Source organism: Sciurus vulgaris, assembly GCF_902686455.1.
Source record: "Sciurus vulgaris genome assembly, chromosome: 14".
Lineage (NCBI taxonomy): Eukaryota > Metazoa > Chordata > Mammalia > Rodentia > Sciuridae > Sciurus > Sciurus vulgaris.
The window spans coordinates 98,109,489-98,678,423 of NC_136475.1; the positions used below are offsets into that span (position 1 = coordinate 98,109,489).

The window sequence follows — 568,935 nt, forward strand, 5'->3', positions numbered from 1 at the left end:
CCTCTCAGGGTCCCCAGTTTTGTGTGTTCTGACTGTCATGAAGGTGGGATCGCAGTGTGTGCCTTTCACTTGGCAGCTCGCACTGAGTGACCCTCTGTGTCCTGGGGTCCGCGGCTCATTCTGGTTTAGTGCCGAGTGCACACCCGTCGGGAAGGTGCGCTCATCCCTTCGCCTACTGAGGAACGCGTGGAGGCCGCAGGTCTTAGCGGTCACGGAGGGAGCTGCGGCGGCTCCTGTGCCTGCTTCCGTGTGGCCTGCTTTCTGCCTGGGTAAACACCGGGCACAATTGCTGGATCTCACTGGTGAGGGTGTTTCTGAGTTTTGCGCCATGCCAGCCTCCTCCGAGGTGGCTCCACGGGTCTGCCTTCCCGCGTTGGAGTGAAGGCGCCCTCCTCCACACGCCTCCAGCATGGGTGCTGCGCTTCTCCACTGCACCCACTCTAGAGGGCCTGTCGTGAGAGCGCACACTCTGCTTATCTGCGGTTCTCTGTTGGAATAAGCTGTTTAGCATCCATTTTTATGATTATTTGCCACTCGTTGAAGCTAGGTGGCTATTCAGTCTTCTTGGCCTCTTCTTAACTGGTTGTTATGTTTCTTATTGCTGACTTTTAAGTATTCTTTGTATATTTTGGATACCAATAGTATGAGATACATGCCTTGCAGAGATTTTTCTCAGTGTTAGCTTGTCTTTTTCTGTTCTTAGAGTACTTTTACAGAGAGAAGCTACTTTAATGAATCTCAATTTCTCTTATTTTTTTTCTTTCATGGATCATGTTTTTGGTGTCATTATTACATTTTTAAATATATCTCAAGTAATCTGGTTTGAAAAGAGTTCTCCGTCAGTGTTATAATCTTAATTTATGTTTATTTTGACAAGATTAGAAATAGATAAATATGTATGTGATTTTTTTAAAACAGCAAACCCACTTCTAGTTATGTATGTATCTTGTTGTTTTGGTGAATTCGTATTGGGTTTCTTTTTGCTGCTGCTGCTGCTGCTGATGACACTGATGATGATAGTGAGGATGATGGTGGTGATGATGGTGATGGTGGTATTGACGGTAATAATGGTCGTGGTGATGATGGTGGTGATGGTAATGGTGTTGATGATGGTGGTGTTGATACTGTTGATGATGGTGTTGATGGTGATGGTATTGATGGTGTTGATGGTATTGATGGTGATGATGGTGGTGATGGTAGTGGTGTTGATGGTGTTGATGGTGATGATGGTGGTGATGGTAGTGGTGTTGATGGTGATGGTATTGATGGTGATGATGGTAGTGGTGTTGGTGGTGTTGATGGTGTTGATGGTGGTGATGGTGATGGTGATGGTGGTGATGATGGTTGGTGATGATGGTGATGGTGGTGTTGATGATGGTGGTGGTGATGGTGTTGGTGTTCATGGTGATGGTGATGATGGTAGCGATGGTCGTGGTGTTGATGGTTGGTGATGATGGTGATAGTGGTGTTGATGGTGGTGATGATGGTGTTGATGGTGATGATGATGGTAGTGTTGATGATAGTGTTGATGATGCTGTTGATGATGATGGTATTGATGGTGATGATGGTAGTGGTGTTGATGGTGTTGGTGATGATGGTGGTGACGGTGATGGTGTTGATGATGGTGATGGTAGTGGTGTTAGTGTTGGTGATGATGGTGATGGTGGTGTTGATGATGGTGGTGATGATAGTGTTGGTGTTGATGGTGATGGTGATGATGGTGGAGATGGTAGTGGTGATGGTGATGGTGATAATGTGATAGTGGGTGTTGTTATTGATGATGATGATGTTGATGACATTGTTGATATAGTGATGATGATGAGGTCATTTGATAATGTGATGATGATATTTCTTGAGGGTGATGATGCTGATGCTGATGATATTGCTGTTGCTGGGGTTGTGCTGTTAGTATCAAATGTGTCTTGGCAGAAATACGTCACACTATTCTTGCCTTTGCCAACTAATGCTTCAAATCTAGTGAGCTAAAGGGAAATGATTTGAATACAAAATTATTGGTTTGCATCAATTTCCACATTAGTCCAGTCAGTTGGTCAGAGACTTGGCTAGTACAGCATGCCATCAATAATCCCAACATGAGAAGTCATGAGTGTTTTCATTTTAAACCTGGGTCCTATTGCTTTTCAGGGTTGTGTCCTAGAATTGCTACTTACTGGGTTTTACTTATGTTTTTCTTATTTACAGCACTGCCTGTTTCCAGGTCATGATATTCCCCAGCCTCTGCATGTGGAGGACTGTGCAGCTCTTTACACAGACAGCTGTGGAGCTCACCACTGTACTCTGAGGTTTGCTAACATGAAACTGTCTCCTCAAAGACTGCTTCCTGAGCAGTCCTGTGAACACCACTTCTGCCTCCGATCCTTTTCTCTGGGTTTTCTTCAGTCCACTCTTTCTGTTCAGAGTCATGTGACTTTCTGCCTATGTGCTTGGGGTCTGCATCTCCCTGTGTGTCATTCCCTGGAGGGTGGGGCTTTCCTGGCCTGGTGCAGCTGCCCTGCTTGGTCTGCTGAGGATTTTTCAAGTGAACCCAAGCACCTGTGAGCAAATACTTTGACAAATGCCTTCAGTGGCTTATAAATATGCTGCTGACCCCGACTGTATCTGAATTTTGTTTTGGAGAAGATTATAACACTAGTAATACTTAAGGTTTCTAGTTGGTTCTGTTGTTGTCCTTGTGCATAGGCTGGGCACATGCTCTTTGTATGCTTTATAGTTAAAGAAAGTGTAGCTTGGAAGGTCTTCTTTGGGGTATGGAGTAATTTCTCTCTTGGGGAGCACTGGGGATTTAACTCAGAGGCACTTGGTCACTCACTAAGCCACATTCCACAGCCATATTTTGTATTTTATTTAGAGATAGGGTCTTACCAAGTTCCTTACCACCTCCCTTTTGCTGAGGCTGGCTTTGAACTCACAATCCTCCTGTCACAGCCTCCCAAGCCCCTGGGATTTCAAGCATGCACCTCCATGACCAGTTGAGTAATTTCTTAGTACAATGCTACTTCTTTCTTAGTTAATGTGAAATTCAAAAACAGAAGAGAATAAGAAATAAGAATAGAAATAAGTCATGGAAAATCTACACCAGTTTTTCAACATATGCGATGTGCCTAGGGCAGAGACCAATGCTTCCATTACCAAGAAAACTTGAAAATCCACTGATATGTATTAACCGTGTGGTAACTGTAGGCAGGTAGGGTATGCTAGAGGATGTACGTCACTGGGTGTTTGCTTTGGGGTTTAAATTTTATCCCTGGTGAGTAGAGCTTTTTCTCTGCCTCCTGGTTGCCACATTCTGAGCTGCTTTTCTCTGCTATGCCCTTCTGCCATGATGTTTTTGCCTCACCTTGGTCACAACAAAAACAATAGCAGAAACTGACCAAAACTCAGGTGGTGGCATGGATATTGAATTTAGCCAAGTTTATTCTGCTAATCAGGATCAAACATTTGAAAAGGTTGCAATTTGGCCAGAAATGTGCTTGTAGAATGGAGACTAAGGAAGGTGTGGTTGTTCAAGAGATCGTAGCCACTAAAGAGATGTTAAGCACTTTAGCCAGAAAGACAATAAAAGATGGCCTGAGGTCATTTAAGGAATTAGCAAGACCATACTCACTACAGGTTCTAGGGAGGAAAAGTAAAAATTTCTTTGAGAAGAGACCACTGGGGCACTCTGTTTGCACAGGGATGTCCTAGGAAGTTGTTTCACCATGCTCTGCCACCCAATCACTCAGAGGCTGCTAAGCCATCGTCCCTGGATGCTTGGGTACTGCCTGAGATGGCGATAGATCTTGGTTTCAACCACATGGTGCTCCTTCTGCAGGATGGCAGATGCTGAAGGTAGGTGATCATGAAGACTTCCACTGAGATTTCAGAGGAAGGCCTGGGGGAGGCAGGAGAAGTATAGCCCTAATGGCAGCTCCTGAGAGAGCAGTGTGAGGAGGTGAGAGGAGGAAGCTGAAACTGCAGTGGAGACCCCCCGCAGATGAAGAGATGCCAGCATCATGGAATGTCTGCCAAGGAAAGCTACAGAAATTTAGCAGAACAAGCCAACAGAGAAGCCATGAGGGCTGCAACCAGCAAAGCCATAGGGGAAAAGCTACATAAACCCTTTGGAGAGATCATGACGCCACATGCCCCAGATACTAGATGTGAGCTGCAGGACCTGTTTGTTCAGCTGCACTTGGGTCTTGGTTTGGTCCCACTCCTTCTTTCTATGTCCTTATTTCTCCCTTTTGGAATGGAAATGTTTACTCTGTTCTATTATACATTGGATACATGGAACCTGCTTTTGATCTTTACAGGAGAAAAGGGCTAAGAATTTATCTCAAGTCTCAGTGATCTTGAACTTAGATTTTGTGCAATGCTGGAATTGTTAAGAGCATGGGGACTCTCAGAAATGAATTGAGATGGGCCCGAGCCCTTTGGAAGCCAGGGACAGAATGTCATGGTTTAGATAGCAGGTGTCCCCCAGAGCTCCTATGTGAGACGATGCAAGAAGGTTTAGAGGTGAAAGGATTGGGTTATGGGAGCCTTTGCCTAATGGGTGCATTCCTGTTGACAGGAATCCACTGCATGGTGACTACAGTCAGGTAGGTGTGGTGAGAGGAAGTAGGTCACAGGGGGCATGCTTTGGGGTTTGTATCTTGTCCTTGGTCAACAGAGCTCGCTGTGTCCTAGTTCCCACGTCCTGAGCTGCTTTCCTCCCCACACCCTCTGCCTTGTGTTCTGCCTCACCTCTGAGACTGAGAGTCAGAATAGATGTTCCCTCCTCTGCACTGTTCTTCTCAGGTCATTTGGTCACAGTGAGGAAGGGTAGACTGTAACAGTATCATGTCTCTCACAGGCTGATTCCAGAGCAACAGGTAGATAACAGTTATTGAAAGGCCCAACAGAGGAAAACAAAACACAATAAAACAAAGGACAACAGCTCCCCTTTGTTTAAGCAAGTCTTTCACAAATTTATTTGATCTGTTCTGCTTAAAAGCACGTGAGTGTACCTTGGATTCTGTGTTGGAAAGACTACCCTTTGGTAAATGTTGCTTCGCCCTTGTTAACTTGTAGAGAAAACAAGCCAATGTTAGTTCAGATAGTCTCTAGGCTGACGATAATTGTTGTTGGCAACACTCCATTATAACTTGATTGGTTATAGCTCATGATAAAGTCTCTTTATTTGTACATTAAACAAAAGCAAATATATATATAAATATATAGGACATAGTATGAATCCCTGGTTCTTGTTCTGATTCCCTATTTGAAGTGTGAATTGGAGGAAGTCTGAAATCAGGTGCAGCTTTCTTCGGGAGTCCGCTCTGTAGAACATGGAGGATGTCTGGATGGAAGCCCTTCCCACAGCGCCTCTGAAGAGGTCACATTTCACCCCTGAGCACACGACTTCTGCAGAGAGGCCGTCTCTACCTCAGTCGTCAACAGCCCTGCCCCCAGCAGCCTCTAAACACATTTCTCTTCTGCTCATGGTGAATGGCAGCACCCGTCCACTGTGGTGTGTTCTGGACACGTTCTGACCTGCCCGGAGCCTGTCTTCCCTGGAATGCTTCCTGAGAGTAGACAGCGCTCCATACGGTACTCAGCACCCGCAGGGGGCCCGGCTGTGGGAGGGGCTCAGTGAGCACTCACAGCAGGGCCCAGACCCGAGCAGCTGGGCGTCGGCTCACGGGGAAGGGGCACCTTGACTCTCCCACAGTGAATGAGGACAGTCTAAAGTCATCGCCCTGGCAAAGCAGTCGGCCTTGTGCAGGGCCTGTGGCTGTCCGGGTGGCTCACCCGGGTGGTGACTTTGTCCTGGGTCACTGGGTTCAGCCCACTGCAAACGGTGCTCTGGGGGCCACGAGAGGCTTACTGCCTCGTCCAGCAACTGTAGCAGTTCAGCTTCTGACCCTGCCCTGAGGGGTCCGGGCTTTCAAAGTCATTGTCCCTCACCTGCCGGCCACCACTTGGTTAGCCCTATGCTGGGGTAATGGGCTCTGAACAGGCTCATCTGGGGGAATTTAAATCTGTTTACTAAACTCTACAGATGGTCAATGAATAGTCCCAAATCGTGACTATCTTTAAGGGAAAGGATATTAAACAACAAACTTGCCCAAAATGGCTTTGATTCAATGACACCAGAACACATTTATCAGACTGTTCCCCAAATTGTGTCTATTTTTAATCAGCCAGGGGTATCAATAACCAAGGAGAACCGTCTCTGTTCCAAATGGAAAACCTGATGTGCTGTGGGGAGGCCCGTGAGGCAGGCGCATCTGTGAGGTGGGACCTGACGTGTGAGGTGCGTCCACGCGTGCGCAGGGTTTCACAAGGGCAGCATAATGAGACGCAACTTGCAGCTCGCCCGGGAGAGGTGCAACCAGGGTCCTAGAGTTTCCTAGCGATGTGCAACTCTCACTGCTGCCAGTTTTAAAAATACGACTTCCTCACAAAGAAGGCCCTTCCACTCTGCCATCGCTCCCTGCTGGGCAAGGTCTGGGTGCCCCGCTCCAAGCAGTGATGGTGGTGTGCACCTGTGTCTGTGATGCACTGCCCGGGTGTCCTCGGGGACCGCACCATGCTGTGCCACACACCTGTGCAGCTGGCTTCTCGGCTTGGCTCATCCACAGGAGGCAGATGTAAGCTCTTCATTCCTTTTCATGGCTGAGTGATATTCCACTGCATGGCCATGGCACATTCTTCATTCGCTTGTCAAATAGCGAACTTCCTTTGTTTCTGCCTTTTGGAATAATGCTTCTGTGAATGTCGGTGTGGCAGTTGGTGTACATGTGTGCTTTTGCCTTTCATGGTACTTACCTGGGAGAATTGCTGGGTCATGTGGTAGCTACCTCTGTGTTTATCACGTGAGGAAATGCATGGGCGTTTCCCAAAGCTGATGCACCGTTGTGCATCCGCTCCAGCCGCGTGCCAGGGCGCGGGCTCTAACCGTCCACAAGCTTACTGATAGTTCTTCCTCTAGCTTTTCAGGTCTAGCCATCCTGTTGGATGGAAGTGCTATCTCACTGTGGAGTGCTTGGCTCTAACTCATGATCAACAACGTCCCAAACCCTCATCTGTGTGCACTGCTCATTTGCATGTCTAACACCAGCATCCTTACCTGCAAGATGGGGGGTGGAGAATCGCAAGACAGGTGGAGTAGGGGAATCCTAGGCAGTCCGTGGCTTGTGAGTCTGTGTCCAGCTGTCTGTCAGAATTCTCTGTCTCCACCTGTCTTGTGATTCTCCATCTGCACCTGTGCTGCGGCTCAGTGTCCACTGTGGTCAGGATTCTCCATCTCCACCTGGGCTGCGGCTCAGTGTCCACTGTGGTCAGGATTCTCCATCTCCACCTGGGCTGCGGCTCAGTGTCCACTGTGGTCAGGATTCTCCATCTCCACCTGGGCTGTGGCTCAGTGTCCACTCTGGTCAGGATTCTCCGTCTCCACCTGGGCTGCGGCTCAGTGTCCACTGTGGGTCAGGATTCTCCGTCTCCGCCTGGGCTGCGGCTCTGTGTCCACTCTGGTCAGGATTCTCCATCTGCACCTGGGCTGCGGCTCTGTGTCCACTCTGGTCAGGATTCTCCATCTGCACCTGGGCTGCGGCTCTGTGTCCACTGTGGGTCAGAATCTCCGTCTCCACCTGGGCTGCGGCTCAGTGTCCACTCTGGTCAGAATCTCCGTCTCCACTGTCCAGCTTTCCACTTTGGAGTGGCAGTTCCCTGTTGCATCAGCTTGTTTTGACCAGTGACTAAATCTAGAAACAGTCCCATCTTCTCAGGGCCTTTGCATATCTGTCCCTGAGGAGCAGGAAGCACGTTACCACGCTGGCCCAGGAGTCCAGCAGGCACAGAGCCTGTTCTCCCTGGTATGTTGGGATAGGTGGAGAGGGGCTGCAGAGAGTGGACGAGAGGTGCGAGAGGCGCCAGTCACACGTGTAGACAAAGAGTGTTGTGGCCGTCGAGCTGGACGCTGGTCTGGGCCCTTCCTTGTCCTCTGCCCCAACTTCCTTCAAAACAGACAAGTCCGTGTCAAACAGTGGTGCTTCTGGAGCCCGGGGCAGCCTGTCCTGGGGTGCCCTCCTCCTGTACCCTCTCCGTGGGGCGTGCATGGATTGAGAAGGCTTAATCATTCCTATTGAATCAGCCCACCTCACAAGTGCACCTCTGAGAAAGTGGCTGATGATCAGCGTCCCCTGATGCTCTGCCAGAGACTGGGCTGTGTCCTGAGGTGGCGTCTCCTGGTGGCTACTCTGGACCAGTTTTCCAATTGAGACTTATGGTCTCAGGAAGAAACAGGAATAGGTTACAGTAAGAGGAAATCTAAGAACAAAGAAAGGTTAAGTGCTATTTCAGTAATCTAGAAAATTTTAAGTGGTCTGCGCCAAAACTATTCACCAATAAAAGGCTTAAGTAAAATGTGAGAGATACACACAGAATCAATAAATATATGAAAAAATGTTCAACATCACTAGCAATTAGAGAAATGAAAATCAAAACTACCCTAAGATTTCACCTCACTATAGTCAGAATGGCAATGATCAAGAATACAAGCAACAATAAGTGTTGGAGAGGATGTGGGCAATAAGGTCCACTCACACATTGCTGGTACGATTGCAAATTGGTGCAACCACTCTGGAAAGCAGTGTGGAGATTCCTCAGAAAACTTGGAATGGAACCACCACTTGACCCAGCTATCCCACTCCTCACTTTGTACTCAAAGGACTTAAAATCTGCAGTGCACACTACAGTGACACAGCCACATCAATGTTCATAGCAGCTCAATTCACAATAACTAAGCTACGGAACCAAACTAGGTGCCCTTCAACAGATGAAGGATAAAGAAAATGTGAGATATATATTATATATATACATATATCATGTGAATATTACTCAGTTTTAGAGAAAATAAAATCATGGCATTTGCCTGTAAATGGATGGAACTGGAGAATATCATGCTAAGCAAAATAAGCCAAACCCTACAATCAGAAAAACGAGAAGTTATATTCCATTTATATACGATTTATCAAAATGCATAAATGCGTTCTACTGGGAACGAATAAAAAAGTCTTTAAAAAGAATGAAAACCTAGGTCGTGTGCACAGGCACTTACTGACCCCAGCTTGAAAGGCCAGTGCCGGAGGCCTGTTCCCTGAGGGTCAAGCCCGCTTCACCGATAGGCCTCGAGCCCTCAGGACGCAGCCCTGGGGAGACCAGGGCGCAGCACACCCCTGAGGAACAAAGGCCCACTGGTCTTGCTTCTCTCGTTTTCTGGTTAAATTAGAATTATCAGGAACTTTTGCCTCCGCTATTCTAAACACTTTATAAATTACAAAACATCTCAAGTTAAGAAGTAAGATTTTTTAGACATCACACTGATTTGGGAAAAATTTGGAGCAACCAAACACGAAGGCAGCGCTGGGAGCACACCAGCCTCACGGCCCTCTGGACCGCGCACTCCTGTTGCTGCCCGCGGGGGGACAGCCCAGATTTTCCCCGGGTGTGTGTCCAACAGAAACGCCTAAAGGTACTCACGGGAGCAGACACGGCCCCACGGCTGTTAGACCGAACCGGGCAGCCAGAGTCCACCAGCCCGGCCACGGCCAGGGTGCTGGGTGGTGTGCACAGGTGTGACGTGCCCTGGCGGATGTGTGTGACGCGGCATCAGAGTGGTGGACTGCTGCTCTGCCCAACCAAAGAATCCGAACCACGGTGTGCGTCACAGGAACCCGGCCCGGGGAAAGGGCTCTGTTCTCCTCACGCGAAATCGCAAGGCAGGCCACACGGAGCCGCGGGAGCACAGGTCAGCACCCCGGCTTCCCCGGGCACTGACTGCATGGCTTGGTCTCTAAGGACAGCAGGTCGTGAGGGGCACGTGCAGATGGAAGGTCACATGGGGTACAGGGCCCTATGGTTCGGTGCCCGTCTCCACCATCAAGTATTTCTTTTTGGAAGACAGCAGTTCTCCCAGAAGGTAAGTCGGCCCTGTCCCAAGGCCAGAGGGTGACGTTGTGACTGTGTTCTGGGCTGTGAAACCCACGTGAACCAACCCTGTTCCCGCGGCTACCTCCTGAGTGCCCAGTGCTCTGCAGGGTCCTGTCTCAGCTGCGTTGCACCCTGGACCTGCCACAGCACCATGTCCAGCACCAAGTCCCCAGCATTGCCTGGCAGCTGGGCAAGGTGCTTTCGAGTGCAGGGTCAGCTTTCCAAAATGCACAGGGGTCTCTGTCGGGGGCACCTCTCTGTGGTAGGGCGAGGCGCCCTAACCCGCCCTTTATCTTGGAGATGCTGCCGTCAACACTGGGTCCCGAGGAGTCTCGCTCCTGACGCTGTGGAGGCTGCGTCTGCACACTCGAGTGTGTGTGCGAGGCCTCCTCGTCCTACGGCGGACTCCTGGCGGGCCCAGGGAGCCTGGCTCCATGGGGCTTGACGTGACTGAGGCTGGGGCTGGAACACTGCTCCTCCGAAGCTCGTGCAGAGGCTCGAGTGCCATCAGCACAGCACCGAGAGCTGGGCCCTTGGAGAGGTGACGAGGCCTCACAGGCAGGGTCGGCGGCCGCATCCAAGAGTGAGCTCAGCCCTCCTGCTCCCTCAACCTCGGGCCCTTTCACTGGATATGCTGGATATGCAGCAGTGAGGACTTCCCAGATGTTGACCCTCAATCTGGAACTTCCCAGAGTGTCCAGCTGATGGACTTCTACCAATTATAAATTACTCATTCTCAGGTGGTTTGTTATAGCAGCGCAGAACGAACTAAGACACTCCTGTGCTTTCTGGTAGAGGTGGGACGCCACTGCTGCGTGCCGCCTTGTGATGTGCCCAGTCATGTTGACTGGCTCTGGCACTGCACTATAGAGGGACTCAGCCTCCCCACGCTGGTGCCCTTGTCTTCCAGCACTGACCTGGCTTCTCCAGGTCCAGACTGGTGGATTAAATGAGATATGGGATCACTACCTGACACTGAAGCCCCTTAGTGAGGCAGTGACCCTGCCGTCCTGGGGAGAGAGTGCGTTCATTTACTGGGTCACCTCGGATGTGGGCAGGGCATTTTCAGCATCCTAAGGTTTGGTTTTCTTCCATGAGTCTCTGATCCCACATGCCAAAGCCCAGCGTCAGGTCTCACCAGCAACCCAGTGTCTCCCAAGTAGCTACTGGGCAACCTGGAAAGCAGTAACGCAGTGAGTCTTCAGATCCAAGGGCCCACTGCAAGCTGGACTCGGGCCAGGCTGTTACCCAACCCGGGCCTCTGACTCTGATTTACGCTTGCAGCTCTGAGCCCAGACTTACAGGAACCTTTGGGCAGCCCCTTTCCCAGGTGTGCAGGGCCCCAGGGAGACAGCGAACAGCCCCCTGGGAAGGGCCAGTGCACACACTCGCCATTGTGCCTCCAGGTCCTTCTGAGAACACGTCGCTTCTTCAGTCAGTGGCTCTCGGGCCCAAAGCTGGCTCCCGTGCAGACTGCCCAGGGAGGCTAAGCTCAGCCTCTGCCCGTGGCCTCCAAGAGGGAGCAGCCAGCTGAGCATGGACTGTCTGCATGGACCGGGCTGCTCTGTCCCCGGGCTGCTGTGTTCTACTCCTTCCTCAGAGATCTGAAGGAGACCTGCTGGGCGCCATGCTGGCCTTGCCAGTCACCATGACACTTCCCATGGGCGTACAACCAGGAGCTGCTGCTCCTCCTGGGTGACTCTGGTCTTACTTTTTGAGGAACATCGCCCTGCCGTCTGTGGTGCCTGAGCCAGCTGCTGTCCCCTCAGCAGTGTGCACAGCCCTCTTCTCCACACCTCAACGGCACCCGGTAGCTTTCGCCTGTCGCTCACAGGCGTCCTGACGCAGGAGAGGTTTCCATGGTGGTCTCGACTTGCGTTTCTCTGGCAACTGCAACTTTGAGTACCTTGCTGTGTGATCGCTGCCACTCATGTGTGTCCTGAAGAGCGTCTGCTGGGCCCGTGGCCTCTCCTCAGCCCAGCACCGTGGCAGCTGGTGCCCTTGTCAGGCAAGCTCCTGACATGTCGGGCGGCGACCCTCAGCAGACCTGTGGTTTGGGAAGTCTCCTCCTGCCCAGGTCTGCTGCTCCTGGGGTCTAATGTGCCCGCTGCTTGTTTCTGTTTTGTGGCCTGGGCAAGTGGCCTTTCAGATCTCCCACTTAAATCTTCCATCCATTCTGAGTTGGTGCTTTTGGGTGTGGTGTAAGAAAAGGGTCTGCTTTCACTGTCACTAAATAATACATTATTCAAAGCAGAAGACACGCGAAGGTCCAAGGTGCCCAGGGAAGAGCGATGACAGGGCCGTGCGGGCGGCAGAGAGCCTCGGCTCCTTGAGAAGGGAGCCTGTCAGGCTGTGGCGCTGTTGGGTGTGTAGCTGTTGTTCACGCAAACAACAGGACAGTTTAGAAGTGGGCAGTTTCATGACCAGGGAAACTGAACAGGAATGAACATAGGTACTCCTGTAAGAGAGACCAAGGGGAAAGAGGGAAACGTGGAGAACAGAAACCAAAATCCTGCAGATAAGCCCCCATGTGCCAGTCACCATGTAAAGATCAAGGTCCTGACGTCTGCCGGCGAGCCCCAGGTGAGTCTTAAAACACTTCACGTGGGCATCACGAGACTCACGTGCAACCTGACGGGGACAGAGAGAGAGGTGGCGTCAGAGCGTGAGCCGGCAGGCCTCTGTGGAGACAGGCCACCCCGGGAAGCACAGCCAGGGGCCCCGGGGCACGCGCCCGTCGCCAAAGCCACAGGAGCTCAAACTTAGACACTCCTAAAACTGAGCCATGAGAAAACGTACAGACAAACAGAAGAAGCTGGACCCCAGCAGGCATTTTATCACTCTAAGAATCAGGCTGATCTTGTGAGGCAGGAAAAAGATCTCTGTACAAAGTCAGCCAGATCCATCTGAGGCTGACCGGTGGGTGTGCCCTGGACAATGGAAACACAGCTTCTTATGCATGTGCAGGACATTGAGCTACAAAGACCCTGAACCAGGAAAGAGGTCTCAACAACTACCCAGGGAATTAATATTGTTTACGCCACACACCTGGACAAAATTAAATAGAATTAACGTTCTGTCATCAGAAAGCACAGAGAAAACACCTTCCTGACGTGCATAAGTTTCCACTGTCTCGGTGTGCGGAGATCAGGGTGCACCACAGTGAAAGGGGGTAGGAGGCCATCCTGGGGCCTGCAGCCGGAGGGTCTGCCCTGCTGCCCACAGCCCGAATCACCTCCCAGAGCGGTCCTCCCGCCAAGAGCCTGATCGCGGCACTGGTTGGCTCGGGTTCAACTGCCTTTGGGGACTTTTCCACCCGAACCCCTAGCCCCTTTAGTACCACCCCCCACCTGGGACCTCCAGAAGGTGGCGTACCCCATCCTCCCCACCAGCAGGGCCCTGCTCCAGAGTCAGCCTGTAGCCTTCTCCTAGAGCTCACTTCAGGCCCTTCTCCTACCCTCCAAGAGCTCAGGCCCCTCCTGAGTAAGCCCCTGGACCCTGGTGTCCATAGCACACCCTCCTGCTCTGTTGTCCTCTTTCTCAAGAGCCTGCTCCTCCCCACTGTTCTGGCCCCAGCCCCACACCTGGCACAGAGCTGGACACACGTGGGCATTTGAAGGAAGCGCTGGTCGAGCGTGTGAGTCTGAAGGAGTGCTGGAACCGACTCTGACCGGGTCAGTCCAAAGGTGACTGGTGGAGGTGCCTGCGGCCAGCAGCGAGGCAGCACAGGGATGGGCAGGAACCTCCAAAGGCTGGCTCCGGGCGTCTGGACCTTCCTGAGCCTGATGAAGCCTGGGGGACATGTCCTGGCTAGGACAGTCACCATGTGACCTCCCATCCTCCTGGCTAGGACAGTCACCGAGTGACCTCCCATCCTCCTGGCTAGGACAGTCACCGAGTGACCTCCCATCCTCCTGGCTAGGACAGTCACCGAGTGACCTCCCATCCTCCTGGCTAGGACAGTCACCGAGTGACCTCCCATCCTCCTGGCTAGGACAGTCACCGTGTGACCTCCCATCCTCCTGGCTAGGACAGTCACCGTGTGACCTCCCATCCTCCTGGCTAGGACAGTCACCGTGTGACCTCCAAGCTCAGGCTCTGGATGAGAGGAGAGCAGAGGCTTCAGGGTGCCCACTGCAGAACCCCCCAGGTGTCAGGTGGGGGGCCGCCGCCTGCCAGAGCACAGTCTGTCACACATGCTGCAAGCCACTGTCACCAAAACCAGCTCTAGCCAAGGCAGGCTGAGCTTGGTCCAAAGTCCTTGGGAAACCAGTGGCGCACTTCAGAATGACCACTTTCCCACCACTGGACAGCTTTTTCTGGTGAGAAGGGAGCCCCCAAGCAGAGGGAAGATAAACCGAGTGGTAAGGAAGCCCTGTAAACGTCTGCAGTGCTGAGGACACTGTGGCATGCGGCACAGCTGGCCTGCCACCGTCCAGTCACCCATTCCTTTGAGGGCAGAAATGGAGACAGATCAAGGTCATAGAAGCCCCTGGCTGGGCAGGACCGGCCTTCACCAGAGAAGAAACCGGCTCGTGCCGACGGAGGCACTGGGACCACCCGGCCCCAGCCCCGCGCGGCGCCTTGCCAGAAGGATGGGGCGCTGCAGGTGAGGAGGGCCTAGCTGCTGTCCACAGCTGCGCTGCCCCTGCGCAGGGCAGGCGACCTCAGCGGCAAGGCACTGCCCGGGGTGCCTGGGCGTCCTCTCCGTACAGTCGCGCTTCCTGATGGCCATTTGCTTCCCGTTCTCTGTGCAGCGACGGCCCACAGCGATGGAGTTCCTTACACCGAGAAGCTGACGCTCACTCTCCTCCGAGGTCTCCTGCAGGAGCTCAGAGTCCAGGTGCCTCCCCGAGTCGCCTGGGTCTGACCCCTCCCTACGGGCTGGGCTGCGGTCTCCGTGGACTCGGGTCTCGTATTTCCCAACCGTCAGGGGTTCCCTTTCCCTTTCCCAGCTCATCTTTCACTAAATCAAAGAAATTCTCCCTTGGTTCAAACAGCAACAGGCAAGTGTTTACTGAAAGCCAGTAAACGCCGAGAGTCTGGGGCTGCGTTTGACTTTTTATTGGTCAGGTTCCTTCTGAAGCCTGTCCTTTCTCGCTCCTCTCGGACAACGAATGCTGATCGTTTTTCTGTCTGCTCTGTGCCTTTTTGAAGTCAGGTTAGGAGCACGGATATCCTGCTGCACCGACCTCTCATCTGGTTCTGCAGGGATACAAGCTACAGGCTCTCCAGAAATGTCTGTCGGATTTAATTCTGGCATGAAAAAAGTCCATGATAGAAAACTGACATTTCAGATCTGCAGGTGACCTTGAGAGTCATTTAAAACAGCTGCGTCATTTTTAAAGGGGAATCATCACTTTGGAGAGAGTGAGGTACCAGATGCGGGGTAGTTCCTGTCCTTGGAAGGATGGCCAGGGAATGGGCCTGGGCTTGAGCGGGGCCCCTCCCCACCCCAGTCCCTGCAGCTCAGGATGTGACCCTGTTGGAAAAGGGGTGGGTGCAGCTGGAGCTATTTTGAGATGAGACCATCCGGGAATGGGGGAGCCTCTAATCCATACGTGGCGGCACGTTCTCCAAGCCCGAGGGCCAGCCCCTACCTCTGAAAGTCGAGACCTGCCTCTCACCCTGTCCCTGCCCCTCCAGGGCTGCTAGCAGCGCTTCCTCCCTTCCCTCACTAGGATAATGTCTTCGACCTCTGCTTCCTGAAACAGGAGGACTTACTCCTCTGCCCAGCACTGCAGCATCGTGTCCAGCCCTTCCCCTGCCCACCACTCGAGCTCACGTGCGCCTCCCTGAAGGCCGCTGCTTTCTTTCAAGGTACTGCACAGTCACTGTGGAAAAGACGCGGCATTTGATAGGTGAGGATAACTGGCACGTGTTTTCATTTAACCAGATCATATTGATGAATTGAGTCACAGAACACAGGTCAAGAGTGCATGCTGGTTGTGCCCACTCACACTCTGGGCTGGCCGAGGTCAGAGGGGATACCAGCAGGTGTAAAACCCGAAATGCGGAGATTCCTGTTCGGTTGCCTAACGCCAGCCTTGGGCAGTGCTGGCAAGTCACCTGGACGCAGCCCCATTTAGCCACCTGCTTGAATCGGAGCCTGGGGTGACTGTCATGGCCTGAAGACACTGTCCCAGGTTGGGGTTGGCCAGTCTGGGCCAGTTGTGGTCTCCAGGTGGTCAGCAGGTCTTAGACACGGAGTGACCTGACTTCTGACTCAGGACTGAGTCACAGTCACAGGCAAGGAGGCCAGGAGACCATGAGGACCTCTTTCACGAACGAGTCTGAGGGACAGAGGTATCCCAGGTGCAGCCTGCAGATCCCAGAACCTGATCACTGGTGTCCACGGCCATAGAATGTGCCTGCATTTTAGCATACGCAGCAGGTTATGGAAATCCTTACCCGGGATGCAGCAGAGGGTGCAAAGACCAAGCTCCCCAGGTGTTCTCCCAGCTGCCCTCCTGAGGGCCTGCTGCCCCAGCACTGCGGACACCTGGCCATGAGGAGACCATACCTTATAGTCGTTTTAAGAAACAGAGAGGGGGCCTGGCACAGTGGCACACACCTTTAATCCTAGTGGTTTAGGAGGCTGAGGCAGGAGGATCAGAAGTTTAAAGCCAGCCTTAACAACTTAGTGAGGCCCTAAGCAACTTAGCAAGACCCTGCCTCTAAATAAAATAATAAAAGGGCTAAGGATGTGGCTCAGTGGTTAGGCATCCTGGGTTTAATCCCCTGTACCAAAAAGAAAAAAAAATACAGAAAGGGACTCAAGTCAGTTAAAAGCAATTTGATTTTCATTAATGTATTCTCAGAATTTGTTGTTCTGTCTGAAGAAATGTAAACTTGAAAGTTTAAACTCTGGGGGGTCAAGTCTGTTTACACAGGAGGTAGGATGGAGTCTGTCTCATCTCCATGTTCCTTTTTGCTATGAAACATTAAAATACTGATTTAAAATTGTGTGTGTTAAGGGCCCAACTTTTATGTTGTAGTCTGTGAATTAAGGACATTTTTAGACCTAGGAGGTGGATCTCCTTGGCACACCCTCTTTGTTATTCAAGGAGTTTAAGGTTTTTTTCTCTGGTAAATGCAAGGATGAGACCTTGTCCGAGTTCCTCAGAGTCCTTAGGATTGTGTTCCTGGCGGTGGAAAGGGGCAGGAGAGGGTGAGGTGAGGGTCCTACCGCAGGGCCCACCCTGGAGTGCCCAGACAGCAACCTCTCGCCTCCGCAGGCCTGTGCTTGATCTGCACCTTCAGTCATGAAGCCCCAGTGACAGCCAAACAGACAGATGCCAGGGACAGGCAGGGTCATTAGCACACAGACGGGAATCCCCGGTCCCGAAAAGTCGGCACAGGCAGGAATTCACACCTGAGGGCACAGCGTGAAAAGTGTCTCAAAGAACAGGGAAGATACTGTAGCTATAATACAAGAATCAGGTGTTTTAATAACAGTTGAAAAACAGAAACAGAGCTCTTGAAAAGTCAGAAGCACGAAGGTCAAGAGAGGACAGTCTGTAGATGAATCTAGATCCATGCAGTCAAGAAAAAGGTCATCAGCAACAGGAGAAGGTGCAGAAAGATCTAAGAGCAAGTCATCAAGGTATGAACACACATTAGACGACAGGGCAGGAAATAACGCTCAATAAGTTATTAAGGCACAAAATACGTAAGCTGATTGTAACAGCAAAGAAAAATTATGCTGATACTATGCTGTTTAACTATTGTGCTTTGTAATATACTTTGAACTCAGGAAGTGATTTCAGTTTTGTTCTTTTTTCTCAAGATCATTTTGGCTATTTGGACTCTTGTGATTCCACAGGATTTTCAATTTCTTGAAAAACTTTTAAATATCTTACTATATCTATAAAAGATACAATTTTGATTTTGATAGGGTTTGCATTGTTTTGTGTAGTATGGGCATTTTACCAATATTAAGTCTTCCGATCCATAAACATGGGATGTCTTTATATCTATTTGTGCATTCTATGATTGGCTTAATCCATATTTTGTAGTTTTTAGTGTACAGTTTCCCAGACTTTTATCACTTTAGTTGAGTTTATTCTTAAATATATTCTATTCTTCCTAAGGCTCCTGAAAGTGGAATTGTTTTCTTGATTTTATTTTCAGCTTACTCATTGATAGTATCTAGAAACATGCTTCTTCTCATGTGTTGATTTTATGTCCTGAAACTTTACAGAATACACGTATTGGTTCTTACAGTTCACTTGACTGTTGGTTAGTTTCTGAGTCTTTAGGTTTTCTCCCTGCAAGATCATGTCATCTGCAAACAGATCATTTTGCTTCCTCCTTTCTCATTTGGATAGCACTGATTTCTGAGTGGCCTGGCTGCTCTGACTAGCATTCCCTATACTGTGTCATTTAGAAGAAGTAGAAGTGGGAAGAATCCCAGGTCTTTAGAGAACTTTGTTGTTCGACGTGGAGCATGATGTTAATGGTGAACTCTTCGTATGCATCTTCGTCATATGAGGGTTATTTGGGAAAGTTTTTACCATGAAAGTGTGCCATCATTGTGTCAAGTGCCTTTCCTCCTTTTATTGAGATGACTGTGCAGTTTTGTCCTTCACTATGATCATGATGTATTATATTAATTGTTTTTCATATGTTGAACCATTTTGCATCTCAGGAATAAATCCTATTTAGTCATGACATGAGATTCTTTTAATGTGCTATTAAACTTACCTTCATACTTTTGTCATTTTATTTTTGCTTAATATGTGTTAATTATACATATTATGGGGTTCAGCATGCTATTCCCATGTATGTATATACCACGAGTGATCGACTCCAGCCTCCCTGTTTCACACACTTCCTCACCTCTAGTATTCACTGTTCTCCATGCAGGTCAACTTCCACATAAAGAATATGAAGCATCTGTATTTTTGTATGTGGTTTACTTCACTCAACAAATATCCTCCATCTCTATCCATTGTGCTGCAAATGACAAGATTTCATTCTTTTTTGTGACCATATAATATTCCATTGTGTACATATACTACATTTTTTCTCTCTGTACCATAGCCAAGGTAATGGTCATGTAAGCTGATTCCTTATCTTAGCCATTGTGAACAGTGCCATAAAAACATGGGTGTGTAGTATCTCTTTGGTATGTTGATTTCATTTCCTTTGAGTATATACCCAGATGTGGGATAGCTGGATCATGTGATATATCCATTTTTAGTTCATTTAGGAACCTCTAAATAGTATTCCATAATGGCTTTACTAATTAACATTTCACCAACAGTGTGTAAGAGATCCTTTTTTCCACATTCCTGGCAGCATTTGTTAATTTTTGCTCTTTCAATATTAGTTATTCTAACTGAGGTGAGATGACATCTCACTGTAGTTCTTATTTGCATTTTCCTGGTGGCTAATGATATTAAGCATTTTTAAATGTATTTGTTGGCCATTAGTATTTATTTTGAGAAGTGTCTATTCAGATCATTTGCCCAATTTTACTTGGGTTACTTGGGTCTTTTGTTTTTAAGTTGTTGGTTTATTTAGCTCTTATATATTCTGGATATTAATCCTTTGACAGATGAATAGTTGACAAATATTTTCTCCCATTTCGTAGCCTGACTCTTCATTCTGTTGCTTCCTTTGCTCTCCAGAACATCTTTAGTTTGATATAAACCCACTTGATAGTGTTTTACTGAAGATTTTTGCATCTGTATGTATCAGGGACATTGATCTGTGATTTTTTTTCATGTAGTGTCTTTTCTGGTTTTGGTATAAGGGAATCAATCCAGATCTCATAAAGTTTGTTTGAAAGTATTTAATCCTCTTCAACTTCTTGGGGGAAATTGAAAAGGATTGATATTAAATCTTCTTGAAGTTCTTGATAGTATTTGCCAGGAAATCAACCTGGTCATGAGCTTTTTTTGTTAAGAGGTTGCTGATTACTAATTTAGAATAAAGTCCAGCGTAACTACTGAGATCTCAACTAAGAGAATTAAATGAACGTCGAAGATGCTGACATCTTCAGCAAGCAAACAAGGGTAAACAAATTGCAAAGATGTGCTCACAACTTGGATGACAGATTCATGAACCCACTGAAGTAATTTTAATTAATACAACCTCAGAATTTGTAGCGAGTGGGAGAGTAGTATCATGTTTGATAGAGCATTTCGAGTGTGCACAGACAGATCCATATTCAATTTTTTTTATAAACAGGGGACACATTTTAGCCAAGTGGACAGGTGGCTAACCAAGGCTTTAGGCGTCTTACCCCACCATTGGCTAGACGTGAGCTCTACAGAGAATCTACAGACTTAGGTGGAAGAGTTTTGGGAAGCTTTATTTCTTCAGGATAAAACATGCTCTAGGATCATACCTATTCATCTTTTAAGTCATCACAAGCCTTATTTACACCTCTGTTCCAGACCTAGGATGGCTCGGGGTCAGTATCTCACAGACAGCAATAGCACGCTCTCTGTCACTGAGCCGTTCGCCTGTCCGTGGAAGAACTGCCGCCAGAAGTGTCCAGAGGTACGTCTGCTTCCTCCTCCTCCCCAGAGGCTCTTCGCTCCTCCTTCCTGGACTCTTGACCCACCAGCCACTGACGATTTCTTGGTGCGGTCTCCCCGTCCAGGGGCATGTCTGTGGTCACGTCTTCCTCAGCCTCCTGGATTGTTTGGACAGAGCTGAGACGTGGCTCACACACTCCTCCCTCCAGAACCGTGTGCTCTTGGATGCCTCTCTGCCTCTCTGATGATTTCCTGACTTCTCTGCTTCTTCCTCTTCCCAGATCTTCATCTTAAGCTATTCATGGTTCAAAACTGGATTCCTCTGCATCTCTCCATGCATTCTCCACCAATTGCAAGAATGTTGGGCCGTCACTTTTGTGCTGATTTCGTAGATTTTATTAACTGAGAACATACATAGGAAATGGGTGCTAAGTCATAAGTGTAACTCTCAGGTCCTCAGCACACTGGTCAGTGGGGCTTCCTGGCACAGCTCTGGGACTGGAGCAGGTCAGACCCAGAAGCAGCATCAACAGCAGGAGAAATTCCTGTGCTCCCCAGAGATGACCGTGACCTGGCCTTGAACTCCACAGGGCACTTCCCTGTGCCTCGGTTATGTCATTCATGCTTATGGGCCCACCCGCGGTGTCCGCTGGGGCTGCAGCCACGACTTTCGTTTCTGTGCAGGATTCCACTCTGGGTGTGTGCCTCCAGCCACTTGGCCCTTCCATCCTGACCATCGTTTGAAAAGACTATTGGGAATGGTGTTTCCATGAGCAAGTGGTTCCCTGTCTCTCGGTGAGCTCACATACGCATTTCTCTTGGGTATGCGCCTCAGAGAGGAATTCCGAGGCATGAATTTCTGGAAAATGCATGTTTTCTGTTAGTGAATGCTACTGATGTGCATGAATCCGCATTCCCACAGTAGGGTGGAAGAGAAATTCCTCACACTTCATTGTCTATCTCCAGGTCTCTCTTCCTTTTTCTCTCTCTTTCTCTTTTCAGGGCATCCTGGGAAGGAATGTAAATGGTATCAGGTGTTTCTCTGATTTAAAATATTACATCGAAAAACTTTAAGAGTGTTTATTGTCTATTTTTCCAAAACACCTAAGTCAAGCCTTTCTTAGTTTTTCTAACTGAATTATTTATCTTTTTCTTATTGGCTTTTTGGAATACTTTATGTGTTCAGAATAAGAATTTCCTGTCAAAACAAAAATCATAGGTGTGCATGTGTATGTATATATAATTTGATAATCAAAACTCATACATTTCAATGAATCCTTTTTTCCTTTTATGATTAACACCTAAAATTTGTATTTTTCTTTCTATGTTACTTTCCTTTTTATTAGTTTCTTTATTTTCAAGCTGCCCAGATATTGGGTCTCAATTAATTGTAGCATATAGCATATTTGGGAATGATAAACATGAGTCCTTTGTTTTAGTTTTTATTTATTTGTTCATTTGGTACATGGGATTGAACCCAGGGGTGCTTAACTACTGAGCCACATCCCTAACCCTTTTTATTTTTTGAGACAGGGTCTCACTAAGTTGCTTAGGGTCTTGTTGACCTCAAACCAGCAATCCTCCTGCCTCAGGACTATAGACATGCACCAATGCACCTGGCTTCTTTTTGTTTTTAAAGATTGCTTTGGATATTTTGTATTCCTTGAATTTTCATGTGAATTTTAGAAGTATTTTGTCAATTTCTGCAAAAAATGGGACCTGGGATCAACTATGTATTGTGTTGAATATGCAGGTTAATTTTGGACGTATTCTCATCTTTATGCTGAATCTTCTGATCTACGATCAAATGACGTATATTCATTTATAAAGGTTTTCTTGAATTAATTCAACGAAGTTATAATTTTCAGAGTTTAAGTTTTATACTTATTTTGTTAAATTTATTTAAATGATTTTATTTTTTCAATGGTATTTGAGAATAAAATTGCTTTCTTTATTTCTTGATTTTTTGTTGATGGCATAAAGAAATGTAATTGATTTTGTATCAAACATTTTTATTCTGATGAATTTCTAGTGTTTTCTTGAGATTTCACATACGTATAATTGTGCAAAGCACAAGTCGATCTAGGCTACTGCCTCCTTTCTCATCCGGGTTTTTCAGTATTGTCCAATTGCCCGGCCAGACCTCCAGGTGAAGGAACTGGTGAGTCCAGAGAGGCTGAGGCTCTGACGCGGGTATCTGAGCAGGATGCTGGTCACACCTTCACAGATGGCCATCACAAAGTTGACTTGCTCCTGAGGCTAAAGGAGCGTGCTGGGTCTTTCGCGAGGAAGGACCACGCCAGTTGAGGAGGAGGGACCACGCCAGTTGAGACCGTACACGGGACAGTCAGCAAGGGCCTCACACGCTCCTGTGGCAGTGCTCCCGAGGGGTGTGCAGCTGGCACCAGCTGTTCCAGGTGCCGTCTACCCAGCTGAGTTGTGCAGATTGCCACAGAGAGAACTCAGCATTTCATGTTAGTGGTGAGCTTCACACATGCCCTTTACCACACTGAGTGGTTCCCGATGTTAGCAGAAGGAACTGGAGGCTTCATACTTACGTAGGAAGCTAGTTGGGAGCTTCACATATGCCCTTTACGAAACTGGGCCGCCTCGGAGGTTTCTAGAAAGAACTCAGTCCTTCACGATTTCATGAGGCTCCTTGATTGCTTCACAGATGCATTTTGCCATGCTGAGTTTATCTGACGTTAGCAGAAAGTGGTTATCATAGTCAGTGTGCTGGGCGTTGTCCCCTCTCACAGATGTCCATGCAGGCTGAGGGCCCCTGTGGTCCCCAGCCAGTGCTGCCTCTCACAACTGCACACGGAGCTGGTTCCATGTGTTGTGGGCACCGTGCCGACGCTGAGCAGCTGCTGGTCCTACAAGGGTGCTCCGTCCTGCGTCGTTAGGAGTGTGGCTGCCAGCAGGCTCCTCCCGTCCCCTGTCCCTATTTTAAGGGCTCCTGGCGTCAGTGGAAGGACCTCGGGCTTCCACCATTACGCGTGAGGCTGTTGGTGAGTTGGTAGAGCACTTTGTCTTCCTAACTAAGGACCCGGTCACTGGGGCCTCTCAGACGCCCTTTCTTTCCCTTGCCAACTGGAGATCCTCCTGAGGTCAGGAGAAAGCAGTCAGTCTTCACAATGACACACTGTGGCCGTTGACAGCCTCCACGTGCCACCTCGAGTGGTCCTGATTCAGTAGAAGGCAGCCCCTCCTTTATCACTGAATACGAGGCTGGTTGTGAGTCTTCCCACCTGCCGTCACCAAGAGGGGCCCGTCCCTGCCCACCCGTGGCGTGGGTCTTCTCCTCATGGAAGGTGCCTTTTCTCCTACTTTCCCATCTGCTTTACAGTCAGGTCTCCTGTGTCCTTTGTCCAATTAGCAGGATGCATCAGAGCGTTCGCCTTTCACATGCTGAACCAATCTTGCTTTCTTGGGACTCTTTCACACTTGGTCATTGAGTGTAAGCCCTTTTTGTGTTTTGAGACTTAGTTGGCTGCTGAGGATTTTACCCCTAGTGCAGGCAGTATTTGCTTTCATCTCGCCGATGAGATTAAGACTGGTAGAAGTCACCCCGTTCTTCCCTCAGGTGGGAAACGGCAGCCTGCGCCGGAGCCTGGGATCCTGCCGCATGGCCGAGCTTGCATCTTGGATTACCACTCTTAGGAGCACTGAGTTTCGGTGGCATGTGTGGCTAATAAAACCGCCAATGCTAAGTCAGAATAAGCAGGTTGCTGTTTGCCATGATCTCATGAGGATTCCGTTTTCTTCTAAGAGACATTTTTTCCTCAACTGATTTCTTCTGGAAAAAGAATATGTCAAATTGTTTACAAAAAAACCTAATGTGCTAAAAATATCAGCCAAGCTTTCTGCCTCGCCTGCCACCGCTAATCATCTCACACCGTTTGCACTGTTTGTAGAAGAATCTCACTTGGACGTCTTAAGTCCACAGGACTTTAGCTTGTCAGTGGCACCTCCACCACCTGGGGACAGAGATAGGGCCACCACCGAGCTACGCATGGAATCACGTGCTCTTTGTCCCACGAGCACCAGGTGGCCTGTGGAGAGTGGTTGGAATATGGTCCAGCACTGCTGGTCTTGGCTTTGAATAAAACTTTTCAACAAAACTTTTGTTTGGCTTTATTTCAAATAGTCAAGCCAGTGTCGTTTTTTCTTAAATTCCCTTAGCATCTGGCAGTGCTGCGTATAAATTAATCTGATTAAAATTTTTAAATTGATATGAAATTAATGCATAATTTCTGAAACAGCATACAAGTGTGAGATGTCAATAATGATAAAAATACTACTAGACATCTAGTACGTATGCATCAGATTGAGGGACAGAATGCGATTCTCCTGTTTTTCTGCTCTTCCCGTCTAAGAGTCACACTTAGGTGGATGTCAGAACACACATTCGGGTTGGGCACAGCCATTTACTGAAGAGCACGAGGAAGTGTGAAGCAGAGACTGGACACTTGCTGACCTAGAAATGCAGTTGCATGCGAAGCAGCGTGCAGGGTTTATACCGAAGTCCCAACTCAAGACCGCTTAGGGGACGCTCTCAAATGAGCACCCCGCAGCAAGGTGACCACTTCCGCCTGGTCACCCCGTGTTTCCACCACTTCAAGGAGGACTCGGTTTTCTATGCTTCTGTGGGGCCCTCCCCAGACTGCTGTGTGTCCACTCACCTGTCCTCATGGCTCGTGATGACCGTCACTGCAGACACTGTAAGTGGACAGGAGGGAGGCCACATCTCACTGACCCCTCACAAGAGCAAGGCCAGACCCTGTGCAGACACATCCTTCAGCCATCTCTCAGGTCTGCCCGTCCAGGACCGCATCAGATGCCCATCCTGTGCCCTTCAGGCGAGGGGCCTGAGAAGACCAGGGGTGGCTTAAGTCAAGGTGGACAGACACAGTCAGCAAAATCAGGAAGAAGCGGGCAGGATGCTGGGTAGAGAGGCCAGAGCAGCGCCCCAGAAGGACAAGGTTAGCGTTGGGGATCAGCCTGCGAGTGGACTCCCTGCATCCAGGGCAAAGCCCATACCAGTGCGGCTGCCGCCTAGACTGCCCGTTGCCTATTCCGGTCCCCTTTCTGATCACCGCAGCTGTTCATATCATGCCTGCGTGGAACGTGGAACGTGAATTTTCCACTGCCAGAGTCGATCCTGCCTTCTCCTGACAAGATGGCAACAGCTCGGCTGTAGCCGTTCGGACGAACATCAGCTCTGTCCTGTGCCCAGGGCAAACCTCAGCTCTGGAGGCCAGAAAGGGGCTGGCAAGTGCTGTCATCAGACAGGAAAGAGCCAGAGCAACGTCTAGGTGTCCTCACGCAGGTCACGTCCACGGGCGGGACGGGTGTCCCCACCACTCCAGGGAGGAACAGGCCAGGCAAAGTGCCCAGGAGTGGACGTGGTGCAGGCCTGACTGCTCAGGCTCTCCTGGGACAGCATCCCATCCAGAAGAAACTCAAGCCTGATTCCCAAAACCTTGAGGAGTAGCACAGCTAGACTCGCGTGGCAGGGAAATGGCGTTGTACTGGGGCAGAACTCCCGTGGGCTCCGCTGTTTTCCTCTCCCACCTGTGGCCCCCAGCTGCACTCTCCTGGAGGGATGCTGAACCCACAAGGCCTGCCCAGTGGCCGGCTCTTCCTGAAAGCTGGTGGCCACACCTCCTCTCCCACACGGCTCTCTGGATGGGATTTCTCAGCCTTCGCCCCCAGGCCTTCATCCCCGAATCCTCAGACTTCTCTGTGCACCTGCTCTGTGGAGGCTCCTGCGGGGACTGTGGCACTCGATGCCTCGATGCCCACAGAAGCCCCGTGAGATGGCACACCCACCCCGCTTAACAGACGAGGAGACCGAGGACCGAGGAGGTGACCCTTGTGCTGAGGCAGATGTGGAATGGAGTCAGGTCCAGTCTTTGCCTCCGTCCACCGCAGCCGGCCTGCCTTCAGCCCTGTATCAGTCAGAGTTCTCCAGGGGAACAAAATCAACAGAAGCATGATTATAAAGGGGACTTATTAGATTGGCTCACACGACACAAGCTGGATAGTTCACAATGGCCGTTAGCAGCTAGAGAGCTGGAAGAACCAGCAGCTGCGCAGTCCAAGAAGCAGAAGCCCAGAACAAGAAGGATCAACAGTGCTACCCTAGTCTGAGACCAAGGCTTCTGGAAACTACCTGGAGAATCACTGGCAGAGTCCACTTTGGAAGAGGGAAGTGAGTCCTATATCAGATGATCGAAGAGCCGAGCTCGCATCTGCATCTGCTTCCTTGTTCTTCCTGCTTTTATTCCATCCTGTTGGGTGGTGGTACCTAGGCTGAGGGAGGGGCTCCACTTCAGTTCACCATCCCACATGCCAGTCACTCCTAGACACGCCCTCATGGACACGCCCAGAAGCCTCCTAATCATCCAATCAAGTTAACAATTCAAATTAACCATGACAATCACACTGTCCATTTCAAGAGCCTTTACAAATGTGCCTGTGTTTCTCCTCTTTTGTGGCAGGAACGATACACCTGGATACCTGTTTTCAAGGTGCAGTTCAACGGACATGTATAAAAAGCACACCAATCATTTGCACAAAGTTCAAGGAATAACACCCAAGGGATTCCACACACTAAGCCAGCTCCAGGATTGAGGGAGAACATAAACCAAACGCCCAACCCACCAACCCACCCACACTGCCTCCCTGGCCTCCTGCTCCTAGGCAGTCTCCACCATGCCCATTGTACAGTAATAGAGAGCCTTCAACAGGTGCATGCCCACCCAAGGCCCTGGGGTGGCGGTGGCGACTCTCCTTCTGGCTTCACTGTGAGCACCTAGTTGAGAGATCCTCGTGTCCCCGTGTGTCCCCAGCCATGGCAGCCTATTGGGGAGTGTCCCCCAGGCGGACCTACAGCTCCTATTTTGGCAGGACGTTTGTAGACTTCAGCTGGGTCTGAGAAGTCCCGCTCTCTCATGCGCACTCTCCTCCTTTCTGTGGCTGCTGGCCCCTCTGTTGCACTTGCCAAGTGCGTACGCATTTCCACGTGCACCCTGCGGCTTTCCAGAGTGTTTCCCCTTGTACCAGTGCGATTGTGGTTCGCTTGCTCTACTTGTGTCTGGTTTTGCCTGCTATGAAATGCCGCCGCTTCCTTCTCCCTGCCCTCCCCAAGTTCTTGGTGCCATGCGTGACCACTTCTTATGAGTGTCTGAGGTCACTGGTGGGGCCAGTAGTTCCCTGGAGCAGCCCCAGGACCATCGATGTGTCAGAGCTCCAAGCTAACCCGGAGCCTCATGACCTTCTGAGGAGGGGATGCACGTCCGTGTGCAACCGCCCTCCCCCGGTTCCTGGGAGGCACCTGCGGTGGTGGTCACCAGCATGGACTCCGCCCTGAGTGTGCAAGCTGTCACTTAGATTTTAACACTGCTCTCTCAGCTTCTCCACGTGAAACATGGAAAGGATGATAAATACTTCATAAGTCAATGAATCAATGCATGAATTAGCATCTGCAAAACATTCAGGACACTACCTAGCGTAGTACATTATGCACTAAGTGTAAAATTTGCCATTATTATTCTGATATTTGTCTCCATGTAAATAGAGTCAATATTACTTTGTAGATGCTCAGTAGGTACTTTTTAAATCTGATTAGACTGCTAATTTTTAACTTGTTAAATGAGATCTTTGTAGAATTTATGTTGTTATTGATAAAGAAGCAGAGGTTTTATGATGTTGTCTCCAGGTCTCCCTACCAACATGGCTAAAACAATGATTATTTAAAGTAATAAATACTGAGTACCTTCTGTGCTGGTATCCCAGGGCTGCTGTAACAAAGTGCCACAAACTGTGTGGCTTAAATCAATAGGCATCTCTTAACTCAGTCTGCATGCTAGTGGCCCAAAGTCAGGAGGTCGGCCGGTGGTGTTCTCTCTAGACTCCCCCATATTTTAAAATCCTTTGCCTCCCCCAAGGTTCTGGTGGTTTGCTGGCAATATTCAGCATATCCAGCTTGCAGGTTCCTACCATCAGTCTCTGCCTGTGTCATTACAGGTGTTTTCTTTCTGTATCTCTGTTTTCTCCAATTTTTTAAAGATATCACTCATACTGGATTAGGGTTCACACCCACAATCTCATTTTAACATTACCCTGTTTCCAAAGAAGGCCACATTCAGATGCACCTGCAGGGCATGTAGTTTGACGTCTCTGGGGACAGCACAGCTCAACATAGGCATTATCATGTCTATGGCTGTTCCACAAATCTCAGTACAAATCTATGCCTATGCCCAGGGATCATTCTTAGTCTTTCTCCTAATGACTCATGAGTTACACTGCCCTTGTGACCCTTTCCCCGGCTAGTCTGTTACAGTCAATGCTCAGTTGCTCTATCTTCCTAAGCCCTGTTGAACTAGAGACTGCTCTTCCAGTCCACTTTGTGCTCATGTTGCCTAGACCTCATTTTGCCTGTGTGACCTCATGATCGTCACACAGAAACTTGGTTTTGACAAATTTTCTGTTAGTGTTTCCTGAATTCTTTTCCTTACTTTTTCTAGATTTATTTGCAGTATTCATCAAAATAAACTCTTCATTATCTTACTACAGAAGAAAACATGATATCAAATTTTCTGAATCCTTGAATTTTTGAAAATTCTTTTATTCTATTTCCATAGTCATTTGACAGCTTAGCTAGGTATAAAATTCTATATAGAAACATTTTTATTCCTTCAAAATTTGAGGGCAAGTCTTTATTACTATTATCTAGCATAAAATATCTTCCTTAAAAGGACTATGTGTTTCAAATTTGTTTATCTCTTGCATAAGATTGATTTTTTCCTCTGTATCTAGGGAAAGTCTTTAGTCATTCCTTTGTAGACAGATATGGAATACACTTTTAATTTTACTTTTCATCTTCCTAATTTACATGGCCTTTTTTGTCATCTGAGTGTTCCTTGATCACAGCATCCCATTTTATAGGTGTGATGTCTTTTCCTAGCACATTAAGCTTTAGAATTATAATTTTCTTTTCCTTATTGCAGTATCTCCCTTTTCTCCATACTCAGTCCTTTTACTTGTCTCAATTACATTTTCCTTTCAAATGTTAAGTGACACCTATTTATATTGATAAACAACATGGTAGCACACTGACTGGAATTTCACACTGTGTGGGTGAGTTGAATAGACTGTCTGACATTATCGCAGATTGATCAGCCTGAGGCAGCCATTTCATTTCAGGACGTTGAATGTCCGTGGGTGAAACTGGAATGATGTATTTTCACCAGAGATTAACACTCCAGGCTTCTGTGTGACAACATGCATCCTAGGAACTGAATAGCTAATTGTCTTATGAGCTGTCTTAATACAGTATTAAAAGACCACCTTGTTCTCAGCTCTCATTTCATTTCCTTGTACTATTACAACATAAACCTACATCTATTCTCTAAGGTGTGGATGGGCCTCTGGGGAGTGTGATTATGGAAGTTATATGACTTCTCCATGTACACATTCAGACAATGCACCTGTTTTTCTCATTATCCAGCATTTCATTACCAATGATTTCTTCAATTTTTACCTGAGCTACTTGGCAGATCATCTTGCTTCTCTTTCATTTCACCCTATGCAGATGTTTTCTTTATATTTTCTTCTCTGTTAATAAATTATGCCTTCTTTATTCGCATTTCCCATTTAGTATTTTGGTTGCTATGGATTTATAGACTTTTAAAATCCTTGGCAAGACATAATGATTGTAAATATTTATGCCCCAAACAATGGCACATCCATATACATCAAACAAACCCTTCTCAATTTTAAGAATTAAATAACCTACAACACATTATATCTGGGTGACTTTATTGCACCAATGTCATTACTGCATATATCCTCCAAACATAGATGTAGGTTCATGTTGTAATAGTACAAGGGAATGAAATGAGAGCCGAGAAGAAGGCGGTCTTTTAATATTGTATTAAGAATGAAGAAACGACAGAATCAAATGATACAATCAATGATTTAGGCTTAATGGACATATATAGAATATTCCATCCATCTTCGAGGGAAGGCACTTTCTTCTCAGCAGCTCATGGATCCTTCTCTAAAATAGACCATATGCTATACCACAAACCAGCCCTTAGTAAATATAGAAAATAGAGATACTACCTTATGATCTATCAGACCATAATGGAATGAAATTAGAAATCAATGATAAAATAAAAAACAGAAACTACTCCAACACCTGGAAACTAAATAGGAGGGAACCCTTCCAATTCATTCTATGAAGCCAGTATCACCCTGATACCAAAACCAGACAAAGACACATCAAGGAAAGAAAATTTCAGACCAATATCCCTGATGAACATAGATGCAAAAATCCTTAACAAAATTCTGGCAAATCACATACAAAAACATATTACAAAGATAGTGCACCATGATCAAGGGGGTTTTATCCTAGGGATGCAACATTGTTTCAACATCTGGAAATCAATAAACATGATTCATCACATTAATAGACTTTAAGTTAAGAATCGTGATTATTTCAATAGACGCTGAGAAAGCATTTGGTAAAATACAGCATCCTTTTATGCTCAAAACACTAGAAAACCTAGGGATAATAGGAACACACCTCAACATTGTAAAGGCTGTCTATGCTAAACCCACGACCAACATCATTCTAAATGGAGAAAAGCTGAAAGTATTCCCTCTAAAAACTGGAACAAGGCAGGGATGCCCTCTTTCTAGTCAAATTCATCCTTGAAACACTAGCCAGAGCAATTAAACAGGCCAAAGAAATTAAAAGAATATGAATAGGAAAAGAACTCAAATTATTACTATTTGCTAAAAACATGATTCTGTATTTAGAAGATCCAAAAAAAAAAAAAATCACCAGAAAACTTCTAGAATTAATAAATAAATTCAGCAAAGTAGCAAGATATAAAATCAACATGCATAAATATAATTCATTTCTATTCATAAATGATGAATCCTCTAAAAGAGAAATTAGGAAAACCACTCCACTCACAATAGCCTCAAAAAAAACAAAAAACAAAAAACTTGGGAATCAATCTAACAAAAGAGGAAAAAGACCTCTATAATGAAAACTACAGAACACTAAAGAAAGAAATTAATGAAACGCTTTGAAGATGGAAAGATCTCCCATGTTCTTGGATAAGCAGAATTAATATTGTCAAATAGGCCATACTACCAAACGTGCTATATAGATTCAATACAGTTCAAATTGAAATCTAGTGATGTTCCTCATAGAAATAGAGAAAGCAATCATGAAATTCATCTGGAAGAGTAAGAGACCTTGAGTAGCCAGAGCAATCTTGAGCAGGAAGAGTGAAGCAGGAGGTATCGCAACACCAGACCTTAACTATACTACAGAGAAATAGTAACAAAAACAGCATGTTATTGGCACCAAAATAGACAGGTAGATCAATGGTTCATAATATAAGACACAGAGACAAACCCACCTAAATACAGTTACCTCATACTAGACAAAGGAGTCAAAAACATACAATGGAGAAAAGATAGCCTGTTCAACAAATGGTGATGGGAAAACTGGAAATCCATATGCAGTAAAATGAAATTAAACCTCTATCTCTCACCTGCACAAAACTTGACTCAAATGGATCAAGGACCTAGGAATTAGACCAGAGACCCTGCATCAAACAGAAGAAAAAGTAGGTCTAAATTTTCATCATGTTGGCTTAGGATCAGACTTCCTTAACAAGACTCCCAGAGCGTAAGAAATAAAAGCAAGAATCAATAAATGGGATTGATTCAAACTAAAACGAATTGCTCAGCAAAGGAAATAATCAATAATGTGAAAAGAGAACCTACAGAGTGGGAGAAAATCTTTTCCACACACACTTCAGATAGAGCACTAATCTCCAAAATTTATAAAGAACTTTAAAAAATTTATACCAAAAATACAAAGAACCCAATCAATAGATGGGCTAAGGAACTGGGCAGACACTTCACAGAAGATATACAGGTAGGTGGTCAACAAATATATGAAAACGTGCTCATCATCTATAGTAATTAGAGAAATGCAAATCAAAACCACCTTAAAATTTCATCATACTACAATTAGAATGACTATTATCAAGAACAGAAGCAATAATAGGTGTTGACGTGGATGTGGGGGAAAAGTCACATTTGTACATTGATGATGGAGTTGCAAATTGGAGCAGCCACTCTGGAAAGCAGTATGGAGATTCCTCAAAGAACTTGGAATGGACCCACCTTTTGACCCAGTTATCTCACTCCTCAGTTTATAACCGAAGGACTTAAAATCAGCATACTACAATAACGCCATTACATCAATGTTTATAGCAGCTCAATTCACAATAGCTAAACTATGGAACCAAACTAGATGCCATTCCGTAAATGAATGGATAAAAAACACTGTGGTATATACACACAATGGGATATTACTAAGCCATGAAGAAAATAAAATTATGGCATTTGCAGGTAAATGGAGGGAGTTGGAGAATATCATGCTATGTGAAATAAGCCAATCCACAAAAATCAAAGGCTGAATGTTTTCCCTGATAAGTGGACGATCATACATAATGAGGGTGGGAGGGTGAGGGGTAAGAGAAGAATGTAGGACCTTTGGATTAGGTAGAGGGAAATGAGACGGGAGGGGTTGGGTTATGAAAGAGGCTGGACGAAGTCAGACATCATTGCCCTAAGTACACGTATGATTGCATGAAGGGTGTGAATCTACATCATGTACAGCCATAAACACGAAAAGTTGTACCCCATTTGTGTACAATGAATCAAAATGAAGTCTGTAAAAATTTTTTAAAAATTAGAAATAGTGTTTACATTTTGATATTAAGTTATATAAACTTGGAAATTATAGAAAAGTACTACAGAAACTTAGAAAAGTACTACCAGGCCCTAGAAACTAGCCTCCTCCCCTGTGCTGCTTGTCTGTAAAGTTGTGTGTGCTCAACTTGAACCTAAAACTAGAATCGCTGCATTAGTGCTGCAGAACCCTCTCTGGTCACTTCAGATTGCATGGTGAGCTTTGATGTTGAGTTAGTAACTGCTATACAATGTGATCCTCACTGCATATGAGCATTTAATCTTACAGACAAGACAGAAGATATTTCTTTAAATGGTTTGACACCCTGGGTGTGAACCAGGTTTAGCTTGTCTATTTCTAGTTCAAGCACTCTCCCTGAGCTCAGGCTGTGGTTGTCCGTATCAGGTTAGGTTGTTTGTTTCCACCGGAAGCCCTCTCCCTGAGCTCAGGATGTGGATGTCCATGTCAGTTTTGGTTGTCTGTTTCCAGTTCAAGCACTGTCCCTGAGCTCAGCCTGTGGTTCTCCATGTGGGGTTGAGTTGTCTGTTCTAGTTCAAGCGGTCTCCCTGAGCTCAGGCTGTGGTTGTCCATTTCTGGTTGGGTTGTCTGTTTCCAGTTCCAGCATACTCCCTGAGCTCAGGCTGTGGTTGTCCATGTCTGGTTGGGTTGTCTGTTTCCTGTTCAAGCTCAATCCCTAAGCTCAGGCTGTGGTTCTCCATGTCTGGTTGGGTTGTCTGTTTCTACTTCAATCACTCTCCCTGATCTCATGCTGTGGTCCGAGTCTGGTTAGGTTGTCTGTTTCCAGTTCAAGCACTCTCCCTGAGATAAGCATGTGTTTCTCCACATCGGGTTAGATTGTCTGTTTCTAGTTCAAGCGCTTTCCCTGAGCTCAGGCTATGGTTGCCCATGTCTGGTTAGGTTGTCTGTTTCTAGTTCAAGCACTCGCCCTGAGCTCAGGCTGTGGTTGTCCGAGTCTCGATAGGTTGTCGGTTTCAAGCTGAAGCACTCTCCCTGAGCTCAGGTTATGGTTCTCCTCTTCTGGATAGATCATCTGTTTCAAGGTCAAGGTCTCTCCCTGAGGTCAGGCTATGGTTATCCTTGTCTGTTTGGGTTGTCTGTTTCCAGTTCAAGCACTCTTCCTTAACTCAGGGTGTCACTGTCCTTGTCTGGTTAGGTTGTCTGTTCTAGTTCAATCACTCTTCCTGACCTGTGGCTGTGGTTCTCCATGTCTGGTTAGGTTGTCTATTTCCAGTCAGGCACTCTTCCTGGGTTCAGGCTGTGGTTCTCTATATCTGGTTAGGTTGTTTGTTTCCTGTTCAAGCAGGCTACTTGAGCTCAGGCTTTTTTACATAGTGTCTGGTTGGGTTGTCCTTTTCTACTTCAGGCACTCTCCCTGAGCTCAGGCTGTGGTTGTCCATGTATGGATAGATAGTCTGTTTCCAGCTGAAGCACTCTCCCTGAGCTCAGGGTTTGGTTGTCTGTGTTTTCTTAGGTTGTTTCTTTCTAGTTCAAGCACTCTCCCTGAGCTCAGGCTGTGGTTGTCCATGTCTGGTTTGGCTGTCTGTTTCTAGTTATAGCACTCCCCTGAAGGTCAGGCTGTGGTTCTCCATGTCTGGTTAGGTTGTCTCTTTCCAGTATAAGCACTCTCCCTGTGTTCAGCCTGTGGTTGTCCGAGTCTCGATAGGTTGTCTGTTTCAAGCTGAAGCACTCTCCCTCAGCTCAGGTTATGGTTCTCCATTTCTGGATAGGTCATCTGTTTCCAGGTAAAGGACTTTCCCTGAGGTCAGGCTGTGGTTATCCTTGTCTAGTTGGGTTTTCTGATTCTAGTTGAGGCACTCTCCCTGAGCTCAGGGTGTCATTGTCCGTGTCTCGTTAGGTTGTCTGTTTCAATTTCAAGCACTCTCCCTGATCTCAGGCTGTGGTTGTCCATGTCCGGTTAGTTTGTCTGTTTCTAGCTGAAGTACTCTTGCTGAGCTAAGGCTATGGTTCTGCATATCTGGTTATGTTGTCTGTTTCTTCCTCAAGCTCTCTGCCTGAGCTCAGGCCTTGTTACTTCTTGTCTGGTTGGGTTGTCTGTTTCTAGTTCAAGCACTCTCCCTGAGCTCAGGCTGTGGTTCTCCATGTGTGGGTAGGTTGTCTGTTTCCAGTTCAATCTCTCTCCCTGAGGTTATGCTATGGTTCTCCATGTCTTGTTGTCTTGTCTGTTTCTATTTCTAGCACTCTTCCTGAGCTCAGACTTTGGTTCTCAATGTCTGATTAGGTTGTCTTTTTACAGGTGAAGCCCTCTCCCTGAGCTCAGGCTGTGGTTTTCCACCTCTGGTTAGGTTGTTTGTTTCCAGTTCAAGGTCTCTCCCTGAGGTCAGACTATGTTTCTCCGTGTCTGGTTGTGTTGTCTGTTTTTAGTTCAAGCTCTCTCCCTGATCTAAGGCTGTCCTTTCCATGTCTAGTGTGGTTGTGTGTTTCTAGTTCAAGCACTCTCCCTGAATTCAGGCTGTGGTTTTCCATGTCTGGAAAGGTTGTCTGTTTCCAGTTCAAGAACATTCCCTGAGCTTAGGCTGTGGTTGTCGAAATCAAGTTAGGTTGTCTGTTTCCAGTTCAAGCACTCTTCCTGAGCTCTGGCTGTGGTTGTCCATGTCTGGTTAGGTTGTCTGTTTCTAGTCCAAGCACTCCCCCTGAAGTCAGGCTGTGGTTCTCCATGTCTGGTTAGGTTGTCTCCTTCCAGCTGAAGCACTCTCCCTGAGATTAGCGGGTGGTACTCCATGTCTGGTTGGGTTGTCTGATTCTAGTTCAAGCACTGTACCTGACCTCAGGCTGTGGTTCTCCATGTCTGCGTAGGTTGTCTCTTTCCAGCTGAAGCATTGTCCTTGAGCTCAGCCTTTTGCTCTCCATGTTTGGATAGGTTGTCGGTTTCCAGTCAAGCACTCACCCTGAGCTCAGTCTGTTTTTCTCCATGTCTACTTGGGTTGTCTGTTTCTAGTTCAAGCACTCTCCCTCACCTCAGGGTGTATTACTCCATGTCTGTTTGGGTTGTCTGTTGCTAGTTTAAGCACTCTCCCTGAGGTCAGGCTGTGGTTCTCCATGTCTGGTTATGTTGCGTTTCCAGTGCAAGCTATCTCCCTGAGGTCAGGCTGTGGTTCTCCATGTCTGGTTGTGTTGTCTGTTTCTAGTTCCGGCACTCTCCCTGAGCTCAGGCTGTGGTTGTCTATGTCAGGTTTGGTTGTCTGTTTCTAGTTCAAGCACTTCCCTGAGCTCAGGATGTGGTTCTCCATGTCTGGAAATGTTGTCTGTTTCCAGTTCAATCCCTCTTGCGGAGCTCAGGCTTTGGGTCTCGATATCCAGTTAGGTTTATGTTTCCAGTTCAAGCATTCTCCCTTACCTCAGGCTGTGGTCCTTGTCTGGATAGGTTGTCTGTTTCCAGTTAAAGCACTCTCCTTGAGTTAAGGCTGTGTTTCTCCATGTCTGGTTTGGTTGTCTGTTTCTAGTTCAAGCACTCTGTCTGAGCTCAGCCTGTGGTTCTCCATGTCTGGATAGGTTGTCTGTTTCCAGCTGAAGCCCTCTCCCTGAGCTCTGGTTGTGGTTCTCCATGTCTGGTTGGCTTGTCTGTTTCTAGTTCTAGCACTATCCCTCAGGTCAGGCTGTGATTCTCAATGTCTGGTTAGGTTGTCTGTTTCTAGTACAAGAACTCTCCCTGAGGTAAGGCTGTGTTTGTCCATGTCTGGTTAGTTTGGCTGTTTCTAGTTCAACCACAGTCCCTGGGTTCAGGCTGTGGTTGTCCGTGTCTGGGTAGGTTGTCTGTATCTATTTCAAGGACTGTCCCTGAGCCCAGGCTGTGGTTGTCCTTGTCTGGTTGGATTGTCTGTGTCTAATTCAAGCACTCTCTCTGAGCTCAGCCTGTGGTTGTCCATGTCTAGTTAAGTTGTCTGTTTCCAGCCGAAGCCCTCTCCTTGAGCTCAGCCTTTGGTTTTCCATGTCTGGTTTGGTTGTCTCTTTCTAGTTCAGGCACTCTTACTGGGTTCAGGCTGTGGTTCTTCATGTCTGGTAATGTTGTCTCTTTGCAGTTCAAGCAGTCTCCCTGAGCTCAGGCTGTGGATAAGTTGTCCATGTCTGGATAGGTTGTCTCTTTCCAGCTGAAGCAAAATCCCTGAGATCAGGCTGTGATTCTCCATGTCTGGTTTCATTGTCGGTTTCCAGTTCAAGCACACTCCCTGAGCTCAGCCTGTTGTTTTCCATGTCTGGTTAGGTTGTCTGTTTCCAGTTCCAGCACTCTCCTGGAGCTCAGGCTGTGGTTTTCCGTTGAAGCTAGTTTGTCTGTTTCTAGTTCCAGCACACTCCCTGAGCTAAGCCTGGTTAAATATGCTCAGGTTCTCCATATTTGGTAAGGTTGTGTTTCCAGTTGAAGCAAAATCCCTGAGCTCAGGCTGTGGTTATCCGTGTCTGGTTAGGTTGTCTGTTTCCAGTTCAATCACAGTCCCTGAGCTCAGGCTGTGGTTGTCCTTGTCTGGGTTCATTGATTGTATCTATTTCAAGCACTCTCCCTGAATTCAGGCTGTGGTTCTCCATGTCTCCATGTTTCCAGTTCAGGAACATTCCCTGAGCTTTGGCTGTGGTTGTTGATATCAGGTTAGGTTGTCTGTTTCCAGTTGAAGCACTCCCCCTGTAGTCAGGGTAGTTCTCCATTTCTGGTTAGGTTGTCTCTTTCTAGCTGAAGCAATCTCCCTGATCTCAGCCTGTGGTTCTCCATGTCTGGTTAGGTTGTCTTTTTCCAGCTGCAGCCCTCTCCCTGAGATTAGCCGGTGGTACTCCATGTCTGGTTGGGTTGTTTATTTCTAGTTCAAGCACTCTCCCTCATCTCAGGCTATATTACTCCATGTCTCATTGAGTTGTCTGTTTCTAGTTCATCACTCTCCCTGAGCTCGGGCTGTGGTTCTCCATGTCTGCTAAGGTTGTCTGTTTCCAGCTGAAGCCCTCTCCTTGAGCTCAGCCTTTGGTTTTCCATGTCTGATTTGGTTGTCTCTAGTTAAGACACTCTTACTGGGTTCAGGCTGTGGTTCTCCATGTCTGGTAATGTTGTCTCTTTGCAGTTCAAGCTCTCTCCCTGAGCTCAGGCTGTGGTTCTCCATGTCTGGATAGGTTGTCTCTTTCCAGCTGAAGCAAAATCCCTGAGATCAAGCTGTGGTTCTCCATGTCTGATTTCGTTGTCTGTTTCCAGTTCAAGCACACTCCCTGAGCTCAGCCTGTCGTTATCCATGGCTGGTTAGGTTGTCTGTTTCCAGTTCCAGCACTCTCCTGGAGCTCAGGCTGTGGTTTTCCATTGAAGCTAGTTTGTCTGTTTCTAGTTCCAGCACACTCCCTGAGCTAAGCCTGTGGTTGTCCAAGTTTGGTTGGGTTGTCTGTTTCTAGTTCAATCACAGTCCCTAAGCTCATGCAGTGGTTCTCCATGTCTGCTTAGGTTGTCTGTTTCCAGCTGCAGCACTCTCCCAGAGCTTAGGTTGTGGTTCTCCATGTCTGGTTGTGTTGTCCGTTTCTAGTTCAAGCTCTCTCCCTGAGCTAAGGATGTCATTATCCATGTATGGTGTGGTTGTCTGTTTCTGTTCAAGTACTCTCCCTGAGCTCAGGCTGTGGTTCTCCATATTTGGCAAGGTTGTCTGTTTCCAGTTGAAGCAAAATCCCTGAGCTCAGGCTATGGTTCTCCATGTCTGGTTGTGTTGTCTGTTTCTAGTTCAAGCACTCTCGCAGAGCTCAGGCTGTGCTTCTCCATGTCTGGAACGGTTGTCTGTTTCCAGCTGAAGCACTCTCTCTGAGGTCAGGCTGTGGTTCTCCATGCCTGGCTTGGATGTCTGTTTCTAGTTCAAGCAGTATCCGCGAGCTCAGGCTGTGGTTCTCCATGTCTGGTTATGTTGTCTGTTTGTAGTTTAAGCACACTCCCTGAGATCAGACTGTGGTTGTCTGTGTCTAGGTTGGTTGTCTGTTTCTAGTTCAAGGACTTTCCCTGAGCTCAATCTGTCATTGACCGTGTCTGGTTAGGTTGTCTGTTTCTAGTACAACCACTCTACCTGAGCTCAGGCTGTGGTTCTCCATATCTGGTTAGGTTGTGTGTTTCTAGTTCAGGCACTCTCCTGAACTCAGGCTGTGTTTCTCCATGTCTTGTTAGGTTGTCTGTGTCCAGTTCACACACTCTACCTGAGCCTAGGCTTTGGTTGTTCATGTGTGGTTAGGTTGTCTGTTTCCAGTTCAAGTACTCTCCCTGAACTCAGCTTGTGGTTTTCCATGTCTGGTTTTGTTGTCTGTTTCCAATTCCAGCACTCCCTCTGAGCTTAGGCACTGGTTGTCCACGTCTGGTTTGGTTGTCTTTTTCTAGTTGAAGCACACTCTCTAAGCTCAGGCTGTGGTTGTCCATGTCTGGTTAGGTTGTCTCTTTCCACTTCAATCATTCTCCCTGAGCTCAGGCTGTGGTTGTCCATGTCTGGTATGTTTGTCTGTTTCCAGTTGAAGCACTCACCCTGAGCTCAGCCTGTGGTTGTCCATGTCCGGATAGTTTGTCTGTCTCTAGTTCAAGCGCTCTTCCTGAGCTCAGGCTGTGGATCTCCATTTCTGCTTAGTTTATCTGTTTCCAGGTCACGGACTATACCAGAGGTCAGGCTTGGTTGTCCATGTCTGGTTTGGTTGTCTCGTTATAGTACAAGCATTCTCCCTGAGCTCAGGCTGTGGTGTTCCATGTCTGGTTTTGGTGTCTGTTTCCAGTTCCAGCACTCTCCCTCAGCTCAGACTATGGTTCTTCATGTGTGGATTGATTGTCTCTTTCCAGATGAAGCTCTCTCCCTCAGCTCAGGGTTTGATTGTCCATGTCTGCTTAGGTTGTCTCTTTCTAGTTCACTCACTCTTTCTGAGCTCGGGCTGTGGTGCTCCATGTGTGGATAGGTTTTCTGTTTTCAGCTGAAATATTCTCCCTGAACGCAGGCTGTGGTTTTCCATGTCTGGTTACATTGTCTGTTTCCAGTTAAGCACACTCCCTGAGCTCAACCTGTCGTTGTCCATGTCTGGTTAGGTTGTCTTTTTCTAGTTCAAGCACTCTTTGGAGCTCAGGCTGTGGTTGTCCGTGTATGGTTTATTTGTCTGTTTGTAGTTGCAGCACAGTCCCTGAGCTCATCCTGTGGTTGTCCGTGTGTGGTTTGTTTGTTTCTAGTTTAAGCACTCTCCCTGAGCTCAAGCTGTGGTTGTCCATGTCTCGTGAGGTTGACTCTTTCTAGTTCAAGCACTCTCCCTGAGCTCAGTCTCTGGTTCTCCATGTGTGGTTAGGTTGTCTGTTTCCAGCTGAAGCAAAATCCCTCAGATCAGGCTATGCTTCTCCATATCTGGTTATGTTTTCTGTTTCTAGTTCAAGCACACTCCCTCAGCTCAGCCTGTTGTTGTCCATGTCTCGTTAGGTTGTCTGTTTCCAGTTCAAGCACTCTCTCTGAGCTCAGCCTGCAGTTGTCCGTGTGTGGTAGTTTGTCTGTTTCTAGTTCCAGCACAATCCCTGAGATCAGCCTGTGTTTGTCTATGTGAGGTTCGGTTGTCTGTTTCTAGTTCAAGAACTCTCCCTGAGCTCATGCTGTGGTTCTCCATGTCTTTTATGTTCTCTTTTTCCAGCTGAAGCACTCTCCCTGAGATCAGTCGGTGCTACTCCATGTCTTGTTGGGTTGACTGTTTCCAGTGCAAGCACTCTCCCTGAGGTCAGGCTGTCGTTCTACATGTCTGGTTACATTGTGTATTTCCAGTTCTAGCATGTTCCCTGAGCTTAGGCTGTGGTTGTCAATATCTGGTTAGGTTGTCCGTTTCCAGTTCAAACCCTCTCCCCGAGATCAGGCTGTGGTTGTCCATGTCTGGTTAGGTAGTCTGTTTCTATTTCAAGTACTCTCCCTGACCTCAACTTGTGGTTCTCCTTGTCAGCTAATGTTGTCAGCTAATGTTTCAGCTGAAGCACTGTTCTTGAGCTCAGCCTTTGTCTCTCCATGTTTGGTTAGGTTGTCAGGTTCCAGTCAAGCACTCACCTTTAGCTCAGTCTGTGGTTCTCCATGTCTGGATAGGTTGTCTTTTTGCAGCTGAAGCAGTCTCCCTGAGCTCAGGTTGTGGTTCTCCATTTCTGCTTAGGTTATCTGTTTCTAGGTCAAGGACTCCCTGAGCTCAGGCTGTGGTTTTCCATGTCTGATTTTCTTGTCTGTTTCCAGTTCCAGCACTCTCCCTGAGCTCAGGCTGTGGTTCTCCATTTCTGGTTAGGTTGTCTTTTTCCAGTTCAAGCACTCTCCCTGAGGTTAGGTTGTATCTTACCAGCTATGGCACTCTCCCTAAGCTCAGCCTGTGGTTCCCCATGTCTGGTTGGTTGTCTTTTTCCAGTTCAAGCACTCTCCCTGAGGTCAGGCTGTGGTTTTCCATGTCTGCTTGTGTTGTCTGTTTCTAGTTCTAGCACTCTCTCTGTGCTCAGGCTGGGTTTGTCATTGTCTAGTTTGGTTGTCTGTTTCTAGTTCAAGCACTCCCCCTGAAGTCAGGCTGTGGTTCTCCGTGTTTGGATAGGTTGTCATTTTCCAGTTCTAGCACTCTCCCTGAGCTCAGGCTGTGGTTGTCGATATCTGGTTAGGTTGTCTCTTTCCAGTTCAAGCTCCCTGAGCTCAGGCTGTGTTTGTCCATGTCTGGTTAGGTTGTCTGTTTCCAGTTGAAGCAATCTCCTTGATTTCAGCCTTTGGTTGTCCATGTGCGGTTTGGTTGTCTCTTTCTAGTTCAGGCGCTCTCCCTGGGTTCAGGCTGTGGTTCTCCATGTCTGGTTATGTTGTCTGTTTCCACTTCAATCATTCTTTTTCCAGTTCAAGCACTCTCCCTGTGGTCAGGCTGTGGTTTTCCATGTCTGGTTGTGTTTTCTATTTCTAGTTCAAGCCCTCCCCTTGAAGTCAGGCTGTGGTTCTCCATGTCTGGTTACATTGTCTCTTTCTAGTTCTAGCACTCTCTCTCTGCTCAGGCTGTGGTTGTCCATGTCTGGTTTGGTTGTCTCTTTCTAGTTCAAGCACTCTCCCTGAGTTCAGGCTGTGGTTCTCCATTCTGGTTGTGTTGTCCTTTTCTAGTTCAAGCACTCCCCCTGAAGTCAGGCTGTGGTTTTCCATGTCTGGTTAGGTTGTCTCTTTCCAGCTGAAGCACTCTCCCTGAGCTCAAGCTGTGGTTGTTCATGTCTCTTTTGGTTGCCTGTTTCCAGTTCAAGCACTGTCCCTGAGCTCTGGCTGTGGTTGTCCATGTCTGTGTAGGTTGTCTGTTTGCAGTTCAAGTACTCTCCCTGAGCTCAGGCTCTGGTTCTCCATGTGTGATTTGGTTGTCTGTTACTAGTTCAAGCTCTCTTCCTGAGCTCAGGCTGTGGTTGTCCTTGTCTGGTTGGCTTGTCTGTTTCTAATTCACGCAATGTCCCTGAGCTCAGTCTGTGATTCCCCATGTTTCGTTCGGTTGTCTGTTTCTAGTCAAGCAGTCTCCCTGAGTTCAGTAGGTGGTTCTCCATGTCTGATTTGGTTGTCCTTTTCTAATTCATGTACTCTCCCTCAGCTCAGTCTGTGGTTGCGCACGTCTGGGTGGGTTTTCTTTTTACAGCTGAAGCAGTCTCCCTGAGCTCAGTGTATGTTTTTCCTTGACTGGTCAGCCAGCACGTTCCCTCTTTTCATTTAGTGGACTGTGCCTTTGCTTTTTTCAGCCATTCTTTGGGGTCTGGTCCGCTTTGTGTCCAGCCATGCTCTTCACCATGCCCCGTAGCACCATGGTGGGCCTGGCTCTCCAGGGCAACGGACTTAGTGTCTCTGCCCTCGGCCTTTCCGTTGGTCCTTGCCTCTGTCTCAGATGCCTCCTCCACATGGTGCCCAGTCCCGCAGGTCTTTAGATGCCCCTTTCCACACGAGGTTTGCCCTTACCTCCTAGACTCGTGAGTTCTTTCTTTGCATTTCTAATCTGCTTTTGCCCCACTTTCTGTTTTCTTGTTTCTGGTCGCAGCTTCGGGTTCACACACGCTGTATGACTCACTTCTGTTCACACCTCCAGGAGGACAGGATCACCCTGGCGCAAGTGCCCACCTTTGTGGTGCCTGACACACAACAGGTCTCAGGTACCCTTTTTGAACTAGGGAGGCACACTTTATTCTTTTTCTGAAACACCCTATGCTTGTATCATGCATTTGTTCCTCACTTATTGACTACTTCACCTAGGGTCCCATGCAGGGAGGAGTTGATGTCTGCTGCCAGCCTCACAGCCATGGAGCTCCCAGCTTCGTCAGGAGGTGAAGGCAGAATCTGCAGCTACAGTGGAGAGTGCTCCGTGCCACCCGCAGTCTCCAAGGTGCCGCGGGAGCATGAGGTAGGAGCAGGCATGCAAGTCCAGGGTGTGAGCTTCACTGCAGTGGGGCTGAGCATGAGATGGCGGGAGAGCAGGGCATGAGAGGGCAGGGCTCATGCCAAGGACCATGCTGCAGCCTCCATGGGGTCCTCGGTATACTGGTGCTCGCTCCAAGAGTGACGATGTGTGAAGCCTTTCAAATTCAAGATGACAAGAATCCTGCATGCTTAGAGGCCCCTGTGTTTTCACTCACAACTGGAATGTAACAATTCCAGCTTCTCCTCTGAATATTAATTAAAATTTAAGACTCATTAAGCTGGTTTCAGTGATTTATTTCATCCTGTAATTAGATATTCTAATTAGATTATATCTATCAGATTTTCAACTTTCGTTTAATAAGAAATTGTTCAATACATACAGATAAAAATGTATCAAATTATAAAATATCACTTGAGCTAGATTATAATTACAGTTCTCCAATAGTTGGATAATAGCGTGATGACAGTGTGGGATTTTTGTTTCATTATGACCATGTATTTTCTAGGTGTGAGGTGTGCCGGGACACTATGGAACATTTCTAAGTGATGGCTGTCGCAAATTCAGCATGACCTTCAGGACTACAAGAACTGACAGAATGATGCTGTATCAGGAGCACCACTGAACTTCCTTCCTGACATCCCGAGGGAGGTCAGAACAGGGAGATGTGTGGGAAGTGGATGAGGACCACAGACCACCACAGGTCCTCTGTCACTGCAGAGTGGTGTCCACATAAGGTCACAGGATAAATAGAGATGAGCTGATCCATGACAGCTGGACCCTGCTGGTCGGCATCCACGTCCTGTGTCACTGCACAGTGACGTCCACAAGGTCACAGGATGAGTAGAGTTGAGCTGATCCATGAGAGCTAGAGCCTGCTGAATGGTCTCCATGTCCTGTGACACTGGACATTGAAGTCCACACAGGTCACATGATGAGCACAGATGAGCTGATTCATGACCGCTGGAGCCTGCTGAATGGCCTCCACGTCCTGTGTTACTGCATAGTGACATCCACACAGGGTCAAAGAATGAGCACAGATGAGCTGATTCATGACCGCTGGAGCCTGCTGGACGGCCTCCATGTCCTGTGTTACTGCATAGTGACATCCACACAGGGTCAAAGAATGAGCACAGATGAGCTGATTCATGACCGCTGGAGCCTGCTGGACGGCCTCCACGTCCTGTGTTACTGCATAGTGACATCCACACAGGGTCAAAGAATGAGCACAGAGGAGCTGGTCCATAAGAGCTAGAGCCTGCCGGACTGCCTCCATGTACTGTGTCACTGCACAGTGATGTCCACACAGGATCTCAGGATGGACACAGAGGAGCTGGCCCATGAGAGCTGGAGCTTGCTGGACGGCCTCCATGTCCTGTGTCACTGCACAGTGATATTCACAAGGTGACAGAATGAGTAGAGTTGAGCTGATCCATGAGAGCTAGAGCCTGCTGGACAGTCTCCATGTCCTGAGACACTGGACATGGACGTCCACACAGGTCACATGATGAGAACAGATGAGCTAATACATGACAGCAGGAGCCTGGTGGACAGCCTCCATGCTGTGTCACTGCATAGTGACGTCCACACAGGTCACAGGATGAGCACAGATGAGCTGATCCATGAGAGTTGGAGCCTGTTGAACGGCTTCTAGGTCCTGTGTCACATGCACAGTGACATCCAACAGGGTCAGAGGATGAGCACAGATGAGCTGATCCATGACAGCTGGAGACTGGTGGATGGCCTCCATGCCCTGTGTCACTGCACAGTGATGTCCATACAGGGTCAAATGATGAGCACAGAGAGCTTATTCATGACAGCTGGAGCCTGCTGGACAGCCTCCACATCCTGCATCACTGCACAGTGACGTCCACACAGGGTCAAAAAATGAGCACAGAGGAGCTAATCCATATAAGCTGGAGCTCGCTGGACGGCCTCCATGTCCTGTGTCACTGCACAGTGACATCCACACAGGGTCAGAGGATGAGCACAGAAAAACTGATCCATGAGAGCTGGAGCCTGCAGGATGGCCTCCACGTCCTGTGTCACTACACAGGTCACAGTATCTGCACAGATGAGCGGCTCCGTGACAGCTGGAGTCTGCTGGATGGCCTGCATATCCTGTGTCACTGCACAATGACGTCCACAAAGGGTCACAGGATGAGCACAAATGAACTGATCCGTGACAGCTGGAGCCTGCTGGACAGCCTCCATGTCTCATGTGCCTGCACAATGACATCCACACCGGTCAAAGGATGAACACAGATGAGCTGATTCATGAGAGCTGGAGCCTGATGGACAGACTCCATATCTTGTGTACCTGCACAATAAGGTCCACACAGGGTCACAGGATGAACACAGATGAGCTGATCCATGAGAGTTGGAGTCTGCTGGATGGCCTCCATATCCTCTGTCACTGCACATTGACGTCCACACAGGGTCACAGCATGAGCACAGATGAGAAGATACATGAGAGCTGGACCCTGCTGGATGGCCTCCACGTTCTGTGTTCCTGCACAAGGACATCCACACAGGGTCACACAATGAGCATAGATGAGCTGATCCATGAGAGTTGGACCCTGCTGGATGGCCTACATGTCCAGTATCAGTGCACAGTGACGTCCACACAGGTCACAGGATGAGCACAGATGAGCTGATCCATGAAAGCTGGAGCCTGGTGGACGGCCTCCCTATCCTGTGTCACTACACAGTGACGTCCACATAGGTCACAGTATCTGCACAGATGAGCTGCTCTGTGACAGCTGGAGTCTGCTGGACGGCCTGCATATCCTGTGTCACTGCACAATGACGTCCACACAGGGTCACAGGATGAGCAAAAATGAGCTGATCCATGACAGCTGGAGCCTGCTGGATAGCCTCCATGTCTTGTCTACCTCCACAATGATGTCCGCAGGGTCACAGGATGAACACAGATGAGCTGACCCATGAGAGCTGGAGTCTGCTGGATGGTCTCCACGTCTTGTGTCGCTGCACAGTGACAACCACACAGGGTCACAGGAAGAGCATAGATGAGCTCATCCATGACACTGGAGCCTGCAGAACAGCCTCCACGTCCTCTGTCACTGCACAGTGATGTCTACGCAGGGTCACAGGATGAGCACAGATGAGCTGACCCATGAGAGCTGGAGCCTGCTGGACGGCCTCCATGTCCTGTGTCACTGCACAGTGACCAGCACAAAGGGTCACAGGATGAGCACAGATGAGCTGACCGATGAGACCTGGAGCCTGCTGGATGGCCTCCATGTCCTGTCACTGCACAGTGACGTCCACCCAGGGTCAAATGAAGAGCACAGATGAGGTGATCCATGAGAGCTGGAGCCTGGTGGACGGCCTCCCTGTCCTGTGTCACTGCACAGTGACGTCCACACAGGTCACAGTATCTGCACAGATGAGCTGCTCTGTGACAGCTGGAGTCTGCTGGATGGCCTACATATCCTGTGTCACTGCACAATGACATCCACACAGGGTCACAGGATGAGCAAAAGTAAGCTGATCCATGAAATTGTAGCCTGCTGGACAGCCTCCATGTCCTGTTTCACTGCACAGTGACGAGCACACAGGGCCACAGGATGAGCACAGATGAGCTGATCCATGAGAGCTGGACCCTGCTGGGTGGCCTCCATGTCCAGTGTCACTGCACAGTGACGTCCACACAGGTCACAGTATCAGCAGAGATGAGCTGCTCCATGACTGCTGGAGTCTGCTGGATGGCCTACATATCCTGTGTCACTGCACGATGATGTCCACACAGGGTCACAGGATGAGAACAAATGAGCTGATCCGTGACAACTGGAGCCTGCTGGACAGCCTCCATGTCTTGTGTACCTGCACAGTGACATCCACACCGGTCACAGAATGAACACCTATGAGCTGATCTGTGAGAGCTGGAGTCTGCTGGATGGCCACCTCGTCCTGTGTCACTGCTCAGTGACGTCCACACAGGGTCAAATAATGAGCACGTCCAAGTTTCTGCACAAGGACGTCCACACAGGGTCACAGGATGATAAAAAATGAGCTGATTCACAACAGCTGGAGCCTGGTGGACGTCACTGTGCCACCATGTCCTTGGTCACTGTACAGTGATGTCCACACAGGTCACTGGATGAGCACAGATGAGCTGATCCATGACAGCTGGAGCCTGGTGGACAGCTTCCAGTTCTGTGTCACTGCACAGTGACGTCCACACAGGGTCAAATGATGAGCACAGAGGAGCTGATTCATGACTGCTGGAGCCTGTTGGATGGCTTCCAGTTTCTGCGTCACTGCACAGTGACGTCCACACAGGGTCAAAGAATGAGCACAGAAGAGCTGGTTCATGAGAGCTGGAGCCAGCTGGACGGCCTCCATGTCCTGGATCACTGCACAGTGATGAGCAAAAAGGGTCACATGATGAGCACAGATGAATTGATCCATGAGAGCTGGAGCCTGCTGCACAGCCTCTATGTCTTGTGTACCTGCACAATGACGTCTACACAGGTCACAGGATGAACACAGATGAGCTGATCCATGACAGCTGGAGTCTCCTGGACGACCTCCCTGTCCTGTGTCACTGCACAGTGACGTCCACACAGGGGAAAAAAATGAGCACAGATGAGCTGATCAATGAAAGCTGGACTCTGCTTGACGGCCTCCATGTCCTGTGTCACTGCACAGTGTTGTCCACACAGGGTCACAGGATGAGTGCAGATGAGCTGATCCATGACAGCTGGAGCCTGCTGGATGACCTCCACATCCTGTGTCCCTGCACAGTGACATCCACACAGGGTGACAGGATGATCAAAGATGAGCTGATCCATGAGAGCTGGACACTACTGGACAGCCTCCATGTCCTGTGTCCCTGCACAGTGACATCCACACAGGGTGACAGGATGATCAAAGATGAGCTGATCCATGAGAGCTGGACACTACTGGACAGCCTCCATGTCCTGTGTCACTGTACAGTGACGTCCACCTAGGTCACAGGATGAGCACAGATGAGCTGATCCATGACAGCTGGATCCTGCTGGACGGCCTCCATGTCCTGTCTCCCTGTACAGTGACGTCCACACAGGGTCACAGGATGAGCACAGATGAGCTGATGTATGACTCGGAGCCTCCTGGTCTCCAGCATGCTTAACTCCTTCACAACCCATCCCATGAACTGTAGACTTTCCTGGAAGCAGAGGCTGTTCCATATCTCTCTGGCTTGTCCTGCCCTGGTGGTGGCTGGCTCTTGCTGTCCCTCCTGGAGCAGCTCTGATTCTGGTGCCTCTCCTCACCACCCCAGGTTTGCTGAGCAGGAAAGTCAGCACCCTGGGGCCCCAGAATGCTCCCCTGCGCCTCAGGCCTAGGTTCCTGTTGCAGAAATCATGCCGCATGTCATGTCACATCACATGGTCTGGAACACGCTTTGAGAACAGGACTCACATTTGATAGTGGTCTTTTCCTCTGATTCTGGGACACACAGGAGCTGTACGCAGGATCGTGGCTGAATTTCCTGTTGCCCTCCAGATCTTATTACCCATCCTGGATCCTGAAGTTCCGTGTGCACACCGTCCCCTTGTTTGGAGTTGTCCAAGGCCCTGGGGTCGCTGTCTGAAACAGTGAATAGAACCTGCCCTGTTCTCGCCCAGACCCATTTTCAGTATGATAATATATTGAATTTGATTGAAATTATTCTTTATCCATGTTTTAGAGGCACTTCAATGGGATTGTTGTGTAATTAAAATTTTCTGCCTTGCAGATCTGGCAAGAAGTTCCCAGTGATGGGCAGCTGACCTCATTCAGCACTGAGGGACGCCTGAGGAGGGGCCGCCCGCCAAGGTGTCAGGAAGTGAAATAGAGCACGGGACAGAAGGTCAAGGCCTGAAGGACTGGGACCATGAGGCAAGGTGGCAGGTGTCCTGGGTGGCGGGAGAGCCTCAGTTGTCGGGAGCAGGGAAACAGGAAGCTCTCAGGATGGCAGCTCACCCAGGGCACCCGCGCAGGACGGAGAGGTCAGGAGAGGCTGAGAGGAGTCTCCCACCTGGGGGTAGGGCCGCGTCACCAGACAGGCGTGTTGTGTTCCTTGACCTGAGAGGGTGTGATTTCAACGGCCAGTTCAAGTCCCAGTCTTTCTTTCACTCACTGCAAAGCAACTGTGCAAGAATTCATTCTGAGCCCTCTCCTGGGTCACCTGCCCTCAACCTGCCTGTGACCCTAATGGACTCTCCGCCATGCAGTCCCCTCTGAACGCCACCCAGAGCCCTTGTATGTGACCTCTGCCCTTTCCACGCGTGTCTCACGCTGCTTTACCCCTGGTCAGCCTGTCCACAAGGTGCTCCTTGAGCTGCTCCAAGTGCAGCACAGCACCGAGCCTGCGTTGGGAGGGCAGGGAAGGCCACAGGGTCCTCGAGCTGCTCCAAGTGCAGCACAGCACGGAGCCTGCGTGGGGAGGGCAGGGAAGGCCACAGGGTCCTCGAGCTGCTCCAAGTGCAGCACAGCACGGAGCCTGCATGGGGAGGGCAGGGAAGGCCACAGGGTCCTTGAGCTGCTCCAAGTGCAGCACAGCACTGAGCCTGCGTGGGGAGGGCAGGGAAGGCCACAGGGTCCTTGAGCTGCTCCAAGTGCAGCACAGCACGGAGCCTGCGTGGGGAGGGCAGGGAAGGTGAGAAGCCCCACATGCCGCTCTGAGTGGAAGGCCCTGGGCTGCAGGGTGAGGGGGCAGAGAAGAGCCCTCACAGCACAGGACGCTTCTCAAGGCCAAGCTGGGTGGAGGGGCCTCTAGGGAGGGAAAGGAGCCGCCGTCAGGAACCCCTGCAGGAGAAGAGGGGCGGCCAGCAGAGGCCTCAGTGAGCTACCTGGGCTCCCTGGTGACGACGCATACCCAGATCCTGCCCTGTGACGGGTGACCAAGGGTCTGGGGGACGTCAGCATTCTCCTGTCCTGAACTGTCCCACAGAGATCCACCAGCAGGGGTGATTACTGAGTTTTAAATGTTGCTGGCACTGGAGGAACTGAATGTTCTATTGTATTTAATTTCAATTAATTTAAATATAAAAGCCGAAGATTGACTTGGTTATTGGAGAACTTTTCAGTGTGTTTGGGGCCATTGGTCACGTGGTTCAGCATTTCAGTCACGAAGCCACAATGCAGACGCTTGCTCTGGCCAGAGTCTGGCATCCCTGTGATGTGCCACGGGTTCGGAGTGCACAGGGTCCAGAGGCCCCTGTGGACGCAGAGTGAGCACCTTTGACACTCTCATGTGGGGTGTGTGTTGGAACGGTGCCTTAGACGTGCACGAACAGGCATCCCTGAAGTCGGTTCTGCGCTTTTGTTTACTTCCATTAACGTGGGTTCTGGAAGATTCTCACCTGAGCAGGGCCAGGTTCGGTGCTCCTGGGCAGTGGCAGCAGACGCTGTCTCCTGCTCCTTAAGACAGGGCTGTGCTAGTGCCTGTGCTGTGCTGGGACCGCATCGCAGGTGGAGTGGGCACAGAGAGCTCTGGTGGCCCTGGGTCCTGACGGCTCTGTTGAGACCCGTGTGGGGCCAACACGGACCACGTCCCCACAGGCAGGCATGCCCGCCTCTGGACTTACCCGCGTTTCCTCACAGACGTTACCCTCTCACCCTCTGCAGCCCCTCTGTAGGCACAGTTACCGCCTCTCTCGTTCAGATGACTCAGCCTCGCTAAGTGGGTTTCCTTGAGCCCGGCCACATGATCCTCAGGACAAGGTTCAACCTGTGTGTGTCCTGGTTGACCTCTGGACACCCTCTTCTTGAGGGGCCCTAGAGAAGTCCTGCCCATATCTGTCTGCAATAGACTCCATCCTGCTGACTCAAAGGCTGGCCCTGTGACTTCTATCAGGGGCACTGCGGGGCTGTCTTCTGTCAGGGGCACTGCGGGGCTGGGAGGTAGGCAAGAATGGAGGAAGGACTGTATAGAGGGAAAAGAGGGGTGGGGGGAAGGAAAAAATAACAGAATGAATCAAACATCATTACCCTATGTATGATTACACAAATGGTACGCCTTTACTCCATGTACAAACAGAGAAACAACATGTGTCCCATTTGTTTACAATAAAAAAAAAAAAAGAATGATGTTGGCCATGGCCTTAGCATAAATAGCCTTTACAATGTTCAGGTATGTTCCTAATCCCTATTTTTTCTAGTGTTTTGAGCATGAAGCGGTGTTGTATTTTGTCAAACGCTTTTTCTGCATCAATTGAAATAACCATATGATTCTTAGCCTTAAGTCTATTGACATGATGGATTACGTTTATTGATTTACGGATGTTAAACCATCCTTGCTTTCCAGGAATGAACACCACTTGATCGTGGTGCACAATTTTCTTAATATGTTTTTGGATATGGTTTGCCAGTATTTTGTTAAGGATTTTGCATCTATATTCATCAAGGGTATTGGTCTAAAATTTTCTTTCCTTGATGTGTCTTTTCCTGGTTTGGGTATGAGGGTGATATTAGCTTCATAGAATGAGTTCGGTAGAGTACCCTCCTTTTCTATTTCCTGGAATACTTAGAGAAGTATTGGAATGAGTTCTTCTTTGAAGATCTCGTAGAACTCGGCTGAGAATCCGTCTGGTCTTGGGCTTTTCTTGGATGGTAGGGTTTTAATGCCTTCTTCTATTTCATTGCTTGATATTGATCTGTTTAAATCCTCCTGGTTCAGCTTGGGAGGAGCATATGTCTCTAGAAATTTGTCAATGTCTTCGGTAATTTCTATTTTGTTGGAATACAGATTTTCAAAGTAGCTTCTCATTATGTTCTGTATCTCAGTGGTGTCTGTTGTGATATTTCCTTTTTCATCACGAATTTTAGTAATTTGAGTGTTCTCTCTCCTTCTCTTTGTTAGTGTGGCTAAGGGTTTGTCTATTTTGTTTACTTTCTCAAATAATCAACTTTTTGTTTTGTCAATTTTTTGAATTATTTCTTTTGTTTCAATTTCATTGATTTCAGCTCTGATTTTAATTATTTCCTGTCTTCTACTACTTTTGCTGTTATTCTGTTCTTCTTTTTCTAGGGCTTTGAGCTGTAATGTTAGGTCATTTAGTTGTTGACTTTTCATTCTTTTCTGGAATGCGCTCCATGCAATGAATTTTCCTCTTAGTACCACTTTCATAGTGTCCCAGAGATTTTGATATGTTGTATTGTTGTTCTCATTGACCTCTAAGAATTTTTTTATCTCCTCTCTGATGTTTTCTGTTATCCATGTTTTATTCAATAGCATATTATTTAGTCTCCAGGTGTTGGAGTAATTTCTGCTTTTTATTGTGTCATTGATTTCTACTCTCAGTCTATTATGATCTGGTAGAACACAAGGCAGTATCTCTATTTTTTTGCATTTCCTAAGGGCTGCTTTGTGGCATAACATATGGTCCATTTTCAAGAAGGTTCCATGTGCTGCTGAGAAGAAAGTGAATTCGCTCATTGATGGATGGAATATTCTATATATGTCTATTAAGTCTAGGTTATCGATTGTGTTATTGAGTTCTATGGTTTCCTTTTTTTGGTTTTTGTTTGGAAGATCTATCTAGTGGTGACAGTGGTGTGTTAAAGTCACCCAGAATTATTGTGTTGTGGTCCCTGTGATTCCTGAAATTGAGAAGGATTTGTTTGATGTACAGGGATGCACCGTTGTTTGGGGCATAAATTTATGATTGATATGTCTTCCTGATTTATGGTTCCCTTAAGCAGTATGAAATGTCCTTCTTTATCCCTTCTGACTAACTTTGGCTTGGAGTCCACTTTATCTGATATAAGGATGGAAACCCCCGCTTTTTTATTGAGTTCATGTGCGTGGTAGGTTTTTTCCCATCCTTTCACCTTTAGTTTGTGGATGTCTTTTTCTATGAGATGAGTCTCTTGCAGGCAGCATATTGTTGGGTCTTTCTTTTTAATCCATTCTGCCAGTCTATGTCTTTTGATTGACGAGTTTAGGCCATTAACATTCAGGGTTATTATTGAGATATGATTTGTATTCCCAGTCATTTGGCTTATTTTTGGTTTTTAAATTGGCTTGGTTTCTCCTTTGAGTGGTTTTTCTCTAAAGTGGTTCCTCCCTTTGCCGACCTCCATTGTTGTTTTTCATTTCCTCCTCATGGAATATTTTGTTGAGAACATTCTGTAGTGCAGGCTTTCTATTTGTAAATTCTTTTAATTTTTGTTTATCACAGAAGGATTTTATTTCACCTTCAAACTGAAGGTTAGTTTTGCTGGGTGTAAGATTCTTGATTGGCAGCCATGTTCTCTCAGAGCTTGAAATATGTTGGTCCAGGCCCTTCTAGCTTTTAGAGTCTGGGTTGAGAAGTTGGCTGCTATCCGTATTGGTCTCCCCCTACATGTAATCTGATGCTTTTCTCTCAGGCCTTCTCTTTGTTAGTGTGGCTAAGGCTTTGTCTATTTTGTTTACTTTGTCAAAGAACCAACTTTGTGTTTTGTCAATTTTTTTAATAAAAAAAATCTTTATTTTGAATGTTAGGCATTTTCATTAAAATGTGCCTTGCTGTGGATCTGTTGTGACTCTGTGCATTTGGTGTTCTGTAAGCCTCTTGTATTTGACTTTCCATTTCATTCTTCAGGTTTGAGAAATTTTCTGATATTATTTCATTGAACAGGTTGTTCATTCCTTTGGTTTGTATCTCTGTGCCTTCCTCAATCCCAATAATTCTTAAATTTGGTCTTTTCATGATGTCCCATAGTTCTTGGAAATTCATGATTTCTTACCATCTTCTCTGTTTGGGCAACTTTATTTTCAAGATTAAATATTTTGTCTTCATTGTCTGAGGTTCTGTCTTCCAAGTGGTCTAGTCTGTTGGTGATGCTTTCCATTGAGTTTTTAATTTTGTTTACTGTTTCCTTCATTTCAAGGATTTCCGTTTGTTTCTTTTTCTTTCTTTTTTTTTTTTTTTTGAGACTCTCTATTTCTTTGTTGAAATGATCTTTTGCTTCCTGCAGGTCCCTTTCAGCTTATTGGTATTACCATTCATTGCCTGCATTTGCTCTCTTATCTCATCCTTTGCTTCATGAATCATCTTAATCATGTATAATCTGAAGTCCTTTTCTGACATTTCTTCTAACATACTGTCACTGGATTCTATTAATATAGAATCTAGATTTGTTTGGATCATTTTCTTCCCTTGTTTTTTTATGTTGTTCATGTATCTTCCCCTCTAGCAGTGCAGATCTGGGGTATTGCAGATTTCCCATAGGCTTATAGTGGCCCTATAGGTTTCCAAAACCCTTTCTTTAAAGGGAGATCAATATTGGCAGTGCCCAATTCAGACACTATGCAATCCTAGACTAAATAGCCCCTATGGGGACAATAACAAAATTGTCATAATAAACAGAAAGAGTTCAAATATTATCTTCAGTAAAACAAACAGATTTCCAATAAGTTCTGCAGTTTCTAATGGAGGACAAAGAGGATGCAGAGGGATGTAGAATGTGGCTGTTAATGGGATAAGAAAAGAATATGCAGAAGTTCTAGATAATAGAAAGGGTGAGAGTGTAATCAAAAGAAATTGGATGTTAGCATGCAAAAAAGGGAGAAAGAGACTCTGAGGGAACAGGTAAACAAAAGGAAAAGAGAGCAAGAAAAGTAAATAAATAAAAACTTAAATTTTTTCAATAAGGAGAAAAAAGAAAATCTACAGTATAACAATCATATAGTAATGAAACCTCCCAGAGTTCAGTAGCCTGATGCATGAGACGTACCTGACAATGAGCTTCAAGCCCCCAGCAGGTGCCTCAGCATGGGTTTTGCCCCACTTAAGCTACCGCTTCCAGGATTATCCAAGATGTCCGCTCTGGCTTCGAAATGTGTTGGTAAATGGGGAGCTGCAGCTCAGGGTGTGGCCATGGTCAACAGGAGGCCCTGGAGGCGGGATGTGGTTGGTCAGGCAGGGATCCTGGAGGTTGGGTGTGTTTGGTGTGGTTGTGGGATCCTAGAAGCCGGGTGAATTCAGTCGGTCTGGGGTCCCGGTGATAGGGCGCAGGCAGTTGTTCTGGAGGTCCTGGTGGCAGGGAGCAGTCAGTGGATGTGAGGGCCCCAGAGGCAGGGAGTGATGGGTCGGGCTGAGGGATCCTAGAGACAGGGCTCAGTCAGTCCAGCCAGGGGTCCTATGGGGCCTGGCTGTTGTCTCAAAATGGCGGCAGCCACGTGTAATCAAACCTGCAGGTACTGTGACAGAGAACTTCCAGGCAACAGCAGGTATCTATCTGATGCTCCACTGGCGGTCAGCGATCAGTTTGCTCACTGTTGCCGGACAATAGGGAGGTGAATCTTGTGCGTTGGATGATGGATAGGTGTAAGGCCTATGCTGCTGTTTTAGAAGATGTATTTTTTCAATTTAATTAATTTTTCTGACATAAATTTAATTGATTTTATATATGGAATATTATTTCAGCAACTTACCAGTCTAATGTGTTAAGTTTTATAAAATTTGAAAATAATCTTTGTGATTTTTCTATGTTCACAGTCCTATCAATGGTAAATAATAGTGTTTTGAATTTCTTTCCAATGCGGACAGCTTCTGCAGGTTTTTCCCAACTTACTATCCTGGTTGGAATTTCTAGGGGACAGCATAGAAGTAGGACAGGCAGAAAACGCTTCTAGTTTTGGATCTCAGACAGACGACTGCAGGGACTCTTCACCTGGTGACGGGGACATCCCGAGGCCTCTGGGAGTGGAAGAGACTCGGTCCTGGGAGGCAGGAGGACAGGCCGTTTCCTGGTGAAATGCCTGCCTTAGACGTGGGTGTGCTACACGAGATGCTGGGCTTTCAACCCAAAGCAGGAAACACGGAAAACGTCAGGGAAAACCTCTGAAGTCGGCAGACGAGTCAGCATGGGGACGGGGTGGCGTCTGAGGGAGGAGTGTTGCCTCGTGTGAGTCCTCTGGTCTACAGGGGCCACCGTGAGGCCAGGAGGTGGGTCTGGTAGATGGCAGGGGTGGTGGGAAACCCTGGGATTGGAGAGACGGCCACGGCCACTATCTGGCTGCACGCGGGTCTGACCGGCTGGGGAGGGACCTGGTGGTGACGGTGGCCTGACTGCCTGCAGAGGACAGGGAGGGGCACGATGAAGCCTGACGGCAAGGCAGCTGGGCGCCCTGTGGAGGGCCGTGCGCTCCAGAGGCCGAGGAAGCCTCCGGAAGAGCGACGGCCACAGTCTGCTGACGTCGGTGAGGATGGGGAGCCCGGGTCTAGGGGTCAGAGGACGCCATCAAGGCGATCACCAAAAGCAAAACCCAGCCTGAGGGCACCAGCAGACCCTCCGCAGCCCTGGTGGGAAGCGGGGGCACACCTCGCTGAGCTGCGAGGGAGGCGCAGAGCCAGCAGGAGGCAGCGTCACGGACCTGCGACTGTGTGTCCCCCGAGGGGACAGAGGGACACCCCCACGAGGGGACAGAGGGACACCAGAGCTGCCTGTCTCCCTGTGGAGGTAGCCAGGAGGCATGGGCCCTCCCGACACCGGCTCCGGTAGCCTTGGTGGCAGGCTTTCTGCCTCCCGGCGGGTGTGAAAAACACGTCTGTGTCTGAGTCCCCAGTTGTGCCAACGCTCGCAGACATACAGGAAGTCACCTCTCCCAATGGCAGGACTCCTGCTTCTCTCAAGTGTGTTTGGGAGCTTACCAGAACATCTTCCAGACGCTGAGCTGTTACGCAGGACTCCCGTGTTCTGTAAGACCTGAGTCCTGCGGATCACCCCTAGTGACCATGGCAGAAGTGACTTAGGACACACTTTATCAATAGCCCGGCCTGTTTATTCTGTGCTCCGCAATGCTCTCAGGCACGGGATAGTTGCACAGTTCTCTGTTACTTATGGCTGACACTCGCTCTTTGCACTTGCCTCTGGGGAAGAATGTGGTGTTCCAGGAACGTGTACGTGCTGCGCATCAGCTCAGGTACTTAGATATTCATCACCTTAAACGTCTGTCAGTTTCCCGGTGCTGAGAATAGTGTCCTGAAATCCCCATTATCAGCTCGGAACGCCCTACGTGCAAAGGCGACCAGAGCTGCCCGCTCCTGGCTGCAGCCCTCCGTGCTGCCCTTCTCTCCGCTTCCCTTCTGCCCTGTTCCCTCCCCAGGGACTGGCCTCACGACGCCTGTGGCCTGCACTGCTCCTGCAAGTGCACAGTGGCGCATGCTCCCGTCGCCCTGCTGACCAAGGCTCCGTGAAGGTGGGGCTTCGGACGGCCACTTGCCCTCAGCCTCTGAGGGAGCCGTCTTTCCCGAACAGACCTCGACTCTGGATGAAGCCACGCCGCAAGGGAGCCGGCCCCACGGGTCACGGCCCACACTTCCTCACCACGCCACGCGGCCCGCGCACGCTGCTCGTCCTCCAAGACGGTCGCCGCGGGGCCTGGGCCTGGCCCCCTGGAGCCACTTCTGCCATCTTCTCACTTCTCGGCAGGAGGAAGTGTCCACGCGGGCAGCCGGCCTCGTCCACCACTGACGAGTGGCGCAGAGCCTCCCGCAGCTGGCAGGGTTCTGGTGAGGCCGTCCCTCACCACTGCCCGCCAGCTGCTCTGATCTTGGCTGGAACACTCGTCCGAAGTGTTATCCCCAAGTCACCGCGCTAAGTGACCGCTCTTCCTCCCGAGCTTCCTGGGAGTGGACGCGTGGCCAGGAGAGGAAGCTCCCGCACTGACTCCCAGGCCTTTCCGTCCAGGTCCCAGGTTGCACTGGAGCAGGCAGCTGGCACGGCCTGGGCAGGTGCCACTTCCACGCCGACTGGACCCCTCGGCCCTGGTGCCCAGGGACATTTGCAGCACACAGGCTTGCCAGCCTTCAGAGGACAGAGTGGGGGAAGTGCTGCCCTCTAGCCTCCCCAAGGGAGACCAGTGGGCAGGCAGTGGGCCTCCTCTCCCACTGCAGGGGCACCTTCTGGCCCGTTGTGCCCAGGCCTGCCTCGTCGTCTCTCAAGCCACCTCTTCCCCGTCCTCTTGGATATGCACCTGGAGTCCAGACGGGAACAAGGAGACCGCAGCCTGCTGAAGTCCTGGGAGAGGAGAACCCAGTCCTGGGAGGTGCTGGGCCCTGTCCCCGGACGTCTGCCTCCGCCTCTGGGTCGTGGGTCCTATGCAGGGCCCTGGGCAGACTCACCTCTGGCTCCTCAGAACCTTCCCAGTGAGGCCCAAGGAGCAAGTCGAAAGCAGCGTTCGTAAAAACTGACTCGAGAGGCCCGGGATTCTGCACGCCTGGACGACGGTCAGGTCACTGCTAGACTCGGGCAGCAGAACCCCTGCAGGGGGCCCTCTGTGAGGGTCCCAGAGCGCGCTCCTCTCCAGCCATGGCTCTGTGTTGGTCTGGGGGTCCTCCTGTTGGGCACTGGCTGGGCCCAGCTGCAGGGCGCTGGTTCTGTGCCTCCTTGGCAGTGCCTGCTGTGTCTGTCTGACCACCGCAGTGTCAACTGGGGTGAGTGCTGTCAGACGCGGATCTGACTCACCTTCCCGGGCCGTGGGGCTGAGCAGTCCTCACGTGCTTTCTGGCTACTTGTAGGTTCCCTTCTGAGAGATGCCCTCAGCCCGCAGCCCTTTTCTAACGAAGGCGCTGCTGGTCTGAGTTCCTAGGCATTCTGGGTATTTGCCGAGGTGGATGACCTGATTGCAGGTGTTCTCCTTGTCTGTAGGTTTCCCTAAGGTGACTCACTGCCTCCTTGGCTGTTTTTACTTTTGTACATTTCCGCTTGTGTCATCTACATGGTCACATATCCCAGCAAGTCACTGCTGGGTATGCACAGAAATGAATCTTGTCAAGGAGACACCTGCATTCCCCGTTATTGCTGCTCCACTGAACAGTCAAGAGATGGGGTCACCTGAAGCATCCACCAGAGGACAGAAGGGAACATCTGGGACACCAGCACAGTGGAATAGTACTCAGCCATGAAAAGAGTGAGCACTTGTCATTTGCTGCAGTGCGGATGCTACTGGAGGGCGCCGTTAAGTGAGATAGGCTAGAAGCAGAAACAAATGCCCTGTGATCACACCTCTGTGTGAAAACTATGAAGTAGATCCAGAGAACGGAGTGGAGCTGCCTCGTGGTGTAGGGTCGGCACTTGGGACTCAGAATCCAGAGTGGGATAGTAGTTACCAGAGGCAGGGAAGGGCAGGGGAGGGACAGAAAGAAGTCAGGTCCAGCTGAGGTCGAGCACCCACACAGTTAGGAGGGTCGCTCGGGCCTGCAGCAGGAGGGACATGTGAGTTCGACATCTGTGATGTGTTTCCGGGGAGCTGTAAGGTGTGCAGCTTCGGGGGAGACGCGCGTGTCGCCCTGATGGATCGTCACCCTCTGTGCACGGGACGCATGGCGCGGCACCCGCCCCACAGACGTACGAGTGTTGTCTCAGTAAAAGTGAAAAAAAAAAAAAAAAAAAAAAAAAAAACCACCCGATTTTGTTTTCCTTAAGACATTTTCTGAGGAAGACACATCATGAGCATCAGATTACGGTCCTTGGATACCTAGCATGCAAGTGCTAGGCTGGAAAAGTAAGGAAAACTTCCTAGATTTCTAGAATTTCAGCCAGTTTGATTTTCTCCCGTGAAGGGCATCAGTAGAAAACCTCAGCAAGGTCTTCATCACTGGAAGCCAGGCGTAGGTTGCTGTGTGTGCGGTGGAGGGCTTGGCGCTTGGCAGTAAGGATGCCCCTGCTCCCCGGGCCCCACTGACCCCACCAGCGGTCTAGCAATGCTGCTGTGTTCAGAGGTGGCGGCTCAGCCAGGAACACAGAAGGACCCGGATCGCCAAGCAGGAGCGAGTCACGATGGGCCCTGGGGTCCGTCTCTGAAGTCAGCTGACCACACGGCTCCTGAGCAGCAGCCTTGACTCAGGAAGAGCCCCTGGCGAAGCCCCTCTAGGCCTTCAGGAGAGCCTAGTGAGTGGGTGGGTCCAGCTTGTCATGGTGCGTCTCCCTGAGGCCCCTGGGGACTCTGGCTTTTTCAAACAGTCGAGGAAGTTGCATGAAAGCCAAGGGAGGCTGAGGTGATTTCTGGTTCTGTCAGTGGTTTATTGCCCTTTGAAAAACGCAACCTTCACATTGCACAGAATTTTAGAGATCACATAATCCAAACCGTGTTTTCTTGGTAGACTAAAGGATTTGATGTGCTTGTCCAGTGGACCGGCTTCGTGGAGGAGGGTGGATAAGACCCCTGCCATGGCTCATTCCTGTGCCCTTCACACGTGCAGCCTTGGGGCCACGGGGTGGAACCCCAGAACACGGCACTGTGTCCCCGAAGTCTGGTGGGAAGCAGATCACCTCCTGAGCACACATTCCAATGCAAATGCTTTCCAAAGCCCATCAACAAGAACCAGTTTGACTGCAGCGTGGTGAGGGAGGGTAGGGAAGTTGTGGAAAAGTCCTGACTAGCAAGGGTCTTATGGAAAGGAGTATTCTTGATAACTGGGTTTTCCGAGAGCTGAAGATTTACTACGGTGAGCCCAAAGGATATTTCAAAGTCCGTGCATTCATTCATTCAGCAGCAAAGCCCAGAGAGCCCAAAAGAGCCTCTCACCTCTGCAGCGTTGCAGCGGAGCACAGAGAGCAGAGTCCCTTCTGCATACCTGTGACATCCGGCCTGGGGCAGAAAATGACCAAACTGCAGAGCAGGTGAGGACACAGAAAGGGTATGGAAACAGGAAGTCAGGGAGGGCCAGAGTGCTCCCGAGGAGGAAGCAAAGTTCCAGATCAGATGGTTGACAGGGGCAGGCCTCCTGTGAGTGTCCAAGCAGTGATAGGAAGACAGAGAGAGGGGGTGGTGTGTGTGTGTCACCGTGTGCCCATGTGAGTAGGCATGTGCATGTGTGTGACATGTGACTATGCACAGGTGCGTGCACATGCGTGCAGATGTGTGCACATGTGTGTGACTGAAAATGTGTGCAGGTATGTGGACATGTGTGCAGGCATATGCACATGTGCAAATGTGTGTGACTGCACATGTGTGCAGGTATGTGAACATGTGTGTGGTGTGTGTGGATGTGTGTGACTATACACATGTCTGCACTGTGTGCATGTGTGAATTCTGCATGCACATGTCTATATGTGTGCATCTGAGTGCACATGCATGTGACAGTGTGTTTCTGCATGTGGCACATGTGTGATTTGTATTGCGTGTCTTCGTGTGTGTGTGACTGCGTGTGTGTGCATGTTAGGTGTGACTTGTGTGTACATGTGTGTGACTGTGCATTGTGTGGCTGTGTCTGCATGTGTGTGCACATGTACCTTTTATGTGTGCAACTGCATGTGTGTGTGGACACAAATCCCCAGCCTGGGACAGCCTGTGGGTGGCCATCCAACAGGGTGGTGAGGAGTGAAGGGAATGATCATGAGAACATTTGGATGTGAAGCCAGAGAAGACAGAAGCCAGCTCTCCAGGGCTCTGCAGAGGAATCGGGCATCTGTCCCTCATTTCCGCGGAAGCAGGACGCACTTGATGACACTCGGTGCAGAGGAACGGGGTCTGAGAGCTTCTCCAGAGGGTGGCTCCTCTGCGGCTGCGGGAGCCCACTGGTGGGGGAGGGGCCGGGCACGGCTCCGAAGCCTCTGACACCTGGTGGCTTTCCCGGCGGGACTGAGAGTGGGGGTCTGGTTCTGGATGCATCTTGAAACTGCTTGTGGGCACACGGGACCTGGCCCCTGGAGCAGCCGTGGGAGTCTGGCGCTGCTCTGGGGAGGACAGAGAGCGCTTGGCGTTCTGTTTTCCCTGTCGGCTAGGATCTGATGGGGGTGTCAGGCTGGCTGTTGGAAAACCCGGAGCTAAGGGAAACCCGTCTTCCCAGCGCCCATGGTGGCGTCCCCTGCATCGGCATGACTGGGCCTTCACGGTCTCCACTGCAAAGACGGTGCACGGCAGTGGTCACCCATCTCCGACCTTCCTCGTCACCAACTGCCACGACGCAGCGCCACCTGCAGATCTCTCCCTGGGCCCTGGAGAAAGATCGTGGGGTGAGACAAAAACACAAAATGAGGACAAAGCCTCTCAAGAACAGCAACATATCAGGTTTAGAGAGAGAGCACATTCGGGGAGGAACTCAAAAGAGGGACCAGAGGGGTCACAGGAGAGCAGGTGGGTCGTGGCAGGACCAGGTGTGGGAAGAGGGTCAGCAGGTGTGGGGACCCTCCCTCACCGTGCCTGGTCCTGGGATAAACAGAGCACAAGGAGCACAGGTTTGTTTGGGTTCCGAGTTCATCCCATGCTGGCCCTGCTGCTTTGGGCCTATGGCAGTTCTTCATGGTGGTGTGTGGCCAGCTGCCCAGTCCTTGGGCAGGGAGTGAAAGAAAGAGGGAGGGGCCTGGGCCCCTCACCTCTCAAGGACTCACTTAAGACCTGGGGTCCTCTCTCTAGGACCCTCCTCTCACCCTGTGTGCCCCCTCCCAGGAGCAGAGGCTGGGCATCCAGGCTTTGGCATGGAAGCCTTCGGGGAGGTTCAGGCCCAGAACACAGGAGAAGGTGGACCTCTATGAAGAGTTCAAGTTGACCAAGTGCAGAAGGCCTCTGCTGGGCTTGACAATGTGACATTTTCCAGAGGACCTCTCACTGGCGACCTGAATGACGCTTGCCACTGAGAGCCAGGCGTAGAGAGTTTCCAGAAGGCGACCCTGAGAATTTCCCAGGGAGATAGAGCCCTCCCTGTCGGCCAGGATCCTGCACGTCAATCTCTGAATGCACCTGTCCCTGGTGTGTTGGTTCTGGCAGGGGTTTAAGCAGGGGTGAGCGTGGGACTTGCTGAGAGGTGACCTCTGAGTGGCCCTCGCAGGGTAAGGGCAGAGTCTGGGGTGTGCACAGGGCCCAGAGCAGAAAAGGTCTGGACTGGGGAGTCGGGGCAGAGGGAGCAGGGGAGCCCAGGTGACCAGGAGCAGGAGCGAGGTCTGCAGGGGCGGGCCTGGGTGTGCTCTCGTGTGGTGTGCACGCTCACGCGCACAGGCGTGAAAGAACACAGGGCGGGAGGGCCCAGGGGCCGCTGTAAGGAGGTGCGCTCCCGCTCCTGTGGAATGAAGCCTGAGCAGAGGAGGGTCCTGGCGCCATGGACATGTCTCGGAGACCACAGCTGCTTCTCCACGCAGGATGGGCTTGGGCTGAGGGCAAGCAGCGCAGGCCGCGGCTGCCGTGGCCCTTGCTTGGAACGAGAGCAGGAGGCTGGCCTCTGGACTCCCAGGAGCCCCACTGCTGCCACACTAGCCGGACCCTGGACCTCAGCAGGGTGAGGAGGCCCCTCCTGCCCTTGCTGCCCGGAAGGCTGTCCTCAGAGCTCCACACAGCTCCTCTGCTGGGCTCTGCCTGGGGAGGACCCTGCGCTTTACCACCCAGACCCAGGCCCAGGAATGGAAGTGATGGGCAACTGAGGCAGGACCACAGGCCTCCCAGGAGTCCCAGCCTCAGGCCCATGACACTCACTTCTGCCTGCACACCGCCCCGCCAGCAGGTCTTAACGCTGCTGCCTTTATAGTTATTCTAATGGCATTTCATGTTGCAAGAACATGCAGAATTGCATATATTTGGTTTATTTATTGACTATGCCAAAATTTTGTTGATTTTGATTTTTTTAAAGGATAGATACTAGGTTTCAGGAAATCAATTTTATATTTTAACATGGTCACATGATTTTCCTAATGTAAATAATTCATATTAATTATTTTGACAATTTAATACTAATGTACTTTTAGGAATTGTTATTTAATTGTATAAGTTCACGGGGCATAGCATAATAACTCAATACAAGAATCTAATGTGTAGTGATCAAATCCAAGTAAATAATATTTTCATCTCTAAACATTTTGAAAACTTTGATTAACATGTAATATTTGTACATATTTTTTGAGGTGCAGTGTGGTATCTAAATGTTTATATAAGATTGTACTCCTAGGAAAAATCCAACTTGACTTTGGTTTTTTATATATGTTGCTGAGTTTTTGCCAATATTTCCAATTTCTCACCTATTTATTCTGAGCAAGATGGTACCTTTTTGTCTGTTTTTGCTGGCATTTTTGTGTGTGTGTGTGTATGTATGTGTGTGCGTGTGTGTCAGGAATTGAACTCAGGGGCACTCGACCACTGAGCCGCATCCCTAGCCCAATTATGTATTTTAGAGACAGGATCTCACTGAGTTGCTAAGCACCTTTTTTTGCTTTGAACTTGCAATCCTCCTGCCTCAGCCTCCTTGGTGCTGGGACTACAGGCATGGAAATAAAAGGTATGGTAGCTTCAAAAAGTCACTTGAAATACTCTGCAATATTTGGGATAACTGTGGACTTTCCAACTAGGAAGCCACATATCTCTCAAGCATCTGAATCTGGACCTTGCTGGGGATGTCCAGCAATTCAATTTTGTGCTGCTTATAGGACTATTCATGTTTTCTGTTTCTACTGTGTCAATTTTTGTAAACTATATTTCTCTAGGAATTTGGCCATTTCATTGAAGTTTTCAAACTTATCGACCTAGTTGTTCAGATTGATTTCTTGTCTTCCGTTCTCTTTTGCACCTTGTTGTTCCTAGTGTTATTTATCTGTGCTTTCCCTCATCTTCTCATCTTTCTTATAAGCATCTTTATTTTTCACCTTTTACCTTTTGGAACTTATTTCTGTCACAGAATTTTTATTCTGGTTGTATTTGCTATGTGTCTGTGTGTGGTGCTGGGGATCCTGCTCAGGATCTGTGTGCACCCCCCACTCAGCCACGTGTCCAGCCCTGTTCTTATCTTGGATTCTCACTTTTCTTCCCTTGTGGCTTTTCTCTTGTTTTCTAATTAACTCAGAAGCTTCACTCAGGATCCTGAGCCCATCTACCCAGCCAGTGTGAACACTGAGAAGGCAGCGTTTCCCCGACTTCTGCCTGGCCTTCTGCCCTGGTCCACACTGGCTTTGCTTCTCGTTTCCTGTGAAGCCACAGCATGCCACACCAGGCCTCCAGGCTCAGCCAGCCGGGCTGGTTCAGAGGCGCAGGGTCTGCTCTCCTCGCTGAGGGTTTATTTCCTGAGTACCTCCTTCCAGCTCAGTGATAAGCTCAGGGGAATTTTCAGGTGTAGTTTCGAGGTCGTGGCCACGTTGGCTGGTGCTCATGTCGGCCATGGCAGTGACGTCTGCTGGCACCAGAGACTGGAACCCACCAGCCTGCTGCTTGCACCTGAAAAGGGAGGCAACTCGTAGCTCTCTCCTCCATTTTTATTTTTATTTTGATTTCTTTGACCCCGCATTTTACTTCATTCCAGACACGAAGCCTAAGCATGAGGGCCAAGCTGTTTTCAGGGCCACCTCACTATCCAGTCTCTGCTTCAAAGAATGAGCCCCAACACTGGCACTCACTGTCAGCTGGATCATGAGCACAGCTCTTTAAGGCTGCTGCTGTGGGCCAGGCCTGGCTGAGGAGCTCAGCTGGATAGAATGCATGTACTAGTATGCAGAGTAATAACAACCACCCAGCAAGATGGAACATAGGTGGTCACTCTGTACAGGGGCAGGTGCAGACGACAGAAGCAAGGCGGGACGAAGGCAGAAGCTGGTGCTGCTCACTGTGTATCTCCGTCTGACGTTCGTGAGCTATGCTGTCCACCTGGAAGAGCAGCTGGCCACATCTGCTCGAAACACAGCAAAAGCAACAAGAAACAGGTGAGATTTCACGGAGCACCAAGCTCGCAGGCCAGGGTGAGCCCACCCAGCACTCATAGTCATTTTCAGTGTAAGAAGACACTTTGGTTTTTGCAGGGGAACTCAGAGAGTTTGGGGGTATTCTATAGTATTAGTGGGCTTTCTTAGGTCTCATCCGTTTAGGACAGCCGAGTGAGGCACTCAGAGTCTGATCGCCTTGGTAACGTGAGGAGGAAACCAAGGCTCAGAGACATCAACGACTCGCCCAGGATGGCACAGCTCCTAGCTGACTGTGCCAGCCTTCACAGGCATCTGCCACTCACCAAGTCCCCTGGCTGTCTCCCTCATGGTGTGGGGCAGGCAGCTTCCATGTACTGTGCTGCAGCAGGAGACGTCCAGCCTCGGGGCTGCCCATGTGGAAAGGGGCTCCCTGGTCACACTTCAGCCCGTGTCCCACAGTGGGAGGATGAGTGCCTGGCAGGAAGAGCCAGGCCTGGAAGGCAGCCGGACGCCAGCCTGCGGGCCCTGAGGATCCAGTCTTCTCCTGGCGCGAGAAGCCAGGACGACTTTTGGGTTGCCCCTTTGTGTTCATTCGACCCCACTGTAGTTTCTGGGTGGAGAGAGGCTTGATAGGTGGGAGGACGTCTGCCCTGGGCCCCTGCAATCCTGCAGGAAGGCCTGACCACCGTGTGGGGCGGGCGGCGCAGAGGCTGTGCTCACCAAGGGCAGGGCCACGACGTCACTCCCGGCCTTCTCAATCTGGCCATGAATCACAACTGCTCTAAAAAATAAAGCCTTAAAAAAGAAAGACAGAGGAGGATGTCTTGGGAAGGTCACTTCTAATAGTTGATTGGCAGTTGTGCCTCTGAGATAATCACCAAGAGGTCCAGTGACACGAGCTGTCAGTTAATCCAATGGCGCGATTCTGTGTTCACACGAGTGACAGGACCTGAAAACCACAGGAAAAAGTATCCAAGTGGTCCCAGACCACTCTGGGTCGGGAACATCTGGAGTGGAGATTCTGTCCTGGTGGCAGCGAAGCTTTCCCTGCCAGTGAGCACTCCACTGTCCTCGGAAAGCCGAGCGCACAGCCAGGCGTCGCCCGGGGTGCCTGTGCGCCCGAGTGTGCGAGAGCCTCTTTTGTCTGACTCTGCTTTGCCGGGGCGGTGTTGGTGCGCCTCCCCGGGAGCGCTTGGGTGCTGCCTGTCAGACCACGCACCCTGGCTGCCGTTCTCTCTTGGTAACCTGCGGTCTAGCCTGCATCCCGTTCCCTGGGAGCCTCCCTCCTATTCTGCCCTTTGAGTGTTCCAGATGGTGTGTCTCGCACTCCTTTAGTATTTTAAGCGGACCCTTGCTAGCAACGTTGCTTCTCAGTGCTCTGTATTTTATAACAGAGCTAAAAATAGCTTAGATCCAAGTGGAAGTCACGGCGTTGGGCCACGGCCAAGCTTCATCCAAGCCTCCACGCTCACGGGAGCTCTGTTGTTGCTTTACATTTTGCTATTTGTGTTTGCACATGACTTGGGCCTCTGTGAAATGACGAGTCTGACACTGTGCTCCCCCGACAGCGAACACAAGCAAATCTTGGTGCGTGAACCTGGTGAGCTTCGCCTGCTCTTGAGCCTGGAATTTGATAGGTCTCTCAGACAAGCGTCTGTGCAAAGACCATGGCTTGCAATTATTTAAAAGTGCTTTCTCTTGTTTTCCTCTGCTCTGGGGCTTGCCTCTGTGCCCTGTATCGGCTGATGCCTAGGTATTCTGATGTAGATTCCAGTTTCATTCACAAAAAGTGAGCTAGGCTTCGCTCCCTCCTCCTTCCCAAGGAGCAGCCTGATTCACTTTCCCCCAGAATATTTTTTGTTCACGTTGTTTTGCTTTGGTTTTGGATAAAGGGAAAATGATCTGATCCCAAAGCGCTGTCTGTTCTCCCTTTGCTCTGGCGTCTCTGGCTCACTGTGGAAGCACGGGTGCCGCACAGAGAGGGGCCCCAGGTCTGGCTGCTCATGCCCAGCACTGTTGGAGCTCCCGTCAGCCCTCGGACCATCAGACCACTTCCCTCGGGTCTAGTTCCATTACTTTCGGTAGGTAATCAGGAGCAGTCATCTAGATGTACTTTATTGCTTTGTGGAGATGCTCACAGAGTGATCTAGGTTTACTTCCTGTATGAATGGCACAACTAGAGTAGGATCTATTTAGTTGGATTTTCGCTTTGTGGTTTTTCTAGGTCAATGAGCTCTATTGCTTTTCTTAGGATTGCTTTTTCGTCCTTTAAGTAACAGTTGTTCAAGACCAACATTGTGCGTGTGTGCGTACTACGCCTGTGCACCATGTCTGTGCGTACCGCGGGTGGTATGTGTGTGCACGATAACCCCTTGTTCCATAGTTTCTGTTATCTGTGATCAAAAGCAGTCTGAAAATATTAAATGGGAGTATCCAGAATGAGTGCCTCGTAAGTTCTACCTGCTGCCGTTCCGACTGTCGACGCGCTCTGTGCCCACCTGCTCTCCCGCGGGACGTGGACCCTGCCTGGCCCAGCGTGTCCAGGCTGCGCATGCTCTGTGTTCGCTGATCAGGTCTCCAGCTGTCACGGGCTCACAGTGCCCTTCCAGTGCTGTGTCCACCTGGCCCTCATTTTGCTTAACAATGACCTCCAAGTGCTAGAGGTAGGGATGCTGATCATTTTATTGAATTGTTCTATTTTATTACTAGCTACTGTTTTGAATTTCTTTGCCTAACTTATACATTGTTTTATCATAAGTCTGTATATGTAGAAAAAACTGTGGTCTAGGTTCCGTTTTGTATTAACTGTTTCGAGTACTCAGTGCCTTGGCCTTGGGAGGTATCCCTTCCTGGTCAAGGCCAATGTGTAGGTGGAAGCATATGCAGGACAGTAGACTTTGTGGGCAGCCGGTGCATCTGCCTGCATACATATGTCTATAAGTCTGTGCACGTGGATGTGTGCATGAGTGCATGTTACTGTGGATGTTTATTTCTGTGTACATGTGCAGACCTATCTGGGTATATGCAGAGGCATATTGTGTGTGCATGTGTGTGTGAGCAGGTCTGAGAACATGCATACACATTCTTGTCCGTGTGTATTTGTGTGTATGTGCACTGTCTGGGGATTTGTTTGGCTATGTGTATGTGTGTATGACTGCACGTGTGCACACATGTACATGTGTCAGTGTGCACGTGTCTGTTCATCCGAGTGTGTGTGTGGGTGTTGACGAAGCAGTCGACCTCCGTTCACGTAGAAGCCTGGCTCCAGAGTGGCCTGGACTCCCCCGGGTACCCTGCTGGAGCCGCATTCCAGAACTGAGGAACCTTTCAGACTGTAGCATGAATGAGGAACCAAATTACCAAATTACCAAGTGCTTAATGTTCAGTTTGGTTGTTTCACACACACAGCACCTCACTGCCTTTGTTCCCTCTGTGCAACGGCCTTGGCATGTCCTCTCATTTGCATGCTGCTTTTTCCAGTGCCCTCACACACACAGTGGCCGTGAAAACAGCTCTGCCCTCTGCTCTCTGCAGTGCAGAAGCCCAGTCTTGTACTTGCTGTGCTTGCTTGGCTGTCTGCTTAGAGGCAATCCTGCCCTGACTCAGAGCCACCGGACAGACACGTGCCCCCCACAGAGGGAGTCTTGTCTCCACCCAGCCTTCCTGGGACTTTCCATGTGTCCTCGCAGGAGGGCTGGCAGCACCCAGAGTTGGAGCATGCTGTCAGTGTGCAGCAGGTGCACCCCAGGCCCCTGCTGCATTCAAGGTGACTGGACTGACATGCATGTGCTTGACGTGCCTGAGCAAGGGCTGTAGGCCTGCACTGGAAGTAAAGTTGACCTAGGGGCTTCCCAGGCCGTGATGGCATTGGGCTCCCTCGTCTGAGCGTGTCCGGTTTAGGTCTAGAGCACTCTCAAAATATTACGTCAGGCAACAAAGCAGTGTGCAGAGGGGAAAAGGCTGGATCATGGGGCAGCCCCCTCATCAGTGGATTGATTCACCTATGGTTTGATCATCTGATGGACAGCTGGAGGGTAAGCCTGGGCAAGTGGGACGCGGCTGGGGGCGGTAGCAAAGGGGGTGCCTTGGCCCTGTGTCTGTCCCTGGTCCCCACCCCTTTCTCTCTGCTTCCTGGCTCCTGTGAGCCGAGCTCCTCCCTCCCCACACTCCATGATGTTCTGCCTCATTCTGGCCCAGAGTGGGGCTGGCCCACCATGGACGAACTTCTGGAACCACGAGCCAAGATAAACTGTTCCTCCTCCAGTTGTCCCCATCAGGCATTGTGGCTACATTGACAAAAAGCTGACTAACATGGAGCATATAGGATGACATGGAAAGACTTGTGTCACAAAGTCAGTTCTAGAGCCGTGGTAAGTCGCAGACTTTGCCGTGTCATCTTTACATAGAGAATTTCTAATTTCAGGAATTCAGGATTGTGAAATGAGCAGGTATTTACTAGGCAATATTTCCCCAAAGAGCAGTTGACCTCCGTTCACGTAGAAGCCCGGCTCCAGAGTGGCCTGGACCCCCACCCCCGGTACCCTGCTGAAGTCTGCATTCCAGAACTGAGGAAGCATTCAGAGTGTAGCATGAATGAGGAACCAAATTACCAAATTACCAAGTGCTTAATGTTCAGTTTCGTGGTTGTTTCAGAAGGGCAGATGCAGGGCCAGCACTGTGCAAAATCACCGAGAGGAATATTTTATTCCAACCCTCTCCAGTGTTGCTCCCGGTGAACCCAATGCCTGACTTGGTTGTGGTGCTGGGTAGCAGTTCCTAGCTAGTGGCCAACACCTCCTGTGTTTCCTCCATCAGGGACACTGGTGCAGGGCACGCCTGCAGCTAGGATTCACCTGGATTAGGTGACTCTCAGACTTTGAAAAGGAAGTGTGCATGGAATGAACCCATCATGGTGGGTTGTGGGAACTGGGGTGGAGCTCAGGTCTGCAAATCTCTACACGGCCCTCTCACACACTCACTGTCCACAGCCTCATGGACTGCCTCTCTGTGTTCTGGAAACAGATCTCTCTATTTTTTCTTCCCCCCATGCCTTTAAAATATGCATATATGGAAGTCTATTTAACTTTACTATAATGGACTACTTAAGAAGGATTAAATGGGTAAGAAAGCAGAGTTTAACTGGCCTTGAAACCCAGGAGAGAGGACACAGGCAGCAGCTCCCTCCCAAGGTCAAGACTTGGTTCTGAAAACCCGTGTTTCAGGAGGACTCGCTCTGGGCTTCTCCTAAGTGGTGTGACTGAAGGAGGCGTGGGCACCCACACTGCCCAGGTGAGCTGCGACTGTCACTTCCAGTACCTGTTTTCATTTGCCTCGCACACGCCAAAGGTCCACCGTCTGTATCGTGGGGGCTGTTGCCCAGCCTAGAGCCAGATCACTGGCCAGCTGTGACACCAGGGCAAGTCCCGGGCAGACAAAGACTGGGTGCAGGTGACAGCAAGGTTGGCAGGCAGCCGTGGCCAGCAGCTGGGACGGCTGTCCTTGGCTAGCCTGGGTGTGTTAAAGGACCCTTACATTTGCAGGATTATTTGTCATTAGAGTAACAACGTTTGGGAACTGGGGAAGACATCCACCTGCTTTGCCTCAGTGATGACCCACAGCATCATGGGGGTCCAGGCCTCTAAGTGGTCCCCCGTGCAGTGAGCTGGCCATGTAGGTGTCCACCCTGCAGGATGTGGTGGACGTCCTTCATCTAACGAAGGAGAGAGGTGGGGAGCGGTGTGAGGGGCCTGCCTGTTCTCTCTCCCTGCCTTCCCGACCCTCAAGAGCACTAGGAAGGGCTCACAGGAAGCTGGAAGGCACAGAGCTGGTCCAGGCCTGAAGACTGACCCCTGGGTGGCAGTCAGCAAGGATCAGGGGCCTCAGGCCCAGAGGTCAAGGAGCATGGGGCCTAGGAGGAGTGGGAGCCAGCTTCCTCGCAGAGCCCAGACCAAGCAGAGCCCTAATGCCTCCAGCCCATTGTGTGTGACGGGCAAGATTAAAAAGAAACATTTTTAAAAGGGGAATATAGAAATAATACAGAGGTCCCATCATAGTGTTTCACATTAAGAACGACGGGCACCTACAGTCCCCAAGCCTCTCCATGGGAGAAGTTCCTGCAAATAGACAAACCATCCTGCAGCCATTGTCCACTAAGTTGTTAATCATGTCTATTTATTAGGCTTCAAGTTTGCAAATGTTTCAGCTCAGAAAAGTCATGCTATCTGGTGCAGTCTTTTGTGTCCATTTATCTCATTGTTCATATTTGTCACTGGACTAGAAAAATTATGCAAAGTGAAAGGGACAGAAAATTAGAGATTGATCCAGACGATGAAGAGAGAAACAAAACCTTTCATATTAAGAAAAGCAATTCCAGGCATGAATGTAAACCTAACTTCAGTGCCCACAAGACGTGTTCTTTTGTTTTATCAGAACTGCAAACAGATTTTAAGTGGAGCCGTCCCCCTGGGCTTGAGGACATGGCGGTTGCCGCATCCGCCGCTCCTCAGAAGAGGCTGCTCTCAGCTGTTCCTCTGACGCCTGCCTCCAGTTCTGAATGGTGCCCTGGCGCTGCTCTCTGTTCCCAGCTGAGGCATGTCCATCCACTTCCCAGTCTGGAAGGTGAGGCCCAGCCTCCTCACCACTGCAAGAGCCGGCCTGCCTCACACCCACCCCGCAAACCCAGCTAGGGCCCGAGGGAGGGCATCCAGCGTCTGCGGGAGCCAGCACTCACACCAGGTTTTGGTAAGCAGCCACGCTCCTTCCCATGTTCCTCTTTGTGTACTTTCCCTGCAGGCAATGGTGTCTGTCGCATGGTTTGTTGCAACTTCTCATCAAACTGGCACAAAATGCCAGCTTCCCCTGGGGAAGCCCTCAGAGCTCTTGGTCCTCCAACACAGCCTGGGTCACTCCTGGCCTCTCCTGGCCTATGGTGCGGTGCTGTCCCAGGAGTCAGCTCACTGGGCGTTGGGACATCAGACCCCTCCTCCAGACCTCAGCCGTTTGGCCACCCATATGCACTTGAGAGGGGCCACTCTTTGCAGCCATGAGAGGTGGGTGATTGGCACGTGCTTCAGTGGCCCTTGGCCATCTGCAACTACATGGACCTTGATGGCACAGCCAGAGGGTCTCACTGTCACCGTGTAGCAGAAGCACAAGCACACAGTGGGAAAGCCAGGTCTGCGCGGCCAGCCGCATCCTCAGGGTCTGCGTTCTTCCTTCGCCCATCCCTGGGGTTTGTGTCTGTACTCCAAGAAGGAAGAAGACAGCAGAGGCTTCTCCTTGCATGCCGTTTTCTTTTTGATTGGGAAAAATAAAAACTTTCCAGTGGTGTTGCTTTTCTTGTGCTGGACTAGCTCGGCGTGGGGTAAGTGGCGCGGAGTCAAGACTTAGACTCCGGGAGCTGGGTGGAAGCAGGCATGAGGCGAGCAGCCTGCAAACTCGCTTATTGAGGAAGTACACAAGACTTTTATGTCCCTTAATCAATCATCCTTTGCCATGGTTACACCTTTGTCCTATCTGAATTGACATCCTTTCCTTAGGCCTCTCAAGCCCTGCCCTTTGGTTCCCTTGGTAACACTGACATCGACTTGGGGAAGTTGTGAGTTTTCCTAGATGGCCAGTGCAGAACGCTCCTCCCCGCAGGTTCTCCTGTCAGGCCTGTATGTGCGAAGGTTTTCCATACTCACTAGAGACATTCACTGCTGCCAGCCAAGAACCAGGATCTCTCCCAACACAGTGGAATTCCACCAACACATCATTGACCAAATTTATGTCATGTAAACACTCCTAAGTTTTGTGCTTGTTTTCTGCACTCTTTCCATCATAAGCACAATTGTGGTTCCGTTAATAAGGAAGATCAGGGGTGAGATCACGAAATGCATCAGCACATCATCCATGTAGACATTTGGCACATGCATGCACATACGTGTTGTTACGGCTGGGTTATTTGCGATTACTCTAACTGCATGGGGAAGTCTCCGCTGGAAGTTTCCTTCCTTCGGAAGATTGAAGCGCGTGCTGCCGAGTTCTTGCAGAGTGCTGCTGCCTGGAGCTCCCTGGACTCTGGCTCCTCAGCGGCCTCTGTGGTGCCGGCCACCAACCTGTGAGTGCTGGCCCCTGGGTTCTGTGCCTTGTGTCCCCAGTGAGGCTTGTGGGCTGGGGGCCCGCTGCTTCCTTCTGGGTGTGCTGGGACTGGACCCTCCCTCCAGCCACCGTGGTCCTGTCTGTGTCCCTCTGTCTGTTCTCTGCTTTCTGGAACATGCTCACAGGATCACATCCGGATCCTCCCACTGCACAGATGTTAGTGTGTCAGGGCCCGCGGCTCCTCCACTCTGCTTCCTTTTCATATCGCGCTTCCAGATTTCAGGCGGGCCTCCTCTTCTCGTCCGGGAAGTACGTTTTAAAAGGTTTCCTAGCTTTCGGTTCCTCTGCACGTCTTAGTTTACTTTCCTCAGGCGTCACCTGTTTTCTGTCGGGGGCTGTTATCCGCAGTTGAGAAGTCCTGGGCTCAAGGCTGACTCAGTCTTCCTGCTTCTCAGATGCCATTGCTCTCATCTTGTCTCCTGTATTATGTTCTTCTTTCCTCAGGTTTGTGTCTTCATTAGACGCCTTTCTATTACCTCTGTGAGCGTCCAGAGTAACCAGTACCTTGCCGAGGTTGACGTAAGGGCCACCTCAAGGATGGACACTCCATCTCCTCCCATCCAAGGCCAAACTGGCATTGAGGGTGACACACCATCTCCTCCCATCAAGGGCCACGCTGGCACTGAGGGTGCCCACTCCAACTCCTCCCATCGAGGGCCACACTGGCATTGAGGGTGACACACCATCTCCTCCCATCAAGGGCCACGCTGGCACTGAGGGTGCCCACTCCAACTCCTCCCATCGAGGGCCACACTGGCATTGAGGTTGACACTCCATCTCCTCCCATCCAAGGCCACACCTGCATTGAGTGTGCCCACTCCAACGCCTCCAATTGAAAGACACACTGGCACTGAGGGTGCTCATTCCATCTCCTTCCATCGAGGGCCACACTGGCATTGAGTGTGCCCACTCTACCTCCTCCCGTCTAGGGCCACAATGGCACTGAGGGTGCCCAATCCATCTCCTCCCATCCAACTCCACACTGGCATTGAGGGTGCCCCCTACCTCTCCTCAAATAGAAGGCCACGCTGGCAATGATGGGCACACTCCATCTCCTCCCATCCAAGGCCACACTGGCATTGAGCGTGCACACTACACCTCCTCACATCGAAGGCCACACTGGCATTGAGTGTGCACACTCCATCTCCTCCCATCCAATGCCACACTGGCATTGAGGGTGCCCACTCCATCTCCTCCCATCAAAGGCCACACTGGTATTGAGGGTGCCCACTCCATCTCCTCCCTTCCAACTCCACACTGGCACTGAGGTTTCCCACTCCATCTCCTCCCATCCAAGGCCATACTGGCATTGAGGGTGCACACTCCAGCTCCTCTCATCCAAGTCCACACTGGCATTGAGTGTGCCCACTCCACCTCCTCCACTTGAAAGCCACACTGGCATTGAGTGTTCCCACTCCTCCTCCTCCCATCGAGGAACACACTGGCATTGAGCATGCCCAAACCTTCTCTTCCCATCCAAGTCTACACTGGCATTGAATGTGCCTACCCCATCTCCTCCCATCCAAGGCCACACTGGCATTGAGGGTGCCCACTTCTCCTCATCCCATCGAGGAACACACTGGCATTGAGCGTGCCCAAACCTTCTCGTCCCATCCAAGTCCACACTGGCATTATTGGTGCCTACTCCATCTCCTCCCATCCAAGGCCACACTGGCATTGAGGTGCCCACTTCATCTCCTCCCATTCAAGGACACACAGGCATTGAGGGTGCCCACTCCATCTCCTCCCATCCATGGCCACACTGGCATTTAGGGTGCACACTCCATTTCTTCCCATCTAAGGCCACACTGGCACTGATGTTGCACACACCATCTCTTCCCATCGAAGGGCACAGTGGCATTGAGTGTGCCCACACCATCTCCTCCCTTCGAATGCCACATTGAAATTCAGTGTGCTGACTCCATCTCCTCCCGTCCAAGGCCACACAGGCATTGAGGTTGCAAACTCCATTTCCTCCCTTCCAAGTCCACACTTCTATTGAGGGTGCACACTCCACCTCCTCCCATCCGAGGCCACACTGGCATTGAGGGTGCACACTCCACCTCCTCCCATCAAATGCCACACTTGTATTGAGGGCGCCCACACCATCTCCTCCCATCCAAGTCCACACTGGCATTGAGGTTCCACACTCCATTTCCTCACATCGTGGGCCACACTGGCATTGAGGGTGCCCACTCCATTTCCTCCGATCCAAGGCCACACAGGCATTCACAGTCCACACTCCATCTCACCCATATAAGTCCACATTGGCATTGAGGGTGCACACTCCATCTCCTCCCATCCAAGTCCACTGTGGCATTGAGGGTGCACACTCCATTTCCTCCCATTGAGGTCCACACTGGCATTGAGGGTGCACAGTCCACCTCCTCCCACCAAAGTCCACACTGGCATTGGGGGTACCCATCCATTTCTTCCCATCGAGGGCCACACTAGCATTGAGGGTGCACACTCCATCTCCTCCCATCCAAGTCCACACTGGCATTGAGGTTCCACACTCCATCTCCTCACATGAGGGCCACACTGGCATTGAGTGGGGACAATCCATCTCCTCCCATTTAAGGCCACACTGACATTGAATGTGCCCACTCCATCTCCTCCCATCGAGGGCCACACTGGCATTGAGTGTGCCCACTAATCTCCTCCCATCGAAGGCCACACTAACATTGAGGGTGCACATTCCATCTCCTCCCATCCAAGGCAACATTGGCTTCGAGGGTGCACAATGCATCTCCTCACATCGATGGCGACACTTGCATTTAGAGTGCACACTCCTTCTCCCTCCAAAGGCCACATTGGCATTGACGGTGTCCCCTCCATCTTTCCCATCAAAGGCCACAACGGCGTTGAGTGTGCCCACACCATCTCCTCCCATCGAAGGGCACACTGGCATTGAGGGTTACAACTCCAGCTCCTCCCATCAAAGGCCACAGTGGCATTAAGGGTGCCCACTCCATCTCCTCCCATCAAAGGTCTCACTGGCATTGAGGGTGCACACTCCATCTCCTCCCATCCAGTCCACACTGGCATTGAGGGTGCCCATTCAATCTCCTCCCATCCAAGTGCACACTGGCATTGAGGGTGCGCACTCCACCTCCTCCCTTCAAAGGTCACACTGGCACTGATGGTGCCCACTCCATCTCTTCCCATCGAAGGCCACACTGACATTGAGTGTGCCCACTCCATCTCATCCCATCGAGGGCCACACTGGCATTGAGGGCGCCCACTCCATCTCACCGATCGAAGGCCACACTGTCATTGAGGGTGCACAGTACATCTCCTCCCATCCAAGGCCACACTGGCACTGAGGCTGCCCACTCCATCTCACCCATCGAAGGCCACACTGTCATTGAGTGTGCCCACCCAATCTCCTCCCAACCAAGTCCACGCTGGCATTGAGGGTACAAATTCCATCTCCTCCCATCCAGTCCACACTGGCATTGAGGGTGCGCACTCCACATCCTCCCATATAAGTCCACACTGGCATTGAGGGGGCCCACTCTGTCTCCTCCCATCCAAGGCCACACTGGCATTGATTTTGCCCACTCCATCTCCTACCATCAAATGCCACAGTGGATGGAGGGTGCCCACTCCATCTCCTTCCATCCAAGTCCACACTGGCATTGAGTGTCCACACTCTATCTCACCCATCCAAGTCCACACTGGCAATGAGTGTGCCCACTCCATCTCCTCCCATCGAAGACCACACTGGCATTGAGGGTGCCCACTCCATCTCCTCCCATCAAAGGCCAAAGTGGCATTGAGGATACACACTCCATCTCCTTCCATCTAAGGCCACACTGGCATTGAGTGTCCACACTCTATCTCACCCATCCAAGTCCACACTGGCAATGAGTGTGCCCACTCCATCTCCTCCCATCGAAGACCACACTGGCATTGAGGGTGCCCACTCCATCTCCTCCCATCAAAGGCCAAAGTGGCATTGAGGATACACACTCCATCTCCTTCCATCCAAGGCCACACTCGCAATGGGGGTACCTAGTCCATCTCCTCCCATACAACTCCACACTGGCATTGAGGGTTCACACTCCATGTCACCCATTGAAGTCCCCACTGGCATTGAGTGTGCACACTCTACCTCCTCCCATCGAAGGCCACACTGGCATTGAGTGGGCCCACTCCCTCTCCTCCCATCCAACCCCACACTGGTATTGAGGGTGCCCACCCCATCACATCCAATCCAAGGGCACACTGGTATTGAGGGTGCCCACTCCATTTCCTCCCATCCAAGGCCAAACTGTCATGGAGGGTGCCCATTCCATCTCCTCCCATCCAAGTCCACACTGGCATTGAGGGTGCGCAATCCACTTCCTCCCATCGAAGGCCACACTGGCATTGAGAAGACACACTCTATCTCCTCCCATCCAAGGCCTCACTGGCATAGAGGCTGCACACTCCATCTCCTCCCATCCAAGTCCACCCTGGGATTAATGGTGCCACTCCATCTCCTCCCATCCAAGTCCACACAGGCATTGAGGTGGACACTCCACTTCCTCCCATCCAAGGCCACACTGCAATTGAGGGTGCACACTCCACCCCCTCCCATCGAAGACCACACTGGTATTGAGGGTGCACACTCCATTTCCTCCCATCCAAGGCCAAACTGTCATGGAGGGTGCCCACTACATCTCCTCCCGTCCAAGTCCACACTGGCATTGTGAGTCCACACTCCATCTTACTCATCCAGTCCACACTGGCATTGAGGGTGCACACTCCATCTCACCAATCCAAGTCCACACTGGCAATGAGGGTGCACATTCCATCTCACCCATCCATGTCCACACTGGCATTGAGGGTGCACACTTCATCTCCTCCCATCCAAGGCAACACTGGCATTGCGGGTGCACCTTCGATCTCTTCCCATCCAAGCCACACTGTCATTGATGTGCCCACTCCATCTCCTCCCATACAAGGCCACTCGGGCATTGAGGGTGCCCACTCCACCTCCTCCCATCCACGTCCCCACTTGCATTAAGGGTCCACACTCCATCTCACCCATCTAAGTTCACACTGGCATTGAGAGTGCCCAATCCCTCTCCTCCCATCCAATGCCACACTGGCATTGATGGTGCCCACTCCATCTCCTCCCATCCAATGCCACACTGGCTTTGAGGGGGCCCACTCCATCTCCTCCATCCACGTCCACACTGGCAATGAGGGTGGACACTCCACCTCCTCAAATCCAAGTCCACACTGCAATTGAGGGTGCACACTCCACCCCCTCCCATCGAAGGCCACACTGGCATTGAGGGTGCCCACTCCATCTCACCCATCGAGGGCCACACTGTCATTGAGGGACCACAGTACATCTCCTCCCATCCAAGGCCACACTGGCATTGAGGGTTCACACTCCATCTCACCCATCGAAGGCCACACTATCATTGAGTGTGCCCACTCCATCTCTTCCCATCGAGGACCGCACTGGCATTGAGGGTGCCCACTGCACCTCGTTCCATCCAAGAACATTCTGGCATAGAGGATCCACACTGTTCTCACCCATCCAAGTCCACACTGGGACTGAGGGTTCACACTCCATCTCCTCCTTTCGAAGGCCACACTGGCATTGAGGGTCCACACTCCATCTCACCCATCCAAGTCCACACTGACATTGAGGATGCACACTCAATCTCACCCATCCAAGAACACTCTGGCATTGAGGGTTCACACTCCACCTCCTCCCATCCAAGGCCACACTGGCATTGAGGGACCACAGTACATCTCCTCCCATCCAAGGCCACACTGGCATTGTGGGAGCACACTCCACCTCCTCCCATCGAAGTCCACACTGGCATTGAGGGTCCACACTCCATCTCACCCATCCAAGTCCACACTGACATTGAGGATGCACACTCAATCTCACCCATCCAAGAACACTCTGGCATTGAGGGTTCACACTCCACCTCCTCCCATCCAAGGCCACACTGGCATTGAGGGTCCACACTCCATCTCACCCATCCATGTCCACACTGGCATTCAGGGTGCCCTCTCCATCTCCGCCCATCCAAGGCCACACTGGCATTGAGTGTGCCCACTCCATCTGCTCCGTTCAAAGGCCAAAGTGTCATTGATGGTGCCCACTGCACCTCCTCTCATCCAAGACCACATGGGCATTGAGGGTCCACACCCCTTCTCACCCTTCCAAGTCACCCTGGCATTGAGGGTGCACACTCCATCTCCTCCCATCCAACTCCACACTGGCATTGAGTGTCCACACTCAATCTGACCCATCCACATCCACACTGGCCTTGAGGGTGCCCACTCCATCTCCTCCCATCCAAGTCCACACTGGCATTGAGGGTGACCACTCCATCTCACCCATTGAAGGCCACACTGTCATTGAGGGTGCACAGTCCATCTCCTCCCAACCAAGGCCACACTGGCATTGAGGCTGCCTACTCCATCTCCTCCGATCTAAGGCCACACTGGCATTGAGGGTGCACACTCCATCTCACCCATCAAACGACACACTGTCATTGAGGGTGCATACTCCTTCTCCTCCCATCCAAGGCCACGCTGGCATTGAGGGTGCACACTCCATCTCACCCACTGAAGTCCCCACTGGCAGTGAGTGTACACATTCTACCTCCTCCCATCGAAGGCCACACTGGCATTGAGGGTGCCCACACCATCTCATCCAATCCAAGGGCACACTGGTATTGAGGGTGCCCACTAAATTTCCTCCCATCCAAGGCCAAACTGTCATTGAGGGTGCCCACTCCATCTTCTCCCATCCAAGTCCACACTGGCATTGAGGGTGCACACTCCATCTCTTCCAATCCAAGTCCACACTGGCATTGAGGGTGCACAATCCATTTCCTCCCATCGAAGGCCACACTGGCATTGAGAGTGCACACTCTATCTACTCCCATCCAAGGCCACACTGGCATAGAGGCTGCACACTCCATCTGCACCCATCCAAGTCCACCCTGGAATTAATGATGCCCACTCCATCTCCTCCCATCCAAGTCCACACAGGCATTGAGGGTGGACACTCCACCTCCTCCCATCCAAGGCCACACTGCAATTGAAGGTGCACAGTCCACCCCCTCCCATCGAAGGCCACACTGGCATTGAGGGCGCCCACACCCCCTACTCCCATCCATATCCACACTGGCATTGAGGGTCCACACTCCATCTCACCCATCTAAGTCCACACTGGCATTGAGGGTGCCCATTCAATCTCCTCCCATCCAAGGCCACACTGGCATTGAGGATGCCCACTCCTTCTCCTCCCATTGAAGGCCACAGTGGAATTGAGGGTCCACACTCCATCTCCTCCCATCCAAGCCCAACTGGCATTGAGGGTGCCCATTCCATCGAAGGCCACACTGGCATTGAGGGAGCCCACTCCATCTCACCCATTGAAGGCCACACTGTCATTGCCGGTGCACAGTCCATCTCCTCCCATCCAAGGCCACACTGGCATTGAGCGTGCGCACTCCACCTACTCCCTTCGAAGGCCACACTGGCTTTGATGGTGCCCATTCCATCTCCTCCCATCGAGAGTCACACTGACATTGAGGATGCACACTCCATCCCCTGCCATCCATGGCCACACTGGCATTAAGGGTGCCTATTCCCTCGCCTCCCATCGAAGGCCACAGTGGAATTGAGGGTGCCCACTCCATCTCCTCACATCCAAGTCTACACTGGCATTGAGGGTCCACATTCCATCTCACCCATCCAAGTCCACACTGACATTGAGGATGCCCACTCCTTCTCCACCCATCCAAGGCCACACTGCCATTGAGGATGCACACTCCATTTACTGCCATCCAAGTCCACACTGGCATTGAGGACGTCCACTCCATCTCCTCCCATCGAAGGCCACACTGGCATTGAGGGTGCCCACTCCATCTCCTCCCATCGAGGGCCACACTGGCATTGAGTGTGCACACGCCATCTCCTCCCATCGAGGGCCACACTGGCACTGAAGGTGCCCACTCCATCTCCTCCCATCCAAGGCCACACTGGAATTAAGCCTGCCCAATCTCACATCCCATCCAAGGCCACACTGGCATTTACAGTGCCGTGCCCACTCCACCTTCTGCCATCCAAGTCCACATGGCATTGATGGTGCCCACTCCATCTTCGATCCAAAGCTACACTGGCATTGAGGGTGCCTACTCCACGTCCTCCCATCTAAGTCCAACTGGCATTGAGGGTGCCCATTCCATCCCCTCACATCGAAGGCCACACTGGCATTGATGGTGCCCTCTCCATCTCCTCCCATCCAAGTCCACACTGGCATTTTGGGTGCACACTCCATCTCCTCCCTTCGAATGCCACACTGGCATTGAGGGTCCACACTCCATCTCACCCATCCAAGGCCGCACTGGCATTGAGGGTGCGCTACCCACCTCCTCCCATCCAAGTCCACACTGGCATTGATGGTCCATACTCCATCTCACCCATCCAAGGTTGCACTGGCATTGAGGGTCCACACTCCATCTCACCCATTCAAGTCCACCCTGGCATTGTGTATGCACACTCCAATTCACCCATCCAAGTGCACCCTGGCATTGATCGTGCACACTCCACTTCCTCCCATCACAGTCCACACTGGCATTGAGGGTCCTCACACCATCTCCTCTCATCCAAGGCCACACTGGCATTGAGGGTGCACCCTCCATCTCCTCCCATCCAAGGCCACTGTGGCATTGAGCGTGCTCACTCCATCTCCTCCCATCGAAGGCCACACTGGCATCGAGGATGCCCACTGCATCTCCTTCCATTGAAGGCCACACTGGCAGTGGGTGTGCACACTCCCTCTTCTCCCATTCAGGTCAACACTAGCATTGAGGGTTTCCACTCCATCTCCTCCCTTTGAAGGCCACACTGGCATTTAGCCTGCTCACTCCATCTCCTCCCATCCAAGTCCACATTGGCATTGAGGATCCACACTCCATTCCACCCATCCATGTCCACACTGCCATTGAGGGTGCCCACTCCATCTCCTCCAATTGAAGGCCACACTGGCATTGAGGGTGCCCACTCCATCTCCTCCCATCCAAGTCCACACTGGCATTGAGGGTCCACAATCCATCTCCTCTCATCCTAAGCCACAATGGCATTGAGGATCCACACTCCATCCCACCCATCCATGTCCACACTGCCATTGAGGGTGCCCACTCCATCTCCTCCAATTGAAGGACACACTGGCATTGAGGGTGCCCACTCCATCTCCTCCCATCCAAGTACACACTGGCATTGAGGGTCCACAATCCATCTCCTCCCATCCTAAGCCACAATGGCATTCAGTTGCCTACTCCATGTCCTTCCATCAAGGTCCACACTGGCATTGAGGGTGCCCACTCCACCTCCTCCCATTGACGGCACAGTGGCATTGATGTGCCCACTACCTCTCCTCGATCCAAGTCCACACTGGCATTGAGGGGCCACACTCCATCTCCTCCCATTCAAGGACACACCGGCATTAAGGGAGCCCACTCCATCTCCTCCGATCCACGTCCACACTGGCATTGAGGTTCCACAGTCCTTCTCGTACCATCGAAGGCCACACTGGCATTGAGCGTGTACACTCCATCTATTCCTATCCAAGTCCACACTGGCATTGAGGGAGCCGACTCCATCTCCTCCCATTGAAGGCCACACTGGCATTTAGCCTGCACACTCCATCTCCTCCCATCCAAGTCCACACTGGCATTGAGGGTGCACATTTCCATCTCCTTCTATCGAAGGCCACACTGGCATTGAGGGTTCCCAATCCAACTCTTCCCATCGGAGGCCACACTGGAAATGAGGTTCCACACTCCAACTCCTCCTGTCCAAGCCCAAACTGGCATTGAGGGTGCCCACTCCATGTACTCCCATCCAAGGCCACACTGGCATTGAGGGTGACACTCGACCTCCTCCTATCCAAGGCCACTCTGGCATTGAGGGTGCACACTTCCATCTCCTCCTATCAAAGGACACACTGGCATTTAGGGTGCACACTCTACCTGCTCCTATGCAGGACATACTGGCATTGAGGATATAGACTCCACCTCCTCCTTTCGAAGGACACACTGGCATTGAGGATGACACTCCACCTCCTCACATCCAAGGCCACACTGTCATTGAGGGTGACACTCCACCTCCTCCCATCCAAGGCCACACTGGCATTAAGGGTGCACACTTCCATCTCCTCCTATCGGAAGACGCACTGGCATTGAAGGTGCACACTCCATCTCCTCCTATCGAAGGACACGCTGGAATTGAGGGTACACATTGCACCTACTCCTATTGAAGGCCACCCTCACATTGATGGTGCACACTCCACTTCCTCCTATCGAAGGACACACTCACATTGATGGTGCACACTCCATCTCCTCCCATCGAATGCCACACTGGCATTGAGTGTGCACAATCCACCTCCTCCCATCAGAGACCACACTGACATTGAGTGTGCCCACTCCATCTCCTCCCATCGAGGGTCACACTGGCTTTGAGGGTGCACATTCCATCTCCTCACATCGAGGGCCACACTGCCATTGAGGGTGCACACTCCATCTCCTCCCATCGAGGGCCAAAGAAGAATTCAGTGTGCCCACTCCTTCTCCTCCCATCCAACACCACACTGGCATTGTGGTTCCACACTGCATCTCACTCATCCAAGTCCACACTGGCGTTGAGATAGCCCACTCCATCTCCTCCCATCGAAGGCCACACTGGCATTGAGGGTCCACAATCCATCTCCTCCCGTTAGGCCACAATGGCATTGAGTGTGCTTACTCCATGTCCTCCCATCTAGGTCCACACTGGTATTGAGTGTTCCCACTCCACCTCCTCCCATCCAAGGTCATACTGGCATTGAGGGTATCCACTCCATCTCCTCCCATCCAAGGTCCCTCGGGCATTGAGGGTGCCCAATCCCCCTCCTCCCATCCATGTCCACACTGGCATTGAGGGTCCACACTCCATCTCACCCATCTAAGTCCACACTGGCATTGAGGGTGCCCATTCAATCTCCTCCCATCCAAGGCCATTCTGGCATTGCGGGTGCACACTCAATCTCCTCCCATCCAAGTGCACACTGGCATTGAGGGTGCGCACTCCACCTCCTCCCATCGAAGGCCACACTGGCATTGATGGTGCCCACTCCATCTCCTACCATCGAGGTCCACACTGGCATTGAGGGTCCACACTCCATCTCACCCATCCAAGTCCACACTGGCATTGAGTGTGCACACTCCATCTCCTCCCATCGAGGGCCACACTGTCACTGAAGGTGCCCACTCCATCTCCTCCCATCCAAGGCCACACTGGCATTAAGGCTGCCCACCCTCTCTCCTCCCATCCAAGGCCACACTGGCATTGAGGGTCCTCACTCCATCTCCTCCCATCCAAGGCCACACTGGATTGAGGGTGCCTACTCCATGTCCTCCCATCCAAGTCCAACTGGCATTGAGGGTGCCCATTCCATCCCCTCACATCGAAGGCCACACTGGCATTGATGGTGCCCTCTCCATCTCCTCCCATCCGATTCCACACTGGCATTTAGGGTGCACACTCCATCTCCTCCCTTCGAATGCCACACTGGCATTGAGGGTCCACACTCCATCTCACCCATCCACGTCCACACTGGCATTGAGGATGCACACTCCATCTCACACATCCAAGTACACCATGGCATTGAGCATGCACACTCCACCTCCTCCCATCAGAGTCCACACTGGCATTGAGGGTCCTCACTCCATCTCCTCCCATCGAAGGCCACACTGGCATCGAGGGTGCCCACTCCATCTCCTCCCATCGAAGGCCACACTAGCATCGAGGGTGCACACTCTGTCTTCTCCCACTCAAGTCCACACTGGCATTGAGGGTGTCCACTCCATCTCCTCCCATCAAAGGCCACACTGGCATTTAGCCTGCACACTCCAACTCCTCCCATCCAACTCCATACTGTCATTGAGGGTCCACACTCCATCCCACCCATCAAAGTCCACACTGCCATTGAGGTTGCCCACTCCATCTCCTCCCATTGAAGGCCTCACTGGCATTGAGGGTGCCCACTCCATCTCCTCACATCCAAGTCCACACTGGCATTGAGGGTCCACAATCCATCTCCTCCCATCCTAGGCCACAATGGCATTGATTTTGCCTACTCTCTGTCCTCCAATCTAGGTCCACCTGGCATTGAGGGTTCCCACTCCCCCTCCTCCCATCCAAGGTCACACTGGCATTGAGGGTGCCTACTCCACCTCCTCGATCCAAGTCCACACTGGCATTGAGGGGCCACACTCTATCTCCTCCGATTCAAGGCCCCAACAGCATTAAGGGTGCCCACTCCATCTCCTCCGATCCACGTCCACACTGGCATTGAGGTTCCACAGTCCACCCACCTCCTCCCTTCGAAGGCCACACTGCATTGAGGGTACACACTCCATCTTCTCCCTTCAAGTCCACACTGTCATTGAAGGTGCCCACTCCATCTCTTCCCATTGAAGGCCACACTGGCATTGAGGCTGCACACTCCATCTCCTACCATCGAAGGCCACACTGCATTGAGGGTACACACTCCATCTTCTCCCCTCAAGTCCACACTGTCATTGAGGATGCCCACTCCATCTCTTCCCATGGGAGGCCACACTGGCACTGAGGTTCCACACACCAACTCCTCCCATCCTAGCCCAAACTGGCATTGAGGGTGTCCATATCATGTCCTCCCATTGAAGGTCACACTGGCTTTGAGGGTGCCCACTCCATCTTCTCCCATCCAAGGCCACACTGGCATTGAGGGTGCACACTCCATGTCCTCCTATCGAATGACACACTGGCATTGAGGATGACAATCCACTTCCTCCTATGCAAGTCCACACTGGCATTGAGGGTGACACTCCACCTCTTCCCATCCAAGGCCACACTGGCATTAAGGGCACACACTTCCATCCCCTCCTATAGAATGACACACTGCCATTGAGGGTGCACACTCCATCTCCTCCTATCAAAGGACACACTGGCATTGAGGGTACACACTCCATGTCCTCCTATCGAAGGACACACTGGCATTGAGGGTGCACACTCCATGTCCTCCTATCGAAGGACACACTGGCACTGAGGGTACACACTCCATCTTCTCCCATCGAAGGCCACACTGGCATTGAGGGTGACCTCTCCATCTCCTCCCATCCAAGGCGGCCCTGGCATTGAGGGTGCACACTCCACCTCCTCCCATCGAAGGCCACACTGACATTGAGTGTGCCCACTCCATCTCCTCCCATCGAGGGCCACACTGGCATTGAGGGTGCACATTCCATTTCCTCACATCGAGGGCCACACTGGCATTGAGGGTCCACACTACATCTCACCCATCCAAGTCCCTACTGGCATTGAGTTTGCCCACTCAATCTCCTCCCATCGAAGGCCACACTGCCATTGAGGATGCCCACTCAACCTCCTCCCATCGAAGGCCACACTGGCAATGAGGCTGCACACCCCATCTCCTGCCATCCAAGTCCACACTGGCATTAATGTTGTCCAATCCATCTCCTCCCATCCAAGTCCACACTGGCATCGATGGGGCACACTCCACCTCCTCCCATCCACGGCCACACTGGCACTGAGGATGAACAATCCACCTTCTCCCATCAAAGGCCACACTGGCATTGAGGGTGCCCACTCCATCTCTTCCCATCCATGTCCACACTGGCATTGAGGTTGCACACTCCATCTCCTCGCATCGAGGGCCACACTGGCATTGAGGGTGCCCACTCCATCTCTCCCATCGAAGGCCACACTGTCATTGAGGTTGCACACTCCATTTCCTCCCTTCCAAGGCCACACGGTCATTGAGGTTGCACATTCCATCAAACCCATCAAAGGCCACACTGTCATTGAGGGTGCACACTTCATCTCCTCCCATCCAAGGCCACAATGGCATTGAGGGGGCCCACTCCATCTCCTCACGTCCAAGGCCACACTGGCATTGACGGTGCACCCTCGATCACCTCCCATCCAAGCCCACACTGTCATTGAGTGTGCCCACTCCATCTCCTCCCATCCAAGACCAATCAGGCATTGAGGGTGCCCACTCCCCCTCCTCCGATCCATGTCCACACTAGCATTGAGGTTCCACACTCCATCTCATCCATCTAAGTCCACACTGGCATGAGAGTGCCCATTCAAACTCCTCCCATCCAAGGCCACACTGGCATTGAATTTGCCCACTCCATCTCCTCCCATCGAAGGCCACACTGGCATTGAGGATGCCCACTCCATCTCACCCATCGAAGTCCACACTGTCATTGAGGGTGCACACTCCATCTCCTCCCATCCAATGACACACGGTCATTGAGGGTGCACACTCCATCAAACCCATCGAAGGCCACACTGTCATTGAGGGTGCACACTCCATCTCCTGCCATCCAAGTCCCAATGGCATTGAGGGTGCACATCCATTTCCGTCCATCGAAGACTACACTGTCATTGAGGGTGCACACTCCACCTCTGCCCATCGAAATCCACACTGGCATCGAGGGTCCACAATCCATCTCACCCACCCAAGTCCACACTGGCATTGAGTATGCCCACTCCATCTCCTCCCATCCAAGAGCACACTGGCATTAAGGGTGCCCACTCCACCTCCTCCCATCAAAGACCCCACTGGCATTGATGGTCCACACTCCTTCTCTCCCATCCAATTCCACACTGGCATTGAGAGTGCACACTCCACCTCCTCCCATTGAAGGCCACACTGGCATTGACGGTGCCCACTCCATCTCATCCCATCGAAGGGCCACTGGCATTGAGGGTGCCCACACCAACTTCTCCCATCGAAGGCAACACTGGAAATGAGGGTACCCACTCCATCGCCTCACATGAAGGCCACACTGGGATTGAGTGTGCCCACTCCATCTCCACCGATCCAAATCCACACTGGCATTGCGTGTGCCCACTCCATCTCCTCCCATCCAAATCCACACTAGCATTGAGTGTGCCCACTCCATCTCCTCCCATCCAAATCCACACTGGCATTGAGTGTGCACACTCCATCACCTCCCATCCAAGTCCACACTGGCATTGAGTGTGCCCACTCCATCTCCTCCCATCCAAATCCACACTAGCATTGAGTGTGCCCACTCCATCTCCTCCCATCCAAATCCACACTGGCATTGAGTGTGCACACTCCATCACCTCCCATCCAAGGCCACACTGGCATTGATGGTGCCCTCTCCATCTCCTCCCATCCAAGTCCACACTGGCATTTAGGGTGCACACTCCATCTCGTCCCTTTGAATGCCACACTGGCATTGAGGGTCCACACTCCATCTCACTCATCCAAGGCTGCACTGGCATTGAGGGTCCACACTCCATCTCACCCATCCAAGTCAACACTGGCATTGAGGGTGCCCATTCAATCTCCTCCCATCCAAGGCCATTCTGGCATTGAGGGTGCACACCCAATCTCCTCCCATCCAAGTGCACACTGGCATTGAGGGTGTGCACTCCACCTCCTCCCATCGAAGGCCAAACTGGCATTGATGGTGCCCACTCCCTCTCCTACCATCCAGGGCCACACTAGCATTGAGGATGTACACTCCATCTCCTGCCTTCCAAGGCCACACTGGCTTAAAGGTGCCCACTCCTTCTCCTCCCATCCAAGTCCACACTGGCATTGAGGGTCCACACTCCATCTCACCCAAGTCCACATTGGCATTGAGGATGCCCACTCCATCTCCTACCATCCAAGGCCACACTGGCATTGAGGGTGCCCACTCCATCTCTGCCCATTGAAGGCAAAAGTGGCATTGAGGTTGATCACTCCATCTCCTCCGATCGAAACCCACACTGGCATTTAGGGAGCCCACTCCATATCATCCCATCCAAGGCCACACTGGCACTTAGGGTGCACACTCCATCTCCTCTCGTCAAGGGCCACACTGGCACTGAAGTTGCCTACTCCATCTCCTCCCATCCAAAGCCACACTGGCATTAAGTCTGCCCACACTCTCTCCTCCCATCCAAGGCCACACTTGCATTGACGGTGCCCACTCCACCTCCTCCCATCCAAGTCCACACTGCTATTGAAGGTCCTCACTCCATCTCCTCCCATCCAAGGCCACACAGCATTGAGGGTGCCTAATCCATGTCCTCCCATTCAAGTCCAACTAGCATTGAGGGTGCCCATTCCATACCCTCACATCGAAGGCCACACTGGCATTGATGGTGCCCTCTCCATCTCCTCCCATCCAAGTCCACACTGGCATTCAGGATGCACACTCCATCTCCTCCATTCGAATGCCAAACTGGCATTGAGGGTCCACACTCCATCTCACCCATCCAAGTGCACGATGGCATTGAGCGTGCACACTCCACCTCATCCCATCAGAGTCCACACTGGCATTGAGGGTCCTCACTCCATCTCCTCACATCCAAGGCAACACTGGCATTGAGAGTGCACCGTCCATCTCCACCCATCAAAGGCCACAGTGGCATTGAGGGTGCTCACTCCATCTTCTCCCATCGAAGGCCACACTGGAATCGAGGGTGCCCACTCCGTCTTCTCCCATCCAAGTCCAAACTGGTATTGAGGGTGTCCACTCCATCTCCTCCCATCGAAGGCCACACTGGCATTTACCCTGCACATTCCACCTCCTCCAATCCAAGTCCATACTGGCATTGAAGGTCCACACTCCATCCCACCCATCCAAGTCCACACTGGCACTGAGGGTCCACAATCCATCTCCTCCCATTGTAGGCCACAATGGCATTGAGTGTGCCTACTCCATGTCCTCCCATCTAGGTGCACACTGGTATTGAGGGTTCCCACTCCACCTCCTCCCATCCAAGGCCACACTGGCATTGAAGGTGCCCACTCCACCTCCTCCCTTTGATGGCATACTGTCATTGATGGTGCCCACTCCATCTCCTCGATCCAAGTCCACACTGGCATTGAGGGGCCACACTCCATCTCCTCTGATTCAAGGCCACACCGGCATTAAGGGTGCCCACTCCGTCTCCTCCGATCCATGTCCACACTGGCATTGAGATTCCACAGTCCACCTCCTCTCTTCGAAGGCCACACTGGCATTGAGTGTGCTCATTCCATCTCCTTTCATCCAAGGCCACACTGGCATTGAGGGTACACACTCCACCTCCTCCTATCTAAGGACACCCTGGCATTGAGGGTACACACTCCACCTCCTCCTATTGAAGGACACACTGGCATTGAGGGTACACATTTCCATCTCCTCCTATTGAAGGACACACTGGTATTGAGGTTGCACACTCCATCTCCTCCCATCGACGGCCACAGTGACATATAGCGTGCCCACTCCACCCCCTCCCATCGAAGGCTACACTGGCATTGAGTGTGCCCACTCCATCTCCTCCCATCGAGGGCCACACTGGCATTGAGGGTGCACACTCCATCTCCTCCCATTAGGGCCAATGTGGAATTGAGTGTACCCACTCCTTCTCCTCCCATCCAACTCCACACTGGCATTGAGGGTCCACACTCCATCTCAGCCATCCAAGTCCACACTGGCATTGAGGTTGCCCACTCCATCCCCTCCCATCGAAGCCCACACTGGCATTGAGGGTGCCAACTCCATCTCCTCCCATCGAAGACCACACTGGCATTGAGGGGGCCTACTCCAACTCCTCCCATTGAAGGCCACACTGGCATTGAGGGTGCACACTCCATCTCCTCCCATCCAAGGCCACACTGGCATTGATGGTGCACACTCCAGCTCCTCCCTTTGAATGCCACACTGGCATTGATTGTGCCCAATCCATCTCCTCCCATCGAGGGCCACACTGGCATGGTGTGTGCCCACACCATCTCCTCCCATCCATGGCCACACTGGCATTGAGGTGCACACTCCATTTCCTCCCATCCAAGGTCACACTGGCATTGATGGTGCACACTCCACCTCCTCCCATCGAAGGCCACACTGACATTGAGTGTGCCCACTCCATCTCATCCCATCGAGGTCGACACTGCCATTGATGGTGTACACTCCATCTCCTTCCATTGAGGGCCAAAGTGGAATTCAGTGTGCCCACTCCTTCTCCTCCCATCCAACTCCACACTGGCATTGAGGGTCCACACTACATCTCACCCAACCAAGTCCACACGGGCGTTGATATTGCGCAATCAATCTCCTCCCATCGAAGGCCACACTGGCATTGAGGATGCCCACTCCACTTCCTCCCATCCAAGGTGACACTGGCATTGAGGGTGCCCATTCAATCTCCTCCTATCCAAGGCCACACTGGCATTGAGGGTGTGCACTCCACCTACTCCCTTCGAAGGCCACACTGGCCTTGATGGTGCCCACTCCATCTCCTCCCATCGAGGGCCACACTGCCATTGAGGATGCACACTCCATCTCCTGCCATCCAAGGGCACACTGGCATTAAGGGTGCCCATAAGGGTGCCCACTCCTTCTCCTCCCATCGAGGGCCACACTGGCAGTGAACATGCCCACTCCATCTACTCCCATCCAAGGCCACACTGGCATTAAGGCTGCCCACTCTCTCTCCTCCCATTCAAGGCCACGATGGCATTGAGGGTGCCCACTCCATCTCCTCCCATCGAGGGCCACACTGGCATTGAGTGTGCACACTCTATCTTCTCCCATCGAGGGCCACACTGGCAGTGAACGTGCCCACTCTCTCTCCTCCCATCCAAGGCCACACCGGCATTGACGGTGCCCACTCCACCTCCTGCCATCCAAGGTCACACTGGCATTGATGGTGCCTACTCCATGTTCTCCCATCCAAGTCCAATTGGCATTGAGGGTGCCCATTCCATCCCCTCACATCAAAGGCCATACTGGCAATGAGGTTGCACACTCCAACTCCTCCCATCCAAGCCCAAACTGGCATTGAGGGTGCCCATTCCATGTCCTCCCATCGAAGGTCACACTGCCATTGAGGGTCCACACTCCGTCTCACCCATCCAAGTCCACACCGGCATTGAGTATGCACACTCCAATTCACCCATCCAAGTGCACCCTGGCATTGAGCGTGCACACTCCATCTCCTCCCATCAGAGTCCACACTGTCATTGAGGGTCCTCACTCCATCTCCTCTCATCCAAGGCCACACTGGCATTGAGGGTGCCCACTCCATCTCCTCCCATACAAGGCCACACTGGCATTGAGGGTGCACCCTCCATTTCCTCCCATCCAAGGCCACACTGGCATCGAGGGTGCCCACTCCATCTCCTCCCATTGAAGGCCACACTGGAATGAGGGTTTCCACTCCATCTCCTCCCATTGAAGGCCACACTGGCATTTAGCCTGCACACTCCACCTCCTCCCATCCAAGTCCACACTGGCATTGAGGGTCCACACTCCATCCCACCCATCTAAGTACACACTGCCAGTGAGGGTGCCCACTCCCTCTCTCTCCCATTGAAGGCCACACTGGCATTGACGGTGCCCACTCCATCTCCTCCCATCCAAGTCCACACTGGCATTGAGGGTCCACAATCCATCTCCTCCCATCCTAAGCCACAATGTCATTGAGTTGCCTACTACATGTCCTCCCATCTAGGTCCACACTGGCATTGAGGGTGCCCACTCCACCTCCTCGCATTGATGGCATACTGACATTGATGTGCCCACTACATCTCCTCGATCCAAGTCCACACTGGCATTGAGGGGCCACACTCCATCTCCTCCCATTCAAGGCCACACCGGCATTGAGGGTGCACACTCCATCTCCTCCGATCCACGTCCACACTGGCATTGGGGTTCCACAGTCCACCTCCTCCCTTCGAAGGCCACACTGGTATTAAGGTTGCCCACTACATCTCCTCCCATCGAAGGCCACCCTGGCATTGAGGGTGTACACTCTATCTTCTCCCATCCAAGTCCACACTGGCATTGAGAGAGCCGACTCCATCTCCTCCCATTAAAGGCCACACTGGCATTTAGCCTGCACACTCCATCTCCTCCCATCCATGTCCACACTGGCATTGAGGGTGCACAATTCCACCTCCTTCTATCGAAGGCCACACTGGCATTGAGGGTGCCCAATCCATCTCTTCACATCGCAGGCCACACTGGCAATGAGGTTGCACACTCCAACTCCTCCTGTCCAAGCCCAAACTGGCATTGAGGGTGCCCACTCCATGTCCTCCCATCGAAGGTCACACTTGCATTGAGGTTGCCCACTCCATCTCCTCCCATTCAAGGCCACACTGGCATTGATGGTAACACTCCACCTCCTCCTATCCAAGGCCACTCTGGCATTGAGTGTGCACACTTCCATCTCCTCCTATAGAAGGACACACTGGCATTGATGGTGCCCACTCCATCTCCTCCAATCGAGGGCCACACTGGCATTGAGGATGCACACTCCATCTCCTGCGTTTCAAGGCCACACTGGCATTACGGGTGCCCAGTCCTTCTCCTCTCATCGAAGGCCACATGGAATTGAGGGTGCCCACTCCATCTCTTCCCATCCAAGGCCACACTGGCATTGAGGGTCCACAGTCCATCTCACCCATCCAATGCCACACTGTCATTGAGGGTGCACACTCCATCAAACCCATCGAAGGCCACACTGTCATTGAGGGTGCACACTCCATCTCCTGCCATCCAAGTCCAAACTGGCATTGAGAGTGCACATCCATCTCCACCCATCGAAGACTACACTGACATTGAGGGTGCACACTCCACCTCCTCACATCGAAGTCCACACTGGCATCGAGGGTCCACAATCCATCTCACCCACCCAAGTCCACACTGGCATTGAGGGTGCACACTCCATCTCAACCATCCAAGTACACACTGTCATTTTGTGTGCCCACTCCAGCTCCTCCCATCCAAGGCCACACTGGCATTGAGGGTGCACACTCCACCTCCTCCCATCCAAGACCGCACTGGCATTGAGGGTGCCCACTCCATCACTTCCCATCGTAGGCCATACTGGCAATGAGGTTGCACACTCCAACTCCTCCCGTCCAAGCCCAAACTGGCATTGAGGGTGCCCATTCCATGTCCTCCCGTCGAAGGTCACACTGGCATTGAGGGTGCCCACTCCATCTCCTCCCATCCAAGGCCACACTGGCATTGAGGATGACACTCCACCTCCTCCCATCCAAGGCCACACTGGCATTGATTGTGACACTCCAACTCCTCCCATCCAAGGCCACACTGGCTTTGAGGGTGACACTCTACCTCCTCTCATTCAAGGCCACACTGGCATTGAGGGTACACACTCCACCTACTCCATCGAAGGACACAGTGGCATTGAAGGTGCACACTCCATCTCCTCCTATTGAAGGACACACTGGCATTGAGGGAACACACTCCACCTCCTCCTATCGAAGGACACAGTGGCATTTTGGGTGCACACTTCCATCTCCTCTTATAGAAGGACACTGGAATTGAGGTTGCACACTCCATCTCCTCCCATTGAAGGCCACACTGTCATTCACCACCCTGACCGTGGAAAGCAGGCATTCAGCCTTACTGAAGGGAGAGGCAGGATCCACGTTTTCTGACTGCAGTGTACCACGGTAGCTTGATGTAGCTTCATCAGCCCTCCTGTGTTCGATCGCACTTCCTGAGAAGGCCACAGCAGTGGGGCTCAGAGGCTCAGCCCTGTGGTGCCAATTGTCTGACCAGGGCATCTAGCCTGCCTGTCGGATTCAGGAGGTCGAGCCTCTTTTAGCCTGTCCTACTCCTTCGGCCTCTGAGGCCAGCCCTGTTGGCCTCATCGAGGTTACCCTCCTGTGCACACTCTGGACACCGTGGCTCTGGGTTTTCTGGCTTCCCCCTTGGTTTCTCCTGTGTCTCATGAGCTATGTTCCACCTAACAGTGACCTGGAGACCATTCAGACCCTTGCGATAGGGTTTACCAGATCACATGGATAATGAAGAGAAGGCAAAGAAGGCGCAGTCCCGGGCACCTTCTCAGATGTGAGAGCTGGCACATGTCCTTGAACATGAACAGTATTCATTCAGGTCCGCAAGTTTTGAAGAAGGATCTGAGGAGTGTCGAGGAGTGGCAGTTCCACATTCAATCAGAAAACGTGGGAAACACAAAGGAGCCTCAAATGGTAATGAGCTCTCTGCTGCTGAAAGCGCAACTCGCGCCCCTGCGGCAGCGAGGAGCTCACTGCAGCCCGAAGGCTGCCATCTTCACCCTCGGAACTCAGCAGAAGACGTGAGGGCAAGTTCTCAATGGCTCCTCCCAGGGCACACTGCACCTCGACGCTATCCATCGTGAGGGCCAGCTGAGCTTTTGACCAGGGACACCTGACTTTCATCTTGAAAAATGTCCCAGCAAAAATGATCAGACTCCAAAGCTGTCTGCGTGGGAAGAGGAAAAGTGAGTGGCTGCAGGTAAGTATTCTAGAGGAGAAAACCGCATGGCCAACAAGACGGAAGATAGAAAATACAGCCTAAGATGAAACAGAAGCGGGAGGAGCCACTTGGTGCTCAGGTAGACAGCAGGCACAGCCTGAGCCCCTCAAGCTCAGCAGGGCAGCCGGGCAGCTGGGCAGCATGCCGGGCTGCCTTGTCAGGGGCTGCGTTAGCATAGCTTTCCCAGTGCTGCTCGCAGAGGCCTGGAAAGTTCACCTGTGGCCCTGCGCTCACCCAGACCTGGCTCTGCAAGGCTGTTTTCTTATAACAGCGTCCAGGCTGGGCAGCAGACACCCAGGACAAGGAGCCTTCCAGAAAGGAAGGAGCTGCCCACGCCACAGTGATGGGGACCTGTTGAGGGGAGAAGTGCTGACCTGATGCAGCTCCCTGTGACCAAAGCTGGACAGACGTGAGCAGCGAGATGAAGGAGAATATTAGGCTAGAGCCCAAAGTGTAATCGAGCTACCCACCCTCACACCAGAACCCATGCATGCAGGGAGGGGAAGGAGGGGAGGAGCTGATCCGTGCAGAGGCATTTCAGCTGCATAGCAGGCTCCTCCACGGTGCAGGAGTGGAATGCAGCTCCCACACCTGAGCCAGGGCGAAGGGCACAGGGAAGGGGCCAGGGCAGCCAGGGAGCTGGGTCAGCACCAACAGGTTGCAGTAGAGGCACGCACCCTCCACGTGACGTGTTGAGAACTGCAGGCACCTCTGTGGTCCTCTGTCCCCAGTGCCTGAGGGAAACAGAACATCCCAAGTAGACATTCTAAAAAAAATCTGACAGCATTCCTGACAACCCTCAAGGTCACCAGGACTAGGGCAGTCTGAGAAACTGGCAGCTGAGAGGAGCACACACCCAGGAGAGTCCCCACCAGGACCAAGTGCAACGTGGTGGCCCTGACAGGAGGCGGGTGGGCACAGAATGGCTGTGAGTGGGAACTAATGGAACAGGAGTGCTGTGCGGCCTGGGCTCTGGTCAGGGAAAACAGCAGTGTGGATCCAGCATTGGCCTCTGGTGCCCTGGCATGCCCAGAGCTAGCCACAGGAAGAAGAGGGAAGAGCCAGACTGGACTCTACAGACACGGGTTTACGCAGGGGACAGCACGGTGAGGCCAATGTGCTGGCCAGCCTGGAGCAGGCGGGTGTGAGTGTGAGGTTCACGGGAGCCGAGGAGACTGAGTGCCCGAAGCCCAGGGCCCAGAGCCAGGCCCAGAGCCAGGCCCAGCTCCAGGAGCCGGCCGGCTGCTGCCTGCAAGGCACTGGCCACTTCAGTAGAGAAGAGCAGGAGGACCTACTGCAGGACTCTGAACGGCAGGCGACCGAGTGCTGGGAAATGTGAAGCGCGACCTAGGTGGATGCTATGCCCTCACACACCGAGCCATGCGTGGTAGAAAGTCCTGTGCAAGCGGGAAGACCCAGCCTTACCCGTGGAAGCAGTGGAGAGACCAGTGGCAGAAGACGGTGCCAAGTGGAGGCAGAGCCCGATGGTCCTGGGCGGAAGCTCTGGGGCAGTGCTGGACCCAGCGGTGGAGGGAGAGATGCCCGAGGCTGCAGGACTGGAGGGCCCAGGGCCCCGGGGAGGCCTTGGCACATCGACCTCTGAACTTCAGGGCAACCGTGACCCCATCTCCCCCGGGAAATACCTAGAATGCTTCGACGTCCCTAACCAGCGCCCGTCTGGCAGGCACAAGCAGACTTTGAGGCGTAAGGCCTTGGAGATGGAGCTCAGGTGGAGGAGATGGTGGAGCCTAAGGGTCTCTGTGTCTTCAAAATGCCTCAGCGCCCTGGTCTGCCTTCCAAGGGTGGTCTGCAGGGAAGGCTGCGTGTGTCCACCTGGCCTTGCCATTTGCCCACCAATGGCAGATGCCATGGAAGGAAGTCACCACAGGCCTTCGCTGAGCCCTGGCCCCATGTCTGTGTGGGAAAGCCCTGTTGGTTGTCTGTCACCACCTCCCCCTTTCCATTCCTCCTGGGGAGCTTCATTCTCCAACTGACCTGAGTGAGCAGGTGGCAGGTGGAGTGTGCGGCCAGGGTCTGCGGCACATGCACAGTTGCATGTCCTGAGCTCGGGCTGAGCTCAGGCTGCACCCCTTCTTCCTGCTCAGAGCTCTCCAAGCAGGAGACAAGGGCAACATTTTTTAAGGTCCACGCACCCATGGATCACATAGCCCTTCAGAGTCAGGGGGCAGAGGGAGTCAAAGGTATGCTCAGCGTGTGGCCCCTGGCAGCAGGAGACCTGTGTCAGGGATACCAGCTGCGTGGGCGTGGGGGTGGGGCAGCAGGGTGAGTGTGCAGAGCCCAGGGCCCACGGCGCTCTGGGAGGACGGGTCAGGGTGTCTGGTCCCTCACTGCCTGGTCCAGGCAAGCTCTCGGCTGCTCCTCTGGTCTTAGTAATGACTTTGACCTTGTGCAGCAAACACTTCAGTCACCATTTAGGAGCAGGAAAGAAAGAGAGGGAAGAGAGAGAGGGAGGAACATACCATGAAGGGCGTATATCACAGAAGAAAATAATATATTGCCTTTTTGTCAAGAAAGTGACTGACTATTGCTGACCTTTGTTTCAAAGGTCCCTAAGGAATCGTTTGTATCTATTTGGAATGTTAGTAGATTTTAGTGACTTTTTATTTGTGATAATTCGCATTCACACACACACACACACACACAGTGACTCAGAGAGCCCCTTCTGCCTTCACTGCCTTCCCCATGAGAACAGCTTGCCGCCGGCCCTCAGTGGACACCTGGGTGAGCTCAGCTGGCAGGGCCCCTCTCACACGGCTCCCTAACCGCTCTCTCCTCCACCTCGGGTCTTGCGTGACTCAAGGAGAAGGAAGTCAGTGCCCCAGGCAGGAACGCGCCCCGTGGGACTGCAGACCTTGCTGCAGGTCACTGGGGAAGCAGAGCGCCCCCTTTAGGTGAAGACCCTGCATAGCCAACTTCTCTCCCCCGTGCCAGGCGTCCCATGTGGCACAGGAGGCCACCACCCCTGCCGTCCTGCCAGCCGTGCTGGGGGAAGAGGGCCGAGCAGCATGAGAGCCCGGCGGGTCCACAGCCTCAAGGAGAGAGACTTGGGGCTGTGCAGTTTCGCACTAACAAGGGACACCCTGCGGGGCTCCAGGGGGGCCAGTATTGGTGGAGCGGGCACCGCACCATGGCAGTGCCCGTGCTGGATGGGAAGCCCCATACTGAGAATGTGTGCAGTTCATACTTGTCAATTATGCCTTGAAAAAGAGAAAAAGTGAACTTGGAGGACAGAAAGGCACACGGAACTTACATGTGATGTATGTTTCTGTCCAACACCCGTGAGACAGTGGACACTTCAGAGAAGAAACCCTAGTTTACAAGCACTCAGGCACATAGATTGGTGCACTACGGTTTCTTTTGACAACTGTAGTGCTGAATAGAAGAAGAAATATTCAACACGACAAATACACATGTTCTCTCTTTACTGCCAATTAGTTTTTAAAAATATTTAATTCTAAGTGCAGATTTAAAAAAAAAATATTTAGTTCTAATACAGGCCACTTGTGGGATGAATAATTTGATAGCACCCTGATATTTTATTGGGTAAATGTGTAATCAGTGAAACATTCAAGACGGCACCAGACATTTATCCATCACTCTTTGTGACATTTAGCAAAGCAACAAAATGCATCTACATGGAGATAGCCTGAACAGAGTTCCAGCCAGGGCAGTGGCCGTCTCTACCTCCACTGTGCCGAGGCGGACGCCACTGCGGACCTGCGACCCGGGTGAGGAGGACAGGGGCGATGGTGCCTGGGGGCAGCCCACGGAGACGCCCAGAGCCAGGACCACCGGTGAATGGCTGCCTCTCAGATCTACACATCGGGCATGTTGGAAATTCATAGTCAAGCCTCGACACGGTCCTGTAAGTTAGGCGGACGTGCTGGCTGGGGAAGGACGATTCTACCGAGTTGTTTCCACATCACCTGTGAATTCACACAAGTCAGGATGCACTGTATTCCCCTCAGTCTGGCCTATTTCCACCTCTGGAGCCCCAGAATGATCACCACTGCAAGGTAGAACCCTCGCTCACGATTCCGGAAGCTTCCCTTGTGGGACTCCAGCTGGCACCTGGGGCTTCCTGCAGACCTGGGCGACCAGGGAAAGGAAAGGCTGTCCTAGGCATGTGGTATAGATCATTACTACTGAGCACACAGCACGCCTTGGCCGTGCTGCAGCCTGGGAAAGAAAGGTGAGAGACTGTGAAAGCCCAGAGCACCAGAATCTGCTTTCTAAGTTGCTTAGATGCAGTGAGATGGACATTTTCCTAGTGTCTCTGACCAAACCTTTATGAGTATGATCCCCAATGAAGAAAAAAGCTCAGGGGACAAAGTACCTGTCCCCAAAGTACCAATAGGGCAACGACCACTCCGCTTGGCCTCACTGACAGGCGGAGAAGAGGCTCCTGCGCCCCAGCGGAAGACAGCCTCACGGCAGGGAGCTCGCTGACTACCGAGAAACAGAACTGAAGGACTCGCGGAGGAAGTGAGCCACGGCGTTCCTCTTCCTGTTTCCCTCTGAAGGAAGGGCTGTCTGCTGCAGCTGAGGCCTTCTGCAGCAGGTCAAACAGCAGGCACGACACTGCGCAGCAGAAACGGGGATACCAACAGGGAAGGCCATGGGCCCTGCGTAAGGTGCCTGGTGGAGAAAGAGCAGCCACGCTAAAGACAGGAGAAGGGAGGTGCCAGGAGAGGCGGGAAAGGGCCCGGCTGGGAGGGGAGTTCAGAGCCGTGGCAGGGCAAATGGATGGGACCGTCCTTAAGGGACAGCACTGTGGCCCCGGATGCTCACGGGTTCTGGTTCAAGAGACAGGCAGAGCCGCAGGGAGGTTGGAGAGGTAAGGACGCATGCCGGCTGGACCAGTGCTGCCAAACTCTGAGCGCGGAGGCGGTGGTTAGCGCCTGACGGTAAGCCATCCTGCGCGGGGGTCTCAGGGACCCTCCTCCCGTCGGACGGCAACATCAACGCGGACCAAAGCCTCGGTGATGCTGAAGGTTTATGGTGTAGCTGTGAATGTAGCACCCAAACAAACAGAAAACAAGTGGTTTCGATGTTCACACTGAGTAATTCCAAAACCCATAGGAAAAAAAGTTAAGATAAATAGTGAACTAAATATACATCAGTATGGTTCTGAAAATGTATTGAATGTAAGTGGAAGTTACTGAGGAAATGAAAACAAACGGAAAACCAAATTCATCCTCATTGCCATACATCATAAAGATTAAGAACCAGGGAAAAATAAGTACTAAGTATATTTGGAAAAGATTCAAACAATAATTTAACTGCAAACTAAAAGCCTAGATCTCCACAGAAATCGCTAAATGCAGAACGAACCTCCTTGGAAACACATCCCTGGGCACAGGAGAGTTCCACCTGCTCCTGCTCTGCTCAAGGACAGGGTGAAGTGTATTAGAGAGAACAGTGGGAGACACAAGATGGCACACGCACTTGCCGCCCGGAAGAAGGCACCCTGGCCGCAGAGCACACTTGCTCTAAAGGTTGCTGCTGAGACAAGAGGTGCTCCAAAGCTCTACCTGGACATGGGCCCTCCACACTTGATCCTGTGTCCTTTGCGATTAGCTTCTGACACATCACATGTGTGTGTTTCTTCATGACAGAGGGCACTCTGCTGTAGGTGAGCATGAGGCAGACCGGCATGTGCTGGAGATGGAGAATGTGCTCATTGAGACGAGGAGTTCCAGCTTGACCTGGATATTGCTCCTTTGTGCTCAGAAAAACCATGGCTTAGTGTGTGTGGAAGGTGGGCATCTCCCTCCCAGAGAAGCAACCTCTCCAGAGATGGTTAGCTAACTATGTCCCAGTGGAGAACCAAGGGTAGAGTACCCTCTCTGGGTTCAAGAAACTAATGCGTTTTTCTCAAGTCCCCATTTAAACGTCTTAAACGTCTTTCTTGAGAGAAAAAAATATGTTGTTTTTGAACTGAATTTCCAAAGGGTATTTTTGTATGCTCAAACAGCGTTTAAACACACACTCACACCTGCCTGAAGCTGGCTGGCGGTTGTCCTGGTCTGTGCTGGCTGTGCTTCCTCACACATACTCAGCCTTTCTAATGGCCACGAGGGTAATCATCAGGGTGAAATGTTCTTTGGTACACTCCTATGCACTTATGCTGTGGAATGCGCTATTCCTGGGTTTATCAAGCAAGCAAAGGTGAGGGAGGAGAGGGTCTTGGGAAACCTGCATGAGGTTTGCCTAGGACCCTGAAGCACAAGCCTGCCTGGAGAGAACTCACTTTCTGCTGTCATCTTGGAGACCCACCCCAGAGATGACAAGAGGTGACTTACTTAAAGAGAATTAGAGCTAAGTTCGTAGATCCTTAGATCTGATTTTTTCTAGCACGGTCACGGTCTGCTGCACAGGCTGGTCTCAAGCCTGAGGTCCCCACCTGGACGGGGACTGCAGGTGAGCCCCACAGAGCTGGGCTTTCTTTCTCAAGTCTTCCAGGTCGCTGTCCTTGTGAGTGTCTCGCGTCCCCGTATCAGGCAGCAGGGAGCGAGCTCTCGTGTGGTCAGTCCCAGTCTCGATGCTGAGGGTCACTCTTGCTCTGGATGTTTTTTCTTTCCTTTTCTAACTGCTTCATTTGTGCCATGTGCTTCCTTTGTCCTTTCCAGAGGTGGTACGTTTTCATCTGCTTGTCATTCGATCAGCACGTGCAGTAGGCACCTGACTACCCCTGCTTGCCACTGGCATTTGTGTTGTTACCAATAACCACAGTAGGTGGCTCTTGGCTGCACTCATCTGGGAGCCGTGGCATGTCCATTTGAGAGGGCAGCGGGAAGTGGGGCTCCATAGGGCAGGCTAGGTGCCGTCGAGGCCAGGGTTGGTAGGAGGTCCAGGGAAGACACAGGAGTGGGGGATGGGGTGTCCAGGAGGGTCTGGAGGGGAGCAGGGTATGGGTCCATTGTGGAGGTTCAGGGACCAGCCCTGGGGACTGGACACACCCAGCAGCTGGACCCAGCTGGCAGGTTGCACATGAACTGAGAGTGACCACTGTAGGATCCTCTAAGATGTGTGAAGCAAGGGTTTTATACCCAGCAAGAAGACCTTCATGAGCTCAGGGATGTGTCCCCATCAGCCTCCACTGAGAAGTGTGCCATAAACCAACAAACTTGAGCAGAAAGCCTGGAGCCCTCTCTAAATGCGGGACTCCTTGCGAGCAAGACACTAAGCCAGGGTGCAGAGGAGAGAGGACAGTGACTAATGGCTTTGTCACCTGGCAGTGTGACTATAGCTCAACCATAAAACATGAAGGGGATGACACAGCCACTTGGAAAAAACATTTTTAAATTGTAGTCACATCGGCGTGGGAATATTCACTGTTTTATGTTGAGACTGATAGTTTGGGCTGAAGCCTCCACTGCATCGACCACAAAGATCTGCAAAACATCTGCAGTTTTCTAAGATTCTTTCCATTTGAAAGTGTCTTACATGTACCAAAACTTCACTTGGTACCCATAATATATACAATTTTTATGATTTTTGTGTATCAGTTAAAGTTTAATTTACATTCCAAAAAATTCTGTGATTCTACTATTTCCAATTCTACAGCTATTGTTTTGTTTTTGTTTTTCTTTTTGGCATAGGGATTGAACCAGGGGCATTTTACCACCAAGTCACATCCCCAGCCCTTTGTTGTATTTTATTTAAAGACAGGGTCTTGCTGATTTGCTTGGGGCCTTGCTAATTTGCTGAGGCTGACTTTGAACTGATGATCCTCCTGCCTCAGCCTCCTGAGCCACTGGATTGCAGCATGCACCTCCAGGCATCTGGCTTTTGCAGCAATGGTTGACTGAATAAGTGAGAGTTCAGTCCTCATTGTCTTTGGAACCTAAGGTCTGCATGCTGGAGTCTGGGTATACAACATAATGCTAATTGCACTGAAGCTGACTATGGAATCACACAAGATGGGATGGGGGACAAGAACTGGGGATTGAGCCCAGGGGCGCTCCCCCACTGAGCTACACCCCAGTCCTTTTAATTTTATTTTGAGACAGGGTCTCACTAAATCACCCAGGCTGGCCTCTAAGTTGCAATCCTCCTGCCTCGGCCTCCTGAGTTCCTGGGATTTTAGGGGTGTGCTGGCAATTCTTTTGGTTCTCGTTTCTTATCTGCCCTTCTCTAATTGATGTCAGTCAACAGGGAGCTTAAGTCATGAAATAGGGGCAAGATGCTTTGAGTGCACACACCACATTTTCAACAGCTCTCTTTCTCCCACTGAATCACCTCCCTGTGGAATCTGGTGGCTCCAGTTGACTCCGCCCTTCTCCCCACAGCCCCTTCCATTTCTGAGGCCTTGCCCTGCCATGCTGGCTCTGCCCTCCTTCGGGGGCTGCAGCAGCTCCACCCAAGGCAGCACTGCCTCATAGGAATGGGGGGGAGAGGTGGGCCTGGGGCCTGCAGAGCACCTTCCTGAGCACCAGCATGGTCCAGGCCCCCTGCCTCTTCCTTCCATGGCATCTGCTGGGCCTCCCTGGGGTCAGACACCCAGCCCATAGCTGAGGCCTTGGCACTTGCTACGATTTTTGTTTTCTTTCTGTCTGCACTTTGGACTTGGCCCATACTTTGCACATCTCTCATCTTCTACATTATCCCATTTTCTCTATCATCCTTGCTTTTCTTCCACAACCCGAGCAACCCAACGGAGCCCAAGAGGTTTCCATAAGCTGAGGGACCGCAGGGTGGGCAGAGCCAGGCTGTAGGGTGTGTGGGCTCACCGGCCTCCTTTGCCTGCTGTCATTCTGTAAGGCCCTCCTCCTTTCAGAGCCTGCTTGCCAAGGGCACCTCGGAAAATCAGCCCTTTAACACATCTGTTTTTATTGGTCTCAATACAGCATCAGCAAAGGTAGTGTTTCCTTACTATGTCAATTTTCAAGTGAGTTTGCTTCTTTCTATGACATCCATTCTCCATGAATGAAGAATTTTTTGTACCAAAGAAATCATATGGGCTGTGACAGAGAACCTGAGGGCACCCCAAGGTAGCCTGAGCAAGGAGAACCTTGCCTGAACAAACGTGAGCTGACCAAAGGCCACAGAGTTCTGTGCTGGGTTGGGTGAGTATTGGTCAAATCACTCACGTTCCTAGCCAAGTCTGTCTTCTGACCTTCGACTTAATGAGCCAGTGGGAAGGGTCTGGTGCAGCCCCTCCCTGCAGGCCCTGCACTGCAGGCTCCCTGAGACCGCTTGCATGCACCTGTGTCCTCCACAGGAGAAGGCATTCGAGCATTGCTCTGGTCCCACCTTGAACTCCAGAAGCTGAGAAAGGAGTGCTCCGTTTCACTCTGACCAAGCAGTGCATGTCCTCAGGATGGGATTCCAGTGGGGGACCAGCTGGCTCACTTGCACAGGTTGTGCTGTGCTTTCTGAGAGGTCTCCCGCCTGCCACCCGCTGGCTCACGTCCCCCTTTCTGTCCCCTTCCTCTCCCTGTCTCTGTCTGCCTTGCTCACCACCCCGCCCCATCCCTCTCTCTCTCATGGCTGATTTTGGACTGGTCACTACTTTTTCAGGCTTTTGTTTCAGAAACTCTAAAGGTCTCATTCCAATCTCCTCTGAGTCTAACATCTGTTTATGCTCTTATATCTATTTGGGAAGTAAGTGCATTTGGGAAATGAGCTTCCAATCCTATAAACCGAAGTCGATTGTCTAAATTGCACCGCTGTCTGGAGTCAGTGTGAACGGTGGGGAGCCCATCCCTGCTTCACACGGCCTGCACAGAGACGCACCATGTGCTCCCAGCTTTCCCAGCAAAGCTGAAAGTCGCTTCAAGGAACAGCAGCCTGGCCCATGAGCGCCTGCATTCAGAAACGGTGCTGCAGAGACACACCGGAACCACCCGGTGCAGAGCTCGCATCGAACACAGACGCTGCAAGAAGAGGTCTCTGAAATCAAGCGGAAGCCGTGGAACACCCATCTTTGTGCACAGACAGGAAGGCCAGGGAATGGGCGGCAGGGTGAGTCCAAGGGAGGCCCGAAACCAGAGATGCTCTGTAGCTGGAAAGCCAGGAGGCAGCACTGCACACCTGGCCAGCCTGGGGTCCAGGAGAGGCCAGGAGGAAAGAGCAGGCAGGACACTGTGTGGACCAGGTTCTGAAGCTCACAGGGCGGAAGCCCTCCACTCTCTTCCTGTGGCACACACCATGGGGCCTCCGAAGAGAACCCAGGCCACAAGCCCACATGATGACAAGCACACGCCAGCCCAAACCTGTCCACGAGGAAGATGGACCAAGGCCACGCTGGAGTCCAGCACGGACTCGCCCCAGTGGCCAGAGTGTCCATCCACTTGGGCAGCCAAGTATTTACTGATGTCTGTGTCTGTGTGTAAAGACATGCCGAGCCTCGAGTTATTGCTGCTACTTTATGCTCCTCTATCTGGGCATTACAACGGACCAGAGAAATCCAGCAGGCTTGCTCCAGGGTGAAGATGGAGCAGGAAGCCTGTGGATCCTGGCTGAGAACCAGGCATGGCCATCCCCAGTCAGAAGTGTCCACAGAGCTGCTGGAACACAGCTGGCTTGAGCTGTAGGGGCCCTGAGGGCAGCAACACAATGCTTTACCGGTAAGTGTTATATTGGTCATGTTTTGAGAGAATGGTACTCAAGATGTATGGGATTACATGAGACACATTGTTAAGTTGGTGTTTGCTGTCTGCGTTTTCTTCTCATGTCTAGATACTAGGAAAGTCCTAGCTACACAGGAGCCGAGGCTGGCTTTCCGTTTGCTTTTGAAAGTGACATAGATCCTGACTCAGGGCCACTGTTGGGGTGCTCAGAGGCCGCTCTTCTGAGAGGCTCCTGGCAGATGCCTGGAATCTGGTCCTGATACTGCTTGGAGGGCCACTATGTTCATCTCAGAAGTGAGAAGATAGAAGACAAAGGCCTTTCACTCCATAATTGGGGGCAGAACACCTGCCGGGAGGCGTATTAGAAGATAAGGCGGGAGCTGTCCGTTATCACACACTGACAAGACCCCTCATTGAGACACGTGGTTTCCATGTTTCTCCTCGCCCAGTTTCTCCCAGCTTGAGGTCACACAGGGCTGGTGCCCAGCGAGAAGTTCCAACCTGCTTGCTCCATCTGCTCCTGGTGGATTTGGATTAGGGGCAATGAATTCCCCGCCTGGTGCCTGCGAGTCAGTGTGTGCACTTGGGAGACAAGAGTGCGTGGAGCTAAACTGCCACAGGATCCTGCGCGTGAAGGCGCTGCCCCACAGAGGGCCCAGGCCCCTGACGAGAGCAGGAGGAGGCAGGGCAGAGACCTGGACCTCGGCGGAGGAGGTCCGCTGGTGCCAGGCCCTCACTGAGAGGAGCCCTGGGGACCCTGGGCTCGGGCGGGTCCTTGAGTTTGCGTTTCACGCTTGCTAGTCGAAGGCCTTAAGTGTGAGCTGACGAAGCTGGTGGGAAGACGCTGTGCCCGCAGAACGCTGGAATGGAGACCCAGAGGTGGTGTGGCCGCCTGGCGCCCACAGACCCAGCTGGCCAGGTGCAGTCGCTCTGCTCAGGGGTGCAGAGGTGGCATTGAGGGCACCCCTCTGCCCTTCCAAGACCTGCTCCCTTTGCCTCCAGCCAGCATTCCGGTCAGTCGTAGAGTGACCCCAAATGTCACCAGGAGGTGCGGTCCTGGGTGTCCTGCTGGGCACTTTCCTGTCACCAGTGTGGCTGGGCCTGGCATGTGCGATGATGCCCCAGGAAGCCTGCTCTTCACGCCCTTTCTGGGTTTGGCATGACCCTCCCTCCTTTAGTGACCAGGCTCAACCCCTCAGCCAACACCGGAAGCCCTGTGAGCTCTTCTCGCACAGTAGCTTTGGGATTAGGGTGACAGCAGAGAGCACAGGAAAAGCAGCCAACCATCTGCACACACACACAGCCTGGTGTCCCACCATGAGCCCCGTGAGCCCACCAGGCGGCAGGCTCCTGTGTCCCAAGCGACCTGACCTCCTGGCCACTGGAAAGCTGTGTCTGGCCAGGAATCTAGAGCCAGGCAAGCACTACCTGGGGTCCTTTCTGCCCTGTCATTGCCAGGGAGGGCAGCCTCACCTGGGTGAGGGGGCTGTGCCTCCTGTTTGGGTGGTGGAATGACTGGACCAGGGAAGATGGTGAAGCTGTGTTGGGCTGCAGCTCTGTCCCAGAGGCACGGAAACCTCTCTGGGCCTGGCTCGCTCTCAGGGTGAGGTCTGTTTCCTGTGATGGAGCTCTGTCGACTTTCTTTTGTAAGAATACCCCTACTTCAGCTCTGGCGCCTCTCCGCTGTCCCACAGGAGCTGCGTCTTCTGTACTAGCAGAGCCAACGACTGAGACGGGTACCATGGAGACCCCACCCCAAGGCCCCTGGGAGGCTGCTTCTGTGAACTCCTGAAGAGACTTGCTTCTGGCACCCCACCTTGCTGGTCCACTCACCAGGGCCTCACGGCCAGCAGCCCACCTTGAACGCATCTTCTACATCTCTACTATGGGAATCTGAAGCAACACGGGGGTCACTGAGGGCCACTGAGCACACATCACCATCCTCTGACCAAGCAGTTCAGATGATACTATGGTTCCCAGGAATTAAGGGAACCAGGGTCCAGCAGTACCCGCAGGATTGAGGCCTCCCTTCCCCTCTGCGCATCGCCCCAATGAGCAGCTGCAGGCCCACCTGGGAGAGTCATTCATTTCCATGATGCTGCCACCAGGTCTTCCCCAAAGGCAGCTTGTACCTGAGAGGCTCTGGGTCTGCAATGAATTCATTTCTGCAATTGGGTGAAGAATCTGGAATCTCTGTGGCAGAAGCCATTTCCTCGGTCCCTCAAGTGGAGCAGATCCTCTGCAGACCAGCCATCCAGTTCAGCCACGTGGATGTGGCCAGCAAGTTAGCCTGCCATGACTGATGACGTCCTGTCTTGCTGGATGTTCTCTGCCAAATGAAACCATGGCCCTCGATTTCCTCCACCCCCAGGCGTTGAAGTGTCTGCATGCAGAACACTAGTGTGGAGCACTCCGTGTCCTGGGCTGCACGTAAACAGACAGCTGGATGAGCAGGAAGGCAGAGCTCCAGGCGGTGGCTCATTAGCAATAACGCCCCACACACGCAGTGGAACTGGCTCCCCACAATGCTGCCAGCCCCACAGAAGCGCTGGCACTGCCTCTCCTCCTACAAGAACCTGAGCACTGCCCTGAGCCTGGGTCCACTGGAGAATCCGCGAGGTGCGCGCCTCGTGGTGTAACCAACTTGGAAGTTGGAATTTAGAATGGGCAGGCCCTAGCGGTGGGCTGCAAGCCACGTCTGACGTAGGAGAAGAAAAGGGCAAGTCCAATTTACCACCTACGGCAGGAGGTCTTCCCTGTCTGCTGAGGAGGCTCTGCTGGGGAGAGGGGCCCAGGAAGGAGGTCCGGTCCGTGAGAGCACTCCTGGCAGCCAGGCGGAGCTGGGTTCTGCACCCCCATCTCTGCCTTGGTATCTGTTCCTAGTAACTTTTCCTAGTGACTTCCATTAGGAAGCTCTTCTAACGCGCTTGATGATTATCAGTTTTCAGTACAACTCCAAATATGACAGACGGCCTAAAATGTTTCTTTCCTTCCTTTTTTCCGCTTTAGCGGAAACCCTCCCGTTACGCACTTGGCCTACACCTCTCATCCCTGAGCCAGAGCATCAGTCCCTTCCTGGAAGTCGCTTGGCTTGTGTGGGGATGTTAGACTGAAGATGTAGAGAGAACAGAGATATGAAGACCCCGGATGGTGGGGGCTACAGTGGAAGTTCGCAGGGATTAGTGAATTTATTGGACTACACACAGTGAATTGAATAGTATTTTTTAAAAATAAGATTGTAAATAATGTTCTCAAAATTATAGATTTAGGGGTGAGATAAATACTTTTTATAATTATCTTAGTTTGCTAATCATTGGAACCTTAAATTCTCCATGTTCTTTTAGATCTCAGAATTATCTTCCATGCAATTTATACCTATAAAATCTGACAAAAAATGACTAGTTCTATAAACTCAGGCCAAGGAATTTAAATATGGATGCTGAAGATTGGGCTCCCAGACACCGGTCTTGGTGACCCCACAGCCTTGTCTGCTCCAGGTGGTGAGGAAGTAGCTCAGGAGGTGGAGGAGGGCCAGGCACCCTTCTGGGCTTGCCATTCAATCCCGCCTCCTGCTTTGGCCCCAGGTTCTTCCCCCTTGCCTGGTTGGCACCTTGGTCTTTCCTGTGCCTACTCACTACTGGAAAGAGGTTTTGATCAGTGAGGTCAATGCCTCGTGGTGAAAATGGGCTTCCCCCTTGATGATTGCTGGGCATGTAATAAGGCAGCACTTACCTGATGCATCTGTGCGTCTGACCTTGCCTGTGTGTGAGGGATGGGGGGTGCTGAGCTGGGGTTTGCTCAGTGCACACCTGATGTGGCTCCATCTGGATTCCGTGTCTCAGCCATTGGCCGCCCAGCTGTCGTGAGGCCCATGGTTTACTACCGCCTACCCGTCTAAGGGTCCCCACAGGTGTGTAGCCCCCATTCACTCATGCAGACATAATTGTGAGCAACGTCACACAGATTGTGAGCTTCCTGTGGCAAAATACAGATAGGTCCTCATCACCCGGGATGTGGAGGTCTGCTTGTGTCCCCACAGTCTGGGCGGCGGTGGTGTCTGAGAAAGAATGGAGCTCCTGTCCATTCACCTCATGCTGAGACCAGAGTCTGCATGTACATCTGAAGAAGAGAAAGGAGCATGTACTCCCTGCCTTTGGGAGACCCACCTGTCACTAGTGGAGCAACAGGACACCCATGCCACAGAGAGGGGACAGCCTGGGGCCTAGCCTGCGCCTTTCACTGTTTTACACACAAACAGGTCTGGGATTTGTTATTACTCCCTGTCTTCTTTAGAAGTCCTATCCATTGGAAGGGACTGCACATTTGAATTTCTTTTCTCTTACAAGTAAACAAATAAATATATAAGTGAAATTAAAGGAGACAAGCTATGCTTTTTCTATCATGGAAAGGACTGAATCTGTGCAGTGAACTTCTAAGTGAGTGCAGCATGAAGTATATCTGTAACAATTTAAGGACGTTTGGTTGACATTTGATGAAGATCGTTCCATCACCTGGCTTAACTGCCAATCATAGGTCCTCATTCGTCCTGCAGGCCTTACAGTACCTTTGCAGCAGAGCTGTTGGTTTCATCTTTCGGAGATCACTATTCTTTAGGTGCAGGCACAATGTAGCTGCAAAACAGACTGGAATGTGGTTCTGTTGGTGCCCCGAGCCTCCGTGATTCCTCCTCCTGTCCCTTCTCTTCCCCGTCTGAGCTCCGGCACTTCCAGTGCTGACAGTCAAGCGGAGGAAGGTGGGAGGAATACCAATGCTTCTCCAGAGCCGAGCCCGAGGAGGCAGGCGCTGTCGGGAGGCAGGTTGAAGGCAAGGCGGTGGCGTGGGACCAGGGGAACGGCGTCCTTTGTTGCCCTGGACTCCAGGGACACCTCACCCTGAGGTACAACATCAGAGGCTGTGGCCTGCGGAGCCTTTGAGGTCCCCCACCGCTCTGGGAGGCCAGAGCTGTGGGAGCACATTGCACACCCACGCATGTGTGCCCACACAAGTGTGCAGGGCCCTTATCTGACACTGTATTTTCACAGACATGCACACGTGTGTGAGAAAGATACTTACATGTATGCATCTGTGATTTTGAACACCGTGGCTTACTTAGTATCAGAGATTTCCTTCTTAGTGGGAGATAAGCTCCAGGGAAACTAACGAGGAAGCCAAATCTATTGCTAACAGACCCAAGCAGACTCCTGGGGCCTGAAAGAGGGTGATTACAGGCATGTGGGCTTCGAGAGTGTCCTTATGACTTGTAGATTTTATTTTTAAAGTGCACTTGGAGATTCTAAAGTGCCATCCATGCTTAAGCCTGAGGCAGCGTGTGGGGCGTCTGTCTCACCTGGCCCCACACACCTTCATGGGGATCTATCGGCTTACGTGTCTTAGAGGAATGCTTTGTCCTTCGCAAGATGGAAGCACACCCCATTGTTCTGCAGTCGCCACCCTACGGTCATTTCTGGAGTCCTCCTTCCTCCACGGTGACCACGCGACCTGGAGAACTGTCCGTCACCGGTGTGGCTGGGAGCGCGGGAGCCGAGCAGCAGGGTCGTAGACACGGGAGAATACATGCTCCCATTTTTTTCCCACCGACTGTAAATGATTCCTATTCTTTGCTTCACAGAACATCCGATGCGGTGCCCAATCAGCTGAAAAAGCTGCGGGGACGTCATCGGTTCTGCGAGAGGGCGAGGAGGCGGCAGCTGCGTCGCTGTGAGCCGAGTGGAGTCTCCATTAGGGCAGCTGTATTGATTTCTGATTCACACGCGGCGGAGGGCTGGAGGGCTGGAGGGCAGGAGGAGGAACCCGACTCAGGCAGGAGTCACAGGAGACAAACCAGCAGCTAGATAGGCAGTAGCTCCATGCAAAAATCATGCTTCTGTCACCGAAAGGAGAGCGTTCAGACAGAATCTGAAGATGATTTACAACAGAATGAAAGGTATAAGAAAAGTACAGAGATTTCTGACAGATTCTTGCTTTCATACTCAAGCCACTTTTCATGAGAGTTGTAATGGTCTAATTTTCAGAATGCCTTAAAAATAAAAATCTGACATAGACATTAGCAGTATAGTTGTTGAGGGAATCTTAAAGCTGTGCTGAGAATTCTAAGGAAGCCTGAAGATCTACTCTCGACACCTTTTCAGTGAATGTTGCTGGACCATTGTATCACCCCAGTTCTTTGTGCTGCGTGATACCGTGACAGAGATGCAGTCTGGCTGCAAATGCCTGGAGTAGAAACAGGCTTCTCCCCAGCTGCCTTCCAGCACTTCCAGCTGTGATCCCAGGAAGCACAGCAGCAGAGTCCTCTCAAGGTCTTTGCCTGGAATTTGGCTAGGAAGAATTGTACCTGGGGTGTGAACATGGAATCCTGGTCTGTAGGCGACCCTCACCCAGGCTCACCACCCTGCCGCTCTTCCTCAAAGGACAGAAGTAAGCTCAGTGCTGAAACAATGGAGTCAGGCAGTCTGCGTGTGAGCACTGGGAAAGTGGGAGAACGGAGCAGTCCGGCCCTTCCCATGGCACACCACATGCACAGGCACACATGTGCAGCACATGCCAGTCAGCTAGAGGAAAAGGGCGATACCTTTTTAAAAACAGGCAAGGCAGCAAGCCATTATCAGCAAGAGCTATATTGAGCACGCTTGCCAGACAGGCAGCAAAGCCGAGCCCCAGTTCCGCCCAGAAGTGTGTCTTGCCATTTTCATTTTAATCAGCCTGCTCAGGACGGCTGCTGATTCATTTTGCAGGATGTCCCCCTGGGAGCCAAGGTGGAAGCCTCGGGCGAGCTGCTCTCACATCCATGCAGCGCAGCACATCAGAGAGCAGAGCGGGGAGGAGGCGGAGGAGAGAAGCCTTCCCCACACCCGTTCCAAATTTCAATATGGCTAGTTAGAAGATCCCTCATGAAACCCACTCCAGTACAGAAACCATCACGAAGGAGAAAGAGAAGGAAAAAAGTCACATTGTCATTTCATTTTCCAGCCACCCTCCCTCCACCACATACGCACTTCCACCAAGTGGCTGGGATTCTGGTTTTCTTCACGGTCACTGTGAAGTACACACACACACACACACACACACACACACACACACGTGCACACAGACATACGTGTGTGTGTGTGTGTGTGTGTGTGTGTGTGTAATTTACCTGGTGACTGGCTGGGGTGGTGTACCTGATTTAGCTGGAGACTTTGATTTGTAGGACTGACAACCTTATTATGCAGTGAGCTTATTATTGATATTATTCTGCTCTCGGTTGCCATGGCCACCTTGTGAGAGACATTCAATTTTCTCTCTTCCATCATCATTATCTATGAGGCCATCTGTTGTGGAAAATGAATTCAGCCTCATTTGCATGACTGATAAGCAATTTTTTTTTTTATCTATTTAACAGAAGGTCATATGCCGGGGATTTGGAGCTAGTGAAAAAAAAAAAGTGTGGAGCAAGCATGGGAGAGGGTGAGTGGGGCTCCAAGCCGGGGACAGGGACGGGGAGCGGGTCCCTCAGGCCTCCGCCGTCCTGCCGCAGCCGTCCTCCCTGCCTGGGCGACATTTTTTTTCCCTGAGCCACTGCACGCTGAGCAGAGGAAGAAGCCTCCCCTGCGGTCCGCCAGGAGCCGCTGGCTTCCACCCGCGGTGGGTGGGTGTCTTTCGTGTTTTTATTCCCTGGACTGTGGGTTATGATATCAGAATTCGCTGAAGACAAAGCAGCCCTTCTGTCTCTGGGGGCACGCGGTTCCTCCTCGTCCTCCAGCGTGGGGACAGGCTTCCTCCTCCCCGTGTGCTCTGAGCTGGCTGTCATTTGCAGGCGAGCGGTGTGGTCGTGTTGTGAGGTATGTGACGCTCGTTAGGTTGATCTCGGGTCTTGGTGGACAGACTCCGTGGGGCTGTCTTGCGGGGGCTTGTGTGGCAACCCTATTGTTCGCTCCTTTTAAAGTTATTTTGTGGCAAGGCTGGTAGCTCAAAGGTTCCTGAGCCGGAGGTCTGTGGTCCACAGGAGTCTGTCTTTAACGCAAGACGGTGCTAGGTTGCATGTCTAAAGCATGATGCTGTTTATAAAACAAAAACAAAAACAAAAACAAAACCTCTCTGCGTGCATAGCGCTGGATGGTGTGAGGATCCCACAGCAAAACTTCCCAGACTTCATGGGATCACTTTACATACAAATGAGGCAGACAGTTTTACTTGAGTGCTGTTAAAGTATTAGACATTCTCCATGCTCTCTCTGTCTGATTATAAAGAGGAAGTTGACTTATATTCTTGAAATTGAGAAACTCAAATAAAGATTTTTAACAATAATCTCCATGTTTGAAGTTCATAATAATGAAACAGCATTTCACCTTAACAAAAAATGTCTTTTAATGCCACTTACATAAATGAACTAAAAGTTTAAGCTGCTTCAAGATAGATTGGAATAAAGCAATGAAAATAAATATTTAATGTTCATATGAGAGTTAGCTATAGAGAATATAGAACACAGATTTTAAAATCAGCAGCAATTTAGTCATGGCACATTCTTAAACTACTAAAATTATGTAAACTGTAAACAAGCATGTTATTTATTAAATTGGGTGAAATAGTTTATGTAAGAGCTTTCTGGTTCCAGTGTTTATATTTTTCACTGAACAAAATTAACATCACAGACAAAAGCAGCCCAACACCACCCTCTCAGGCATAGCAGGGTCTAATTGTTCAACTTCATAAAAGTCATGTAGCTTTTCAAACAATAGATAAAGGCGTGTCTTACATGTAGAAAAAATGTGATTATTTAACAATTAAAGTGTTTTGCACAATATTTCTTTCTGTAAACAATACCATTGCATTTCTATAAGTTTTCACCTCTCAGAAACTTTGAATTCAAAGTGTTGCTTATGCATTATAAACGCTGCTAGTGACATCTACCAGAAAGAAGAAGTTTGCTTTATTCTCTTGCCCTAAAGGCGCTCGTGTGATCCAGTCACTTCCAGTGGAGCACGCAGGTGGCTAGGTCTCCCTAAAGTCGCACCTCAGCCTTCCATCTTCTGCACTGAGACAATAGGCCCCTGCTGATATGCTCAATGCTAGCACATTTCCTGACTGCACTTTCTGAAACTCTTACCACACCACCACAGAGCCACTGGAAGCAGTAGCCCTTGTTATATAACCCTTCCTTTCCTTAATCAGCCATATTTTTTATGCTTTAGCTTGATTTCAACAAGAATAAATTCATTTTCCATGTTAGTTACACGTCTAGAAAGTTTAAAACCACAGAATTTAGATAGTTTATGGAGGTTACTTAAAGTGACATGAGTTTCTCAGAGGACTGTATCTAAGCAACAGCAATGTGGTGCCTGGATCTATATTGCGATAAGAAGGATAGTGTCCTTGCCTTTAGATCTGTACTCATAGTTCTAAGATCATAAACAAAACTGTCAACTTCTGAAAAGCCTAGGAGGTTCCACAGTTGATTCCCACCCCCCAACAAAAAAAAAGTTAATTACCAATCTTGGTTGGATTCTTCCTCGCCTTCCTGACATTTGACTGCTGCTAATTCACTGATTAATCTCATTAATGTGATTATAGTGGGATTTGGAGCTGGCTGCCATTGTTCTGAGACGCTGCTATTCAGCCTCAGCACCGCCACCTCATTCCGTTTTGCTGTGACTTCTCAGCGGCTGGCAGAGCCAGCCATTGTGAGCAGGCCCTTGCCTCCCTTTCAGCACCGGGAGCTGTCCGCACTGATAGTAGTCCTTCAGCAGGGAGGGCTGGGGGCTGCCAGGCAGTGTGGAAATGGCTCACTTTCATCACCTTAATGATCCTGCCGTGGAGGCAGAAGCAGGAGCAGCCCTATGGCCACAGCTGGTTGTTTTGAAGGTGGTGGCAGCAAAGATCCCTGTACTTGAAGATGGTTATTTTGTAAAGACCTCCCAGCTGCCATTACTACACATTTTACTCTGCTTTCGAAATTATCAAGATATGAACCTGGACAATCACTTGTGTGTTTATAATTGTGGGTTAGAATATTGCAAACTACCTTCCAAATAAAAATATGTATTCCAACATTTGCAGATATTAATAAAATCTCATTTTTGAAAGCTGAGCAGGGTTCTCTGGTGTGACAGTGAGACAGGAAGTATGCATGATACTCACCTCCCAACTTCTCCGGAGTGAAGCTCACACCCAGCAGCACAGTTATGCCAGTTTCATAAATTTGTGTCAGAAAGTGGGACCATGGTCGAGGGCCAGTAACCCGTGGCCACGTGTGAGTGACATGCAGAAATCCTTAATATCTGTGTAAACATGATTTCTGGAATGTGTGGGCACTTTCAGAGAACGAAAGTCTTTTAATAGAGCGCTTTCATTGTTCTCGTTATGCTTTTAATACTAATTTATTTATTTATTTTTTACTCCTTGTTTTTTTTTACTCTTTTAAAAAATTTTTCTCTTTTGTTTATTCATGTAAACTAATCATTTCACTGATCATTTCCCTCTGTTTTCTGTAAACTTTCAGGGATTAGGGTAAAAACATAAGCTATTTTGCAACTTCAAAGCTTTGTAAAGATTTCCTATTTGTTCAAATTGTACTTAAAATTCAAAATATTGAATTAATAGTCTAATTATTTGTTCACCTGCCTTTACACATGCAATTTTTAAAAATTCAATTACTTCTACAAAATAATTTTGTTCAGTAAGTGATATTTTTAAGGTGATATGTATAAACTAGACATTCCAAGTCTACCTATAAGCCTGTCTAATTGGAGAAGGATTGTTTTAAAAATACTTATTATAACCTCTGAAGTACTTTGTTTACTTGTTACGCATTTTATTGGCACCATCTTTGACTTATAGCAACTTGAAGCTCTGCCTGTGTTGAAGTATTTGACATAAAGCCTCCACCTTGGGGTGAGGGAAGCCACGATGCTCCTGCAGTTGGAGGAGCTCAGCTGGGACCCCCTTGGTCCAGAGTCACAGTTCCTAATCAGTCACCAGGTTTTCCAATGCACCTCCCTGTGCCAGGGAGTCTACCTTGGTGGAAACTCTCACCAGAACTCTGCCCAGAACACCTTGAATGGCAGATGAGAGAATGCTATGTGTGCTGTGCTCTTGTAATCTAACCATTGCCCGGCATGCTGTGGTTGCAAGGGCAACCAGCATGTCCTGATGTTCAAGTTTAAAGAGCCTTTTTCTTGACTATTTATTTTACTTTTAAAAATTGTGTAGCCTTCTTTGAAAGGAAGTAACAGAGGATAAACTTGAACAAAAACTGAAAATGACTAATACGTGTTTTGCCAAACTCAGCCCTCCCTACCAGTTCCATGATACTGCAATACTGCGCCTGCGTTTGACACATGTTTATTCCAGACGGAAGACAAAAGGGCCACAAAGTTGCAGAATAGAATACTGTGTGTGTTTTCGGGCACTGGCAGGAGTCAGATCCACATAGCATGAGTGGCTGGTATTAAAAGCAAGGCATTTTAAACTGACATATTCTGCATATTAAAAATACTGCCTATTAATGGCCATAACTTGTGTGAAAAGTGGTGCTGAGTACTTCACTGGTCAGTGGTCTGTTGTACGGTCCTCCTGACATCCGGCACTGTGAGGCAGCAGCCCAGTGTGTCCGGTCAGCCTGGGTTACAGCCTGCGGTGGCTCAGTTTGCAGCACTGTGTGTACCCTCTGCACCGCCTCCAGCTCCTGTCCTCTCTTCACTCTGTCCCTGTTCTCTGCACCTGCCTCCTGTCTCCTGTCCTCTCTTCACTCTGTCCCTGTTTGTCTCTGCCTCTCTCCCCTTCACACCTGCATTGTTCAAGCGTACACTGATTTTTCTATGCGTGTTTCCACAATGAGACTGTTTTTAGCATTGACATCGTAATGAGTCCCCAGGGTATGTGCAGAAGTAGTCAGAGATGGCAGAGAAAATGTAAGCCAGGTGTTATAAAACTAGAAAGAATGCATAAAGGCTTATTTATTATGTGAAAAAATACTGATCAACACAGCCATATTGGGCTGTGCCATCAGGAAATTTTTCCTACAATATATCTCCCTCAAAAAAAAAAAAAAAAAAAAAAAAGGAGAGAGAGAGTGAGAGAGAAAGAAAAAAAAAGAAAAAGAAATCCCTGCTCCCCATGTGGGGATTATCAGAAAGTTGGGAGGGGGAGGGGACGTTCCAGTGGAGAGCCAGGGCCGTGGTGCCGGGAAGGTGGAGGACGTGCAGGGTGTTCCCTGAAAGCCTTCCCTGCTTCCAGACTGCGGAGGTTTCTGGCAGGGCTCGCTGGGAAGGGAACTGTCCCCTGTAGCAACCGGTGAGCCTGGTTCCCCTGTCAGGCGGACGCGGTCTTCAGAGGAATCACCCTTGAGACCCAGGAGGGTGTTCTTGGCAACTCAGGACTTCCATGTCAGTCTCCCCGCGGGAGCCTCCGTCGCACCGCGCCGGGGAAGCCTGCCGCGGTCAGTCCCTCCTGTGGCTCTGGCTGTGGACGAGCTGACGGAGGGGAGTCCTGGCGGGCGGGGTGAATGGATGGAAATAGAGGCAACTGCGCCCGGCACGTGCGGTGGGCTGTCCATGGCAGGCAGGGAGCTGCGCCCTGAGAGCAGACCGCGGAGCGGGCGTGTGGCTGGGCGCCCCGACTCTTCCGCGAAAAGGTACCGCTTTCCTTCTCTCAGGGGTGGCGTGCGAGGCTCGCCCGCCTGGCTGTGCTGGTCCCCAGCTCTCCTGGCTGGCTTCAGACATTCTCTGAAGTGCTGGGCACCGCGGCTTCCACACTGCCCGCGCCGCAGCACCGTGGGCTCGCAGTGTGTCCCGGAACCGCATGGTTTGGGAGAGATCGCCAACAATGGCCCTCTCTCGGGCAGCCCTGGCCGGCGGCTGCGTGCTGCCTGAGTTGTCGCTAACCGAGTCTGTGTGCCTGGGTGCGCCAGGCGGCTGGGGAGGGGGAGCTGCTGAGGTCGCCTTCAGCCCTCGGGTGGCCCTCTGGCCAGGGTGCCTGGGCCGGCTTGCGGAGCGCAGAGGCAGCGCCGCCACACCAAAACATTCTTTCTCAGCTCGAGAAGCCATTTATAAAATCAGCGCTTTCCTTAAAGAGAGGAAAAATGCTAATGGAAGTCATGTATCTACATCCTCTTTGTATTTTCAAAATCTTCCTGGGTTCTATCTTTTCGGAGTAAACTTTTTCTTGTATTTTTTCTTTAAGCAATACTAAAAGGTTGACAACATTGTAACTTTCTTAGAGAAAGAGTTCTGTCTCCTGTTTCAAAGGAAAACGATTTTTTAAAAAAAGAGTTCATACTGAAACAGAATAATATTGTGAGGCTGGCAACCAGAAGAGATTTTGAGAATCACTTAGAGTTAACCCTTGAGTCCCCTCCTCCCAGCCCAAGAAGTGGTGGGGGACCTCAGACCCACTTTGTTTTGTTTTGATGCAGCGTGGCTCAGAACAACCCAGGTTCAGCTGACTTCTGTGAGGTTTCTTTGGCCACAGCACAGATCTACCATAGCATCAGTGATAGGGGAGGTATTTTTAGATGTATTACCTAGCTGGTGGCTGGTAGCAGCCTGGCTTTGGTGTTTACCGTTCTCGTCTATTACATTAAATACAGCACAGCACATGATACACATTCTGCTCTAGAGATTTAGGGGCCTGTGGGTACAATGTAGGAAGCATACAGCATACATCCCAATCTTGTCTGACTGTTGCAAGCTTCATAAACAGGAAGGTTAGAAATGACTGGTTTAATCCATAGCCATATCTTGAAAAATACCTAGATGAGCGATGAGTTTCCTCCCGGGTAGGATGTAGGAGTGGATGTGTTTGTGTGGCTGAAAGGATGCAGCCTGAGACAGGGTAAGTCAGCTCTGTGCTCCTCTTGTTCTGCAGCAGAGAGGTGGTCTCCCAGGGAACGGGCGCTGGATGCACAGAGCCCGGGCAGGACTGGCAGCCGGGGCCGCCTGGCTGCCGCCTCCTAATGGAGGCTGCCCCGGTCCCCAGGCAGAGCGCTGCACGCATGCCCGTCCCCCGTCGTTTAGTGGTGTCAACTTATTAATTTCCATCTCCGACTTCAGGCCTGTTAGTTTCCTGTCTGAAAGCATTATTACTTTTGTCCATGTGGCAAAATAATTAGCATACAGATGAGCAGCGGCCCTGTGTCTGCGCCGGTGGAGAGAAGCTGTGCACTGGGAAGTTGATTGGATGAATGGGAACAAACGGTGGGCGTTCAGAAGCATCGGGAGAGTTTGTAGTCCTGGAGCAGGTTGGAGCTCTTCCCGGTGAGTCCCTGCGACGGAAGGCAGGGTGGCGGCCGTGGGGGCCACGGCGCGTCAGAAGATGGCTCGGCCGAAGGTGCCCAGTGGGACTGCAGGCGAGGATGAGCGGTTGGGACCACTTTGTGGTGCAGTTCTTCAGGTTTCTCTTTGATATCCCCTGCAGGTAAATATGTCTCTCCTCCTGTTGTCTCCACAGCGAAGGCTCTGCTTCCCAAAGTGGAGCAAAGTTCAACTCCTTATGGTCAGTAACAAAAGGGCAGGCATCTGCTGGTGGCATGGGGTGGCCGCTCCGTCCATCTTCCTGTGCATAAGTCTGAAGTGAAAATTAACTGTTTAGAGATTATTGTTTTCAGAAATTTGCAGCAGCCATTATTCAACGTGATTAATTAATATCTTCTGGAACAGTGTATCGAGATCAGCAAAATTAGCAAACATTTCAATGAAAGCACAGACTAATTAGTTTTGACTAGTGTATATTTTTCCTAGCTGGAAGGTTTTAGCTCATCTAAATAGTAACTTACTGGAGATTGTGAAAATTGAGCTGAAGTTTCTATTGATGGGAGAATCTATGGATAGCAAATACAGAAATGATCTCAGCCTTTGGTGTTCTCAGTGCTTTTCAGAAAAACAGAGATCATTTTTGCAAATCAGTGTCCTGAGTTGGGAAGAGGGAGTGGAGCTGCTGGACCCAGCACCCTATTGTCAGCAGTGACTCGGGTTTTCTTACATAATCCCGGGGCTGTGGGGCTGCGGTGTGGGTGCTTGCTATTCAGTTAAACCCACTTTCATCAGGGGATCCACTGGTAAATAGTTCTCCCCGTCTTAGCAATCCCCATTCTCCTTAAAAGGCAAGGTTTCCATTTAACTGACCTAATTATATCGTCTGTGTTTAAGGTGGAACTCAAGTAGAAATTATCATCTTTTACTGTGTTTTTTTCAATGTTTTAGATCATTTAGTGCTTTCACTTGGCTTTTATTTCTAAGTTCTTTTTAAAAACGTTGCTCTGCGTTGGTTTGCTTTAGACAATGACAGTGAATATTGACAGAAAAAGACAACTTTTTTTTTTTTTTTTTGGAGGGGGTGCAATTTCTTCTGTTTAAAAACCTATGCCTTTTCAAATAGGAAAAAATGCCTTCGATGAACCCAAAACCTCAAGCCCAGACATTGGGAAACATATTAACCCCTCAAGGGAAGCTGTGAACTTGGCTTTGATCGTTTTCCTGGTTGTATTGCAAGTTTCTGAATATTTACATTGAGCAGTATTTTTTGCATAATAGGTGGATTCTCTATTTTTATATCAATGCATATGTATGCACACAAATGTTTGGCTTTCTATTTCATTTTAAATAATCTGTAAACTAGAATAAGGAAAAAGCACTGAGTTTCAAAGGTCACAAATACCAAATTGTTCTCAGATTCACAAAGTCTTACCTGAGAAAAGTACTGCTTATTTTTCTGTTGCTACCTTTCATTTTAGAGTTGAGCCAAGCCTGATGTGAGTCAGGCACTGCTTTCTGTGTCATGATGGCCATAACTTTCTCGGGGCAGCAGACTCGCCTCTTGTCTTCAACCCCACATGCCCACCCAAAAGCAGGGGCACCCAGTGTCCCCCTCCCTGGGGTTCCTGAGCCGGGCTGCCTCTCCCAGAAGTGCCTCTTTCTTGCTGTTGTTTTTAGGGCCAACATTACGCCCTGAGTTTCCGGTTGGCAGAGTTACTCCATGCCACGCGCTCTCGCTAGTCGGTGGAGCTCGGAGGGCTTGTGCTGAAAGACAATGAAAGGTCCTGGGCTGGGAGTGTGCTGAAGTGTGCCAGCCTGGAGATCTGGCTTCTAAGGGAATGTTTCTCTGTTTAGTTTCACTTTTAGGCTGAATATCAACTTTGGAAGGAACACAGGCTTCCACAGCAAAATTGTCTCATTCATCCATGAGATTCCAAATAATCATCCAAATATCAGGGGTTCTGACCTGGCTGCTGCGCGTGGGTCTGTGTGGGAATGTGCGGTCCCCGTGGGGGCTGCTCTGGGCCATGCGTGCTGGGTGCTCTTGTCTTGGTGGGGTTCCCACCGACTGTAAATGGAAAACATGCGAACATTTCTCTTTCAAAATGTTACTCAGCCTTGGTTCCTTTAACATTTGCTTGGATGTATTTTGCACCCTTGGAAGCACACGGTCCATCCCTCAGTGGTTTTGTGAGTGTGTGCCCGTGTTTCCAGAGGCCCGTGTGGGATGTTGTGTGCAGGCTTGGACTTCGGGCCATCGGGTTGGTGCGTGTGCTGTGGACATGCGTGTGCTCTTTCATGGAGTTGGAGAACTTCATGACCCAGTATTACTCCCTGCTGCTGTCTCCTGCAGTCGCACTGCTTGCAGAGCACACTCGATTGGCTTTAAAGAAAATCACCTCAGGGACATTGGACACTTGCCTGAGAGGTTTTCGGGTGAGGGATGTCCGGCTCTAAACCAGACTCCCTGGGGTTAGGAATTTATTGGGGCTTTCTTGACACATTGACAAGGGTGCCCACTCCAGGAGTCCCAGCTCCAATACTGCTTTGAGTGGCACTTTCAGGCCATGATCTCACCTGGTCCCATGCCGGCCTTGCCCCTCAGTGCCAGAGGCTGGAAGCAGTGGCGTCTCCCAGAGGCCGGGCTACGTTGGGCCCCACCGCCCTTCCTTGGTGCAGGCATTCCACTGGCCTTTGCCTTCGGCTTCTGTGCAGAAGACACAGAGCACTGTCGCCACAAAACAATGCTAGCCAGACTGGTGGTGGAGATAATCGAGTCTGCAGGGCACCCCATAGAGAGCCATCAAATCGAGTCTGCTCTGGAGCTGTCTGCTAGATTGTGAACCTTCAGAAATCAATGCTGCATCTGCCAGTGGGCCCTTTGGTTCACTGAAACTCCCACCTGCCTAATGCATCTGGGCAAGAGCTTTTCAGAAGCCAGTTTCCTTCAGGATAAATTTAATACGTCTTGAGGGCCAGGCGCAAGCAAATTGATTCTATCTCTGCACCAGGAAAACTCATAAACATCTGTAGGAACACAGATTTCCAGCAACCCAGGATTAGAGGGTGCTATTCTGTGAGATATTCCCGGCCTACTCCCTTCATCCCCGTGCCAGCATGGCGTTTTTTAATTAGGAGGTTGATTAAAAAGGGCACGGTCGACCACGAATGCACGGTCCTCTGGCATCCCTCCAGCTGTTTGTCTGTGTGGTAGAAAGCGCTGCGCATCACCAGTTGCCGGGAAGAGGGGCAATGGCTGGGGACTAAGCAGGGAGGATGGTCCTGCCGTGAGTGCTCACGGCAGCTGGAGGTGGCCTCCTCCCCGCAAGCCTTTTCTGCAGACAGTCCTGCTGGCTCCCTCCATGACCCCATCACGTGCCCTTTGCAGATAACCTGGATGTGGAGCAGCTAGGTGTATCACTGCAGGGATTCTGGGCTCTGGTTTTCGGGGTCGACAGGCTGTTTGCGTTTTCAGACTTTGCACCTGGTTTTGACCTCAGGTCTGTAGGCTGGAGGCAGTGATGGTGGTGACTGTAACAGTGCAGGCTGCCTATCCTCCAGAGGAATAGGTTTTGTTTTGCCTTCTTCTCTCTCCTCCTAGGGGAAATCCCTTTCTGGTTGGATTTTTTTAGGGCGTCAAGTATATTATCACAGGAATAAAATTTTATGCCTAATTGTAGTGTTCCTAAGGCTAATGTGGTGTGAATAGTACCATGTTATGGATTCATCCCGTCCCTGCCTCTTGGTGTTTGAGCCCTTCCCCAAGAGCAAATGTTTCGGAGAAAGTAGAGACTGATGGCCACCAGTGACTGACCAGAGACACCAAGGCCCTGAGGCTGGGGGTGGAGAGGCTCTGGGGCTTTCATAGGACCTCGAGGGAGCCTGCTCAGGGCTCAAGGCAGGAAAAACATCCTCACCCGACTGGCTGCTGGGCAGCAGGTTCCTCTTTTGTTCTGCTTCCCTCTGAACCTCCCTGCAAATTTGCTAATTAGATTCTGCATTTTAGAAGAGTTCAGTGCTAGGCCTGCTGGAGTCAGCAGCAATGGTGGACAGCCCAGGGGTTCTCAGCATCTTCTCTTAGGAAAATCTGTCAAGGTTAATGCTGAAGACAAAGGATGCGGGTCTGGAAGTGGGTCCTTCTCACCACTGTCCACCGAGTAGATGATCCACACCACATGCTAGATGGAGCCCCTGCTATGTGCAGAGCCAAGATAAGCAGAGCTGAGCAGGGCAGACTCTTGCCCCACGCACACCATACCTGTGAACCTCAACACACCCACGGCGCTGAGGAAGGTAGTTACAAACACCTCCAGAGTAACTTGTCCTTGAATATACTTCGCAATAAATCAGGTCACTTTCCTGACTTCAGAAGGGTATGCCAAGCCTTGATTTTTCATTCTGGGATGATTCATATTTCAGGAATACAGGTGATCATTCTGAAAATTAGCACTGAGTTGCATAGCACCGTGTAACTCTATTTCTCTATTAATTAAATTCAGGGTTGGGTTTTTGCATTATTTATGACCCAGAGCTAAGTGTTCGGCTTTGTGAGGGTTCTGGAGGGCTAGTTTTCCTTCACCCTGGTTTCCACATGTACGTTAGCTGTTCCTCTGTTGAGTACAGTTAGGCCTGAAACATCTTCTCTCACCTGAGAATGCAGGAGACAGTGAACAGAAGACTATTTTGAGGGAGGAATGTTGGTAAATGTCAGGTGTCTGCTTTGTAATTTCAAAGCTGTTAACAGAGATCAACAAGAGAGCATTTTGGGTACAGCATGGGTAAGCCCTGGGTTGCTGACTGAGGGCCAGCCTTCTGGAAGCCCCCGGGTGGTGTGTGCTCACCCTGCCTACACCTGAGGCATGGCCGTCTCCCCACCTCCACCCAGGCAGAGGGACGAAGGGCAGCAGACCATGGTCTGCTCACCATTGGCTGCAGAGGCTCCTGAAAGGAGGAAGAAGAGAATTCCAATTAGCAGCTAGTCATGCACCTTAGGTCCTGCCAAAGAGAACCTGCCACATGTCCATTGAGTCAGACCTGGCTGAACATACCTGCCTATTTAGAATTAAGAATTTTGTCATTAAATCATGTAAAAGACAAGTTAAGTTGGAATTAGCATTTTATATTCTCTTACAGTCTGGAAGTTTAAGTAGCTCAGGCATCAAAAAGCCACATGTCTTTGCTTAAAAATGGAATTCTGAGATTACATAAAGTCAGAGAAATATTGGTTGATACTAGCTACTTGAATAAAACAGGAAAAATCTTAATAATTTGCTCAGATAAATTTCAGTCTGATTTATCACTTATCCTTTGTCTAACATTGCACATTTGGTTCTGAATTAAATGCATGAAAATTTCCACTGAATTTGCATTCTGAATCTTCCAATATCTTTTGCAATTCTTTTCATAGTACTGAGAAGAAAGGAGGTCGTTTTCCTGCCCAAATGTTTTTTAGCTAATATGCTGGTACTGGGATTTTGTTAGCTCAAAAACAATCCTTCTCCCCCAGAGACGCACACCGTAGTGCAAGCCAAGAGGAGTCGTGTCTGTCCTCCAGGGACTTGGTGACACACCTGTTTACAGATGGGCTGGCCACCTGTTCCTCTAGCTCCAGTTAATGATCAGAACAGGATCTGAACAAGGGTCAGAGTGAGAAGGAGACGGTCAACCTGAGACCACAGGCCCCTCTTTGACGTGTGGCACTGATTCCCATACGGTGGGTTCTGAGTGTTAGAGAGCACACTCGGCCTGTGGTGCGCGTTTCAGATCCTGAGTGGGGGGACACATGTGGGGAGGGGCACAGCCATCCGCCTCATGTTTCCTGCTTTGCATTTTCAAAATCCAGCGGATAGAGATTAAGTCTTGTCTTCAAAGGTGTCGTCGACGTGTGAGGGCTGTTGATTGGGTAGCAGGCACTGGAGGGACAGCCTCTATTAACAGCCACGGAACACAGTCCATGAAGCCCGCGCGCTCCTGGCACCTGAGGGGCCTTCTCCCCTCCTCCCTGGAGCCGGACGCAGCTGGGTCAGGCACCACCTTGGCCTCTGCCCTTTGGGTCCTCGTGAGTGGCCCCATTTGCTCCTGCCCCTGGACTCTGCTCACCTGAGGGCGGAGTTGGGGGGATGATTAAGATCTAACTAGTGAAGACGCCAGGGCTGATGGTGCTGGCCCTAGGCCCCCGGGCAGCCTGGCCCAGGTCCACCTGCCTTCAGGCCTGTGCACTGCACGTTCTGAGGAATGTTTCAGGGTACTGATGCCACATGGCCCAGAGACCTGCTGCCCACAGGCTTCAGAGGACACTCTCACCATGTGTTACACTTAGTCATCTTTTCAGTTTTATTTTTTCTGTGCTTCTTATTTTCCAAGTGAGACTTCCCATCCGTAGTCGACCTAGCAGTGACGCAGGGCCCCTGTGAAGGTCTGGCTGGGAAGCAGCTTCCTCCCGGTCGGGCTCCTTGCGGAGGAGCGGGGCAGCACAGCACCCTATCCCAGGGCCTTCCGGGCCATGGCCTGCAGGCCGTGACCACACAGGGGCGGCTCTGCAGCGCTGTTGTGCAGCCTCGGGCTTGACACCCTGAGCAGAGGCATGTGGGAGACACTCCCAGGCCAGTGAGCTGGGGCTCAGAGCAGCGCTGCGGCTGGACAGCGGGGTCTACTCAGAGTCTGAGATCGAGGGACCACCCGCGCTTCCTCCGGGAACTCAGATCTGTGCCTGAGAATTTGCTTTCTCTGAAGTTCTTTCCTCTCTTAACTTCTGTTTGTGGCCATGGTGTTACTTTTCCCCAAGCAAGTGTCCCTACGGCAACTCAGGATGGTGGTGCCAAACGTGCACTTGCCCTGTGGCTCCGTGATCCCTGCTCCACGGTCTCCTGGCTGTGGACCTTCTCACCTGGCCTGTGGGCAAACAGGCCGTGCGACTAGCAGGTCTTGCCCTGGAACCTGAAGCACGGCCCCTGTCTTTATGACGACCCTTGCTCTTCGAGATGCAGCTTTTAGGGTGTACCCAGGTTAAGGAGGACCCCTTTCCAGCAGCTAAAATCTGCTTCACAATCCATGTCCCAATTCTCATAGCCCGAGGAAGCACCCACAGTGCCAGACAAAACCTGTGGGTACAAATAAACAGTCAGCCTCACCAGGGTAGGCTGTGCACCATCTTCAGCTGGAGTGGGCCTGGACATTGTCCACACAACATCCCAGCAGGAAAGGAGGACCCGAGACCCACAGTGGAGCCGGGTGGGGATGAGAGAGAGAAGAACGCCGTGGCGGAGCTGGACAGGCCTCTCTTCGCTCCCGAAGCCCAGGCTTCTTGACTAGGCCACAGCTTCTTCCCAGGTCCCGTTAGCAAGGAGGTTCCCGGAAGCATACGCAGAGCATGGGGGAGGGGCCGCGCACAGAGGAAGGAGAACCGCACACCGCTCGGCAGGGCGCCTGGAGCCTGGAGGGCAGCACCCAGCATTGAGAATCCTGCAGGGAAGCATCAGGTGCCCCCAAGAAGGAAGCATGCGTGATTTCAGAGTCAGATACGCACACCCACCAGGTATCTAGATGTGGCACCCACAAAATGTGCACAATTGTTAGTGTCAAGTTTCAAAAGTGAAGCTTTTTAAAAATTCATGTTTAGTGTAATGAAACAATCCACTTTTCAGAAGCTCAAGGCGCTGCATGCAGGACCTCTCTGTGGGGTGGAAGTGCTTCTCCTGCTGCAGGAGATGGGACGGTAGAGCAAGGAGACCTGACCCCGTACCTGTGCGGGAGGAGAAGGGGGGAGGAAAGGTGAGACCACAGGACTTCTCCCTCCTTCTGGTATTCAGAAGAAAAAGCGTTCACTGGTTTAGAAATAGCTAACACACCCAGTTAAATATCAAGACACACAGTGTGGCTACTTTTCAATGCTGATTTAGAGCAGGGTGTTGTGAGTCCCTCTTTAGGAAGGTCAGAAGCTCGGTGCAGTTGAGTGACACACACTCATACTATCTGTCACACGATTCTAAGCTGTGTATGTGCCACATCAGGAAATGAATGAGACTAGGCTGTGCCAGAGCCCCTTCCCAGTAGGAACAGCAGCCTCATGCGGCTGGAGAGCGGAGGAGCTGCAGCTTTCCTGGGTGTCGGCGGAGGCCCTGGAGAACTTCCTGGGACTCCCTGTGGTTGCGATCATCAATCGTGAACATGCCCATCACCTGTGCACAAGAGTTTCCAAAACTTCATGTCACTTCTTAGTCAACACACAGCAGCCTAGAGGTATACTGTCTCTCTGGACAGTTAACAGAAAAGATTAAAGACTTCTTCAATCTGGTGGTGCTCATAAAATGATTCTTTAGATCATTAAAGTCTCCCTAAACCAGTTAAGGTATTTAAGGAAATAGTGGAGATTTATACTTTTCCTTTGCTCCAGGAATCTCTATGTCACAGGAGGGACTCTTCTTCTTCAGAGGCATGACGTCAAGACAGGCCATTTGTGACAGGTTGTGTAACAGAGTAATGGGCTCCAGCATTGCTGACAGACTTTGTAGGAAGTTAAGCAAGTCACTCTCTTCAGGTTTCAAAATGGCTTTCAAATTAGCAGTAGCTCCCTGCTCCATAATAAGACCAAACTTAAATGTGACTTTCAGAACAGTGTCTCCAAGAGTAAAACTGTCAATCACATGTCTTACTTAGGTCTCAGGGTAGGACTGAGGCAGTAGTATGGCAGCACCCCATGCCCCTGCACTGTGCTGTGCCCACGTCCTCTGCCTTCCACTGCCCCTGTGTGGTACAGGTAGGGCCCTTTTCTGTGTGGACCCTACAAGATGGGGCCCTGCTTCCTCGGTCTAGCACAATTCGACTTTCACAAACCTGTTGTTTTGAGCTAACTTGGAACTCTAAATTGTGCCCGCTGAAGCCTTACTCTGAAGGCCCTGGTGTCATCTGCCTGCAGACCTTGCTCAGCCTTGCCAGGTGTCACCTCCTCTGAGCCTCAACCCTGTCCCGACAGCACCCCAGGACCATTGCTACCCACCTGCTCCCAGTGCAGTGGAGGGCTGTCCCTGGGGAGGGCACGGCTTAGGGGTCTGGGAGCCCTGCTGCCTGTTGGCTCCTTTGGTTTTGTTTTTATGTCAAGCGAGGCCACAGAAAGCCGCGTGCTCCGTTTTACCAGCTGCTCTTTAGAAAAGGGCCCTTACTGTGCCAGGGACACAGAACGCCTCCCTCCACCTTTCCACGCCATTGTGGGGATGACGGTGCTCACAGCTCGCAGAGCCTGTTCCGAAAGGGGCGCGATTGCTTTCCTCGCCTGCTTTTCTCCGGCTCTGGCTTCGTTGCGAGTTCCCATCTTTCCTTTCTCTCCTGGGCTGGGCCAGCCACAATCTGCGCATCCTCTGCTTCATTCAGTCTCTGCACATGGCGGCCACTCCTCTGTTGGGTGACTCACCCGTAGCCAGGGCAACGCGGATGGTGACTGCCGCCTGCTGTTCTTCCTGCTTCCCCTCCATCCTCTCTGCCTGTTTGGGACCAGAGCCTCCTTGCCTCCATTTCTTAGCATTCTGTCTCCTTCCAGTTCCCAGCCCCTGCACCTGGGGGGCAATGTCCTTGACAGGGTGGGTCCCCCTGTCCTTAGTAAGCCTAGCGCAGACTTGTCTCCTTCTCCCCAGGATGTGAAGTAAGACGGCAGGGAGCTGGGACGCAGGGTCATCAGGGGGTGCGACAGAGGGAGCTAGGACTGAGAACACCAGTGGGCCTCCAAGCGCTGGGCCTTGAAGCTGGGGAGGCCGTGGGACAGGAGCAGCAGAGAATTCGATTCCGTTTCTTGGGGTCAAGGAAAGGGTCAGAAGCGGCCGTAGAGCTGGAGCTGGACGGCGCATGGACATGAGACCCTCCAGGTGATTCTGCACCCGGGTTTCCCACCAATTCCTCTTTCCTCGGCTTCCCTTCCACACCCAGCTCACTGGCCCTCCTGCGCCACGCAGAAGTCCACGGTGCTTCCGCGGCCACGTCGCTGCACACAGTGAGGCCTGCAGCACCCACAAGGGAGCATCGTGGCCTCGCACACCCACGTGCTCACTGGAGAGCCCAGCAGCTGCAGGAAGTGCACTTGGAGCCCCAGCTGCCTGTGCACACCCAGGTGTGCCCTGCGAGCAGGGCACACTACTTTAGATGCTCCGGAATGCCTTTGCTGAGCTGGTTGGGTTCAGTGAACACAGACCAACATCGAGCTCTTTTGGTAAAACACGTCTGCCTCCTGACCTTCACACAGCACCATCCTCCGAACCTGCACGCAGGTGGCCAGGTGCAGGCTTCGCAGGCTGGCCTGGCTTCCTGCTTCCCCACTTGCTCCTGGGCCCATCTCTGAAAGCCAGTCCTAGTCAGAGAGGGGGCTGGACACTGGCCCTGTCTCCAAGCTGGTACCACACCGAAGGTCCACACACATGGTGCCACCGAGGGCACCCAGAAGTGGCACAGCATGGAGAACTGTCCCTGTTCTTCTGCCGCTTCCCTTACAAAGGAAGGTAGCTCTAGTGTCCAGCTTAGGTACTGCTGAGATGGACTCTGCTGCCCATCGCAGGTCCTCCCTTCCCTTCCCCACTTTACTGAGAGGGTTGGAGAGCGTTTGCCAGGGGAGGCAGAGGGGAGGCCTGGCCCAGGCTGCTTGGCCTTCCTTGTCTAGATGCACCAGCTCCGTGCACACGGGTTGGGCGGGGGCCCGCATGACTGTCCTGCAGAACCTCCTGCTCCGATTTCCTGCGTCATCTTGGTCACTCAGACCTTAGGTTCTTCGTTTGCCATCTGCAGGGGTGAGGTCAGACCTGCGTCCGTGAGTGGATCAGGGACCCAGAGGGACCAGAGCCCACAGCTGAGGCCAAGCATTAGGAGGGGCAAGGAGGTCAAGCATCGGGGTTCAGGGTGGGGCCCGAGGGCCGCACTGTGCCCCCAGGCGGGCAGCAGGTCTTCTTCTGCCCCTCCGCTGGTTTTTGTTGGGTGGTGGTTTGGTGGAGGAATTCTGCTTTGAGCCCCCTCCCTGAAAGCTGCTCCCAGCGCCCTGTGGTCCACCAGCCAACGCTGGCATGCAGACGGGGCGGTTAGTCGCCAGCAGAGCTACCCCTGGGCTAAGAGAGCTCAGGTATCTATGGGGAGTGGAGATGCACGTATGACCGACAGTGACAACTTGGGGACTTATGGCTTCCTCACAGGAGTGGGAGACCCCTGTGCAGGAGGCTGGGTGCTGACACTGAGGGTGGTGCTCCTGATGCCTGGCAGGACGGGAGGACCTGCAGACAGTCAGGGAGGGGCGACAGGCCAGGACCTGCTGCACTGCCTTTTCTAGGGGCAATGGGGAGAACTTTCTAGAAGGGGGAGCAGGGCCTTACAGGACGAGGGCAGAACCAGCCTGAAATACGGAAGGGTGGGTCGCAGGGCAGCAGCCCCACGCCCACCACAGTCCCTGGTGATGAGATTGTGACTTTGTTCTCTGGATAATGGGAAATTGCTGAGGGTTTTTGTGTGGTTGAATGACAAGGCCGGAGCTATTCTTCGGGATAATTAATCTGGCAGCCAATCAGTGGCTACTTCCTGCCAATTCTGTCTCTAAAATAGCTCTCCCAACTGCTCCGTCCCTTCTACTGCCACTTGAGAGCAGACTGCCCTGTCTCTCTGGGACTGCCACCAGAGCTGTGGGTGCCCCCGCGCACACACGCAGAGGTCCTTGTGCCACCTTGGCACCTCTGCCCGAGCACCAGGGCCCTCCTGCTTCCCACAGAAATGGGCCCCGTGCCCCGCGCTGTCTGCAGAGACCCGACTGCCTGCATCTGCTTCCTCAGCGGGTCGGGAGAGACACAGACCCCCACCCTCCTCCTGGAGCACCGGCTCCAGAGCCTCTTCTCCAGGGCCCTCGCCGCCCCTTCAGACGGGCCCAGACCTGTCCCCAGTGTCCGCAGGCACCCCTCCCGGTCCCTGTGACGGTCTGCCCCCATTGCAGCTGCTTCCCCAGGAGTCGCGGGAGCCCGCGCTTGGGCTGTGCCCTGTCCTGAGTGAGGAGGGTGCAGGAGGCAGGTGGGGTCACAGCGCTGTGTCCCTGCCGTGAGGGGACCAGGCGTGGCCTCGGCCACACCTCCAGCCCCTGCTTCCCCGCTGTCCTGGCTCAGCGAAGAGCTGCTTCCCCAAGGGTGGTGGCCGCCTTGTCCTGGTCTGTGCTCCCCGTGTGCCGTGACGTAGAAGTGGGTGTTCGTGACAGCGGGGAGCCGTCACCTCGCCTGTAACCCCTGCTTTGGATCACTTGTCACTTGAGATGTGCTGGGGAATCGACTCTGCCTCTGGGACTCCTGGGTCGGTGGCCCCAGCTCCGGCAGCAGCCTCTGCACCTGCTCTCCTGGTGAGAGGCCTGCATTGCCTCCCAGCACCTTCCACCACACCGGCCCCACCTGGCCGGCCCCTGAGAAGCAGGAGAGCCCTGCAGGGCTGGGCTGCCCCTGGGCTTAGGCGGCTGAAGGGAGGCAGGAGCGGAGGCACCATGGGAACACTGGAGGGGGGGCCCCACGCGTCTGGAGAGCAGGCTGGGACCTGGGACCCAGGAGGCGCAGCAGGGTCAGGCAGGGGCAAGCTGACCCTCTCCTGCTCCGGGCTCATGGTGCCTTCCCGATTCAGAAAGGAAGAAGGCCTTGGAGGTTAAGCGTGGGACTTGCACTGGCTCCCAGAGAAGCCACCATCCAGAAACAGGCAGCCACGGGCAGCTGCCAAGGTGACCCTAAGAGCAGAAGGTCTCCCTGAAGCACCCGCTTCTGAGCAATGAGGAAGACTCCTCTTCTGTGATGACTTTTAAAGTCAGACATCAGTTTCTTTAGTACTTTAGATAGTACACTAAGCTGGATTAAACTTACTTAAGGATGATACTTAGATATTAAATTTCATTTTGTGTGCTTGAAACCAAAAGTTGGTTCAAGAGATACGTTTTAGCTATCAAGTGTAGGAGGAAATAAAACCAACGTAGTTGTATAGTGTGGAGCCTGTGGAACATTGACACATCCACCTGAGACATCCCTGGAGCTGCTGGTCCCCTGCACTTGCTGGCCAGCTATCAGCAATTGCAGAGCATCCTGCAGGCCATGCAGAGGTTGGTGACAGACACTCCACAGCCAACTGCACCTCATCCCAAGGCAGACCCAAGTGCCATATGCCATGGAATAGACTTCCAAAGAGATTTTAATAATAACTTTATTTATTCCAACATAGCAAATATACTACGTCAATGTATCACCAGCATAGGACAATTAACAATGTATCACCAGCATAGGACAATTAACAATGTATCACCAGCATAGGACAATTAACAATGTATCACCAGCATAGGACAATTAACAATGAGATATTTCCCTACAAAATCTCCAACTCCAAGCCCAGGTTTTCCTCTGAATTTTCATCTCCATTCAGATGAGCTACATCTGGCCTCAGCATCCAGAGGTGCCCAGTGACTGTGCAGTAGAGGTGTGCATTCTCAGAGGGTGGCATGTCTTCCAGACCTCATGCCTGCAAGCTCGGTAGCTGTTCGTCCCAGTTTCCCAGTTAAGATAGTTTAGGTGCAGTGGGTTGGTGGCCAGGGGGTGGCATGAGATGACCTGTACTCTACGCCCTGTCCACTCATCGTTCTTACAGAGAGCTCTATCAGGACACAGCCGCGGTCATTCCTCTGTGCACTGACGGGCTGTCTCCAGGCCTCTGGGATTCCCTGTGACAGACACAGAGGACTACCTATTCCCAAAATTTTATCATTGGGGGTGAACTGAGAAAAACTGAAGGATGGGAAAAGAAAAGTATCCTAGATCTTATCATTACATAAAGGGAAGAAGATGAGGGACCCACAGTGCAGAAGGCTTGGCCAGGTCGTCGCTCGGGGAGAAGCACACACCCACCTCTTCCCAAGGCTGGGCTCTCCTGTTCTGCCCCAGAACGTGGCTCCCATCCCTTGGGCAGCCATACTCTGGAGTTCTGTGCTGGTCTTGGCTGCCCCTCACTCACGGACTTCCTGGAGGCCTGACTTTTGGGCTACCCGCTCCTGCAGGTGTTCACTGGCTACCCTGGAACACGCAGATGACTCCAAGTAGCAGCTTCCACTGCAGGCCTCCTCCAGCCCTGCACACCAGGTGCCCCGGCTTGCTTGTCTCATTACTAGGCTCTCTGGGATTCTAGCTCAGAAGGTCCATGTTTTGGGAAGTCCAGTATGGGGTAGCACCTCAGCTCATCTTTTGGTGCCATTGTTCGTTGTCAAATTTTACTTCTCCAAAATCCCAATTCAAATATTTGTCCTGAAACAAGATGTTCTAATGAGAAAACCTGGGGTTGCTGATTCCTGCTCCCAGCTGGGCGCTGAGCTCTGGGAGGTAGGGCAGCAAGGATCAGTGTCGTGGGCAGTGGTTTCTGCTACTCACACAGCCACTTGCTGTGGCCTCCTCAGATGGGCTGGGTCTGGTTTGCTGCTGCATTTGGTTGATTAGGGTAAAAGCCCCATCTTGGCCTCACCTGGGCAAATGGCTTGTGGGAGCCTGTGGTCCCAAGAATGCAAATGCCCTTCAGCAGTGCCATCAGGGGCTGTCCTCACGTGGAATCCCTTCTGCTGACTGCATATTCCTTCAGGTGGCATGCAGCAGGGCACTGGTCCTCACCTGGCCCAAGCTGGCTCAGAGAAGAAAGACATTCCTGTCTCAAGCAGCAGAGTTGGGTTTCTGGGATTTGAGGATATCACTCTTTGTAAACAGGCACCAGCAGGTAGGAACGTGCTGACCCGCCTCACTAGCCACAGTGCAAGTGCTCTGAGCGGAAGGAAGAGGGGGACATGGTTCAGTGAGGAAGAAGCACAGGTGGCCCGTGGAGAAGAGGGGCTTGTCCAGCAGTACTGGACAACAAGCTGCCCATGACTGTCCTCTTCCACCTCATCAGCTTTGCAACAAGTCCCCCAGAATCTGACAAGGTGCCTCTACCTACAAAACTGAGTATAGTGTGAGGAATCCTGCTGATCAAGGTCGTGGCCAGGATAGAACAAGATAATGCTTGTGAAGCATGAAGAAGTTTCCTCAGACCCCACCCTGTGGAGGTCAGGTGGAGGATGGAGGCTTCTCAAACTCTACCCTGTGGAGGTCAGGTGGAGAATGAAGGAGATCTCTCAAACCCCACCCTGTGGAGGTCAGGTGGAGGATGGAGGCTTCTCAAACTCTACCTTGTGGAGGTCAGGTGGAGGATGAAGGAGATCTCTCAAACCCCACCCTGTGGAGGTCAGGTGGAGGATGAAGGAGGCTTCTCAAACCCCACCCTGTGGAGGTCAGGTGGAGGATGAAGGAGGCTTCTCAAACCCCACCCTGTGGAGGTCAGGTGGAGGATGAAGGAGGCTTCTCAAACTCCATCCTGTAGAGGTCAGGTGGAGGATGAAGGAGGCTTCTCAAACCCCACCCTGTGGAGGTCAGGAGGAGGATGAAGACTTCTCAAACCCCACCCTGTGGAGGTCAGGTGGAGGATGAAGGAGGCTTCTCAAACTCCACCCTGTGGAGGTCAGGTGGAGGATGAAGGAGGCTTCTCAAACCCCACCCTGTGGAGGTCAGGTGGAGGATGAAGGAGGCTTCTCAAACCCCACCCTGTGGAGGTCAGGTGGAGGATGAAGGAGGCTTCTCAAACTCCACCCTGTGGAGGTCAGGTGGAGGCTGAAGGAGGCTCTGCATGGTGATAATGGTTTCTGTTAGTCTTTTGTCCCATTGTACTTGGAGTTTGGGGTGGATGCGGATTGCCTGATCCTTGGCGAATCGTGGATGGTGAGTAAGTGCAAGCAGACACTCCCTGGCTGAGTGAAGACCAAACCTGGTCTTGCCAGCGGGGTGCAGTGCTGGTTGTGGTGGCAGGTCCTTCACGAGCAGCCTGCTGGCCCCTCTCAAGGACCTGCTCACGCATCAGTCGTGGGCTTCTTCCTTGTCTATGATCTAGTAATTTTGGTTTTAGCAAAGTTTTAGAAGAGACAAAGGGCCCATTTACATTCCTTAAGAGTTCCAAGTGTTTGATCAGGCCTCCACTTTTTGTTCAATCCCAGCCTTCTGAGCACACAGAGCTGTCTATCTTTCTAGGGACGGAAAGAGCTCATTGTTCATTGTAAGCATACATCAGCCACCGGGAGGTGCATATATCAGCATATTTAGTGGCAGGCACAGTCATTGCGATTTGACATCTCAGTCAAGTTTGTCTTGAAGTCTGGCAAAAATAGAAGTCTGGCAGCCCCTCCTCCCGCCATTTCTCAGGAAAGTGGTCCCCGCTTCTGAAGCTCTCCGCGTACGGATGCAGACTTACAGGAAGGAGCACGCTGACAGGGCCGCTGCGGTTTTCATCAACTGATCCAGAATATTCTGCATGTTTAGGTGACACGTGACGACGGATAGGTCAGCTCACTCCTCGTTTCTTCACCTAACATTTTAGCCTGGAGTCTGAGAACCTAGTTCAGAAGGAGTTTCGACTTCAGTATTCACCAGGTCTTAGATCTGTGACGGGAGCGACAGATTGGGCAGCTTCCCTCTGTGCACCTTCTTCCATGTTGGTGAGGTGTGCTGTGTCCATGTGGAGATGATTGAGGCTGGTAGTGTTTGCCTGTGAAGGACATAAATTTGGGGGCAGGAAGAGATGCCCCTCTGAGCCCTGTCTCCTCCACAGTGGCCCGAGGCGTGTTTCTCCAGGGCCGTATCAATGGGTCTGACCCGTGCACTCCTCACGCGTACTCACATGCTCGGGCACATTCGGGCACACACAGACTTGATGCTGCACCTGGCAGCAGGTCTCTGCATTTCCACAGCACACCTCTGGTTAAGGAAACCTTCACAATGGCTACTCTTACCAGCCCTTCCAATCTCATCTCTTTCCTCTCTGTCAAATCCACGTGCTAAAAGCAGGACCCACACAGAGTAGGACTCAAAATACACATTGAAGACTTGCTTATAAAGTGATGGGAATTGACTTGTCCACCTGCACATGCAACCTGGGCAACCAAGAGATCAAGAGGAGTCTTCGCAGTGAAGGCGCATGGTGAAAAGAAGACAGGCAGAGTCCAGGAAGAGCAGGAGACCAAAGAGAGAGGGACCCACAGGTGAGAAGAAGGGCCTGGAACACAGGAGGTACCTGCAGGCCACCTGACAGGAGTGCAGGGGCCGGGGCGCAGCTAGGTCTCCCGCAGGCAGCTGCCCGTCTGGGAGAGCAAAAGAAGAGCAGTCGGGTCTGGAAGCCCAGAGAGAGCCAGGGTACAAGACCCAAAGGTGCTGGCTGCTGGAGAAGGGGAAGTGGGGGCAGCCTGCAGGGCTTGGCTGTGCCTCCTTGGAATCAAGGCCAGACCGGAGGCCCCACACCACCCACAGGACATAGCTCAGAGTGTGCAGAGCTCCTGGCTGGGAAAGCCGGCACTTGGTTATCCTTTGAGAAGATGTGCTTTGTGTGGGGTGTGGGGTGGACACTGGGAGAACATGCTGTGCAAATGCCTGGAGGACATTTCCCGCGGGCCATGGAGGCTGAGAAAGAAGACTTGCAATGCTCATGTCTTGCTGGACTTGGGCAGCCTCAGTTCACGGACCCTTCTGAACTGCCCACACCTCCAGGCAGCTGGCTACTGAAACAGCAAACCGCACTGGCCAGGAGCTCCTCCTGAAGCAAGGCGATCAGGACTGCCCGGGTTACTCGGGAAGGAACTCAAGGCGGGGAAGTGAGCTCCTGCTCGCAGGGCCGTGGCCAGGCCTCGCAGGCGAATCTTCATTTGAACAAATGAAGCTCAAATCTTCATTTGAACAGCTTTGGGTGGGAACTCTCCACTTTTCCTTTCTATGACTTGTAGGTACTTGTTTCACACAAAGAAGCATCTCCATAAGACCCTTTTGGATGTCTGAGGATGTTTGATCTTACCTAGTGCTGACCCCTGGCCTGAAGCCGTGCTGCCCGCCCCAGGGTTTCCTCTCCTATCGATAGCCGACTGCAGCCAGGTTAAACAGCCCGAATCCCTCCAGTGTCACCACATTCCAAACAGCATCGATTTCCCCTTCGCTCAAGTTGATTAAAAGGAGTCCGCACATCAGCAAGCTGGTGGAAAACCACCTAGTGCCAAAACTTAGCTTAGCTATCCGACAGGCAAAGACGGTGGCGGCGTGGAAGGACTGAGGGAATAGCCCCGGAGGGACCACAGCACAGCTGTGTGGCAGCCGCCACTAGTGCTCGGAAGGGAAGATCAGCAACTGGGCGTCTGAGGTTCCAGTTCCACTGAGAGTCATGTCTCACTTGAAAGGAAGAAGCAGTGCTGTGCCGTTTGCCTACTAAGCGCTGAGAAGCAGAGGCGCAGGCTTTCCCTGCACAGAGTCCACCCAACACAGCCTCCCTTTCCAAAGAGGACCCAGGGCACGGCCTACCCCACCCAGGCGCAGACTCCCTGTCCTGAGGCTGGTGGCCGCTCAGGCTCCAAGTCGCACGCACAGGTCTCATCCGCACCAGCTCTATCCAGGCCCAGAGGCGTCCACGGAGCCCTCCTGCTGCCCGCGTAGGGCCTGCTGTCTGCCATGGTCCCAGTGCGCTTTGCAGGGAGGGTGACAAGTCTGAGGCCAGGCAGTCGATGACTGTCACCGGGCAGTGGCTGCCCTGCTCCAGGAAGACTGGGAGCCTCGTCCTCAGGGGGAAACCAGTGACTCTGGCCTCCTGAACCAGCCTTGTCCCTGTTCATTGACCAGATGCTGAGGACGTGCGAGGTAGCTGCCGATGGCACGGGGCACAGGGTGCCCTGGTGGCCAGCCCTGGCAGCTGGTGACAAGAAGCCCTGCTGACTCTGTGAGTCCCCGGGAGGTGGTTTCAGAGCGCCCGTCACGTGGCGCTTCAGAGATGTCCCGCTTCCCCGGGATCGCCCGGCCCGTGCAGGGAGGGCCGGGTGTTCAGGGCCGATGGCGGAATCCAGCGACCCCTGTCACTCTAGGGGCTTTGGCTCCTCTTTTGTAGAAGAGGCTCTTCCTGGAATGAAGGTCCATAAGGGTTCACGTGTCATGGAGTCCTCTGGAAGGCAGCTGGAGCCTCACTGTGAGGACGGTCTTCACATCGAAACCCACCTCTTCATGACGAGGTGCCTGGCCAACCACGCAGGACACGTCCACACCAGCTCCTCTGGTGCCCCCGCTGGTGTCACCCTGGTCCCCTGTTCTGTGCTCCTCTTTCACCATGTGGAGGGGCAAGACCTTGGGCGTGGGCTCTGAAGTCTCCAGAAGACCCAAGGCTCTTGCCCCTCGGGTCCCGAGATAGTGTATGTGCAGCGCGCTGGAAATCAAGTGATCCTGTTTTTATTTCAGCCACAAACCAAAAGCTGAACCTCGCCAGAGACCACACGCGTGGTGTTGGTGGAGGGGGACCAGCGTGCTAGGAGATCTGCTGGCTTCCAGCCTCCTGCCAGCTGGCCCAGGCACCCAGAGGGGTCTCTCCCAGGGCCTCTGTGTAACTTCCGGCGGTGGGGACCTTGGGATTGCGGTGAACGGGAGAAAGAGCCAAGTATGCCAGGCGACGAGGGAGAGAGCAGAGAGGCTTCCTGTTGCCAAACTTCAAGGCTCCCTGTCCTCCCTCACACAGCTCCACAAGACACGCCACCCCCCCCCCCCCCGTGCGTTCCCAGCCCTCCGTCCTCCTGGGCAGCAGGAGCAGGAGGCCGGAGCCATGCTGTCTACGAAACACCTTGGCTCTTCCTTGAGCAGTCTGGAACCTTCTGGAGCTGAGGCCATGGAGCATCTGAGTGGAGCCCACAGCGTGCAGGTGGAGGAAGAGGAGGGAGGCCTGAGTGACGGAGGCTGGGCATTGTGAACCTCCTGGGAGAGGGGTGGGAGGGTGAGTATGGGGGTGGCTGGAAGGTGGCAGAAGGCCCCCTGGGCGGAGAACGCTGCCCTTGGCTGGTGCCCCACCTCGGCCTGCCTGGGAGGGTCCCGCTGGCACCTTTGTCACCCTCCAGGGTCCCGACCCAGGCCAGGCCCAGCTGCTGCACACAGCCAGGCGTGTGTAAGCACAACCTCCAGATGCTCCTGGTGGCCGAGGCGTCGAGAGTGGCACGGAGCCGAGCCATCCGGGCCACAGGCGTTGGTGGCTGCTGCACAGGCTGACACGGAGGGCCAGGGGCCAGCGAGCAGGGCTCAGGCGCTGTGCATCTCACACCTGGCTGGTGCAAGTTGGGGCCACTGGGCAGGGTACTAGACCTGACCTTCCCTTGAGGTTGGACGCTGCAGGGGGCTCCAGTTGTCCCTAAGTGACTGAATTCAAGGGGAACAAGCCTGAAGGGAGCTCCTGAGCTCCTGCTGCTGACACTGCCCCAGACTGTTTGCTTGGCCTCAGGCGGATCCTGCAGCTGGAGATGCTGGCCGTCCAAAGCCCAGCATGCACTGCAGGCCTGAAGTCGCCCTGGCCCTGCCGGCCTGCCCGTGACGAGGCAGAGCTGGTCCCTGACAACTCTGAGGGTACAGCGTCCTCGGAGAGGCCAGCAACGCACTGCCCTCCAGGAGGGCCTGCACTCCGGGCCCCAGAGAGAGGCAGCACCTGCAGCCTGTCTCCTCCGTCCTGGCCCTGTCTCCACTCCACAGCCGCAGGCTACTTTCTCTCCTTCTCCCCTCCATTTTCTCCTGGAGTTGACAACATGAGCTAGACAGGGTTTCTAGAAAAAATAAAATGTCTATTTTGCTGAAAAAAATAATGTGTCATCCATGCACAGAAGAGCATCACGATAATAATTAGTGATAATTGCTAATCTTTTAAAAGTTTTAAAAATTTCTTGATCAAGAGAAAAAAATATTCTAGCTGGGTGGGGGTGGCACTTGCCTGTAATCCCAGTGGTTCAGGAGGCTGAGACAGGAGGATCACAACTTTAAGGCTAGCCTGAGCAACTTAGCAAGACCCTGTCTCAAAAAGTAAGAAGGGCTGGGAATGTGGCTCAGTGGTTCATCCCTGCCCTGGATTCTACCTGGGTCCCAAAAAAAAAAGGAGCGAAAAATTCTGAAAATGGATACAGATGTTGCCTTGAGTCATATTTCTTTCCTTAAAATTAAAAAAAAACACATCTGCATGACCAAGGTGATCCTATAATATGTAGTCAGAAAGATGAGAAATCGTACCCATTTATGTGTGATCTATCAAAATGCATGGACGCCTCCTACGGTCACGTACAGCTGACTAGAACAAATAAAAAAGTCTAAGGAAACGTGAACGGGCCACGAGCAGGACGGCCTCCTTCGTCAGGACTGGTCTTCTCCTGGATACTGCCTCGCCCATCTGTCCCTCAGGGCGCTGCTTGTCAGCTAGCGGTGCCTGGGGGAGGGCAGCTGTCACCTGTGCTCCAGGTGGCTGCCCGGCTAAGCCCCCGACCACCCAGGGCTCCTTTCGACTGATTCTGGCTTGCTCATGGCTCCTTCTGGAAAGATAGAATAAAATTTTCTATATTTATCCTGGCACATGTTAAAAATGTAACTCTGCTCCTGAATCTCTTCCTTCTATGCCACTGGGCTGCCACCCTTTAGAAATAAAGCAACTCTGAGAACAATGTCTTTCTCTTTGCCTTTCTACCCTCCTCTCTCTTCTCTCCTTTCTCTCTTTTTCTCTCTGCCCTCTCCTCTCTCAACCTGCTTTCTGTCTCTCTCCTCTTCTCTGCCCTCTCCTCTCTCAATCTCTGCTGTCTGTCTCTCTCTGAGTCTCTCTTCTTCTCTCTGTCCTCTCCTCTGTCTCTCAATCTCTGCATCCCCTTGTGGTTGATCTCCCTCCCCATAATGCACTGTGCTCAGGATAATCCTCTTGCGAGAGCTGATGGCGGAAGATGCCATCTGGCGTTTGTGGTCTTGCTGCACATCACTTACCGAGCGGTGGCAGGCAGCAGAGCTGCCTCCTGCTCAGGGTGTGCCGCTCGCTGGCTCCAAGGAGTCACGCCTCCTGCCCCGATGCCCTCCCGCTCCCTCCCAGCGCTCTGCTCCTGCCCTGCCCGACTTCCTTCCTCCCGAGCTCATGTGCCCGCTCCAAAGACCTCGGCCCCCACGTCACGAAGCTCTGATGGAGAGAGCTGTGGCAGGGACGGCACGTCGTCCAGCAGCTCCCGAGTGCAGGGGACCTCCCTGAAACTTCCCAGCAATCTTCACCTGCCAAGGCAGCCTGTGGGTGCACGCCCTTGGTCACCAGCAGATGGCTCCTGGCAGGACACTGGCAGCTGCACCTGGTGACCTGGTGCTCCTGCACCAAGGGCTCCCCCACCTGGGAGCTTAGCTCAGGAGGACCAGGACCAGAGCCCGGCATAACAAGTACAGTGAGGGGTCCTTCGGTACCCACAGAGCCGTGCACACCAAGAGCTTCACCACATCCCTGAAGTGCGTCTCCTGAAGCAGGTAGTTGGAGAAGTGAGCATGGGGGCTGCATGAGTGGAAACAGATTCAGGTTTATTCCGAGGAGCCTGTGATGTCCTGCCCTGGCCCAGCAGCAAAAGCAGACACAAAGGAAGCAAGTTCAAATCAATGCTCGTCTTATTTGTAAAATGGAGATGGTGCCTGTTTCAAAGGCATCTGTCTCCCTCCCTCTCCTTCCACCTTCGTATTGAATGGATATTCAGTCCCTTCGCTGGCTCCGGTCTCAGCTGGGCGTGGCCAGCCCGCTACCCTCAGATGGGCCCTGCGAGGGAGGGGCATTCACGTAGACTTTTGGACCATAGTTTGCTGAGCTCAAGTCAAAATTCCTTCCGTTCGGCGCTTTCCAATTCTCTTTCCCCATTCTTTCTAAATCCATATGTGTCTAAAATGTGCAGAGAGGACAACGGGGCTGTCACTGTGTTCCCTGCTTTCTAAGCATAGTGGGTGACCAAACCACCACCACCTGCAACTAGCTGTGCTTGTCTCTGGGCATGTTCCAGTCTCCCCACTGGCTGAGGTCTCACACTAACTCATGGGTTTTACACCCAAAGTGAATGGTGCCTACTGGGTGCAGCTCACCCGGCGCTCTGCCTCTCTGTGCATCTGTGTGTTGGCCTCACTGCCTGCTCGAGGAGGCTGTCCCCTGGGAGGTGGGGCCTCTCCAGGGCCCCAGGGCTGCTGGGGCTGCCACACAGGCTGGAGCTCAGGTCTGCCAAGGCAAGAGCATTTGGGATTCTCAGAGCCAGACCTGGGAAGCTGGAGCCGCTTCTGGGGCCCTCGCCTAGAGTCTTTGTTGTGCTTCTTCCCTTTTGAACCCTGAGTCCCAGGAGCCAGAGCTGCCGCGGCTGGTCTCAACTCTGCCAGCGTCTGCTCCTGTCCCTGGCAGTGCTTTCTCTCCGTCACACCTGAGGGACCCGTGTCTAAAGCTCAGTCCTCGAGTGTTGGGTGCTTGGCTCTCCTGACCCTCGCCTGCTGGCCTGGTCTCTGCGAGCAGCCCTCGGCATATCCAGCAACGGAGATGGGACTGTGACCTGTGAGGCAGCGTGCCCTGCAGCTTCCCTCCGCCCTCTGTAGGCCCGCACCTCTGAATGGCCGCCATGTCCTCGCAGCGAACACCTGGGCTCTGGGGGAGCTCTCCAAGTCCTCCTCCCCCTCCTGAGAGGACGGGCATGAGGCCCCTCGGTGCACACAGCTGTTTCTCTTCCCCTGTCTTAGTCAGCTTTTCGCTGCTGTGACTCAATGACCCAACCAGCAACTGTAGAGGAGGAAAGGTGGATTTGAGGGCTCGTGGTATCAGAGGCCTTAGTCCACAGGAGGCTGGCTCCATTCCTCAGGGCTCAAGGTGAGGCTGACCATCATGGCGGGAGAGGGTGGTGGAGGGAGGCAGCTCACATCATCAGGAAGCAGAGAGAGACTCCACTCAACAGATACAAATATATACCCAGAGCCACGCCATGATTCCCACCTCCTCCAGCCACACCCCACCTGCCTCCATCACCACTCATTAATCCCATCTGGGGTTAATTCACTGGTTAGGTTAAGACTCTCACAACCTGACCATTTCTCCTCTGATCCTTCTTGCATCATCTCACTCGTGAGCTTTGGGGGGCACCTCATGTCCACGCCATAGCACCCTCCTGTGGTCCCATCTCGTTCTCCCTCAGCCCTTGACTCTCAGAGTCCAGCTTTGCTGGTCAAGGGCATCAGCCCTCACCCAGGATGCAGGGGCTGTGGAGCCTGACCCTCTGCTGCCTGGTGTGCCTGAGTCATGAACTGGCACCTCTGCTTTCTGGCTCCTGCCTCAGGATTCCCTGTGAGTGGGGTGCTCTTGTGAAGACTAGCCTGGGTTCCTCCCCTCACCTGACACTAGCACCTGTGTTCCTCGTCCTCTGACCCCTCCTGCAGAAGTCCTTGCTCTGCGTACGGTCAGGGCCACAGTGGGAAGCATCCCGGGGGACAGCCTGTCAGTGTACCTGGCACAGTGAGAGCGGGTGTTTTCGCGATATTGAAATGCAGGACTACTGTGTGATGTTTTAAATCGCAAATCTGTGCTAGCTCTTGGTGCAACTTGAGCACGTGTTGGGGGTGGGGCCAGGAGGGGCCCAGGACCCGGGCCTGCTGTGCACCTGAGGCAGCGTCCTGGCTCCAGGGGCGGGTGTGCTCCATCTGCGCCTCACCCTGCTCACTCACGTCTCTTGGATCTGCAGCACCTCTCCCTGGTGTCAGGTCGTCGATACGAAGGTGACATGTGGTTCTCACAGGAACAAGAGAATGGGAACGGCAAAGAGATCCAGCTGGGGAGATTTCCCGATAAGGCTGCTGTGCGTTTCCTAAGGACTTTTCTCTGATTTCAGATTTGTATTCACATAAGATCTGGAGGTCTCAGGCTCCGCCTGCAGCACCCACGGATTAAACTTCAGGAGAGGTTGTGCCTCCAGCCACAGCCCTATCTGCCCCGATTCCCGTCTAGGGACAGCAGAGCCTCCCTGCCTGGCCACACTCTCCCCTTGCCCACTTGACTCAGGCCCTGCCTTCCCACTCCACACCAAGAGGGGGCAGCAGAGAGCAAGGCAGCGGGCCCAGGCTTAGCCACAAAGTGAGACGGGCGCCAGGTGTTGAGCGCCTCCTCTGCACTCTTAGAACCCCAGATTTATGCTTTGGGGGAAATTATGACTGCACGTGAGTTCAGGTGGTCTGCAAACCTGGGCGTGCCGGCTCTCAGCCTGGAGCTGAGCCCAGGGCGACAGGTCGCCGGTCAGGGCGCCCACTCAGCGGTGGCCGTCCACCTGGATTCTGCTGCTAGCATGTAGCCACAGTGCGCACAGCGCAGCCCAAAGTCCCCCAGACAACAGACCGGGACTCCAGGCCCAAGACAAGGGCCTGCCCTGCCTCGCCTGGCTGGCTCTGGTTCCCCTGGAGAGCAGGTGCCTCTCCTCTCCATTTCCTGTGTGTGAGGCACTTCTTCAGGGCCAAGGCTGCTGCGGTCACTGGGCCAACTCCTGCTCTCAGCCCGAGGGTCCCCAGCCCCAGCTCTCTGCAGGAAGAGGACGCCCGCTGGGTTCAGTCCTCCAGAATCAGGGCACAGACTTCTGGTGTCGGCCCCTCAGGTAAAATGATGTGCTTAGACGCCTCACTGTCCTGGGCCCCGGGCCAGCACCCATGTCACAAAGGGATTCAGGTTCAAATCACAGATCACAGGTGTCACTGTCAGGAGGTAGAAGGGCTGAGCCAGGCTTTGAAGATAAAACCCAGCACGTAACTCTGCTTCCGCTCTTCCCATGGCTCTGGCTGAGACTGCTCGGCTGCGTCCCCAGCTCTGCCTCCTTCCTTCAGCAGAACTCCCAGCTTTGGGGCCAGACTGCCCCCAGGCTCCCCGACATCCAGGTAGCGAGTGAGGGTCCCGCCGTGGGGTCTCCTCTTGCCAGTGTGGGGTGGTGACAGTGTGGTTCTTGCAGCAGGACTGGTAGAGCACTGGCTCCAGTCTCCACTGCTTTGGGGTCTTAAGCACTTCTCTGGGCCAGGTTCTCAGCCCTGGCTGTGCATGAGGGTTGTCTGGGCGTCACCCTGACCAGTTAAACCAGCCCTGCAGGTGGGGCCAGTGAGTTTGAAGCTCCCAGGTGTCTTCCTGTGCAGGGTGCATCCAGGTCTGAGAAAGCCTCTGTGCATCAGAAGAGTGTGTGGGCAGGGTGCTTGATGGCCGGAACTTTGTCCTTGGGCCTCACAGCTCCCACTTGGTATTTACAGTTGTGAGACCCCGAGATCAAACAGCTCCCTCTCTTCAGTGGTGCCTTTGCCGCACATCCCCCTTGCGCTTCCCTAAATTTAAGTCCTCGTATTGTGCGTACTGAATCTCTGCAACTGGTTCTCACCCTTTCCTGTGTGTCCTGAGGCACCCAGTACCCCCTCTTTGGGCAGGAAATGTGTCAGGCAGTCCAGTGGCTCTCAGACTTTCATGAAAACCTTTAAAAAGTTGCAAGTAGACCAAGGTCAGGCATTCAGCCTGCAGCACATGCTGCGGCTCCGGGCCTGCCCAGCTCCATTCCACCCTGACTGGATCACGTGGCTATTTGCACCACCTGGTTGAGGGAGCCACACCAGGCTCAGGTGGAGCTGGCTCAGCAGTCTAAGCACAAGGCCACACTAGAAACCCAGACTCCTCTGCCTGCCCCTTGGCCGGTGCTCACTTCTGCTTGGGTGGCCACCTTCTGGAACTCATGCACAACTCGGTTCATGCTGCTAGGTTCCCAGGGTCCGTTTGTCAGCACACAAACGCCTGGACTCCCACTAGGACCCGGGTCTGAAATCTGACCCAGGGAGCAGATCGCCTTCTGTGCTCCCTCGTCTCCTTCCTGAGCCTGCTGGGGTCTCGAGGCCGTGAGCCTGGGGCGCAGCCTGTTTACGGCCCCACATGAGCTACAGAGAGCCCTGCCCACACGCTGTGGGCGGTGAACTGGGGCTGCAGCGGAGACCCTCTGCCACCGCCGTGGTCAGCGCCCGGAAGGCTGCACAGGGCCTGGCTGTCAGAAGCTGGCAGTGTCCGTCACATGGCCACCGTGGTGAGGGCCACATCACCCAGAGCACCAGCAAGGGTCAGGCTTGAGCAGGACCCCAGGCAATGGCACAGAGCTCTGGATTCCAGCCGTGCCCAGGCCGGCGGGAGCCTCCCGACGCGGCTGCCAGCAGTGCCGTGTTTGGGTACCGGACTTCGCAAAGCCCGACTTCTCACGGACACTCGTGAGAATCATCCCCTGTGAAACTCACCTTCACAAACGCCCTAAGTGGCAAAAAGAGCAGTTGTTAAAAGTGAAGGGTATAGACCATTAAAACACCACCACATTTGAAACAGGGGGAATCATACAAGAAGGAAGAAACGAGGAGGATAAGTGGACCGGTGAGCCCCAGGCCTGCAGGAGGGAAGTGGGCTGTGAGTGGGTATGGCAGCCTGGCAGGCCGCTCTGCCTTCCTGGGTGGGACCGTCTGTCCAGGTCTCAGCCTCAGCTTGCTGTCGGCCAGGTGTCCCTGTGGGCTCCCTGGGACCAGGGGATCTTGTCCTACCTCTGTTGTCATGAGCCACAGAAGCCTGCAGGAAGCAAATTAGCAAGAAGGCCTGTGACCTCTAACAAGAGCAGAGAGAGTCAGCAACGGCATGGTCATCTTAGCAATGGCGTGGTCATCTTAGAGGAAATGGCTTGTCTTACTGACGGACATCCAGTCAAACAGACACCAACTTTAAGATCACCAGCGGATGTTCCTGAGGCTGACCCAGATGGGCTTACGGTTGTCCGGCAAGAGTGGCTTCAACCTGCTCATTTGTGTGAGTCAGAATGCAGCTCGCTGAGAACACAGGAGAGCTGCAGAGTCACGGGGTGGTGGCACGTGTTCCGGCACATATTAAGAGTGATGACAGAAAGAGGGGGACTTGACTTTAATAATGTATCTCACCCAGACATTGCAGTGTCCCCTCGGGGTCAGCATGGAGTGTCCATGAGGTGCATGGTTGTCCTTCTTATCTGCCACCCTTTGTCTCTGGGTACGTGTGTGGGCACTGCCCTTCCAAGCCAGCCGTGGTCAGGGTGGCAGCGCTGGATGACGCTGCTGCAGACGATCCAGAGAGCAAGAATGTGGGCTGATTCTTCCCAAGAGTCTTGCTCAGACTAGGCAGACCATGGCCTTGTTTTTTAAGTAATTCTAGTTGCATCGAGGGTTGAGCTTGGTGGTTTGTCGCACATGATCAGAAGTTCGGTTGTTGGACTTTGAATCCCGTTCACTGTCAGAGAGTGACCTCGTGCGGGCAGCTCAGCTTCTCTGTGCTCACTCCCGTCACCTGCTGCTGAGGACCAGGTGCCACATGCATGTCCAGAGTTTGTTTGTAGCTGGTCTCTGTCCTGGTCATTTTCAGTAGGTCTTCCTTTGCTGCAGAGATGGACTCTGGCCTGTCAGCCAACCGTGTGTCTACTGGTAAAGTGGGGCCTTTGTTGGACAGGTTCTGCAGGAGCAAGTGAATAGCCCAGAACCCTATGCTTGCCCCATGGAGAGCTGCTCGGTCCAGCCTAGAGCACGGGCACTGCTCTGCTGAAGTCTCCAGGAGTCTCAGCTGGAGCTCCTGGCTTGCTCACCCTGCAGGCACATTGCCCTTATCATTTCCAGGAAGGGTAGAGTTCCTGTCTGTTTAACAGTGATGAGACCTCTGTAGAAATATCTAGTCTCATTTGTTCAAAAGACAATAGGAGGTGGTTCATTCACTAGAAATGTATAAATGTTAGCAACCGAGTCCCCTGACTTCCTGAGAGCCAGATTGCTTCCAGAGGCCAGAGGAGCCCTGAAGGCTACCAACTCCACTGTCCCCACTTTACAAATGAGAGTGTCACCCTGTGCTTGAGAAGTTCTCTCATTTCCCAGCCTCAGCAATAGAGCACTGTGCTTTCAGACAGATTGGGAGGCTGGCCCATGCTGGCTAGTGGTTCTTGAATCACCTGCCTTTGGACACCCTGTGGGTCTTGGTCCAGGGCCTTGTGTTCTGATGCTGGTGAAGGTCAAGGGAAGGGTACACAGCAGGATCCTGACATGGGCACCGGTGTCCCCAGTGTTTCAACACTTAAAATCCAACACTGTCCTCTGATAAATGAGAAGTCCTGATTTCTCTGGGATTATCTGAATAATTTTTGAGAACTCAAACAATGTGACTGAAACCCAATCACAGTGACAGCCATCTGGGTGAGATGTGGGTGTGCATGTCCTGTTTCACACCTGGACCTGACTCTGCATCCACCTCTCTTTCCTGGAGCAGGTATGAGAGCACCGCACTTCTCACACACCAAGTTGTCCTCTGTGGACCTCTGCGCCCACGCCCTGCAGGCCCTGCCGTGAGGGCCCATCCTGCACAGGAGCAGGGTGACCTGTTAGCAGCACCTCGGCCGAGCATGACCTCTCCTGCTCTGCCAGCACAGGGAACAGTTTTCCCTTGAGTCCATCATTCCCCCAGGTGAGCAACTCTGGCCCAGGTGCAGACCAGATTTCCAGTCTTTTCAAGTCTAGAGACCCCAAGACCAGCAATTCTCACAAATACTTCCTGAGGGCTTCTTTGTCTTATTTCCCATTCATTATAAATCCTCAGAAACTTGGTGTCTGCATTACTTCTTCTAAGCATGCACACTTGTTTCGGTTACTGTTGAATGATCTGAAATGGCCTCTACAGCTTTGTAATGACATTGCCCTGGAAGAGCCCTTCGCCCCACCTGTGAGGGAAAACACTTCTGTGTGTTCACGAAGGCTGAAGTTTCTGCTTGCAAGCTTGACAAGCCCAGGGTTGAAGCTTTGGAGGGCCTGAGAAGACAGATCAAACCAACCTGCAGAGGAAGGAAACACCAAGGATTGAACCCTGAGTCTGCCGCAGAGTGTGACTCAGCCCCGACCAAGGACACAGATCAAGGACACCTGCGGTGGCCAGGAGTGCAGAAGGACCACAGCTCCTTCTGTGAGGGGCCTGTTTTTGTTTCTGTTGATCTTAGTATGAAGATTCTTGGGGGTTAAAATTCCATTTTTGTCGTATCGATCCCACATGACCTGAACCGCAAGTTTTTACCCTTCGGGGAAATTTCCGTCATCACATTCAAACACATATCGTCGTGAAGAAGAGAAATTAGTTCCTTCTCAGACAGGAAGAAGAGAACTCTTCTGGGGAGGGGAAATGAAGCGGGGGACGTGCCAGCGTGCTAAGCTCCGAGGAGCCTGGAAGTACCAGGAAGGGTGCGCACGCGGTGACACCCAGCTCGGCGGCCAGGACAGACAAGCGTGGGAGGGAGCTTAGAAGCCACCTGCTCGGTGCCCTGCTGGAGACCACCTCGGCAGCTCTGCAGCGAGGAGAGAATGGCCAAGGGTCCATCACCCTGGTGCCATCGCACCCTCAGAGTGGCAAGTGGGACCTCTGGCAGGACCAGGGACCTCTGGAAGGGCAGCCCTCCAGAAGGCCAAGGAGCCTGCGCAAAGCTGGAAGCCTGGAGGAATTCGGATTCCGCTTTGCCTCCTACAGAGCCGCTAAATTTGGAAGAACAGGGTTAGTGGCTGGAAAACGTGAATTAACATTCCTGAGGAAGCGTCGTCTCCTTCGGCAGCCCAGTCTACCACGCGAACCACAAAACTCCTCACTCTGGGCCTCTTTGCTCCCAGATTCTGGGTCCTCTGTAGCTCCGGCTAAGGATTTAGTCCTGACGGGCCTGAGATGGCAAGCTGACCTTGAGGTGCTTGTTTGAACCTGCGGGTGCTGAGCAGCTGGGATGCAGGGGCAGCTGGGGTACCCCAACCAGCTGCTGCATCCTGGGCGCCAGGCTCCTCTCCACCACCCTGGGGGTGGGCCTTGCAGAGAGACCCACGTCCATGCACCTGCTTTCATTTCTACTTTTTACAATTAAGGAACAGGCCTGTACTTAAATGTACTTCTCTGACAAGCAGGTTCTGGGTGGTAGGTGAGCCAGGGGAGTCTCCTCTGAACCAATGCCGTGGGATGTGGGGGGCCATTTGCTCCCACCCCGTCCGTAGGAAGAGGCCCACTAACCGTTTCTTCTCTCTCTGCAGGGAAGGTCGCTGGAGGCTGTAGGGGAGGACCAGGTGTGCCCTGCCCACGCCCAGACATCGGCCCAGCGCACCCCGGCGTTCCAGGAACCACAGAGTGCGGTAGGTTCATCCCGGAGCAAAGGCGTGACTTTACAGGGGTGTAAGGAGCGTTTTCTGATGGCAAGCAGGGCTTGGACACAGCGATGGCGGTTTAAAATTAGGCGAATGAGTGGAAGTTATTCTCTGCCTTTTATTTCGTAATCTTCCTGGTGCTTAGATGCTTCAGTTTTATGTCATTGTTTGGTAATAAGATATGCAAGTTAAATTCATACATCAGCTGTGACTTCCTCGTGTCTTCACACCAAAGGGACCGTTGCGTGCAGTCCAGATATTTCTGAAACAACCAGGTCAAGCAGGCCATTCTCACGGGTTTCGCGCCACGCCCCACACCCTGTGTCCTCCCGGGCCTCTGGGGGCTGCCCTCCCACTCTGTCCTTCGGCTGTGGTGTAGACTGTGCCCCTCGTCCTGCCGTCCCTCTTCTCTGTCTTCATGAAGATGTCGCAGTCCCTTTAGACCCAAGGAACCTCATCTCCAAGAATTTGCCGGGAGTCCAAGCTAGCTCTGGCCCTGGGGTTTTCTTTCTCCAGGGAGGCCTGCACTGGGCAGCTGTCTGTCTCCTGAACGCCCATCCTGAGGCCTGACCATGCTGAGTCCATCTCCTGGAGGCAGGGTGGGCCTGAGGGCCTCAGACCCCGTCTGCCCTGGTTCCTGGGGCTGACCCTCAGCTGCCCCCGCCTCTGCTGGCTGCTCCGATTATGGGCGGGTAGAACTGAGAAGTGCCACCCATACCAGAGATGAATGAATTCCCAGCGAGACTGAGGAAAGAACTGACGTTCCCTCTTTCCTGCACAATCGGCTTTCAAATGTCAGCTGATCACGCCGCTCAAGGCACTGGGTCTTCAGGCTCCCTTACTTTGGGGTCAATGTCGACAACTTATCTTGAGAACAGTATCATCTGCGTTAATACCAGGTTGCCGGGTAGACATTCAGTAACTCTGTCGGCGTGCCTGTTGAGCACAGTGGGTTATTAGAATACATAGGTATAATAGGAGGTAGAGCGGTGAGGGCCCCAGCACTGGCGCTGTGATGCCCCTGTGGATCCCTGCCGCCCGTGCTTCTCGGGGGTCTACACCCAGAGGCGCCTCTTGCCCCCGGGTGCCCTTCTTGCTGCCACGTGCGTTCGCAGGGTGAGGTGCTCCGTTTTGTGGATGCACAGGAAAGCATGCATCCAAGCCTGCTTCGTGGGGCTGCCAATCTGCCTTCCAAACTTAGGTTCAAAAGTGACTTTAAAACCTGTTTCCTCTGGCCCGATGCTCCCCTGCTGTCGGTGGCTCCTGAGGACCGACTGGCTGCAGAGCTGGTCCTGGCTGGGCTCTGGGAAAGCCTCCCTCTTATGTCTGCTCCCATTCTGCCTGTTGCCCACCTGCTGGCAGAGCGTCCGTGGACTTGACTTGAGGATGAGTTATCCCGTAGTGTGGACTCAGGGTTTAATGGTGAACTGCACTTTTAACATACAATCTGAGTTCTTAAGGGCTGATTTGAAATCTCCAGCTTTCTTTCTCTCCTTTGCATGTCCAGTCAATGCGCTCTAGGCTGCCGTGGGCAAAGCTGAGTGTGAGGCAGGTGGATGTGTGCGCGGCAGGAGGTGACCCACGCTCTAGTGCTCGGTAGTGACAGTCCATGCTGTCTCTGATGCACACTATGCACAGCACTACACAAATTCACCTAATGATTCCTCTCAGAGCCAGCAGGTTAATGTGGTGACTGTCATCACTCACCACACCTGACCCCACAAATTCCACTGTCCACTGCTGAGACCAGCTCAGCACAGCCCACCACAGAGCACAGCACAGGACACTTGTGGGCTACGCAGAAGGCTGTCCATGGCAGCTGGCTCTGCATCCTCGCTGGACATTTCCAGGAATGGGCCTCCATGGAAGGTGTCAACCCTCACCCGCTGCAGTGAGCGCCTCTGTTCTGTTAGCCTCTGGCGAGGCATGGGACTCAGAGTCGAGTCAGTGCACACGCTTTACTGACCAAAGTTCCAGCCTATTCTGGGTGCTGTGGCTAATGTCCTTTCAAAGGAGAGTATTTCTATGCTTGGTGGGTGTCATCTCGTTTTCCTAAATACACAGTTAATGGTTCACTCCAGCCAAGGGGACTGCATCCTAACAGTGCCTGATTCCTACAAAGCAACATGCTGGTGTCAGCTGACCACACGCGTGTGCTGGTGGGGGCACGCGCCACCAAAAGGAGGATGGGTGGCCACGATTTCTTTTTAAAGCAAAAGCCAGTGTGCACATGATTGGCGGTTTATCAGGAGAGGCCACACACATGGGCTTGCTGTGTTGTGTGACTGGCAAAAGGACCCAGGCCTGAGGCCGGGACCTTGGTGAGTCTCCCATGTGCTGACCCAGTCAGTGCTGGCTGCAACGCCCCCGCGGCTCCATCCATGGAACCCGGGGGGCTCTCGGGCGGGGCCTGTGGGGCTGGCCGTGGGCCCAGAGCTCTGCGTGCCTCTCACATGGTGGGCAGTGGCGAGGTTCCTGCCACCTCCTGGTGTCCTGTGCTGCACCCGTGTGCGGGGACTGTGTGCCACCAGGTAAAGGTGAGCTGGGAGACACTGCCGCCCCACTTCAGGGGCAGCAAGGCAGAGGTCGCCTGTGAAGGGCCAGAGCTGGTGAGGGACCCGAGTCTGAGCGGCCGGCTCCTCCGCTGCCCTGGGCGGTGGTAAGTGATGCCCCTACTCCTGGTCTCACCCCCACTAGTGTCTCAGGTGCAAGGCGGTGCTAGAGGCAAACGTCCACACCCGGTGAAGGCCGCTGTCACGTGCAGAAGTCCAGCAAGGTCCGCCAGATCCCAGCCGTGTGCCTGGGATCACAGGGATCGCCTGTCGATTCCCTGAAAGTTGTAAATCTGGTGTCCGGGGCACAGACGCCCTGTGCTGGGCGCTCCTCAGAAGAGAGTGAGGGCACCTGCTCCTTGCCCTGGGGCAGCTGCAGCCTCTCTCCATCCCCTTGCTGATCCTGCTTACTCCCTCCTCCTGCTCCCCAGAGCAGTGGCCCAACACAGCCCCAAGCTGGCACCTCAGGCCTGGCTTCTCCATACTGAGCTGCGGTCCCAGCAGGATGGCCCTGAAAGGTGGCCAGCAAAAGCCTGTCCCATCTAGGAAGTCCCAAGCCACGAAACCAAGTCAGCTTCGTCGTGCGGACCGCTGCACACGGCGTCCTCCCTGCACACAGCATCCTCCCAGAGACTCCCTCCACTGCCAGAGCCCAGTCGGGGCCACGCGAGCCAAGACCCTAAGGAGTCTCGCTGCTGCCTTGTTCCAGTGAGACAGGCTCTGGGAGGATGGGAAGCCTGGAGAATGAGCTTGCAGCCCTCCTGGACGGAGCGGGTGAGGGACCAGGGGTGGGGGTCACGGCAGGCAGAGGGCCCTCTGGCCCTGGAAGCTGCTGCTGCGTCTGCCTGGCTCCGCCCCAGGGGACAATTTACCCCTTGAGCTCCAGGGTCATCCTCATTGTCTCTTCACATGAAACACAGGTGTCAAACGCACCCAAAAATGTGAATGCACACCTTGTACTTCTCCCTAGAATGTAAAGCGTCAACTCTGAAATGTCCAGGACTTTAGAGAATGGTCAGTTTTAGGAATGTGAACAGGCTCACCTGTCTCCGCTTAGAAAGGGTGCTGTAGTTGAAAGACGCACCTTACAGGACTTGTAGAATTTCCTTGCAGAAGTGGACACTGAAGTGGATGGATGATGGCCCTGGCCAGGTGGCGCTGTTGGAGGGAGATGGGTTTGGGGATGTTACACCCCCCATCTGCCTTTGTTCCAAGTTCTCCATACTAACTCAGGAGTCCTGGGACAGCAACCCCAGAGCACCCCCAGTCCTGAGCCGGCTGGAGGAGACCAGGCTTCTGCAGGGAACACAGCGTGAGGTCCTCAGGGCTCAGGCGCCTCTGTGCAGTGGGGATGAGGGTCCTCTGCACCCCACGGGGTGCGGTGCTATGGGCCCAGAGCTGCAGCTCCTGCCACACCAAGTGTGATACTGCGTGTGCACATTAGGAGCTGTGCCTGGCACAGCTGGGTCCCGTGGTCAGTGCACAGAGGGGTCCTTTCCTCCTGGGAATGTCTTCAGTGGGCAAATTTTATATTGAAAAGAATCCTTAATTTTATATATGAAGAGCCATTGGGAAATGAGCTTTTTTGTTTGTTTCTTTCTTTCAAGATCAAGGGCCAAATTGGAATTAATTTGCTAAAGATTTTGGTGCCACTTGTTACATGGGGTGGATTTCTAAAGGTATTTTAAAAATTGTTGTAAAAATCAGTTTTTGAACTTTACTGCGGTTATGTTGTTTTTCAGCTTCAAAGCAGGACAGGTTACTTGGCAGTGGGCTCTGTCCTAGAACCATGTTTTCTGCTTGTGTTTTTCGGGGGCGGGGGGCCTGCAGCCATGCTCTCCACTCCCTTGTGTGGATCCTCGATTGTCCCCTCACAGCAGAGCCCTGTGGAGACATCGCAGCTGGCTCAGCGTGCTCTCCACCATGGGTTCAGGCCTCGCTCGCGCCTGTCCTAGGAGGAACCAGTGGGGCCTGAGCGCCTGTATTCCCAGGGCGTGCTTCCCTGCCCGCCAGGGGGAGGTCAGACTCGGGCTGCTAGAGCTGGGGCTCTGGTCCCACCCTCCCTCCAGCAATGGAGGTCTGCACAGCCCTGGGGCCAGACACTCTGCAGTGGAGCTGGTCTCTGCAAGGCCTGTCTCTGGTGACCGCCTGGCAGGAACCAGTGCAGCAGGTGGGCTGAGGAGCTGGGCACTAGGCAGAGCCCAGCAGACCAGGTAGAGGAGGTAGAGGCCGATGCTGCCACCCAGTGATGGATGCACACCTGAAGCCTGGGCTCGGGTGGCAGGCTCATGGGGGCAGACACCCGCAGGACTACCCAGAGGGTCAGACGGGCTTGAGGTCTGGTAGAGAGGAAGGGATAGGAAGAGTGGGTAGAAAGGGGCAAAATTAGAAAAGGAAATTGCGTTTTCTCGCGCGGAGAGGGACCCAGTGGCGTGCCAGTCTGCAGCGAGCGATGCTGGTGTTCCCTTGGCCTCCCATGCTCCTTCCCTGTGCCTCCATTAGCAGGCCCTGGCCCTGCAGTGCAAGACCCCAGCACGAGGGCAAAAAAGCAGGAAGATTCAAGAGAAGCGTGTCACACAGATGATGGTGTCTCCCAGCTCTCCTCTGCGGCCTCATCTTGGTATGTGAAAGTATCTCTGCGGTCATAAAAAGACTCAGCTAATTAACTGCCTTATCTGAAAACTCAAAAGCCTGCCTGATCCACACCCTGAGAAGCCGGGGAGTCTGATAGGAGAAGCAGGAGAGGCTTCCCCTGGGCACCTGCTGCCTGGATGTCCTCCCAGCTCCAGGGTCAGTGGGAATGCTCCGGCCCTCTGCTCACGGCAGACCTGCCCGCACGTGCCCAGCCGTGCTCCCTATAAGCTGGGCGTTGGCGGCAGGCACCTGCCCTGCGTTCTCCATGGCTTGCTGGCATTGGATACCGATGGACCTTTGTGTAAAGAAGCCTGTTGAGAAGGAAACCTGACTGCCAGTGGGTGTGGGGTGTGTGGACCCCCGGGTCTCCCAAAGACCCTCAGCAGAAGGCACAGGCAACACGATTCTGGGGGTGAAGGGAGAGGCAGGGGAGCAGGTGCCAAGGGACAATGGCCCTGGGGAACAACCAGTGTCCCAGGCAGGGAACGGACCCTGGCTCAAGTGTGGCCAGATGGCCAAGTGACTGCGGAGGACGATCCCAGGCAAGGGCGTGATGGCATCTCAGAGCAGCAGGGCGATCAGGGATGCTGGGGTCCTGGAGGCCCCCTCGGCGGGCCAGGCTCCCGGGCAGCACTGAGTTCACTTTCTGTTTGTTTCTGTTGGGTTTGGTGTGGTGCTGGTGTTTGGGTGTGAGGACACGGACGAGGTGGGCCCTGGGTAGCTCGGGGGGTGCATGGTGGCACCCTGAGGGTGTTCTGTGCGTAGCAGGAGGCTGGGGAGCACCCACCCTTCCTTAAACAGGATGCGGGGACAGCAGAGCTTCCTCAGACTCCAGCCTCAGAAATGGCTCCAGAGGAGTCGAGACCAAGTCTCCAGAGCAAGACGTTCACCCTATGAAAATATACGCCAAGTTTCCACATATTGACCGTGGTTAAGTCTATTTCATGGCAAACACTCCCAGTGACATTTGAGCACTCTCAGCATTGGCCTACTGGTCCTCCGCCCTCCGCCCTCCTTCCTTCATCCCTCCTCCTCTCCCCATCTTCATCCTCCCTCCTCTTCCCCTTCATCCCTCCTCCCCTCCCACCCTCCCCCTCCCTTTCTTCCCTCTCTCCTTCCCCTCCTCTCTCCCTGTCTCTCTCCTCCCTTCCCCTCCTCCCCCTCCCCCTTCTCCCCTCCCCTCCCCCTCCCCTCTCTTCTTCCCCTCCTCTCTCCCTGTCTCTCTCCTCCCTCCCCCTCCCTCTCCCTCCCCCTCCCTCTCCCTCCCCCTTCCCCCTCCCCTCCCCTCTCTCCTTCCCCTCCTCTCTCCCTCCCCCTCCTCCCTCTGCCTCCCCCTCCCTCCCCCCTCCCCTCCCCTCTCCCTCCCCCCCTCTCCTTCCCCTCCTCTCTCCCTGTCTCTCTCCTCCCTTCCCCTCCTCCCCCTCCCTCCCCTCTCCCTCCCCCCCTTCCCTCCTCTCTCCCTGTCTCTCTCCTCCCTTCCCCTCCTCCCCTCCCTCTCCTCTTCCCCCTCCTTATTCCCACCTAACCTCTTTTCATTTCCCTTCATACAATGATAAGTATATATTTGTGTTTCATTTCTTTATACTCATTTCATAATTATTTGGTTAGTGTTGTAGGAAGTCTTTATATCATATTTTTTGATTTTAATGAGTATTAAAATACCGAGAAGAACATGGCTGATTCTGGCCCAGGGTGGGGAGCCAGGGCAGGCAGGGCAGTGGCGGCCTTGGTCTGGGAGGAGGCAGCCCAGGTGGATTCACAGGGTACTGGCAGGTGTCCGCTGAGAGCAGAGAGAAGCCAAGAGGAGCTCAGGCTGGAGGCCAAGCGGGAAGGTGAGGGCACCAGCTGAGGAAGGGCTCCTGCCCTGGAGGCCACTGCCAGGACTTGATCACAGTGTCACCCCGGTGCGGCTGAGGAAGGTCAGGAGAAGCCTGGAACGGGAGGAAAGGTGACCTGAGTCCACAGGAACCTGGCCGGGAGGGCGAGGGGAGGCTCAAGGCTCAGGCCTGGAGCCATCTGGGTCTCCTTCTGTGGAGGGAAAGCAGGCAGCCTCCTCAGCCAGGGCTCCGGGACGGGAGGAGACTGCAGCTGGAGGGGTAGTTTGGGGACCAAGACGAGGGACCACTGACTTGAAATCGAGAAGGGGCTGGGAAGAGCCTGGGCAGTGAGAGTCTTGGCTCCAGGGAGCCACGTCCACTGTGAGGCCAGGGGCTGCTAGTCCGAATTCAGGGTCCACACAGAATCCAGGGTCCGCACAGAATTCAGGGTCCACACAGAATTCAGGGTCCACACAGAATCCAGGGTCTGCACAGAATTCAGGGTCCGCACAGTGCATCCTGTGAGTGTGTAAGTGTGCTAGGAGAGAGCTTTCCACCCTCCCAGTTCCGCTGAGTGCTGGTGTCTCCCTTGAAGTCCTATCTGTATCACCTAGTGAGTGAAACTCTAGAGTTATGGACTGAGATGTGTCCCCCTCATCCACGTGCAGGACCCTCGCCCCATAGTGACCATGGGGGATGGGCTTTAAGGGGGCAACTCATGTTGAAAGTAGTCCCAGGCACAGGGCCCTGGTCCTGTGCTTGTCAGACGAGGAAACACCAGGCCTCTGTCCCACGAGGACACAGTGCAGGTGCAACTGGAGGCAGGTGGTGGCCCACCCACGCGTGTGAACCTTGCTTTGTAAGTGCAAGAAGATGCCGTTCATCGGTGGTGCACACTGCAGGGGAGCTCCAGAGCCTCCGCAGCGGGTGCTCTGTCCGTGTGGCCACGGAGCTCTGTGCGTGAGGCCTCCTGTGTTCTCACTGAAACTCCCACAAGCCCACTCTGGGTTCACTTGTGACCCGGTCAGAACCACTGGGGTAGAATGAAGTAGAAAGGTCACCTGCTGCATGACAGAGCCCTGCGTGTGACACTTAGTGCCTTGGGGAGACCTGCACACGCAGGCACGGAGCCTGAAGGCCGGGAACCAATTCCCACACACGTGCAGAACAGGATCTGCCTTCCCATGCACTGGCCGTGCGTGGCCACCACCTCCTCCCAAGTGGCAGGGAAGGGCGGGACAGCCATCAGACCCTCGTTGCTCTTCTGGACTTGCTGAGTCCTGACGTGATGAGCTCTGTGAAATGACCTGTAGGGAAGAGATTCTGAAGATGGTCTGCAGGTCCTCCGTGGCCTTGCCCCCGTGGACTTCCTGTGGTTGTGCCTTCTGCCTGGCTGCAGGCGGTCTGCAGGTCCTCCGTGGCCTCTCCGCCCGTGGACTTCCTGTGGTTGTGCCTTCTGCCTGGCTGCAGGTGGTCTGCAGGTCCTCTGTGGCCTCTCCGCCCGTGGACTTCCTGTGGTTGTGCCTTCTGCCTGGCTGCAGGCGGTCTGCAGGTCCTCTGTGGCCTCTCCGCCCGTGGACTTACTGTGGTTCTGCCTTCTGCCTGGCTGCAGGCGGTCTGCAGGCCCTCTTTGGCCCATCCGCCCGTGGAGCTCTGTAGACCTGGAGAAGCCCTCGGGAAGGGGCTGGTCGTCTTCTGGCCTGGGCACCACCTCTTTGGGCAAACCTCAGGTCTGACAGAGGGTGTGACGTAAGTGACCCATCCTGCACGTGGTAAGGACTCAAAAGCACATTTGCACGGGAGTGAACAACGTGGTCTGTACATGTCAAGCACCGTGCTGGTGACAGATGCATGGGTCGGGCCAACATGGAGCTCTGTCTCCCGAGATCCAGGCACTGCCTTCCAGTGCTCAGCCTGCTGGTGTCAGCCGGCTTCATCACGATGACTGAGAGCCCCAGGAGAGCAGTGTCGGAGAGCAGATGATCGTGGTCTCCGAGGTCTCAGTCCACAGGCAGCCACCTCCACTGCTCTGGGCTGAGGGAGGCAGAACTTCCAGGCAGAAGGGTATGTGGAGGAAACTGTCCAGAGCACGAGAGAGACGAATGGAGTGTTCTGAGCACCAGGGACAAAACAAACCCCAAAGGCCCCCAGTGACCCACCTCCCCCAGCCCCGCCCCTACCGGCCTACAGTTGGCACCCAGCTAACCCATATCAGGGGTCAATCCACTGACTAAGTCATGACTCACTTAGCCTTTGAACTTCTTGCATTGCCTCACGTGTGAGCTTTGGGGGACTGCCAACATCTGAACCAAGCGTGGTGTAACAGGCACCGTTCACCAGGCAATGCAGGAAGGCCTGCTTGCTGCTCATGGTCTGGGTGTGGGGAGTCCAAGTCCAGGTGCCGCAGATCTGGTGTCTGCTGAGGGCTCCCTTGCTGGCTGGCGGGTGGCCCTTCATGTGGTATGGGATGGCTCTCTCTTCTTGGTAAGAGGGCACTGATTCCATTATGCATGCTCCACTCCTACCACTGTGTCCCAGAGGCCCTGCCTCCCTGTGGCATCGCATTAGTGCCATGAGATACAGTTCTGGAAGAACACAGCCTCAGTTCACAGCACACCTGTGCACACACCGATGTCTAACACACGTATGCATATGTGTATAGAGATGATTCCTGATATTAGATTGAAAAATTCCTTTGTAGATGGAGATGAAGGACTTTATGATTTAGCATAGTGAAGGAGAGAAGAGCAGAGAGACTCAAAGGGGTATGTTTAGGTAAGAGGACGCACTGAGATTCTGCCTTCTTGTTGGAGGACGGTCATTCAGGCAGAGGACGTGGGGATCAGAGCATCTCAGAGCCCACAGAGGTGTTTGGTTTGCTGGAATTCAGGACAGAAGGAAATGCTGATGGCTTCTGCAGGACGTCACAGTGTCACAGAGCCATCAGGGCCAGGACAGGCCTCAGACTTACTGCAGTGGGCACAGCCAGGAGTGACCACAGAGGACTCAGCTCAGGGAGGGCGACAGGGTGGCACTGGACTTCAAAAGGTGAACCTGCAAGGGCTCTCCATTCCCACTCAGAGAGAAGCAGTGGAGGGGACCCTGTCAGGAGGTGGGAGAGGAGAAGGCAGGGACATCTGGTGGGAGCAGTGACCTGTGACTGTCACATCCACGATCTCCATCAATCCTCACACATGTCAGGAGCCGGGGATTCGATTCCCGTCTGTAGAGGGAGGAGACGGAAGAAGCCCGAGTGCTGCCCAGAGTGGGATCTGCAGCTGGAGCAGAGCCAGGTGCCTTCCTTCCCTCTTTTCAGATACGCGCAGCATGGGAAGGTGTGAGTAGAAGCTTCCAGAGCAATTTGGCATTGAGGCAACGTTCAAGGGCACGATCATTTTTAAATAACTATTTCCGTGGTATTTCTAAAACAGTCGGGCTAAAGCAATTTAACTGGATCTTTAAAACCTCATTCTGCACCAGCAGTCATTTTGGAAGCAGAGTGAGACCCTGGCAGAGGCTGGTCCTGGCCTCTAGTGGCATGGAGGCTCTGAGCCGATGTGTGTGCATGGTGGGGATGAGGAGCTCCCCCTTGTCCTCCTAACAGCAAGGTGCTCCGTGCAACGCCCCTCAGCAGAGAGGTGCTCTGGCGGAGTTATCAGAGTGCCACCTCCTTTCCACCTGTGAATGCCTGTGTGCTCTGTTCCCCGCCCTACAGACTTATTTACATAATTACGTTTTACTCAGGCTAATAATTAAGTGAGTCTGAATTCCCTGGACACACAGTGCTTGATCGTGGGCAGGCATGGCAACTCACAGGGAGGGAGGCCAGCTCTGACCAGCAAGCTCCAGTGACCTGAGGCTGGATATGCACACTGGGAAAAGGAGACCATTCTATGCTGGGGCGGATGCCGCACAGAGCTTCCCCCGGGGCTCCTCGGTGGGCTCCCGAGAGGCCTTGACCCTGTTCCTGTGTCAGTTACACACTGCCAGTCATCCCGACACGTTTCCTTGATTGTCTGACATTGATGTTGAATAGTGATCTTCAGTCCAGCCCTATCTATTTTTTATGATAAAAAAAATTCATGAATAAATTTCACAAGGTGTAGCTTGGTGGAAATGTGGAAAATTTGACCTTAAAATAATACTTTTTGTATCTCGATCAAAGGTGTTTCTTCCCCCAACACCCTCTGTCCTTTCTTCTTTATCTTCTACAACCCCACATGGGTAGCTTTCTCACTTAATGTGCAAATAATTAGTCTACTCATCTCTCTGATTCTTTATGATAAAACATATGGAAAGGAGATTTCTGTATTGTGGGAGAGATCGTTTCATTATTTCCATGCTTTTTACATTTCTCTTCCTTCCTTGTTAACAATGACAGAGAACATCATTTATGATCTGGAGTTCAGGAAATAAAATACTTCCATCCAAAGAAGGCAGGAACATGAGTCCAGTGTATATGTGCTAACTCAAAATCGAAGATTGACCTTATATCAAACTCTATATTGTATTTTATAAGTATACGTCTACCATTTTGGAATTCTCATCTGCTGTTCCCCAAAATCTCATCCTTTATAAATATCCATTAGATCAAACCATAGATGATTTTTCAAGCTAGACATTGTGTATTCGGTTCACAAACGTGACGAGACTGAATGGCATGGGAGTTTGGGGTACTTTATAGAGTCTGTGTTCTTGGTCCTTGTTTTAGGCAGCTTTTCCTCTGCTGTGACCAAAGGACCTGGCAAGAATAATTTTAGAGGAGGAAAAGAAGGGACTCATGGTTTCAGCGGTCTCAGTCCATAGATGGCCCACTCCACTGATTTTGGCTCAAGGTGAAGCAGACCACCATGGCAGAAGGGTGCAGTGGAGAAAGCAGCAGGGAATATGGCATCAGGAAACAGAGAGAGAGCACCCTGCACAAGAAAATGCACACCCCCAGGCACACCCCCAGTGACCACGCCTTTGGCCATTCCCACCTGCCCATAGTCACAATGAGCCTCCATGGTCTCCAATTTTCTTTCTCAAACAGTCTAAACATCTCGGGTTGCAACCCAAATCTGTGCTCCACCTGTCTGGAGGCCTTGGAACTCCATTCCCTCTCCAGGGGTCAGGGTCCCTGTCTGAAGTGAGGGAAAGGCCCATGACAGGCAGGCCTCCTGTGTGGACGACCACAGCCCCCAGGCAGCGCACCTGGCCGAGTCACCGACGTAGCAGTCCATGTGGCTGTGGCTGTGGGTGTTGACCCTCCACAGACCTCCTCTCCAACTTCCCGCTTTACAAGGCAACCCTCCCAGCCCCAGCTGTCCGCATCGCCCTCTGTACCCATTTCTCTCAGGCCTTCCGGGGTTCCCAGTCTCCCACCTGGGTTCCTGGTCACTGTAGAGAGCACAGGGTCCTCTCTGTGCAGAGGCATGCTTTGTCTTCCACCAGCCTGCCCTGCTGTGGCCCCACCTGCCTATCCCCAGGCACCCTGCAGCTGCCTGCAGTGTCCTCACAGGCCCCTACGGGCACACAGGCACGGAGCAACAGGGCCACAGTGACACACTCTGGCTGCACCTGCTCACTAACCCGGAAGCTCCCCTCACTCTCACTGCACCTGGGTGCTCCCTGCGCTCTCACTGCACCTGGGTGCTCCCCTCGCTCTCAATGCTCCTGGGTGCTCCCCTTGCTCTCACTGCGCCTGGGTGCTCACCTCGCTATCACTGTGCCTGGGTGCTCCCCTCGCTCTCACTGCACCTGGGTGCTCCCCTCGCTCTCACTGCGCCTGGGTGCTCACCTCGCTCTCACTGCGCCTGGGTGCTCCCCTCGCTCTTACTGTGCCTGGGTGCTCCCCATACTCTCACTGCTCCTGGGTGCTCACCTTGCTCTCACTGCTCCTGGGTGCTCCCCTCGCTCTCACTGCGCCTGGATGCTCCCCTTGCTCTCACTGCACCTGGGTGCTCCCCTCGCTCTCACTGCGCCTGGGTGCTCCCCATGCTCTCACTGTGCCTGGGTGCTCACCTCGCTCTCACTGAGCCTGGGTGCTCCCCACACTCTCACTGCGCCTGGGTGCTCACCTCGCTCTCACTGCGCCTGGGTGCTCCCCTCGCTCTCACTGCGCCTGGGTGCTCACCTCGTTCTCACTGCTCCTGGGTGCTCCCCTCGCTCTCACTGCGCCTGGGTGCTCCCCATACTCTCACTGCTCCTGGGTGCTCACCTCGCTCTCACTGCACCTGGGTGCTCACCTCGCTCTCACTGCGCCTGGGTGCTCCCCTCACTCTCACTGCGCTTGGGTGCTCCCCTCGCTCTCACTGCACTTCAATGCCTCAGCAAGCCCCAGAATGAGCCCTTGGGGATGCCAGCCTGGTCCGTTGCTATGGATGTCGAGTCCCACTGTGGGAAGACCCATGCTCCTGAGGGAGGTGCTGTGGGCTTCCTGTGGCACATGGGGAGAGCTTCCATGCAGAGGAGGCTCTTTGGGAAAGATGACGCTTGTGAGGTCAGACTTTAAAGCCGTGTTCCACCTGTAGTGTCTCTGGGCTGTGCTGAGTTGTGCGGCTCCCTGGAGATTCCATTGTTCACCCCACAGGTGCCCTCCTGATGGAGCTGCAGGGAACACTGCCTACCTGGGTTGACTAGGGAAAGCTTGGCAGGACCCTGGAATGCAGCAAGGCTGCCGAAGGCTGGGCTGCCTTTGCAGCTGCTGATCCCAGCACCCTGTGCTGGACTGTGCTCTGTGGAGGCCACATGGAGCCTGCAGTTCCAGCCCACTGGGCCCTGCAGGGCTCACCAGGCCCAAGGCAGCTGCTTGACCTCTCATATCCTGGGGTCTTTCCTCCTTCGGTGCCTCGTTAAGGAGGCAGATCCCAGCACCACTGTCTAGAGGAAGCCCAGCGCTAGCTTGGTACCTACTTCAACCTGCTCTCTGTGCTTTCCTTAATCCATGCAATGCTTGCCACACCCTGTGACGCACACACCCTTCCCACCAGCATCTCAGAGGAGCTGACCTAGAAGTTCAAGGGTCTGCAAGTGGACCTACAGTGGCGGAGAGCCTGAGTTCTTACAGGTCAGAACTCCGCAGGGCTGTTCTCTGTCACCTGCGTCCAGGAACCCCAGGGCTGTGCCTCCTGGTGGGCCTGCACTCTGGCCTGAGGCAGTGCTGCCGGCATGCTCTGCACTCTCCTGGAAGGGCTCTTTGGGCCCAAGGACTCTATGTCACTGAACTCATACCGGCAGCCAGGTATTGGACAACATATTTCCAAGTACTTAATCTCATTTAATTCTGATGACAACTTTAAAGGCTGAATACCAACATCCTCATTAAAAAATTAAAAAAAAAAAAACCCTGAATTTAACTACCAACATTTCATAGAGTGATAGGCAGGAATTTGAACCCAAGTCCAAGGCTTCCAAATTTCACACTTCTGTGTTGAAGCTCTGCTCCCCTCTCTGTTCTGGGATCTGGATGTGAGCAGTGCTTTGGAAGTCAAGTTACGGTTGGTCCGTTCCTCTGTGCCCTGGAAGCATTGTGAGTGGCCCCAGGGGGTGCTAGGCATCACTGTCCTGACTTGTACCTCAGCACTGACCTCTCATGGCCTTCTGGCCCTGGTGGTCTGCAGCTGGCTGGGAGCCTGTGGCCACACAGGCATAGGGCACACCAGGACGCTCTGTCACGCTAGGCTCCATGCTGGTGCCGTGAGAAACCAGAGCTCAGTCTGTCCAAGCCAGCTGGACCTGAATCATGGCCTTCGCCACCTCGGCAGGTCAGTGTGGCTCAGTGTGAGAGTGCTTGGCTGTGCCCTGGTACTGTCAGTGCTGACCTCTACATAAAGCCGTTCGCAGAGCACGGTCTTGTGAGCGTGAGTGTCACTGTGGACCGGCTGAGGGTGGGAGCTCAGGGCGTGGGCCTCCTCATGCTCCTGGGCACTCACGATGCCAGTGAATGGGAGGATGCCAGGCCTGGGCACTGCAGGACGTGGCCAGGACTGGGACTGCTGGAGGCGGCCATCCAGCCCCAGTTGGGCTGGCATGTGGTCGGGACCCAGAAACAGAGTGAGGGCATAGGCTATGACTCCAGGGTGACCCAGACATGGCTCTGAGGCAGATGTGGGCTTTGGCATGTGAGTCAGGTGTGAGTGCCCACCCTGCTGCCCTGTGTGCCCATGCAGCAGGCTCACCTCCTGAGCCCCACGTTTTCCAAGTGAGGAGCATGGACACTAAGGCTCCCCTTGTAGAATCGCTGCAGGGGTGGACTGCACAGGATCCCCCAGTGCATAGCACAGGCCAGGTTGGCACGTGTGCCCGTCTTCCCACCACGCCGGCCCCAGCATGGCCGCCTTCCAGAGCCCTCAGAGCTCCAGAGCAGGATGGCCGCATCTGTCCACATCCCCAGCGGGTCACAGGGGCACACACCTCTTCTGAGCGGCCTGCCAGGCCCTGGGCTGGGGGCCGGGTCTGCTAACGAGCTGGAAGGGTGGCCCAGGGAGCAGGAGCAGCAGAGGAGGCTGCACATTGCAGGGCTGCTGCCTGGCGTCTCCCTGCCAGCAAGACGGCCCACGCTGCTCCAGCGGGTCGCCTGCCCGCACAGGTCACGTGTGTCTGCTCCTGTGCCGAGGTGGCCTCATCTGGCCATCCAGCCTGGGCTTTGCTCATCCTGTCCCTTGTCCTGGGTGTTGAGTGAAGGTAGCCTGAGGCCCAGAGCTGACAGGCGGGGGCCTGTGGACCACCCTGCCTCCTGCCCCCTGCACAGCCCTGTACGTGCTGGGCGAGGACTGCTCAGGGGGCAGCGGTCCCTGGAGGTGTCACAGAGGGAGTCCCTCTGGTCCTCCCAGAAGGACACAGGTTAACACCTTCTCCAAGAGCAGGGTCCTTCTCCAAGTAACCAGCTCCCGGGTGTTTTATATTTGCAAATTTTGCCTCTTTTTCATCCTGCCTTATGGAGAAAAGTCATTTTTTTTGTTTCCTTTGGCTACTTTCCTCCTCCTTGAAGAGCTGCGTTGTTTCGCACGTGCAGTGTGCATGCTGGTGTCTGTCTGATGCTCTCAGAACACAAACACTGCCCTTAAATGACCCATGACGGAAAAATGATCCATGTTCAAAAAAGTGTCTTTGGTTGGACTTGGGCACACTGATGGGCTACAAAACTCAAATCAGCAACGATGTTGCTCAGCTCGATTAGCCAGCTTTGTTGCTGCTGTGACTTAAAGATCTGACCAGAACAATTGTAGAGGAGGAAACGTTTATTTGAGGGTTCGCGGTTTCAGAGGGCTCAGTCCATGGAAGTTCGACTCTGTTCCTCCAGGTTCACAGTGGGAAAGTGTGGCGGAGGGAAGCAGCTCACACCATGATGATGGAGGCTGAGAGAGATGCCACTCTCTAGATAAAACACTACCACAGCCACGCCCCGATTCCCACCTCCAGCCACACTCACCAGTTCGATTAATCCCACCTGGGATTAATTCACTGATTGGGTTACGACTCACAACCCAGTCACTTCTCTGAACCTTCCTGCTTTGTCTCACACATGAACTTCAGGGGACACCTCACCTCCAAGCCATCACGTGGTCTCAGCATCCACAACTGTGTGTGCATGTGTGCAAGGGCCCTGCTGCAGGGCACCACAGGCAGCCGGGAAGTCTGAGGCTTCAGGGAGTCAGCGCCAGGGACACAGCCAGCACAGCACCATTCCTTCATTATTTTGCCCCAAAACTGGTGCTTCACTTATCTAGTTCACAATTTTCAGTCAGTGCCTACTATGTGCCAGACGCCTCCTAGTGTTGCAGTTCACTGGTGGAAAGGAACCTGCCTTGCAGAGCTCCAACTGAGGGTGGCTCGGTGGCCCCTGGAATTCCTGCCACCGGGTCCGGGTTCCGGTTCTGCCTTGTCATATCCTGCCTCACAATCTCCCCTCATGGAAGCACTAAACATCAAGCTCCCTCTCCACCATCAACTCAGGTCCCTGAGGACATTTACAGCCTTTTCTTGTACGGGATGGAGGAGAGCTTCTTTCCGGGTGGTCCTATAGCCGGCGATGATGCTCAACACGGCGTCCTGAGGCAGGCTCAGCCTTGTGCCCCTGTCGCAGGCCCAGGCTGCTCCTCTGTCCGAGGGCCACGTGTCAACTTGCAAGCAGTTCTGGTGTCTGCGCCCCTGCCTGTTGATTTGTGGGTGACCCCTGGCCTGAGGAGGCTGTGTCTCCAGCTCCGTGGCCACACAGGTGTCTCGAGGACAGTTCCCTTTCATACCCAACTTGGAGGGAGGACTAGTGCACAGTCCTCCCAGGGGCTTGCTGATGGCCGTCCTAGTTCCAATGGTTCCGCTTCTACTTAACATGAGCAGATGACGCCGCTGTACTTCTAATTCAGAACACTCCTCCTTCATTTCTGATTAGGGATTATAATCAGATTTATAGTGCAAATGAGCACAAGTATCAAAAGACACGTGTGTGTAAGTTCTTTAGAAATGAAGCTTTCTGTTGTGCTTTGATGGTTCCAAGTCCAATAAAATGAGAAGAAATGGTCAGAAACAAATTGCAGGGGCTGGGACGCAGCTTGGTGATGGTGTTTGCCTAGCATGTGCGAGGCCCAGACTCTCTCCAGCAGCACAGGAAGGGAGGAAGCAGGCTCGTAGCTGCAGATTCTACTGGAGACATGTTTGCTGGGCTGAGTTGCTGAGACAGGGCACAACGGTGCTTTTTGGTGAGTGATCTGAATCTGTAGAGCTAAAAAACAATAAAGTTTGTCTTCGAATAGTAGACTGAAATTTCAGGAAAGAGCATTCTTTTCTCTTGAGAGTAGAGAATTTGAGGATGGGTTCTTGAGAGTGGAGAATTTGAGAATTTAGCGGTACTTCTCCAGAGAAACGCTAGGAACGCTATCCCAAAACATATTAATATGACAAAACAGAACAAATAACCTTTCCTCACTGGGTGGAATAGCCAATCTGGTGCAGCTCAGTCACAGGTCTGAAGATCCTCTACAGTGGGTACGCTGTACAGGCTGGGAAAGAGCCTCATCAAACACATGGACTGACAGCAGACAGAAAACCTAGGGACGTGTCTTACAGGAAATCTAAATAAGTCAGAGTCTGGGCCTAATGTAGTAAAAATAATTCTCCAGGAAATTAGCTTCTGTAAATAGAAATGCACATGTAGGATAGAAAGTAAAGAGAAATAAATCCCTAACTGCCTGTGCCCAGTGCAGAGTGCTTAGCCTGGAGCCCAGAATGTGATCTTGAGAAATTGGAAGCTCGGGAACTGTGAGACGGTAAAGCACCACAGCCTGGCATCCAAGTCCTGTTAGACATTGTGACTGCTCAGTATACCCATGGTTTTTACTTGAGATGCAGTAAAACTTCTTAGTGATTACATAGTAGCAAATGCTGAACACATACTTTAAAATTTCAGTTTGTGGTGGTGCACACCGATCATCCCAGTGGCTCAGGAGGCTCAGGCAGAAGGATCTCCAGTGCAAAGCCAGCCTCAGCAAAAGCAAGGTACTAAGCAACCAGTGAGACCCTATCTCTAAATACATATTTAAAAACAATAGGGCTAGAGATGTGTCTCAGTGGTCGAGTGCCCCTTAGTTCAATCTCCAGTAGCCGCCCCCCCTCAAAAAATTCAAAGTTTCATTCATGAACGTTATTTCATTTGATTCTCAGGAAAGTTTCATGAGGATTTATTTCTTTAGTGCCCAGTCTATGGATGAGGTCAGTGGGCACACAGTGAGACAGTAATTTCCACGGATCATGTGTCAATCAAAGAGGAGCCAGGTGTGAAAACTGGGCTTATCAGAATTCCTGCCCTCTGGGCAGTGTGCTGTCTGTGCTAGTTGGCGGATGTGAGGATGTTGGGGAAGGAGGGAGACCGTCATCCCGGGGCAAGGCAGGCTGGAGGCCGAACAGGTGTGAGGACAGCCTGGAGCTGGGCGGGGCCTTCCCTGCTGTGCAGCCAGGGGCTGCTCAGGCCGGGACCAAGGAGAGGCAGGCGAAGCCCCATTGCCCCAGCCGCAGGCAGGCCAGGGTCTGCCGTTGCGTGGAACCCCTGGTCAGTGCCCCTGGATCGTTTTCAGTTTTTCTGCACTGCCCCTCGCGAGCTGTCCCCTGACGCTCCTGGACTGCAGAATGCAGGAGACAGGCCTCAGTCTCCATGGGGAGGTAGCAAGGACAGGCACAGGGCAGGTGGCACATTCGTGGGGGCAGAGGGGAGTCGGGTAGATCACTGACGCGGGTGCAGGCGGCGGACCTTTGCGGGGCCCGGAGCCTGGACGGGAGTTGTAAGGAACTTCAAGGTTAGAGGCAGGGTGGGCAGAGGGCAGCAAGAGGAGAGGGAAGGACAGAGGAAAGCCAAGCCGGGAAGGCTGGCCGCAGGGTCTGCCCAGCCCTGGACACCCCCAGGGGACAGAGCATGTGGCAACGAGGCAGCTGGACTTGGGCTTTCGCTTCTCCCCGTGAAAGGTGGGGTGACTTGGGAGGAGCTCCGCCGCATTTTCGTGCCCACCAAGTGCCTACTGTGTGCAGCGTCCTGCTGCCCCTTCTGAATGGCCCCAGTTAGACGCTCTGAAGAGAAGGGGCTGGGGAATATCCACAAGATCAAGGCACTTGTGGATGGGGCATGGCTGACTCCCAACCCCCAACGGGCTCCAGCGTGGGTCCCTTGTGCTGGGAAGCTGGGGAAGTCACCTGCTCCTCATCAGGAAGAGTGGGGGCAACTCTGCGCCACACTGTGCTGGGGCTCCTCCCGCCACACCATTCCAGACGGCAGCTCCTCCAGGGCTGAGGTGCAGCCTGACCCCCATGCTGGGATCCTCTGGTGTGTGGTGGGCCTGGAGTGTGGGGTGCAGCCTGACCACCATGCTGGGATCCTCTGGGGTGGTCCCAGGACTGGGGTGCAGCCTGACCACCATGCTGGGATCCCCTGGGGTGGTCCCAGGACTGGGGTGAAGCCTGATTACCATGCTGGGTTCCTCTGGGGTGGGACCTGGAGTGTGGGGTACAGCCTGACCACCATGCTGGGTTCCTCTGGGGCAGGACCTGGAGTGTGGGGTGCAGCCTAATTACCATGCTGGGTTCCTCTGGGGTGGGACCTGGAATGGACAGGTGGCATCCACGGACAGGCCACCAAGTGTCCTCTAGAAGACGCCAAGTGCAAGGTCAGGAGCAGTAGAAGTTCACGGAATCAAGTGAAAGAACAAAGGGACCGCATGGGAAGAGTAAGTGTGGGATTTCACGGGGAAAGCAGTTGACTTTTAGCCAGTGTGACTTTTTGTGAGTCGTTATCCTTCACTTTATATTAGGAACACTTCTCTTGCCATTAAAGCCTTGAGTAAACATTATTTTAAGAACATACAAAATATTTTATTTATTAAACTCATTTATTTAAATACTTCCTAATTTTAAACAGTAGGGTTTTTAGTTATTTTAATTATAAAAAAATGCCACAACTAGCCGGGCACATGGTACATGCCTCTAGTTCCAAAACTTGGGAGGCTGAGGCAGGAGGATCCCAAGTTTAAGGCCAGCCTCAGCAACTTAGCAAGACCCTTCTCAAAATAAAAAGATAAAAAGGGCTGGGGATGTAGCCCAATGGTAAAGTGTCCCTGGGTTCAATTTGCTCAAAGTTTTATTATGGCTTTTAAGAGTCTTACCAGGAGGCTAAATGGGATCGATGATGAAGTTTCCAGACTGGCTTTGGAAAGGGTCGGCCTAACTTACATGGCCGTGAAGCAGTCGTGGCAATGCCCACAGGACGCACGCACCTGGCCTGGACCCTTGGCCGCACACAGCGGCACAGGCTAGACCCCACCCTGCTCTCAGAAAACAGCAGCACTCACGTCGGGTGCTGACCCTCCAAGGCCTAGGAGCTCGGGCTCCTGCTAAGTAGTGACATGCTACTTGGCATCCCGGGGGACCTGGCCACAGTCTCGACCTCCTGAAGCCTGGGTCCAGCGCAGGACGTGCACAACCTGTGCAGTGAGTGCCCAGGAGGAAGCCCTGAGGACTTGTTTCCTCCAGAGCCCGGCCAGGAGGTGCCCAGGGGCCTCCCGCACGGAGGCAGTAGCTCTGACACAGGCACCTGCACTCAAGACGGGTCACGCGTCCCGACGCTGTGGACTTTCCCCTAGCCGCCTGGGCATCGTCACGTAGGAGAGCGCATGAAGACCCCTCAGCACCTCACCGCATCCTGTTCCACATCCGCAACCCACTCGGCCCTGCTGCCAACCCCACACCCGCTGCCCCTCACCAGCTCCCAGGAAAGGTAACAAGTGCCTGCAGTGTGCCCAGTCAGGGGCTCCATCCTCAGGCAGAAAGCCCTGGGGGCCAGAAGCGACGGGCTGCTTGCCGATTCCAGTTTGCTGCTGTGGGAAGTCAAGTGTCCACAGACCTCTGTGCAGATAGGCATTGCCACCTCCCCTCCTGGCCTCTCAAACATACAGCTCACACTGAGTGATGGCTGAGGAGGTCCTGCTTGGCCCCTCCGGCAGTCCCAGGCTCACAGGCCTGGTGCTCAAGATGATTCATGTATCAGCTGACAGGTGTCCAGGTCAGAGGTCCAGAGTAAGTGTCACCAGGCTAAGGTCAAGGTCACCTTCCCTGGCTCCTGGTTCTACAGGAACTCCCTTGCTGCCAGTCCTTCCTGCAGAGACCACCTGCACTCATGGGCTCCTGGCCCCTTCTCCATCTTCCAAGCCAGCAATGTGGCGTCTCTTAAGCTCTCTCTGCCTCCCCTGCTTCCTTCTTGAGTTATAGTGACCTTTGGCTATAAGAGGCTCAGCTAGGTGATCAGGGACTCTCTCCATTCAAAGACCTTAAGTTAATCATGGGGCCTGTAAGGGTTCTACTCTGCAGACCCGGGTGTAGACAGTCTTGGGGGTATGATTCAGGCTTTGTCCTCTTTGCAGAATTCTGTGGCCCATCTAAATATGGATGTTAAAAAGAGATTTTTTGCCAAATTAAATGATGACCTCGATTTAACTCACGGACTCATGGACTCAAAGTTTAATTCTTTGGATTCCTTTATGGAAGCCTCCAAGTTCATCATAGTTGGTCTGTATCTTCACAGTTTTCAGGATTTTTTAAATGTCCAAAATCCGTCTATAAAAGAGATGCCATTGAGCAGTCATTCCATATAAATAAACTGATGTTGACCTCACTGGTTTCCCTCGCTGGGCTCTGCTCTGGTGCTTGCAGATCTGTGGGTACCCAGTCCTACAGGAACCAGCACCCAGCATCCTCATACCCACTGCTGTGATTACAACTGGTTTGAAAACATCCACAGGAGGGATCTACCAGTGACAGTTGGGACTGTGGAAATTGACCCATGCGCTTATATACCCTCAGAGCTGCTGCTTCTTGACACTAAAGGCAATTGCATAAGAGCGAAAACTCTTCAGCACTACCTTCCCGGCACTGAACCAATGGCTTCCATCCCTTACCTTATAGAAGGACCGCAAAACCCCAAGACAGAGAAACAGGAAAGCCAAAGTGCTGTGCAAGATCCTAGCAGGAGGCCGCCCGCCTGCAGATGGACGCCTCAGAGCAGGCCGAGAGCCGGTTCCGGGCGTCGCCGTCCCAGTCGGCTGCGGAAGTGGCCCTGAGACACAATAGCACTGATGGTGTGGCTCCTGATTAAGTGCTGCCTGAGGAAGGGACCTAGCGCTTTCCTTCTCCTGAAGAAAGAAACAGGCTGGGGTGTCGGAGCAGGGGGTGCCGTGCTCGGTCCTGCTCCTGCTGGGTGGCGGGGCTCTGGAGGCAGGGACCTGTGCCGGCTGGCCCTCTCTCCTCCAGCAGGGCACCTCTGAGGGCACCACCGCCCACCACGGCTGCCCTTCATCCCCTCTGGCTCCACAGGTCCTTTGCCACTGTCTGTGCTGAGGCATTTGTTTTTGCCTTGGGATGTCATTCGGGTTCTGGGGATTGAGCCCAGGGGCACTTAACAACTGAGCCACTCCCCAGTCCTTTCTGTTTTGAATTTTGAGACAGGGTCTCCCTGTTGCTGAGGCTGGCCTCAAACCTGAGATCATTCCGCCTCAACTTCTGCAGTGCCTGGGATCCCAGGCGTGCCCTGCGCCCGGCTGAGCCGTCGTCTTCCTCAATCTGGGTGAAGACAGCCCTGCTGGCAGCACTGGTCCTGGGACCCTTCCCATAGTGTGGTCAGGACCCGCATGATCTCAGCAGAAACACTGGAAATGCTAACCTCCGAGATTCTGCGGCTGTTTTTTTCCGGAGTCTATTTAACTGCCTTCTGGGTGTGCTGGAAGTTCAGGTGTTCAAAACCCGGATCTGTCCGTCCTGGCTGTGGGCCCCGGCCTGCCGGGTCTGCCTGCCTAGCAGATGCCTGCGGGGTCATCAGGTGTAGAGGACGCTTTCTGCTAGGTGCTGGCCTCGCCAGGCGTGGAACCCTCACCAGCACTGACTTCACTGTGCCGTGTGCAGCTCCAGAGAGGGTCACAAAACAAACCCAGAAGAGATGTGTGCTCAATTCCCATGTAGGCTGCTGTGCATCTGTGTCCCTGGATTCAAACCGTTCTGTGGGGAGGGAGCCTGTGCAAGCAGGTGCTTGCTACCAGACCTGTGCTTCAGAGGCAGCCTGTGGAGCGAAAGTCAATGTGCACTCCACTCCACATAAATGTGACACTTGTCCTCAGCCAGCTCTGAGAGGGTTGCAGAGTCTATGCTAGATTTTACCCTTTTGGGGGGGTTGCTTAAATCCATATGAGGTTATGGTGTGATTCAAGCAAGGCTGAAGAAGAGAAGTTTATACAGATTATTCATCTTACGGGAGAGTCGTTCTATTTGCAAAGGATTTCTCCAAGAATGTCTTTGACTAGCACTCTCTGAGGCCTTTAGGGTGGGATCAGCAGGCCCAAAGCGAGAGGTCAGCCGCTGGTTTAGGGAACTGACTCTATGCCCATGCTCGACAAGTGCCCACTCCTTGCCTCAGTTTCTGACTGCCTTTCCGATTGGGGCAGCTCCTCTTCTTGCCTGGCTCCCCATACTCTGCCCTGTTAATGTTCCTCCTACCCTTGCGGACAGTCTTCTTGGCCAGCGCTCAGGCCCATTCCCCTCCTGCAAGCCCCCATCTCCCCATCTCCCCATCTCCCTCGCACCCTTTCCTCGGGCTGCTCCTCCCTGCCCTTCAGGGCAAGGACCAGGCACCACCCTGGCCTGCCTGTGGCCTGCCTGTCTCTGAGTTGTGCTGCCACGCCCCCCTGCACCATGCTCTGCTTCATTTTGTGATTTAAGAGCCTGCCTACCCTTGCACACAAGCTGTCCAAGAGCCTGACACCTTTCTGCAGGGCCTTCCTCCCCGTGCCACACCGTGGTCTCCCTTGTCCTCAGGGGACCTGTTCCAAAGTCCCCTGTGGAAGCCCAGTGGGTGCCATGCTCTGTAGGGACTTAGCCACGATGAAGTGAGGTCAGGATCAGGCACAGGCAGAGGTCGGCCAAGGTGACTAACAACCAGCAACTACCGCAGCCTATGGAAGCGGTTACAAAAAACTTAAGAATTGTTTATTTCTGGATTTTTCCATTTAGTATCTTCAGCCCACAAATGACCACCAGTAACTGAAACCACAGGTGTGCGGGAGGGTAAGGGGCTCCCATGAGGCAGGGCCCGCCTGCTGTTCCCTGGGATGCCTGTGGTGTGGGAGTGAAGCTGGGCACAGGGGCTCTGCGGGAGGAGCGAGACCCGCCCGTCCCTCCTGCGGTGTGCTGGACAGTGTCCTCACGGACCGAATTCTAAGTGAGTAGCACATGGAGGAGAAAAAGAAGCAGCGCATTCACGCTGTAGGACAGACGGTGAGAAAACCCAGCTCACCTTCAGCACCGAGCCCTGGCTGCTCCTGAAGCCGTGTCAGTACCATCTGGATGCATCCCTGTGTCAGCGCTGCACCGGGAGCATGGCCTGGGCTGCTCCTCCTCTAGCCCTGTTGTAGGCAGGGGCTTATGGCCTGGATGACAGACCTGGTCTCCATGCTCACGGACTCAGCCCCAGGAAAGCTGTCCCCACAGCAAACTTCTGACAATGACCTCAACCTTGTGCTTACTGAAGCAGGAAGCCTCAGCCAGGGGCACGTCTTACTTTCCCTCCTTCCCTCCCTCCCCTCCTCCCTCCCCTTCCCCCTCCTCTCCTCCCTCCCTCCTCTCCTCCCCTGCCCCCTTCCCTCTCTCTTTCCTCCCTCCTCCCCTCCTCCCTCCCCTCCTCCCCCCTCCCTCCTCCCTCCCCTCCTCCTCCCCCCTCCCCTCCTCCTCCCCCCTCCTCCTCCCTCCCCTTCCCCCTCCTCTCCTCCCCTGCCCCCTTCCCTCTTTCTTCCCTCCCTCCTCCCCTCCTCCCCCCTCCCTCCTCCCCTCCTCCCCTCCCTCCTCCCTTTTCCTGACCCCTGGCTTGCCCATCTCTCTTCTGTCCCTCTCTTCTGCCTTTTGCCTGCTCTTGCTCCCTCCCTCACTTCTTCTCTTCTCTCCTTCCTTCCCTCCCTCTTTCCTTTTTCCCGTTCCACCCCCCCCCACCACCACTGCATACTGAGCACTCCAGGAAGCACAGAAGGGAGGTGATACAAAGTCCATGTGTTCATGTTTGTCCTGCCCTGGCCAGCAGCAGCCATCAGGCAGCCAGGGCATGCTGGGCAGAGGAGAGGAGTCGGGCGGGTGAGAGACAAGTGTGTGTCTTCCAGCTCCAGCTTCGGCCCTGTGCTTCCTTTTGATGTTACTGACAAGGAAAGCCTCTTCTTACAGGAAGCCAACCTGTGTTTGACAGCAGGGCTCAGCAGGATAGCAGGAGGGGAGAGCTGACCAGGGAGTGTGCTCCAGAGTGTGGGAGCGTTCTGCTTCCCGAGCCCACTGGCCAGTGTGCCAACCTCGGCAATTCCAAAGTGACCAGTGGACAAGGTCATCAGCTATCAGAGCAGGAGATGAGGCAGGACAGAGGAGAGGAGGGAGGGCGGGAGAGAGGCTGAGGGAGGAGTAAACCCAGGAGCGCTCCAGACGCAGCAGGGGCAGGCCCACCTGGCTCTGCAGGCCCCTCATGGCTCTGGGCACAGGGCAGCCGGCCCCTGGCCCCTGGCTGCCCCCCAGGTCCTTGTTGAGGCAGCTCACACTTTTTCGTGGCCTGGCTGTGGTCTGGGCAGACTTGCCAGCCCACAGGGAGAGGGGAGTGTTCTGCTGGCCGCGTGGTGGGAATGAGGAGACTCTGGAGGGCTGCTGCCCCGTCCCAGCACCGCCCTGCTGTGCACCCACCAGGTAGTCCCAGGAGGGCTGCCTATGCTCCTGGGGTAAAGCTGCTCCTCCTCAGCAGCTTGCTCCTCCTTTGTGAGTGACCAGGAAACTGCACCTATTTCTCCCTCACGCTAAGGGTCTTGGATGGTGTGGCTTTGTCTTCCTCTTCCATGTGAACTGGAGACCATGTCCCTGCTGATCCCAGGCGTCCTCCAAGAGTTCCTCTGGCCCTCCCTGCACCCGCGTCCATGAATGTGCCTCAGTGTTTGCTCTGGTGGCTTCCAGATGACATGGTGAGGAGCTGGGGTGTGGGCACTGCCATTTGCCTTGTCTTGAACTAGCATTGCGCAGGGGACACTGTCAGGGAAGCACTGAGTGGGGTCCCTGTGCCCACCTGTAGGGGTCATCAGCAAGGACTGGGGACTTTAACTCGGTGGAGAGCCATCTCCTAGCACATTTAAGCAGAGGGAGTCTCTTCCAGTTCAGGTTCATGGCAGCTTTGTACGGATAGACCTGAAGGCCCTGGTAAACCACCCTCCAACTCAGCCGTGGGACTGAATTGCTCCCCTAGAACCCACTGGACCCTGCCCACCACTCTGTGTTCTGGGTTAAGGCGTAAGGCCCAGAGAGCAGGCACCTCTCCCAGAAACCCTGGCTCTGGGTTCCGGAAGGACCATCTCCATGGGCAGAAACGAGCTTGGCTCAGCAGGCTCACTGAGTTCAGCAGTTCACGAGCTCTGGGCACAACCTGGACACAGCGCTCTAAAGAACAGTCTAACAGAGCGCCCGAGTCCCTCCCACCCACTGGTCATGTGGCACTGTGGGGACGGGGTGCCTGCCTGCCGTTTCTTCAAAGCGATCCTCGCCATGAAGGACCGGCCTCAGTGTTGCAGCCCTGCCCTGCTCTCTGTGGAGTCCACCTGGTCCTTCACACAGATGGTGCTGGGCAGCACGGAGGGTTGAGGGTGATCTGCTGTGCCCAGGACCTTGGGTTCCTAGGGCACCAGTCAGAGCGAGGCAGAACCTTGCTTTCAGGGCCCTCCCCACCCTCAGAGGCTCACGGAATCTGACTTCTCTTGAAACTCTGGGCCCTGCTTTGGAGGAAGGATGCTCCCGATGCAGGGCCCTGGAGGCTGTGGTAATTGCCAGGGGGGCCAGGCACCCAGGGAGCACTCACAATGGAGCACCAGCCTCTCTGAGCATCTGCAGGGAGGCGCCCCCTGGCCGAGCTCTGTGGGCACCTAGGATGGGGGAGGGGAGGGTCCCTGCAGGAGGCACTCGGCAGCCATGGAGCCACCTGCGAGTGATGCTAGACTCAGGGCTGTAGAACCAGATTCCTCACCAAGCTGTGCTCTGTGGAATCCCCTGAAGCTGATGTGGGAGATTCTAGGTACTTCCTGGGTGAGGGCGGGTCTTACAGGGTGCTGGGTCTCACACTGGCTCCGCGTGACAAGGTCATTGGCCAGGTGGCACTGGTCATGGGCTAGGTTCCATGCGGGCTCCCATGGTTGCTGAGTGGCTATGGACCTTCCAGGCCTCCAAACCTTGAGGTAGAGTGAGGTGGGTCAGGGTCAGGCAGGGGCTGCGGGAGGCCAGGGAGAAGGAGCCAGAGGGGAGGCAGGGTTAGACCCTTGAGTTTCTCCTTCACAAGCCTCTTCCTGTTAAAGACAGGAAGCCAATGAGTCCTCACAGTTCTAGGCAGGTTTGGGGGTGTGGCAACCTGTGGATCCCTGGGCTCCATGAGGAGTGAGAGGTGTCAGATGCGCTATGTCTGCCTGTCATCTACAAATTCAAATGCAATGCAAATAGAACCACTGGCCTTTCAGTGGAGAATAGATGTCCTGTGCCTCTGCCTGCTAGCAGTAAGATCGATTCACAGCCAGCTTTCCTGGACTTCAGCAACATCTCCTTCTAATGAGGAGTGAGGTTGGGGGGGCGTTGTAAAGCTGTGGAGATAAAACTATGTGGATGTACGACTTCACCAAGGAAATAAACCGGTCTCTGACAAAGTGCAGTGGGCTTGGGGTGGCGTGGTGGGCCTTGGAGGGAGGCGGTATGCAGACCCCAGCCAATCAAAAGGCAGCAGAAGGTGCATAATAAGACAACTGCACCCCAAAGGCCAGAGGAACTAAGAAACAGGCTTCTCTGGAAGACCTGGTCAAAAGTCAGTACCCGATGAAGACGTGACCACAAGCCGGGAGACCCGGGGACAAGAGTGGGGACAGTGAACAAGAGGGCACCTGGCAGGGAGTCCACAGCACCAGCAGAAGTCCAGGCTGGAGTTGCAGAGAGTTGGTGGGCTTGGACAGATGCTCTGTGGGCTGATCATGGACTGAGAGGGGCAGAGGAATGAAGGAATGCAGGGGTGGGCCTGCGATGGTCTGGATGTGAGGTGTCCCCGAAGCTGACGTGGGCGACAAGTGACTGGGCTGTGAGAGTCTCAACCCGATCAGCGCATTAACCCTGGCAGAGATGGACTGAGTGGTAACTAACGAGCTGGGTGTGGCTGGGGTGTGGCGTTGGGGTATCTATTTGTATCTGGAGAGTGGAGACCTCTCTCTCTGTCTCTCTCTGCTTCCTGATCACCATGATATAAGCTGCTTCCCTCCACCACCCTCTCCTGCCATGATGCTCAATCTCACCTTGAGCCCCAAGGAGTAGAGCATCCTTCTGTGGACTCAGACCTCTGAAACCGTGAGCCCTCAAATGAACTCTTCCTCCTCTACAGTTGTGCTGGTCAGGTCTTTTAGTCCCAGCAGCGAAAGCTGACTAAGACAGGATCCATGAAGAGCCAGCAGGAAGTCCGAGGCCCAGGCCCAGAGCCCATCTGGGATCCAAAAGATGCACGGACACAGGAGCTCAGGGCCCACGAGGCCAGCACATCCACTCTACCTCCGGATACAGACAGAAACGCAAACAGCCTGCTTCAGAGAATGGTCTGTGTCCTTTCACTTGTGCCCTCTGAGTGCCCGGCTCACTGTGAGGCTGCAGCCTCACACTCCCCGAGGTTTGAACCAGAGGGAACGGCGTGGACCCAACCAGGGCATCTGCAGCTCCGATGAATTCTCTGCTTCCTAAGCACCAGTGTGGAAGTGCCGGGTCTAGTCCAGCGACTGGAAGGAGGGAGTCTGCAGGCCATGGAGAGGGCGCCCCCAGCCGCACGGTCAGCGCCTGGCCTGCTGGCTTTCCCTTGTCTGAATTCCCTTCCTCTCAAGCCTTAGCAGCAGCAGAAGCATATACAGTGTATCAGTTGCTCAAACTTCGCAAGCTCCGCCCTCTTGGACGCCCTGCTTGAGACACCTCCAGCGACAGGCGCAGACCTCTGAGCCCAGGGCCGAGAGCCCTCTGTCTTCAGCGTCATTGACCTAGGAGGCTCACCAGGGCCTCTTTCTTCTGTGATCTTCAGAGCCGGAAAGACAAGTGCTGACTTCTAAGCCATGAGACACTGTCGTTTGTAATTGGAATGATCAGAAAGCAGCAGGAGGCGGGTCCTTTGGTTCTAGCTTGCGAGCGGGTGAAGGACGCGTCTGCATCAGAGGCGGGTGTGCCCGGGCAGCTCTCTGCCCTGCTGAGTGTCGGAGAGCTGCCAGGTGCCACCAGAGAGGAGGCTTCCACAGCAGGCGGGTGTCACGGTCTTCTCACAGGCCGGCTCAGAGGCCCGTGAGAGCCATAGTCTGCGTCCCTCCATCGTGCCCTGGTCCCAGGCGAAATAAACCAACAATGACAGGAAGCAGCAGCAGCAGCCCCTCTCCATGACAGCATTTCTGAGCAGTGGCTGTCACTCCTGTCTTGTCACTAGGTTCAGGAGCAGGCCACAGCTTCAGTGCACAGACACCCTGGGAGGGCCTGGGCCCTGGCTGTGTCCTGGTTGCTGAGCTGAGCTGCTCGCCTCACGGACACCTCTGCTCTCAGGCCAGTGCCCCACCTGCCACCTGGTGCAGGCGGCTCTGCCTTGTTCCCAGGACCCCTCCGGGAGGCGGGCTGAGCTGAGCAGGTCACTGCAGCGCTCTCCCGTCAAGCGACCCTCAGGTGACTTCTCTTCTATTCCTGTGCCGTGCACACCTGGATGGCCTCCGGCCCCGTGGTCATCCCACCCAACCCCAGAGTGCTGGGACACTGGACGCCTTCAGGGGTCGGAGCAGCAGCCCAGAGAAGGACCGGCCAGCAGGTGCCCAGCTCACAGCCTTGCGCGGTGCCACGCACCCCTGAATGCCCAGCCCCACCTCCTGCTCTTGTGCTCCCCACACCCGCTCAGGCTCCCTCTTGCTTCTGCCTTGTTAGGACTGGGTGGTGAGGGAGGGGGGCTGCCCTGCGCTCAGCATGACCCCAACCTAGGCGATTTCTATTCTTGTTTCCTAATTATTTTAAAAAATGTTTTCATTACTTTTCATTATATATTGACAAATTAGAGTTTTACATATTTGTGAGGTACCAAGTGGTGTCATGATTTTTAATAAAATGTTGAATTATTAGATCAAGCTAATTAACATAATCTTCACCTCAAAGATTTAAAGTTTTGTGATGAGAACATTAGAAATTTATTCTTAACAATGTTGAAATATGAGGTAATCTGGTTTTTGAATCATTATCAATATTCTCCACCCTGTGCAAGTGATCTGAAAACGGTCAAACTCACTTCTCCTGCCTCTGCCCATCCTCTCCCCTTCCCCGCTCCAGGCTCTGAGAGCCACCGTCTGCTCTCTACTTCTGAGTTTGACTATTTTCAATTTCACATTGTCTTAGTCCATGTTTTTGCTGTAAGAAAATACTTGAAGCCAGATACTTTATACAGAAAAGAGGTTTATTGAGCTTGCAGTCTGGAGGCTAGATGCCCAGGACGAGGCAGTTCCTCGGCTTGTCCTCTGCTAAGGACCTCAGGGCAGATGGCAGCTTGGTGGGATCCTGAGTGAGGTGGAGAGACCCAGGGACCAGGCTGACTCCTTCTGTGACAACCCATTTTCACATCCCGCGGAAACCACTCTGATCCCTCGCCAGGGCAATTCCCCAAGGCTGTGGCTCCTCCGCTAGGGCCACTTAAAGTCCCACTGCCTACCTGAGCCCTGGGCTTGCAGCACAGGAGCCCTTGGGGACACGCCCATGGTGACCTGTGCCCGTCCCTGTGTTTGGCTCCTTCCTTCAATGTAATTCTCTTCAGTTCCGTCTGTCTTCACCAGTGGCAGGATCTCTGACTTCATGAAGGATGGACAGTGCTCTGTGCATGAGCCACACTTCCCTGACCCACTGTCCTCTCTGGACACCCAGATGGGGTCCCTGCCTTGGCCAAGTGACTGGACAGATGCCATCATGGGCCTGTGTCAGCAAGACTGGCCCAGAGACTCCTTTTCCCCTCAGTTTCATTCAGTTCAACAAGTGGGAAATGAGAGTCCAAGGAGCACTCAGTGGGCAGCCAAGATTCGGGCAGGTGATGACCCACTCTTACTCCAGGGCCTCCAGGAGCCCAGCTCGAAGTAAAGGGGCCTCTCTAAGGTTTCCAAGACTGAACTGTGAGACTTTCAGACGACGACCACCAATCCACACGCTCTCTGTCGAAGGTGCCTAAAGGCTCCAGATGCCGAGTCCAGCCCACTGCCAGTGCTGCCCCTGGCCAGTGACTCCTCAGGCCACTGGCCCCTGCTCCACAGAGGCTCCCTGAGGGCCAGCAGTGATCTGCACATGCCCAGTGGAAGTGATGGTCAGAGATGTGCAGACCAAGACAAGACGAGGGGAGACGGAGCACAGACAGGCAGCAGCCTCGGTCCCAGTGCCAGGAGGCCGGGGAGCTGAGGGCCACACCTCCCTGCCTGCCCTCCTCTGTGCCACACCCTTCCTGTCGAGCGGGCTGAGTGGTCCCCAAGCCTTGGCCTCTCCCAGGAAGCCAGGTGCAGGGTGCAGTAGGCCTTCCTCTGCGGCCAGGCAGCCTAGCTCTGGACACCACTGCTGTGCTCTGCACTCCTGAGTGCCCCTGGTCCAGAAAGCCCTGGTGACCGCCCTCTGTGGTCCTCACTGACCCTGTATAGACACATACACATGGACTAAGAGACACGACCTCCTTGGAGTCTGACTGCAAGTCCAGTGCGTTTCCACAGTGCAGAGCAGGCGGGAGACGGGGCCACCCGTGGGCCGTGGAAGCTGCACCCCAAGCCCCTCTCAGGTGGGCTCTGGCTGGCCTGGCAGAGGCGGAGTTGCTGGTCCTGGAGCCACTCGGCCACACCTGCGTGTCCTCTGCCGGTGCTGTCCACCCTCCGTCGTGAGGAGTATCTGGCCTGCCCTCCACGGAGGTGGCCAGTACTTGGTAGTCAGACTTGCTGGCTGTTTGTCACCAGTCTCTCAATCAGGGAGCATTTCCCTGGTGTCTGCAGATCACTTTTCAGTACTTCCTGTTCAGACAGAGCTTGAGTGTGGCTCTGGGGAGGGCCCCAGTGACCAGCTGCTGGTTCTGGCCATTTGCAGCATCCAACCAAGCCAGAATCTAAGTAGCAAGACCAGCAAGCAAACCCCACTAAACGTGGGGCCCGGAAGTGGCCAGGGCAACAGAGGTAGGGGTGGGATCCTCGGCAGGTGCCTCCTGTCTGCATCGCATTCTCCCAAACATGCCTTGGACCTTTAGGCCATGAGTCTCTCAGCCTGTACACGGGGTTAGTTAGTGAACAGTGGACAGACGGGGAGAAACGGAGGGCAGAGGTGGAGGAGAGGGCTCCTCACTCACACGCCACCAGGACTCTCCTGCGTGAACGCTCAGCCAGCAGTCTTTCCCTGAGTCTGACTCCCTGGCCTGGTCACCACTGAGAAAGTGGGAGACGGAGCAGCTGTGCTCCAGGTGGAGGTTAGAAGGGAGGACACCCTCAGCCAGTCCATCCCACATGAGGCATCTGAGAAGCACCTCTGCCATGTCTTGGGCCTCAGGGACCTGGGTGCTTAGGCTGCCTCCCTGTGTGGAGGTTTCTCCTGATAACACCCCACAATGCCTGCCTCCCCTCTGACCGGGCGGCAGGGTGCCACCTAAGAAGGCTCCAGGGAAAGCCCAGGAGGCACCTCCCTTCTGTCTGGGCACAGCCATGGCAGGGGATCTGAGGCCAGTGGGCCATGGCCTCCACCTCAGCACAGCCAGCAGCCTGCCCCACCACAGCCATGGGCAGCATTGACTATCAGCCTGTCCATGGAGCCCCATAGCCCTGCTGCCGCTGCTGGAGGACCTTCCACTGTGTGGCAGCTGGGACGGGAACCAGCTGCCACCATCACATGTCACCTCGTGGGCACTGAGCTTGCTGGTGGCCGTGGACACCATGTCAGCCCAGAAAGACCCATAAAGAATCCCTTAACAAGGTTCCTTGGAGAGTCACAGCTCCGGATCTGGCTAGAAGGGGAGGCACCTGGTATTTAACACACATCCTGAAGAATTGCTCTCAAGAACCAGAGCTTGGAGCCGAGCTCCTGCCAGGAGATAAAAACTGTGTCTCCCAAGGAGGCTGGTGCCAGGGACGAGTCCCCCATCACAGGCAGCTCAGACGGCCACCAGCTATCCTTACAACCTCCATAACTGTGTTCTTTGATTATAAACGGTCAGCCAGCTGATTTTCCACCTTAAGAAACCACTATTTGCCATATGAAAGGAGTGTCATGTGGACGGACCACAGGCCCCATCTGCTGACGGTCTCTGTAGATCTGGTGCGATTTCAACAAAGGAAAGAAAACTGACGTGTGGGCCCAGCCGTGTGAGGCAAGTGAGGCGTTACAAGTGGGCACAGGTGCACGGGAGGAGGTCGTTGGGCGCTGCTTCTGCTGGTCCCACCAGGACCTTGGAACCAGGTGCTTTTCTCCAGAGGGTCCTGGATGGCAGGTCTGTGAACATGGCTCCATCTCGAGTTGGACAGGTGTCCTACTATGAGGAGCAATGGGGCCTCTGGCAGACCTGCCTGGGTCCAGATTCTGATCCTGGACACTGCAGCTCAGCACCCCGTAGGAGGGTCAGCTGCGACTGCCCGGGGGGGCATGGGATGGAGAGATGACACAGGCATGCCAAGACAGCAGTCTGACTGGCCAGTGTCACATAGCGCGTGATGATCAGGAAAATCCCAGGACCACATTAGGTGTGTTGGGCTCATGCTGAGCTTGGGTCTGCACACAGATTAGGCAGAGGGTCACCACCTGGTGGGATCATCACCAAGATCATCCCTCTCTGTGGGAGGGCAGCAGGAGGGGGATCCATCCAAAAGGCACGTTGCGTCAGGCTCGGTGGCTCAGGCTTGTAACTGCTGAAGACAGGTCTACACAAGAGTCTGTCGTGGGCCTTCCAGACTGTCAAGGGGGTGTGCTTGAGATCTGTGCCACAGGCTTGCAGTAATGATTTAACTAGGGATGCAGTTAATTCCTCCATGGTTAGATTTTAAACACTGTCAAAAGAGCAAAGAAACTCAGATGCAAGAGCAGCTTCTCTAACTGAAATTGAATGTTTGAAAACCCAATTACTGAACTAGATTAAAATTTCGTATCCAAACCAGATATACAGCATTTCTCATGTATAAGATGTGGAGTTAACAGAATATTAGCCTCCAGAATACTTGAAAAATAAAATAAGCTAGTGCATACATGAAAGAGCTCTGTCCGGAAACAGTGAGGGATCTCGGCAAACTCCAGTTCCCTCTGCTGACTGTGTTTTTCCTGTCATTAATTAGTAACAAATATGTGTCAAGATTATTTTTTGTAACTCAGTAAAAGATACATGTAAAAAATACAGGATGCATGAGTTTGAGTCTCCTGGGTAGCTCAGGCGCTCTGCTTCCGCTAGTTCTTGGGCAGTGGTGTGGAGGGTTTTAAATCCCAACCCAACACATTCTCTTCCAAGCCCAACCAACACAAGGGACAGGGGACCAGCATTGCTTAGGGGCCAGCCAGCTTCCCACAGGGGCCACACCCTGAGGGGCCAGGGCAGCGGGCGCAAGGAGTGGGCAGGAAGTGTCGGTCCTGCGTGGCCCCTGGACAGCACTTGCACGCTGCTCTCCTGCTGGGGCCAGCAGTGTCAGCTCGTGGCTTGTCACTGTGGGCAGCAGGAGGCATGGTTAGTGGACAGCTCAGAAGACCCTCCAGGCAGGAAGCTGAGTCTGTGAGTGTGACACCCACAGGCAGCTTCAGGCTAGAAACCTACTTTGGGAACCATCACTGTGGAGATGGCATGTGGTACAAAGAGAGCAAAGGTGATCAGAACAGATGGGCAGAGGCAGAGGCAGGGAGGCCGAGGGAGGCCCCTGCAGCACCTGCAGCCGCCTGAGCAGCCGAAAGCCCGGCAGAGACCCTGCAAAGGGCCACACCTGCAGGCAGAGGGAAGCCAGGGAGGGAGAGAGGTGACCCAGAAGCCACGAGATGGTGCCTCAGATGGACCGAGTAGGTGTCTCCTGGGTCCAGCACGACTGGTTGGTGGAGCTGGATGGGCAGAGGACGTGGCATAGTCCAAACGAGAGCGAGCATGCAGTTGGACTGCTGGACACTGTGAGGAGGAATGCAGGCCTCCCACATACACTCGGCTAAGGCACTCCCTGCTCAGTGGCCGAGGGCCACTGTGGGCCTCCAGCAGCAGTGGAGCAAGGCCAGGACATGTGCAGACAGCCTCTCCATTTCCTTCCTCCACACTCAGACCTCCCCGTGGTGCTGGCAGGGCACTGTTTTCCTCCTGGGCTTTCCTGTGGCACGGTTTTGCTTCTTAAAATTCAATGTCTAGTTAGCACAGACTGATCAGATGCCATTTCAGGTTTTGCTTCACATGGGTGACATAAAACTGGGACATAAACCCCTGTCCACAGAGCACAGGAGCTGAGCGAGAGTAGACTCCACGCTGGAGAGAGGTGCGGTGCGTGGAAGGGACCATAATTTAAATAGTATCTGTGCAGAACTAACCATGGAGGAAAGGCGAGCTGGATTCACGAGGCCAGCCTCACTTCTCTAAACACCCTTGACCGGCTTCAGGGAGGGTACCAGGAGGTTGGTGCTGGGCTCTGCAGCTGGGCATAGGCCTTGCCTTTGCAGACCCCCGTCCCTCAGCCCGACACTCATGGCGACAGTGGCCCCTGCTACCCTGGCTGCCCACTTCTGATTTTGTACTTTAATGGAAACTAGAAGAGACGTGGAGATGGATTGCCCAGGGAGGGAGGGAAGTAGGTCCTCCACCCTGGGCTGGTCAACTCCAGTCAGAGGCCAGGTCTGGCTTCAGTCGGAGGCCGAGGAACCTCTCTATCTCAGATGTGCCCGTCTCAGACTGGATTGGTGAGCGATTTGTGGGACCCTGTGCAGAGTGGAGTGTGGGCCTCTGTTCAGACACCACTGAGGTTTCCAACCACAGACCGGGGTGGTGAAGGAGGTGGTGGGAGCCGGCAGGGACGTGCCCTGTGTCCTGAGCCCTTCTCCATCTCTGGGGCAGGCGTGGCAGGACCACCCGAGTTCTGTCCCCACTCGCAACCGATTTTTGCAGAGCTTTTTTACTTAAAACCTTCTTTTTTTTATTTTTTACAGACTGCATTTTGATTCATTATGCACAAATGGGGTACATCATTTTGTTTCTATGGTTGTGCAACTTTTAGAAGAAAAAATTCTAAATACTCTGAGATAAAGAGGAAGTTTTGAAATATGCCAGGTAGATGTCTTTCCCACCTGAAAGTGGACTTTCCACTTCTAGTTACCATTTAGAGTCCAACCTTGTAAAAGCAAAACCAGACCACAGTGTCCTGTAAGAACCTAAGGCGGATGGTCAGGTGCGTGGGCTGAGGAGCCAGCAGAGCCATCCCTTGATGTGAGGCAGCTCCTCTGGAGATGCTCTGATGCCCGGCAGTGAGAACTGGACTATTTTTAAACCAGCAAGCGTCAGATGCTCTTCGTGAAAGGACTGCAACCCAGAATGGAACCAGGCAACACTGGACTCACAAACACGTCCTTGTCCCCATCACGTTCAAGATCATTTACAACTGAGGAAACTGCGAGATGCTGAGACATTTCTAAAAAGATACTGAATTGGAAGTCACTGAGTTTAAAAAAGGTACTTTAAAAAAGAATTTTACATGTTATTATTTATACAACATTCCATATGATATATAATCATATAAGTATCATATAAACTTAATATGCTGTGAATACACGAGTATATATACAAATATATTACATAGCATAAAGTCTTCCTTAGCCCCCAAATCCAATAGACCTGGAAGTACGACAGGAAAAGAAGTCTGGTTCTGTGAAAACACGACAGGAGTGATTTGGTAGCTAACATACAATGAGAGAACTCGGCTCTGCATAGCTGCAGACTTGGGGCACATTTGGGACCTAGTCGGTGGCCTCCAGAACCCGTCTCAGCCTCTGGGCAGGACCAGGCTCCCGCGGGAGCTTGTGCAGCCGGCACAGGCACCAGCGGTCTGTGACCCTGCGCTTCTGAACTTACAGGCTCTCTTTAAAGTCCAGTGCCCCGCGTGAGCATGTGTGCAGGCTGTGGAGGAGGTGCAGAGGCTTCTAGGGTGCAGCGCTGGCCCGGCTCCTGCCGGCCCAGGTGCTGAAGGTGAAGGAGCAGCTCCTCACCAGTGAGGAAGGGGTCCTGGCCCATCCAGCAATCCTTTCCCCTTTGTCCATCACGGTGCCCTCACTGTCTTCTCTTGAAGTGGCACTGGGAGTGACTGTGCAGGTGGCCCTGTCAGAGCAGTCCCCAGACAGGGCCTTCGGATGCATTCTGTACGCATCACGAGCTCTGAGCGGCTCTACCTCCACCCAAATCTGGGGACAGTCGTCAGGCTAACTTCCTGTGGCTTGAAAGAGTCAGCAGGCTCAGACTAATGCCTCCCCACTGATGAAGTCAAAGGACCACAGACCGATCCCTGGCCTCGGCACCTGAGTGAGCCAGCAGGCCTCCTCCACCTGCTGGCCTCTCCCGATCCTACTGCACTGCTGTGGGCTTGCTGTTGGCCATAGGAACAGCCTCTGCTCGGGGCGTCTACCAGCTGCTGTCCTCCTCACGTCCAGTGTCGTTCAGGTCTTTGAAAGTCAAGGGGCAGGGAGATCTGGGGAGTGCTGAGCCCCTGGGCACCCCTGCCAGCCACTGCTGCCCTTATCTTTCTGTGAGCCAGGCTGAGCTACCACACGCGCGCCGTGTTCAGAGGCCGCAGCTGTGGCCTCTGAGCACACCCCGCCCCAGAGCAGACGCAGCATCGGGTCAGGGCTGGGGCACCCTAACCCCGCCACCCCAAGCCTCCTCGCAGGTCTTTGCAGTCCTCCCTCGGTTCCCCGTCCCAGCCCCCCAGCCACTGGCAGTCCTTGTCACTGAGCGTGAGCTCGTGATTCTGTGTGAGTCGTACCGGTCAGCGTGTGTCCTGTCATTCAACCTGAGTACGTCGAGATGCCTCCTGTGTGTGTATCGTAGAGCTCTGATTTCTGTTGTCAGACAGAATCCCACCGCGTGGCTATCACACGCGCCACCAGCTCCACTGGCCTTGGGTGTCCAGGGCACCTCCAGCTTTGGACTATCTCTAGGCACTCTGCTGGGAGGCGTTCCTGTGCGTGTCTTCCCGGAGACTTACACTCACATTTGTTTAGGGTGACGGGTCCGAGGGCAGGTGTGGGTTCAGCTGTTTTCCAGAGTGTGCACTTCACCTTCCGGCCGGTCATGTGGCCGCAGCCTGGTGCACCCAGGTCTCACTGAGACCCTGGGTGGGCAGTCTTTATCGGCATTCCAACCACGCGCGGGTCATTGTGATGAGGGTTGGATTTGCTGTTTCTTTAGAGTCCACTGGTGGTAACGTCCCCTGATGGCTAACTTGACATTCACATTTCTCTTTTTTTAAAGGATCTATTTAAACCACTTGGCTGTTTTCAAAGTTCTGACTCTTGTCTTCTTCTTATTGTGTTTTGGGAATTCTTTATGTATTCTGGATGCAAGTACTTCAAGTGATTTGCAAATGCCAGCCCAAATTGTGGCTTATCTTTTCACCCTCTCTACTGTGCCTTTTGAAGAACGGACATTTCTCTAATGTTAATTAAGTTCAAATTAACAATATGTTCTTAAGTGGGATGTGCATTTGGTATTGCATTTGAAAACATTTGCCTGCCTTTCAACATTACACTGGATGTTTCAGAAAGATCTTCTGCTTTCTTGTAGAAGTTTTATTGCTTTATGTTTTCCATTAGATTCGTGAACCATGCGAGTTAAGTTATATGTGGTGCCAAGTCTTGATCAATGTTTATTGTTAGTGTTTGGTTTTGTCTTATGATCATCCTAATGCTCCAGCACTCTTTGCTGAAAAGAGCATTCTCTTCCTGTTGACTTCTGTTTTCACTTTTGTGAAACATCAGCTGGGTTCTGATTCTGCACCCTCGGATCTGTGCCAGTGGTCTGCGTAGCCTCCTTTATGCCAATGCCATGCTAATTACTGTAGCTCTGTAAAAATCTTGAAATCAGATAATGTTAATTTTCCAACTTTGTTCTTTTCTAAAGAAGCTTTGGCTAACCTAGGGTCTTTTTATTTCCATGTGAATTCTGAGTCAGCTAGTTGATTTCATTAGAAAATGTTTGATAGATTTTGATTGAGACTGTATTGAAACTAACTCTAGAAAATTAGGGATAAATTACCATCTTGAAAATCCCGCCCCTTCTGACCCATGGCAGGATACACTTCTGCATTTATATGCATCTGCTAACTCCTCTAGCAGAGTTTTTGTTGTTGCTGTTTGATTTCACAGTACAGAACCTCACATTATTGTCTGGTTTCTACCCACATTATTTGACATTTTCAATGCTATGGTTACTGGTATTTTAACTTTTCTATCTGGTTGCTCATTTCTGGTATATGGAATTTTTTTTTTAACATTTATATTGTGACTTGCAAACTTGCCCCATGTACTTACTAGCTCCTGGGGCTTTGCTGCAGACTCCAGGAGATTTTCTATACTGTCACATCATGTCCTTCTGTATGCCTTATTTTTTTTCTTGACTTATTGCATTGGCTGAAGTGCCCAGTGTACTGTTGAATGGCAATGATGATGCAGAACATCCTCTCTTGTCCTTGATCTCAGAGCAGACTATCCCTTAGGCTTGTGCAGATGTTCTGCCAGGTCAAAAAGTCCCCATTACTCCAAGTTTGGTGAAGGTTTTAATCAGAACTGGATATTAGACATCATCACACAACTAGGCAGCAACCCTGGAGATTGGTGTGCAGTTTTCATTTTGATTGGCTTGCCATGGACTACACCGTCAGACTTTGAGATGCTGAGCTAGCCTTCATTTTGTCCACTTGTCACTGAGTGTTACGCTCCTCATGGACCTCTAGACTGCCCTTGTCTGCATCTTGTTTAGACAGTTACATCTGCAGTCATCATGGGGACGCATTTACTGTATCTTGTGTCCCCGACTGGTTTTGCTCTCAGACGTTATGAACGTGTGTTTAAAGTCATCTCTTCTGTTAACTCATCATGACTGTGTTAGCTCATCATGACTAACTCTCCTTCCTTATCCCTGGCAACACTGCTTGCTCTAAAAGCTGCCTGGCCTGCTGTGGACACAGCCACTCTGGCTTCCTCACACCAGTGTCAGCTGAATGCTTTTACATCTCCTTGCGTTTAGCCTTGGTTTTTGTTTGTTTTTGTGGTGCTGGGGATTGAGCCCAGGCCTTGTGCTTGGGAGGCAAGCACTCTACCAGCTGAGCTTATGCCCAGCCCACATTTAGCTGGTGTTTGTCTTTACGTATAAGAAGAGTTTCTGCAGGCAGTTTCACCTGGCTGACATCCTCTGCCTCCACCCGGTGTGGATAGTTTCCAGGTACAGCGGGCTGGGCGCGGGAGGTCCAGGCCTGCTTCTCTTTATCTCTGCTGCCGCCTGCTTCTTTTCCTGGGGTTCCTCCCTGGGACCGAGTGGCTCTGGTGTTGCTGTTTCTTTCCTTGCCTTGTTGTCTGTAACTCTTCTGCAGTTGCTGCTGTTATTTTAGTTGTTACTTAGGGTTTATAAAACTTATCTTGTGTTTTTCAAAGTTCGCCTTTGAAAGTCACTCCTGCCTGTGAGAATTTGCCCCCGGACCCTCTGATTTCCTCCCTCTTAGTCTGTGCACCGCACCATACGTCTCGGTTCTTGTTATAAATGTCTCATTGTCATTTTTGACTCCCTTGTTTTAAGGCACTTAGCTGTGAACGCACCACACAGTGACCTAGGCCCTGCGCTGTGCACCACAGGCCGCCCCATACGGCGGCCCCCCGGGGCACCCTTTCCTGTGCCTTGCCCCGGGGACGCAGCTGACCGCATGACTGCTTGAAGACTTCCTCTGGCACTTCTTGCAGGACACTCGGCTGGTGCTGTCAGTCACGTCTGAAAAGCCACGTTCACTTGTTCTGGTGACACTTCAGGGTGAAGACCTTCAGGTCAGCAGGAAGGCGTCCCCCAGAGCTCAGGGGCGGTGTCCCCCGTCCCCTGGCGTTTCTCTGTTGCTCAGCTTGGTGGTACCCACACCACCCCCCTTGGGGGTCTCGTTGGTGCTGTCAGGCTGGAGCTTCCTGTTGAGCGGCCTCAGCTCCGAAGGCCCAGAGTGCCTCACGGCTCCCCCCTGGCTCTGAGTTGGAAGTCTGCTGTCAGGACAGAGTTCAGCCAGCGGCTCCAGGTGTCTGTTGTCTCCGCTTCGGTTTTTCCGATCGCATGTGTTCGAGGCCTGAGGAGTGTCCCGGGCGCTGTCCATGTTCCAGGGTCCTTCACCTGTCCTCCTGGGTGCGCTACGACCTTGCCTTCAGCTCACTGCCCCCTGCAGCAGGGTCAGCCTCCTGGATCCCATCCAGCATGTTCTCTTCCCAGACGCCGCTGCTTTCATCTGTGAAAATGTGATTTGGATTCTTTTAACATCTTCTGTCTCTACTTAAATGTCTGAATATATAATTATAATAATTATTTCCACCATCCTCTCTTGTAATTCTCAAACCCGTCTCAGTGCCGCAACCATTTGAATCGATGTTCCTCGTTTCTCCTCACTGGATTTTATTTTCCAGCTTCTCTCTATGGCTGATACGCTTTGATGGAATCCCAGACACCGTGGATTTCCCCTCTTTGGGTGTATTTGCTTTCCTAGGAGCATCTTAATGCTTTTCCCCAGGAAGCAGCTTGGTTACTGGAAGCAGTTTGATCCAGCACTGGAACAACATTCCGTCTGTAGCTAATTATTTTCTGCCACTGAGCCAGACCTTTCTGAGTCCTCTGCCCCGTGCCCAGACCCACGGGAGGGAGCGGGCCTGCCCTGCTGAGCCCTGCTGGCAGCTCTGGTTGCTTTTCCAGGGTCTCCCACCTGCACTGCTGCCTGACAGCCTGTGCCGGCCAGTGCTCTGCTCACCCCCCGGGGGCCTCCCTGCCCCTCCAGGTCCCGTGTGGTGCCGCCCTCTGAAGCGCTCAGTCCTGCAGCCTGGTCTCACTGGCCTCTCCGTTCTAACTCCTCAGCAAGGGCTCTTGGCAGTGCCCCCCTGCCAACCCTGGTGGCAGTTCTGGAATAGCAGGGAGCCAGGGCAAGCCTGGGCTGGGTCCTCTGCTTCCACCCTCGGGTGGTGCTCCTCCATTGTGGTTTCAGGGCCTGGAAAGCCGTCCCTGCCTGTGGCTGGTCTGTCGGATGCTGGCTCCGCCGCTGCTTCTGTGAGAGCAGGTGTGACTCCTCCCCCTCAGGGAGTGGGAGCCACTTTTGTTCCTGTCTCAGCTCCTCTGTCCCAGAGTCTCTGGTGATGACGCAGAGCCTGCCCAACCCCTTCCTCCCCTTCTTGCCACATGTCACCCTTTCTCCCCTTCACAAAAGAGGGACGGTCAGGCCACCCGCCTTCACAGCAGTCAAGGACACCCAGGGTCGCCTGCCAGTGACCCCTGCTTCCTGGTGCTGTGGAGCTCCTGGAGGGGGCAGAGGGACCCGCACAGCCTTACCAAGCCCTGGAATGGAGGTTGGCAAAACGGAGAGGGTTTGGGAGGAAAGGAGTCCCCACTCTTCAGGGCCAAGCTCAGGATCTTTGTGGTCAAAACCTGCGGATCTGTGAGTGACAGAGACCCCCACTGTGAAAAGCCAGTGTGATGCCCCAGAGCCCCAAGCAGGACTGTGACCAGGGCCGTGGGCATGAGGCAGGGCGGGAGGGGGGAGACTGGCGTCCCCTGCAGACCTGAACCAGGGTTCCTCAGTCAGCTGCACTGCCAGCTACACTCACCACGCAGCAGGGCAGTCACGAGAACTAAGCTAACAGTGCATCCATGCACTCAGCTATGAAACATGCTTGTATATCATCAACAAATTACATACATACATTGTTACACGTGACATTTATTGTTATGAAATGACATATATGTTTAGAATTTAGTTTTTCTTCATGCTTTTTACTCACAACTTAAACACTGGACGTCACAAATCATGTTTGATCTCAGCTAGGCATCTGCAAATGCCCCTGTGATTAGCTCAACCCATGTTTGAGTGACTCATCTTGGGGAAAAGGGACCCTCCATGCAGGAGTCCAGGACTTTGGTGTCCAAAGTGGACAGTCCGTATTTCAGGGGATACACAAGTTTTCAGGTCTAAGTATTCTAACTAATTTCTGTTAAAACAAGTGCATTTTTTCCTGAAATGAAAGGTGCATCTGGAATAGAACTCTCCCCTTCCCAGAGTCACCGAGGTGCGTGAGCGTCAGAACGCCCAGGTCGGGCCGGGGCCTCACCCTCCATCTGCTCCCAGCATCTTGCCCTGCAGGGCTCTTCGAGGGCCCCAGGGTGGATCTGCGAGGACATTGCCATCCTTCGTAGTGGGGACGTGGGCGCAGCTGTGCCGACCCCGCCTGCCACCCGCGTCCGCTTCTCGCCGTGCCTCAGGGCCCTGGCAGCACTGTCAGGCTCAGAGCAGGTCACACGCCCTCCCCCACCTGACACGTGCCCGGGCTGCTGCGGATGGATCGGTGGCTGTCCATGTGGTCGTAGGTCCAGCAGACGCTTCTGGAAAGCACACTCCATCTTGCTCCAAAGTAAAATTCAGTTACAGCCATTACTGAGGAAGAGCCATTTTAAAGAGAACTCTGTAGTGCAGAAAGAGTGTTTCCAAAAGGGATGTTTAGGAATGTTGTCTTTGTCCTGTGATCTTTTAAAAAATCCTGCTACAAGTGATGTGTAAGCTGTTAAAAACTTACAAACTTATGCACTTTAAAACGTTGAAAACAAAAGTGCATAGGAAATGTTAGAAGTGTCAAAACTGCAATTGAGTTATTTCAGTGGTTTTAACTCCGCTCGTGTGTGTTTAAATATCTTAGATATCTGTCTCTCCATCTATCTATCTGCATGGAATTGGTTTGCAAGAGCAACATCGAGAAGGGTGGAAGCTGGCTAGCTGTGCTTTGATCCGGCAGGGGTGGTGGGTGGATGAAATGGGAGGTGCCTGGCAGCCACGGTGTCCAGTGCAGAGGCTCCTCTCCTCCCGTTGAGGCAGAGGTGTCTTTGCGAGGATCTATCCAGTTATGACAGATCCTAAATGCAATTACCAATATAAATTTAACTTAGAAATTGAGATTGAAACTGCTCTTTCATAAAATGTCAGGGAAAATTTTAAGAAATAATGTCATATCGGGAGATATTTCTCTCACTCAAAAACATTCTCCAAACATTTCAGGAAACTGTGCTGCTCATAAGTTAAACGCATGTTGTATATGATCGTGGTTACATACGTGTGTGTCACACATGTTCATGCTTAGGAACGATGTGGGGTGGAAAGGTACTCCTGTGTACGTGTGTGTAAAGTGGAGGATCAGGCACTGCTCGTGGCTGTGGAGACGCAACCATACCCGCCGTGTGGACGTGGGAGGCCGCGGTGCCTGGACTGTGGTGACTGCCTGCACTTCTTGGCGGCCCCACTGCAGCTCTGCAAACCAGCGCCATTACCTCTACTTTCACTGGGATGGTGATTTCTCAAGGGGCCTCCTGGGCCAGGCTGCAGAGAGAGCCGGACAAGTCAAACTCAAGGTCCACTTCTGCTGCTCGTGCCGGGGACCCAGTCCTCCCTCCGCCATCTGTGTGGGTTTCCTCTGAGTAGCAAGGAGACTCTTAGATCCGCGGCATTTCTGGTGTACCCCGGACCTGTAGTGTCTAGAGAGGCTTCAGCGAGCGCGGACGACAGGGCTTGTGGGATCCTACCGACGCTGTTCCAGCGGCGGGGCGCGGGGCCCTCCTAGCCTTCCAGTCCCGGCCAGTGGGAAGCACCTCCTGGAGGAGACCATGAGAAGGCCCGGGGAGGCAGGCAGGGCCGGGACACTGTGCAGACCACAGGTGGGCTCTGGCACCTGCACCTCACCCTCTCCGCGGGCTTCCTGCTCCAGGACGAGAGCATGCCCCGCCAAGATTGGATGTAAACCAGAGAGTTCACGGTCCTTCAGAAAACTCCTATGAAAACTGTAGGTTTCTGCATTTGTGTGATTTTTAGAAGATTCCATGGCCTTCATTGGAACTGAGAATTCATGACCCAAGACTGGTCTGTGGTGGGGCTTCCACACCAATGCCCAACCCTGGTTCAGAGCCAGACTTCCCCAGGCTCCTCTCAGTGGGGGGCAAGAGGACAGGCCCCTTGGCCCCTCTGCTCACACAAGATGCGGAATCAGCATCAGCACTGGGTGATTGGTGGTGTGCAGAGTGCACATCAAGACATTCCCTGAACACCGGGGAGAAGACTGGCCTCGGGCAGGGGTCGCTCAGGGCGAGCACTTGCCTGGCAGGCACAGGCTCTGGTCTGATCTGCAGCACTGCAAAGGGAAAGAAAACAAAGAAGGGGAAGAAGAATCCGAAGAATGAAGAGGGAAGACGGGCCCAGACGCAGGCTGCCCAGCGAACATGACGTTCCACAGTGGCTTCTTCCTCACCAAGGGAAAACATGGTCTCAAAGAAACTTACAATTCTTTTTATTTATTTATTGTTTTTGTTAACTTTTTAAAGAATTAAAAAAATCATTTGTTCTTTTTAGTTACACACGACAGTAGAATGCGTTTGACGTATCATACGTACTTGGAGTACGACTTCCTGTTCCGATTGACACGATGTGGAGTTAACACCAGCTGGGTATTCACATTTGAACGTAGGAAGGTGAAGTCGAATTCATCCTACTGTCTTTCCTACTCCCTCTCCCCCTCCCTTCCCTTCATTCCCCTTTGTCTATTCCAAAGTACTTCCATTCTTCCCTACCTACCTCCTATTGTGAATTAGCATCCACATATCAGAGAGAACATTTGGCTTTGGTTTTTTGGGATTTGCTTATTTCACTTAGCATATTCTCCAGTTCCATCCATTCACCAACAAGTGCCATAATTTCACTGCGTAATATACCATTGTGTGTGTATACCACATTTTCTTTATCCATTCATCTGTTGAAGACTCCAAGGTTGGTTTCATAGCTTAGCTATTGTAAATTTAGCTGCTATAAACATTGATGTGACTGTGTCACTGTAGTATGCTGATTTTAAGTTCTCTGGGAACCAAGGAGTGGAATAGCTGGGTCAAATGGCGGTTCCATTCCAAGTTTTCTGAGGAATCTCCATTGTGCTTTCCAGAGTGGTTGCACCAATTTGTAGTCCCACCAGCAATGAATGAATGTACCTTCTTCCCCACACCCTTGCTAACCCTGATTGTTCCTTGAATTCTTGATAATTTCCATTCTGATGGGAGCGAGAGGGAATCTCAGTGAATTTTAATTTGCCTTTCTGTAACTGCTAGAGATGTTGGACATTTTTTCATATATTTGTTGACTGATCGATCGTATTTCTTCTTCTATGAAGTGTCTGTTCAGTTCCTTTGCCCATTTATTTGTTGGGTTATCTGTGTTTTGTGGTGTTAAGTTTTTTGAGTTCTTTATATATCCTGGAGATTGATGCTTTATTTTAGGTACAGGTAGCAAAGATTTTCTCCCATTCTGTAGGCTCTTTCTTCATGCTATTGATCGTTTCCTTTGCTGTGAAGAAGTTTTTAGTTTGAATCCTCCCCATTTGTTGATTCTTGATTTTACTTCTTGAGCTTTAGGAGGCTTGTTGAGGAATTCTGTACCTAAGCTAGCATGGTGAACACTTGGACCTGCGTTTTCTTCTAGTAGGCGCAGGGTCTCTGGTCTATTGCCTAAGTCCTTGATCCACTTTGAGTTGAGTTTTGTGCAGGGTGAGAGATAGGGGTTTAATTTCATTTTACTACGTATGGAGTTCCATTTTTCCCAGCACTGTGCTTTTGGCGCCTGTGTCTAGTAAGAGATACCTGTGTTTACGTGGGTGTGTCTGCGTGTTCTGTTCTGTGCTGTGGGTCCACATGTCTGTTCTGGTGCCAGCTCCATGCTGCTTCTGTTACTCTAGCTCTGCAGTGTAGTTTGAGGTCTGGTGTCACGAAGCCCCCGAGAAATGCACCTCTAATCTCTAATCAAGGGTCAGGTCTGAGCAGGAAAGTGCCTCGTCGTATCTGTGTTTATGAATGTGATTCGATGCATGATAAAACAATACTCAGCGGTTGCACTCTGCACCCTCGAGAACGCCTGCCTGCTGGGGGAGACTGCCACTGGGTCCGGAAGCCGCCGGCCTCCAGGTTTTCACGGGCTGGCCGCCAGCCGGCCCTGCGTGGCGTGTGCTTACGTGTAGGGCACCTCATTTAATACGCTTCGTTCACAGAGAACTGGCCACACAACGCAGGTCAGGGCTCACTCGGGTTGGCACACCAGTCTTCGCCGTGAGGCAGGCCAGTCTTCTGGCTCTTAGGCACCCGGAGGGCACGGGAGTACCACGCAGCAGGGAGGAGGGCGCGTGGATTAGGGGCCTGGTGGACGGCGGGGCGGACGCTGGTGTGCAGCACCCTGCAGGAGACAGCGGCACATGCAGAAGGAGAGGCACCAGCCTGGCTGTGCCCCAGTCCCGTGGCGCATGGGGCAGACTCCAAGGGGCACGCTGCCTGCACCACTGCACGTGCGCTTGTCTTGGAGGAGTGGCTGGACCTTCCTGCTCTTCCCCTGCGTGTAGCCGACTCAGGATTTGGGCCCTTCGGGCAACCAGTGTAGGAGGATGGGAGATGCAATCTGCCCTCAAGCTGCCTGGGGGCCAGCCCAGTGCCGGAGCCCCGATGGAGTGCGAGCAATGTGGGGTTTACCCAGGGGCTTCGGTGTGGGCGGGTTTTCAGGGAGTCTGTGACATCATCAGGTAAACCATAACCGGGGGACAAGCTGGAGAAAAGAGCCCCAAGGCAGGAGGAGAGCAAGCTCGGAGAACCTCTGGGAAACCGGGAGGACTGAGGTCGCCGTATCGAGAGATGTCACGCGATCAGAGCCATCGACACCGGGCAGCAACACCAGACCCAAACCCCAAGGCCTGTGGGACCCTGGAAAGGCTTGGACGGGAACCGGCAGGTGAGGAGCAGGGCGGGGACAGGTGCGCAGGGCGTGTCCTGCAACACAGGGAACACAGCTCCTGCCAGAGCCGCGGCTCCCACAAGCTGCCCTGGCTCAGTTCCGGAGCTTAGTGGAGAGAGGGAGGGATGTTCTCAAGGCAGGTGATGCCCAGCGGGAACAGCTGGCCCCGCAGGTCCAGGGCCTCCACAGGATCCACCAGTGCAGGTCACAGATACGGGAGACAGCCTGAGCAGGTGCGGCTTCTTCTTCCTGTAATTGTCCCTCAAACAGTGTTGCGGGATCGCTGAGACTACAGCACTTACATTGTGTTAAGGGGCATGAGTGACGGAGAGATGCTCTCGAGCCCAGAGGATCGTGCAGGTTGCCAGTCAATACTGCGCCGTTCTATCTGAGGAACTTGAGGCCTGGAACCCATCCACTGCAGACATCAAGGGACCGCCGTGACCTGAAATCTGAGAACAAGTGTTCTCCATCCTGGAATTTCCCTGAACCCGACTCAGGGTCATGCATGTCATTCAAAGGGAAAGACTGATCTGAGGGACATTGCTGACCTGTCCTCCTAGAATCACGTGGTGGGCAGTTAAGAACCATTTAAGCTCCGGTAGTAGAAAGTGAATGAAAGGTATAACCACACAGCAAGAAAACACAGTGGGTGTTTTCTCTGCTCCATTTGCAAGAATATTTCTTTCTGTCTATTAGTGTTGGATGAAAGTCTGCACTTCTTGCTGCTGTGGAATGATTATGCACCACTGAATACCAGGTGGAAAGCCTGCTAAGGAGGACTTCCAGGCTTGGGGACGCGAAGGTTAATTTGTCATTAGCCACTGCAGTGTAAGGACTTTAGTTCAAAGTGCCACTAAACTAAAGATGCAGCTTAAAATGCTTAAGGTGTTTTTAAAAAGTCTAACTATTCCTACAAAATGGGAAGTTGTTAAGCAATAGGCTCCATAACTTTCAAGTTGGAAAAATAAGCTGGGCCACAGGAGAGCAGTGTAGTTTGGGGCTCCAGAAGCAGTGGACAGAGCAGTTGCCCATCCTGGCAGTGACCTTCAGAGGTGAACTGTGGACCTGAGGCCAAAGCAGGCCCTGCAGGTTGCTCAAGTCCCCCTCAACACGCATGTCTTGTCTGCTTCAGAACCTGGAAGGCTTGGGTCTCTGACCCATTCGTCCCCTCAGTAGCGGGTGTGACGATGACGCGGGTGTCATGTGAAACACGAGCCTCGGGGCAGGGTTTTGGGCCAGGAGTCCCGCCTGGTCCCCAGCTGCCACGTCTTGCCGGCGGCAGGTTGGCGTGCTCTGCTTACCCCTCCACAAGGCCACTGCACCCCACAGGTCTCCAGGACATGGCCTGCTCGCTGCTACACGGGGACCCCGAGTCCATGTCCAGGTGATCTTCCCATCGCGCCTCCCTCTGCGCTGCTGATTCCTGAACCAGCCAGATGTGGCCAAGGACCCTGCACTTCCCAGCCTGGGGAAGCGAGGAGCCCTGTCCAGAGGGGCAGCGTCCAGGAGGGGAAGCTGGCATGGTGGGCAGAGTGCAGTGCATGCCCCGGTTTCTGCAGCCAGTGAATGTGACCCTCACTGGACACCGGAATGTTGTGAGGTGACCAACTCAAGGACACGATGTGGCAGGGCTGCTTTGCATTGTTGGGTGGACTCAGTGGAACTGCAAGTGTCCCCCAGAGGGAGGCAGAGATGCATCATTGAGAAGGACGTGTGGCCGTGCACATGGATGCCTGGGGGCACGAGGCAGGTGGGCCACGGGGCGCTGGAGAGGTGAAGGAGGACCAGCTGAGTCTGGACCCCGCCCTCAGTGCTATGAGATGGCACTGCTGTGCGTGGTCACCTGGGAGCTCCTGTGCTGCAGGTACAGGGTGGCCTTAGGGACGTCCACCAGCCAGGGGCACCTCAGGTGGTCTGACCCCTGCTTCCTGGTGCATGGCAGAGCAATGGGCCTCAGGATGGGGCAGGGAGCCACTGGTGGATGGAGACGGAGGGGCCGTGGCACTCAGGGGAGCTCAGCACACTGCAGGGGCAGCTCCCCATCGCAGGGCTGCTGTGGGTGAGGAGCAAGTCCGGCCTGCCCCACAGCCACTCCGACACACGCCTTTTCTGTCCTGGGTTCCACCATTGTCCACCGAGGGTGCAAGAGAAATAACCCAGGGTCCTGGGCTGGAGCTGTTCGGGAGCCGGTCTGACTGCTTTGCATTTCACTTCTGCTTCACTGGGGCCCAGTGAATGTGGCCATGGCCACGATGGGGCCACAAAGCAGAGCTTGGCCACATCAGGGGACAGGAGGCCCTTGACGCACAGTCTGCCCTGCAACCTGTCTGTGGGCATGGGTGTTTTTTCCCCTATAAACTTGCTAACTTTAGGAATTGGCATTTCAAATATCTCATATCAAAGAGTATTTGCTTTTCAAAGCAGAGGAAGAAGCGGACCCGCCGTCCTTGCCTCCAGGGAAAGGTTGAGGGGCTCAGGCGAGCTCCTCCTCTCCCGTGTGGCAACACTTCCAAGCCAGCCTGTTTTCTTTTTCTTAATAAGCTGGCTAAAGAGCCGCTGGTTCTGTGACGGGGAGAGCGTGCTGTCCTGAGTGCGTCCAGCAGCCCTGGGGTGCCCCGTAGCAGAGCCCTCCTCTGCTGCCTCGTCCTGCAGGTCTTTCTCTGCACAGCCCAGCCTTGAGACTTGCAGCCAACGACTCAGCCTCCTGCTCCAGGCCGCTGGGCCCGTGCCCCTCAGCGCCGAGTGGGTGGGATTGAGGGCACCACACCAAGCCCACTGCGACCTCAGTTCCCCCCGGGGTAGAAGCAGACCATGCCTGGACTCCCAGCAGCCGCTCTGCACCGACTCTGCCCCCGCAGGTCCCCAGCCCCAGAGGGAAAGCCTCATCTCCAGCGTGAGGCCAGGACAGTCACTCTGTCCAAGCTTCGGGAGTGACCCCCAAGCTGGCGCGAGGTTCTGTGTGTTTCTTCCGCCCTTCATCTCAGCCTTTCTGTGTCTTGAGGTTCAGCTGCGGCGCTCAGAGCTGCAATCAGCTGGGTCTGGACTCAAGTGCAGCATGATCTTCTCCGACGGCTGGTGTTACCACGGACTGTCCCAATCCCGGCGTGTCCCAATCTGCTGGTTTCCCTGTGCTGCCTCCTGATGCCCCCCAGCTGTTGGGGTCCCCAGCTGATATGGGTTTGCATTGCTGCTTGGCCCTGCTGAGCTGCCTTGTGAGCTGCACATTCTGCAGCGGCTCTTCCTGGGTCACTGACCAACTTGCCTGCAAGGTCAGGCAAATCCCAGGTCCCCACATCCGTGACCGTCCTGCGCGGGCCAGCCACCCCGTGTGTCCTCCAGCAGAAGCCAGTCAGGCAGCATGGATGTGAATATCGTTGTGCGCATCCTTTCCTGTGAAGATGGTGGGCGTTTAGCCCATGGCCGCTCACCCTGCGGCTCGTGCAGTTGAGGCGGCTCTGTTTCTCCCCGGAGCTGCAACCACCCTCTCCTTCTGACCAGTCCTCAGGGATTTCCCTTACGGTGCATCTGTGGATGACAACCCCTGTCTTTCCTCTGTCTGAAAACGTCCCTTCACCCTCCCCTGGTGTGGCAACGCCTGTCCAGCTTTCAGTGTAGACGCCATGGTCTACACTGGAGTCCCGCATGTGGCTGCCCATGTAGCTGCTGGGGACGCTGGCCGCGGGAGGCTTTCCCTGCTCTCTGGTCTCTGCCGGGGGCGTCACCAGGTGCCTGAAGATGACGCCTGCTGCTGCCACTGGGGTCCCGGTGCCTTCAGAAGGCGGGAGGCCTGTGGGACGCCCCGCCTGCGTGCCCCGAGCAAAGCCTTCCTCTGTGCCTTGTTCCTCTTGGGCTCCAGGCGCGGGAGCCCCACTTGCCTCCCCTCCTGTGCTTCCGTCACCTTCCCTCTTTATAGACATTAATCTTGATTTTTTTCTGATCCATTAAATCACTAATTTACTCTTCAGTTCACAGGCATTTTCTGCTAATTCTATCAACTGAGTTCCTAATTCCCATTATTATAGTTTTCAATTCTAAAATTTCCATTTTCTTTTTAAGATGATTTCGATCGTGTCCTGAAATGTAACACGTGTTCAGTTCCATAAGCTAGACCATCGTAACGGGCTTAGATTCCTCTTGGGCAGTCCCCTGTCTCAGGACTTCTGTGGCCATCTTCCCTTGGGGTTTGGTCGGATCTGCCTGGTGGCCTTTCACTCTGGCTGAGTTGGGGGCGTGGTGGATGGGGTGCGCCCTTTCCCAGGCTCTGTATTGTGCTCCCTCGGGAAGACTTACTTTGCTCCTTCCGCCGACCGGGCCAGGGCAGGGCTGGGCAGGGCACCCCACCCCAACACACGTCTATCCCTGGTGTGACTGAAGCTGTGTTCCACGCCTGTGGGAATCCAGCTGTGTCCAGCGGCCCTCTCCGGGAAGCAGCCCAGGCCCACTGAACACCCTGGTATTTCCCGAGACTTCCCCTTGCTGGGCTGTGAGCCCCAGGCACACCCACGTCCTGCAGTGTGGCCATGCCCTCAGTTCAGATTCCCCGGTCCTGGGGGCCAGCTGGTACCAGCAGTGCTCGCCCTGGAAGGAGGAGGTGATGGGGACGCAGGCCATGGCCCTGGGGCTCTGCCTGGAGCCCTGGCTGTCTGAGGCCTACAGGTGGATCACACAGCCTCCTACTCAGAGCCAGCAGGAGGATTCTAAAGCAGGCCTGTGGGTCATGGCGAGAGCCCATCCCCCTTCCCCAGTCCCAGGGGTCTTATGTTGGCTGTTAGGTCTGAAGACAGTCACGGGCCTGAGCGCTCCCAAGCCCTCCAGCGCGCAGCCCAAGAGTTCCCTATGCGAGGTGACAGCAGCAGCTCATGCACAGCCCGTTTGTCCCCTCGTGAACCCCTGCTTCGTCAGAATCAATGGGAGGGTCTCACAACAGGCGAGGAAGCTCCTGGAGTGACCCATGTGTGGCCGTCCCTGGGACCCACACATGGTGGCCCTGTGCCTCCTGCCTCCCTGCGGGCTCCTGCTGAGCTCAAAACAGCTGCAAAGGGTGCAGCGGCCTCAGGGCCTGCGCCTCCCGTGGGCAGCCACCCAACACGTTCCGGTACCAGTTCCAGGGCAGCGTGAAGCTGCAGGATGAACTCATGTGTGCCTATTCTAAAGGAAAGGTGTCCATGAGTAAGAACTGAGGCCACAGTCCTCAGGTGAGCAGCCTTACAGATACTAAGGGCAGCATTGTTCTTAAATAAAGTCACAAAACCCCCGCTAAAATCAGCAGTATGGTTTGGAGAACAGCAGCATGATGTTTATTGTAGACCACTTTATGTGTGATGGCATTCAGGAAATCTTTTTGTCTTGACTGTAAAATGCAACTCAGGACTGCTCCACACACCAGTGCAAGCATGATCCGGAAGGGGCACTGCAGCCCCATCTCTGAACGCAGCTGCCCTGGTCCCCGCATCCTGGCTTCCTGATCCTCACAGTGGTCTGTTCCACCCCAATTCCTTCCCAACCCTAGTGAGTTCAGTCTGTGACAGGCAGTGAGGTGCCAGGGAGCTTGTAGTTCCTGCTCATTTGCCTTGGCTTGGAATTTGCCAGGTAGAAGTAGCACGTCCATCTCCACAGTGTGGACTGCAGGGGTCTAGAGCCAAACCCCAAACGAGTCTGTGACAATGCCACATTCCCAAGTGTCACCAGTGGCATCCGGAGCTCAGACCTGCACACTGGACTCGGCTATGATGCTGCAGCACCAGGTGGGGCTGGCCACGAGCAGCATCTGCCTAGGTTGTTTCCATCCCAGAGTCCGGCAAACAGACAGCGAGTCCACGATTCTTAATGAGCAAAGCCTCACCTTCAAGGGCAGAGAGACCAAGGGTCCAGAAGGTCCTTAGTGTTGGAGGGCCTAACTGTGAAGAACTGGGGTCCAACTCCACGGGTCAGCAGCAGGGTCTGGAAGCTGTGTCCCAGACCAACAGCACTCACTTCCCCTGGCAGAGGGGTCACGCTGCAGGAAATCTCCCGAGCAGCTCTGCGCCCATGGGCTCCTGCAGATGCCACCTTCCCCCGATGGCAGGGCCCAGCCCCAAAGAGCCCCTCTGTCTGGGGAAAGCAAGGACTCCTAGAGGAAGCTCTGCTGGGACCCACACAGACCTGAGGGAAGAGTCAGAGTCTGGAAGAAAGCCTGCAGACAGAGCTGACTGCCATCTGCACGGCAGTGTCTCAGTGCCCACCCTCTGCCCCGGCAGAGGCCCCCGTCCTGGGTGCAGGAGCTCAGGGTGCTCTGCTGCAGGTTCCCACACCGAGGCTCTCAGTGTGGTGTGGACAGGAATCAACCAACGTGAACCACCCAGAAGAACAATGGCGGGGAGAGAAGCTAAGGCTGCCGGGGACCGCGGGCCCCATCCTGAAGTGCTCAAGTGGCTCTGCGGCTCCTCAGGGTCTCTCCTCGGAGCAGAAGGACTGCTGGAGCACAGTCCAGAGGTGTCCCACAGGCATTTGCAGCAGAACGTGAGACATTCCGCTCAGCCCTTGGATTCTAGGAACTTGGCACCGTGGGAGGGTGTGGCAGGGCGCACGGCAGAGCAGGTGCTGAGGATCAGTCCTGGTGCTGGCCCAGGCGGTGCCTCCTGGAGGAGTCTCCAGAGGTGTGGCTTCTACCCAGTGCCCACAGGGCTGATGGGCTCCTCTGGGCAGGGATGCTGTTGACCGCCATTTCACCTGGGCAACAGGTGCAGGGTCCTCCGGGGGCACTTCACAAATGTGCAGGACAGGACTCAAACGCTGGAGTTTGTGTGCTGTGCTCAACTGACTTTGTGGAGGCCGAACAGCTGACCTTAGGCTCCGTGGGCAAACCAGTGCCCTGGGGAGTGGTCCTTGGTGCGGTCTTCTGCTTGATAGGATGGGATTCGGGGGGAGTCCGAGTTGGAAAACTCGAACCTCTGGCAAGCGAGCTCAGCAAGGCTCATCACTCCTGTGGACGTAATCGGGGTCCTGATGTGCCGCTAGTTCTCACCCGGATGTTGCCACTCCACCCCCTTTGCAGACGCTGCCCCGGTTCCTCACACTGACCCGGCTCAGGCCACTGGATATCCTTCCGTGGGAAGAGGAAGGTCCCTCTGCAGAATGCTGTGGGCCCTTCCGTAGAGAGGCGAGCTGGGGAAGCTTGGGCTGTTTCTCCATTTGCTCAGCTAGATTAGAAGCTGCCTCACAGAATGCTCTGCCGGATCCCACACGAGGGACATGGTTCTGACATTTTCTCAGGGTCTCTAACGCTGAGGAAAAGCAGATGGTGTTTACGTGACAAACCCAGACCTGACCTGCTAGTTTTATCACTTCCTGTGACCCAGTTCCTCACAATCTGCCACCTGCTCGGGTCCCAGAGCAGGACGGGCAGGCGTGCCCAGCTCACCCTGCATCCCACGCCAGTGCGGCTGTTCCATCTCCTCCGGGCTCTGGAGCCGGAGCGCCAGGGACCGCGTTCACGCTCCAGACCCACGCAGACCTCCTCAGCATCTCCAGCGAATGAGTCTCCTCTGGTGTGAGTCGTGTGGAAGCTCCAGAGTGTCTGCAGCAACAGTCTGCTCAAGCGCTGACAGCCTTTTGTCTCATCCTTCATCTACTCACTTGTTTGTCCAATAGTGCTGACCTCCCGTGGGCCGGCACTGGAAGATACCGGGTAGAGTGAGGTGGACAGGTTCTGGACTTCAGTGAAACCTCTTCCCAAAAGAGAAGTACAGAAAATAAATCAATAATTAGGAAAACGTAAAATCAGGGCCCAGAATGAAGGAGAAATTGAAGGTCAACATGGAAAACATAGTGTCAATCCTCACAACAGGGAGGAGTGACATGCAAGCACTTATTTATCTATTAAAAGAATTAAAAACCCATTGCATGTTAATATGAGGCATAAATTCATGAAAAACTGCCACGTTTCCACAGCAAGGGAACACCGTCAGGGCCCTGGTTTCCCCGCAGCACCGTGTCCACCAGAGGCTGTTCTCTCCAGCTGGGGCCCCTGCAGGCCACGTGGGCTGCTCTGCCCAACCCAGCTGAAAAGGGTCCTCCGCACAGGCTGCATCCTTAACGGGCAGGCCTTGAGGACCCCTCGAGGGTGTGTGGGCCCCGAGGCCTGGAGCCCCTCTGAGGACTGCCCCAGTGGGACATGTAAGGACGGTCAGGGTGGGGAGGGCTGGTCCTGGGCCATGGCAGCTCCGCAAGCAGCTCAGTTTGGAGGTGCCATAGTGCAGTAGGAGTAGGGCTCCTGAGGACTCTGTGGGCACACCGTGCTGTCCCCGCCCTGGTGGACCGTCCCCATGGCTCGGTGAGGACCGTGGAGCAGAGGGAGTGGGCCTGGGAGCTGGCTGGTGGGCCGTCTTCTAGACCCATGTCCTGTGGCTGGGGTCTCAGACAGCAGACGCCCCCTGGAGTCGGTGCTTCAGATCCGGAGAGTGGGATTCCCACAGGCTAGGAGTCACGTGCCCACCCACGTGGCAGGAGGCGGCTTCTGTCTTTCACTCCTCTTAGAGATGTGTCCCGAGACTCGCCCACTCTGCCTGCCTGTGCTCTGGTGAGCCCCTCAGCAAGATGGTGGCAGCTTCACCAGGTCCCCGGAGCTCCTGCCATCCCCAGCAAGCAGGAAACTCCAAGCAAAGGATCATCTGCCCAGGCAGAGCCCCGGGAGGAAGGCCTGGGCAGCATGGTCAGGGAGGGACAGGCGACGCCCAGCTTCCTCCACTCTGGGCCCTGGTTTTCATCACATCTGGGGAGTCTCTGCAGGCCTGGTCCATGGCTGGGGCTGGTTCCCGGGCGACGTAGAAGAGGGACTGAAGGAAGAGGGACTGTGTTCAATGACAGATTGGCATCAAGCTCTGTCACTCTGCCGTCCACCCACGGCACACCTGGTGTGAGGCTCTGTGAACCCTCAACCTCAGGGACAAGTGCCCAACCCCATATTGGGCCACACCACCAAACAGCAGAATCTGCTTTCAGAACAAAGCAGTTTCAAATCATATGCTATGGTGAGTCTGCCCATGTTACAATTAAATTCCTGTAATCCTGAGGCAGATGTGTTCTTGTGTCTTGTGCCTACATAAACATGGTGTTTTGGAATAGCAAGGGTGGGTGTGTGAGAGGAGGGAGATTTTACCAATCAATTGCACATTTATTTATTTTTAACGTGAGGGCTTTATTCAAAATAGTTCGGCTTGCGCTGGAGTGTTGAACCAGCCTCTAAAGGAGATCTTAAGTTCGGCATTTGATATTTAACGTAGACATAAGCAGATGTATATAAAATTAGGGGCACTCATTGGGGAACATTTTTGGGAAGGAAGATGCTTTCAAGAACTTAGCGCATGAGGTAAACAGTAAATCTGGTGAGCAAGCAGCTCTGGCTGGAGAGTGTGCTGAAGCTGGGGACCAAGGTTCCAAATGAGCATGTGTGACTTTCAGAGTGTATTTTTAGCTGGCTCTTAGGTGTCTGTGCCTCCTCTCCTTCCAAAACCATCCCTAATTCCCCAGAGCGTGCCTGCTCCCTCTGCCACTCATAGCCCGCTCGGCGCCTGCTCCTTTTCACTGGGGCTAAGCTGGCTTCCTCTCTGCAGCTCATCAATACGGAACTGATTTGGAGCTGAGCTGTATAATAATCAGCCTTTCTGCAGCCAGCCCCACACTTGCCTGGTAATTAAGGCCTGATGGTTGTGTTGACGGCAAATGAAAGAAAATGGCTTTGTTCTCCCTTCCCCGGGCTTGATTGCGGGTTCTCGCTCTCACCTGAATCCGACCCATTCTGCATTGTGCCGTGATTGCTGGAGTGCCAGTAATTGCAGTCCTGGCAGATGACATTTCCATGCAGCACACTCTGTACGGCTCCGGAGGGATCCGACAGAGCTGGAAGCTGGGGAAGCTCATCAAAGACAGATTAGGAAATGCCTGCACGGAGTGGGAGCCCCACACCAAACACCAGAGCCTTTCCTGTGACATTTGCTTTTACGTAACGGGCTGGTGTCTGCAGCCCGCTCACCTTGTGTCTGCAATCCAAGAAGACGGGGCCTGTGAGTAGGATTGCAGGCTAAGTTCATCAAGGCCAGGTTTGAGTCATACCTTTTGAAAAATCCTCAGTCTGCTTCTCAAGAGAGGGATCAGTAACAAATAAAACTAAATAACAATGAACTCCCATCAGGAGCCTGCGTGGAATGTGCTATTTCCTTGGTAAATTGCATTGCTTGAAACCTGTGTGTGACTTCAAGCTGTTGTCTTCAGACCCTGGTATGCAGAAAGGCAGAATTCGCTTTGGAGGGGAGTAGTCCAATCTCACTGGCCTTGGTATCTGGACATGAAGGAACTGCCCCCAGGTGGAGATGTGTCCAGGATCACAAAGCAAACGTCGAAGCTCAGTCGGCATCCTCTACCGGGGAGGCGCGACAAGAAAGCCACATTTACCAGCAGGTGAACGTGCTGCGCGCAGCTCAGCGTTGCAGAGGGGTGCACACTTTCACCTCCTTCCACACGGGGTGTGGAGGATGGGTCAGGCGGCTGGCACTGAAGCAGAAAGGAGGCCGAGCTCCAGAGCCCTCTCGAGAGAGACTTACTTCAGGGACTTCCGGAAGTGGTCACTGATGGGTCACACCTTAGCTGCTCCCTTCCACTTTGCCGACCCTCAAGACTCCTATCCAGCACCGTGAGCAGCAGGCGGCCCATTACAGAGGCACCAGACCTGGGCACTCACCAGATCCCTGTTGCAGATCTTACCCACCAACTTCCCTGTGTCTTTGGTGCTGTGCACGCAAGCAGAGCTTCCAAAGATGGTGGGAAGCGCAGCAGGGCCCTGAACCTACCAGCAGGGGGCGCAGGGCTCAGGAAGCCAGGCTTTGGCCCTCCGCCCATGGTCCCCACCAGATGAATGGATTAGCTCGCACACAGAACAATTTATTGTGAATTGCTTGGTTTTGAGCAGAGATATTAAACACAGGAAAGTAAGATAGGCGGTGTACTGAATGGCTGGGAGGTTATAATTGAGTAATACGTGGCTGCTATGCAAAATCAATGTGGTAAAGATGCCCCGACCCCCGACCTTCAGGGTGTTATCCGTATGCTCTGTGCTGGGTGTGCATCAGGGCGTGGAGAGCGCCAGGTGCTTATTGAGCACACACTGGGCCCTGGTGGCGTGTGCTCTGTAGAGGCCGGCTGCTGTGGTGAGGCCTTTAGTGGGGCAGGGGCTCCCCAACGCTCAGGTGCGCACGGCCACCGAGAACAGTGGACTCACTTCTGAGCTCCTGTCTTACTAGCCTGTTACGGGGCCGAGCTGGGACAGTCCTGTTCTTTGGCTATATTTTTGTGGGGAACCACTGTTCCCTCCCTAGACCCCAAGGGACAGACAATGGCCAGCCAGAAGCAGAACTTTTGTCCCTGGCCAGCTGCAAACCACTGAGAGTGCCACCACACTGTTCTTTGGCAAGTCCAGGCCACGCAGGGCCCCACGTCGCCAAGCTAGCCTTGGCCTCACCAGGAGGGAGCCTGAGGCAGTCTGGCTGGTCCTCCCTTGGCCTTCTTCCCTTAGAATCAATGGTGACTCAAACGTTGGCCATCCCAGGATGATGGGCACCATGTGAAACGAATTCCTTAGGACATGATGATCAGGGGTGGATTTCTGCTGCAGGGCCTCATGGGGTCTGCGTGACAGGTTTCACCATCTGGAGGGCAAGTGTCCCTAAGCACTCCAAGGGATCTTGCAGCCAGGGGACCCTGCAGGAAGGAGACCCTGCTCCTTGGCCATGGCTCCCAGGGCACAAGGGGAGTCGGGTCTGGGGTGCAGTAAGCTCTCATCCCAGAGGCTGTTGCTCAGTTCTGGGAGCTGGCTGCTGAGGAGAAGCATGGAAATACGCAGCCCAGTGTTTCAGAACCTCAGTGTGCCCCAGGTCCATGCCCAGCTCCAGGATCTTTGTCAGATTACCTTCCCGAAAATCAGCGATTTCTGAAAATAAAGCTAATAATCTCTCTCTTGCCCTGCTCTCAAGATTGTTTGAGGATCAAATGAAGGAATTAGCATGAGACTGCTGTAACGCCGAAGTCCTTTGTCTCTGGGGGCAGCTAGCTGGAGGACACATTTGTACAGAGGAGCCTCATTTCTGTGTGCAGCTCCTGCTTATTTCTTTGTAAAGGAAATGTCTGGGAGCTCAGAGTCACCTCATGCTCGGCCCTCATCCCAGAAAGAGAGCGACCCCGTGCAGCAGAGTCTGGGAAGGAAGGGTGGCACGCGCTCACGCCCCTGTGGGTGGGGCTTTTACTCAAAGGCGCAGCCTTCAGTTAGGTGGAACCAAGAACACATTCCAGTCACAGTTGCAATCACGGCTCTCGACAGAGAGTGACTGAATCTTCTGAGGCCTCGCAGCTACAACTCTGCTTTTCTACCCAAGGATTCCTTGAAACCTGTGGAGTTCAGTAGGCAAGTGACACCACCATCCAGCGAGTCGCTGTGCCTCCGAAGCAGAGTTGAGCGCCCCACTGTGAGCACTGTGCACGGCACCCTGCAGCACCCTGCACCCTGGAGCACACGTGCCTTCCTGTGTTCCTGGCTCTTCGCTGCTTGTGCATGCACGCCCAGACGCCCGCCGGCTCCGAGTCCTGAGTTCCACCTCTGACTTTTCTGGTGCAGGTGGCTTGCTTTCTTTTGAAAAGCAACTTGTGTCTTTCCAATTGGCCAGCCAACATTTATGAGGATGTAGTGTGTGAAGTGCTGTGTGGAAGCCACAGAGCAGCAATGTCCGCAGTGCTAAGGGACTCAGCGTCCACCTCGTGGATATTATTTAGTTGAGCCATTTAATACGGTCCTGCCTTCTGCCCCTGGCAATGTGAAGACCAGCAGATGTGATTCCTTTCTTGTCTCCCAGGACTTGCCATCGCCATGGTTATTGACAAGGGCAGCGGCAGAAGTGGGAAGCCCTGGAGAAACTGGCGGGCCCTCCCCTCGTAGATGTGGGAGACACTCCTGGGTGCTCAGACTCGGGTCCTGTGCAGGCAGCAAGTATGGAGAGCGCTGCACTCCCGACTCGCAGGACACGGCCCACCGAGACTGGAGACATCTGGACGCCTCCAGTGGACAGCGGTGGGATGCCATGCAGGTTGAAGCCTGGCTGAGAAAGGCTGCTCTACCTCCAGGGCCCCGGCAGTCCTTGCCCAGGGGCCACAGCTGAGAGGCAGAGGATGCCACACGGCCAGCTTGGCCGTCCGCCGGGCTGCTGCAACGCGAGTTCTCCTCCCGTTCTGACCAGCTCCAGCTGCTCCTCTGCCCGCTGGACCCGTGTCTCCACCTGGGCACTGGCTCCTGTGAAGCCCCTCCTAGCTCTGAACTGTGAGGCAGGGTCAGGGATCCATGACGGCAGCCCACAGTGTGGACACCTGCTGAGCGGGTGGGACGGAGAGGGAGCCAGGCCGGCCCAGATCTCCTCACCAGGTTCCAGGAGGAGCGATGGGGCTGGGAAGCAGGTGGGGGAGGCAGCCTGAGCTCAGCAGGCCCATGGGGTCCTGGGAGGGAAGGGAAGGAGCGCTGTGCCGTGGGAAGCGTGCTCCAGCCATCCTGGAGGCTCAGGGCGGGGGAGCCACGCAGGTCAGGTTCCAGCTTCCCGCCAGGGAGGTGGCGTGCAGTCTCCCTCCCAGTCCTCGCCCAGGGCTCCCGCACCGAGCGGCTGTGAGACTCGCATCGTGGAACCCAGAGTCCCGCTTGTGGCTAATGCCCCTCTTCACGCTTCAAGCCATGTGAAGAGTCGCGCACAGAGGCCGCTGCTGGGACCTCTCCCTGCAGGGGCAGCTTGCGGGCCCCCAGCACCTGGTGTGGGCAGCCCAGGGCCCAGGACCCCTGCAGCCTGACAGCACCTCTGAGCGTGGTCCTGATTGCCAGGTGTGGCGCTGCCTTCTCTATCAGCCTGCACAGGTGGGGCTGCTTTTCAGGGAGCTGGAGGGAGACTTCTTCGCTGCCCTGGGGTTGGTGGGATTGGTGTGTCGGCAGTAGGAGGATCCCAGCCTGCTCCTTGCCTGATGTGAGCCAGAGTGGTTGGGAATCTTGCCGTTACCCAGAGACTTTGGAAGTGCAGACTTTTAACCTAAATGTAGTAATAGTTCTTTACAGTGATTGATAAATAACTCTCAAACATAGTGATAGATGTGTGAAATTATTATCATTTTCCGTTTTATTTTGTCACATGAATGTTACATGGATTTGCTTTGGTGATAAAATATTAAGCAATTAGAAGTATTAAGGAAAACAGGGAAAGCCCTCCCTAGTCCCAGCGATCCCCCTCTTCTTCCAAGATGATCTCTGTCGGCCATGGGGTCTGCATCATCCTAGACGTGGTCCTCTGCACCTGTCCTGGCCCCGGGGAAGCCCAGTGAGCTCCAGGTTCTTGTCTGTGTGCTCTACCTACATGTGGCGTACTGGGCATGTTGCTGGCTTTGGCCTGTCACCATGTCGCCGGATGTCCTGATTCTCTTGTGCGAGCCACTCACTGGGTGCTTGGATCAGCCCAGCTCTCCCGGTTTTCAATGCTGTGTTCCATGCGATGCCAGAGCGTCTTGGGGGCATGTGACGGTGCTGTGTGAAGGACGGCTTCCGATGGCCTGTGCACGTCGACACTCCCCTCCACCTGCCAGATCTTGACAGGGCTGTCCAGGGACATCCACGGCACCTACGTGAGAGGTCACCTGCCCTACCATCCCCATAGCCAGCGGACAGCCCCATGCAGGGGCCCTCTGGCCTGCTCTGGCTCACTGCCATGGGGACCCAAGTTTCCTTTCCAGTGTTGGTGTGAGAACCTACAAAGTGCAGGGTAGACACAGGCCTAAGCTTAGCAACACCTCGTCAGGTAGCAGTAGACGGAGCAAGTGCTGTTTCCAGCTACAGATAGCACCGCGTCACAAACCACAGTGCTGGTGCTCTCTGTGCTCTTGGTTGACATGCTGAAATCCACAGTCCCTCATCAGAGCGAGGTTCTATTCCAAGTGCCAATGCTGCCGTGACCTAGAGGAATCCTGAGATCAGACAGTCAGAGCATTGGAGGGAGGCTCAGACCTCCTGAACTGCCCAGATACACCCCCACACTCCAGACAACAAGAGTCATGGGCAAATACATAATGGATTTGGACTTTAAAACACACTAAAGAGGTGAACGAACATTCAAACATGGAAAGAAGGGAGATCTCTATATCTTCCAGCTGATTTTTTATTTCCTGCTTTCATCTATTCCTATGATAATAGCTATCATCATTACGACTCCTTAAGCCTGTATCACAATTTAAAGCCAAAAGTGGTTTCATACACAAACTTGCAAAGCAGGTAGAGTCGTGTCCATTTCGCAGGTTGGGAACAAGTCCTGAGAGCAGAGGAGAGGCTGGGAGCAGGCAGAGCTGGAGGGCAGCCATTTGCCCTGCCGCAGGCTTCTGGGGCTCCCACGGCCTGGCGCGGGCAGGCCCTCCTCCGGCATCTGCCTCCACTGTAGACCTCCTCTTCCTGGCCCGTGATCTCTGAAGAGGATCATTCCTTCTCTCCTGAGAAACTGGAAAGGACACATTGCTTTGTGTAGATCACTGGGGGCTGTGTGTCCTCCCCGGAGCGTGGCCTACGTGAGGAACGTCCCCATGAGAGAGCGACTGCTGACGTTACTAACAGGAGTGGCACCAGAGGAGACACGGCCTTTGCTCACGCAGGGCCTGCTGCAGACCAAGGGCGAGACGTTTGTCCCTCTCAGCCACACCCCAAGCAACGGTCTCATGAAATCAGTGGGGGGACGTGCATGCCAGCCACGGGGACGCGAGGGGCAGCCTCAAGCACCGCTGCTCAGACACTCTCCTCCCCCCTGACCATCAGGATCCCAGGTTTGATCTCTTAAGTGCACAGGAGACGCTTTGGAAAGCGGGTTTCCTGTGAAGACAATGTAAGGCGAGCAAACAGCTGGATCTGGGGTCCCTGGAATTTGTTTCCAGGGGTCTGGTCAGAGTCCTATGTCTGCACTGAGGCCTCCCCCTGCTCGCTGTGCTGCACAACCAGGCTGGCAGCGTTGTCTGGCTCTTGTTGTTCAGTGTTACAAGCCTGGGGAAGAGGCGCTGTCAAAACATGTCCCTCATCTTTTAACCAATCTCCTGCAAAACTTCTAGGGAGAAAAATAAAAAGCAAAACCATTTCCACAGGAGTTAATCCTCAGCATTGACTCACATTGCCAAATGGACACACGTACGTGCCTCCTCAGCCAAACAGAGGGGTCTCTTTGAAACAAGAAATGTTAGGATAGGAAGGATGGCAGGATCCGTGTGCACAAAGTGAGCTGCTGCGTGCAGAGTTCTGGAAGCCCCTCCTCTCTGCTCTGGGGCCACTGGCCCTCCTAGACCAGGGTCGGGGATGCAGGCTCATTGTCCTGTTGCCAGCTGTGACAGCTTGACAGGTACTTCTGGGGGAGGAAGCACGTGTGCAGCACCAGCCAGCGTTGAGAGCCAGGCGTGCCCTTGCCACGCAGGCAGAGGCCGTCCGCGTGGAGCAGGACCCACGCTTCCTGTGCAGATGGCCCTGGCTAGAGCTCCTGGCAGGCAATCCTGCTAGAGGATGTCTTACATCAAGCCCACCCATGTGGTTGCCGGGTGGAGAACGTGAACTCGTAGTTCTTCCTTTGGGAATGTCAGAGAGCCTTGGCTGCGCTGGGTCTCCTTGACCCAGGAGTGGAAGCAGGCCGCCAGTCAAGAGCAGCTGTTGGAACGAGCCCACAGGGGTCACAATCGATATCAAATGCCACATTCCCACGCTGACTGCTTTCATGTGTGTGACTGAGAAAGTGTGGACGAGTTTCAGAAAGTCAAAGGAGGCTGCCCTGCAGCAGGTGTCCAGTGACCACTGGCTGGTCCTCCTCGGGCTTGTGCTGACAACCTGCAGCAGCCAGGGGACTGCGCATATGCTTCCCTCTCTGCCTTCCTGCTCAGAGCACAGGCATTGTCCTAGATAAATACTCCAGGATCTAGGTGAGTTTTAGGGGGAATGACGGACACCAGAGTGTTTGGGGGACGATTGTCTTCGTCAAGAAAAAGTTGAGGCCACAAGTCAACTACAAATAAAGGAACAATTAGAGTTGATAAAAATGCAGAGCTTCCCGCGTCGATGCTGTGTGGACATGTGTGGACCTGTGTGGACGTGTGTGGACCTGTGTGGACGTGTGTGGACCTGTGCGGACGTGTGTGGATGGAGTTCTGGGGACTGGTAGACAAGAGAAGGCTGCAAAACGGACTTTTCTCTACAAAGCTTTTTTGTATAGGGAGCTATAAATTACCATAAATGAGCCCCAAATTATAATTTATATTAAACCTTAACATATTTTAAAATGTTACAAAGTGACCGATGATTCTGGTTTGGGCACAAAGCTCGGGTTTCTCAGGATTGTTCACGCGCTCCCTGTGTATGTATCTGGACGATCTGCTCCCGGTCTGTTTCCGCCTTTGTCATCAGGGAAGACAATCAGCTCTGCCTGGCTGCTCAGCGAGTCACCCTATGGGTGGTGGCTGCCCACCCAGCCCCTCGTGCCCGTTTCGGCCCCCTCAAGCAGCGTGGCAGAGTCTTTAGAGGGTTGGTGAGAGCAGGCAGCCCAGCCCGCGGGCCTCCTGGTCCTGACACATGTGGCTGCTGCCCATTCACACCTCACTCTCAGTGCTGGAGACGGGATTTAATGAGCGACTCTGAATTTGGAGTTTGCACCGGAACGGTGGCTCTTCTCCTGAGACCTGCACCCTCACGTTCTGATTTTTTAGTTCATCTATTTTGTATTTTTATGAATTCTTCCTGTGGCAGTATTTGAAATAATATGGATATCTTATTTTTAAATTAGAGCAGTCAGTAGCTTCTAAGACCGAGGTGATATTGCAGAAATTCTTGGTAGAAGACTAATAAATAAATTTAGATTTTCCCTAATGAAGACGATTCCTTTGGTCATGGTTCTGCTGAGATAAAGCTGACGCCGTTCGGAAGTGCCTATGGCAACAGCAGACTACATTTTGTTATGAACGGAAGCACATTATTTCCGAGGAAGAGTTAAACATCTAAAATATATATCTCATTACAGCGTCTCCTAACTGCATCCAAGTATTAAAGAAGGCGATATAGCACAAAGTGGCCAGTAATGGGTCAATTGCTCGTTTTCCTCAACCCAGACATGTGTCTAAAGAGTTAAATAGCTCAGATTTCAAAGGAGTTGGGCCAGAGGTTAAAAGTGGTTCCTCCCTATCCAGGTTTCCTCCTGGGGTGCAGCTGCCTCCTGGGAACAGAGCTCCTTGCTCCAGGTGAGCCTGTGGGGGAGTGGGCAGGTCCTGGGTTCAGCTAGTTACCGCCCACCGTTGTTCTTTCCTCTAGAAATGAACGCCAAGGAGGACTGGTGAACCCGTCCCGCGGCCTCTGCTCTGTGGAGGAGGAGCGGCCCTGTCCAGAGAGAGCCCGACAACTCAGGTATGGCTGTTCTGGTGCTGCTCCTGTCTGGCTGAGGAGCTCTGCTGGCTGCAGGGAGCTCCGTGGCCTCTGGGAGGCAGTCAACAATCCTGTGTTCATCCTCTCACACGGCCATTCAGGCTAAAGGGCTGGCAGTTGAATTAGATGGTGCATACATTGTTCTCACTACTAAAGTTAAATGGGACAAGACTGATGGGTGCTTGCCTCTGGGTGCTGTGCAGAGTCCTTGGGGTGGCCAATGACAAGGAAATGGGACCAGAAACCCCAAAGGAAGGGACCCCTCAGAGTCACTGGAAACACCCACACTCACAGCAGCAGCAGGTGCTGAAGCTCACGAATTCTAACGCGGAGGTGGGTGGGGTGGCCGCCAGCTCCGAGCAGGCCTCCAGGCCTGCACACAGGCGTGGATGACTCCAGAGGCGCTGGCTTACCTCCCAGGGCCGGCACCCCGAGCACCACCGACACAGCTGGGAGAAGTAAGAAAGCCCGGGTCCAGGGGCAGTTCCTGAGAACGCTGTGTGAGCATCATCCTGGCCTGTGCTCTGCGGCTCGCGGTGCGTCAGTGGTTTGTCTGCCTGCTGAACACCCCGTTTGCCTGTCTGACAGCCCAAACTCTGTCCTCCCCCACCCCGGAAAGGAGGCTGCACCTCTCCCGACGCCCAGCCTGGTGGGTGCAGCTGCTCTAGCAGCTCTGCGGCTGCCTTGGTGGGTGACAGGGTTCACATCCCTCCTCTGCACCCGGCCCCTTTCCCTGAAAGAGGCCCTGCACCCCCTGGTGCCGCCGGACAGGCATTATGTTGAGGGGTCCATTACCACGTGGTTACAGGCAGCACAGCAGAAAGGAAAGATCCCACGTGTGAATTCACGCTCGGCTCGGAAGTCAGATTCTGATTGCAGGTGCTTTGCACACATGGGCTCTCTTATTTGGGCTGATTTCTCTGAGTTTAAGTAATAAGAACATTTAATGGAATATTTTATGATTCTGATTTTTAAACTTGGCTTTACAGAATTGGTATTTCTAACTCTGAGTTCAATGTTCGCGTTCAAATGGGGATCATCAGTGTAGTTCAACATCAAGCACGCAAGTGCAAATCTCACCACAAACTAGCAAAGTGCTGACAGAGAATGCTGATTCTGAAATAGAAATCCACGTCCACACCCAACACACTGCCCTTGACAGGCTCCCCAGGGGGAGGGCTGTGCTGGATTTTGAGAGCAGCACCCCGGGAGGCAGACAAGTGGGCGTGGCTGAGGGAGCACCTCTGCAGGCTGCAGCAGGTCCAATCAGAAAGGAAGACCACCAACGAGTGTGCCCCAGGGTTGCTCTGTCCTGGGGACACACGGCCTCGCTCCCTGTCGGGGCAGTGGTGAGTGTTTGAGGTCAGCTGGAGGCATGGGCAGCAGCAGAGATGCTTACACCTACACTCTGTGACTGCTGAACTTCTCATCCTGTCTCTCACTCTTTAACAATTAGCCCTGGATTCTCAGGTAATATTAGTTATTTATTTCCTGAATGTATGTCATATATCTCATCCATGGGTTCCTTCTAACCACTGGAAACAAAATATAAATCTACACATAATCGTCCATAAAATGGCAACTTATGGGCTGGGGAGATAGCTCAGTTGGCAGAGTGCTTGCCTTGCAAGCGCAAGGCCCTGGGTTCAATCCCCAGCACCACAAAAAAAAAAGGCAACTTGTGAGTCACATAAATTGGGCTGGACTTCATGGTGTAGAACCAGTGCTGTGGTTCATGTCTTGATTAGGGCTTGGTCCCTATGGTGATGCTGTTGGAGGTGGTAAAGCCTTTCATGGGAGGAGTTTAGGCCACTGGGGCGTGTCCTTGAAGGGGATAGTGGGGCCCTGGCTACCTCTTCTTCCTCTTGCCTGTCCAGCCATAAGGCAGATGGCCTTTCTCTGCCGCACCTCACTCTTTGATGGACTGCCAAAGGCCCCAAGCCATGGGCTCAATCAACTGACCATGGACTGAGACTTCTGAAACCGTGATCCCAAATCAGCTTCCTCTTCATAGGCTGACTACTCAGGTAGCTGCTATGGTGGTGGAACCTGACTACCATGAGCAGAGAGTCCGTGTGCACAGAAGGAATCACTGCCTGTACTGTGTGAAGTGAGCCACATACTGTGTGTGAACCGGTGGTCAGGGCCACGTTTCAATAAAACTTTATTTACAAAATGGATAGTAATGGATTTGGTACCTGTACCTTCTGCTAACGCATGGTGAAGATCTAAATTCATAGTCCTAAGGGGTCGCAATAATGTTTCAAAGAAGCACTATTACCCTTCCTTGCTCTGAAAACTTCAGTACTTGTACAGGATACAGTCTAAGGTGACAACAGGGCTGGGTCCCCATGTGAGGCAGGGAATGAGGACCCAACTCAGGGAGCAGCTGCCACAGAGCCCGTAGTGATAGAGAGAGCAGCTTCGTGATATCTGAGGAATCAGGGAAGGTCCCAGAAACCCCTAAGAACAGAAGTTCCAGTGTTTCTGTGGACTGCCACTCTGGCCAAGGAAGACCTTCCCAACACCCTCCTGCATGTCACGTGCAGTATATCCAGGTTGCAGCCAATGCAGGATGCCACCTCACCTGGACATCCAGGATGTGTTGGACCTGAACCTCTCATGCCAAAGGAGGAAAGCGAGCAGGGACCGTGCCCATGCCCTGTAGCCATGAGGGATCCTGGTGAGCCCCCAGGGCCACGCAGCATGTCTTGTCAACACGTGGCTCAGACAGTTTTCCCAAACTCTCTGTAAGGACAAAATGAGCATACGAGAGCTCAGAGGAGAACACACAAGACACAAAGGAGAATTGTTTCAAATCCCTGTAGATGATACCTTAGAAGCTTGATAAAGGGATGAATTTTGGAAAAGACTAATAATGCCATGGATTTTCTTTATTTCTCTCTTCCTTTTTTGGTATTGGCTATTAAACCCAAGAGCACTTTACCATGAGCCACATCCCCAGTTCTTATTTTTTTATTTTTAGAAACAATCTTGCTAAGTTGCTGAGGCCGGCTTTCAACTCACGATTCTCCTGCCTTAGCTCTGGGTTACAAGTGTGTGTCACTCTGCCCAGTGTGGTGTAACTCCTTCCGTTGAGATGGTCAGCCAGGGTGGTTGTGACTTTAAAGAATGCTCCACCTGATTCCAGACAGAGCCTGAATGAATCTTGCGGGAACGTAGCTAGGAGAAAACCTGCAGACGGTTCCTGCCACTCTGGCCAGTCCAGAGGGAAGAGGCTGGCGGGCCCCACGTAGTGTGGTGTCCAGTAGAAACCTTGGTGACAGCCCTAAGCAGTCAGTCCAGGGACACCACCAGCTCTACCAGACCCTCTGTGGCCTCCGAGAAGTCATATGGCTCCCTCAATCAGTCTCCCCATCAGCTAGATGGCTAGAATGACTTGTCCAAGGATTGCTTGAGATGAAGTGCACGAAGCACTAAACTTAGTCTGAATTTTGAGCTATTGTGTTTAAAACAGGGAGCGGGTGGAGGAGACCATGCCCTCGGGGTTGCTGCCACCCTTGCAACGCTCGTAACACATCACCCTTCAGATTGCCTGGTGCTAGGTCAGCAGCTGAGCATCAGAGAGGGTCAGGGCAGGTCTGGGCCCCACCATGTCTTAGAAGAAGCTTGTGGGAACAGGGCTTTGCCACAAGGCAGGAAGACAATTCAGGACCTGCCTCTTGACTGAAGCCACATGCTGTCCATCCAGAGCATCTCAGTGCTCACAGAAGCCTCTGGAGAGCTGGGTTCCTGGAGCAGCTGCCCTGCGTGTCCCTCCCCAGCACCTCCCCGGCTCCTGTACCAGGTGGACGCCCCAGGCAGCCCAGTAGTGAGTGAAGAAACCAGAGGGAAGGCTGGCTATTGGGAGTTCAGGCTCACAAAGCGCTGATGCGGAATGACCTCAATGATGAGGGGGTCAGAAGTAGGATGTGAACGCTGTGTGGTGTCTGATGTCTACATGGTGCGTGTTTTTGACTAGGGGTATTGTCTACGGCATTGCATGCCGTCTGATTTCCTCGTGTGCATGGGGAGAGCTCCTTCAGGGAGGCACAGAGCCCCCCGCGCACCCCCTCAGCCTCGCCTTGCACGCTGGCACCTGCAGCCCCTGCAAGACCATCACCCACGCCAGTCCTTACCCTGGCCCCACACGATCCTGCAGAGGGCGGACCCGTAAATCTATATGCGCTAATTCCACTGATTTGCAGTCACCTGTGTTTCTAATTCATTATTTCTTATGGGAAATGGAGGAAATTTTGCCTATAACTAAATAAAATAAATGCCTATTCTCTGATTTTAGGAAGTGCATTGTTAAGTACATTATTTCTAATGTCGTACAGAAGTGCACATTCCTTCCTTTTATATGACATACTTCTGAGTCACATGCCAGATATTATAGATACAAAAACAGAATCTGACTTCTGCTGCAAAGCTGTTTATGTTGAAACCTTTAGTGGGGAAGCACACACGTGAGCCACACTGTGGGAAGAGCTATAAAACGGTATGTTTAAAGTAATGAAGCCAGACACAGCCCCCAACGTGGGTGAGCTGGTGTTCCTGGAGCAAGCTTGGGCCCAGGGAGTGTCCCCAGGGGTGGATGCCGGGCTTCCACCACATTCCAGAGACCTGGTGCTGGTGCTGGGGGAGTAGCCGTGGAGGGCGGGTGGGGTGCTGAGCTCTCAGAAGCGATGCTGAGACAAGGAGGGGCGCTGGGCCTGTCCACGCGGGAGCAGACACACAGTTTCCCTCTGCAGACCCTGCCAGTCAGGTTAGCTGGAAGCACCTGCTATGCAGAGGCTGGACAGGCTGCTGGAAGGGCCCAGGAGGAGCTGAAGCCTCACTGTGCGCAGGGTACTTGGCCAAGGAGGGGAAGGTGGACTGCAGGGGCCTTGAAGAGGGCCCGGGGATGGGGCTTGAGTCCCAGCGTTCACGTCAGACAGAACATCCCCTTGGGAGGACAACCGAGAGGCGCCAGCTCCCTGCCACCCTGGCAGCTGAGGGGCACAGGCATCTCTTGCGATCTTTTGGTCTCCTGTGAGGGTGGGGATGCCCTCCAGGTCTTGTCTCCTGAGGACTCCTTGAAATGACAGTAAGGCGTGCCTCCCAGTGGCCAGCACACAGCACCGGCTCTTCAAATCCATCACCTGCACCACCTGTCCTCTGACACCCTCCAAAACCAGCAGGGTGGGCGTCAACGGACACCTCTCCAGGGCCCTGCAGGAGATCTGGTGCCTGGCCTCGTCACTGGAAGCAGACACAACAAGCAGCAGTGTAGTCACCGGTCACTCGGACACCAGAGGGTGGGAGCGCTGCGCAGGCAGCAGGGTGCTCTGCGAGGAGATGAGGCCAGGGTCTCGCTCCTGGAGTCAGAGCCGCATCACCCCCAGGATGAGGAGGGTTGCATCCAGGGAGAAGGAAACGGGGTCCTGCGAAACAGCAGGGGAGGAGACAGTGAGAACAGAGCCACGGGAGCCAGCAGGAAGGAGGGACAGAGCAGGACAGGCACGGAGCAGCATGACCAGCAGCCTGTGCAGCTGCATGCGCGGGTGCCTGGCGGCCAGGGAATGTCACCTCACGGCCGCCTGGTGTCACTGTTCTTTGTCGACCTCCACAGGAGAATCATCCTATGTAAAATGGAGCTATATGTTTGAACCACAGCATGTGTGTCCTGGTGCAGGGATGGGATTGAGGTCCTGCTGGAGACAGTGGACATCGCCCCACATGAGCAGGTCCAGGACGGAAACAATCTGCTTCTCCTGGTGAAAAGAGGGGTAGCAAGTTTGCTCTTGTGGGTGATGCCAGAGACCGTCCACTCTTGCTTCTCTGTGGGGTGCCCCCGAACTTCCCAACGTGCCAGGCCAGCGGCTCAGCAGAGCCCTGGGCAGTCTGGGAGGTGAGCCACCTTGGTAATCTAGGGAGAGTTTTTAAACATTTTTTCCTACTACAAGAAAATGATACAAATTCTCTTTCAGTTGTAAATCTTTATGGTGCTTTGCCACAAATTCACTACTAATGCATTTATCGTAGGGAATATGAATGAACACCATGAGCAGATAGGATGAGCACTGGACCTCAACAGTGAGGGAGGTGCTGGCTCCCTGCCCCAAGAGCTCAGGAAGGTGCAAAAGCAAATTGCACAACACCTGTACAGGAAGACGAGAGTGAGATGATGCCGATTCTAAAACTCACTAGCCTGAGATGGTCGGGACAGCCTGGGCTCTCCAAAGATGCATCGGAATGCAGCCCTTAGGGTCACGCCTGAGAAGTCTTCCACCAGCTCAGGCGACTCGTGGCAGCAGGTGCAGGGGCTAGCCTGGGCAGCTGTGACCTGGTCATTGGTAGGCCCGATTGGGAGCAGGTCTCTGAAAGCACTTCTGTACCGGGGGCCAGCTGCAGGCAGTCAGTTACTGGGGCGTGCTGTGCTTGACCGTCTCTCTGCTCCTGGTTGCCGTGAGCTGAGCTCCTCTCCCGGCCATGTTTTTCCACCATAATGGTGCCTCACTTGGGCTGTGAGGGGGGGAGCCAGCCAGCCAAGAAGTGAAACTCTGAAACCTGAGGCAAGACAACCTCCCCTGCTCTCCTGCTCAGGCGCTGTGGTCGCAGCAGTGGAAACCTGAACAACACACAATGACGAATGCTTATTTCTTGCTCATGTTGCAACCTGAGGCCAGCGGGGTGACCGCCTTCATCTTGTGGCTCTGCCGTCTGGAACTGTGGCCTCCCAGCACTAGAGGGCCTGTGGGCACTGGGCAGGGTGCCTGGGCTGGGTCACAGCAGCTTGTCGGCACAGGTCAGTGGGCAGATTCCAGCCCTCTGCAAGGAAGTGGGGACACGGGACTTACACCTGCCCAGGAAGAGGGCACCGTGAGACACTGGACACAGTCTGCCTGCTGTCCCACAGCAACCTGGCCAGAGTGCCATCCCCTGTGCCACAGCATTCTCTCCAAGCAGCACCGTTGGTCTGATCCCCCCTTTGCTCCACACAAAGGTCACTGCTACAGCCTGGTGGCCCCATAGACCTGCTCCCCATGAAGGACCCAGATGAGCCTGCTGACCAAGCTTCAGGTCCAAATGTCACCAGTGTTTCCTTCAGAAGCGTTTAGACTGCCTTCTGCCCTCAACCCGTGGTCTGTGGTCGTGGGGCCTGGTCACTGCTCATCTGTCCTGAGATGGACGCCTATTCTCCAAGTCGAGTGCGGGCAGCTGGCCCTGCACTGGAGCTTCCCAGGGGGCTCTGCACCTGGCGCAGGAGGTCACCAGCTTACCCACAGGAGGTCCCTGATCCCCTCACGAGGCCTGTGGTGTCAGTCTCTGGGTGAGGGTCTGGGATGAGCATTTGAATAAGCAGCCTGCACATCCTCCTGCAGGTGGAGGAAGAAGGCCTGCAGGAGCCAGGCCGGGTCCCTGCCTGTGTGTTGCCTGACTCCTCAGTTCAGTGGCCGAATTCCACCACCCAAGCCAGATGCACAGGACCTGCCCCTTCCCTTTATACTGCTGTTTACTTTTTATTTCTAAACACGTCAGATTTATTTTTAACAGACCCGTGGAGTCTTTTAAGCCGTGCATATCCCCTGGTATGCGCCATGTTTGGGTTTGTGAACACTTTCAGGGACAAGCACGGGCACACAGCTCCGCAGATGTGCAGGTTGCCTCAGGTAGATCCCTCAGCTCCTTCCCTCCAGCCCGGGAACACTTTTGACTTTGTGCTGTTCTGTTATGGAAAGAGTGGACGTTCGCCCCAGTGGACGGGAACGTGGCCCGCTTGCTGTGTCTACCCCATCCTCTCCCCAACACAGATCACTTCAAAACAAGTCCAAGTTAGTATAAAATCTACCTAGAAACACTTCAGCGAAAGGTTTTAGAATAATAGCACTTTTTATTAAAAAAACATAACCACGTGTCAAACCTTGAACGAAGAGTCTTGATGGTATCCAGGTGCCACTCGGATTCCCCGTATCGCCCCCAGCAGGGCATTGTGGGTGTGCCCTGGAAGCGGAAGCTAGGTGCAAGGCTCTCTTCTGCTCCCTCCTCCTGCCTCTGTGCCTACCTGCTGGGTGGGGGCCACCGCTGTTCTGAAGAGGCCCCGCCCCTGCTCCTGCCTGGGTCCTCCCAGTGTGTCACAGCAGAGGCAGAAGCCACTCAGCTCTGACCTCAAGCCACCTTCCTGTTGCCGCCCGGCCAGAAGGCAGTGGTACCCTGCAGCTGGTGCCCCTCACCTGACTGACAGCCGCCAGCCCAGGAGATCCCAGCAGCCTTCCCACCTCCCGATGCCCTGGCCAGGATGCAGCGCTGCTCCCGGTTTGCACGGTCTCTCCTCGTTACTAGCCGGAACGTTTTCCTTAAGAATTTCCCTTATTAACTATTTGATCAATAACTGAAGAAGCAAGGTAGATCCTTTCTCACTTTTCCACTCTTCAAACAGTCACACCCTCCTCTCTCCTTGGGGAATGTAAACCTGGTGGCGTCCTGAGCTCTGCCTTCCTCTGATCTCCAGTCGTCCTGGCCACCTGTGTGGCCTTGTGGTGGGAAGCAGGAGCTGACAGCTGGAAGGCCACTGTGGCCTCTGGGACGGCACCGCGGCAGGTGGCCGAGCAAGCCTGAGCCACGCCGGGCGTGGGGGCTCACGCCCTCACCACTCGGGCCTGCGTGCGGGTGAGAGGCCAGGGAGAAAAGGGAGCCCGCACTCCAGGGAAGCCGGGCCCCCGGACGTGGAAGGGTGGCAGCAGAGGCCCGCTCGCGGCCGTCCACGTGCTGAGCTGGAGGGTGCTGGGCTAGCGTACAGACCAGAGGTTGCCAAGAGCATTTCTGTCCTTGCAACAAAGACACCCGCTCCCCAGGGACGTCGGGGGAGGAAGGCAGCAGGGCTGCTGTCGTGGCGCCCGGACACCAGCAGGAGGAAGGGAGGTGCTGGCCTCACTGCGCCGCCCTTGAGCCCACGGCTGGCTGATGCTCCGGAGGGTCTGTGAACAGGCAGGGAAGCCAGAGGACCCCTGGCACAGCGTCGCGTGATAACTGGGGGTTTCCAAGGCCTCCGCAGACACCTTTCCCCAGCGCTGGGCTCACATCTACGCACCTCATTAAAACAGGAGCTTGCAGCCTGCAGAGCACCTACCGCCAGCGCCTCAGGGCACACAGGCTCCTGAGGGACCCGAGCGCTGCACCAGAGCCTGTCTCCAAGTCCACAGTCCCCAGGGAACTCAACAAAGCCTTCCTGCTCGCCTCCGTGACTGCCCCAGACCTCCGGCTCACCAGCGTCTCCCTGGCAAGGACCCTGGCTCTGTGGGCTTCTGCAGCAGAAGTCTCAGGGGGCTCTCCTGGCCCTGAGATGGCCAATCGCTACAGCCATCTGTCAAGCATTCTCTCTGCCGTCAGGTCTGCGGCTGGTTTTCCTTGACTTCAGACCTGAGAATCCCTACAGATCGGGTACAGAGTCCTTCAGCACTAACCATCAGATTCGCCTGCCCCCCCAGATCCCTCCCACGGACAGAGGCCCTGCACCCACCTGCTGTCTGCCTCTCAGGGACACCTGCTATCCTGGGCTGTTGCCACTATTGTTCTAACCCTGTGTCAACATTGATGCCTGTGTATCAAGTCACGTGGGTGTGCATGCGCATGCATGTGTCTGTGCATCCCTATGTGGCCAGGCGTGCTCGTGTGGGGGCACATGTGTGCTTGTGGGATGAGAGGGGAAAGCAGAGCCCAGCAGAAGAAAGAGCAGTGTGTGGACACACACTCCGTGTTGGTCCTGGCCGGGGCCCACCCCAGCCCTTGGCTTCTGCTTTTGACGGCTGAGCATGGAGAAGACGGGAGGGATCATGCGGTGCACGTTGCTGATAGGCCCGGCGGGTCCTGTCAGGCGCAGCCCAGGGACGACAGCCTGGAGCACGCAGATCCCTGCCAAGGTGACTGCGTGCCAGACGTGCGGCTTCACACCTCCCCATGAATCTGCCAAACCTCCCGTGCAGATTTCTCATGCGGGAAACAACAGCAGGGAGTCAGGAGGCTTTTTCCCTTTTCAGTCTGCCTGACAAGGGCCAAGCGGTGTTGAAGGTGTATCTCCTGCCGCCCCGGCCGCTCCCCGGGCAGCGTGGTCTGGTGTAGCACTCGGTGTACCATTCACTGCCTCTCAGGGCCATGGGATGGGGGACAGCAGGAGAAGAGCGGGTTTGGCTCACCCGAGAAGAGAGCTGAGACTCCAGGAGTTTGTGTGGAGAGAGCAGAGGAAGGCGGAGGCCTGGGGAGGAGCAGGAGCCCGGCGTGGCGCTGCATGCCGCTGCAGAGCCGGGCACTGCGGACCCGTCGTGGGCTGGGAGAGTTTAGGGAAGCCCACTCAGTGGCCGGTTAGCCTGGCACTGGCGCTGCTTACACACCCAGGGATGGGTGGGCGTGACGGCAACGTCCGCATGAGAACTGTTTCTGTAACAGGGATAGTTTCTTTTAAATTAAGTGAGACCAACACAAAGAACCCACACCGGCCAGGGAGCAGACAGGTGTCCAGAGAAGCCAAGGCGCGAGGCTCCTGGGAGTTCAGGAAGCGTGTTCCTGTTTCTCCCTTGTACCCGGGTCCTTTCTCATGAGCTCAGTGCTGTGTGGTCAGGATCTCTCAGTAGCCTCTGTTGTTGTCCATACAAAAATAACATAGAATGAAATTCCTGTTCTCTGTAAAAGCAGAGTAAATTTAAAGCAGGGACCACTGACCTGGGGTTTGCTGGGTTCCCCCCATGTGCTGATCCCCAAAAACTGAGAGCAAACCTCTCCACAGCAGTAAAGATAATATCATTAAATGACCATTTTACAGAGATCTGGTCTTCGAACATATGAAGTTTGTTTAATTACTTGGAAAAATTATGAAGTGGCTGACACATCCTTGTTAAACTAATGAAGCAACATTAGAAGAATAACAATGCCTGATTATCTAGGTATATCATTCTTCCTTTCTACAGTGCTTTCCCATAAATTATCTAATTTCATGACATATCTTTAAAGGCTGAGATAAGTCCTAGAAACAAAGCTAGAAATTATTCTTGCAGTTCTAGGCAGTGGGTCCACTGACCTCCTTGGTTGTTTCTCTTTGTACAAGTGCCTGTTTGGTGCTTCTCGACGAGACGAGCAATAAACCATGGTTACGTAACTTGAAATTGTACCTCAACAGGGTGCATATTTTGCCAAACCAGTGGTAATTTGATAAAAATTTCTATTGTACCTAAATGGGCTTAATGAAATCTCAGATTTTGTCCCAAAATGATAGAAACAAATAGAAAAGAAAAACAGTTTTGTTTTCTGTAGAAACCTTGACAAAGCCCCATTAAAACATGCTGGTTCTTTCTCAGAGTTCAAGATGTCTCCAGGCGCCTGTCTCAGCAGGGGCTTCCCAATAGCCTGGCTGCCCAGGCCCGGACTCCATCCCTTTGTGGGCTCAGATGAGACCTGAGCAGCCAGGCCCAGGCTGAGATGTGTCCCACCCCCACTCCTCCCCTCTTGGCTTCTCCAAGGACAGATGGAAAAGAGGGAAAGCAGTGGCGAGCTGCTCTGGGAAGATCGGCAGTGCTCATGGCTCCGGTGACATCTCATCCACGTTTAGTTTTTAAGTTAGACGCTATTTTCATGGCTCAGGAGAAAGGAGCAGATGAGGTCACTGGAGGTATTTTTGGATTTGGCAGTTCAGGGCCCTGTGTTCCCCAGGGGCCTGAGGCGCAGCAGGCGTCTCACTGACCTGAAGCCTCACCGTCCCTCACCAGCCCCCTGCTAAGGTAGGATCATCCTTTCAAACCATCCTGCTCCTCAGGGGAGGGCCTGGCTCCTCAGTTGGCCCCTCTCTAAAGTATAAACAGACTTGAGACCACCTGTCCCTGAGTCCTTGAGCTCAGATGAAACCTCGTCCCCCTAGGACAGCATCCTGTGACTGTTCCAGAATGGTGCTACTTAACATCACTATGCATTTTCAAAAGTTCACTTTACACTAAGGAGCGGCCCATTTGAGGTAGTAATAACGAGCGGCCCATTTGAGGTAGTAATAACGAGCGGCCCATTTGAGGTAGTAATAATGAGCTGCCCATTTGAGGTAGTAATAATGAGCTGCCCATTTGAGGTAGTAATAATGACGGTCTACCACCCACCCACCTGCCCTCCTACCCCAGACGCTGCAGAGTGGCCAGTCTGTTGCTCTCCTTCCTTCATGGCAAGGTGAGGGCCCTGGACTCGGGCACCATGTCCCTTCCCACGTAAACTAAGTGAGACTCAAGGATGGAGCACACATACACAGGGAATAAGCAGAAGAACAAGGCGTTGAACACCAGATGCCTGAAGCCAGCCCCTTGTGAAATGTGAGATGCTCTGTGGGAAGGACAACAAGGAAGTGAGTGGTGGAGGTGGATGCCAAGGGCCCTGGGCAGTCCATGTCACAGAGGAAGATCACATAATGTCCGCGCCTCCTGCTCCGCGTGTGATTAAGGTCAGTAATGGAAGGCAGCACCGTGTGGTGGATTATGCTCGGGCAGGCCTGGTTAAAGCCTAATTCGGGCACACTAGTTTGGATAAGTCTGACTGCAGGGATAGTGCAGGGGTTGTCCTGGGCAAAAATGAGATACAGCATAGTCGTCCTAGTTGGTGTCCAGCATGGAGTGGACCCAGTGAGTGAGGGGTGTTTATACACAGAGTTACTTTCCTCCGACGAGGTCTGTGTTACACACAGGGCTTAGAAAGGCCTCTGGCTGATGCCTACGCACTCCCAAGACAGACTTCACCCTCATGGCCAGCAGGTCCCTCAAGCCAGCCAGGAGCTTCAAGGGTCTGGTAGGCAGCAAGCTCCCTCCCGCAGAGATACCTTCCTTAGATGCTGGAGATGTTTGTGGTTACAGTGCAGATGGATTTTTTAAAACTTATTGATAATAGAAGTCCAGCTGGATATTCTCTGGAGAAAAGCTATCCTGTGGTACAGCTATGAATTTGGCCAGTATTTCCTTTTTAGATCTGCAATCAATGCCTCATTAATTTCAAGTGCCACCACCAATTAATTTTAATCTTCCTAACTATTGGGTTAATAAATCTTAATTAATCCAAATATTATTCAGCAAAGCAGTTCTCACAACAGGTGGCAAGTGGGCTTCAAGCCCTGGGATGAGGAACCTACAGGTCAGGAAGGGCTTCCCAGTCCCCAGGGTCTCCACACCTCCGAGGGAGCAGCCTTTCCAGCCTGCCACCTGCACCTGCCCTGCCCGCTACCTCCTGCCCCTCACTGCTGACCCCTCCTGCCCCAGGCCTGTCCCACTCATGCCCCACCTTGCTGGGCCCTTCCTCAGCATTCCTGGTGCACACGCCACCAGCCTCGTGCCCTGGCCTCTGCTGCCTCCCTTGCCCCTTCTCGCTTGGGCCCTTTTCTTCTAGGCCCGCATCAGAGGCTGGCTTGTTAGAGATCGTCTCTTTCTCACCAAAATCCCCCCAGAGTATAGTCTTCCTTGCTCGCACCTCTGGTCTCAGCCCTGGTCTCCCACCTCCATAACCCATGAAGGACTGAGGGGCTTCCTTAGTTTCTAGGCTCCGAATCCTGCGGACAACCTTCAGTCGGCCTCCACGGGCCTCCAGAATGCATCTGCGATACTGACCCTGTTTTCAAAGGGTTTCCTCCTCCTCCTCCTCTTCCTTCACTTCCCCTTTGTCCTCTGTCCACCTCTTGCTCCCTGGTGGCTGGGTGTGGACACACAGGTCCTGGCTGTGCCCCGTCCACTTTTGCTGACTAAGCCACCTCCCAGTTTGGGGAACTCTGCACCGAGTGGCACTCGGCCAGCTCCAGGTCTCAGGCCACATGTGGCTCTGCACACCTTCCTTCCCATCCTGCTCTGACTCCCGGGCTCGCTGAGCAAGGCTGTGGCCTTCCTCCACAGGCTGCTGCTCCCCGGGTTCAGCCTTCAGCACCTGGACTCCGGGCAGGTCTGTCCCCATTCCCCTGACCTTCTGCTGTCCACTCCAGAGCACTTCTGCCCATGCAGCCGCAGTCCTGCCACGCATACCTGGACGCCCTCATCTCAGGCCAGGACCACTCCCGGCCTCTCACACCAGCATCCCTGGGCTCCAGCCCTCGTTCTCTGCTTTGCTTCTCTAGTAGCCTGAATGCCGCCCTTCTGCTCAGAATAGACGGAGGCCTCACACTGGAAGGGAGCCTTTATGCACATCCACCAGGTCCCCAGCAGGCTTGGCCCCGGGAGCTGGTGCCACAGGCCCCGACCTGGCGCCGTGGCTGCCTTTGCTGTCTCCACCTGGACCGGCAGCACCCAGGCGCTCTCCACTCCATCTCGGATCCCTCCCCGTAGAGTGAAAGGCCACCCTCCACTGGCTGGGCACACATCGCAGGTCCCACACGGCACCTCCATGGTGGTCCTTGCTTCTGTTCAGTACCTGACTGTGGTCTTCTTGAGGACAGGAGGGCTCCCCCTTTCAGCTCAGCCCCTGGCGTCCACAGGCCCGCCATGGTTCCCCTGGCACTGAAAGAACTCCAAGTACGGACTCAGAGGGAAGCTCCCCGCCCTGCCCTTCTCCCCCGAACAGTCCCTTCCTGGGGTTGAGGTGGAGGTGCTATCTCCTCCTCCTGTGCCACACACCAGGCACCGTCTCTTGGGGTCCAACACTGGTGAGAGCCAAGCACACTCTCAAGTCCACAGCTCCACAGGAGCTCGGGTCCCTTCCCCGCAGAAGTGCAGGTGCCGAGCGTCATGTGAGACCTGACGCTCCCAGATGGTCCTTCCTCCTGTTATGTCTGCAGGGAGATTTCCGTGAGATGTCTGGGTGTGGACGGCAAGTTATTACTCTCGACTCACCTGCTCTGTGCACAAGTGCACGTGGGCACCAGCCAGGCTTGCTCAGCATGACCTTCCTCCAGGACCCCTCCCCGCCCTCCCCTTGGACCACAGAGTTCTGCCCCTCTTCTGGGACCCCGCCTTTCAGGACCCGCCTTCCTGCATGAGCATCCTCCACACTGGCTTCCTCCTTGAGTCTAGGGCACTTTCACCAGCCACAAGCCTGGCTGTGTCTGTGGGGTCTCTGAGGGGCTGGGCCATGAGGATGAGGCTGTGGGGACTCCGAGCTGTGGGCAGACACCTTGCTGCTGTGTCCAAGGAAATGCTCATCCTCAGAACCTGCGATGTGATTTTGAGTAAAGTGCTAGTTATTTCAAAGCTGGCAAAAGAGACCAACATGGACGTTGGGTTTTCCTGCTAATATTAGTAGCGGCATGCTTGGAAGTGTGTGGGAAGGCGGAGGCAGAGTGAGCTCTGCCCGCATGGAGATGCGGGTCCTGTGGACACCTCCTCTCTTACGGAGGGTGGACTGGAGCAGGGCTGCCTCGGGGCCCTCTGTGTCTTCTGCCACTGGCCTTCCGGCACCTCCTGAAGGTGTGGGCTGTGCTACGCACTCTCCATCCACTCAGCACCTCTGCAGGGGAGCACGGTGGGCCAGCGAGAGGAGATGCACACTGCTAGCGATCCTGGGGTGTGGACATGGCTTCCCACCACTGTTGACAATGCAGAGGTGGAGTCAGTTGGCAGCAGGTGCTGGAGCTGGACCTGAGCAGCCATGGCCCAGAGGGGGGATGAGGCCAAGGGGAGGTAAGCAGCGGCCCAGAGGTGCAGAAGCGCAGGTGGGGCTTCGGCGTGTGGACCCGGGGTGCAGCATGCCGTGGGCTCCCTTCTGAGCGCCTCTGAGAATAGCCAGGTGGTCTCGGTGGAGAACACGCTCTCAGGCCTCTGTTGGTCTTGTGTGGGTGGGAGCAGCAGCCCCCCGCAGGTCTGGTAGAGGGATGGAACACGGTGCCGTGTGAAGACCCCACGGGCCGGGTGGGCTGTGAGTGGTGGTGGAGGTGTTTCCTCCCTCCTCCCCAGAGAGGAGGGGTGGGCCTGGCAATCACAAGGATGCCATGGCTGTGCAGGGAAAGGAGGCACACTCAGAGCCCGGTCGGCGCCCGAGCACCCGGCCTGCGGAGGACCCTCCTGCCACTGTCCTGCGAGGCCTGGTTTCACTCTGCTGGCCGGCAGGGCGGTCCTGCGGGGAAATGTGCAGCGATGCTCCTGCCAGGCTGCCAGGTCCCGCACAGTCCTGCACTCATTACTCCTGGCCCCTGCTTTAAAAAGACCCTCCCCAAAGTCCCGGGAGCTTCCCAGCCTCTCCAGAGGAGCTTCAGCAACGCTGTCTGCCGTCAGATTTTCTCTGACATGGGATGACTTTCTTACATCACAACTAAATGAAACATCACAATATGATTCTTTTATTTCTTTTTATGTTTCATTGAAGAGGGAAAATTAATTTTGGTTACTTAATTTTTATCTTTACCTGTGTAAGATCCTCCCTATGCCAAAAAGGCACAATTTTTATATATTTTCCACTTTGAGATTGAGTGTCATAACATACTTTAGAATTGATAGTAATAAAAGATTTGGAATCTCCCCTCTCAGATAATAACTCAAGTAAGATAATGTTTAGGAGAAAACATTCATTTTGAAAACTATTAGATAATTATAAAATATAATTATCAATAAATAAAAGAGAAATGTCACATTGATTTATATGGCAAATAAACGTGAAAAATGTTGACCTTGTGACATGCTAGGCAAAATAGCAAATGACTTCATTGTTCTAAAAGGTGCAAATACCCAGAACTTCTCTGATTCCCTGTCTCAAATCCTATTAATAGTTATTCAGTCATGATTGCTCTCCCACTAATTCACTAGTTGCCATTATTTTAAGACAAAAAGCAAAGGGTAAAGGAAAATACAAGTGGATTTTATTCAACTTGAAATAGTCTATGTTTAACAAATATGTGTCTTCATGAAAAAAGATTTTCTCTGTCCAAGAACATAACTGGGAAACAAAGGGGAAAAAAAGAGCAAAAAAGGAAAGGAGGAGAAAAGGAGGGAGGGAAGAAAGGAGGAAGGAGGGGGAAGGAAGAAGGAAGGAAGGAAGGAAGGAGGAAGGAGGAAAGAAGGGAGGAAGGAGGCAGGGGAGCAAGCAGGTACAGAAGGTTGTGGGACAGCTGCCTTCTGTGACCGTTTCCCTCCTGGACATGGCGCCCCCAGGACCTGCCTCTTCACTGCCTGTGGATGCAGCTTGCCACCCTGACCCCTCTCTCTGGACCCTGCGGGGAGCAAGCTCGGCAGGTCACGGCATGGGCACAGGGCCATCTTGGACGCCCCACATGTGAGGGATGCATGGCGAAGGTCCTGCTGTGCAGATGCAGGATGCCTAAGCTCTGGAGCTTACCCAGGTTCCCAGGAAGCCTGCTCTGGGAGGCCTGCCTGGCCTCGCGACTCCTGTGCCATCCCCGCTCACCAGCTCGCCTCTGTGGGCTGCCTGATGCCACACTCTGCAGAACCCAGCAGCAGTGCCCAGGAGGCTTACCTGGCCCCTAATTCTGGGCTGCGTGGCTCTAGCTCCTCAGGGGGGCATTGCCAGGGGACACAAGCAGGCCCTGCTTGCCCAAGCCGCTCTCCGCGCCCTCAGAGAGGAAGTCATCCCTGGCTGTCCCTGCCACACTCCTACCAACCTCTTCAGGCACCAGGCGAGGTGGCGAGCTGGCCCCGGGAGGATGAGGGGTGTGCGCCCCTTCGCAGTCTACAGCCTGCCCCCCCACAGTCTTCTCTGTCTGGCTGTGGAAGCTGCAGATTCAGCTGGACTTTAAAGTCTGGGAAAGTGAAAGCAAATTATTAAAATTCAAAATTGGAAATCCTGGTAACCGGGAGACAGGGAGCCAGATGGACCTGTGTCTTGGAGTGACAGCGAGCTGCTGTCTGGTGTGGGTCCTCCCAGGTGGACACAGCGCGTGCCATGCGCCCCAGCTGTCCTTGTCTGCAGCAGACGCCTGCCTTCCTGGCCGTTGGCTGTTGCCTAGGCCCTCCCAGCAGGTTGGCAGCTTGTGCGCACGCTGTCAGCCTCCGAGCCTGTCGCTTGCAGCAGGGGGACTCAGGCCCTGTTGGAGGCACTTTTAAGGCCAGAGATTGACATTTCAACGGCAAACTCCATGACTAAGGCTGGAGCAGAGAGTTTGCTTGTGGTTCTTCTGACACATTTACCCTTCGGATCTCAGCAGACAAGCCATGCTGCTGACACCGTGGCCCCTGACGGGAACCACAGCCCTCCTGCCAGTCCTCTGTCCTCCTTGACTGCCTGAGTGAACCCCACAACATGTCTGCCCGGCCTGGGAGCCCATGTCCCCTCTGCAAGGGTGGCCGAGTGCCAGTGCTTCCACACTCAGTCTTCCTGCTTTCTGTCGGGCCCAGCTCAAGCGTGGACTCGAAAGTGCCCAGGCTGAAGGGCAGGAGGGCTCCATCATTCATTCCTAGGAACGGCTTTTGCACCAGAGGAGCGTTTGGCCATGGAGTGCTAGTCACCAGAACACTCTGTGTGAGGACTGGAAGGCAGGGCATCTTTCCAAGGCTGGCCGCAGCCTGGCTGGAGCTCCGGGTGGCTTTGAATACTGATAACACAGCAGCCCAGGCCCAGGAGCCTCAGCACTGAGAGATGCCCTCCCAAGTCACCGCCAGCCAGGGGCCAGTTTTAGATGGGAAGCAGCAGCAGTGCAGACCTCTCCTGCTAAGTAACGGTTATAGACCTAGATCCAGGGATGGTGGCAGCGGAGGACGTCCAAGGTCACATCGGGCGCTGTCAGAGTGCTGCAGCAGAAGGACCAAAGCTGGAGCATTACCAAGTTATTGCACACCCAACCTGGTCCATGTTTAAGTGGGGCATCAGGCAGCTATTCACCTAGGGAAGACACAGCGAGAACACCAGAAGCAAGCATGGAAACGAGGAGGTACTATCACTGAAGGTGCTCCTGCTGATTCTGGAATGACATTTCTTCTTCCTAAATCCCAGCAATTGCCCCCAAGCAACCTGAGTTTCCTGTGGACACGGGACAGCTCTCATTTCCTGCTTGTGGCCACGGGTGGCTGAGAGGTGGACCAGGATCTGGGTTGGGTGGTGTGTGCTGGCCGAGCCCACCGCGCCTGTCTCCCATACCGCTCTGCCCGACAGCCCACCATGGTGTCGTGTGCTCGCACAGAGGCCAGGTCTTCTGCTCTGTGCCAACAAAGGCTGCACAGCTCTGTCCTTGGTTCTTAGAGGAGAAAGGTGCGTTTACTCCTGAGCGACGTGCGATGGTTCACACAGGTGTTTGGAAACGCAGAGGCCCTACCCTATTCTGCTAGTCCCGTGTTTACTGACATGCCTCTCGTGAGTGGCAGAGTGGGTGTGAGGACGTCTCTGGGGCCACCAAGCCCCAGACAATGGAGCCCAAATTGAGTTTCGTTAAGATGAAAAGACAGGGGCTGGGGATCTAGCTCAGTTGGTAGAGTGCCTGCCTCACAAGCACAAGGCCCTGGGTTCAATCCCAGCACCGCAAAAAAAAAAAAAAGATGGACAGACACAGATGGTGCAAGTCACCAGCATCTGCACGGGACCTGTGTGCCACCTGGCTTCCTGCCTTCCACAGGGAAAGGAGGGGCTCACCCGGTCCCACGCCAGGGCGCCAAAGCCACCACAGGCATCCCATGCCCACTTCCACATTAAGCCACATCCACTCATATAACAAGCACATTTGCCAAAACCTGTATTAAGTTCTATACATTTGTAACAAATCGCCTAATTTTTTAGAAATCTACCCCAAACTCCTGTGTTACGTCTGAATTTCTGGAAGTGCATGAGTGCATAGTTTGTTTGTGAGCATGTGTTTGTGAGTGTGTGAGCATATGCATGTCAGTGTCAGTGTGTATGTGTGTTTGAGTGAGAACATATGAGCATTGTGTGTGTGAGAACCTGTGTGAGTGTGTGAGCATGTGTGTGGGAGAATGTGTATGTCAGTGAGTGTGCGTGTGAGCATGTGAGTAAGAACACATGAGCATTGTGTGTGAGGATGTGTGAGTGTGAGCACGTGTGTGTCAGTATGAGTGTATGTGTGTGAGAACACATGAGCATTGTGTGTGAGAGCATGTGTGTGAGCATGTGATACATGTGAGTGTATGAGTATGTGTGTGTAAGAACGTGTAAGTTGGTGTACATGTGAATGTGTGAGCATGTGTGTGTCAGTTTGAGTGTATATGGGTGTGAGTAAGAACATGAGCATTGTCAGAGAGAGCATGCATGAGCATGTGAGTGTGTGAGCATGTGTCAGTGTGAGTATGTGTGTGAGAGAACATGAGTACTGTGTGAGAGAGCATGTGTGTGTGAGAATGTGTGTGTGAGAATGTGTATGTCAGCGAGTGTGAATGTGTGAGGACCTGTGTGTCAGTGTGTGTATGTGTGCTTGTGTGAGAACATATGAGCATTGTGTGTGAGAGTGTGAGCATGTGTGTGTGTACCTGTGTGTGAGCACCTGTGTGTCAGTGTGTGTATGTGTGCTTGTGTGAGAACATATGAGCATTGTGTGTGAGTGTGTGAGCATGTGTGTGCGTACCTGTGTGTGAGCACCTGTGTGTCAGTGTGTGTATGTGTGCTTGTGTGAGCGAGAACACATGAGCATTGTGTGTGTGTGAGCATGTGTGTGGTACCTGTGTGAGCGTGAGTGCACGTGTGCATGTGTGCTTGCTCTGGTGCACGCCACACATCTCCTTCCCCTTTTCCTGGTCGCCTCTCCCCTTTCCATGTTGATGCTGTGCCAAAGCCCCCTCTCCTAATGAGGTCTGGCCCTCTGGGGTTGTGTGCCACACGGAGATGGGCTTTACCCCACCAGATTCACAAGCTTGTCCCGCCAGCCAGTGGGCAGGAAGACGGGAGGCGGGCCCAAAATCCAACGGAGAGCCGCCCCGCACGATGGACCCATGCGGGCCCTGGGTGAGGCCCACCGTGCTGGGCTTGGTGAGGGGGAAGGGGCCAGGGAAGCCTCTTCTGGCCAGCTCTGTCTCAGGCCTCAGCTGGCCCACAGGCATGAATGCCCAGGGGAGATCCAGCCAGCACAGGCCTATCGCCGAGGCAGCCTGCCCAAAGCGGCCTCTGGCTGGGCCCTCCCAGGCACACAGTCTGTGCACACCTGCCCCCTCCGGTCTCTCCCCAGCCGCACCCGGTCGTCCTAACAGCCCAGCATGCAGCAGGGGGACAGTCTCTCACAGGCGCCTGGGTAGGAGTGACGAGGCTCCCAGCCCTCGGAGGGGCTCGAGAACTGTGGGAGGAGCGATGGGTCCAGGGAGCCCATGGGTGATGGGCGGAGGGCAGGACAGGGAGGGGCGGGCAGAGGCAGCTGGGGAAGCTCTTCTGGAAGTTGCCAGGGTTTTCCTTTGCTTGCTCACAGGCCAGCTTTCCTGGAGGGGGACCGTGACAGGGTGCCCTGAATGTGCAGGTTCCCTGCCCTCGAGGGAGCTGCTGGCCCTTCTGCTCCCTCTACAAATAGTGGGCTCCCCCCACCCTGGTGCTTTCCCGCGTGACCCACACGTGCTCTGCTCATGATGGGAGACACAGCCGAGTGGACACTGCTGGAGTGTCCTGCGGCTCATGATTAAGTGGCATGGTTGAGCAGATGAGTTCCATCTCAACTTCTGCAAAGGTAATGCTGCATCTAGAATGCATGACACGTTAGAAAGGTGAGGATAAAGTCATGTTGAAAGACCATATCAAGTGCCAGGTGCAGTGGCTCATGCCTGTCATCCCGGTGGCCTGGGGCTGAGGCAGGAGGATGGCAAGTTCCAGGCCAGCCTTGGCAGCTTAGCAAGACTCTAAGTGACCTGGTGAGGCCCTGTCTCAAAGCAGAAAGGGCTGGCGGTGTGGCTCAGTGGTAGAGCACCGTGGGTTCAGTTCCAACACCCCCTAAAAGAAAGACGTCTGGGGAGGAATACAGGTGAGGCTGGCAGCCCTTTGGTGGCGGCGTGTCTGGCTCCTGAGGAGCTCAGGGGCATGGCTCCTCAGGACGGCTGGTTACGGCACAGGCAGAAGGCCCACTAGGAAGGGCTCCAGAACAAGAGGCAGTCAGCCAGAAGCAGGCTCAGTGATGTCATTTTGTGTCGTGTGCAAAGAAAGCTTAAGATTGATATTAATTTAAATCCTTCATAAAAAGTAGACAGAAACTTCCTTAAAGGGAAAATGGTATTTCCTTAATTGGAAAGAAAATGTGAAACTTTGCAGGGGGCATGGGCAGAATTTCACAAGAGCCAGTGAAGATATGCCTGAGGTTCTCATTATCACTTTTTAAATTCCCAAAATTCAGTCCCTCAGATAAACCCTCCTGCCAAAAGCTTCTTCAGTGTTTCCAGCTTCTCTTACCTCAAGCGGAGGCCCCGGGCTCAGGTCTGCCCCGGCTTACAGACGCCTCCCAGCATTGGACGGGGCTCCCCTTCCTAGGGCCCAGCACTCAGCTTGCCCAGCCAGCACCACCAGAGTGACCTTGCTACTCGTGATTCAAACACATCCTGACGTTCAGTATTTGTGTCATGACAAAAATTCTTATTGGCCCAGGATATTTTTAAAAGAGGATTTTGGCGTGGGCTCCCCTCCTCCCGAGGTGCGGGGTTTCACCACACCTCTCCTGCTGGGTAGCGTGGCAGTATAGGCCAACAGTAAGGGAAGAATATCAGGAGAACCCAGGCCAAGGCTCCTGACTTCTGAAGTGGATCCCTTTATCTGTGGGGATAAAATTTGGGAAGTGGGTGTGTGTCCTCCGGAATGGCTTAAAAAGGCAGGAGCCGGGTCCCAGCATCTTACAAAAGAGCTGCTGAAGCCACAGCAGCTCCCAAGCAGACAGTCGCCATTAACAAATGAACATTTGTACACATGAAAAATATCCATGATTTTGAACATGAAGACAAGTTATAAAGAGCTTATCGACACGTGTGATCCCATTTTTACCCTAATATGTACTTTCATGTCTACGTGTGTGTGTGTGACAAAGAGAGGAGTGGGGGGGTCATAAAATAGGGAGGCTGGTTCATGAACCCTGGTTTCTGTACCGTTCCCTACACTCCTCACAGAGCTTGAGCATCAGGCACCAGGCTCCATGCTCACACTGAACACCGGAAGCATTGGAATTGGCACAGGTTTCTCTGAGATGGTTTGAAAGGAACCAGAAGTTCTATGAATTTTTAACTTTTAGAAACTTATTTGGTAATCAATTCTAACATGGAATTGTGTGATTCTGAACAATGAAAAAATTGATCCATAACCTTTCTTTAAACTAAGCAGAAAAGAACAAACGTCCCCGAAGAATACCACAAGTGTATTGTTTAATGGCTTTTTGGCAACCGAATTAATCTGCCTTTCAAAATTTCTTACTTTGAGCTTGTGTTAAATTTTGAGATTTCTGATGGCACATTGTCGAAGCATGTATCCAACCCAGGTTAGACTATCGTACATCTAGCTGTGCTGCTGGGCGACCTCCGTGGAGCTTCTTTCTGTTTCTGAAGTCCTTTCAGACTTCTCTTAAGTTAGCATATCTCTGCATATACGCACACTGCACCAGATGACCAGAAACCAGGAAGACACAGCAGTGTCATTCATTTCTGCAGTAAGAGGTCCGTCTTTATTCAGCGTATAGGATCTTTCATGGTGTACTTTACAATTTGCACTACGCGGTAAAAAAGTCACTCTTAAAAACAAGACAAACAAAAACAAAAATAGACCAACAACTGAAGAAATACAGACACTTTTCCCTTCCTTGAGAAGATGAGTGACCTCCATCGAGGAAGGACGGTGTCCTGGCCACAGCGACGGGAGGGGAGCAGCCTTTCCCCGCTTGCTGATCTGCCTGGTCTTGGTCTTTAGCAGCACAGTGGAAGTGAGCACTCTCCTGTGAGGACACAGGCCCTTCCCACCAGACCTGGCCTGTCCTTGCAGCTTACTGGCATCTTCTTCCTGGAGGCTGCAGCTTAAATGACGGAAGTGGACTTTCAGGGCTGCAGCCGGGCCTTCGCCCAGCAGGTGGAGTGCGGAGGGTCGGAGCTGCCTGGATCAGGGCGAGCCCCTTCTGCATTCTGCGGGGGGTCCCTGGAGCCCTGCCTCTGGGTGGACCACCGCTCAGCGCCCACCCAGGTCTGGTGCCACCTACAGTCGCTGCCATGTCTCCTCCTCGGTGACAAAGAGGCTGTGCTGGGTGTGGGGACTGCCAGGTGGCCCACAGCAGGAAAGCAGCATGTCCCCGCCGCCCAGGTGCGTCTGCAGGGGGCGCTGAAGAGCAGGCCTGGGTCTAGCAGACCCGGCGACATAGCAGTGATCTTTGGGTCCTGAAGAAATGGTAAAAATTATATAGATTTACTAAAATTGAAGATTTCGTAACCAAAATGAATAGAGAAAGAGTACATATTGATTTTAAACCAACAAAGAAATTGGGTTAAACCCGTGGCTAAGACCCTCCTGACGACTTGCTGGGTCCCCGTGAGGGAGGAGGGAGGGACTGATCCCTCATCTCTGCATCTCAGCAACTGCAGCTGACAGAGGGAGGGGCGGTGCCTGTCAGGAGGTCCCGAGCCTTGCTGGAAGGACATTTAGCAGTTTCCTGGGTTTCAGGCCCCACCTTGCTGAGGAGAAAGAACTGAAATTCCTCGCTCCCGTGACAGATTCGCTATTTCCAACCACGAGGCTCCTGCTTCTTCTGAAAGCATCCCCACAGGCACAGAGCAGGGAGCCAGGCTCCCTGGAGCAGAGACGCCTGCCTCCCTCCCTCTTGGTGAATAATCCCTCTTCCAGTACAATTGCAGGCTGAGGGCCATGGAAGGAGAGAGAGCAATGAGCTCAGAGGGCAGGGTTTCCCTGCTCCCCTGGGAAGTGCATTTGAGGGGCTAGGCTGGAGGGGTTGAGTCTTGGCAGATGGCGGCAGCGTGGGCGGCTCTGGGTGCTGCCTGGGGCAGTGGGGGTTACACACGAGAGGCCACCCATGCGGAGACGCTTGAGAGCAGGCAATCTGATGGTGGCTAGGATTAATGAGCCAGCTGACCCAAAAGGCCAGCACAAGGACTGGTCCTGCACATCACAGTGCTCTCGGCTGTCTGGACAGGGCATTAGGAAGGGGCACTTGCTAAAGAAACTGGATTTTCATTCTAGAGCACAGGTGAATATTGTACTGCGAAATTTTAAGAGATTGTTTGTGTGACCTTCACTTATTTTTTATCCTAATGCATCTGTCTGTCTGTACGACCAGGGCCTTTGGATGTGTCCCTGAGTACCTGTGCACAGGGAGTCAGGAGGGGCTCTGGGAAGTGAGGAAACCCAGCCTCAGTTTTGGCGGCCCTGTATGCGTGGGGGCCTCTTCCAGCTGGTGATTACCAGCCAGCCCCTGAGTCAGGCTAGCATCCAGGGACCTTTCAGGAAGCAGGAAGCGCATTGTGATTGGCAGGCTCTGAAAAAGTTCATGGGCTTCGACCCTTTTAAGATTAAATGTACATGGATGTGAATGGAAGGACCCTGCTCTGGGCTTAGAGACTGCGTCTGTGCGCGTGTCAGGCTGCTGTGAGCAGATTAATTTCTGTGGGATCTGACCCCCCACCATGCAAAATGACTAGAGCTGAGCCAACAGCACACACACCCTTGAAGGCCATGGAAGGGAGACTCCGTGTTTTAATCGCATCTGTTTTCCTCTCCGTGCCGGCTCACCACCTCAGGGTGTGCCTGATCCTGCACGTCCCCTCCGCCATGCTGAGTGCAGCTGGGCTGGACGCAGCCTCTGAGCAGGAGCTCACTGCCTGCTGAGCCACCCAGACGTCACGGCAGGCCCACTAATGTGGGTGCACTACAGCCACTGAACATTCAGGACATACCACCCCTGGGTGTGACTTCTGTCCCCAGAAAGGGACAGCATGCATAGCAGGACACTGAGCACAGGGAGGGCTTCTGCTTCTGGTGACATTTTTCAGAAATTAGTGATGGACAGTGAGCACAGAGAAAGGAAGTTCCAGTCAAGAAGAGGGCTGAGCTTCTAAGCACAGGCAAGTGGACTGGTCTAGGACCGAGTTACCAAGAAGCCACTGATGCTCCCGCAGGCACAGGGAGCCCTTCTGCCCATGGCAGGTGCCCTGGAAGACCCTGCCCTTCAGCACACATAGCTCTGGGGACTCAGGCTTTGGACATTACACAGACTGACCCTGTGCAGACCTGTGGTCTCTGCCAACTTTCTGAAGAGTCAGCTGCAGAATCAGAGGCCCTGCACCTTCTGCAGTGTGCGGTGTCCAGAGAGCCGTTCTCAGGGAAGGACGCCTGGGCATCTGTAGTAGGTCCTGGCTCAGGAAGAGCTGCGGGAAGCACCATCTTGCAGTCAGCTCTCACGACCAGGCTTCACAAGCCCTCCAGTCGCCCCGTGATCAGTGTGTCAGCCCGTGCTGCCGACACTGTCGGTCCTCTGCCCCCCTTGTCTCAGCTATGAGCCAGGCTTCTAGCCTCCCGTTTAGTAAGGAGTATGCTGTCACCTCTGTGTCCAAGTGTCCAGAGGCCAGGGTTGGGCACCACATTTACAAACCTAGACGGCGAATAAGTGTCCATGTAGACCCCTCACCAGTAAAAACCATCTTTCATAAAATCAGTTCTAAAAACATGAAATGGCAACTGCCCTGAACCGCGGCTACCTGGGCTGCTCTCCCTGCTGGGACTCATGAGCTTGCTTGTGCCCTGGCTTCCTCCTCATGGTCTGCTCCTTCTCCGTGCCTGTATGAAAGCTCACGTGGGAGACAATGCAGGCAGGTTCAGAGGAGAAATGTTGGGTGGTAAGAGTCTTAACCCATTCAGCGAATTAATCCCAGGTGGGATTAATTGAAGTGGGGTGTGGCTGGAGGAGGTGGGAATTGGGGGCATGCTATGGGGTATATATTTTGCATCTGGAAAGTGGAGACTCTCACTCTGCTTCCTGATCACATGATGTAAGCTACTTCCCTCCACCACCTCTCCTGCCATGATGTTCAGCCTCACCTGGAGCCCGAGGAATGGAGCTGGCCTTCTGTGGCCTGTGAACTAAGAACTCTGAAACCCTCAGCCCTGAAATAAACCCTTCCTCCCTTACAGTTGTGCTGGTCGGGTCATTTAGCCACAGGAATGAAAAGGCTGACTGAGACAGTGTCCCTGGGCACTGGGGGCATCTTCTCCACTGGGTAGCTGGAGACCTGGCCTTGGAGGCCCGCTCTCTGCTTACCTTCCCTGAGCCCCCTGTGAACTGCCCTGTGAACTGTGGCCTGCAGGGTGGACCATCACTGTCTGGTGTCAGGGGTCAGCTTACTGTCAGTTTCTAAATGTTTTCATGTTTGAGGAGAGGAAGACCCAGAGTAGCCCCGCCCAGTAACCGACTGTGATAGTGACCATCTCATGTCTGGCTATAAAATGCCGTCACAGCACAAATCACACTTCTGGGAGCTTCAAAAAATACAGAGACAAGGATACGTTTTCCTGTAAATACTGACCTCTCCCTTTCAGCATCTCTGAGTTTGAAATTCCTGATTGGTATATAAGCATATTCGTGAAAGAGATTTAAATTTGAGTCCATGCCTGAATCTCTTTCTGAAACTTCATAAATGGGACCATAATAAATGAAGAAAGCAAGCCCAGAGAGAGCTCACGTGACCGGCTCGTTCCCCCAAAAGCTCCAGTCTGCCCACTAAGGCACCTACGTGGCCAAGAACATTTCCTCTTGTGAAAAGGCGATTGCGCTGCCCAGCTCTCCTCTGCAACCTCCTTCTCACCTCGTGTGTGGGGTTGGCTCTCTGGTCACAGTGGATTAGGTGTCTGGGTTTTAAATAGCAGCAGGATGGCGCACGGCGGCTCTGGACCTTGTTCTCCTCCTTGTTAGACATTTAGGTTGATCCCAGGGCACTGCTTTTCCGCCAGCTGCTGAAGCAGACCTACAAGTCTGGGGGCCTGGACAGCTGGGCCTTCCTGCTTGTGGGAGGATTTCTGGGCCTTGGGGTGTGGTGCCACTGGGCATCGGGATGGGACACCATTCAGAACCTCAGGTGTCTGAGAACAGTAGCAATTCAGCCTTTAAGCAGCAGCTGTTCACGCTGTCAGTGTTCAGAACTTTTGCCAATTTCATTGGTGAAACTGTTATGTTGCTTTAGTATGAATTTCTCTGAATCCTAGTAACCCAGGGCATCTGCTATGAGCTCCAGCCATTCTAACTCTACTTCTGGATCCTGCCACCACTCTTGACCCCTGCCCTCCTGCCACCACTCTTGACCCCTGCCCTGCTGGGCTGCATTTTTATTGTCAGATGTCAAGATCCCTTTATATTTGGAGCATGTCAATTTTTCTGCCCTATGTTTCAAATATTTTCTCTCCATCCATCCTTTGGTTGCCTCAACAGGTATGAGCATCTCTAGGGCCTTCTAGCAACATGGAGATGTTTAGTTTTGATGTTGTCAAACCTACCAACTCTATGCTGTACTGATTTCTTATGGAATTTAAGAAGTACTTTCCTGTCTTAAAATGATAATTCAATGAAGCTTTCCAATATATTTGCAGTTCTCTAAAAAGTGTGGCTGGATATGACATCATACTTGTGACTGCTGTCCGCTTCTGTGGGGCTCTTCCCAGGGTGCCGCCTCCGCAGGCATCCCTGAAGAGAAGAGTGGGGACCCCATAGGACAGGCCCTGTCACAGGGTGGGGACTCTGTGTTGGGTGCTGCTTCTGAGCTTCCTGTTCTTGGTGTGGTCCGGCTCTCCCTTCTCTGTGCTGTGGCCACATGGAGTACTGATGTCACAGGGTGAGCCGAGCATCAGCTCCACAGGACCTGCATCCAGCTCAGCACTGAGCACCCACCATCTTTCCACGGGGTCTTTGGGATACATTCCATCAGATGCCCCAGTAACCTGTTTGAATCAGCGGGACACACTGCACTGAGCTCAGGGGTCAGGCGTCTTCAGCCGCCCTCCTCTGCTGGGTGAAGGCCGTCTGTGCTCCATTCTCCCTGCATCTGTGGGTTCCTGTCTGCCTTTGCAGTGAACCAACCCTTGGGACGTTTCTGTGTTGACATGGTGATGGCTGATACCGAGAGGAACTGTAATTTCAGTATGTTTTCTTAACTCCAACCACCTTGTTGGGGGATTTTAATATTCCTTGGAAGGATTTCTTCTGTTTTCTTGGTATGAAATAATTTCATCTGCAAATAAAGCATCCTTTCTTTTCAAATTCATGCAGATGGTGTTCACTGGGGCCTCCTGGGTGGCCTTAACTGAAAGTGCTGATGAAGGGCATCTCTTTGTCCTGAACTGAAGGCAGGAGGTGGTATTTGCCATTTGGTATGGCCATGCTGCTGGACTTTGTGGTGACTTAGGTCTACTCTACTTAAAATCGCTGTAGAATGTGGTCTGTTGCCAAGTTCTCCTATCTCAGTCTCCCCAGCTGTTGGGATTCCAGGTCTGCACCACTGGCCCCAGGTCCAGTTTGGTTTGTTAAAAGGCAATTCAGCTCTTCGGAAATATATAAGCCTAGAGAACCGTGCAGGGTGGAGAAGCCTAGGAGATTTCCACTTTGAAGAAGTGTTGCTGGGCTAAAATATCTGTCGACACGTTTGGTTGTATGTCATGGAGACGACAGGTGACCGGCGGCCCTGAAACTCAGAGGCAGAAGAGTCCAGTAGTCTGAAACCAGCGCTTGCCTGGGGTAGGGGGGGCGCCCTGAGGAACCCCTGCAGAGGAGCCCACGGGTGGGAGGCCAAAGGAGACTTGTCCCCAGGTCGCCCCCAGCAGCAGGTCCAGCCCATGCTTGCAGGCAACACTGTCCAGCAGTGAGAGAGCCAGCTTCAGGGAAGCACAGCAGACCGAGGAAGCCCGGCACCCTGCTCTCATCTCTCCTGGCTCAGAGGAGCAGGAACCCACCCCTCAAGTCAAGAGTCACCCTGCTCCTCCCTGGGCCTACACACCCCTGGCCAGTCCACGCACGGGTGAGGGGTCCTGCTGAGCACCCTCCAGTCAGGGAGCACTACTGTGTTGAGACCCAGGCCCCACAGCTACTGACCATGACCAGTAGGAGAGGATCAGGTCTTGGAAGGAGCCTGGCTGCCAACTTCATAGGACGATCCTGATGGCAGGTGCATTCTTCACAGGGGGACCCACAGACTGCTCTGGCCAGTGCAGGCCTGCTGTGACCGTCACGTGTGTGCTGTGGACCATGAGCCCTGGGCAGGGAGCCCTGGCATGCTATGCAGCTCTTACTCTCCAAGCAGTGCCCTGCAGGGCGCAGCCTAGGGATCCCCGAAGACGGCAGGCTGGCTTCCTCTTGGGTGCGCAGGGCGCGTGGAGGAGCACATGGGGCTGAGCTCAGCAGGATCACTTGCCCCAGCCCTCCCTGCCCTCCACCAGGACCACCCAACCGGGGCCAGACAGGTGGGCCAGCGTCAGGACGTGCCCCCGGGTGGCAGAAGTAGGCCGTTGGCTCCACCTGATCGGCTCTGCAGCTGCACACTGACCCTTCACCATACTGTCACTCTGGATCGGTAGCACCGCTGCTAAACATGCCTCTCTGGACATCTAGAAGAGTCCACGGGAATACCGCCAGACTCCTCTCTGGGCTTCGCTTCTCTGCTGGAGGCTATTCAGGACGGTTTGCAGTCGTGACGGTTCTGAGAACTTCCTTACCCTACCTTCCCGTTTTCTCTTGCAGTAGCCAGCAGCTCCATGAGGTACTGTGGAGATTGCTGTTTACAACACTCATGATTATTTATTCCAAAGCCTAGAGGTTTATATGTCTCATAATTTCCCACAGCATCTTCTTTGCTAAGCTTGGATGCTCGCACCGTGAGTCTTCAGACCTCTGAGCAGTTTTTATTTTAAAGTCTCAGTATTCATGCACCCCACAGGTAACTGCCCAGTGCTTCAGACCCCAGGCCCGACACCTAACCCCAGGGACACAGCTGAGGAAGTGCTCATTTCCTGCTCAGTGGAGCACACGGTTCAGCAGAGGAGGCATACCTAAAAGATTGTAGTTTTTAGAACGAATCACAAGAAACTCTTCACTGAAGGTTTAAGCAGGTCAAAGAGATTTCAGAGAGTCCGTCTTCATGGAGACGGCACACTGGATGCAGTCGTGGGAGGACAAGTGGGAGTCACGGGCACTGGGACCCTGCACCCCAGGCCTGGGCGCTCCGTGGTGAGAGAGGCAGGTGGACGTGGCAGGTGGTGCTCTGGGTGTCTCTGACAGTGTAGAGGTGGTGGGGGTACCACTGGAGGGCCAGCCAGGGTGGTGAGGTACCTGATATTTCAGATTGTTTTTTGCATCTCTAATGATGTCAGCTTGATGATCCAGTTTAAGAGCATCCACTGAGTGTGAATAGTTTGCCTCTCAGAGTTTAAATTCCGTGGAACTTCAGCCATAGGAAGAATGAGCAAGAGCACATGTACTGGTTGAGCGAAGCACTGGAGCCTGTAGCAAGTGGTGTGGCCTCGGACCCTGGGAGGCCCACAGCTGGGTGGCAAAGTCAGGCCTCCTGGACAGAGATGGGAAGAGGAGCAGACTGAACCTCGAGCACTGGTGAGTGTGGTCTGTGCCCCAGGATGACGCAGAGATCAGGGCTCAGCTGATTTGCATTTTGTTCTGATCCTTCCAGTTCCCTCAGGGGATTTGCGTTCTTTATGACCTTCAGGCCCTATGATGACCTTCAGGCCCTGTGCTGGATGACAGTGACGTGCAGTGATCCTGCAGAGGTGGTGACTTGCTCCAGCCCCTCCAGAGAGGCTGTGGACTGTCGGGCCCTCTTCAGCAACATGCGGATGCAGGCCCACTCCTCGGTGGACAGTGGCCTCCTGCATGGCACCCCTGGTGTGCTGCACTCTGCTCTGGGGGGCCTGCTGTTGACTCCCGTGAAGCTCCCCCACATTGCAGATGAGTAAGCCATGACAGGGAAGCCCCCGGAGGCACGTGAGGAGGAGCGCCAGCTCAGGTTTGTCCAGCAGGGCTGCGCTGGGCAGAAGAGACTTATCCGCAAGGCACACCTGACAACATGAGAGCAGGAAAGCAGCGTGGGAACCAGAGACCCTGCCCAGAGGAACTCCAACCAAGGCCCCAAGGACCCCGCACAGGAAGAAGACCTCCCTCGCCTTCAGGCTGGGCGGCCCTGGGGCAGCTCCGCTGAGCACACCCTCCCTTCTCTGTGGTCTCCCGAGGAGGGAGTCAGGGCCAGGAAAGAGAGTGGAGGTGGCAGCCAGCACCTTCCCTCCTCTGCCAGCACAGCCATGCGGGAGGGTGAGGCCAGGTCTGCCAGGGGAAGAAGGAAAGGGGGCAAATGGCACTCATCAGGCAAGACATGCTCCTACCTCTGTGCACGAAGCAGGGAGAGCCGATGAAAAGGACCGTGAGGACAATCATTCTACGTCACGTGATTTAAAGAACGATGTTATAAAATGATAACACCTGACAGTTAAATTGGTCAGATGGAAGGCAACAGCCCTACTTCCAGAGAAGCCCTGGGACAAGAGCCTGCCTGACTGGGGGACTGTCGCCCCCTGGTGGCTGTGGAGCTGAGGCCAGGTTGCAGAGAACCCACCAGGTGGAGGCTTCGGGCAGCAGGGCTAGAGGCCCCACATCACAGGCCCCACAGGCCCCAGACAGAGGTCACTGTGGTGCACACAGTGCCTGCTGAGCAGACCCTGTTCACACGAGTGTGCAAAAATGCACACTCCTACACCGTGGGACCAAGTGGCACAGGGCCACCTTGTGGAATGCACAACTACTCAGTGTGAACAGGTAACCACCTTCACACTTTGCAGCTAGGTACACAAGAGTTGATGTGTGATTCTGGATTGCATTAGAGAAAACGCACGCGTAGAACTTACGTGCTCAGGGACGTTAGAGAAAACGCACGCGTAGAACTTACGTGCTCAGGGACGTTAGAGAAAACACGTGTAGAACTTACATGCTCAAGGATCTTTTCTAACGAAAACTGGTGTTGCTGTGTTTTGTACTAGTGTCATTGTGATGCTGTCCCATGTCACCAGCCAAGGGCACACAAGAGAGATAAGGGGTCAGCCCAGACAGGCAGGACTTGGGACGCACCCATGGCACTGTCCAATGTGAAGGTTTTCCTGCAGCATGCACAAGTGACCTTGTTATCCTCTGTGAAACTTGCATGGGAAGCTCTCCCTATTCACTGAAATCTGTGACTCTGATTAGCGTAAAGCTTCAAAATCACTGAAGACTCGCCAGGAGCTGCAGGGACTCTCTGCCCCTCACCATCCTGCCTCGGCCACAATATCCAACTCTGAGCCTCACCTACCAAGGGCAAAAGAACTGGATCCTCGGTGCCCATGGAGACCCCCCTCAGTTACCGTCCTTGCCTCCGACCTGGAAGAGTGTGGGGAGTCGGGTTTGCTGTGGTGTTTGAAGTGGGGCTCGAGCAGTGCCTGTAATGCTGTGTTTACGTTTTCCCTTTATCCTAGACATTCACGTTTCCTTAGGAAAAGATATCTGAGCAACCTAGCTGGAGTTGTCCCACATGGACTGTAGTGCCAGGGAGGGGTGAGTAGTTACCAGATCAGTTGTCCCACATGGACTGGTAGTGCCAGGGCTGGGTGAGTAGTTATCAGATCAGTTGTCCCACATGGACTGTAGTGCCAGGACTGGGTGAGTAGTTATCAGATCAGTTGTCCCACATGGACTGGTTATATCAGGACTGGGTGAGTAGTTACCAGATGGAGTTGTCCCACATGGACTGGTAGTGCCAGGGTTGGGTGAGTAGTTATCAGATGGAGTTGTCCCACATGGACTGGTAGTGCCAGGGCTGGGTGAGTAGTTATCAGATGGAGTTGTCCCACATGGACTGGTTATATCAGGACTGGGTGAGTAGTTACCAGATGGAGTTGTCCCACATGGACTGGTAGTGCCAGGGCTGGGTGAGTAGTTATCAGATGGAGTTGTCCCACATGGACTGTAGTGCCAGGGCTGGGTGAGTAGTTATCAGATGGAGTTGTCCCACATGGACTGGTTATATCAGGACTGGGTGAGTAGTTATCAGATGGAGTTGTCCCACATGGACTGTAGTGCCAGTGTCTTGGAGTGTCCCTCAGCATCAGTGTGGCCCCACTGCCTGTGAGCGCAGAGCTTGGGCCACTTCCCCAAGTGTGTGTTTTAAGCAGGCTGAGGAGAACAAAGACGCGCAGTGAGGAACTCCGCCTCCCGGTTCTCCTGCGTGTTCGATGCCCCCACTCTGTGCTGTGATTAGTGACCTCTGCAGATCTCTGGGGCTTGTCCTTGGTGTGTGTGGATTTTGAGCATGGGAAGGGTCCAGAAGGCAAACTTAAAACTAAGCATCTTAAACAAGTTTCCCTTTGGCCAAGGATTGTCGCTCAGACTCAAGCAGCAGGTTTTTTAATCAAGCAGCAGGTTTTTTAATCAAGCAGCAGGTTTTTTAAGCTCTCAGAACCATTTCTTGGTTTCATAAATAAGGAAACGAGCGTTCTGTTGTTTCTCCTGGAACTGTGGCTCACCTCACTTGCCTGGGCTTGGACAGAGCAGCCCTGTTCTAACAGGATGCACAGGGCCGTGGTTTCAGGAGAGAGGACCTAAGTGCAGGGAATCTTAAGCAGCCTGAGGGCCCATTTGAGCCCCCACCAGTGCAGGAGGCTGCAGTGGCCACAGAAGGCTAGGGTTCACTTTCAACCTGGCTCAGGGGTTCACTGTGGAAGCTGCAGACAGAGTGCCCCTTTGGATTGCCTGTTCCTAAGCCCGAGGTCAGACAGGAAACTGGCTTTGTTTCCTTTCCAATTTGTTTCCTGATGCAGTCATGTGAGAGACAGCCCGCAGCCTCCCTCCATTGCGCACGCGTGCTGTGCCTGGAGTCTGGGCGGCTGTTCAGTAAGCGCATCTCGTCCGCCCGCCCACACACCAGCCAAGTGTGGGCTCCTGCTGGACCTTCCTCTTCCAGCTGCAGGTGTGTTTGTCAGATTTTCCTGGGCTGTGACACTCGCTTCCCAGGAAGCAGCAGAGCGGCAGTGGTACCATGCTGCCTGCCTCAAAGAACAACCCGGCTCTGGCTTTATGTCAGCAGGCAGAGCTCCTCTAGCCGGAGGTTCACAGAGCGGTGGCAGAGCTGTAAACCAGACGCCCCCAGGGGACAGCGGCCAGGCACAGCAGACAGACGCACAGGGCGCACTCACGCACTTCCACGCACAAGGTGCATCCCTCTTAGCTTATCTGCCTTCCTCAACACTTTGAGATAAAGTGTACCTACACGCATAACAAGGAGGAAATGCCCACATGGTCCAGGGCCGGCCAGCTTCTGGTATAGGTCTCTGCTCAGGTCCATGCCTTGCCCATGTGCCACCTGGTGATTCGTCCCCCTGTTCCCGGGTACTCTAGGAAGGCTGGCTATGTATACGCACCACACATGTCACCTCCTGCTTTAGAAAGGCCCTTTAACTTTACCTTTGTTTTCAAGAATTCCCTTGTTAGTTCCTTGTTCTTATACCTTATGGGAAAGTGGCTCCAGCCCATTCCGACTGTCATGTGGTCACTGGACCCAGTTTCTCTGCTCCCCGGGCCCTTTGCCTCTCCCCGATGGGCCTCCTTCCAGCCTGCCTGCGGGAGAGGAGCAGGAGCAGGGGTGTGCTGGGAGGGGCCTCAGGAACCCACTGGGTGCCAGGTGAGGTGTCGGGAAGGCTGGTGCTGGGACAACAGGAGCCCAGAGAGGACGCGGGCTCCAGACTCACGTGTTCCTGTGAACCAGGGGCACCAGGGGCAGGGTCCACTGCACAGACAGCCAGCTGGTCCCCATTTCCTCCCTCAGAGCATGGACTGCCCTGAGGAACAGCCCTTAGCCTCAAGATGTGGCCCTCAGGTCACCCGCAGAGGCCCCCAGGAGTTTACCACTGACTGATGCCAAGGTGGAAGGCCAGGCCTCGCCCTCCAGGAGCAGCTGAGAGGACACGCAGCCAAGCCTACCCTTCCCACCGAGGCCCCTGTGGCAGCCCTGCAGGCTGGACCTCTTTGTTCAGCTGTGGTGCCCACACTTCCTTACAGGGTTTCCAGCAGGAGTGTGTTGTTGATGCCCCTCTTCCCACAGCTGTCCTCGCAGGGCTGACTTATACCAGCTCAGTGTAAGAGCCAGAGAAACGTGGACGCAGGAATGGAGAGACTGAGCAAGGAGGAGCTGGGGAGAAGCCTGGAAAGCAGAGATGGGGAGTGGGGGAGCGAGGAAGAAAGGGGGGCTGGAGAGGACCAGCAGCTGAGAACAGAAGAGCAGCCTTGGCTTTGCAGATGCAGGGCGGGGACGAGTCTGACCGTGACTCTCGATGAAGAGGCGAGAACAAGAGCTGCTGGTGGAAGGGTGCGTGTGGGGGAGCCAGTGGACGCAGAACCTGCACAGCGCCCTTCCGCAGCTGGAGGGTTTTCTGTAGCAGGGGACAGAGAAGCAGCTGGAAGTCAGTAACAAGCTCACAGGAAGGCTTTCTCGCAGTAGGAGATACTGGAGCGTGACTGGATGCTGACCGGGATAAGCCACTACTTAGGGACACATGGAAATCTGCTCTCTCCTGACCAGCAGAGCCTGTTCACAAGTGGCCAGTCAGAGCAGGGCCTTATGTATTTCCTGGATCAAAGAGAGTGAACTGATGTGTAGATTCAGACCCCGATCCTGGCGCCACCAACAGCACATTTAACCAGTACACACAGACAGCTTCCTGTCCGAGATTCCACAGCCAGAGAACTGGATGACAGGCATTGACTTAGAGTCCTTTAGCTCTGCATCTGTTCTGAAAGGTTCTACGTGTCAGAGCTTTGTGATTCTTCCTTCCTGAAACTGCATTTCTACACATGCCTGATATGTTTCCCGTGTGTGCACATTTGTGTGTGTGTGACGGAGAGACAGAGCAAGGACCTAAAACCAATTCTTCACTGATATCAAGTTGCCATATTAAATTCTTAACCAGAAACCTTTCATGAAATCCAGACATCTTTTCAAGACATCCCCTTTAACATCCTGTGCCTCTCCCACACATCCTCTGAGAAACTCCTGAGATGATGAGAAATCGTGTTGACTGGGACTTGACTTGAAGTTGCTTCTTTTTTTCTTGACTATTTTTTCTTGGAAAGGTAAAGAAAGGGTACTTGGACTCCTTGCTTGCTTGCCCTTCAGGGTTCCAGGCCGCTCCAGCCAGCCTCGTCATGACCCCCACCATTCCCCCTCCACCTAGCTCGGTCCTGCCCCCATCGTGGATCCTGCCTGTGCCCAGCTCCTCTCCTCCTGGGGACCTCATCAGGTCTCGGGGTGTCCCCCCACTGAGCTTCCCTCTGAGTCAGGCCGAGTCAGAACCAGATCACCTATCCGGGAACAGACTTCCCAGCAAGCATGGTTGTACTTTGTGGGCAATTCCTGGGACATGTGGGCACGTACTTTTTGGAGTGTGCACTGGAGGAGTGTGCAACAAGACGCCTCAAGAACACCTGCAGCCACTGGGACCAAGTCCTCGTGGTCGCGGCTTCCACAGCTGGAGTGTCAAGACCATCACAGGGTGAGGTGAAATCCGCCAACATTCAGCAGTTGGGAATTGACTGCCTTTGCCCCTGTGATGACCACAGTAGCGTGTTGATGGGAACAGCCAGGCTGCTGTCAGGACAGGGAGAAGGGGTCTGCAGCAGGCCATGGGAGGAAACGCGAGAGCTGGGAGCAGTCCAGAGTCCCAGTAGCAGTGATCTGTCACATGCAGTAGGACATTGTGAGGCCAGAAGGTGAGAAAACACATTCCACAAATAATAAATAGGTATTCAGCATCTCAAAAGAAAAATTCACAGAAATCGAATGGCTTATCTTTCTGCAAACAGCAAAATAAAATAAGGATAAGAGTAAGTGAGAAGTAAGAAGAAACAATTAGCCTGGATTGCTGTGTTGTCTCTGCAGCGCCCTAGACCTCGAGGGGCCGCCTCCAGCCTGGGCCACAGCTGGCTTCCGCTGGCGTGGACATCAGCAGCTGGGAGGCAGCATTCAGAGGCACCTGTGGGTCCGGATGTCTTGCTCTGGGACACATGCCTTTAGACGAAGGGAGACGTCCTGCTGAGCCCCAGAGGCAGCGTGTCAGGAGAGCAGCAGTGCACGAGCTAAATGAGGAGCACCATGAAGGAGGAGCTTTTTAGTCAAGGTGGTCAAACTGGAGGCTCCCGGCCGTGGCGGGACCCTGGTGCTGGGGTGGCTTCTGAGAACCAGAGATGGGGAAGGGCTGAAGCAGCCGCGGGCACTGCCCCTACCCCGTTCTCTGCCCTACGAGGATCTTGGGAAAGATCTGGAGGGATGCCAGTGACTGGTCCCTCGCAAAGGCCACCCATAAGCGAGGCCACTTATGACAGGAGGATCCTGTGAGTAGGGTGCCACTCGTCTTGCTGAATATGGTCCAAACTCACTGCACTTGTCCCCACGCCAGGCACCCAGGAGGATGAGCCAATGTCAGCTCCTGAGGGTGGTAAGGAGTCTCTGTCGTCAGGCTGGGCAGCTCAGCGCCTTGACGTACCTGATGCAGCCCGTGGGGAGTCTCACCTTCCACCTGCTCACGCCCCCGTCCTCTGTCCAGGGCTGCTGCTTCCTGTGCCCTCTCCCTCTAAGCTGTCCAGTGATGGCTGTATCATTCTGAGAAGCCCCCTTCCCTCCAAACTAGCCACGGATTAAATACAGCCCATCCTCCTCTCTGAACCTAGAGCACAGTTCCACTTTGGCTCCATCAGGCTCTGTTAACAACTGTGACAGGCGAGAAGCCAAGCGAGGCTCACAACCCAGCGCGTGGGGACTCCACAAGTCCTCTCTCGGCCTCGGGCTCCAGGTCCTGCCTTCCGGATGATGACGCTGGAAGCTGGTCTGAGTGACTGCAGGCCACGAGGCTGTGAGCTCTCTCTGCAGCACCCACTAGAGGCTCTGCCAGGCAGGTGGTCTCTGGTGCAGACTCCGCCTTGTGGTCCTGGCACAGCCAATCAGTGTGGACAGGTGCGGTAGAGCCTGGACATGGTTCTCACATGAGCAGGCTGTGGGCTGAGTTTGACCCCTGGCCATGATGAGTGGGGCCCTATGGGACTTCTCGTGGTGGGCTGCATCTAAGGTAGTGAGGTCCTGGCAGAATCTGCATCTGAGGGTAACGAGGTCCTCGCAGAACCTGCATCTGAGGGTAACGAGGTCCTCCTCGCAGAACCTGCATCCTGATCTTAGACTCTACCTTTTACTATGAATTGTGTTCTTTGTTGCTACTGTTATTGTTCCTAACCTGTGTACCAGACTATAGGCTACAAAGGTTGTTACATGTGACAGAGTTCTTGCAACATTGTGTTAGAAAGGCAGGATCTCTGGCTCCAGGAGAGGAACTAACCTAACAAAAAACACAGAGGCGCAGCTGAGCTGAGCCTCACACCAGCCTGCTTGGTCTACCAGCCAGCAGACCCAGCCCCCAAGGGGACCTCCAGATAGATATACTGGTTGTAGGGCACGGCTGCTTGAGAACACAGTCCAACCTCAGTGCATTGAACTCATAGAGCGTCTAAGGTATCTGATGCAGCCAACACTTATGTTTTATTTTGGAGATGCTAGGGATTGAACCCAGAGCCCTGTACATGCTAGGCAAGTTCTACCAACTGAGCTACATCCCCAGTCCTGTTTGTTTCTTACCTTGAAACCTTGTTTCGCTTCCTTGCTGAAGCTGGCCTCTACATTTCCATCCTCCTGCCTCAGCTTCCCAAGTAGCTGGGATTACAGGTGTGTATGCTGCACCTAGCAAATGCTTACATGTTCTGGTTTTGTTTTTCTAAGAAGCAGAGGGCATGTGTCCTGGATTCTTGGGTGAAACTGCGCAGGTCACAAAGTTATGATAATGATAGGCTTCAGTCATGGAGTTCAATCTCATTTTGGCAAGGACCCTCTTTACAAGGTGAACTCTGTGTACAGTCCACTCTAAAGAAAAGAATGCGACCAGCTACAGAAAACCCTTGCTACACTTACTCTAGATCCTTCTCTGTTTCAAGGCAGCAGGTGCACATGGGTGCCTTTCTCAGGGTTGGCACACGGCTCCACGCCTTCCTCCTCCTGGACCAGCCTGTGGTGCCCCATGCTGGTCATGGGATGCCTTTAGCGGGTCCAGTAGGGTACACATCAGAGCTGGGTGCTAATTTGAAGATGTTTAACTTCGGTTTCAAGCATGAATTGCTGTAAAGAAATAGTTCCTCGGCTCTCCTGGTGAATCATCTTGTCCTTGATGGGAAGACACATCACACATAATTAGCCTACCATTTGCTTATTGGATTTATTAAAATTCATCAAGTTCCTTCTCTCCTAAATGAGCCTCTGAGGACACACACATGCATTTCATTTTCACTACATGTCTTTCCGTTTGGGGTGCTCAGAGCTGCAGAGCCTCAGGATGACCTGCCCTCAGCACCTGCTCACTTTGCAAACATGAAAGAGTACAAAAGTGGCCTGTGAGAAACTTGAGTGTGTCATGCCTTCATTTTAAAATGCTTGAAAAGTCTATGAGGAAAAGGCTGTCTCCAGTTTCTACCTCAGTCCACCCTGAGGCACATTTGCTTAAAAAAAGCAGCATTTGTCATTTAAAAATTTCAAAATTAAGGACATATTGAACATGAAAAGAAAACAATTGCTGGTATGTCAGGGGCGGAAATGTAGAGAGAAAGAGTATTGAGGGAGTTTTTTTACCTGTTAAGTGGTCAGGCTAACAGTGGGGAGGTGCTGCCTGCCTGGACCTGCAGTCTCCCAGGGGCGTCCCATGTGACCACCGTGCACAGAGAGGGGTGCCTCTGGCTGCCACCAATCTGTCACTCTTCAGGTCAAAATACCTCAACAGTAGTGCAGGGGCTTTTGCAAAACTGCTCTGCTGTATTACGTTTTAAAGATTGGGTCTTCTTGTCTTAGCTGTGAAATAAAATCATCAATAAATAAGAGTAGGTGGCATTACAGAATATGAGAAAATAAGTAGCTCATTTTCCAATAATAAAAAGGGTTACAGCCGTGATCCAATCTATTATCTCCAACATAATGGTAATGTCTCCAGTGAAGTATTTTATAATTGGGCTGAATGACCCAGGATTCTACTCTGGGGTGGTGAGATTTCTCCTTCAGGAGAATAATGGCTGCTAATGAGCAGCTTTGGAGGAACAGCTAGGCCTTCTGTGGCGCCGGCCGGGCACAGCATTGGCGCCTCGCTGTGCCACCCACCCGCGCCCTGGGGGACCCTCAGCGGTCCCGGGCTTACATGCTTAGGAGGGAACACTGCCCAAGGCGGGGTCTGCGGTGCTTCTCACATTAATATCCAGGCGATGGTGGCAGAAGGGTACCATTTGTCCCAGCATTCGGTGTATCAGATGGTGTCCTCTCCTCTCACTGGCCGACGGCCACGCCCTCACCCAGAGGCCTCTGCTCCCTGCAGCTGCCTGGCATGGGCACTAACTTAGGCACCTGGGCAAGGATGGGGATGTAGGTGGTGGCAGAGCTGGCACCCCTGGTGGAGAATCTCGCAGCAGCCCTGCCCCGGCTCCAGAACAGGTGCCAGGAGTCAGGCTGGCAGAGGCAGGATGGCCTCCTAGCGGGAGGGATGCTTCGTTTTTCAAATGCGTCCTCACAGGGCCACTGTGGAGATCTTTGTTATATATCAGTGGTGTTGCGCGCTGTGGTTTCCGCCCCGCCCACACACGGGTTTCTTTGAGAACTGAGGGGAAATGTGCAGCTTCCGCAGTGCATGCTGTGCAGGGAGGTGCCTGACCCTGGAGGGCTGTATCCATAGCAACGGAGGCTGCTCTGAGCACCAGACACGTGGCCGCCCACAGCACGTGTCCCTGCCCTTGTCACCTTCCCAGAGATTCAAGGCATTTCTTTGCTTCGTAACACTGTATAATATCAATATGATTTACTTCTGAGCCGTTCACATTTGTCATGCAGAGGACGTTTACACAGATCAGTATTCCACTGGAGAACCACCTTGAGCATTAGGACCAGGAATAGCAGCAACCAGAGGGTAGGAGGTGCAGGAGGCCTGTGCTCCTGTGACCCCAGAAACAGACTTCCCCAGTCAGGACTCAGTGGTATCGGGACTCAAATAATTAGATCTCTGTAAAGCTGCTCTATAAGAGAAAGAGCTGATTAACTTCACACATGTATTCCAGGCACACGTTGCAGCCGAAGCGTACAGACAGCAGAGAGGCGCCAGGTTGCCTCTCCCTCAATGCATAGGGAGAGTGGGCATCCTCTGCGTCCTGCATCTGCCTATCCAGAAGGTCTCCAGAAGGCTCTCTGAGAAACAAGATCAAGGCTTGCCTGTTGAGGAGGGCTGAGAGCTAGGTAGATGAGAGGTTAGAAAGGAAAAAAGACTTTCTGTCTAGATCTAAACCATGTAAACAACTAGTCTATAAAAATTTAATTTAAAAAGAAAATACACATGCTTTATCAATGTCTCTCAAAGTAATCAGTAAATTATAACTCCCACTCAGTTTTAAGGTGTCATTCAAGCATTTATTGAGCATCAACTCCAGGCATGACTCTTGGCCAGTGTTTTGCAAAAATATGTAAATTGCATTTAAGGAAGGCCTTTATACAACTAAACACAACAATGGAGTGTGTTCACACACTGTGGTGTGAGCACAGGGCTGCAGGCGTGTGGACCAGACCAAGGGCAGCCACTGTGGGGGAGGAGGAGGGTTTGCAGATGATGTGATCAGAGAAAGGCACACCAGCAGGATGCAGAATGTGTGCTTAATTTGTTCAGCAATCAAGAACCACTGGAGTGTTTGGAATGGGAGAAACCTAATCACAGATCCTGCCTTCAGGAAGGTCACGGCTGGTGATCCTTGTCACATAAGGCTCCAGAGCAATAGCTGCACTTGGTAATCGACAGAGCAGATGCATGAGGTGCTTCAACTGCATTGTTGTTCCTGAATCCTTGGAACACTCCATCATGGATGGGAGGAGGGACGGAAAGATGGCTGGCTGGGTGATGGATGGACAGGTCAACTTATTGCCCAGCAGAGCTCAGGGCTGTTTTATTACTAAAATCTTGGGTGTGTATGTTCACATGGGGCTTAGAGAGGTTAAGCGACCACCACACTTCAGAGGAGAGGCTGATCCGTGACCCCAGTGCTCACATGTGAGTGCCTGATGATTGCAAGCCGGTGGTACCTGCCAATGGGTGAGGCACTAATAAGAATGGATAAGTATGTCTTTAAAAGCCTCAGAGTGAAACTCTCTTTCAAAGCCTATCAAGAATCAAGTATGTAATGTATGAAATATCAAGCACACTTAATCAGAAATTCTTTTTAAGATTGCATGATTCTGTCAATTCCATCAAAGGGCAGTGGGTAGATCACCAGGCTGGAGAGGGGATCCTTGCCCCACCCGGTTGAGAAGCACGCTGTGCATCTTGGAGTGCCAGCTCTGGTCCAGGCGGAGGTGTGTCTGACCACTGGCTGCTCTCAGCCTGGCGCCTGGTATGTCATGTTCCTCCTCAATTTCCAAAGTGTGGTACACATCCTAAATTAGGTCTCCACGTGGTCCCGTCCAGCTTCAGTGTGAGGTAATACCTAATTCAGGTGTCTCGGCCATGAGTTTGGAGCTGGGACCTCACTAAAGTCCCTGTTCAGTGTGGGCAGGTGGAGAAAAGCAATTTTAAAGGACAGAGAGATTTCCAGTGGAGGCGTGGGCACCAGAGTCCTTGTGCTGGGCACTAGAGAACTAACGGAAGGCGGAATTCACTGCTATAGTTTATGTGTGCAGGTTTTCTGCCATTTTCCCCTAAAAATTTACCTTCATTTTGTTTTTTCGAGTACCACCCCAGTGTTGCCCCCACCTTCCTCCAGATTTGCTAGTTCCTGGAGTTCTCATGTTTCTGTGTGCTGGCAGGTGAGGAGGGCCACCCTCCCTGGGTCCGGGGGTCTGCCTTGTGCGCTGGGCCACAGGCCAGGCAGGCTCCGTGGAGTCTGCTCTTCACAGTGGTTTTCCTGTTTGTCAGTGGTGAGTTCTTCCACATTCTCCTCAATGGCTGCAGCAAAAGGAACCTTCCTGCCTTCGGCTGTCCTGCCCCTTCCTGAGGCGGGAGCTGCAGCCTGGTGTCTAGGGTGGTGGTTAGGGTGACAGTTGACCCAGGGTAGGAGGACGAGGGCTCTGACCCTGAGCCTGCTCAGCAGACCGCAGGCCCTCCAGCTTGCCATGGTCCTCCTGAGACCTGCACTAAGCCTCTGCCTGGCGACCTGGGGCTGAGACAGCAGCTGCGCTTCTTTTGCACTTTGGTTGGATATTTTCATCAGAGTTAACGTGAAATGAGGTGGGTTTGGTGAGCAAGTAGCAGCACCCCCACCTTCTTGCCATGGTGGACAGCAATCTGGTCAAGCCCAGACATGCATAATGGACTCCATGACATTCCACAGACAAGGGTCAGGAGGCGAGCGCCTTCCGAGGGGCTGCTTTTCTGGGGACCCTTCAGCAGTGGTTTCCTGCTGTCTGACTCCCCTACCTTGTTTATGTATTTATTTTTCACAACGAGTAAGAACAAATGGATTCAGTGGAAGTGTGGAGCCCTGGAACACAGGTTCCTGTCACTGTGGCGTAGACAGGCGGCCTGCAGTCTGAAGATGGCCCTGAGGAAGGTCATGAACTCCTGAGCACACCTGTGAGCCAGGAGCAGTCGTTTTAGCCAAGGAAACCTTGCCGTTGATAAAGGACCTGGCCACAGGCCTTTGGGAGGAGCGGGTGGCTGCTCCAGGGCCTTTGTTTCCAGGTGGCTGATGCTCCTAATCAGCCGCCTACAGGTGACTCCTGCTCCTGTGGCCCTGCTGGGCTGGGCTGGCTGTGTGTGCCTCCAGAGCTGCTGGCCATGAGAGGCTGCCCAGCTCTTGGCAAAGGAAAGAGTGGGAACCACAGAAGCCCTGGCCGCTCACAAGGTACTCAGCAAGCCAGACCTCAGAGTCACCTGTCACACTGTGGCTTGATGGTGAAGCTGGTGGGCAGCACAGTAGTGTCCACAGGACAGGAGGGACATGGGCACTCAGCTGGTGTTGTCCCCTGCCTCCCCCATAGGTGAGTGGAGCCGGCCACGCTACAGGATGAAGGGCAGAGCCCTCCTGTGAGCTCAGGTCCCGCCATGCTCTCACCCTGGCTCTACAGACTCACCTGACGCTGTCTGTCGAGGTGGTCGTGTTTCCTTGGTCCTGTGCAGAATGCCTTTCTGGCTCGTTTTGCCCTCTGCGGTGCCAAGGCTGAAACCGACAAGACTTGCCCACGCATCGTGGTCCCTCCTGGACACACTGTGTGGGGTCAGCACATCACTGGCCTGTGGTATCCACCTGCTGCTTCCTAGAGACCGATGGGCCGCCAGGTGGTCTTGGGTGCACTATCTTGTTTACCCTTCGTGATGAGCACACAAGTTGGATGTTTAGGCCTGCCTGTTACCCAAGTGGAAAGAAAGGCCAGAGATCCTGATGACAGAGCCCTGCCCCACAACTGGCACAAGGGCGTGGGGCCGAGTGGGTCTCTGTACCACCATGGTTGCCAGAGGAAGAAGCACTGGCAGGTGTGTTGCGAGTTAAAAGCCATCATAGAGCCACGCGACCTTCACCGTCTGCTTTGCCCTCTCTCCTGTGACCTTGTTTATGGGCCTCAGCCCCTGGCAGTCCTGTACAGTGAGCAGGGTTTGTGTAAGAGGAACTGCAGCTCGTTGGCATGACACGCTGGCTGCTCACACCAAGACCAGTGAGCTGGCATCGTACGGCATGAGGATCACGTTCTTATTTCACACCATCGTCAAAGCTTTGATACCCCACCGCCTAAGTGCTTGCAGTGTTTTGGTTGGGGGAGACGCTGACTTGCTGCCTGCCGTTGCCACACTCTTGGGCTGACCTAGTGGTCTGTCCTGGCATGTCCCTTGAGGTCTAGCCTCAGAAGCCTGAGCCAAGCAGGGCTACCCTGGAACTCACCTGTTCACCTTGGGCACTCAGCTTCTTCCAGTGATGAGAGAATTTTCCAAAGAAAGTATAAAGGAAGAGCAAGGTGTCAGTGAGCTTTTCCAAAGGCAGAGTCAGTGCTTTCTGCTCAGTTCGACGTCACGAACCTGTCTTTATGGGAAAAACCCACGTAGTCAGCATGCCCTCTTGGGACTGGCCCACAGGTAGGAAGACGCTGGGGACGTGAGAACAACCAGGAAGAGGTGTCTGGGTGTGGGGGACAGGTCAGCTGGGCTGCTGTGGTCCACCCCTCGAGTAGGAGGCCTTTGCAGCTGCTGAGTCAGGGGTTGCTTGTCCTTAAAACTCTGCTTAGATCTGAGAGCACGCTCCGTGAATGTGTTTTCTTTGGGAATACTGCAAACGGGCATAACAGAACAAGATGGCCCCCGAGCTGAGAGGCAGAGTCGGTGCGCATCTGCATCTTCGTGGAAATTCACTGAACAAATCACAAAGAAAGACCAGAGATCTCAACACACAAGACAAACTCTTTATGAGCAAATGGTCAAAAGGCTCTCGGACCTTTGTCTAGACAGTCAGGAGAACAATTGGGAACGCTAAGGACTGGGATTGAGAGCCTGGTCCCCTCTTGGTCTAAGGGCCACAGGGTCCTGGGGCCTCTTGAGCCTGGGTGCAGGGGAGGCTGTGCCCCTGGGGTGCTGGCAGGCCATGAAGGACTGTGCAGAGGAAGCTTTGTGTTCTACCACTACAGACATGCTGCAGCAGCGCAGATCGAAATACAAGTACCAGGGCTGCCGCGCCTTGCGAATTTCGGGTGGAGGGCTGGGGACAGCTCAGGTGGGCGTCCTGTTGGCCCTGGGTTGACTTTCCTGCCCTCCGCCTGTGCTTGTTCTTTTCGCTCACTGCCATGGCCAACCTTGTGTCTTGTTGAAGACCACAATACCCAGGATGAAATACTTGTCCACTTAAACTTCCATCCCAAAGGCCTTGGTGGGAACGAGTACTCTGTTGATGCAGTGCCGTGGGCCTCTCCAGCTGTCCCGTCCACGTGTTCTGTGCCTCTGTTACCACCACAGTGTCCTTCCTCTGACTGTCAGAGACGCCTGGCGCCTACGTCCAAGACCTGCTGTGTTTCAGTCGTTGCTACCTTACGGAGGCAAAGCAGTCTTTCAGAAGCACCAAGGCCTGCAGCAATAAGGCTGTGGGGTCGAGTTCCAGCCCAGGACAGCACACCGTGTGGGAGTGTGGGGCGGCCAGGACACCCTCACACACCCAGTGGGAAGAGGGACTTGACTTGGGTGACGCCTGGAGGGCAGAGGACGGGCAGAGCCTGCAGTGAGAGTGGGTGCGGGACAGGCTGTCGCAGGCCCCTGTGGGTGCACTGAGCTGCTCTGTCCTCTGTCCCAGCACTTCTGCCAGGACGTCCACAGCAGGGCCACGAGACCGGCCTCCACCCCACCCACGCTCACCCAGCACTGGCAGGTTCTAGGCTGTGAACCAGCTGCTGGGGATGCGTCACGGATGAGATGACCCTCTGAGACTTGAGAACTGGCAGTGCTGAAAAGAGGAACACAAACCTCCACGACGGTGGGGCAGCCAGCGGTCCGGGAGAAGCCTGAAGCAGAGGGCTCAGAAGCCCAGGGAAGGAGGGCGTCTGAGCAAGGCGTGATGGAGGAATGGAGGCTGAGTCAGCCGTGGAGATGAGCAGGAGCTCGCAGCATGGAGAAGCCCCGGGCACTTCAAGATGGGCTGCACACAGTGCACAGGAAGCAGGAATCGAGTCCAAGTGAGAGCAGGCCCTGGTCCCTGGACAGTGGGCCCACTGAGGGCTTGGTCCTGAGTGGGGCAGTCAGGGCAGAGTCCTGAGGCTTGTCCGGTTGTGGTGTGCAGGATAAAGAATGAGGTGCACATGGCTCCCCTGCTGCGGTTTCACACGGTGCAGCTGGGGACCCTGCAGAATGTGGCCACCTGAGGAAGGGCGTCAGGCTCACTGAGAAGCCTGCTGACCACACGAGAGCTGTTGATCCCAGCTCTGGGGCAACCGCTTGGGAGTGCGGGCAAGGCCCAGGCACTGGCAGTGCTGCTGGCTGGGCAGGGCTTGCAGGGCACATGCCCACCACACAGGCATGGGCACGTGGGACAGACCCCTCTGCTCCTCCAGGCTCTGCACCGGGTCCTGCTGTGTGCCGCTGATGGTTTCCTTTCCAGTTACAGCTTCCTGTTTGTCCTCTGCCTCTGTGTGATGAACCACACCTACCTCCTGTGGCTTAGCAGCACGTGCACATTTACTCTCTCAGGGTTTCTGCAGGTTGGGAATCCAGGTACAGCTCTGCTGGGCCTTCTGTTTCAGGAAGTCTCGTGGGGGGTGCTGCCAAGTGTCAGGGGACCACAGTCATCTCAGGCTTCTGCTGGGCAGGGCTGACTCCCAGCTCACTCAGCCCTGGTTGGCAAAATTCAGCTCCATGCAGGCTGTTGGCTCCTTGCTGGCTGCTGACTGACCTACCTCTGGTTGCCAGTGGTCCCATCAGATACCCGTGTGGGAAAATGTGCATGAGGCAAACTCCGTGTTCTGCAGCCTGATGCAGAAGGCACCTGTCACTTTGCCATGCTGTGCTCTGTGTAAGCACATCGGTTGGTCCAGTTAGACCCACAGCAGCGACGCATGGGGAGTGAATGCAGGAGGCAGGGCACGGGGAGCCAGGGAGGGCACCTGGCTCTGTCTTTGGGGCAGAAGCTGGGTGCCGTGTGCCTTGCTAGGCTTCCACGCTGCTCATCGATGCCCTGAGTATGGGGGGATCTCCAGTGCCTGGCTGCTGCTGGCACGCCCTCCCTGAGCCTGTCTGCTCCCGGTCCTGCCCACTGCCTGGCAGCAATGCAGGTGTCACTGACCCAGGCCTGTCCACTCTTTGTCCTGCTGCTCAACCCTCAGCAATGCTAATTCCAGAGTCCACCTCAGCCCATTTGCCAAACTGTCCAAGGGTGGCTGGCAGTGATGGGGAGCTCCAGCAGCCTCCACAGAGGCTGTGAAGTCATTTCCACCTGGATCACAGTTGGTGGTCCTCTGCTGAGGCCTATGCTGAGGTCCTATCCCAGCCCTCCTCCTCCTCCATCAGACCCAGCTCAGGGAACCTCCTAAGCCAGCCCTCCTCCTCCTCCATCAGACCCAGCTCAGGGAACCTCCTAAGCCAGCCTCCACCTTCATCAGGACACAGCTGGGTTGAGGTGTCTAATGCTCAGTGGTCTGATAAGGTCAGTCCTTGGCATAGTCCTGAAAGGTCACAGGGGACTCATGCCCCAGCTGTGAGGCTGCCTGCCAGTCTGCCCCAACCTGCTGCTGGGTGTGTAGAGGGTCTTCCCTGCCTTGAACTTGGCCCTGATGGAGGAGGAGGGTGGCTTAGGAGGTGCCCTGAGCTGAGTCCTGATGGAGGAGGAGGAGGGTGACTTAGGAGGTGCCCTGAGCTGGGTCCTGATGGAGGAGGAGGAGGGTGGCTTAGGAGGTGCCCTGAGCTGGGTCCTGATGGGGTAGGAGGAGGAGGAGGGCTGACTTAGGAGGTGCCCTGAGCTGGGTCCTGATGGAGGAGGAGTGTGGCTTAGGAGTTGCCCTGAGCTGGGTCCTGATGGGGGAGGAGGAGGAGGGCTGACTTAGGAGTTGCCCTGAGCTGGGTCCTGATGGAGGAGGAGGAGGAGGAGGGTGGCTTAGGAGGTGCCCTGAGCTGGGTCCTGATGGGGGAGGAGGAGGAGGGCTGACTTAGGAGTTGCCCTGAGCTGGGTCCTGATGGAGGAGGAGGAGAGCTGACTCAGGAATTGCCCTGAGCTGGGTCCTGATGGGGGAGGAGGAGGAGGGTGACTTAGGAGTTGCCCTGAGCTGGGTCCTGATGGGGGAGGAGGAGACAGGCTTGATTAGGAGAGCATCCCTCATTTGCACTTCTTCCTCCCTGCTTGGCCTGGGGCCTGAATGGTGAGAAGGTACATAGGAAGGTGGTGTTCCTGCTGACCAGCTGATTTGGAAGTTGTGGGTTTTATTCCTCATCCTGCTATTGCCTTCCTTTCTATCTGGAAACCCTCAGAGAGGTGGCTCTTTTCTGAAAGGTTTTCTGTCCCCACGTGAACGTCAGCATCAGGACAGAACTGCGGCAGGTCCTTTATGGAGCTCTGTCTCAGCAATGGAATGCAGAGTTGAGTTCTAATAAAGCGTTTTCAGAGGATGTCCTCTTAGTAAGTGTTCCAAATATAGGCCACGTTTTGGAAACTCCTTTTTCATTGATTCAAAACTAATTATGAACTTTAAAAAAAATGAATATTCTCCAGTGATTACAGTGGGTGGTGGTCAGAAATTCTGACCTGTGAGCTTGGCTGGACAGGTTAGGTGATGACTGGCATTGTTTTTGTGTCATCAGGTGTTGTTGAGGAACTTGAGAAAGTGGGCATGTTTGTAAATGAGTCGGAAAACGTTAGCATGTGAACTTGACCTAACACATGTTGCTTAAGTTCTCCATGGTGTTGGGTAGTACCTGACTCCATCCAGCATCCACACTCACTGCCAAAGCTCGGGCACCGAGGTCACTGCAGGCTTCCGTGTCTTCATTTCCTGGACAACCCAGTGTTTACACTGAATGCCTCTCCAGGACACATGCGTGTTCTCTGTGAGTGGCACACAGCCCTCTGGGTCATGCTTCTTCCCACTACACATGTGTTCTGGGCATGTGGGGTGGGCCATGTTAGATCCTGTAGACAGCCCTATGAAGAACCCTTTCTGATCATCACCCCAAGTGTACCTTTGAGGAAACCTAGAGGTGAAGAGGTGAAGAAATCCATCTTAGACTCTGGGCCTAGACTTGGTTTCTGAGACTTTTGCAGAGGGCTTTCCATAGTAGGACAGTTCCTCAAAAAACAAATGTGTGTGAGGGATGGGCTGGCTGCAGGAGGGCTAGGGTAAGTGGCAGGCGAGTGTGCAGACGGGGTTGACAGGGAGAGGGGAAGGGAGGGGCTGGCTGCACCCAAACGCAGCAGAGCCTTCAGGGTCCGGCCACCGTGCTGAGCCCATAGCCTGGTGTCAGCCCTGTGGGAAGCAACTTGGGGGGGGCCCTGGTCCCTTCCAGGGAGCCCCTGTGAGGTGCAGCTGGCCGTGAGGAGACTAGGAATCAGGAACCATGGTCACACTTCACCCACTTACAGGCCAATGATGAATTTTAGAAACTACAGCTGGAGATGTGATTGAAGAAGGAAGAGCTCACCTTTGCTCTTTTGCTCTCTCTGTGCTGTGAACCCATGTTTCATACCTTGCTGAGAGTCATCCATACATCACAAAACCACCCATTGTAAGCTCACTGACTTGCCGAATCTGTCCAGAGCTGAGCGACTATCGTGATCTGATTTAGAACGACTTCTACATCCCAGGGAGGCCGTGCACCTGCCAGTGCCACTCCCCATGGTAGCCAGGCTCTTCGTCTCCGGATCTGCATGCTCTGGACATGTTACACGGTGGAGTCAAACTGCACGAGGGGTTGTGTGAGATGGGCTTCTCTCACCTAGTCTGGTTTCCCAGCTCCACCTGAGGCACGACAGAAGTGCCCTCTTCTCAGTGGCTGAATCATTGGTCTGTACCTCTGTTCTTAGGCCAGCATCACATTTGCTTAGTCACAGAGGTTTTATTGATTGATTTGCTTACTTACTTATTTAGTTAGCTAGTTAATTATAATGGGTTTTGAAATCCAGAAGTTGGTTTCAACTTTATTCTTTTTCCAGATTATCTTGTTTATGCTGGGTACTTTCACTACCATATAAAGTTTCAGACTGACTTAATAGTTTGATTGATACATATCTGACATTCCTATAGAGGCCACACTCAATTGTCAGACCAATTTGTAGAGTATTGCTATCAGAATCATATTAAGTATTTTGATCCATGAACATTGGATGTCTTTCCCTCGGTTTACATCTTTAATTTCTTAAAACATTTTAAAACTTTCAGTGCACATATTTATATTGACTCTCTTTAAAAATTTATTCTCAAGTATTTTATTCTTTATGCTACTATTGTGAATAGGATTTTTCATAAATTTTATCTTTGGATATTTTTATTTCGAGTTGTCTTTCTCCATTCAGGGTGCTGAGGTAAAACACCATAAAATGGATATCTTACAAATAACAGAAAATCACTTTTCACAGTTTTGGAAACTAGGAAGCCCAAGAGCAAGGTGCTGGCTTATTTAGTTTACAGTGAGGACCCACTTCCTTGTAGATGGACAGCTGTCTTTCCTTGTTTTACATGGTATAAGGAGGCAAGGAGTTTTCTAGAGTCACCATTATGGGGCTCTACCTCATGACTCAATCATGATCCTTGGTTTCAAGGGCTCCAATCCTAATACCATCACCTTGGAAGTTAGGATTCAACACATAAATTTTGGAAGGACACAAACATCCAGGACATAGAATTAGTATGTAGAAATACAATCGTACAGCTCTTACTCTACAGGCTTGCTGAGCGAATTTATTACTTCTAATATGTATGGTGGTGGTATCTGCCAATAAAGGGGATTTCAGTTCTTTATATCCAGATGCTTTTACTTCTTTTTCTTGCCTACCTGGGAAGGCAAGCACTCCATTACAGTGTTGCCTAGAGGTGAAGGAAGCCAGCATCTCTGTTTGAGAATGGTTGTGGTGAGCTCACAGTCTCCCACCATTTAGAAGTCCATCCATTGTGTCTCTTTTCAAGTTGAGAAAGTTTTAACTTCTCTGCTTTTATGGGGCTGATTGTGTATGTATGTGACCTTCATTTTAGTAGTATGGTGCGCTGCATTGATTATATGTTCAGATATGGAAAATGCCTGATATTGTGTGATATATTCCATTTGTACATTGTTGGATGTGGTTGCTAGTATCTGGTTAAGGATTTTTATTTAAATATTCACACATGCTATTGGCCTGTGATTTTTCCTTTGATGTTCTGTGTCTATCTGGTTCTGACATCAGGGAACACTGGTTGTCAGAACAGACTGGGATGCCTTCCCTCCCTCCACAAATGTAGAAGAGTTTAGGAAGGATTGCTGTCCATCACTCTGTAAATGAAGCTCCTCTGGGCCCAGGAGTGGGCTGCTGGAAGCTGCTAAAACACAAACTAGGTCTCTTTGTTTGGCAGAACTATATCCAAATGATCTGTTTCTTCTCCAGTCAGTGTTAATAGTTTACGCCTTTCTAGAATTTTTTCCTTTTTTACTTTTTTTATCTAATTCCTTGACACACATTTGTTCCTATTATTCCTCTGTTATCCTCTATATTTCAGTAAAATAAATAAAGCTGTCTTTACTTTTGCTCCTGAATTTGGTAATTTTCATTTTTTCCCTTTTTTTTCCCTCCATAGGTGTATACAGAGGTTTTGTCACTCTAAAGTCTTTGACTTAAGATTTTATCATTTTTTCTTTCTGTTCATGTTCTTCTCTAATCTATAGTCTTCTTTTCTGTACGTTGGGAATTTTGTCCCTTTTTGTTTAGTTTCTTCAGTGGAAAAATTAGATTTTTTTTTTACTTATTTTTCTTTTTAACATTAGTATTTACAGCTTCAAGCTTCCATTTAATTGCTGCTTTAGCTTCATTCTATAATTTTTGTAGGTGGTATTTTCACTTTCATCCTTTTCAACATTCTTTTTAATTTGTCTTGTGATTCTTCTCCTTGAACCATTGTTTTTCATTTGCTCTTTTAGATATATGTGACTTACTGTACATACATGGAGTATAACTTATTCTAATTAGGACCCCATTCTTGTGGTTGTACATGATGAGAGTTTCACTGGTCATGTATGTGTTCATAGTTGAACATAGGAGAGTTATGTCCAGTTCAGTCCACTGTCTTTCTTATTCCTATCTCATCTACCTTCTCTTCATTCACCTTTGTTTAGTCCACTGAACTTATATCCCCCCTTATTTTGTGTCAGTATCCACATATCAGAGAGAACATTCAACTTTGTTTTTGGAAGGATTAACATATTTCACTTAGCATGATAGTCTTGAGTTCCATCCATTTACCAGCATATGCCATAATTTAATCCTTTATCACTGAGTAATATTCCAAACAAAGCTTCTTCATAGCAAAGGAAACAATCAAGGAAATGAAGAAGAGAACCTAGAGAATGGGAGAAAATCTTTATCACCTATTCCTCAGATAGAGCATTAATCTCTAGGATATACAAAGACCTCAAAATACTAACAGTAAAAAATCCCCAAATAACCCAAACAATAAATTGGCCAAGTAACTGAACCAGTACTTCACAGAAGAAGAAATATGAATGGCCAACAAATATATGAAAAAATGTTCAACATCTCTAGCAGTTAGAGAAATGCCAATTAAAACTACACAGAGATTTCATCTCACTCCAGTCAGAATGGCAATGATCAAGAATACAAGTAATGATAGATGTTGGTGAGGATGTGGGGGAGAAGGGCACTCATACATGGCTGGTGGGAATGCAAAATGGTGCAACCACTCTGGAAAGCAGCATGGAGAGTCCTCAGGAAACTCAGATTGACTGTTATTACTTAGGGGGATTTTGTTTTGTTTCCACATACCCATACATTTCCTTCTTCTTTCTTGCTGTTACTGATTTTTAATTTAATTCCATGTAGGTAAATGAACACCCTTTGTATGATTTTAATACTTTAAAGTATAGAGTTATTTCTTTCTTTCCTTCCTTCTTTCTTTCTTTCAGCCTGAATTGTGGTCTACCTTGCAATATTCCACCTGCACTTGGGAGAAAACATATTCTGCCCTGTTGAGTGGGTTGTTGCCTAGATGTCCACATATCCAGTGTCTCCATAGTGTGGTTCCAGTTTTCCATGTTCACGTAGACCATCTTCTACACTGTTGGACCCATCATTGAACATGGGGTATTTTTTCCTCCAATTGTCATTATTGAATTATTGTCTTATTTCTTTAATTTTGTCAGGTTTAGCTTCATTTCATTTAGGACTCCTTTGTAATTTGTTTGTTTTTATAATTGTTAAGTATCCGTGACTCATTGAACTTTTCATCTTTTTAAAATGCCCTTTATCTCTAATGAAATCTCACCTTCAGTCTATTTTGTTCGATACTAGACTTTCAGCTGTACTGGTTATGGCCTGCGTGACTTACCTTTCTTCACCTTCCACCTTGACATTATTTGTGTCTTTAAATCCAAACCATGACTTTTAGATAGCATTCAGTTGGAACACATTTTAATCCATTCCTCACGTCTCTGCCTTTCATTTGGGATGTTTAATTCATTTACATTTAATGTAATGATGGATAAGTTAAGATTTACACCTACAGTTGTGCCATTTGCTTTCTATGTGTCTTGTCTTTTTTGTTCCTTTATTTCTCTATTTATCCTTTTTTTCCCTGCATAGACACTTCCATTTTAATTTTTTAGTTCGTTATTTTGTTTTAATTATTTTGTATCATAAATTATCACAATTGCCTTGGAAAATACAAATAGCAATTAATTGAATCTATTTCAGATTAATACTAACAATTCAAAAGGAGTTAAAAACTTTGCTTTCATTTCCTCTACCCACTTTTGAGCATTATTGTCAACAAATTGCATCTTTGTCCATAAGCACAATTTTAGAACTGTTCATTTTTGCCATTATCTCTTAAAACCAAATGGGTACAAAAGTGATACAAGCAAGAATATGCGTATACTCTCTCTCACGGTATCTGTGAAGCTTCTTAAGCCACTGCTTTCCATTTTTTATGTGGTTTTGTTGTGTCCTTTCAACTGCGCTTGAAAGGCTCCCTGTGTGTTTCTTATGGGGAAGGTCTTCTGTGACATTTTCCTCAGACTCAGTTTATATAGGAATGTCTTAGTTGAATGTTCCTTTTAAAGGTGAGTTTAGCTAGGTACAAAATTCTTGGTCGACTCTTTGAAGATGCCAGCCCGCTCACCTCCGTAGTTTCTATGAAATGTTGGCTGTTATCTTACAGAGTCTGCCTTGCGTGTGATAGACCGTTTTCCATTTGCTTCCCTCAGGATTCCTCGTCTGTTTGATCTGGAGATGTCCCCGTGCCAGTCCACTCGAGGCCTGCTTCTAGTTCTTAAGTGTGTAATTAATTCTGCTTACCCACGTGGAGAGTGCCGGCCCTCCTTTCTTTGAGCCCTTTTCTCTGACCCGTTCTCTCTCTTCACCTGCTGACACTCCCTGTTCGTATAGACTTCCTGTGTCCACAGACCTGCCGATGTCCTTGGTGATTTCTGAGGTGCTTTTCACTTTTCTTGAGTATTTCTTCTTTTGCTTCTGAGACGGGACGGGCTGGATCATCCCATCTTTGAGTTTCTGACTCACTGTTCAGCCACACTGACGGGTTTTCATTTCAGTTATTATACTTTTCAATTTCAGAAATCGTATTTGGCTATTTCTGTATGGGTGTATGTGACTTCTGTCTGTGCACTGATATTCCATTGGGTGAGGCATCATTTCCATATTTCCGTTAAGTTTTTAGACATAGGTTACTTTGTTTACTTGGGCATGTTTATAACAACAGATTTCAAACCTTCGTCTACTTAGTCCAAAATGTGAGCCTCATTAGAGACACGTATTGGCTGTTTCTTCTTCATGCATATGCCATACCTCTCTGTTTCTTTGTGTTCCTCATTTTCGCTTTGCAAGCTGAATGTGTTAAATGTGCTGCAGTGAGTGCGGTGTGAGGTGTCCGTCGCCCGGGCTCGAGCACCTGCTGTGGTCTAGTTGTGTGGGCCTCACTGCTACTCTCTTTGAGGCCTTCCAGGACTAATTCCATGGATTTTGTAAATGCTGTGTTGTGACTGCTGGGTCTCTGCAGACTTCTTTTTCCTTCGTTCTAGAATGTATTCATTGTTCACTTCTCAAGCCTGGCTTTCTGAGTCTCACATCTGGGTCAGATGACGCTTGGCCAGCATGTCTTCAGGCTTTGCCTAGTGGGTCTGGGCAAGAGGCATGCGTTCCAACTTCAGGACTTGAGCGAAACCCCTGACTTCCACTGCTGCTCCTACAGGGCCTCAAGGTCATCCGAGGAGAATTCCTTTTCTTTTCCACATCCTTCCAGGCAGGCACACAGCCTTTTAAATCCAGGCATGTTTCAGAGTTTCTAAAGCGTCCTGTGGTTGACAAGTTCTCCGGGATTTCTTTTGAAACCCTCTGCCAGGCTTCTGTTTATCCCAGGAGAAATCCAGCTGGAGGCTGGGATGCTGCCAGCTGCTGCTGTTCCAGCCATGCCTGGAGGTGGGGCTCCCACTGGGTGCTAAGAACAGATGTTCCCTGGGGGCTGTGTGTGCTGGGGTGGGGCTCCTGAGGGAACTCCAGCCCCTCAACCCTCCTGTGGTCTTCAGCCTCACCAGCTCTGGGCCGCTGTGCACTCCGCTGGTATGTAGAGGGGGTGGGATGAATATCCCCAGCTTCACAGACGCTGACTGTCTTACCAAACCCAGTTGTTTCCGGTAGTTTCTCTGAGGTGGGTCGTTTTCATTTTCTGTAGCTTTGGTTAACCACCACCGTAGTGAAGAAGGTCCTACTCCTTTTCTCCTGTGGAAGATCTTATACTCTGCCCACACGTGGGCTCTTTGATCCTGCAGGTCCCCTTGACTAGTGCTGTGACTTAGCACAGTGAGTTCCAGGGCCCTTCCACCTCCTTTCTGCCCAGTCGTCCAGAGGTCCTGCTCATCAGGGCTCTGCTCCTTCTCCACCTCCTGCAGGTCTGGCAGGTGGGGCCTGGGGCTTAGTCCCCGAGGGCACAGCTGGCCTTGGTCCCCTCTAGCTGTGGTCCTTCACCTCCCTGCCAGGCTGAACGTCCTCAGTGCGCCCTGTGATCTCCTCTTGCTTCCGCGGCCTCGGATGGAGGCTATCAGCGGTATCACAGGCCGGGGAGTTTGCAGAGCGTGCCCCTGCTCTCCGGCCCTGTCGCTGTGCTTCCCATGCTGAGGAGGAGCCTCAGCACCGTCACGTTCCCACCGGAACGACGCACTCCGAAGGCCAAGCCCCTCCGTGACTTAGAAGGAAAAGGTCCTCTGCTCCTGTCCCGGTCCCGTGTGGCCAGTGACTCCCTTGTGCTCCAGGTGGCCTCCTGTCCACTTGCTCCCCTCCTCCCGGTACCTGGTGGGGGAGGGTGTGGCCCTGCGGCCTGCTACACAGGCCCAGCTTGGCTCAGCCACTCACTCCTGTGACCATGGAAGTGTCCTTAACTTAGGGCTATTCATCTGTGAGGGGATAGTAATAAAGGGTCAAGAAATGATCTATTCTACTTGCATTAAGGTTTTAAACTCAGCGAGTCAGCAAAGCCACAGAGGAGTCCCTGCCTCTGGGCTGTGGGTCCTGCCTGGAGACCATGAAGCTACCGCATTGCCAGGGCCTGAAGTCTCGGGGGTGAGACAAGGGGACCCCTAGGAGGCGCACAGATCGTAAACCAAGTGCGCAGAGCTCAGCCAGTGCAGAGGGAGTCCTGCTCCCAGCCTCCAGGACACAGGGGCTTGAAGGCCTCCTTGGAGAGAAAGGCCACCTGCTCTGCGGGATGGGGCCTGAGGTGGAGAGAGAGGCGGGAGCGCCAAGCAGAGAGCCTGGGCCCAGGCGGGTGCGTGTTTGTGCGGGAGCCCACGGCAGCGGCAGGCAGCCTGGCCTCCAGCGCCAACTGCCTGAGCCCAGAGCGCAGGAGAGGCAGACGGGGCCTGGGAATGGCACACGGAGAGGAGCGTGTGGTCTCCTGCAGTCGGGGGGAGCCAGTGGGAGGTTTTGGAAATGAGAGACTTCATCGTGATCTTGGTGACGGTGTGAAAAAGCCTCAGGAAGGGAAGTACAAAAGGCAGGCGAGAGCCCGAGTGGCCTCCCTCGAGGGAAGGTGGGGACCGGCACCGTGGCTGCTCTGCTGTCCATGGAGGTGGACAGTCTGGAGAAACCACCTCAGGTCAAGAGAGGGGAGGTGCCTCCACAGTGCCGCCAGGTCCTGGGTTCGGTATACCCTCAGAACTCGAGAGCCGAAGTCTGGCCCCAAGCGGGAGGATGTGGAGACAGGTCTCGCGGGAGGTGAGAGGGCATCAGGACCGTCCCCTGTGAATAGGCTCAGTGCCCTATAACAGAGACCTCCAGAGAGCTCTGACCCCTCTGCTCTGTGAAAAGACGTGGCAAATCAAAACCATCCCCTGCCAGACACCAAGTCTTTCCACGGCTTGATCTTGGATTTCAGCCTCCAGAACATGGAGAAAAAAATGGCTGTCATTTCTAAGCCATCGAGTTCATGGTGTTTTGTTGTAAACAAACAGCAGCCGCGTTATTCTGCAGAACTGAGGCTAGGAAGAAGACCTCAGTGAAAGGGGCAGCAGGTGACGATTATTTCAGTATGAACATGGCGTATTAGAGGTACCTGTGGGACATTCTAGTGTGGCTTCAGTTCACAAATGTGGAATCCACTGAGGTGCTCGGCATACACCGAGAGCCGTGGGCACAAGGGTGTAGGCAAAACCCAAGAGGCGAGTCCAGGCCGAGGGAGAACGGGAAGAAGAGAGGACACACCCTGCGAGACCCGCAGTGGCTAGCAGCCTGAGCCCGTCGGAGACCGAGAGGGGACGGGCTCTCCAGGGCTGCGGCTGCCGTGTGCCTGCAGCCCGTGCTGCTTTCACGACTGTGCTGATGTGTCAAGGCAAGCCTCGACGCACGGTCTCTTCTGAGGATGGCGGGATCACGAGGGTCCCAAATGTTCAGATCTCCGTTCCTAGTTCCGCATGTCTCTCCTACTGCCACGGGCTCTGCCTGAAAGCCCAGGCTTCCCTCAAAATCAAACTGAACAGCTAGAGCCCGCTTTCCTTCCTGACCTGCATCTGCGGGGCTGCGGCTGCCTTTCCACCACTGAGGCCCAGAGCTGGACGCTGCAGTGGCCCCCACCCCGCTGACTCCTCCGGGCTCACCCCCATCCATCTCCAGCCACGGGGAGCTTCAGAACGCAAGAGCTGCTGCCGGGGGTGCCCCCCGACTCTCATTAGTCCCAGGTTCCAAGCCCCCCGTGTTTGTCTGACCCTGTGGGTCTCAGTGCAGAATGTAGTAGGTGCTGCTATTCAGGACCAACCTTCTGCCACCCAGACCTGGAATCCCCGTGCAATGTGGCCTTGTGACATGAGCCCATGGCATCTCGTCTTCCTGTGCTGTAGACACAGTCGTGGTGCATGTGGCAAGTGCCCCTTGTCCCTGTCCCCACCAGGCAGGCGGCTTGTGGAGGGCAGGGCCAGCTCACTCCTCATGGCTGCCAGTCTTGGCCCTGGAGCCTCACATTTGGTGACAGCTGACTGGATCCATGCACCACAACCGGCAGGCGTTTCCCAGTCTGACTGCTGACAGGTCTGCTGAGTGCTGTGCTAGCCTTGTGCTCCTACTACCCCGTGCATTTTAAGGTCACAGAAAGACTTTTCCTAAAGCCCTTAGGAAATCCAAATTGGCTTTTCCCAATTAGTCAGGATTTGTGCAGTTTTACCAGATATCAACATTTTTACTTTTATGGCATGAATCACAAAGCCACCAGAGGATCAGGGTTGATCTGTGTTCGGAAGCACGAGCTCTCTTATGGTTTTGAGCTTCAGCCCATGTCTACTGTTACCACTGGTATTATTAACATCACTACTTATGTTCATCTTTCCTATCCTGAATTACGATCATTTCATACTTTCTAAAGCATTTTTTATTATGTTTGCCTCAACTGATCTTCAGAATTGAGGATGCAGATCAAGTATAATGATAGGCACTCGCCACCTATGAATACTCAAGCAGACGTTGGGTGACTCTCCAGAACACACAGCGTCATGGAGCTGGGGCAGACAAGGGCTCATTCCGTTCAGGTTCCCCCGTTGCTTTTTCTTAAAAAGAAAATCATTGATGTTTTTGACTTATTTTTTTAAATAAGTGAATTACTGTAATTGATTCTGCAATGTTTTAAAACATTTCAGTTGAGGGAGGTTTGCCAGGATTTATTCCATGTGGGGCATGTGTGATACAATAGATGTATGTCCAGCACAGAGTTCACAGCACTCCTCTTGCTCTCTTGTGTAAAGTGAATTGGGTCAGATCAAACCTCAAAAATGGATTGCATGAAAAGTGAAGTGTCTTAGTATCTAGCAGAAACATTCCTTTAACGTTTTCTGTGTTAAAGTATCTGTTATTGTTTTGGACAGTTAATTCCCAATGAAATTGTGACCTAGTTGAGGGTCAGGGCTAAACTTATTCGACTGTAAATACCCAACACGTTAAGAAGGGTTCACAAATATGGAAAAGTTAGACAGACAAATGGGTGGATGGATGAAGTAGGAGTGGATTGATTAGTGAGTGACTGGATGTTTGGGAGGATGGTCTAGTGGGTGGATGGATGTACAGATATATGATGAATTGATGGATTAGTGGGTGGGTGGATGGATGGGTGGATGGATGGGTAGACACCTGGGTGGATGGATGGGTGGATGCATGAGTGGATGAAGTAGTGGGTGGGTGGATGGATGGACACATGTAGAAGTGAATTCATTAGTGAGTGGATGGATGGATGAGTGGTGGTTGGATGGATAGGTAGGTGGGTGGATGGGCAATAGACTGATGGGGAATGAAAAGGTTGATATGTTTAAATGAAGTATGAACTTGCTTTCTGGGAAAAGTACATAAGACAGAGGGATTTACTCTTATAGTTAATGCCGCCTACTCAATTAGCATGTTCCTTCTTTTCTTGAGAAAGAGTAGAGATGGAGCATCAAAGCAGCGTAAGATGCATAGGTTAACATGTCTAGTCCTGGTCACACAGACCTCATTATTCCAGTTTCAGAATAAGCCTTGAAGTCTGGGAGAACAATTTCATATCCCTGATTTTCTTTTTCATTTCTTTCTAAATGTCTTAGATACGCTCAGCCCTTTACTGTTCCTATATATGCAAATTTCTTACAAAACTCATTCAGTATTTTGGTTGAAATTCTATCATCCTTTAATTTGTGGGAAGAATTGACATTGTCACAATATTAAGCCTTCCTAACCCAGATGATGTGATCTATCTCTCCACTGACTTAGGTCTTCCTTAACATCTCTTAATAACGTTGTGTGATCTTCCCTGCGGAGGGAAATCTGTCATCCACTGTCTGTTCTCTGCATGGCAGATGCTCTTCTGAGCCCCACTCCTGTAGCTAGTGCCACTGGACATGAGCACCATCTTCAGCTCTGGTGTGGGCTCTGGTTATTTGTCAATTATTTGAGGACAAGAGGGGACAAAGCAAGGGCAGAACTCCAGGGGTTCTTTTCTGCTCTTCCCTTCCCCACAGGGAAGGCTGCAGTGTCCCGTCTGCCCCGTGCCCCGTGCAGCTTGTCCCTGAACCCTCATACCCAGTCAGACAGCTCCTTGGTGCTTGGTGCTGTGCCCTGCTGTGTAGTCAGCAGTCTTGCCAGTTCATTGTTTTGATAAGAATGAGAACCAAACCAATTTTGAAGAAAGTAAATTCAAAATAAATTAATGGAGGACGTTCGTAAGCAGCTTCATCCTAATGTCCGGCAGAGGCTTTGAGCAGTCAAGTGGTGTCTGTGATCACACATGGCGAGTGGCAGAATCTTCTTCCAGAGCTGTTCCTGCAGGGCTGGTGGCCCTGAGCACCCGTCTTGGGCTGCTGAAAGGTTTGCCTGCAGTCATGGCTGTGCTGTCCCAGAACCCACCTGGTGCACTGTGTAAGTGTCCAACACTGGAACGTGCTGTATGGGCTTATTATTGCTGTCACTACGAGGTGCTGATTTTGACCGCAGATGTCCAAACCTAGTCAGAGAAATAGCATCCATCAAATTCTAATACAGTACAATGTTGTGCATTAAAATTTTTAGATGCTTTATATTTAAAAACTGTTACTTTTCTGGGAATTGAGAGGAGTTGTTTTTGAGAAGGGGCACTTTTAATGAGTGGAATTTGCAGGGTAAATGTAGTGGAAGGCAGACAGCTCACAGGGGAGCTGGCATGAACGACACACAGGCCAAGTCAACATCGGCAGAAGGGGGACTGTCCCCATGGACAGAGGCTGTGCATTTCTGCCTAGTAGCTTCTTGTTCTTGTAACTTTCATCTAGGGCCCTTGGTGTGTGTGTGTGTGTGTGTGTGTGTGTGTGTGTGTGTGTGTGTAAAAGAGATAGACTGATAAACCTTAGAAACAATCAAGGTCCGCAGTTAGCAGCGTTTGTACACATTTAGAAAAATGGCGTGCCTGGTCGGATGAGGTCAGTGAGTAGGTGGGAGAGGAGCCAGGAGGCAGAGGCGCTCTCTGGGCATTTCCAGCCAACCACAGGTACACAGGATGCCCACGGACTCACCAAGACAGACCCCTCTGTGTGGGAGGGCGCAGGAAACTACTGGCATTGCTCGCTGCATGCTGGGGAGGGCAGCCGGGTGAGCGGTTCAACATGCCAGGGGTGTTGGGTGCTGATCACTTTGATCTTTGAAGGTGGGGAGAGGACTTTGCTGTTAAGTTCTTAATGTTGCTGTCTGCTTTAACTCTGAATGTATTGGGGACTTTATAGGTTGCCCTGAATTTTGAGTATTATAATTACTTAAGAATTTTTATTAGTCTTTGATTTGAATATTATAGTTATCACTAAAATTTCTTTAGAAATACATTCATTTCTTAATTTAGATTTCATTGTACCCAAACAAAAAATATTCTGACGCCATCTCCTATTCTGTGATGAGAAGCAATGGATGAAATTTATACATTTGAAGGAATCAGCTTCTCTAAAACGCATTTACTAGGAAGACAACCTGTATCTCTGGCCACATGAATCCTATGAGATATTTCACGTGCTCTGGAACAGCAGCAGTTTTGCCTAAAGATCGCCAAGGGTTGAGGTTGCCTGTAATTCTCAGCTCTGTGCATTCCTGGCTGAAGAGGTGGTGACAGAGCACCCAGGGCAGAGCAGTGGTCTCCGGGTTGGACGAGGCCTCTTGGTACCGTGAGTTCTTCCCTCTAGGGAACTGTGGGGCTGCTGTGTGCACCTGCTCCTCTGTCTCCTCTCAACAGCTTCTTTCTCTCCTGTTGGCAAGGGGAAGCTATCAGCCCCACTGTGAGGGTGAGGACCTGGTTCCTCCCCACCATGCAGAGGCTGTCTCCAAGGAGGGAGCTGGGGACCTGCCAGATGCCAGCCTGTTGGCCCCCTGGCCTTCCGAGGCAAAGGAACCAGGTGCACCTGCCGTCCACTGGAGTCAGACCTGGGCTCGCAGCCCTTTCTCTGAGCTCCCTGTCCTCACTGCCGGGCTACCAGCTCCTGAAGAAGCCAGGCAGCGTCCAGTGCATATGTCCCTGAAGAGCTCAGCCTTAAACAGCAGGTGCTAACGGGCTACTTGTCAGTCTCTGCCCTCAATTTCAGAAGGCTCTATTGTGACTGATCTTGTGGCATAAATGCCCAGTGTAAAATCTGTGGTGTGGCTACCCCTGAGCAGGAGGTGTGAGTACTCTGCTCAGGATTGTCAGGGAAATTTGCAAAAATTAAAAAAAAAATCACAATGTTTATACACTTAAAAACAATTTAACTGTCCACCAGTCCGATGCCGCAAGTCACGGAGGAGAGCCAGTGGTGTTCTCTGTGCCCCGGGGAGCACCATCCCTGGAGCACCACAGGGCTTCTAGATATTCTGAAACAGGAGAGGATCTCAGGGAAGATAGGAAGATGGCATGGTGGCTCAGGTCTGGGCTCAGGCAAGTCATTTCAGTTGACAGAGCAGTAAGGTGAGGATATATGTGGCCAAGTACAAACTTCCAAGGGAAACTCAAAGGAACCCGCAACACAGAGACAGAGGCAAGACCCGTGTGAGCGCGAGCAGCTGAGCTGGAGCTGAACTGCCCTTTGTACAAGGACACAGTGAAAATGAGCCACAGCCCCTGTCCTTGAGGACTCAGCACTGAATCAAGCGTTAGCTGTAATAACGCAAGGGCGAGGTCTTAGCCAAGAACTGAGGTGACAGCAGGATCCTGTTCAGAAACCGTGGGAACACTGGAGCCAGCGGTGCGGGAAGGGGTTTTAAAAGAAAAGGGACGGAACTGGAAACAGCTGGCATCTGATGGAAAATAAAGGGAATTAGTGAAGAAGAGTCATCCAGGGCACAAACGTCCAGGCAAACCCCAGAAAGTCCGCTTAAATGTGCAAATCTTTATGGTCAAGCTAAAATAAAGATGGACCTTAGGTGGCTTTGTTTTAGAAGGAAAAAGTCAAAAACAACCCCCAGGAATGATCTTTTTCCCCTTCTCAGAATTCAGTTTGCATGAAGGACTCTAGAGAATGCATCTTTGGTTCTCAGCTGAAGACAGCAGACTGAAAGCCACGGAGGAGCTGGGCTCTCCTGAAATCCCACTAAGATGGCAGAGAAGTGATCTTCAGTGTTTTAAAATATACAACTGCAGAACAAAGAGTGGCAAGAGTGGAGGTGGCTGGAAGGCTGAGAAGCAGCTGCAGTGACCCAGGAGAGGAAGCTGAGCCACAGGGAGAGGACCCCAGTCCCAGGCCTGTGTTGGGCCACACCGGGGCACATCCAGATGTGCAGAGGCTTAAGGTTGCACTGGGAGGAGCAGAGTGGGGTCTCTTTGCCTACCGAGACCCTGATACTCTCCCCGCTGGAGGACACCCCTCCGGCAGACGAAACCTCTCGAGACTTTTCTCACTTGACTGGTCCTGAGAAGATGTCTGTATCGAAGGCATCACAATCTTCTAAGTGTTAAGATTGTGAGCTCCTCCTCAGTGGTTGCTTCTTCATGGGCCAAATCCAGTGCAGGCTGGGGATTTGCAAGGACAGCAGGTGACAAGCTGCAGAATTGGTGTCACTGGCTCCAGAGGCCAGTTCTTAACTGAGCACTCATCTGACCTGGGCACCTGCAGCCACCAGGGGCAAGAAGTCCCACCATGAGCAGGGCTTCTGGGGGCTTTCTCATGCAACCCAGTTAAACAACATGCGCAAATGCCCAGGACTCCAGGTGCCAGAGCAGAACCTGGTGTGGGGAACCAAAACAAGCACGGAAGGGAGGAGGGGAGGAGGGAAGGAGGGAGGAGGAGGAGGGGAGGAGGGAGGAGGAGGAAGGAAGAAGGGAAAGAGAAGGAGGAAGGGAGGAGAGAAGAAGAAAAGGAGGGAGGAGAGAAGGAGGAAAGGAAAAAGGAAGGAGAAGGAGGAAGGGAGGAGGAAGGAGGAGGAAGGAAGAGGAAGGAGGAGGAGGGAAGAGGAAGGAGGAGGAGGGAAGAGGAAGAAGGACAAGGAAGAAAAAAGGAAACAGGCAAATCCGAATTGGTTTAGCCCCACATGCAAATATTTCAAACAGAAGGTCATTTTATGCTTGTTTTTCATGATAAGACACATTATGCTATTTTAATATGTCTCATGTATCAGTCTAGAGAACCAAACATGAACTAATCCATCATTCCTGAATTTTGAGCACATAATAGGCTTATTGACTGCATAGTTCATTTAAAGAGAATTAGGCCTGTATCCTTGTTAAAGGGGGAAAGTGCATCTCTTCTCCATGCATCATGGATATCAATGTGGGTGAAGTTAAACCAGTCCTGTGATGCGGCCACTAATGATCCCTTGCTCTGCACCAGGTGTTGGCCACATGCTGTGAATCCCTGAGGCTGGCCTGCAGCCCAGTGCAGGACCACAGGGCTCCTGTGCCAGGTTGGTGGCCACTCCACGGTGGTGCCCAGGAGCTGGCAGACAGCCTGGGGATGAGGGTCCAGGTTGGTTTTGGGGTCTGGGTCATCTTCGGTTCTGGGGTGCAGAGTCCAAGAGACTCGCCCGGTCCTTGCCGACTCAGCAGGTCGTAGAGATGAGCAGAGACACTTCACCCGACCCAAGCCGACCTGCCGCCCGCACAGCTTTCTGCCAAACTTGCCCTGTTCCCAGAGCCTCCCACTGATGAGGACGGGGCTGCAGAACAAGGAGCTCAGCTTCTCCCTGTTCTTTAACTGCAATGATTCTGCAAGGAGCGGTGCCCGGAGCAATCGGAATGACTAAGAGCCTTGAGGAAGAAGGCCCCGTGGGATGCCACCACCCTCGGGTGCCCTGTCCCCCTTTCCGGTGTGGCCTCTGTGGAGCGAGCGGCTGCTGGTGTGGTCTGGAGGCAGCTCTGCCTGTCTGCCTCCCCATCTGTGCCCTGGGCCGTTACTGCCCTGCTGGCTTCTGCAGCACTGTCATTGAATTGTGAACAGTGGCCTCATTCTTCTTCCTTCTTGTTCTTCTCTAGAGTGGCCACGTCGGGAGGAAGAGGGAAGATGTAGTTACTGAACCTGACCGACGCTCCTGTGTCTCGCGGTACCCAGGTCGGTCAGGAGAGGTCCCGCTGGCCCATGGACACATGGATATTCCAGGAGCCACATGAAGGTAACGATTCTCCTCCTCTTTACGCTTCACGCGCAGGACAAGCTTTGTGTTTTCATCTTAAAAACATGTTACTTTGTAAAGCACAAAGGTGGGCTTGTGAACAGAGGGTTTTCTGCTCACAGGAGTGGCCACATCTGAGACCTTAGGATCTTGACTCAGAGTCACCCTGCCCTCATTGCTAGCCGTGGACCTAAGTGACGCTCTGATCCAATTTCAACACCTAAGCCATTCTGCAGCCCGGGCAATAAGCTGTCAGGCCTGGGGCAGATGCGAAGGCTGGGCTGCCGGGTGCGCCCTGCAGACCCAGCTCCCTGCTGCTGGGGCTCCAGGCCCAGGAGGCACCCTGAGGACATGAAGCAAGTCTTCGGGGCCTCGTTCCTTCACGTGGGTTCGTGGGCAGCTGTCTGTCACTGCAGACGGGCCTCCCAGTGCCATGTGGGTGCTGGGGGCCTGCTCCTGCGGAGCTCCAGGTGTGGCTGAGGGTGTTTGAAGATCCACAGTGATAGGCACACGGGACAGAGGAAGTCCCCTCTGCCTCTGTGAAAGCGCTGGTGGCACCGAGCTCATTCGCACATCTCCAGACCTCCCCTCGTCTGGCAGATCCACGACCCCTCCCTCCTCTTAGCCTTTGCAGTCACCACCTGCTGCCCCCAGACACGTCAGGGCCTCGGGAGCGCAGCTACTGTCCCTGCTCTGTGACTGGCCTACTTGGTAGCTTATCTGGGAGGCTCACCCAGCTTGGCCCCGTGGGACCCCCTTTCTACCTGAGGCCAAGGGCTTTCACTGCTGCCTTGAGCGCCCCTAGGTGCCACTTCCCGGTCCAGCTGGGGTAAGTGCTACTGCTCTCCACCAGGGCTCACCTGTGTTCTCAAGTCCTCGGGTGTGGTGTATCCGCGGTGGAGCTGCCGGGTCATGTGGATCCCCTGGTGCCTTGCTTCTTCAAGGAGACCTTGTGCCTTTCCCATAGCTACTGCCTGCTTTCACACCCCACCAACGGTGAACGATGGTTCCCATTTCCCCACATCCGCACCAGACTGCTCTTTGCTGTGTGTGTTGGGTTCAATTGTGGCCACCCTAATGGCTATGAAAATGGTTTCTCATTGTTATTTTATTTGCATTTCCCTAAAGATTGGTGGTATTGAACATATTGTCATGTGCTTATTGGCAATTTGCATATTTTTTGGAGAAATATGTATTTAAGTCCTTTGCTTTAACCAGGTTGGTTTTGCTATTGATTTACAGGAACTCTTTATATGTTATAGAAACCCTTATGAGATATATGCTTTGAAATATTTTCTTCCATTTAATGGGTAGGTTTCATTCTGTTGTTAATGTCCTTTGATGCACAAGAGGGTCAGTCAGTTTTTTTTTTAACATAGTCTAGTTTATTTTTTGTTTGTTGCCTATGCTTTTGCCAATAAACCCATGAAAATAAATTCAGTATCACCAAAGAAATCACCACCAAATCCAATGCAATTTTCTCAGGGCAATTGTTGGAAAGACTTTCCTTTCCCACTGAATGGCATTGGTACCTTAGGAAACCCTTTGGCTATGTACATGAGGGCCCCTGATTGCATTCATCTTCATGTCTGTGTTCATGATAAGCCTGAGCTGCTTGGATCACTGTAACTTTGCAGCAAGTTTTGAAATAAGAATATGTGAAGCCTTTACCTTTGTTCTTTTTCAATGTTGTTTTGGCTATCTATGGTCTCTTGAGATACCATGTGAATTTTAGAATGGGCTTTCAATTTCTGGGAAAAAAATGGTGTGAGGTTTTGACAGGAATTACATAGAGTCTCTAGAGCATGTGACTACATTTCCTGATCAAGTGGAAGCAGGCTTTAATTCTTTCTAGCAATGAATTTCCACATGCAATTAGAGTGTGTACTGTGACTTTAATTATTTTCATTTGATTTGAAAAACAACTTCAGATTTTTTACTCACTTTTTCTGAGCCTGTTATGATGAGCGATAGGAAATGTTAAATATAACAAGAATATGAAAAGAGTCGAATATCAAGTCTCCCCAACACTGCCCTCAGGATCAGAAGCTATCAGAAAAAAATGTTTGATTTCTCAAAATTCAACGTGTTGAAGGCTCTCTGTGCTGACTACCCACTCTTTCCACCCTCCACACCTGGCACAGCAGGGTTCAGCTCTGTGGCTCTGGTGCAGCTGGTCCCATGCAGTCTGACGCACTGGGGTGCTCGGCACCTGCTTATCCTGACTCGCATCAGAGGCCCAGAGGGGAGGCCTGGGTCCTGACCGCAGGGCCAAGCAGCAGCTGTGCTCCTGCCCGACCACTCGGGCTCTCCCCACCTGTGTTCCCCACCAGGCGTCCCCTTCTTCCTACAGCGCTGACTTCTAGTAGCTTCTCCACAGAAGGAGGACTGTGGGGCTCGCTCCCGGGAAGAAGCAAGAGTGCACAGAGCACAGTTCAGAGTGAGGACACTTTCTGCCCTCCGTGCCCCCAGCACCTGCTCCAGCTGCTCCAAAGAGCAGAGCCACACTCCACAGCCTGTTGCCCGCCCAAGACTGTACCCAGAGTGAACTCGAGTTCCATCTCTCAAAACCTACACAAATTATGTTCTGAAAGTGACCATTTTAAAGAAAAGTGGGTCATGTATCCAGAACAGGACACCTGCTGACATAGCTCCAACTCTGTCCATCTATGTCCTTTGGCCCTTTGGAAATTTTTCTAAAAAAAACAGCTAAATGCATCTCTAGACTTAGCCCTGAGCTGCCAGGGGCCTTTGCCTTTGGGCAAATCACCCACAACCTTGGTTTCTTTTTCTGTAAAATAGGGATAGGGCAATATGACGGTCAAGGGAGATGTGACCTGAGCCTGAAGCACAGGCACACACAGAGCTGAGCAGGCGGCTGGGCACGCGCCGGGGGTCAAGCCTGGTCCTGAAAGTGCCCTTTACCTAATTTCCTCCTCAGAACCCTGTGAAGCCAGCGTCCTCCCTATTCCATCCTCCTCCTAGTTGACATCTGAGGAAACGAGTGTGCAGAGTTAGAGTCGCTCTGTTATACAGTGAGTCCATGGCCCCGCGGAAGGACAGGGGGCCGTCCAGTTGAGGCAGGCTGTTTAATGTCCAGTCGGCGTTGAGGACCACTGTGGCTGCCTCTCCCACTTCTGCAAAGCCGTGGGCAGAGTATTCCTGTGTCTCTTCCTGTGACGTGATATTTGTGTGCCAACTGCTGCTAAATCCAATGACTTCACTTCACTGTGCAAAAGCCATCAGTGCGGCCTTAAGATGTCACCACACTCTCACATCGTGCCCAGAAAACCACCAAACAATTTAGAGTCACGTTCTGCCAAGATCATCCCTACATCGAGAAAGACATGCTTCAGTTGTTCACGGCGATCCGCTTGGACGGCTTCCGTGATCATTTCTGATTTTGTTGCTCTCCTTTATGACAATATTCATCACAATATGATGCTATGGAACATTCTGGGTGGTTAAGAGGGATCCGATTGTTGGAGATCTGACTTCTCTGGAGTTCAGCTTGGGAAATGCTAGAGACTTGATTTCTTAGGACTTTATCATCCTAGTCCTGGGCCACTGCCCTTTTGGAAAGTAGGGCACCAAACCGCCACATCTGCCTCCTGTCCTGGAGCGTAGTAGAACCACACGCCAGAAGTTTCTTTCCTCCTGACCAAGCATGATCGCCTGCAGCCAGTGGGAGTCTGATGGAAGCCATGGTGGGTGCCGAGGCTGCTTGAGACCTTGGACCGTGGCAGGGACTCTGCTCCAGGGCAGTCCTGCTGCAGAGGGTCCCCCTGGGTGCTGCCAGGCAGGGAGCACCTGGGAAGAACTCTCTGCTTGGCAGGGGCTCCTACTGCAGCGTGTGGGCCACCTCGGTGTGCAGGGTGGGACGCGGCTTATCTTGGGTGGTGTGAGGTGGGTCCTGCAGTGCTTAATGCCCCCAGTAATGGGCACCCCCAGCAGAGTGGTTTTCCAGCACGAGCCTCAGAGAACAGAGGCCCTTTCTCCTAGGTGCCTGGAGGTGGAACCAGGGAACCTTGTAAACCCAAAGAGGCTGAGAGAACCCCACATTTTGCTGAAGATCCACAGTCAGGTTTAGAGGAACAGCAGGTCCTTTCCGAGCTCATCAGACTCATTTGTGGGGGTAGTGGAGTGAGTGAGTCACAGCCGACCCCAGGGTCACTGGCTACCGGGGGTTTGAACGCCATGTCTCAGGATGAATGCAGACGCACACAGAGCAGATGCTCAGCCTGGTGCCGGGTGCTGGGTGCTGGATGCCGGGCCTCTGCAGGTCTCCGTCCGCTCCACCACACCCCACGCCTGCATCTTTGAAAAGCCCCTGGAGATGTGTTTCCTGCTGAACTCTGGGGTGGGAAGAAACCTGCAGCCTGCAGGCTTTCCTGGGAAACTGTCTGGGTCTGAACTGAGTTTGGCCTTGTCTGCTGTTTTCACGGTTGCTCCTTGGTAAGAGCCTAACCTTCTCCTTGGCCTTTGCTTTGGCTGGACAGAGAGACCGTGCTGCCTCATCCATGAAGATCCATTGCCAGTATGCTGGGAGGATGTCCTGCTCGAATCCCTAGCAGCACCTTTATTTGCAGCATCTGTAGAAACCTCTTTGCTTACGTCAATTGTTCCTTTTATATGTAGTTGGTCAAATTTTTATCACTAAAAAGTGCTGTTTTGAACTTTTAAATTTCCTTCCCCATAAAAGAAACTTGAAGCCTGCCTCAATACATTGAGCCTTGTACAAAGAGCTTTCTATAGATATCTGTTCAGAGCTGCTTGACCCCTCTGGCTCCCAGGAGAACTGCCACCGGTGCCTTCTGGTGGAGTTGTTCCCAGGCCAGTGGGCTTCCTTCGCCTCCTGCACAGATTCTAAGTGACCGCAGCACAGCCACGCTGACTGTGACCTTGCAGGGAAGCCCACCCAGAGCACACTCAGTGGTGGAGAGGAAAAGAACTTCCCAAGGTGGCATGAGCATCAGGTCCTGGGCTGCAGAGCTCGAACGTGAGGCTGTGGAGGAGGTGGGTCTTCTCCAACCCCAGGCTCTCAGGACAACGTGGAGGAGGTGGGTCTTCTCCAACCCCAGGCTCTCAGGACAACGTGGAGGAGGTGGGTCTTCTCCAACCCCAGGCTCTCAGGACAACATGGAGGAGGTGGGTCTTCTCCAACCACAGGCTCTCAGGACAATGTGAAGGCACGAGCGTGGGTGCAGGTCCAGCTCTAAGCTGCCCTCGTGAGCCCACAAGAAACAGCCCCACTAGAATATAGCAGGAACGGGTGGATTTAGCAACTTATTAACAGGCTAAATTGAACAACAGCCGAGCTGGAAATGGGCAAAGGGACGGGAAGACCCAGAGAAGATGCCATGGGTTTTCCACCAAAGAGCTCTCCCAGTGTCACCGTGGTAGACCCCAGCTGTGCTCCCCTGCCCCAGCCTGGCTCACCAGCCAGCCACCAGCACTGGGACACATGTTCAGCATGGCGATGTCCGCCAACAAGGCCAGGGGTGCTTGGGAAGGATGCGCCCACTTGCAGGAGATGCTTCCTGTGCAGAGTGCACACAGGGTCAGAGCAAGGGAAGGTGCTCTCCTCACACTGTCCAGGGGCCGCCCCAGCCAGCTCAGACTTCCCCTAGGTCCAAACCCTGGCTTCATCCTGAGCAGCCATGGTCCTGGGTGGACGGCTTGATGTCTAGGGGCCTGCTTTCCTCTCTGCGTAGCAGGACAGACTTTGTATTTGCCCTCACAGGGAGGAGGCAAGCACTGGGAGTTCTGAATGGCGCTTGTTTAGAAGGGTGGCTACTTTATCTAGTCTCATTTGTAGGAGCAGGATTCTTCAGACAACATGAGCATTCATCCACAAGAGACTGGTTAGATGTGTTGCACCATGTTCAAGTTGTGAAACCTTCTGACATTTTTAACTTAAGCAGGACATCATATAAGCCCAGCCTACCCCAAGCATATTTTTGAGCAGAACTTACAGGGCGCAAGCCCACATGTGCGCCCCGCTACTGTGTGGCATTTAAAGTCTCCTGATGTTGGAGGCTTGTCAGTGGTCAGGCCAGTGGGCAGGCAGCAGGGGCGGCTGCCTCTGTGGGAAGTGCTTGGCACTGGGAGGAAGAGCTGCTTCTCATGGCTACCTCTTGGTGTCTCAAGAACATGGCCCTATGCGTGTGTGACAGGTGTGTTCATGTTCACCACACACGTGTGGAGAGCCTGCCTACACAGCTGGAGCCAGATCTACAAAGGCCCAAAGGCATGGCTCCACAGTGGCCGTGGGCACGAAGGGCCCCGCACAGATACCGGCTGAGACACCAGCGGAGGACACCCGGGAAGCAGTGGGCGTGGCATTGCTGGTGCCAGCGCAGACAGCGCCAGGAAGGAGGAGAGCTGCTCCAGAGACCCCATCCCACATGCAAAGGCCGGGGCCAGGAAAGCCAGACTCCTGCTCGAGGAAGAGGCAGTCCCCGCCCTGGCCAGGCTCCACGACCAGGGGACGGGGACAGGGCCATCAGACAGTTGATTACTAGAGACTCTGCCTCCCAGGAAAACTAAAGAAGAGCAGGGGGGCAGAAGAGGACCATCCACAGGGTAGGGGCGTCCTTCTGCTTTGTGAGTGCCGTGCCTCTTGAGCAGGAGGGGCTTTCCATGACAACCTCTTATCTCTGGATGGGCTCCCTCGGGGCCCTTCCCAGCACGGCCTCTGTGGGGCGCCTCCCAGGCCTCTCCCACCAGGCCCCTGCGGCAGGTGATGCCGCCTCCCCACCTTGAGGGGCAGCCTGAAGCATCCAGGCACAGCCGCCTGCCTGTTGGAAGCCTGCCCTAGACACCTTGGTACCTGCACAGTGACGCATGAGCCTCCTCTGCCGGAGTTCATGGGGTGTACAGCACAAATCCCATCAGTGCTAATGGGCGTTTCTTGCATGAATCTGCCATGCAGGAAGGGAAGAAAGAAAAAAACAGATTTCTTTCATTCCTCAAGGGCTTCTTGCTCAAGGCCCCGTTGCTCAGCCTGGTGACTGCTTTGGTGTGTCTCCAGGCACCTTGCATTTGACCTGTTAGCCCTCTCCATTTACGTGGAAATGGACCATAAACAGGGTTCTGGACCCACTGAGGAGCCACCTCCCGCCTGTGCCCTCCTCCCTGCCAGCCCAGAGGGCCAATTAGTGCAACTGCTGAGACAAATTTCCCTGTGTCGGTGGTACCTGCTACGAACGTCACTGCTGAGAGGCAGGGATAGGGGACGCAGAGTCCTCGTGAGTTGACTTATTTTTAAAGTGACTATAGACACCTGTCCTCTTCAAAGTGAGAGGCTCCCTGTGAAACCAGAGCCAGCCCAGGAGGAGGAAGGCAGGATGTGCACTCAGGGATCAGTCACCACCCTCTCCGTCTGGGAAGTGCGGGTCCATCTACGACCTCAGGGCAAATGCTCAGGGGCCTGGAGCAGTGCTGGAGGGGTGTCTGGAATGCCGGCAGACATGGTGTCCTGCTCCGTCTGCGATGGGCCTGAGCTCATTCATGCGTTCACTCACCCACCAAGCCTTCCTGGCACCTGCTGGGCAGAGGCCCTGTCCCCAGTTGGTGACTGCAGAGCAAGAACCCCTCCCAAGCCTCCCTCCAGGAGTAACATGAGAAGCAAGGACCTCATGAGGGCAGAGAAGGACCCCGGGCAGACAGTTCTGCAGGAGGGAGTGGAGGCAGGAGACGCTGAGAGCGCCGTGCTCTCTGTAACCCGGGAGTCGAAGCGGCCTCTCACGTAATTCCTGCAGGACACATTGAGTGGTGGCAGCTACTGTGCCCACCTTGAACACGGGGACTGTGAAGCCAAGAGAGGCCAGACGCCCCCCTCAGGGACCCCGGTGATGGCAGAACTGGGTTTAAGACAGGCACTTGGACTCCAAAGACCACGCTCCTAAGTGTGCCATGTGACTTTCTGGGGTGACCCACTAGACAGGGACAGGATGAGGCCAAGTGAGGGCAGAATTGTCAGAGAGGTGTCCCTGGGGGTCCTGCACACAGGAGGCCAGCCACTCATGGGGGCAGGGAGAGTTTACCGCAGTCAGAAGATAGAAGTGACCAACAGGACAGGAGGGAGATGCAGCCTGGGAATTTTCTTCTGATCTTCGCAGTTTTCCTGAAGAAATAGCAAGTGAGGTCATCTGCAGAGAGGAGGAACTGGGAGACGGGCTTGGCATGTGGCCAAGAGAGGAGGTGGAGGTCAGGGAGTGGGGGCGGGCAGGCAGGCATCTGAGGCCGTGGCCCTGGGTTGAGGTCCACAGCAGCTGCACACTGACTTCCAGGCCTGTGCCCAAGGGTGTAGCATGCATTGGACTGAGGATTTGGCTCTTCCCGGGGACAAGTGGCAAGAAAGACGGCCCTGGCGGCTCATGGAGCAGAGAGCAGGCAGAACCACACCACCCAGTGGGTGTGATGAGGAAGGAAGCAAGGGCGCAGGGAGGGGGAGCTGGCAGGGCCAGCAGGGTCCGTGAAGGAGGTGCTGGCCCTGGTGTGGTTCCTGCAGAACTCAGTCGGGCATGGGAGAGAGCAGCTGGGAGCAAGGAGGCTGGCCCAGAGCCAGGAGTCTGCAGTGGCGAGAGCTACCTCCTGGTGGGCGGTGTAAGGGTGGACCAGGTGGGCAGGAAGCCAGTGGTGAGGCGCCTCAGGCTTTGGAGGACCCACAGGCATGGGGCATGACCAGAGCCTCCAGGAAGTTCTGGAGACAGCAACTGAGCCAGGAGCTGAGCTCTTCAGGAAGGGAGGTTTGGGGGCCTCCAGGAGTGTCTGATGGCCTCGGATGAGCTGCGGTTCAAAGCCGCAGAACTTTAGGAACCTGGGGAGAGGGGCCTGGAGTAATATGCGAACATGTCCCTCCTGCTTGCTGCCACAGGCACCGGGCAGCAGAGGGCTGCCAAGACAGCATCAGGGGGTCCTGCTTCCCAGGGGACAGGAGGCCCCGAGCTCCAGGGAGTCACGGTCATGCTTCCGAGAAAGCAGAGCCACAGTGGGCGGGAGGTGGGCGTCCAGGCACAGGGGTCTTGGGCTCCGGATGCCCCCAGCTGCTGCGCTCTGAGCAAGGAGCTGCATCAGGCAGATTGCCAGGCCAGGTCAGGCCTTTGCTAGTTCAGAAGCCCTCATTGAATTTCTGCCAGTGAGAATAACCAATAAGAAAATGAGCAATTTCACAGGATTTTCTGTTGTAATTTAGCATTAAGTCAAGGAACTAGGACAGGGTTCCTAGAAAATAAATCAGGGTGACTCAGTGCAATATCTGCAAGGTCGGGACTTTGAGTGCAGAGATGATACCAAGCACAGTGCGTGTCAGGCAGCCTGTGCTTAAATGGCCACCCTATGTGTTCTTTGGAGATGGACAGATGCAACGCTGCCCATCATCTGAAAAGTAGACCCCCAGAGGAGGGGACTAGAACCCGGTTGCTGGTGAGAGGGGAGGCATGGGCAGAAGCCATGCCAGATGCTCCCTGGCAAGAATGTCTCTTAGACAGTGTGTCTCTGGCACACTGTCTCTTAGAGGGAGGTCGCTAGGCCAGAGTCTCTGCGGAAGGTCCCGTGTGTGGTGGGCTGTGGTTGGCAGAAGAGGGTGTTCCCTAAAGAGTGGGTGTTGAACGGCAAGCATTTTGGTTAGGCTGCAAGACAGAGGTGGTCCCGTGTTGTCTCCTCTTTCCAGAATATCTATAGGAAACCAGCGACGTGGACCTGGGAGTGAGCAAGGGCAAGATGCCCCCGGGCCAGCAGCAGGGCGGAGGGGTCCACAGCAGGGAGCGAGCCGCCCAAGCTCTGCCCAGGAGCCTGCGGTGCCCTGACGGAGCCTTTCCGGTGGTTGGCCATCCAACAGAGACACAGCGGGGAAGACTGAAAGCACTTTCAGCATGGCCCACTCCTGGTCAGCACCAGAGCTGCCCACACAGCCCCTGGCCTCCCCAGCTGGGACGCAGGCAGGTGTTCCTGGAGGGAAGGCGGCCTCCTGCTCCACGCAAGGACTTTCTGCTGGAGTTTCAGGTGGCCTTCGTGGAACCAGTGTGGCGACTTCACAGCCCTGGCCAGTGCCTCTCACACAACCCGTGCCCACCCTTCTCCACAGCTTCAGTGTAACTCGAAATGTCTCGTCGCCAGAAGCAAAAGTATTAATGCACCAGGAGCATGTGTGTCCACCACCCACTCTCTGGACCTCAGGGAGTGCGCACTTTCACATGAGTAATTGTGCAAGAGCGAACTCAGCCTTCCAGAGAAGGTGGTGAGGTGAACTGCCGCGTGACGTCCCACCAGCCGGCAGTCCTAAGTACAGGGTCACTGTGCAGATGGCGTGGGCATCCGCAAGCCCACAGATGCAGACGCGGTCAGCGGCTCACGGAGGGATGTGTGGGTGGCGCGGATATAAGGATGCAGACGGGTCCCAGAGGGACCCTGCCCTTCAGGTCCTCTGGTCATGATTCCTAAGGAGCCAGCTGCCACAGCCACTACTCAGGGCTGACAGAAAAGAAAACACCAATATTTTTTGCAAAAATAACGTTTCCTCTTTTCCGCCTGAAGAGGCCAAGTGACTGTTTATAAAAGCATATTTCAATTCTCATCCCGGAAACATTGAGTTCCCACTTGACTCTGTGAGAAGATTCCTGTGTGACTGATGGTCCAGCATGAGCAACAGGTGGCTGTGTCCACTCCCTCGTGGGCAGGACACCGGGATGTGGCCCCTCCCATGCGGCAGACAGGCCCCACACAGCCTCCAGGAGGACTGTTCGCAGGGCCCAGGGTTGAGGCCTGAGTCACGCAGCTCAGCCCATGTCCACTCCTGCCCCGACTTCCACCTGCAGCCCAGGAAACCTTCTAGAGAGTCTGTCCTAAGGGTCATCAAACACACGTGGCACACATTGGGGTGCACGGACCCCGGAGCACTTACAGGAGCCCAGAGGGCCCCTCACAGCATCAGAGCTAAGGACAGACCTTCCAGTGACAGACGGACAGATAGACACAGCAGGACAAGGGCAGTGGGTTGAAACAGAAACACGGGCTGTCACCACAGCAGCCAGTGGGCACCTCCTGGTGAAGATGCAGGCCCACCTCCTGTGCCACTCAGGGCAGCACACACCCCTACACTCAGAGTGTACCCTGGTTCCTCTTTCTGCAGTTCTCCGAGCCACTTTCTTATGTCCACAGCCCCTCACCCACCTCTCGAAGCCAAGATGGGCAACGGCCACTGGTCCCTCCGTGTCACACTCCTTCATGAAACAGCCTTTGCTCTGGCAGCCCTCGGGCTCCTCCTCCAAACAGTGGACCCTGGTCATCCTTCACCACGTAGGTCAGCTTCCATTGCTGCAGCCAGAGACCCAAGAGCCACTTACTGCAGGAGAGGCTCACTCTGGCCCTCATGTCAGAGGATTCTGCCTGCACCCCACTGGCCGCCTTCCTTTGGACGGAGGTAAGCAGAGCGTCGTGGTGGAGGGCATGGTAGAGGAGGCTGCTCAGCTCATGGAGCCAGGAAGCAGAGAGAGAGACAGAGAGGGGCCAGAGAACAGAGAGGCCCACTTCCTCCAACTAGACTTCCCTGGGCCATCGATGGATCAAGCCATGGATGAGACCAGATCTAGTCGCTCCCCAAAAGCCCCACCTCCACGCACACAAGACTTTGGGGAGATTCCAGATTCAAACATAGCATCTGCTGCATGTCTTGTATGCTCACAAAGAGTGAGCAGGTTGACCCAGGAAAGCCACATTGAAGCTTGGCTTTTGTGCCCCAAAGCTCCTGAATTTCCATCAAAGTGCATCAGTTTCCTGTTGAGAGTTTCTGTTTGATATTCTGACAGGTAAAGATCCTGCGACCCTCCCTCTCCTTATCTATCATCCTGTTTATCCTGAACAAACCACATTTCCACGTTTAATTCAACTTTGGACTTTCCTTCAAATGGTAAACTTTCCTTTTTCTAGCAGTGAGGAAATGGAGGTTCTGGCTGATTGATTGGTTTAATGACGATTTGTGTGTAGAATATACCAAGGCTATACACAGAACTTTCAGAGCCATCACTGTGGACCGTGACACAGCCCAAGCCAGAGAGTGTGAAGCATATAAAGTGCTCCCTGTCACTTGTGAACATTGGTGAAGACACATCAATTCCCTCCATCCAGCAGGTACTGTTGACTGCTCTCTGTGGCCCATCGTTGGTCTCCACGCTGGAAACACAGAAGACAAAGCACATAACACAGGACCTGTGGGCTTCTGTCTGGCGCTGCAGGATGGGGTGGAGGTGGCAGAGCCAGTGTAGTCCCGTGTGACGGGTTGGCATACTGATCCTCCCTCACACCCCCTTTCTCCTCAGGGGCCACACAACATAGAAGTCATGAAAAGGGAATCTAATAATCAGTTTAGTAAATAATAGAACTTAAGGTGAAAGACCAGTGACTTTTCCACCAAGAGAAGCGGCGCAGGCGAGACCACAGTGTCTGTGCATGGCAGTTGGTGAGGTCCTGGGAACACAGGCCAATCCCAAGGGCCAACGCATAGGGCTCAATAATGTTGACTGGCCACATCTCTGAATTTATGGCAAAATGAACTTGAACCTCTGAAGGGAGGGCCATGTGTTGGTGATTAGAACAGGCATGCTCCCTCCTGGGGCTGGAGATGGAAGGCACGTGGCTTCAGAGGGGCAAGGAACTCAGAGCAGGAGAGGGGACCTGGCTCCTCGCAGGGGAGGCCCTGCACTTGACGCTTTTAACAGATTCAGTGCAGAATGTATCCATGTGATCCATTTAGAAAGGTGAGAAGCAGTGAGACTGAACACACAGCACCAACCTCACAGCCATCTGGTTAGAAGTTGAGGCAGAGACGAGCTTGGGTGGACAGGCCGTGACTGACCTGGTGATAAGTGGCGCCAGCAGAGACACTTCCCACAGCATTCCTGCAGCCAGCTCCCCAGACTCACACACTTGGTCTCTAATGTGATTGAAGGAAACCACACTTGTCACTCCTTCATAAGCCTGGGGACACACATGCAGCTCACAGACACCTTCCTAATAAAACTGCAAATCCCTAAGCTTACTGATATCGGTTTAAACAAGAGTTAAGTCCACTGGCTCTTCTTATTCATGCTTTTGAGTCCTTAGTACCCAGGAACAATAGTGACAGGTAGGTCGCTGAGACTCATAAAAATAGAAGGAAAGAACACAGGAAGAATGAGCAGTGCAGTGCGCTAAGACCATGTGCCGCAGAGGCCAAGCCGTGCACCTGCGTGGAGTTTGAAGCTGTGGTGCACTCCCATGGAGGACAAGCCCGTCCTGGGGCCTCACTCATGGGGAGAAAAAGTTAGGCTGATTGTGGGACGTGTGCTAGACGAGTCTAAACATCAGCCTAGTAGGTAGGTCATGGCCAGGCTGCCTGGGTTTGCGTTAGCTTTAGACAAAAAGCACGTATCTGGTCCACACAGGTGTGCAAACTACTGACCAAGGCCAGGGATTGTCTCTATCTACAAACTCTTCTGTTAGCGATTTTGAAGATCATTTGTTAAATTTCTGTTTAATGGCATACAATCTGGATTACTTTGTGCACAGACGCAATTCCAAATCCAAAGCACCTGTGTCAGGCGACCAGCCAGGCACAGCCAGCCAGGGGCCACCCAGGTCCTCTGAGGCTGTGCTGTCAGTGCTGGTGGCTCCTCCAGGCCAGAGAGGCTCTCTCCCCTCCCCAGGCTGCTGGAGTCGTGCACAGGCCTCACTGCTGCCCTCAGACCATCCCTTCCTGCAGAACGGGTCTTCCTGACACACACTGGTGAGGCCCCAGGAGCACTCTCACCAAGGTGTCGCGCTTGCAGAGCGCAGAGGAGGTAGCCCGACCCCTGCTGCTGCTGCTGCGTTTAGCTTAGATGCCACTTTCATTTGGGGAACAGCTTGGTCCCCACTCACCTGGCCAACCCCACTGGAATCCTGGAGGGCAGTAGGTCACTGCCCTCCATCTGCCCCTCCTGTCTCTTGCTTGGTCATGGCCAGGGTCCCTTGATGCAGCTGTCCTCATATCTCTAGTGCAGGCAAAAATAGGACCGGGTGCAGAGACCCCCCAAATCTCTCCCGTACCCCTGTCATCTGCCCAGTCAGCTTGGAGGAGTCCGGGGGCAAACGCTCTGGAGCCTCACCAAAAGCACCCATGTCCGCAGCGTCTCAACAATGGGAGAGAAATGCCCAAGCTACAGTCCAAATACGCATGACGATGACTGAAGGAGACCACAGCCTGAAGACCAACAGGAAGCCCAGCCCCCAGCGGCACTCAGGAAGTGCTCCTGAGCAGCCCATCAGTGGCTGGGGACCAGCTCCCGCTGACCGTGCTGCTGACCACGCAGTGGCAATGTGACCCTGACTCTCACTCTCTGGTTTTCTACTTCTTGCAGAGGCTCTGCCTGTCTTCATCCGAATCAGGCATGTAATTGATTGTTTTAGATTTTTGTTTTGATTCATGTATTTTGTTCTGAACATGGAGTTCGAATATGATTTCAGTAGGTCATACTACCTTTTAAAAAAACGTATCCAGTATGCAGGTTTGGGAGCTGGGTGATGTGAATGTCAGGTAAATTTATGCAGATGTGCATGCTAACGTCCCCACAGCATTTCCGTGTGCTATGGTGAGCATGCAGGTTGTTACCTCATCACAGGTCAGTCCTCCAGAGAACCAATGCAGTGCTGCTGTGCTCAGGACAACTGAGGCTCATCCACCTTGCCACTGACCACTCTTCTTAAAGGATCTCAAAACTCCCCCTCACCATTCCTACAAGAGAATCCCACTGGTGTCTTCCAGCTTATGTGTTTTCCACGTGGAGGTCTGTTTACAGGATTTTCGTGCATGCTCGTTTTGAAGTTGATTTCCACTGAACACATGTCACTTGGACTGTGTTCCTGGGAAGCCCAAGGGCCACAGTGAAGGTGCAGCCATGTCCCATGTCCCAGCATCAGAGTCGGGTGGCCAGGATTCAGCAGATGCGGGTGGAGCAGGCTTTGGGCTCTGCTTCCAAACAGCTCCACGAAGCCCCTGCATGGGGGAAGTGAGGGACCAGCCTAGGAGGAAGCAAAGTCCTCACTGATGGACCTGGCCCTCCACTGCATCCGAACTTCAGCCTCCTACCTTTGGGGTCTCCCTATGGTATTTGAAAAATAAAAGTGCAGTAGTGCAGTGAACGCTAGTGCACCGTGTTCAGAGGACAGGGAGGCAGCGAGTAGCTACCAGAAGCCCACCAGCTCCAGCAGGGGCAAGATGCTGAGGGTGGCAGAGGTGGACCAGGTGGAGCACACGGGTGACATGACAGGGCCACCTGTGCCTGGGGACCGAAAACTCAGCACACTTGGAACAGGTTGGAAATCCAGCAGGAAAGGAGTGGATCAAGGATGACTAATCCTCTGTCCCCGAGGACAGGGGCCCAGGACTGAGAAAACTGGGGCCACCTGCTTGCCTGGCCCTTTGGCCACAGGAGAAGCTGAGCATCAAGCCCACTGGTGTCCAGCGGGGGCAGCCCAGGCAGACACCTGAAATTTGGGGTGGAGGTCCTGATGAGAGGAAAATCAGCTTGGAGATGAAGCTGATGCATTGTTCAGATGAAAGGAAAAATCTAAATCCATGCAGTAAATGAAATTGCCACGGGCAAAAGCAGAGACTCAAGAGCAGAATCCTGGGGACAACTTGCACCTAAGCCCAAGAGTGTCATCAACCAGAAGAGCAAGGGCAAGAACTGGGAAGGACCCAGCACCTCAGGCACCACAGGAGAGAAAGGAAGACAGGAGGCTAGCAGGGTGGGTGAGTCCTGAGGACTTTCCAGAAGACCATGCTAAGAAGAGTAGTGCAGAAGGAAGATGGAACGTGTCAGCCGTTAGATTAGGGTCAGGATGAAAACTCAGAATCACTTGAAATGGTCATTTGTTTTGAAGTCTTTTAAACTCCATATAAGGGAAATATGTAAAAATCCATATAACACATCTTTTCACATCCAAGCTTTTCACATATAAAGAAAACCAGAAAGAAACTGATGAAATAATTCTGCCCTTAATTCTTTTTTCAATCAAGGGACTTTAAAGTCAGTCTGCTGAAGGAGGTGCCTAGTGCTCTCAACTGTGTGCGGGCTGAGCACTGCCCTTTGCCGCGTGGCTCCCCTCAGGAAGCACTTCTGTATCGATCCTAGTGTCCTCTCCCTGGAACGGGAAGGCACCCTGCAGGCGGCACTCGGAGAGGCTCTGCCAGCTCTTCACCACACGCTCATTTGGGTGAGCTGTTGCAGACCCACCTGCCCTATCCCAGGGGCCACTAGCTGGCCAGTGACCGACTCAGGTCCTTTTATCCTCCCTCCCCTTGTCCCTTCCGCTCTGCCATGGTGGCAGCTAGCAGGATACTGGAACACCCCAGCATGCACCAGCCTCTAATCCCAGGAAGTGATCAACTGTATCTTCTGCCATGACTTTAACTGGGATCTGAGACACAGAGAACAAAAGAAAAAGAAATATTTTTGTTATTTCATGCCCCAAAATATTCGTAACAAAAATCAAAGTTGCTCAATGTCATGCAGGGGGATATGTTTGGAGTTCGACTCATTTACCCGTGCTACCCTTTGAATTCTGCACACAGAATAAACAGTGTGCATGTATGCATCTTTATGTGAATGATAAAGACACAAAATGTGAAGAGTAACCTAATTCTGAGGATGGGAACTTATGAACAAAACACAAATACCAGACAGCTGCCTCCGTCAGGTTAACACGCCATTAACACCTTCAGAATAGGCACTTACAGAACGTAGAACACAGAATCTTCAGACGTCCCAGACCTTGAAGAGTGTATAGGAAAGACACGCAGGCTCCTCTGGGAACAGTGCTCGTGCAGCAGGGGACAGGAAGCACAACTGTGCTGGTGACCAAGCTTCACTCCACGCCACGGCACGCAGCAGGCTCTGCCCCTCAAACGGAGAACCCTCCATAAGGTCCCCAGGTCAGGAGGGAGCAGTTTGCTGTCAGCGTTTAGCGTGGGTGCCTGCCATCCGTCCTCACTCCCTGTGCCCCCAGAAGCACCGGACCTGCAGCAGATGTAGAGCATCCGGGAGCTCAGCTGAGGTGTCGGAGTCACATCCGACCGTGTCATGACCACAGGACCCAGTGCTCAGCCAGGTCACCTGCACGGTGCCAATCACTATCCACAGCAAGCTGGAGACAGACACTGAGTCGAGGTCTTCACGGTCGTAGCAGCTCCCTCAGTACTTCTGGACGAGGCACAGTTCTACAACAAGCCAGTGAGTCACAGGACTCTAGAAACAGCAAAGAATTGGGGCAGCATTGATTTCATAAGACCCAGTGATCCCCCAAACACACTCCGCAGCACTGTCATCCCAGGGGATGTTGTGTGAGAGGGAAACGCAGTTCCTGTGATGCTCAGAAGGCTGCGGGCCACGTTCATCGCTGCCCTGTTTTGGTGAGACTGCCCCGAGGCTCAGGTGTTGAGTCTAATGATGAGCGTGTGGTTGTTCCTGCTCATGAGCACAGAGCCCACTCTCCTGGGTCTGTGCTGGGCGACAGCGTCTGTGGCATGGCTTTGGAAAGTGCACTCAGGGCACTTTGGGAGTCCTAACCTGTCCCGCAACTTGCCCAGAACACAGGCTGGCTGCCACGAAGCTGGGTCCTCGTCCCAAATCCTGCCTCCTCCCGGCATCCTGCACTGCCTGCACTTTGGGACATGCAGAGATGGATTTAGCCAAATCCACAACAGTGCAGGGGGAAAACACGGCCCCACCAAAGAGGAAAACGGCATTAGAAGGAAAGCAGTGATATGAGAGGCTCATATTGACTACAGACATGAGAGATGGCAGGAAGATGGGGTAGCAGGCAAAGGGGCCAGCCACGTTCACAGAGAGGTGCACTGGTCCTTCAGACACCCACAGTGAGCACAGCAAGCAAAGGGACAGGGACACAGTGTTGCTTGATGTCTCCTCCACAACAAGTTCTCCCTGCATAGACCAACATTGAACAGGACAATTCAGAAATCTCCAATATCATTAAAACAAGCCAGTGTAATTAGCATGGGGAGCATAATAGGTAAGTCTCCTTCCACCCTCAGTGTTGATGCTGGTCACCTCATATGCAGCAGCACTGCAGCTCCTCCAGGGCTGGGCTTGGATCATGGTCACCTCAGGTGTAGCATTGCAGCTCCTCCAGGGCTGGGCTTGGATCGTGGTCACTCAGGTGTAGCATTGCAGCTCCTCCAGGGCTGGGCTTGGATCGTGGTCACTCAGGTGTAGCATTGCAGCTCCTCCAGGGCTGGGCTAGGATCATGGTCACTCAGGTGTAGCACTGCAGCACCTCCAGGGCTGGGCTTGGATCGTGGTCACTCAGGTGTAGCATTGCAGCTCCTCCAGGGCTGGGCTAGGATCGTGGTCACTCAGGTGTAGCATTGCAGCTCCTCCAGGGCTGGGCTTGGATCGTGGTCACTCAGGTGTAGCATTGCAGCTCCTCCAGGGCTGGGCTTGGATCGTGGTCACCTCAGGTGGGGCATTGCTGCTCCTCCATGGCTGGGCTTGGATCGTGGTCACTCAGGTGTAGCATTGCAGCTCCTCCAGGGCTGGGCTTGGATCGTGGTCACTCAGGTGTAGCACTGCAGCTCCTCCAGGGCTGGGCTAGGATCGTGGTCACTCAGGTGTAGCACTGCAGCTCCTCCAGGGCTGGGCTTGGATCGTGGTCACTCAGGTGTAGCATTGCAGCTCCTCCAGGGCTGGGCTTGGATCGTGGTCACTCAGGTGTAGCATTGCAGCTCCTCCAGGGCTGGGCTAGGATCATGGTCACTCAGGTGTAGCACTGCAGCTCCTCCAGGGCTGGGCTTGGATCGTGGTCACTCAGGTGTAGCACTGCAGCTCCTCCAGGGCTGGGCTTGGATCATGGTCACTCAGGTGTAGCATTGCAGCTCCTCCAGGGCTGGGCTTGGATCGTGGTCACTCAGGTGTAGCACTGCAGCTCCTCCAGGGCTGGGCTTGGATCGTGGTCACTCAGGTGTAGCATTGCAGCTCCTCCAGGGCTGGGCTTGGATCGTGGTCACTCAGGTGTAGCATTGCAGCTCCTCCAGGGCTGGGCTAGGATCATGGTCACTCAGGTGTAGCACTGCAGCTCCTCCAGGGCTGGGCTTGGATCGTGGTCACTCAGGTGTAGCATTGCAGCTCCTCCAGGGCTGGGCTAGGATCATGGTCACTCAGGTGTAGCACTGCAGCACCTCCAGGGCTGGGCTTGGATCGTGGTCACCTCAGGTGTAGCACTGCAGCTCCTCCAGGGCTGGGCTTGGATCGTGGTCACTCAGGTGTAGCACTGCAGCTCCTCCAGGGCTGGGCTTGGATCGTGGTCACTCAGGTGTTGCATTGCAGCTCCTCCAGGGCTGGGCTTGGATTTTGGTCACCTCAGATGGGGCAGCATTGCAGCACCTCCATTGTTGGGCTTGGAGACCATCAGCAGGCCATCAAGGGCACATTCCAAACCCCGACCACGTTCCAGTGTTCAGTGGTCACATTACTCCCTGTCAGTGTTTGCACATGTCCAGAGTGGCTTTGGTCACGGTCACAGTGTGAGGATGATTCTCAGCCTCATGTCACCTTCAGACTTCCACAAGAAGCTCTCTGTGTTGTTGCCACTCTTCACAGCCGCCCCTTCCACTGGGAAGACTCTGCACACCTGACCCACCTGCGCTGGGTGTCTCCTCCTTAGCACACCTGACAGGGATCATCGCCCCACAGCTTGACCAGGACCCAGAACAGTCAGTGCCGCCAGGTGCCCAAGCAACCACAGGCAGCCATCACACTCTCCTCCTTCAGCCCAGGCTGTGGAGTCGCCCACGCGGCTCAGCCTGCCCCACCTTGGCTGTGGGGGCCGAGATCGATTCTCCACTCTCCCGAGTCACGGGCCCACCGAGCGCAGCTCCTAGGCCCCGACTCTGCAAGGCCAGGGAGGTAGAGTCCTGTGGGAGGACGAGCTTGGTCCTGGGACGTGGGACCAGAGCTGCCGGGGCCGGCTGGTGGCCATGGGCCTCACAGGGCTTCAGCCCCGCCTTCTGGGAGGCCATGTGTACAATGACCCAGCCTCTCTGCGCCTGATGCTGGCTAACACAGGGCCTGGCAGCATGGCAGTCCTGCCTGGCTGCTTGTGGGCGCTGTTCTCAGCAAGACTTCCACCTCACCGCCTTTAAATCGCAATTTTAGCTGGTCAGTGCTTTTTAGTTGCCATCTGCGAGGAGAAATCCATACCGAGACGTTAGATCTGCTTGAATCAGGGCTGCCCCGGCTGTGGGGTCAAATGCAGTGGCTGAGGTCCCAGGGAGCTCCAAGGTCTCGATGCCTCTGACAGCCGGTCCAGACGGCTCCTGGTGTCACCTGATCCGGATGCAGACATGTGTGTGCCCCTCCCTGCACCGTGCTGCTGCTCTTCCAGCAGGCCGGTTTCTCCCCAGCATTCCTTCTGAACGTCATCCGTCTTCCATTATCTATGACATCTACTTTCCCCAGTTCCCACAAAAGCTGCCTCCTAGGTCACAGTCACAGCAAGCCGGGCTAGGCATGCATCACTATGGGTCCAAGGAGGTGTCAGGGTTGGCACCGTTTGGGCAGCACGTGGGGTCAGGGCCCCCTGCAGCTCCGAAGTCAGATGCTGGCAACTGCCCAGCTTAGTTCTGGGGTCTCAGAAGTCAGGCAGAGGAAATGTCTGCTCGTGCACCCCAGGTTCCAGGCTCATGTGCATCGTGACTCCTGTGTCTCCTGTCTCTCCCCTCTGCTCCCTTGTCTCTCTCGCTCGGTGTGTCTGGGGCCTGTCTTCCCTGCATGGATTGCACTCCCAGCAGGCAAGGATATGATGCTTGGCTTCATCATAACTATGTCCCCCAAACCCAAACAGCACCCAGCAAAGACCAAGATTACCACACCTAACTGCAAAGTGAGCTAGGTGCTTTCTCCTTACTAGGTTTCTGCTGAACCAAAAATCAAGGCAAATTCCCTCTCACCCTGCCAGGCTGCCGGCCTAGTGCTCCCTGATGCCTTCTGACTTCAGGGAGCCCAGCCTCCAGCCACACCCAGGCTGTGGAAACCTACCTGCAGTGGCGGCCAGCTCCGGCCGTGCCTGCATCCTGCCACATCTGCAAAGCAGGAACGGGAGCTACCTCACAGGAATGCTGGGTCAACAAATAAGGTGACCTGCAAGACAGGCCAACCTAGAGTGAGGTCCACGTGGACACTGGCATGGGGGCACCCACCCCTGTCCCTGCCTCTCCACCCCACGGGATCCTCTTTCCTGCTCGCTTTAAATGTGTGCTTTCCTCTCTAGACTTTCTGAGCGAACAGGAACCCATGAGTGACAGGGCCTGGGCTCACTGCTCCACCAGGGGCTAGGTTGTATGCTTTTCAATGCCAAGCAAGCCTCAGGTCCCCTGAGCAGTCAGGAGGGTGGAGCCCAGGGCTGACCCAGCCACCCGGGACCTCCCTCCTGCTCTGCCACTGTCAAAAGGTCTCTCCCATCCAGGATGTCCCTCCTGCTCTGCCACTGTCCTAGGTCTCTGCTCAGCAGGACCTCCCTCCATCTCCCTCTGTCCCTAGGTCTCTGCTGAGCATGACCTCCCTACATCTCCCTCTGTCCCTAGGTCTCTGCTGAGCATGATCTCCCTACATCTCCCTCTGTCCCTAGATCTCTGCTAAGCATGACCTCCCTCCATCTCCCTCTGTCCCTAGGTTTCTGCCTTTTAGGACCTCCCTCCACCTCCCACTGTCCATAGGTCTCTGCTGAGGAGGACTTCTGTCTATCTCCCACTCTCCCTAGGTCTATGCCTTTTAGGACTTCACTCCATCTCCCTGTGTCCCTAGGTCTCTGCCATCCAGGACCTTCCTCCATCTCTCACTGTCCCTATGTCTCTGCCTTTTACGACTTTCCTCCATCTCCCCCTGTCCCTAGGTCTCTGCTGAGCAGGATTTCCCTCCATCTTCCAATATCCATAGGTCTCTGCTGAGCAGACCTCCCTCCTTCTCCCTCTGTCCCTAGTTCTCTGCCTTTTAGGATTTCCCTCGATTTCTCACTGTCCCTAGGTCTCTGCTGAGGAGGATCTCTTCCCATCTCCCTCTGTCCCTAGTTCTCTTCTGAGGAGGACCTCTCTCATCTCCCTCTGTCCCTAGGTCTCTGCTGAGGAGGACTTCCCACCATCTCCCTCTGTCCCTAGGTCTCTGCTGAGGAGGATCTCTTCCCATCTCCCTCTGTCCCTAGGTCTCTGCTGACCATGACCTCCCTCCTTCTCCCTCTGTCCCTAGGTCTCTGCCGGGCAGGACCTCCCTGTTCAGTGAGAACTCCAGATGCATTTCCTGGGTTCATGTTGCCTCCCTCCACTCTGCTCCTAGGTCCTAGTCCTCTGCTGTCAGCATTACTCTCCCTGCCCAGCCTCACTCTCGTCCTTTGGCCTTAATGCATGTCACCTGCTCTCCTTCCTCCGTCCCTGGGCTGCAGGCCTGTCTGGGCCCTTGTGCATGGATAGGGATAAATCAAGTTGCCTGTCTGGAGTCACAGTTTTGGCTGCTGCTCTCCTTGAGGCAGGAGTGGGCTGAGATGGAGAGTGAAGGCCTCCTGGCAGCCAGAGTCCACATCCCATCCTCTGTGGTGCTGTAGCTCTGGGAGCTCTGCAGGGGCTTGCTTCCCTGGAGATGGCAGCCTTCCTGGAGCCGGGGGCAATGGAAGCGGATTATCGTGTTTACCTAGAGCTCTGGGCTGCTGTGAGCATTAATTAAATTGCTGTTTGGAAGGAAGGGGTAGACTGCCCCTGAAAGGTGATCAGAGGTACAGGCTGATTATGGAGGTGTTCAGTCCCCTGCCTGCACTAGACAGCAGCAGTGTGGCTCGGCTCTCCCGGACGGCTCATAGATAAACGGGATTGCCGAGCAGCCTACCCCTGGTGCGTTCTGAGATACTACCAGGAGGCTCTCACTTGCTCTCAGACAGACTCATTTTCACGTCGAAGGTGCAGTGAGGCTGTGTTCCAGGCCCCTAACACTTAGTGACCATCCACCAGGCAACCTGGTGCAGGGAAAAGAGGCTCAGCGGCAGAGCTCCAGGCGCAGGACCGAGTTCCAGCACAACCCAGCACTCCAGGGCATTGAACAGGTACTTCTTCCACACCTGAGTCCTAAGCAGTTCACAGGCAAACAATGCCACCAGCACCTGGCACAGAACCTCAGGCACAGGGCCGTGTGCAGAAGCTGCAGAGTGCCCTCACTCAGAGCCGGGCCCCTCCTCAGAGCCCTGGCTGGCAAGCTCACCCTCCACGTGAGAACTGTCCTAGCATTTCCATCAAGCTAGACAGGAACAGGTGGCAGGAGACCAGTCTGCCTCCAGCTTGCCACTAGCCCTGCAGGACACTCACACCAGCTGAACCTGGGCTTCTGTGGAGAGACAGGATTGACAGCTGAGGCTATGCCCACCGGGTTCTGCAGAAGCAGCTTGTCTCGTAATAAGCGCCCAGACCCCATGAAGGCCAAAGACTCAGTTCCAGGCTGGGCTCTGCCATCCAAGCTGTGGCCTGCGCACAGCAAGCTGCTGCTCTGGGCTTTGTCAGGCTGGTTTGTCCACCCCAGCAAGACTAGGCAGGTCAGAACACGATCGGCATGTTGATCAGCAGCAATTGGACAGTCGATGAGGAAGGTTTTAAGCTGCTAGCAGAGCATGGGAGGGGCTCCCGAGAACTCATGCACAGGAGGAGACGAAGCTTGGACCCCAGCTCTCGAGGCAGCTTCAGGAGCAGCAGCGGGATTTGCCCCATGGGGGGGTCAAGTGCTCCTGGAGGGATGTGAGGAATGTTCCACAGCCCATGAGTGACAATCCACACGTGGTGATTTCACCCAGAGTGCACAGTTGGCTGGGCTCTGCTTGTTCACAGACACACAGCCTCACCCAGTCCCCACCGCCTGTCTGGTCACCTCGGAGGAAGCCTTTGCCTCTAGCCGTCATGCCCAGCCGCCCCGGCCTCTAGCCCTCCTCAGTGCCTCTGGTCTGCCCAGTGCTCCATCCTGAAGAGCTCCTGGCCGGGTGACCCCCTCCCTCCTCGGCAGAGCTCTCCACGCTGTCTCAGCCCTGCAGGCCAGCACTTCCTGCTCCTGTGGCTGGTCCCACCGTGGAGGTCGAGAGGAGTCCACGTTCTGGCTCTGTGGATGATCCGCTGTCCACGTGCATTGCCTGTGGACGTGCACTCATTCCCCTGAGTGCTGGTTGGATGTGGCTGGCCAGCCACCTGGTGAGGTGGTTCCCTCAGGCAGCACGGCCCCTGTGAGTCCTCCACAGGGTGAGGTCCTGCCCTCCCACCCTCAGCAGCCCCTGCTGAGCAGCTGGCTTCTCACCCACTCAGGCCCCTTCCGCTTGGACCTGCGTTCCTTGGAGGACTGAGGGCCTGAGAATCTCTTCGTGCTCCTCGGTGCCTGCAGATCTCTGGGGGAAGGTCTCTTAGCCCCCATGCTGTGCTCTGCCTGGGTTGTCCTTATTTTTGAGTTGTGACAATTCTGTGGCTAAACTGGATTGAAGTTCCTTAATAAGCGTACGGCTTGGAAGTGTGTTCTCCTCTTCTGGAGGTGATCTTTTCCATTTTCTATGGTGCATTCGTTGGAGGAAAGTCATTTATTTTTGTGGAGCCTAATTCATTTACTTTTTCTTTCTTGGATCTCATTTTGGGTGTCATATCTGAGAACCCTTTGCCAACTCTGAGGTCATGGAGATTCGCCCCTGCTTTCTTCTAAGGCTTTAGTGTTAGCCCTTACACTTGGGTCTTCAATCCAATTTGAGCTGGTTTTGAATACAGTGTGAGAAAGGGATTCATATTCATACTTTGTGTGGGAACAACCATTTGTCCCAAAGATTATCTTCTCCCTTTGAATAATCTTCAAAACAGAAAAAAAAAAAAAATAGTTGCCAACTGACAGGGCTTATTAATGGACACTGGATTCTCCTCCAGCAAGCTGGGGTTGACCCTTAGTGGACGCACTGAGACCATCAACTTTGTCCGTAGCAAGGTCTGAGAGCAAGCGTGAACTGGCTTCTCTGAAGATCGCTGTGACTAGGGTTTGAGAACCCTAAAGGTTATGGAGCTACCATGCCAGAGTGGGGCCCCTGTCCTTGTCCTTGCAAGAGGCAACAGCATCACTGGGCAAACAGGAATGGGACAACCAGAAACACCAGGACTTGACCAGGCATGATGAGCCATGGGAATAAGAGCTGTGCACCAGCAGAGAGGCCCAACTCTAGGTAGCTTTTCAACTGACACACTTCCATGACAGCAGTAGGCCCCGTCTGCCCCAGGCAACCCCACCAGCTGCACCAGGCCCCCCTCTGCCCCAGGCAACCCCACCAGCTATACCAGGCCCCACTCTGCCCCAGGTCATCCCACCAGCTGCACCAGGCAACCCCACCAGATGTACCAGGTCCCGCTCTGCCCTAGGCAACCCCACCAACTGCACCAGGCCTGCCTCTGCCCCAGGCCACACCACCAGCTGCACCAGGACCCCCTCTGCCCCAGGCAACCCCACCAGATGTACCAGGTCCCCCTCTGCCCCAAGCCAACCCCCCAGCTGAACCAGGTCCCCTGTCTGCCCCAGGCCACCCCACCAGCTCCACCAGGACCCCCTCTGCACCAGGCCACCCCACCAGCTGCACCAGGCCCCACTCTGCCCCAGGCCACCCCACCAGCTGCACCAGGCCCCACTCTGCCCCAGGCCACCCCACCAGTTGCACCAGGACCCCCTCTGCACCAGGCCACCCCACCAGCTGCACCAGGCCCCACTCTGCCCCAGGCCACCCCACCAGCTGCACCAGGCCACACTCTGCCCCAGGCCACCCCACCAGCTCCACCAGGACCCCCTCTGCACCAGGCCACCCCACCAGCTGCACCAGGCCCCACTCTGCCCCAGGCCACCCCACCAGCTGCACCAGGCCCCCCTCTGCACCAGGCCACCCCACCAGCTGCACCAGGCCCCCCTCTACACCAGGCCACCCCACCAGCTCCACCAGGCCCCCCTCTGCACCAGGCCACCCCACCAACTCCACCAGGACCCCCTCTGCACCAGGGAACCCCACCAGCTGCACCAGGCCCCACTCTGCCCCAGGCCACCCCACCAGCTGCACCAGGCCCCCCTCTGCCCCAGGCCACCCCACCAGCTGCACCAGGCCCCACTCTGCACCAGGCCACCCCACCAGCTGCACCAGGTCCCCTGCCTGCCCCAGGCCACCCCACCAGCTGCACCAGGCCCCCCTCTGCCCCAGGGAACCCCTCCAACTGCACCAGGCATCAGGTCCTCCTCACAGTGCTCTTCACAGTGTGGCGACTTCCTATCATGAGGTCAGCCTCAAGCCCTCTGGCCTCAAGCATGTGGGTTGCCCCAGGCATGTCTTGCCACTCCCTGAATGTCACCCACATCCTAGCAGGGGACATGTTCCTCACCTGAACACCTCAGGTGCAGAGAATCCCTGGGGCAGAGTGTGGGCTCCATCGATCAGCCTGCACTGACTTGGCACCATCTCTGTTCTACCCAGAAATGCCCAAAATAGAAAGGCAGTGTTTCTGTACAGCTTCAGACTTTCAGGTGACTGCTTCCTTCCAGGTAAAGACATGTTTCCTGCGAGGGGTGAGAGATGGGGAGAGAAAGAAGACACGGTGGGGTGCGGGCGGTGACCTCATGGTGAGAGGACAGCAGGAGCTCCACAGGAGCTACAGAGGGTCCATGCGGATGTCACGGGTGCTCTATTGCTAAGGAACAAAGGAAAGAAGAGCACACACAAATCTGTAAGGCCCACAAACAAAACCAGGAGCAAGGGAGGATCCTGAGGCCATGGGAGGCGGGTCAGACTGGCCCTGGAGGTCCTCTCCTGCAAACTCGTGTGCACACATGGAGGAGTTAGGGAGGACCCTGGGGCCGCTGCAGCTGGGGCTTCCCACAGTGGCAGTTCTTCCATAATCAGGCCACTTCTGCTCTAGTCCAGGGGGTGTGGTGGGACCCCCTACAGGAGCACAGGTCCTGAGGGCTAGACCTGCCCTGCCGGGTGGCCTCAGTCACTCAGGAGAGCCTCACCTCAGCGGGTCAGGCCAGCATAGACGCCTGCGAATGCATGTTTTCTCAAAAGCAGACAAGCAGAGACAAATTTGGTCTAAGGCCTTTTTTCCTGAAATAACCCTGAAGGAATCCCTGCCAGTGACTTAATATTCTTAAAAATGGACTGAGGGCCTTCAGAGAGAGGAACCTGAGGGTCTTCTGCCAGCTGTGCTAGGCAGTCCTGCACAAGCCCTTCTGGAGGCAGACCTCAGGCAGGGACCGTGCCCGAGCCCACTGGCTCACCCTGTCCTTCAGCATGGTCCTCTACACCGCCTTGTCTAACCTAGTCACAAACTTAGTAACAAAATTAACACCCACCTGTGAGTATGCTTCCTATGACACGGTAGCAAATAGGGACCTCAAATCTAACAATTTACACTAAATTGCCATAATTAATAGTTTTCTCATAACTCAATAATAAATCATTTAATTTTTTAATTGTTTAATTTTAAATATCATGAGCCATTTGCATTCCTTGTTGTATTTCTAACATTCAGAGCAATATGAGCTGATTGCAGGATGTTTTTTTTCACAAACTATGATTTTATGAAAGAATTTATTAAAGAAAGGCATATATCCAGCCTTGGGATCAAATGCACTATTAATGCATTAACTTATCTTCATTTCTTTCTCAGTAGGTAATTTTTCCATCCATTGGCTGTTTGGGGCAGACTTACCATGGCCTTGGCTTTCCTCTTTCACCTAGGCCTACTTTCTTAATGCTTTCATTTCCTTTCTGTTCCTCATTCTTTCTATTTCTCTTTAAACTCCAAATTATTTGTCTGCATATCTAAGGCTGAGGCTGTGTTATCCTAGCTTCTGCTCCTTCTTGAACTTGGCTTTGCACTGGTGTGAGACGTCCATTCTGTTTCACACTGAGTGCTGAATCTGAGCAGGTTGCCTAAGGGTGTATGGCCAAGGAACAGAGTTGAGTGAGCACCACCCCGAGAAGCAGAGTTCTGCAGGTAGCTTTTGCCACTTAGTTATATCATTGCATTTATAACAGAGGCTGAAATCAGAGATACAGTGAACAGTGGCGATAATATCACGACCCACTGCCATTTAGTGAGCACTGAACAATAAGCTAGGCAGTTTGTGTGTTACCTGTTCAGAGATTGGAAACTGCAAGCACGCTCCAGGCCTAAGTGGAAGGGCTGCGTTACCCCGACTCTGCCTCTAAGTCGTTTAACCGCTGTGCATCTCACTGGTTGGTTGAGTCACTTACAGTGTTAGCCCAAGGATTCCAACTAGAACCCCTCACAGGTCAGTGGGAAAGACCTTCCTGTTTCATTTTTGTCTTTCCCTCCCTCCCTCCCTGACCCCTCCTGCCCCTTCTTTCCTTCTTCTCCCTCCTCTCCTCCTTCCTTGCGTCCAGCCCACAGCCCTCACCAGCCAACGTCTGTCCTGGGCACAGACAACACAAAGATGGGGACATTGCCCCACTCTGCAGTCACACATGGTCCAAGCAGGCACCATGAAGGAGGAGTCTGCAAGGGAAGTTCCAGGGTGTCAATCCAGGCAAAGGAGGGGGCAGGGAGAAGTCCTTTGGTCTTGAATGACCAAGTCAAAGAGAAATAGCCATCATTTCCCTGCCAGGAGAGGCTGGCTTCAGCCGTCCTGTGGTCCAGGTGGCAGTGTCCTGGGGAAGACAGTCCCCAGTGGTCAGCAGCACTTGGTGAGGACTGCTGGCTTCCTGGGCAGCAGGTTACTGAGCCAGGAGGGTGGAGGGAGATGACCTGGAGACCTGGAGGTGGAGACTCCCTGTGGTTCTGAGGCACTCCCTAGCCTTCTGCTGCTCAGGTGGGAACCCCGAGGCTGCTGGGAGCACTGGCTTCTGTGCTGAGCCAAACCGCGCAGCCAGAGTGAGATGCTGGGCTGGGAATCCCTGTGGTGCCAGCAGGTGACCTCTGCAGGCTCTCCTTCCACTTGATCCGTTAAGTGGAACAACCTGGAGCTTCTCAGTCCCAGCAAACCTCATGAGCAGGAGACACTGAGCTGTTCAAAATGAATGAAATGATGAATATTATACCTGGAATTGTCAGGGGCTGGTCACCCTGGCCGCTGCTCAGGGCTTCTCTAGTCCCTGCTTGGAAGAGCTCTGGGTCCCTGCTCCAAATCTCAGCCCTCTTTGCTCCCCTGGGAGTGGATGGAACCGGCTTGTCATGTGAGGGGAGCGCTGGATTTGCAGACAGGAGACCTGGGTTCAGTCATGGCTTTCCCTCCAACTATGGGGGGCCTTCAGGCAAATACTGCACACTGAGTTTCAGATCTCTCATTCATAGAATCAGCATAATGCCTAATTGACGGCTAAAGGACAGAGGGATGAAAGGGAGTCTCCTCGCCCTGGGGGCTTGGAGGAGACCAGCCCCGTCCCCTAGCTCCTGGGGAACCGTGAACAAAGCGAGGGATGCACCTCCAGCCTGCCGCATGGGCGGCTGCGGCCTCAGACCTGGGAGGGGCTGCAGCACCTGGAGGCGCTGCTCCCGTGTGTCTTCCACAGCCCACAGGTCGCTCTGTGGACAGGGCTGGTCCAGACAGCTGTCTGTGCGGGAGCGTGGGTGCTGCTTATGCAGCCAGTCGGGCAAACACCCTGTCCACGGTGCGGCCAGGAGAGGTCTGGCTCCTGGGGTGCCCGTGGATGGATGCAGACACCCGCTTGAGGGCCTGTCTGGTGAGCCCCTGGAATCTTAGGTGTTTGCCCTGTTCTTTCTGTGTTGCAGATGGAGAAGTCGAGGCACAGAGAAATTAAGTGACTCTGCCACCATCCCAGGCTGGGGAGGATCAGGAGCAGCACCTGAGAGAGCCCAGCCCTGGGCTGCATCCTGCCCACGGGGCCACGCTGCCTCCGTCCTCAGAGGAGACCGCTTCCTGCAAGGTAGGGCTGCTCCTCAGGTGCAGAGCTGCCTTCCATCCGTCCCAGGCAGCCTCTGTTTGCGAGCCGCTTCCTCAGGCCTCCAAAGTTGCTGCTGGGGTGCCTCCGCTCGCCCAAGCCCTCTGTCCTCATCACCCGCACCATCTCAGGCAGCTGCCCTCTGCCTTCCAGGCCTCACTCCAGCCATTGCCCTCTCCATGTTCAGCCAGCACCTCTTCCTCTCAGAGGGAGGGTGGGGGTCCACAGCCCTGGGACTTAAAAGCAGGAAGGGAGTGGGGCCTTGTCTGCCCTCCCAGCTGGCCCCTCGCCAGCCACTGGGGCCACACTGCCCTTGGCCTCACCAGTGCATTGTGGGGCCTCCAAACCTCTGAATGGCCTCTGCCTTCCTGGGAGCTTCTCCAGGAACCCACCTTGTCCACGGTCAGTGGCAGGCCTCTGAGCGTTGACCCAGCAGGATGTTCCACTGTGCTCACAGCTCATGCCCTGCCCTTGCCCTACACCCCTGCAGAACTTTCTGGCCTCTGGCCTTAGGTTGCTGGCAGTTTCTTCAGGTCTTTTCAGGTCTCTTCCTGTGGGTCAGGGAATGCTCCTGTTGAGCAAGTCCATCACCTCCTGCCCTGGGAGGCTCCCTGCAGTGAGCTGAGTCCTCCGGGAGGGCTCTGGGCTCTGGGGAGAGGGTGGCCATGCAGGACAGGCATCCCTAAGTGACAGCTTAGCCGTAGCCCAGGACTAGTGCACCCACGGTGGTTCACAGTGCTGCTGGCTGAACAAGCCCTGAGCAGCTAACAAGTTCTTCTGCGGGGCCCTGTGCCCGCAGCTGTGTGGGGCTGGCATCTAGCTGTGGGAAGTGTGATTCTCATTCTATTGCCTGGGTGATGCCCCCACGGGGCCCAGGGGGCCATCCGCGTGCCTTTGTCAACATCCCAACCACCCTTCCCCCAAGCTCATCTCTGTGCCCCAGGTGGTCCCCAAGCACTTCCGCCCTGTTAGTGTGCTGTGAATAGTGTGCCTCTTCTCCAGAATGCGGGTGCCACAGACCAAGTGTCCTACCACGCAGGCCCAGGCTTCTCTAACTCTTCTGCTCTTAGTGCTTTTAGCATTTTTCTTTCCCTAAAAACTATTTAAATTAATCCTAGAAAAAAAGAAAGAACTATTTAAGAAAACAATAGCCAGGTACAAGCACACACCTGTACTCCCAGCTGCTCAGGAGGCTGAGGTCTGGAAGGATCACAAGTTCAAGGCCAGCCTGGAAACTTAGTAAGAGTCTGTCTCGGGATGAAATAACAAGGGCCAGGTGCAGCTCGGTGGCAGAGCACTGGCCTTGCATTCAGGAGGACCTGGTTCAATCTCTGGTACCACAAAAATGGAAGGGAGGAAGGGAGAGAGGGAGGGAGGAAGGAAGGGCAGTCACTAGGATACTTCGAAGCTCCCATATTCCTAGAAGGAATATGTTGAGAAAGTCCTTGACCTCATTAGGGATAGAGAGAGACCAAGGAGAAATTTGTTTTACTCAGAAAAAGGGAAAGACCTGCAGATCTTCACTGGTCACAGGCCAGGGACAGAGGGACGGCATGACTTTAAAGACAGGCATGATGGGCATCACTGAAGAGCACATGGACTCTCACATTTAATGATACACTGACAGCATGCTTTAGGAAAACACGCACGTGTTTGTTGGGACTTACTTCTGTAGTGGAATAAAGCAAATAGATGAAATGAATCAACCGAAGTGTCCCTCGGGAGAGGACCGCAGGGAGGGCCCATGAGGCGCAGCCTGAGCGCTGGGGACAGCAGCCACAGCCTCTGCAAGCAGGCCTTCAGCCCTTGGGCACTGACTGCAGGAAGGGGGCTTTGGAAAGTGAGAAACAACAAGCCACAGGAAGTCGGGGGAAGGCCTGCTGAAGAGAGCCACGCCCAGGAAACGCTGCTCCTGTCTTTGTGCAGCCAGGCTGTTCCCTCTGGGTGAGGCTGAGGCTGGCAGAAGGCTCCCCCCGCTCTCCGAGCCAGAGCCCACACCGCTCTCAGCCTACTCTGGCCCTGATGCTGCAGGAAGAGAGGACATTGAAGCTCGGGCCGTCGGCAGGGGGCCACCCGGAGCCTCCACCAGACGCTGGGACAGGAGCGGACTGCAGGGACACATTTGTGCAGGAGGACAGGAGCCACAGAGAAAGGGCGTCCTGGGGATGCCACCAGTCAGGCTTCCCGGAAGGCTCCAGCGAGGATCACCATGTCCAGGGAGGTCGGCGAGAGCGAAAGCAGACTCCTTGAGTGGCTTGATAGGGAATCGGTCCATTGTGATCTCAAGATTCCAGGAGAAAGGAGAGATCACTTCACTTAGTAAGTAGCAACTGCGAAATGAGTCACAGGGTCCACGTGTGGACAGAACCCGGACCTGGCCAGAAGCAGGAGGCAGGCTGGGGAGGGGGCAGAGCAGATGCTGGAGAAGGGTGGAGCGGGTCCTGACGCTGCACCCTATGGGCGGTGTCTGCACTGAAGCCCGCCAGCCTCAGCTCGCTCGCTCACTCACACAGAAAGGTCCTCCCCACACACCCTCAAAGCCATGTCGTCCTCCGTGTTCCCCACCTCCCTGGACAGGTGGGTCCCACTTCACACACAGGACAGAGAGGACGGAGGCCCCGGGAACTCAGGAACCTCACCTAGGACAGAGGAAGGACATGGCCTGCTGGGCCCGGCACCTGGGCGTGAGTGTGAGGCCTCCACCTGCCCTGCCCTGCCCAGCCAGGACGCCCGGCCTCAGCGTCCTGGGCACGGTCTACGGTCTCCCTCATAGCTGCTCCTAAGAGCCTTTTTCCTCAGCGCCCGCCACCTGCCTAAGGGTCTCTTGCTCACTCAGCACAGGGAGGAGCCCGGGACCACGCCAAGGCAGAGGCCACCTATGAAGCCGCCTCACTGCTGAGTCTGCAGGTGGCCACAGTGGACGGGGACCCAGCGTGAGGAGGCAGCGAGGTGGACAGAGGGCCTGAGCCCCTGGAGGCCATGTACCCACGGCCCTTGGCAGGGCAGCGGGGAGGGGCTCACCAGCCAACCTTCCTGGACCGACTGTGGCCCTGGGTGGAGCCATGTGACCTGCCCAGCTGATCTCAGAGGCACCCGCAGCCTGGAGGTGGTGATTTGTTTCAGGCCGTTCTTGTCTGAAAACACCGATTGCCGTCACTAAATGCTCCTTAGTTTACCATTTTCCCTCAACACTGCCACTGGAACCCGGGCGCACACATGCCAGGCAGGCCCCACCAGCAGGCTGTGCCCAGCCACACTGGTCTTCAGTCCACTCTGCTTTGCTCCTTTATGGAGCATGGGCGGCTCCTAACTACTGCCCGCCATGTGGTCAGAAAGGCGTCCCCACCACAATCTGCAAGGAAATTCAGCAAACGTCCATCAAACAAGCCACAGCCTGCCAGGAGCCTGCTGGGGGCTGCCGTCTGGGCCACCTGCACTCTCTTGGGGTGGCACTGCCCCCAGCATACAGAGGTCCCAGAGCCAACTCTCCTAGGACCCAATCTCCTCCCTGGTGCCCAGCTGCTGCTTTCGGGAAGACAGGATCAACCGCTCTCTCTCCTGAACTTAGGAGTCTAACGCCTGCAAAACCAGTTAGTTGGACTAAGAGGGATTGTCTAGGGTGCAGGAGATGACTCTGAACTAGAGAAGAAGGTTGTGTTCTTCACCCCACACTGCTTAGATTCTGTACCTATAACTAAACCTCCAGGCACCAGAGTCGCTGTGGACGCTACGGAGACTTCTCTGTATCTGAAGAGCTGGGATTGGGAGGAGGGAACTGAAGTGGCCAGCGGGCTTTGCCTCACCTCCAGCGAGTGCAGTCATCATCTATATCTTGGATCTTACAGCATTTCTGCTTCTCATCCCTTTGGAAGGATACGCCGCACCTTGAAAACTGTGGTGGGAAGAGAGGCAGCATCTTCTCAGCTCCATGGTGCACCCAGCCCTGCGTTGGGTCCTCTTGGAAGGTGCTCCCATTCCCAACCACCTGGGGGTGAGCAGTTTCATGTGCAGGAGACTCACATCGCTGCTCTGCCCAGCCTCCCACAGCCAGGCCGCCCTGCAGGCTGCTGCCTCTGCAAGGAGCTCCAGTCTCCACCCTGCATTGCACACGGGCACCAGGCACCTCCGCAGTGGGCTGTGCACACGGGAGTGGTGGAGGGCATCGAGGCCCTGCAGTCTGGAGAGCCCCTGTTAGAGGGCGGCGGCTACCCGGGACAAGGCCCCGAGCTTGAGCCGCCAGCGCCACACTCGGCGTCCCCGCTGTCAGCGCTCGTAGTGGCGGTGAAGTCACAAAAGGGAGCGTGGTCTCTGTCCTGGAGACGTGGCTCTGGCTGGAGGATGGCTGCCTCACAGGAGCCTGCGAAAGCAAGACCTGCTGGCTTCAGAGGCTCCTGCCAGCCTGAGGAAGCCTGTAAGATGAAGGACGATTGAATGAATCATCCCAAGAAGCAGAACAAGGAGCAAGTAAAGGCGAAGCCCTGGGTGAGCACTCACACCCAGCGGCAGCATGCACGGCTTCTGGGGTCTCCAGGCCCTCCACTGCCACACCCGACGTGCAGCCTCACCACGTCCTGGGACAAGAGCCAGGACAAAGCACCACCCCCGGACGATCAGGGACCTCCTGGCACAGAGAGCAGACTGGCCCCGGCTCGCCAACAGCTCCGGCACTTGGCATCGGCTCTGCTGGCTTTAGAGCCACTGTCTCAGGTTAGACGAGACGCAGGAACCCTGGCACTCAAGGTACTCCCACCTGAGTGCAGCCACCGTGGGCCAGCTGTCCTCTGAGCCCAACTGGCAGCAAAAGTTGGATTGGCACCCTTGGGGACAGGGCAGACAGCCATCCTTGGGGGGGTCATTCCCTCTGGGCTGTGGGCACAAGAAATGTAGAGTAGCACTTCCAGGTCACTGCATTTCCAGCAAATCAGAAATCCAGATCTGGATTCAAGCCCCCAGAGTTTAGATGCTCACCCTGCAGAATAGCTCCCCGTCCTGAGTCTGGAGACTGACTCCAGCCAGAGCTTCCTGCCCAGAAAGCAAAGGAGGAGTAGTGAGAAACATTCAAATTCCAAAAAACCAGATCTTCTTTTTTTAAAATGTTTTTATTTTATTTGTTCTAATTAGTTGTACTTGACAGTGGAATGTACATTTCGATAGATCACATAAATAGAGTGTAATCGCATTTTCTGATTGTACATATTGCAGGATCCCATCAGTCAAGCAGTCATACATGTACATGAGGTAAGGATGTCTGAAAACCAAATTTTAAAATGCAGATAGCAGTTTATTTTTGTACTCTTGCACTGGGGCTAAAAAAGCAACCACTGTTTTACCAAAAAAGGAAAGTTTAGTTTTAGAGACCTGATGTGTGTCCTCTGAGGTCGAGGAGGCTTGCACTACCCATCTCCACTCTGAGGACGACATGTGGAGACTAAACCCAGTACCTCCAGAGATGACAGTTCAGTTGGGGGTGGCTCTCTGCTGGCATGGACCAGCAGCCCCCAGTGCTCTGTCTCATCCTAGGCCCCTGGCCTCCTTGGCCTCCCTGGTTTCCATGGCCTCCTGGCCTCCCTGGCTTCCCTGGCTTCCCTGGCCTCCCTGGCCTCCCTGGCCTCCTTGGCCTCCCTGGCTTCCCCTGGTCTCCCTGGCCTCCCTGGCCTCCCTGGCCTCCTCTGGCCTCTAGGAGCAGGGCTGAGGCTCCAGGCCTAAGGAAGAACTCCTGGAAAATCAAGGGGCTCTTGTTCCACTTCTCCCCAAATGCGCCTCACGGGGGCTTTGGGTTCCCCTCTGCCATGGCACAAAAAACACAGATTGGAAAGCGCATCTTCCATGGCTGTGAATGAAGTATGGTGTCATTCCTCATTAAAATAAAATCAAACGCCATTCGCTTTGTCCAGGGCCAGCCCTGCGGGAGCCCCCGCAGCCCCACTGCTTCTGTCACATGCTCAGCCACAGACACGGACCTGAGGACCCCTCCCTGCACACAGGATGCCCGGCACTTCCTCAAGGAGAACCCTCTGGGGTCCTCGGCAGTCATGAAAGATGCCTCAGCTTGCCTTCCCCTTGAGACCCAAGATGAGCAACGACTGCAGCCGGATCCCCTGACCTCAGTCCCCGCCCGGCTGCACGTGCTTAGAGCCCCTGTGCAGCTCTTCACTCGCATTATGAAAGATTTTAAAAGGGTTGTAAGACTATCAGTAGTGCTTGGTAGTGCTCAGCCCAGCACCTTCGGGCACAGTGCCTGCCGACTGTGTACAGTCCTGTTTTCCTTTTGCTATGCCCTTTTCCTGTGCCCAAAGGACTAGGGTGAAGTGAATGCCACATTGGTGGTTGGTTCTGCCTCCAGATGCCGGCTCTGTCCCTCCACGCTGGCACATGTGCACACACACAGAGATCCTGGTGAGCGGGAGGAGGCCAGGTGCACCCGGAAGTCAGTTCTGCCTGGTGCTCTGTTGTTGGTGTCTCACTGGCCAGCTGACCACAGAAGGTGACCAGTCCTGGCTCTGCAGGCCACCTGCTCCATGACATCTTTATTGCAACCGATGACATGTTGATGGCTATTTTCTCAGGATTTATAGCCTTATTTTTAACGTGTCCCAAAGTGGCTGTTGAAAGGGGCTCAGGGCCATTCCTGTGCTGAGTGCCAGTCCACAGTCCTGCACCATTAGAGCAAGGTGCTTCCCACTGTCATCCAGGACTGCTCGGCCACCCTGCCCAGCTTTGTGTGCAAACTCCCAGGGGCCTAGCATTTCCAGGAATTTGGCTTTAAAGCAGTATCTCAAAGGCCGCTTCTTCCACTTTGAATTTTTGTGGGTACACACAACCAGGGCCCCACAGCAATGAGAAGATCTTCCAGAGGTCCTTAGGCCAGAGTAGACACACAGGCACATGTAGATTTTGATTCTAGCTGCTCATTTTTCTCACCCATAGCTGAGTGTTGGCACCAAGCTATTACCCTTCAAATAGCCTGTCTGGGAACCATCAGCCGCCCGAGGCAGGTCACTGGTGCCCAGGGCTCCGAGGCCCCAAGAAGGTGCTAAGACCCAGAAAGTCACCTTCTAACCTGACCTGCACATGGACCCTCCTGCTCTTCGACACTGGATGGTCAGACACACGGATCCAGAGGGGAGCAGCATCTTGAGAACACCATGTTTTATGAGGACTTCCCAAAACATTTCCGCATGCCAATATTGGAAGCTCACTGAATACTACTGACCAGTTCATAGAACAGCTAGCCTCCTTATCTCATCTCAGTGGCTTCAAATTGTACCAATTCCTAAATTGTCCTTCATTTCTAAGGAAGGCTACCCACAAAATCGTCTCCCTTTGAGAAGAATGGAGTTGTCAGGAGCTGGAGATGGCCATTCCTGGAAGGCCAGAGTGTGTGCACGTCGGCTGCCTGTCCTGTTCCTGCTGGGGAGCTCTGGTGGTCTGTCTCAGGGTCTCTTACGCTTGCTGGCCCAGGAGAGGAGGCTGCGTCATGGGCTTCACTGATGGCCGTGGACCCAGTTACCCGGGGAGGCCTGAGCAGCCTGCTCAGTGCTTCTGTACTTCTTCTGCCTGCTCTCCCCCATTTCCACCCTATGTGGTTGGATAAGTGGAATCCAACAATCACAACTCTCAATGCTGCCAACCAGACACCCTTTGGTCTTTCTAGACTCCTTGGCAAACTCTTAATTACTATGCTGTCCTTTATTTTACTGTGAGTATCCACATAAATGCTAAATATCACTGTGTCCATCTTACACTAAAATCCCTAAAAGCTGAAGACTTTGCCATATTTTGGAAAATGATTTTAAATTGTTGTAGCACTCTCTCTAAACACTTATCAAGGATGATTAAAATACATCATTTTGGATTCCTGACCTTTGCGGATGGATTTTTATTAGCTGAAACTTGCGTGAGGCTGAGTGGAGATGTGGACACATTTTCCTCCTCCTTCTCTCTTTGGGGATGCTTTGGATGGAACCCAGGGCCTAACATGTGCTAGGTCAGTGGTCTGCCACTGGAGGGTATCTCCAGCCCTTTTTGGTTTTTATTTTGTGATGGTCTCCCTAAGCTACCAGGCTGGCCTTGAACTCGAGCCACCTGCCTTGACCTCAAGGCAGCTGGGGTCATGGGCACTGGAGGACGGTTTTGAACAGCATGGTGCTGTGAGGTCAGCTGGCCGGGTCACCTGGCCGGCAAGCCGGGGGTGGCACCCCCAGAGCACCGTGTGCAGTTTCGCTCAGCTTTGTTGCCTCTGTGACAAAAGACCTGACGAGAACGATTTCAGGGATTTGTTTGGGGGTCACAGTTTCAGAGGTCGCAGTCCAGAGGTGTTCGACTCCATGGCTCTGTCCTGAAGTGAGGCAGAAGACACGGCAGAGGTGTGGGAAGCAGCAGCTCAGTCAGGAACAGAGCTCCACTCTCCAGGGACTAGACAGACCCAGGACACCCTGCGACCCGCCTCCCCCAGCCACGTGGTGCCTGCCTGCCGTCACCACCGGTTCATCCACTCGGGTGAATTAGGGCACTGTGAGGCGGAGACCCTCACGACCCCGTCACGACTCGCTCCTTCCACCCGAGTGTCCCTGCACTGCCCCTCACACGAGCTCGGGCACCTTGTACCTGGACCACACTCAGCGGGCTCCTGGCTCCTCCCCACGCCTTTCTGTGACTCTTTCCCATTACTCAGCTCGCTGGTTTGACCCTGGCTTCCGCCTGCCTCTGGTCTACCCTCTTGATGGCACCGAGCAACAGTGGCACAGCCAAGCTGAGCAGCAGGCGCTAAGAGTTGACTGGCTGCAGAATGGACGACTCTTTCCTGGAGGATGGAGGGTGGGGTGCTGGCACTCCGGTTCTGGGATCCTGGCCTGAGGATATACAGCCCATGGTCCACGGCAGCCTCTCGTCTGGTCCCCTGGGAAGGGCCACATGGCAGGGGAGAGACCAAGCTCAGCGCCCGCTGGACCACGCCTGTGATGCACACAGGACAGGACCTCAGAAACTGGCCTCCAGAATGCGAGGGGCCTCACTCTTATCTCCGTCAGCTTTGTCCCACTGTGGCCAAAGTCCCTGGCGAGAACCTGAGGGTAGGAACCTCGTCTGGGCTCCTGTTTCAGAGTTCCAGTCCCTGGTGGTCCACGGCCCCGCTGGTCCAGGCCTGAGGTGGGCAGAGTGTCATGCTGGAGGGTGTGGTGGAGGAGAGCCTCACCTCATGGCAGACAGGAAGCAGACAGGGAAGACCAGGCACAAGCTGTAAACCCAGAGGCTCACCAACAGTGACCCACCTCCTCCAGCCTCCCCACCTACCTAGAGTCACTCCCTGGACAACTGTCCTTCCAAATCAGTAATCCACAAAGAGACTGAACCACCCATTCCGGGCACCCTCATAATCTAACCATCTCACCTCCTGCATTAGCACAGGAGCTTTGGGGGACACTTTATAGTCAAACCATGACAACTGAATTTATGAAATTTGAGTGTATTTAAAATATTATATTCTCTTCTTTGAGGCTCAACTGGAGGAGAGCATGCAGTGTATGGGGAGAAAGGGGAAGACAAAGATTACAAATGAAATTGCTTCCAAAGGTGAAGTTTCACATTGTAAAATGGGACACTTGCTCTCTTCAATATGTCCTTCCTGGTGGCTTTTGTTGGCACAAAAAATAAAGTTCTGAAGTTCAGTACAAAACCACCTAAAGTCACTTGCAGGATCTATCATATGTGTTGAGCCACTGTCACCAAATCAGGATCAGCACTGGAGTGGAGGAGAAGAGAGTCTGAAAGCAGCCCCACGTTTGGTGGGATCCAGCATGCAGCAGGAGGGGCGGGGAGGGGAGCCAGCAGCTCACGAGTCAGTGATAGTGGGAGAAGAGTCCTCCAGCTCCGGAAAGAAGTAGCATCGCCCCTGAACGCGTGAATGCCCGAAAGCACCTAGAGTTCAATGCAGGGAAGAAAACCATGTGTACTCAGTCTCCTGGGCAGGCGGGGCGAGCCATGTTTTCAGCTTAGTGCCCCGACATCAGCAGGTCAGTCAGTTCTCTCCTTAACCACAGCCAGGCCATGGGTGCAGGGTTTGGGCCCGAGGTGGACAAGTGGAGCTAGCAAGGAGGCTGCTGAGGGGGCTGGGCTGCCCTCAGGAACGGTCTAACTCAGGCCCGGCAGGAAGTTCTGCGAGCCGGACCACCACCCCAGGTCCAGCTTGGGTTCCCAGAAGCACAGTTCCTGGGGGTCTTTCATACCTCTGCCTGGCACATCCACCACATAGTGTCCATTTTTCTCCTGAACCCCCAGTTAACGCTTACCGCTCAGGAAGATGTCAGCTCCGGTTCCCTGCTCCCCAGCGTTTCCACCACGCCAAGGTGGAGAATGTTCCTCAGCCCTTCTCCCCTACAAAAACATGTAGCTCCTTTCTGAACTCCTTGGGAGAACAGGGTTTGGCCCCATTAGCTCTGTGTCCCTCGTCCTGTGACGACTGCACTGGCCCCAGAGCCCATGGTTTCCATAGGATATAACACAGCAAGCTTCCTGCCACTGCCGGCGGCCTGAGACTCGGGAGGCTGTGCCCCTGCCACCTTGCCCGTGCTGCCCTCGAATTCCACAGGCTGCGCCATAGTCCCAGGCTGAACACGCGTCCAGGACCGGGGGCTGCTCAGGGTGCCGGCGGCACCTCCACCCACATGTCTGGATTCAGGGGCTCGGTGCCCCAGGCACGCGCCTGGCAGTAGGAAATGTCCTTCTGCAGCACCCCCTCTCCTCCTGACCCTCCACCGTGGCAGGCTTTCCACTTGCGGGGAGAAGGCACACCTGCTTTGGCCTTCTCTAGCCTTCTCGTAGACTTAATGGCTATCTGCCACGTTCTTGGTACACAGCACAACTCAGAATCACACAGGTGTGTCCTGATCACGGCCCTGTGAAGAGCAAATGCTCCGCACTTCAGGGTGCCTGGACATCTGCCCCACTGCAGAGCGCAGAGGCCTCCTGACCAAATGTTCCCGGGAGATCAGGGTCTGCTTACTAACCCTAAAATGCTAGCCGAGCCTGTCTCCCACGGCCCTGTGCAGCCTCGCTTCGCAGGGCGAGAAGGGACTCGAGCCCCATGCACAGCATGCCAGGTGGGGTCCGCCCCACACCTGCCCGCCCCGCTTCAGGGCCTGGCTCTGACGCTGCTCATCTATCCCCAGATGGACGTGGACGCCGAGGAGAAGCGCCACCGCACACGGTCCAAAGGGGTTCGAGGTAGGCCCCCTGCGTCCCCGAGGCCGCGGTCACCTGCGTCCTGCAGGCGCTTTGGTGTTCCTGACCCCCAGCACACCTGCTGGTGTTTCCTGGGGGTACCTGTGACAGGCGATTCAGTTCACCTCTTTTCATCTCTCCGCAGTTCCCGTGGAGCCGGCCATACAAGAGCTGTTCAGGTCAGTGCTCCGTGGTGCGGGCCTGCCCCACTAGCCCCGCAGACCTCCTCGCCTGCAGCAGGCACTGCACAGCTGCCCGCAGCCCGCCACGCCCCACTGCTCTGACGATGTTGCCCTGGAGACTGGCTGGGGCGCAGAGACCTATCCTCTGCCTGTCTGGGCGCCGCCTCCTCTGATGCCGTGGTGCGTGGCAGCTGGTAACCTCTTCTTTCCTGTTGCAGCTGTCCCACTCCTGGCTGTGACGGCAGTGGCCATGTCAGTGGCAAGTACGCGAGACACAGAAGGTAATGCCTGCCTTGCTTGCTGTGCCGTCTGCGGTGCCTGGCTGCGCGGCCTGGCGGTGGAGATGCGGGTAGCCCTGGGAGGACCGCATGCTCCTCTCTCCGAGCTCTGTAGAGATCAGTCTCTGCCTCTTGAGTAGGTGCGCACACACCCGCCACCCCAGCCCTCACAGACATCACTGGTGATGCCCCAGAGGGCCACACACGTTGAGGACACCTGCTCAGCATGCAGTGCTCGGGCAGCCGGGCGGCCTGGGGAGGGCTCGCTCCTCCTTCCCCATGCGTTCATCCCAGTAGTTGCAGGACAGCAGACCATACGGGGTTAATTGAAATGTGACCTACGGACCTGGGAAACAGCCTGAGCTTGGCACCTGGGCAACCGGAGGGTGAGGGCACATCAGGGTGCAAGGTGGGACCATCCCACCAGCCAGACTCGGGGGTGAGGGACAGTTATGTTGGGTGTGCAGATGGTACAGTGGCCAGTGGTCAGTGGCTGGCTGGTCAGGCAGCACAGCAACAGCCATCGACTTCCCATGTCTGCAGGCACGTCCAGGCCCCTCTTCCTGTGACTGGACGTGGCTGGGCCCCTCAGGGAGAGCCAGAGTTTGCTGCAGCTGTTCAGCTAACTGCCGGGACTTTGGTGGAGCACTGAGCTCGCTCTGTCCTGACCAGCCCTCCGTGGCCAGGTCCACACGACAAATCCTGCACAGGGCAGCGGTGGCTCTGGTGACCTGTCCCCCTGCCTCGTGTCCATTTCCTTTCCAGTAGAACAGTAATTGATGGGTGAAATCAAGCAATTATTTTGGATGTCCATTAGTGAAATCAAAGGAAAAAATTACAAATTCCTCCCCAGGGTCGTGGTAACAGAGCAGGGGCGGGGTTGTGAGTGTCAATCAGGGAAGGGCTCTCTGCCACTCGGTCACTTGCCAAAGGGTCACCGGTCATTTTTTCTCCCCTGGAACTTTTTTAAATTTAAATTACTAAATCTAATTCATTTTTAATTGTTCTTGTGGCATGAGTCACATAGTTGACGTAAGTAAAGTGCGCTGCTGCCTGGCCAGGAAGTCCACACAGAGCTCTTGATCTAGACGCTCAGAGCTGTGTTGTTTCCAGCAGAAGCAGGTCAGCACACCATGAGCGACATCTTGATGAGTTGATACTCAAACTTCAGCATTCTGTTACAAAAAGCAGTTATTACACTTGGCTACAAAGTTTTAATTGAGTATAAGTGAGATATAATTGCATAGCCACAGTTTTGCAGAAAAACAACGAAGAATTATTTCAAACACTCATTGGCTTCTGTTCCCGGCATGGGACTGCAGTGGCATGGATGGCGCCCTGTGGCCCTGCAGCACCAGACACACACAGAGGGCGTCTGCCTCTGCTCCGCACTGCTCCCTAAACGCCCCCATCCTCACCAAGGTGCACTCGTTAGGACCAGATGGATGTGCCCTGCAGGAAGCTGTGTGTTGCTGCCGTAGGACTGGATGGTGGGCCATGCCATCCTCTGAGCTTGGTGCTGGCGAGGTCACAGAGGCCCAGGAATCTCATGCAGCAAATCAGGCCAGCTGGGGGCTCACAGGAGGAGCCATGATGGACTCTTGCCCACAGGTTCTGCCTGCTTTTAAATGGCATCATGGTCATTTTTACTGTGACTCTCGCGTCATTATTAGAATTCCCAGTGTTTCCATGGAAACACTCCATCGGGACTAGGTGCCATATAATAGGGAATGAACTGCCTCCCATTTCCCAGTATGCAGACCTGGTTCTCGTTCCCCCTGTGCCACCAGGTGTCCATGGTGCTGGGCAAGAGGCTCAACACTGTGTCCCTGTGTCCCTGGTGCAAGGCTAGTGCAGACTTGCTGTGCAGAACCCAGTGCCGTTCCGAAGCGAGGCCACTGCCTAGACTTCCGGAGGAGTCTCCCTGAGATACCAAGGAGGTTTCCTAAGGCTTATTTTTATGCCTGCACAGCATCAGTAATTTTTAGCTAAAGAATGACATTCAATTACTTAAGCTGAAAAATTGCTGCCTTTTGTAGTCGGAAGGTTCGCGGATATTAGCGTCTTATAACTGGAGCTAATTCAAGAGATTCTGAAGGTTTCAAGTACATCTGGCTTTGTTTTATTTTTTTTCTGGCTTTAAAAGATTCGATGGCTGTGAAGTTTACTCTAGAGATAGCTACTTGTGCTGTGTCACCTGCTTGCACTGCCCAAAGCAGTCATAGTGCTGGCCTGTGCTGGTATCCCTGGTGTGGCTTGGGACCTTAGGACCTCAGGTTTTTCAGAGGAGAAAAAGGATCTTCAGCCTTGGCCATGGGGAAGTCACCTGTACTCTTTAGTCTTTTAAAATGAAACTGTCACCAAATGTATCCCCCTTGAAGTCACAGTTCATCGTGCTCACGCGTCCCCTTAGGTGTGGTCGAGTGGAAAGCTGCCCTTTTGGCATGGCCAAGTGACCCTCAGAAGAGGCAGGCAGTGGCTTGGGGCAGATGTTGGGGCCACCAGTGTGAGGCATCCCTGGGGATAATAGCCGCGTGATAAAGTCACCCACTTTCCAGTCCTTTGCTTTAACAAAAGGAAATCTCTAAGGTGTCATGCATCATGTTCGCCTACCCTGATGGGGTCTAGACCCACATCCTGGTCACATTTGGGGGGTTCCTTTAAATTTCTGGTAACAGCCGTGGGGACAGATGGCTGGCTTGCTTTTCCTCTGTGAAGGATAGAGAGTTGTGGATTTGTAAGAAACTGGGAATCGAGGAGAATCAACCACCAGATGAAACCTGAGAGGAAACAATAATTTGAAAGAGAATTTAAGATCCTGGTTAAAACCAGGGGGGTAGGAGAAAGGGTTTGTTTCATGAATATTTTACATCAATTCCAAAGCCTTTAAACCAAAGGTATTTGTAGGTATTTATTTGTGTTGACAGTTCATAAAGTATTTGCAGTAGCTGGTAAGCCTTTGTACACCTGCAGTTAAATGTAGAAGTCCAGCATGTATCAGGTTTGTATTGTACCACATTTAGCTGAGGCTTCTAGCAGCCCAGGCCACAAAGGTAAACCAAGGCCTTCCAATTAGCCAACACAGCATCACATCAGCTCCTCTTAGCATTGATGATAACTGTTGGGATATCAAAGTGTGGTTGGCAGGGATTCAAGCTCAGTCAACACTTCTGTGCCCTAATGCAGGTGACTTTCTTAGAGAAGGGCCTTTTACAAAGTTATAAATATGACATATATTATCTTTAGAAAGTCATTAGTATCTGGACACATGAATTTGCCATTTGCTTTTCCCAACTGAGATTTCATATTAGTAGCATATAAATATCACAAAAACACCATGAACTTTACAATCAGGACTAGAAGCAATTCTTGTATCATGAACCCAGATGCAACCTCCATCTCTTCTGTGTACATCAAACCTGACCTCTTACTTTTAGCTCACATTGTTGTACTGCTGTGCAGGCAGCTCAGTGTTTCGCACCCAGCACCCAGCCTTTTACTAGGCTATACATGGACGTAGTTAGACGTATTCATGCATCTCAGACCTGGGTCTCTCCAGAGCTTCATCCTTCAGAGGCACACACTACACCTCAGTCCCCCAGGGTTCCAGAGTTGGGCTTAGGTCCCTGAGCCCAGGAAGGATGTGCCCTGGTAACTGCAACCTCCAAGTCTGCACTACCTCCCTCCCTGGAAGGTTGACTGTGGGTCCCATGAGCTTTGAAATGCTAGAGACAAGAGCTCTCACAGGCACCCAGAGAGATGCGTCAGCTGAATGGGGTGTGGGAGATACTGGGATATTTGGATACTTGGAAGCCACCTGATTAGGTAGGAAGTGGCTCTGTGCTCTGCTCCTGAACTTGTCCAGCAGGGAAGGTTCCACGGTGGCTCCAAGCCCAAGCGGGTGGCCCATTGAGAGCACGCCCACCCCAGTGCAGAGGTCAGCATGGGCTTCAGCTGCCACTCAGCTCTTCCCAGTGCCGGCCGCCAAACACCAGCAGCTGGGAAGCTCTGGGTGTGGGACCCTCCCCACCTTTCCAATGGCGTTCACCCAGTGGAAGACTGGCACCTGTGGACAGAGCAGGGCGTGTGGCAAGCCCCTCCTCTCACCTGCACCATGGCTGCTCCAGTATGTGCCACTGCCTGGTCAGGAGGCAGGGCCACCCGCTCAGGGTCTGCATGGCCTGATGCTAAGGATGCTCTAAGGAGCTGAGGACCAAGGCACTTCCCGAAGTCTGCTCTCAGCCCCAAAGTAAAGGCCAGCTCATTGTGCTTGGAGTTTTTCTCTATTTCCCCAATAAATCTCCCACTAAAAATTTAAAGTACAAACAAGCAACATTTGTTAAAATGTACTATACTATAATAGTAAGCAATGTTCAGGATTGGAATTTCAACCTTAACTGCAACAGTTACATGCAGACTGGAGTGGATTTACTACTTCCTTTTTTAATTTTTGCATGAGCTTGCAATGCCTAAGAGAGAGAGGAGAGGGGGAATCTTGGTTCCAATTCCCTCTTTACACGTGTGTTTTGTGGTCCTTCTGAATTGATTCTGGCATTTAATAGGTTTCATTTACATTTACTATTCACGACTGCTTTTTAATTACTCATTTGTCGAGCATAGGATTCTGACAAAATATCCAACCCATAGTTTAGCCCGAGAGTCTGCACACTCAGCCAGCACCCCAGCGAGGTGGTCGTGTTGGCATTATTTATTTAAATCCTCTCCAGTCTAGAAAACAGAGCTAGACCATTTAATTTGCAACTGTAAACTTAAAAGCTTCGAAGGGCAGCTTTCTCTTTATTATAAGATTACTGGACTCTCGCTGGCCTGTGATCCTGGTCCTTGTGCAGGTTCTTTCCTCCCACAAGGATGATTGCCAGGGTGGCAGGTGCGGGCGAGTGATCGCCTGTCTTCACAGGACCTTGCTCTGGAGCTGAGGGAGCTAGCCTCCTGATGTATGCATGCCTCATTTGGATTCTGCCAGCAGCCCCGGGCGATATTATTCATGCCTTGACGGAGACCACTCACTAAAAGCTTTGGAACAGAGCCAGGTACTGCTGAGAGAGAGTGGAGCATAGTGACTTGCAGCTGAGAGGAGCATCCATAATCCAAAGCAGAAAAAAGAAGAGGAAGAAACAGAGAGGAAGAGAGAGGGGAAAACAGGGCTCCCACACCTCCTTCTACCTCTGCTGGCCTCAGATGGATGCAAATTCCATCTGCGTTGAAATAAAATACCTCAAAAATAATCGCTTCTTTTCCTAGCTACGCTTGAAAGTTTAACACAATTCTCCACGTTTAATTGCAAAGCTGATTTTAATTAGTAAGGCCCTGTGTGTGAGGAACAGGACCCACTTGGGCGCACACGTGGCAGCATCTGCGGATGCTCTAATTAATGGATGGCTGCCACTTGACGGGGTGCACGTGGGTGCTCCCCAGGGAGCCGTGCGGTCGGCCCCTCCCAGGCTTGGCACTGACTCACGTCCTCAGGAACGAACAGCTCCTCGGTCTTTGTGGGACACCATTGTGCTGCCGTCACCCGTTTGCAGGTCTTGTGACACACCTGTCCTGCTCCTAGTCACTATTGCTGTAAATCAGAAGCTAGGACAAATATCTCAGCACTGATTAGAGAGCACCAGGGCGTTTGGAGAGAGACATGGCACTCTGGGGACTTATTTGGGTGCAGGGATGCCCCAGGGCCACCTCTTCCCCAAGGACTTGCTAGAGCTGCGTGTGAAATCACAAAATCAGGCATCACTGGACTGTGGCAGTAGTTAGCCATTAATGCACAACAAATCCTTTTTTTAAAAAAAGAGTTCTGGCACTGTCCGGACCACAGTCTGCCTTCTTCTGTCTCTGCAATCTGGCCGGTCAGCCCAGTCACCTGGCAGAGCAGAGTGGGGCTCCAACTCTGGGTTCGATGTCACACAGCCAAGCAGGTTTTGCCCTTCAGGAAAATGTCTGATATTGGTTAAAATCAAAAGTACATTTAAACAACTCAACATTCAAAGAGAGGAGCATAAGATAAGATAATACAGTCAGTAGCTGTAGTGGTAGAGAATCCGCAACGTACAGGATCTCTGTGGTCAGGTCTCGATTTAGCACTCACACTCTTGTCCTGATTCCTGGAATGACAATTAACACCATTTAAACAAGGGGCTGGGTTGTGTGTCATGGTAGAGCACCTGCCTAGCACATGTGAGGCACTGGGTTCAATTCTCAGCACCCCATAAAAATAAATAAAATAAAGGTATTGTGTCCATCTACAACTACGAAAATAATTTTTAAAATACATAAACTTAGCTTTGGAACAAACTGTACATCTGAAATCTACTTGTGCTACAGCTACTGCCTGGAGCTTCCCACCCAAAAGGCCGTGGCTCCATCTTGCCAGCACCTGTGCTGGGGTCAGAACAATCACCTGGAAGCCTCCTCTTGCCTGACAGCACCTCACGTGGCAATGACACTCTGCAGGTGGACACCAGAGGGGGCTGCCCTGTGAGGGACAATCAGCGGCTGTTTCCTGCAGACCCTGTCTCTGGATCCCTGGCTGCCTCTGCACCTGGCGTGTGACACTGAGTGGGTGACTGTGGACAGATCCATTGTCTACACTGCTCAGGGTGGGTGTCTCACTCGCTGGGAGCCGTGAGGATGGCAGAAGAGATAGAAGCAGGCATAGAAGCGTAGGACCCTGTGGTCGCACGAGTTTTGGGTGGGCCCCACCACTGTTCTGGTAAAGAGTCCCTGGGACCCGTGATCATAGTGTCTCATCTGCTTTGTGTTGCTGTGGTAAGATGCTTGAGCTGGGTTCTTGATACAGAGAGAGGGTTCTTAGCCCAGGGTTCTAGAGGTCTGGAGTGGTGCTGGCATCTTGGTGGCTCTGGCTGGGCCTCATGGTGGACTGATGTCTCCTGGTGGCGGTCAGCAGCAAGGAGCCCTCCTGGAGAGGTGGGAGCACAGAGGCCAGGAGGGGCAACTCACCATCCCAGGAGAAGTCCACTGCTACCAGACCGGAGCCACAAGGGACAGAGGGCACTGGTCCTTCACAAGGCGAGCCCCCAAGCCTTCGCTCCCCCAGGAAGCCCCACTCTTAGAGGGGCCTCACCGGTGCATGGACCTCTGAGGAGCCAACCGCACCCAGATCCTGTCACCCCCTGGTGCTCAGGAGGCTGGCCAGGCAGGCTTCCTTCCCTACCGTGCTCTGTGGAGGAGAGCCCTCCATGCGTGACCCCAGATAAGACGGTCGGCAGCTCTTCAGCAGCTCTTCCCACCAAAGCTGGCAGAGATGACAGGCTGCCGAGGCCATGGCCTCTCCAGGCCTTGGTGCCCTCGGTGTCCCACAGGCTGTGTCCAGCTGCAGGGAGTTGACTCCCCGGGCTGGTTCCGCCCTTGGGACCACAGACCCTCTTGCCTGAGGAGGTGTCTGGGGTGAAGTCCACTCAGGGCTCAGCTCCTGCATCCCACTCCCTGTGGACTCTGAGCCTCAGGGTTCACACCTCGTCAGAGACAAGGCTGCTGCCCTGGGCCTGCACTGCCCAGGGGGGCGGGAGCTGCAGCAAGTCCTTCCCAGAAGCTCTGAAGGGAGCAAGGAGGGACCGAGACACCAAGGATCGTCCTCACCTCCCAGGGGCCCAAGTTCACTCCTGCCCAGGCCGTTCCATCCCTGACAGGAGGCGGGTCCATCCCACAAGGACCATGCTGGCTTCTGGAGCTGCCCAGGCCCAGGAGAAGCGGATGCCTGAGTTTGAGATCATGAGGCAAGGACAGGGCTGGATTCCCGAACAGGGCCTCTCTTGGGGCAGGTATTCTGGGGAGCAGAATGAGGAAAGCCAGCAGCCTGCAGAACTGGAGTTCAAGGGGCACGGGCAGAGTGACCCCACAGCAGCAACAGAGACCTGAGGGCCAGGCCCACCCATGTAGCTGTCCCGGCCCTCTCCTAATGAGGTTCCGCGGAGATGCCAGGCTTCCCTCAGCCGCTGGCAGGCGGGAGGCACAAGCTGGAGCTCTGGCTCTAACTGCAGGCCTCCGCTCTGCTCAGGAGGCTGGTTTCAGCCTTCCTGGGACGCAGGGCTGGGCATGACTGCCTCACTCAGAGAAGCAGGTATGCGTGGCCAGGGAGCACGACCTTCATCCAAGGTTGAGTCGTCTTCCACTTCACTCCTGTCTGAACCACAAGGGAACACTCTCCTGGGGAGCACAGGGGAGGGACGCAGAAGCCACAGGCCAGCTCTGCCTCACGCACCAGGGTCCCTGGGGCCACCCTGGGCTCAGCTCCCTGCTGGTTCAGAGGTTCTGTGTTGCTCAGAGCCCTCCAGCCACCAGTAGCCATCTGCAGGTCCCTGAGGGCCATGAGAGGGTGTGGGTGCAGCAAGGCCCTGGGCCCCTCTGGCCCTCAGCCTCTGAGCGAAGCCCAGTGGCTGACGAAGGAGGAAGCCAGGTTGGAAAATACCCTGGATGCCCACTCGAGAGGGTGCCAGCCTCCTGGGCTCTCATCGTCCTCTCTTCGGAAAGGACTGCCCTGCAGGCCGTCCTGTGGGCTCCCCAGACCTTCCCAGCCTCTGTGTGTACCAGCCCTACCGGCCCTTCCTGGTAAGGGACCTCTAGGCCCCAGGGTTCTAGTCCAGCACATTCCGAGGGGTCCGTTTGTCGTCAGGGCTGAAGAGCTTCCAGTGCTACATTCCACGTTCCAGAGAGATGCTTCCTACACAGGAGTCATTTCCTGAGACTCGGGAGGAAAGAGCAGGAGAGGGAGCCTCCTGGAGGAGATTCTCTTGGTAAACAGTGCAGCAGGTGCAGCAGGATGCAGGATGCGTGCCACTCATGATCGCCTTGGTCAGTCAGGCCCCTCCGTGCTTCTGAACGAGCCTCTGCTCAGGAGTGCAGGGAGCGGCAGATGGCAGGGGCAGAGGGGCGTGGACTCTCAGGGTCACCTTCACCGTCAGCAGGCAGAGGCCTCGTGCACTGGCAGACTTCACCAGGGGCCAGGACTGAGGGCTGAAAGGGCAGCTGGCCACTTAGGCGGGAATGTCCTCACCACTGTCCAGAGCTTCCCTGCCGTGGCCCCTCCAGCTGTGTGATGAGGGCACAGCCTCCCTTCCTGTTAAGGGACCTACTGGCTCTACTGGCATGATGCCCAGGGACTCTGACCCCTGAGCGGGCAGCAGGGCTGCTGCTTCCCCCTTCCCTCTTCCTCCTCTCTGTCTGGCAGGCCACAGGCCTGGGGGAATGGGTTCCTCGCACACGGAGGACTGAGCACGTGCCAGCTGGAGACACGGACATATTTAGGAAAGCAGATACTGATGCCAGGAGGAACGCAGGCCATCCCCAGAGGGAGCGGGCACCCCACCCAGGGTGACAGGGCTGGACTAGGGGTGGAGTCAAGGTGAAGCTCAGGTGCAGGCAGTTCTCCTGCGCTGGCCCAGGAGCTAGTTAGCTTTGCAAGCCAGAACGTGGGGCAAGGGTGGTGGGTATGGCCAGGACCTAGGGCACAGGCTGAGGATGCGGGCCGCTCGCTCAGGCTTGCTCAGTGTCTCACAGGTGCTTCCTGCTTCAGCGCCTCATGGGCACTCGCCATGGAGACTTGGTCTTCCTCTGTGTCCCTCAACCCACCTCACACCCAACCCAGTGGCCTTTCCTTCCTCCAGCTCCATCTGCCCTCCTCCTCTGCTGCCCCAGCCCACCTCAGAAAGTGACAGGCGGGCTCAACACAAGGAAGGCACATGGGCTTTGAGAGGTTGTGTCCACCCTCCCTGAGCTGCTGTGGTTCTGGCACAAAAGCTCCTTAAATCAACCCAAGTTGTCTCCTAACTAGTGTAGAGGGGTGTGCCTGGAGGTGCAGCCTGGGGTCCCCCACCTGGAGGAGTCAGAAAGTAGCCAGCGTCACCTGCCCCAGCCTTCTCGGCAGCATCCTAGCCTCACCCCTGGGCCTTGCTCACAGCGGGGTGGACAGGGGCCCTCCAGGGTGGACATTCTCATGCCCTTGTCCCAGGCACAGGATAGACGTGGACAATGGTGGAGCCTCTGAGGGCATCCACGGACCTGGTGGTGCTGACCAGGGCCTGGTAATCTCGGCTCCTTGGCAGGTCAGCTTGGTGCCAGCAGAGCCTCTCCTCCAGTCCTTGGTCTGCTGACCCCATAGCCCACTGCCCTGGAGCACTACACCCTGGACACTCCTGTCCCCTCGGCCAGCATGCGGCCAGCATCATGAGACGTGGCATTCGACAGCAGAGGGCAATGCCCAGGAGCATTTGGCCTCAGTTTGTCTCCTTCAGATCTTGGCTCCAGGACGGTGGTGGAGGCTCTGGCTGTCTAGCCACCTGCCTTGATGCCTTGAGGGGCTGGGATGAGGCCACCTGGCTTCTCTCAGCCTCGCTGTGGGGAAGGGGCACCTTGGGGCTGCACTGCCCACCCCAGGCACTCTCAGGCTCAGAGCTCCCACCTCTCCGTCACCCTGATCTGCCTCCTCCCAGTCCCAGGCACATCCTCCCTGGGCCTGTGCTCGGGCTGCTCCTCTGTCCTGCCACCACCCAGGGCTGCGGAAAGTCCTCGACCCTTGAGTAAGTCCTGCTCTGGGGACCAGGATATTCTCGTTTGTTTAATTTTCTGGAAGAAGATGGGTCATGAAGGCAACAGTCCTGGGGGCAGGGCCGCTTCATCTTCTGGAGAGAACAGGAGGCTGCTGGAGGAGGGGTCCACCACGAAGGAGCTGCAGGTGCAGGGGCAGAGCCCAGGACAGGAGGCTGCTGGAGGAGGTCATGGTGTGTGCCTGCCTTTAGATTTCGTGGAATGGATGCACAAGTGGATGAGTGGACCAGCCCTAAAAGTACCCTGGCAGGAAGGAGGGTGTCAGGGAGGGAGGGAGGCATGGGCATTGAAGAACATCCAGGTGGGGAACAGAGTGCTTCCTGGCTGCTGGTGTCCTCAACCTGAGCAGGCTGAGGTCAACAAAATCCACTATACCATCCAGGGAGAACTATCCAGTCAGCCTGCTGGTGCTGGCCCGGAGACCACCAGGAGAAGAGCAGCTCAGACACTTGGGAGAGGACCCAGAGGTGAGCAGAGGCTGAGCAGGCAGCCAGGAGGAGAGGTGCAGGCCCACCAGGGCAGAAATTCCAGCCTGCCCACACGGTAGCTTGTTTTTGACTCCAAAAGGACTGGAAGTAGTCATGAGGCTAATAGAGATTCCTACCCAGCTCTAAGTCTCCGAGTTTGCAGCAGAATCAATTTAGGAGAAATAAAGTCACTGCAGGCTGCAAACCTGCACCTGGGGAGCATCTCCCTGATTGTGAAGCCAGGCTGGCACACAGTCAGGGCCTGTGCCAAAGGGTGCTTCACTCCCAGAAGGCTGGGCCTGGCCTCCATTGGGATCTGTCTGCTCCTGAGACCAGAGGAGGTGAAGAGGCTGAGCAGAGGCTGAGCAGAGGCTGAGCAGAGGCTGGCAGGGGGTGCCTGGATCCCACAGAGGACAGGAAGGGGAAGCACTGGGTTTGTCTGGGCTTGGACTCCTTCCAGGCTATTAACTCTGGGCAATCTTCAGGTATGAGGCCAGGAAGCCCAAGAGCTCACTGCAGGGATAGCATCTGGGTGGCTATGAATACTGCACCTGCCTTTTCATTGTAGGCACTGGTTTGGATGCTGCCTTTTGGTTTTGGCTTTTTCCCTAAGATGATACGACACCTGCAGATTTTTGGTGTCACAGTGCATCATGTGGCATCTGACACTGAACCAACATCCCCACAGGGGCCCAACTCTGTACTCAGCTTGCTCAGCTCTCTGAAAAGGCTGGCAGGATTCGAGTTGGGAGACCGGCCCATTTTAAGAAAATGTGAGGATCCCCGGGCAGTAGGAGCCTTCAAGCTCCAGAATGAAGGTCCTTAGCATTCAGGTGAGCCACCCTTCACCCCAGGAACATTCTGGAGCAAGAAGCCAGCCACAGGCCTGAGCCCCTCCTTGCCTTCCTGGGGGCCTGAGACACGTGCACATCCCAAGAGTCCAGAAAATGCAGCCGCGGGCCTGGAGGATCTGACCAGTCCTTCCTGCAGTAGATGAGAACAGGCTGTGGAGATGGAGCCACCGAAAGGAGGAAAGGGGCTCAAAGTCCCTGAGAAGTGTCTTCTCAGGGCGGATCTGGGAGCCTGTTGTCCGGCTGAGACTTGTCCTTCCATTACAGGAAGGTGAGGTCAAGCCACAACTAAGAACAGGCAAAATCTTGTCTGTTTGGCTCTGTCACCATGGAGACAGACGCTGTGGCCTCAGGCCCAGAGCGGCTGGGCAGCTGGGGTCCGGCCAGTCATGCTCCTAAGCAGCCCCCAGCTCCCCTCAAGGACGCCATCCTTTTCTCCAGACCCTCAGCAAGCTCCCACAGACACGAACGAAGCCGTGTGGTGTTTCTCTGAGAAAGACGTTCCCCGGGCTCAGGCCTCGCCCACCAGGGCACTGGCTGCTGGGAATTGGCCGAGTTGAGACATCCCAGCAGAAACGGTGCCGTCCACAGGGCGCTGGGCAGCACTGGCTGTGTCAGATGTGAGTGAGGCCCTGGTGCCCCGCGCTCAGTGCCTGTGGGGACTGCAGGGGACAAGTTGGAGCGCCTCCTTTCTTCTTCTGGATGACGATGCACTCACTAAAACAGAAGCACACAAGAGCCACACCGAGGGCCTCCTGTGTGCTGGGCCTCACCACAGACCATGCTGCTCCCGTGCTCCCTGAGGCCTGGCAGCTGCTCAGAGGCCTGAGACAGGACGAATGCCCCAGGGGCTTCCCAAGGTGTGGTGGGGACAGGCAGAGGGCTGCTGCCTGCTGTGCTGGCCTGTCCCAGATGGAACAGCAGCTAGAAGAGAGGTAGGTGAGCCCACAGCAGATGAGGTAGGCAGGTAGGTGGACAGGTGAGGTAGAGAGAGAGAGATGGATGGAGACTGGGGAAGAAACAGGCTGGAACAGATGATAGGTAGCAGGTGGGCCATGGCAGAGGTGGCAGAAAACAGAGGCCAGCGGGGCTGAGGACGATGGGTGGATGCAGAGAAGCCGGAGACACTCCTACGTATGTGCGTGTAGAGACCTTGGACGGGATATGCCGGGCACGCAGACTGTAGAGACATGATGGAGGTCAGGATGGGGGACAGAAGTAGGCTGAAACAAATAGATGACAATGAATAATAGATAATGGAAAGATATCAGCACGCCCCATAAATCATCCCTAAGCAAAGCAGGCTCTCATGGTCCATGTCCCTCTGAGCAGGACTGCACAGGGCCTGGCCCATTGCAGCCAGACTGGGCAGCCCCAGGGCCTGAGTGCCCCTCTCTGATCTCAAGGCAAACACACTGGAGACAGACAAACGAAGTTGCAGCATTCAGAGAACAGAGACTCTGAAAGGAGGAACTTGTCCTCAGAGCATCTTTCCCATAAGATGCAACTCCACCTCTGTTGGAAATAAACTGGAATTTTCTATTGCTTTCTCATGGGTTACTTTGTGCAAAGGAAATTGCTCAAAACCAGTGTGCGCTGTCTCAAGAAAACATAAGAGCTTTGTCAACCAAGTTCAGACAAAGGAGAAAGCATGCGAGGAGCTGTGGAGACCCACGCTCTGTCCCCAGTGTCCATGACCAGGCATGCAGGCGCAGCGCATGTCCGCATGTGGCCACAGAGGGCCGGCCGTGCACACCACGAAGCCCAGGGGACACTTGAATAGCACACAAGGGTGCCTGTGCCCAGCCGAGCTGTTGTGAAGCAGCAGCCAGATGCAGCAGCTGGCATCCAAGCATGACAGACACCCAGAGCAGGGAGAGGACATCGCAGATCACTTCCGAGCCCTCCCCATGATAACCAGATTTCAGGGCTCATTATTTGTGGCCTGGTGCTCAACAGACATGGAGTCAGAGCCTCTGTTTTACAGCGTGGCACTTCTGTGTCCCAGGCTGTGCCTGGCATGTGCATGTGTGTGTGCACACACACACTGGCATGTGCTCATAGCCTGGTCATACCCCTGTGACCTGGCAATGCTCAGTTGCATCTCCCCGTCACGTCCTTCCACTGCCAGTATTTCAAGTACGTCATTGTGGCAGAGGTCTACCAACCCCATCAGGACAAAGTGCTCTGTCCTGGAGCAAAGCTCTCTCTTCTGCTGGCATCGAAGACCCTGAGCAGATGCCTGCTCTCCCTGGGCATCCCTAGCATTGGAGAGTCCTTGGGACCAGGTGCTTCTAGAAGCTGAAGCAAAATGGGTCTCAGAGCAGGCAAAGCCCTTATGTCTGTGTAAGAAATGGACACCCTGGTCAATGTTGTCCTCCATGAGGCCACGTGAACTAGCCCACTGAACCCCTGGGCAGGAGTCAGATGCGAGGACTGCTCTCCAGGGAGAACCCAGCAAGGTTCCTGTGGAATGTTACCTAGCCTGCCGAGGCCAACAGGAGGGCTTGATTCTAATCTGTGCCTGTGTCCACACCCAGTGGTCTCTGGCTGTGGACTCTTGGCACACACCTGCCAGGACGTGCCCTCCAGTGGAGCCTGAGCCCTGCTCTGGGGAGTGCAGTGACTTCTCAGGTTACTGAGCCTGAGGCCCTGAACAGGGGTGGACAGCCCAAGACTGGGCATGTGAAGACAGCTCCAGAATGAGAATGGAAAGCAGGAACAACTTGGAGAAAGCAGGGTGAGTTCAGAGAAGGAAAGGCCCCACGGAATGAAAGTACTCTCCAAGAAACGGAAAGACATCTATTTAGAAAACAGGAATTTGAAGAAACTTAGAAAAACACAAATACCAAGAAATAAAACTCAGGAGGACCAAAGATGGAGTTGAAGAAATGGCCCAGTTGAAAGGAGGAACCGTGTTAACAGCCAGGCGCATGAAGAGGAGATGGCGAGGGAGTGGGCTGGAGACCAGCCCCCGGCAGCCTTTGCCAGCACAGGGCAGCCGGGCAGCGGCCGAGGCCAGCACGGCCCTGGGCCTGGTGCTGCAGGTGCACACACCACTGTGCCAGGACAACCCAGAGACACCTCGGAACCCAAGGCTGAGGGCAGAACCAAATGCTTCTGAGAAAAGAACGGGGCAGGCCGCTCACCAGGGCTGGGACCTGTGAGGACGCCGGGCGTGTGACACTGTCACCAGAAACGCGGCAAGGAAGGAAGCTCGAGGAAAAGCAAGGAAGGAAGCTCGAGGCAAACCAGGGGCACCTGTGAAGGTGGGGGAGGGGTTCCAAGACACACAGACTGGGGCGGACCAGCCCAGTGCCCGGGGGGAGGTGCCGCGGAGACCACTCCCTGATGGACCTGTGGGAAGCCAGGGGACAGACCCTGCACAGGAGTTCACCCACCTGCCGGGAGCTCGGGGGTCAGTGAATGAGCTCACGGGAAAAGCTAGACATCCATCCCTGCAGGGAAAAGATGCAGGAAAGGGAGCTGAGTCCTGGTATGGCCTTGGCCTGCTGCTCCACCATGACAGTCCCAGGCCAGCAAGATCTGACCCCCGCTGAGTGGGGGCTCTCCCTCCTGTTCACTGCCCCAGCTGGAGAAGGTGAGTGCTGGGCAGTCCTCATGCCGCAGAGCATGAGGACTCCTCAACCAGAAGATCAAGAAGCAGCTGTGTAAGCTTTCATTCAGAGGCCTGGAAACCAAGAATCGGGGCTTCCCCCCGGCTCTTCAAACCATGTGTGGATGAGAACTACCTTCACAACCCTGCAGTGCAGTGCTGGAAAAGCTAAGGCAGAAGTCTGGTCACCAGGGGGCCACCCAAGAGACTGAGGGTGGGGGGGAGCAGATGAGCCCTCAGACTGCCGAGTGCCCCCCACTGCCCGACCTGCCCTGCTCTGCTGAAGAACTGCCAGAAGCAGGCTGCACACGGGACACCCGCGGTCCAGCCCAGGACCACCCCGGGGAGAGGTCCCTGACGGAGGTCCAGGGTGGAAGCCTCAAGTGCAGCTCTGCAAGTTCCGAAACCTCCCGCCTACAGCCTGCTACCCAGGCCAACTTGGGGCCATGCTGCTTGAGTGGAGGACCTCTGGGAGGGAGGGAAGCGGAGCAGGAGGGAGGAGGGAGGAGAGGCAGCCCACCACTGCAGGGAGCGAGCCCCCCCAGCTGTCATCCACAGGACCAGAGCAGCCCTTGCCTGTGATCCCAGCCTCCTGGGCAGTCCATGTGTCTCCTGAGACAGAAGGCTGAGAGCAGAGGAGTGTGTGGCGTGGCTTTCAGGAGTAAGAAATACACGTACGAGAACCTGTGCTGCCAGGCACCGTGACTCCTGGATGGCTTCTGGGACAGTGCCTGCTTGGGTCGCGCCAGAGTGCACAGGGTCCCCAGAGCCGCCCCACTCTTTCCCCAGGGAGGAAAGTAACTGTTCTTGAGCTGGACAATTAAGGTTACTGTTGCTATATACTTTGGCTTTTTGAATTATTGTTCAAGACAACAAACATTTGTAATAGGCTAAGTCAATTAAAGAGACTTTTCTAAAGGTGAGAAGCAAGTCTCCATTCAGAAATGGAGACTTGTTCAAATTTCCTAAGCAGGAGAACCAATGAAACATTTTGAGTAAATTTTCCTTGAGTATTTTTAATGTCTATAACATTTATATCAAATTTAAACTAAATATATATGTATATGTATACATATATACACATATAAACTTTTCTTTGTAAACAACCCTTATGAAGGATAAAAGGACAAAATGGAGGAAATATATTAATATAGAATCAGAACTGAATAGACTTTTCATTAGTGTGTGTATCATTGAAAAGAGAGGTCAGGAGGAAGTGTGAAATCTAAGCCCTTTAATAATTCAGTAATTCAAATTACTTCTAAGGTCCTCTTAAGTGTTGTAGGTGTTCTGGAGATTTGTAAGAGCAACCCTCTAAAAGCTTAGTGGTGAGGAGACACATCGACTGTGCTCAGGAGGAGAGGAGATACAGTGGGGACAGACCCCAGACTTGGGGATTGCATGTCTCAGGCTGAGAGGAAGCACCAACCTGCCTGAGGTGGCCAGTCAAATACCTGCCAGCCGGTAGCTTAGCGCCTCCTGGCACATGCACACACCCCTGGGCCCTCAGCTGCACCATGCACCAGCCTGCTCCCACGGGCGTGCTAGAACACATGCTCGAGGCCACCGGGCACCCCTCCTCCCCATGTCACTGTGTTCTCCCTGCCCCCGTGGATCCCCGGGTGTCCATGATGAGATCTGCAGGGGCCTCCTGTGTACAAGTGCCCCCGCCTCCTCCCAGAGAAACGTCGCCTTATGGTTTTAAGGGATCCTTATCAGGGCCCAGCAAGAGAGCAGGCCAGACAGTGCACCTGCCACCGTAGCAACCAGAAAACAAACCTTCATGGAAAGGGACCTGCAGAGCTGGCCAGCGCTGCTCAGCTGCAAGGCCTGAAGCAAGCTGCTCCAGACATCCGTCCCTCAGAATGGGGTCAGGGAGGTGCCTGCCCCGGTCTTCCCGAAGGTCTGGCAGAGATGAGCATGCAAAGGCTTAGGACAAGGCAGGCCAGGGATGACCACGTGGTTAGGCTGAGCTGAGGTCATGACGGACTCTCCAGAATCATCAAACACCATTTCTGTTATGGAAGAGAAACTGTTTCAACCCTGACTTGTTGGTCACTCTTCAAGCTACGAGTGAAGAATGTCGTCCTTCAACCATGGCTTGGCAACTCTGCCTCCCAAGGAGGCAGGCAGTCCTTGATGTCACCTCACACTTACCTGCCACACCTCTACTAGAGACTTGGAGGCCGAGGACACACCGCCAAACATGGCTTTCAGTTTCAGAGGTTACATCCCTGCTTCTATTAATGGATCAGTGCAGCCTCAAGTTCCAGGTCACAGAGAGCAGGCTTGCAAGCATGTGACACCTGTGACTTTAGACAAGGGAGTTCGCTGAGGGAGCTCAGAATGGCCCAATACAGACACTGACCCTGTTTGCACAGGTTAAGAACAAAGGCACAGAAAGCTGCACCAACTAAAAGTTGTTTTCAGAAATCCATAGCCATGCTAGGAAGAACAGAGGGGAGGACCCTGCAGACAACCTAGCACAGTCTGTCATCTGTGACTTGAGCTTAAGACACAGGCCCAGCTTTCTTGTCTAATTCAGCACATATTTTCCCTGTCACTCTGCTTACAGTGCTCTGGACAGTCTCTCCCATCCCTGGGCACTAGTGAGTTGCACGAAGCCCAGAGATATGTACCATAATCTGTGAGATACGTCATGGCTGACTCTCAGGCAGATGTCCACAGTAGGAATCACTTTATGGGCACAATCTGGGCATGTTGCAAGAGGCAAGTCTTGTCAACAGGAGACTATCGAGCTGCCACCATCTTTTGAAGTTCCAGTTGTGTACAAGAGATACAGAATTCCGTCTTATCAAGATCTTGGAATGTAGTGTTGTACATCAGGTGGTAAGAATGGAAGACAGACGTGAGTGACGTTGAAGTCTGTGCCATCTTGACTTGGTGTTCAGGGTCGCATTTATGCCTGGGTCGAGCACAAGCCAGTGGCTAGGGCGGCACCCTCGGGGCCCACTGAGACTCATCCCATCCCCAACACCACCCTGTTCCTCAGCCTGTGCTGTGGGCATGCAGGATAAGCCAGGGCCAGCCGGGGCCTCCTGGACTCTCAGAGCAGCAGTCTTGAGCTGCTGTCAAAGTCCAGGCCCTTTCTCCCTTGGCCACTCAGTGCCCCCCACAGTGCCCACTGCCCTCCCTAGCATTCTTCATTCCACAGGTGTTTGCAGAGCAACTAGGATGCTCTAGAGGGTCTGCAGGGCTCTCAAGAGCTGTCCAGGAGAGCCTTGCCTGAGGGTGGAAATGTCTGTCCGCTGTGTCCAGAATGGTGGCCACTTGGAATGTGACAAAGCCAAGAGAGGATTTGAATTATGCTTTGCTTTAATTCCAATTAAATAGCTACACGTGCCTCATGGTCACTGTGTCAATCCCAGAGCCCTAGACTAAGAACCAGTGCCACACAGGCGTTTTCCCACCGCTGAAGGAGAAAGGCGGTGTGTGGTCCCAGCCGCAGCGGAGCATGGCGAATGCTCTCCTTCCCGATCCACAGAGAAACCTGGTTTTCTCTTCAGCAAACACCTGCAGAGTGCCTGCCTGGGCAAGGCTCTGTCGGGGCCCCTGTGGAACCACAGCTGGGGGGCTCCTCCTCATGCGGAGAGCAGCATGGGTCAGTGACGGGACTCCAAGGAGTCAGCGGACCCGGAAGCCTCCAGCACAGGGAAGATGGGCGTGAGGGCCGAACTCACGACCTAAGGGTGGCTGGCCGACTCCACTGGCTTCTCTCAGCCCGGAACCGTCCAGCACTGTGCCTTTTTATGTGCAGACAGACACCAGCCCGGCTGAAGCTGGGTGTGACTATGGCTACAGGCAGCCTGAGTGTGTCCCCTCCCAGGGCAGAGGACAAGGGCAAGGCCCGGTCCTCGGGCTCAGAGGGTGGACTCAGCAGGTCACCCGCCTCTAGCAGCTTCCCACGCCTTGCTCCTGGCCTGCCCCAGGTCTCTGTTCTCCTGACCAAGAGCCTCTGCTGATCTGAGCAGGTTCCCTGTCACACAGCCCTATGTGGGAGGCATGAAATGTCTGGGACTTGAATTTGTTGTCACCCTGAAAGCAGCCACCAGGAACTGGCATTCAGTGAGAATTGGCCAGCGGACAAAGGGCCATCGTACATGACTCCATGCAATTCGTTTACATACTACCTTAAGGGGTACAAAGAAAGCCCTGAGCAACAATGAGGAGAACTGGCAGGGAACAGGGGAAGTCCGAAGCCAGCGAGTCCCAGTGGAAGGGGGATCCAAACTTGGCAAAGCAAAGGTCAAGGAGGCATGCTGGAGCCAGGGAGCCAGAGGCCAGCAGAAGACGCTGCCACCTGTGCTGCACTGGAGCAGGGAGCCAGAGGCCAGCGGAAGACGCTGCCACCTGTGCTCCACTGTCAAGTTCCAGAATGAGAAAGATCTTGCAGGAAGTCGGAGTGACTAGTCCACCTGCATGTGGTAGACGGAGGCCCAGGCACAGCGCCCAGCTGCGCACCTCCTGTTAAGGAGAGAAGCCTGGCGCTCACAGGTCACCACCCAGCCACATCCTTGGTTTGTGACATGTGGCGTTTGACTCCAGGCATTACGGAGTTGGAGCAGCCTCTGAGGTGGGGAGCTGGCTGCCCGGGCCTCTCCCTGTATCTGACTTCCATGCCCACACTTGGGCTCCTGTCTTGTCCACTGCTCACGCTGCTCCCTGCGCCCTCTCTTGCCTCCCCTCTTCGGCTTCCTCCCTACCTCCAAAGCATGCTGATGGAATGGAAGACTTGGAAGGGACCTTAGGGCAGAACAGGGGCCATGAAGATGAGGGAGGGACAGTACCTGGGGCACAGTCAATGGCAGGGACGTGGTTGGTGCCCACAGGGAGAACTAGTTGACAGGCCTCCTGCCTCCACACCCTTGGGACCCAGACAGCCACCTCTGCGGTGCCCTGCTCTCGGATCCCGTGCCCTCTAACGTCCTCATAGCCAGACCCATGGTCTTCCAAAGTCCCCGCTCATTCCAACTGCAGCAGGGAGGCAGGACCATTGCACTCCCGCTCTGGGCTCTGCAGCGCCACCATCTCAAGGTCTGAGCAGCCGCCATCCTGACAGTGTGCCTCTTGTGCGTGCACAAGGAGGGAAGGAGGGACAGGAGCCCTCCTGCCCCTCAGGAAGCCTCCCCTGCCAGCTTGAGGGAAGAACGTCATGGAAGACACAAAGCCCCTGGCTGCCGTCATCCGGGGTGACGCTGGGGACCGCAGGTGAGAACCAGGTGCAGAGAGCACTCCACAGAGCAGTCGCCTCTGAGACTCGACTCACAGGTGAGCTAAGAGCCCGAAGGACAGCAAGACAGTGGCCATCGTGACCCCAGCCCAGGGGTCCTGGAGGAGCAATGGGCTTCCTGTGCTCTCACTGATCACTGCCTGGACACCTACAGGGTGCACCCTAAGCCAGTCCACCAGAGAGACAGGTGGCAGGGACTACGCACTTGACTAGGCATTATGTGTGAATTGAACCCAAGAAAGCTGCCTTGGGAGAAATCTCAGCGATCTCTCATAATTCCATACATGAGCCAAGCACAGTGGCCACACCTGTAAATGCTAGCAGCTTGGGGGGTTGAGGTTGCAGGATTGCAATTTCAAAGCCAGCCTCAGCAATTTAGTGAGGTCCTATCTCTAAATAAAAAATTAAAAGGGCTGTGGATGTGGCTCCATGTTTAAGCATCCGGTAATTCCTGCAAAAATTCATATCTGGAATATGGTGCAGACCCTTCAGTTGGTGCTCTTTCCTTCAGTTTTTCTGGCCCTAGCTGTGTCCATTCTTGTTTTGCTCCCTTGTTTGGCATGGTTGCTGGTGTTGAAAAGGTCGTGGCCAGGCTTCCTGTATTTTAGGGCTGACAGAGCCTTAGAAATCAGACAGCTGCCTTCCGAGTGCAGTCGAAACGTGGCATCCAGGAGGGGGACTTCTCCCAGGCTGGACAGCCTCCGCCAGGGCACAGGATCAATGACGTTCCCTTTACTGGACCCTGAAGTGTGCTGGAACAACAGTCAGGAAGTCTTGCACTGGTGCCGCTGGTCTAAGCTGTCTTGCAGGTGTTGACAGTAGAGGCAAATGTGGGACAGGCAGCTCCGAACTGTAAGGAGCAGTGTGTCTGCTGCACAGCAGGGTGCCTGAAGGACGGACGACAGATGCCGCCGCGCTTCCTCGTGGTGGCTCTCGGCAGTGCTCCCAAGCATCCAGCACCTGGCCTGACCCCTCAGTGCACGTGGGCTGCCGTGCGAGGGGCTGTTCCTCACTTCCACTGATGGCTCTGAGCTAAACGTCTGCCAGCCACAACCAACAGCTGCTGACGAAGGCAAAGGAAACCCACCATGCTCCAAGCACAGCATGGGCTGCTCCCCACCACCTGTGCTAGCACCTGCCCACTCTGCTCTGTCCTTCACTGGCCACTGAGGGTCTGAGGGTGCAGAAGAGCCTTCCCAGGGTCCCAGCTGCTTTTTGACCCATCCTGCATCCAAGAGCACCTGACCACCTCCTCAGAGCACCCACTCCCCATCCACCACTGGAGCACCACTGGCTGCTACCCCCAGCCTTCTCTCACCTCACACCAAGCTGGCCATCCCCCTTCCAACACACAGATGTGACTGCATTGCTAGGTGCCTGGAAGGACCCAAATAGCTCTGCATTATCCACCTGGAGATCTGGAGAGCCTTGGCGGGCCTCAGCAGGACTGTCCACCTGGGTGCTCCACACTGCCTTCCACCTTCATCTCCACCCCTCCGCCTGCCCTCTGTACCTGCACTGTGGGAATCTTCTGTTTCAGTTTTCTGACCTCACATGCTTTCCCTGACGTTCGCGTTGTTTGCAAACTCTGTCTCACTGGACATGAGTTGCCGGGCTTCCTTCTGTCCCAGGTGTCACTTACATATCCTGGAGAGTTCACCTCCAGAGCCACCTCTTGCTGGAGACCTTGCCCCTCTTCCATGACATAGTTCCTTCCATGTGTTTTATCAGAAGGTTTCTTGACCTTTGTGTATTCCTTCCACACGTTGGTTGGACGCCGTGATGCACAGGTATTTGGGGTCCCCTGGTTAACAGACATGAGTGTGTCTACAATAGTACTACTGACATGCCCAAGCCCGCAGCAGACCACATCCCCGGAGGGAGGGTCTGTGCCTCTCACCTCTGCTTGTCCTGTGCAGCACGGCATCCCACGCAGAGGAATCACGTGGTGAGCAGCACCAGTGGCTCAGACCACATGAGCCTCCCTCCATCCCAGGTCCAGGACCAGGCCAGCCAGGCCTCAGGACCCCCACAGCACACTCAGGAGGGACCCCACCTCTCTTTCTGGAGCAAGGGCACATTTGCCTGTCCATCTCCCCATGTATTCTTTGTAGCACGTGTAGAATTTCCAGAAAGAAAAGAAAAGTTGGGTTTTCCGTGCAGTTGGGAAAGTTTCCCCTTCTCAAGGAAAGACTGAGAGCCCGCTCTGTAAGGGGCTTCCCTAAGTTGGGGCTGATTTCAGCCTAGGTGGTAACTGCCCATCACACTGACCTCGTCCCTGGAGTGCTAGGGCGGACTGAGTCTGTCCACAGCCAGCACGCTCTGCGCAATTTCAACAATGCAGTTCTCAGCAGCAGCGTCAGCAGCACACGGTCCCCTTCCGCACGCAGCTTATTCTACCCATAAGCTGTGCAAGCCCACACCCGAGCAAGCTCTCGCAGCACCCCCGTCTCATACCTGACATAAATTCACGTGCTAATACAGTGTGCATAAAGAAACCCGTTCTAATTGTACTTCACACATGGCGTACGTCTGGCAAGATGTCTGACAAGGCGAATGTGCATTGCCAACTGCATGATGTGCATGCTCTGCAAGTGTCTCACGAACCATCCCATGAGCTTTACCACACCTCCATGCCATCGGGGTCTGTGGGTGAGGAGCTAGGGGGCCCAGGCTGAGCGCCAGGAGCAGGTAGCGGGCGAGGCGTGCGCCTTGTACCATTTCACCGCGGCTGTGGCATGCGTGTAGAGGTGCCGCGCGTGCACGGCGAAGGCAGCCGTCCCAGCTCTGTTGCTCAGAGGCAGTAACTCCAATCTTCTTTCTCTCTCTCTCAATCTTTTATCAGTGTGTATGGTTGTCCCTTGGCTAAAAAACGAAAAACACAAGACAAACAGCCTCAAGAACCTGCTCCCAAGCGGAAACCGTTTGCGGTGAAAGCAGACAGCTCCTCGGTGGACGAATGCTACGAGAGTGACAGGACGGAGGACATGGACGAGAAGGAGGAGGAGGACGAGGAGGACGAGGAGGACGAGGAGGACGAGGAGGAGTTCTCGGAGGACAATGAGGAGCAAGGGGACGAGGACGAGGAGGACGAGGAGGTGGACCGGGAGGAGGAGGAGGAGGAGATCGAGGAGGAGGACGACGACGAGGACGACGAGGACGGAGAGGACGTGGAGGAGGAGGAGGAGGAGGAGGAGGAGGAGGAAGAGGAGGAAGAGGAGGAGGAGGAGGAGGAGGAGGAGGAGGAGGAAAATGGTAATCTTTAACACCTAGCGAAGGGCCAGGCTGTGGTTTGGGTCAACTTCTCCATGTGGATTTTCTGGTGTTAATATCCATGACGGTTTTCATGTGAAAGTCGGCTCGGCCAGTACCAGACAGGTGAGCCCTCTGAGGGACTCTGACACCTAGGGCCTGGACGTTGCTTCAAGTAGCCGCTCAGATCCGGCATCACAGCGATCTGCTGAGATATTCATGGTGTGCGTATCTGATTAGCCAGGCAAAATTCACCAAGAGAACTAACTTAGCATTCCTGATCTGTAATTCCACACTTTCTTTGGTGTCCTATCAAGAAGTGCTGTTCCTGCCCCACACTGCCGCTGGCAGCCAGGGCCCCGGTGGCTCTCAGGGCAGGGTGACTCGTCCCCACTCAGGTTGAAGTCTCCAGCAGTGTGACGCGTGTCCTGCAACACACTCTGGGTGACCCTCATTTCGTGTCTAGCTATCAGTTAAGAAAAGACTCAAAAAGCTGGCTTTGAAACAGCACCTCTCCTACAGGTCATTTCCATTCTAGAAAGAAGCGGGCACGCTCTCAAGAATCCAGGGTCTTCACCAGCTCAGGGTTCGCCTCAGGCAAAGGAGGGAGCTCTTCTCTCTCACCCTCGCCCTGGGCTGGAGGCTCTTCAAGAACCTGTTCCAGCAGAGTTTCTGCACACCTAGACACAGGTCAGCCATGAGGGAGAAGCCGCAGATCACCAGGTGGCCAGTGTTGGTAGTCCTCACTCAGGAGCCCTGATGGGCAGATCAGAAAGCCTACATTTTATGAAAAATATCTCGAATATTAGCTTACGGCTCTTACAAAAAATTTGCTACTTACATTTGTGCGTATAAAAAAACATGCACAGACATAAATTGCATGCATTTAAATTTGTTCCCCCGAGGATCTGCTTGATATTTAGAGGGCGCTGTGGAGAAGAACCAGCGAGGCACACAGGTTGTTTGCTGACTGCTTACTCCGCACAGCCTAGTGGTGTCATGATGAGACACCAAGAGCTAGACCGCAGCTCTGGGTGCTGAGGTGTGGAAGCTGGAGAGTGAAACTGTGAGCTCATTATTGCTGGAGCAGTTCTGGATGTTGTCACTAGTGTCTAGATTAGTGAATGACTTATTATTGAGATGGCATAAACAACTGCTTTCCCTTCTTCCTGTCCTGCCTGGAAGGCAGTGGACCCCAATGTTTACAGTCATGAAGGTTTGTGTGCAGTGAACTGAGATGGGAAGTTTGAAACATGGTTAGTCAGGTCTTAACCAGGTTTAGGTTCTTCTTCACTTTCTAAACTCAGCTTCCAAACTCAGCTTATTAAGGATCTATTTTACGTAGGCTGCCTTTAGAAGTACAGGGTGACTTACTTTGGAAAAGCATCTGGAAGCTGGTGGAATCGCATTCTGTGACCGCATGTGGTTGGTGTGTTCCGATGGCATCACTTAGACTACGATTGGTTTGAAACCAGATGACAAATCAGAATGAAAGGGATCTTTCCAGACTGACTCAAGCAAGGGACACGACTCACAGACGCATGGTACCCAACACACTGTCACACAGCTGGGAAGCCAGCCCCGAGCTCAGGCTTACCTGACCACACCTGGACTCCATGTGGGCACCTGGCACACCTGGTGCATGCTGGCAGGAGCATGTGGGAACACAGGTGCAGTTGCAGCCACATGCACACCCAGTGCTTGTGCTGGTGTTGGAATTGAGCAGCGCCTGCTCCCAGCTGGGCAAGTTTCAGCCACCATGATGGCTAACAGAGCCACTGGGTTGCTCAGGAAGTTGCCCAGGAGCACTGGAGTGAGGCTCCTGACGCAAGGCAGGAAGCTGGGACAATCCCCACCTTCCGACAACCTGCATGCGACCCCAGACCCCAGGAGCCATCAGTCAGCAGTAGTGGTGCCCGTGGGGACCCTCAGCATGGTGTTGACTGCTCAGGCTCTCTGGAAAGGACCCTGCAGGACTTTTGCTTTCTAAGACACAGGACAGTCTCCTCTAGGAGCCAGCCACAGTGGCAGCCTGGTGCCCGGGGACTCTCAGAGTCTTCTGTCCTGGAGGGTCCTCATTGGAGGAGCACCTCACTGGACTCTGCTTAGCCAGCACCACACACTGGCGTCCATAACCCAGCAGGGCCAGGAGGCTCCCGGGACTCCACAGTCCTGCTGGGGCCACCTGGCAGGAGTTTCATGACCAAACTCCTAGCCACGCTAATGTAGTGACACAAGTCTGTCGGCCTCCTATTCTCACACCCTCACTGAGCACCGCATGTCCACCTTCCGGTCGAAGCCGGTGCCCAGACTCTGGCTAACAGATGCCAACTCATGCCTGGCCAGGGCACCTTCCTCGGGGAAGTGCAGAGTGGATGCAGCTCAGGAGAGACGCCACTCCCACCATGGGGCCAATGGCCAACTCCTCGCGGCGACTGTGCCTTGGTCCTGCAGTGGTGGTGCAGACCATGACCTCAGTGTTAGAAAGAACAGAGCAGGACAGTGCCAAGCATGCCCCAGGTGTCCACAGGAGAGACCAGGGCAGAGAGGTGGCACAGGGACAAAGCCTGAGCCAGCGCCGCCTCAGGGGCAGAAGTGCAGTCCCAGGTGTCTTTGCTGATAGGATGCTAATGTTTGTTCTCCAGGGATGCATGTCTACCTTGACAGTGAATCGAAATGTGGAGCTTCTGAGAGGTTCTGTTAGATAAAACAAGTTTATATAAATCACTGTGTTATTATGGTAGGAGCCACAGATTCCAGATGGAATGTCGTTTATAACTCAGAAATTAAGTGCTTATTTTAAGTCCCAGGATCCTCCAGCATTGCAGCTATTACACATGAATCAAAATAGTAGAGTGACGTGCATTCCCTGTAAGTGCACGTGTGTTCAGGGCTGTATGTGGCCTCACGTTGACCCCGTGCAAGTGAACAGAGGAGAGACCTCTTGCTGTGCGAGTGAGAAGCTAAGGCTCATCAAGGTCAGGTGTTTTCTGCAAGTGGTGGCTATACAGTCAGCTGTGTGGTAGACTGTTTTTACTACACAACTCAAGTCCATTTCTTCTCTTTCTACAAAGAACAGCTGAGCAACTCACTTCTGATTATATTAAGTTCATAATTAATCAAAATCAGTTATTGTACACTTGACCTATCAGAGGCTGGTCTTTTGTGTGAAGAATTTATTTTCAAAATGCATGGTAATGGTCAATTTTACATTGATCAAATCAAAATTCCTTTACCTGAAGGTAAGTGGGCTACTGCCCTGTGGTGGAAGATTTTCCTATTAGCAGATGAGGTGCCTGTTATGACTAATGTGTTTTTGGATCCCTGTGATTTGAGGAAAAGAGATTAAACGGACCTAGCAGTGATGTTTATCTTAAGCTCCCGTCCACCTGAAGGAAGCGTGTCTGTCTCTGGCCCTGAATCCCCAGCGTCCCTTTAGGGTGCTTTCTCCATGCTGATTACCAATCATCCTCTCAGTCTTTCTCAGGGAAACGTCCCTGATGAGGGACGCGAGTTGAAATGCAAACGAGCTGTGAAAATCAGAATCAGTCGATCCTTTTCTCCTGCAGTCAGCAGAAAAGGGAAGGTTCTGGGACCAAGCAGAGAGGACACGTTCAGTACGCGGGGCTTCGGCGTGAGAAAGCTGTGGCACCTGGGAGAAAGAGCGTGCGGTGATCCTTCTTCCTCTCAAGGACTAACCTTGCCCTGCGTTCCAGGAGAGGGTTTCAGGACATCTGGAAAGCAGGCGGGTGGGCCTCCGTGGTGCTGTGGCCTCGAGTGGAGACTTCCTACCGTCAGGTCTTTCTAGGGATCAGTCCGTGGTAAAACCTCTCCCCGTGCATGATCTTACCTTATACTTCCTGAATGTTCAGGCACTTCGCTACAAACCAGAAAACTTGCTCAAGATGTAACGCCATGCACACGGTGACAGCAGCATGCACACAGCTGGGAGCCCTCCACGCACGGCGGTGGAAGAGCGTGGCTGGCGGCAGCCCCATCGTCCCCGCTCCTTTGGAGGTCCACTTTAAGAAGAGCAGCTCATGCAGTACGCCTCACGAATCTGATTTTTGTTCCAAGTGCTGGTCTGTCAACCAGAGCAGCCTGCTGCCTGGCAGGATGTGGGATTCTCAGCTGTGGCCGTCCCTGAGAGTGTGTCGCCTAGGCGCACTGGGCTTCGGTTGGGCTGCGATTTGGACATGACGACTCACCCCTCTCTCACTCCCTGTCTTGTTCCCAGGCTAGAGGAAGGTGCTGTCTGAGAACCACCACTCAGACTGCAGTGCTGGGTGGGGCCAGGCAGGGTCAGCGCAGACGCCCGCACACTCACCCAGGCCCTCAGTCCCTGTGCTGCAAGGCCAGGCCAGCACCACAAGCACATTCTATGTGCCCCAGCATCCAGAGCACAGGGGTGGCTTGTTTCGAGCACGTGTTTTCTGGGTGCCCAGAGGCCTCTGGTTTCCGAGGGTTTTTGTTTGGTTTCATTTTTTTAAAAAAACTAAGTAAACTCACCAGAAATAATGCACAGTACAGTCTGGAAGAGTGTGCATACACAACATGCAGAGCTGGCTGTGGGTGGAGGACAGAGCTGGAAGGGCAACTGGGGCAGAGGCTTCAGGGGTGCGAGGTGAGAATCAGAAACCGAGGTTTGGATATCGAGAGTCACTGAACTGTAGTTCCCCAGAACAGCTGTCTCTGCAGGCTGCACAGAGGCACTCCCTCTGCCAGGATGAAGCAGGTTGACCAGACATGCAGAAGAAGGGTGTGAAGCCCCCGGTGCCTCCCAGTCCAGCAGACTGCAGAGGGGGCCACCCCAGACCCTCCCAGAAACAGAAAGCCAAGGTCTGAGACTTTTCCACTCCCTGGTTTATGACTGAAAGGCAGGACATGCAGTCTCCTCTGAGACACACGAGTTCAAGGTTGTCCAGTTAGTTTGGAAACTGACCTATCGTGAGAGAGAAAGAGAGACAGACAGACAGACAGCAGCAGAGCGACAGAGGCAGATGGGCTAGAGCGTGCCATGTCAGTGGCCCTCAGGTGGCTGAGGTGGCAGGATGCTCCCTCCCACTGTTCTCAAGACCCTGAACTTAAGTAAGCCAGATACCTAAAGTGTCTTCTAAAAGAAAACCCTCAACACTTTATGAACAAGATAAACTTCTTCTATTCACTGACTTCTATTCTATAAACTTCTTCTATTCATTAACTGAAATCCCTAATGAATAAAAGTTAGGAAATATAACTCAGTAGCGAATCTAAATGTCTGTAGGCAACTCGGTTTCCTGGTGAAGATTGTTAGTTCTCCTTCAGTTTACCTCATTTAGTTTCGTGGAAAAGTTAAAATCATGATTTAGCCTTTGAAATGGACAATACAGCACCTCAAATCATTAGAGTCACAAGCCCTCGGCCTCAGTCAGAAGGCCCCGCACGCTTCACCTCTGGCCTGTGGTCTGCTGTACGGCTACAGGTCTAGCTCTGGGCACAGCAGGGGTCAGCTGGAGCAGACTTCCCCGATGCGGCAGAGCAGACACAGGACCGCACAGGCAGGTGGCTGCCTGCCCTCGGCACTGCCCCAGGCAGCAGCTTCCCATGGGGCAAGGACTGGGAATCAGATTGCTGCCTGCTGTCCCCTTTCCCCAACCTACTCCAACCACTGACGCAGCTGGTGTTGGCTGAGGAGCCCCGTCCACATCCGGGCACCTCCCCTGGAGGAACACTGGAGGAGCACTCACGGGAAATCACAGCAAGGCCCTTCTCAGCTCAGCCGTGCACAGCACACACCCAAACCCAGCCTCCAAGGCCACGGCAGTGAGTTCTGTAAGCACATGTACAACTCTACACGTGCACATGTTACAAAGCCACAGTTAGAGGACAGCTACCATGGGCTTCGTCCTCCCAGTGCTGGCCGACAGGGCGAGCCCTCACCAGACCCAGGGACGGAAGTGCGACTAAGTGAAACAACACGCTCGGGTCCAGAGTGAAGAGGACGGCACTCCAGAACCCGTTTCCTCTCCACACGGTCGCCCGGGCCTGCTCACTCCATCTTGGGCTGACAATCAGCCGTGGACGAGGCACATGACTCACTCGCTTTGCATGATGAACCAGTAGGCTCCTTTTCCCTGGAACCGAGACACTCCCTGAAGCCAAGGAAGCCCCCCTCTGCGTACTTCCTGCCTGCACCGTATACCCTCAGCCCTGGCTGTTCCTGCCTCGTGCTGAGCTCTCTGTGTAGCGTCTGTGCGCTGCCCACTGCTCCTGGGCTGTCTGGGGAAGACCCTGTTGGCCAGGGGAGTGTGAAAGTGGTTGGTTCACTAAACCCCCAACCAGGGTTCCGGGTCCCGTGACCTTGAACAGCACAGCCAAAGTCCTCCTTGGATTCACCCTTCATGAGGCAGTGACGTGGCCTGCAGGGTGCCCTGGCATCAGAAGTCCAGGCCTGGACTACCAGGGGAAGTGGGCTGCTGCAGCAGGTCCTGCAGGGGAGCTAGCTTGAGGCTGAGGGGCTGCTGTTCTCAGGACTCTTGACATGCCTCTCCCATGACTCCAGGAGACGGCACCAAGGCTTGGTCCTGCTCACATCCACTACTCAGGCCCCGCCTATGTCGCCAGGGATCCAGGGCTCAGCCTCCCCTCCAGCTGTCACCCCGTGCTCAGTCCCCTCCTATAGACCTGACCCCAGACCCTCAGGCCTCCACTGGCCCTCCTGGGGCCGGCCTCATTCCCTCCTGACGCCCACCCCCCAGCCCTCCCTGTCCTGCACTTGGTCCACTTCCCTCAAGGCAGGAATTGCCCGCAGACGTCACAGCAGGTACTCATTTTCTATTCGTTTTTGCCTGTCACTGAATACAACTTCCATCACTCGAGCATGTTGTCTCTTTGGTTCGCTGTTTGGCTCTCGGCGTGATTCAGTGGATAGTTGTTATATGAACAAATGTGCCCTATCCTGCTAGTGCCCCGGGCACTGCAGGGCTGCCTGTGCACAGGTGACACTGGTAGCGTGTGTCTGTAACCTGATTGAAGGACTGTGACGTGTCACCCTCTCCAGAGACTGTGAGTTCAGTGTGGAGATGTCTAGAAATGCCAGCACTGAACCCCGAGAACAGACAGCCGACGGAGACCAGGCAGGCCCTTCCCAGTGAGCGACAAGGGTCCTCCTGGGCAGTGGGGATCCAGCTCCTTCCTCCTCTCAGTGCCTGGGAGGCTTTGGCCACAATGGGAGCCGCGAGGGGCACTTCAGAAGCCAGTGACCTAGCAGGGACTCTCCCAGCACGCGGAAGGGCAGGAGAGTGCCAGTCTGAGACCCTTGGCACTGGACTGAGTTGGCAGGCAATGCAACCATGTGTGGGCCCTGCCAGGATTCGAGGGGGACACTGGCCACTGCTCCCCAAAGTAGATTGATTTACAAAGACAGACGGTTGAAGACAGCAGCAAGGACTCGGGTGCAGAGCGGTGGAGTCCACAGGCACTCCACTGTCCACGAAGGGGCCAAGATTCCCAGAGCACAGCCAGCGTGGCAATGGGACTGCATCAGGGAGAGGTCACAGCCTCCAGGACGTCAGGCGATTCCACAGGACACGCTAAGGCCACACCCAGACCCACACTGCCGTGTGGAAGAGCACAGCTGCAGCCTCAGGCAGGGTTGGCCAGGCCACCCACTCAGTCCGGTCCCTCCAGCTCTCTTGCTTGTCCCCGTGAGCAGTTCCTCTTTCCCCTGCTGTTTCACAGCAGCACAGCAGTGGGGTGGCCTGGGTCCCCAGGCCAGGCCTTGCCCAGGCCAGTGTGGCCTGCCTCCTGTTAAGAAGGATGGGTCCTGAGATGCCATGAGGAGGAACAACCACAGCAGGATGCATCTCCCGCCCTAGGAGAGTTTGTGCAGGTGCAGAATGGACTGCTGTGCAGACCTCCCAACCCAAACGCGGGGGAGGGCACAAACGCGGAGCCCCGGATTCCCAGCTCTCGTTGGCACCGTGAGGACAATCGCTACAGAAAGGCAGTATTGGTCCTGCTTCCCTGGCGTAAAAAACAAAAAGCCAGCTAACTCTAAACAATGTTTTGCAAACTTTAGGAAATCATGTGCCCAACAGAAATCATTCATCTTAAACAACTCCCAAGAGAGATGTGGACAATTTCAAGTACCTAAAAACAAAGAAAAATTCAAATGCCTCTTTCTTTACCTTCATGGTCCTCAGCAGCAGGTGTCCCTGCATGTCCCCAGCACCGATGCACTGCTGCAGGGGTCACCTGTCCAGCACAGGCACATCACTGAAGGTATCGTTTAGATGTGTGGCTAGTACCTGAAGCTTTGGGATTGCAGACGAGTTATGTCAGGAAAACACCCTATAGTTTGGAACAGTAAGAGAAAAAAAAATCAAGGTAGAAACGAGACACTGACCATGTCGACTGAGCAAATGAGAAACAGAGGAACCACCAGGGAAGAGGGGCCCTCTGGGAACCTCCATGCCTCAGGAGGCAGAGTTGCCCCTGGGCTCCTGGATAGCTCCCACACCCGCACGGACGCTGGAGGAGCAAGGACACCTGGGATCAGCCTCTTGCAATGAGGCATGTGGATTCAGAAAGGAGCTGGCACTTCCCACATTTCCCATAGCTGGAGCATTCCCAAGTCCCAGGTGGAGGGGCCTAAGTCAGTCCCTCTGTCCAGTAACCCCCTGTGGTCCTGAGCTCTTGCTGGACTCCTGGAAGCAGGGCATGAGAGATGGCCCTACTTGGCACAGCTCAACACGCCTCCACCTGCCCAAAAACCCATGATGGGAAAGCCACAGACACAAGAGACCCTGGTGGCTGGAGCTGAGCCACCACCGTCAAGGAGCAGCAACAGCAAGCAGCTGTGCCCCTTAGGGACCTGCACTCCTTCCTGCACAACGCGAGAGCGTGTGTGCCTGGTCTCTGCGGTTCCTTCCAGCGCTGACATCTGGATTTGAGAACCACAGCACCTGACGCAGGAAGTGGTCACTTCTCAGGCTCCAGCCAACAGGGCAGTGAGAGGGGCTGCTAGCAGGGGCACTTGGCCCCTGGCACCTCCGCCACACCATGTGAGCTGAAGAGGCTCGGAGCATGGAGGAGGCTTCCCACAACACCGAGAGCCAGCCTGCAGTGACTCCACCAGGCAAGAGGCAGTGTGGAAACATCGTGCAGCCCTGAAGAAGGGCTGGCTACTCGCTGGCCCCTCATCCTTCAGAGCCCCTTCCCCAGGCTAAACCAGAAAATGTGAAGTCTAGAGGGCCTGAGGGGTCTGCTACCTGAGCCCCTACAGCCCTGTCAAGGACAAGAGCAACTCAGAAAGTGCTAGGACTCTGGTGCTGACTGGGTGAAGTGCTGGACTGGACCAGAACCCAAACCAGCTGTCTCTGGGCAACAGATGACTTGAGATATCCCTCACTCCTTCTGGCTTCATGTTGCCCTCTTTCCGAAGGAGCAGCAGGCTTGGGGGCTTTCAGAAGGTCCTCCTGTGTCTCAGTGAGGACAGACACATCTCCTCTTGTCAGGGGACTTGATGAGCTAGACTGAGGCCTGGCTTATGGATTTCCCTCCTGAACACAGATGTGTGTGTCTGTGTCCCTCCCATGTGACTTGGGGACGTGAAGTGTCTGGCCGGTGCCCGCTTCTTTCCTATGCTGCAGTTGCTGTTGCAGCACGCTCCTCTGTCCATCACTGAAGAGATCCCCAGGCTTCTGTGCTCACAAGTCAGAAGTGTCAGTTAAGTCAAAGCCTCCAATGACACCTGTCACTCAGACTGGGCCTCCTGGACCTGGCAGTCCCTGGTGATTTCTGCCCTAAGGCAGTTCGTACCAGCTTGACTATGGCCTACTGTGGTGACAGCAGGGATCCAGTTGGACGAGCTGAGTCTCAGGCATGTTTCTGAGAGGCGAACTACTCAGGAGCCAATGCTCACGTTTCTGAAGTCGAGTCCACAGAGTTCTGGCCATGACCTAGTCCTGAGGATGGAGGGAAAACACTCAACTGGATCTTAGGCTTTTCTTAGGAAAACCTCTAGAGTCCCTGACCCTGTCTACGCGGCAAGAACTGTGTGTAGCAAACGGACTCGCGGAGAAAAGGTGAACCCGCAGCATTTGACAAAGACCTTGAAACTGCTCACGTAACGGCGATAACAGGTTTGTAACCGGCTGGTGGAGGCGCAGGAGGGCACCAGCCTTCACCACAGTGGTCTCTGCTTTCTGGGCTCATGGTCTGGAAGTGGCTGGACCGGTCTTCTCCAGGGTCACCCGGTGTGAAACTCCTGCAGCTCCCAGGCCTGAGCCTGGCTTGGGGCTCTGCAGGGCGGGCCGCCCTTCAGCGCGCATTTCTCAGGCGCTTCGCCAGATGGCAGGTGCCAAAGGCACTACTCCAGAAAGGACGAAGGTGCTGTGGGCTTCTCTAAGCCCTCTCCAAGCATTGCTCCTTCACCTAGAACACAAGTGTGCACTTGAGTTTTCTGAAAAACTGCGTTTCCCTCCACAAGTACATTCTCCCCCTTTGGTAGAATGTCAATCACTGGATAGAAACCAAGAACTAACTCAAGAAATTCTCATGGTTAATATTCACTCTGTGGATTATTTGTACCATAGCTTTAATCCAGATAGTCACAGGAAACTGGTCCATCTGCCGAAGTCCACGTACGAATGTGACTCGTTTCATATTAGTTCAGCAAAAACACACCTTCCAGTGTAAACTGCCTGGAGATTAAAACCAGAGATGGAATTCCCAAAGCTCCCAGTGACTGGTCCCGAATCTCAATGATTCACAGGGCCAGGCACGTCCAGAACCTGCTTACTGATAGGTGACAGACCATCTGTCCCCTCCGTTAATCGACACAGTGAAGGCCTGCCTTTAGCTGAAATGTGTTTGGGAACATTCAACACTGGAGGCTGGAGAAGTCATGGTGACCTACAAGGATTCATGGCCATGCACCAGGAGCATTAGGAACTTGAAGGAAGGCCAAATCACGTGGCAGCCGGGCTGCTCAGATGCGTTTCCTGTTGCCTGACTCCAGGCTCCTTCCACAGCGTGCTGGCTTCCCCACCTGCTCTGGGGCAGATGCACAAGGCCAGCGGCCACCTGTGCCCGGATGCAGGAGTCCACGTAGTGCATCCTAGCAATATGATTCTTGTAAGAGGTGTCCAGGAATTGTCTGTTCCCTCCTAAGAGAGGAGCTGGCGAGACTCTGGGTCAGGTCCCCAGCAGTGCACGCACAGGCAGGAAGCAGAAGGCCAGTGGGGGCTCAACTAGGTGACCCCTGGTTTACTCATTGTCACATGACTGCCAAGGCAAGTGCAGAGAGCGGCTGAACCTCAGCCTGGGAGGCCAGGTCTGGCTGGTAGGGGAAGCAGTCCACATTCTCTCGCTCCCACATGAAGGGCCTGCCCCAGCTTGTCCTGGCTTCACGCGTGGAAGTGGCTGTGTGGCTCTGTGAGGAATCACCCAATTGTCTTTCAGTTTCTTGGGAGGAGGTGATGCGATTCGGTGAAGAGGTTAATAGATACCTGAATTTCAAAGGCGAACTGGACTCTTAACCTGAGGTGCTGTGGGAGGGCAGGTAACTCGAAGTAAGTGAGGTGAGAACAGGAGAGTGGCCCCCTCGTCCCTCGTGTGGCTGGTGGGAAGATGACCTGTGAGACGAGGCCTCCATCTGGCCTCCAGCGTGGCTCTGCTGTGACTATGGAAAGTGCCTGGGACAGGCAGGGCGTCCCTGTCTGCTCCCCACTGTCAGTGCCCACTGCTTTTCCAAATTCTCCAGGACGAGAGGATGAGGTCCACAGAACTCATGGAAGCGATCATGGAAAGTGTAAGTCTCACCAGGCTGTGGTTTCTTCTTTGACTCAACTTCCAAAATGCTTCCACCTGTCCCAGGTGTGTTCTCAATTTCAAATCAGGACTTAGAAACTCACCAGGTGGTTGGTTCTCCCCCATTGCGGAGGTGCTGGCCATGGGAAACCACCAGGGTCAGTGGGCAGAACCAGCACAGCTTGGTTACCCCAAGGATACTACTCCAGTCACAGCAGTGAGCCCTACAACGTGTGTAGATTGAGAGGAGAATATGAAGCTCATTTCCAGAGTTCAGTAGAACAGGCGTGACTCTGCGCCGAAGCTGGAGCCCAGGCTGCGCATGCTGCGCGTGAGAATGCGCCACCGTGCTTCCCGTGTTCTTCCCCTCCGCTGCTCTTTAGGGATACGTTATCCCGTAACAAGGGAGATGATGCACGGAATGGTCCAGAAGAGAAGGGGCACCTGTCCCACTTGACTTGCGACTTTGGGATGCAGGTCTTAGCTATGTGGACGGGGAGGGTCTCTACTGAGTTCCAGATCTTTTTTCACTAACGTACAATCCATAAAGCAAGTACCAGAGCTCCAGATCTCAGTTTTAGTCAGCTGGTGTTTGCTGGTCAGCATGCCTCATTGCCCCGTCATTACTAAGCATTAAAAATTCTTCTCACTCTGGTGTTTTAGTGGTGGAAACAAAGAACAGCTGAGGAAATAGGAAACAGTGGCCAACTCAACCCAGGGGTGCGTTCAAGAGACCAGGAGTGGTTATCTGTTTTGCAACATGCACGATATCATCTACATGGAAGGTGAATGCAGACACAAATCCCAGACACTCTGAGTGGTAGCAGACTCTGTTCCCCAGGAGAGGGGTTGGACACACGTGAGAGTCTCCCTAAGCACGCGTCCGAGGTGGAGTACAACACTCACCCTCCCAGCATTCCTTCCAGCTCTCCCAGGCCTCCTGCGGCCGTGATGCGGTGACCTGGTAGCACTGCCAGCTGCCAGGCACACAAGTGACCAGCTCCTCCCAGCCCCTTGCCCCTGCCCCCGCCCGCAGACAGCGTGAGTCGCAGTCCCACGGGCTGTCTCCACACTTTTCTCTGGGGTTCCTGTGACTTCACTCTGTGGCACATACGTCTCTGCAAGGAATCGGATTCAGAATTGCTCATAATGCAGCCCCAAGGCGGGGGTATGATGGGGAGCACCCGGTGGGGGTGGCCTGCCTGAGTCCTCAGAGCCCCAGGCTTTCTTCCCCGTTGCCGAGTGTGACGGCAGAAGAAAACCATTGAAAAGCAATTGCTGAGAACGTCTGTTTAAGAGTTGGCAAAACCAAAGTTCGTGAGCTCTTGAGAAGCATAGCCAGAGGTGTGCAGCCAGCACTCAGCCGCTGGACTGCACACAGGTGAAACCCATGCAGACTGCAGTCCAACTTAGACCCCAGAGATAGGATGTCTGCTTCACGTGGTGCGTGCCGTGTGTGATGGCTGGTCTCAGGTTGGCTGGGAGGCTGGCAGCCCACAGGGTGCTCCAAGGGGCCTCCCTCCACCTGGCGCCTTCGCTTCCCTCCTGGGGACACCTGACCAGCTGCTCAGGGGCCCAGGCCCCTCCTAGCCGTGCGTGCCTGGGATTGCCGCTGAACCCCCAGTTCTAGCCACCTCCCTTCTTTCCCTGTCTTCTCTATTTCCTTTGCAGAAGACCGTCAAATGAACTGCCATGGGGCGCGCCTGCTGCAGGACGCGGACAAGGACGACAACAATAACGAGGAGTACGACAACTACGACGAGCTGGTGGCCAAGTCGCTGCTCAACCTGGGCAAGATCGCGGAGGACGCAGCCCACCGCGCCAGGACCGAGTCCGAGATGAACAGCAACACCTCCAACAGCCTGGAGGACGAGGGCGGCAAGGGCGAGAGTCTGGGCCGCAAAAGCGAGCTCAGCCTGGACCTGGACAGCGACGTGGTCAGGGAGACCGTGGACTCGCTGAAGCTGCTGGCACAGGGCCACGGCGTCGTGCTCTCCGACGGCCTTGGCGAGCGCGGCCACGCAGAGGGGCTGGCGCCGCAGGACGGCAGGGGCATGAACTACGTGGTGCTGGGCAAGCCCGTGAGCAACGGGCTGGGCGAGAGGCTGGGCGAGGAGAGCGAGGAGGAGGTGTGCCTGAGCAGTCTCGAGTGCCTGCGCAACCAGTGCTTCGACCTGGCGCGCAAGCTCAGCGAGACCGACCCGCAGGACCGCGGCCCGCCGCCCAGCGCCAGCGCCCGGCCCCACAGCCGGCCCGAGGACGACTTCCCAGGCAGGACGCCCGATCGCAGCTACTCGGACATGATGAACCTCATGCGGCTGGAGGAGCAGCTCAGCCCCAGGCCCAGAACGTTCTCTAGCTGTGCCAAGGAGGACGGGTGTCAGGACCGAGACGACGACACCACCTCCATTAACTCGGACAGGTCGGAGGAGGTGTTCGACATGACCAAGGGCAACCTGACACTCCTGGAGAAGGCCATCGCCCTGGAAACGGAGAGGGCCAAGGCCATGAGGGAGAAGATGGCCATGGACGCCGGGAGGAGGGACACTCTGAGGTCATACGAGGACCAGTCCCCGAGACAGCTTCCCGGAGAGGACAGGAAGCCCAGGTCCAGTGACAGCCATGTCAAAAAGCCATACTATGGTAAAGGTAATATTTCTACCTAACGTAAGTTGCCTCATGGAAACATGAGCTGACCAAAGATGTTGGTGATGGTCCTCGATTAAAGTCCAAATCTCATTAAACCCCATCTCTAAGGCCCGTTCCAGAGTTGGTTCCAGAATTATATTTTGTGATGATGTTTCTGAAGAGCAAATGAATATTTTTTTCTGGGAATTGCATACAGTTCAGTGTCCCACTATTAGAGCAGATGAGTAACATGGCTTTCCTTGAGGGCCAGGGCTGGCGCGTAAACATGCCTGTGGTAGAAAGCGTCACACACCTGTGCTGCTGTGGACAAACCAGGACCTGGGAAAGGCCAGGCTCTGTGGGCTGGTGAGTCCATCAAACCAGAGCACAGGTCACAGTGGATGGGGAGGTGGCTCCAGTTTATAAGCTGCCATCCGATGACAGTCATGGAAGACACACCCCCTAGAGCAGCACCCCTGACAGACTGAGCAGCCACAGGTTGACCCAGGACATAGCATAAGGCCAGGGGCTGCACCTTAGCCACCTGGAGAGACAGGGCACAGAAGCCACTGGCGTGCAAAGCCCTGGTGGCTCTGAAGTCAACAGCAAGTTCTTTAGTGCACTCACCCCCCACTGATTCATTGCACTGAGGACTAACTGTGGTGTTTCTCAAATGCAGTGTATTCTAAAACACTGGAGACTATCCAGTACGGTAGTTTTAGCTCAATCTCCCTTCGTGAACTATGCGGGCGCTTATGGCATTTGTCTATATATTTAACTATATATACATATTATCCATATATATAGTAAATATATCATGTATACACCTGTCCTGAATGAATGACTCCATGTTTGTAGAGGCAAGTGTCCACTTTGAGGCAGGTTATGACATGGCCTCCTGCAGGGGCCTGGTCTGTTTGCTCATTTGCAAGTTTCTTTTAGAACTAAGCAAGAAGCAATTTCAAGAATAAAATTGGTAATTCCTTAAATCCTACTACATTAGCACCAAAAATATATCTTTTCTGTTTGTTTCTCACTTTATTCTGTGCATTACAAATTCTGAGTTCCTCACTATGGATGTGATAATGAAATTTTAGAATTTAGTTTGAAAATCAGTTGCTGTGTAAACTTAAATCAAAAAAACTGCGTTTTTCTGCTGGGACATTGGTGTGTATTCTCCTCTCAATGTGTGTGTATAATTTCCGTGGCAAGTTGGGCACTGCTGGAACCAAACCCAAGTTTGAGATGAGCCTTAGCCAGATCCATGCACTCCTGATTGGCAGGTGGTGGGCCGTCTGCCCTTCCAACTGCCAAAGCACACCACTGGACTGCAAGGTGGAGGTGACCAAGGGTCGTGACGTTCCAAAGGAAATGCATGTTTTGAAGGACAGAGCCATCACTGTGAACAAGGTGTGAAAGACCATCTCTGAGGAATATCCGTGGAGTGTTTGAGAATCGGAGGAGGAGGAGGAAAAGGAATAGTACCTCTGCTCCTGTGACGGCTCTGTTGCACAAATACAGTCCAGGCTGCGCTTTGCGTCCTGAGCTGTGGCTTTTGGGATGAGCGCTGGCTCTGAGAAGTACAGAGGCACCCTGCACAAACATGGATGCTGGTTTGCTATCACAGAGTCTGTGCTGCTGTGGCTGCTTTGTGCCCGTGGCCTCCAAACTTGGTCGCTTTATGCAAATTTTGAGTTGTTTAATTTTGCTGTTGTTTTTTGCTTTGCTTTTTGCAAGAAATGAAATTCAAAGAGTTTGCTTCCCCTGTGTGCATGGGGGTGGCTGGGAATGAATGGTGAACACTGAGCTGTGCTTTTCTGGAGAAGGGGAAGGATTGAGGCTTGGGCTTTCCAATAAGGTGGGAAGCATTGGTTTCTCCCTCTCCCAGCTTTTCCAAATCTACTGCTGACGAAAGTTATTCTGTTTTCTACCAGCATTTTCTATATTGTTCCATGTAAACATATTGTCTATGTTTATAGTACATTCAGAGTTAAATAAATGAAGCCAATCAAGGCCAACAAAGGAAAATGAAGAAATTAGGGCTCCCTTTAAAATAAAGAGGGTCATGGGCTCTGATCTCCCCAACTCAGTGACATTCCTGCAACCGCCCTGCAGGTCTCCGCTCTGTATCCAGGGCTGTTACTGCAGTAAAGATGCAAGGATATTGCATCGATTCTCATTGCCCACAACCCCCAAACTGATTTAATATGTCAGAAGCAAATGATGGCCCTCCTCTGTCTTCTGCCAATTATCTGCTCTGCCCCAGCTGAAGAACAAGCTAAGACCAGTCACAATTTGTCTTCTCTTGTTGGTTGCAAGGTTTTGGGTTGATTGTTGGTCTCTCCGCTTGCTCAGTTGTCTCGTGTTGGCCTCCATGTTTGCTTCTAAGATAAATTGGGATTGTACGAAGTAAGAAATCCAGTGGAGGCGATGGCCAAGGCAGGGAACGTAGCCCACCTCACCGAGGACCCCATGCATCGAGAGGAGATTATACACTTGTTGTCTTCCAAAACATGGATAATTTTGACATACATTGGCTTTATAAAAACCTATACTTATTTTCAAAACATTTCAAAATCTGGAAACAATACGATTTGTGAGAAGTTTTCAGTGTCCTGTGAAATAGGCTCTTGGTGGTTAGGAATAGCCACGGCATTTTTTATCTTCTATGGGTCATCTGTATCTAGTTATAAAACTTTCATCTCTAGTCTGTGATTTTTATCGGTACTTTCTTCTGAAAGTATCCTCTGTTACCAGGCACCTGCTATTTTATACTTCAATTGACTAAATTAGACCAATATTTTTGTGAAATTATCCAAAGGTGTTAGAATGCCAGCCTTTCAGTCTGCACGTGTAAGAGAGGCCTGGACCAGGTCGTTGTAAGCTGCCATCACGCCATAGCCACACACCTTTAGGTGGGATTCGGAGGAGCCTGTACAGGGGCAGGATAGGCCGAGGTGAGGCCACCTCCCTCAGCACCTCCCTGGCTCAGGAGGCCCAGCACCCGAGAGGCACAGTACAGCCACCACTGAAAAGAAAGGGAGTCCTTTCATGTGAACACGGAGGCACAAGTAAGTCCTGCGAGTCCTCACCTAGTTCAGGCCTCATAAGTAGCTGAAGAAGAAAGTTCGGAAGCAGTCAAGGTTTTAAAACAAAGCTTTTTTCTTAATAAAAGTGAATTCTTCACTAGAAGTAAAATGTGTATTTTCCAGCAATCACGATTGGCCTGATTAATGAGATATCCATATAATAGAATTAAACCCCTGAAGAAAATTTAACTAGAGCCTTCTCTGGACCAAATCTCAAGAGCCACATCTATTGATGTTTGATATGAGCAACTGGTTTTCAAAATTTTTGGAGTCGAAAATAATTGTGTCACATGGTTAGATTCACTGTTTGTTCTGAGCGTGGCCTCAGAAGTACTCTGAAGTTATCATGCTGCATAGTCTTGCACTGTGGTCAGTTCTGGGTGTGGAAAGAATTAGATTAGCAAAGTCTTTACATCTTGGCATCTGCATCCATTCTGGACCAAATGTCTGCTCAAGTCGGCCCTGGACCGCACGACAGAGACGCCCGCAGGGCTCTGGAGAAGGGTCACCTCCTGATTTTGTGTATGCATGCACAGCATTACACGAGCCTCCTTCTGGTTCCAAGTACACACGGAGAAATCAGAACACAGGGTTGCTCCAGCAGCTTCTGAAGCATTTTGATCGCCTCTCACCTCTGCAGGTGGGATCTCCGCCATTTTGGTCATCTGCTTACAGTGCCTTCTGAGAGTTCAATTTATTTTCCAAAACATGCTGAATTGCCATGCTAAGAAACGGTGTGGTTATCCTCAAGAGCAAAGTTCAGAGCAGTCAAGTTTTGCTGCCTGTGTGTGCTACCAGAGCTCTGGACAAGGAGAAATTCAGCTGAAGAGATGGGGACTGAGTCACACTCTCCAGCTGAATTTCACAGAGAGGCTGCCAAATGAAATCAGTGTGGAGTCTTGTTCTCTAAGAAGGTCACTGTCCCATCACTGTTTACGTTGATTTCTTTGAGCAACACAGCTTATCATGTAACACACGGGAAACCAATCAATCCAGAGTTGAGGTTAGGAACGGGGAATGGGGGCTTTTTTTCCTTTTCTTTCTTTCTTTAGGACAAAAACTAAGATACTTTCTGATTCATGATCACATTGCATAAGGTTGAACAATCCCCCAAAACAAAAGCCTACCTCAGCAAAAGTGTGGTGTCGTGCCTGTGCCTGACGCCTGCTCCGTCTCTCAAAGTAGCAAAGGTCTCTTGGGATTGTTGATGATCACATTTGTCTTTGGTTGGTGAACTTTCATTCTCTTGGAACCTGTTGTCACTTTTAGATCCCTCAAGAACAGAAAAGAAAGAGAGCAAGTGTCCAACCCCCGGGTGTGATGGAACCGGCCATGTAACTGGGCTTTACCCGCATCACCGCAGTCTGTCTGGATGCCCGCACAAAGATAGGGTCCCTCCAGAAAGTAAGTGCACGGCTCACCGCTGCCCTTGGAGTGCTAGCACATGGCTCTGTCTCTACCATCCTCTGACCTGACGTCATTTCCATCCTACGGCTCAGTGCGGCCAGAGCTCACCAGGCCCCTGCTGACCCTGACAGGCAGCCCCAGGATGAGTGGGGGCAGGGAACCTGCACTCCCCGCCCCCGTGCCTTCTGGGTGCCAGCTCTTGCTAGACCAGCCCTGGGAGTAGCCCTCCGCAGCCCCCCCGGAACCAGGTTTGGCCCCCATTCCATTCTGCCTCCTCGGTGACCTCAGGCAGGTTGCCTCCACTTCTCTAGTTAGAGAATCGAGATGGTGTCTGAGACATCCGTCTACCAGCACTGGCCTGCTCTGCCTCCACAGGGCCTCTCCTGCCCTGGACTTGGGACTGTCCCATCGTCATTTGGCCCAGAGGTTCTGCCACTTTCACTCATGAGGTCTGTTTCACGTCAGCTGCACCAGCATTTCCACACTAGAAGACCCTAAATAAGAAGGGTCAAATTGTGTGGGTTTGGATCTTTCGCAGTTTTTAATAGTTAGGTTCTGATAATATGGAATCGGTTTATGAAAAAAAGCTCTATTTCTTTTAGAACAAGAACTCTTGTTGTTTATCTTTCAGCAATGAAGTATGCCAACTATATAAAGCCAATTAGAATTAACTGTTGAGGAAACAGGCACATTTTCTGCAGAGTGAGTTTAAGATCCTGACTTTGAGTCTCAGTCACATGGAGGGTTCACCTCTTACCTGAGACAGTTTCTGGCAGGGAAATGTAAGAGCTGGCATGAGACATGGCAGGAGGACCAGTTGATGATTTGGAGGAACTCGGAGGCCAGTCCAACTAAAATGGGTGGTCTGGTGGTTCCTGAGCAGTGAGCCTGCTGAAGCTGCAGGGAGACTCTTATAGATGCCTGAGGTCCAGGTTTTCGAATGGCTACAGAGCACAGTCAGCTCAGTTTGCTGCAACTGTCTCCAGGTCAAAAGAAGAGTCGTGAAAACAAGCAAATTCGGTGTCTGGCTACAATCCCGTGTGTTACATGAGCAGGGAGACGGCATGGTCTACAGCAGCGGCTTCCACGTGCTGAGCACACACTGGGGTCGGGTGCTTGGCTCACACCCACAAACACTGATGCATTCAAGCCATGGACCCTGCAGGCAGTGTTGGTCCTGGTTTTCCAATGAAGAAAATGAGAATCAGGGCGTCCATCATGCTTCTCTGTCCAGGGATTAGACAGTGGCTGGCACACTGAGGGAGCTCAATGCTTTTAAAATCAACCTGAGCAGATCGATACTAACTGGCTGACATTCAGAACTGAGCTAGGCTGTGAATCCATCTCTCTGAAACCCAGGCTCCATGTTCCATTGTAAGTCCTACCAAGCCCTGTGACGCACAGGCGGGCTGTGTGTTCTCTGTCCTCTGCTTTCCTCATCAACACAATGAGGCTCTAGGACCAAGCTCTACCATTTTAAGCAATCCCTCTTAGGGTCTCAGTTTTTGCCTTCAAGGCAGGACAGTTCCTTTTCCTGAGTCTGTGTCTCCACAGGAAACCTCTAAACAGAGCAGGAATGTGGGCTGTGTTCTGCCATGCTGAAGGTTGCTCAGTCCTGTCTCTCCCCTGCGTCAGAGCACTGCAGTGTCACCTAAGCAGGAGATGGTGGGGGCCTGGGTGGTGTCACCTTAGCATGAGGAAGCTGACCCTGTCCAGGAACATTCTCCAGCACATCTACCGTAAAGCACTGCTGTGGATTTGCTCATGGAAGGGTCTGTAAGAAACAAGGACGGATGTGAGCATAAGAAAGGACAGGTCTGTGGTGAGCCTCTGTCAGTTCCAGCCTTCCTGGACTGGCTTCCTCTAATTCTGCTCACCCTGTGAGGACCACAGCAGGTGTGTGGCTGGAGGAGACCTGGTTCTGAGCCCTGGGAGCTTCCAGTCCGGCAGAGAAACAGGCTGAGCCCAGACAGTGCCTCCCAGGGCTGCCCCATGCACCAGCAGCTGTGCTGGGCACTGTGGGGAGTGGTCCAGGCCTGAACCTGGGACCCCAGGGTGACACTTCATCGTCCCATGGGCAGAGAAGGAGGCTTCAGTTGGGGTCCACACAAGACCAGGACCTGGAGAAGCTGGAGGCGGAGTCGACATTCCAGAGATAGGCTGATGGGGAGCAAGACCATGGCATGCACAGGAAGACCCCCAGGAGGGTGCCTTCTGAGGGGGTGAGAACAGACAGGAAGTGGGGAGCAGGTCACACTGAAGAGAGTGTGAGGGTCCTGTGGAAGCTGCCCGTGGCCTGAGGGCAGGCTCAGAGCTGGAGGACACCACCCTCTAGCAGCAGAGGTGGAAACGGAGAAGGGCTGCCCAAGGAGAAGAGGCGAGCATGGGGAGCCAGCAGGGGGCTCCCAGCAGCAGAGGTGTGGCCTCTCACCTGTGGACAGGTGAGACAGGGAGGGCAGCAGGTGGAAGGGAAGTGAGAGGGATCAGACAAAACCGAGAAAGGGGGCTCCTCTGAAGAGCCCCAGGCATGAAGTAGTGCCCGAGGTCCCAGAAGTCCAAGGCACAGGACAGCCCACGCTGCTGTGCCCGCTGACGGGAGCATCCCCTTGAGGCCTCAGCATTGGAGGGGAACAGCGCAGGGAGGGCCTGTGCTCAGTATGGAATCTGGAGCCACCCACAGACCAGGGGGCGAGCAGATCTCATCGCAGTGTGGATGGCGAGGGGCCTGCGTCTCCGTCATCAGGAGACAGAGTGGTCAGGCCTGGAGGGAGTGTGCTGCCCCCAGCAAGGGCTTTATCTTAGCAAAGTTTGGCAAGGGAACAGAGAGGCCTGTTCCTGCAGAGGGGAAGCCATGTCGGGGAGCATTTGTGTGCCCTTCCGGCAGAGCCGTGGGGAAGTGGGAGAGAATGAAGACCCGGTGACATGGGTCAACCGAGCCTAGAGGGAAGGGCAGCGGGCAGGAAGTTGGAGGCCGAGGAGCTGCCCTCTGAGGTGGGGCCTTGTGTCTAGATCTCCCCAGAAGAAAACCTGTGAACCCACTCCAGGGCCCACCACCAGATTGGCTGAAGGTGACCTCACTGTTCTGACACTGTGTGTTGAGCCTAGGTCACACCTGAGAAAGGCAGGGGGCACAGGAGCCAAAGCCCTTACACTAACGCTAAGTGGGCTCCGTTCAAGGAAGTGGCGCACCAGGTGTGAACTCCAATAGCAGCCACATCGCAGACGTGGCTGCAGGCCCCAGGGCCTGCAGAGCTCAGGAGAAGCAGCCCCAGCCAGAGGGGAAGTTAGTCGTGGAAACACAGAGATGTGGCCAGTGAGTGGACCCCAGCAGCCTTCCCAGGCGTACCGTGTGGCTGGGAGAGCTGCCGCAGAGCCGTCGGAGTGGGCAGACAGCCCATTGGAAGGAGGCCTGTGTGGGCTTGCTGTCTTGATGCCCCAGCATTGAGCTCCCCGGATGCAGAGCAGCAGAGTGGACACTGAGGGCTGGAGAAGAGGGAGCACAGACAAGGCAGGGCAGGGCCATGCTAGTCAGTCTGCACGGCTCTGCTGCCCACAGCAGGTAGTCTCACCCCAGGTACTGTCCCTGCTGCCCCTCCCACTTGCCAAAAACACAACAGTACCTCTCACTACTCAGTCCATCCTGCTTAAAGTATAGCAAGGTGCTTGTTTCCTAACAAAAGTGACTTTGGTTCACATACTTAAAAATGCGGTCGGGGTCCTGCTCACGCTAGCCACCGCGCTCACGGCACTGTTTTCAAGCACCTGTGTGCAGTTGAAATGCCTATTCCACACGCGGTTACCCGGCTACTCGGCATCCGGTGCTCGTGCGTGGGACAGGCTGGGAGGCCTGGCTTCCCCGACCCACCGGGGCCGCTCAGGACGGCGCTCTCTGGCCCTGGCCCCCAGCGCACTCCGCGTGGCATGCCAGTCAGTGCGGTGCAGACTTGCTTCTCTCCTGACTTGTGTTCTCCTGATCATGCTCATCACGGACGTTCGTAAGCCTGTCTGTCTAGACTAACCCAGCCTCTGTAAAATGATTGCATATTCTTGAATTCTGACCATTTCTCTGTTTTAATGCTGGGCTGTTTTCTTTGCCTCTCCTTGTCAAGTTCTTGCCATGCATGAAAATGTTCTCAAGTGTCCCACTCCGGGCTGCACAGGGCGAGGGCATGTGAATAGCAACAGGAACTCTCACAGAAGGTAAGCCACACGCCGCTCAGCCCCACCATGGGTGCACTGTCCCCACAAGCCCCTCGTGTCCTCACATCTTGCTTCTAAAGGGCCAAGTGGTATTCGCAAGGCATGGAAGGCCGAGGCTCAGCCACCCCGTGGGGAGAGGCACCTGTTCAGTTGTCTGCCCACCTGTCATAATGGGGGCACTGCCCTCCAAGGCACCCTGCCTGGTGCAGAATGTGAGGGACCCTGACAGTGAACTAGAGAGAGGTATCAAGGGCCAGTTATCCCTGGGTGTGTGCGGGCTGTCTGCTGCTCGCCACACGGGAACGTGGACTGGAATCCAGTGGCACAGTGCCGCGCATGACTCGCCCTGGCTGCCCCTGGCACTCTGCCAAGACCCCAGGTCAGAGTGGACTTGGCTAAAATATGTGCAGACGTCCAAAGCTGCCACAGGAAGTGGTGGGATGCTGCACATGGATAGCCCTCACTGGATGGTGGCTCTATGGACACATCTTCAGAAGCACACTTCAGGGTGCAGCAGACTCAGCCTCCTCCTGTCCTCTTCCTGTCTGCTTGAGCTTTCTGGAGACTCAGGTCTTCACAATGTCCAGTTCATGTTAGATAGCATCCCGTCCTCAGTGCAGAAAAGTGACTGCTGAGCCCCGTTTCCAGCTGTGGTGTGAACTTCACAAGCTCCAACAAACTGTCTATGTAGAGGAATCTGTAAGGCTTCACTCCAGTCCTTCCTGTGTGGCTGGCAACCCTGGTCACGCCTGTTAACCTCACAATGAAGGAGTCACTGCTCTGCCTGTCAGAGGTGTCCTGGTGCTTCGCACACAGGAGGACGTGGTGCAGGGTGGGCTGGCGCTCAGTGCTGTGCCAGTGAGCACTCGCAGAACAGACCCCGCCACCCTCAGCCACTGGAGTGGGCCTCCGCACACACCTGTGGACACTCAACGAGCTCTCGAGAAGTGGCTCAGACACACAAGCCTGCTTCTGCTTCCTTCCAGGTCAAGCAACCTGAACTCTTCAGTTTAAAAATGTTTTAGTGCAGTCCTGGAGATGACTCTGCTTCCTCCCTTCCCCTTTTCCCTCTTCGGAGAACAGGAGCGGGCACAGGCCAGACAGATGGGCCAAAGCCCAGGTCCACTTTGTAGAACCGGCTTGCTGCCGTTCTTGGGCTGCTCACAGCCACACCCTCCTGAGCCCTTGATGGCCCATCTCCAGACGTGGTGGGAGTGCCCGAGTGGAATCCCTGTCTGGACCTTGCCTGGCTCCTGTTCTCTCCAGCACACGGGCGTGGCCACTCTCTCGAGAAGGGTGGCCCGCCTTCCTGCCAGGCGCTGCCATCAGCACTGCAGTGCGCTCCTGGAGGGGATCACACAAGCCATGACGTGGCATGACCAGCCCACCCATCGGAATGCCCTGGGCTCAGGAGCTGCCCAGCCCCACCCCCACCCCTTGGGTCCCACCCCTTCACCGGGGGAGAGGAGATGGTGGTTGGACTGGGGTGCTGTGACGCCATTCGAGCAAACCATTAAACCCCACTTTTGCACTTGCAGCCTCTCTGGATGCCCTATTGCTGCAGCAGAGAAATTGGCAAAGGCCCAAGAAAAGCACCAGAGCTGCGATGTGTCCAAGTCCAACCAGGCCTCGGACCGAGTCCTCAGGTACCCACACAGGAGTGTGCCATCCATGAGGTCCACCCTCCATCACCCCAGGGCACCTGAGCGCGGACACTCCAAGGTGGATCGCCCCTGGGTGGCAGGATGCCAGGTGGCTGTGCGGGGCCGAGCAGGGCCCGCTCCCGCCTGGTCTCCAGGGGCCCAGCACACTGGGGGAGAGCACTGGGCCCAGTACTGTTGGTTTTCTTTCTGGCCCTGACATAACTCTGTGAATGCTAAGTGGAGGGAAGCTTTGAAGACTAAGAAGCTGCCCAAAGCGATTTCATCTCAATCTGGAGGCAGGGTGTTTGAGAACGTAAGCCTGTGAACACTCCCTGCACAAAGACGGGAGCTTCACCTGTGAAAGGCCGTCATGGCCTTTCACCCCCAAGCACCCGGTGTAGGCGGGGTGGGCGTGACTGCCACCGTGCGACAAGCCAGAAAGCTGGAGCGCAGACGGTTTGGGAACTTAGCTGACATCACGGAATCACTGCATGCAGAACCGGGAGGTGGGCAGTGGGGAAGAGCTGTGCTGCGGTCGGGAGGGGCGGGCCGGGAGGCAGAGGAGGGACCCCCGCCCTAGGATCTACATACGCCTCTCAGTCCGCGTCTGCCCCGAGTCCTGTCCACATGACCGCCACCACCACGGGCCTTCCGCATCTCCTGAGTGTCGCACCAGACCCATCAGATCCATGCCCCTGCCTCTGCACACTCCTGACCGCCATTTCAGGGCCATGCACATCCACCGGGCAGATGCCCCCAGTCCAGCAGCCAGGTGCCAGCTCCCAGGCGTTCAGCTTGTTTCCAACTCTACTATTAATGACAAACATTTTTCCATAGATACAACATTTTGCTCCTGCTAAATTATTCTTTGGGATAAATCACATGGAGAAAGTCACCATGCAAGGGAGGTGAATATCTTTTTGGTTCTTGTGTATTATTTCACAGTTTCTTACATTATTTTACCACAGTAATTAAATTACCTCTCTCCTCCAATAGAAAAGTTTAAATATTTACAGAAAATTAGAAAAATTTAATTAAGTAAAATACAAACATAAAAAGAATCTATGGTTCCAACAGTCAAAAAGAGCCTTTCAATAAATTTTTATTTTTTGTTCATGGGTGCTGACGTTGCACACCCTCAGGGTGTGACGAGTGTGACGACGTACCTGTCTCACAGACTCTGTCTCCCAAAACCCTCGGTCTGTGGACACAAGTCTGCATGCCAGACAAATGACTGAACTTTCTCCTGCTCCGGGCCCATAGTTAGCACAAGACCCTCACCCTCAAATCGAAGCCCCTGGCCGCCTCAGGAAGGGACTGACAACCAAAGGAAATATTGAAGGAGGACAAAGAGCGATCTGTAGCTGAAGCACATTCAGAATTTTAATTTTCTTCAGCCTACTGTTACTAGATCCACGAAAGTTAGACCTGTATGTGGCCCCTTCCTGAAATCAGCAGGGAGCTGTGCTGTTCACGCAGGTGTGGGTCTGTTTCCAGTAGCAGTGCTGCGTCCAGCCTCAGTGAGAAGCCCATGGGGGGCTTGAGACCACTGAGACACAAGCAGTTGCAAATGTCAACCTGCTCAGACACGGTCTCCCACCTGAGGCCAGCCGAAAGCAGCTGTGTGGTGTGATTTCTGTGGCCTTGTGTCTCAGCATTGCTTTGGGTTGGTTAGGGGACAGCTGCGGCAATGCCAGCTAGCCAAGGCCAGGGACAAACAGCTCCCATCATGCCTCTGGGTGGTGTGATGAGCAGGTTGGACAGTACCCTTAGCAGGAAGGGAAGCCCTGCGCCAGGAGCCACCATGGGCCATGCAGACCGAGTGCTGTAGCTCGGTCTCCCCCACCGGTCAGGCATGCTGGCCCTGCTGCTAGGGCTCTTGCATGCTTTCCAGCATCAAAAGCCTGACCTGGGACCAGGTGCAAGCACCTGGAAGACAGGTGTCTGTCCCAGCAGCTCTGTACACCCGCATCTCCAGGTGGAAGTGCTCACTCAATGGAACAAGAAAAGAAGGAAGGAAAAAATAGACCTACAATAATGTGACTGGTCAAGTTTAAGATAAAAAAGTGTTTGAGTGAACCTGCCACTGAGAACCTGAGACTTGAAGAGGACTCTGGTCTGTGGGACTGCAGTGCCCCTACACCCCAGCCCACAGCTCCTTGGGGCCGCACCCTCTTCCCCTCTGCCCTGGCCCTTGCCTGTGACAGGTGAAGGAGTATAGTGCCAGTCCCAGCGGGTCCCCAGCCGGCCCAGGTGCTCCTCACCTGCAGACCCGGGAGCCTCTTTCCTGAGCGCTTTTCCCCAAACCCGAGGTTCTAGCCCAAACTTACCTGAAGGCAGCATCTCCCTCGAACAAGAAGAAAGGCCCCTTCTCCAGAACCTCAGGTCACTTAAACAAAAAGCATTCCACACTCCCAAGGCCTGCTCCAGGGTCTTCTCCACATAGGCATCCCAGGATTACCTGGCAAAATGCCCCCCAAATACGACCAAACACTTGTACATCATTTCCTTGCTTCGATCAGTATAAATTAGTGAATCAAGATAAATAAGTTGGTAATTTGGTAAACGAATGGATATTTTACCATCCTGTGTCATTACAAAGGTGACATAAACAGGTGCTAGTTAGCAACATAGAAATTGGCTTGCTTTCCTTTTTAAAAATTCCAGCTATCCAAGCTTTGTAATCGCTCTAAAAAACAATATAAATTCATGAAATAACCACAGAAGAAATAGATTGTGGTCATGAATGCATATGGAGTCAGAATTTATAATAACAAAAAATAATTCTTAAAGTTGAAAATAGTTAAATAGCATGTTATTCATTAATTTTAATACGCAGTTAAGAACTCTTTTCAAAGCCTAAGCATCAAAAAGTAAAGTTAAATTCCATATGAGATAAAATATGAATTGTGTACAAATAGTATTTCTTAACTGTTAGATAACTATTAAATGCACCAATTCAACCAAAAAACAACCAAAACCTTTACAGTTTTTAATCTCTGCAAGAACCGTAGGTGATTTTTAAATTGTCCTCATATTTTCTAAACGTTTTTCAATGATTCTTGTAGTGCTTTCATAGCCATGAAAAGTAAAGCAATCGTCTTGAAGTTTCTGTCCCTCTGGCCAGGAGGATGATGTGTGTGTTCAGATATGTGCCACCTTCAGAGGGAGGTGGACTCTAGGGGAGAGGGCCATGCCCACAGTCCCTGGGGAGACAGCTTAGCTGAAGAGCAGAGCACCTGCAGGTCTCCACCCGGGGCCTCCAGCTGGCGTCCTCCCTGCAGACACGGCCAGACCTGGCACCCAGCTGCCAGATGGGGTGGCACTCAGGGCTAATTACAGCCCCCGCACTTTGTTTCTTCCTACTGAAGCATCAGCCTTTCTTGGGTCTTTATTTTAAAATATGTTTTCACATGATTCAGAAGCGGAAAGAATCATCAGGAAAGTCCCCACCCGTGAAGTCCGGTTTTCCACATGGCCACAGTGCACTATCACAGTGCTTGTGTGGGAACACACCTAAACGTTTTACAAACACCCCGCCCGAGGAGAAAGGCTGATCAGACTGCAGGCTCCATGTTTAAGTGTATGAGTTTCCACCCTCCACCCAAAGCAGAAGTTGGGTGGAGGGTGGAAGGAGCCCTGTCCTACACCACGGGGCTACGAAGACACGCAGTCGAAGCCCAAGGCTTCCAGGTCTGAGTCAGACACCTGCCAACAGACACGCGCTCACAGCAGGCGAGTACCAGTGAGTAGATGGACAGTAACTGAATGTTCTCCATTCACATATTTTATCCCAAAGTCTAAAAGGAATGTCTGCTGGCTGAAATACTACAGGAGCATACAGATAGTTGACAGATTGTCTAATCCCACTCTGCTCTATCGTCCAGCTAGACAAATCTAGTTTCGTTCCGGTCTGTGTCTCTAAGAGTATGTCTTTATTTCCTCCTCCTTTTAAGGGAAGTTTTCTAGTGTCTCATGGTTGTGTGATTCTACCTCTCTGTGACCACTGCAAAGACCAGACCCGGGTGTCAGATCCTCCCTCATCCTCATATCTCATATCTCCATTGCACCCACCCGTCCTCTGACGAGAGACACACAGAACACTTAGGTATTTTATTTCTTGTTCTTTCTGTCTCCAGCATGGACTTTAGGCAGGTGGCTTCTTTGGGGCTGTGTGATCAAAGCACACTTTGCCCTTGCTTGGGAAGGTGACACTGTGATTTCAGTGCAAGCCCCCAACTCCCTGACTCCTGTAGGAAAGGAGGCGTATGCTACTGATATGCACGGCTGCGAGAAAGCAAGCTGTTGTCTGTTGTCTTGTTTACTTCCAGGCCAATGTGCTTTGTAAAGCAGCTCGAGATTCCTCAGTATGGCTACAGAAACAATGTCCCCACAACCACGCCGCGCTCCAACCTGGCCAAGGAGCTCGAGAAATATTCCAAGACTTCGTTTGAGTACAACAGTTTCGACAACCATACTTATGGCAAGAGAGCCATAGCTCCCAAGGTGCAAACCAGGGACATATCCCCCAAAGGACATGACGATGGTAGGAGGTGCACACTCGTATACATGAGAGACACGTTGCCATTGCTGATGTTGTTGTTGTGTGTATCCATGTGCCGCAGATCTGCCCAGCCTGGTGGTCATGCAGGGGTGCCAAGCACGACGTGCACAGCACAGCACCCGTGCTGAGAGGCCATGTCCTCTGGGTAGAGGGACAGCTGTCCCCAGCAATTCCAGAGCAATAGGTTCTGCAGCTTGTGGGATGTAGAGAAGCGCCTGGTTCCCTGAGTCTCATGGTGAGGGTATAACAGGGTCCTCATGCTGTTATACCCCCACCTCTTTTTAATAGATGTCCCAAGACAGACCATGCAGAGGGAGCAGTGGGGGATTTTGGAGAAACTCTCATTTCTTCAATGCCCTCAACCCTGGGTGCACATTAGAATCACTGGGGAGAAGGTTTTCCTCAGTTCCTCATTCCCAGGCTGTACCCCAGACCAATTAATCTGGAATCCCTGGTGTTACCTGAACAGTAGTATTTCTAGAAGGTTCCCAATGGCTCTGATATGCAGCCACAGGCTGGCAACCTCCACCTGGCCAGCTCTTGCAGCAGGTCAGGACCTGTTCCTCATCTACCTGGGAGGATAGGCTGAGGAAAGGGCCAGCCTCTGGGTGCCACCTGGTCTGATGTCTGGGGCACTTGCTGCTCTCCTGGCAAGGATGCAGCTGGACCCACATGCCCACTGAACATCTCCAGGGGCGAAAGCTGGTTACCCTCCATCTCCCAGCTAGCTCACTTGGTAAGTAGCTCACCCCTGAGGGCAGACTCTATTTATTTTATTTTACTTACTTATCTGACCACATGGCTGCTTTAAATTCTAGAATATAGAAACTAGCTGGCAAATCTTACCTTCTGAACTCAGGGTATGAAGTTCTTTCCTTGGTGCTCTTAGGTAGAGGGATGGAGGTGGGTTTTTAAGGTTTGGGGGCTCCTCTCTGAAAAAGGCATTTAATTAAAAATCACAACACATATGTGAAAAAAATATTTAAATTGAACACCAAGGAAATTCAGGCACCTCTTTACAGTCCAGTAGAAGTTACTTCATGCTTCTAAGCTGTGCTGTTTCTTGCCTGAATGGTCATCCATTTGTACAGTGGGGAGAATCTAACATTCCTGTTAGGTGTCACGTATTGATTATCCCTGCATATCAACTCCTCGATGCAAGTGGGAAAAAGGGAGTGGCTACAGGGTATATAAAGGTAATTACTTGGTTTTACTGTGTTTGTGGTAATAATTGCCAGCCATGATAAGGATTTGTTGTAATCTCATTCATTTGATTGCAAGCGAAGGGTCAAAAGAAAATGTCGTTCACATAACTGAAGGTGCCCTGGGAATCCTTCCCAAGAGCTCATTTCTGCACCTGCCTATGGCTGTGCTAGGCGGCTGGGTTTCTTTAACCTTGGCCCTGTGGCGGCTCTGCCTCCACCGGTGGGAGCTCCAGGGTGTCGAGCAGAGGGCAAAACTGCCCGGAGGCTGTGTGCCCTTCCAGGACTGCGGGGCCCTCTCGGCCTGCGGCTGCTAGCTGCGCGATGCTGGGCAGACTGGTGGTCATCTGCAGGTCCACCGTTCATCGTCTGGAGAGCAGAGTAGGGCTGGGTGTTGCTCCACAGCTCTCGGGAAGTCAGCAGAGATGAGGCTGTCTGCCACCCTCTGCCCATCAGAGAGAGGGATGGATGCCCAGGAATCACAGGTGCTATGTTGCAGGCCCAGCAACACCTGTTGTTGGAAAATTAGACTGGCCCATGCTTTTCATGGCTTCACTGGGAAATAAGATTGTCCTGAGGATGCAGGGTGGATCCTCAGCCCCATGTCTTCTGGAAAGCAAGAGAAAAGGAAATATAGCACTTTAGCACTAAAATCTACTAGAAAACAAATGGACAGCTCCACCTTTGAGCTGCTATGTTCATCTGACAGGTTTTTAAAAGGTTAAGGAAGTGCCCACTGCAGCAAGACTGCTGGGTCAGAACTGTGCAGGACTGGAGCTGGGTGTGGTCCTTGCCTCTGGAGTGTCCTCCCAGTCTGGCCTCCTGTGCACAGAGGCTGCAGACACTGCTCCCTTAAGAAGCCTCAGAATCAGCCTGTGTAGAAAAGTGTGGTTCTTAGGAAACAGCAGGGCCTGGAGGAGCAGACTGGAACAGAACAGAGCGGCCTCCCCAGCCTCAGGGCCTCACCCCCACGCTTGCAGCTGTGGTCAAAGCAAGCCTTTGCACTCCGCAACCTCCCCTTCACCCCTGCCTCCCCAGACACCGCCAGTGGCTCGTGGCCTTTCAGTTTGATCTTTCCTTCAGAGAAGAGTTGGCGGATAAACGTAAGGCTGTGGAAGACCCTGATGCACAGGGAAGCAAGGGTTCCCCTCTGCCTGGAGGGCTTGGGTGAGCTTGATGGAAGGTGCAGATTGCACACTCCAGCCTCAAGTTGCAGGAGAAATGCATGAAGATAGAGCCACCCATGGGTTCTTGAGGACAGTCAGAGGCCCTGGGAGCCTGGAGGAAGACAGCTCGTCTGGGCAGCTGTAAAAAAGCTTACCATCACCGGCCATCTTGGGAAGTCCATGGGTGACAGAGGGGGACGTGTGAAGGCCAAGCACCTCACACATGTAGGCCCTGTCTACTCCAGAGCTCCAGGACTATCCTTCCTGCCTGTGTCCTTTGGTGAGCTAAGAATGGCTTAACATTTCTAAGTAGTTGGAGAAATAAAACAAAAGAAGGGGAGAATCCCATGAAATGTAAAACTATGTGAAATTTAAACCTCATTAAAGCTGCTCACAGCGGCTCCCATGCTCACCTGTGGCCTGGGTTGCTGAACAGAGGCAGAGCTGAGGAGCCAGGACAGTGACCACTCAGCTGCCAGGGAATTCAGTGATCACTACAGACACCTTTGCAGGAGAAGCTGCTGACCTGGATCTAAGGCACCTCTGCAGCACCTCCGGGCAGCATGTTACCACCCAAGTTGTTGGAATCTGTTCAGTCCGCAGCCTACGTGGGCTCCCTTCTGTGGCTATTCCCTTTGACGATTCCCGACTTTCAAATTTGATAAGCTCAGACCTCGAGCTCACCTTGGAGCCTCCTCTTCCACTCCACAAACCCCTCCTCACTTTCCTGTCCTGCCCTCCTCCCTGGCCCAGGCTTGTAGCCCAGGACCCCAGGTAGCTATGTTGGACACTGCGCCAGCAGCTCCGGCCTGCACCCTCTGCAGCTCCTCTGGAGCTGTTCTCCTGTCACACACATCCTGCCTTAGCTCCAGGGCAACTCCTTTGCTAGGTTTTCTGAGACCCTCCCAGCCTCTTCTGAGGCCCTTCCCCAACTCCTTTCCAGACACCCTCTGTGCAGAATCCACTTCTGCTCTCTGCAGCCTGGGGGGCAGCTCCATGTCTCAGAGCCCTTGGGTCATTTCACCCCCTGTCTTCCCACCAGGCTAGAAGCTTCTGGTGGGCAGGAGGCCTTGTGCTTGGGTCTCCTGTGCAGTGCAGGGCAAGTAGAGCAGGCAGGAGCCACGTGAAGTGTGGGTGACCCATGGACAGATGTTTCCAAGACCTGTCTGCACACCATCTGCATTGCAGACTTTATCTAACAGGCTATTTGACAAAAGGCAGCTCCTTTTTTCCATGTAAGAGTCTGCATCCACATTTTAACGTGCTTATGGTGAACTATGCGCTCATGGTAAAAGCTCTGAGTACCAGGGTTGCAAGATTACAATGCCAGAGATCACATGGACTAGGCAGGCCTCAAGGCCACCAGCTCCCCAGTGGAAGTCCTGACCTCAGGATGGATATCCTCTGCTCACATTTTTTGTCTGGTTTTCATGGAAATTCTGGGTTGTAAGGGCATATTTATCTATTCCTTGCAGGCAAGTGCTAATGCAGAAGGAAAAGATACTCCTAGGAGAAAGAGCTGTACATGTTCAGTAAGAACTTGCACAAGCAGAGTAGGCTAGGAAGAGGTTCTGGTGGGAAGTTTGTGTTTGTTTGCTTTGGACTTTTAAATTTGCATATGCATCCAGATTTAATCCTCCACATGGTGATTGTCCCTACAGGATCCACCCAGGACCTTAGCAAATGCTGTCTGCTCTTTGATGGAAAAGCAATTGACTTTAAAATATATCTGTGGGAACTGAGAGTGGAGCTCAATGGTAGAGCACTTGCCTAGCATGTATAAGGCCCTGAGTTTGATCCCTGGTATAAAAAAAAAAAATCTGTTTGTTATTTGCCATGCATTTGGTCTCTGTTAGGTTGCTCTCATCTGACAAAGCAGGGACTTGGTCAGTCCTGGGGAGCAGCATGTGGGAGCATCGCTGGCTAACGTCCTTTCCCTTCTCTGCAGTTCCGAGTCACCATCATGACCCAGAGCATGTTAAGTGCAGCCCAAGTGTACTGACACTAAGGGACATTTGTGGACATTTACAAATAGGCAATATTAGGATCATTCCTTTCCTGAATGACCTGAAGTACGGACACTCTTATTTTTGTTTTTAATATCACAAAAAATTATTGTTTATATTTAGTAAAAGGATAGATATGGTGATAAATATTGTCATAGTTGCTTGTTTGAGTGAAATGAGTTGACAGGTGTATCAAAAATTGATTGACAGTTTACTTGCCTGCTAAAATTATGAACTATGCTCTTGGTATAAACCAGATGTGGCTTCTGAGGTTTAGACACTTGGGTAGGAGGCACCCCATCCTGCTGACATTGCGTAACTTCAAGATCATTTCAAGCAATCCAAGTAGAGAGAGTGGAAGTGGGATCGCTATTGAGATCCACTGAACAGACTCCACAGATGTAGCATGTTTCATAGATAGAATGCTGGACAAGACCAGGCGGCCTGCAGCTTTGACTGTGGCCCAGGCTCTCCTATGTGTTTGTCTTGCCCTCGGTCAGCTTCAGTTTCCACATCTGTGAGGTGGGCATGCAGCAGTGGCTCACCAGAAGGCGGAGGGCCAGAGGAGTTCCGTTACAGAGCCCTGTGAGTGGACAGTAGTGGTGCCCAGGGTGAGCCACCACAACACAGGCAGACAGCAGGACGGAGCTAACTCCCCAGGACCCTGTACCCTCACTCCTGCCTGAGGCCCCTGGCCAGCACTAAGAGGACACTCAAGCCTCCCACACCTGCCACAGCCCCACAGTACTAGCTGCTGTTGATCTGTAGATCCAAGTGATTGCTTGAACTTTTTCTTTTTAGAAATTAACATTATTTAGTTTCAACACAAAACAGTTCTTTTTCCTGTTTATCTGAACCACTTCTTCTCTTTTTCCTGAACCAATAGCTAGCCTTCACCAGATTATTAAAAGGAAAAAAAAAAGTCCCTAGAATGTATTATTCCATTTCCCTCCAGTTTCATACCCCTATTTTTAACAATATTCTAATTGATGAAGAAGTGTGAACGTTAGCCCACCTCCAGAGCATCCCACGGGACCCAGGCAGTGACACTGAGGACTTTGGAGGCTACTGACAGGCCCCTCTAGTGGGCCAAGGTGGCTGCCCTTGGCCCTGCAGCATGGCCCATCCCGAGGTGCAGTTCTGCTACTTAGTAGAGAGCCTTCAGGAAACAGAAGGAGGAGGGACACATGGCAACTGTCCTCGAGGCTTGCTGAGCTGACCCTCGCGGGAGCCAGGGCAATGCTGGGTAGTGTGTAACGAAGGACAGTCTGCCTCTGGGCTGGGTGATAGCGCCACCCTCGGGCTCACAGAAGAGAAGCTGGGAGCAGGAGCCACCCTCTCCTGCAGTGCACTCTGTGGTTTGGGGCGGGGCGGGAGGCTAAGGAGGGTGAGGTAACCAACTCGCCTCCTGGGCTCTGGTCCCCACGACCTCGTCCTGTCACCCAGCTCGCACCTCTGCCCCAGTGTCATGAGAGTGACCTCTCCATCCAACACCCTAGTCAGCCGCATTGCCCCTCGGCTGTCCTGCCTTTGCATCCCAGTTAGTGTTCTGGGGATGTCTTGGCATTGCTCCCGACGACCAGCCAGCTGTGCGAGCCGGCATGTTTGTGGTGTTGCTTCCTCTTGGTCTCTGGAGGAAGGTGCTGCACTTGGGGTCTGGACACAGGGTGCTGGGGGTGAGCCAAGAGAGCAGTGTGCAGCTGCAAGGCTTCTAGAAACCCAGTCAAGGTGGGGGCCTCTTTGGAGCCACAGCCATGGAGGGCCAGGCCACAGAACACAGGCCAAGCTGCTCTCAGGGTCAGGGTCAGAGTCAGGATCAGGGTTAGCTGACCTGGCAGCTCGCCAGAGAGGCTCCTGAGGGAGGGTGAGAGCACCAGCAGAGACTAGATGCACGGGGCTCTGCGGACACCCTGCAGGGTCACTCCTCACACCACTGGATTCAGGCTGGATACATGCCCCCTCGTGAAGGAACACCCTATGGCATACCTGGCAGTGGTACTGTATTAGTAGAAAAAGGTCCCATCCTAATAAATCATCTACTCAGACACTTTTTCATCTGGGTAAAGAAGGTTTTAAGGGGCTCTAAAAATAGTCCTCTTTTCCATTGCCTGCTGGCTGTTAGTGAGGACAGCTGTTCCTAAGCAACACCGTTCCTAAGGCTGGTAAGGGAAACTCCTTGCAGGCAGATGGAGAGGCTACTGACACAAAGGGTAGTGCCTGTAGCCAGTCAGAGGTGTCCTGACACTTGCCCTGGGCTGATCCCGGGACACAGGTGTGTGTGTGATAGTCTCCGTTTCCCTCCCCAGCTTGTATGAGAGTTATGGAATAAAAGCTGTTTAGGTCACATTGTCCAGTCTGCGTGCCCGGCCAAAAATCCATTTCCAAAGCACAGGGTCCCCACAACCCCAGCAGCTGATCTCCAGGTCCCCCTTGAATCTGGGTCACCTGCAGTGGACCCAGAGCCCAAGCTGGCCAATATGACACCCTCTCCCACTAGACAAGCTGATTCCTCAGGCCCTGACCAGGCTGGAATTGTCCTTTTCTGTAGCAGATCCAAGCCAGGTGTGTTCCTTTAAAGGGAAGGAGTAAGGGGAGGGGTGATGGCGGCCGCCTGCATGGGCAGTCTGACGGGTGCATTCTCTCCCAGCGTCACCCGAGCCTTCGCTAAGCGAACACATGCAGTGTTAACAAGGGAAAGAAGCCCGGGTCCCCTTTGTGAAAAGCCCCCACATCATGTTCCCCATCGCTGTGTGTTTAAATGCGGGCGGGCGGCGGGGCGGGCTGTGTGTCCCGTCCCGGGCGCGGGGCCTGAGTCCTCCTGTCCGGTGTCTCCGCAGCCAAGCGGTACTGCAAGACCGCCAGCCCCAGCAGCAGCACCACCAGCAGCTATGCGCCTAGCAGCAGCAGCAACCTGAGCTGCGGCGGCGGCAGCAGCGCCAGCAGCACGTGCAGCAAAAGCAGCTTCGACTACACGCATGACATGGAGGCCGCGCACATGGCGGCCACCGCCATCCTCAACCTGTCCACGCGCTGCCGCGAGATGCCTCAGAACCTGTCCACCAAGCCGCAGGACCTGTGCGCCGCGCGGGTACGCCCACCTGCGCCGCGGCCTCCTGTGGGCCGGGAGGCGGGGCTTCTTCCCCGCCGGGTCTCGCAGAGCCACCTGCGGTGCAGCGGGAGCTGGGGCGCCCTGCAGGTGCCCGCGCTCCTTCATCTAAGCAGGTGGCGCAGCTGCGGCTGGAGACTGGCCGGTTGCACCCTGCCGGGGAGGACTGGGTCAGGAGAAGTGCCATGCCTCCTCCTCTTTAGGATGGAAAATCGGTTCTGTAAACAGTGGGCTCACACCATCCTCATGGCGTTTCAATTTGAATTTAAAGAGCAAAGCACCTGACGTTAAATGGGAGGAAGGTTTGGCCGCACCCTTATCAAATAGAGGCGGGCTGCCCCTCACCCACATTTCCAATAGATGGCCCGGAGCGAGTCCCACGGCGCTGCTAGTCCATCACACAGATGCTAGAAGGGAGCGCAGGGGTTTGGGGCTTTCCTATTGTTCATTTCCTCACCAATCGGCTGAGTGCGCTTGCTTAGAGGAGAGTGACAGAGAATGCAGAACTGCCTCGCTCAGAGAGAGCGGAGAGAGCCCCACAGACGGGAGCGGCCCATTGTGTCTCAGAGCGAGCCAGCTGGTGTGTCCAGGCTCTCCAGATAGGCAAAGGGCACTCTCTCCATTATGGAAAGCCCATCGGCCATGCATCATGCGCTCACAGCTCTGACATTAGTTGTTACAAATAAGTATAATTTGTGTGAATTGGAGAAAGGTCAGTAATCTTATGTTTTGCACATGCTTTTTCTTTTGTTGTTTTTATACCCAGTAGTGGAGCAGCATTAGGGGATGCAGTTTTCATTGTGATCAGAGCTGATAAAATGCAAGACTAGTATGAAGGATCCCTCCCCAGCAAGACAGAGGCCTTAATTTTCTTTATTTTATATTTTACTGTCTTAAACTAAGACAGTAACTCCAACATTACTCCAGCCTAAATGAGTATCAGAGCTTGAGCTCAGGAGGCTCTTTGGCAGCAAGACTTCAGGCCCAGGACAATGCTGCACACTTCAGGGGCAGCCCCAGGCCACGACTCCCAGTAGGCAGATCCTCCTTGGCAAGGACATCCTCAGGGAAGCGCTGCCGGGTCCTGGGAGGCAGCAGCTTCACTCCAGCTCTGACGTCACATTTTTGCCAGAAAAGTGGAGGATTATTGGGGACTTCTTCTGTCCTCCATGGCCCCCTCCCTGTCTCCTGGCAGCATCTTCATCTTGAAACTCGGCTCTCTGGTTTGTTTCTGGGCAGTGGGCTGCAGTGCAGGGTGCTGGCGCATCGAGCAGGTCAGACCAGTCCCTGTGCCAGGCTGGGATGCACGCCTCCTCTCTGCAAGGGGAGTCCTCAGCACTGCGCATGGTTCAAAAGAAAAGCAGTTCCTCTCCTTCCTTCCTTTATCCTTGAGCTCTTTCATCTTTCTCCTAATTCCTGAAATATTGGCACCAGTGAGACTGAAGTTTCTAAGCTGATATGTACGTATAGAGACATACGCACACGTATACACACAGATATTCGTGCGTATTTTTGATGGTGTAGGTACTTTAACTCTGATGAAATCAGAATGAAGCACTTCTTTGAATTTCTTCTGGCCATGCTCATTTCTAAAAGCAGAGATGCACTGGGGGGACAGAAAGGGGAGAAAACAGATGACAGATAAGCAGGGAAGAGGTTAGATGGAGGGGCAGTCTGTTCACCAGGCTGCACATGGTAAGCAGTAAGCCTGGGAGAGCTGACACGTGCTGACCAGCAGGTGGGTTTGCCTTGGGCATTCATGCCTCTGAGACAGTAATGAGCAGCCGGGCTGAGTGGGATCCTGCTGAGGCCAAGGCTGCGGTCAGGAGCACAGGATGGAAGGTGATCCAAGGTGCCCAGGCCAGGCCGTCACACGTCTTTCTTCCAACAGAACCCTGACATGGACGTGGATGAGAACGGCACCCTGGACCTCAGCATGAACAAGCAGAGGCCACGGGACAGCTGCTGCCCGGTCCTGACGCCCCTGGAGCCCATGTCCCCTCAGCAGCAAGCAGTGATGAGCAGCCGGTGCTTCCAGCTCAGTGAGGGCGACTGCTGGGACTTGCCAGTGGACTACACCAAAATGAAGCCCCGACGGGTGGATGAGGATGACCCCAAAGAGATGGCTGTACGTCCTTTGTCCCTTCCCTTGCCTCTGGCTTTGGTCCTTGAGAGTCTGAACTAGGCCTGGCAGAGAGCAAATGCCATTTGCATACCCCTCAAAAGAAGCACAGTTTCTCTTTAAATGTGGCTCTCAGCTGCCTAGGACCTAGTGGAGCACTACCCTGGCCCAGAAGCGGTGTGTGACACGCTGGTTTGAGTGAACTACTGGCCCTTTTACATTGTATTCCTAACTAGCGTGTTTTGCTACAAATGATTTCTGGGAAAATGTGTAAACAGCACTAGTTCCTTTTCCAAGCAGCAGCCCAGGGTGTTCTCTGCTGCTAGAGGATGGTAATGAGGGGGAGCGGTGGATGGCTGTCTGCATGCTCTCTGAAGTGAAGGCAGGGTGTCTCTCCAAGAAACCAACCTCCAGAGGATGTGCTAGCCTCAAATGCATTACTTGTTAGGATGGTGTTACACCCTTGTCAAAATATATTGTTGAAGGAGTTTGAATTTTCAAATTTAGGTTATTAAAGTAGATATAATATCCCATGGGCTAAAAAAAATAGAAATGGAGGATTCTTTTTCTTTATTGGACCTTTTGTCCATATTTAGACTTGAGTATCTCCTTTATTTTCTACAAAATGAACATTTTTTTGAATGGAATAAGGAGACCCCCACCAAGCAGTCATGCCTTGCAGAAACAAGGAGGTGAGAAAAGAAATATGAGCTCCATGAAGGAGTTGGCAGGGGAGCCAACTGCCTATAAGTCTATTATGTTTATTCCTCAAATTGATTTAAGTATTGAGGCACTGTGGGGGGAAAATCAAATCTGGGTGGCAAGCTAAATTTCCAAATTTTTTTTCTCTCCTGCAGTGTTAAATAATTACCACCAAAAATCTGCATTATACTTAAATCCACAAATTTATTATAATTAGAATTAAGCTCCCATACAGGGACACAAATTCTCATCCTGTAGACCATGTAAGAAACAAAACCCAGCTCTGCAGGGTGCTGCCACCTGTAGGGATTTCTAGGTTACTGCAAGTGGACACAGCTGAATGCAGGTACTTTCAGAGATCGCTGCCTAAGGGTAATTTAAAATCACATTAACACAGCTGGTCTTCCATTGACAGAGACTTAATGGCACATATATGTAAAACAGCTCCCAGTGACGTAGTGCTGAGTTGCAGTGCAGTGTCAGTGGTGGACAGCAGGCATCCCTGGACACTGGATGAGAGGTCAATCGGAAGTGGCCTCCGGTTGCCATGCAGGCTGTGGGTCCTGTTGCCAGTCTGGAGACTGAGTAAGGGCTCTGACCATAGGGCAGAGGTTTAGAGCAGCTGCACACAGCACAGCTTGCTTTTTCAGAAGGAGCCTTGTCAGGGAAAAGTGCTTTTGGATTATGAACGTGTGGTAGGAGAGGTGGGAAAGCAGAGCAGCTGTCCGGCAGGCGTGGGGCCCTTCTCCCTCCTTGAACTGAGTTTCCACATGTGGCTCTGAAGCTGTGTTCTGTCTACAGCCAGAAGACTTGGACCCATTCCAGGAAGCTCTGGAAGAAAGAAGGTACCCTGGGGAGGTGACCATCCCGAGCCCCAAGCCCAAGTACCCTCAGTGCAAGGAGAGCAAAAAGGACCTGATAACGTAAGCATGACTCGAGGTGGAACTGGACTCTCCTCAGTCCTCCCTTCCTTTGGCTTACTTTTAAAGACCGATCTGTACACGCCTTGCCGTTTGAGCATGCACGTTCGCGGCACACAGTGTCTCCAGCTGCCAGTGGAGGAGGGCGGGAGGCTGACGTGTGCCTGCTGGTTCTCAATGATGCTCTGTCGTACGGAAGCGTCATCTCATTTGATCCTGTGCACTTCCCAGCTGTCCTTCAGGGTGCTTAAATCCCCTTGCAGACATTGCAGCTAAACTGGAAACAATGAAACTTTTTGAAAGTTACTTACTGTTTTGGCTGTTTTGTTTTTGTTTGGTGGCAGATGTCCAACTCCGGGGTGTGATGGGAGTGGTCATGTGACTGGCAATTACGCCTCACACAGAAGGTGTGGCTTCATTCTCTCATGGTGGATTCTGTCTTCAATTTATTGTTTTCAGCTTACCTCAACAATGCTGTCAAGTACCAACGTTGATTCTGTGTCGACCCCTAAGTGCTATATGTTGACCTTCAAAAGCATGCTGACTTATGTGTTGTATAATGTCTTTTAATCTCAAACTACTGAAATTTGCAAAATCTTCTCAAACATTTAAACCTAAGAGCACAAATTTTTTAAAAAATTATTAACAGAAACATTTTCTTAAATTTACATTTGTACATATTCAGAATTAATGATGCAAAAAATTCAATATACAGCACTTGCCCATTGCTCTTCTGCATTGAACTTTTTAATTTCAAATGTATGTTGTGTTCGTTCGGGCGGGTCCACTGCCTGGAGGCTCACTCACCTGCCCCCCTGGCCTGTCTTACAGTCTGTCCGGCTGCCCACTGGCTGACAAAAGCATCCGAAGTATGCTGGCCACCAGTTCACAAGAACTCAAGTAAGCTTTGATGAAAACAATTCTCTTTTAAAACCTATTCACTCAGTAGTTCACAAAAAACGATGTGCCATTTGACAGAAAAGGCTTTGAAGGAGCCACCTGTGCATACCAGTGCCGTATTTAGTGCACGGACAGGGCTTCAGGCTCAGCACATTTCTGGAAGATCCCTCGCCATTTTTCCTTCATGTGCATCTCCAGTTCTTTCATACCACATCCTTTCTATCTGGAATTGTCTAAAGCACAGGTGTTTTATCTTCAGGTATGCATGCACCTGCAAGGAAAAGTTTACGAAGGTACTCAAACTTTTAAGAAGTGATTGTAATTTAAAAAAGAAAAGTTAAGGTCTTAAACTCAGAAATTAGTATAATTACTCAAAGTGTGGGTACTTAAATAGCCCAAAGGATAAGTCTGCCATGCTAGCAACTAGTTCCTTACGTACGCTGGACTGACTGACTCAGGGTAACGGTGCATGAATCTGTGTTGTTGTGGTGTAGAGCTGCACACACACACCTTCCTAGCAGCCCTGCCTCCCTGTCCCCTGAGCCTGTAACTTTCAGGCATGAATCTGGCAAAATCGTGGAACCACCAGCATCTACACCTGCCGCAGAGGCGTTCCTCCTTTGAGTCTACACATGCCACCTTCCAGGCCCAGACAGGGTGTTGGGAGAAGGGGGCAAGTTATTAGTGTGCCAAAGCCTCCTGGGGGCTCAGGAGGACGTGCAGGACATCCCACAGCATGAGGAGGGCCAGGCACCCTGGCTGTTGTCCGTCCCATCTGGGCCCCTTGTCAGGACATGGAATTCTTGCTTTCCCTTCTGCTTGGGAAGACTGTGTCCATGCCAGGAAAGTGCTGTTTTCCCCATGTTCAGCCCTCTCCCAGAGGTCCGTCCTGCCCTCACCGTGACCGCAGACCAGGCCCCTCAGCACACAGGCCTTCATTTCACGCCATGTCATTTCTTGCAGGATCCCTGCCCAAGGCCCTAGTGCCATAGACCACCTGCTCATGTTCAGTGACTTCCTGAACTAGCCCTTGCGCCACATGCTCCTGGGAGCTCTCTTCGTGGACTGCCGCTGGAGGGCTTCCTCTTACCCTGCAGTCCGTAGCCTGGCCCAGAGTGCCTGGTGGACACTTAGCCGTAGCACCTCAGAGTGGACAGCCTTAGCAAGAGCCCTCACCACACTCTGTCCAGCCTCTTCCTGTCCCAGCCGGGACCCACACTTCCCTCATGGCCCACAGTGACTCACCGCACTTGGATCCTGGCCATCACATCCGATCGTGGCAACACTCCTTTGTGTTTCTTGGTGAGGAGTACTTTGCAAAACTTTGGCAGATCTCCATTTCCAACAGGCCGGCTGTGAACAAGAAAGCAGCCTGTGTGCTGCTTGCGTCTGGCGTTCCTCTGACTACTTAGTGCTGCAGACCCGAGTCCAGAGCCTGTCTCTAAACAGGCACTTTCACTGGCTTCTCACCCTTAGTGCTGGGCTGCGAGGGAAGATGGTGTCCATCTGAAATTCCGGGCAGACCCCGGCTTCTGGAGTCCCACACTCCCTCTTCCTCTCCTCCCCTCCCTTGGGGGGAGACGCTGTGATGGTCCTCGCCCACAGATGCTTTGGAGGCAGGCAGCTCGCTCTCACATCCTCCAGAGCAGGCCTGGCCACACCTCCTTCCTGCCTCTTCCTGGGGGGTACTGCACCCAGCGGGGTGGCCTTTGCCTGATTTCAGTTGATCTAAATACACACACAGTTCCAAGCTTCTCTTTACAAAAAAGTTCCCTTTTGCTTGACCCTTGCTGGGAAATATATACTCAAATCATTTTCTGAAATGATCTATTTCTATTAATGGATCTTCAAAACTTAAGAATTCCCATTCAGTGCCTTCTGTACGGAGTTCACATTTGAATGACCAATTTTCACATGATGATGTCTTTTCAAACTGAGGAGACCGTGGATCATTTATGATCTTTTCCTCTCTAACATTTTAGCCAGTGAGCTCATCTCTTCTGTGTTCAGAGTCAGAGAGCTCTGCTGAGGTTTTCCTAAGCAGAGGTGCCTGGGCCAACCCCTAAGATGTACAATAGTTTCCTGTAGAATAATTCACACTCAAGCCCTTTCCAATGTACTATTCTTCTTATGCATTTTTAAAGTTTGATCCATTCTTACAGCATCATCCCACTTGAGTAAAACAGCAAAGTCACTATTCAGTGTCTGAGGCAGTCCCTGCAATGTTCCATTAAGACATTAGGAAGTGGGTCCCAATTACCTCAAAAAGGTCTCTCTTTGCATCCAATGACACATGGAATTTTCTGGGAAATTTCCTCTTGTCATTTCCAACACTAAATTTTTTTTTAGTTGGCCATTAGCAGTACATTCTTGACCATGCACAAGATGAATTTTGCCAGATAAACCTAGGTCTTGGATCTTCAGAGCTCTTAGACTTCCTGAGTTAACACTATGCTTAGTTCTTATCTGTAGCAACGGATGTGAAATAGTTTTAATAAGAGGTCAATAATTTTGTGTCTGATTGTGTACAGTATGTAAACTGAAAACATATTATTAAAATGTAATGTGTGCATGAATCTTCTTTGAATACCAGAACACTACTTTCTCTGGCCCCTCCTTCAGCTGATGGTGAGACACAGTTCTGTGGTAGGGAGGGGTGCAGGGGAAACCCCAGGCTCAGAGGCGGGGTACACACCTTCCCCTGGGCCACCTCCCAGGGGCTCCCTGGCTATGATGCTGAGGCCACAGGTCAAAAAGCAACAAAACTGAAAATCAAAGTGAATTTTTGGCGAGAACTCTACTTTACATGATTCCAAAGAGTGGTTTCTTCTCTTGGAATTTCATGCCCACAGACCTCCTAAAAGAAGCAACAGGAGAGCACTTGTGAATCACCCCCGGCATGGTGGCTGCTTTTCCTCGGGACCATGCCTCCCAGTTAGGAGCCCCTTTCCTACTCCAGATGCGTGTCCAGTGCAGACACCGGGATGCAGGTATCCCAGCATCTCAAGGGCAGTGTACGCCAGGTCAGAGCTGACTTCAGACAGAGGTAATGAGCTCTTCAAACAGGCTCCCAAATTGGCTTCCACTTACGACTTGGCCAAATTCATACCTCACTCTTTCTCACATCTTCAGCTTGCAGAAGGAGTGTGGTCCTTACTCTAAGCCTGGCAGGAAGAGGGACTTGAGACCACTGGCAGTCTTTGCTTTTCTATCTCACGCTTGGACTTGATCGTCACTGGTGTGGGGATCCTGCCTGCTGCTCTTAGTGCTCACCTGGCTCTGTGATCTCTGGCTGTGTCCTAGGGGTTTAGGTTTAAGTATGTAGCAAGTTTAGCCACACATGACATAAACCTTCTTTTGTAGCCTGATTATAGCTATTTTAAAATAAAGTGTAAATCAAAGAATTAAAATCTCGAACTTGGGTCAAAACCTATAGGCTACTTGTTTCTAGGCTGTTCTTGGGCCTGTGTGTTAGTCTGTAAACCTAAGGCAGGTGCAGGGGGGTCATTTACCAGGCTCTGCCAGGGGACATGCATCCCACAGCACCACGATCAGGGAGCAGAGGTTCATGCACCTTTGAACCCCGGGAACACTCCTCATTCTGTAATCGTTCACCTTCTCCATTTACTATAGTGAAGCCACAGAACATTGTGAGCTTTTTACTTCTGTGTGCTCGGTTCTGGTTTCAACAGACAGCTGTATTTCCGTCTTGGGCATTGGCCTCTGAGTAAACTCAGCCTCGTTTTGGCCTCCCCATGGAGCAGGGGTGTCTTCCACTTCAAAGATTACCCCAGGACCCTGGATTTGGTTAGAAGTCCTCTCATTCGGCAGCTGACTCTTCCCTAAGCCCTGGTGCACAGCACATCTGTGCAGGAGCATGCATCTTGGGGAGAAGGGTGTCCTGGGCAGGTCTCCCACACACAATTGGAAGAGACAAGGAGAGTCCTGCCCTGGTCTTGAGATTTGCCTCCTGTCCCAAGCCACCTCAAGCACAGAGAAACCTGTTGGCAAGATGTGCTTCATATTGATTCCCCACCAAAGGTTGTGTGTAGCTATAGCTGTAACTGCACACTCAAACACAGAGTCACACAGATGCTCATGTGTACTTGCTTTTGTGTGGATTTCTTAAAACCCATGCAGGGCTGTAAGGAAATCACTGGGGCCAACCAGCAGCTGCCAAGTTTCCAGAACCCCTCATGCACCCCCCACAGGAAGCCCTTTCTCAGTCATCCTCACCAGCAGCTAAATGCATTTTGCTCTTGTTCTGGCAAGTGACTAGTTCTACCATTTCTATTTCGGCATCTATTAAAGATTTTTAAGGCTTTCACAATAGCAATTTCGAAACTACCAACTATAACTTACAGATATACTTGTGTTTTACCATGAGTAAAGCCAGCTTCAGCTCAACATAGAAAACATGGGCAAGTAGGACATCTTCATGTCTAAAGTAAGAATGTGCAAGGTCTGCTTTAATCATGACGTGAACACACAGGAACAGACAAACCCATAATTAGCTAATGGAAGGAGCTCACCACAGGTGGTCCACCAGTTCCTGCAAAGTGGGAAACAGAACAGCCTCTGGCTCCCTTCCTGTCCCTGGTGAGTCCCTGCCCCTTGGCGGCCACACCCCATGGAGACCCCAGGCACCAGCTGGGGACTAGCCTGGACCCTGAGGGACACGCCTCCTTAGGACGTTTGCTGGTCCAGCCAGATCCCTGCCCCAAATCGTGCTCCAGAGCTGAAGGTGTGGGGCTAGGTCCACCTCACCCTGGTTAACTACCCGCATTCACACAGGCACACAGACCAGCCCAAGCCAGCAGCAAAGGGTCTGCACACGCAAAGCCCTGTAGACCTGGTGGCATTGGAAGCAGGCTCCTTGCCACCACATCTCACCTTTGTCAGCTTCCACACGAGCACCCAAAGTTTCCCAGCGTGGAAGTCAGACTAGGTACTGAGGGGCAGCAGGAGGCCAGGGCCACCCACACTGTCCTCGTGAGGAAAGCCCTCCTGCAGACCCAATGCACAGTCCGAGGAGCACGACCTTGATCTACGCCTGCTTCCTGGTCATGGACCGGGTGGCATTGGGAGTGGCCCTGGGGACACTGGGGAATGTCCTTACTGGAAGGCATACACAGACATCCCTGGCTCTTCCAGCCGTGTGCCCTGTGAATACGTCAGCCACTGCGGGTAGGGAGAAGAAGCGCGGACGTTTCCCAAGGACTGCCTGATCTCTCACGTCTCACTGAAATATGGATCATTAATCTACTCAAAAACCTGAGTCTCTGACTCCAGGAGACTCCACATCGAGTTCTTTAATTACACAAAGGGAGAGGCCACTGTGCATTCCCACTCCTGGGCCGCCTGTGACCGTCTAGCCAGATGTCCTCACGTCTGCTCTTGCTGGGCCTCACCGCAGGGTCTCTGGTGGTCTTGTTAGCACACAGGAGGTCTTCTGGATGGTGAGTGCTCTTCCTGGGCTAAGCCCACGTCCAGAGCTCCTCACCCAAGGCCAGCTGGCTCTTCTGGGCTCACACTCACTTCCTGGAGGAGCAATGGCAGATCCCCAGGCCGCTGAGTTCCGGCATGGAAGCGCAGACCAGGAAGCACATTGGCAGAGTGAAACGCCATTCATCTGTTCTGAAGATATCTGATCAGTGTCCAGAGATAAGACCAGTTGCTACCCTCCAGAAGCTCATGGCCATGTATTCAAAATAAAGGGGAAACGTATAAACCTGCAGACTCCCAGGAGGTGCCCAAGATGTACCTGAGATCAGGCCAGGGAGGCACTTGGTAATCTGGACTGAATCTGGGAGGGTGGCCGGGGCTGGCCTAACAGTGGAAATGAAAGGAGGGTCACAGTAGGCAGAGCCCCATGGACACAGCAAGCTCCACTGCCACAGATGGCTCAGTCACCCTGGCCACAGAGGACCACAGGGACGTGACCAACATTGTGCTGGTGAGCACAGAAGACATTGTCCTGAAACTCAGCGGTGGCAGCAGGTGGCAAGCAGAGCCCGGGGCGTGGACTGCGGAGAGGGGGATGGAGGAAAAGCTCCCCTGCAGGAGTCTCAGGAAGAGGAGGAGGGCGAGGAGGAGGGCAAGGACCTAGGAAGGCTCAGGGAGCAGACCCGGGCCTGCCCTAGCTCTCTCTCCACCACAGGAGGGAGAACCAGCCTGCCTGGTGAGAGACTCGGAAGGTCCTCCAGGAAGCCCAGCTCTGTGGCCTCAGCCACGGGCCACAAGGCAGCCTGTGGCCCATGTCAACAACAGTGGCCTCCACCTGGGAAGGCAGGAAGCAGGACCACAGGACCCTGGTTTTCAAAACAGGATGTGTTGGACCAAATCTGTGCTCACAGAATATGTCCAGCTCCTCTCTGTTGGACTGACTGATGGCTGCCTTGATCGGGTCTTCATCTCGCCAGTAGAAAATGAAATTCTCAGGCTTTTCATTGATATCCCGAAAGCAAAACATGGTGAATGCAGTTTCCCCAGTCTTTCACATGGAGGAGTCTCCCTGGAAATCTCTGAGGGCTCCCCACCCCAGAGCCCACGGTCAGGAGCTCTCACCGTCCTCCAGCAGGGCTGAGCCCATCACCCACAGGGCTGCTGCCCCTCTCCTCTACCACATCCACCCTTGTCCTGTCTGGACGCGTCTTACACCACAGAAGGAGCCACCGAGCTGCCTGTGGTGCACCTGGGCTGGGGACATGCATGATACTGTGACCAAACTGGAAAATGACGGAAACTGAGAAGGGGCTGCGGAGCCTGTTTCTCCTGAACTGCTTTCTGGTGCTGTGCTCTCTCCCCTCAGAATCATGAGGCCTGCAATACAGACACCAAAACGTCCTAAATGACATTGCCTACTTTCAAAACCTAAGCCATTGCCATTAACTCAAATCTAAAATAATCCTCTTACAAAACTATTTGAAATTATTCTCTGAATAAATCAACTTTATAACTTCTGGTTTACTTTTCTTTTTAAAACATACACAGCACACCAACAAGATGGAGAATTTAAGATTCTTAAAATTTTACGTACTGCAGTTTTAAAGCTATTTTAAACGTGCATATTTTCAAATCATAAATTTTGAATTCATCTTATAAGTTCACACACACACACACACACGCACACACACACACACGCACACACACACACACACACACACTCATCTTGTTGCAAAGCTAAAATTCAAACCAGACGTGATCCTTTCACGTTTAACTGATTTCTGAGCGCTCTTCACGGTTTGAATCTGGCTGGGCGGGGCCTCCTCTGATTATTGGGGATGATTCCATCTTCACCCTGTCGTTGGCTCTCTGGGGGATTCTGAAGAGGCAGCCCTCAGACATGGTGTGGCTGCAGTCTCTGCCAGACACCCAGGTGCTGGGCTGGTGAGGAGAGAGCCTGAGCCAGAGGGCCCTGCTGGAGCCCAGGCCCTGCTGGACACCCAGCAGCTGGGCTGGTGAGGAGAGAGCCTAAGCCAGAGGGCCCTGCTGGAGCCCAGGCCCTGCTGGACACCCAGGTGCTGGGCTGGTGAGGAGAGACTGAGCCAGAGGGCCCTGCTGGAGCCCAGGCCCTGCTGGAGCCCAGGCCCTGCCGGCCTTTAGTTATAAAATCCAGGTTTTAATCTCATCAACACTTCACTAATTTAGAGTTCCCTGGAGCAAAATGAATGAATTGGAAATAAAGTAGATGTTCCCTTTGGGAAATCACTGACTAGGCTTTTGGAGGGCATTTTTCCTGGCAATTTTGGGAGAGAATCACTCTCTTTGGACTTTCCTGATTGGAAGGACTGGAGGAGACTAAGGCTGCCTCTGATGAGGCAGAGCTGGGGAGGTGGACAGCACGCGCAGCAGCTGCAGATCCGACCTCCGGCATTCCGTCTGTTTATAGGCTTATTCCTCAACCTCAACGGCCCAGGATCTCTAGCCAGTGGCCATCCAAGGAGAGGGGCGTCTCCTCCGTGCTATTCTTCTGCGTTCTTACAGAAAGAGCTTTGTCCCTGGCACCACTGAAGTCTGTCCATTCCATTTACAACCATCTGGGTCCAATGGGCTCGTTTTCTCTGCTCCAAGTTGGGAGGCAAGACATCCCGTCTCCCTGCAAGGAAAAGTGGAGAACGTCCTGACCGCTGAAGCACAGGGCCTTCACTCTCCTGGCTTCTCCTAAGAGCAGGCGAGGCAGACACATCCCGGTGGCCACGCTTGGAGCTGCAACCTGAGTCTCCAGACTGACCCACAGAAAGACTGTCCCACACTGTCCATTCTGCCCTGAGCCAGTCAGTGGCCACAGCCTCTTGAGTGAGACTACTGTGCCTGAGGAATTGAACTCCTGCGTGTCTTGAATTTGCACTGATTGAAATTTAAATGCAATTATCAAATGGATATACAGAGTGAGCAATGCCAAAGAGAGCCGCAGACTTCATTTACACTGATCTTGTGCACTGATTATCACATCCTAGTAAACATGGAGGAATAGTTTATTTCCGCATTGACCAGTTTTGAAGCCTTTGACATCTGGTCCTCCATAATGTTGTATACTAGGAAGTCACTGGTAAACAGGTGAATGCTTTCTATCGATGCACAGCATCTCTTCCACTTAACACTTTGTAGACAGATGAAAGCTGAGTGTGACTTGAATCCCAGGGTCACTGCACTGCTACTGGAGCAGAGTGCTTGCTGGGGGCATGTGAAGACTGGAAGCCTCCTACCTGGGACCAGGGAGTAGCATCCACAAGTCAATGGAAGCCTGTCATTTTATGTTTGTTTTTAAAACTCTTCTGCTTCATGACGTTGAGGCAGGTGCAGGAATTCAGACTTGGTAGGTAGTGTGGTCAGAGTCTGCTAGGCCAGCTCCTCCAGTGTCCAAATAGGCTGGACATAACTGGCAGGCACATAAGCAGCGACGGGGACCCTGGAGTTGCCGGAAGCTCGTGCACTCGCGCCTGCTGTACCATAGCCCACCTGCCGGGCAGTGCTCCAGGCAGAGCGCAGGGCCTCCCTGGCCCCACTTTTCTGTGGTCTGAATTACGAAGATGGCAGTATACTGTGCTTTTCATGACCTAGCGTACAAACCGGTGACCTTTCCCAGTTTGTAGGAGCAACTCAGGCACCCAACCTGCTCAGACGCCGCTCGCAGCCTTGGGGACCATGCCCATCCAGCCACAGGGCAGCCAGTACTCACACTGCATTTTTCTTTATGAGACCAAGTACTGAAAGCACTTTATTCTGATTATGCTGTTTGATTTAATTAGGGTAAAGAACATACACAACAGATATAAAATCACCTAATACTGGCACACATGTTTCTGTAGTTGAGAGAGAAAACATACTATTAATCAAGCAAGAAAATTTATTAGTGACTTACTGGGCACAAAATAAGTTCGAAAAATTAAGAAAACAAAGAAAAAAATTACATATGTCCCCACAGCTCTAAGATCATGTTAGCATTTTGATTAATCTTGACGTTATCTATAATCTTAAAGCCTGTCTTCTGGCTGAATGTGTAGATAATATAATCTTATTTCATTAGCTGCATAATATTTCTAGGACAAAATGTTTCTGTAGCTTCCATTATGACAGATCAACCGCCCCCATGTTTTAAAGCAGGGGTCCCCAGGAAGACTCCTTCTGCTAGGTCAGTCGTGACACGTGTGTCCCCTAGGGCTGGCTCTCATAGGCAGGTCACAGAGGTGTCCTCGCTGGCCCCAGGCCTCAGCCCCAACATTAGAAGCCTCTGCTGCAGTAAACAAGTCAGTTCTGCTTCCTCTGTGGTTCCTCATATCTGGGGAAACAGCAGGCGTGTGATCCCTTCATCCTGGTGACCCACCTGCAAGGCTGTGGCAGCGGCCAGGAGAAAGTTCTAGAATGTGCAGCAGCCTGAAGGCAAATCAGTCCCCTAGGGCTGTAGGTCTTGGTAGGACTTGGGGCTCTGTCTGAGGTGAGCTTTTAGCACAAGGATGACATTGCCAGGCATAGTTTACAAGTCCCTTTGTGACCATGTCACTGCAGGGACATGCAGGATGGACAGTGGTGGGGGACAGTGGTGAGGGCGCAGGAGCAGAGGGAGGCCAGGAGGACAGGTGCTCCGGGGAAAATAGCTGTGGTCAGATTCAGGACGTTTCTCCAGAGGAGCTGGATGTGGCGCCCTTCCTGACATGGACTGCGCGTAGAGGAGGCAGGGATGGGCTCCAGATGCCGGGGCAGTGCCTGACTCCGGCTGGTGCCTGGCCCTGCAGGGCCTCAGCAGACACGTGGTCCTCAGACCCTGAATATCAGGTGGGAGCAGGGACCAGGAAGGACACCAAGGCTGACCCTCCTCACCCTCCTACTCTGAAGCATAGGTCCTCTGGAGTTTTCTGCTTCCACACTAGTGGGGAGGCCCAGAAAACCCGATCATCTGTGAAAATCAACATCATTACGAAGCTGTGCAACCTTCCACTCTGCTGCCTCGCTGTCCCAGAGTGCAGGGTCCCTTCTGTGAACTGCTCAGTGTGCCCTGAAGCAAGGTGTGGAGAGCGTCAGCGTGACAGCACAGCTGGCCCTCAAGCCTCTGGGTGTACACGGAATTCACTTCAGAGCCACACTGTGCATCTGACCTGCTCGGGTAGCAGCACCACGGGGTTATTTGCAAGCAATTGGAACTCTGCTGCTCTTGAACACCTTGACGAGGAGCCGGGTCAGGCCATTAGGGGAATGAACATCCACTGTGCAGTGACCCGGTGACCATGGTGAGGCTGGCCGCCGGCACAGGGAGCAGCAGCTTGTTCTCGGGGGGACCTGGCACACACACACTGAGGCTTAGGTGTTGCCCTCGCAGGTCAGAGAGGATGAAAAGAGCGTTTGGGTAGAGAGCTGTTACCAACAGCACCTGCACCTGCCCACAACTTACAGATGTCCACCCAGCCTGTCTGGTGACTGTGGACACTACAAGGGGCAGGGAGAGGAGGAAAAGTGGACCTCTCCTGGAGAAGTGCTCCCTTTTCACCTTTGGCAGGAGGGACATGCCACGCTCTTGGACATGCAGCCTCCTACACGTAGGTGTTAGCACAAGGACTCAAACATATTCCTAAGTCCTTAAAGTGACCACTTCAAATGCACACGTACTCCTGGTCCAAAAGCGATACAGCACCTTTCTGCTTCAGCCCTTGAGAAGCAGGCAGATGCCCTTGAAACGATGCTTCTGAACCCTTTTGTCCTTCAAGCTCCCAGCTAGACCCCTAGCCAGACCTGGTCAGCCTTGGCCAGACCAGTGAGGGCAGCATTCCAGCCAGCAGCTGAGTGCTGTGCTGCCCAACAGGACACGACCCTCCCACTGACAAGCCCCAGGCACCTGGCTTCTCCATGGTGGCCATGCGCCATTTTGCTCTGGTTGTCTGGTGGCCTGCGTCACGTGCTAGGACTTCAGGTGGGACTATAGCGTGGACAGCTGACATCTCTAAAGAACTTTGAACGTTGCAGCAAATGGCATATTCAAGCCATTCACTAAACCAGTTAATGGGTAGGTGAGAAAATACTTATTTGTCCCACACAAACTTGTGAGAAACCTGAGTTCTGAGGTAGAACCGCTGAGGGCAGCTGACAGGGTCAGTGCACGGCCAGAACAGTGCACTGCAGCCTGCCCTGCACTCGGGTGGCCAAGTCCTCAGCATGTCTTCACAGCAGGCATGAGGAGCACTGGGCACACAGCTGGAGGCTGGCCAGTGTGGGGAAGTCTGAGTGTCCTGGCAAGTGTGAGGGCCTGCTTCCCCTCCACGCTACCCAGCCTCCAGCTGCAGCAGGAGGTAGCCTGAGCCCTCTGAGCAGAGCTCTGACCCGAGGCCCTCTGAGCTCCCCTGCTGGGTCTTTCTACATCACCTCCTCTTCCAAATTCAAAAATGGTCTTGGGAAAACCAGAATTTTGCCTGTTTTCAGACCTGGGTTGTTTGCAGACAGAAATTACATGAGCGTTGGGTCATTTTGAGCAGGCTCCCTCCTCTGGGGTGACTCTCATCTGGAAGGCTCTGCCCAGAGATCTCTCTTTCCAGGTCCTTCCTCATGGTTTGGAGTGCCGTCTCCCTCTGCTCTTCCCACAGGACAGGCTCCTTCCTCTCCTGTCCCCTGCCGTTCCTCACCACACCTGTGATACTCATGAGGCTGCAGGTAGCAGGAAGTTAAGAGCTTTCTGTTGCTAAGTCTTCAGGCTCAGAGCGCCTGCGTTCCCTGCCTCAGGGCCAGCCACCGCCGTGGCAGAGCATGTCTCCCTGCTGGGTGTTGTTTTGTTGGCTAGCCACTTGCTTTAAATTAGACATGCAGTTTTCACCTTAGTCACCTGGTGCTATCAGGACTCAGTCCTGTGGGCCAGGGCTCTGACAGATCTCATCAGAGGGCACGCTCCATGCCCCAGGGACTTGGGCACCTTTGCCCAGGGCTATATGCCCAGAGTCCAGAATGGCGCCTGGCCACAGTGGACACTGGACAGACATTTGTGTTCATTGCATCACAACTTCCATATGCTCCTGTGGACTCTGGCCTCCCACAGGGGAGGTGGTCACATGCCACGGTGCCATGGGCGTGACTGAGCTGTGATACCACCACATCTCACCCTCAGAATCTGCCGGCAGTGATGAGGGCTCTCCTGGAGGCAGCCCTCCACCTCTGTGGGTGCTTCTTAGCTCTTGATATCTTGGAAATACTGGAAATGCCTGTCTCTGGTGTTGAATTCCCCAGGGATGTCTGGAGCAAGTGTTTAGGCTAAAAGGAAATAGTTTTAATGTTTGCTTTTTGTTTCATTGCAAGTATTTGGGATCCATTACTTGTTTCCTTTGACCTATTATTTATCTTTCTAAAACTCTGGTCAGCACATGCAAGTTGCATTAAGAAGATCCCTCAAAGGCCTGGGGCCTCTGAGAGCTTTGGGCCATCAGCATGTGCCGTGAGCAGCTAGGGCACGGGGTACACACCTTCCTGCTGAGCACAGCATCTCGAGGCTTCCAGGCCCTCCAAAGGCCATGGCAGGAGCTCCGAGCACAGGTCACACACAGACCCAGAACCAGACCTCCTGAGGGAAGACCTGGCTTGGCCGCCCTGCAGTCCCGGGGAGGTGCCCCTCCTTTCCTGCCTCCCTCTTCAGGATGGGGACAGGCTGGCACGTTCTCACAGGTGGTTTTAAAGACCAGGTGAGTCATGTTTGTAAAGTGCTCACAATAGCACTGGTGTGCAGAACAGCTGTACAATGCTTTTGTTAAATGAGCGACTAAGGACAGGGACCCCATGGAGACCAGCATGAGAGTCTCAGTAGGCCAGGCTAAAGGAACTCTGAGACTGCTTGGGTGGCGGGGAGGTGTCAGAAGAAAAGGACTAAAATTTAACCCAATTCCAACAACAAATGAAATAGGACTTCTTGTCTTTGAAGCTCCAAAACCAAGATCAAAATATTTCAAAGATAAAAGAATTCTATTCTCCTAATCTGTCTTTCCTCACTCTGGTCTAACATGGTATGATTTTAGAATACTTACATCAGACTTGCAAATCAGGTTTAGAATCATCAAATAAAAATGTCCATCCGTCGGCCGGCTTCACTCCCACCCGGTCCATGCTCGTTCCTGCTGCCCCCCTGAATTCTGACGCGCTTTCCAAGGGGTGTATTTTGATCACCTTTATTCTTTGTCATTTCCTTATTTTTCAAATGATTTTGAATCCATGCTTCATCTCTCTTGCTTTGGATGACACATGCTTCGTGATAAGACCTACTACAGTGAAGGTGTCTTCATGTCCTGCATCCCTGGGGGTGAGAACCTCTCCTGAGCTGCAAGTCCTCTCTTGGTTTCCTTCTCTAACTTCCAAGCCAGACAGGTCTGGTGACTTGGGGTCGTCTGTTGTGAAACCGTGAGCTCTCAGCTCTTCTGTGTTCGGTGCCCTTCCAGAAAGCCACTGTGGTCCCTGAGAGGTTATTAGCCCTGTACATCAGGTTCCACGTGGCTTCTGTAAGTGACATGTCGTCTGAGGTCAGTTCCGATGCTTCCTGACTTTGTCTCTCAGCAATGGCCCTTGTTGCTGCTCCAGGGTGCTTTGGATATTGACTTCTTACCTCAGTAACAACTATTCAGTGCAGACCAGGTGGGGGGTGCCTGACAGGACTTCTTTAGCTGGCTGTCTCGGGTGCTTCCCAGATGCTTGGTGTCTACCCACACGCTCATTCATTCAGCATGTTCTTACTCCAGCTCTCGCTCATGCTGGTCCACGATGCTGAAGACAGAGAGACCCAGGCAGAGCGTGGCCTTCAGGGCAGCTGGCCAGGAGTTCACCTCCCTGTGACGGAGGAGGAGGGACCCATGGAACCTGAGCTCAGTCCTCTTCCTCACCAAGACCAATTAGATGAACTCAATTCTCTCTTCTGAAAAGGCAGCAGAAGCCTCTGCCCCAGCTTCACACTCCCTGTGGGAACAGATGAACTCACACCTCATCTGACCCTGGTTGCGGGGCAGGATGGAGGGCCAGAGGTCCATCTGTGATTGCAGGTGGACAATCACACCCATTTTTACATGAGGAAGCAAGGGGCCGAGAGTGACGGACTTTCTCAGAGTCACAGGGAACTTGGTTGTCAGACCAAGTCTGGTGGACCTTCCGACCGCTCAGCCCAGAGACCTTCCGCCAGTGTGACACAGACCCTGCCCCAGCATCACAGACCTCCCAGCACCGTAAGGGACAGCTCTGGGACTGGAGACGTGGCCTACGAGCGGTTTCGGCTCGTTTCCCCACTCTCAACGTACCGGGACACGACTGCACACCTGGGAATCGTGTGTGCCACTCCAGAAGCAGGCAGGGCCCTGGGCCTGAAGAGCAGTGGAGCTGAGGCCCTGCCCTTTGGCTACGGCTCTGTCTACCTGAGCAGCAGCTCGGCGATGCCGTCGAGAGCACCGGTGTGGCCAGGCGGGGGGCACACGCCTGTCATCCAGCAGCTCAGGAAGCTGAGGCAGGACGATCGTGAGTCCAAAGCCAGCCGCAGTAACTTAGTGAGACCCTGTCTCCAGATAAAAAATGAAAAGGACTGGAGATGTGGCTCAGTGGTTACGTGCCCCTGGGTTCAATCCCAAGTACCACCACCAAAAAAAAAAAAAAAAGAGTACCAAGTACTGCTGTGTTGGTGTGCCTGGTCGACCAGAACAGCAGAGCAGAGGACACATGGGCCAGGCAGTGAGGCTGGGGAAGAAGACCAGAGCACTGAGCTCCGGGCCGTGGGAATGGGTTTGCACAGCAGGACTCCCCAGATAGCTTCTCTGAGCTGAGTCTCTTCAAAGGAAACACTGCAGGTGTCAAAATCAGAGCTGCCTTTCATGAGGGTGAGCCACACCTGGAGGAGGAGGTGATATCCAGCACCTTTCCTCACCTGCAGAAGGCTGGCTGGTCTGCATGGGAGGCTGTGTGGTGCCTTAGATGGGATCAAAGCCATGGTGTTCCCTTCCACGACAGGCCACAGGTGGATGCACAGCAGAAGAGTGAGGGTGGCCACTGGCACAGGACCCCAGCTCAGTGCCTCCTCCAGGCCTCTCACCTCAGTCCCCTGGCGAGGCTTCCCTGGAGCTGGGGGCTGCTATCGTCAGGGTGATCGTGTGTGAGTTTCTCATGGCCCAGGGGATGAAGGGGGTCCCAGGAGGAGGCTTCCAGACCATCGCCAAGCAGAAGCAGGCCCCAGGACCACTCCTCCTGCCAGCACAACTGACAAAGCCTGCCTTGGCTCCCAGGACTCCGCAGCTCAGGTGCACTTGTTTCTGCCACCATGGTTCTTCCTGCAGGCCTTTCTGCAGGCCAAAGCAAGCTCAGTGAGTGGCCTCAGTGCAACACCTGCCTGCGGAGAGCTACCGCGGAGAGCCACCATGAGACCGGCCCCTTGGGAGTAGGAGGCAGCAGCTCTGCCCGTGTCCCTCGGCCCTGCAGGAGTTCCAGCTCAGCCAGGGGGTGAAGTCTGCATGCTTCCAGTGCACTTCCTGTTCCAAGATGCTCTGGGTGAAGAGTTCAGGGAGGCAGACACCAGCTCCTATTCAAGCAGCCCGAGGCCGCTCGCTGTCTGGGTAGCTTCTGCTTGTTCCTGCACTTGGTGAACCAGGCTTCTTCACTCTAAAACTGGACTGAGACTAGTTACATCTCCCAAGCCTGAGACGAGGACTAATAATGAGTTAACTTTTCATTGCCAGGTGCTGCACCCAGCGAAATGCTGGTGGCCACTGATCAAAACAGACCAGGGATAGGGAGAAAGGAGGGCATGTTCCAAGCGCCACCCCACACCAGAAAACACTTCCCTCCAAAAGAAAGCTCCTATCCTCCAGGAGCTGGGAAGGAAGAGAGGCACGTTGCCATGTTCTCATGCAACATGCACACACACAGACACACCACACAGGCATGTGAGCACAACACACACACCACACACAACCCCCATAGCCACATGCATGTGTGCACATACCACATGTATAGGCACTCCTACAAGCCTGCACAGACCTCATACATTCACATGCATGTGCACACACACATACACATGACACCTGCACACACAGAGAGCTCACACATGCACACACCACACACATGTGCACATACACAGCACACATGCACATCCACACTCATAAAGCACTCACGCACACCCCACACACATGCACAACACAGCTCACACATGCACACACACCACATGAATGTGCACATACACAGCACACATGAACATTCATACCCATAAAGCACAAACGCACACCCCACACATGTGCACACACATATACATGACACCTGCACACACAGAGTTCACACATGCACACACACCACACACATGTGCACATACACAGCACACATGCACATCCATGCTCATAAAGCACACGCACACAACCCACGCATGTGCACACACACGTACACACGACACCTGCATACACACAGAGCTCACACATGCACACACACCACACGCGTGTGCACATACACAGCACACATGCACATCCACGCATGTGCATACACACCCCACACACGTGCACATGCACAGGGAGAACACACATGCAGCACGTGGACATGCACACATGCACTCCCAGCACAAGAGGGCAGCTGCCAAGAACAGCCAACTACTGAGCGGGGGCTCCTACCCCAGCCTCAGGAGACTGGGCACCCTGTGCCCTTTCCAACAGGACAAGGCCTCGTTCCCAGGACCTGTGAGCCCTGCAGAACACAGAACTCCAGGGGGCATGTGCTTCAGATCTGATGGAGTCCAGGGACACGTAGAAAAGAGAATTCCAGCAAGCACACGGTTTATGTCTATTTCAGACACCGACGTGTGCGCTGAGCCCTGAGGCAGTGTGGCTTGGACTCTCGCAGGAGCCTGGCCCCTCCTGGTTCTCACTGGCTTTGTCTATTTTTCCTGTACATTATAGAAGCAGCCTGCCCCACAGGGATGAAGGAGGGGAGAGAGAGCCTGCAACACCGTCACCATAGCAACCCCCCCCCCCCCCCCCGCCTCCCTTCCCAGCCCCAGGGCAGGCCCTCGAAGGGGGCAGGGGGCACAGAGGGAAGGCCAGGTGCAGAGCACCCCACCCCAAGCCTTCAAAGAGCCTCCTGCAAGCCTGGCAGTGCCTGCCCTGCCTTCTGAGCAGCCAGGAGGGTCCCCTGGGTGCCCTGCATGCTGGCAGGGTGAGGAGGGCAATCTGCAGGCTCCCTGTCACGGGCTTCTTCTTCCCTCTCTGAGTGGCTCTTCCTGTTCTTCCTCCATGGCTTAGGTAACAGCAAGTGGGTTTTAAAGCAGAATTATTTTCCTAAGAAACACATTTCTGGTATTACACATGATGTTTTTCTTAAAATTCAGTTTGAGACAGCCAGGTCTTTAAAAAATTCTCAAAACTCAGAACCAAAGCCATGAAAGAGCCAGTGAAGGAAGAGGGCAGTGCCAGCACTACGTCGCCTCTCAGCAGACCCAAGCACGCCCTGGGCTGGGCAGCCTCCCACCCCTGTGTTCCTGAGAACAGCGAACACGATCCAGGCAGCGTGCCCGCCGCGGCCGAGTCCACCCATCTGAATTGACAAGCACATCTATATTTAATCACCAGACTGTTGCAGGCAGCCCCACGGCAAGGAGAGGCGCTGCAGACAAAGGCAAGTGTGGATGAAGCCCTGCTCCCCAGCAGAGCCAGTGAGGTCCCCGGCTTCCCGCTGAGCTGTGGACGATTGCCAGGCACCCTGGGGCACCTGCCACTCACTGACTCTGCCTTCCTTCTGACAGAACTCCTCTCCCCGAGTCCATGACATGCCCCTGCAGGAGGGGCACTGCCTCAGTGTGGTGATTAGTGGCAGGTGCTGAGCCAGCCCAGCCGTAGGACTCGCCACAGGGGGCTGGCTGGGACAGTGAGAGGCAAGGCCTCCTGCCCTGCGTGGGTGTGTGTGGCCCCCCAGGGCCCACGAACGCCAGCTCTCCTCCACAGCCCTGCCATTCTGCCCAGCAGCAGTACCCTCCACCCTCGCACTGGCAACCTGGACTCCACCCCACTCCTCGCCTTGCCGATTACTGCAGGTCGCTGTGCCTGTGAGTCTGAAAAGCAGGGAGGATGGCGGCAGAGTCCCACTCCTGGGACTGAAGACGAGAGGCAGCCAGGCCTCAGAGGGTACATGTGAGCACGGGACTTTCAGGACGTGGCGCCTCCTGTAGCAAGGATTCACTGGCTCTTGGGATTAGTCCTGTGGGACTCAAGGCTTCCTTCTGCCTGGGAAGCTGCCCTAGGCTCTAGGCTGTCACCTAAGCCTATGAGGTCCTCTCTGGCCCAGCCCAGGTCCTAGAAACTACACCCACACCTCACAGTCCTCAGTGGACCCCAGTGGGCCTCTGGGCAGTATTCTTCCTTCTTCACAGACACAAACCCGAGGCTCACAAAGGTCAAGGAGCTCGCAGGAACTGCAGGGAGCTCCAGATTGCCAGGATTGCAAGCGTTCCCACAGCTCCTGAGCTGTCTGAGCCAGCCAGGCTCCCAGCAGGGCTGGGAGGGGTCATGGTGCTGTGCTGGGCACAGGTCTCTATCCACCAGACCATGCACCTTGTGGGCAGATTCCATCATTGCCTATAACCTCCTCGAAGCCTAGCCTGAACCAGGCACCAGGTGCTCGCTGTTAGCAGGCTGGCCACAGGAAAGACCTTCATTCCTGCCTCCCCTGTGGAGAGGCTGGGGAGAGCACACCAGTCCACCGGGCAGCTGGGAGAAATCCAGCAATAGCTCATGCAGGACGGAAGTCTGAAACTCAAGGACACTGGACAAACCAAGGGCACTGGACAAGCTCAACTGCAGAGGGCAAGACTTAGCAATGACCACAGCCACCTGGACCCCGGTTGTGCACAGGAAGACATCAGGACAGGACACAGGGACTTCAGGAGAGGTCTGCGACCTCAGTGCCTTGCTTGCTGGTCAGAAGCCTGAGGAGAACAGCCTTCAAGTGGTGGCTTATGAGAAGGCACCCAGACCCTCTGCCTCTGCTTCCTCCAGGAAACCCAGGCCTGGCACCACCTGAGGAGTGCAGCAGGGCTGAGCGGGCACCATGCACCCAGGGCACACCCAGACAGAGGAGGGTAGCGTGGATGGGGACAGCAGGATGGCGCAGACCTGTGCAGGGTGGGCACTCCCACAGGTGAGCCTCATGGCTCAGGAGGCAGTGACCTGTATAGAAGCCTCGGTCACAGAGGCCTCCCTGGGCTTCTGCGCTCAGCGTGACTATATTCTGTTGGTGTCGGGAGAGACTTCATGTGCACCCATCATGAAAGGCAAGAGCCTCATGGAATCCTGCAAGAGGTGTCACCATCCCACTGGGGATGAGGGACACTTGTCCTCCTCATTGTGGTCATTAGCTGGCATCATCCCAACCTCCCACTAGGTCTCCACAGCTCTTGGTGGTCACTGGTGTCCTCAAACACAATGGGCAGCACAGAGTTCCACAGGACAGACTCCATGCTCCACCAGATGGTCAGAAGGCTCAGCCTTCAGGGTCCCAGTCACTATGGGAATGATACCTCCCTCCTCCTGAGACGCCAGGCTCAACTGGCTTAAGCCAGTCACTCTGTCTCCCCCTCTCTTCTCTTCCCTGAGCGCAGCATGCCCAGCGCTTCCTTTCCTCGCGTGATGTGACGAGACCTTGCACCTTCCCAGCACTCTTGGAACATGGCATCTCTGACATGTCTGTGGCAGCCTGACCCAAACATGCTGCTTCTCTTCCCAGGTGCCTCCTGCTCTTCAGTCAGAAAAGAAAGTGTCAGGCAGGGCCACCATCTTGGGATCCAAGCTCAGCTTTCCCTGTCTCTGTGGTTCAGCTCAGTTTGCTTTCATTTTATTCTTCAAAGCACATCCTCCTGGTCCACCCAGTCTACGTCCCCATTGCTCTCAAGCACTCCAGATGGAAGAGAGCCAGACTTCCCTGGTGGAGGCCCGAGGTGAACTGGAGTCACTTGCATCTTGTGCTCCTCATCTGGGAAGGGCACAAGCCAGCACATCCCATTCAGTTCTCCAACCTTAGTTGACTCTTTGGTTACATCCTGCCAGCAATCAGAGCAGTTCAGGGAAGGATGGCTGGCTTTCTCCCCAAGAAGTCAGAGCAGGGACTGAGGCCAGGGGTGGGTATGGCCATGATGGAGGCTCCGCCCTCGGGACACGTCTGCACATGCTCCCACTCTGCTGAGGCCACATGTGCAACTCAGCCTCTGGGGAGCCTGCCCTGCAGTGTCACCTGCCCTGTGGTCGCTGCGGGTATAGGAGATTCTGGGAATCGTAGGGTGCTTGCAACAAGCCTGATGGGTTTCCTCTCCACCACACCACCCCTCCTTCCTCCTCCTTCCTGCCTCACCTCCCTCAGTCCTGACTTCCTCCCTCCTCTGAACACCCAGTCACTGGTTCACTCCTCACCGATCAGGGTTCGGAGTGGATGGGTACTTCTGGCAGGTGCCCTGACCACCGAACGCCACTCTCTTGCCCACCCTCCTCACAGGCATGAGAGCCAGGGGAGCCAGGTCTTCAGAACCCACACAGCTAAACAGCACCTACCTCCCTTTCCATTCCTCCCCCTGAGCCCCAGCCTCCTAGGAACCAGTCCATGGAAGCACAAACAGGAGCACATGAACCTGGCTCGAGGGGACGGACAGGCCAGGGACAGCCTCGGGGACTGGAGCGCTCAGGAGCTCTGGTGTCCACTCATGAGGCGCTGCCAGCTGTCGCCTCCACTGCCTTGCCCTTGTGTGACCTTTCCCAAGAGGCTCGCCTCGTTTGGGTCTGCTACCTTGCCTGTAAAGGATATTTAAGTAATCAATTTCTAAAGCCTCTTACTAAACTACATATGTGAAATCCTTGTCAATTTGACCAAAAGCCCAATATTTGAAATGAGACAGAGGCAGATTTCTATGGGAAGGAGAAGGGACTTGCCTCTTAGAGTATAATCAGGGAGGCTGAAAAGGAGAAGGTAACAGGAAAAATAAGCTTTAAAACCAGATAGTCACAAATTGGAGGAGGGGGCATGAGGCAAATTTAGGAAGAAAAGAGAGATAACCCAGAGCATGAGGAGGCAGAGAAGTCCAGGGCTGCCCAGCTGCAGGTGGAGTGTGGAAACTTTATTCCTCCTGATTTGGTGTAAAACGTTTTCTCTGGGAGATGAGGTAGGGGCTTCAAGAACTAGCAGATTCTCAAACCCAACAAACTGGAAAAGCAGGCAGGGACAAAAAAAGGCAAGAGAAAGAAAGATCGGGAGCAGCCTCTCAGTCTCCGCTGGAGAGGAGAAGGGCAGGCGTGCCTCTGGGTGTGTCCCGTCTTTCCTCTGCTGTCCTGGGTGACCCCCACTCTAAATCCCGGCCAGGTCTGAAGCTTTCAAACACTGACCTTCTGAATGATAGAAGCTCCTTCCTCGTTCAACTAGGAGTGTTAAGCCCATTCCCGAACAGAGAAAGGGAGATGACAGCCTGTGCCACCTGGGTCCCAGAATCCACACCAAAGGCTGTGTTGGGCCCAGCAGAACCAGTCTGTCCAACACTCTGGACCTCCATGTCCTGGGATGCGGAAGCCCTGGGTCTGAGCTGTCCTGTGGAGTTTCTGAACTGCACTTCAGGAGCTGGTGGTGTGCTGCGTGTGCAGGCCTCCAGGTGGAAGGGGGGTTGTTGCTGGGCACGCGGTAGAGAGTTGGTCGTCTTGAGTGCAATCCAGTTGCTCATGGTGTCGAGGAATGGACCTGGTCCAGGCAGCAGCCCTTGCAGGAAGCCCTGCCCCTCCCTGTTCCACACCTACCAATAAGCTCCAGGGATTCCTTTCTGAGTTTGACAACTCAGCATTTGAAGACCAGCTGGGAATGTTCACAAACACTTTTCCACTTGTAGAGGCAGAGCCGTTTGTGAAAACATTCCTGGGCCTTCTAGCCATGTGTTGAGTAAAGTAGGACAGTCAGTCCGGCACATCTCCACCCTGTGCCCAGGGCCAGGAAGGAACCCCCACGGCAGTGGCACACAAGTCTAAATTTTGCCTGTCGCTGCCTGTAACTGGTACTGCATGTCCTAGAGCTCAGTCTCACAGCTCAAGGTGAGTACTTCTCCTCAGGCCCAGTCCTGCTCCCAGCCCTGATGAGGTTCTTCTGCATGTCCCCGCAGATCCCACCTGCATTGTGAGTGCCGTGGTGAATGCTTCAGGCCCGAATGAACCTGCTTACGATGTGAGGGCTGAATCAGGAAGGGTGGTTTCTGTTGCCTTGAGTCAGCTGCACTAGTCACCTTTTGTATTTTTTTTTTTTTTTTTTGCATGGGTCCTCCGAGTCCAATTCCAATTCTGACTGCAGCTGCCCTGCCTCTTGTTTAGCTGGTCCACTGCTGCTGGACGTGCATGTGCTCTGGCAGCAGTTTCCCATGGACACATCCCGTTAAATGAATGGGACATCAGGATGTGCTAGGTACGTTCTGCCGCACTGGACAGGAGCTTACTGCTGGATGTACCTGGGACGCCATTCAGCCATGCAGCAGTTCAGTGTTGGCACCGAGGGGTCCAAGTTAGCATCCACCCCTGGGTTACAGGGGCAGCATGGTCCACACAGATGGCTCACGAGCTAAGACATGTAGGCTGCATGATGGGAAAGATCAGAACACAGAACTGCATGCAGCATGTCAACAAAGCTGCGAAGGCAGCCCCGTCCCCCAAGGAGTCCACCTGCTCAAGTGTCCACAGACAGCACAGGTGTGAGGCCAGTCTCATGGTTCTTGGTGGGTCCCAGATCCCTTCTCCTCCAGGGCTGGAGCCAAGACCCCATGCCTCACACACCACCACCTGCTCTATGGTCCTTCAGAGGCAGGGGAGGGCGGTAGGCAGGGCTTAAGTCAGGTCCTGCTGCAGGTGGTCCTCTGAGACAAGACCAAACCTGCCACTTCAATGGGCTGTGCAACAAGCGTTCTTGGACTACACTCTACAGATGCTGCACACATTCTGGCTGGCTGGTCGTGGGTGGCCTGGTAATGCTTGTGGACATTGGATGGCACAGTGGACTTCCAGGGAGCCACACAGCTCCTCCTGCTCAGTGTTTGCCACACCTAGACAAACCCAGGGGCATGAGCACTTTCCATGGGATTGTGACTGCGCCCAGGATGTGTACAGTTCTGTGCTGTCCAGCGCAGCCTAGGAGCTGTGGGCTGCACCACACACCCTCCATTCTGCCTCAGTATGTGGCAGGTGCTGCATCTTGGCTTGGTCAGTCCTACGCTGTGATGCTGGTACAGTGCCAAGTCACCAGGTGATGCCCCTCAGAACCTGTCCCAGGGTTAGGAAGCAGCACTGTGTTGGACATCATGGGCCAACCAGCTCTCCACCCTCCACATGGCTACCATCTCACCCACCACAGCCACATGGTCCCTGGGCATCCCTCTCTCAGTCTTGAGTCCTGCAGCTGTGTGGCCCCTGGGGGCCCTGCCTGTCAGAGGTCCCTAAAACCAGAACTTCCTAGCTTTATCTGCGTAATGATGCCTCCATTTTCTTGATACCTCGAGGCCTAACCCACTCCAGCACATTATCTAAATCTTCAAAAAGAAATGCATTTAGAAACCGTGCTAAGGATATTTTTTTAATTATTATGCATTCATTTATTTGTTTTGAGTGTAATTGAAGAGAAAAGTGCCCAGAAAGATGCCTTGAGCTCACTCATTCCAGCACCAGCTTAGCAGAGCGAGCCTGAGCCACGTGCTGCAGACAGACACCTCTGCTGCACCTAGTCTTTTAGCTGAGTTGGGGTGTCCTGAGCATCACACCAGGAATGCCCTCGGTTGACCCCAAGCGCAGCGGAAGTCCTCTGGAGGTCCGGGGCTCCTCCCAGGCCCCTGCTTGCTTGCCACACGCTGAGCTGCGGGCACCTCTGAACTGTAGGCACTGGCCCCGCCCTTCCCTAGAGAGGCCCTGAGGCCAGGGAAGGAAGGCCTGCAGGGGCAGGGCAGTGAGGGGCTGAGGTTCCTGGAGAGGCCTGGAGGAGGAGCAGGAGGCCTTGGGAACACCAGGTCCAGAGTGGAACCCTCTGGTGATCCCGGGATAGGGTTCACACCTAAGACTGAACTCCCAAAAGAGACAAAAGCGTAGAACACCATGCAAACTGAAATGTGACCTGTAAGAGTCTGTCTTTCCTTGAGTTTCGGGTAAAATATTTTAGAATTTGGCCAGAGCCATGTATTCTGCTTTCAGTGGCCTGGTTTCCTTCTCTTTGGAGAGGAAACAGCAGAGCCTTAGCATAGGATAGGAAGGAGCACATGTCATTTTCCATATAAAATGCCTTTGTTTTTCTCTACATATCTTTGTTTCTCATTTATATAAAATGAAAATAAACAAATGCACATTTAGAACAAGATCTGTTCAAGAAAACATAATATGTAACTGAAATTTCTATTCAAAGGCTGATACATGTGGCCCAAATGGTTCCAGGTTACAAATGTGTTTAGTTGCTGTGAACAAGGCCTAAGTTTGCACTGTTGTGATTTATTTTAACATTGAGGGAACTATGAAACAAGATTTTTTCATATTTCATGCTTTACTAATTAAGATAGAGTTTTCATAAACAAAGGAAAGAAACAGAAACCTCCACAGGGCTTCCCACAGAACTCTGCCAAGAACATCAGTGTGACATTATATGTTGTTATTCCGGTCAGTGTGCTCACTGTACATTAGCCACCAAGCTCCAAATCACAGCCTTAGGACAGATTCACCCAGAGGGGCTCAGTTCAGAGGTCACCAAGCAGGCAGAGGGGTAGGCCCAGGTCAGTCCAGCCAGAGCTCCATCACTCGGGCAGCACCTGTGGCCTTTGTTGACAGCACTTTAAGACCAGCAGTTGTTTCCATCTCGAGGACAGGCTTTGGGGCCTGGGCTAGTGATCGAAGGCTCCTTCTCACCCAGCAGGGGTGTGCAGAGCACTCCTGGCCCTGAGAGCATTCTGCCTGCCTGCCATCAAAGCCAGTGTGACCTTGTTCCTCAGTACTTGGAAACAGAGTGGCCTCTGCTGGCCCTGGGTGCCACCCACACTATGTTCCACCCCGTGGAACAAATCTTGGGGTGCTGGCAATATCCTGGACTTTTGGGGAGTTGCTTGACAACACTGCTCGCAGACTTGGCATGAAGCGGGTCCCTCTCCCACCCACCGAGAGCAGCACAACACACTTCGCTGTGCATGCCTCAATTACCAGGGCACACAGGGCAAGGGCACCCGCTGTCCTGCCCTGACACAGTCACGGCACGGACTCGACCCTCAATCCTGCCGTCTTGGAAGACAAATAGGGTGTCAGAATATAGAGGAAGCCTTTTCAAAACCTTCTGATGAATGAACACCCAAAAATGCAACTTCAGTTTGTAACAAAACTGCTTCCATCCCTGCTTCCCTGTCTCAGGGCAAGGTTTTGTGCAGAAGGAAACCCACACAGTGCTGTTCGATACGTTCACCCTGCTCAGGTCCAGTCTGAGGCACCAGTGCCACGTGTTGTCCACTGACCTGTCTTTGCTGTGTGTGCCAGTGCAAAGCCCTGTGATCTTTACGATCACACGTTTTAGTGCACAGATGTAAAATTGTTTCTTGATGTTGAGGGATGTATCTGATGACCTCCAGGTAGATGGGATTAGGACAATTTCATGAAGGTCAGGGTCCTTTCATTTAGATAGATATTGCTATGTTGTACTGGTCTTGAACTACTGGCTTCAAGTGATCCTCCTGCCTCAGCCTCCCAAGTAGCTGGGATGACAGGTGTCACCACTGTGCCAGGGGGCCCAAAGTTTCTTGAGTAGCGAATGACAAAGTAAAGCCAAGGAGCCAGAGGGACAGGGGCTCAGGCCTGCAGTTCTCGCTGTGCTCAGGTCTGCTGTTCCTCCAGGGAAGGGTCACTGCCCTGAGGTCAGTATGCCCATCTGTGAGCACTCCTGAACTTCCTCTCAGTGTTGCCTAAATCCGATGTCACCTTCGCTGAGTACTATTTAAAATACGTTTTGATTTTTTCCATCAGCATTCTTACGTGTCTATGACAATCATTCTCTCTTGGTGTTGCTTGGTCCCAAGGCAGGCACAGGAAGGACCAGGGACCTCCTACCTAGCACATCGCCAGCCACATGTGCAGACCCTGAGGGGTAACCCATTGCTCTTTTTCTCTGGGTGTTTCTACCCAGAGTACCTTTGAAGTAGAAAGGAAAAACTATGGATGAAGCCTAGCGCTTTGTCTAGGGTGACTTCCTATCACCAGGAACTTAAAATAGCCCAGGTGCTGCTGGTGACCATCAGGAAAGCCAGGCCTGGCCCGTGTGCTTTAAGATCTGCTCCACGGGCCCACTTCAGGCCAGCCTCCCTGCCAGGAGCCGGCCGTTTCCGTGGAAACCCTTTCAGAGCCCAGGCTGTAGGGCTTGTGCTGCCTCCATTTCTGTCCCACGTGGGCCTCCCTTCACAGGGAAGGTGAGCTCTTGGACATGCGGGTGCCCATCAAACCGCACTAAGTCCACTCTACACCACCCCTGCCACCAAAACCCTGGAGTCCATAGCTTCCAAGAACAGAGATTCCCTGTTAGATGAATGACCACCCAAGCTCTCGCAACCGCAGGAAAAAAAATGTTTGAATGTTGAGATTTCTTAAGGAAATTTGTGTGTAAATTCAAGAGTTTAAACGTGCCCCCAATGTCTTGAGCAGCTGCTAGGAATGGACGCCCAGAGCAGCTGGGGAGAGGCGATGGCCTCTGCTGAGCTGCCGTGAGTCGCCCAGGGTCACCTGGAAGAGCCACTGGAGGACACCAGGGCCACTACACTCAGCACCTGGGTGGCCCCCGTGGGCACTGTGCTGGGGCAGGATGGGGCTGCCCAGCTCTGTCCAGGCCTTCCTGCCCATGGTCTCGGACCTGGCAGAGAAAGGCCCCAAATCCACAGGACCAGCCACGGGAGAACTGGGTTGTGATCAGCTGCCAAGCCTGGGATCTTGATAGTCAAAGCAAACCTTCAAAAAGATTGGCTTCTTTACTGGGACTTTTTTTTTTTTTTTTTTCTTCTCAGAAAACTCTGAGAAGGAAAGGAGCTCCATCAATTTTTTTTTTTTTTTTTTTTTGAGGACGCTTCTATTCTTACCAGAGGATGAACTAGACATTAGTAAAGGGCAGCCATATGCGCAAAACAGCAGCAAAGGGGTTTCTCGTAGGCAGCAAATCTGAGTTTAGTTGCATTTTTTTGGCTAAATATCTGTCTTTGAATTCAAGCAAAATATGGCAACTTCCTTGACTCCCACCAAAATGAAAAAAGACGTGAAAAATATTTACTGGTATCAAAATGAGTAAATTTCAAATTAAATTGTGATAAATACTTATTAAGTTAGGAAAAGTTTAAAAGTCCCTTTTATTCCTTCATGGCTGGTAGGAAGACATGCCTGGCTCAGATCAGCCCCTGCTGGCAGAACGCCTCTCTGCTGCCCAGATTTCCCTGCAGGAGTCCCCAGGTCAGGGCTGGTCCCCGAGGCTGACCTCTGGAAAATCAGCCAGCTACCCCAGCCACACAGTTACTGCTGTAGCCGCCTGGCCTGGGGATCACCCTTACGATGTGAAAGGCCCTTAGACATCAAAAGGCAGCTCCACAGGCAGCCTTTAAAATATCTCATCCCTTTCTTAGGGCTAAAGGGGAATTAGAAATTTTCAGAATACTTCTGAGTATCCAGATAAGGTGTCCACACACTTGAAGTCTGTTCTGACTCCCGTGTCTCCTGGCTCCTTGACACCCTGAGCCCCGGAGCAACCCATCCTCCAGCTGGGCCAGCACTCACACCAGCCCAGAGCAGCTTCTCGGAGGAAAGGGAGCTGGACTCTTAGTGTGCATTTGTGACCTCGCGACCAGTCTCAAGTGCTTGGGCACAGGCCAGCACTCAGAGCTCCACCTGCATCCTACAACACGGTGACCAGGCTCACGGCGACACTCTCTCCTTGTTACCTTTGGAGGCCTAGGAATTTATTGAAAGAGGACTTTTGTCTTGATTTTTATCCCTGAGTGCTCCCCTTCGTGCTGGGTCAAGAGCAGTGTCGTGGCTCACGGTGGAAAGCCTTTGCGGTTCTGTCTGCTTGTCCTCAGGGGCAGGTCAAAGAAGTTGCAAGGAGAGGGTTAAAACTCTTCAAAAGAAACCCTCTCCCCATCAAGCTGTGGCCTTGCACACTTAGCAGATCAGACAAACCACCCTATGTGGGTTTTAAACAGATGCTGTGTAGGTGCCCAGGGACCTTAACAAGGTCCCTGCGGATACGGCCTGCAGGTACGGTCTGTGGTTAGCGTGCTCTCCCACGCTACATTCCATGCTGCTAGGCCTAACAAAGGTTTTGGGTGAATCAGGTCACCTGAGTGCCCAGTGACAGTCTGGAAGACTGTTGGCCTGCATCCCACAGCCCAGGCACAAGCTGGGCCTTTACAGGACCCTGGGGTGCCCACAGAGCGAGGGAGCCCCTTGTGGTGCCAGCTCAGACTAAAACCATAAGTCGGTCGTGGGGCAAATCTTCCCAGCACCTCTCTGACTTCCAGCACTGCCTGGCGTGACAGCAAACCCTCACTGTTGCCCTCCTCCAGGCTGAGGGCAGCAGTGAAGAGGCACCGCAGCCCCCAGGAGGAACTCGAGTCTGGGGTCAACCCCTGGAGACCAAGGATGCTGCCTGCTCCAGAGGCAGGGCAGTCAGTGCACCAGACTCACAGTCCTGGAAATGTCCTTGTGCTTGAAGGAAGGAGGGAGCCAGAGGTCGGTAGAGATGAACGAGCCAGGAACCGAGCTCAGGGCAGTTTAGCCTCCTTCGGTTGCAAGGTTAAGCATAGAGAGCTTGCTGTGTACAAGTAGAGGTTAGTTGTTGGGTGCTCCCTCTTTCCAGTGAGCTAACCAGCTGGCATTTTCTTGCAGGTGCCCCACCCCTGGCTGTGACGGGTCTGGACACATCACCGGCAACTATGCTTCCCATCGGAGGTATGTGGAGGCTCCTCCCCAGCCCCGCTCTCGCAGGAACCACAGCTCCCTCCACAGGGCATGAGGCTCCCTCTGCTGGGAAGCAGGTGGGCTGGGCTTCCTGGGGAACATGAAGGCTCCGGAGAACCGAGCTGTCCTTTCCCACTCTCCCTGGAAAACCAGCCTCCCTCTTTGCAGCATGCAGGCTGTCTGCGCATCCCACTAGCAGAGCAGGTGGCTCGGTTGCCAGGTTTGCCAGGCCTCAGCCGGGCTGCCCTCCAGTCTGAACAGGTGACGGGGAAGGGTCCATCCCCAGTCTGAACACTGGCTCTGAGCCTTCTCATGCCCCGACCGGGTGGGATCTGAGCCACAGCGCCCCACAGCGCTTGTGAGCAGGGCTCAGCAGGCCTGAACACTTCAGAAAGGAACCGCACGAATTCCAGACACCCTCACTCCCAAAAAAGGGCGCAGCCTAAAATATGGCACCTGTCCCTGAGATACACGCCTGTGGCACCCGCCCCCAGTAAGCATGTGGGAAGCCTGTCTTACACCCAGTCCTGCGCATAGTGCTCGGCTGGTGGGAAGGAAGAGCTCTTGCTTCCCTGGAGCATGAAAACCAGTAAGAAGAGAGCCCCAGGCAACTTCCTTCCCAACTCTGTAGCTGGCCCTGGGAAGGCGGCAGAGGCCCTGGAGCCACGTGGGAGCTGGAGGCCAGGGCTGGCTCCTCCTCCTGGGTACACACTACAGCCCTCTACAGCCCTGCTCTGCACAGGCCAAGCCGCCTGCCTGCCTGCTGCCCGTCCTGGGCAAGCCTATTAGAGGAGGCAGGCTCAGCCCCCAAGGTCCCTCTGCAGAAACAGCTGAAACGTGCTCTCCAGGTGGAGTGAGTCGGCAACAGCTCGCCACTCCCTCTGTGCCGACCGGGCGGAGGGCTGGGAGTCACGGCGGAAGCAGGTCGGGAGCTGGGAGTACCTACCCAGCAGCAGTGGCCTCTGTGCATGTGACTATCGGCCTCAGCCCGCTTTCCCCTCAACAAAACCCCCAGCACCTCTGCTGCCGAGCCGGCTGCTCTCATGCTGAGGCCGACTCCTTCTTCCCCGTCAACAGCACCTTAGCCACCCCATCCCTTACACCCTTGGGAGGGACTGATGGGAAGGGCTTTGAGAGGGCGCAGATTGGGTCTCATCCCCAGAAGCACAGGCTTGAGAGAACCAGGCACAGCCTCCACACTGGTCAGGAGACTGCCAGAATTAGGTGTGGGCTGATTATGAGACATATTTCTCTTTTAGCCTTTCGGGGTGTCCGAGAGCAAAAAAAAGTGGCATCCGGATAGCACAAAGCAAAGAAGATAAAGAAGACCAGGAGCCGATCAGGTATGAGGGCCAAGGAGGCCAAGAACTATTAGGGAAGCCAATGAACATCTGTAAGAAAAAGAGCCCACAAGTCATAGTGGACATCTGCTGAGACTTCAGTAAACTGAGGGGTCAGGCAAACTAAAACCACATCTGCTAATTGGCCAAGAAGTAACAGGTGATACTCAGTAATAAGCTTGTATCGCTAATATTCTGAGTAATCAAAACCCCAAGAAACTCCCTCTCCCCAGCAGAATTGACAGGGGAGGCAAATTCATGAAAGTTTACAAAGGAATTAAATTTAAAAATGGAAGTAAATATTATATCCTGGCTGATGCTGACCCCTCAGTTAAGCCCTGCAATCCCTGGGGTGTCCCGAGGTCTGACTGTGTGTAGCCTTGAGCCTGTGCAGAGGGGATCTGCCCCACGCCAGTGCTACTGCGCCCCATGTCAAAAGTCTGCAGACGGACCTGGCAGGTCTTTCTGAAATTCCAATCTCATTATCTTTGGAGAAAAAAAAAAAAAATCACTGAAACAAAATAAAATTCAGTTTAAAATTATTTTTAAAAATTTAAAATATCAAAATAATAGGGAAATACAGAGTCTTTAAAATGTGAACTTTGCTGTTTAAAAATAAATGCATGGAAACCCCATCCTAGGGCATATGTGGCCAGGAAGTTAGCTCTCAGCCTCCCCTGGGTCAAGGCCATCCTGAATCTGAGCTCTGCCCACCACACACCCAGGGCCTGTGTGGACCTTCAGCAGCAGCCACAATTGTCACTGATTCAGCTCCTGCTATTCCACGGCGGTACTCAGATTTTGCTTAAGTGTCTGTGAGCTGCAAGGATATCCGTACTCCAGAGAATGGCCACACAGAAACGCTGACCAGCGAGAAGACAGGTCTAGGAAATGGCACTTTTATTAACACATGTTAGGAGCGCTCCGTGGTCCTATGGACTCATTTTCCACTAGAAGAGCCTTGATTCTGTCCACAGGCTGTGCCCTGCCCACCCTCTGCAGAGGCTGCTGCCCAGCAGCCTCCAGCCTCACAAGGCCTTGGTCCCCTGCCTTGGCTGACTGCAGCATTCCCAGGACAACCCACCAGGTGGCGCCCTTGGCCTATGCTTGGTCTCAGTCAGCTGCCTCTCCTCCTCCTCCTCCTCGGCCAGTTGACCACACAAGCCCCCTTTCCTTTGCCTGTGAGGTCGTCGATGAAAGACAGTGAAGTTGGTCCCCTCTGTCTGCTGTACAGGTGTCCCGTCCCTGGCTGTGATGGTCAGGGCCACATCACCGGGAAGTACGCGTCCCACCGCAGTGCCTCAGGGTGCCCCTTGGCGGCCAAGAGGCAGAAAGATGGGTACCTCAATGGCTCCCAGTTCTCCTGGAAATCAGTCAAGACGGAGGGCATGTCCTGCCCCACACCGGGCTGCGACGGGTCGGGGCATGTCAGCGGCAGCTTCCTCACGCACCGCAGGTGAGTGCCTCGCTGGGGCAGCTGCCCAGCGGCTGAGCTGCTGGAGAGGCTGCAGCTTCTGCTTCCTCACTACTTAGAGAAACAATAGCCACCAGGTCAGACTAGTGAAATGCGGAGGCTGGGAAAGGTGAAGAGAACCAGTGGAGCACCAGCTGCTCAGGGTCACATCTGTGCCTTGGGCAGGGTGTTCCGTGCTGCTCACCAGGACCACACTAAGTGTGCACGGGTCTCAACTGGTTGCAGGAGTCCCGGTGGGAAGAGACCCGACTGTCCCAGCAGGCGTATGTCAAAGATGCAAAATCCCCCAGGACCCATGAACACCCTTGACTTCTCTTTGCTTAATTTCAAAGGAAACACAGCCAATACAGTCTAACTTATCTTGGATGAGTCCCGTTTTGAGACAAGCAGCTTGATGGGCTCCTCAGGGAAGTGACAGGCCTGAGTGGACCCGCTCCTCTGGTGACACCTGTCCTGAGCAGGTGACAGAGGCGCTCAGGAGGCCCTGCAGCAAACATTTGCCCTGGGGGGCCTCCACCAGGTACTCCTGCAGAGACCCGCCTGTTATCTCGCATCCCTGTAAAACCACACAGAATACAAAAAGAACAGTGGAGACCAGCAGACCAAAAGAACGGCAGCAAGTCAGGAGTGACATGAGGCCCCAAGCCTGCGGAGGGTTGCTTTTGACGATTAATATGCCTCAGCTCAGGGGCAACTGCAAGGCTATGAATACACGTAAAAGAAAGGCCAGATGTCACCCTCCCTTCCAAGGCAGGGGACCCTTGAAAGAAGAGCTCACACACAGGACGTGCCTGCCTCTGAGCAGTTTGCTCCCTTGCACACCAGCAGGTCACCGTGTCCCTTCAATCTCTGCACAAGGACAGGGATCTCTGTCCATAGTGCACCAAGGCCAGCAGGATGACCCTCCCTGGCTCCGCCGACTGACCCCATCAGCATCTCCACAGAGCCTCCACAGAGCCCCTCAGAGCCCTGCAGAGCCCTGCAGAGCCCCACAGAGCCCCACAGAGCCCTGCAGAGTCCTGCAGAACCCCCAGAGCCCTGCAGAGCCCCACAGAGCCCCACAGAACCCCACAGAGCCCCGCAGAGCCCCACAGAACCCCACAGAGCCCCCACAGAGCCCTCACAGAGCCCCGCAGAGCCCCACAGAGCCCCGCAGAGCCCCACAGAGCCCTCACAGAGCCCCGCAGAGCCCCACAGAGCCCCGCAGAGCCCCACAGAGCCCACAGAGCCCCCACAGAGCCCCCACAGAGCCCCACAGAGCCCCACAGAACCCCACAGAACCCCCACAGAGCCCCACAGAACCCCACAGAGCCCCACAGAACCACACAGAGCCCTCACAGAGCCCCACAGAACCCCACAGAGCCCCACAGAGCCCCACAGAGCCCCACAGAGCCCCACAGAGCCCCCACAGAGCCCCACAGAGCCCCACAGAGCCCCACAGAACCACACAGAGCCCTCACAGAGCCCCACAGAGCCCCCACAGAGCCCCACAGAGCCCCACAGAACCCCACAGAGCCCCCACAGGACCCCACAGAGCCCCACAGAGCCCCACAGAACCCCACAGAGCCCCCACAGAGCCCCCACAGAGCCCCACAGAGCCCCCACAAAGCCCTGCAGAGCCCCACAGAGCCCCACAGAGCCCCCGCAGAGCCCCACAGAGCCCCACAGAACCCCACAGAGCCCCCGCGGAGCCCCACAGAGCCCCCGCGGAGCCTCACAGACGCTTCCCCAATGCCAGCTTCTCCACTATAGGCTCTCCCCCACCACCGGCTCTCCCACTGCCTCTTTCTTTCCCCAAGGACTATTCCACCAGGGCCTCTGGGCAGAGTGTTCCTGGAAGCCTGCGCCATGAGCAGATGGGGTCTTGGGGTGCAAGCCACACCTCAGGAGGAAAACCACAGGGTGCTGGAGAGTCACCTGCACATCCGCCAGAGTGCTGTGACCTGGGCTTCAGTGGGCAACACCACCCTTGTCCCAGGGTTCAGCAGACACCTTTCTCAGCCTCCTTGTCTCTGGAGGCCGCAGAGGTCCTGGGCATGAGTGAGATGGCCCCACCCAGAGCCAGCCACTGCCAGGCCTGGGGCCACAGTCGGTGCAGGGCCAGGCTGTAATGGAAAGACAGCATGTCCGTTATCTCAGGTGGGCTCTACAGGGGCTGTGTATGAAGGACTGAGGCTCAAGCAGGACGGAATGACTGTCTGGGTTCCTTGTGGGGATGAAACGTGGCATGCTCAACAGGCTGGTCTGCAGCCCTGCAGACACTCGACACGGTGCAGCCAGGGCCACCACAGGGCACAGAAGGACAAGAGCAGGGGTGGATGGGAGGGCCATGTTGCAGTGTAGCAGGACGGAGCAGCCTTCGGTTTGGCCTTGCTGTTACACTAGTGGTGAACCACATGTAGGACAGAATTCACTGTCTTAGCTGAGCTTAGAAGCATAGCTGGGTGGTGTCACCGATGGCCACCTGCCTACAAAACGTCTCCAGAACTGCCTCAGCCTGCCAAGCAGAAGCAGAAAACTGTAGGAAAAGCTGCCTAGCCTCACCCCACCATGTCACCTCTGCTTCCCCGAGTCTGATGGTCCTAGGGACCTCACCTGAGTTGGCTCCTGCAGCATTTGTCCTGGGTGACCAAGTCTAATGGTGCTAGGGACCTCACCTGAGTGGACACCTGCAGCATTTGTCCTGGGTGACCAAGTCTGATGGTGCTAGGGACCTCACCTGAGTGGACACCTGCAGCATTTGTCCTGGGTGACCAAGTCTGATGGTGCTAGGGACCTCACCTGAGTGGACACCTGCGGCATTTGTCCTTCTGTGACGGGCTTATCTTATTCAGTATAATGCCCTAATGTTATCCATGTTGTGCCTGTGTTTGGATTCCCATTGTTTTCTTGACTGGATAATGAATGCCTCATTGTATGTTGGCCATCGTTTTTATCTGTTTGACAAGTGTCCATTTATTTTATTCGGTAGGTTCAGTAGTATTTTCTGAATATACAGTAATATTAATATCATCCAAGAACACAACTCAACCTAGGAATCTCAGCTTACTGGAGAGTTGGTCATTACAGTATGCTTATGTCTTATGTCTCTGGGGGCCCGTGGCCTTCTCAAGTCCTTCTGGGATGTCTGGCAGCTTTCTTAAAACTGTGTACTTGGGTATGTCACTCTCGGTACAAGGAGACGTGTGGACCTTACATACCACACGTGCTACGGTGATAGACTGCTTTGGGAATCAGAAGCTAGCATAAGTTGAAATAGAAGTTTTGGATTTTATTCGTCCTCTCCCAGCCTTCACAATCTAGCTGAGGGAAAAGAAGCACTCTCCAGCAGAGGCCAAATTTGAAGAGTAGATAAAGCGGGGACAAAGGTCATGGCTTCTGCGCCCTGGTTGCTCAAGAACCCAGCTGCCTTCACAGGCCCCAGCAAGCCATGCCCAGGCCCAGCCGCGAGCTGTCCCCACTGCCCGGCCTCCAGCCGTGAGCTGTGGCCTCCACTCTTGGCCAATTTTGCAGGAATCACATTCTTTGTAACCAGGGGGCTGGGTGGAAGGGCTTCTGTCCCATCCCTGTTTCCCAAACAACATCTGTCTGAATGAAGGCAGAGCTGAGTTCAAGAAAACAAAAATCATTTTGTCTTCAGGATTGCCTGGGTATTTCTAGAAAAGAAGTTCTTGAACTGTGAATCAGCCCTTCCAAATCAGATGCATTTTCAAGTACGTCAGACAAATAGCCTCTTCTGGCTTGGGAGCCAGGGAGCCGGGAGGTGCCCTGTGTACAGGGTGGGTTCAGGCCCACCCAGCAAGCATGGTCACAACAAGGCCCACTGGCCCGTGGCAGCATGTGAACTTCAGGAGACACACGCATTCAGACCACAGCAGAGGGAAGTAATGATGGTGTCACTTTAAAGATGTCTGTTTAAGATTATGTGGCACTTTGAAATAAATCATCTGTCCTTCTGGCAGCTGGGCAGAGGTGGCCCAGAAAGAGCAACACCTGGTCACTCCTGACCCCCGGGCTCACAGGGACCAGGAATAGGATAGAATGAGTCATGGCAAAGGCAACTCTGGGGATCACTGATACCTGTTGGCCAGTGGACAGCGAAGGCCACCAGAGAGGTGGAGATGCCTTGGGCAAGAGACCAGCACAGCAACCGGGCAGGTCCACAAAGAGGAGGCTGCCCACCTGTGGGGGTCATGTAGCAGACGGCCAGCCAGGTGGGGCATCCAAACAGGGAGCACATGGGCCTGGGAACCTGACAGAGTCGTGCCTAGGAAAGGGGTCTGAGATGGCTCGAGGTTGTGTGGTGGGTCAGAGCTGCACCACAGTGTGCCTGGTGGCTCAGGAGGTCTGGTGAGAGACAGCAAGGAGGACAAGACTGGACACTTATCATCTGAAGAGAAGAAACCAGGAGAAGGAAAGAAATCAGACATGGGAAAGGCCAGGAAGCCAGTGGAGCCTGGCTCAGCAGAGGATAGAAGGCCAAGGAGGACCAGTGTGGCCATGCACACCTGCAGCAGTGAGGCCAGCAGAGGAGGCCGCCCTGGAGGGTCTGCAGTAGCCAGAGGCAGTGGCCCTGAGTCAGTTGGAGCCCGTGCTGCCTGTGACCATCTGTCCCTAGGAACAAGCAAGACAATGGCTTCATGAGTAGGGCCGGTGGCTGAGGACCCAGGGGCCAAGGTGGGTGGACTTCCCGGCCAACACTCAGCTGCCAGGCATGTGGACAGACAGTACTGGAGTGTCACAAGCAGACACCAGGTGCTGAACCAGGCTGGGTCCCCGGGCGGGGAGGTCAGAGCTGGAGAGGAGGCCGCTGGGAAGGCCCCATGTGCGCCCAGCAGAGCCTGTTCCAGGCCTCTGCCCTTGGCACACCAGAAGCACCTGCACCACATGCCTTCATCTTCCCTCAGCCTCACCAGGGCCTCCTCACCCTTCAGAACCATGCCAGCCATGCCTGGGGCTGACCTCACGCCAGGGAGGGTGTCCCACCCCTTGGAGTCCCGACCTCCTTCCTCTTTAGAGCACCTAAGGAATTAGACAACACTGACCGGGCCTAGGGAGGAGGTGGGATGCTGAGGCAGGAAGGTCTGCAGCCACTGGTGCAAGCCAGGGTCTGGGCCAGGCGTCCTCTCCTCACAGGCAGAGCCAGCTCCTCTGAGTTCCCGGGTCTTCCTGACCCCAGTCACTGATCAGCCTGGTGAGAGCCGGGCTCCTGTCTCCAGTGGAGAGCCAAGATTCCACCTGACCTCCCATCACAGCTCCTGCGGGCCCCCCTGGAGCTCAATGCATGCACAGGACCGCTGCACCTCCTGCATGCCCACAGCGCCTCGCTCAGTATGGCAGGCATGACCCCACCAGAGACTGCATCTTTAGGAAGGGGTTCAAGCGTGTCTAAGACAGAAAGCAGCTGTGAGTTCCTGGGGTGCAGATTTGAGGTCCTGGGATCTAACAGCAGCCAGGTGCCTGCCACCAGGCGTGTGCAAAAGTTAGGAGGGAGAAGCAGAAGCAGGGAAGGCTATGCCAGGTCTGAATCGTGGGCCATGGGCTGCACGCCCATCTTCATAGGAAGACCCTCAGCAGACCTGGGCGGAGCTGGGGTCGGCTGTCAGGCAGGCACTGGTGACCACGAAGGCAGGAGGGAGACCCGGGCTGCAGGGTAGGCACTGCCTTGATTCAGTGGCCTCTCCGAGGGGCTCCACGGAGGACTTCACCCACCGCAGGATGGAAGCATTCAGAGAGCGTTCCACTCAAGCTGAACACGAGCGCCCTTTCCCATTGTCGTTCCCAGACAATGCGGCTTGACGGCTGTTCACACAGCAGCCGCGTGGTGTTGGGTGTTGCAGGGACCTGGGGACGGTTTCAAGGCCTGGGTGATGCGGAAGGCCACTCCACGTGCCGTGGTGCTCTCTCTGAGTGCCTCAGCGTGGCCGGGCCTTGGGACCCACCGCAGACACTGAGGCTCCACCACGCATCGCCCTCGTCTCGGTTCTCGTTCCTCAAAGGGAACTCGGGAGGATGCTCCAAACTTGAATCTGTTGCTTCTGATTCCAAAAAGTAAGAGCTTTTAGAGGTACTCACACCTTTCAGAGGCCTGGCCAGCACACGTGTCCTCTTCAGCCACAGCCGAGACCCTCCCAGGACGTTCGCCTGGACCCTTGAGCAGCTCTGTTCGTTCCTCCGGAGCTCATCACGAAGACGGACAGTCTCTTCTGGAAGCTCCCTGTGCTGGAAAGTCCCCAGAAGAACCGTGGAGAACTGTCACCACACCAGCCCTTTCTTTGGGGGTCACCGTCAGCATCTGCTGTGCCTGAGATCAGTCAGGAGAGGCTGGCCGAGCAGGACAGAGGGACACACCACGTGTCAGAGGGACAGACATGGGAGGGGAGGCCTCTGCTGTCCTCAGCAGTCGCCCAGGTGCTTTCACCCCACAGCAGGGACAGGGTGTGAGGGAGAGGACCAGGGTCCCTCTGGAGACAGCACCTTCCTCGGGGGGCTAGCGTGGGTGAGGGACTCAGCTGCAGTGCAGGAAGAGCCCAGGAGAGGAGTCTCGAGATGCCAAGTCTCCCTGAGGCCTGTGTCCGTCCAGTGGAGAAACCCTGGGGCGGAGTTCTGGTGAGCCCACTGCCCGTGAGGACAAAGACCAGGACTTGCAAGGGCAGCAGAGCAGGACCCCACAGCACAGGCCCTGGAGAAGCAGCACCAGGTAAGAGTGGGCACCTGCCGGCCAGGCTCTGCCTTCAGCCTCAGAAGTAGACCACCAGCTGCCCTCTGGGGAAGAAGAAAGTCCCACCCGCCACTGGGGACAGTGCTGCCCTGTCTGTGAAGAGCATGGGGCGCCTTTCTTCTCCCTGTCACAGGGAAGGATACAGCCCCCTGTCTAAACCTCACGTGCAGACACGGGAGACTCCTCCTGCTCTGTCCTCAAGACCCCTGACCATCAATTCAAACTCCACTGGGTCAGGGTACGAAATCCATGTGTCTTGCAACTCTGATCTCTGCTGCCCACAAACCCCTGGGCTCTGACACCTTGGAAGGCCCTTGTGGACTCTCCTGCATGCCCCTCACCCTCCCAAGAGAAGGACTGTCCCCCACACTCATTTTGGCTTCACTGTGGGCTGGCGTAGGAACGAGGAGGGCGTTGGGGTCCTCCAGACCTGCCGTGGCCTTCGCTCTACCTGAGCACTTTCACAGCGCAGAAGGCAGGTCTCCCTCGCCCTGCATCTTTCTGGCCTGCAGCAGACAGGGGAGGGGCAGCAGTCCAGGAAGGCTGGGCCACCCCAGGAGAGCAGCCCCAGCAGGTAGAGGAGAACATTTCCATGCAGCCAAGCCATGTGACGCCCCAGCTCCTGCTGGGCTCCTGCTCTGGGGAGCTGCCTGGCTCACTGTGCCACAGGAATTTCACGGCCCCTTTCACCATCTGGCCAGACTGCCTCCTCTGGGACAGAGGCAGAAGCCACACCGTGCTCGGCCTACCTCCTCGGATCCGGCTGCATGTGGTCTGACTTCTGAGGGACCGGGAAGGCGGGGTCCGCTCCGAGCTGGCAGAGCCACTGCCCGCCCCGGGCTGGAATGCCCAGGGCAGGGGCCTCGGCAGGGCAGGCTGGCCAGCCAGGCCCCTGAGCTGCAAACCCTGGGGAGCGAAGCTCCCTCCAGCCCACTTCCCTTTACCCTCAGGACTGGAGCCTGTGGAAAATGGCCTGTGGGTCCACCATGGGGAGGAAGCCTGCCAGCTCTGCTCACTGCCCTCTGGAGTGGATGCCCTGCCCATGCCTGTCCAAGCCACGCACGCAATGCTCTCCCCACTGCCAGGGAGAGCACCTCACTCTCCACTTCTCTAAGCCAATTTCCCTACTCAGCATCTGAATCGTGCAGTGCATCCCACGGGAAGTTGGCACCTACAGTCACCTCTGCAAGTCCTCCTCAGAGAGGCCACCTCTGCTCGACCTCCTGTGCTGGGCACAGCACATCTGGCATGGTGTCCGCCACTGGTGGAACCCAGCCCACTTTGTTATTACAGGAGTGTTTCCTCCTGAGAAACTTCCACCTCACCAGCCGCCATCCTGCCACCCCGGGTCCTAGTGAGCACGTCACCAATACAAGTGACAGCAGGTCCACCTTGGCCTTACCCTCAGAGTGAACCAACGGCACTCAGTGCATGAGCTCTTGGAGTTTTCTAGACTCGTTTTCTGACTCGTGTGGCATCTCACCACAACTCGGTGTCTGCAGCTGGAAGCCCAGCCTGGCCTGATGGGGCCTTGCCAGGCTGCCGGCCAGGTCTTAGGAATGGCCTCGCTGAGCCTGTGGTCCAGAGATCTAGGTAGAATGCAGCTCCTAGCTCTGGGACTCAGGCCGTGTGCTCGCTGGCTGCTTATGGAGCTGCTCGAGCTGATAGGGATCCCCAGATTCTGGCCACCTGGCTCTTTGCAGCCTGGTGGCTTGACCCCCTCCCAGGGGGTGGGCCAGGGTCTTCTGAGACTTTCTCTCATCACCCAGGTGTGCCCGGGTCCACTCTACTCCAGGGCAAACCTCATGCGGGCTCGGGCAGCAGACCTGGGAACCTCAGGGCCACCTGGGATTCTGCCAGCAACCTGGGCATTATTTGGTCAGTCTCTGTCTCCTCAAGACTTAGCTTGTTATAATTTTATAGAGAAGACTAACTTACAAACAAAAAGAAATTAATTACACATGCAAACAAGATCGTTTTTATCTCCAGAAAACAGATGCAGAGCGCAACCCATCAAAAATTTTAAGTTCTCTTGGGGACTAGGGTGCAGCTCGGTGGCAGAGCGCTTGCCTGGCGTGTGTGAGTCCCTGGGTTCCATTGCCAGGGACTGGGGAAAAAAGTCTTTAAGGTCTCCAGATTCCAGTATGAGTCTATGAAACAATGTCAATAGAAAAACAAAATTTAAAAAAATCTTTAAAGTCCTCATAATTAGTGTGAAGCTGGAGCTGTAATTCAGGTGTAATTCAGATCTTTTGATAAGCACGATATCACTTCATCCTTAAGGGAATAATGGGTTTTCAGGAATGCAGCGATTTGGAGGTGACTGTACTGACTGACGCGAATCCTGAAAGTCTCCCTGTCTTCTCAGCCGGGCCGACCTCTGCCTCGGCCCCACTGAATGCAGGAACTCCGCCTACTTGGTGCTCTCCACCCACCTCCACTCTGGAGCACGGGGTAATCTCTAGAAGGGTCCTCATCCCTCTGGACGTCAAAGGGAGGCCAGGAGGCCTCTAGGTGGTGCTAAGATCACACCCTTCTGACCCCCCATCAGGTCCAGCCAACAGGCACAGGGGCCCAGGCCTGCAAACCAGAAAATGCATCCCCAAGTCCTGAGACTTGCGAGTGCTTCAGCTCAGCCTCAGGGACAGAGAGACGGACTTTCTGGTGTTGCTTGATTTCAGTCAGTAGATTTCAATGTGGACGACCACATGAGGCTGGGCTACTGTGGATGTCACAGGCCTGCCAGGCATGCCAGCTGCAACCGCCAGCCTTTCAGCAGGACTGAGGCCCCCTTTACAGCTTCTCCTGGGAAGCCAGGGAAGATGCTACAAGTGCACAGCCCCAGCTCCCCTCCCAGTGGTCATTGTCTATGTCCACTGGCAACTCATGGTCCCTCCTGCAGGACTCCAGAACCAAAGGCCTGAGACAGACAGGATGGAGTGGCCAGGCTCCTGCCCGCTGGCCCTTGCACCCTCGTCTGGGACCATCCTGGCCGGGTGCCCACTGCACAGATGTCTCCTTTACCTTCGATTCCTCCCACACGCCAGGGCCATTCGAGGCAACTCTGAGCAAAAGCTCGAATCCTCAGAACGGTTACTGTTCACACATTAAAAAGAGAGCAGAAATCTTCTGAGTCCTGGGAAGACATTTGGGCTAGGAACCCAAAGAGCCCCACCAGCTGTGAGGGAACAGGTTTCTTTCCTAAGGCCACCCCAACGATCAGCCGGAACCAGGCAGGCGAGCCTCCCATGCTGGAGGCCAGAGTCTGAAGTCAGGGGTTCCCTCCCCACCCCTGGCAGCAGGACCTGCTCTCTTCCAGCTCTGGTGGTGCATGGCTGGCACACAGCACCCCGGTCCCTGCCTCCATCCCCACGTGGCCACCTTCCCCACACCTGTGTCCTAGTCTCCCTCCTCCATGAGGACACTGCTCATGTCGAACTAGGAATCTAGCTCTGATCACATCCAAATAAGGCCATGCTCGCAGGTGCAGGAGTGAGGATGTGGGAGCAGGCAATGCACGCCACTGGACTCACACTTTCTGAAAGACAGCAAAGGAGAAAGGAGGGAAACGTTTCTCCTACTGCCTGTCAAGCTTGGGTTCAGCTGTCAACCGCCCAGCTCCAACAGCACAGCAGGCGCTGGAGAGGGTCCTCCCTGTCCTGTGCTGCTGGCCAACTGAGGGGCTGCAAATGCCAGAGGGCAGGTGGAGAGATGAGCCAAGAAGAGCAGAGACGGGGAGAGTGCAGACTTGCACGGCAGGTCCTCCCAGGCCATAGGCCTGACTATGCTGGTCAGGAGGCTTGAGGACAGACGCTGCACACCTGCAGGGGCAGGAGGACCTGGAATGCCCTGCCACCCACCACTGCACCCCAGCAGAACAGCAGCTGAGGACGGTGGAGACCCACGCCATACACAGGAGCCAATCCAAGCGGAGGCCAGTCTCCACAAGCCCAGTCCTCTGCAGAGCCAGTAGGTCCGGGGCAAAGGACCCGTAGCTGGCCTTTGGGGACTGCGACCATGTGAGACGAGCCCCTGGGACAAGCCCAGACCAGAAGTAGTGAGCCACAGAAGCCTCCAGAAAGAGAAGGGCCCCTTTTAAAGCCACGACCCGTCGTCAGACAGAAAGGAGGACAAGAAGAGGACTAAAGCACATTGTATTCAAATCCCAGAAACATGTCTTTAAAATGTAAGTGGCATGAAAGGTCCATCTAGAAATTTAAAGCATCAAGCTGAGGGATGAGAAGAGATCATCCTCTACATCAAACTACAGAGGTGAGAAGAGGAGCAAATGTGTCTTTAAACAAGAGCAGTAATCTGGGAGGTTTAATAAGCAACTAATAAGAGCTTCTTAAAATGTTGAAGAAACAGAGAAAATGGAAAAAAGAATATTACCAAAGAAAGAAAACAAAAAACCCTCAGGACCAGACTCCAGAGTGCTCCCGTGGAGTGCTCCCTCGGATCCTCCCACGGCCACCGGGAAGATGACCACGGGTTCGGCCCCGGCGGTTCGCAGAGAAGCGGAACCCACAGGAGCCGTGGCAGGGTGACTGTGAGAAACGGCATCCTCCCCAGGCTGGTCAGGCCAGGCCGCACCCTGTAGGACCACCAGCAGGCCAAACCCCCAGGGTGGCAGTGCTTCCCTGCAAACTTCCCTCTGGTCTGTCCTTCGACTCTCCAGCCAGGCCCAGGGGCATGGAGGACAGTCCAGCTGACTGCAGAGGCCCCTGGTTCCAGGGGATGCCATCGTAGCCACAGGGAATGGAGTGATGGGCACTGTAGCCTCTCCACGTCGTTCACAGGCAGCCCCGCAGACGCCATCCCCATGACGCTTTGAAAACCTAGGTTGGGGCGGCAGAGACAGAGGGACAGAGACAGAGAAAAGGAGCTCGAGGAAGACTCAACAGTGGCACTGGAACCAAGAGCTGGGGTGGCCGTGCTCACAAAGCTCTTAGGAGAACAGTGCTGGCAGGATCCAACGACCACCAGATACCAGTCCAGCGAAGCAGGAAGGCCACGGCTGTGGCCACGCCTTGCCCGTCCTCCACATTCCTCTGCCCAGGGCTCTCTCCTGCCCCCTGCTCCTCCGCCGGGGCTCTTGGGCCTCCTTCCCCACGCCTGCAGGGTCACCCTGCTGCTGTGGAGTGAGCTAACCTCTCACGGGCTCACCAGTGAGGCCAACTCCAGGGCACTGTTGCCGGACCACACGCTTCTCACCCTTGCCCTGGCCGAGAGCTGGACTCCCGCCCACAGACAGGCCTCCAAAGACCAGTGCCTGCCCGTCTCTTCAGCCCCATTGGCCACTCCGCTCATGACCACACCTGAGTTCTAGGCCTCAGATGTTCTGCCCCTGCTGCTCCCTACCCCTCAGCCAAATGCAGGGATAAGCGCCCATCAGACTTCCCCTGGCTGTGGGCTACATCGTGACGCACAGGCCGTCCCGTAAGAGCACAGCATCCCTTTAAGGAGATGCCGATTGACGTGTGTCTGCCCTTGCTGGAACCCTGCTCCTGTTTTACTTAAAGATCCACCAACCAGCCTGAACCCTAAACTTCATCCCATGAGGAGGGACATGTCTCTGACTTCCCTGGCCCAGCTGCTCTGGAGACCAAGGACAAGGACCTTACGCAGGTCTGTGTGTCCCTGTCCACTAGATGCAGGCAGCCTCTCGTCTCTGATTTGTCACCCCTCCACCCGTCTGCTTTCCCCTGCTCTCTTATGGGATCAGATGGGCTCAGGGCTGTCCAGGCTGCTAGACTCTTTCTGGAGCCCTGTGTGGAGAGGGCCAGGCCAGGGCCCTCCTGGGACACAGCAAAACCCTTACAGAGGTGCCTTGGGAAGCCTCTCCAACAACCCCCTTCAGGTGGAGGGCCTTCCCTGACACAAAAGCCAGGTCCCCTGATGCAGTGACACAGAGCAGGGCTTGGGGACAGGCAGGTACGAGGCTGTGGTGGTACCTGCTGTTCTCCCAGGCCAGGACCTGGCCATGCCACCTACGAGCCAGCGGGTGAGAGGACCCTCATGCCCGCTTGCCCTGTGGCATGGCCCAGCTGTCTGCCTGGCACAGAGATACCTGCTCTGGAAACCTCCCCTCCCCAGGGCTTGAGGGCCCCCTGTTTGGCACAGAATTTTGGGGGGGAATATCCTCCAAGTTTCAGATCCTGGAGAGAGAAGGATTGCGTGCCGCCCTCCACACTGAGGCAGGGAAGATGAATGAAGCATCGGAGGCTGGGCTTCCACCGGCTGGAGTTACCCTCCTGCCTGACCCTTCATTCCCCTGCCGGGAAGCAAGTTCTAATGAGACCTGGTTGTCAAGCACAGGTGAGGCTGGCTAGCAGCCATGTTTGTTTATTGACAAAACACTCTGGTCATCTCCAGTCACAGATCAAAATAGATCTAAAGACAAGTAACAGAATACCATCCTGAGCCTGATCTATTTCCGGCATGTGTGTGTGTGGTGCTTGGAGTGCAGAGCATCTCACAGGACGTGCAGTTACAGGGAGAATGTGGCCAGCACTGGTGAAACATGGGCCCGTCGGAGAAACGAATGGGCACTGGGCACTGAGGGGCTGCCTGCCTCCAGGGTGTGTGACTGTGTCCACAGCATGACCCTTCCCTGTGCAGGCTTGGCCTCCGACCGAGTCTGTCCTCTTCCTCCGGCACCTCCTATGTGCGCAGTGAACCCAAGTTTCCAAAGTCAGCACCTCCTGTCTCGCTATCATGGCCCTGGAACGCTCTGCTTGCTTAACTATTGTCAACTAAAGCTCTCCAGGAAAAGTGCCCTGTGAGCCCATGTCCTGATAAAGCTGGGGCCTCCCGGACCTCCTTACCCCCACAGCACAGGCTGGAAGCTGCACTTGAATTCCTGCCGCCAGCGCCTCATGCCAGACGTCTGGGCTGGGCAAGTGGAGCCGAGTGTTAACCACTTGCATCCAGACCTCCAGATCTAAGCTCCAAGGCCGCCGGTCTAGGGACAAGAGTCGGACGGTGGGCACCGGCCTGCACCTCAGCACTGGGGGCCTGGCCCTGCTCCCCTGGCAGGATGCGCCAGCGACTCTGGGACGACCCTGGGCCGCCCACCCACCGCAGCGGGGCAGGGTGGAGGCAGTGGAGCCGCCACCAGGTGGCAGTGCATCTGCGGGGAGCCCGCCAGGCCCCGGCCGGCGCCAGCCCCCGCCTGGGACTCACTCCCAAATTTGACCCACAGGGCGATGCGCTCACTGGATCGGAATGGAAGGCACCGGCGGAGCGTGTTTCGGCACAGCGCCTCGCTCTGCGGGGCTGTCTTCCTTTCCTAATTTAGCTTCCTGAGCTCTCGCTGGAGCTGCGTACATGATGTGATCTTGGCCGCTCCCACTGGCAGATTACGGACTGGCAGCTGAAAGGAGTCTCCCAGGGCTCATCCGGTCTCCCGTGTGGACTGGAAGCAGCTCACAAGTCAGGGGGCCGCCCGCCGCCGCAGCACCGCGGGAAGCCGGAGCTCCACCTCTGCGCCCTCTGGTACAGAGCTCTCCTCGCCTACTCCGGGGGTACCGCGTCCCCAACTCCTCGTCTTCAGGGCAGCAGAGTCCCGGGGAGGAGATGCCCCATGTGTATTACTATTCAGTGCACATTACGAGGACTTTTTAAAGTCGGGAAGAAGCGTGCCTTTGGAGGTGCAGAGGGACAAAGCACCCCAGCCAGCTCTGCAGCAGCCTCTGCCCGATGGGAGCCAACTTCCCAGCAACCCGGGTCCAGCTGCTGAAGACCACAGCAGGGGTCAGGGACACTTGCTTGTTCTCTTAAGCAAGCAGACCATGGGATGACAGGGGCCCGCAGAGGCACCCAGAGTGGTGAGGCCACAGAGCACCTGGTCTGCCTCTCCCTGGGCATGTGGGACCTGAGGCTGAGACACTGCTCCAAGCCCTGCTCACTCGGGGCACTGGAAGAGGATGCCATGGTGAGAGGATGGGGCAACAGGCTTTCCTGAACCAAGTTCGAGGGCAGCTCAGCGGGCATGGCCTCACTCCAGGGCCTCTCCGGCTCCTCTCCTTGCAGCTGCCCTTAGCTGCTGCACTTCCTTGTGAAAGTCCTTGCCAGAAACTTCCTTGGCCCCAGTGCAAGTGCCCCCAGCCCCTTAGGCTGTGTTGGCCGCAGGCTTCTCCCGGGACTTAACAGGATGTGAAAGGAGGAGAGTGGGGCTGGGTGCTAGGAGGGTTCCTGTCTCCCTCTCTGAGGAAGCTTCTGGGAATGTGCAGTGACGCTCCTGGTCTGAGAAGTGCTGACTCAGGGTCTGTCCAACGTGCCCGCGTGCTCTGTCCCTTGTTGCTGGCACATGATTGACACACATTGTTCCTTGGGTCCACCTCTTCCCTCAGCATCAGCACCATGAGGCCTCAGGAACTCAAGTTCCTCCACCACCTGACCACGTTGATCAGGACACAAGGCCCTTCATGCAACACGTGCGTATCGGGTCTCGCTGTGTCTCTGGCATTCACCAGGACAGTGCACAGAGTGGAGAGGACAGAGGTGGCCCTGCTTGGAGGAGCTGAAAGCATCACAAGGAGAGTCCTTGAGGAAGCAAACACTCCATCCAGTGCCAAGAGGTAGCAGGAGGGCTGGGCAGGATGCAGAGAGGCAGGACATCCGGGCAGACGGCTCCAGAGAGAGCCCCTGGGAGGCCCCTGTGCGAGGGACACTCACAGCCAGGTTCTGAGGGCCACAATCACTGAGCCCAGCCAGCAGAAGGGCTTCAGCTCCTACTAGTGACATCCCCGGAAAGCCAGGCCTGTGGACGCCAGGCTGCCAGCACCGTGGTCCTCCAGGGCTGCACCGGCACTGTTCTTGGCAGACCCCTGGGCCTGACACCTGCCTTCACTGTTGTTCGATACCCTTTCTCTATGCTAGGTCTTCAAAACATCCCCATGAGTAGGGGGTTGTGTATGTTTTCATTCTCATTTGAAAAATTGAAACACCAAATCTCAGGGAGGCGTGCAACAGGTGTGTGAATGCAGAACTGAAGCACAAAGTCTGGCCCGAGGGCCGTCTTGGCTTCATCTGAAGGTTCTGGGTTCTAAACGGCAAGACTCCCAAGAGCACAGAGCTGAGTCAGAGGAGCCCGACATAGGCAGTCCCGTGGACGGGGTGCTGGCTGGGCAGACAGTCTGCTGAGATTCAGCCTGCAGCCAAGCTGCATGGAAACCGCAGTCTGACCACAATACAGGTCTGCCCTAAAGGGTCTCGCCCAGGCAGGCCTTTAGCAAGTCTACAGCAGGACTCCTCTACGGAAGAGCAGAGAAAGCTACAGGCTTCCACGGAGCTAGCGCTCAAGAAAGAGTCCCACAAAAACTTGAAGAAAATCAGATCGTACTGTTTTCACCGTCTGACATGCGATTGTGCCAAGTCATAGGCTGTAGACCCTCCTGCAACTCCTGGGTTGCCTGGCCATGAAGGAGTTAAAATTTAAGTGCCCATAATTAAAGCACAGAATCTGTAGTCTAGCAAATGAACTTAGGAAAAGAAACAAAGAGGGACAGGCTTGAGGCCTGAACATACCTTAACAAGCCTAAAATAAGACTGCCAAAACATCAAAATCTAACTGGCCATGGAGGATAAACAATCTCCACAAGGCCGTGGACCATCTGGTGTCACCCACTTTCCCCCTTCTTCCCTTTTCTTTAAGGTTAACTTGACCCCTGCTAACCAAAATAAACTGCCCTACCACATTGCTGGAATGTCAATTTGCACGTACTACTTGCTGATGTAATCAATGTAGTCATGTGCCCGCTTATGTTTGAATCAGCCAATTATGTGTACCCATGCCAAACTCCCTAACTTTTCCTATATAAACCCCTGAGTTGCAACGCTCCTTAGAGAAGTCCTCTTATTCCCTGGGTTCAGGCTGACGTTGAGGGCAAGACCCAAACATGGAATTTTCTTGACCTCTGTATTTAACTCCAATCTCTAAGTTTGATCTTAATCATCCAGCAAGCCAGTCTCACTAGTCATAAAGTAAGAGTACTGGGCTTTAACTTTAATGTCCATAACTTTACAGTTATTTACCCTTTTATCTAACTGGAGTCTGTATTAGTACTGGAAGTTACCACTATCTGTTCTATAGGTGATGGCTTATTATCACAAGTTACCTAGGTTGTATGTTCTGGAAGCAGCTACTTCTGCAAAACAGTAACAAGCAACAGTTTTACAAAATGAAATTAGCAAGAGTAAAAACATATTCAGCTTGTATAATAGCTATCTTGAATTTGGACTGAGAACCATATTATATCCCCAATTTGAGATCATACTACTTTTACAACAAAAACCAATCTTTTGACTATAACTTTAAATAAGCTGAAGTCTGACTTATTTTGGAGTCACTCTAACATGCAGTAAGGTGGAAGGCACAGCCTTATATCAGGTAAGGCGTGGCTCTTTACAGATCTTAAGTGTTCTAATTCTGATGTTGATCTTTGCTTCTTCCTTAAATATCATTAAGTAGTTAATAGGTCCCATAATAGAACATTAAATGATAAAAATAAATCCCCAATAAAATGTACCCCTTAAGTTTAAGATTACCATTACAGACAAGTTTATTCTGGAGAATAGCAGCGCTTGATAAATTCCCTGCTTTAAAAACTTGTATACCTGGAAAATATGAACACATTTAATATTCAACGAGTGACCATTTTACAATTACCTTGACACTTTTTTCTTACCAAATTTAGCTTTTAAAGAAAAATGTAGACTCTGCAACACAGCACAACACTCTACAACAGTTGTTCAACCACAATTGTATACACCCCAATCTTTAAGACTAATTGTTTTAAAGAATAAAACTTAATAGACACAAAGTTAAGAGTAAATTAGCGTTTCAAATCCTTGTCATTTTACCCTGTTATTTTACCATATAGATTAGACTTTGATTTATATCAGAACATTAGTATTTTACCTTAGGAAAAATCTTAAATAGTTTTAACTGATTGTCTCACATACTTGTAACCAAATTAGTTACACACAAACTTGCTCAAACTTTCTCTTCACTTACACAGACTTTCTTAGCACTTACTTAGACCCTCATGTATTTCATCACAGAATCACTTTCTTACCCCAAAACATTTCCTTTTTCCTTCTACTAAATATATATCCATACCCAGAACCTTTTATTTTCTCTTCATTTACACTAACTTTCTGTCGACACCTTTTTGTTCACATTCTGAGACAACTCTCATGAAATTTCTGAATTTAGATAAATTACTCCATTTTAGCAAGATAAAATACTTTGTCGTTTATAGTACTCTAACTGAAACACAGTAAGAGGAGAGATGGTAACTCTAATTTCAAACCTAAGAGCTCCTTGGAGCTTTGCAGAACTGGAGGGGGAGCAGGGGCAGTGATAAGGAAGCAGATGGAACGCTTATCCTCCGGGTTGGGGTTTTACCTGTTAGGACATAACTCTTAATAACCTTGTTTTTAGTAATGACACAAAGCAATTCTAAACACTTTTTAATTTACCAACCTATGAAAACACCAATAATGTTTAAGTATGATACCCCACGGAATTTAAGGACTTAAGAGTACTTAATGTTATTTAACAATTAGCATTTTAACTTTGTAAATTAATCAGATGTCTTTACAAACACATTAGAGTAATCCCGTACATGTTAACTCTAATTCACTTATTCTGTAAAAACCAAGATATCAGACAAGTGTCCTGAACAGTATTTGCTGTCTCTTTCCTGTTGAAGAAAAGTCCTAGAAACAACTGATATTAGACATTGTTTAACATCAACATTTCATTAGTTTGACCACTTAGCCCAGGAGTTTAAAATGCACCTCTTTTTTTTTCTTTTTTTTTTTCTCTCAGGTTAGTTCTGCCTCTCCCACTGAAACTGCTACACTTCACATTCTAATACAGACTTCAGCAAGGCCAGGCAAGGGGGAGGGAGGGATTGCCCAGGACTTTTTAACCCTTTTTTTCCTGGTTGAGAAATCAGGTTAGGTTTGAATGCAGAAAATCACAAAACATTATTTCCCACCACTTTTGGGGAATGGAGCTGCTGAGCTCTCCGCCTAGGGGGACTGGAGTAAACAAATCTCTTAGGAACAAGGAGAAGGACTGTAAAGTACCCTGCAATGAGTATCCCTAAGCCTAAGAATAGGGGACCTGAGGGAGGACAAAGGGAGCCCATCCTCCGACAAAAAACACCAAACACCAAAACAATATAAAGACAACAGACACTAACACGTCCAAGCACACTCGTCCGCGCCTAGACTTGAATAGGCAGCCGAACGCGACCTCTGACGGGGTAGGACCCTGCGTCCACTCCCGCCTGGATAGAAGGAGCACTCCGTCTCCTTCGTTCCGAAAAACCACAGTCAGGTCCTCCTGACTGCCCTCCACCCATGGAACGTCTTCCAGGGCTGCAGCTTGCGGGACCGGGGCGTCCCCCCTTCCGCGGCCAGAGGGTCCTCACGGACCACAGAGGCGGCTGCATGGAGAGGGATTCCACGTCCTCTCCCTTGTTTCAAACCGAAACCAAAACTCACATACACACTGCGGGGACACACACAAACATTCAAGACTCACACCAACGTACCTCCAAGGGGTCTTCGAGCTCCTGGGGTCGTGCACTCATCCCGGACGAGCCCCCAAATGTAGGACCCCCCAAAAGGAAGACCCTTACTCGAGTCTCAGGATGGCGCGCTCCAGGAAGCACGAGAGACCGGCTTGATGCAAAAGCACGAGGCACTTTAATAACGGAGCTCCGGGCCAACACGTATCTCACGCAGGAGATAGAGGAGTTGACCACGAGGCTCAGAAATCAGGGGTTTATATAGGAAAAGTTAGGGAGTTTGGCATGGGTACACATAATTGGCTGATTCAAACATAAGCGGGCACATGACTACATTGATTACATCAGCAAGTAGTACGTGCAAATTGACATTCCAGCAATGTGGTAGGGCAGTTTATTTTGGTTAGCAGGGGTCAAGTTAACCTTAAAGAAAAGGGAAGAAGGGGGAAAGTGGGTGACACCAGATGGTCCACGGCCTTGTGGAGATTGTTTATCCTCCATGGCCAGTTAGATTTTGATGTTTTGGCAGTCTTATTTTAGGCTTGTTAAGGTATGTTCAGGCCTCAAGCCTGTCCCTCTTTGTTTCTTTTCCTAAGTTCATTTGCTAGACTACAGATTCTGTGCTTTAATTATGGGCACTTAAATTTTAACTCCTTCAGCCACATGCTCAGCACTCCAGACATGCAGGTGCAGGAAGGCAGTGGGCTGCTGTCCCATGTCAGGAGGCTTCAGGGACCTGGATTATGGAGAAGACTGTTGCTGGATGCTCCCTGGTGTAGGACGAGCAAAGGAAGACAAACGCATGAGAAGAGCTGAGCAAGCTGCACAGGCCAGGCCAGGACAGTGAGCCCCACAGGGAGCACGTGAGCACGCACCGACACACACCAGCATGGAGGACATCAAACCAACAGAGGGTCCTGGGAAGGACCAGCAGAGGCCAGCTGCTGGACACCTCAGAGAGGCCTCAGAAGCAGCCAAGCTCCATGGGGCCATTCCACGGGGGTGGGGATGAGCTGAACATAAGGGATACCCCCAGGGCTCAGGGTGGTCAGTGAGGATGCACAGGCCTATAGAGAAGGTCAGTTCTGGAAGCCCAGGACTGCTCGCCTGGGCACACAGCGAGGAGCAGGCCTCTGGGCCCATCCTTCTCTTCACACTCCACAGCTCCCTTTCCCACTCAGGACCATCCATAGACAGGTTGTCAGACAAATGACCACAGGGACTTCCAGGGAAGGGGGTGGACACAAATTGCCAAAATGTTAGAGTTCTCACTGAGAAGGCTGGGTGAGGCCCACAGCTGGAGCAGGACTATCTACCGGTGGTCGCTGTCCCAGGGACATTCAGGGCAGGCTGTTGGCTCTTCCCCTCCAGCCCCAAGGCTGCAGCGTCTCTACTTGCCAGGGCACTGCAGAGTCAGCCTGAACCTCAGAGCCTGATGAGTCCAGCTGTAGTCCTCTGCAGGAAGCCAGGTCCTCGTGTAGCCTGCACTGCCCGGGCTTGGGCCCTGAGTGCTGACCCAGCACGACATGGATCCAGAGGCACACGTTCTTCCTTTCACCATGACGAGAGCCCCTGTTTCAGGCGCTGGCCGGGCCTGCAGAGATGAGCGGCAAGCAGAGCTCCGCGCTGGCTGCCCGCACTCTCTCTCACTCCCACCATGGGTTCTGTTCGACCTTGCTTTCTCTTTACGAGTGAGTAGAAATATTAGCTGGCATCACGACCTTACTGGTACACAGGAAGGCTGAACCATCAGACCCACAGAGCTGGACCCTCTGGAGTCTGGTGACTTTGTTCTGTGGTCTCGGTTCTTTGGGCTGTTGCATCAGCCCAGGTGGTTCAGAAGCAATAGAAAAGCCTTCCTCACAGTCTGGAAGCCTCCTTGTCTGGTGAAACCCCATTTCTGGTTCATAGACAGTGGCTTCTGTGTCCTTGCAGGGTGGGAAGGGTGAGGGAGCTCTCTGGGCCCCTTTCCTGAGGACACTCACCCACCAGAAGCTCCACCCTCGGGCCCTGGTCACCCCCAACAGGCCCCACCTGCTGACACCTTCTCCTTGAGGGTCAGGACCAACGTGCATTTTGAGGGACCACAAACATCCAGCCCACAGCAACAATTATTTAGACTTGTATGCATATGCTGGTACAGTTACAAGACATAGGTGTCCTATCAAAAAAACAGGCCTTCGTGGGTTAGGGACAGTGAGAATATGGTTAAGTCAAGCTGTATTTCCCTCCAAACAATGGCTGAAATCTCCCTGGAAAATATATCAGAAGAATGTTCCTCCGGAGGTGTTTACAGACCCTCATCACATCCACGCAGGCATGGAGAGAGGTCTCTACTAGAGACGCAGTCTCCTGACACACCACCGAGGACTGGGTGGACACGGAATCCGAGGTGCACCACACACCATCACCACCTGACACAACAGGGCCACCTGACACCTAGCAGACAGGCAAAATTCAAAATGGCGTATGAATAGATGCAGGTGCAGGCGTATTTAGACATAGGTAAATGCACACGACACATAAAGTATCGTACCGTGAAATGCTTCACCTCACCCATGTATGAGGTGGCAGACGGACCCTGACCAGGAAGACTGCAGGAAAGAGGGAGCCCATGACCTGCTGGGGAGGCAAGAGGACAGGGCTGAAGTGGGGCTGCCATCCTTGAGGCTGAGCCCTGCGGAGAGTCATGACACTGCTCTGTCTGCTGCTGCGTGTTTGACTAGAGTTTGAGATTCAGACTTGGAGTGGGTTTGATGCTTTCCATAATAAAAAAGGTTTTTAGACAATTACTCTATCCGTCAAGGTTCCAAACATCTCTCAAAGGTCACCGTGAGGAGCAAGTGTCCCCTTCTCAGGGACCCTGATGGAGACCTCGCTCCAGAGGACACACTAACCATCTTCCTGTAGCCAGCCCACAGTACGCCAAGTCGACCCTGCTGGGACCTCCCTGGCCCTGGGTATCTCTGTGGCCTTCCTCCACAGTGGTCATGTTGTTCCTCCCTGTCAGCCAGGCTGACGAAACGCCAGGTTGTGCCTGCCCCTCTGCGGCGCTCAGGCTCTGCAGAGCACTTGGCTGACGGCTATCTCCTGTCTTTCCACAGCCTGTCAGGATGCCCGCGGGCCACATCAGCCATGAAGAAGGCGAAGCTGTCTGGAGAGCAGATGCTGACCATCAAGCAACGTGCCAGCAACGGTAACCACGCCCCGGGCCCTCTTTCCCCCACAGGAAGGGCCAGCAGCTCTGTGCCCCCGACTTCACTGGTTTGGCCCACTGTCCCCAGAAGGCAGGAGCAGAGGTGATTCCGGCCCCAGGGGCTCCAACACTGGGCTGCCTTCCCCTCTGGTTCCCACATACCGCTCTCCTGCCTCTGCCCTCGGGCCTCAGTCCTTGGTCTCCCGCAGGGAGCAGGTTGGGACACTCAGGGCCTGACAGCAGGGCCATAGAGCTCTGCCTGTTGACCCCGCCCCTTCCCTCAGCACACTCAACGCCTGATTTCCTTGACTCCATCTGCAAAGTCCATTTCCTTTCAAGTGTTTCTGTTGCTGCTGACCCGCCTCAGTGCAGGTTTGCCAAGGAGATCAGAGGCCTCAGGAGTGTGGGGGCGAGAACAGTCACAGAGCCTAGGACCCTGGAAGCCCACAACCCACCGTGTGACTCAGATCCTGCGGTGCAAACTTGCCTGTGCAACAACATTCACCTCCAGGCTCTGCTCCTGTTCTCCTGGAGTACCACAGACCAGAGAAGCAGCTCTGTGGCCCAGGGCAGTTTCCCCAGCAGGGGAGCAGGGACATATGTCTTCCTGTCTCCCTCACCCACTGAGAACAGGTTCCTCTTGTGGTCTTCTTAGTGACAGTCTCCTGCGTTGGGATTTTGTTGGTGACATTGCTGTGTCAACTGACCCTGGGCACAGAGCTGGATGAGCTACAATCTCCGATGTTAAGAGCAAGAGGTGGCCATGAGCCCCAAGGTGCCACACAGGCAGGAACTCCAGGACTATTGGCCTCCATCTCAGCCAGTGAATGACATGCAAAGTATCTTTGCAAACTGTAGAGACACATGCAAATCAAAACGAGAGGGCCAGGGTTGGCAGCCCCTCCCTTGTGCCCTGGTGAGTGGATCAGGGCTCATGCAGTGTCAGGGAGACTATAGAACAAGACTCCTGCAAACGATGGAGTCAGCAGTAACGTGGTCAGCACCTCCCCAGTGGAAGCCTCCCCTTCTCCACCTCGGGAGGTGTGGAGAATGGGCTCAGGCCCAGGCCATCTCCCCGAGGCCGGTGAAGCAGGAGCCCAGCCCACTCACAAGACAGCCTCACTCTGGGTTCTCCAAAGAAGCCGGAGAGCACCGCAGAAGGCAGCAGCCTCCTGAGGCCCCACCTCACCTGGAAGCCTGTGCTCTGAAGCCCACCTCGCCGGGGGCTCCATGACCCACCCTTACAGTCCCAGTGGAGGCCACTTCCCGACCCCAACACAGGTCCCGAGGGCAGCTTCCCCGTGCCCAGCACACACGGGTCTGCTCTCCACTGCGTGGCACTCGAGGTCTGCAGACAGCCGTGGCATCGCCCCTGCAGCGCTGCACCTGCCAGCACAGGCCCAGAACATCCTCCTCTAGCCGGTCATTCACCCAGGCACCTGGGGGCGGGACACCCGCCCCGCACTGTGAGCTCCTCCAGCTGCCTCCAGCCACAGGCTCACGCTGCCCAGTACCGGGCTGGGTGCCAGTGAGATGGAGCCTGCTCAGTCTGCATCACAGAAGTCCCCAGGTCCACCGCCCGTCCCTGTCAGGTCCCTGCATCCCAGACAGGGGGCCTGGAGACCCCGGAGCTGGCCTCTGCTTCCCTCTCAGTCCTTCTAGAAGGAACATACTAGCTCCATGCTGTGCCCACACCTTGCAAAACACTGTCATGGCACCTCGCCCAATGGCCGCAGGGTCAGAGCCAGACCCCGAGGCAAGCCCGTCCGACCTTTGTCCATCGTCTGTCACTGATGAAGGACGAGGCTGATATGGGGTGGGTTGTTCAAAACGACTGAGAGACAGATTTTCAGGCCGCTCACACTGGGAGCTCTTGCCTCGGCAGACAGTGGCCGCTGCCTGGTGGCCATCTCTCAGAGCATCCCACTGTGGGCTCCCTCCCAGCAGGCCTGAGCTGCCCGTCGTCAGCAGCACTTGCATCTCTACGCAGGACTGCTCCACACTGGGCCTTCTTATCTTACCACATTCTTTTCATTCACCAAACACAGCACCCACGGCCACCCAGTGACCCCCTCCTTTTCCTCTCTGGTTTGCAAGGACTCCATGAAGGGCAGCGTTCTGGGTGGTGCCAGGCCTGTCGGGCTGAGTGGGTCCTCTGTCCACAGAACTTCCAACACGTCAGCCATGGGAGCTCACCTTGAGAGGGGCCCCAGGCGGGATGGGTGACCGGCGCCAGCTGCAGTCCCAGGCCCTGGGTTTCCAGCGACTGCACCTGTGGCATTCCGCTCTCCCTCCCTTTGCATACTCACCCAGGAGACCTCAAGGCCTAAGATGGAGAGAACCCCCTGCCTTTTGATCTTGGCGCCACAGGCGAGCTGGCAGCAGAGGGTGCCCTGCGGAGCAAGAAGCAGCATCGAAATCCCTGGCTTTGTTCGGTTTTGGCACTGGGATTGACCCCAGGGGCGCTGCACCACCTCCTCCTCCGCCCTTTTTACCTTCTATTTGGAGACAGGGTCTCTGAGTTGCCGAGGCTAGCCTAGAACTTAGGATCCGCCTGCCTCCGCCTCCTGAGTTGCTGGGATTCCTGGCGAGCGCCCCCACACCACGCCATTGCCTGGATACACCAGGCCTGATCTGCTCAGCCGGCTGGGGTCTCACGCATGGGCTGTCCTCTGCCAGGATGGCCCTCCACTCAAGGGTCAGGCACAGCCTTGCCTGGACTCTGAGCAGGGTGAGGGAGGGCTCTCACCACCCCTGCCTGCTGATGAGGGGCAGAGGACTGGGAGCTGGCTGCCTCTGGTGACTGAGGAGCGGTTTTCTGCATACCTCAGGTGGCATTCCCCTCTCCTGCTCAGGTGTCCTGAGGTGTCCTGGGGGAGAGGTGGAGGCGGGGTGGAAGGACTCTTCGAAAGTTATGATTATTTTTCCTTCACATGACTATATGTTTTTACTCAGAGGTGTATTTCCCACGCAAATACAAAAAAGAACAAAGAGATCTCAAAATTCTGCCTACTGTTCCTGGTGGTGATCTGAACGTACTGACTTTGCCACTACAGGGATAGAAAACGACGAGGAGATCAAGCAGCTGGACGAGGAGATCAAGGAGCTGAACGAGTCCAACTCCCAGATGGAGGCCGACATGCTCAAGCTCAGGACTCAGGTAGCGGTCTCCAGAGCCTCCGTCCTCTCCAGGAGCGCCCTGCACGGGGCCGGCGGCCAGGAGCCACCTTGCTCTCCCCCTCTCCCCGCATTCCTTCTCTCTTCCACCTGTGTCCTGGTCCCCGCTGGTCTCTCCACCACAGAGGACCTGCGGTGACCCCATGGCCGTGGGAGTCCCCTTTCTGTGTGGGGGGTGCACGCGTGAGTGCCCTTTCCCAGAAGACCACCTGCCACTGCCAAGGCCAGGGTTCCCCAGGTGTTCCAGGCCCTGGGGGTCACATCCCACTGATGGTGGCAGGGTCACAGTGGGACTCCCGGGTCACAGAAGAGCCCTACTTATCACTCGGTGCCCTGGGACAGCTGCTGTGCAGATCCCAGGCCTGATGGCAGGCAGGGGTGGGTGGTTCCGAGCACCTGCAAGTGAACTGGCAGAGGAGACCGCCTGTCCCTCCTGACACAGGGCAGCCTGTTGGTCTTCTACCTGTGGACACACTGCCTGCTGTGTCCTCAGTCCTCGGTCAGGCACTGCTCCCCTGAGGCCCACCTCAGGCAGTTAAGCCACACGGTGACACTGAGTTGCAACAAGCCAGACAGGTGTGTGCGGTCAGCAAGATGGCAGAGGGAGACCATCACTCCCTGATGCCCCACTGCTACCATGAGTGGACCGAGTCATGACCCTGTGCTGGGGTTCCTTCCAAGGCACTGGGACCCTGCTCAGGGAGGGCCCAGATTTAAACCAGCCAAAGAACAGAGCGGGGAGGGAAGAGGGGAGCGTGGTGCCAGCACTTCTGAATCTTGGATGTCTGCCCAGGAGAAAAGCAGCTCCCGGCCACTCTCTGTAGAAGGTGCAGGGAGGCGCCACCTGCAGGCATCTGTTTAAGGTTGCCAATAATGCAGTGCCACAGACTGGCTGAGTTATAAGGAAAAGAGCCTTATTTTAGCTTTCAAGGGACAGGGACTGCCTCTGGGTATGGTTTCTTATTGGCAGGAAGGTGCAAGACATCACACAGGAGGGACAGGGAGCAAGTGTGTATCTGTGTGGGCAAGTAGGTTTGTGTGTGTGTGTGTGTGTGTGTGTGTGTGTGCGCGCGCACACCTACTGGCCTCTCCTTATAAAACCACCAGAACTCAATCGTAGGACCCCACTCCAGTGACCTTCTAGTCATAACAAGCTCCCCAAGTCCACACCTCTACACCCCTAGCTGGGTTCAATTTACACCTCTTCATGCCGGGCAACAGGGATTAAGTTTCCACGTGTGAAGCCTGGAGACACTCAGGCCACATCCAAACCATAGCATATCCATGACCAAGAGGGTCTTACTGACTGACACAAGCATGCCATTCGCTGTCCAGCCATGAGAATTCAAACTCAGGACAAGCACACCTTTGTGTGTGGAGTAGATGCATGCACCAATTGGAGTATGTCTGAGCAGTGTTTGGGGTCAAGGGCAGACAACTCCTATGTACCAGAAAAACCTAAATCTTCTTATGCACTACAGTTCAATGAGCAGGGGTCTGTTTCTGGGTCTTTAAGCCCCCACACACTCAGACCAGAAGTCCTGAAAGCTCATCCTACCATCTCCACCCAGAACTGCCCAGCTGCCCAAGGCCACCCCCATCCCAGCTGTGCTGGGTTCAGCGCGGCATGCACCTCCAGGTGCTGGAGATGTGCCAGGCCCCAGGGCTCTGGACTCCACAGACCATTAGTACACATCTCATCAGTGCAACCAAAGTGTCCACCAACAGTCACGAGGCTGCAGAGAGCTACAGAGATGAGCTTAACTCAGCCTCTGTACCATGGGAACACACAGAATGCTTCCTGCCAGAGTTGAGAAGAATGCACCCAGAGAACAGGAAGGAGGGGTGCAGGAGCAGGCAGCAGGTGCAGCTCCAGGCCGAGGGAGGTGCTGGAGGTCCGCTGAGCCGAGCCTGGGGGTCCTGCAGGAGGTGCAGGATTCCAGAGCCCCAGCGATGGGGAGAGAAGCACATTCCAGGCCAGGGAAAACAGGAGCACAAGGAGAGCAGTGGGGGTGTGTGAACCTGCCCCTGTGGCCCCGTCATCACCAGGTCAAGTTCAGCAGTTCACCAAGCGGGGAGGGCAGGAAAGTCGGTGCAAGACTTGGAAGAGAAGCTCGCAGCCAGCCCAGGGTGCTGGCGCACTGCCCAGCCTGCGCAGCACGGTGGCTCGTGGCCTCTTGCAAATGCCCTACTGTGCTTCCGCAGGTCAGCAGCAGGCAGCCCTGGGCTGGCGGGTGGCCCTCCACCTCTGCACCACCCAACCAGCACAGACGGCTCCCTGCCCTCAAGTCCTCTGTGGAGCCAGCCCGTCTACCGCTGAATTCCTGTCCGACCCGCCTCAGTGGCAGACAGCAGGGCTCCCTCTACGGGCCTTCCCTGGAGTCTGCCTCCTGCCTCTGCAGCCTCTGACTGGGCATGTGGCAGGCTTCCTGTGCTGTCTGTGAGGCTTGTGCTGTCCTGGGCACTGGGTCCAGCCCAGGAGTCAGACGGCAGCTTTCTAGCCTCGGGCTCACTTGGGCTTCGTCCCACCAGCTCCATGCCCCCTGAAAGCAGCACACCACATCTGTGGCAGGTGACCGTGGGCGGGCACAGCTGGCATGGCCCTGTCTTGGTGTGCCACAAGTGCTGTTATTATGCTTCTGCTGTTTTCTAACCGTTTAAAGAAGCAAAGACAGGTCCATGGGCCTTTAAAATCAAGTCTCAGGGTAAATTGGACCTCTAGGGACCCTGGTCCTGAGAGATGCCCATCCTAGGAAAACTTAGGCCCAGGGGAGACCGTGTGGAGTAGGTGGTGAAAACCCAGGGTCGGGCCAAGTCCTGTGGCCTATCTGAGGCCAATGGGATGTCCTCCAAGGAACCAGAGCAGGTGTGCTGTGCATCAGTCTCAGACCTGGGCACTACCCACAAGCTCACCCTCCTCGGGCACTCCTGCCGTTATGCCAGGCAGGGGATGGTCCTCAAACGTAGATCCATGCAGGGGATGTGCCGCCAGGGCTGTGGGCTAGTGCTCCCATCCCTGAGGGCAAGGACAGGGGATTTCTAATGATCACCTCTGTCCAAGAAACCCTCAGGCCCAGGTCCAGACTCTGAGCAGGGCAGTGAGGCCCTCCTCCAGGAGAGCCTGAGGTCAGAGCTTCTGAAGATCTGAGCGTCACTCCAGGGGGGTGGGCAGGGCGATCTTTGCCCCTGCCCCTGTTCCTGTCCCTCCTCGGCTGTGATCAGCACATCCTGGTGAGGCTGGGATGAAGGCCCTGTCCCCTGTTCCCATCCCTCCTCGGGTATGATCACATCCTGCTGGGCTGGGGAGGGAAGGCCTCGCAGACCCTCCTCTGTGTCCCTTTGCAGTGATTTGTCATTTTGTACTGCTCTGCTGTGCAAACAGCTCCAATGCATTTCTAGGTATTTCTCTGCAATTTGAGTCCCTTGGGCTGGATCAGGCGCCTGGAGGAACAAATGTCCTCATACTGCCTACACTGCCCGACTCAGTGATGGACAGGCCAACAGCCCTGTTGGCCACAATCCTGAGCACCTTGAGAAAGGCCTCGGGCAGTGGGTGGGAGCCGCAGGAGATCTCCAGTCTAGCGTCCCGTGGTGAGCAGGAGGCTCAGGTAGCTGGGGAAGCAGGTGAGGCTGAGTCTCGCTGTGCCCAGCAGCCCGTCTGTCTTCCCTGGCAACCTCCAGCATTGGCACCAGCTTCTCAGCTGGTCCCAGCATGCCTCTCAGCATGTGTGCCCTTGGTGTGCGAGGCTGGGATGCACCCTTTCCCAGACCACGCTTGCTGCATGGCAGAGACCCCCACGTGAGATCCATCCCACTCTCGAGAAGAACACAGAGCATCAGCCCCTCAGGATCCCCCACAATGGCCTGGCCTGAGGACTTGGCAGGACAGCTGGATTTATAGGCTCCCTTAACCCAGAAAGACACTTCTGTCCCCTCAGAGGGTCAGGCTCGTGAGCGGGAGCTTAGGATGAAAGGGAAATTGATCTTAAGTTTATCCCCATAAATGCTGGTGGGATAGGCAGCCGAGGGGCGTGGAGTGTAATGAAGCCCTGGTAGCCCAAGGTGTGGTGTGTCCAGGCCCCCTGCCTTGTGTGTCCATCCCACAGAGGAAGAGAGATGGCCTGTGAAGTGGTCAGAGCCACTAGGCATACAGGGGAGCAGGGCTGGCGTCCTGCTGGGAGGCCTGCCAAGGGTGAAGGCCTGGGGTGCAGGGCCCTGGGCTGGCCCTGCATGGAACAGGGTCAGGGCCTCTGCTCAGGAAGCACCTTCTCCCTGGGTGTTCCCTGCCACCACCTCAGCTGCATTTCACGCTGAGATGCTCACCCTGCACAATGACTCTCTGCCCAGTGATTTCCAGCCCTGGCTGCCGCCGGCCAGTGCCTGGAACACACAGGCCCTGGAGATAGTCACACAGTCTGCCAGGACCCAAGGGACGGCTGCTGGGACTACTCCAGGGGAAGTGGGCCGGCCCACACACCCACTGCAGGCCTGCGAAGGTCACTGGAGCTGGGAACTTAAACTTTATTGACAATCCCAAGAAAAACAAGTGGCAGTCACCCAGGGTGAGCAGGAAGGAAAGCATGATGCAGAGTCCCCAGGACAGTGGCCGGGTTGCTTCCCAGAGAAACCCCATTCACCTCTCCTGTGGGTGTCTGCAGGGTCCCACTGGCTTCCACACAAGACCCGCCATGAAGGTGGGAGGCACCTGGGAAAAGGGGAGAACCTGGATTTAAGCCAAATGTGAAGGAGAAGGTGAGAGTGGGGAGAGGTGGGAGGGGAGAGGAGAGGAGATAGAGAGGAACCCAGAGTGGCCGTGGGAAGCAGACGCCAGAGCGCCAGGCACAGACCAGGCCACGGCCAAGAATCCAGGGCTATGAGGAATGCTCGGCAGAGACTCAGGCATGGTGGCCCTGCCCTGTGTGAGCTGGGAGGACCAAGGCCCCACTCAGGCCCTGGCCCTGGACCCTTAGAGGAAAGAAGATTGATGCAGGAAGTCCGGTAGCCCCCGGCCTGGAGGACAGAGCAGCCCTGGGCCCACCTGAGCAGAAAGAGGAAGGGCATCATTAGGACTCAGCTGTGGCAGGATGAAAAGAGGAAGCTTCAGCACTCAGGCAGTAACTGCAAACCCAGGTACCAGCCTGTCCAGTGAGCCTGCAGGGACAGCTCAGGGCTAGGGATGGTCACTAGGTGAACCCAGGTAACCAGTACTGTCCAGTGAGCCTGCAGGGACAGCACAGCGCTAGGGACAGTCACTAGGGGAACCCAGGTAATCAGTACTGTCCAGTGAGCCTGCAGGGACAGCACAGCGCTAGGGACAGTCACTAGGTGAACCCAGGTAACCAGTGGTGTCCACTGAGCCTCCAGGGGACAGCTCAGGGCTAGAGACAGTCACTAGGTGAACCCAAGGAACTAGCACTGTCCAGTGAGCCTGCGGGGACAGATCAGGGCTAGTGACGGTCACTAGGACACCTCCCTAGAGTAGCCCAGAACCTCAGTGACGTCCCACGCTGGGCCAGTTCCCAAATCTTCAAGTGTAATGAACCAGAAGCCTGAGAGCCCGCGCTTGGGGTGGCCAGTCCACTGCCTGGCGCTGCTGTGCACCGGCGGTCTGGGCACGTGCCAGAGGCGGCATGTGTTACATGTCATGCACATGTGTGTTCTAGATCACCACGATGGAGAGCAACCTGAAGACCATCGAGGAGGAGAACAAGGTCATCGAGCAGCAGAACGAGTCCCTGCTGCACGAGCTGGCCAACCTGAGCCAGTCCCTGATCCACAGCCTGGCCAACATCCAGCTGCCTCACATGGTAAGTGACTGAGCCCCGAGGGCGGCGCCTCTCACCTGGATAGATGTCCTGTGCCATCACTCCATGGTCCTCAGCCTTCGGGCTCCTCGGGCCACCATCCCAAAGCCTTGTCGCTGCCCGCTAGCCTCTTGGTGGGCGGATCCGTGAAGTTAAGTTGCTGACAGGCGGTTTAGTTGATGACGCAGTGCAGGATGCTATGCTCTGTTTTATGCTGTTGTGAATATACTATGAAGAAAATAAAAGTTGTATATGAACTACTATTTAATATCTCGTAGGATCCAATCAATGAACAAAATTTTGATGCTTACGTGACTACTTTGACGGAAATGTATACAAATCAAGACCGTTATCAGAGTCCAGAAAATAAGGCCCTACTGGAAAATATAAAGCAGGCTGTGAGAGGAATTCAGGTCTGAACAGCTGCTCTAGTGGCGAGACTCATGCTAAGAAAGGACGCCTCTTGGTTCTGCTGCTGTGACTTGCCAGAAAGCGTTCCATATTTATTTCTGTCGGAACAGTGTTATGCTTACGAGACTCCACACGGTTCTCTGTCTTGCTTTAAGATAGCACCTGCAGAATAGTTTTTGAATACATTCACATTTTGTACGTTTTCATAAGAGCTGACGTAGTGTGATATGCCATGTAATGTTTATAGCTGCTACTGTATGCACACTGGGGGTATATATATTTCTGAAGAGGTAAGCCGATCAAAATAAATAGAGTGTAAATTCTTTTTAATGCTTTAGTGATTAAATGTTTTAGTATTTTGAACTGAAATGGACAAAAAAGAAAAAGAAAAAAACAGCTTTGAATGACCATGTTGTGGCCCGCGGCCACTTTTTAGACATTATCATTTTGCCTCGTGTCGGAGGACTTTATGGAATTTAAGAAATACATTTTGTGTGCATATTGTTTCATAGCAAGAATTGGTTGCAAAATGCTTTATTTTTGAACAATGCTTGGAAATATTATGTGATTTTTTTGTTTGTTTGTTTTAGGAGGATGGTGTATGGTGGGGGCAATAAATGAGGTTTTTTGCATTCCAAGGAAATGGCATATGGATTAACTGTAAGACATGAAATAAGTAATTTATTGTAAGACAACATCAAGCCATGGAAACTTGGCAGAAGATTCAAAGCAGCTTAAGCAGCACTTTTAAATTAACTCCTAAACATTACATGGTGTGACTCTGGAGACTTCCGTTAAGACAGGACCTTGTCAGAGGTGGACGGCACGAAGATTTCCTTTTGCGTTCTCAGTACCCTCTGGAACAGCCTTCTCTTATCTCTCCCAGAGTCCCGTGCCCCTCTGAACTGTTCCCGCAACGTAGTTTACCTAACAGAAGTTGTGTGTTTTCAATTTGAGCAAAAAGATAATTTAAGAGCATTTATTTCCCCTTTTCACTTTAAAAAAAATCATTATCGTTGCTATTCTCATTTCACGTTTGAGGGACAGAAGCTGACGGCTGTGAGCGTTCTGGTTTCTGGACTGAATTTCCTGCTGGACGGTGGGAAAGCAGCTCTGTAAAGTTTCCCGCCCCTCGCCCCACCTGACCCTGACTCTGAATCGGCTTTGGCCCTATTCAGAGCGCTCTGAGAACGACGGACGCTTACACTCTGCCCTCGCTGGGTCCAGGTGACCACAGACCATTTGCATAGCCTTCTCTGGTTATCGTGCCCTATTCTGAGAATGAATGCAATCAGAGTTTAACCTAACTAGTATACTGCAGCACTTTTTGCTCTGAACTAGGTCATCTTAGACTTCTTACACCTCCAGGATTGGATTGTTCTACTCCAATGACTGCACTATCTGTATGCATAAGACCACTTTGACGGCTGCGTCCCTTCTAAGTAGTCCTTTGACGATGTGTTGTGTTTCCTGATGTTGATTTCTTTAAGTAGCATCTCTCCCTTCCATGTCTTGATGTTATGCAGGAAGTACAAAAGTACTTTAAAATTTTGTTATGAAATAAAAAGATGGGTTTTGTAAAAATTAAAAAAAAATATTTTTAGCAGAACAGGACTTACAGGGTCATTGTCCCCACAATGTGCCAGTCGACTATTTGCACTTACCTTGTCCTATTATCCGTACGGAGGTGTGCAATTCCTGTGTCGGTCGCCTCGCGACAGGAAGCGGGCGGATGAGAGCGGAGGCCCCGCGGCTGACCCATCACGTTGCTGAGGGAGACTACAGGGATCTCACGACGAACATTCTGATACAATACCCGACCTCGGTATATATATATGTATAGATGTACCTACATCCCAGCGGCACTTTATACTGCTCACTGTACAAATGCTTACAGTTCTCCAGGACGTTCATCCCGGCTGGGAGAAGACGCCGTCACTGCTCGGGCCCTGACACGCCCCTCTGTGTGCCACTAGTCCTAGCTGCCATGCTCAGAAATGCCTTTTTGAGAGCGGAAGCAAGGTGCTCACTGTCACCTGATGCCATACGCGGCTGGCCTCGCCCGGGGCCCTGTCGTAGTGGCACTCGCATCCCCTGTCTCGTCTGCAGCTTCTCGGCCAATGTAGTAATGCTTTTAGTAGAGTAATAGGTAGTATCGGTTTGGATTCTCATCGTCATCACCCATGTACAATGGAAAGGGACACTAAGCACAAACCTGCTGCTCATGTGACGTTGGTACATAGTATCAATCAGAGTTCTCTGTGACTGTTGTATAGGGATCACAGTGCCACTGTCAGAATGCTGAGCTTTCATGTGGGTCATTGTGAGTCACCAGAGCTTATTTATTATAACTTATTGTTCATATTCATCTGAGTTGATTTAAGCAATCATTTATCAAGACAGAATTTTGTATAAACTATTTATTGTGCTCTCTGTGGAACTGAAGTTTGATTTATTTTTGTACTACACGGCATGGGTTTGTTGACACTTTAATTTTGCTATAAATGTGTGGAATCACAAGTTGCTGTGAGACTTCATTTTTAAATCGTGAACTTTGTACAAACTTTGTCATGCTGGATGTGAACACATCTTATCTAAATAAAGAAGTGTTGCCACGTTTGTAGCACGAAGGATCTCTAGCCGGGTCTGCGTCTTCCCTGGAGCCTCGGGCCCCACCCAGAGCTCCTCGCTGCGCCGCAGAGGCGGGGCGTGGCTCCCCACGCGGAGGAGGATCAAGTCCACAACTCTGAGTGGTTGGGGTCTTCCCTGTGTCCTTCCAGAACATGTCATGCTGTCACGATTCCCACAGCACCTCCCACCTCAGAGTCTTCACCTAGGTGAGGACACTGCCCCTGTCACTCAGGTGTCCCCAGAAACAGTGCACTCTGTGGTACCTGTCACTCAGGTGTCCCCAGGAACAGGGCACTCTGTGGTACCTGTCACTCTGGTGTCCCCAGAAACAGTGCACTCTGTGGTACCTGTCACTCAGGTGTCCCCAGGAACAGGGCACTCTGTGGTACCTGTCACTCTGGTGTCACCAGGTACAGTGCACTCTTTGGTACCTGTCACTCAGGTGTCCCCAGGAACAGTGCACTCTGCTGCACCTGTCACTCAGGTGTCCCCAAGAAGAGACACTCTGCTGCACCTGTCACTCAGGTGTCCCTAGGTACAGACACTCTGCTGCACCTGTCACTCAGGTGTCCCCAGGAGCAGACACTCTGTTGTACCTGTCACTCAGGTGTCCCTAGGTACAGACACTCTGCTGCACCTGTCACTCAGGTGTCCCCAGGAACAGGGCACTCTGTGGTACCTGTCACTCTGGTGTCCCCAGGTGCAGTGCACTCTGTGGTACCTGTCACTCAGGTGTCCCCAGGAACAGACACTCTGCTGCACCTGTCACTCAGGTGTCCCCAGGTACAGACACTCTGCTGCACCTATCACTCAGGTGTCCCCAGGAACAGAGCATTCTGCTACACCTGTCACTCAGGTGTCCCCAGGTACAGACACTCTGTGGTATCTGTCACTCAGGTGTCCCCAGGTATAGTGCACTCTGTGTTACCTATCACTCTGGTGTCCCCAGGTACAGGGCACTCTGCTGCACCTGTCACTCAGGTGTCCCCAGGAACAGGGCACTCTGTGGTAGCTGTCACTCAGGTGTCCCCAGGAACAGGGCACTCTGTGGTAGCTGTCACTCTGGTGTCCCCAGGTACAGTGCACTCTGTGTTACCTGTCACTCAGGTGTCCCCAGGAACAGAGCACTCTGCTGCACCTGTCACTCAGGTGTCCCCAGGTGCAGACACTCTGCTGTACCTGTCACTCAGGTGTCCCCAGGAACAGACACTCTGCTGCACCTGTCACTCAGGTGTCCCCAGGTGCAGACACTCTGCTGCACCTGTCACTCAGGTGTCCCCAGGAACAGGGCACTCTGTGGTAACTGTCACTCTGGTGTCCCCAGGTACAGTGCACTCTGTGTTACCTGTCACTCAGGTGTCCCCAGGAACAGGGCACTCTGCTGCACCTGTCACTCAGGTGTCCCCAGGTACAGACACTCTGTTGTACCTGTCACTCTGGTGTCCCTAGAACAGGGCTCTCTGCTGTGACCCACTGTGCAGCCCTCACAGCCTAGATGACGGTGTTGTCACTGAACGTGCTTCTGTTCTCTGGCTCCCGCTGGAGCAGTGATGTCCTCCCTACGTTTTCCTTGCCTGGGATCCAGTCCAGAGTCAAGGCTGTGCTTGGTGACCTGCCTTTCCCATTCCTCCTCCTTATTCTTGGTCAGTTCCTTGGCTTCTTGTGTCTCCTGTGACATGGATGATTCCCCCAGGTCCCAAACTCTTGCTTTGCAAGGTGTCTCTAAATTGGTTTGCGAGGCTGCCTCCACTGCACTGGATTAGTTCCCATGGGGAGGTGTGTGTCCTTCTCAATCTCACACAGAGACCTAGCATGTCCTGTGGCTGGTACTGGTAACCTGGGTGTTAAGGAAGAATGCACGGCTGCTTCCACACTTCCAGCAAGGATCCAAGCATCCCCAGTAAAACTGCACCCTCCCAATGTAGCTTCACAGTGAGAAACCCACTTCCACACCATCTCCATTTAAAGTGTCATGGTTTAAAATTCCAGAATATCCCCCTCTGATGGTTACAATTCCAAATAACATAGTGCAAGGAAAAGGCCCTACAAGCTTTGTCAAAGGTGCTCCTGCTGCTTGAGTTCAGGGGCAGCAGCGCCCTGGAGCTGGCATCCCGTCCTCGCCCTCAGCAGCCCTGCTTCCCAGAGAGCCGCCACCTGCAAGCCTGGCTAAGGGCCTCAGCGTGGCTCTCCCGCACTGACGGAGGGCTCTGCCTCGGAGTGCCTTCCCTTCCCTCTCTGGAGCTTGCATTGTGAGAACTCTGTCAAGCATCAAAGGCCATTGAAGGAACAAATGACGCTAATGCAGATGGTGGCTGCCAGCAGGGCCTTGGGTCTACCATCTGGTGGTTAAAAGTCATTTCCCCCAGGAGCGGATGCCTGAGAAGTGATAGCAGTATCTCAAAAGCAACTTAAGTAATGTCAAAAGTGTTTGAAAACTCAAAATTTTTGACCCTATAATTACCTGACTCTATCCTAAGATATGGAAAATGTTGCAAATGCACCAGGATAAATTAAAGCAGCCTTAAAACCCTATTACAGAGGAGAAAGTAAGGAGTTTTTGAAAACTGCTTTGTTGGGTACCAGGGAGCTGTTGCAAAGACCCTTAGAGGGGCTGTTGCCACGCGGTGGTGAAGCCTGGTTCCAGCCCCAAGGGCTAGCACCCACGTGGTCCTTAGACCCTGGGACAATGCCTGGGATGACTCATAGGGACTGCAAATGCAAGCAGCTGGGCGGCTGGCACGCAGGTGAGCACGTCAGGTGCATGCAGAGAACCCGAGGAGGGGGCAGAAGAGAGAGAGGAGACCCGAGGAGGGGGCAGAGGAGAGGCAGGGGACCCGAGGAGGGGGCAGAGGAGAGAAAGGGGACCCAAGGAGGGGGCAGAGGACAGAGAGGGAACCCAAGGAGGGGGCAGAGGAGAGAGAGGGGACCCGAGGAGGGGGCAGAGGAGAGAGAGGGGACCCGAGGAGGGGGCACAGGAGAGAGAGGGGACCCGAGAAGGGGGCAGAGGAGAGAGAGGAGGGGGCCCAGAGCACAGACCATGGCTTGGGCAGCAGAAGATGGTGCAGGCAAGAAGGGAAGAAGGGTGCAGAGGGTGCACCTCCCGTGGCCCCGGCTGACGGCAGCACTGGGTGGCGGGGTGTGCACCAGGGCAGCGGGGCTGGGTCGGTGCTGCCTCACGTGGGCAGACTCAGCACGGGGAGGGCACGGGGGCTGAGGGGAAGAGCACCGAGCAGAGGCTGCGGCAGACACAAGTCCCTCCTAAGGGTGCTTCCCAGGCAGCGGCTCACCCCTGGGTGCCGGAGGGGACACTGACCAGGGGCCCACAAGAGTGCAGATGCCAAGCTGGAAACAGTGCTGCCACCAGCCTCTGGACAGCAGCCACTGGCCAATCAGTCTGTGGCCTTCCCCCAGGAGGCCCCAGGATTCCAAGAGCCCGGCCTCTCCCCCGTGTCCTGATTACTGGGGAGGAGGTCATGCCTGTCGGGAAGCTGCCTGCCCCTCTGCACAGGAAGCTGTGTGCAGCCTTGGGCAGCTGTGAATGGCTTCCTTGTGTCACCAAAAGCACTTTCCCTGCAGCGTAGCTGGAGGCCCGTCCTGCTGCAGGAAGACTTGGGCGGGTATGGCCCCCTCGGCAGGATGCACTTCTTCATCCTAGGCAGTGCCTGTGTCAGTGGGTGCCATGGCATTCAGGGCCACTGAATAACGCAGAGGAGCCCAGGACCTTGAGCAAAGAGCAGCCTAGATCACATCAAGGAAAACCTGAGGGTCCACCAAGGTCTGGCTGCTGGGCCAAGTGCTGGAGGCTGGGCTGTCTGGGGCCCTACAAGACTGACCCATCCTTGCAAATGTTCCCTGCTTTGCCCCGTTCTTTTCTTCAAACTGGATGGGTACTTTTTGTTTTGTTTTGTTTCTTTCTGTACTATAGTCTGTACCCTTAAGTTGCCTCCAATATTTTTGAGCAAGGCAAAAAAAAACGTAAGGAAGGAAAGACGAGGGAGGAAGGGTGGGCGTGGGAAGGGGAGCCAGAGCGGCCGCCCAGCCAACCACGAGAGCAGGACCCCAGCCGCTGCCAGGTTCAGGTGCAGGTGGGTGGGCTTCAGGGGGCAGTGGCCCCATGTCCTGAGGCTCAGCTTCACTCGCCCCGTGAGCCGGGCAGCTCTCCCAGGGTGACGTGCAGGCTGCTCAGTCTGCAGCAGAACTGCCCGCAGTCAGAGCTTCTCCCCTGCTGAGCCTGGGAGGCTGTGCTCTTTCCCCTGTGTAAGGTAGAAACAGTAGGTATTAAAATTACTTTCTTCATCTAATCTGTGGGGGCCAAACGTGTTCAAGACCAGTTGAGAGTGGGTTAGAGAGGCGGCCTTATTAACCGCCATGTGCACCCCAAGCTGGGCGCCCACACCATCACCTCCACACAAGACTTCCCCAGGCACCACCTCAGCTTTGCTGACCCTGCTGGGAAGTGTCTCACTCCCCTAGGGAAATCCAGGAAGCCCTGTGGCAGGGGACCCGCTCCTCTCCTGCTTCCCAGAGCGCACCGGATTCCCACTCCCTACCCAGAGGGGTTGCTGCCTCCCTCCTCTGCTGGGAATGACTCTTTACAGAGGTCTTGCTGCCCAAGACCCTGGGATCCAGGCAGTTGCATCTAAAGCACCCATGGAGACCATCCTTCCAGGAAGGGAAGACCAGGGAGAGAACAGCGCTCTCCGTCTCGATCCTCCAAACCCAGGACGGAGGCAATCCAGAGACCCGCAGCCTGGGAGGCCGCTGGCTCTGTGAGCCACCCCGGGGCTTCGGGTCCATTGGAGTCCGACACGGTCTCTCCCCAGCCCTCCCATCAGCACGTCTCGGTGGTTTCAAAGCCTTGGCGGATTGAGAAAGTGACCCCCCAAATAACTTGGGAACCCCCAAATTGTCTCCTCAGTTGTACGAAAACAAAAGCAGATGAGAGCAGACAGAGACTGTTTCGCAGGAGCTGCTGGGGTCCAGCCACCCTCACCAGGGTCGGTGGAGATTCCAAGGCAGGCGAGGGGGTGGGCCTCGCAGAGAAGGGAGGGCCTCTGGGCAATCCCCAGGAGGCCCCTGGCCTGGACAGGCGGGGACAGCTGCGGGAAGGGGCGTCCCTTGGAGCGGTCACAGGGTCCATTTGGCTGCTGTCAACAGCCTGAGTCGGAAGCAAAGACCATTACACGCGCCGTGGGTCACTGTGTCCTGGCCGTTGGTGCCCGGAGGTTGTCACGGGCCTTGGCTGGCTCTAGGGAGTGCCAGGGCCTCCTGCAGCAGGCTGCCTCCCGGCCTGTTTATCACAATCAGGGGCTGGAGTCCCAGGGAAGTAGGCTGCAGGTTGGGCCAAATCCTTTTGTTTTGTGTGATCTGCACTTTCTGTATTTATTCCTCCTTAGCAGGCATCTTTCAACCTTGCGAGAAATTAGAATTAAGAATTAAAACACTTTTGTTTTAAAATTGGGCTTACCTGGCATTTTAAGAGTCAAAATACCCAGGGCTTCGGGTTGAACAGGGTACCTGTTTGGATGCTGCAAAGCTCTGTTTGTCTTTGTCGTCTCTGCTTCTATGACAGGATGCCTGAGACTTGAAATAAGAAGGCAGTTTATTCGACTCATAGTCCCAGCCTGGCAAGGGCCCCATACTGCTCAAGCACCTGGCAGGGAGGAGAAGAGCAACCAGGTTGTTCAGAAGAGAAAAACACAGGGTCGACTTGCTTCAGAACAGAGGCTCCAGAGAAGGCGTGGCCACCCAAGTGTGAGAACCTGGTGGGAAGGGCATCAGTCCCCACAGGACCCGCCAGCTCTCTGGGCCACGGGAAGCAGCAGGTCTCCACCTGAGTGAAGAGGACATGCATTCACAACTACAGCACTCTAGTTTTGATTTACCTGTGATTCCCTATACCTGTGCAGTGAGTCACTAAGAGGAACAAGCTTCCTCTGTTTAAAAGATTATTCTTATGTTTATAAAAAGATTGTGAGGTTTTCAATAGACGGCAGAGTACTTGTAAGGGAAAATGAAGGCATTACATTTTTAACTTAGTTTTAATGATATCTAATTCAACCTAATTTTTTGACAAGACCATATATTAGTCAAGGGTTATAAATACTGGTTGTTCAAGGCATTATACATTATATTTACATAAAAGGCAGCATTTATAAGTTTAACTTTAAAACGCTTACAAAAGAACTTAGATTTTGTTATGGTTTAGATGTGGTGTCCCCCAAAAGCTCACCTGTGAGACAATGCAAGGTTTGGAGAGAAATGATTGGATTATAGCCTTGACCTAATCCAAGAATTAATCCCTGAAGGGATTAACCGAGTGGTAACTGGAGGCAGGTGGGGTGTGGCTGGAGGAGGTGGCTCACTTGGGGCATGGCTATGGGGTATATATTTTGTATCTGGAGAGTGGAGTCTCTCTCTGCTTCCTGATCACCATGTGAGCTGCTTCCCTCTACCACACTCTTCTGCCATGATGTTCAGCCTCACCCCCAGCCATGAGGAATGGAGCAGGCTTCCATGGACTAAGAACTGTGAGCCTCAAATAAACTTTTCCTTCCCTACAACTGTTCTGGTTGGGTCCTTTAAGTCACAGCAGTGAAAAAAGCTGAGTAAAGTAGATTTTAAATGTCTAAATGTGTCATTTTTTTTTTTTTTGGTTTTAAATTGTATTTTATTTCTTTCACATTTAACATATTTTTAAAATTTTTGTATTTGTTCTAATTAGTTATACATTACAGTAGAATACATTTATGCATTTTGATAAATCATACATAATTGTGTATAATTTCTCATTTTTCTGATTGTACGTATTGTATGATCACATTAGTCATGCAGTCACACGTGTACATGAGGTAATAATGTCTGTTTCACTCTACTATCATTCCTTCCCGCACACCCCTTCCCCTCCCTTCACTCCCCTCTGCTACCTAATATAAGTAACCCTATTCTTCCATAGTGCCCCCTCCTTATTGTGAATGAGCTTCTGCATATCAGAGAAAACATTCAGTCTTTGGTTTTTTTTGGGTTTGGCTTATTTCACTTAACATGATATTCTCCAACTCCATCCATTTAACAACAAATGCCATAATTTCATTCTTCTTTAAAACTGAGTAGTATTCCAAAAAACCAAAGGCTGAATGTTTTCTCTGATATGCAGAAGCTCATTCACAATAAGGAGGGGGCACTAGGGAAGAATAGAAGAATAGAGTTACTTTATATTAGATAGAGGGGAGTGAAGGGAGGGGAAGGGGTGTGGGGGAAGGAAGGATAGTAGAGTGAAACAGACATTATTACCTCATGTACATGTATGACTGCATGACCCATGTGGTCCTGAAATATGTACAATCAGAAAAATGAGAGATTACTTTCTATTTATGTATGATTTATCTAAACACGTAAATGCATTCCACTGTCAAGTGCAACTCATTAAGACAAGTAAAAAGATAATTAAAACAAAAAAATCATCTTTATAAATTCTTAATCTAATACATTATAGGAAATCACATCTTTAGATTTAAAAAAAGTCAAGAAAAATTTTACAAACAAAAAACTAGGATTTCACCTCATCCCAGTCAGAATGACAATTAAATGTGTCAATTTAAAGCAAAAGTCACTCTTATGTTGCGTTGTTAACAAGAAGCAGAGACTCCAGGAAGGAAACGGCACTAGTGCATTGCCCGTCCCGGGTGGACAGCCTCCACCAGCTTGCCAGAACCCTGGGGCACTCTGGGCCTCCACCTCAGCACTGCTGCTGCGGCAGGAGTCTGGCCGAGAGAACCCTCCAGACCTCTCTGTCCTCCCGAGGTTCCTCCCTGTCGCCACCCCTGCAGGAGACTGGTCGCCCAGGGCTGCCTGCGGTGAGAGTCCTGCTGGGCGGACCAAGGCAGAATCCCCCTTCTCCTCATCTCAGTCCACTCAGGATGTTTCAACAGAACACCATGGACCGGTGGCTGGTGAGCCCCAGACTCACTCCTCATTCCAGAGGCCGAGGATCCGAGGCCAGGAGCTCCAGTGTGGAGCAGGCCTGCGTGCAGCTCTCAGACCACAGCTGCTGACTGCAGGTGCTGGACACGCGGGACAGGGCCATTCTCCAGGCCTGCATTGAAGGACACCGGCCTCACTCACGGCCCCATCCTGCCCCAGGCCCTCTCCCTGAGCCAGCTCCTTGGGGCTGAGCTATCAGCACATGCACCAGGGAGATGCAAACATTCAGACCAGACCCGCAAATCCCCTCTTGGTGATTCTCCACCCACTCCTCAGGTGACTCCAGGGCTATGAGTCCCCTCGGGTGCCCGGCTCAGTATCCCTCCCTCGCAGCAAGATCCCTTTGCACAGGTTCCTTACGTACAACTTCTTTTTCATGGCTCAACAGTACAGGATGATTTTTTCTTTAAGGTCCTTTCTAAAAGAAAGACCTCATCCAGTTAGAAGCTGCCCAACTGACGCTCCCACGAGCGTGTGCATGGATGGCATTGATTTATGACCTGCTCTGTTCTGAAGCTGTACAAATTCACGTTACCTCATACACAGCAGAACCCGGCACTCAGGGTGACTTGAATCCAGCTCCCAAGCTGTGATCACTTGTATTCGGCTCCAAATCAACTGCTTTTCAGTTCTTCAAAAGCAGAGGAGTTATTTGACCTGTCCCTGGTCGCTGCCTCCAAAGCCTGCAAAGTCGGGGTCATCATCACTTCACACACAGGAACCTGCCAAGGCCGTGCGTCCTCCGTTCCGAGCCCTGTGGTGGTGAGAGGCCAGGTGGAGGCCCTGGCCTGAGTCCTGGCACCATCACAGCTGACCCTTCTGAACCTGCTCCAGTGCACTGCTTCCTTCTGGAGAGACACTGGCCCACCTGGGTGAAGAGGAGGAAGCAGGAGACCCTGCAGTTTCCACTGAGGGACAGGAAGCCAATGGAGTTTGCAGCTCTCAAGAAAGCTGAAGGGAGAGGCTGAAGGAAGCGTGGGGGACTTTAGGCACCTCCCACGTGAAATGGCCACAGCTGGCCACCTGCTGGTGGGGCAACCATGGGAGACCATGGCTGCTCATCAAACTCTGTGCTCTGTCCTGAGGGCACAATTCCAGTGTCCCCTCCCACCAGCACAGCTGAATGGAGCCATCATGGATCAGTCAATCAGCCATGAAGCAATCAGGTAGAACCCAAACTGACTCCAGACAGTGAGTGACCTTGGTGGGCAGCACTTCCCTGAAGGAAGTATAGGTCTCCAGCTGCAGCCTGTGAATTGGACGTGCAGAAGACAGATCCACAAGAAAGAAGCAAACAGAGATGATTGACATGGGCCTCTCCCATGTCACATGTAGTACCCCGTGGTGTGGAACCCAAAGAAGAGAAGAGAACCTGAGTTTGTGGATGAAGGAAAAGCTGGGCCCAGAAGTGCCTGCGATCCGGTGATAAGAGGCCAAGGCAGGAGAATCACAAGCTAAGGATCAGCCTCGTAGCTTAGTGAGACCCTGTCTCAAAACAAATAGAAGCTGCTGGGGGTGCGGCTTAGTGATAGCGCACCCTGGGTTCAATCCCCAGTTCCACAAGACAAAACAAGGAAAAGGAGCCCAGCAGCAGGGTGGGGAGCTGCCCAGGGTAAGCAGCAAAGGGTGGTGGGCAGGTGTCCTGCAGGAGCCCTCTGCAGGTGGAGCCCTGGTGGTGGTGCTTGCTGACCAGGGCTGTGGAGGGCCCTTCTGTCCTTGGTGCAGGGAGGGGCTGGTTCAAGCTGGAGAGTCCTTCACAACAGGAGGACGGTGCCCTGGGCTTAGAGCTCTCTCTGCACCTGCGGGACCTCGGTGCCTTGGCCCTCAACAGTCAGAAGCCGAGGGGCCCCCTGGGGTGGTGTGCCTTGGTGCCTCTCGCTTGACTGCCTCTCTCCTCAGGTCATTTTCTATCCATTTTTTTCCAGTTATCATTCCATTCTGGGAACTAAATACAGTGTGTCTGAGGATGGCCAAGGACAAAGAAGTCAAAATGGAGCCGCATTGGTTTGGGTAACAAAATGGCTTGGAGGCCCCAGTGGAGCCTCTGCCCCAGGCCGCAGACACACCCACCGGATGGGAGCTGACCTTTGGACCAAACCGCAGATTCCTGAATCATTGCTGACCTCTGCTGACCTCCGTGCAGCATACTCCCTTCTCAAGCTGCCCAGAGACCTGGACGGCACCCCACCCCTCTCTCGCTAGGCAGCCTGACTGCCCACTGAGTCATCCCTGACCCAAAGGAGCCGGAACGGCCAACCCCTGAGGTCAAGCTACAGTCACGCTTGCCACTTGCTGAGACCTCAAGTGCATTTCAAGGCTGTTTGGATCTGCGCCTTTCTGAACTGTCCTTCATAAGCATAGTTTCCCTTGTCTTCAGCTAGGTTGATCTTGTTCTTGGTTGACAGAATGAAATGATTATCAGATACATTTGTCTTTCCAACCTTCCGAACACTGTTCCCTGTCACATCTCCCCAGTGTCTTCCACAGGGAGAAATAGGTGGGATGCTGTAACGTCCCCCAAGGCATCTGGTCTCGGGTCTGGGAATGCAGGGCTTGGAGCACTTGGACATGTGCACACAGGACAAGTTCCGGGTGTCAGGGGATGGGGCCGCAGAGGGAAGATCTCTTCAGGGAACAGGGCTCACAGTTGGGAGTGTTGCTCTCGCCCAACCCATGGTCTGCTCAAGCCTTGCAGACCATGTCCATTAACCATGTCCATTACCCCAAGTCCCCACACAGCTTAGAGGAAGCCTGGGAGCAAGCTGTGCCCCACCAGCTGACCTGTGTAGAGGTGAGGTCCAGCCACTTCTCTTCCTGTTCTCTGGACCGTTGAAGGCTGAAGACACCAAGGTCCAGCAGGTGCAGGGACAGCACATTCCAGGACACTGTCCTCCTGTTGTGAAGGAGACTCCAGCCATGCCAGCTCCCTCCCTGCACCAGGGACAGGAGGGCCCTTGGAAGCCCTGGTCAGTGGGCACCATGGCTAACCTGCAGGATGCCTGCCCACCAACCCAGCCTCTCCAGCCCACAGCAGGCCCTTGCTTCTTGGATTTGAGCACACGTGCCAGTCACGCGTGATTCACGTCCCAGGGATCCGCCTGCGAGGTGAGGCAGAGGTCAGAACCCAGTCTGTCTTCTCCTGTCCTCTCTGTCTGCCACTCCTCCTCACAGGGCCCCAGGGGGAGGCCTGAGACCCACAAGGAACAGGGTTCGCTTCCCTCTCCTGTAGCAGCGAGGAGACTGCGAGGACGCACAGCATGGACAGGCAGCGGAGAGAGGCCTCACTGCTCCCAGCATTGCTGAGATGGGCCTCTTGGAGGAGAAATCAGACAAACCAAGTCCAAGAAAGATTGGTACACTGGCGGCCCTCAAAGCCAGCGGAGGATCAGAGAGCTTCGCCCAGGAACAGAGAAGAGGAAACGGAATGAGGTGACTGGAGAGCAGGTGGGGTGTGCTCTGGGCTCACCTTACTCCAGCATGGTTGTGGTGCACCTGCTGCCACCAGGCCCAGCGAAGCTCAGCCACTGAGACTGCCCGTTCCCAGCCCAGGGTTATTAAGTCCCCAGTGGGACTCTTCTTTATAGGTTGCCAAGTTAGACTCCAGTTCATGATGGAAGGACTCAGCACAGAAGCAGCGCAGGCCAGACCCAGTTTACAGCAGCAGGCTGCACAGATCTACAAGGCCATGGGAGGGCGTTACTGAGTCCCGTCTGCAGTTCCCTGTCTGGAATCAGCTGTTGGTGTGTGCATTCATCCAGGTTCTCCAGAGAGGACCAAAAGAACAGGTATGAGTATAAGCCATTCATTGGATTGCTTTCAATTTAATTAGTAGTCCTGGGAGCCAATAGCTGCTCAGTCCAACAGGCTGAAGCCACCAACAAGAGGGACCAGCAACACAGCCCAGGCCCAGACTGAAGGCCTGGGGGTCCTACTGCAGAGCCTCTCGTGCAAAAGTATGTCCAAGTCGAGAACTGCACCTGATGTCCACATGACAGCAGGGGCGACAGATGTACCTGCTGAAGGCAAGTGGAGCTTGGCATGTGCTCCCCTGGCTGCCATTAGCCCCCAGGCCCTGCCTGTGGGACAGCGCAGCCATGTGCAAGCCTCTCCCCTCGCTTGACGCAGAGACGTGGCCGAGGGGCTTTACACTCGGGCGTGTGCTTTACCAGTGCTCCAGGCAGCCCTCAGTGCAGCCAAGCTGACCAGCAACCCTGACTCTACCTGCTTTACGAGAGTTTCTGAAACTCAGAAGATGGAGTAGCCCCTTGCACCAAGAGCGTAGGTAAGCACAGATGCCTAATCTGAACGGTAGCTGCTGGAAAGTGAGCCCATGTTCTCCATAAAGGCCATTAGAATTGAAATGTGTACTAGTCATGGCATTCAGCTTTGCGTCTTCTAAAAGGACACAGTCCTAAAAGGTTTGTAACGCAGACCGTAAGCAATACCTTCAACACAAAATTTGAGACTAATTTCAATGGAAGGAATTTTGACTGAGAGGCGATAAAAATAAATAAACTTGGGAAACTTGTTTAGATCTCATTTCTATTCCAAAATCCTGGAAGGTCCGTCCTACATTTGCCCCTCTGTGGAATTCTATTGTATGCAATCTTACTTCCTGGAACATCTATTCCTGGCATGTGTGAATCTGTCCTTTTGGAGGCTGTAAAAAATAAGGCACCTGCTGAGTCCTAGCCTGCAGGTATCTCTGCAGGAGACTGGCTAGTCCTTAGGGGTCCTCAGGTCCACAGTATGAGGGGGGAGCCAGGCAGCAGGAATTGCACATTAGGCTGGAATACTACATGTAAATTTTCTTTCCTCGTATATTTGTAGCAAATACATGACACGCCACTGATAGATTCTTTCCATCACCCACATCTATTTCATCCTAGTGACCATTGAAAATACAGTAGTCTTATCTTCCTATCTTATTTTTTACTAAAATGTCCTTCAAATGCATTGTTAGATGAAGGTGGCTCCAGGTCCTGGCCTTAGAACTGGGGAAGGGACTAGAGCCACTCAGTGGAAGGTCCCGTGTGACCACGTGAGAGCAGGACCGTGGAAGTTTGGAAGAGTGCACTCACGCAGGGCATGGGCATGGGGAAGGCCGCTTCTTTTCTCACTTTGCTTTGTTAGTGCATGATGTTTTCCATGAGAAATTTCCCCTGGGAATGTCAAAATATGAACAAATACATGTGGACTCTCCTCTGTAGAAAGACCATTGCTCATAGATTTCGACAGTTGTAGTGATTTTGCATAGAGCATACCTGCCCAAATTTCCTGAAGGAGCAATCTTAGGGAACACAGGCAACTTGCAGTAATGAACAGTTGTCCCTTTAAATTTGAGGTGGACAGCATGATAAAACTCCTATGTACAAGACTCTGATGACACAATCTCATTGCTGACTTTGGGGTGGATTGGAACCTGCATAGACATTTGGGATAAATGATGAAGCAGCTGTATTATCCCTTTTGTTAACCTTAACAAACGTGTGTTCCTAGTCACAGGCACCAAAGAACCTGATAGGTTGGCCACAGTAGGACTTAGAAAATGAGGGGACTGATTTCCATAGGTGCCATTGCCCTGGAGTCGTGTCCGCTGTCCATCTCCCATGTGCTCCTCCTCTGCTTCCAGCATCTCCACAGAGCATGCCCTCACCCCGATCAGGGTCCACCTTACCCCAGCACTGGTCTGACCAGCTGGTCCATTCCAACATGGCCCTGGTGCCTGGTCTCTTCCTCTCCTCTTCTTTTTTGAAGGGTCTTTTTGTCATTGGGGTGGGAGGCTTGTCTTGCTTCCTGATTTATGAATCAATGCTGCCACTTGCTCTTTGCCAGAGATGTTTCCAGTGGAGTGTCCTTTCCTGATTCAGGCCTTGCTGGTGGGCTGTGTGGAAGGGGAGTCTGTGCCACTCTCTGAGTCTCCATTCCCACAGAATAAATGGAGCCCTTGCTCTGAAGACCCACACAGCCTTCCCTGAGTGTGGCCTGGGGCTGGGTTTCTTGTTCTCTGATGGACAGAAGACTTTGACTCTCAGCACTGGAAGCTTCCTAGCCTTTGATCTTTGTCATTCAGGATGCACAGCCTCTGTTCCTGATCCTTAATGTGGCCTTGCTTAGCTCTCTGTAGCTCCTCCTAGACCTGGGCGCTTCCACGATGAGCTTGCCACTTGCACTTCTTCAGTGTACACATACCTGTGAGCAGGTATAGGCAGGGGTGTGGGCCAGTGGGAAGGTGTGCAGGACCCCCAAGGCTCAGAGTGCTATGGTGACAGGCAGGACTGCCCTTGGGGAGAACACTGTGGGTCAAAACAACAGGCCTCTGCTCATCCACAGCTCCGTTCAGCACAAGAGAAGAGGGGTGGAGGCCAGGCCCCAGTGCATTGGGTGCCCTCTACTCCACGCTGTTCTGGGTGGGAATGGGCACATCTTTGAGTCCTGAAATAATCTGTGCCACAGCCTTCTGATGGCCGGTGCTAGAAAGCAATGTTTAAGGAGCATCCAGGTAATTCTGCTCTAGGACTGGTTCTCTGTGGAGAAAGTGGTCCCAGAACAAGGCCCCTTGGCCAGTGTACTGAGATACCCATAAGAAAAGCATTGCACAATAAGACACTAATGCAGAGCAACCCACAGAGGCTGGGTCACTATCAGCTCAGACCCCACCAAGTGCCTGACCTTGGCACCGCCTCCGGCATCCGCACCCCACAGTCCTACCAGCCCCCTCACAAGTGACTCTCCTGGAACATTCCTCGGAGGAGCAAGAAGGAGGGACAGTGTGTTGTGCCTGAAGACCAGGACCCACCCTGCTGTAGCTGGAGCTGCCTGTGGTGCTGGGAATGACCGTTCCTCCTGCAGTCCACAGCATTTGGGCAGGTGCACCTGGGAATTCCCACCTGGAGAAGCCCAGAGTAAGGGCAAATGCAAATTCACAGTGAGAGCCACAGTCCTCTCTGTTGAAGACTGATGAAGAGACTCCCCTCTCCTGGCTTTTCAGCAATACTGTGTGATCTTTCTACTGACTGAATCAGCCTGCAGCCCAATCTTCTCCCGAGACCTGAGAGCTGAGGAGATGGTCCTAGGGGAAGAAGAGAGCAAATATCTCCCTTCCCGAGAGGCGGTGGGTGACGACCACTGCCCTGAGGAGGGCCTGTGGGTTCCTGGGTGGAGGGCTGACCAGCCCCCTTATCCTTCAATGGCTCCTGTGGCCTGTGGCCACATTCTTCTCTGTGCACGAGCACGAGGTTCTTCTGTCTCCTTTCTTGGCAGATTGTGTGTGATCCTGTCACATTCGGATTTGAGGTCTACTCGATGACACAGCCTGTCTGGGCCTGGCTGGGCTGCTGGGCTGTGGGCAGAGCGGCCCAGAGCTCTGTGGGCACTGGCTCTGCTGCAGGGTGGGCTCTGCAGGCTCCACCTACCCAGGCCCACATGGCTCCTCCCTGTCACAGACGGGCACATGGAGGCCCCAAGGGGAGGCACCTGCCCAACAAGGCCTAGCTGCCACACAAAGGCCAGGACCTGACCCCAGCACTCCTGAAAAGTGGTGGCCAATGTGACCCGTGGCCACAGTAGTCAGGGTGGCAGCTGCCCTGCCCTCGGCTGTCCAGGGCTGACCTCTGACCTCTTGTCCTCACTTGGGTCACTGCTGCTCTCTGACTTGCAACTGAGAAGCCCAAAGAACCCAGCAGCTCCAGCTCCGCCCACAGCACCTCCCTCCTCGAGACTGGCCAGTGGCTGCCAGCCCCACCACCCCTGCTCCAGCACTTTTCCCGGGGTCTCCGGACAGGGCCTGGGAAGCCAGGGCAGAGGGAAGGGTGGAGGGCGGGAGGCCTCACAGCCCACTTGAGGTGCCGACAAGGACGTGGCGTGGTCATCGTGGGCGGAGACCACAGGAGAGCCTCTGGCCGCAGCCCTCTAAGCTCCGCTGCCGGTTCTCCCCAGCCTCCCTCCAGGGCCTCTCGCCCCGTCCAGAACCAGTTTGAAGGGCAGGAGCACTGGCCTGGCAGCTACAGTGGAAGCCCTGAACCCGACTGCAGGCCCCTGGAACCTCCATCAGCTCCCTCCTGACGGGAAGGGCGCGCCTCGCCACTCCCGCTCTCCAAGGTGAGACCGTTTCCAGGCCACGGAGGTGGAGGAGAGCGGGCCTGTGAGCCCGAGGCTCCCGCCCTGCTGAGTCCTCCCTCTCTAGCCTCAGTTTCCCCAGTCGGGCCGGATGTGTCACCAGCACCAGGCTTTGGGTCCCTCGCCTTCCCGGGGCCGGTGGGGAGGGCCCTGCACCTGGCAGCAGCCCCTCGGGCCTTACCAGCCCGCCCCTCGGCTCCTCCTGAGGGGCCATCCCAGCTGGTTCCAGGTGGCCTTGGCCTGTCCTCATTTAAGGTTGGGCCAAGCTCTTCGGGGTTCTCAGAGGGGAGGAATAAGGCCCGTGTCCTCGCGGGCCAGCTCGTCCCTCCTCCAGCTCACCCACCCCTGGACCAACACACCGCCCAAGGCAGGTTTTTGGCAGCAGAGGTGTTTCTCTCTGTGGCCTCCCTTGGTAGTTACCAGACTCCAGTTTGGACTGGAGTGTCCCCAAGTCCAGGTGGTGATGGTTTGGTCCCCAGCCTGTGGCCTACGGGGGGATGGTGGAGCCTTAGGAGGCAGGGCCTGGTGGGAGAAAGTTGGTGTCCTTGAAGGGGACCACGGGACCTGGCCTCCTCTGTCTCTTTGGCTCCTGGCTGCCATGAGGTGAGAAGTGCCCTCAGCCCTTCCCTCCCACAGGCCCGAAGCAGCAAGGTCAAGCAACCGCGACAGAAATCTCTGACCTTCCGTCCTTGTAAGTTGATTGGTTCAGAGGTCTGGAAACAGTGCTGGAAAAGCAAGGAGCACACGCCTTATGTAGGTGCCTCTCTGGAGAGCCAGCCGATGAGGAAGAAGCCCACCACCAGGGCAACCCACCACAGAGCTCACCTGAGCATACTGGAGCTGGCTTGCTAGGGGAAGAGCCAGGTCTGCAGCTCCAGGACTGTCTGAGAGTGACAGCCGTCCACACATTTACCTCTGGGGTTCTAAGCAGAAAATAAATTTCACAGGGCATCTCAATTGTGAGATTGGCCCAATTCAATTTTTTGTTTTTGTTTTATTGGTTTTTATTTATTTATTTATTTTTGCTACCAGGGATGAACCCAGGGATACTTAACCACTAAGTAACATCCCCAGACCTTCTTTTTTTTTTTTTTTTTTTTTTAATCTTGAGACAGAGTCTTGCTAAGTTGCTGAGGCTGGCTCAAGATCCTCCTGCCTCAATCTCCAGAGCCACTGGAATTACAGGTGTGAGCCACTGTGCCCAGCTACCAAGGCAATCTTTTTAAAAGTTGTCTTTGAGTCATTGGCCAAGAGAAGTGAGAATCAATACATGCATGAAATGGAATTCAAAATAATTTAATGTATTAATAATTCTTTCTCCTTCATTTCTTGAGCCATATCTGGAAACCTTAATGTCATTTTGTATTCAGTATCACTGCTGATCTTCAACTCATGTGCCAATCTTCACAAAGACCTAAAGAAAGGACGGATGCCCCAGGTTGTATTAGGGGAGAGAGGTGTGCCAGACCAAAATCAGGGGTGAGAGCAGCCCAGGGTTCCACGCTTTTGAAAAGAAGTTCAGGTGTTGGCTCCAGTGTGCTAAGAGGACTTTGGGGGAAAGAACCCCACTTTGGGAGACTCATTCTGTACATCCAGTGGTTTTAGTCAGCTTTTTCATCACCATGGCCAAAATATCCAACAAGAGCAACGTAGAGGAGGAGAAGGTTGCTTGGGATCTTGTTTCAGAGGTCTCAGTCCACAGACAGCCAAGCCATTGCTCGGCCCACGTGAGGCTGCACGTCAGGAAGCAGGGGTGAGGCGGGGAAGAGACCACAGGGAAGATGACCCTTCTGGGCTGCACCCCCAGAGACCCACCTCCCCAGTCACGCCCCACTTGCCTGCAGTTACCACCAGCTGATCCATTCCAACCGGGATGGACTGACTAGGTCACAGCCCACCGTCTAGTCACTTCACCCCCGAACATTCCTGTATTAGCAGGCACTTTAGAGGACACTTCATATCCAAACCATAACACCCACCAAAGGGACAGAGCCTCCTGCTGCTTGCCAGGGCATGCCGGACCTCCAGCACAGTCCGCGAGAAATGCCAACCAATCTCTTGCCCGTGGCGCTCACCAGCCACATGCAGCATGTCTTTAGGACACTGGGATCTCCCATCTCAGAAGAGACTGCGTCTGCAGCCATGGAGACCAAAAGACCCATGGCCACAGCAACCCCTGGAAACTGGGGCTGAGCCAGCACAGAGTAAACTGGGAAGCCGTGCACGGCACCTCAGGGGAACGGGTCTCCATGCACTGAAGGGGTTCTCCACCACGGGCTGCAGAGGTGTGCTTCCTCCTCCACCAGCTCCAAGTCCTGCGCCTCTGAAGGCACAGCGAGGGAGCTCTCCGAGGAGGGAGGCGGGCCGCCTGCGTGCAGGCTGCAGGCATCCTCTGTGTCGAAGTCTGGCACAGCAGGGTCGCTCGCACCTGGGATAGTCAGCCTTTTCAATGATGTGGCTTCTCCCCCCAAGAACTGGTAGGGAACACAGCCTGGCCGCCGGGAACAGGAAGTTCAGGGGACACTCTATAACCTGGCCCACCAGGCTGACCCCCATGTTGCCTTTAAAAAGCAACTTACTGCACCCGTGCCTGGTTAAGTCAACAGACGTCCCGTTCCTCAGCAAAGTGCCTGTTATCTGCAGGAGAAACGCAGACCTGAAATGCCAAGAGGAGAGGGGTGGATGGTTAGTGACCCTAACAGACCAGATCCTGGAACTTGGGGAGATGAGGATAGTCCACGAAGCCTTAAGTTGGTAAGAACCAGGTCCAATCAGATCCATTCGGCCTGGGCCAACATGACTCAGATGCCACGGCAGTGGAGACATGACGTCCAATGTCAACCTGCTGTTACTCAAAAGTGAAGGGGCAGACCTGAGTGGACCCTGGACTCCCTGGAGCTCCAACAAAACTGGAGGGCAGGAGGGGCATGCTATCCTCTCCTCTCTGAGAGGACTCAGTTTCTCCCTTGAGAGTGTCCCCTTTCCCTTTTCTTGCCCCTTCAATAAACTCATACCTGCTACTCCAGGAGCCATGTCTGAAATCTTTCTGGCAAGATTGCAAGAACTGGGTGAGGAAGGACACTGTGATGCCTGAGCTCAGTGTGGCTCATGCCCTGGAACAGAACTTAAATGGTGACAGTAGCTGCAGTGCCCGGCTGGAGAGGATCAGACCCTCATAAGCCAGGCCGAGCGCTCCTCTCATTTACTTCCAAAAGGAAATTCCCAGCACTAGTGAGGAAACAGTTGGGGAGGGGGCTCATGCCTTGGGACTAAGTGACCACGTTGTACAGTGAGCATCCTGTATTAGACACCTCCCAAAGGTCCATGCAGCAGGACAAGACAGAGTGGAAGCAGAGCAGACGCTGGCTGCGCGTGGCCCGGCTGGCAGCACCACCTGAACGCAGACCCTTCTGGGTGGTCCAGGTCAGGCCTTCTCAGAGACCCGGCTGAGCCCCAGGAGAAACCTGGGAAGTGGCAGGTCCTTGTCCTCAGGGACTGTCTGTGCTTGCTATGCCCTGCCACTTGGCCAGGCTTCGAGGGGCAGAGCAGGACCATGGCAGCACGCAGGCAGGGTGACTCCCACTGACATCGGCTGGTGTCCACAGAGAAGGAAGACAGCATGCAGGACAAGCAGGAGGGGCTCTCAGGGCAAGGCAGACTCTTCAGACAACAGGAAGTGGGCCGTCAAAGCCCCCAAATGCCCAGCCATGCGCAGTTGGGTTAATTGCAGCCTAAAGCAGGTGTGAGTGTCTCAGCATCTGCCTCATCTTAAAAGAAAAAGATTTCATCTACTCTAAGCAAGGCTGTGACCAGTGACCTAGGCTTCCAGAGAAGCCATAGGAAGCAGGCTTGGAAAGAGGCTTGAGGACTGGACGCTGGGGAGGGATCTAAGCAAGTGGGTTTAACCTGGCCAGGTCTTCAGCACCTGGGTCTGCTGAGAACAGAATGAGAGCATGTCTTGGTGTGGGGGGGTTCAGGAAGCCCTCCAGAGGGGGAGGGACAGGTCCTGGACCTGCTCATTACCTGGCACAGGAACCAGAGCCAAGCACAGGATGTGTGTCTCCAAGTGCCACTTCATGTAACAGACTCCAAGCAGCTTCGACATTGCCAGATGCTGGTCACAGAGCCAAGGCCAGCACAGAGCACGGTGGGCCTGCAGCCATCCTGAAGCTGGTCCAGCAGCTCAGGGAGTGGCTGACGGTGGTGTCCAGAGGCTGTGTCACAAAGCTTAGCAGGTGTGAACAGAGATGAGTTCTCCTAGGAGGACTCATGGTCCTGGAGGCCACAGTTGCAGGGACCTTCTCCCTCGAGGCCTGGGGGGCAGGGGCTTCCTGCCTCTCCAGCTCCAGGTGGCCCCTCGGTCTCTTTGGCTTGTGGTCAGATCACTCCAGTCTCTGCCTCTGTGGTCACAGGACATCCTTGTCCCTGTGTCTGTGTCCTGGCCACCTCTTCTTAGGAGGACTCCAATCTCCTTGGACTGGGGCTGTCCTTGCAACTGCAGGTTTACCTGATTACCCTATTTCTAGGGAGGGGCTCGCTCACAAGCATGGGCGGACGCCGCCTGTCCTTCAGAGGGCCAGCTCCAAGATGGGCACAGACATTCTGCACGCCTGGGCCCAATCCCTGCCGTTCATCAAGCCTGAGGTGGGGCATGGCTGGAAGGAAAGCCCAATCAGTGAAAGGATCTAGAATTGGGCAATAACGAGTTGACTTTTAAAAAAAGATAGAACGGGTTAGAACCTGGCCAGGCCCTGAGAGAAGGGAGTTGTTAGTGAGGGGCAGAGTCCAGCCTTGACTTTGGACTTGGGAGGTTGCGTGCAACCAGGCCTGTGGTGTCCTCCTGGTCTGCATCCTTGCAGCCCCTCTGAGAATATCTGACTGCACACTCCTGTCCTGTTGGCTCTGCCACAGCTGTTCTGGGGAGGAGACATAGGCAGGAGCCGGGTTCTACTGCATCCCACACTCCGGCACCCCAAGAATAGGAATGATGTTCCCCAGGGATGCCACGCCCACTCCCAGGCCAGGGTGTGTGCCCCAGGTTAAGGGGTGGCTGTGGGAGCAGTGTGCTGAGACCTGGGTGATAGCTAGGAGGCCTGTCCACTCACTTCCCAGATGGACAGGAAAAGCCCTGGGCTCTTCCCTAGCTCTGGGCCAAGGAAAGCAGGGCCAGGACTCAGAACTCAGGAAAGCATTGATTGGACGTAAAGGTTGGTCCCAGGGGAAGGACACAGGTCAAAGCTGGCAGTGGGAGCAGGGACACGGTCCTAGAGACCAGGCAGGAGCTCCCAGCAATACAGTGGGCGAGCTGTGTGGGGCCTTGCACCGGGGGAGCTCCCTGGGCTGCTACGCCAGGGACTGTGCCGGGCTGGACACAATCTGGCTGATCTCAACCTGTAGCCCTCGGGTTCAGGGAGGACACCAGGCCACCAGCACAGATCACTGTTGGCATCAACCAGCTGTGGCCCAGAACCAGGCAAAGAAGATTCTTACCTGGGATGACCCAGGTGTGGGTCCGGCCTCTCTGCAGGCACATGCCCTCAGCATGGTTGGTTTTGTCTCAGCATTTCCAAAACAGCATTTCAGATCACATATTGTCTAAATAATGTCTCCAGGCCACGGAGCTCCACAGTCAAAGCACTCATTACAGAGAACAAAGCCAGCCTCCAACATTAGCGGACACCCTGCCCCTCACACTCCAGAGCGTGTTTGTGATCCGGTGCTTTCCTGGACTATGAGGGCAGGAGCCAACCATGTCCCAGATGGGATCCTGGTCCCAGGGCTGCTCCTGCTGGACATGTTGTGGAACCAGGGTTCCCAGTGGACGGGAGGGCACCTGCCTTTCCACGTGCTCCCCACCCACCCGTGACTTTTGTGGTGTGACTCCAGCAGAGACCAGATGAAGTGTGGTTTAAACCAAAGAAATAATGCCATTCAAACCCTAATGACACTTGTGGTCACCCAGTATGGCTTGGCAGAGCTCAAGAGTCTAGGAATGCCAAGTAAAGACAGTCTGCACACATGAGGCCTGAAGTCTGTTTTTGAAAAGGAGCTTGTGCCTCTGGCACTATGCTTGATAAGGAAAGTTTGATTTCCTAGAAGGTGCAGCTGCTAGGGTGTAATGCTGGTGCCGACCTTCACTACAGTTCCAGCCCACGGATGTGGGATCATCTTAGCTCCCGTGTCCGTCCTGCACGTTCTTCTCAGGGTGGAGTTAGGCCTCCCAGTAAGGGCAAGTCCCACAGCCTGGCAGAAGCATCCCGGGGAGGCTCTGGGGGGAGGTGGCGTGGGAAGGGGTGGGCAGGCTGAGGGTGCAAAGAGCTGGCCTCTGGGGGAGCCAGGGCCGGGAGCTGAGATCCTGGTCATTTCGTTCCATTTCATTGGCACTGGGAGGGTCCACCTCTTGGTGCCATGTTTGTCTTCTACATAAAAAATAACTCGTTTTTGTCTTTCGAGGTTGTTAGGATTGACACAATGCCTTTCGTTAATTTCCTTTACAATTTTTAAAGCTTCAATATCTTTCTTTTGAAAGAATAATGAGCCCACAGGGAGTTGGGAGCACAGGGCTGAGTCCCCTGGTGGTGCTTGGTCTCCTCCAATTGAGTGCCATCCCAAGCCCCCTGCAGACTGGGGCCTTCTCACTGTTCACCTTGAGCCCACACAGGTTTTTGTGTGTCTTTTGTTCTTTTACAAATTCAGGGCCTCACACATGCCAGGTGAGCCTTTACCACTGGAGCCCTTGTTTTCCTTTTGGAATGGGATCTTGCTAGGTCGCCCAGGCTAGCCTTGAACTCCTGGGTTTCCAAGATCCTCTGGCCTCAGCCTCCCCCAGTATCTGGAACTGCAGAGTATATTCCCTCAACCATCCAGGTGGCTAGATGGGCTTACCTTGAAGGCTGTTTCCACTGAACTGTTTCTCAGGGCCCGGGGCCTTGCTTATTGGTCCCCTGGGGTTCTCTTCTCACTCCCTTCTCAGGGAGCTGAGGGCACACTGAGCTAGCTGCTCCCTCCCCTCTTCCAGTTGTTCTCTGCCACTCTTCGCCTCTAACAGTGAAGTGACAGTGCTCCCTGATCAGGTGTCTTCCTCTGGGGGTGGCCAGTGGAGTGACCCTGTCTCACATCCTCCCATCCACAGTTCAGTCTTGCTGGGGTCCAGTTACACCTCCTCCCCCTGCCCTCCCAGGCACCCCCACCTCTGCCCCACCAACTCCATGGTCATGTGGGAAGCTGGGGCACAACCTAACCCCATGTGGCTCCTGGACACCCTGAACTCCTTGCTAAGGAGAGGGTCACTGTGCTCCGACACAGGAGGCCTGGGTGGGTGCAGATGGCTCCTCTGCAGCCCAGGCCCTGTTGGGGTGTCTGCTGAGTCTGAACCCTAACCCGACTCCAGGCAAGTCTTGGCTGGTGGACTCCATCTTCCAGGCAGGCCCAGAAAGCCTGACGGGTGCCCTTCCAAGAAAACCACCCAAGCAAGCCGTGAGAAGGCTTGAGAAGGCAGAGCCACAGGACACAGAGACCAGGAAGGAGGGCTGGGGTGAAGGGCTGAGACAGGCGAAGGGCATGGCTGTCCCCAAGGCATTCTCCTGGAGCCTCCTGAGAGAAGCTGCCTCCCAACTGGGTGGCCTGCGGCTCAGGACTGTGGAGGTAAGGCTCTGCCCTGGAGTCACCTAAGCTGTCACAGATGGGCTGTCCCTCAGGACTATGTGAGTCACCTAAGCTATGGTGGGCTGTCACACAGATGGGCTGTCCCTGAGAGTGACTCCTTGTCCCCCCTGTGCACAGTGGGTCTGAAGCAGGTGGTACCCATGGGCCAACCAGCAGGCCGGTGGGACCTATGTCCTGGGAGGCCAACTCACTGTCTGGGAACGGTGCCTGACCTTCTCCGGGTCAGACCCAGCTGACACTGGAGGCTTGGGGGCCAAAGGTGTTCAACCCTCACCTGGCTCACATGGCCCAGGCTGATGGAGGGTGACATGGCCCAGGTGCCTCCCGTGTGCCCACTTAACCCTTTGCCTGTGGTAGCAGGTCTTCTCCTCCTACAGTGAGGAAACGGAGGCCCAGGGGAAACCAGCCATCACTGCTGGCTTAGGAGATGGTGCTGAAGTTGGAGAAGCCAGTGACTCACAGTGCCCTTCAGGGCAGGTGCCAGCGGGTGGCGGTGTCCAGGACCTGAGTGTGGGGCCACTGCATGAGAGCAAGGTGGGACCAGACACCAGCTACTGGAGGAGTCAAGAGACCAGTGTCCCCAACCCCAGGTGGCATCAGGACATTGAGCTGGTTACTGAAGACCTATAGTCTCAGGTCCTCTTGTCTCAGACGAGATTTCAGCACCCAAACACTTCCTGGAGTGCTGGTGAGACGTGGCACAATTAAGCAGTGTCCTTGGGATGGTTTTTCTGATGCCTCCATGTCTAAACCAACGCAGAGCAGCTTCACAATTATGCAAGTCTTGTCTGGCTGTATCCAGCTGTTCCCTGCCCTGGTTAGTGCCAGGCACACTCAGAACTGCAGGCCACCTGGAGCTACTGTGGCCTTTGGGGTGGGCAGGGCCCCTTGGGGCAGGCTGGCTATGTTCATTCCCAAGGCATGTGCCTGGTCCCTGTCCCAGACAAGGCAAGGAGCTGGATGTAGAGAAATCAGCCTGTGCTTTGGGACAAGTGGGAGGCGGCCCTAGACAGAAATTTATGCCGGGAAGGGGTGGGAACAGGGGGCCGAGAGGAATTCATAGCCAGGGGTCATGGAACAGAGCCGGGTCTGAAAGGTTGCTCAGAAGTTTTCCAGCAGATGCTGAGGTTGCTTGGCATCTGGTACATGGTAGAGGTGGGCATGGGGACAGAGCACTGCAGAGCAGAACAAAGCTGAGTCAGAGGACTGTTCATCCACCAGGATGGGCTGGGTCCAGGGCCATGGGGGCAAGATCTCAGTTATGGAGTGAGCAATGCTGAGCGCGTGGGGCTAACAGGATTTGGGAGTACTCAGGTGCCGGGTGAGGAACCAGGTGAGCACAACTTCCAGGCTGCTGGTGTGAGAGAGCACTTTGGCCCATTAGTGGGGAAGATACTTTTTTAAGGGAGAGGGCTATTTTGGCTTTTGATATGATAACCTTGGGGTTCTTGGGGGTCATGGAGATGGAGGTATCCAGAAGACACTGGAAATGCAAATGGCATCCTGGAGCAGGTCAAAGAGGAGCTGCAGGACACCTGATTGGCTCCTGTGAGTCTCCAGATAGGGTAAGGAGATTAGGAGTCCCTACATGGAGTAAGGCGGCCTGGGGCAACCTGCCCAAATATGGGCAACCTTCAAAGCTTTTGTTTTGTGTAAGAAAGAGCATGGTCTTACCTGGACTGGCATTTCCCCAGTGGTAGAAGTATTTATTATTCATTGTGGCTCCTTACCACATTTGAGTTGGTGCTAATGAGGTGTCTCAGGATGGGGCTGGTCACAAGAAGGACTAACATATGATAAGAATGTTGGGACTTTGAGGCCTTGGGACTTTGAATGTTGGGATTTTGAGGCCTTGACCTCTGGTAGTGGAGGGGCTGGAGGCTGAGTTCAGCATGTGGCTGGAGAGTCACTCAACATGCTGTTGTTGGAGCTGAACCCAGTACACACTCTGGACTCTGTGCTCAGTGGAGCTACCGGGGTGGTGTGCAGTGAGAATTCTGGTTCCACAATGAGGGCACAGGGGCTCTGTATCTGGAACCTTCCCTGGCCTTACCCTGTGCTTCTGTATTTAGCAGGTAGCAATTTGTATCCTTCATAATAATTTGGTGACAGGGACTCCAGCTCTTCCCTGTGTCTTGTAAGTACTTCCAGTGAATTGTCCAGCTGGAACGGGAGCATGGGAGCCATTGAATTCCTCCCTAACCAGTTGATGGGATGCGTGAGGGACCCTGAACTTGCAGCTGGTGTTGAATGAGGCGGTCTTGCTGGATCCACTGGGCCCTCCATGTGGGGTCTGCATGAGCTGCAGGTGGTCATCATCAGGGTCCTATCACAGTCTGCTTGCTGTACAGGCCTGCTCTTCTGACACCACATTGCCCTGATTTCTGTCTACATAGAAACCAAGGAAAACTATTCCTGCATGCAGCCCTGGTTCCACAGTGACTGGAAGGCATCAAACCTGAGATCTGCTGGGTGGGCAGCCTCTGAGATGCCCCTGGTCCAGCCTCCTGCCCCTTACACTCTGAGGTGCTGTCCTGGAGCCGGGGTGGGATCCAGCAGAATGCATGCTTGCTGCGGTGAGACAGGAATCAAAGCTCTCGATGGGTTCTTAATGCTCTTCCTGGAATACTTGTTGGGTGGTCCGAGGTGTGCAGGCCATGGAGGGATCCACATGCTAAGAACAGGAGCTTCCTGCCAACACCCTTCAGTCCCGAGAAGGTGCAGTCTGGCAGGTGATGTGCCTGAATCTTCCCGAGAGAGCCTGGGCTGAACCCCACCCTTCCACTGCTCCCAGAGGCTGGGCCCCCAGAAGCACACCTCCAGTGTACAGAACACCTGTGCCAGCAGAAACACAGGAGTGGCAGGCCAGCACAGAGCCAGGTTCTACTTCTGAGTCTGGCACCTATTGACCCTGTACTGGGGCCAACTGCCTGGCCTCCAGGCCTCTCTCTTTAGAATGGTGAGAAGGAATCTTTGTGAGAACCAAGGGAGAAATGTACCAAGGGCTAGAACCAGCCTTTGGGCGTGCGTGTGAGCCTCCGCACGTCCCTCCTTTGCAGGACGTGTGCATGTGTGTGTGTGTGTGTGTCCACAGTAACCTTCCCTGCCAGTTGCACTGAACAGCCACCTGCTGAGGCCAAGGGCTCTTCCAAAGGACCCTCCATTCTAACAGCAGGGAGGAGGCAGACAGGTGAGGCTAGAGGTCTCAGGGAGCCAGCAGCCTGGCTTCTAAACCTACGACTGCGCCTGTCTCCCTTCATGCCCCTGGGGGTGGGGCCTCAGTTTCCCCAAAAGTAATGAGGAAAGTTAAATGGTTTTATGTGGGAGTGGGTATGAGGACAGGAGAGAGCGCAAGAGCGCGCTTGGAACTGTGCCTGGAACATATTAAACACTCAAAAGTGTTAAAAAACAGTAACGTCGCCAACAACAACAAACCCCTTCTGCACACAAGGAGGAAAGGCTAAGAAAGGTGGAGGAACTTAGCTGAGTCCTCCGGGTTTCCGGAGGAGAATCGAGAATTCAAACTCGGTTCGCGACCCTCTCCTGGGCACCTAAGGCGCCCAGTGCCCATAGCTCCTGCGCGGGCCACCGAATCTTGACAGCGCTGCTCTCTGCCGCGCGTCCCGGCTACGGGGAAGGGGCGCAGCTGCACGACGCCGCTGTCTCGGGTCCTCGCCCCGCCCCCGCCCTGGGCGAGGCAGAGGGGGCAGGGCGGAGCGGCGCGCATGTGCACAGCTGGCGCCCCCCGCCCCCCGCGCACAGCTGGGACGTGGGCCTCCGCCAGGCTGGCTCAGTCGCGAGCCGGCGGTGGACGCGCCGGGCCTTCCACAGTAGGTCGGTGCGAGCGAGCCTCGGTTCGCACCGTCGGCCATGACCGCGCGCTCCGCGGGCCCCGCGCGCCGCTGCTTGCTGGCGCTCCTGCTGTGCTGCGGCTGGGGGGCGCTGGCGGTGGTCGCCCAGAAGCCGGGAGCCGGTTGTCCGAGCCGCTGTCTGTGTTTCCGCACCACGGTGCGCTGCATGCATCTGCTGCTGGAGGCCGTGCCGGCCGTGGCGCCGCAGACCTCCATCCTGTGAGTGCGGCCCGGGACGCCGGGCTGATCCGGGACACGTGGGGTTGGGTGCCCACATGGGGTTTCGTGGGGTTCGTGGAGATCAATGAGCGCGGGAAGCTTGGGGGCTCAGGAGTACAGGGGATCGTGGGGCCGCGGACGTGGTGATCTAGGCGTCGGGGAACCCGGCGCTGGGCGCGCCAGGCCTTTGTCCGCCCTGGCCTGGACGCCGAGGGGCGGACCCGAGCCCTAAGCGCGGGGCCTCCGGAGTCGCCTTTGTTCAGAACTCGGAATCCCGGGCTGGACTGAGAAGTGGTTGGGAGCTGCCGGGAAATCCCCGCGCGGCTCCCGCGCCCTCCCCGCAGGCCCGTCCCCCGCTGTTCCTCTCCGCTCTCCCCAGTTCAGTCCCCCTAGGCCCCTTCTCCGCTGGCGTCGCCCCTGGCCGGGTTGCCTCTCCTTGGCCCCCTTCCTCCCCGCTGCTCCTGTTACCGGCTCCGCAGCCCCCACCTCCTCCCCAGTGCAGTCCCCGGCCCACAGCGGGAAACCTCCCTCGTGCAGCTTCAGTTCCCGCGACCACGGCCACTCAACCCGTGTCCCCGAGTCCGTCCCAGGCGTGAGACCCTGAGGCCACGGGTCACAGGACTCGTCTGGGGCTTTTCCTGGTTCCAGAGAGAACCTGGCGGCCGTGGTCCCAGGAGAGCCCCCTTTCGGATGACCGAGTTCTGGGGCATCTGGGGCCAAGACGGAATGGGAATCGGGGTTCAGAGAGCGCTTCTGCCCAGAGTGCGTCCTTCCTTTCTTTCCTAGTCTGGCCCGGCCTTGCTCGCTGGTGTTTTGAACTTCCCGGATACTTGGCATTCAAATAGATACAATGTATCACTTACTTGGCGGGCCTCTCCAACCACCAGAGAAACCGGCACGAACTTCCACGCCACCTTTCCCTAAGAAGGAATCTTCGACCTCTTGCGCAGCCTGCTTCTTAGGGGCCCAGTGCCACCAGAGTTCGCTGCAGGCCTCGGTGTGCTCTGATGATACTTGAATTAGAAAAATTCAGATTCTGTAGAGGCAGGCATTCATTTTAGGCGCCGACTTTTATTCAGCCTCCTACAGCTGCCCTCTGCATGCCAAAAATAGTTTTTACTTTTCTTGGATGAACTGGAGGACTTTTGGCACCACTGAAGAGCCTGCAAAAGTTGTAAAAGTTTGAGTGAACTGTTCAGGAAGTGGGTGGTTAGCTTTCTTACCTCGAAAACAAAGTAGGCTGATGGCCTACCTCTCCTGGTGGGCCATGGGTAGGCAGGCAGCTTTGTGCAGGGCTGTTAGGCCCAGGGAGGGACTGTGCTCCAAAGAGCTAAAACAGACTGTCCTTTCAAGGGCCAGGTATCTAAGAGGGTGTAGTAATCCAAGCAGTGGACTTAGGTGGGAAAGAGTGAGGTTTCTCCAATGTGGATAATTGAATTAATTTTTAGTGAGTCAGTGGGAGAAACTTGGATCCTAAAACCATTTTTCACATGTGATCAGAGCCTGATAGTTTCTGTTTCTTCCCAAATCTTAACTGCTTTTTGAAAAGAACACTATTTCAAAATGTGTGTTGTAGGAGAAAAGTGGAATTCTCTGCCCTGCTGCACATGTGTGGTCCTTAACAAAAATATAACCAGATGTGTGCAGGATTCAGGGGGACAAGCTTACACCACAGTCAACGCTTGGGAGATCTCCTGAAAGGGTGCGTTTGCAGAAATTTATTTCATACTTGGATGGCAGTTGGAGTTTTCAAAATGATTGAAATGGTAGCATTTGGTGTCGTTGATTCTGTGAGGTGAGTAGCATAGATACCAGGTTGATGAAATCCCTCAAACACTGAGCAGAGTCTGGGTGAAGCCAGAGTGCCCTCATACCACTCCAGAAACTGGGACTGTGCACAGCCCCCTGTGGCCGCAACCATGGGCACACGGCAGAGGTTAGAGCCGGGAGCCAGAACCCAGACTGCGGTTGAGAGCCGGAGCAGGTGACATCTCTGGGAGAAGAGATATACTGTGTGCTGTGTGCACAAGTGGATGTGTGGTATGGTGGGGTGGCAGGCTTTGGGAAGGACAGGAGGGGGTGGGCTGGGGAAGTGGGAGGAAGGGGAGGCTGCCCTGGTGTCATGCCTGGCGGGGGGGCAGGCGTGGGTGGGTCCTTGGCAGGGCACAGACACACGCAGAAGCCCCGCTTACTGCAGCTTCTCTGCCAGCTGTCTGCACTCTGGTACGTGCTGTTACTTTGTTTTCTTTTTTAAATAACTATTTGGTAGACGTTGGGGACATGAAAAAGGTCAGCATCAGACCTTGGTCCCATAGTCAGTTGGGTCGTCCACCTTTGCCTTGCCCCTTCACCCAGCTTCTGGAAGAGACTGAATCAGAGCCTCTGGAGACCGTGAGTCCCAGGCCCTCTCCCCGTTTCAGGGGCGTGTGCTGGCCAGGCCAACACGACTGTCTCACACGTGGCTTAGGGCTTCGGAAAGTGGGTGGAAGGCCCCCTGGGATTCCGGTTTGGACTGCCGGGAGCTCCCTCTGCCACAGGTATGAGGTGGCGTCAGTGAACTGCAGCAGGGCCCTGGGCCTCCGAGTCCTGGGTGCATTGCCGGGTGCACCTCCGCAGGACCGTGCGGTGCTTGGCTGGTTTCCGTGATTCTCTGACTCAGGTCTGCCATTGACTCCATCACTGGAAGGCAAGGTGGAATCGGGACCAAGCATGTGTTTTGACCCTGCTCCCTTCTGTTTCTCTGCTCAGCCCCAGGTTTCTGGGAGTACATTTACATGGATAGTGCGGTTTCCTGTGGTCAGTGGGGCCTCTGCCCTCTACCTTGCTCTTTTCCCAGCTCCCTTTTCTTCCCTGCAGCCTCCACTGCTGAGGTCATAGGAATTGACTTTGCAAAGCTAGCATCCACCCGGCAATTCAGACCACTTCAAAACCAGGCGTTTGTCCCAAACCCAGTCTGTGGCGGAAACCACGGTGCTGGAGGGGGCCAAGGGGCCCCACGGGCAGCTTCTCTGGCACACTCCCCCGGGGTGCCACCTGCCCTGTCTGCCAGACAGCTGTCCTGCATTCCTCGGCTCTCCACCTCCTCCGGGTGTTGGTCCTGCTGCATTCTCCACCCCGGTTAGAAGAGGCCAGGTCAGGGCCAGGGACCTGTGTTATGTGTTAGCTGGTTTCTCCACTCTGGAGAGGGCTGCCTTCTCCCCACTCTCCAGCACTCCTAAGGGCAGAGAAGGGGGACACATGTACCTTCAGGACCCCAAATCAGAGACTGGGAGAAGGACAAGCAGACCTGCCCTGTGTTTCCAGGGCTTCTCTGCTTTGCTTTTGTAGATTTCATTTATTTAGTTATTTGTATAGTGGCTCTGGGGATTGAACCAGTGGCACTATATTACTGAGTCACATTGCAGCCCTTTTTATTTTATTTTTGATTTTTTAAGATTTTGTGACCGGGGCTCTCTGGCCTAGAACTTGTGATCCTCCTGTTTTAGCCTCTGGAGTAACTGAGTAGCTGGGATTGCAGATGTGCACCTGCTGCAGCTGCTGGTTTGTTCTGGATCTGTTTGCCTCTAGCTGATCCGCTCCAGAAGATGGGATGCCCTATTCCTAGCTTCTCGGCACCCACCCCTTGGTAACCACTCCGCTCAGCCCTGCCACGCTCAGACCTCCCCGGAGCCCTCAGGTCACCTTGCCTTTTGTTCTGCCCAGGTCTGCAGTGGAAGCTCACCCTAGGCTGTGACTTTATCTGACCTTCAGGGTGAGTTTGTACGTAGGGGAAGGAGGACTTGTCAAGACACAGTTGAGGTTTGTAGAGGTGCAGGCTCTGCTGGTGCGCTGGGCAGTTTTTTCTTTCCTCTGTCCCTGGAGTGTGTCCCCACAGTCTAGTGATGAGCTCTTCCCTCACTGGTTCCTGGTGTTTCTGCCATTCTGCCTCTGGCTCGTGGAGGGTGGTCTTCCATTTTCTTTCTTGCCGTGCCTTTGTCTGGTGGCATCTGAGGGGGGTTTTGCCTCCTGGAGGCATGGGGGGCATTGCTCCTTTCCCTTCACCTGGAGAGGGTGTGGAGAGCGGGTTTCGTTCCCTCCTTTGGCCTGCTGTCCAGTTCCCCAGTGAGGCCCCTGGTCTTGGGCTTATGGCTGTGGAAGGATTTTGAGCTGCAGTTTCAGGTTTTCCGTTGGCAAAGCCCTTTTGGGGTTTGCTCTTGACGAGCTTTGGAATCTGCTCCCACCCAGAGCCTCGTCCATGTCACAGGAGATGCTGGGGTCGCCAGCAAGAAGTCGCTCATAGCAGTTCCTGCTGCCTTCTGAGACTGAGGACCCTGAGCAACGTCAGAGTCGGCCCCTGGGACCAGGGCGTTGTTCCTTCTCTTTGCTGCAGGCGGTGGTCTGCAGGTCTCTGCTGTGCTGGTGTTTGAGAGCCAGCCTCAGGCACGTCCATGTTCCTCTCTGTCCCTCCTTGGACTCGGCTTCTTCTGCCCTGCCCGGCCCTTCCTCCTCTGCCTGGGTTTCGTTTGTCCTCCTGACTCGCCGAGGTGGGAGATGAGGTCATGGGTTCCTGGTGTTTCTTCTCTGACTGGTGGCTAGAGCCATGGACAGGGTTTCCCTTTTTGCTGTGTTTGGAATGCTTTCTGATTCTCCTCTCGGTTTCTTCATTGACCTGGGGGTGCTTATCGTTGCACTGTTTAGTTGCTGAATATTTGGGGGTCTTCCTGACATCCTCTTGCCCTTGCTTTCTCATCTAATTCCATCATCATCAGAGAGTATAAATCATAAACTTAAATCCTTTTAAATTCACTAAGACTTGTTTCTTGGCTAGGATGTGATTTATTTTGGAAATGTTCCATGTGCACTTTTATAAAAACGTATTCTGCTATCATTGGGTAGAGCATCTGTGACGTCGGTTTGGTTGAATTGGTGGACGTCTTCAGATCTTCCGTGCCTTCCTTCTTTACGTCTATGTGTTCTGCCATTTTTTTTCAGTATGGGAATTGAACCTGTAAGCAAATGAGTGCACAGTTGTCGCAGGTGAGAGGGGAAGCAAGCCGCGGGCGCAAGCTTCCTTTGTTCTGCAGCGGAGTCAATCGATCAAGCTCCGAAGCGCTCATTTTCTGGGTGCAGTTTGGACAGTCAGGGGCTGGGTGTGCAGGTTAAAGCTTTAACTTAGGAAGACAGTTGTAAAAAGCTTGAAACTCATTGTCACTGGGAAAAGCTCAGAATTCGATTTTCACTGCTTATCTTCCTGCCTCTGGGACCCATTGTTACCTGGAGCTTCACTATTTGCTTTTCTCTTTCCAGGACTCACCTGCAGTGGGGAAGGGCAAAAGTCCAGGGCCCAGGTTCCAGTATCTGCCTCCTCCCTCCAGGACCCATTGTGGTTGAAAGGGGTGAATGTTTGCTTTTGGTGGAGATGCTGGGGGTGAACCCAGGAAGGGATGGAAGTTTGCTTTTTCCCTTGGAACCCATTGTTACCGGGAAAGGAGGTACTGGGAGAGGTTTAGTGTTCGGCTAATTTCCCTCCCTCCTCCCGAGTCATACTGTCCCTCTGTTTTTCCTGGGCAGGTGAAGGTCTCTCTTGTAGGAAGATTATTTTCCATAACCCTTCAGAACCTGTGGATGCTCTACTACTGATCCACAGCCCCCGTCCTTTTTATTCTGGTACAGGGTCTTGCTGAATTGTTGAGACTGACCTTGAACTTGTGATCCTCCCTCCTTAGCCTCCTACAACTTATTCCACTGATTTTTGAAATCTCTGGTATATCTGTGAATCTGCCTTTTTCTCCTTGAAGTTTTTGCAGTTTTTCCTCATGTATCATGCTCTCTTCTTGATGAAAGAGACCCTTCCTTTATTCTTGGTAATGTTGTTTGCTCTGGAATCTACTTTGTCCAATACCGATGTTGCTTCTCCACTGTAGAAGTCAGCGTGAGCTGCATGTGGGCTTCCACCCTCCATCTTAGCCTGATGTGCCTCTGTGTCCCTGTGGGCGGCATGTGGATGGGCCTTGCCTTCTCATTGGGATCTCTAGACTGTTCACACTTAATGTGATAATGGGTAGGACTGTGTGTAAATCTCTCCTCTTGTTATTTGTCTCATCTGTTATTTTTTTCACTTTTCTGTATTTGACATTAAATGCATGTTAATAATTACTGCATTTTTGGTTCTTTATTGGTCATCCTCTGTAAGCCTGTTACAGTAGTGGCTGCGTCAGTGTTTGTAACACCCTCCTGTGCTTTACTATAGCTTAGCTTCAAATGCTGCTGCTGAGCCTCAGAAGAGCCTGCAGTGACACATCATTCCTCTCCATTCTGACCTTTGTGCTATTGTCTTCACACATTTTAATTTTACATTATTACAACCCACACTATATTTTCATTATTTGGTTCAAACATTCAGTTGCCTTTTTGAGATTTAAATAAGCAGGAAGTTTCCCAGCTCTGCCTGATGGCGTTTCCCTGTGTGGGAGTGCATTTCCTCCTTCTGCAGGGAGGACTTCCCGACATGCAGCTCAGCTGGGATGAACGCGTCCAGCTTTTTTATGCCCGAGAAATAGTTTATTTTACCTTAATTTTTTAGTGATATCTAGTGTGGCAGGTTCTGGCGCTTGCTTTAGAGATGCTGCTCTGCTGTCTTTCACTCCGTTTCCGGGGATAGGCAGCTGCGCCCACCTCGGTTTCTGACGGGCCTGAGGACCCCTCCTCCTGCAGTTTGGGGAGATATGCCTTGGTGTGGCTTTCTTCCCGCTCCTCACACGTGGGGTTTTGTTCATTTGTGGTTTTTAACTTAGATCTGCGACTTTTTAATTTCACCACCTTGGAAGCTTTGGGGTGCTGATTCCTGAGACATGTATTCTGCACCCCCCTCTGCCCACTCTGCTCTGAAGGTGCCAGGTGTGCTTGTTAATGCAGCTCACTCATGAGTAGCGCAGTTTCCACCTCTCCTTTCTGTGTGCCTCACTCTGAGTAGTTTCTGCTCTTACGTCTGCACAGTTAATTACAGGTCTTTTCTCTGCAATATCGAATTCGCTATTAGTCTCATATTTTTCAGATCAGTCTTCATCTTTCGAAAATGTGGGCCTTTGAACAGACCTTGGGTGTCTCTGCTTCATGTTTCAGAGCTGTGGAATACAATTTTAATAACCATCGTTATTCCTGGTCTGCTGACACTAACATCTGCATCAGTTCAGGGTTGGTTTGTGTGTTTTCCTCTTTTAGTTATGGGTCATTATTTCCTGCCTCTTTTCATGCTTGGTAGCTTTTTATTAGGTTCTTGACACTGTGAATTCCCTCTTGTTGAGCACCCCATGTTTTAGCATCCGGTCGTTCTCCTTGACCTTTGTTCTAGGGTGCATTTGAGCCGTGTGGAGACAGCCTGGTTCTTTCTGACTGGAAGCAGGGTTGGAGCAGTCCTCAGGATGAGATCCTCATGTCCCACAGTGACTGAGACAAGACTCTTTCAACGCCATGCCTGGTGCACTGTGAGTCCAGGGGTCTCCAGTCTGGCAGATGGGTACAGGCGCTGTGTTGCCTGTCGGGCACTGCCATCTCTGATCCACCGGGCGCTCTTGTTTTCCCGACATGCATGTGCCTGTAGGTGCGTAGCCGATGCCCAGCCTGCAGTCCTGTCCACTCTGTCTCCTGGGTGCTCACAAGTATATGCTTAGTGCTTGTCCTGGAGTTCTCTCCCGAGGTGGCCAGGGCTCCTGCCTGTGTCTCCTGGGCAGGTCCTGGAGTTCCATCCTGAGGTGACCAGAGCTCCTGTCTTTGTCTCCTGGGCAGGTCCTGGAGTTCCGTCCTGAGGTGACCAGGGCTCCTGCTTGTGTCTCCTGGGCAGGTCCTGGAGTTCCGTCCTGAGGTGACCAGGGCTCCTGCTTGTGTCTCCTGGGCAGGTCCTGGAGTTCCGTCCTGAGGTGACCAGGGCTCCTGCCTGTGTCCTGGGCCGGTCCTGGTGTTCCATCCTGTGGTGACCAGGGCTCCTGCTTGTGTCTCCTGGGCAGGTCCTGGAGTTCTGTCCTGAGGTGACCAGGGCTCCTTCCTGTGTCTTGGGCAGGTCCTGGGGTTCCGTCCTGAGGTGACCAGGGCTCCTGCCTGTGTCTCTTGAGCAGGGCCTGGAGTTCCATCCTGAGGTGACCAGGGCTCCTGCCTGTGTCTCCTGGGCAGGTCCTGGATTCCATCCTGAGGTGACCGGGGCTCCTGCCTGTGTCTCTTGAGCAGGGCCTGGAGTTCCATCCTGAGGTGACCAGGGCCCCTGCCTGTGTCTCCTGGGCAGGTCCCGGTGTTCCGTCCTGAGGTGACCAGGGCCCCTGCCTGTGTCTCCTGGGCAGGTCCCGGTGTTCCGTCCTGAGGTGACCAGGACTCCTGCCTGTGTCTCCCGGGCAGGTCCTGGAGTTCCATCCTGAGGTGACCAGGGCTCCTGCCTGTGTCTCCCGGGCAGGTCCTGGAGTTCCGTCCTGAGGTGACCAGGGCTCCTGCCTGTGTCTTGGGCAGGTCCTGGAGTTCCGTCCTGAGGTGACCAGGGTTCCTGCCTGTGTCTTGGGCAGGTCCTGGAGTTCTGTTGAGGTGACCAGGGCTCCTGCCTGTGTCTTGGGCAGGGCTGAGGATGGTTTGTTCCTCACAGTGCCCCCATGGCCTGAGTCAGGTGTTTATGTCCTACATGCGGAGCCTTTCTTGCCTCTGCTGTTCTGTCTTGTTGGACACCGAAGTTCCTGCTTCGTTTTAAATGCTATTTTTTAGCCTTCTTTAGGTTTTTCTGCAGGGAGGCGTAGTACACATATAGAAGTGAGAATGGCTGCTGCTGAGCTCTCCTGCTCAGGTTTTGCGCTCGCTCTGGCAGGACTGGCCCAGGCCATCTCGGCTCCTCTCGCATGCTGCTGCTGCGTTGTGGGACCTCTGCTCAGTGCTGTGCCAGCGGTGACCAGCCTGTGGCCACATCGTGTGGGGAGTCGGGCTGCTCTGGGTTGGTGGCTCTTCTCGGAGATTCTGCCCGAAGCCTGTGGTAGCGTGTGCCACGAATGTCCCTTCTGTTTTGTCCATGGCTGCCTGCTGACCACAAAGGCAGGTTGCATAGTGGTCACCAACTGTTCACGTCCAGCTGTTTGGGACCATGTTTGCTCTGACAGCGACACAGTGTCCCGGCTCCATCTGAAGCTTCGCCATGCTCAGCCCTGGCCTCCGGGCCTCCGTGGGAGGGGAGAGGGAGTGTGGGCACTGTGTCTGGTCTCATGTCCAGCCTAGAGGCTGGGCCCTAGGAGAGGCCTGAACAGGTGCCCACAGAAGGGATGTGCCATGCTGGGCTCAGCAGAACACAGGCCGTGCTGCCTCCACCAGTTCCTTCTCCGTTTGTACTCTCCTGGGCAGGGTGCTACTGGGGGTGTGTGTGCCATGGCTCTGGGCCCTTTACTCCCCTTGGGAGGCCCCCTGCTCGCCCTGTTGTGGGTGCTCCCTTGGCATCTGCTGTGCCTTGGACTGCCTGTACCATCTACCCGTTGCAAGCTCAGCTCCTGACGTGGGAGGCTGCAAATAGCACAAGCACTAGAGCCAATGGGAAGCCATCCTCCTGGTGAGCAGAGGGGCATGGCTGCTGGTCTGGGGACTAAAGGCACATGCTTGATGGGCAGCCACCCAATGCGATGAGCTGTGTTTGGTTGAGGTAGTCTCCGTGGCAGGACCCGTGGGTCCAGCTGGTTGCTCACCGAGGACGTTTCTGCAGGCGTGCGTCAGTTGTGGGCTTGGCGTCGGCCTGCCTGCGTATTTGTGAAGGTGGTGGTGGGGTGGCGAAGGGTGAGGGGAGCCAGGACTCCCTGATTTTCGGGTCGGCTGTGCGGCTGAACAGTCTTGCTTAGGTGTGAACTGTGCGTCTGCTGCTGCCGTGTGCCAGGGATGCGCTCTGCCTGCCGCCAGGGGCCTCCGCTCTTCCTGCTCACCCGCTGCGGTCTGCCGTGGGCACGCCTTGAAGGGACTTTGGGAGGGAGCCGTGCGGCCTGCATTCGTCGCGCCCACCTCCTGCCGCCCTAGCCACGGCACAGTTGTGTCAGAGTGGCCTCCTGGCTTGAAGCAAGGGCTGAGCAGCCTGTGCTCCGGGCCTCAAGCTGAGGAACCACGAAGCCTGCCCTCTGACCCACTGATTGCACCATCCTGCTTATTTATCTTTTGCAACGTATTTTTAAAAAAATTTGTTTGCATGTTGTACATGTGCATAGTGGAAAGATCTGAAAATACAGATAGAACGAATGAATCGCATTCCTATGACCAAAGTGTCAGCCTGTTGGGCTTTTCCCCAGATCCCTGCCTGTGTCGATCAATATCAATGCCGGGGTGGTGAGGCACTCCTGCCGTGTCCCTTGTGCCTTTGCAACCTGGTGACGTGCTGTGGTAATGGGTGCCCAGTGTTGGAGCTGCACACAGGACCCTTGTCTTTTTCTTTCATTTGCAGTGCTGGGTGGAACATAGGATCTGAGGTGTGCTAGGGAGTGCAGCCACTGAGCATCAGCACTGGCTCCTGTGTCCTTACCGTTAGTGGCCGCGTAGTATCTATTTGTTTGGATTTGCCACATTTACCTATGGAACGTGTATTACAGGTCATTTCCTTGTTTCTGTTTTTTCCTCCTGTAAACAAGGGTGCATCTGTGTGCATTGTCTTGTCTGTGTCTCTCTGGATTATTTCAGAGTGTGCTTCCATAACCTCCGAGGCTTGAATCCACACCAAGGATCCTGGTAGGCATCCTGTGGGGTCCGGAGTTAACTTCCTGCCTGGGTCCTGGGTGGAATAGTCCTGAGCACCGCCAAACCTGTTAGCTGAGCCTGGTCGTCTGCACTGTTAGCAGCACAGATCCCCCGGGGTGAGCCTGTGGCAGGCGAGGGTGAGTGTGGGTTGGCCACCATGCCGCTGGTGTGGGACACTGTCTCGGCACCAGCTGAGCTTGCCTGGTGAGCTGTCTGTGGTCATCAGGGTGGCTCCCTGCAGATGCCTTGGCTCTGTGTGCCCTGAGAACTACACTGACCACCACACTTGGTGGACAGCTCAGTCCTCACTCTGTGGCCCTATGGTTCCCATTGCATGGATGTTTCTTGTGTGGTTTCTGCCCCATGGTTGTCTGCTTCTGCTGAACAGTGGTCACACCAGGCTGAAGAACCTGCAGGGAGAAGACCCTGGATATCAGGCAGCTCTGCGCCCTGCCTTCTGCTCCAGGTTGATCTTCGCGTTTGTTTCTTGCTGCCTGTTGGAGTCACATTCTGGGACACTGAATGGGGGAGCACTGAGCCCCTGCTGCTGGAGGAGCTGCAGTTGAGGCTCTGTCCATCTCTGGTCTCAGAGTTTTTATCAGCAACCCATAAACGATCTTCTTGTGTGTGCCTTGTGCCTGCTCGTTGTTGATTGTGAACATTGAATGCACGGCCAAGAGCAAAGCTGCTCATCCACAAGGAAGCTGTATTGGTCAGCTATGTGTGGCTGTGACCAGAACACCTGACGCGGACAGCTTAGAGGCAGGAAGGTTGTGTTAGGGTTAGCTCCAGAGGCTTGGTCCATGGTGGGTCACTCCACTGCTCTTCCCAAGGTGAGGCAGGACTCCATGAAGGGTGTGGCAGAGGAGGCGGCTCAGGACTGGATGGGCAGGACGCAGCTTCCTGGGCCTCCCCTCAGAGCCTCTGTTTGCCCATCTGTGGGGGACAGAGGAGTGAATGTGTGTTCCTCCTGAGATGCAGCTGGCGCTGTGGGTGTGTGTCCACTGCGGGCCGATGTTGCTGAACTCTGGATTGCTCTGAAAGGCAAGTGTGAATGTGACAAATCCCACGGGGGGGAGGGGGGTGCCCCGTGCAGGGCGTGGAGGGTGGGCACAGGGGCGTCTGGATGTGGCAGGGGTGCTGTGGCGGGTGCCTGTAGGACGCCATCCTCGCCTGATCTCAGGAGCTGACTTTAATTAAGAGGAGGCTTAAGATGCAAACAGGAAGTCCACCAAGTATAGTCCCAGTGTGTCAGATTGGCAGTTCTCTCCAGCAGCCCAAGCAGATGTTTGGAAACGTTTGATTTTTCCTTTTGAGCAGGGACATAGGGAGTGCTCCATAATTGCAGGTGCCCTGCCCTTCCCTCCCAGAGCCCCTTCCTTAAAGCCTCCTTTCTTAACGTGCCGCGTCAGCGTAGACCTCATGCAACTCCCTGACTCGGCATGAGGGGCAGAACCTGGAAATCCAGGCTCACCCTTAACGAGGCTGGCCTTGGGAGAGGTGGACCTTTGACCTCAGCACTGACTGGACTCTCAGGTTCCTACTTCTCTTTCTGTACTGCAGTTTGTAGGCAGGCAGTCTCCTCTCTCGGAGTCGCAGGAGAGCCGCGTGGTCTGGGGTCGCGGGAGCCTCTCTGCTGTGGTGGAGTGGCCTGACCCCGTTCACCCGTGCCATCGTGGTCACAGCCGGGCGCAGTGGGTGAGGTGACGGTTGCTGCTTCCCGGGGTAAAGCAGATACTTCTGAAATACTTCTGAAAGAGGAGTAGCTATTAAAGTAGATAGTTAGTCATCACTGTTAGTGTTTCAGACATGGGATGTTTATGTTGGCATGGCAACAGTGGACAAACATGCACATTGAATGCTTGTTTTCTTGTGTGTGTTTCTTATTGTGTAACCTTTTTAAGTTTGTGTGTGTCACCCCAGCCATTAACCATCCCACCCATCCGTCCATCCATATGTCCATCCATCCACACATCCATCCATCCATCCATCTGTTCATCCTCCCAGTCACCCCACATTCTCACATACCCACCCATCCATCCATGTCTTCATTCATCCATCCTTCCATCCATCCACACATTCATCCATCCATTTGTCCATCCTCCCAGTCACCCCACACATCCTTCCATCTATCCAACCATCCATTCATCCACCCACATATCCTTCTCTTTATCCATCCATCCACCCATCCATCCATCCATCTTTCCATCCTCCCAGTCATACCACATACTCAGATACTTACCCATCTGTCCATCCATCCATCCATTCATCCTTCCATCCATCCATCTGTTCACCCATCTGTCCATCCATCTATCCATCCAACCATCCACCCCCCCACTGAAGCACCCACCCATACATCCGTACATCTGCCCACCCATCCACCCTGTATCCACCTGTCTGTCACACTGGGGTCCTTGTTAACTGTCAGTCCCTGGTGCATGCAGCCCCTGTTGTTGGGCGCTCCCAGTTAGGAGGGGTCAGACTGTGAGTGCACCCTGTGATGGTGGAAGTGCTCCATTCTGCCATACTTGTGTCTCTTCCCTTCCTGCCTTCTTCATGGTTTAGGAATAGGTTGGTGCCTAGCTACAGGGAGACAGGAGGAGACGCCTGCGGAAGGAGCTCTATCAGTAGACCCAGACGCCTTTCTCCTCAGCTCAGAATGCTGTGTTGTAAGGTCCCGCTTCCTCGTTACTCATCTCAGCCTTAGCAGCCCTCTCTTTGCTGTGAGGTCCTCTGGGTCTGGCATGTTTTTCAGCTGGTTCCTGAGGAATGAAGCTCTACAGGAAAGGGTTGGTTGTTTTTTCCAGTTTTCCCAAGGGTCGTGCCTGGCTAGTGTCTGGCGCCCCACACACTGTGGGCGCTGCCTTCAGGCTCTCTTGTCCTCATTGGTAAGGGCTGTGTGGCCACAGGGACACTAAGCTGGCCAGCGGTGGGCAGGAAGTGGACTGGGCCTGCTGACGGAGGGTCAGGACAGGGAACACTCAGTGGTGATGGGGAATAAACAGGGAGCACAGTGGTGCAGGTAGAGAACTTCCTGGGAACCATTTTGGCCAAGATCCACTTTGTTTTTGAGGAGGCTCCCTTTGGGGGTGTCTCTGGGAGCTGCCCTGGCAGTTATCTCAGGGCGTCCTCAGAAGTCCTCTCTGACACAAGATGTTTCCCCTTGTCCTGCCTTGTGGTTGGCTGGGGCTGTGTTCCCACGTTCCTAAGCACTGAGTCCGGGGAGCGGGAAGCCCCCAGCTCAGCTGCTCAGTGTTAGCTGCAGACACTGGATTCCTTCTCATGACCATTTCCTCGGGGGAGCTAATTAAAACACTCTTGGCCTGACTTGAGACTTAGAAAAGCAACAAGCCAAGGTCAGTTACTTCTTGGGTGTGACTGGCCCAGCTGGGCCCACCTCCTGCTAGCTGGCTGGGTTCTGGGTGAGCACCAGGGGCTCGGCTTGCTCCTTGGTTTGGCTGATCTGTCCGTGGGTCTCTGCTGCAGTGGCCTCTGTTGATGTGGTCCCTGTGAGTGGCAGTGTTCCCTGCAGTGAGCTGCTTCATCTCCGCATGCCCACTGCATTCCTGCCTTCTGATGGGAAGGTACTGCCTTAGCTCTGCTGCTGGCCTGTGAGGGTTAATTTTAGGGCCAATGTAGGTGGTCCACAGCTCCCATTATGGGGTTGGAGGTTATTCTGGGTATCTCTGGAAAGGTATTTTAAAGATGAGATTAACATTTAAATCAGTAAACTGAGCCAAGCAGACAGCTCTCTATAATGTGGTGTCCTCATCCAATCCGTGAAGTCCTTGGTAGAACAGAGGTGGACCCCCAGCAGAGCAGGCGGGTTCTGCCAGCCGGCAGCCCTGGCACCTGAACTGCTGTGGCAGGTCCTCCTGGGTCCCTGCCTGCACGCCCAGCACATACTGACTTGCCAGGCTCCTGCTCATGAGCCAGCCTCCTCGGCCTCCTCTCCTCCTGCCCTTTGTGTCCCCTTTCCCTCGCTCCTCTCCACACTGTCCATTCACATCCTGTTGGCTGTGACTTTGGGACCCTGACTAACAGTGTCCACCTGGTATGTCACATGACTTGGCCCTCCAGGCCAGCTGACAGGGTCTGGTTGGGCCCTGACCCAGCACAGTATGTGCTATCCATGGTCAGTTACTCATGGTCAGGCTCAGCCCAGCACAGAAGGTGCCTCTTGGTAACCTGAGCCAGGAAATCCAGCAGCAGGTTGGGGGGCTGAAGCCAGAAGCAGAGACTGGGGTCCAGAGGGGCCTGGAGAGCAGAGTGGCTGGGCAGCAGAGAGGTGGCACTGGAGCAGGGCAAGGCTGCTGGGGGCACGTCTGGCAGAGAGCACCCGGGGGCCTGCCTCAGCCGCCCCATTCCCATGCGGCACAGGAGTCGTGCAAAGAGCTTTTATTTCGTGAACTCAAAAGAGGCTGGAAACACAGTTAGTGAAGGGAAGAGAGAGACCCCTCTCTTCTTATTAATAAAAAGTTGATTATTTTCTTCTGGTTACAGAAGCCACTCCTGGAGCAATATCCTAACAGTATGTCAGAACTGTCACCTGCAGTCGTCCCCTTGGCCCATGAGCATCCTCCTCTCCCTCCCTGCGCATCTGTCACTCGGTTCTTCATCATTTACCTGTTCACATGAGAGGCTGGCAGGCACCGGGCCCTCCCAGGGCACGTTCATCTCTGCCTGTGCGCATCTTGCCAGGTTTCTCTGTGTGCTCGCCACTGCGGGCACCTACCTCTGTGTCTGCAGGTCTCTGCCTGGGCCCCTCTGAGTCCTGGTTGGTGGATGTGGAGGTCTTTCTGCAGAGTCAGCTTGTCCTCTCCCCTGCTCAGTCCAGGGTCCTCCCCTGCTGAGTCCTATCATAACCAGCCTGCACTGCGGATGCCTCAGGCATCCCCGTCACAGACCTTGAGTGGCCACTCTTGGTCCCCTTTTCCAGACATGGCAGCAGACTGAGCCCGGGGGGCCATGCAGGGGCAGGGCAGGGGCCAGGATGAGCACTCCACCCTGGGCCTTTGGTGGGTCCTGCCTTTGGCTCACACGCCTGCCTGCACCCCTCTTCCTGGGATCCCCTCTGGCCTAGCGTGCAGGCTGGGAGTGTCGGCCAGGTCTGGGGCTGTGAGGCCGGCACTGTGGCAGGGTCACAGACTGCCCCTCCCTCGAGCGCTCACCCTGAGCCTCCTGGCCAGGGACTCTCACTGAGAGGGCCCCGTGGGGAGCCTGCAGGGCCTCCACTGCTGCCCTGCTGCCGGCCGGGCCTTCCCAGGGAGGTCCTGACGGTTGGGGTCTGAGAGGGATGAGGAGACGCTGGCCGCCTCCCTGTGCAGCCCGGGAGCCGGTGCCACGGGAGGGCAGGCGTGGAGTGTGTTGGTGCCAGTGACGCAGGAGGGCAGCTGTGTGCAGCCACTGCGTCCCAGCTCCCTCCTCCATGCCTGGCCATCAGCATGGTGGAGCCCAGTCCTGCTCTTGTTGGTCTGGGTCTTGCTGTTCGCCGTGTGCGGACTTTGCCATCAGCACTGCGTACTCAGCTCAGTCACCTGCAGGGACTTTGCTGGCGTCAGGAGAATTCCTCTTTGGGGCAAAGTCCTGCCGGGCTGCTGGGAGGGCCCTGAACTCGGTTCAGGGTCAGCAGGAGTCTGACAGCACCATGGGCATAGGGAGGCTCAGAAGGGGCCTGGAGCCTGCTGTCTTCACCTGGGCTGCCGCCGGCCAGGTGTGGAACAGTGTTTATCATGGAGGTGGACAGTCAGGACTCCCCTGCGCTCTCTGCCCTCCTCTCTGGCCATGTTCTGACCTGGCAAACACGCCTCTGGTCAGCTGCTGCCCTGGGGCTGCCTGTGTGGCCCTCACAGGCCCTGCACCCTTTCCTAGGGCAGTGCTGGGGCAGTGCAGGGCCTTTCCCCAGGATAACGGGCGGGCGAGGAGGCCAGAGGGAGGGCCCGGCTGCCTGTGGGTTTGCAGAGGTCGGCGGCAGATGGAGCACTAGGTCAGGTGGCACGGTGCACATGTGCTAGGGCCAGCCAGTGGGGCAGGCAGCGTGGCAGGTGCAGGGCAGATCAGCACGGCTGGTCAGTGCCTGGGCTTCCCACAGTGAATTCCTGTGGAGGTTGGTGGAGTGGACCGGCGGCCTGGTGACTGAGAGACACACCTGCTCCAGGGACAGTCCCTTTCCACAGACAAGCTCTCCCTCGGCCGTCTGCCTGGGTCCCGCGGGGTCAGTGGGGATGGTCTCTGGTCTGGAGTTTGTTTTCCAGGAGGAGGGTACAGAGACGGGGCTGGTGGGGCGGGCGGTGGGGACCGTCCCTCTCGTGTGTTACTCCTGCCTTCCCTGCCGCGGGAGCCGGGGGCAGCTGCTAGACCTCCGTGGTGTTCTAGCTGACTGCAGGTGCCCCAGAGAGGACAGAGCCCTGGAGGAGGCCGCAGCTGTGGCACCGGCTCACTGCCCACAGGCCAAGCCCCTTCCTCCGGGACCCGATCTCACCCACCTGGGAACCGTGTCAGCATCTCGCGGCAGAGTCCGCATCAGAACAGCTCCGTCTTCCCATCCAGGCAAGGGTCTCGGCCAAGTCAGGGTGGGCGCTGTGGAGCCTCTGTGGGAGTTTCCTGTGCAGGGCCCAAGCCAGCAAGGGGTCTTAGGGCTCAGGGACTAGGGGTGAAGCCCCCTCCTGGTTCTACCCTTGGGCTGTGTGACTCCAGGAGAATCAGCTCACTTCTCTGAACTTTGAACTGTCCACTTGGTGGAAGATGATGGACAGGAGATGGGTGTCCTCTGCTCGCTTTTCGGCCTCATGCTGGGGGTGTTGGTGTCCCTGTGGGATGGAGAAGGGGCAGAGGCATGCTGCAGGTCACTCAGGACAGCAAGCCCGGGGACATGGTCCTGGGCTCAGAGTGTCACTGCTGCTAAGGGGACCGCCACTGGGCTGCGTGCCAGTGCCTCGCTCCTGGACACGGCTTCCTGCTAGCCCAGCCTTGCCACGGTGTGCTCTGCCCCCTCCGCAGCTCTGCACGTGGCGGATCTCGTTTCGTTCAGGCCGCACCCTGCCCCGTGAGGCAGGTGACACCTTCACCTTCATCTCCTGGGTGAACTGGAGCTCTGGGAGGTCAAGGCTGGATGTCGGTCAGATAGGTAGCCAGGCCGGAGTGAGCCCAGGCCTGTCCCTGACTCTTTGTGGCCAACCCTGCCGGCCAGCAGGGAGAAGGGTGAGACCTGCCCAGGGCACTTCGCCTGGAGAAAACGGGTCGCGAACACGTTCGCGGATGTAGGTCCCTGACCTCCTTGAACACCTGTTTTATATGCAGGGCCTTCAGTGGGCAGTTTTGTATGCAGGGCCTTCAGAGCAGGCCTAGGTGGGGAGAGAAGTGGCCGTGGCAGGAGACGAAGCCACCTGTGCCCCGGCCTCTGGCCAGTGCGCCACAGTTCCTGACTTCTCTTCCCCCGGCTGCCGTCCGGAGCCTGTCTGGCTGCCACAGGCCGCGGAGCTGGAAGCCACACCCGCCCAGAGAGTGGGCAGGCCGCTCTGGGCTGCTCTGCCCAGAGGTGAGTGGACATCCCACCCATACCCTGGTGTGCTCTTTCAATCGAACATGGTCACTGTGCACCTGTGTCCTGTTTTCAAAACAGGAAGACTTGTAGTTTCTCAGCACAAGCCGAGCTCCCATTTCCTGCCGCCTGGGACCGCTTTTGCAAGATTCTGCTCCCGACTCCATGTTTTCTTGGCTATTTCTGATCAGGACATGCTGCCTGCTTACGTCTTGCAGCACTCTTATTTGGGAATCCTGGATTTCAGGCTCAAGTGCAGCTGTGTGCTGGGACTCCTGTTTACTTAGAAAATGAGCATGGGACCCTTTCCCCTACCCTTCCCCTGGTACTGCTGTTCTCGCCTGGACCCTGTGGGGGAGCTTTCTGGGACAGGATCGAATGGACTTGGAGGAAGTCTACTGGTGCACAGTCGTGAAGTGTGACGTGTGACTCGAGTGCCACAAATGCCCATGGTCACCACTGGAACAAAGGAGCCTGCGGTTGCCTGGCTCGTGGCTACCAGGTGACCATGAGCCTTCTGAGAACTGCCACCCCTGAAAGTGAGGTAGCCTGTGAATTTATCTTTATTCTATAAATTCTGACACGTGGAAGACACAGATGTGTTTGTTTTATGTTAATAGCACAGTTCAGCTCATGATGGAGGGGAAAGTTAAATCCAACAGAACCAGGTTTACAATGTTCTAATTATTTAAATGCTATGACACAAACTCAAATGACAGCAACTTATTAAGAAGGAAATGTGTCACTCAGTTCCAGAGAGCTGCCCCTTCCTTCTCTGTGGCTGATCAAGAGCTCCCGGCCTCTGCAGGGGCCCGCCCAGGTCTCTGCCTGATTCGTCCCTGTCTTCTTCCTCAGTCGAGTATCTGCCCTCTGGCTGGTCACACTTTCCTTTTTGGTTTGGAAATTTGTACTGAAGAGCCTCCTGCTTTTGCTTTCCTCTTCAATACTTTCACCAACCAGATTTCAGAGATACCTGAAGACAGCCTAGTTGAGTAGATTCAGCATCCTGCCTTGGGGAGCTGGGAGGCCCCTCTGGCAGCACGGGAAGGCAGTCTGGTGTCCCACCCTCAGGCTTGCCCTGACTCCAGCTCAGAGCAGAGCCCAGTTGCTGGGGAGCTACAGCAGGTCAGTGGTCAGCATTGTGCCGTGGCTCTTGGCTCCCAGTGCAGTGGGAACCTGCTGTGCAGGGGCCACGTGAGGGCCAGGCTGCCTGAGTGTCCAGGCCTCCCTGCCAGTTATTCCAGGCAGCAGGGCCTCATTTTATGCGGCCTAATCCCTGAGCAAACTCTGATGAAAGAGATGCTGATGGAGGCAGATGCTGGTGGAGCCCTGCTGGAGCAGGTCCCATGTCTGTGCCGCTGCTGGTCGGAAACTGGCTCCAGGTGCTGGGCTCCAGCGCTGGGGCAGCATTGAGTACAACTCTGATGGTGTGTCCCAAGCATTCATCGCCTCTTCCGCCCAATGGTCTTCTCCCTGGAATTCAAGACTGGCAGTACGTGCAACTGAGGACTGGCAGAGTTGCCAGGGCCTCCCGCACTTCAGGAGCCAGAGTGCTTCCCATGGAGGACTCACAGATTCTGGAGCCCTCTCCCGTGGAGCACTCCAGGATCTGGAGCCCTCTCCCGTGGAGCACTCCATGATCTGGAGCCCTCTCCCTGAGGAGGAGCACTCACTGATCTGGAGCCCTCTCCCATGGAGCACTCCAGGATCTGGAGCCCTCTCCCTGAGGAGCACTCACTGATCTGGAACCCTCTCCCTGAGGAGCACTCACTGATCTGGAGCCCTCTCCCTGAGGAGCACTCACTGATCTGGAGCCCTCTCCCGTGGAGCACTCCATCATCTGGAGCCCTCTCCCTGTGGAGCACTCCATGATCTGGAGCCCTCTCAATGAGAAGCACTCACACATCTGGAGCCCTCTCCCTGTGGAGCACTCACTTGTGGATCTGGAGCACTTCCCTGTGGGCACTCACTGATCTTAATGGCCACAACTAACGATATTTGTGGGCGACGTTTCGTCATGTGCGTGACATGCATGTTTGAGAGGGCCTTTCTTCCCAGCTCCCTTTGCAAGGCCTAGGCAGGCATGGCCGGTTTCCTCGTGTCTCCCAGAGGTGCTGAGCTCTGAGCCATAGGCTGCCCTGCCTGGCCTGCAACACAGACCTGTTCCCACCTGGTGTGTGGCTTTGTGCTCACACCTGATGGCACAGCTTTCCAGACGTTCTTCTCCATATGTGGCTTAGTGAGGCCTCGCCACAGCGTTTCTGGAGACCAGTGATAGGTGGTCTCCAGTGCCCAGGTCGGGCACTGTAGCGGTGGGTTAAGTTTGTCATATTGATCAGGACACTGGAAAGGGAAGTGGGGTTCTTAATCATCATGTGGTTGTATGTGGATCCGGGGTCCTTGCGGCAACCTGTGTGAACACTCACAGTGGCCTTCGGGAGGGTTGGCCTCTTGCCTTGTCTTGATGCCCTGGCCAGGGTACTGTTGGTGGAGTGCTCTTGTGCAGCCTTCCCTGGCCAGGGTGCTGGCTGTGGAGTGAACCTACCACGGCCCCAGCAGTAGGTGAACCTGGCTCCAGAACCATCTGAAAGTGGAGTTTCTGTGACTTTCCCTTGTCCAGAAACACCTGAGGCCAGTGCAGATGTGGCCAGGACTCCAGTCTGTGCTTCTCATGAGCAAGTCTGTTCCTCTGGCTGATCTACATGGATTTGTCTTAGTTTCAATAATGGGGGAAGGAGAGCGTGCCTACTGTGTGCACAGCAGAGCAGGGCTCAGGGCTTAGCTCATGCCTGGGTGCGAATGGGCCAGAAAGGTTGGGCGAGTGATCCAGGAGAGTAGGATGAAAAATTGGTGTGTTTGCTGTTGTTGAATCACACACTGAAATGGTGCCGTGGGCTTCCAGCAAGGGGCAAGATGCCTGCACAGCCATTGCGTCTCGTTGGGACACCGTTTACTGCCCCTGAGTCTGAGGTTCGTGTGAATGCCTGGGAGAAACTGCATTGTCGCTGTCTCAGGAAAGCTGCTTTCCTCCCGGTCAGCCACGGGCTGTTTGGGACTGTCCTGGGATTAGTGGGGTTTTCTGTGCTTTGCATGCTCAACTCGGAGCCAGAATCCCCCCATCCACGGGAGGCCTCGTTCTTTCTCTGCCCTTCTTCCCTTTCCTCTTTTCCCTAATTCCTTAAACGATATTATTTGCAGTTTCTTGGTGTGATTTTTCTGTGTTGCCTCTGAAACACTCATAAAGTGCAGCTAGCTCTCATGTATGACAGCCCTGTGATTTCTTGCTCACATGTGTGAGGCCCTGGATTCAGTCTCCAGCATTTCTACTCCTGACTCCCTGGTTTTGCAAAGCAGCTCAGCAAATGCTGACTTAGGTTATGCTTTGAAATAAGCTGTATGAACACCAGATGGGGTGGGTGGGCTCCCGTGGTTGAACAAGAGCGTCGGTCCCATCCAGGCTGACCCTTGTGAGGTGAGATTGACCACCAGCAAAGCCTGGTGTGCGCGTTCTGCATTATGTACTGAAAGAACCTGCGCAGGTCCTAGTGGAGGTTGAGCGCTGCTTCTCTCGGTGGAGACTCGAGACCCCTGGTCTGCGGGGGGCCGTCATTCCAGCCCAGCAGCACAAGCCGCGTGCTCGTGCTGAGCCCCTGTGCTCTCTGTCCCTTATGGTGTTGCAGGCAGGCCTAGGGGACACAGGAGAGCAGCACTGAGCCTGGGGTCGTCACCACTTGTGTGGGAAGCAGTGGACACTCATGGTCCCTCAAGGCTGCCTGCTGCAGATGTGGCTCTGGGGGATGGCCCAGATGAAGAGGGCGTCCATCCTCTGCACGCCCGACAGGGACACTCAGGGAGGCTTGGGCCCAGCAGCCTGCCAGCCTCTTGGGTGGCACAGTCTTGAGCTGTTGCTGCCTGCGCTGTCTGACCATGCTTGGGAGGGCAGCTGCGCTGGGTGCTGTGTTTTAAGATGGAGAAACAGATCAGCTCATCAAGGGATCTGGGTTCAGGTCTCTCAGCACCGTCAAGGTAGGTGTGGGAAGAACAGCAGCCTCTGTCTCAGTTGTCCCCCGAGCTCCAGGACTGTCTCTCCCCAGGTCTGGCTCTCCCTGGACATCTCATGGTCACTTTATTGCCCTGACACCAGGCCCATCCTCCAGGCTCCTGTGTTCATGAGCAACACCCCGGCTCCCCAGCCAGGCCCAGCACTGCTTGCCTTGTGGGTCCCTGTGCTCCTCCCCACATTTCCTGTTGCCCCCGCTGCAGCCTGCTCTGCGCTGGTCCAGCTCTCTCCTCTGCCTGGACCGTTCCGTTGTGATGACTGATTGGCTCCAGAGCTCTGCTTCGCCGCCCGTCCTCTGTCTGGTGCCAGAGTCATATCCAGCACCCTCCTGCTAATAGCCTGAGTCACCTGGGGAGGGACTCCCGGACCTGGGAGGCAGCACTGGGCCAGCGTCCACCTTCCCTGGGTCCTACAAGTGAGGGTAAGCATGGCAGAGCGACTGGCAGGAGCCAGCGCACAGGCAGATGCAGCCGTTGTGAGAAGTGTCTCTGCTCTGACCCGGCCGCGTGCCCCTTCTAAGCACCTGTCCCATAAGCCGTCAGCAAGAATGAGAAATGATCAGCACAGAAAGCTGGGCACTGCTGTCGATCGCAGTGCCAGGGAGGGCCTGGCGGGGCAGTCTGGTGAGGGCAGGCGTGGCAGCTGGAGGCCTGAGGAAGGACGGCCTCTGTGCTTACTGTCCGCATCCGCCAGCTTGGGGTGCTGTGACCAGACACCAGTGGGCATGGACAGCAGCCCTGGAGGCAGGAAGTGGGAGAGCAGGGTGGCCACCCACTCTCTGGTGACTCCTAACCCCATGTGGGTCTCTCTGCCTCATCTAAAGCTAGTGGCCTCCCAAGGCCTCACCTCCTGACACTGTGGCCCTGAGCCAGTGCTTCAGCATGCGACTTGGGGGACACAAACATTCAGTCCCTAGCACATCTGTGGAGCCAGGTGCAGAATAAATAGTGTGAAGGAGGCTCAATGCAGAGGGGCATGTGCTTGTGGCCCTGCTGGAAAGGGTGCCAGGTGCGCTGTGCCTGCAGGTGAGGAGAAGCCGTGAGGCATGCTGGCCACTGAGTCTCACTGCGTCTGAGAGGGCGATGTTAGACTGGCTGGGGTTGCTCTTGTCCTGTGCCCTGGCCTTGGGAGGAGTGGTGGCCTCTGCAGAGGCTCCTGCCTCCTCTTTGCCCAAGGGTCCCCACCAAGTCTGCCCACACCGCCTGGCACACCACTGCCTGCACTGCCTCACTCTGCCAGCTGTTTCCCCATGCCCAGCCACAGCTAGACACATTCTCCCCACCTCCCCCTGACGCCTGGCCCCAGCAAGCGTGGTGGCCCCTGGGCAGGCCTGCCCTCCCAGGAGGACCGTCACGTGGTCCCACACTGCAGCATGGATGTCACCTGAGAACCTGCAGATGAGCCATCCCTATGCAGGAGCGAGCAGCTGGGACGGCCGTTCTGGGGACGGGAGCCAGAGCCAGGGGAGCAGCTGACCCTTGATGGAAAGCCCTGTTCAGCAACGCCCAAAGACAAAAGGGTCAGGGCCTGCAGGATGACCTGCCGCTGAGAAGTCATCCCACAAGTAGAGAACTTGAAGAAAGGGCCTGGGTGACCCAGCCAGGAGCCACCCTTGGTGACCTTGTGATTGCTTGCACAGGAGGTGAGGACCCAGGTGTGACGCTGGCCCTCTGTGGGCAATGTGCAGCTGCCCTGCAGCCCGGTGCTGGAGGAGGCTGGCTTGGACCTCCACCAGTCTAGGGAGCCCTGGAGCCTTTCCGCCCCATGTGCCTGGGATTGGGGCCCAGCGAGCCCCCAAGGGAGGGCCCTCCTCCAGCTGGGCCAGGAGCTGGGTCAACATGGCCGAGGTGCCCAGGGAAGGGAAGGCGTACCTTTCAGGGTCCCACAGGGGGTCTCGGGGTGGGTGGGGGCCAGTCGGGGAAGAAGCCTTGCTGTGTGGAGCGAAAGGCCTCTGGCCCCTGTGCCCTCTGTGGGTTGGGCACCAGCAGAGGAGCACTCCCTGCTGAGCCCTCAGAGCAGAGCAGTGCAAAGCCAGGACCAGCAGGAGGCTGGCGTGTGGCCCCCGCACATGCTGCAGGCAGCCCTGCTCAGGAGTCCAGGCAGGACCGGAGCAGGTCCAAAGCAAACGTTAGCTCCCGGGTTTACTGTGCACTGGGATGGGAGGAGAACTGGAGAAGCCATCGTCCCCTGCCTGCCGGGGCTGGGCGGGCTGGGCGGGCCCCTCGCTCCTGGACAGAGCTCATTGTTCTGGCATGGAGACTGCTTAGGGTCACTGCATAGGACCACTTAGGGTTTCCTTTCCACCCTGGCTCTGTGGGAGCCTCATTCTTAGGAATTGTCTCCAGTGCTTGCCAGGAATGGGTCAGTCTGAACGCTGGGCTTCTTTCCTTCTGTGCAGCCTCCGTGACTCCCAGGAGGAGTCCTGCAGAGCCCTGCCCTGGGCACACAGGTGGTCTGTTCCTGTGCTGGCCCCTGTTCTGCAGGACGGAGACCTTCTTTCATTCCCAGACCTTTCTCCACTTGGTGACTTGAGAGACCTTTTGCAGGATTCTCCCCTGTTCATCCTGGAAGATCCGGCAACATCGTGCTTCCAGACTGGGGGAGTCTGCAGGGAACTGGGGTGTGTGGCTTATTTAAGCAAAAGTCAAACATACCTACGATTATAGTACGATTGCTTTTTGGTGATGTTATGGGGCGCATCTTAACACATCGATCACCACTGAGAAGTCCATATTTGAGAGTCTTTACTAGCCGGCCGGCTGTCTGTCTCACACAATGCCCCAAAAAATGGGTATTGGGAGAACAGCCCCAACCACAGGGTTGTAGGGGTTTTACACCATAAATCAGTACATCAATCAAAAGTGTCTGTTGCTGTGGTTTAATTACAAACTAACGTCATGAGATCTGAAATCATTAGCAGAGGGGGAAGTGGGTCAAAATGACCTTTCTTAGGTACAAACTAGAGAATGGTTACTAACATCTAGACAATCACTGCTGATTTCACTGCTGACATGGTACATTGTTTAGGAAAATAAGAATCAGAAAGAGAACAGTTTTTCACTATACAAGAATTGCCGTTTTGCGTTGCCAAACATGGCATGCTAAGCAACGGGTGATGGGTACAGAGGCGGGTGTTTCCATGGAAGTATTTCCTACATGACATGGGGTCTCAAGGTAAAACGGAGTCTGTTTAGTCATTGCCCATGTAGCCTGGCCTGTTTTATTTCCATGGAGGCAAATATGTCAAGTCATCACAATGATTTATATTGACAGTTTGATTTTTAAAAGGCTCTAGGACGCCGGGGGTTGATTGCCAGGTACCTGGTGCTCTGGGTTGTCTTGTTCATGGGCAGAAGAGTTCACAGTGACTTGGGATCCCCAGCGACTCCGAGACCAGCAGCACTCTGTTCCGTGGCCGGCAGGAGGCACTCACTGTTGGAGGTCCACATAGCTTACCCCCTCGCTCTCTGGAGAATTCCAGAGGACCGGAAGTCGAGTTGTACACAAGGCTGTCAGAGGAAGGGGGACAGGTGATACCGCCCTTTACGAGTGACGAGTTCTGCTCCCTCAGATGTTGAAGTTTGAACACTAAGAGAAGCACGCCAAGGCAAGCATATTAAGCAGGCTTTATTTAAAGGTAATAATACAGACTTCTCCCGGGAGGGAGAAGAGGGCCATGGCTGATGTTCTAGAGTCCCAAGAAGTGAGCACACCTACATTTTTTTATAGATTAGGGTCTTCTTTGTTCTGTTCTCTACCCCCTTATTTCTCCTTCCTGCCTATGTGACTAGGCCCAGGGTGACTAGGCCCAAGAGTTCCTGGTGACATAGCAAAATAAGGTGAGCTGCAGATGGCAGGGGGAAGGGCCAAATGGAGATTCAGGTAGGGGCCCAGGGGACATTAATTAGCAATTCCCTGCCTGTGGCATTTGTGGGGGGTAGTTAGGCAGGTAACCTTGGTGATCAAAAGGGCTCTGGAGACACTGATATTCCAGTCTCCCAGGGGCAGTCTCCAGCTTCCCAGACTCTGATGGCCTCCAGGCCTTGATTTGACCGGATTCTGGCTTCACAGGGAGCTCTCCAACAGGCCCTCATGCTCTGGCAGGCCACTTCAAACCATGGACTAACCCGGAGCTTACAAATCAGAATGGAGTTCAGAGTGGACACTCACTCACTGGCTACGATGGAGCCCAGGACAGCATCCACTTGGATGAACTTGATTTTTTGGAGACCTGGAATAGTCTGAATGGCGATCAACAGCAGCCTTGAGAGCTGGTCGAGCAGCAAGGCCCATGTCTTAGGGACAATGGCCAGAGGCAGAGATGGCCTGCCCTGCCCTTGCCCCAGCCCCACCAGAGTGCCTGAAATGTTCCAGTTGGAGATTTGGCCGTTATAGTCCTGCACTTGATGGGAACCCTTGGAAACTGCTGGGCACAGTGCCCCAGCAGAGGGGGCGGTCACCGGGGACATGGCCGTAGCTTAGGGGCAGTATGGTTAGGAGTTCTCACGTACGGACCCATAGCCGTCCTTCAGAGCAGAGGCTGTAAGCTGGGTCATGGGGGGATGTACCCTATGCCCAGGTCACAGGGAGCTAGGTCATGGGGGGATACACCCTGTGCCCAGGTCACAGGAGCTGGGTCATGGGGGGATGCACCCTGTGCCCAGGTCACAGGGAGCTGGGTCATGGGGGGATGCACCCTGTGCCCAGGTCACAGGGAGCTGGGTCATGGGGGGATGCACCCTGTGCCCAGGTCACAGGGAGCTGGGTCATGGGGGGATGCACCCTGTGCCCAGGTCACAGGGAGCTGGGTCATGGGGGGAGGCACCCTGCGCCCAGGTCGCGGGGAGCTGCAGCCTACTGGTCTCCCGTGTTCACTCCATCTACCCCAGGCTTTCTTGAGGGGAGTGTTCTTGAGGGCAGATGTGGTTGAAGGTGAAGGAGGACATCCTGGTCTTCTAGCTGGTGGAGGCTTGGGCCCTGGGCCAGAGTGGACACTGTGTCCTACCTCCTGGCCCTGGCATGTCCCTGCTGCCTCCCCTGAACCTCAGCCGGCTTCATCAGAGGCTTGCTCATCCCTGTGTGTTGTCTCACTAAGCCCGCAGAACATGAGGCTGAGTAGTGAGTGGTCTGCCTCTCCACAGGGGATGGCTAGCTTCCAGAAGATGCCTGTGGCCTGCCTGTGACCAGGTCCCCCTCCTCTCCTGGACCACATCCACTCATGGCTGCCCCAGGCTGTTTCCCAGACCCCGGAGGAGCCCATCTGTCTTGAGAAGGAGTGGAGGGGGTGGAGGGGACTGTAAAGGGACTGCACTGGGGGCGGTGGGTGTCAGGGCCTGGAAGCCCACACGGAAACCTTCACCTTCTCCAGGCCTGATGTTCATTCTGCCTCCAAGTGTGTCCCGAAGGGATGCAGACCCTCTGTTGTCAGTGACATCGTTGACTTCATTGTTTTAGTGGGTGTCCCAGTCTGTCCAGCTGCTGTAACAGCACCGCAGAGTGGGTGGCTTGCAGACAACAGAAATCCATTTCCCACAGCTCTGGAGGCTGGAAGCCCAAGGTCAAGGGGGGGGCGAACTCAGCGTCTGGCGAGGGCTGCTCCAGGTCCACAGATGGGCCTCCTCTGTCCTCACAGCGGGAGGGCAGGAGCTCTCAGGATCTCTTTCATGAGGACGCTGATCCCACCACAAGGAAGGACCTCTCCTGACCTCATCGCTTCCCAGGGCCCCCACCTTGGGGATTAGGTTCCAACGTGAATTCTGGGGTGATGCAGACCTTCAGCCCCCATCGGTGGGATTCAGGGAGCTGTAAGGTCTGGACCCAAGCAGTGGGGTTGGCCCTTGAAGCTGGAGGGAGTCTGGAGTGGGCCTGTGCACCAACACCTGGAGCAGAACCCAGGCTGCACCCCTCCCGCCCGCAGCAGTAGCTGGAGGTGGGCAGCGTGTGCATAGCCCAGAGTGTAGTTGCTTTAAAAAGGCTTGGGATGAGAAGTCCTGAGTGTGGCGGTGTGCACCTGTGGTCCCAGCTACTTGGGAGGAGTTGAGACCAGACTGGACAATATAGCAAGACCCTGCCCCAAAATAAGATAAATGTGGTTGATTATTTTAGATTTGGGACCCAGACTGAACCAAACGGCTCCTGTGCAGCAGGGTTTGGCCCATACACTGCTTTCTTCCCTGGGGAAAAGGATTTTAACCTTTCTCAACTCACTTGTAGAGAGATTCACTTGTAAGGTGCCTTTCAGAGCTTGCCTTGAGTCTTACTTTGGAGCAAGAACCCTAACAGCCCCTGGGGAGATCACAGCACAACCCTCGGACCGCCCTGGCAGGTGGCATACTTTTGGTGAGGCCACGGGCAGTTTGCAGTCCAGGGTTTACCCACTCAGTGGCCAGGAGGTAGGTGAAATCATAGCAGAAGTCCGAGCTCTTCAACTTTGTCACGGGCCTTGTCCTCCTGAGCACATGGATTCCTGAGAAGCTGCCTAGCCAGCACAGGGAAGGCCGATCTCCACACAAAGGGGATCCTGTGCCAACACTGGCAGTGGGGGCAGCAGTGTGGAAAGAGGAGGAAGCCTGGCCAGCCCCAGCACTGGGACAGACCGAAGGGCCTCCATGCCCATTAGGGACTCTAGCAGCGGTGGCTGCAGTCACTGAAGGGGTTTAAACCCAGGAGAGGCCAGGCCCCTGAGGGTTGCATCAGACTGGGTAGACTGCTGGCTCCCCGGGCTGAGGAGGTGGGGATCAGGGGCTGGCGCTGCAGGACGTGGGGGGGCACCATGGACTGGCTGCCCACGTTCACATGACTGAATCTGGGTGGTGCTGCTGGCCAGGGTGGAGAAGGCAGGGCAGAATGGGATCTGTGGGGAGACCTGAGTCTTGGTTGGAGCCCAGTGGCCTGAGGTTCCCTGGGTCCTGCCTGGACTGTCAGTTCCCGGCGCTGGAGAGGCAGCTGCTATGGTCACTACCAGTCAAGGCAGGAACCTCTTTCCTACCAGTCATTTAAAAATGTTTTGTTTTAAAGCAGCCATAGTAATGTGGCATAGAATGTGAAGTGCATTTACATGTTTTAATGTAAAATGCTGGATATCTAAAGGCAGTCAGACCACATAGCAGATGTGGTCAGGCAAGACCGCTGTCCAGCCCTCCCCTCCTCTGAGTCCTCAGAGAGGAGGGAACTGGGCTGAGGCACAGCTTCCCCGAGCAGAACCCCCAGCATGTGGCAGGACTGCCCATCCCAAAGAAGGAAGCTGTATGGTCTGCGGCGTTCCCCGAATCCACAGCTACACATTTAAAATAGAATACTGTTCCAGGCACCAGAAGGGTCTTCTGATTTCAGTCCCCAACAGTGGGCAAGGGGAATGCCAGCCGTAGGTCCTTCCTGCACAGTTGGGAAGTTTATTTCCACTGCTGGGCTCCGACCTGATCTGGAGGGATCTTCCAGTGGACATGCCTGCCCAGCTCTCACGGTGCCAATTCTTGTTGTGTGGATTTCCTGTGCCTCAGAGCAGTGGAGTTAGCTTTTTCCTAAAGCAAACATGGAAGGGAATGATCTTAATGAGAAGAAGGTGCATGACCCTCAGACATGCCCTGATCGACTCAGAAGGGGCCTGCATCGTGTTCCAGCCTGAGGAGATTGGTTGTCCGTTTAAATCTGTGATTTCCTTTGGCGTGTTCACAGGTTCTCTTAGCCTGTCCTTCCTGGAGAGGCTGTCCACTCACAGTGTGGGCAGCTGTGTCCTTCCCTCAGCAGGGATGGCATTTGGATGTGGCTCCCCAGGGCCTCGGTGCAGGGCTGCCCTCCTTGGTTGCCCTCTGTGCTGCGGGGGCCTCCCTCTGTGGCTTCCCTCCTGCGGGGCTGCTGTGGGGGCCTCTCCTCTTCTCCACTCCTAAGAGCACTTTCTGTAGCTCTTCAGCTTTGCCTCTGCTCAGGTGGGATCCCAGGAGCCTCCTCTGGCTGCCGCACTTGTTAACTCATGCCTACCTCCCGGCAACCCTCCAAGCCTCTGACTCCAACCTGGGTGCCCGCCCCGTGGTCTCTCTGGCATCTCAGCATGGCCCCTGCCCTTCCACGTCCTCCTCCCAACCGGGCGGCCTTCTCCCTGCAGGGCTGGAACTCCTTGGAGCCAGTCACCTGTGCATTGGAGTGCTCTCCTGGCATCTCCGCACCAGGGTCCTCGCTTGGGCCAAGGCCCAGCACCATCTGCACCTGTGTCTGCAGCAGCTGCTGCTGTGCACACTGCCCCGTTACAGGGCTGCCAGGGAGCATCTGCACTGTGGAGTCCCATGCATGAGAGTAAGTGTGCCCAGAGGACTGGCAATGCCGTCTCGGCAGACACCAAGGCGGGGTTTGCATGCCCATCCCAGGTGGGGACAGGGGCCTTGGCACCATTGCCTGCAGTGCGTTAGGCTGGCCGCCGTAGCAAGGAGCCCTGCCGCTGCCCTCCAGCCTCCCCATCAGCTGCCTGCCACCTCAGAGACTGGACAGGGAGTGAGGTTGGCGCTGCGCTCAGCACTGCCCCCAGGCAGTCATCTGGGGCTGGGGTGGTGTTCACGATTCAGGCCGTGAGAGGGGTGTGCACCTGCTGTCCCCTGTCCTGCTTCTGAAAAGCTGATCACTGAAGCACAAAACCAGGGGCCAGGGCTCCTCTTTGCACAAAGAATAGCCACGCCAAATGCTCTGTGCAAAGAGGAGCATAAATCGGGGACGATTCTGCAGTTACGTCAAAATGACTGCGGCACCGTGAATGGAACCCAGGGACACCCCATCCCTGAGCTGTGTCTCCAGTCCTTTCTGTTCTTAAATTTTGAGACAGTGTCTTGCTAAATTGCTGATGTTGGCCTCAAACTTACGATCCGCCTTCCTCAGCCTCCTAGCTGGATCACAGGTGTGCTCCTGTTCTTCTCCTTCTTTCTTCTTTCTGTTTCTTTCTTTTTTTTTTTTTTTTTTTTTTTTTTTTTTTTTTTTTTTTGGTGATACTTGGATTGAACTCAGGGCCTCGTGCATGCTAGGCACCAAGATGACTTTAATGTGTTCCAAATGTGATAAGAGATCTTTTGTAACATGGAGAGATATCTAAAATACTGTTAAAAATCCAGAAATCCCAGACTATAAGGAGAAAGAGTAATGAAAGCATGCTGAAGATACAGTGGTCTTGCCTCGAGAGGGACCGTTTGTGGAGAGATCTGCACACAGGGCGCTTGCTCCACCAGACGCAGGGAGCTGGAGCAGAGCTGCAAGTTGCTTTTGTGCATCTCCATCTCTGATGTGATTATGTTCTCCATCTTCAGTTAAAATACTTTTGGTTCTCAAGCCAAACAGGATATACTTGTAATTTCGAGTTTATTGGCAAACATTCTTAATTTTTTTGCTTAACGATGAATTTAAAAGTGTGTCACTTTTGTAAATGGGAAAAATTTGAGATCATTTATTTTAGAAATCGGCATTGCAGATTGTAGCAAGGTGAGCTCTGCATGCAGTCTTTGGAGACGACCTCTCTCTCCATAGCAACCTTCCTGTGGTCAGCACCCACCTCCTTCTGTGCCTGCGGAAGGGAACTCCGGGGCAGAAGTCTGGCATTTGCTGTCTGGCATTTTAGAAAGGCTGCCACCCACTCAGGTACCAGGCAGTCAAAGGATCCTCTGGGACTCCGGTCCTGGTCTTGGCAGGAGGTTCCCGGATGTCCCTTCTGAGGTTTGCTCTGTGTTCTTTTTAGTAAATCCCTCCATTTAGGGCTTTGCCAGAACTTTCTGGGATCCACGCCCATTCCTCTTGCCACCCCAAGGAATCTCCAGACATTGGTTGCTTGCTGAGGGACGCGACTCTGCAGGGGTGTGAGGACAGTGACCAGGTGGCCTGGTGTTCGAGTGACCACTGGGGCTCCTGGCCCTGCCCGCTCCTGGGGAGGCACTGGCTGATTGGAGTTTAGTGCCAGTGAGGAGCGGGCCGAGGACTGAGGGGTGCTGGGAGTGGCAGGTGCCTGCTGTTGGTGCAGAGTGCGTGTGTGCACGTCCTGCGTCTGCGCCCATACACATGGCAGAAGGACACGCACACGGGTGCCCCTCCTGGTGTCACCGGAGGTCACTGCCGGGCAGCCCGTCTTCACTACGCACTCCTGCTCCTCGCTGCACTTTCTAGCTGCCTGCCAAGGGCCTAGGCCCAGAAGCCACTTTTCTGACAAACCCAGGTGAAGCCCCTGTGACAGTGGGCCTACCAAGAACACTGGGGGTCACGGTTCCTCCACGGTGAGGCCCTCCAGCCTCGCCCTTCATGTCCAGTGCGGAACTGCAGCCCTGCCAGGGGCCTGTGTGGCCTTGAACTCGGGCTCCTCCTCGAGGGGACGTCTGGCTTTTCCCCGTGTGTCCTGCTTCCCTGGCTTGTCTCTGTTTTGAGCGCAGATGCCCCTGCCTTCTGCCTTTTCCCTTGCTCTGGAGGGTGACGGTCTCCATGTAGTCGCCAGAGTGACACGTGCAACACCTGGACCGTGTGGCCCGCCAGCTAGCCCCACACTCCAGGGATCCTCAGGGACATCCCTGCTCTGCCCACTAGACTTCCCGGCATGGGCGTGGGAGATGTGCGGGGACGGCCACCCAGCCTTCTCACGGGCTGGGTCCCCTCTGCGGCGTCTGCCTGTGTTCGCGCCAGCTGCCCTGTTACCCGCTTCTGGAGTGGCAGTTTGGTCCATTTCTGTGGTCTCACTCTCTGTGCTGAGACTGCTTTGCCACAGGGGGACCTTGACCTCATTCTTCCTGACTGTGGGCTAGTGATGCAGGGAGTTTCCGCTGTGCCCATCTGTGAGGTTGCCCCTGAACAGAGGCCAGCTCTTCAGCAGAAGTGTCCCTGGACTGCAGCCTGCGAAGGTTTCCTCTGGTGTGGCCCTGCGGCAGGCATCCAGGACACCGTCCTACCTGATCAGAGGAGCGGAACGCTCTGCTCCTGACTTGCCATCAGAGAGCGCCTCCTTGTGCAAGAGCCCTGGCTAAGGGATTCTTCCCTCGTGACCAGTCGGGTCAGTGGACCCAGGAGCCCCGCCCCGGACACCGTCTCCTCTGTCCTCTCTTTCCTGCAGGCCACTTTCTCCTTTCTGCCTCCAGCACCTCCTCAGGTCGACCTCTGTGAGGTTCTGATAACCAAAACCCCACTTCCGTGGACGCAATCGCGTCAGTGCAGAGGAGGCTTGATCCTGGGGCGAGTGTGGTGACGGATAGTGCCGGGGCCAGTGCCAGGCCAGTCGGAGGCTCCGGGGTGAGGCCAGGCTGCCTTGTGGGTGGACAGAGACCCGACCTCGTCTTCCCGTCCCCTGTGGCAGGAGCTGTTGCAGAGCTCGGCCCAAAGCCAGGAGTTGTGGTGGGCTGGACATTTCTCTCCCTGCAGCTCAGTTAACTGTTGAGCAGTTGTGATGACTTGGTGTTTGAGGGGTGTCTTACTGAACTGCAGACTAAGCTGGCTCTGTAAATCACTGCTAGTTATTAAATGGCTGCAGTTAACCAGAGCTCTTAGAAGTGAGAGCCTTGCAGGAGCTCAGGAAGTGTCTTGCGGGAAGCCTCCTGAGCAGGTGCCACACGTCGCCCAGGACCCTGGTGTGCGTCCAGGGTGACACGGGAGCCTCCACAAACTGGGCAGCTCAACCAGAAAGTGCAGCCTCAGTGCTGGGGCTGGCATCTGAACTCCGGGGCCACGAGGGCCCCTCCCCAGCGGTCCAGGCCTCTCCCTGGCCTCCGGTGACTGCCTGCCTTCCTTTCCTGGTGGCCTCCCTGTGCCAGGTCCCCATCGGGAGGGAGTGGCTCACTCTGGGAAGTCACCTCTGCGGAGACCTTACATGCTAGGTCACCCACAGGAATGTGGGGTGGGATGCAGCCCCCTGTAACCATCCCTATCAGATACGAGCAGGGAGCTTTGATCACGACCCAGGGGTACCGTGTTTGATCAGACAGGTGTGGCCCTGGGAAGGCAGCACAGCGCGTCTCCACCAGCTGCGTCTCCTTGCCCTGGGCAGAGCCTCCCTGCTCTCGCTCCACTGTGCCCGTCTCAGGATGCAAGGCCTTCCTCCCGCTCTGCCCGCTGGAGATCATTCTGTCCCACTCTGGTCCCAAGTGGCCCCACCCATGACAGAACAAGCCACACTCTGAACCGTGCCCCTGGAACTCTGCTGAACCCCCGCTTGGAAACACGATGGAGAAACCTGTCTGTGGCACAGCCTTGCTGTGCGGGTGGGCCTGCTGGGCTGGCCTTGTGCTGGGGGTGGGCAGAGACTCCACAGGCAGTGCTGGTGAGCGGCTGAGCCCCAGCTATGGAACTGCCAGTGCCCTCTCAGGTCTGCCCAGTGATCAGTGGGCACGACCCCTCTGGGATACGTGCCAGTCCTCCTGTGTGCGCTATCCTGAGACTGTCTGCCGAACGGAATGTGTAGGTGGTGCATGTGATTTGGTCTCCCCATAATTCTTGTCTAAATAAATTGGTTTGTGTGATGTCATCTGTCATTCATATGAGCTCGCATTCGCTTAGGGCCTCAGTGAGAGGCCACTTGCCCGGGAGTGACCGAGCGATCTGACCTTTAAACGCCTTCGCGCGCCTTGCAGCGGCTGCTGGCTGGGCTGCCCTGGGGATTAACGCATTTCCTCTTTCTTTACAGGGACCTCCGCTTCAACAGAATCAGAGAGATCCAACCTGGGGCTTTCCGGCGACTGAGAAACTTGAACACGCTGTAAGTGGGAGCACTCAATGGTGCTTTGTGGGAAAAGTAGCCATCCCGACTCCAGTCACCTGCAGGCGGATCTCCAGTCCACCGTGGGCACGATGGCCAAAGCTGGAGGACATTCCGCGCCTGGCCTGTGCCAGGGCGTCTGTGCCTGGGGTCCATGCCCACAACCTTGTGACCACCTTGGCTTCTGTGGGCGACTCGCTCCCCCATCCCTCCCTCCGGGCTGGCAGCTTGCTTCCCTGTGGGGTTGAGCAGGACAACGCCTCTGCTGAGCTCAGTGTGGGTGCAGGCAGGCAGCGCCAGTTTCGCCTGGAGGGCAGGGTGGAGGCAGCACGCGGTGGAGCCACAGGTGAGGCCAGTCTTCAGAATTCGCAGCTTCTAGGGCACTAGGACTGAGTGCTTAGCCTGGTTGCAGGGCTGTGGAAAGGAGTCAGCCAGGCCCCCTGGGGGCAGGGTGCAGCACCTGCTGGCTCTGCCCACCAGCTTCGCATCTGTGGACACAAGTGTGGCTTTGTGGCCACCCCAGTGACACCCGCGTGGAGCCCTCTGGAACCCCCACCATTGTTCCAAGTGGCTGCAGCCCTTGCTGGGCAGGCAGATGGAGAGAGGTCAGCCTGGGGACGTGCACGCTTTCATGGGAGAGAGGATGGACCTCTCTGGTGTGCCCGGAGGTGAAGGCTGTGGCGTGACGTGGGAGCTGCTGCAGCACCCATGGGCTCCTGGGTCCACGCTGCGGCCGCGCCCATCCTGCAGAGCCGTGTCCTGCTGACTGGGTGGCAGGTCTGAGGCCAAGTCACATCCTGGCCTTGCTCATGGCTAAGCAGGGATTTTGCTCAACACCATTTGGAGGATCTATTTGTTTTTTACAGGCTTCTCAACAATAATCAGATCAAGAAGATCCCGAGTGGAGCTTTTGAAGACTTGGAAAATTTAAAATATCTGTAAGTTAACCAGGGTGGGCTGTCTGTGCTTAGAACCCTGAGGTGTAGGAGTGCGTGTGCTCTGCACAGGCTCCATGCTGGAGCCTGGCCTTCAGGTGAGTGGTGTGTGGGCGGGATTTCCCCAGTGTGCAGCGACAGCCTCTGTGCTCTGCAGTCCAGTCACCGTGCTCGGGGAGGTCGACCGTGGGTCTGTGTGCACAGCCGCCGGTCCCCAGGTCTGGGGGTGGACACAGCAGGCTCAGCCGCCACAGCTGAGGGCCTCTGCAGATGCAAGCCCAGTGGCCGACTCCAGGGCCTCTCCAGCTATGGGGCCAAACAAAGGAAGTGACTCATTCATGTGGAACGTCATTAGTTCCTGCTGTTTTCGTCTTCCCCTAGCTGGTCTGACATTCTGTTCTCATCCAGTTAAATTCTATTTCAGCTCTTCAAGATCGATCTTGATTAAGTGATAGTCTGTCCTTGGAAGCATCTGCTAGTTGAAGTCAGTTTCACTGTTCCAGAAATGGCCAGCTGGGCACCCTCCACACACTTATTTTAAACCCAGATAGGATGGAGACAACGCTGGACGTAGAGTCCACCTGGATCTGGAGGGATTAGAAGCATGTGCTGCCTACTTTGAGCAAATTACTCTTTCTTTTCAGGATATAGTTATCTATCTTTCCAAGGATAGTCATTTTTAATGAATGATTTACATCGCTTATTGTAAATTGGAGCAGAACCACCTAAATGTCTTTGTTATGTTGATTTGTAAAACAGAGCCATCTTGTCAGTGTTGATGTGTATTTGGAAGTCTGTTTTATTTTAGGTGTTTGGGGGTTCTGATCGTAGGCCTCCCTAACTGCTTATTACAGTGCTCTCCTCAGTGAAGTGTGTGTATACTTTTTTCCCACCGCCTTTGCCTGAAGTGCGGGTTTCCTGTGCTGTGTGGAGTTCGGAGCCTGCGTTGCCATTTCACGGTGGGGGTGGCCTGCTTCTCCTCGAGTCCCCTTGGCTCTGGGCAGTAGTCCCAGCTTCATGCGGGTTCAGGAGTTACCTGGAGTTCTGAGGTGGTGGGTGCCGTCGCCGACGGCCAGCTTGGGTGGCGTGTGTGTTAACTGGTCTTATTTCCGTTTTGCTCTTGGTTCTGACCCCTGAAGGGCAGTCTGTCCTTTGCAGACACACTGCTGGAGGTGGGAATCTCTCTTTCACAGCACTTTAAGCACCTCCAAACCCCACCGCCCGCTGCTCACTCAGGGCGCTCCTGCCCCACAGTCCTCCTTCCCTCCCCGGGGTGGTGGGCACAGATCGCTGGGGTGGGGTCAAGGGTGGGCTGCGCACCCAGGAGGCGGTCTCGTAGCCGGCATCATGCCGGGGAGAGTTGGCAGGTGGCCCTGGTGCCCACGGCGGCTGTGCAGGTCTTGGCACGCTGCGCCAGGGCCTCGTCAGTCCACCTGCGTGACCAGTACCTCGTCCTCAGAGCTTAGGGTGCTCCTGAGGCTCCTTGGGTACTCTGGCCTGGGTAAGTGGTCAGTGCACGTCTTCGGAAGTTGCATGGGCCTTCTGTCCTGGTCCCAGCTTGCATTTCCTAATGGCAGAAGAGAGCGTTGGTAGTTAGAATTCGTGGTCCAGGAGGCAACTCTGATGAAGAGCATGACCGTTTATTATCGGAAGACCAGTGCCCAGCTGTTCCCGTGAAGTTGTGCTTCTTTATGTTTTATTTTCTTGTGCTGTAATCTTATTTACTCATTCATCTGCAGTACTAGGGGTTGGACCCAGGGTGCTCTCTCTGAACCGTACCCCAACCCTCTTGTATTTTTTCTTTTGAGACAAGCTCTTGCTCAGTTGCCCAGGCCAGCCTTGAGCTTTGAATCCGCCTGCCTCGCCCTCCCAAGTTGCTGGGATTACAGGTTAGGGCCACATTCCAAGGACTTCACACGTACTTATTTAATTTCAGTGATTCTGCCCATTTTATAGAAGAAGAAACTGAGGCACAGAAAGGTTGCTTTTTTACACAGGCAGTGTTGGGGTCAGGCCCCACATGCTGCCTGCCTCTCTAGGCTTCTGTGCAGTGCTAGGCTCTGGCCCCAGGTGTCCAGCCAGTGTACTGAGGCTCATGACTCTTTTGAGGTCACCTCAGTGGATTTACACAAAGGGAGGAGGTAGTGGTTCCACTGGGATGGTTTGCAGCAGCCCAGGAGCATCTTCAGCTCCATTAAGCCAGGTCCTGCTCTGCACGTCAGTTACATGCAGCAAAGCACTTTGTTCTGCTGAACCTGTGGCATCAACAGTGCTGAGACAGAACATGCTGTTCACCCAGGGGCATCAGGAGGCGACTCAAGACCAGGGCTGGGGCTTTGAAGGGAGGTGTCTGCTGATGGGAGTGTGGGTATGTGGGCCTTCTGTCCATCCGCCTATAGCAGAGATGCAACCCAGGGGATAATTATAGGGCACAATGGCAGACACAACCCATGTCAGAACCATTCTCAGGCAGAGCACCCCAGGGTCACCTGAGGTCTGTTGCTGCAGGGCTGAGCACTGAGGGAGCCCTGGCAGGTCACGTCTAGATCCCACATGCACGCCTGGTGGTTCCTTTTGGAACAGGGGACTCCGTTGAGAGTCTTCACCCCTCGACCAGGCTCAGGCCTGCAGGCTGCTGTGGAGGACCAGGCAGACGACCTTCCAGGGTCCACGTCTTAGCCACTGGGCTGACCATGTGGCACAAACTCAGCCAGGCCAGCTGTGAGAGGGTCAGTCAAGTTCCAGCAGACTTTTCTTATGGACCCTGAAATACGAATTTCATGTGATTTTCGTTCCTCATGATTCTTCCTTAAACTCCATTCTTGGCTCCCAGGCCATGCAGAATCGGGCTGCACTGGCCCTGCAGCTCCTGGGAGAGGCCCTGCTGCTCCCTCAGCGAGAGCGGGTTCTGGTGGGTGAGCAGCTCAGGACGCCCTCAGCTTCCTCTTGGCCTCTGCACATGTCACTTTAGGACCTCCAGAAGTGTACCTGTGTGAGCTCTCCACAAGCACCCTGTGTGTGTGCAGGGAGGTGCTCGTGTTTCCTGCCGGCGTGGAGACACGAGTGTGGCCCACCCTCACGGGTGTAGTGTGAGACTGTGAGTTATCTGCAGCGCACTCTTAGGCCCTGGTTGGTCTGGCTGCTTTTGATCCTTTTGTGATGCAGAGAGGCGCCCTTCCAGGGGACAGAGCCGTTGTGTCCTGCTGTGCTGCATTCAGTCTGGCGCCGGTGTCCCCTGTGTCTCTTTCCCGTCTGCAGAGTGCCCTCCTGCGTGTGCTAACCCTCCTCCATGTTTCTTGTTTCAGCTATTTGTACAAGAATGAGATCCAGTCAATTGACAGGCAAGCGTTTACGGGACTTGCCTCTCTAGAGCAACTGTAAGTGCCCTCTCCTCTTGCCTCCGAGTCCTGGATGACACCTGCCTCTTTGCCTCCCACAGGGAGAAGCTGATGGAGCTGCTTGCATGATGCATGTTAGTTCCATGGGGTGTAGGGAGGATGTGCATGATGCTGTAAGAGCCTGACAGGCCATTCCACCCGTCTGCCCCACCTCCCCAGTCCACCCCACACCCTCCCAAGAGCAGAGGTTTGCTGGGCTTCCGCGCCCCACACCCAGGGCCATGAGCTCATGGTTCCAAGAACAGTAAGAGGGACTGATTCCCTGTTTCACGGTGAAAACTGCGCTCGTGTTTCAAGGGAGAGATAGATGTGCACACAAGAGCCAGTAGCAGTGTCCTGGGACTTGTGGGGCATGAGATTGTTTCCATTGCACATTATTCCCCTTTTGGATACCGGGATGGAACCCAGGGTGCTTTCCCACCGAGCTGCATTGCCAGCCCTTTTAATGACAGTCTCACCAAGTTGCCCAGACTGGCCTCACATTCGCATCCGCCTGCCTCGTCCTCCTGGTTGCTGGGATTACAGGTGTGCATCACTGCTCCTGGCTGCACTGTTTCCTTTTTGCGACTGTGCATGTGGGGTCAGCCTCTTCAACCACCATGGCATGATTTGGGAGAAGACAAACTTTCCTTTCCCTGTTGGATTAGTTAGTGAATGTTGCCTGTGACTAAATGCTGCTTCTTTGGCCATATGTGAAGAAGTACTTTGCTGTAAAGTCAGTGTGTTGACTTCTGAGTAGAACGTTCTCGTAAAACCAGCAAGGTCTTTCTGGTCTGTTTGCCTTTCACGCGAGCCCGCCAGTCCCCCAGGAGTCTGCAGTTACCGCAGGGCTTTGCAGGGAGGGAGGCAGCAGCTTGCCCTACGGTGGGAGACCTTCTGCTCCAGCCCTGAGGCTGCTTTCACCTGTCATGGGGTGACTGGGCCCAGTGGGCAGAGCTGGAGGCCACCCTGGAGCTCAGAGCTGTGAAGAAGTCCTATGTAGGGTGCATGCAGTCTGTGCTCACGTGGGAATGTGGAGAAAGCACCCAGAAGCAGGGCATTCGCAAAGGAACAAGCTCTGTGAGCAACAAGATTTTCATGCTGTGGGGACGTAGCCATGGTCGGGGTGGAAGCATGGGGGTACTGGGGTGCCCGGTGGCCTCAGGTATGAGGGCATGCTAGGGGGAGTGAGGCAGGTGGGGAGCGGCTTGCCGGGGACAGGGCTTGCAGGCTGCTGCCAAGTCCACGGTGCGGGAGTTGTCCCTGCTACTGGGACTCGGGCTTCATTCCACAAAGATCTCACTGCACCCAGGGAGACCAGAGGCAGCTGCCTCTGGCGGGCACCATCAAGGTGACCTGCATATCCACCGAGGCTGGGCTCACAGCCTCCCTCCCGGCCGTGCAGCCTGAGGTGGGGAGGGCCAGCATTTGCTGATTGGGAACCCCATCCTGTGCCTTGGAGCCACTGGGAGGCTGGGAAGCACGAGGCGCTGGAGCTGAGGCTAGGAGGGCAGGAGGTCTTTGACGTCTCTGAGCTGCTCTTCGGGAAGCTGTTGGCATAGATCAAAAGCACGCCTGGCCAGAGTCAGGAGTTGGGTCTGAGCTCAGAGGGGTCTTCCATGCATGTGGGGAGTCACTTCCTGTCCTGTTTCCTCGGCTGTCCAGGGAGGGATGTTGGTGCCCATGGCTGCCCAGAACCCCAGCCGTCCAGGATTCTGACATCCTGATGGCGACCGTCTGTTGGTGCCTTCTAAGGCAGGGCCTCTGGGTTCCCCAGCCCTCCTTCCAGGAGAGCTTGTGCTGTGTGTCCGACTGACAAGACTCTGGGACACACCCCTGCTGGGTCTGGCGTGCCCCCTCTCCTTTATCCTCCGGGCCCTGTTCACCAGCACATAGCTCAGGACGGTCCCCGCTGGAGTTAGCAGAGCCCTTCCACATGGTGTCTGGCTGGGCACGGGCCCAGGACCACGCAGATCCACGCTCTGGACTCTTGCTGCCTGGCACGGATGCAGGGCCCTGTGTGGAGCCTGAGGATTTGTTTGATCCTACCTCCTTCTTTGGGTCAGATGCCGTCCCGGGACAGCGGCTGGCTGTGATGTCCTCCTCTTTCTGTGCCACTCCTTCCTTGTCTTGTCTGGAGGGCAGTGGGCACAGAGCTGCCCCTGGAAGAGGTAGGGAGGCCACGGAGCCCCGTCCCTGAGGAGTTGCTGGCAGCCTGCGTGGCCCTGAGTCCTGTGCAGCTTTCCCTGGGAGCCTCTCCCAGGCAACATCTGAAGTTCGGCCCTTGAGGTGATGCAGGTGTTGGAAGGTGTCTCCTGGAGTGGGTTTGCTAGGATCTGTGCTCGCGGGGCGTTGGTCCTGCTGCTCATTTTGGCCTCCAGCCCCTGGAGGCAGTGGGGTGCTCTCTCCATGCCGGTGCAGGCAGAGGTCTACCTGAGAAGCCCCGTGAGGAGGTGTCTCACTTGAGGAAGAAATCCTGCCGATTTGACTTCCAAAGTGAGACACTGGTGTGAGCAGAATCAGAATAAATTAATTGCACCAAAAATTCACCCCTCGTGGGAAGCAGGGAGACGTCCTAACGGAGGGACGGGTGAGCTCGGAGGGCGCTGAGGACTCGGGCCTCCCGCTCGGCTCTGGCGCTTCCGTACCGCTGGTTGCCATCTCACATGCTGGCAGGTCCAGAGTGTCCCCAGAGAGCCACGGCGCTGGCGGGTCGGAGGGCTTCCTGTGCACAGGCATGCCGTCGATGAGACTGCGCCTCTGTGCTTGTTGAGCTCCCGTGGGCTCAGGGAGGCCCAGCCAGCGACAGACCCACACCCTCCGCTCGGCCGCGAGTGACCCCAGCGAGTTGAGCCTCCTGATCGATCCTGTCTTTTGTCCTCCAGAAGGCTAGGAAATCCAGAGTTATGTAGTGACATTCAAATGTGAAAGACTTGGAAAAAGGTGTTTGAGCAGAGAATCTGCCATGAAAGCCATTGACTTGATTACATCGTTCCTTTTTCTGAACTCCTCCAGATACCTGCACTTCAACCAGATAGAGACTCTGGACCCAGACTCCTTCCAGCACCTGCCCAAGCTTGAGAGGCTGTGAGTTGCCTTTTGTTCTTGCCTTAAGGCAGGTCTTGCGTTTCCCAGGCAGGCTGGACGGTGTCCTCTGCCTCAGAGCAGACCACGGGCTTTCCCCTAGTCCTCCACGGTCAGTCCTGGGTTCACCCTGCTCACTGCTCTGCTGTAAAATCTACCTTCCCAGCCTAACACTTCAGGAGCGGGATTTGAATTCTTTCTTTATTTGGGCATGGTGATGAAATGGGAAAAAAATCCAGTTGTTTTCTAGACTACATGCCATTCATCTTAAATTCATTTGTATTAAATAAATGTAATCAATACTGATTTTTTAAAGTTCGCATATTTACTTGCACTCTTTTCTACATCTCTAAGAAGTGTTTCTTAAAAAATGGGTTGTCACATTCTCTTTGAACAGGTTTTTACATAACAATAGGATCACACACTTGGTTCCTGGGACCTTCAATCACTTGGAATCCATGAAAAGATTGTGAGTAGGACTTGGCCTGCAGGGCTGCCCTCTCCGTCACCGCTCACCTGCCCTTGCCACTAGACCCGCAGTGTTCCAGCTCAGCACACGGGAGCGTCCATGCCTGGGCGGGATCTAAGCCCTTCCCAGTGTGTGTGCTGGGACCCAGGCCAGTGCTGTCCATCTGCCTGGCGGCCTCCTCACCTGAGAACCACACACCCGAAGCTGTGTCCTGTCCGCGTGGAGACTGGCCAGAGGATGCCGACTCCAGTAGAGGCGCCAGCTCTGTGGCTCAGTGCCCTCTGAGCTAGTGTCCTGGAGGCCCGCAGGCAGGGGGTGGTCTCCCTCCAGGGCACCAGGCCCCCTGAGTGAGGGCTTGGTGATGATTCAAGTGCCAGTCCTCCTTCGGCTGCCCACAGCACTGTGGCCCTGGGTGAGTTCCTGCTCGCATCTCAGTGGGGACAGTGCCCACGCTTTGTGACCTGTCAGAAAGCAGGTGTCCTCACCTGGAACTCCTTAGTTCCCAACAGTCACTACTAACTTGGTGCAGAACCTGCCTTCTCTCCAGAGGAGGGAAGTTCTACTGGTTCACCTGTCGAGGGCAGGCCTCAGGGTGCTTCCACCGGACACTTCCGGGGATAGCCTGGGCCCAGGCAGGAGGTGCCCTGCCTCACGCGCCCAGGGAGGGACCGCACTGGTGCCTGGCAGGGGAGGCTCAGTGAGGGGCAGCTGCTGGCCTGCGCTCCACCAACCCACAGAGGGGCTCTGCCCAGTCTCTTCCAGGGGCTCCTCTGGCCCGTCCAGCCCCCTGTGCCCCTTTCTTTGGAACTTAAAGCTGCTCTTCCAGGCCTTTGGGGTTTTCTGCTCTGAGTTCTTTGGTGGCCTTGTGCACCCTTGCCTTCATTCCCTGTCGGGCAGGGTGGGCTTCGCGTTCTTCCCATCTCATGCAGAATGGACTGCCCGGCAGGCCGTGGGTCAGGACTCCAAGCTCGGATGACCCACAGCTGCTTGGTCTCAGTGGCTGCCCCTTCTTCCCCCAGGCGACTGGACTCCAACGCGCTTCACTGTGACTGTGAGATACTGTGGCTGGCCGACCTGCTGAAGACCTACGCGCAGTCTGGGAACGCGCAGGCGGCAGCCACCTGCGAATATCCCAGGCGCATCCAGGGGAGGTCGGTGGCGACCATCACTCCGGAGGAGCTCAACTGTGGTGAGTGGGCCCTGCACTCCCACCGGGCCGGGTCCCCCAGGTCAGCCGATCCTGCAGCCACTGTCAGCCCAGTCTGCCAAGCACCAGGTCCAGGTGGGGGTGGCAAGGCCCTTGCTTTGTGAGGCTCTGCCATGCAAGATCCTAGAGAAGCCATCTGAGCACCTTTTCAGGTTCTTCCACAGAAATAAGCAAACTCACTGCCACTACACCCCAGGACTGCAGCTGCCCCAGCGGCAGAACTCACCTGCGGGCCAGTGGGGCCCAAAGGCCTGGCGTCTCCTGGACGTGCAGAGCTCTGTCAGGCGTCCAGCCCAGAGCTCCTGGGTCGTGACTCAGTGTCCTCTGCATGTACACCGGCCACTTCAACCTAGAGATTCTCCACAACAACGTGCCCCCCAGTCCCATCCCAATGACGCCGAGAAGCCAGCTGGGAGCCTCCACGGGTGCAGCCGCTGAGGTTGCACTGCGGGGGCGGAACCACAGCTCTGCTATTTGCTTTTGTAACGGGTCTGCCGAGGTGGTGTTCACATGCTGGACACTTAACCCTGTTGAAATGTGCACAGTATTGGGTTTTAGTATATTTGCGGAGCTGTTCAGGCTGAGTAGTGAAACATAGTAACAGAGCTTTAAACATAGCAGTGAAGAGCCACAGAGAGTTTAGAAAATGTCCAGTGAGGTTTGAGATTTATGTTCTAGAAAGAACTGGACCCAGGGAGGGTGCTGGAGACCAGCCAGAGGCTGAGGCAGTGAGGACCACTGGGAGGCTGATGCCAGACGTGTGGGCAGCAGGCAGAGTGGGCCGGCCTGGCCTGGAGCTGACCAGGGCTGGCATGGGGTTGAGCTCTCGGGCTGTTCCCAGGGTTATTGGGGCCATGCAGGGCACACACTCAGCACACGCCCGCTCTTCCCTGTGTGGTGCCTACAGCTTACACAGGCCTGGAGGCTGGGGGTTGATGGGTGGCCAGGCAGGGGGACCCAGGCCTGCCCCCTTCCTCGTGCCCAGTTTCTCACAGCAGCTGGTGGAGCTGGCAGCTGCACGTGCAGCCTGGCCCAGGAGGGAAGGCTGCCTGGACACCAGTGCCCAGACAGTTGGTGGTGATCACAGCGGAGCGAGGGCGCTGGCCTCGGGACATGAGTGTGGCTCCTGGTGGTTCCCAGGCAGGCAGGAAGGGTGCGCCTGCTCAGGGCTGGGCAGCACAGCTGCAGCAGTGGTCGCCTGCCGGCCGTGTGCTCAGCTGAAGAGGCCCAGCCACTGATCTTGAGTTTGGAGCAGAGCTCACGCAGCACCTCCCCGGCCAGCGTCCTCCTGGTTGAAGGGCGTGAGTGCACCTCTCCAGGTCATGCCCTACCCTTGTGGCTGTCCCCAAGCCAGCCCTCTGACGTTCTCAGTGTGGCGCCTCTGAGCCTGGAAGATGCTGTGAGGCTTCTGTGTGGAACAGTCTCTGGACAGAGCCTGTTGTGTTTCGGGGGTGTTTGTGGTCGACGTGTTTGAGCATTTGTGATCTTGCTCTTGATCGCGAGGGATTCCGCCAGGGTCTCGGTGCACTGTGTGGTTTAGACTGAGGTTTTCTCTCCTTGTCGGGCGCAGAGAGGCCTCGGATCACTTCAGAGCCCCAGGATGCAGACGTCGTTCCTGGGAACACTGTGTACTTCACCTGTCGGGCAGAAGGCAACCCCAAGCCCGAGATCATCTGGCTCCGAAACAAGTGAGTTGGGAGTTGGCAGAAATGCTCTGCACACTGGGAGCACAACGCCTCTGAGTCCTGCGCTATCCAGACGCTCAGTGATCACCGCCCTGCTGGGCACCCCTGGTCTTCTGCCAGCTGGGGGAAGGCATTAGGGAGACACACAGTGTGTGGAGTGGCACCTCCTTCATGGGCTCACTCCCAGGCCAGCCCCAGGGTCCCTGCCTGGCGGGAACTACGCAGTGTCCTGCTGGTTGGTCTGTGGCCACCTCCTTCCTTGGCTGGGGCTCCTGGTGTCTGACCATTGCATTAGCAGGCTTTGAACCTGGGCTTAGTGACCAGACCCGACTAGATGGGGGGCTGTCCTCTGGGGCAGCGTCTCCAGTAACACCCAAGTGTGGGGAGCGCAGCCCAGAGGTCAGCTGTCTGACTGAGTGCCCGGCCCCCTGCGATGAGCATTTCCAGGGGTTGATGAACTGGGATGGCCCTGCACCTGCCATCTGGTGCTCCAGGTGACAGAGGGCAGCCTTGGAAACTGATCTCACAGGCAGGCCAGCACTGAGGTGGGCCCCATGTGGGGAGTGCCCCCCAGCTGGGCTTGGGTGTTGGGCTGAGGGGAGAGGGAGAGGAGGGAAAGGGGAACAAGGCATGGGGATGAGCCAGGGATGGGCAGAGGCCAGGAATTGGCCAGGTCACTGGAGGGCACCTGGGGCAGGTCCCTTGTCCATGTTGAAGTGAAGCACTTTTAAGTCCACACTTTGAAGCAGGAATCCTTACAAGGAAGTCCTGACCGTTCCCAAGTGCGGGAGCCTGGTCTTCCCGTGGTCGCTGGCCCCGTCTCAGATCAGAGCTACACTCAGGGCCAGGCAGCTCGGGCACCACCCAGGTGGCTCTTCTTCTAGCCAGGGCCAGATCTCAGAGCAGACTCCCTGTCTTGGGTGAAGCCATGTTGACGGACAGGCGAAGGTGACTGAGGCGGGGTACACTGGATACCTCTCAGGGCACAGTCAAGAGACGGCTCAGGCGTGGGGATGTCTCAGGTTCATGACAGGTCCAGAGCTCTTGTGCCCATAGCTGTAGGGACACACAGGCCTTGGACCTGCACTGCTCCGAGGAAGAGTGAGATGCCGTCCAACTTCAGAAACCTCGTTGCTTTGGGTAGCTCTTGAGGTCCATGAGATCAAAATCCAGAGTAATTGGAGGAATTCTGAAGTGTCATGAAGTTGTGTTTAAACAGTACAGAAGAATAAATTCAGTTCAGAGCCTTCACAGTGACATTTATAAATGAAAAAAACCCATGCTGAAAGATTCAATCACAGAACAAACTGTCACAGCTGGGCACCTGTGGTGCCTGCCTGCCTCCCCAGGGGCAGCCTCCCCTGCTGCCTCCCTGCCTCCAGTGGCTCAGCTAGCCTATTGAAAGGAACTGGGCACGACAGTGAGCTGCACTCATAGGCCTGGTGACGAGGTGAAGCTGGGCAGGGATGTGTCTCACTGGGTGTACTCCAGTGGGCACAGCAGATGATGAGGAGCGGGTGGAGGCAGCCATGCTGCGGGGCCGGCCTCACTCTTGGGAGCATGCCTGTGCGTTCCCAAGTGGTCTGGGAGGTGCTTTCCGTTCCTCCTCCAACCTGATGGGGCGCAGGTCCCTGCTTTGCCGGCACCTTAGGGAGCTGAGCTGGAGTGTGGCCAGTGCTGAGACCTGCGTTGCCTGGACTTTACATTGGCTGCATCCAGACTGTGACCTTTCTGGGTTCTTTCTAGAGCTGCTGCATTCTGAAGCTCAGCACACAGCCTGTGCCTGTGCCCTCCCAGTGGCAGGCGGCCCTCGTCTCCTCTCCCTGTGCATCCGAACAAGGATGCACAGTGGACAAACGCTAGAGGTGCAGGGACTGGGCGAGGGACCAAGGCCGGCTGGCCTTTCTTGCCGTGCAGGCTGGAGGGAGGCTGTACTCAGGACGGAGCCCTGGGCCTCTGGAAGGCGGCTGCATGAGGCCCATTGCACACCCTGAAAGGGACCAAGCAGCAGCTTCTAGGGTTTTTTGTTTGATATGGGTCTGGCCAGTTTGTCTAGGCCAGTCCTGAGCTTCCGCACTCAAGCAGTCCTCCCACCTCAGCCTCCCAGTGGCTGGACGACTGGTGTGCCAGTGCCCAGCTGGCACTGGTTTTTGGAATACAGAGAGGTACATGTAATGTAATTACCTTTAGTAATGTAAAAATATGTTTCTACCCTCTTCTTTCTGTTTAACTTGTCAAAAACAGAGGCAAATTTTCTTCTGAATTCTCCCCACCTTGCTGCTTCTCCCCCTGGGAATCACAGCCACTGGGGGAGGCTGGGGGAGGTTAGCCAGGGGTGCTGCAAGGGCCTGTGCGCACTGAGAGGTGTCCTGCAAGGCCAGGCACCCTGGTCTGCTGGCAATCTGCCTCTGGGGCCGAATCTTGCTCAGGGTGGGCAGGCACAGCCTGTGCGCGAGCACGCGGGAGCACCAGCTTTCTGTGTCTGTAGTAACGAGCTGAGCATGAAGACAGACTCCCGCCTGAACCTGCTGGATGATGGAACCCTGATGATCCAGAATACGCAGGAGACGGACCAGGGCATCTACCAGTGCATGGCGAAGAACGTGGCTGGAGAGGTGAAGACACAGGAGGTGACCCTCAGGTACTTTGGGTCTCCAGGTACGTGGAGGGCATTGCCTGCAGGGCCATCCTGACCGTCCACTTCTCCTTCCCTTGCACCCCAGCCCAGTAAAGTAGGAAGTGTTAGTTTCCCGGTGGACACAGGTTTGGTGCTTGAAGTTCCTGAAGCACAGGATCCTACGTGATTCATGAGCAGACTCTGGCCTGAAGTCAGCCCTGAGTCTGAGGATGTGCTGGGACCCTGCAGGCAAAGACCGAGGCTGCAGTGGTCTTGCAGTATTCTGAAATCGCTGCACCGTGATCTACTGAAGGCTGAAGCTGCTATTTCTACCTTTTTCTCCAAAATGTTACCACCCATATTAGTCATGTGCTCCCTGGTTTCTTGTGTCTGTGAATCACATCTGTTACTGGATTCTCTCTCCTTTGCTGTAACATGGAGCAAATCCATTTACCACTGTCAATGCTTGGCGAGTCTTGGACAGCACCCCTGGAAACTGTTACTGGTGTCCTGCAGGACACTGGATGTTCACAGGAAGTGCAATAAACAAAGACCGGAAGTGGCCTCATGTAAATAGGCCAGGTTTTGCAAACAAGCAAGCAGTGAAAAAATAATTGAATTTGGGGCTTGCAGCCTTTCAGATCTGTGATAAGGCTTGTTAGCCCCAAAACACAGGAGAAAAGATCTGTACATGTATGTGCCAGGTTACATGCTATGAGAGTCTCTGTATTAAATTCCTACCAGGGCAATTTCTGCTTGGAAGGGTACGCACAGGTTGGGCTTGGGCGTGCATGGCTATATTTGTCCAGGTGTCCAGGTGGGCTCTTTCGGTTGTGTTCCACCCCACCCACCAGGTGTGAGGGCTCCATTTCCACATGTGCCCGTAGAACACCTGCAGTAACGTATGGATTTTTTTTTTTACAGATTTAGATTTGAAAATTATTACCTCAAAATAGTGTTTATGTTTCTTTTTGTGATGAAATTGATACTTTATAAGGTCTGAATACATGTTAGAAACTACATTTGTTCCAGTGGGTGCTCCAGCCGGTGCAGCCAGACTGGCGTCGTGCCCGTAGAGCAGGCTGAGGTGAGCTCTGGGCAGCGCTGGGCCCCGCGTGGAGGAGCCCCCGCCGCTCCGGGAGGCAGGGCCTGCCCTACCTGGTCCCTGCGTCACTGTTACCTGCAGTTCCTGATGGAACGATCACAGGAAAGTGTGCTCGTACGTTTTGTTCCTTTTGGTTCTTTAGGAGATCACTAGACTGGATGAAGAGCCTCAGCGGAAATTGTCAAGCAAAACAACAGTGAGACTGGAAGAAATTAATTGAGGCTCTCTGTTTGCCACAGCGCGACCTGCTTTTGTGATCCAGCCGCAGAACACAGAGGTGCTGGTGGGAGAGAGCGTCACGCTGGAGTGCAGTGCCACAGGCCACCCTCTGCCCCGGATCTCCTGGACCCGAGGGGACGGCACGCCCCTGCCCGCCGACCCCCGGGTGAACATCACTCCCTCTGGCGGCCTGTACATACAAAACGTGGCTCCGGGTGACGGCGGGCAGTACACCTGCTTTGCATCCAACAGCATCGACAGCATCCAGGCTGCTGCCTTCATCATTGTCCAGGGTGAGCATCCTGCACCCTGCCAGGCCCCTGGCTCTGCAGCCCGCCTGTGTCCGCCCTTTATGCCCCTTGGCTTGCTTTGGTTTTGCCCACAACACTCACCCACTTGTCCAATTGCCTGTGACTCTTGATTGCTGGTTTTCTTCAGCACTGGACTTGGCCTGTGGGCTGCGGTGTGGACAGCCTTCAGCACTGGTGGACATGAATGCATGTGTCCACTGCTGGCCGTCAATCGTGGCACCTCGAAGGCAACTTTCAGTCCTGCCCTGAGGTAGCATCTGAGCTGGAACCCGGGGAGTAGGCAGCTTTAAGATCTTTTCAGTATATTTCCAAATTACTTAGTTGACCCTAAATTGAGTATGAGCTTTTAGATGAGATGCCAAGTGGGGCATCTGTCAGGAAGCCCAGAACAATGCCGAAGAGCGGACTGGATGGCTGGTTCCTTGCCCACGCCTTTTCCTCCAGCCCGTCGTTCCCCTAACAAATTGTGACCCTGTCTCATTTTCTTTGTGCTCAAGGTCATCTGTGGTGGGTTTCCTCTCTTGAGCTTGTCACCTCTGTAGATGGCTCTCACCAGATGCACGGCCCTTAGCATGACTTCCCACTGCACACAACTGCACCGGGGGTTTTTAACCATTGGCAAGTACTAACTTAGATTAGGGAGCAAGCGTCTTTTTGCTGGTCTGCTTGCAAAGCTGAGCTACTCTGTCCTTTGCACTCTGGATACATTGTAGCTGCTTTGCTGGGACCAGTAGCTGTCTGTGATGCTGAGGAAACACCCTCCTCCCAGGTTCCTTCTGCCTTGTCCACTGTGTCCTTCTCTAGCACCTCCCCTTCCACACCTGCTGGTGAACAGGGCACCATGCTGTGTCCTCTGGGCAGTGCTTTTGCCCAGCACTGTGTCTAAATGCCCCTTTACAAATGTCTTTCTCCTGAAGCTCTTCCTCAGTTCACGGTGACTCCTGAGGACAGAGTGGTCATTGAGGGTCAGACAGTTGATTTCCAGTGTGAGGCAACAGGCAACCCGCAGCCTGTCATCGCCTGGACTAAGGGAGGTAAGATGCCAGCCCTGGGCCTGCAGAGCCCACAGCTTTAGGACGAGGAGAAACTGGCTCTGTCAACCTAGCACCTTCCAGACAGGGCTGAGTTGAGGCGGATTGCATGGGGCAGGGTGCTGGGCGAGGGCAAGTGTCATGGTGTCCACAGCACAGATGCCCTGAGGGCGTGTTGGCCTCACGCTGTGAGGCTCTGTCCTTACCGAAGGGTCCCGGGGCGCCTGCCTGCTCCATCATGCATCTTCTCCTTAATCAGAAGCCTCACATCTCAGCATGGGGATGCAGTTCTCTGGGTCACTCATGAGGTGCATGAAAGCAAACAGCCTCAGGCGCACTCTGACACGGAGTGCCCATCGACAGCTCTCCAATCCCTGTCTGGACTCGGGTCCACTCAGCCACATTTGGTAGAGACATAGCCCAGTGGGGTGGGGCTGATGAGGCAGGTGCCCAGGCAGCGTTCCATCCTGGAGCCCAGGGGCGTCCCTCCAGACAGCTGGCCACCCTGGCTTGAACAAAGGGCTGCCATGTCCACTTGTGCCACCAAGGGACCCTGCCCAGGAATACTGAAGAGCAGATTGGGTGGAGGGAGCTCCACACCTACCCCTAGACATTCCTGCCCTGTGGGATCAGACAGGCTTCTCCACAAAGGAATGTGCTGGGCCCCTGTGTGGGGAGCCCTGGCTTCCAAATGGCTGCAGGCCTCCGTCCTTTCCTGTTCTCTCTTCTCAGACATGCTGAAGGTCGGTCCCTCCAGCACCGCAGTCACCACGTAGTCTGGCCCCTTGTCGCTCAGCCTCTCCCCATTATGAGCCCCACTTAGCCCCTTCCTGGGAGTGGCCAGGGACGGGGGCATGTCCGATCCCTCCTGGGCTCACCCCACAGTGTGTGTGGTCTCCCGTGCAGTGCCCAAGGGCATCTTCTGGGTGGATAGATGGCTGGGGCCAGCCCCCGCCCAGGCCAGGTGAAACCCAGCTCCCACGAGGCTGCCGCCTCCAGAGAGAAGCCCCTAATCCCGAGTGCCCCCTCCTGCTTCGCCAGCCCCTGCCGTGTGACCAACGCTCACCCTTGCAGGCAGCCAGCTCTCGGTGGACAGGCGGCACCTGGTGCTGTCATCAGGCACGCTCAGGATCTCAGGGGTGGCCTTGCATGACCAGGGCCAGTACGAGTGCCAGGCCGTCAACATCATCGGCTCCCAGAAGGTGGTGGTGCAGCTGACCGTGCAGCCCCGAGGTAGGCGCCGCGGACTCGGGGGCGTGTTTGGACCCAGCACGGGGAACGTGCTTCCTCCAGCCCACACCGTGGCTGCCACAGAGTCTGCTGCCCGTTCCTCGCGTTCCTTCAGGTCCTGGCAGTGTATTCCCAGGGCCTTTCCCTAGCAGCTCATCCAGGCTCCTTGCTGTTTCTTAGAGAAGCCGGTTCTGAGCTGAAGTAAAGCCCATGGCCTTCCCTCCCGCTGACTGTGACTCTAGGGAAGGGTTCCCCAGCTGCCATGCCTGACAGGTGCTCAGAGAGCACAGGGCTGAGGCTGGCCAGCTCTGTGCAGACCCAGGGGCCCCGGGCACATCACCCTCCTCTGCCCTTCGCCATCTGGCGTGGCTCCCCTGGCCTTTTGGAAGTCTCAGTTTCCTGCTCCTCTGATTAGAGGATGCTCAGCTGCCTCCTCTCCCACCTGGTAGAACCAGCATGGAAAGGTCAGGGAGTGTCTCCAGCACAAAGTCCACTGAGCTGAGGTGGGCCAGGCTGCCCAGGCTGAACCTGCTGGGCACAGAGACGGGGCAGAGGACGGAGGGTGGTTTGGGGCTCTTGGTTTCCCCAAGGAAATCAAATCACAACTAGTGGAGGATCCTGGTGGCCTCTGGGGCCCTCGTCCCTTATCCTCCCACTGGATGGGCCCTGGGCTCTATGGATCTGCCCTTCAAGTCCCTGATTTGCCAGGATTTGGCCTGCTGAGTGAGAGATTGCATGCGATGGTGTCCTGACGGGCACCCAGCCCACCTGGTGGCCCCTCACTTCTCCAGTGAGGATGCTCCAGCCTGGCTCTTCCCCCTGCCCGCGAGCAGTGGGCTCTCTGAGCTCCTGGCCTCGGTGGAACTTGCAACCCAGACCTCGTCCTGCCTGTGGCCTGGGCAGGGGCACTCTGGGCACTGGGTACGGGAAGCCTGGGGGATATTGGAGGACCAAGTTGCTGTCCACCCCATACTGCTGCTCGTGGGGCCCAGGGTGGGGGCAGATGGCCTCCTGTCCCTCTGGCCCCCTTACTCTTCCTGGTTGCCACTGGGAGGCAGGGATGCTTGTCACCCGCGGCCCCTGGGTCAGCGTGACTGAGGCTGGCTTCTGCTCTTCTGAGACCTTCTGGCCCTCGTCTTGCCTTCCAGTCACCCCGGTGTTCACCAGCATTCCCAGCGACCTGACGGTGGAGGTGGGCACCAACGTGCAGCTCCCGTGCAGCTCCCAGGGCGAGCCGCACCCGGCCATCACCTGGAACAAGGTAGGAGCTGGCGCCACCCTTTCTGCAGACTCCCCACAGCAGAAAGAGAGCACGTGCTGTAGGCTTGTGTTGGCGACATCTCGGGAACGTCCTTGCTAGTGAGAACCAAGCGGATGTGGAAGGCCCTCTTTCCATGAAACCCCAGGACTGTAGATCTGCAGCCTCACAGAGAGTAAGGACAGGTCTCCTAGTTATTCCACTCATCGATTTTTTTTTTTTTTTTTTAACTGTTTTTACTCAACCCAATAAAAAATGTTAACTGAACTCCGTGTGGACAGGAAGTGCTCCCTAGGAGATCAGATGGCCACACCAGGCTCCCCTTGGGGGAAGCTCTTAGGCTAACCATGGCCGTTCCCCCTCCAGCTCCCTCGGCCTGCGGCCTTCTGCACGCACACCGGGACTAACACGTGACTTGTCTTTTCTGTCTCCAGGTTGTCCTGGGTCTCACTCAGACACGCTTTTACTCAGAGACAGTCCCAGTACCCCCCACAGTAGCTCGTAGTCCCGGGTAGTTACCACGAGTGTCCCCGCACTCAGGCTCTGTCCCGCCCCAGGATAAGCGTGCGAGGGTCCTGGGGAGTGAGCGGTGGCACCGTCCTTCCAGCCTGCCCGCCTGAGTGCGTTCATCTGCAGTCCTAACCACCCAGCTTCCCAGGAGAATAGCCTTGGCCTCTTAGCCTTGTCGCTGTGACTGTTTTATTGTTTTGCTCCAGGATGGGGTTCAGGTAACGGAAAGTGGAAAGTTTCACATCAGCCCTGAAGGATTTTTGACCATCCATGATGTCGGCACGGCAGACGTGGGTCGCTATGAATGTGTGGCCCGGAACACCATTGGGTATGCCTCGGTCGGCATGGTGCTCAGCGTGAACGGTAAGGGTCCCAGGGAGCTCGGGTCGTGCTCTGCTGTGCTGTCCAGAAGCACAGTGCACAGGCCAGGCCTGTCCTTGCTTCACAGGTCAGTGGTCAGTGGTTGGGGCGTGGCCAACGTGAGCCCCTTGGTTAGCGCTCCTGTTGCCCTGACTCAGCAAGCCCTTGTGGGAGGGTCTCCTGTAGGGCTTCCTCAGTGGTCATCAGGAGCTGCACACCTGCAGGGTGCGGTGTGCAGGCTGTTTGCGAAGAGCAGTGCTGAGGAGGTTCTGTGCCCCCCGCGGCTTCTCGCTGGGTTTGGCGCACATACTCTGACACACCTCCTGTGCATCCCTCACCATCCACCCGGACAGTTCTTCCCTAAGCTGGTTGCTGGCCCTGAATGTGGATCCTGCCCTCTCATATCACGTCTGTGGCCACCGTCCTGCACGCACTGACCCCTTGTCCCTGACTGTCTCCTCATGGGATTTCACGGATCCTGTGGTGCCAGGCACAGCTCCACATTTCCTGTGCTCTCCACCCACCCCTGCCTCTCCAGCCTGCAATGCTGCACTGCAGCTCCTGCCCTTCAGCTTCAGGTCCTCTGAGCCTGTGCCTGCTGGCCGGCCTCCTGCTCAGTGCTCAGGGCCTGGCCTCCTGCTCAGAGCGCTCAGGGCCCAGCCTCCTGCTCAGAGCGCTCAGGGCCTGGCCTCCTGTTCAGAGCGCTCAGGGACTGGCCTCCTGCTCAGAGCGCTCAGGGACTGGCCTCCTGCTCAGAGCGCTCAGGGCCCGGCCTCCTGTTCAGAGCGCTCAGGGACTGGCCTCCTGTTCAGAGTGCTCAGGGACTGGCCTCCTGCTCAGAGCACTCAGGGACTGGCCTCCTGCTCAGAGCACTCAGGGACTGGCCTCCTGCTCAGAGTGCTCGGGGCCATCTGGGAGGACCTGGGTGCAGACGGCCCACCTATGGCCTCTGGCAGGCCCCAGCTCTGCCTTTTCCATTGCTGTTGTGCTGGGTCTTCCTGCGAGGGACAGGGACCACCTGCCTGCCTCCCCACAGAGGTAGGAACACAGTTAGTATCATAAACGTGAACCACAACGGAGGACCCAGTGGCTTTTGCTTTCAACTTTAGAAAGACATTGAAAGCCCCAGTTTTCTCATTGTGTGGGGTTGTGAGATGAGTGTGGAATTAAATAGATGAATCCCATTACCAGAAACCAGGGAGGCTTTTCGATTAGTATCTAGTCTAATATATGATTTAATTTTTTAAAGTTAAAATAATTTAATTTTTATCTTGAAAAACATGTATTACTTTAATGTGAATTAGCTATGTATAAATTTCCATAGTTCTCTTACCCCAAAATGACACTTTACGCATTTTTAATGAATTTCCTTTCTCTTTAAAAGAAAAGATGTAGAAGCTTTTAGATTCTTTTTCTGTGACCATCAGAGAAAACACAACTTGCACTGTTGATAACAATGAAATATCAATCATAAATACGGAAGGCACTTCTGCCTCATTGCCGGTTGGCTTGACGATATCAGACGCGCACACGTGAGCATGGCCTCTTTGGGTTTGGCCCAGGCAGAGTTCTCAGGCTACCCGAGTGGGAAACGTGTGAGCTTCTGAGCTGTGCAGCACGGCTGGTGTCTTGCGTGGTGTGTGTGCTGCTGTGCTGGGGTGGTCAGCTCTGCCCAGTCCAGGTGCCAGGTGACAGTGAATGGAGGCTGGGCTGGGAGGCTCTGAGCAGGGCCAGTCCCTGGGCCTCGCCCTGCTGCACTGGGGTTTCCAGTCCAGGCGCTTGGGAAGCCCCCAGAAGGGCCCGCAGGGTAGAGCTGTGGGTGTCCTCCTCAGAGACCACTGTGCCGTGGGCAAGGCTCATCACTGCAGGAGTGCAGTGCAAGAGTCCAAGTGAGCGCCTCACCCGCAGGCACTGGCAGCCGTGGAGATGCCGGTCAGCTCCTGGCCCACTGCCCAGAGCCATCTCACAGGCCAGCAGTGCCTGCAGCAGTCAGGGTGATTGGCGGGCCAGACGAGCTCTTTGTACCATTTTCAGTAAAAGAGAGACGAGACCACGGAGGCCAGTTGGGGAGGGGAGGATCAGGGCCCTGTTTGAACAGTGAGCCGACAGCGGGAGCAGGCTCTTCGCATGGATCAGTCTGGAGCCCCAGGGGGAGATCGGTGCTGACGGCAAGAACGGGAGGCGTTAAATCCTGGGAGTAGGCAAGGTCGCCAGGAGCTCGTGCTGGAGAACACAGGATAGGCACTACGTCTGGGCTGCCCCAGCAGCCGGCCGTCGGGAGGGAGGGAAAAACTGGTAAGATGACACCCCAGACTGACCAGTGAAAAGATGGCATCAGAGAACAAAGATCACGCGTGGGATCGTGCGCACCTGTCGGTCAAAAGGAAGACAGCAAAGGGGGTTGCTGGGGCCTCGGGTGCACCCGAGGTGCAGGGAGGAGGAGGGGAGGAGGAGGCCAGGGGTCCCCTGCGGGAGGAGTGCGTCTCTGGGCCTGGCGAAGGAAGCACCAGTGGGTCCTTTCCAGCTGAGAGCAAGTCCGAGAGCTGGTGGGCGAAGGGCAGCCTGGCCCTGGGCTGCTGAGTCCACAGTCGGGCACTGCAGGAGCTGTGACGTGCGGGGTCACAGCCAGGCAAAGCCCACTTGCCAGCACCTCAGCAGAGAACTCAGTGCGTTGCGGCCCAGGTTGTGCTGTGTGGTGTTACTACAGACTGTGTGCTATGCTTAGTGTGGTGTGTGGTGTCCAGGGAAACAACGTCGCGAGACACGGCGTCCAGACGTGGTTTTGTGAGTCACACGTGTGGGTTCCTGGCAACCTGTGACTTTGTGTTTCCCAGTTCCTGACGTCAGTCGAAACGGGGACCCGTTTGTTGCCACCTCCATTGTGGAAGCGATCGCTACTGTGGACAGGGCCATCAACTCCACGCGGACACACTTGTTTGACAGGTACGGGTCGGGTGGTGCTGGTCATGGGTCACCAGGCTCTGCCCTGTCTTGTCCCAAGAGAAACAATTTAAGTCACGGAGAGCATGGGCTCTGACTTGGGGTCGGGGCACACGGGGCGCGTCCTTTCCTACTGGAGTCTCGACTCTGACCCTCAACAGAACATCCCATGAGACTCCGTCACTGCTGAATGAGTTGGCCTGACTGGGCCCTCAAGGCAGCCGGGGTCCGCGCTGCCGATCTAGGCTCTCCTCTGCACCCTGACTGAAAGGCCGTGTCTGCCCCCGCTCCTGAGCTTACTAACGGTCTGTTTTCAGTGTCTCTTGCTCCTTGTCTGTCTGTCCCTGTCTCTCGCCTTCCTCTTTGGATGAGAAAGGTACAGTACCCCTGTTGTCTGAGTAGCCGTAGAGACTCAGCAGCCTCAGCTGGCGGGTTCTGGTGGGTGGGCTCCAGCACACTGCATCTCATGGCTCCTCTCCCCGCCAGCCGTCCTCGTTCTCCAAACGACCTGCTGGCCCTGTTCCGCTACCCGAGGGACCCGTACACGGTGGGACAAGCCCGAGCAGGGGAGATATTCGAGCGGACCCTGCAGCTCATCCAGGAGCACGTGCAGCACGGCCTGATGGTCGACCTGAACGGAACAAGTCAGTACCCACCCATCCCCCCAGCAGACCCCACCCCCACGAGCCCGGCCCTGAGGGCTGGCACCTGTCGGGGGCAAGTCCCAGTGGTGCTGGAGCCAGGGCCCGGCTGCGCTCACAGGGCTGGGGCCTGCTTTGGACCCGCGGGGGCTCTTGTGTGCAGACCCTCCCACGCCGCCCGCACCAGCTGCTGCCCTGTGAGCGGGACGAACCTCGGGTGCCAGGGGCTCAAGCTTAGGGTGTGTGGCGTGGCGGGTCAGTGCTGCCGTGCCCACATGTGGGGCCGTGCCCGGCCGGGGTGGATGACGGGGTGTGGCCTGCACTGTCTGCCCGCCGTGGCCTTCGGCAGCGCTAGAGCGTCAGCAGCGGTCCTTTGGTGGTGCCCACTGTCCTCACCAGCACAGAAGGAGGCCTGGGAGGGCCGTCGGCGCTGCTCAGCCACTTCCTGGGGCTTCTGCATTTCCATACGCTTTCTTTTAATGATCACCGCAAAATGGCGACTCAGCGTGGAGTGAGGTCTCAGGCACTTCTGTTGGGAGCTGGGTGACAGTGGGCGGTCCTATCCTGTTCTGTCCTGAGCGGAAGCTTCTAGACACTGCCTCATGGCCCAAAGAGGGCCACTCCTGCCTCCCTGTCCTCGGGCCTCCAGCCTTGCTGTCGGAGGCCCGGGAGCAGCCAGCTCTTCGTGGTGGGACTCCAGGCCCATTCCCTCCCAGTGTGTCTGGGCCCTTCTGCTCGCCGGGCGCAACGCCAGCCTGGGGTGGGTGCAGCGAGGCCGTGTGTTCTGGGGATGTTCCCCGGACCTCTCCCAGGCTCAGGCATGGTTCCTCTGTGGCACAAGGGCAGAGAGCACAGGAGGAAGTTGCTAGATGTCACTGCTTGCTGCTTCCTGCTTTTCTCTGGGTGTGCTGGTTCAGTCCTTAACCCTCGCCTTGAACTCTGAGGGCCCTTGAGCCCCTGCGGTCCTGCAGGATCAGCCCTAGGGAGGCTGGCTGCAAATCTGCTGTTCAGAACTGCTCGACTCCCATGCCAGCTTCACATATCTTCGTGCTCATTAGAGACAGACCTGGAAAGGCACAAACCCACAGCACCCAGCAGCCCCACCACACTGGCCTTCTCCCTGAATGGCTGCCAGAGCTGCTCATGCATCTGCCTCACCCGTCCATCCTGCAGGCTGGTCAGGGCGCATGCTCTACACCAGCACCTCCAGGTTTGGGGATATGGCAACTTGAAAGAAAAGAAAGCCTCAGCCCCAAAGTCCCAGCACTGCAGATAAGCACAGGTGCTGAGCCAGGAGACCGGCCACAGGGAGTAGTGCAGGGCACCAGGCAGTCCTGGGGTGGGTGTCCTCTCCAGGGACCCCAAAGAAGAGAGACCTTCTGGGGTGAGGGGACAGCAGGTGCCCAGGCTGAGAAGCAGAATGTGGGCTGGGCAGGGCAGTGTGGCTAGAGCAGGGGACAGTGCAGGGAGAAGGGTGGGAGGGTGTTGCCTACCAGAAAGGGGCTCAGAGCCACCAGGTCTGCTAGCAGAGAAATGGGATCATCTTCCACTCTGGTGCCCATCATGGGTGGCGGACTCAGGGAGCCCAGCCTGAGAGGCCGAGCGGGGACTCTGCTGCCTGCCGGGACTGCCAGGACGTCTGCCTGTGGTCAGCGCTATTGGAAAGAGCGAGGGGGCTCCGGCAAGCCCGAGGCCCCGCTGCGCCAATGTCGGAAGGAAGGCTTCCCTTCTTGGCTCTTTGCTGCTTTGGTGCTTCTGAGATTCGAGAGTGAGGGTTTTCTGAGATGTCCCTAGAGTAGCTGTGAGAACAGCCAGACGCTTCCTTTGTGGTTTGCTCTGCAGGAGGCGAGCACGGCAGAGCTGCTGGTGGCAGAGGTGGGGGGCTGCAGGTCGGGGGATCTGGGCTGCAGAGCTGCTGGTGGCAGAGGTGGGGAGGCTGCAGGTCGGGGGATCCAGGCTGTAGAGCTGCTGGTGGCAGAGGTGGGAGGCTGCAGGTCGGGGGATCCAGGCTGCAGAGCTGCTGGTGGCAGAGGTGGGGAGGCTGCAGGTCGTGGGATCCGGGCTGTGTTGCCCATCACTTTCCCCGGGCACCGGGGTTTCCAATGGCTCCTCCCCTCCCAGCCTGGGAAGCCTCCCATCCCGGTTCCTTTATGTTCTCACTGTGTGTTCTGGTGTGTTCTGGGTGCCATTTCCTACAGACACCAGCATCTTGTTTTCTCTAAAGCTGCGTGGACACCACCTGGAGAGCTGGAAACAGGGAGTCCCGGCTTTTGCTTAGCAGTGTGTGCATTCTGCATCCATGTGTCTGGACACGTGCATGTGTGCACAAGTGAGCAAGTGCTGCCCATGCCAGTGTGTCTTGACAGGTGTGTCAGTGTGTGAGCATGTGCACACCTGTAAGCAAGAGCATTTGCCTCACAAGATGCATGTCCACGCCTATAATCTCATCAGCTCAGGAGGCTGAGGCAGGAGGATGGCAAGTGCAAGGCCAGCCTCAGCAACTTAGCAAGACTCTAGCAACTTACCAAGACCCTGTCTCAAACAGTGAAAAGGACTGGGGATGTGTGTGACCCAGTGGTTAGTGCCACTGGATTTAAACCATGTTACCAAAACAAACAAAAAAGTGCATGCCTGTGTCAGTGTGTCAGAATGTGTGTGTGTGTGTGCACGCACGCGCACACAAGAGTGTGTCCTGTGCAGTGTCTGGATATGTGCAGGTGGGTGTGTGAGCACCCCTGTGAGCACGTGTATCCAAGTGTGCTGTGTGTATAGACTTGTGCACAGCTTTCTGGGCCGGTCCCGGGAACACTCTGGGGAGAGGTGCATTGGGAAAGATGGTGGTCTGGCCGTGGCTCTTCGGGCAGTGTTTGGGGAAGTGCGCTCCGAGTGACCCCAGGGTGCCTGGCGGAAGTCTTGCGGGGAAGACTGGGACCCTTGGGAGGAGCAGTCACTTTTGCGAGCCTGTTCTGGTCAGCAAGCCTGGACTCTTCTGCCACTGGGAGGTGGGCTGGAGGTCCCTGAGAGGCCGGTGACCTGCTGGAGCCGGCACCTAGACCAGAAGGAGGGCCACGGGCGCTAGGGCTCCTCCAGGAGGAGGCGCTCGGAATCGAGGCCGCATCGTGAGACTCTGGCTCAGGATCCAGAGCAGTGGACAGGAGGGCGTGGGTCCTGGAGCCTTCGGAGGCTTCAGCATGGAAAGTGGAGGTGGCCGTTGACAGGACTTGGGGCCACAAACAGTGAGGCCTCCGGGTGTGCAGTGAGGGACCTGAGGAAATGGCCCTGCCCAGGTTCGGTGGCTGTGGGGTGTGTTTCCTGAAGTTGGGCCACGTGGGGAGAAGAGGGAGAACAGGAGGGTGCCTGGGTCCCTCAGGTGCCCGTGTCCAGGCCCTGTGAGCCTCACCACGGTGGGGCTGGGAAGGAGGCGTGAGGCCCATTGGTTGCGGGGGCTTCATGACCAGGAGCAGCAGGGGCATCAGGCCGAGTTCTGCCTAAAGGCCAGCGGGCACGTGGGGGCTGCCAGGGACCACGTGCCCTTGGGAAGCAAGTGCTGTGTGTGTTGCAGGTTACCACTACAACGACCTGGTGTCCCCGCAGTACCTGAGCCTCATCGCCAACCTGTCGGGCTGCACCGCCCACCGGCGCGTGAACAACTGCTCCGACATGTGCTTCCACCAGAAGTACAGGACGCACGACGGCACCTGCAACAACCTGCAGCACCCCATGTGGGGCGCCTCGCTCACCGCCTTCGAGCGCCTGCTGAAGGCCGTGTATGAGAACGGCTTCAACACGCCCCGCGGCATCAATCCCCAGCGGCTGTACAACGGGCACGTGCTGCCCATGCCCCGCCTGGTGTCCACCACCCTGATCGGCACCGAGGCAGTCACGGCCGACGACCAGTTCACGCACATGCTGATGCAGTGGGGCCAGTTCCTAGACCATGACCTGGACTCCACAGTGGTGGCCCTGAGCCAGGCCCGCTTCTCCGACGGGCAGCACTGCAGCTCCGCGTGCAGCAACGACCCGCCCTGCTTCTCGGTCATGATCCCGCCCAACGACCCGCGTGTGCGCAGTGGGGCACGCTGCATGTTCTTCGTGCGCTCCAGCCCCGTGTGCGGCAGCGGCATGACCTCCCTGCTCATGAACTCTGTGTACCCGCGGGAGCAGATCAACCAGCTCACCTCCTACATTGACGCCTCCAACGTGTACGGCAGCTCGGACCACGAGGCCCGCAGCATCCGGGACCTGGCCAGCCACCGCGGCCTGCTGCGGCAGGGCATCGTGCAGCGCTCCGGGAAGCCCCTGCTGCCCTTCGCCACGGGGCCCCCCACCGAGTGCATGCGGGACGAGAACGAGAGCCCCATCCCTTGCTTCCTGGCCGGGGACCACCGCGCCAACGAGCAGCTGGGCCTGACCAGCATGCACACGCTGTGGTTCCGCGAGCACAACCGCATCGCCACGGAGCTGCTTAAGCTGAACCCGCACTGGGACGGGGACACCATCTACCACGAGACCCGCAAGATCGTGGGGGCAGAGATCCAGCACATCACCTACCAGCACTGGCTGCCCAAGGTCATGGGGGAGGTGGGCATGAAGATGCTGGGCGAGTACCGCGGCTACGACCCCAGCGTCAACGCCGGCATCTTCAACGCCTTCGCCACCGCGGCCTTCCGGTTCGGCCACACGCTGATCAACCCCGTGCTCCAGCGGCTGGACGACAGCTTCCGGCCCATCGCACAGGGCCACGTCCCGCTCCACAAGGCCTTCTTCTCGCCCTTCCGCATCGTGAACGAGGGGGGCATCGACCCGCTTCTAAGGGGGCTCTTCGGGGTGGCGGGGAAGATGCGCGTGCCCTCCCAGCTGCTGAACACGGAGCTCACGGAGAGACTCTTCTCCATGGCGCACACTGTGGCCCTCGACCTGGCTGCCATCAACATCCAGCGTGGCCGGGACCATGGCATCCCACCCTACCACGACTACAGGGTCTACTGCAACCTGTCCGCCGCCCACACCTTCGAGGACCTGAAGAACGAGATCAAGAATCCTGAGATCCGCGAGAAGCTGAGAAGGTGAGTTCCGGAAGCCGCTGCTGTGCTCCTATGGGCACCAGCGTGACTGTCCATGGGCTGTGCCACTGCCGTGTGTGGTGGCAATCGGGCAGTGTAGTGGCCGCCAAGGCCAGGGCGTGAGGGCAGAGCCACTGCCGTGTGTGGTGGCAATCGGGCAGTGTAGTGGCCGCCAAGGCCAGGGCATGAGGGCAGAGCCACTGCCCTGTGTGGTGCAATCGGAGAGCGTAGTGGCCACCAAGGCCGGGGCGTGAGGGCAGAGCCACTGCCCTGTGTGGTGCAGTTGGAGAGCGTAGTGGCCGCCAAGGCCGGGGCGTGAGGGCAGAGCCACTGCCGTGTGTGGTGCAATCGGAGAGCGTAGTGGCCACCAAGGCCGGGGCGTGAGGGCAGAGCCACTGCCGTGTGTGGTGCAATCGGAGAGCGTAGTGGCCGCCAAGGCCGGGGCGTGAGGGCAGAGCCACTGCCGTGTGTGGTGCAATCGGAGAGCGTAGTGGCCGCCAAGGCCGGGGCGTGAGGGCAGAGCCACTGCCGTGTGTGGTGCAGTTGGAGAGCGTAGTGGCCGCCAAGGCCGGGGCGTGAGGGCAGAGCCACTGCCGTGTGTGGTGCAGTTGGAGAGCGTAGTGGCCGCCAAGGCCGGGGCGTGAGGGCAGAGCCACTGCCGTGTGTGGTGCAGTCGGAGAGCGTAGTGGCCGCCAAGGCCGGGGCGTGAGGGCAGAGCCACTGCCGTGTGTGGTGCAATCGGAGAGCGTAGTGGCCGCCAAGGCCGGGGCGTGAGGGCAGAGCGTACTCAGGTGAGCTTCACTGAGCCAGGTGAGCTCACAGTTGTGCTGGCCAAGTGGGCTGGACTGAAGGAACCGTTTGCCCTAGAATGTTCCAGAACTGAGGTTGTGCTGAGGGACAAGGCAGGATTTGACCTGCAGCCCCTCCATGTGCCAGGGACCCACCCCACAGGTCCACCCTCTGAGCAGCAGCTGCCAGGGTACATGGGGCCACCAGATAGGCCTTCGCCTGGGGACAGGAAGCTGGTGGGTTCGGGCACCTCCGAGCACTCGGGACGGTAGATGGCAGTCTCACAGGGAAAGCAGAGGCCTCCATGCCGCCCAGGCCTGGGGTCTGGTGGCCTGACCTACATCGGGCTCCTCTGGACCGTCCCCTGTGATGGGGGACCCGTTAGACTTCCGGTGAGAGCCGCTCAGAAGCCCCGGTCCCCCTCGCTCAGCCACTCCTGCAGCCGTGTCCTTCATACCAAGTCACTCGCACTCGAACCGTGTGGACAGGAACGTGATCCCTCATGGCAGGTTTTCCGCCATGAGCCTCTGCGGTCCTTGGGCTTAGGAACGAAGGCCTGCCTGGGCATCTGCCAGCTCCCTTATGAGGGTCAGCAGGGCGTTGCTTTCTGCCTGACCCCAGCCGGCCTCCAGCCCACCCCACCCTCAGTGAGAGCCCCGGAGATGACCTGCACCTTCCAGGAGGGGAGGACTGACCACCAGGCGTGGAGTCAGCAGGTGCTGCCCTGGTAAATCTCCGTGGTTGTGATGGTGGAGTCACCAGCGCAGGGAGAGGCTTGGCTCTCCACCCTGCTGTGACTCCTCTCCGCGTTGCTTACCTGGGGCTTCAGCGCACCGTGGAACTTCCTAGGTGTGTGACCTCCTTTGCTCTTGCCCAGACCGCCCGATTTCTCCCCAGTGACCCCAGTCCATGGCTGTGAGGACGTCTCGAGGCCACTGCCCATTGGAGGCCCTGGGCTGGTGCACACAGAGCCGCTGGCCAGGGTGTGAGAGACCATCCTCGTGCTCCTCCCCTGGGCCTCTTCTGGAAGGGGAAGTGGCCCGCAGCAGGAGAGTTCCCATGGTGAAAGACCAGGACTGAGAGCCCGGTCCCAGCACTCATGGGCACCGAGCCTGTCCACTGTGCGGCTCCCAGCGGGCGACATCATGTGGGCAGTCAGGTGGGTGCAGGGCAGGCTGAGCCTGGGCTCCCCCTGCCCTGTGCCCTGCAGTGGGGGCTCCACTGGCAGCGTGCCTGAGCAGTGGGTCCCTTGGGCTGTCCCTGGACAGTGGAGCAGATGGGAAGAGGACAGACCAGGAGGGAGTGTGTCCTCTGGGGAAGTCTGCAGGCAGCTGGCGGCGCCACTGTACCCTGTCCAGCACAGACCCATCACCCCCTGGGTTCTTCTGAGAAGCAGCTTCCCACTGAGGTACTGGACCTAGACGTCCAGGGAGCGTGTCACTGGATGCAGAATAGAGCCAGTAGCTGTGTTCTGCAGACCCCTGGTTGCTGGGGCTGGAGCAGATGGTGTGATCGGGGGAGCCAGCCCGCATGACTTGTTGATCAGCAGCAGATGACCTGTCCTTCCTGAGCTCTTTGGGAAACACAGACCTTCAGGACTCCCGTGGAGCCTGGAACCAAGGCTCCCTATTGACCAGTGGAGCCTTTGAGAATCCTGAAAGACTTGACTGTGAATGATTTGTAGAAGTTGTCAGTTTTTGTGTGTAAGCCAGTACTTCTGAGGAATTGGAAGAATCTGCTAAAGAAGTCTGTTCTTCAACACTTAAACCTCCTCTTAGTGCTTTGCCATCTTGTTGGCAAGCATTTTCTTTATGGCAGAAACATTTCAAATGTATGGTAGAATGCTTTTCCATTCTGTCAGAAATGTGGCTGTGGCTGTACGTTGGTCATTGCCCGTGCACTGGTGGACAAGGCCTGAAGGGCATTTTCGGATGCTGTTTTCCCTGCAGAGCAGGAGGGGGTATGGTTTAATGTTCTCTCTTGTGCTTTCTTGGCTTTTCCAAATCTTTCATAGATAAGTAAGTGCATGTACACGCTACACCCATAAAACAGAAAGTGGGAAGAGGTCTTTGAAGTATAATGGATAAATGTTTCAAAGAAAATAAAGGTGAATTTTGTTTGTCAAGTATACTTCTGAATAGTGTGAAGTAGTAAAGGAAATCAGTGAGGACTTTCACATCCGCTGTGTTCTGCCACGTGAGTCTCCCTAGGTAAGAGAAGTTCTGCTTCTGTGTTGCAGACTGTACGGCTCCACACTCAACATCGACCTGTTCCCAGCCCTCATGGTGGAGGACCTGGTTCCTGGCAGCCGCCTTGGGCCCACCCTGATGTGCCTGCTCAGTACACAGTTCCGGCGCCTGCGAGATGGGGACAGGTGAGCACAGATGGGCTGCAGGGCCTGCCATGACAACCAGAGACCAGAGACCCTGTCCTTGCTGAGAAGGAAGAGGCTCAGCCGTGGTGGGCCTGTGGGAAGCTCCCTGCCTGCCTGGGGCAGGCCTCCATCACTTAATCTAGCACACCTGGCCAGGTGCCCTGGGTCCCCTGACTCGAGGATTCTGTGGGGCCTCCATCACCTTAGTCCAGCACACCTGGCCAGGTGCCCTGGGTCCCCTGACTCGAGGATTCTGTGGGGCCTCTATCACCTTAGTCCAGCACACCTGGCCAGGTGCCATCAGTCCCCTGACTCAAGAGGATTCTGTGGGGCCTCCACCACCTCAGTCCAGCATAGCTGGTCAGGTGCCCTGGGTCCCCTGACTCAAAAGGATTCTGTGGAGCCTCCACCACCTCAGTCCAGCACACCTGGCCAGGTGCCCTGGGTCCCCCGTCTGAGGAGAGCGTTTTGGCTCCTGGAAGCCCGGGGCTGACCCATGCTGACCAGCCACTGTGGACCTAGAGTGCTGCACTTCTGGCAGGACCTCTTGCACGTTCGGCTGGCGTTGCGAGTGTCTTGGATGCCTGGGCAGGGGCTGTCCCTCCCGGCTAGGAGTCACTCAGCAGATGCACCGAATGTCTGTGTGGTGGCCTGTCCCATTGCTGCCCGGGGAGCTGCAGGCTGCTCCTGTGTCCCCAGGTTTTGCTTCTGCCTCTTTGTCCGGGAGGAGTGACTCTCTTCCTAATGCTGCTGGTGGCATCTCACTGCTGCTGGAGGAACGGTTACCTGACTGCGGGGTCTCAGGGGTCCTGCCTGCCCTGACCTCGCTGTCTCTCCACGATGCAGGTTGTGGTACGAGAACCCGGGGGTGTTCTCCCCCGCCCAGCTGACGCAGCTCAAGCAGACCTCCCTGGCCAGGGTCCTCTGCGACAACTCAGACAACATCACCCGCGTGCCGGGGGACGTGTTCAGGGTGGCGGAGTTCCCGCACGGCTATAGCAGCTGCGAGGACATCCCCCGCGTGGACCTGCGGGTGTGGCAGGACTGCTGTGAAGGTGCGTCAGGGGCAGCGCTGCCCGCCCCTCCTGCAGTGTCCAGTGTCGGGTGCCCAGGGCAGGCCTACAGCCTGGGGGGGGGCATGGCACGGGCGGGGCAGCTGCGGCCTGTCTGCCTCGTGCTCACTGTCCCACACGTCCGGGATGCCCCTGGAGGGCTGCCTATGCCCAGCGAGGCCTGGCAGCCGCTCTCCTGGCCTCAGTGCCATCGGGTCGCAGCCACTCGAGATCAGGAGGCCACGCAGCACAGTCTCCCGGCAGACCTCAGGAGCAGGAGCACAGGACGAAATAACAACCCGCAGGCAGCACGCGCGGTCGTGGCCCCTGCAGGCTCTGTGCTGGGCAGGCTGGCCCTGGGACGTGTGCACAGGTGTGCTGCAGGCTTGGCCTCAGCCGACCTCACAGTGGCCACAGCTCCACGGGATCCCTGGGCCTTGTGTCCACAGTGACTGCAGCACTGTGAGAGAAGCACAAGACAGCTTCCAGCACACTGAGGGGGGGGCTGAGTCCCCAAAACCACCATGTTCAGGTTTTCTGAACAGAGCCCTCGGCAAGAACCCAGCCTTGGAGCAGATGGGGAAGGGTGTGCGGGAGCACCGAGCTCTCTGGGGTGTGCACCTGGGTGTGCAGGGTGCGGTAGCACGCGTGGGAAGGGCCACATGCCTGAACACCTCGGCCGAGAGGCCCCTCACCAGGGTCTGTGAGCCCTGGGAGGAGGGTGCCAGGGCCTGTCCTGCCAGCCTCCAGCCTGGCCCTTCCCACCCACAAGGCACTGCCAGCCACGTGCACAGAGCGGCCACCCTCTTCATCGCCGCCTCCTCGGAATGCATTCCTAGGTCCCTCTCATGGTCAGCCCTGATTCCTTTTCTCTAGTTTGAGTGCACTTTGGGCTTTTTCAGACTGTGAGCAAAGCCTCATAGAATGCCAAAGCTGGGGACCTTCAGAGCCCAGCCTCTGGGCCCTGCTGAGGAACAGGCTGGAAGGACTGAGGGTCTGGCCAGCCCTGCCCTCACGGAGCCCATGCAGCAGGTGGGCTCAGGAGGGACACAGAGTTCAGAAACTCCTCCTCCTCCCCCTCCTGCTTCCCGAAGCACAGGTGCAGCAGGTGTTAGGTCCCCAAGTGTTGAGCTGGGTCTCCGGCAGATCCTCAGTCTCTGTGTGGTGAGTGTGTGATCTGATTTCCTGTCTCCTCCACACACACACACACATGATGGCACACATGCCTACATGCATGTGGTGGGACACTTCACCTGCACAGAACGCTGTGCTTGCTGTGGGCCTGGTTTTCCAGGTCACACATTCGCCCTGTCACATCTGCTGGGGACCTTCCTTCTTTCTGTTGTGTGTCCTAGCCGTTCCAGCTTAAATGCTTCTGCGTGAGTACAGCAGAGAAACTCCTTCTGTTGGTTCTGTCGAGAGCCGTGGGAGAAGCTGGCTCTTCCTGCTCTCAGGTGCAGGGACTCTACTCTGTGCCCTGATAACCTCAGCAGGCCCTCTGGCCTCCTGAGCAGCAACGGAGCCAGCCATCTGCCCTCCGCTGAAGACCCAGCCTGGCTGTGCCCAGTGCTGTACGGTCCTGTGGGACCCTGCTCTCCACGGGGCACACCTGGTTCTGACACTTTCCCCCTTAAAATAGTGGGCTCTGCCCTGGACCAGCTTAAAATGCTTTGTAAGTTTATCTGTTTTCATTTTAACCCAAAAGCCATATCTAAACTATAGCAGAAAAAGAAAAAGAAAGAATTGAAGTTTGACAGGCCAAACAGCTGCTATTTTTATTGGTTCAACTTTCAAAAAAGGCACCTGTTGAGCACATTCTCTGGGCTGTGACCCAGTCCTGTCAGCCCCGAGGGTGCCCCCTGTGCCCCCTGTGCCCCTGGAAACCCTGAGAAGCTGCTTCTAGGTGGCAGGTTGCTGGTCCTCTTGACCAGAAGTAGCAGTTGCAACTTATTTGTGGGGATTGAAGAGTTTTTGGGAAAAACACAAACAGGCATGTGAACACAGATGCACGCACATGCACACGCAGAGGCCCATGCGTACACACGTGCACACATGCACACCCATATGCTCATTGGCACTGAGCATTCTGAAGTCCTTTGGAGTCGTTGCAGTGAGCTTGGGGACAGGCTGAAGAGCTCCCTCGGCACTGGCTTCACCCGTCACCAACATCTCGCCCTACCCCACCCCTCTGTCACTTCATGTCTGTGTGCACGTATGCACACCCGCATGCACAGATAACTACAATGTGTACGTTTTTCTCTGTTAGCCCAGAAAATTATAGGCATGACACCACCTTGCTTCTAGCAGTTTAAGTGTACATTGTCGAAATTGGGACGTATTCGTGAGTGAAACATCGGTATGTGATTTACAGTTCGTTCAGATTTCACATCGGTTCCACTCATGTCCCGTGCTGTCCTCCACGCTGGTTTGCATCTGGGTATCAGATTCTGCCCAGGACTGTGACTTACCTCTCCCCTGTCTTCACCTCCTCTGTTGCTTGGCATTTGCCTCTGAGGGGCGCATCTGATGTTTTCCTCTAGGTTGGGCCCAATGACAGGCCAGCAGGGCTGTGTTCTGCCTGGTGTGCGGCATCAGGACTCACTGGGGACTTGCGTCTCCACTCGAAGGTCATGTTGGTGTTTGGCCAAATGAAGCGTCTCCTCCTCCACAGCCCCCTAGGCCCCTGGGCAGAGGTGCGTGCCCAGCAGGCTGGCGCTCCTGGGTGTGGCAGGTTTCGGGATGGATTCTGGTTCTGAGCCCAGGCTCTCCTGCTTACCCTGACTGTCCCAGTCCTTCACCTGTGTCCACTCTATTGCTGCACCGGCCACACTGGGGCCAACAAGCCGGGCAGCTCCTGCCTTGTGAGCCAGCTGAAGTGGAGCCCAGAGCCCACGCAGCATGGCCCAGGCCTGCCCTGTGCACCAGCAAGCCCGAGGGAGTCTTCCGGGGCTCTCAGGTGGGCCACAGGGCCCTTCCCTGGGCACTGACCCCACGGTGCTTGTGACTGGGGGCGACCCTGCCTTCTTCGGCCACACTGGGGACTCTGCAGGGACCCACCCAAACTCCCAGTCTGCCAAGGAGAGGAGGGCCTGAGAGACTCACCTGGCCTTGCTCTAGTGTGGGGCCTGCCTAGCCTCCAGACGTGGAATCTGGGTGGGAATAGGCTCCGTCAGGGCTGGGCTCCAGGAAGGGACAGGGCTGACAGGGCCGGGCCACGTGGGTCTGGTTTATTTATCTGGGCCATCTTGGCCATCTCAGAGACTTAGCTCGGCCGCGCTCCAAGGTGATTGGCAGGCAGAGTGCCGTGGGGTGGGTCGGCCTTCCGGGCCTGGCCAGATGCTCAGTGGTTAGTGCTGGGACACCTTGCAGAGCACTGGGGTTTTCCTCAGTGGTGCTGTGTGGGCAGAAACGGGCCTTGACTCCATCTTGAAGAACATGGCCAGAACGCAACCACCACCTGGGACAGGGACTGGAGCCGGTCTCGCCGCCCCGGTCTCACCCTTGTGGGCCTTGATCTCGTACCCTTCCTGCCCCGTGGCACTGAGGCTGCAGTTACGAAAAGGGCCTTTGCCTTCTTCCTGGCCATTCCATTCCCGTGTGAGGCCGAGTCACAAGTCCAAGGAACCCTGAGCGCTGGGTTGAACAGTGTGGGGGGCCCAGGGTCACCATGCCGAGCAGCCAGCTCCCCCTGGGGCCCAGGAAGGAGGCTGCGGAGAAGGCGTCTGGACTCCCTTGGGAAGAGCACAGTTGGACTTGGACCCACCTCTCGCCATGCAGGGAACCCTGATGCTCAGCGGAGGGGGGTGGGAGGTTGTCAATGTGCCAGATCACAGAGCACTCTGACCCTGGGAGAGGCCCAGCGCCTACAGCATCAGGAGGCAGAGGGCCTGGCCTCTGCATGGGCTGTGGGGCCTGGTCAGACAACAGGTGGTGGTGGTTGCATGGTGGGTGCTGGATGGCCTGCTCCCAGCTCTTGGACACCTGGGGACCTCAGAGTCAGACCTACAGTCCCTGCTTGGCCTTGGGCACCACGGTCGGTTCCATGGACAGCACGGCGAAGGTGGTTCACATGGGTGAGACACACAGTCGCTTCCAGGCCGGTCACTCTGCCACATGCCCCTCTCTGCTTTCTTTTTAGACTGCAGGACCAGGGGGCAGTTCAACGCCTTTTCCTACCACTTCCGAGGCAGACGGTCTGTGGACTTCAGCTACAGGGAGGACGAGCCCCCGCAGGGAACCCGGTCCCGCAGGATGCGCAGGTGCTGACCTCTTGGTCATGGGAGCAGCCCCCAGCTCTGGACGCCTTGCCATAGGCCATGGTCTGGCTGTGGCGTGCACTTTTGTTTAGCCTGGCTGACCCGGCAGGGACAGGCCTGCAGCCTGGGGTGCTGGGGACAGGCCTGCAGCCTGGGTCCCTCTGGGCTCAGGGGGCTTAGGAGCCTGGACCGGAACCTGTGGGTGAGTCTGTGCTTCTCCCCTAGTGTCCTGAAACCCAGTGAACGACGGGGCAATGCCACCTCAGCTGCCCAGAAGCACCTGGGAGCGCCAGCCACCAGCGACTTCAGAGAATTTGTCCTGGAAATGCAGAAGACCATCACGGCGCTCAGGAAGCAGGTGAGGCTCCGCCTCCCCTCCAGCCCGCCTTCTCCACGGCCCACCTCCTTCCTTGGTTCAGGAGGCCTTCCCTTTCAGGGACTGAAGGCAAGGACCCTGCCAGTCGCCCACCTGGGTCTACAGCATGCAGCTGGGTCTTGCTTTTCTCCTCGGGTTTCCCAGAGCATCAGGGACACTGGGTAGTATTGTGTCACTGGCTGTGCGGCTGCCAGCCGGGTGACTTTGCTAAGAACACAGCTGGCACAAAGTCTCAAGAAGCCCAGCCAGGGGCCACTTGAGAGAAGCAAACCTGAACCTGTTCCGCAGCTTCTTCAAGAAGCGATTGCTCCAGACTGGCCGGCAGAGCCTCAGGTGACATCCCACTGGCTGGTCAGGCAGCTGTGGCTCAGGTGGGCCTGTGCAGTCAGGTCCTGTCACTGTTGTCCCACGTGAGCTCTGTGCTCACACATGTGAGACCCACGCAGACACAGCTCTGGGTTGCTCCTCTGGGCTCTGGGTTGACGCAGGATCAGCCACACATGCCCAGGGTCCTGGCAGGTGAACAGGCCTGTGGTCACTCAGCGCTGGGGCCCATGCATGGGTAAGGCGTGCGTTCTGCGAGGTTGAGACAGGTGTTGTGGTTGGTGAACTGCAACAGGGAGCTGCCTCTGTGGAAACAGAGGCAGCAGGCCGATGGTCTCTGTGCACGGATGCTGTGGCCTGCTGTCAGAGCAGCTGCCCCTGCCTGAACGTGGTTTGGGAGAAGTCTGTTCCCAGAATGGAAGGCCTGTGATGAATGTGCTCTCTCCATGCTGGACCTCAGCACCAGGCAGGCTGAGCTGCAAGGGACAGGACACCCCAAGGAGGAATGGATCCAGTGAGGCACAGCCTAGCATCCCTCTCCGGGCATGCACAGCTGGGCAGTGGCCAGACCCTGCTTCTCCCTGCTCTGCAGGGCGGCCTGCTGCACACAGGCCAGGGTGTGGAGTGGTGGCTGCGGAGGGGCCTCGGGCTCCTGCAGCTTCCCTCAACCCTGTGCCATCTGCCCACACTGTGTGTCCAGCGCACGCCAGTGGCCCATCCTGGGACACATGGATGACGCTCGGGCTGGCCTGTCACTGTTCCTTGGAAAACTGTGTGCAGAGCACACATGGATTGGGGACAGTCCTGGGAGGAAGGCGCCCTCATGCCCTAGTCCCCTCCTTCCGAGCTGGCTCAGCACCAGAGAGCACTGTGTCAGGCCGTCCAGTCACCTGTCTGGTCTGCGTCTGAGCGTCCGTGGAGTTCTCTGAGTGTGTTCTGAACACCTGTCGTCTCACGGGAAGGAGTCTTGCCCTGAGGTGACCAGTGATGCTCTGCCTTGCTGCAGATCAACAGGCTGGAGACCCGACTCAGCACCACGGAGTGTGTGGATGCCAGCGGAGAGTCCCACGCCAACAACGCCAAGTGGAGACCCGATGCCTGCACCATCTGTGGGTGCAAAGTGAGTGCAGCGCCCTTGTGTCGTGCCACAACAAGGGCAGGGGCCCAGGGCTGGTCCGTCCTCCCATGCCCTCTGGCTTCCCACTGCCTCTTGGTGCCAGCTGTAGCTATGCCTGCAGAGGAGGTGCTGGTGCCCAGACCTGGGCGCTGTGCAGCCCCACTCAGGGCAGGGTAAGCAGCGGGCACTGTGCTCCACCTCCACCTTCTGCCAGCTGGGGGGACATTCCCGCCCTGGAGACCTGGGGCTTCTGCCCACAGAGAACCTGTTTTCAATCACCTGCCCCTGCTGGCTCGTCCAGTGCTGGCTGGGGGCACTAGCTACTCAGGAACTGCCTTTGGGAGAAGGTGGGCAGGTGGGTGCCAACAGCGGATGGAGTTGTCCCTTTGTCAGGGACGTGAGGAGGTTGCTCAGCACCCTGGGCCTGTCTCCTGACGTTCTCTGGTCCTCGTCCTGGAGGAATCGGGAGTAGGGGCGTGTGAGCCACCTGTGATCCTGGGGCCTCAGCGTGGGCCTTCAAGGGCAGTGGGGAGCTGCCTTCCCTCGGGTGGGGGGAGGCCGGTGGGGGGGCTTGGCAGTCTCAGGAGCGGGGAGGCCTGGGCAGGCCGGGGGCTGGGGGCTGTGCCTGTGTGACCAGCCCTGCCCAGTTCAGTCCCTGGAATGGCACTGTGCCCTCTCCCTCCCCTAGGACGGGCAGGTTACCTGCTTCGTGGATTCTTGCCCTCCTGCCACCTGCCCTGAGCCTGTGAAAACCCAAGGAGCGTGTTGTCCAGTCTGCGTGAAGAAGGCCGCCGAGGAGAAGCCCTAGCCCCTGCATGCTCCTCCACGTTGGTCTGGGCAGCACTTGCGAGATCAAAGTCCATGCGGGGCGCAGACCCAGGCAGTGCCTGGACTCCAGGTCAAGGCTGGGCTGTGTAGTCAGCCACCCAGGCTGCCCGGACCTGTGCTCTGTGGAGGAAACAGCGGGCAGGAGGGGAGCTGACTCTTCACGTTAGACTTCTCAGGTTTTTATTTAATTCTTTTAAAGTGAAAATTTGGTGCTACTATTAAATCGCACAGTTAACTCTGTAGGCTCCTAAATTGATTGTGCCTGATAACACCACTTCTTTTAAACGAGGAGGCCTTTGGTGCCCGCTCTGCCCGCTCCGGGCCAGGCACTTGCAGACGGGTGTTGCTGGCAGCTGGGGTGCTGCAGGAGGCTCTTGAAGCCTGGGCTGCGTCAGGCCGATTTACACAGAAAACTGTGTTTGGCAAATGGAACAGAATCTTCACTAGGGTGTTCTGGGGACCCGGGCCGACGCCCTGGCTCCGCTGCCTCCCTGCTGTCTGTCCCCACGTCTCGGTCCTTCCTCAGTTCCTCACTTAACGGTGAAACAGAGCAGCCCTGTGTCAACCCCTGCTCCTCCTCCCCCCAGAGGGATGTGACCAGCCCACAGTACCGACGGGCGCTTTCCCTTCCAGCCGGAGTGGAACCCCTCGCCCCCTCGGCCTCCTGGAAGACCTGTGTGGGGGCCGAGTGCCCACAGCCTTGTTTACTTGCAAGCTCCTCTGCTGACCATGGAGCAAGACCCACTCTCCAGACCCCTCTGCAGGGTAGGACAGCTGGAGTCCCCGTGTGGGGACTCCGACTCCATATCATGTGAACAGTGGAAAAATGAGTCCCTCTACCTTGTGTGTTTGTAAACTGCATGATGTTCTATATTAAGAAGCTGCCCATTTCCTAGGTGTCAAATACGGCAGAAAAATCACTTCCATTACACAAAAGTTGTTTTTTTTTTTTTGTTTATCTTTTTTTTTTTAACTTTCATAGAATTTAGTGAAAAGCAACTGTCATACCTCATGGTCTCTTTAATTGACCAAAACCTTCCATTAGTCTAAAGACGAAGCGATCTGGGTTTCGAGGAACATTTCCTGAAAGTGCTGATTTTGTTCGACACTTCCTGAGACTCTTCCTGCCTGAGGTGGCTTGGGGCCCCTGCAGGACCTGGGGTCAGAGCCAGGTGGCAGGAGTCCTTGCGGGTCACCAAGGGGACCCTCACGGGGACAGGGAAGCCTGGGCTCCTTGCAGCACAGAGGGCCTCCAAAGGCTGGCGAGACTGGTGTGACAGACAGGCTGGCCAGGCGTCTCCCAGACAGCCTGAGGCTGGCCTCGCGGGCCGCCAGCATCCTCGCAATGGCTTGTGGCCTGTGTACGAACTTGGTCGTCCCACTTCTCATCCCCTCCTGGCCCGGGGATGAACTAAGGCTGGCTAGTGTTTCCCAGGGGGTGGCTTTTCTTCTGAAATACGAAGTCGAATTTAGCAATCAGATCTTAAAATGATTCTTGTAAACTAGGAGTGTACGAGTTTGCCTAACATTTGGTGGCTGGTTGCTCAGGTGGAAGAGTGGCCACCGACCTGCATCGTGGTGCTTTGCTGCCTCACGAGCGCTGTGGAGGATCCATGGTGCAGTGCACGGCTTGGGCACGCGTACAGGGCTGTCATTTTCTGTAACTCCAGCTGACGTGCCTGGGGAGCCCCCAGATTGGCACTCAGTCTTGGTGACCATTGCCGCGGGCAGGGCCTGAGGAGTGTCCCCAGTAGCAGGTGAGGGTGTGCCTGAAGCGAGTGTAGATATTTGTTTCCTGTTCTAACTGTCGCAACAGCCAAATGCCTTTCTCATACTCGCTGTATTCAGTACATTACCAAAGAAACGTTTGCACTATGTAATGACGCCTTCGGTTCTAATAAAGGCCACCTTGTCCAGAGGAGCTCGGCTCTTTCTTTTACCTTGGAACGATCCCTGGGGCTGCAGCTTGTTGAACAGGTGACAGCAAAGCTGGATGGAGAGAGAGGTCCTCCGCGAACGCCCAAGGGCTGCTCTGGTCGCCGGTCGTCCTGTGTGGACAGTGTGAGCAGACAGAAAAGCAGGGCACGAGTCAGATGGACTCACTCCAGAGCAGCCAGGATGCTCTCAGGACCTGTGCTGCCTTTAAATCCTGGGCAGGTGGGAGTCGAGCCCTCCGCAAAGCCGCCTGGGAGTGTCGCGGGTGGGTGGCCCCAAGGTCCAGCGTTTGCCGCGACCTGTGCTCGTGCGTGGCTCTGCAGCCAGACCTGGTGACGGGGTGTGGCTGCTTCTCGTCCCCTGCACTGCACTCTAGGTAGCCAAGGATGTTGTCCTGAAGGAAGCTGGGAAGCATCTGAAGACATCTTTGCAGGATTTGAGGATATCTTTACGTGACCTGGGGGGAAAATCATAGTCTTAAATAGTTATCATAAGAAAAGTGTTAGAGAAAATTCGAATGTTTTTAAATTGCCAGGTCATTTCAAAATCCGAACAAGAAACTTGAGCTTCTCCAGGAAACTGGTGGAAGGAGATCTCCTGTTGTAGGAGATGACATGCCTAAATTCCCTGCTGCATTTCAATGGGGAGCCCGCCTCCCTAACCTGGGCCACGGTTGAGAACCTAACACCCTTTGCTGCCATGGAGAATCACGCGCAAGGACTCCAGCAGCATTTTTTTCCTGGAGTGGCAAATCTAGGTTGAGTATTTTGCGTGTGGCACAAGCAGGTCTCCATTCCTCTTGAACTTTTCAGGGCTGAAGAACTGGTAGGAGAACACACCTGGGTCTAACAGCTCACAGGGCATCAGCCCAAGCTCAGCAGCACCAGCCTCAGTCCCAAGGTGGCACCCTGGGTTTTCTTTAACATCCTGGCAGCTGAACAAGCTCCCACCTGGTTCTTGGGTAACTTTTTTCCTTATGCCTGAAATAGCCACGGGGTGGATTCCCTTTCAATTACATTCACAGGAACAAATGTTCAGGAACCCCAAACCCGAGACCCTGCTTGTGGGCAGCACATCTGGGTTTGGTAGGTGGAGGAAGCTCCAGTGGTGACTGGTTCCATGTCTGTGGGTCTCCATCTGCTCTGAGTGTCCGGTTTCCTTTGGAGGCCCCTGGGACTGCAGAGGAAGGAAGCCGGTCGCAGATCCCCCCACCTCTCCTCCCTGGTCCTTCCCATGATGCCCTAAAGGTTTCCCCAGCTTAACAAAATGATAATCAAGGGAGTGTTTATTCCATTATGGTTCTGCGTGCCAGCCCGGTAATCTCCTGGGACTCTCAGGATGCGCCTCATTTCTGCTGGCCTGGTGTTTCTGAGAGGGAAGGAAGTATTTCCTCTACCTGTTGCCATGACTGTTCAACTATTAGTCATAGCTTGGTGTGGCTTTTCTCCTGCAGAGGTTTGGGGTTGGTGAGGAGCAGAAGGCTTCTGGTTTTCTTCCCTTTTCTTCCTTTTTCTGACATTGAGCATATCGTTAAGTCATGGATGATTTTATTTTCAGTGTGTTTTGTCAAGACCGAATCTGTCTTCCGTGGTTATGGATCCACAGCTCAAAGCCCAGACTAACAGCCCACAACGTTGGCATTCCTGCTTTCTAGATGGCCTGCACCCTTCCACACTCAGGTTTGCTTCTTGCCATTCTGTCCTCACCGAGCCGATCGGGCAGGATGTGCCCACGGGCACTGAGCCCTGAGCCCGCAGCTGCTCTGGACGGAGTTCCCGGAAAGCGCTCGTGCCCGTGCACCAGGGTCATCTCCGGGAACCAGTGGTATCCTTTCTGGTAACTGACTCTGTGCCTGGGGAGAAGGTGGAGCTGGCCGAGCCGTGGAGTGGTGGGCCCTAGGGTGTGTGGGCCTCCAGGAGGCCAGCCAAGCTCTGCGCCTTCCTCCCCTGTCTCCTCCTGCAAGTCAGGAACGCCGGCCCCAAGACAAACCCACTTCTGGCTCTGGAAACCGTCCTCTTCATTTCACCAGACTTAGAAACTGAACATTCACATTGAAACCGATTCTTTGCACCCTCTGCCCAACTGCCCACAGGTCTGCCCATCTCAGGAGGGAAGCACAGGAATCTGGGTGCTTGAGAAGCAGCCAGCACCTCATGCGTGCTGAACACAGTCCTGACTGGGATGTCTTAGCTCTGTAGCTCCTGCCAAGTCTTCCACTCTTTCCCAGTCTTTGGGTTTTTTGTGTTTTGGTTTGTTTGGCTTTTGGATTTTTATTTTTATTTGTAAAATGGACGATTGCAATACCTGCACTGTGAGTTTGCTGGGCAGGTAACACGAGGTGTGCATAGGTCAGTGCCTGCCCAGACCATGAACTCCCTGCTGCTCGCCTAGCACAGCTTGTCCCGAAGTCTGGCTTGGAGACTCCCCACATCTGCCCTAGAGTCATCCTTACAAAACCCTGCGGTGCCTGTCTTTGTGCAGACAGGAAAGAAAGTGCTGGAATCGGCTTCCTTCACACACTCCAAGGCAGTGGTTATGACAAGGACTCCCCCTTGGGACCCAGAACACCTGGAAGTCAAGGTCAAGCCTTGCAGCAACCAGAAGCGTGTTCATAGGAGGCTGTCTGCAGACCCGGGAGCCACCTGGCCCCTCTCCTGCACGCACCCGACTGAAAGCCCGTGCCTGCCAGCACGTCTTTTCCACCTCTGTCTGCTAAACCTGCCTTTCCCCTCCTCATCCTCCTCACTTGAAATATCCCCACATGGCCTCTTTCCACTCCCTCGGTCCATGGGGGACAATGTCCAGGAACTTATCCAGCCTGAGCTGCGTTGCTGTGCTGATTCTCCTGGGGTCAGCTCCTGGCTCTGGGTCAATGAGGGGTTCCCCTCAGACCAGAGCTGCAGTCCTGCCTCCTCCCCAGGGTCCTTGGTTTATCTGGGAATCCTTACAGGTGGGGCTCCCAGCTCCTTGGCCGCAGCCCTTGCTTCCCAAGGCCAGTCCTGGCAGCCATTGTCTTTTCTGCAAATAACACATCTGAAGGCACGAGAGTTGGCCAAGCCCCCACCCTGCTACTTGCTTTTGGAGGGCAGGTTGTGCAGCCCACTGAAGCTTCCATTTCTTCATCTCTAGCAAGTTTTGTTTTTTAAAAAATTAAATGAGAGAATGTCAGTAGGGGCACAAATGTCAAAGCCAAGGAGCAACGTGTGGCTACAGGGCTGTGCACCCTGACCAGGACCCGACGCGAACACCCGTCCACAAGAAAAGTCAGGTTTTGAAGGTCCTGCAGCTCTGTTCTCTGAAAGGGGAGCCGGGAAGTCCACTCTCCAGGTTAAACTCCTGTATGTTTATGTGGACCCTGCGTGTCAACACCTTCTTGTCCAAAGACTTGACAGGACGCTCCTTCCTCCCCAAACCTGTGCTGTCAGCACCAATGGGCACAAGACTGGCCTCCATGTGTGTCCCATGTCAGGAAAACAGCCCCTCCAGCCAGGCCTTCCTTTACTGGAGTCTGTCCATCGGGAGGGTGGACAGAAAGAGGACACAGGATGGATTGCGAGGGAAGCAGGACCACGTGGGGCTCCTTGGAAGTCATGAGAACTTCCTGACATGGACAGCAGCCGGCCCAGGACTGGAGGAGCCGTTGGAGCAGAGGGTGACATCTGTGTCCCAGGAGAGGGACGCTTGAGCAGGCCGGCTGGGGCCGACTATCTCACCAAGAGGCGACGCTGCTGTGATGCCTGGGGAGCCTCGGGCCTCCCTGTGCCAGGGTGGGAACTGGCTCCCTGCAGCTGCTTGGCCCTCAGGGCCTCTGTCAGCTCCCTGTCAAGAGGGACCAAGAGGAACTCAGGGCAGGAAGTGGGCACTGGGAAGAGAGGATCCATGGTGGGGGTCAGGGCCTGGGTGAAGGAGCTGTGCAGCAAGGCCTTGGGTCAGCGAGGCCTTGGGTCCCCTTGCTCAGAGGACACTTGAACCAGAGGGTCTGTCCAGCTGCATGCTGGAAAATCCCCCCACGAGGGCTTGGCACACGTGACCACGAGGTCATCTCTCCTTCAGAGGTGTGTGCCTGGCCTAGGCGTGGGCTCCACACCTGCCCTGCCACCATGGGTGCACAGCACTGTCGATGCCGGCCAGGCACAGGGTTAGGGCGTGAAGGTGCCGACCCCAAGAGGACTCAGCAGCTTCTCTGACCAACCCCAAGTTATTCCTGCCAGTTACCTTCTGGCCTCGGGAGCGGACTGGTATCATGCTGTTGGGTGTGTGTTCAGTGCTCCGCCCAGGCAGGGTCTGGCGGAAAACCATGCCTGCAACCCAGCTTCAGCTTGGGTGTTTCATCTGTACCCATGTCAGGGAGCTGGGGCCTTCCGGAAGGCTAAGGCAGCTTGAAGACCCCTCG

General features: G+C 54.0%; 2 protein-coding genes and 1 long non-coding RNA gene across 4 annotated transcripts; 2 read left to right on the forward strand and 1 right to left on the reverse strand.

Annotated features, from left to right (window-relative positions):
- The first annotated feature begins 121,173 nt into the window (after positions 1-121,173).
- MYT1L (myelin transcription factor 1 like) lies at positions 121,174-459,809 on the forward strand. Its single transcript, XM_079110560.1, has 25 exons — positions 121,174-121,720; positions 152,493-152,591; positions 219,523-219,615; positions 286,629-286,765; positions 316,575-316,729; positions 327,910-327,964; positions 328,107-328,140; positions 328,362-328,424; positions 352,033-352,442; positions 365,904-366,875; positions 371,219-371,353; positions 375,466-375,556; positions 377,095-377,202; positions 381,531-381,745; positions 388,975-389,225; positions 391,135-391,371; positions 392,869-392,990; positions 393,819-393,887; positions 423,236-423,298; positions 424,567-424,650; positions 425,882-426,103; positions 448,495-448,586; positions 451,643-451,746; positions 457,427-457,570; positions 458,569-459,809. The coding sequence occupies exons 6-25, from the start codon at positions 327,910-327,912 to the stop codon at positions 458,593-458,595; spliced, it is 3,498 nt and encodes a 1,165-aa protein (XP_078966686.1). The 5' UTR covers positions 121,174-121,720; positions 152,493-152,591; positions 219,523-219,615; positions 286,629-286,765; positions 316,575-316,729; the 3' UTR covers positions 458,596-459,809.
- LOC306644042 lies at positions 392,363-396,775 on the reverse strand. The gene is made up of 4 exons (XR_013759153.1): positions 394,978-396,775; positions 393,795-394,158; positions 393,049-393,264; positions 392,363-392,898 (listed from the first exon to the last, which is right to left on the reverse strand). It is a non-coding gene; the product is annotated as an uncharacterized lncRNA (long non-coding RNA).
- Positions 459,810-488,118: 28,309 nt separating the features above from the next.
- On the forward strand, positions 488,119-564,526 carry PXDN (peroxidasin). 2 transcript variants are annotated; one of them, XM_079110555.1, is made up of 23 exons: positions 488,119-488,445; positions 523,378-523,449; positions 524,316-524,387; positions 527,690-527,761; positions 530,777-530,848; positions 531,243-531,314; positions 532,334-532,503; positions 534,092-534,209; positions 536,695-536,864; positions 538,168-538,440; positions 539,376-539,492; positions 540,564-540,722; positions 541,868-541,980; positions 542,694-542,850; positions 545,682-545,790; positions 546,274-546,431; positions 549,991-551,494; positions 554,520-554,654; positions 555,501-555,709; positions 559,845-559,965; positions 560,188-560,320; positions 561,669-561,782; positions 562,468-564,526. In XM_079110555.1, the coding sequence occupies exons 1-23, from the start codon at positions 488,246-488,248 to the stop codon at positions 562,585-562,587; spliced, it is 4,440 nt and encodes a 1,479-aa protein (XP_078966681.1). In that variant the 5' UTR covers positions 488,119-488,245; the 3' UTR covers positions 562,588-564,526. The 2 variants fall into 2 exon arrangements, with proteins under 2 accessions (XP_078966681.1, XP_078966682.1); XM_079110556.1 differs by lacking the exon at positions 527,690-527,761.
- Positions 564,527-568,935: the final 4,409 nt, after the last annotated feature.

Excerpts from the sequence above, each read along its gene's own strand:
- MYT1L (XM_079110560.1), top strand. The coding sequence starts at position 327,910 with ATGGACGTGGACGCCGAGGAGAAGCGCCACCGCACACGGTCCAAAGGG. Across the intron at positions 371,354-375,465 it reads AGATAGGGTCCCTCCAGAAA|TTCTTGCCATGCATGAAAAT; the intron begins GTAAGTGCACGG and ends CTCCTTGTCAAG. Across the intron at positions 375,557-377,094 it reads AACAGGAACTCTCACAGAAG|CCTCTCTGGATGCCCTATTG; the intron begins GTAAGCCACACG and ends TTGCACTTGCAG.
- PXDN (XM_079110555.1), top strand. The coding sequence starts at position 488,246 with ATGACCGCGCGCTCCGCGGGCCCCGCGCGCCGCTGCTTGCTGGCGCTC. Across the intron at positions 540,723-541,867 it reads GCTGACCGTGCAGCCCCGAG|TCACCCCGGTGTTCACCAGC; the intron begins GTAGGCGCCGCG and ends CTTGCCTTCCAG. Across the intron at positions 561,783-562,467 it reads GCACCATCTGTGGGTGCAAA|GACGGGCAGGTTACCTGCTT; the intron begins GTGAGTGCAGCG and ends TCCCTCCCCTAG.